The following is a 431527-nucleotide window of genomic DNA, read 5'->3' as shown; positions in this document are numbered from 1 at the left end:
AAATACAAAAATTCATTTTCTATGTCTCACTTGAAGTTTCTGTTACAGCAGTTGTAGTTGGATGAAAGACCAACTGATAACAAATACAGATCAATATAAAATAATTTGTCAATATACATGAATTCTTTAATATAATTAGCAAGAATAATGGTATAGAGGGTATAATATGTATTCAACAGGCGATTTGCGGAAGTTTTTCATTGAGGCCATAGACACTAAGGATTTAATCATATTTTATTCATTTGTGGTATCTTTGCCTTGTCTAGAAAATATGAATTGTACTTACATTAGATGAAGAAAGAAATAATCGAATAACTAATAACCATCCTTAAGTAGTAAGTTCTGCAGTTGAGTTGCTGCTATACGAATTTATGCACACTATGATCTATTATGATATCAAGGTCATCAACAAATTTTAAATGGTGGACATAATATTTTTTTCTGAAGTAGTTACCGTCGATAAAACACAGTAGACCTGGCAATAGATAACAGAACCTTTAAGCGAGTAACAATCTGAAATTTCCTTGGGAATCTGATAGACAACAATCCACATTCAACATCCATTAATACAAGCCGCATCGCCAGAATGCAGATCTACAAAATTTTTATTCGCCCACTAGACCTTGAAACATGGACGCTGACAGAAAACGATAATGGAAGATTAGCAATGTGTGAGAGTACGGGATGAATGGAGAATCCGTTATATCTTTAAGGTATTGGTAGTTTCATCAAATTTTGAAGAATCCAATGGTTTGGACATATTCAACATATGGAAGACTCCCAAATACAAAAAAAATCTGAATGCTGTGGTGTACAGTAAGAAGAGAAGAGGGAAGCCAAAAATGAGATTGTTGGAAAATGTAAGGGATCTCCGAATTATGCGAATTACAGGATAGTGCTCCAGGTTAAGGGACAAACTCCTATAGATGTCAGGGCCCTCGCAGGGCTATAGTGCATTTCAAAAGATGACTGGCTTCAAGCTTTCATGTTGTGGAAGCTATACTTACAAAAATGGATTTATGTAGCTGATGGTGATTACGTTGAACATAAATGAAATCATTTTCCTAGAAAGATTTTTAGTTTTATTGTATCTCAAAATATATTATGGCGTCACCCATTTATATACACATTATGATAATTTGAAATCAATTAATAATTTAAGAGTCGGTTGAAATAAACACAATAGCTGATCATTCTCATATTTTCTCAAATTGCTACCTTATCTATAGTTGACCTAATCGCTTCAATTATATTCTGGTTTATTGAATGGCATTTAGAGATTCAGCATGAGCTTCATTTAAAATGAATTACAACAAATTTGGAACGCTCTTCTTGTCTAAACTTCAAGTATTTTGGAGCATGATAAAAAGAAAAAAGAACAGATCTATGTACGAGGTCTGGCTATTAAATAACGAGACTGCGCTCCTAGGGCACCCTAGACAAGTGGGGTAAAAAAGAGTAGTGCGTTGGGTATCTAGATATCTTGTCTATGCACGTTCCAAAACACGTTTCCGTCACTATTATAGTATTTGTGTAGTAGCGGTTTGACACGAACACAGAAGCAACGTATCAATCTTAACTTTCTGGTTAAATTGAAAAAAGCTTCGAATGAGTGCTATAAATTGTAGCAAGAGCTTATGGGGAAAATTCTCTATCTCGTGCACGTGTTTTTGAGTAGTGTAAGCGCTTTGGTGTAAGCCGAGAGAACAAATCAAAATTCAAGGCAATGTTGATCGGTTTTTTCGATATTAACAGTATCGTGATGACTGAATGGGTTTCAGACGGTCAGACTGTCAACCATATCTACTATTATGTCAGTTTTGGCAACACTGCGAGAACGAATTGTGTAAGAACTCGTGGATTTTGCACCAGGACAACGCACCTGTTCATAACGCGTTATCTGTGAAGTAATATTTGACCAGTAAGCACACTCCAGTGCTCGAACACCCGCCGTACTCACCAGATTTGGCACCTTGCGACTGTTTTCTGTTTCTGAAGATAAAATCTGCTTTGAAAGGGACCCGATTTGAGTCGATGGAAGCGATAAAGCAAAAAGCGACAGAGCTCCTAGAGGCACTCACCAAAGAAGACTTCTAGCACTGCTTCTATCAATGAAAAAAACGTATGGAAAGGTGTGTGGCGAGAGTATGGGAGCATTCGAATGTTTTTTATAATTTTTATAATAAAACCCTGTTTCGTAGCCAGTGTTTAGTTAATAGCCAGATCTCGTATTGTACATATCTATACTTGTAGTGCTATAATGATAAATTTTGTTACCAAAGATTTTATAGGATGCAATGCCTCCGATTTCTTCTCTTCTTGGACTCTTGTACTTAATTTTTATAGCAGCAAATACGCTGCACCTAATTCAACTAGTATGTTTCATAACCTCATATGTTGAGGCAAATAGCGATTATTAAAATCTATCGTTGAAGACTGATTATAAGTGATTTGAGAGATTTCAAGAAAAAATGAGTCAGTTAAGGACAAGAAATGGTCCAGGCGTCTTTCAAAGCGGATGAATATGTGAAAACTCGAAAGCTTAATGAAGAAGAAATTATACTTACAATTCTATCCTAACCATTTTAACAGATGATTTGCAAATGAGACGACTGAATTATTGTTTGTGCATAGTACGATCAGAATTCGTTTTAAGGGCAACCACTTCAAACTTTCACAAGAGGGCACTGAAACTTTAGCAAAATAAAGTGTAGAGAAAGACAGGTTTAGAAATAGAGCAACAGCTTTCTGATCCATAATAATAACGCGTCGTGTCACGACTTTGATTAATTGATTTTGAGTCTTTCTGTCTGTCTACATCCATCTTACCAACTATATGTAACTCAATGCGACTTGTGGGGAAATGTTTCGATACCATATCTTACATTGAAAAAGCTACGACCGAGCAGACGAAAGCATTTATTTCACGGAAAATTGCTTCTAGTTACAGATTGACTATTGGAAGGAAGTACTTTGAAGAATATTATTTCAAATTTTATGATGCCCTTTTCCAATTTTTATCAAGTAATCTAACTCTCTCATAGTCCTATAATATGGAAAATAAAGTTAACTTTACCAAGATATTTCACAAATTTTTTCTTCTCTCGTCATCCCATTGATTTTCTGTTAGCAAAGGTTCAGTAGTATTTCCTTTGAGATAAAGATATTTTTCAGGGCTGAATTTTTACCAATGACCATAACACCTACAGAATTCCAATGATGTTTCATCTAAAATAATAAATTACGCTAGAAGCTGAAAATTAAATTCACAAAAAACCTGGTAATGAGGACGATCATTTATCCGTTAAATCCGTTTAAATTTTCAGTCTAGCTACTAATTCTAATTATAATTAGATTTTGTTATAATTTCTGTGAAAAAAGGTAACCTTAGTCTGAAAGTCTGTCAACAATAAGTGATAATATTTTGTTATCGAAGTTCCTTCTGCTATTTTTCAAATCAAAAAGGAAATATATCAAACTTTCTCAATTATCCAGTAGCTTTATCGGTATGTCTATGAGCGTTCAAATATTTTAGGGATTTCATTTCAAGCTGCGTTCAAGCTAACATGAAACAGAAATATTATCGAAGTGAAAATAATATTAAGAACTGGAATAGCTACTTCTACTTCTATAGTGAACATCGTTTTTCAGCTCGTCGAATATTGCGAAAACGTCACTCTGTATTCTCTTAGAGCAAGAGTAAAAGGAGCGATGTTATCGAAAGAATTGATATTTGGTTTTCCTCAAAAAGATATATGACTGTACTTTCACTAAAAGAACAAGGCAGGATTTTCTAAAATTATACTTTTACGCTGATATCTTTGAAAGTATATTTTGTTTTGTTTTGTTACAATATATTCTAAAGATCACAGAAATACTTTTGCGTTTTTAAAATATTAAAGTTTTTCTTTTTTACATAATTTTGTGTATCCCGTTCTGTCTCCCCTCTTATTTCAATTTCATTATATCAAACTATAGGGAGCACATAAAACTGGAATATAAGAAGTATTCCTTAAAAATTTATTGATAAAAAGTGATTATTTAATTAGTATTTCACAGTAACTGAGTCTGTTTCAAATTTCGTTTTTAGATAATTCCAGATTACCGCATCATAATATGTATATCTCTTACTTGATTATTTATCTTATTTAAAAAATATATAAATATCTGCTTCTTTTCAATACAATTAACACCGATTCTCGAAACTTACACAACCTATTTTCATCAATTCTGTTTTATCTGAATTCTCGACACGTTGAAACTTTTAATGCCTTACATTTTTTGGCTGCTTTTATAGCTGATGGCTTTAACCTTTTTTCTCTGGAAATAAAAGTTTTCTTTCTTCAACTCCATCGGGCCCTAGTCGTAAATTTCTTGATTTTGAAGGTGCGGGAAACGAATAGAGAGAATCTTCCAACACACTTTCAGCAGTTGTGTATATCCAGGGCAATAAAAAGTATCCTCCATACGCTTCACCTCAGATTTCCATTTGGAGAGTGAAATAATCACCAGGCTTATAACAATGAAAATACAAACTTTTTTAGAAACCATGTATTTATAATTATATTTACATATAAATATGAGTACATTTATTATAACACATCGTAAAAAATTTAATTAGGCATAAATTTTATTTAAAAACAAACGTGGCATTTAAAATTTGGCACATTCAATATTTACAACAATTAAGATTATCAACATGTCAACAAAATCTTATCAAATTTAGTAGCTTTGAAATTAAAGATACTTATTTTGAAAATAACAGATCTAAGCAACGTAAATGAGAAATGAAAGGCGAACCAAACGATCTAATTGCAAAACAACGCGAATTCTACAGATGTTATTCCCTATTTAAATTTATTCATACTAAATATAGATTTTACGAAAGAGGATCCAAAACACAAAGAGATGAATTATAAGCAACCATATATGGTGTGAATACGATACTGAACATTTGAATAATATGGTGAATTATAGAGAGAAAGGATATGAATAAAACCAAATTATTAGTTGAACCCATAATATTCTTACCAAAGTTAAAGTTGAGTCTTCGACAATGAGCAAATTTGTCAATATTCTGTTCTATTCAGTGATACTAACTCATATTATAAAACCATTTCATCCAAATCTGACGTAAATTCAAATTTTTCACTTTTTCAACTGAATTTTAATGTTTATTCAAGCTTGTGACTATTATCACTAAGAGTAAGTCTATGGTGGATGAAGAAAAATTCATGTCGTTTTGTGAGGTTAGTTAATACCCTAAGTAATGAGCCAATATTTACTTTTCACACGTTTAGCAGGCAAAAATAATATTTTCGTCAATATTAATGATTGCTTCTTAGAAACATAAGATTTGAAAAAATGTTTTGGATTTCTTGAGAAAATTAATTGAATACCCAGCATTCTAATGAACTCGTAGATGTCGCTACTTGCGTCATATGAATGAGATAAAATAAACTGCAAATTTTTGTCCCTCTCTTAATTAATTTCTGTGGAAAAAAGTTATTCTCTCTTGATCTTCAAAGTATAAACTGTTTCTAAGATATGTATTCAAATTTTACTATTCTATGGCTTCATGTTTTTACTTAACTTTTACTGGAATTGGTCACTCCAATTCACTGCCATGGCCAATCCGACGGTGAGGGAATTGCTTACATAAACCGCATAATTCTTCATTTTCAATTCTTTATCACAAAATCTATTAACTGAAATCTTTTTATATCACGAGCAGATCTAGATCTTATCGTTGTTGATAAAAGTTGTCTTCTGAACGTGTGTTTACAATTGGGTCCACTACTACAACAAGTTTTCTATAATGGACGTTCCAGGTCGTTTGAACTAGTTACGAAGTGTTTCATCTAGAAAAAGATCGATAGACATATAGTTCAAACTCTGAATAATCTCATATGCCTGAACGCTGATCTGATTACAGTAATTCGAATGGAGCTGATTGGAATTTTGTTGTAATAAAAAAACGAAGTACACTTCAAGTACATTTCCAGGAAGAGCTTATAGGTTACTGTCGGGTTTTTATCGAAATATTCATATCTGGGTAACTGAATCAGTTGGTTTATGGAATCTAAAGTATGTTGAAGGAAGTAACGATTAAATGTTATTTCAACTAGGTTATTTATCAAAAACATACATTTATTCAACCAAGTATATTATTCTTATATCCAAATCATCTTTTCCCAATCAATTTATTCACAAATTCAAATATAATTCTTCGTCTTTATTAATATTGAGATGTTACTACTATTTCTCAATACTACTTTTCTTTTATTGCTGTTGTTTCAAGTCTTACAAAGGCTCTTCTGCGGTTTAAAATGATATCACTTGTCACTATTTATTTACAGCTGCGTAACGTTCAGATACTAGCCTTGTTTCAATGATATTGGGACTATAATTGTCTTTTTTGGTATTATTCTTCATTATCTGGCTAGTAACATCTCTCACAATAATCCCGATTCGATCGAATGACATGTCTCTAGTGATTCTCCACTTCTTAAATCAGACGTAGAAATCAATTTTCGGTGTAATCGTCTCATTAGTTTTTCTGTCTATTTTTCATTGAACTAGTACCCTTGGAGCAATATTTTTCACACGGACCTACGTATGGACTGTTCAGAGACTGTCCTAAGCCGTGATACTTTGTTAAATTTGGCTACCTTTCATATGAAGAAAGAGCGTTTGCTTAATTATAATGATGACATAACTATCGAAACATAAAAGATAATAAAAACATTCCTCTTTTATATTTGAAATTCCACTTGTTATTTCATTAATGCCAGTAAAGAAATAAACTGAACATTGATATGAAGCTAATGTTGTAATACACAATAAAATTGTTCGCTATGATCTTACTTCTTTCAAAATCTTCGTACCATGGTGTTTGGAAAAGTAAAGTAGTTAAAGGGATTTATAGTTTGTTTGGCAAGTTTAGCGCTCATGGATTTGGTCAAACGCAATTGAGGTGTTAAAAGGTTCTGAGTTTCACTCACCACACTATGAGAACAATATTTTTCGAAGCTCATGCGTATCCTGCCAACTGCGTCAATTAGGTATAAAAAATTTTTGTTTAGATTTTTCTAAACACATTTCACAATTAGAAGAAACTTTATTTTGCAGCGGTTGACAGAGAATAAGTTTGTGAAAAGAATGCAACACTTTTATTATCTTTTATGTTTCGATAGCTTCATCATTTTATTTATGCAGAGTCGGTTCCTCAAGGTATTATTTCTTAGTGATCGGGTGACCTTTGGAAGCATTTTTGTGGCGGACATCATCTCTGTGATAACGGTCAACATTTCTTCAGTTTGTTCTCACTTTGATGTTATTTTTTTTGTCTTCAAGATTCAGAATGCTGCCACTGTCAAGTGACCCTTGATTTTAACTCATATACGTAAACCTATGATGCATCATCCGCTTTGTTTTTCCAAGACGGAAGGGAAGAAATTCATTAATATCATTTAATTTCTGTGACAAAATGTGAAAAACCAAAAGGGTTGTTATTAAACGCACGCCAATAAGCTTGAGGAGACTTACTGGGGGAGTTCATACCTCACAGAAGTTGTTAGGAAGTTTTGACACATTGGTATGAAATTAGATTCGATACTGTTCTTCATTTAGGCTTCATTTAATCATCTTGTTAAACCCTTCCATTTTTTATCAAGAAAAATAATGAAAAAATATGTCCTGTCGCTATCATTAAATTTTCCCAATGTTTTTGAAAATCAAATATATAACAATGTTAACTACCGTCAGTAAATTACCCTGTATATGAAGTTTCAGTTAAAATATATCATCAATCAGTGGTCAAAGACTACTTATTAAATAGATTACAGTAAAAAAAAATATTGGCATGTTGATATTAGGAATAAATAAATTGATTTACATATATTAAGCAACTTATTTGTCAAATTGAAATTTCGCTTACATCTTTATTCTCACTATAGTCATGTTTAATAAAAAAAATATGTGTGAGACTAGAATCTAGAAAGATAAAAAGATCTCGTTGACTTAATGATATCAGTATTTTAGCATAATGCATCCCTTAAGCACGCAGCGGGCGAATTTACTTCTAAAATATTTGAGAATAAAAAAAACATTCTAGTATTTGTTTGAATAAAGAAGGTATGTTCCAACTCAATTGAAATCGTACAAGCGCAGTTCTAAAAAGATTTTTCAAATGTTGTAGAGACGTTTCATCTGATTTTGTAGCCGTTCGCGAACAATACATGATCCTGAGAAACAGTTATAGTTTAATTTGATATTATATATTATTTTTGCTCTCTTACAATATTTGCATTCTAAACAAATCGAGCAAATTTTTAATACTGGATGAATTGATTAATATTTCGAGCAAAAATGATTTCTAGTTTGAATGAGTCAAGAAGAAAAATATTTGATGATTACAGTCACAAGGAACACAATTTTATTCATTTAACTTATATTGTTTTTTATTTTTGGGGATGTTGGGAAAGCCCATTTTGCCTCTAAGTTTTAAATACGTTTAAATACGCGTTGGTCACACGTGTGGTGGATTGTAGCAGCTACCATTGTGAATAGAACGTATAGAGTGAACATATATTAAACGTATATTAAAACAGTGGTACATTATGTGAAAGACTTTCCAAAATGTAATTTAAATCGCTTGTTGAGCAAAGACTCTTCAATGCACCCTGTCGTGAAATAGTAGATTATGACTTCGGAAACGTGGCGGGACTTATTTTGCCAAAAATACAGGAAAAGGTTAGGCAAACAGCTGATATCAGTCAAAAATATTATCAAGCCAAACAAAAATTTGGAAAAAGGTCTAATCATCCCATAATTTTTTTCAGAATTGAAATTTTCGGTATGAAATTATACGTAATGAGTTTTCGATGGTCCAAAATAAAAGCTACTACAAGCTACAGCTATAGCTGCAAACATGCTTTCAAATGTTAATTATATGTCCGATGGCAATGATAGTGATATAAAAAATAGGATTTCCTTTCACGTTGGAGCTCATTATATTCGAAATGTCAGCTGAGAAATCAGCTTTATAAGCCATGTTAAGCAATTCGAACTAACTTTTTCCATCTACCCAGGGGAAAATTTTTCCGTAAGACACCAGTATGATTTTGATACGAAATATTTCAATTGTATCTTTTGAACCTTCTCAATAGATGTTAGTTGACATGGTGAGAAGGCATAATTTCTTTTATATCTCTCATAACTTCAAATATCAACTAAACTTTCAACCTTCCACATTTCTAGTATGTGTAAATCAGTATTTTCCTTAACAAGCCAAAATTTAATATCCATATACTTTCAGAGGAAAGCTTGACTATTATATCCCAACTGTACGTTTTTAAGTTTTAAAAATAAATAATTGATCAATCTCATTTTCAGGATTTTGTATTGAAAATATTGTAAAAGCGTCTTCATACCGTTTTAATTTGAAATATTAGGGATTGTGCGCCTAAAAAAATCACAGCAGTTTCTGAATAATCTCGCTACCAATTAATGATGGTCAGTTGGAACAAACCTATTAGAATTCTAGTAAAAGACTGGGAATCTGTTGATGTCATCAACTATTTTCTTCACCTTATTGGTGTGACTGGATTATTTTAATGTAAATGCTTCGTCTTCATAAATTTATTTTATTATTACTGTTCTACAAATTAGTTTTTCCATACGTACTAGGTTTTTGAAAAAAATTATGAAACTAATTTTCCATTATCAAAACTTTCAATTTATCCATGCAATCCAAGCAGTGTCCTCGAAAGTAATCCATTCGGAGAGATATTCTCACTATTAGTAAAACCGTTGAACTCTTTCAACTGCTATTGCTTTTAACTCGCCGGTCAAAGTCTTTTAAATGTTGGAATATTCTTTAGAATGACATATTACAATTCTGAGAAAAAGTGAAAAATAATTAGTAATTTTCTCAATAAGATCAACGAAAACGTTCTTTCAACATCCGCATAGTTATTTACCGTACAAATGCTTAAAATTAACTGTTGACTTATCATCCTTATAGTTGCACTATGGTCTGATCCATTGTGCAGTTTTGGAACCATAGTTGATCTTCAATATGTACTTGGCCCTCATCGTCAGCGAAAACTTTGTATCCTTACTAAGCAGGATTGCTTTACGTATGGATCACAATTTCTATGTTCTAATAAAATCACAGTGTGGTATTCATCTAATAACTAAAATTGAGAACAGAAGAATTCTTTAGGAAGTTTACGTTAACTTCTTTATTTTGGAATAAATTAATGTGTAGTGGACTTGTTTTAAGACTTCTTACTTTCACAGACTATTTGCTAAGTTACGCGTTGACATTACTCATAATCTCACACTTAGAAAACTTAATATAAATAAACAGATAGCTCCTCTATCTAATAAATTTCCATGTCATTATGCTAAAACATGAAGGTGAATACATAGCAAACATATACCTTTCAACTGTGATCTAAGAAAGTTTAGCCGAAAATTCAAGCAAATAGGTGTTGTATGAATAAAAAATATATCTACACAAGAAATTGCGAAACTCCAATCGTTACGTTTTATAAAAAAATCTGTTTATGGAATATTCACTGGAGAATCACTTGTTTCTTCTTCGCTCCAATTACCCGAGTCCACAATGTGTTTAAAGAGATCAGGTGGTTTGTGCACTTCGGGTCAAATTTCGAGTATGGTATCTTGTTCAACTAAACTATCGGAAATTGAATGACTACTGCCCGGTATCGGTTCTGGAAGACAGTCGTCTAGGCATTCGGTTATTTCTTCAAATTTGCTACTGAAAAAAAAGTTTTTATGTACTATTTTATTGTAGGAAGTGGGCTACAAAAAACAGTACAGCACCATTTATAATTAGATTATGAGGAGATGCTTTTAAATAGGGAATATAATATTTATAGCACACTTATGAAATAGTATCATAAGTAATACAATCAAACTACCAAGAAATAAGCGTTTGAAATTAATTTTAACTTTATTTTTCACTTTTCGGATGTAGTATCAACCATTTACTTGTAATTATTTAAGATAAGATAATAATCAACACCAATAGCACAATAAAAGGGATTTTCTAATTTTTTAAGTTATGACACTATTTGAGCAGAGGTGCAATTTTTTAAATATACATAATGAACTTGTTTGATAAGCTGTAATTATGCCTTATCGTATTATTATGCAGCAATTTTATCAGCTGCAATTGAATATGGTGATAAACAAGTATGGAGAGTAGAGGTAAGGATAACCATCTAGGTGTATCGAAAAGTGTCTGTTAAAAGGATTCAAATTAAGGTGGCGCTTTGGTAGCAAGTGGAAGAATTTTAAAACGAGCGTCACAGACTATTAGAGTAGGAGAGTTTAATTAAATTCTTGTTTGAAAGTCATAACTATTTTAAAGAAACTATTAAAATACAAATCCATTCGAAAATCGTACATAAAAAATATAACTGCTAAATTTATATCATTTCCACTTGCTACACTAGCGCTATTTTGGCGAGTCTTCGTATTATGATTTGCTGTTTACAGCTGGGCACTTTTTCAACTGACCCCCCACATAAGACGGTTCTCCTTACCTCTATCCTCCATATACAAAAGGTAGACTGAATAGTAATGTCGCTTTTTTGAGTTAAATCCTATCGAATAAAGTTTTTTATTGTACGAATTTTCAAAGCCGGACCGACAAAAATCAATATGTTTCTGAATAAAATATCTCAAAATGACATTAGTCACCCGATACAGGGTGAGTACGGTAGATAGGGCGGTATTTTCCACAGTGCGGTCTTGTCTCTAGTTATTGCATAAAAAACCTTTTATGTTGGCAATCAGAGGAAACTTTCCAAATGACTATTTGTTCAATTTATTAGGTGAGAGCCGCTACTTTTTGCATTTTGGATTATTATATAGAACCCATTTTGTTTCTCTAGTGAAAAAGCAAATCTAATGGTGATGTTGAAGCCAAGGTTCTTTATGGGTCTTTGAAAGTTCCTCGATTGCCGAACGTCTAATGCAATTGGATAAACATCGTAACGTTTTTACTCGACACGATTTCGATGCACACAATGAGATTTATTTTAGTGTTTGTTCTATGAAATCTTTAAAGTACAAAAAAAATTCAACTACGATAGAACTAAGAAAAATGCTCAGATTAGATCTGGTAATTGAAAATGTTCGCGAATATCTGAGAGGGGGAATATTGGACGACAAACGAAAAATTTTGAATTAAAAATTTTTGCTTGAGTAATAATGAGTAAGGACCGATTTCAAATAAAGTATAATAAAATGTAGTACTAATGGCATCATTCTAATTATGCCTAAATGTAGATTTTAAACTACATAAAAAATTGTTTTTAGATAAAATATTCGTTTATTCTCCAAGGTTTATAATGACGCAACGATTAAGGCCGCTTCATAAACTTGACTTTCCGTTTACCGTCGCCGTTCGCCGTTTGACGGTCGTAGCAAATTCTACACCCCATTCTTAAACTTGATGTTGCTGCCGTTAACCTAAAAATCTTGTTATTCTTTATGACGTGTGTGATGCTTCTTGTTTTAGTGATATTTTTGTGTTTTTGCTTGTAATACGGTATTTTTAGATGATATTATGGAAAATAACGGAGAGAAAGCGAGTAAACCAATAGGACCACCTTAAACAAAGAGAAAGAGAAATAACCCCAACATCACGCTCTAACGTCATACGTCAAAATCACGTGACAAACACAAACGGCGGTAATTGGCTCTTTTCTATTGTTAAGAATGTTGCCTCGAATGGATGGGAAAAGATGAAATTTGTTTATGTTGAAAGTTACCACACCGATCGGCGAACAGTAACTATAATTGGTCTTATGCATTTCAATGTCTTTAATTTTGTATCTGCGAATATCAACGAAAACAGCAAATGGCAAGTTTATGAAGAGTTCTCATGAAAATGATTTGTGAAAATACCAGCGGTTTCATTTGCAAATCTTCGTCCATAGACCAGTTTAACGATCAACGTTTGCCTTCCGTAGATAAAAATTCTACCGTTCATAAACTTGACGTCGGACAATGTACCGTTGGTATTTAAATAAACATAACCCAAATTTTTCTATTCATCTTGTTTAAATCCATTTTTTCCTGTGTATTTTCTCTTGGAAAATGAATGGGAAAACCAAATATTTTATTGGTGAATGATGGAAACACTAGTAACTTTATTTCAAAGAAAAATGATTGTATTATGTGACCAGAGAAAACAAATTTGCTTGGCTATTTGTTACGAACGGAGAAAAGATAAATTGGTTTATGTAGATTGCAAGCTTCCGCGGCGAATGTTGTGATAACAGTAATTTTGAAAACTTTTATCCATTCCAATGTTTTCAATTGGGAGATAACGGTGAACGCAATCGGTAACGGCAACGTCGAGCGACAATGAAGTTTATGAATTGACCTTTGACCTTCTGCATATATAAACTTATGGTATCACAAATATATGGACACGTATTACAATAGTTTTGACATGTGCTTCGAGCTCTATAACATAAATTCCAGACTTGGGACTCAGTTAGCACATATAACGCCTTCACTATTGTTTGAATATTGTAAAATGAGTTAATTGGATGGTAATAGACAAAAAATATGTCGCACAGTCAAACATTTGTCTAACTCTTCGATAGTAGTTGGTACGAAGAAATGGTCTGTGATTTATTTAATAGATTAGTTTCGATAACCAAGTTATATTCTATTTTTGAAGACTATAACTTGGTTATAGAAAGCGTGTTAGAGTGAATGTTTTATTGAAAATTAACCAACCTTTCAAAACTGTCGCCGTCTGTATGTAACAAATGATCTTTCCTCCTTCTTTTCTTCTTTTTACTTTGAAATGACAATATCAGATGGAACAGGGCCAACGAAAGAAGTTGTCCACTAGCGACATATGATAACCAAAGTTTATGTGGCCAAATCAAAGGTAATACACTCATTGGAGCATAAATTAGTGTTTTTTTCCAAACCGAGAACCACGTAACTCCCTTCCAGTACTTCCATAATTTGTGATCGTTTCTGTAACAAATAAATATAGTACTAGAATAAATTATAGATGATAGGTATTTATAAAAATACTATATAATTGAACCATAAGTATTCAGATGAAGTTTGCAGCACAACAACAGCAATGAATGAGAGAGATTTATCAAGTGAAATATGACTATAACCTCATGTTGAGCTCTATACTTCGTCTACGACTATAACAATAATATATAATAAAATCAACTGTAAAGTTTGAACAACTTCCATCGCTTGACTTCCACTCTACTTAGGTCCTTCTTTACTTCTTTTAACTGCTTCAATCCCGGCCTTCTTCTTCAATCTTCTGGATCCTATTGTAGCTTCAAAGCGACTGTGTTCTGCTCTCCGCAGATGCCTTAGCAATCTTATTTTTGTTTTAACATCTCTTCTTCTCGAGTTCTTCTCTTATCATTTCATAATTCATATGTTGTCTGTAATCATGTTCATTAACTTTGATTGGTCCTTATATTGTTGTTATTATCTCATTTTCGATATTGTCAATTCCTCGTCTCCTTTTTTGTCAAAGTCATTTATACGTTACTGCTCCGCATATGAGTATCGGACTTATAATTGTTTAGTAACTATCCATTTTGGTCTTCTTATTTTGTATATTGTTTATTATTTATTGTTACTCTCATTAAAAGCTCGCCATAACTAATAATTTTTGTTTTAATTTCATTTATTTTTAACTTCTATTATTCTCTGTTATCATTTTCTTCAGCGTTGTAATTAGAACTATATTTTTTGCGCATTCTTAACCACCACCCTTTCTTAAGTTCATATATATTTCTTAGAACGTGCTCTAGCTATAGATTGATAGATGTAGTCACATTATTTTAGTTCTACATTAATTGAGAATTCTACAATTTCTCTTTTGCTGATTAGTACACTTTCTTTTGAATCCTTCATAGTATTTTCAATTTAAAATCATATCTCTTAATCTTTCAAAGTCTTCATAATCTTTTAATTTATAAATAGAATTGCAATACTCATCTGGTGTTTTGCTTTTCCAATTCTTCGGGCATCTTTTCCTCTCCTTAAATATTTTTTTATTAAGTTATGTAGTTCTTTCCCACCATATTTTATCAGTTCTATATTTATTTCATCTTTTTCAGTTGTTCTCCGATTCCTAGCTTTTCTAATGACTTTTCATTTTCATGTTTGCTGGTTCTTTTAATTCCTTCTCATTTTCTTCCAATTCATTCATACAATCTATATTTATCGTTAACATGTATAGATCCGTCTAAGGTCGCTTTCCTCATTAAGTACTTCTCTGCGTTATAAATATTGTTTCCATCATTTATTTTGTAATCAAATGCTTGTATTATTATTGTGTTTATCTTCCTCAATATTGTCATCAATCTCCTCTATTTTTGTTTTTCTAATTGTTCCATTCCATTTCTTCTTTCGTCTATTTTATCTTTTATGTTTTTTCTTTTCAACAATCTTAATCTCTACTTTTCTTTACTGTTTTCATTCGATATTTTCCAATGTATTTCTATTCTCATGATCCCTATTTCAAGTTTTTATCTTCTTCTTGTGGATATAAAAGATCTTCTACTTGCTTGGCGTATGATCTACTATTATCTGTTTTGATATAAAAGTATTAGGATCTAAGAACTCAATTCTAATTGTATACTATATAAAATTGAATACACTTACATATATTTTTCATGCTGCGCTTATACAATTCTTGTTATCAAAAGCCTTTATAACCCACTATAAATTGACTGCATTTGTTTTACAAATATTCAAGAATAAGGACTGTAAGCTCTCTCTAGAGAAGAATATTTCATCGATCCAACTAGCGTGAGATAATAAGGATTTTCAAACAAAACAGTTTCATGTTGTTTCGAAGCACTGCATGAAAATATTTAGTATGTGAAATGTTTTTATTATGGCAGGTTTCAATATATCGTATACTATTAACAGAAAATTTGTTATTAGTTATAAATTTGAATGAAAAAATCATATTATAAGTAATATACAACTCATACGAATAGATTAGTAATTAATTGGAGAAAGGGAAATGACGTTCTACATCAAAATTCTGATAAGATTCTTTTCGTTATCCTCTCTCTCACTCAAAAACTCTGATGAAGTCTATGCTTTTTGGAAGCTGGAAATGAGAATATCTAGCACATGAAATATTTACGAGGATGGTTTCAAAGTACCTGGCCCAAAAAAGAAAACAAAAAATTTTGGTGAAAAAATATATCATTTTTTTCATTTTAGTTCAATACAGTTTTCCCAGTTATGTTCAATAAGTTCGATACACTTTTTATAATACGAATCGTCGAGCTACTCAAAATAGTCATTAACTGCCGACATTACCTCTTCATTGCTGGAAAATCTTCGATCACCGAGTCATTCTTTCAAGACTTGGATCAGAAAATAAGCCGAAGGAGCTAGATCTGAAGAATTCAAACTCTAATTCATTAATTTTGGACATTGTAGTAACTGATGTGTGAGGTGTTTTGTTTTTGCTTGATTTCTTTGCTCAAATGTTGCAATAAGTTCGAAAAATACTTGCTGTTGATAGTATTACATCTTATCTAAGATAGTCAATGAAAATTATCTCATGAGCATCCCAAAAAACCGACGTCTGCCGATGGAACGTTTTTTGTCTTTTTTGGAGCCGGTTCTCCCTTTTCAGTACATTGTTTCGATTGTTCTTTTGTTTCAGGTGTGAAGTGATGGACCCACGTTTCGTCCATGGCTATAAAACGGATCAAAAACTCGGCATTATTTTTGATAAACATTGCCAAACACTAGATGGAAACATCTTCACGACTCAGTATTGTAATCGATTTTTGTACCTAGTTTTCTATTGTAATAATTGTAGTTAACACTAACATATGCAATTGATTCTCAATTTTCATGGAATTTCGGTGTGGCTATGATATTTGTTTGGGAATAAATCACTGTGCAATTTCGGTTCATTCCAGAAAACACCATAAGTGCTACTTGACGAAGTCGAGGAAACGAGGAAAACGGACGCTAGTCCAGCATTTATTATACATTCACCATAAATCAGCAGCATATATTCATGTAAAATGAAGATGAATTGCATTTTCGGAGTTTGCTACAAACCATCAATCCGTCGTAGATTTGATTTTGAACTGATTTATGTGTTGCACCAGAATATAAAATAGCTGTCAATAATTTTTCGTCATAAAAGAATATTGTTTCAAAACTTTTCAGGTATATTTTTATAAAAATAAATCGGTAACAAAAAAGCCCTATATTTCAGAAGTTCTAAAAAATGATGCTCTATAAAGAGCTCTTATGAAACAGAAAATTATGAGATCATTTTCTTGGGGTCCAAATTTAAAAAAAAGAAAGTTCTTCTTTTCAAGTCAAATTTTGTTTATCGCCCTTTGGATTGAGTTCGAATTTTTGGAACCGTTGGTTATATTCATACTGAACATACTGTTTCCACCACCACTACATCAACAATTACAATCTGACGCCATAACCTGATTCCAATAACAAAGTTATCGTCTTCAGAGGTGAATTGCTTTACCTTGACATGCGCCATTTAAATTTGTGATAGAGTATATCTCTATTTTCGGCAATTTTTATTGCTACAACTTTGTTTACTCTATCAGTTGATTTCTTTTAAAGTTTTGTTACCAATTTTGCTTTAGAGCATGTACTCTAGCCACTAATTTACGATTCCAATCTTAAATGAGAATCATCATGAATATTTATGCTTTCTATATTGCCATTTCCGTAAAATTGCTAGGATAATATTATGGCGATGTTGTTTTAAGCTTCATGTAGTTTTTACTCAAATTTTCCAATTTATTTTACGTTACTATACTGAACGGCAATATTATGGTCTTCCTCATATAAAGTACTAAAATTTTTCATTCCAGATCTCAATACAATATTTTACGACACAGAATACTTCTTCATTATTTCTATAAAAATGTTCGGCATAAAAATGTTATTTATTATTAACGTTGTCTCATTTGTATCGAAATGTATTTTAACGTTTAGTCACCAATAGAAGAATTCTTGAGAAATTTGAGCTGGAGACGATGTGTTTTATTTATGGAGAGCAGAGAAAACATTGTTTTTGAGAATCCTTAAAACTTTGAATTGTCAAAAGTATGAAATCGACTATTAATCTTTTGTGTAGATAATAAAATCGAATACCTTCTCTAATACCAAATAATACTTTGTATTAAACTTTCATATATTTAAATCGATGGTCATTGAATGTATATGTAAATTGCAAAATTTGTATTCCACTCACTGCATACCAGGACACAATAATATATAGTGAATTTATTGATTTGATAGTGAAATTTTTTGAACACATTTACGAAGCATTAAAAGAAGTTTGAACGGTTTTTTTATTTTTCAAAAAAAGTCTGCGATGGGCAAGAGGCCATTCACTTCCAGGAAGAGCAGTAGCTATGTAAAGTGTTTCTTCTTTATTTTTAAACCAACGAAGAAATTAAGATATTGGTTGAATCCATATTATTCATTTTGTTTTTGATGTTCAAATACAACAGTAAATACGTGAAGGGAGAAATGACTGACTGACTGACTTATTATAAGCAAAATATTTATATTTTTGAAACTTCTATGACTCAATATTTTTTTGTATGTATATAAAAAAAGGCTCCACCGAAGTGAAAAAAATTTACAACAATTATTTAATCAGTCGTTTAGTTTGGAATCGTGGGAAAAAGTTGAGGAAATGTAGTTAGTTAATACACATTTCGGTGATCGTCATGGCTAAAATTCCCAAATTGCATTTCGAATTGGTTAATCATTCACCCTCTTCATTTGTTCTGGCCCCTAACGATTCTTTCCCGTTTCATAACTTTAAAGTTTCACTTGCAAAAGAAAGATATCACATATTTAAACAATCATTTTTAGGAAAACGATGGCAAGGAAGATTTTCTTAGGAGAAAAATGATCATGGAAAAAAATGTCTTTTTTCTTTGAAACCTTTTCTGTAAATTATGTTGTTGGTATGCTATTTACGTTGATTGTTTTACAGTATTTCAGCATGATGATAAAACTTTTCACTATATTCATCCCAAAACATTAACTACATCATTTGTAGCCTGTTCCCGACATGTGAAATTTGACACTCGGGAACTATCCTGTCTCCACGATTAACAACATAGGTGGGCCTTTATGCCCTGCTAGTGAAATATATCTGACAGTCGATGTTGGTTCAAATAGTTTATTGTTATGGCAAATCGGTTGCAATAATTAGCAGCAATTAAAACGTTTGTAAATGTAAATAAATCATTCTCAAGCAGAGGATTGAAATATCACTTTTCTAAAAATATGCAGAAAAATGAGTCGCCTTAAAAATATACCCAATATAATTTTGTATACTGAATTATCGTTCATTGAGAGTGAAGAAACATTAGAGAAGGCAACTGAAAATTACTAACTACGAATATTTTAAACTGAGATTCATCACATGAAATTTTTAAGGAAGAACCAAAATAACCGGAAATATTGCCATAGTAATATTTTAATTAAAAATTTGCTTTATTTATTGAATTAGAAGGGTTCTTAAATCAGGTATTTGGAACAAAATAACCGATCCTCTAAAAATAAACTTGGTAGCCCAAATTTTTAATTATGTACACGTTTGACATCAACAAAATAAATTCTTTAGTTCTCTTCAGAGTTCTGTTTATAATTAGTATATAACAAGAAAATAAGCAGTCGAGTACAATCAAATATAGTTCGTTACTGTTCTCAAGTTCCGCACGAGAAGTGATATTTAATAATCCGCAGAATTGTCAGGGAAAAAAGAAAATAATTGCCAGTATCACTTAATCATTCCGATACATAAAAAATTGAAAAGAAAAGTAACCCTATAATGCAGATAGAGGTGTATTACGTAAAATAGTAACAAATAGGTTCACGGTTAACGAAGTTATGCCTACAGTGCAAAATATTTTTAAGAAACAGAACGATGAACAGATTCTCTTCAGAATATATTAAGGCTATGGGCTTTTGTTGGAGAATAAGAAAAGCTAACAGAAAACAATTCATTTGAAAATTTGTCAACTCCAAAATAGTGTTATCAAAAGTTTCAGAAACGAAAAAAAATTGATTATATATTTTGATGAATTCATAACCGTCATACTGTGGATGTTTATTGAGATAACTACTCTAATGAAAGATTATCAATGACTATATCAAAAAGACAGTGAATGCTGATTCTGTTTGGGTAATATCTAGTTTAATACCATGATGAAAAATTACAACATGGAGATAAATTATGGAACTTACAATAAATAGTTGCTAAAAGAATAGAAGAATTAGCAATATTATTTTATCATAAATTTTAAAAAGATAAGACATTGAATTTGAATAGCAGGATGTAAGTAATAACAAACTGTTTCTTAGACAATTAAGATATATGCGTTTCAAAAAAATATTTCAATATTAGAGATATTCGACAATTATATGATACCTATTTTGATAAATTTATCGCCTCTTACTTGGAAGACAATATAAGGAATATTTTAGGAAGGAGAACCTTGTATAAACGAAAAATGAAACACTTTTTTTATTAATTTGGACGACGATTCTAAATTCAGCCTACCAAAGACGAGAATTATTTTTCATCAAAAATTTTTTCACATTTTTTGATTCAATAGGCTTAGTCTAATGTCATAATAGTGTTTAAAAAACCATGTTTCAGTGATGAGTGGGGGTGTGTGACATATGTGTTACGTATATCCTTTGGGGGTGATAATTATATACAGGCTTGAAATCAGCAACAAATAAGCAGTATTATATTTTATTTGTAAAACATTTGATAGTATTTATGATAATTATCATTTCTATTATTATTATTTTTCACAAATATGGTACGTAATCATTTTTTGTATGAAATTGAATATTGCATTTCGATCACAATCCATCAATACATTTCTCACACATTGAGTAACGTAACTATAACGTAAATGAACTGTTTTGACGTAGCGAATGTCTTCCAAAACTCGGAATTACCTATTCGACGATGGAGCTGTTGGACCCACATACTTCTCAACTGTTTTGTACCTTGTTAGATATGCTAAGACGATTTATCTTCTTAATACCAATTTAGTGATTTTCCTCCTTGTAATTTTGTGAATCTGCCAAGCATTATTTATAGCTGCGACTATTAGCTATGGCAGTATTGCCCATTGCCATGTCTCCTTTCTGATTGATATACAGTACTGATCTTGATCCATCCGATCAGAGCCTTTCATACTTTTATTATAGGTGGAGAAAATTGAGGTACATGTATATTTTTTTCTCCTTGCAGGAAATCTCTTTTCAAGCTTGACTGGAGATTCTCCATTTCCCAATGAAAATTCCTTCTTTTCTTTCTATTTTGCTTCGAGATGTTCCCCGATTAATCTTCTTCATTTATTCATGTGATGGTAACATTCTTTCATCCAAATACTTTAGATAGTTCAAGCAAGTGATTGAATTGTCGGTCATTACTTTTTTCATACGATCAGGCAATGATCAAAAATGAAATCAAAGGGTTTGTAGCTTTCCCAAAAATCTTTTCATATTCAGGGTTTCGTCCAGTTATATTTTGTATCTGATAAACTTCAAAATTTATCAAGTACTCGAAGGATTATATTTTATAATCAAACCTTATGGGTTTACCAAAAATATAGGGGATGAAGGCACACATAGACCCTCAGTGACAGTGGTGAGGATTTGTTAGAACATGTTTCATGAGACTCGTCGTTGGTGGGTTGTTAATAACAAAAGCTACCCCGTTGAATAGAATGGAATATACTCGATATACTTTTGTAACCAGAAAATGTTCATTCAATTTAATACTCATCAACGTACAATATGTAGCCCAGTTTAGATTCCTATTTTTTTTACTTTTTCTCTCTGATACATATCTGGGCATAATGCAGCCAGGAATACACCCACTGGCCATGCCTATGTTAATTGAATCTTATTTTCAATGAATAAATGTGTTTTTTGATTCTAGGTAGCCTGGTAAAGGAGTAATATCGCATATTTTTCAGAAAAGAAGCACCTACTACATAAATGCCTTTGGAAAATATATTATGGCCGCGAATCGCTAAATACTATCATTTTGTAATTTCAATTCAAATTTTATCAAGCCATACTAATTAAAAATTCATTTTTTCTTTATTTGGATATGCCTATTGTGAATTGATTTTCTCATTTTTAGAAGTAGACGAGCTGGACTTTTTCTTGTGAGAATAATACAATAATTGACAGAATATTCAATCCTTAATACAACATGATGTAATAACAAAGTTCCAATTTACTTTCTCTCACGTTTTTTATTGATAAAACAATCTGCGAATCTTATAATAAGAATCTCCCGAAAATTAGTTAAAAGGAGATCTCACGTTAATTTTCACTTCATTTAGAAGTGAGATTAAAGAATTAGAATGTAGGCCTTCATAAGACTTTTTTTATACCATTTCACTTGCAAATTTCTTTGAAACGACTCTTTTTATACCATTCTCATTAATGATTATCAGAGAGGGAACAGATGTTTCTGAAGGTTCCTTTACTTTAATTTTTTACTGTAGTAAAACATTTCTCTGTTATGGGAGAAAAAAAAAGGACGACATTGAAATTCGTCCACAAAAAAATTTTGTTTTGGTCGTGAATTGTGTGTATGATGTAACTCGTTAATACAGAATTTCCATAAGTTCAGATAAAATTAGGCGGAAATAACCCCAAAAATTCATATAACAAATCGGGATATTTGTATGGCTACTATAATGGCTATTAAGAACTTGGAATGAGAGGCCATTGAATAGGTTAAAATAAATGGATTTTTCATGGAACAAAAAACTTTGATCAGCCAATCAAAATCTGATAACCAAATACACATCATAATTTTTGGAACCGTTATCTATTAGGGAATCAGGCCAGAGAAGTAGTTTGAACGTTGAGCTCGTAGTATAGAAAATCTTCCTACGTTTACGATGTTATATTTAAGTGATTACCAAAGAGTAGTACTTCGAAATCATTGCTTTAGTCTGCGGACTACATTTTCTCCCATATATATGCTTATATTAGTAACTTTTATAGCACGATACAATTGCTTCACGAGAGTTCTTACAACTCTACCCATTCTTAAGATTTTTCAATTACTTTAGAAAAAAGAAATTGCTCAATGTCTTTAGTTTCTGAATGAATAATTATGTTCTTGTCTAGTGTATAGATATAAATATAATATAAATAATTTTCATCTCCATGCTATGAAATATTCAGTATCAAATCAAATCTATAACTTTTCCCGCTGATAATGAAGATCTCTTTAGGTTGTTAAAATTTCACATTGATATCTGACTCGCATATTTTGTCCACATTTCAAGTAAACTAGCGGCCTAATCAGGAAAAATTGAAGTTTGTGATGTAAATTGGAGCATTCATTTCAAATAATAAATTACCCTCTTCTGGCAACCTAGTGGAGTGTTGATGATAGAAAAGTTAGCTACACGACTAGACTTTGGAACTTCTTTGAAAAATTCAATGCAAATGAATTAAAAACGAGTCAGATGATACTACGAATTCGCAGGGAGAGCAGTGGATACATCCATTTGAAAACAGACTAATTAAAATTAGTACAAATATTATTTCCAAGTAAACTGAATATTCTATTTGCTATCATAATTGGAATGTACTCTCTACCAACCCTTCTTTTAATTGCAATCGATTCTTATTAACCCAGTGTAACATCCAGATATCTATCCAGGTTTAGCTCTAATTAAAAGGGAAAGTTGTATCGGAGTTCCGGAAATGTCATTTCGTGTTTTCAATTAATGTATGTCGGTGTTACCTTTTCGATTCTCTGTTTTCTCTGAATACTCATATCAAAGAAGCCACGTTAAATTGTGAAGGAGATTTAGCGTAATGAAACTAAGTGGCGCAGTCAATGGTATAATCGATATAAGCGAAGACTCCAAAAAAATTATTAGTTGATAGAATGTTCAATAAATTATTTAACCCAATATAGCTATGTGAAAAATAAGTTCTCGTATCGAATAAACAAACCATTGTTCACGAAAATGGGATATAAAAAATAGAAAGTGATATTCAAATACAGAGTAAAGCATAAAAACAGATTCTAGGTTACTTTGTTTTTTTATGAATAATATATTAACTCTACAAATTTTATTACACCAAGTAAACAACAAAGAACTATCGTATAACCACTTTGAAGCTGTAACCTTTGCTGCAAGGCCGCAGACTTGAATTTACTCGGCAAATAAAGTTTAATTACCTTAAAACTAAATTAAAGTTTGGCGATTTGATCTCAACTACACAGATAGGGTAATAAAATAGACGATTTGTACAAACTTTTCCCTTGTAGCGAGTAGGATGATGCAAGCAGGTTCGGCGGCAAATTCCTAAATGAACAAAAATTTATGGATGAGGAAATTAATGAACATTATAAAATTGTGAATAAAACATAATAAACTATAGGAATTGGGCTTATAGAACAAAAAATACTCCCAGTACCAAAACCCGACACAAATTATAGTTAATTGGACGTTGTGTTATATTAGTATATTGATTGGGAGTAAGAAATACTAGTGTTCAAATATTATAATAACTTGTTAAGTACCTATTTATGTTTCAACTGGTTGATTCTATCAATTCCTGATTTTCAGTTGACTTGGCCAGTGATACTCAGGTTTATGATGACAACTTGGAAGGTTATTGAAATACGTTTCCACGGCTGCTATTATCTCTTCATCTGATGCGAATAATTTTCCAAGAATGAACTTTTTGCGATATGAGGAAAACCAAATGTCAGAAGTAGCCTTATCTAGCAACAATTTATTTTTCAATTCACTATTCGCGATTGTTCCTTGAATTTCATAAAATTCCATTTTGTTTTTATGAAATCCAAATAATCTGTGCTTACTTTTTCACCAAGATAATCCATAAACCAAATATCTTTTCCATCTATTCCAAAGAAATTGATATCTTTATCATGATTTGCAGTCGGAGTAATTATTGCGGTTTGAACCGTCTCATCTATAGTTCACTACCGTTTTTTTATTTTATACAGATCATTCTCTATTCCGTGACTATCCCAAGAATATTGCTCATATTGTCTAACGGGATGCCTAAAGCTTATAGAATATGAATGAAAAACCCTCCATTCACCGAAAGATATCCAATATTATTGCTATACTTTCAGCCGTTATTGAACTTTTCAAACATCCTTTAGGTGGATAATCTTTGTGACTTTTCAATGAATTCAATTGTTCATATTAAATAAAAAGCCTAATACAATTATAAGAATTGTATGTGAATTTGTATTGTTATTATACCGTCCAAAGATAACGACAACAACGTCAATAAAGGGGAGTTGCATCCCCTTCTTATATATAGCGTGGTAGTAGACGAATCTTAAGCGGACTGACTGACTCTATCATGCCGACGATAAAGTCATCCATGCAAGGGGAACTTCGAAAATACACTCCATGAATAGTTCTAAGATGACTCGCCTATAAAGAAGGTGGTATCGATCGGTGGAAATATCTACCAGAACTAAACAAACTCAAGCTCATAAATTTGGACGAGTAACCTATTAAGTACAGAACATAGAGGAAATATCTCGGACTCACTCTAGCTAGTTAACTTTTCAGAAACAATCATGAGGAGATAACCGTTAACCTCTGATGGTTCGCAGAAGCTTCGCAGGAAATAATAGGCGTTGTAACCTAAAGATTCTGCTGGCTGCACTAGAAGTGATCATAAATATCCCTCCTTTCCACCAATCTCCAGTGGAAAGCGTCGCAAGGAAATCTTCACTCCGAATGTTTAGAGAATTCATCAGAGATAGTTTATCTTTAAGGAAAAATTTTCTTTGAAACTAAGATCTAAAATTACATGGGAAGAAAACAGCATGTTATAAATGAACATTAACAGGAATGTACAGACCCAGAACTCAACATCAAGTATTTTTCAAGCAGAAATACAATAAAAAAATGAGCTCCAATATCATGAGAACAGCAGATAAAGTTACTAAAGTAGAGGCGGATGAATCCTTTGTGCAACACGAACTTTTTTGAGAAATCGGCTATAGGGCAATAAATGAAATAATAAAAAAGAATTGGATTTGTTTGAAAAAAATTACCTAACACTTTTTTTGCTTACAAAAAAGAATAACTGGATCCGCATGAATTATAGGAAAGTGAGGCAGTTAGATGCTAGTTTCTTGAAAAATGTGAGATATATATAACGTTTTGGTTGACAATATTTCTTATTGATGTTATTGTCAACTAGCTATTACACTGTACCAATATAATTACATTGCAAGAAACATGTTCTGATTACCAATTTATCGTCTTCTAAAATGAAAAGAGAGAAATACTTTATCGTCAAGAAATTCTTACAGTTTGTAGACAAAAACTTGTAAAAACTGAAAAACAAACATTAAAATATATAACTGAATAAAGATACAAATAAAATGAAATTTCAATTTACAGAAGAAAACCAAAATGAGTAACAAAATTATTGGTGATGGAAATAGATACGTATATAAGTCGTGTACAAGTCCATAGCAAAAATTAAACCAGTATGCAGCATACCCGGAATTAACTATTATTATTAGAAGGCGTTTACAGAGTAGAAAGCACTTTCCAGTAAATATGCCCTCAAATTATTTCTGAACGCGGAAAAAGATGATATTGATTTAATTTCAATTGGCAAGTAATTGTGCATTTTTTTTGCATTGTATAATATTGAGCATTTGACTAATTCTGAACGTAGAGTAGGTAGGTGCTCCACGCTCCTAAGTGGATAGCCTTGCAACGTCCTTACTGAATTTGGAGAATAGTGCTTACGAATTAGGCAAACGGAATCAAAGATGAATAAGGTAGTTCAGAAAAATTTCATATGAATAATGTTCAGCTGCACTGCTTTCAAACCTACACGTTTAATATAAGAAGGGATCTGAAGTTTCAATCAAATTGATTTTTTCTCTCTTTCACTCACCCATATATAAAACTTTGACTTCTCCAATTATTCTAGCTGGCCGGAGAATGGTACACTATGTCATGCAAATTTCATGTGATTAATATAAAATTTAGAAAACCGGACCTGTTTTCTTTGAAACAACAGTGTACGATGTGTGGTTAGTCTCGGTGGCTGGTTAGCTTATATGTGCTTAGGTCAGTTGAAGTGATTAATTTGTTTGAAGAACAGCGTTAACTCTAAATGTCCATGTTTTTATGAGGAGATAAATGTGTTACTGACTTTGCAAACAAACTGACGTAATTTTCAGGAAATGCTCACTATAAATGAAGCTCATGAGAAGTGTAGTATTCTGCTTTGTGTATCAAATGTGTACCTGTATCATTCATCAATAGGTTACTATTATTGAGGTTCGTAAGCTAATATGGACCAATTCCAATTAATATAATAGTTTTTTTAAGACAAAATATTCATTTTCTAATTTCAAGTTGATATTTTTTCATTTCAAAATATCTGCATCTGGCAATTTCATTGCCTTATCATCGTAATAATTATTAGAATCATCAGAAGTAAACATGCTCGAAGATTGTTTTATGAATTTAATCAAATACAAATCATTTACAGACTTCCCTAATAGATTTCTTGAAATTAAGTTAAAATCACTCTATCTTCCATTTACTCATTTACCTAGCTTGCTCAAAATGGAGATTCTACTCGTAATTTTGAGTTAAGAATATTATAGAAAGCACCAAAACAAAAATCTTTTTTTTGTTTTTTCATACTATAATTCATATTTAACTTGATATAACTCTCTAATACCGTGCTCCTCAATGTTTCTAAACATTTTATACTACGAAGGCCGTTTTTTTTCAACCTCCCATAGGTTATAAATAAAAGACAAGAATCAAAAGATTGATAAACTTACGGTTACTTTGGTCATAATAACCGAAGGAATTAAGATATTTGTCATATCTGTGGACAATCTTTTCAAATCCCTCTTCAAAAAAACAATAAAACTGTCCAAAACAAACCTTGAAACTTCTGGAAATTCCGTAGACAAAGCAGTAATGGTGAATCTGTGGTTTTGTTTAACCATTCTTGCAACTCGTTGAACCAAGTCATCTGAAACGACAGATTTGTGTATTTGGCCCCCTTCATCATGCACATCATTACGGCCATCTTCAAACTTTTTACACCATTCACGCCCAACACCATTACTCATGAAGTTTTCCCATACACACGACTCATTCTCCGATGGATTTCTGCAGCACTATGGCTTTCAGACTGTAGAAAACTAATCATACTTTGCAATTCACACTTGGCGGGAGCATGAATAACGACGGAGGTGTTTACGTGGTTGTAGCCTAACGCCGACTGACGCCTGAATGTCAATAATGGCGGAGTGTGTAGTGCGAGAGCTTCTCAGTAGCCTACAGCATATGCCCGCTTTCTTCTGTCCGCATAGCGTGTGAACGAAGCGATCAGAGGCTGAAAAAAAAATGGCCCTCGTATAATACATCGTGGGCATCCCAGAGCTCCGTAGCTTTCCTCAAGTATGAAATGGCCGTAGAAATATATCGATGCTACCTAAGCCTTGATTGGAGCTAGACGATAATACCTTTCGGTTACAGTTATGTGAAGCAATTACCAATGAAATGGATTGAACAATACATTTATGAATAACATGGCGTTTTTCAATAAAACACATCATAAATGATTGATTGAACGTTTGAAGGTTTAGTGGAATAGCTAGAGAAATAATAATTGGTTCCTTTTTATGAGTGACACATTAAATGAAATATCATCTGAATCATTCTGTTGACTCTCCAATCATATAACTCATTTACAGTTATTAGGGGAAATTTGGTTTTAACACTATGATACTCACTATACTGCTAGGGCTAGACAATTCCTGAGCACAGTATTTCCGCAGAAATTGGTGTGCCAAAAAGGTCATATTGAGTAGCCAACAAGTCACCACATTCATCTCCTCTGAATATTCCACATTCCCATTGAATTTAATGTTGTTAGAGCGTAGTCCGTAAGTCAAAGAGTATAAACCTGGTATCAGTAAATTCAGTAATATCATATCTACTCGATATATCGAGTTGCTTTAGTGAGGCTTAGTGTATGTCTCCATAACACAAATTTGTTTAATCTGAAGGTGACAGATGTTTATGTATTTTTATAGTACTTTGCAGTATTTTAGCATACTTTGCAGTATTTTAGCATTGATTCAGTATGGGATTAACCACACACTTCGATCGAGAGCGACCTTACTTGGTTCTACTCAACCCACTTTTCTTTTCGACGTTATCCTCTCAATTCATTCAGGGCCTGGCACTCGTTCTTTGCTCTTCATGAGCTCATCGTGGATAACGTGATTCCAGCATTCTATTAACAAGACCAAACATAAAGAGTCGTATTTTCTCAGCATGCGTTTGGATCAGTTTTATCAAGGGTCTGATAGTCCGATTAGGAGCGTTAACGAAGTTTCCACAGTTGAAATGGATTAGGATGCTGCTTCGTAAAATTTCACTCAGCAAAATTCAGCTCTTTCGATTTTCGTTTTCTTTTTTTTTTTATAATAATTTTGTATAAAAACAATGATGAAGTTTTCTGGTAGCGTAAACATTGTAGATCTTAGCGTTTTCCATTTTGGAATCAATCGTATCATACCATTGACTGAAGAAATGAGCAACCCAGCGAAGCTCATCTCTGACTTATAGCCCTTTGCACCACATTCCATTAATTATATGGATCTGCATGTTAAAATAAGTGAAGTCTAAGAGATAATTAGATTACCGTCCTGCACAATCTTGTGGCTTTAGTGTGAGAAGCCGGTATCAGAAAGATGTTAATAGCTACCATAGCTGGAGTTAGTCATAGGAGAAGGAAATTAATTTTAATTAATTTAATTAAATTTTAATCGAAGGTGTTTGTTCCAATGAGTAAGTTTTGATGTGAGAGACAAAAAACGATTATATAAGTATAAGTATAAATAAGTTTGTTTATATATTATTGAAACGTATAAATAACTTCATAACGGAGAGACTTATATTTTAGTTTTAACCTTATGTTAGCTTTATTCCATTTATATTCCTCAAACACGATCACTTCGCTGTAGACATCTTGAAAGCAGAGAAAACAAAAGAACGGAAAAGGATGTACAAGTCATTACAGTCGAACATTTTTCTTAGTTACTGAATAAGAGAATTTCAACCACGTTGCTATGTTTTCTTTGACACTGACGAAGTGGTATACATGCTTTTTGTTGTCTTCGAATAGATGCGACATCGTGTAAGGAGTTTCCTGGAATATTTTTTTTTTCAAATTAAAGTAGAAAAGATATTACTTGTGATGATCAACAACAAAACATTCCTGTAATGTTTATTTTCTACTAAATTAAATTTAATGAGTTGCTGCAAACGTTGTATTTGAAAAAGCTTTTCAGATTTGCATAGATTTGTAATATTTCAGGTATAATATCTATGAGTGGCATTTAGTCTCGTTGCCTGGTAAGTTACCTTGTGAAAAGAGTCAGATAATCAACGGAAGTGAGGAAGTGTGGAAAAATCGAGAAATCTAGAATTACAACCTTACAGCTGCAAGCTATACGTTTGCAGCGGTTTTTTTCCATTTGGAAATCTGGGAGTACCAACTCAATAACTAGCATTTTCAATATTTATTAGTTAGAAGTTTTGTCTTTGAAATAATTCTGATTCTTAAGTTAGATATCAAGATTAACATCCCAATATTTTATTGCTTGTTTTATTAGACAATTTCGAGTTATGTCATTTTTTAATTAACTATCTCTGTACTGCACTACATTTAAAACTTCTGGGTCTTCAGTAAATATGATTAATATTGTTTACCTTTTACAGAAGTTATAGTATTGGAACAATAACACTGTTTTGTGGTGCTCATGTGTTTACTGGTAGGTGATCACGTAACGCTGAAAGTTCGCTGGTATATATATATATTATAATATTTCCTTCAACTTATGTTATTTTCATATGTGTGAAAAATTTTACCATCTTCCAATTATTTCCCTGCTTCAGTTGTTACACGAGGTTATGATATTTGGTAGAATGTAATGGGGTAATGTTGGTGTGTTGATATAGTTTATTCTTTTTAGTATATATCGATTTCATATTTTTAAGATTACGTGGGTTGAGGAGATTGGCCTGCAGCACATAATCTCATTGCTAGGTTTTCTCAACATAGTTACTTTGAAGTATTTACAAAGAAGTATAAGGAGAACAACCAAATCGTTCTTCTATAGACTTGAATATATTTATAGAATCAGAAATTTTATAATTTTCTAAGAATTAACAAAAAAGACTACTGAGATATCTCGGTAGGGCTGAGGCAGGCAAAACCACTGCTGGAAAAAGTGAACCTCTACAAATCCCACATTACCATTATAAAGTTTTTTAATGGTGAACGTACTTATAAGGTGTAGTCATAAGAGTGCTTTTTGAAAACATTCATCTGTAATGATTTTCAACCTTGATTAAATCAATTACAGTGCTCCGATCAACTCGCTGCGACTTTTGATAATGAAGCACCATCTCGAGCAACCGTGTTTTGCTGGTTCTCCGAATACAATCGCTGTTGCACTTCGCTACAGGATGAATTTCGTGAAATAGTTCAAAATCGGCTGATGTGTCGATGCTGTACGTAAACAGATATTGCAAGATCGTCATGTGACATACCGTAAGATTGAGGCATACTTGGGCATAAGCTCAATATTGCATGAATACTTGGCTGTCAACCAGATTTGTCCGTGTTGAATACCATATCGACTGTATGGGTCTTTCATGAACATGTCGTCACCATTCCAACAGAGCAGCGTAGAGCAAACAAAAAGGTTTTTAAACAGACAAAACATCCACCGTAAATTTTTGCTTGGCATCTAATAATATCTTCTTATTTTCGGAGATCAATAATAAAGGTCAACGTTTTTCTACATCTGAAGAAGCGGTTGATGCGTTCTTATCACAGGTTTTGGAGGTACCTTGACATGAATGGAAAAATGCGTCGACATTTGGTTCAAACGCATGCAAAAGGGTATCTTAATCAAGACTATTATGTAGAACAATAAACACATATCCAGTTATAAACATTTGTTTTTATTTGTCTATCTTAACAATTAAGAAGCAATCCTTGTAATAGAAAAGAAGAAATCATTTTACCCAAATGGATACCTCAAGAATCTAAAACTGGTCCAGAAAGACAACTACAGATTCTATGGTCTAGAACATCTATCAAGATTCTATTTAGGCGCTAGAGCAAGAAAATTTATCCAAACTGTAATAAAAAACGTCATGACATTTATCAAACGATAACACTTGAACTGATGTGTCCTCGGATAAAAAAGATCTATTAGATCTCATTCATACAACACACAAAGGTGTTTCCACCATGGAAATCTTGATTATCTTCACTGTGTAACTAAAACATTTTCGTTTTGATGTTACATCTAAATTCCACAGAATTCAATCCATTTGGATTTTTCTTCAAGAAATATTACTTTTGTACTTTGGGAGAACATAATCATTTTGCATGGAAAAAATTTGTATAACTATAATTATTTATAACGACGTTCTACTAATATTGGAACTGATAGATTGGAAGAAGTTGGTTAAAGTGTTGAAAGTTCCATAAATATTTTTCCTGATTCACAGGATTTACATAAAACCGGGACCAAAAATTATGTGTTGTTTTTTTCGTTTCATATATTTTACTTAGTTATCTCTTATATTCATCGTATAAATTCAAGAGAACGATGACATGCTCATTTTTTAGAAAAAATTCTCAGCCACGTTTTGATAAATTGCCAACAATATCATATAAAGAATATATGTTATTTGAGCGTGAATAAGAAATAGTTTTTTCTCTCTCGAATACCAAATTTACATCTCGAGCAGTAAGATTAAAAAATATCTCCAGAATAAGTAGCTGGAGAAGGATCGATTTTTAGATTTTGTTGCGGAATTTCATCATTTTTCATAGTGTCATCTCCAGATGATTATTTTTTGTCTTTCTATCATTGCTGAATTCTTGTTATGTTCATAAAATGAGAATAAATGAGATAAATGTTTGACGTAAAATCACTTTGTTCCTAAACCTTTCCAATTAGAAATTTTCTATGCAAAAACTAAACGGTTGATTGTTTTTTTAGAGAAAACGATATTTTTTCTTAATAATTGGAAACTTGGGATTCTATTGGAATCACCACTTGAAAGTCTTGAGTTCTAGTGCAGAATAATGGGCTTTATTCCTCCGTTCGTTCAAAAAACGATTGAAAGTGCATTGAGCAACGTGGTGATTACAGAATTATTTTACAAGCAGGCAAGATATATTGATAATAATTTTTATTTCTCTTAGTCTTTTCCTGAAAATTTAACCCGGTGCGTATATGTGGGGGTGGAAACAAAATTTTAACCATGAATTCCTCAGTGATGTCTGCATTTATGTCCCTTTTTCTGTTCAACAACAGTTTCTGTTTCGATATGAGAGAGTGTGTATCTTAGTAACATGCAATAAAGGACTTGGTGATAATAACACCATCGACATAACTTGTGTTATATTTTTAGAATTACTAGTGCTTTTAACAAGGTGAGTTATTTTCTTTTTTCCATTATTTTCATTTCCACTTTTTGTCTATTTTTATTGTATAGATAAAAACGTATAGCCGAAATAAACAGAAGAGGCTTAAAGATTTGTGGAATGCGTTACAAAGTGGTGAGGAACCTGTTGACTCCAGTTATTCTGGAGAGGAAAAATTTGTACACTTCAGTCCACGTGAATCTTTGCAAGAAGTAGAGTAGAAGCAAAAATGGAAACAGCTTCTCTAGCTGAATATGTAGCTACGGTCGAAAATCATGATCCATCAGTTAAGATAGAAAATGGATACATACTCAATGCCTGAATATTCCAATTTGTTACATTATAGACAATCTTCACTCCGAATAAGAAGGCAGTTCTTATGCAACTGGAGGTGACGAAATTCGACAATCATATTTAGGAAGAGATGAAAAAATTAATATTGTTCTACTCCTTCTCTAAGAACGAGGGCTGAAGATATAAGTAGAATCCATCTACCTTGTATTAAAGCCTTTGCGAGAAACTCTTAAACTCCTGAAATACAAAGCAAAGCCTACTGATTCAGTCGAAATATATGCTATATTGGATTATTCGTATTTGTCTGGGGTGCATAAGAAAATCTAACTTATTCTAGAAGATTTGAGAAAACCAAATGGTCTAGGCATGGAAATATCTAGAATGGCAATGAATCTATAGAAATTTTATTAGCCTGCCTTAGATTCATTACTGTAAAGAACAGAGAACTAAGAAACTAAACAATGTTTTTCAATAATTGAATTATGTAATGGCATATATACCAAGTGAGCTGTCTGCAACGCGAGGGTGAATTACCAAATTCAGTTTAAACACAATTAGTACAAGGCAGGTATCATCTCGACGAGATAATATACGACTAAGTGATGAGCTCAAAACGGGGATCAAAAATTTTATTGGGGAATCTAAAGAAAATGGAAATAATTAATAATTGGAAAACGTTATAATCTTATTGCAAAGTTGCCTCGAAAATAAGCTTTTTTATATAAAAACTTTTCACGATACAGTCTGGAAATAATTTTCAGTTATCTGGCAACTAAGTTACCTAAGACTGGAACCAAGAAGTTGCTTGACAACAAATCATGTAAAAAATCATTTAATTTATTTTTCATTCAAATGATGACTAAGCGGAACTGAACTAGGAGTGAATTTTGGGATCAGTACATTGCTCCTTGAAGCTTTTTGAAGAACTGTTAATATCAATATTTCCCAAAACAATATCTTGCCTATTCAAAGGCGCCACCGCTACTGGTAAGTCTGCATTGTAAGGGACAGGCCTTACGAAAAATTGCAAATTTGGATATTTGATCTTATGCTTTTCTTTTTTGGAATAACCTAAGTCTTTGTCATTCCAAAATAGCATTAAAATGTGAACCAATGATATGTTACTGCTGACGAAGTCCAAATGGGGAGCATACTGTTTGACTTAATCTCTAAATACAACACCAAAACACATAAAATAAGCCTTTTCCATCTTTTTAGAGGAAGATCCGTCTCGTGACTTTACCATACCTTTCGCAAAAATGAATTTCAATAATTGCCATTTTTTTCGTTTCTTGACATCATGGATCCATTCATTTTGGAACTCGAATCTAAACTAAATATAATCTAAAATAAATTCTCTCTTATTTGTGAAGTACTAACATAAGAATTATTATTCGAACTTTGTTACAAAAATCGCGTAGGTTAGTGAGAACACAAGTTCTGAAAGAAATTTGGATTCGAGAGAAAAGCGTTCTAATTTTTCATTGTTGGAAACATGGTTCTCGCAAAGTAATATGAAATATAGGTGGTTTCAATTTTGATATGAGAGAAGTACTAATAAAAATGTAATAGGGTAGGATGATCGATGTTTCTATTATCTCAACGGAATTTCATATTTCATGGTAGATGTTAGAAATATGTAAATTTCAAGAAAAACTGAGGGTTTCGCTAATAACTTTTCAGCCTCGTATAATATAATTTTTATAATATGAGATCTCAACAATGAGTTGGTGACTTTATAAATCAAACAAAACTTCATGATTAAAAATTATTTCATTTGTCGATCTTTGCCTTTCAACTATCTACACTTTGTCCTTTAGTTTGTATTCCTTCTCAAAAATAAGATTAGCTCGTCATCCGAATAGGTATTTGTTGACAATATCATTCCATAGGTTCAATTAAATAATTTTGCAGCGTCCTTGGACATTGTTCCAAGGCAAAAGAAATCTTTTCATTGCTAAATTCGGTCAATTGTCAATTATCTCAAATTCGTTTGAAGATTGTTGATGTTGATTAAACCACGTAATTTTGAGAAAAACGGTTAGATCATTCGAAATAAAAACCATTCACCTATGTAAGATGTCTTTATCGTTCACAATGTTGATCTCGTGAATTCGTTCAATTATTTCGTACGTAGATATTAATTTTTGGTGATTGTACTACCACAACTAAATTACATAAATCAGTTCATGATCATTTCAAAAAAGTGTACTTTTTTCTCATGTGATAATTCGTGATCAATTTAAATAAAACACAAACTCAAGAACTCAGCTTGTTGACCTGCAATGTTACCATTTCAGTTGTAAGGCGGGTTATTCGAAAAGACTCGCTCACGACTGTATTGATTTTAAAGATTTCCATTAAAAAATTTCGAAAATTCACATATCTAGTGCGAGTTGATGATTATTATAATCAAATAAGTGTATGGAAATGATTGCTACCTTGAATCAATTCAGATATCTTCAGTCAAATCATAATTTAATTTGGAATTAAATCTAATTATCTGAATTATAATATTTCTCGTGTCAACTAAGTATACATCCGTCTACGATAAAATTCATCACAATAGATTTTTAGAAGTGCTTCTCAGATTTCGATAGATTCTCATGCAAGCTTTGATACTTATTATTTACATATTTATCTAACTTTGCTTACATTAGTAGAACAAAGTCCAATGATAGCATTTGAATAATTATCTATCTATTGTAGTATATATAATAGAAGTTGTGGATTAAATACTGTAAAGGTGTATTGAGTATTTCCAAAATGTTACACGCTCAGACCTCATTATGTGTTACCTTAATATCTGTATTGATTACTATCAACTGTAAACTTATTGAAGACGCTACTATAGTTCAGTTACCAAAAGGTAAAATTCGAGGACATATTTTGAAAAGCGCTAATAATAAGGATTTTTATGCTTTCCAAGAAATTCCCTACGCTGCTCCTCCAGTAGGACAAAACAGATTCAAAGTAAGTATCACATTTAATCAGGATGAACTAATGGAAATGGATGTTCAAAAATGTTAATGCTTTGTTTTCACCACAATAAATATTGTGATTTGTTTCGTTCAGGAACGAGTTAAAATGTGGATGGAATTAAGTTAAATTAAACCCTTTTTTTGTATGTATGTCTGCATGTAACGGAAATTTTCCATACTTGTTATAGACCGATGACAATCATTTCATATATTCGTACTATTATCCGTAGGTCATCAAAAAAATCCTGAAATAGATAGTTTTTGTATATTTAATGCCGCTTCCAAGTCTACAAACATAGTGACTTAACTATTGTTCTTGACATTCAAATTTAGATCTTGGAAGGTCTTTCCATAAAGTATTCAGTAGTACCATATTTAACTGACTAATATTCATATATGGAAAATGAAAAGAAAATTTAGTTTCTCCCCATCTATGTGATAATTTATGAATTCCTATTATATAATGAATTGAAGAATGTGGATTTTACTTCAGAATCCATGGGCCTTGCACAATCAGAAAGCCGTATGTCGCATAGCAACCGTCGTAATTTAAAAATTCAAATATCAATTGCTCATATTTCGCATCATAAGTTTGTATAGTTTTTTTTAATAAATGCATATAGCAGTGAAAGCGATAATAACGATCAAATCTCTATGACACCAGAAATTGTAGAAATTGCAAAAACAACTTCTTGCTTCTTCCCCGAAGAATCAAACATATACGGCCTCTATGGAATGGAGAAATATATCAATAAAGTGAAATATTATTTTTCGGAAGAGGTTCTTTTGGAAAATTTTACCAAACTTTCTGAAAACTATAAATCTTTGTTCTTGTGGAAGAAAAACTCAACGTTAAGTTTAACTATATTATATATAATAGTTTAAACTGCGAGCTATTCTCAAGCGAAAAGGAGACGGATATCAACTAAAGAAAGATATTAACTTCACAAAAAATAAATAAATTCATTACAGAAGCTCCAGATGATGTATACCTCGCAACAGAGGTAACAAATACAAATTACGTAAAAACAAGGTTGCACAGTGTAAATCTATATATATCGGACAGCATTTTGTTACCTTGCTGGTTGATTGAGGTGGAGATATTGCGACACAAGGGCTGGAAAAGCACTCTATACTAGAAGGTTACGTGGATGATTCCATGACAATAAAACAATATTCAACAAATTTATCATCAAATACTCAAACTTTAAATGTCTTCCATTTTGACCAAGAATGAACAACATGAGTAGTAGATATAACTAACTGCACTAAAGTCACGAATAATTTTATCAAAAAGTAAATTTGACACCAATTTGTTTTGTGTACATAATATCTAATTTGTTAAGCTGTTTTTGTAATAATAAAAATGGGAATATATTTAGTGGAAATGGAACAAAATCTATTCAATTATTTTTTTAAAGTGTGATTGTTTACTTGTTTTTTTTACTCGGATGATTACAACACACGACTGTCGTAATTTCATCCTCGTAAATAACAGGTATCATTATCCCTTATTGTGAAATATATTATTAATCAAACAATAATAGCACATTAAAAATTATGATATCAAATCAATTGATATAAAATAATTTTCAACAAAACTAAATGCCTGAAACAAAGACAGTTAACAAATGGAGAACACACTCTTCTCAAACATTACGAATAACTTCAGGAGTAATCATATTAGAGTTTCTAATTCGGTCTTGCAGCTCTTGTAGATTTCACGGTTTATCTACATACCGGATATTTTAGTAGCCCCATAAAAAATCTACTTTCTATATCTGAATATCTTGTCTATTGGTCCACGTCTTCCAGGAAAATACAGGTTTAAAAGTATCGAACATCACTTGCCTATTGCAGGGCTGTTGTAATCAGATACTATAATCTGGTGAGCTCGGAAATATATTGGCAAAGACTGTTCTATTCGCAGAAATTGTAAATAATGTGCCACTGCAAGATTTTCTTTAAGACTAATAAGTACCAATAATTGTGTTATCAATTATTCACGTCTAGATCTTGAATTTTTGATGGTGTTGATAACAATGTTTTGATATTCAGTGAGGGTTATCCTTACTTCAATATCTGTCCTTTTAAAGATTACTGATCCATTTAGACAAAATATGGATATCATAAATCTTGCAATCGGCGATAGGCATCATCATCGTTAAGTTCTTGATGTAAAGGTTTCTTTTAGAGTTTAGACAAAAACATCTTGTGTCATGACATCTAATTTTTTAATGTTTATATCGCAACAATTGTATATGTCGACGTTATGGTGCATTGACTCTAGTTTCGTATCTAATTTTTTTTTTACTCACGACATGATGCCGTCCGTGAAGTCGTGGTAGAGATGTAATAATAACAAAATTTATAAATGAATAAAACTTCGTCGTTTATGCCTATTTAAATTCTCAGGAAATTTCTATTTCTTACTATTATTATTATTCCCTTAGTAGTGTTCCTGATGTACCCAGTATGCTCCTACGTCTAATCCATTTTCTTACTCTCACTCCTGTTTTCAATTTCTGTCTCAACTTCAAATTAACTAGCGTTACCAATACATTTGCTACTGAATTTAGGAGTCTGATAATGGTGTGTCGCAAAACCAGTGTTACTACGTGTCATCATCACCTAGTGTCATAATGCCGAATGTCAAACATTGTCACTGCATGTCGTGCCATGACATGACTATCTCTGAATTTTTCTTAATGTTACTGATGTTGATAGGCGGATAAGCCTGCTTGTTTTTTAAAATTTTTACACTTTAGAATTGGTGATTCTGTCAAAATTCCAACTGATATTTCAATTGACTATACAACTTGATTTTTATCCATCAATTTCTGTTGCGTTTTCGTCTTCAGCGAAGCCCACGTTATTACTAAAATATACAATGTTACGAATAATTCCTAGTAAATCATTTGAAAAATCGACCCACCCCAGAGTTTTTGTAAACAGTAATTTCCTTTCCAAATAACAAATTTGTTCCATAGTTCAGTCTCCCTCTGAGTACATATCATATGGATATTTATTTTGAATTGTTGTCTATCTAAGATATTACGAACCAATATTAATATTCCGCTTGCTACTGAATTACAAATCTGCAAGAAAAATACGTTGAATGTGATAAAATGTAATCGTCGTTCTTCTATTTTATTATAATGTTACATTCACTAGTGATTCACTAGGATTTCCGTATTATCTCTAGTTACCCAAGAACGAGGGAGATATTGTAGATATAAAATCCGTTACTGAAAACACAGGGACATAATAGTGCCGGTTTGAGTTTTAAGTAGATTTAAATTTATAAAAGCAACAATTAAATGATAGTTCTTTCAATACAAATACAATCTATTTTTGCAGTTACCTAAAGAACCTGAAGCTTGGAATGACGTACTTGATACAACGAAAAATACAAAAATTTGTTACCAATACGAGACCCGCTATCATAATTTAGAAATTACAGAAGACTGTTTGTATTTGAATGTTTACACTCCACGGGTTAGTACATCCATATCTAATTTTTGAATCTAAAGAAATTTCCAAATAATATATCAATTTGATAATTCTATACGTTTCAATCCTAGATTCCAGGAAGTGATGATTTACTTCCAGTTTTATTTTATATTCATGGTGGAAGTTTGGTAAACGATTCAGGAACTATCGAATATTACGGACCAAAATATTTGATTGATCATGAAGTTGTTATAGTGACTATCAACTACCGCATGGGTCCTTTTGGTAAATATTCAATTTTTTATATTGAAGATATACTTTTAGGTATTATATCATATAATATATAAAAGAGCAGTAATAGAGTAAAGTGGGAGTCATTATTTGTTAAAATGCTGAAAATATCTCCATTCCACGATTTGATACAACATAATTGTTTGATGATGTTTCGTAGCATTTCTTGGTTAATGTCATACTTTAATTTAGAATCATGTGAAGATAGATGACACATTCAACGAAAAAAACATACTTAATTTTCAAAGTAATCTTCTTTTAGCTCCATACAATTTTCTAAGCGATGTTCAATAAGTTCGACATTCTTTTTAGGATAAGAATCGTCAAACTTCTCAAAATATCCTTTAACTGCCGACACACCTCTTCATTGTTGGAAAATATTTGACCACCGAGCCCTTTTTTCGAGTCTGGGAACAAAATAATCCGATGAAGCTTAATCTGGCGTATGAGGTGTGAGCTGGTACATTGTCTTCATTAACAACTTTCTTCTTAGCTATATGCGGCCGATTTTGCTTGATTTTTTCGCTCAAACGTTGCAATAAGCTCGCATAATACAGGCCGTTGATAGTTTTTCCTTTTTCAAGATAGTCAATGAACATTATCTCACGCGCATCCCATACGTCTGACGTTATGACCTTGCCTGCAGATGGAACGGTCTTTGTCTTCTTTGGAGCTGGTTCTCCTTCTTCAGTCACGTGATGTACCCACGTTTCATCCGTGGTATGAAATGGCTCAACAATTTGGCATCATTTCTGTGAAACATTCCAAACACTCGATGGAAACATCTTCACGTTTTTGTTCTATAGCAAACGCGACACCCATCTTGCGCACAACTTCTTCATGTCCAAATTTCCAGTTAATATGTGATGTACCGTACTTTTGAAATGCTTAATATATCTACTAGCTTGCGCACTTTCAGTCGACGATCCACCAGTACCGGTTTTTCTTCAACATTACTGGAGCCGTCACCTCATGTGGTCGACCACCGCGATGCTGTTTTTCGCTGGTCGTACAGCCTCGTTTAAACTCTGCTACCCAATATTTTACTGTTGATAACGAAGGAGCAGTCTCTGTCTATCTAATTCAGCTTCTTGTGTCACTTAACGATGATTAGATTCTTCCATGTTTACAAATTTACTGGCGTCGTCAAGTTTGAAACATATGTTTTATATATCGTGTACTTTCAAATACAGTGGTATTTTTTAAGTAACTACCGCCATCTCTAGGTCAGGCCAGGTATTTCTGGGACATTGTTTTTTAAGATAATTATTCACCAGATAAAAAATATACAGGAACTAGGCTAATTCGATTCCACTTCAAAGTGAGTTTATAAACTGAATTTTACTATGGAAAGTCGAAAAAAATCAAATTTAAGATTCTCACGTTTTTATATAGTCTGCACTGAGGAAAATTAATCATAAACGTGATCGACATCATTAGTTCTTGCTCTCAGGTTTGTGACTTACGTTTCTCTAGATTTCTTTCAAAAGGTATGTTATATAACGGAAATTTATCTACAAATCTTTTCAATCATTTGACATTGAATGAAATATACAAAACGGCACAAACCTTTTCATATAGAATGATGCATAATCGGTAGAAATGGATGTGTGAGAATTTGCGACTGGCAGTTTCTTAACTGTCACTTCAGAGATGATTCGATTCATGTTTTCCCCTTACATTTCTGTCTAAAAGAACTGAAAAGACGAATGGGTATTGATCAATGAAGTATCACTATTTCTATAGAATATTAAACGAGAATTTTTCAATCTAATATACATCGGACAGATTGTAATAGCGCGGAAAAATTTTAGTAGCAAAACTCAAATTTCAAATTCAATAAAGTCAATTAATTCAAGTTGTATGGTCAATTTGACTTTAAACATAAATTTATACAATGAATTTCTGTTAAATGGGACCCTTTTAAACTTACCAAGAGAATTTTTTTAATTTGCAAAACGAAGCTATTAGATCAACATCAAAGTTTCTATGAATAGAATGAAAGGAACGAAAACTTGCCATCAGAACGGGTGATGTTTTTAAAAAATCTCTCTAAAACAGTTCTCTCATAAGAAAATAAAACCTTAAAATAGACTAACATTAAAATTAATCACTTCCACAAGAGATGCTCAACAAATGATTCAAATGAACACCGTAGAATCGCAATTAATCATGAAACAACTCATTAACAATAAATTGATCATTATTACAGAAAAAAATTAAATGTTAGGTTAGGTTACCTGAATGCTAAACACGATCTTTAACAGAAGCTGCGAGGGTAATATTTTCATGATTTCACTTATAAGGCATTTCTCTCAAATAACAATGAATCTCTGTGTTATAGATCCATTGAGTCATATCTGGCTGAGAAAATCTGCTACAAGTTGAATTGGGTGAACTCTCAACCGGCTCTAGTAACTCTACACTAATTGTTGAAATTTTCTCTATGAGAACGTAGTTGGAATATACCATGAATCTGGGTACTTTGGATTGAAAACGCTGTATCTTTGAGATTTTCGTGTTTATTATTAAAACGCAGAGTAAGAGTATATAAGACCAAATAGTTCTTTATAGTTTTGTATATAATCACCTTGTTCGTGAGAAATTTTTGGAATGACTGGCTCATCAGCCAGTACATTTTCTTGTAAATCAAGCCAAGCTGTTATTTCTTTCAACTTATATGTTCACTCCAGGCATGGCTCCTATCTAGCTAGATAGCAAAGTATTCCAGCTTTGGGAGTAATGCACAGGTCATCGAAATAATAGGACAACTATCTCTCTTAAGGGTTACTGATTTTCACGGTTTCATCCATTTATCGAATTGCCGAGGTGGCTAAGGTAGTGGCGTCTGTGCGATTTATTATATTCCACATAAAAGTATTTTTCGGTGAAAAAGAGTACCAGACTTCAAAAAATGTGTATGGTAAGCGGGTGGCGTATTGGGTAATGAAACCAAATTGGTGGTTGCAGATTAGGCTCTAGTACCGGTTTTGGTTTTTAGAGGAAGAGTCTCGAACACTTCAGTTATAATAGGCGGGAGGCTGATAGGTCTGGATGATTAGTTATCATTGGAATGTTTTTGCTTTATAATTATCTGGGCTACTTTTCACTGGGGTGGGATAGAGCCCAAGCTCAGCATGGTATTCAAGATCATAGTTATTGATCTGATACCTTCTGTTAAAAGTTCCTTCAGGATACTACCTGTGATCAGGTATACCCAGCATAATAATTATATTTAGAATATAATGGCGATGACGAAATATACAAAGAAATTGGTAAATTATTGTGATATGAAATTCAATATAAATAGATAAAAAAGCAATACATTGAATCATTACTTGAATATAACTTTCCAATAGATCCAAATAGAATACTATTTAACGTTTCAAATATATTTCTTCCACTTAAAAAAAGGATTTCAATCAAAACAATTATTTGACCTCTATAAACCACATATTAAGAGAGTTATAGCTTAAGTCAGAATGACAAATTCAGAAACTGAAAGCATAGGAAAAAAATTATTATCCTCAACAGATTTATCTACACTGATCCCTCTTTGTTCTTGTGACCTAAGTTAACAATCAATTTTTTTCTTTTATTGTCAATCCACCGTGGAAGCGTTGATGATACTCAACAATCTTTTTTTATTACCACTACGTGATTATCTTCACATTTCGAAAGTAAGTTGATCATTACATTTGTGTATCAAACTTTTTATAAGAAATGCTTTTAACACTCAAACATTTATCCATTTTAAGGATTCGTCGGAACTAATGACGGCGTTATTCCATTGAATCTTGGTTTTAAAGATCAAGTATTGGCTATCGAATGGGTGAATCAGAACATACATTTGTTTGGTGGTGACCCAGATAGCGTGACTTTAGTCGGACAAAGTGCTGGGTCTCTGTCAGTTGGGTATCACCTTATTGGTCCATGGAATAACGGAAAGCGTGAGTACTTTCATCTTATATATTATTCAATGGATATTAATATAATTTTTATTGGAATTTTCAGAGTTATTCCATGGGGTTATCATGCAGAGCGGTACCCCGGTATCAGGTTTATTGGAACAACAACCGGGTACTGAAACAGAAACAGCTTTTCAGCTTGGTAGAGCTATTGATCCGTCGTTTACCTCAAATAACACCAAAGATTTATTGAAGTTACTTATAGATGCCGATGCACACGATCTTATGTGGGTATGTATTTGAGTATACTGAAATTCTCCTTAGAAACTTCTTTAAATCTTTATATCTATTCATCCATTTCATATTTGATGCAGTAATTAATAATAATCAATATTGGAAGATTTTTTCTTCATATGGTAATGAGTTGTTGAAGAAATTTACAACGTATCCTCAGATATGTGTAATGATTTCTGTAGATGGAAATTTTCTAAGAAACATCTTATTCACATGTGTAGGAGGTCCATATACCGAATCAGTGGTCAACTAAAATTTTCAATTCTCACTATAATAAAGAATTCAAAGTGGACTAATTAAAGCTGGCTTACCAATAATTGATGATAATTGAATAGAATATTAAATATAAGACTCCACTGAACACACTTCTAAATCGGCGTATTTTTTAATTCATTTTTGGACTTCGTCTGTGCTTGTTCTCTAGTAATTGATCCAACTGCGCGAGATATTTTCTTTTTTAATTACTTTCCATCATACGCATTGTGTTATATTAATTAGTTTCTAGTAAACTATTTGCTTCACAGTTCCCTTTATGAAAAAATCGTTCATTGTAATGTCTTGGGTCAATATATCATATTAATTCTCTCTAAAACCAACTATTTAGGTCAGTCAGTAATCCTTTGTGTAGAAGGAACCACCATGTTGGGAGAAATAATTTTGTCGAATATTTAATTAGAGTTGAATGAAAAATCTTTGCAGAATTTGTAAGTTAAAACACTGATTTAACATTCCTTCAATAAAGAAAGGTCTGATGATTCCTAGCTCGTATGACATGGTACACTAAACATTCACTTATTTGAAATATACTACCCTCCTGCTTCAATAACTTACCTTCGTTTCAATACCCAACAGTTGTAGCACCAATTATGTTAAAAGTATTTTCGTCAGAAAAAAAATTGATAATTTAAGTAAAATTCTCGTTTATAAAATTAGTTACTCTTAAGACAAACAGAAATGCAATCGCTTCTTCCATTTTCTCCTAAAATTTTTTATTGACAGGAATAAATTCCGTTTGCTTTTTTAATTCTACGTAATTATTATTTACTTATGTTTGTAATTATGGCTCATTTCTAGGTGACATTTTGGCATCTGAATCTACAATTAGTCCTGCATCAGTTTCATGATAAGCTTTGGTATTTTTTTCTTCTTATAATGTATGATTTTTGTTGTGAGAAATTTCTTGATCAAACCTCAAGCACTACTTTTGTTCATTGTTGTAGATATTTCACTTAACAGAGAAAATCAAAATATTTATCAAAACTTCTTCCTGGATTTTACACAGAAAAATAAGTTTTGCTAAATTTATAAGTTCTTTGAATAATTTATAAATTTCTTATTTTTAAATATCTATACTTTCAAATGATTATTGGATGATATATTTTATTACTCCTATTTCATTTTTACCAAAACATCCTGCACTTATTACCATTCTCCTTTATCTATATCTGTACTTTTGAATTTGTAATTTCAAGAGTTTGAATAACAAATACTAGTGATTCTATATATTCTGCATTTTCGTCATTTTGAAAATCTTTTACGTTTACTCTAAATCACCAAATTAACAATTCAACATCTTCTGTGTTTTAGAATGTCTTTCAAAATAGGGTTCTTATAATGTTATTAATATTTATTGTTAAATTACTGTTATTATATTACTATTCAATGGAGCTATATATGGAGATATAATGACAAATTTTTTATTATTATTATTCTAATATGAAATAATAGTAATTAGCAAGAAATTTAAGCTACTTTTTTTATTAGAAGATATAATTGGAAAAGCTATTTTGAAATAGAACAATTTCTATACTCCACGTGATAACAAAAATAATGGAAAAATTGATGATTTTTTTCTAGACACACATTGTTGGTGGCGCTGCTCTTGAAAGAGATGGTCCATTTTCTTATCTACCGCTGCAGTCTTTCATAGATGGAAATTATAAGAAGGTTCCGGTATTACTAGGCTTCAATTCTGAAGAATGGTTGTTTGCTTGTGAGTATTCTTCGCAATTAATAGAAAAATGTTTTCCAGTTAACTATTAACATTTAACATTATTTTTACCTGTTTCTGAAACCAATTTTCAATTAGAGGAGACCTAAAATGTAGACGATTGATCAACAAGGCTATTTAGATCCTTTTTACGAGAATGATCAATCTTCATTGTCTTTTTAGTCCAGTCTGTCGCTAATTATTCACCATACGGTCCTTTCCATTGTTTGATTCTCATTCTACTCAGGTCTTCCTCTACTTTTTGCAACTGATTGAATCTGGGCCTTCTCTTCCTTCTTATAACCGAATCTCATAATAGCATTGGAAAATATGTTTTCACCTGCTCTCCACGGATGCTCTTGCTATCTTATTTTTTTACTTTTAATCAAATCTCTCTTCTTTACTTCTTATATTGCTGTTAATCATTATTCCCAGATGTTCGTAGTCTTTCAAATTCATAATCTCGTAGTTTTATTCTCTCTGCTTCGAATTACTTCCCATATCTCATGATTTTTGTTTTATTTTCATTTATTTTAACCATATTTCTTCTCCATCTGTTGTCCGTTCCTTCAACATACTTTGTATTATATTTCATCCTTGCTTTTTCGAGTTCCCAATATTCATATATCTCACTATGTGCTCTAGCGACAAAGTGTTGAATGTAGTGTTTTCTTTATTGATTGGGAATTATACAATTTCTCTTTTGCTGGTCAGTACACTTCCTTTTGATTCGTTCATAGTTATTGCGATAATTAAATCTCGTTTTTATCCATTGGTCCTCTATAAACGGCATTTTAATATCGATTTGGTCCAAATGTTTTTTTTTTTAAATTGTGTATATGTGGATATATCTTCTGCGAACTCACATTATATCTCCGTCTATGGTTTGGTATACTCGTCAGGCTTCCCTGTATGATAGTTTCCGTTATTTTGAAAACTAATTTTGGTACCTTAAAAGGCCCCACTGTGAACATTCTGAAACTGTTGTTACTTAATTTTGATTGCTATTTTCGGAAAAGTGTGAGCAATGTATAGAGAAAGTTTTTGAGTTGAAAAAATTCAAATACTAATTTAAAGAAATTGCTTGAACTCGTCGATTAATATTTGTATGTATAAACAGTCTCTAAATTTAGATATATGACATTATTCTTGATCGAATGTGTGAAGTTGTGTATAACTGCCACACATCCAATTATTATTATTCATCGCCAATTACAAAATAAAAAAATCAGCTGCGTCAGAAATCAAATAATTGAATACAATTAAATAATGAACAACTCAATCTTAGAGCGAAAATAATCACTTAGCTCATCAGTATTTGCCCATATGATCTTATTTTCCAAATATATAAAAATTTCGAATGATTAAGGTTAGATATCTCAATAGTTACTAAGCAGCTCTCCTTTTATATTTCCATTTACCACGAAATTCATAAGTGAACAATTCTTGTGAAATAGGGTTACACACCATCTTGCTGAAAGCGAGGTTATTAGCATGTACATAGCTAGAAAACTGCAGAAACTGCAGATTACATCATTGGTGAGCTCCCAGCATATAGATAGGTATAGGATTCAAACACTTGGGCAAGATTTATAGATTCACTTCTCAAAGGACATCAGGCTTTGGTATACGAAAGGTATTTAACAATCATCCCACAAATCCAACTATAAACTATTTTGTTAAGTGTATTAAAATGAAAGTTAGTTTGTTTTTATTCATGTTGGTTGGATTTCAATTTAAAATTAGTTATACCGTATCGAGAAATAATGAGCTCTATATTGAGAAAGAATACAGTATACTCCTCTGTATATGGTACTTATATCCTATACAAAAGGATATCAATTTTTAGTTTTTAGTTCCACTGTAATTTGAAATATATCGACAATAATTTTAAATATCAATTTATGTGAAACAACTAGTAAACTAACTAGATTCTGTAGAAACTTGGCAATAATGCGATGGTCGGATGTTGAACATGTTCCCCAATTTGCATTTCATTGAGTCAAGTTTTCCTCATATAGCCCTTTGAAAAAAGTCTTTTAATCTATCTTATTAATCAGTTTGGATTAATTATATTGACGTTTTTTTCATCATTGAAGATTTCGATTTGAGCAATGAGTTCTTGGAAACAGTAGATCAGAATCCTGATTTGTTAATACGATCGCTACTAAATATGTCTACTGAAAACAGGCGCATTGCGGGAAAGCTATTACAACAACTCTATACGAAAAATAAAACTTTTGTTCAGGATTGGGGTGCGTACGTACGGGTAAGTATATTATTACATTACAGCACATTATTTTTTTGTTTACTATTACTATGTGATTACAGTTTTATCATTCATCAATCTACCCAGTATCATTTCAAATACCACTTCATTTGATAATGTATCCATAATTTATAATGGATTTTCCTATCATTATGATGGGATTGATTTTAGATATGATATTTCAGGCACGTCACATATAGATGAAAATAATAAATTCAAAAGAGATTACAACAAAATTTTTAGTAAAAAATGTAAAATCTTCTAAATGGATTTCCACCTATTTCGATAAAAATTTTCTTCACAGCTCTCTAAAATAAAAATAAGAAAAGAGAAGTTTCTCACGATTTTTGTTTAAAAACAACAGAAATTGTGCTAGATAAAAACTAAACCACAAAAAGTAAAAGATAGTTTTGATTATGTCTGTCGACTATCAGTTCGTGCGATATTTTTTTTTTTCACCCAATAACAAATATTGGGGTCCCAATCCGACGAGAACTGTCAACACTTGTATCTCATGAATTATCTAAATCAAGTGTAGGTGCGCAATGGAAACTGCATTCGAAAGAGGGCTTGGAAATTAAACGTTTAAATGTTTGAAGTCAATTCAAACTCTTATTTCGCCTGCTCCAGAAAAACTGCTTTTGTAACTGCAACACTATTTGTAGTAGTAGTGGCTGTCAATGAGGAAATAATCATTGAAGAGAAACTATAAACGCATCTCAGAATAATATTAACTAAAAATCAATTTATTTCACTTTCGTAATTAGCATTAGAATCATTTTTTCGCCTGCTAAATTTAGCAATTCGAATTAGTGCTTCTACTTCTGTTTCCGTGGATCTATTTGCATGTTTTGGACGAGAAAGCTTTTTTTTAATTGTGACGGCAACGATAATTTTAATTATACATTCACTTATAAAAAGGTTCAAAATTTCAATAGGAGCTAGAAAAGATCTTGTACCACTTTTATATCCAAGCTCTACCACGTTATTTTCGTTTAGAATTTTCCTAGTTGTACAAGTGTGTTTTTATTGGTTTCTGATTAAAAATAAGGAAATTGTGATAACGGAGACTGTGTATTGGATTAGTCGCACTGGTGAGATAGACTGTTTTACGTCTTCTGTTGCAAGAGGATTTCCATACCACGACACAATTAATTCCTAGTAATAGTTGACTTATTTCAAGGAGACTTACTCCCGATACGCTGTAAATATATGCAATTTCGCGCCACCTAGTCTCAAATTTATTACGAAAATGGAGCTTTCATCACACATGAGAATTCTAAATAATGGTTCTTAACTAAATGTCTCTTATGGTTTTTCAGTATATAACTGATGAATACTTCACTACAGGAATTTTTAAACAAGTAGAATTGGCTTCTTCGCACGTTCCATACTATCTATACAAATTTTCTTATAAAGGATATCTTGGTGAACAAATGGATATGTTACCATATTTACCCGCAGGTAATATATTATTATAATATTTTCCTTATAGTAGCTAACGACAATTTTGGAAGCGTGCATGCGATCAATTCTTAAACTGATTCGGAGTCAGACCCGTTACCAAAGCTATTATACACAGTATAACAACCATCTGGTTATATAAAATCGGGCAAAATGAGATCAGCACCGAGTTTGCGCCTCAATAATGAAAAATTTTATCAAATAAAATTTTTATTGTATTCCTTATACTAAGAAATAGTGTTTGCAGATTTTTATCTATGTTAAATTCCATTAAATAATTACATCGGGTTATATTTTATTAATAATTTTCTTAGGCACGATATTTCTTAATTTCCTGACACTAGTTTTAAGTCTGACTTCAATGGTAGGATTAATTATTATTCATTCAATACAAAATGCCAAGAAATGCCTTTAGCGAATTTTGTATCATTTTATAAAGCGGATCTGATTCGATCTTCTAGTTCCTAGAGGGTTTGAGGTACATCTCAAGCTATATATTGCAAATAGCGCTAAAGAAAAAAATCCAGTAGAATGAATTTAATGATAAGGACCATCATTGTGCTGTTACCAAATTTCCTTTGATAATTGTAAATGGCGAATACAATTGGCAAACAAAAGAAGTTGTGACTATCTATTACCATTTATTGTGTCTTCTTAAAAAAATTCTAATTAAATGTTCAACTTTTTTGGATATTGTGTCCTTCTTCCATCCCATGAGGGTTATACAATAAATAACGGTAATTCTGTCGATTTACAAATTCATAAATGTAGTATTCACATTAATTTCATCTATAATTGCTTTCCAAAATTGTAATCGTTTATCAGTTTCATCTCCCATTCAATGCTTATGTAATTGTACTTTATAAAGTTGAACTTAATTGTTTCAAGTATCTTTCGTTTCTTTCTCACTTATATCGTTATTTATTAAAAGTTTTGATATTGAAATATAGATTTTTTCAGTACACTTAGAGTTACATTTTTTTTGTTTAGTCCATAATCGGAAATTTTCTACACAACACACAGGTTCATAAAATTTTGAGACACTGTAAATATAAAAATATGAGAAGTTCCGTCGGAATAGGTATCTAACTCAACAAATCTGTGGTTTCCCCTTCTATTTTCAAAATGAATAATCTTGAATAAAGTAATTCTTTGACTTAGTTCAGATATAATTAATAATGTACTAATTCCAAATGTCATCTAAACTCGAATGAAATCAAACAGAAAAAAGCACTGAAGTATCAAACTTAATTGTTCTATTCGAATTGATTAACATTCTCAGCATACTATAATAATTCGGATATTAATATTAGGAGTGAATTTTATGTTTTTAAACCGCAACTCGTATGCTAGATACCCAATAAATCTTGTAAGAATTATACATACTATGTGATGCAAAATATTACCCTATAAAATCATTTTCCAAAAACTATAACGTAGCCAAAAATCTCCTACCTAATATCCATAATTACGTTTGTAATAGAAATAAATAATAGTTCCATTTCAAACTTCCATATCCTATTGAATTAATTATTCACGATTAGATGTAGAGACTGTCGCTCATGCTGAAGAAGTAACCTACATGTGGGATAACGGCAGCAATAGTGACCTAAGTCAATTTCCCAAAGAAGACGTGTTAATGTCCCAACGTTTCCTCAAGCTCTGGACCAATTTTGTCAAATACCAGTGAGTATATGGATACCTCATCGAATACAAATCGATTTGTCAAAAAATGAAGTTAATTAATCTTAAGTAAAAATATTCATATGCCTAGCAAGGTCATTTTGATTTTTCTCTGATATGTGCGAATGTCTTCTGATCAATTGAATATACAGAAATGAATCGTTTTGATAAGGATTTCACTCTGAATACATTATCAGTATATTTTATTTTTTTTTTATTTTATCTATATAAGACAAATCGTTTGTGTAGTGGTATCATTGTTATTGAATTATAATGAACATTCCTATTATTGTAACATGAATTGTTGTATCTATGACAATGGTTGCGGTCAAGGTGAGTTCCTCTCGAGCATGCAATGAATTGGATGGCTTTGAAGTACTTTTCAAATTTATTATTGATAGTTAAAACTAAATTTCATATTGCTGCATTATCTTTCTGAATCAGTTTTACCAAAACCGCTAGGTTATCACGAATATCGCATTACCGGATTGTTATTTGCCCAGGAGTACTTGGTTTGGACGACAAGAGGAGAGATATATAGAAGAAATTATAATATTATATACGGTAATATTGGTTAGTAATTTGACAAAGCTCAAATTAATTCATATGTTTGATTTTTACATATCTCTGACTGAACTTATATGGTACGTAATTACGAAGAGTGAACAACCTACAAAAATTCTAAGGATGTGAGGTACTTCAATCTGTGTGAAGTTCATAAGTTCCACCATAACCTCAACCACATTTTATTATTTGAATGCCTGTATGAAAAAGGACAGTCCTTACTAAAAATGGAATTTATCCATGGAAACATGTGTTGAAAGTCTCTAAGAGGATTGAACAAGAGTGCATCAATAATCTTGATACATATATAGTAATGAAGCATAGATGTATTTGAAGAAATCAAACAATATTGTCATGTGACATACCGTGATGTTGAGGAATTGTTGAGCTATAGTATGACTAGCATCAACATCATTACATGAACATTTTTCCCGTTGGATTCCACATAACCTATCAGATGAATGACTGATTCACTAAAATACTAAAAGGAAGGTGTAAAGAAAAAGGAAAAGAGAAACAACTATATAGTTATTCAAAGGCCGTCCAAAATGTGAGAACTTTACAGCAACGTATGACGGCCAATTCTAAATTGTACACAGCCATTGGAGATATTCAAAAAACGTCATAATTGTTGTGCCATTCAACACACAGCTTTAATTTGGTCTCTAATGCTGTCTATTTGTTCTCGCACTTCAGAAGTATAACCAATAATTGTTTGACACCGTTAATTTGGATCTATCTCCGTCGGAGTGAAAAACTATGCCGAGAATTGATTCAAACCAATAGATAAGAGTACTTAACTTGATTAAGACCATATTGAAATACAATAAAACTATTTTCGATAATGGATACTTGTTTCCTCAGAGAAAAATCAACAGTAAGGCAATATTCCACAGAATGTAAGTAAGTAAGTAAGAATTATATTATACTCCTTATGAGGACTAGAAAATTTTTATTGTTTCAAGAAAAAACATTCCATATTCCAGAGTTGTTGGTATTATTATCAACATATCAAACTAGAAACTAATTTCCAATAATAAGGATGTCACACATAACTCCAGGACGTAGATGCAAGAATAAAGTAACTTTACTGGAAAAATATACAAACTCTAGTGAATTTTCAATCTTTTCATAGCAGCCAAAAGCTTTCGCAAAATATGCGTTTCTGTCTACGATCATTTGTGTAACATCGCTTTCTACCAAACCATTTTCGTATGTTTGGCAACTGTAATTTGTCGAAGGGAATCGGACCAGGTGACAATGGCAGATGAAGCATTAAATCCTAACAAAGTTCATCGTAGTTTCTGCAACTATAGTAGAAGAATGGGCAGATTCCTTGTCGTGATGAAACAAACCCGTATTCTCAACTCTTTTTTATAAATTTTGGCATGAAAATATGACATCAAATCAGCCTAATATTGTCGCTTTTTCTTTTTGCTGAAAATCGAATCAGTTTCCACATTTTGGAATCTCATTGGGAGAAAAACTGCTTCTGTTTTCTTAAGCTCACTTTCCTTGATCCATTGTTTCGACTCACTTTGGAATACCTTTTAAGTTATAATTTGTTTGAATTGTTTTTTGAGTGAGCTAGAATACTAGCAATATTTTGGATTTCTTCAATATACAACATACATTTGATTTTTCTCACATGAATTAAGATTCGATTAAATATATAAATTATTGCTTTTAGTAACCCAACTCCAGAGGTAGATACTTTATTTGACAATGTGATTTGGGAGAAATCGAATGCCAGTATTAAATATTTGAATATCAACAAAACTTTTGCTATGCAAGAATATCCAAGACAATTTGAAGCTGTGAAAAGGATCAAAGAAACCTATATGGAACGACCTTATAATTGTATATGAGAGATACTATTTCGAATTACCTATTTAATTTTAGATCAATAAATAAAGAATATTGAAACGAAATTTTGTTTTATTCCAGTGTTAATCCACTACTATTTTGGTGGAAATCAATTTTACTCTCATTATGAGATAAATTGAAATAATTTGCAGAACAAATTTTTTAGAAATACTTTTCTGAATGTTATATGTGAATAAACAAACTGAAAAAATGAAAATTCTTACAGCGAAGTAAAATTGAAACATAAACTATTGGACAGAAGAATTTCAAATCTAAAAGATTACAAAAAGCTATAATTGCAGTGACTCAGAAAATATGTTAGGCATGTGCTTATTTATAATAATGTTACACTGAGGAAAACAATATAGATGTTGTTATAAGTACATCTCTTTGATAGATCATGGTAACTCATTATGATAACTTCTTAGAAATAATCCGAGGAAATTCCAGTAAATACTTCCATACGCATTATTGTAATTATTAATATTAGATACGTTACAATGTAAAGATAGTGTTCTATACGACAGCAGAAGAGCCCTCAAAGCATTCCACTTTTGCGAAATTGGATCAAAACTTATCTCTAAACTCACTATGAGCAAACAACAAAAATTACTCTGATGTAGGTACCGGTGTATACTGCAATGAACAAGGTGATCACCTGGTGCAGGAGGACAAGGAAAACTCTTTATATAGGACCACAATATTTTATAGGTTTCCTAATATGTCTTGAAAACTCAACAGTTATATAGGCAACTAGCCAAAGAATCATAAAGCTGATTTCAATAAAGATAATGCCTTCTTTTATTGCCAAATATGACAGAAATGAATTCGACTCCATTAAAATAACCGTTCTGATAATTCCCTGATAGATCAATAAGTTAAAGCGTTAGTGAAGTCCATTAACGGCCTTTACGTCCTAGTTCATCTAATTTACTTCAGAAGCATTGTCAGAAATAAATACATAATAAATTATGACAGATATAAATCTCACCAATATGAAATTATAATTATAAAGTAAAGGTGTAAAAATACTGACAAAAACTGACCATTAGATTCAGATTATCTGACAGGTAGATTATAATTGCAATAGAAAGTCAAGCAAGAGAGTTAAGATCAGTTGTTCAAATTAATGTAAGAAAGGTTGTAGAGGCAATCAGTTACAGACGAAAATAAGATAGCGGTAAGATGATTGGTGTGAGGCTCTTCCGATAGCTACGGTATTGATTCAAAGAAGTTACATGGAAAAATATGAACTAAAAAAATTGTATCAGAAGTTTTGGAACCGTTGGTGATATTCATACCAAACCTACTCTTAACACTGCACCAACATACACAATTAAACTGATGTCTAACGTGAAAGTTAACATTCACTACCAGAACAGTTAGTTCAAATGATGGAACTATCAAATTTAAGAATGAAGTAAATGTAGTATAATCGAACTTCTCCGTATTGGACAATTTTTATGATAGAAGTATTCGAAGAAGTATATCTGGAATTTGTACGCTAGAGATAGCAAGACTGTTAGGATCGCTGAAATATAAGAACTCACTAAAAATGGAGCAGAATCTCTTGAAAGTTGAGTTGGGCGTACTGAAACTAGCAATATGTAATTATTAATAGAAGTTATGGATTGTCGAAAAGTGACCTTGTCAAATATTTTCTGACAGCTCATCCACCGATTCAAGGTTCATCTTTTAGGGCATATAGACGATCAAATATAGCCCAGAATGAAGTTTGTTACTTTTTTATTTCTAGTTCTAGTATTTTTTGAGGTAGTCTATTATGTCGTTCCATAGTAATTAAAGTCGTTTTCCTTCAAGAAAGCAGAATAGATTCTCGATCGTTTCTCTTCCTCCGTTTTACTCTTTGCAAAAGATGTACGCTTTTCCTGCCCCTTTCTGGAGTCTTGTACCAACCAACACAATGTCCAGTGTCTTCTGAATTGAGTATCATAAATCTTATTATTTCTTCTGTTTCCTCCATAATCTGTAGCACTTTTACTATCCTCTCCCATCGTTTAAATCTAATTGTCATTTTATACGACTTTTAGATGTTCAGTACTTTTGAAAACGCATTGGCTGGATTTGGGGTTCTTTTCAATGACTCAATGACTAGAAAAGTGTATATAGCTTCGGATCCTTCATAAAGAGCTTTCAGAAAATATTCTCATGATTTATCTATAAAGAAACTGAGATAATATGTATTCTATGTTATGATCGAAATTATTCAATGGAACTCTCTGCAAATATGTAGCACCTTCTCCTATCATAATATCAAGATTTACGGAAATATTCTGTATCTCAAAGTATCTTTCAAGAGAAAATGACATCTGTATTTTTCTTATTTTAGAATTTCATACTTAGCCGAGGCGTTAGAAAGATGTTCCAAAAGGAATTTACACAAGAGATAGAGCTTTTATTAAATTTTATTTTAAAATATGCAGGAGAATTTTTTGGTTCAAATTAAATTATATTTCAAAAAGGAAAAATCTTCTGTCAACTGTTTTTTTATATGGAATTCAAAAAGCTTTAAATAGATATACACATTTATTACATGTAAAGGAAATCATCGAAGGAAGAAAATGATTGATGTCTCGTTGAATAAATTATAGCGTATTCGCTATAGGTTTCGAACAATATGAAAAAGACTTTGATATCCACATTATCGAAAAAAACATTTTTCTTAAGAACAATCTATAACATTTTATATTGACCTATTCATAGTATAGTTAAATTAACTAGTGGACGTTAAATTTACAAACAATATATGGCCAAAATTGAATTTCGATACTCGATATATTGTTCAGAAATATTGAGTGCTTGTTTATTACAAAGGAATTTCTAGAACTATGTATCGGCTACTAGAGTTTGATTATTAAACACACTTGCACATTTAGGTAAAAGTAAAAAAGTCGATTTTGTCAATAAGTTAATATAAATTGCACTCAAATTAATTAATTGAAGAATTGAAACAAAATTACAATAATCCAACTGCTTGAGAAGTATCATCGTCTACTATTTATAGAGTTGAGTGATGAGGAGGATTGATGGACCCTGGTACTTTCAAAATAATGACTTCTATCGGAGCTGCAGATTAACACTGTAAGACAGGTAAACACTAAATTTTTCAAAAATCACGAACAGCGACTCTCGAAACATTGACGCAATTCAGCTCCTTGTCAATACCTACTTAAAAAGGAGACTAAAGAGAACAAAAGCTTTTGAGTTAGTTAACTAAGTGTTTAGTGTAGAAGAAAGATCAAAGCGCGAAATCCTACATATTTATTGTAATACAAGAGCTTCTACTGAGTAAGACTCTACTCCCTGCAATTTCGAAACTATTACTTAATAAAATGGATCGATTATTGAAGATAAAAACTTGACCAGACTCCACGGTTGACCAGATTCATAGGATTACAGGGCGAGAGAGAGAGAAATGCTTTATTGTCAAAAAATTGTTACAATACAAAAAAAACATAAAAATAACTATGATAAGTATCGATTTGATTTCAATTGGAATGTGATTGTGCATTTTTTTAGCTTTGTAAAATATTGAGCCCTTAAGTTTTAGTATGTAAGAAGAAGACCCTTATTCTGACATAGAAGAAATAAATGCAGTAGTACCACAAGGCAGTTTATAGTGACCAGTTTTTAATATACTTATACCTTTATATATTATACACCAGTGATGTTGTCTAACTAGAGCCCGAATGGATAACCATCTTTATTGGTAATTCTACTGAAATTGCAGTAGACAAAGATCACAAGGAAGCGGCAATAAACCTGCAGAATTCCGTTACTGAAATTATTAAATGGACTAAGCTATAACGAATCAAACTGAATGAGACTGAATCAGTTCATGTCAATTCTACAAACAGAATGTATCAATATTTTCTCGTTTATTTAAATAATATATGAGTGCCATTTTTTAACACTGCAAAATATTTGTGTATGACATTAGATATTGAGCTAAGCTGGAGATTCATATTTAAAAGAGAAAAGAAAAATAAGACATCAAATTAAGTAAAATATACTGACTGCTTGGACAACATCCAACTTTTCAATTAACAATAGAATACCATTTTACAAACAAGCTTTTAGCCCCATATGGATCCATGGTCCTTGGTTAGCTGTGCCAAAAAGAATAACGTAGAAATAATTTAAGTATACCATAACAAAGTAATAAGGTAATTGGTATTGTAGAAACAGTGCTCCGCACAAGAACTTGCGGGTGGACACTGCTACCAATACTATTTGGAAATTTGCCATCGATATTCAGAAATCCAGCTCCCTAACAGTGTGGACCTGACCAGAAAACTGAGGAAAACTAAACCTACAGTGCCATATGATAATATTAATGTATTTATTAGAATTTGGAAAATACTAATGAGTAAATCTTTAGTTAAAGTTTATCAAATTGATCAGATCATTATACTCGTTGAATATCTATCGGGGATGTATTTGAATTATATAAAGAAAATGGTTTCCTATGATTTAGTTTAGTTGCGATTAAGTCTTCTGACTTCTATATTATACATCCATTCATATTGGTTCAGATGTCTATGCAATTTTATTGTTTATTATGCAATAATCCGTCCAACATCAAAACTCAATTTCGTTCTGAATGTAATCATCAATTATCTATCTTATCCAAAATGATAATTAGTCTCAACTTAGTAGCAATTTATTTTATTTTATGTACCTGACGCAGATTTGTAGGAAAAGTGTTGCAACCCACGTAACTTCCGCTATCAACACAAACGTCGAGCAGCCTCTGAAACAAAAAAAGTCGTTATTTATCACGCTACAGAACACAATGTTTTAATACGAATAAAAAGCTAATCTGGGCTTTATGTTTGGAGCAGAAGAAATCCTTTAAGTGTAAATAAAAAGAGGAATTACCTATATAATAGTTGTTGTTTGTTGTTGTATACAATTTATGAATTGTAGTGTAAAAAGTATGATAATTATGTGATACTATAATCGCTATTCAATGTCGAGTAATGTGATAAACATAAGGAATAGCCCAATAGAGTAAGTAAATATTTTAAGAGGCGTTTAGGTACGATACATTAAAAATTTTTAAATTGCGTTGAAATAAACAGCTTCACTGTTAATTCGCTGGACAAGAATTCACATTGATTTTTTAGTTAATAATCAATTGTTTCCTTGTTTAATTAAAGGTTCTAAATGAAAATGGTATATATTGTTTTCTGGATGTAGAATCTAGAATCTAGAAACTTTTTCCAAATTCGTTGTTCTAGCCTAAAATAGCGATGGTAGTATTAAAGAATCATCTAAATGGATAACACAAATAAATTTACAAACTAACAAAAAACGAGTTTTTACCATTGTTGAAGAAATGTAATTAGGTGATTTAGATAAGAGATTAAATTTTTATGAAGCCACATGAGTGCCAAGAACAAATACTATTTATAACCTACAGATAAGGTCGCTGTACTGTACATTCTTTTTTTGGGAAATTACCTTTCTATTGAAAAATATTTGGGTTTGAACAACCCTGAAAAGTATACTGGTCGTTGTTTACATCGAACGTTAACAACCCTTTTAGCAGAAATTGGAGCAACTATGAAAACGCTGAAATGCCAAGGTGGATGTATGGAAATATGTTTGTTGTATCATCTGGACTCACAGAAACTGGATGAAGAAATTGAATTATTAGTCAATATTTGTTGCAGGAAATTTAGCTAGCGGAGGAACCTTCAAGGATTTCCAATTCTATGTCAGATTGTAACTTTTAAATGTAACATGCGGTATTGATTGTTGTAATTGGAGTAACGGTAGACCCTTTAAACTTTAAATTACCTCATACACAGAAAAAAAAATAGAACATTTTCCACTCAACAAACCTCGAAATAACAGTTAGTTAGAAGACTTTTTAAAAACACTGTATATAACTAGTAAAATAAATAAAAGGTATTGTTTCGTTGTAAGATTTTTTTTATCCTCATCCATCAATTAAAAATGATTGATATTTTCGTAATGACCTCCAGCTACTCATTTCATGACATAAATATAAGAAAATAGCAAAGAAAACAATTCTATTGGAAATTTGAAGGAAAAAACCATTACCATAAATGGACCTTTCGACCCACGAGTGCTTTTCGATATGTTTCAAAAACAATTTCATAGGTCGTTTTTGCAATAAACATACCCAAAATATATATTTGATATTCATCGCTCTACTTTTCATTTTTATGGTGACTCTGAAAATGGGAAATGCTATGCCTATATATTTGACACATAATGAAAAATTAGTTTATGACCAATATTTTATGTTTCGATTTCGGCTCCCTTTTTCTATCCACTTGGTAAAGTGTTGGAGAAGGACATTTGTTATTGAAACAGTACCAATTTGTCAAGAAGCTATAATAAGGAGAATATTATGTTTTGTTTCAAAGTTTTAAATTGGAAAAATTGAAAAACCGACTAGCGAAATTATTCAAGATCGACTTTTTTGGCAAAATTTGGCATAACTTTCTCCATTACTAATGCTTTCGATCCCTTAAATGATGACCAAAAGATATAGAAATACAATTGCAATGAGCTGAACAATAATGCTGATATCTTGAAAATTCAGGACTGGTAATAACAAAATTAATGATTTCATCTTTAGGATAATTGTACATGATTAAAACGTGCTAACTCAGGAAATAATAACTATGAAATGATAATGTAAAATAAAATCATAACACACTTTGAGGTTACTCACGGGTGATAATCATAGTTCAAAGTAACACGAAATAATGATTAACTAACATTAAGATAATTAGATGATTAGATTGATACAGAAAGGTATTTAGAGGGTGTTTTAAAGAAGGTGATCTCGTCTCTAGAACAGATAGAAAACTGGGGTTTGTTCGTAACGCCATCCGTATTCAAGATAAGGGACGTTGAAGAAAACAAAATTATACACATTTCTCACGATTTTACCGCAACTAGTTATTTATTATTATTATTATTATTATTATTATTATTATTATTATTATTATTATTATTATTATTATTATTATTATTATTATTATTATTATTATTATTAATTAGTGAGCATTATGTGAATTGAAAATTTTTTGTCGCGTAAGAGAAACCCTATCGATAAGAATCCAGTCTAGGATCTTGTTTGTATGTTTGTATGGGCACTGAGTTATTGAGGGCGTTATTATGAAATAAACAACAATTTGATGGTTATTTATTGAGGTTCTGGGACTCCGATAGCTGAGTACTCATAATTATTTAACTTTGAATTTCACACCGCAATAGCAATTTCTCTGTGTTTGCAATTAAAAACTGTCTTTCATTGATAGTTATAACGTTCAATAATAATTACACTTCTGAAGCCTTGTTATTTGTTAAATTAGATATTGTTAATCAAAATTTGGTCAAATTTTAAATACACTAACTTTAGGCAAGTGTATAGGAAATTCTAGTTCAGCTGTTACGCATTATACAGAAAAGTTTTCTCATGTCGTCGAGAAATTCGGAATGAGAGACGTGAAAAAATAAATTCTGGTAGGCCAAGAACAACAAGAAACATGAATAAACAGAATATGATTTATTTAGTTGATCAATATCCAACGGTTAGCGTGAGGAATGTGGCAAGACAAACAAGTACTTATCCTTCAAGTACCTGGATTTTTTTAGAAATCACTATTCGAAATATTAGGAGACAACGCTAAGCGAGCGAAGATCTCTATTTTTTATGTACGATGGAACTCAACCGCACTTTGATAAAAGGTGTCGTAATTGGTTGAGTAACCATTTTCCGAATCGATGGATTGGTAGAGGTGTAGAAGCTCCGAAAAAGTTCATGCTTCATGAATTGAAAGAAATCAACGTTTAATGACCTCACAGCCGACTTGCAACCGCTTAGAAGATTAATGGATACTTTAGAAAAAAGGATAGACTTAACTATTCGTGAAAATGGACGATATTCTGAAGACCTCCCCTAATTGAATTCTATTTTATGTTATTAGCCTTCTTTTTAAATTTTCATCTTTAATTTAATTTAATTAATACCTTTATCATAACTCCATACCAGCATCTGTTATTACTTCAAAATTTTCACACAGTATCAAGTTTTATCAATAATACCTTTTTGGTGTAAAATCTAATGAAGTTTAACTAGCGCCCTATATGAGAGTCAGAGATAAAGACAAATTCTTTGGATGTATCAGCTTCTAAAACATGACATTTCAATACAATGTTGCAAGTAAATGCGGCGAAATCGTAAAAAATGTGTACAATTTAGTTTCCTTCAACACCCTTTATCTTAAATATAGATGGCGTTACGAAAATTTTTCATTGATCAAACCCTAAATATTTTTCAGTTTTCTATCTATCCTAGAGACGGGATCACCTCTTTTTGAAACACCCTATATATGGATGGATAAAGATTTTCCATCTTCGTTTCTCTCTGCAAATCTTTTTGCGACCACAACCTGTGGTTCCATAGTTTCACTTGCATACACAAAATTAGACTTCGGAGCACCGTTTATCGCTCCCCGTAAAAGTAGAAGCCAATACTTGGTACATAATGCTGAATGCTTACAATAAGACAATCGATCAGTGAACTCATTGAATCGCCTCTGTTATGTTGTTCCCGATTTTATTTGGTACAAGAAAAACAAAAATCAACATAACTATTCTAAATCAAATGTTAAAAAAGTTGCAAAGAAGAATGACGTAGCAGGCGGTTCATTGATCGATTTTCGTCGTTTTCTATTATCTATTACTTCAGAGCATTTACCCATACGTAATAGGTTTAACCATCATCGTAGCAAGATCTTCAGGTTAAAACTATAGTTGTTTCCTGTGAAGTTACTGCATACCATCCGGGCTTTCGTAGCTTTACTGCATATGATTTTACTATCCGAGATAATTCCTTCTCTAGCAAGGATTGGATTATGGGACAAAAATGAGTATTGTGCATATTAATTTCCAAATTTTTCGCATATTCAAACATATTTTGTTAGTCGAAAACAAAGGCTTTACTACTAAGCAGTGGCGTAACGTGCTTTGGAGAAGTCCTGTATCAAAATTAGTTGGGGGCCCAAATGAAGGGTAAAATTTTCTCACAAAAGAAACAAAAATACTTGCATTAAGTTAAAATAAATATTTTTTTATCGCTTCCTCCTAGAAATTGAACTAGCCAAACAATTGAAATTAAATGTACACTTTTCTTGCCTTTTTTTGGTAAATTGATTTATTAAATCATCTATAGCTGAAGACAGTTCCAATTTTTCTAACATTTCTGCCTCCATAGACAATAGAGACAAGTCTGATAGCCGTTCCTGCCCCATCGAAGTCCTTAGGTAATTTTTTATCAGTTTTAATTTTGAAAAACTTCTTTCAGCTGTTGCGGTCGTAACTGGAAGTGTGAAAAATCTATAGTTTGTAAGCATGTAACATTGAAGAGGCTTAGCGTGTGCAGTCGCAGTGCTTAGCCTGGAAAAAAATAGATTGCTTTTTGACTTTTGTCATTTCTGTTGTTAGTTACCCGGGAAACATGAGATTAAGGGACATTGGGGATAACTCACTCACTAAATTTTATTTACACACGTTAGGGGCCTCTGTAGCTCGGGGCCCCGTATCATTGACACGGCTGATACAGCGGTAGCTACGCCCCTGCTACTAAGCATTCAATGGAGAATTTTCAGCAGAAAAATTTTGATTACGTTGTCGATGTAGGTACTCGTTTTCCTATGTACAAATTTATACTGATGGAAGAAGACAATACCAAATCAAGAATTTTAAAAAACCTGAGTGATGAATATTGAAGAAATTGTATTTAGTAGGTAGTACCGCATATTTCAAGTAGTTTCTTCACATAGAAATCCGAAAATAAATCATTAATTATTATATTGATATATAACATTTCAATGAAAATTCGGATTCTCCTCAAATATCTTCAGTCTGGATTTAGTTTAAATAAAAAAGTTATTTTTGTTTTATTATTATTAAAATGGTTATTATAAAACGTATATTATTGACTTATTGAACAATAAAAAGTTATTTTTGTTTTATTATTATTAAAGTGGTTATTATAAAACGTATATTATTGAACAATATAATTATTATTAATGAGATAACATGTTTTTAAAAGAATAACATAAGATAATAATTAGTTTATCGTTAGTTCAGATTACAATGAGGCTTATATATTGACTCTAAAGTGTTTTTTAGTGTAGAAAATTTCCATTTTTTTGTTCTAGTTGTCAAAGTCAAACGATTTTCCATTGAGGCCAAAGCCACTTCTAAAGTTACATCACAGAGCGAATTTGCTTTTTCAGGTTGATCATTTACATTTATATCGTATACTTGAGAAACTTGTGAGAAAGGAAATATATATTGAATACTTGGTTTTATATAATATGCTCCGCTCATCCAATTATATAACTAAGAATTTCCTTTGTCGTAACCATGTGTTGTACATCCCTCTTTTACACGTATATTCTTCACACATAAGAATGAGACCAGTCGAAATTTGCATGAGAATATCCTACTTTTGTACTTTTAGCGCACATAAAGTCTCAAGAAATTTTCTAAATAATAGATAACATGTGAAGTGAATACATTTGAGGCATCTCGGTCTTTGTTCATCTATGAATATTGAGCTAAATTACTTCTTCAAGTATTCAGATGAGACTTTGCTCACAGAAGTTCGTTTGTTGAGAAGAAAATATAATTTTGAGGCAATTTTGTCTCTCTGAACAATACTTCAAATTGAAAATTTGTACATTAGTATATTACGGTATGTCTCGGTTTTATGAACCGATTATTTTTGGACAATTTGTAGCACTATGATAAAATGTTTGCTCTATATACTTACGAGGAATTCGTCTCCACTTCTACTAGTTTTTGATTTGTGGTATTTTCACTCTTATTTTCATCCTTTTCTTCATTGCTTTTATTAATAACAACAATTAAAGTTTCCTTTGTCTTTCAGTTGTGAATAGGAGGATACATTTAAAATTGACTTTATTACTTCAATTCCGATATTATGGTTTTAAAAATTTGAAGTATCCTATATCTTCTCCTTTCCTAAGTATTTGATCTTGTTCTAGTACTAAATTTGACAACTCATCTATTTTTCCTTCTATTATTAATTCAGTTTTGTTATTTAATTCTTCATTCCATATTTAAAGATTTTTGATAAGCATTTTATCCATCTGCCGAACAGCACGACTTCGTAAGCAAACGCACATTGTGATGTATGGACTAGTTTCATAGTTTTGTTAAATTTTGTTGTTCTTTTATTTGTTTCCTTCATCACATTATCTATTAAGATGTTAAAAATGGTAGTGGGCGCAAAACTCTTCCTTGTCTAACACCACCATTTACTGGAAAATTGCTTCACTTATATTACATAATCTGACATACTTTTAATTCTTCCTATATCAGCACATTACTTTTTGGAGTGTTTTGGGTTATATTTATTGTGTAACCTTTCTCCTGACCTGATATTTCTCTTGGTACTCTGAAGAAACCTGCTTCTAGATCTTGGTTGGTTGGTTGCTTGGTAAACTTTGACGTTTGTGTTTTTAATTTTTTCTGTAACTTGTTCTATGTGATCATTTATGCTTCTTTATTTCATAAGCCCCGTATAAATTTACTGATTTTTCTGTTTTGGCGCAAATGTGGAAATTAAATATAATGAAGAAGAGGCACTTATGACTATCATTATTATTGAATTTATAATGGAAATTAGTCTGGTTGGAAACAGGAGTAGTTTACAGATTAGGATGGATAATATTAAATTTCCAGAATTTGATTATTCAAAGAAGCTGAGTAAAGTTCATATACTGAATATAGAAATTGTTATGAAAAATATTTTACTTCAATCTTATCAATAACACCTTCTTAAAATATTTTCAAGTATAAGAATTGTTAGTTGTAGATTATATAATCAACCTCGAATAAATAGTTCTACTTTTACTTCTCAAAGATTGTACCACTTGCATTACGTTAAAAAGATTAACCAAAGTTTTGTTTAAATATTTTCAAGTAAAATAATTCTGCGTTTTTATTTGTCAATGAACATATTTAAAATGTATTCTCAAATTTTGTTATAAAAGATGGAATGTATTCTCTTTATACTATAATGGAAAATAGAGGCCAAAGTTATTTGATTTATACTAAAGTTACAAGCAGCCCTACCATCGTGGCAGAATTTTCTATCTCTCAACTCCTATTTGTGATTAGCTTATTACCAAAGACATAAAATGGTCCAGTCAAAAACATTTCTAGAGTGATCCATATATGTTACATTGCCATATTGCATCAATCAATTGAAATCAAATCGATATCATCTTTTTCCGCATTCTACAATAATTTGAGGGCATATTCACTGGAAAGTGCCTTCTACTCTATAAATAACTTCTATTCTAATAATAATATTTAATTCTGGGCATGCTGCATACTGGTTTAATTTTTGCTATGGACTATATGACTTTTATACTTGTCTAGAAATTGTAAGAATTCTTTCTCTCTCTCTTTCTCTCGAATTTTGTTTATTATATCTTCCTTATCAACGTAATAATCTTTGTTGACGTTTATAGGTATTACCACTTATTTCAGTTTTTCGTCTCTTTTTTTCAGATGCTTCCAAGTAATTGCGGAATATTGTTGATATCTTTCCATTATTTGGCAACTACTATGCAAATTTTTCTTTTTTTGTGTGTTAGTTGGGATTATCTTTATTAAACAAGGAAAACCTGGATTTTTTTTATCAAAATTATACGCGTCGTTATATTATCTTGACGAAAATCACCACACGTTACGGCGGTTTGTTACTTTAATAAACTTTGGTCTGTCCCTTGAAACGACCTACATTTCTGGTGTTGAAATTGTCCCCCTGGAGTAGTCTTGTAAACACAAGATGCGAGTAGCGGATAGCAAAATATGGGATTACAGCTACGGAGACACGGTTTGACCTGACACCATAGGCGGGTTAACCTCGGAAGATAATGAAGATAAATACAGAGCAAATGAGAAAAAACTTAATCTCTGTAGATTACTTGTTCCATCAATCTCAAATATGATAGCAAAAACACTCCGTAATGCTTTTAGAAGTAATTAATAATAATGGCACCCTTTATTGGAAAGTATAATTCGATTCATATGTTTTAAGAACGATCGCTGGATATCAAGAAATGAGATACTGGTAATTTTTCAAATAGAATGAAAAGTGATGTGCAAAAACAAAAATTGTCTCTAATTAAATCGATAATTTCAGTTTTTAATAAAAACTACCCCGTTTCTTGAATATTTTTAGCAAAAACTAACAATTTGTTTCTATTTTCGGGGTTAATAGGATAGCGTTTAGTTGGCAATAGTCAAGTTCTCCAATTTTGAATTCTTAGAGTTCCTCGATATTCCACTGCCACTTTATTTCTTTGTCTGCTCCCTGGTTTTTTCTCTACTGTTATCGTTTCTATTTTTTTCTCATAGAAGTTGCTATCAAGAGCTGTGTCCTCTACAAGCAAAAAAGCTTCTGTGAAGAGCTGTATCCTCTACCAAAAAAACTTCTGTTTAGCAATTATTTTTTTGTAACTGAACCCTCTTCACTTTACTCTTCTTCACTTATACTATTTATTATACATTCTATCTCTAAAACTATTCCTATTAAGTATAATTTTTGTTATGTCTACGTGAAACTAGTTTATCAGCGGTTGTCACTAATTATTTCTTTTGGATAAATTTGCCAGCCCGATTTATATGCCTACTGTCATACTCTTAGTGTACCTCAACGAAAAATATAATAGGAGATCGATAATAGATGTCCAGGCTTAAGAAGGATTTAAACTTCCAAGATTCCAACTTTCACTGAACTGCGTGTGCTTTGCATTATGAACTCAGCTATCCTTTCTAATTTCTCTGCAGTTCTTTCATTGTCCTTAGGGTTTTTTCTTCTCAAATTTTTAGAATATTTTCAAATCTAAATAAAAAACATCCCTCACATGAAACGGCATATACCATGATAATATGTTTGAAGAAATCTGGTCAGATGGAAGTATGTTTCCACTGGACCATCTCTGGTTAGTTCTAGATGCATTTTTTTAATTTTCCGTTCAACGCCTACACTCAATGTTTTATCTACGAAGTTTATATTTCTTATGTTATGAGAATCTTTGAAATTTCTAAAAATATTATAGACCAGGTATATATAAATTCAGAAGGGAATGAAATTGAACGGATGTAGCCATTTCGTTACCTACGGCCAAATGGTCGGTAAAATCTTGACTAAGAGCTTAAAAGGGTAGAAATGACCAGAAGCACAAAAATAAAATTCCATTTGAAACTTTTAAAAGGTGAAATAGTCAGAATATTATTTGTTTGCGTCTAACAAATGCGCAATCGTCGAGAATGCAGTTTGCTTCGCACTGTGGTTTGAGCCCTTTCGGTATATAAGATCAGTTTATTGTTTTCAGGGATAACGCTTCCTATAATAGTCGCTGGAATGAAAATTTTCCTCCTTCAAACAGTTATGAACCTAAAATTTAACAATGTTTACGAGAAAAAATGATTGGTTATAACGAAAGTGAAGCAGTTGTAGAGCTAACTAGTTAAAATGGTTTGCAGCAGAATTCAGTTTTATATTTAGCACCGTTTCGTTGCAAGCTTATTTGGAAACAAATGCTTGTTGTACCACAATATACAATTGAAAATTGTAGACTTATTGGAGCGTCTGCTATGTAGTAAAATAGATTAGGTTACCCACTTCGCATTCAACTCTCATGTTCATACTGACGGGAAAGATCGACGGAAGGAGAGGACAAGGGCGTAAACAACGTTCCTGACTACGGAATATAAGAGACTGGTGTGGCATTCAAGTTGCGGTAACAATTTTTCGTCGTGCAGAAGAGGGCTGCCTTCGGATAATAGATAAGAAGATTAGGACAAGAGAACACCTACACGCCGCAAAGTGTATGGTACTTGAAGAAGTTTAGTTTAGTTTAGTTCGCATTTAATAACGTAATCAAATCAAACAATTTTCTATCTCTCCTCTTCTAGCAGTTGAATTTGACTTTTTTTGTGTGGATAATGTAACTAAGGACTTGGTTAACTTCGATTGTAAGTTAGCTTCAACAAAAAACATTAGAATATTTTCTTTTATTATTAATACTCAGATTATGAGTTCAACTATTCACTTAAAATCGAATATCCTGTCATTTGCCATTTTCATATTCTTTCATCTGTATGAGTAAATAGATTTCAAAACATTATAAATTGAAATAACTTATCTTATTATTCAAAGTTGCTTTAAAATTCGAATAGATTTATTAATATTTGCAATACAAACATTTGGCGAATGAGAAAAAAATGTTTTCTACAAAATTCCGATTCACAAAAAGCATAAAAAAATTCAATATGTGGTAGTGTTATCCAACACACCCTAAACGAGCACGTCTTTGTTTTTTTTTTGTTATAAATATATTGGCGTATAATCTTTTGGTAGAAGTTGAGCTCAGATAAAAACTGATGGATAAGAACGATTTTTGTTCTTATATCCGATAAGGGCTTGACGTGATGCAGGATTAGCATTTGATGGGTCTAAGGAGACCCCAAAGGAGGATGTCCGAGAAGGTTTTTGTTGTTAGAAGCAATAGGGATTACTGTTAAGACGTTGGTATAGGAGGGTCCCCATTGTTACAGTAATTGATTCGGAAATTTCTTTGTAATCCTCAGCTCAGTTATGAGATTTGGATTACTGGGGATTATAATACAGGAGAACAAGAATGTGTTTTCATAGTGGAATGGACGAATATTATAATTATGAACTGTGAAAACTTCAAACAGTTATATGATAATAAATATTTACTTTATCTAAATTTTATTCGTTAAATATCTACACAAGAGTATTTCCAAGATACTTTTTTTCATACATATCACCTCGGTGTGTAATATACCATTATACACGCGTACATCTCATATCACTCATTCTCTTACTATCTACTCATAAGCTACAAATTGGCGACGAAGTTAGGATTAGCTTGTGTTCAGATATCAGATCGCATTTCTAGACCCATTTGATGGTTACTTTTGTCTTGAACGCCAAGTCTCATTGGACAGAAATACGTATTTTCCTGGAAAACGTATTATTGTTCACGGCTTTCCTTCAGCTCTGGTTACAGGCAATATAATTGTTTTTGAAGCAAATAATGTATGACTCCTGGTAGGAGTTTTCGCATGTCTAATCATCTTACGGAAAATATCCTTGAAAAGTATTCATACTCTGAAAAGTCGTTCCAAAACAGAAAGATTTTTAAGTCTCTCTGTCAATTGAGTTACCAGGAATAATATTCTCTAGCCAATATATTGTAGAATTGTAACTGAACAGTAAAATTTGGACTCGTTTGAATGCTCAAGAACAAAGTCCGTGTGCCATCAAGCCCTACTCTTTCACTTATTGGTTGGGTGGAAGCATGAATTAAACTGGAAAAAATTTGGCATTTTGGCACTATAACAAGGAACTTGACCAGTGCCACTATATGGTTAAGCTAGATGTTAGTCGCTGTTTGAAGGCTAGTACTTACGCTGGCACCTAAAAGACAACTTTATGCCACAACAAGTGCTCCGTTGTCTTCTATTGAATACTAACCTAAATCAAAATGGATTTCGTCCGCAATGTCATGAGAGTTAATCATTTAGCGACACATTTTTTAGAAAAAAAAAATAGTTATAGTGATGTTGGCAATGACAAGATACTACATACAAATGAAAGTGTCTTAAATTGATCAACTGAAAAACACGAAAAAGTGAAATAAACTGTGAAAATATAATTTTCTTCAAGATAGAGTAGTTTATCTGTTTTAAATGATATCAATCAGTCTATACAAATCATATTGGAAATAACAAAAGTAGAGAGTTCAATAACTCACAATAATTTATAAAATAACTACGAGTATTTCATGGTTCCCACGTATGATTTGTGGTTAAACTTCTAAGACTGAACCAATGGAATACGATGCCTAGTTTAGGGGCAGTTCAAAATATTTCAAAAGATTCTTTGTGATGCATAATGTGGATTTGGAATACTTATCACGTTTTTACCAACATGAGCTTACTAATTGTTGGATATCAAAGAGATTCTAAGGCTATAATCATATTATCTATTCAATTAGAAGACACCAATCGAAGATTTTTTAATCTATCAATGGCTGGAATGGAGTTTTAACAACTCAATCTGGATATTTGTCTCTTATGGGTAAAATAAACCAAATTGGACAGAAATTCACTTAACAATTCTTCATGGAAACTCAGATTGGAAGAAAAACAAAACTTTGTGAAAAATTTCACCCTATGTTTTAAAACGTATCCAACGCACGTCTTTGTGTCCTACATAGCGTGTAAACAACTTCACGAACTTCTAGGCTCTTGAACCACTCAACTTCGTGGGTAATCTCTTCGAAGAGACAACAATTTTCAAGTGTTACAAGATTAGATTCAATCAATGAACTCGGAGCAGTGAAATTGAGTTTGATTTTCAAGTTTTATTGTTGAATGGTGGATAGCTTGTTAATTTCATTAAATGCAATGTGGTTTCGTCTGGACTGAACGATTTGACCCATTAATCTTTAATTGTTTCTGTTGTCACAAGGCTAATTTCTTATACAGTATGTTTCAAAATGAATAAGTTGGCTTTAACGATTCATAATACATATTATATCAATTACAGTTATAACTTTTTGTTGAGAGTAAGCAGTGTTTCATCGCCATTCGTTGGAGGGAAGTTAGCGTTGAGCATGTAATTATAAAAATTTTGAGCCAATGAGAGGAATTCAACTCCACCAAATTTATCACTTTGTGCGTCATATCACGGTGTCTTCCTTTTTGTGAAGAAACTTTAACTGGCTCTTCTTATCCTGATACTCCACACATGAGTCTTCCTTCAGATTGATGAGTATGAACCAATGTACTTTATGTTGGTGGTGCATTAACTTAATAAAAAACAAGATTGGGTTAACAAATGACAGATATTGTTTGTTCGAATTTATCTGACGCCTCCGGTTCCGGCTCAATATCTCGAATAAAGAAACAGGAATAGAGCAGTTGTATATCCTCTGGCCGAATCCCATATACGAGTAATAAGTGGTGCAGAATTGTAGACTATTGAGTTAAATTGTTTGAACTACTTCTTTGTGTGATGTTTTATTAAAAATTGTAAGTTTATTTCAATAAATAATATAAAACCTTAAAATCCTTTTTTTTTACGTAAAAAGCAGACACAAGATTAATTTGAGTGGCGTTTGCCGTATGGAGATGCCTGTGGATATTGATCTTAAACTTCTGTAGGTTGTAGTACTCGAGGAAGCTATGCCATAGGCTTGCACGTCTCCAAAGAAATGAGTCCCAATTAAGTTCTGGGATATTCTGGGAATACCCTATACAATGAGATCTATTTTAAGGAAGTTGCGAGGATATACTGAAGAAGAAGAAAGATTAAGTTAAAAAAAGTTGGAAATCATCTTTACAATATCAGGTACTATTGTAATATAGTGAGTCTTCAAAGAAGATTAAGTCAAATAACATAACAATCGAGCCATTGACTGGACGAAGAAATTATCAGATATATTCATTAAAAACAGGATAAAGTTTACCTGGCAAGAAATTGAAGCTATATACATCATAAGTAGATCACAAAAATTAGAATGATAAAACCATCACCGGATTTGATGCGATGGGTTAGAATTCATTTTGAGTTGGAATTGTGAATCTGCCAGGAAAGGAAAATTATGATTAGAAATTATAAATATCATCGGAAGGACGTAGAGGAAAGTACTCAAAGTAAGTTTCTCTGTTCCTCAATCTGAACTTACTGATAACAAAGATATCAACGAAATACTGGTGAGAAAGAGAGATCAGAAAAAAGTGAAGGTTTGTGGCATTTCGTCACAAGTACAAATAAAGGAATATCATACAAAAATATGGTCGTATTCAAAAAGCTTGTTCTTATTCAAGAACGCCGGTACAAGAATATATGTATTTGGACACACAATGAAGTAGGTCTCAGGTAACTCGTCGAAAAACTAGATATCTAAGATTATTGTAAGTTATTGTAAAATTAAATGTAGGTGCGTTGTTAGAGAGTTTGAAGACTGAAAAAACTTACAGCTCGAAAGAAGCGACTATCAAAGCTTTTTAATTCAAAACCGATTGAAATGGATAATTCTTCAAAGTACTCAATTCACTTGAGGATTCAAAAAACTACTAGAAAATGTAAGCTATGATGAAGTTTGTTCAGATTATTGGTCTGCTACGAATTATTGTTTTCCAGTTTATAGAGCCTACGTTAAACCTAGTAGAAAAAATCGTAATAAAAGATGCTTTGTTTTAAAATTGGCTATGGAAAAAATTCGTTTCCATTTGACAATTTTACAGTTTTTTAACTAATTCATTGTATATTATTTAGACCATTGATATATTTCATGAGAATATATATTCGAATACGTTCTAGCTGGGTTAACGATAATCCCAAAAAGGTTTATTTTAGAAAATATTATTTATCAAAATTTGTAATTCGATTCATAACTTCTAAGATGTATGATTTGATGAATATTTTTTTGACCGTTCTAGTTCTACAATTTATGATTCTTATGATAGCATCCAGTGCGTTCATTGCAAAAAAATATCTATGAGAGTCTCAGCAAAATTTATCTTCTCTTTGGAATGAATTCTGCCCTTTTTGCATAAATGGCTACTTCACTAACCGAGATGGGTTCCCTCGAGCCACTTGTAATAAAAAGTCGATAAACTTCTCTACATATTTTATACAGGAAATCTACTATGCATACCTATAGTAAAATTTTTCACTGTTATTTTAATTTAACCTTTCAAAATATACAAGGAAAATTATTTTCAAGCTTTTATGTAATACTAGAGACAGAGAGGCACAATGATACAAGGAAAACATTATTTAAAAACAGACGCGATCAAAATCTTACTAAAGTACATTTGATCGCTTCTATGGCGGCTGTATCAACCCCAGATCAACCTGGTATCAGCAGTCAGTGAGTGAAGATTTATAATTGTGAGAACAACTACAGAAAAAAGCGAATTTGGACTATAAAATATTAAGTATTAAGTTTCTAAAATAAATTATTAGGGCCTGGGAGACAGCAAAGTGGAGGGTATAATCATATAGATAGATCATTATATTCTGCAGCTGTATGAAGGTTCCTCATTTTTCAGAAATAGAATCTCAGTAGAACAAGAAAATTTCCAATAGATTAGGGAGATTTTTTGAGGATGCAAACAAGGCAAAAATTTTCTTCCCTCCTTATTCTTAACAATCTGCTCAACTATTGAATGATAAATTAAATGCCTATTTTTGATTTTACACTGTTTAAGGTAGCTCAATCAATAATTTTATTTGTTGAGGCTCCTAGTTCGGTTTATTTATTTAAAACGCTTCAAACTTTGTACCTTATTTTTCGCGCTCAAACATATTTTTGTAGGCACTATCAGGGCCGGAATAAGCTAGGGGTTTGAGGGGCTATAGCCTCAGGCACCAGGTCCAAAAGGGCCCCATAATTTGGAAACATTTTTGTTTTTTTTGATGTGTTGATATAACAATTCTGAAGTATTGATATTATTTTTTTAATTTTTCCGGGCTTCCCAAATCCTAAACGGGCCCCGTCAATATTTTAGCCCCGGGCCTTATCAATCTTAATCCGGTTCCAGGCATTAATCCTGATTTTATTACTTTCACTCTAACGGCTAACTTTGGTTTTCACAAATGGAATTTGGGGATCTCGTTTGGTTAGTAGGTTTGGGAGATACCTTAGAGTACTAATGATGATGCGTAGTATTTTTTTCTGGAACAGTTCGAATTACTGACTATTCCCCATAGTTGTATCCCGTAAATCCTTATCAGCATTAATAAAGCTTTGTAAATCAGCAGCTTCTTCTCCATATTTAGTTCGGATTGTCATCTAATCAACCAACAGTATTGTTTTCACATAATCCCTGTTTTTTGTTCGTAAATATGTGGGTTATTTATGTAAACCCTTGATCTACGTGGATACAAAGTATTTCACTTCATTTGTACGAGGAATTGATTATTAGACAAGAACGTTGAACCTGAATATTTTTTTAAGGTTTTGACGAAGTCATATCAATGATTGTCCACATTAACTATACATATTGAATAAAATAGGGGACAAAGAATGCTACCTTGTGGAACTCATGATTGGGGATAGCACTGTGTATTTGATTTGATACCTTTGAACAAAGAATACGTCCCTTAAGTATAATTTAAAGTAACTGTACTACTAATTTCTTCAGTTTATATTACAGGCCTTTGTGCCACACCTTATCGAAGTCTTGATTGTCAAAAAATGCAGCCAAATTATATCTCTTGTTTTCAAGATAATCGCTGAGAGCTTGTTCGGTAGTTGTCTGTTGTTTTTCTTCTATTATTGTATTGAATCTCTTAAAAAGTAGCTTTCCAAAGATGTTTGTGAAAACTGTAGGTTTCTATGAACTTACCCCATTTGGTTGTTTTCTGATTTCGGTATCATTGTGATTTGAACTATCTTTCACTCATGTAAGAAATGATGTCTCTCAGAAGGGCATTATATATTTGCGAAATTGCTATCAAGACTCTGCGTGTAATCTTTCGGTGAACACAAGTCTTCCATCAGTTACAAGATCATACCCTGCAGCTTTTTTGTTAATTTTATTCGAAAGGGTTGTTCGTGGCTAATTGTTATTTCTTCATTTTCTTTTACTGTTGATTATTTATCTAACGGTTAGTATACTTGTATTGAATTATACGCAAAAGCTAGTACTCTGTCTTTACCACTTTTTGCTCATTTACCGAATTTGTCTCTTATAAGTGGTTTTACTCCGAGTTGTTTGTACTTTCGGTAGACTTTTCTAGGTATTTTTCCATTTCTCTTTCCATAGTTCTTTTGCTGCTCTATTAGATTGATTTTTGTTGTAATGTGTCCGATCTTCCTCAACATTTGACAAAATTCATTTTTATCATTATACAGAATATGGGATTGAGTTTGAAAATACAAATGAACATACCGATTTGCTTGCAGTGAAATAACTTATTATTATTTCCCACAATAGACAAATCTTATACTTTGAGGCAACTATTTTCAACCAGATTGTTATCTCTATAAATATCTTGGATCACAAACCATTGCAAAGTACCACCGCTGATCTATTTACTTTCCCAAAATTAACATACAGATACATAATAGACATCTTGAAAAATCTATGAGGATCTAATGAACAGCAGAGTTATAAAAAATAGAGAATAAAACCTACCAAGGTCCGTTATTTAAAACCAAGAGATATTTTACAATCCAGGCTTTTTTATTATTGGTGTCAGCTGTAACAAATGTGGGAAGGAAATATAATTCATAATGTATATACTGGGTACAGGGACGGATTAAGCTAGTGGCTTGGGGGGGCTATAGCCCCGGGCCCCAGGTCCAAGAGGGCCCCATCATTTGGAAATCATTCTGTATTTTTTGATGTGTTGATACCACAAATCTAACGTATTGTTATTAGTTTGTGAATTTTTCCTGGTTTTCGAATTCCTTAAGGGGGCCCCGTCATTATTTTAGCCTTGGGCCCTATAAATCTTAATCCGGCCCTGACTGGGTATAATTTTTAAAAACGGAAGTTCGATCTAATAATACAACGAAATGATCTATATAAGTCAGGTCTTAAGTTTCGTTGATAAGATTCGTTCACGAACAGAATAAATCTTTCAGTAATTATTAACTTCGGGGTATCATGAATACATAATTGATAAAAATTGTTATAGTTAGAAAACAGAACCGGAATCAAGTTTACAAAAAAAATCATGAAAATTTTTAAAAGAACCAAAAAACTCAATTGTGATAAGTGATATCTGTTCATCGAATCATTCACAGCGCATCAGATTTTTTAAAAGACAATTTACTTTATTCAAAAGTTCAAAAAGTCTATCCTTGTAGAAGAATTGAGAGCCCTAGTAAACTCGAATTAAGTGTCATATCTGAATTGAATATATGCCAATATGATTTTCTGGTTCAATTATACTCCAAAATGAAAATTTTATCTAAGATGTTGATTCTTGAATAATAAATTGGTGACAATTCTTGGATAGTAAATTATAATAAACCAAATTCCGTCGCTAGTGGTGGAGGGATCTCAACTATTTATGCGAATAAAAAATTATATGTGACATAGGCACTGGGTGTTTTTTTCAGTTTCTTCCACACTAGGACATTAATTATATTTTTGTTTCTTTCTAAGGGAAAAAAGGTTGTGAATATTGTATTAGATTGTAACAGTAGATTACTGCAATATTGAAATGACCTCTTATGAATACTTGAGACACGGGATAAAAAGAAATGGGGAAGGAGAAATTCGTTGGGAAAGTATGACATAGTTCTCTATTCTCAGTATTTACAGAATTGTACGTCATAAAAAACACACCTACGAGATTCGATGAAATTTAATGGAATAACCAATGTAGCTATAAAGCTTTATCTTTATTTAAAAAATTATAACTGTCAACAAGATACTTGCTTCAATGAACCTTACATAAACTTAACACTTGTTAACTATAAGAAGTTATCAGGATTAACAGAAAAACAGAAAATAGTCAATTTTCGAGAAACTATGGCAAATAAAATCTAAACATATTCCATTTAGATGAGATATGGGTAAATACGACTTCGTGTAGTGTTTCCCAGAGTATTTTTCACACAAAGTAACCCCAATTATGATGCTGAGACAACCTCATTCGAAAATACCGCTCAGCGAATACAACTTCTGCTATGCGTAAGAAATAGTTATAAAACATGTGGTATTGAAGAATTTGATGACAATGAAGTCTATTATAATGAAAATAAATGAATCCTGGTGACTGCGACGAGAAGAAAATCGAATTTAATGTTTCAATGAAATGCAAAAAAGTTTTTGATAATGCCATGAAAATAATAACAATATTCTGAAAACTTGGTAAACTAGTTGCTGTTCATTGAAAATTATTTTTAATTGATGAAAAAATTCCTAGGTTTCTTTGCTTATTTCTCATGATAAATAATTAGGAATTAGTAAAACATGAATATTTCTAAATATGTTTGAAGCGAACCCAATTGATTTCACTAAAAAATTTTTAGTCGGCAATGCTAAACATAAGGTTAGAATAGTTTCTTAAAACACGAGTAACAGAAGGATTTTAATTTCAGCAAGTGTTCGTTCGTTCCGAAGGCCTTCTGTTATGAGTGTTTTATACTATTTTCTCTGTTTCAGCTTGTAACCACATTATTTATTTATAGAAAAGTTGTTAGAAATATACATGAGGGAAATTGCACCGTAATTGAGATGGTAGCACTGATTCATGTTTGGCACTTTACTTCGGAAGTATTATTTGAATTAAAAAATTAGCCAAGTCATTCATTTTAAGGTTAGGTCTTTCTAAGAAATATCAGGGGCGCCAACTCACAACAGAAAATTTCCAAAAATTGTTCAAGAATGAGTACATTCTTACACGAAAATGCGTACAAGAATAACGTTCTAATACTGAAACATAGAATAGCTGTACTTGAAGGTTTTCGATCACCAACAGGAGAATGACAACTCTTTAGCAAGTGACAGTACATTTATGATGGAAAATTAATTTTCCCTAAAAATCTTATATTCACAAAATACCACGAATAGCTGTAGAGATGTATTTTAGAAAATACTACACTAATATTATATGCGAATATGATAAATTATTCAAACCTGTCTGTGAGTGTCACTTCGATCCTAAGGTTTTAATGAATAGATATTTCATTTCAGTTTGTTAAAGTATAGCTGTATCAATAAGATAACATTGAGTTATATTATCATATTAACAAGAATGTTTAATTTTCCTAATTAGGAGCCCTACTTGCTAAAGAGCCTCTAAAACTGACACTGTTTTTTTGATAGAAAATCAAATCCATTCGAATCAGTTTCACTGATATATTTTGAAATTTCTGAAAAGAACGAAAATTCCACTTTATCGATTATCGATGAATTTAATTTTTTGCAACAGTATTTTCCAGATCATAGTGAAAGTTGGTAGTTACTAAAATGTGTTTGTTTTCAATAATGAATTTCGAAACCAAAATAATCAATTACATTCGTTACTTGTAATTGTAGTACCGAGCAACTGTATCACCAAAATATTTAAAAATGAGTGCATGACGTGATCGTTTATATATTTAGATATTCGGATGTTCAAGGGAATTTATTCGATGAAAATATAAATAATCAGAATGAATATTATCTTATTTGAGATTGTTTTATATTACCTCTACTATTAATGAATTTTTCCTAGGAATTTTTAGCAATATTTATAATTATTTTGTGAATATGTTACACGTTATATTTTTGTGGAACTTTACGTTCAATTGAAATGAATTTTCCAATTGAAACTACATTGGAGATTTCACTAAGCTCCTTAAGTTCAACCAGCAATTTCAATAATTCCATCAATACCCTGAGAAATTGAATCGAACCCAAATGTCTGATGTTCATTTTGGTTAATGGGATCGTTCTAGGGCCCTTTCAGTTTTAGTAAATTTGTTACTGACAAATCATCCAAACGAGAGGAACAATTTAGTTAATGCTCAATCGCTGTAGATACAAACTTCTCTTAAAATTACTGTACCGAGTGTTCTAAATTATAATTCGACATTCATCACATATAAGTTTAAATGGTAGATCATCAGATATTAATCTGAAGACATAAATTTAGGATGTCTATATATATTTGGACTCCGTACTATTCTCAAGACATGTGTGCGGATACAAATTTTGTAATTTATCATCTGAAAATAGATATATGATAAAGAATTGCAATGTTGCAAAATTAGTTTCGATATGTATTCAAAAAATGATTTCTTTCAAATATGTGGATGAAAATACCTCTATCAAATTAATTAAATTGAGAAAATTGAACAGATACTAGGACTGAAATTACTATCTAATTCATAAAAAATTTCGTCTTTTATCATGTTGAAAACACTAAAATAACAAATATTTTATATAAGTTGGATAAAGAGGATGAATTATTGGAAATATAACAACAACAACCAACGCTTGTACATCATTTTTTATAGTCAATCCAATATTTATGTATGAAAACTGTTAATTTCGAATGAAAATTACTACTGCATTTCTTTATGTATTGAAAATATACTGAGCAGTAAGAGAATTCCCAAAAAATTACGCATCACTTTAAAATTATAAAATATTTTGTTCCCCTTCGGGGAAATTTGGTTAAGCTCCTGGTACAAACAATTTTTCGAATTGCTTAAGTTTTTATGTTTCCCTTCATGCAAAGTGAGAAATTTTTTTACAAAAATAAAATAAAAATAAAAACTTTAGCCTGAATAGAAAAAAGAGCATCCACTGACGATGTGGTGGTTGTAACCATCTAAACTAAATTGGGAGACGTACATAAAGAATCTGGATTGTTATTGACTAAAAATGAAGATTTGATTGATGATAGGAGAAAAACAGACAACTATGGAAATAAAAATAGATTAGAGAAAAAATAGCTAGCATAGCATTATGCCAATTCAACGTCAGAAGAGGTCTGAAGCAAGGGGATATATATATATATATATATATATATATATATATATATATATATATATATATATATATATATTAACATGCTCTACAGGCCCCTTTCTCTTTTTCCCTGTTGGTTTTCTTTGCAGTAATAATTTTGGCAACCGTTCTCTATGTAGTCTCTCAACATGTCCCAACCATCTCAATCTCTATCCCTTAATAAACGAGCTCATTGTAGCTTCTCCATAAAGTTCCTCCAATTCTTTATTAGTTCTTTTCCTCCAGCCCTCTTCTGTGTGTACTCCTCCGTAGATTCCTCTTAGTATCTTCCTCTCCCAACTTTCCAAAATGGCTTCATCTTACTACCGTTTTATATATTCTTATTTTTGTTTTTCTTGACACGTATTTTGACTTCATCACTGATCTGATACTTCCGAATTTTTGTGTTATTCTATTCTAATTTAGTTATTCTGGCTTTCAGTTTTAATTTTTATACTCCCTTGTCTTCTATAGAGGTAAGGTATTCTGTTAAGCCTCACCTAGGAACAAATCTTTAGTAGTCTGTACACAGGAGGAACCCTACTCAACCTATTAAGACAGAAGGTGGCCTTCTAAGCAGAAAGGAAATAGAGTTTAGAGAGGACTTCCGGACATTCAATGAAGAAATCAAGCTTACGGCTTACGGTAGATAACTACACCTTCGAGCATGTTGACACCTTCAAATACCTTGCATGGGAGATATAGAGAGAGGTAGAGCTTGAAACAAGGCGTATTACAGTGCTCAGAAGATGATGAAATCTCGCCTACTCAACAGACACACAAAAGAGGGGATCTTTCATACAGTACCAAAGGCCAGTTGTCATGTATGGTTTTGAAACCTGGGTAATGACTCCTAGAGACGAACTGAGACTCAACTAGTTGGGGGCAAGTAACGCTGAGACTTACGCCCTTATTGAGAGCCCAGCCTGGTAGCAGAGATCAAAAGTGCGAAGCTACGATGGCTTGGTCACGTCAAACGGATGCCGGAGGGTCGATGAGTCAAACTTGCACACCGGCAAAAGCCAGAAGGCCGCAGACAACCAGGACAACCACGTATAAGAACGTAGACTTTAAAGAACTAGGCGTTGTCCAGGAGGTGGAGAATCTTCAAGGACCGTAGCGCCAATTGGTAAGGTGAGCAAAAGAAAACTTAAATCTGAAAAAAATGGAGAATAGCAAAATGACAAATCTTCAGTTTACCATAAGTAACGCCTTGGTTGTGAAACTTGCGAATCAAAATACAACAAAATAAAAACTATTACGTTAGAAGCATAGTAAGGTATGTTTGATTATATCTCGGTCAGAAATTTTGTATAATATTTTGTAATTCAACAAGTATTTATCATGGAATGACAAGCTCGGAATTTGTGTATCGATGATTGTGTCCAAGCCCTACTATTAGGTGGTTAGAGAAACCAAACGATGAGTCGTCCATTTAATATGATTAATACATACATCACATGATTACTAAAATGTGATTCTTATTATGGATTTCAGCGATTTTTGAAATGCTGGCGTTACAATTTAACTATGCGACGTATATGGTATATCTGTTAGTGCTAAAACTATTCGATAACGAACTAATTCATGAGGCAATAACTGCCTAATGTTCTATAATTAACCGTAAATCACCGAGGAAAGAACTAAAAGAACGCTTAATTATAATGTATTGTCGAATGAACGTACGAGTAGATCACTAATTCGATGACTTAACCGTCATGCTCAATGCAATTTCTCAAATATCATGGGATCCATTGTAGTATGGAGAGTTAAAACTTCCATAAAATATATCTCACAACAACATGCAGTACTTTTCGGTTCTAATATCTGCAATAATTTATCAATAATTCAAGATACCGCCAGGTTACTCGCCAAAAGTATCTGTAAGAGGCTCAAGCTCTTATTTACAAATAATCTAATGGTAATATATTCGCAATAAGCAGTTAACAGCAAAATTAATCCATATCAATAACGTGAAAAATAAAAGGGAGAGGTTATTCCAAACTTGAGATAAGACCAAAATGAAATAATGTCGAGAGGTTCGTGCGAGAGTATGAAACTACTTTTGAATTTTCAGATTATTACTTCTAGAGTTTTTTGGCTGCACAGTGGTATTTGATCATCTATAATAATAAACTGTAGAATATCTCTAAAAACCTTTATTTTCTATTTATTTATTCAAATACTAACAAGTCTGATGAGATAACTGATTAGAGATGAGGTTTTCATGAAATATAATCTGTCATAACGATAAAATTTTTCATGTTTAAACTCTCTCCGGTAGGATCGCTACATTATATGATTTTCTTATTACGTCCCTGCTTAAAACGGAAAGCTTGTTGTTTACCACTTTCCAGTTTCGAACTAAGAAAACAGCAACCCCACTAGGTAACCGTAGGTAGAAATAAATCTTTGGAACACGTAATTGAATTTTATCTTGAAGGTTTTCCCACTGGGAATTATGAACTATTCTATCGGTAAAAGATAATACGGCAGTATATTCCAGAAATCAATTTACTTGCCCATTTTACTATATACATTTAACGGAAAGAATCCAATTTAAAAGAATAAATGTTTCGATACCGTACGACAGTTAGAAATAAAAGTCGACATTCCGGATAGAAGGAAAATTTGTGTGCAAACGGTCGTGCAAGAATCACCAGCCTCATATAATTTTCCATTATACAGCCTATATTTACATATCGGAGACATATGACATCGAGAAAAAGTAACCAATTTGTCAATCGAAACCTGGAGAATAGACTCGGAGAGAAGAGAAAAGATCTCGATTAGTGGAAAATCAAGATATTGGAATAGTGGTTTATATTATTTTTTCAATTCAATATTGATTTATTTCGGCGGAAATGTTACTAGTCACTATACTTTTATTGTAGATTGGTAATAAATTTCTAAGAAATTTCATCTCAAAGTTCAATTACCTCGTTTAAAACCCTAATAAAATAGTTTAAATATCTGAAGACAAAACGTAGCAAATTGAGACTATACTAAGGATCTCCCAATTTCATCAATTCCTTCATAAATATTTCAGAAGATTACGCAGTTAACAGTTGAAATAAAGCCATAAAGACGAAATATCTTTACAATTCTCAATTCATTCCATTGCTGAAAGTTTGTCACTCGTAATTATGCCGTGGAAGAACAAATGAGCCGTACGAAGACAAAAGACTTTCGCTAATTTTGTAACGACCGACGCTGTGAAAAGTTGGGAGGTTTGAATTTATTTTGCTTTTGCTCCGTTTACACGCCAAACTTAATTGAAGATTGGAGCAGCAGATGATAATCATAAAATATTTTATACTTTTGTGAAGACAGGGTTTGAGTGAAAAATGTAATGAAATACGTAATATACATTGATTAGAACCATGGACAGATGAAGTTAACGTTAGTGGGAGGATTGATAAAGAAGAAGGAAGAACATTTATGTCGAACTACATGTAATATTCCATCGTATGTAATATTTTCACAATTTTTATCTCCATGTTGAACTGAATCACATGTCAGAAAATGAATGTTTAATTCTCTTCCGATAAATGTTTACAATAGTGATATTTCTACGCCATTAATGAGAAGTTAAATATCTCTGTTTTGAAGTTATTTGTCATGGTAACAGTTCTTCTCTAACGGTTCAAATCTTCAATAGCTTTTCTTATTTTTATTCAACGATCTTGTTTTGGATTTGAAACAAGCAGAATCTCCCCGCTATGGCAATTCTGCAAAATTTCTGTGTTATTTTTGAGGTCTCAGCTTTTGTTATTTATTTACTTCGTGAATACTCTTATCCATATTGTGTAGTGGTATAGAGGACTTCAAATTATTTCTGACGTTATGTTCCCAATCTACTTTTGTTCTTGCTAAGTGCTCTTTCTTTTTCCATGTCTTGTTTCACTAACTCTTAATGGATAAATATGTTATTACCTTCTACTAATACGACTAAATCAACAGAGCTATATTCCTTCAACGTGATGGTGGATAGATATTCAGGGTAATTCTTATGGTTTTGTTAAGAAAAAGAAATTGAGAAATCCGATATTATCTAGTCCCACTTTTTAGAATACAATCTTCCATTTTGTGATGTTCTTATTTATTAAAATAGCTCATATTTATATACATTAGTTTATTTAAATTTATCGTTTAGTTTATTTTTCACTATCTCGATGTGTTCACCACGACAACAAATTATGTAGTGACTTCGGCTGTTACAGTCTCGTTTATATACATTATCTCACTTCCTACTTCCTGCAATTTCCTGAAAATCTCTGATTTCCCGAGAAATATGAAAAGACCTTCTTAGAATATGATGTAAAGAGCTCATTAAAAATACAATGAATTAGCAGCCACATCAAAATTAGGTAGAAAAATAAGCCAAACTTAAGCATCGATTATCATAATCGAACAGGATTCATGGTCTATGTAAGTAGACGAGCTAGTAAAAATATGATTAGCACAACTTTCTGTATTTGTGTGAGTTAGAAAGTTAGTGTAAGTCGGTATTTGATTTCCAAATAAATAAATTTCAGATAGGAGCATAAAAGATTTAGATTAATGTATTATTTCATGGAAATGTTCAAGGCTAGAGAGCCAATAATTATTACGGAATCAATTTTAAAGTTTTTCATTCACAATAAAGCAAAAAAATTCAACTCAAAAATAAAAACCTCAACATATCTATTTTGATACGAATAACATTTATAAGAAGTCTTCAGAAGATTGTACCACAAAGAGAATCTACTTAAAACAACAAGGATTCCCAACTCAAATATGTCTTTCAAACGATAAAAAATAATCTTTTTGCTTGTAGAAATTCAACTGTAAACGAAGTTTGTTTTGTTTGAAACAAGGATGTTTATTGTATTCATACAGAAATTACAGTGATTCAGATCAAGATCACTCTCTCTATCACGTCGAGTAAAGACATAATTAATCAACTTTAGTTAATAAATTATACAGGGACTCGAAAAAAAATAAACTGTACGGAATAAACCATTTACACCATAAACAAAGAAACAGTTTACCTTTAGTCTCTGAAGACCATAACTTGGCTATCGAAACGTTTATAAAAATTTTTAACTATTAAAATAAAGAACTGGGCTCTTCAATATCTTTATTTCAATATAACCTATATTCAGAGCACTCGAACTTAATGTAACTACCTTTATAAATGATGAAACATACATAATAGTTCTTAATCATGCAATTAAATTAGAAGAAACGTTATACTCGTACCTTAGTTCCAGAAATTTTTCAGAATACATATTTCCTTCGAACCAAATCGTAAGAATTGCTTTCTATTGTTCTTCTACTATGTGTCTTTTAGAGATTGTTGAAGTTAGTAGAAAAATGGTATTTCGCATACTTTCACTGAAAGTTTCAATTTAACGAACACTTTGCATGCGTAAAAAGAAACTTTCTTGAAATACCAAGCAAATATCTGAATAGTCATTTGTCGAAGAATCATGTTGCTTATAAATTACAGCACTCAAAATCTTTCAAAATTGAATTTGGCGCCTGGATTTTAGAACAGATACTCCTTTTCTTTTGTTTCCGCATGGACTTCCTCATTTGATTTATGTTATATATTTGAAGTATTTTTCTTTGTAGTGAGTAAACACTGGGGTTTATATTTGTAGAAGCAATTCTCCAATCGATCTCCTTTTCCAATAATCAGAAGTTTGCCTTTGTTGCGATTATTAAGTAACTTCGAATGTCTTTTGCGGGATCCAATATATTCAGATAGCCACCATTTCCATCCAGTGCATTGTGGTGAATGCAGATTTCATCCATAATCATATTTGACACAGAAAATCTGTTCTACTCTGCCTAAACAGCTCCAAGTCTCGTTCTTAATCATCCGTTTCTTGGGTAAATACTTTTTTTAATTTATTTAGCAAATTTATTCACAATCTGTTTCTAAGTGATATAATAAGTAGATCGTAGGTGAATACAGACAAATGACTGGTGAAGAAGAAATCTGTTTCCCTACCTATTTATATAAATTAAATAACTACCTATCGTTTTCCGAAAACATTTATGAAAATTATGTTGCAAAATAGTATGTGAAAATTGGTTCGGATATTTAGAAGATAACAGTTAAAATAAAGGGCATTCATAATTTGATTTTCTAGTCAATTTTGAATTGAAGATGCTGGAATTTGTCGGTACATGCTATCTTTTTGATAATCTTTTTGAAAATTATCTAATTAAGTTAGCGTTTGTATTTGCTTCATTAAAAGAGATTTGCTTTATTATAATATAGGATTTAAAAACCTATAACCTTATTCATGGTAGTTTATAAGAATTGAAGAATATGCGAAAATAAGTTCTATATAAACATATAAACTTTTTAAGGGGTAAAAGTGCCTTCTCAGCGAATTTTTATGATGTTTCCACAACTTTATAAAAGTTACGACTTCTCCGCTATGCCTCCGATCTCTTTATTTCGCAATCCCACTGTTTCTAATAAAATTTTATGTATTTCTTAGAACTTGATTCAGTTTGTGAGGATGGAAATTCATTTAGTTGGATTGGATTCCCAACTAGCTAGAGTTGCAACAACTTTTTTAATTTATCATGACCAGTTATATGCTTCGTTTTTCTAAAAAATTTCGAAAACAAGAAAGGGTACACGAAATCTTATAAAAGTTAAGAATCACGAAATTTCGAGTATCAAATTCTGAAATTGATTTTCCATCATTTTATAAGGTTAAATGATCTATTAGTCAAAGGTTTCCAACAGTATTTACAATTCAGTCACCTGTTTGTAAATTTTTGCATTGTTTGGATCAATATTTTGGCTTAATTTTTATTTTTTGCATGAATATAGTGGAAAAGTTTTTTACCACACTCAATTGAACTATTTATCTTGATATATTTGTCTGTTTAGATGGAAACCTATTGATTGTAAATCGTACTTTCTCACTCTTATGATTCAATAGAAAAATGAAATATCTGAAAATATCGTATGGAATCATCAACTAATTTTTTATATTAAACAGAATGTTGTGAAAATTCTAATCAATATTGAAAAAATCACTGATAATGGCACTAGAAGAAAAAAAAAGTCATAATTTCAAAAAAATATGATGTTACCAATATCAAAGTGCTATTTATTAAGAAAATGGAAACGATGATTAGAATTAAATATATGTTAATAGAATCTGAATGATCTGAATTTGAATTTTCACTGAATGTTGAATATAATTAATTGATTTATCTAGGATCTATAAAAAAATATGCCGATGGCCGCGTAGATGGGATTTCCCCTTATTCATGTAGACGCGCGGATTCAAATCTGACATCGAAATGTGTAATTTTGCAGTTTTGTCATTTCAAAATAGTATTTTTGATTGAAATAACTTGATTTTCGAAATTCGATTACTCTTTTTTGTGGAACTATTCATTTATATGATTCTTTAGTCATTTCTATTGGATCAAATCTCTTTAAGTAGGGGGGAAACCAGACAATTTTTCGTTATAAAATCTTATAAATGTTCAATATATAATAGTGGACTGAAAAAGGAACGATAATATTTTTGGTATGAATCTTGGTGCAATTGGTCTTTAAGAATGATTCATATAATGGATGCTGATGATGAAAATGTTGTGAATATATAAGTATGTGTATGAATTTAATTTTCTCAAAATCGAATTTTTCAGGTAATTATTAGAAAGTAATATTTTGTATTTGACTTCTTTTATTACTACTACTACTCTTATTTTTCTTCATATTTCTGTATCTATATATTCACAGTATACTGCCTCAATTTTGTCATCATTATTTAGACCATTCTTAAAGATTAAGAATACCAAGATTTAAAAAATTGTTTCCTTCAGTACATTGCAAATGAAATGTGATTTTTACTTCAATTTGAATATTTGATAGCATATAAAGTTGACAATTCTAATTTTTGGACTCCAATGAAGAGATTAAGCGAAATTTAACGAGCATTTTTATTGTGGAAAGTATTTGAAAACGATCCAAACGTTGAATTTTCGTTGTATTTTTGTTATAAATTCCATTGCAAGAAGATTAAACGCTTGATAATATAATTTTATACCAATCTGTAGACAGATATTTTCTAATTTTGTACCAAAATATCCATTCTCTGGTTCGTTGCCGATGTCTTTCACTCTTACTTTTAATCACATTAACGACGCGGGTCGGTGCCGCTTTTATTATTACAATCTTTTATGGTAACCTGGCAGTAGCGAGCTGAGACGTTTTTAGATTGTATTTTATGGTGGAGGAATATCGTAAATGTTGTGGCAAATTGGTGTAGATGAAATTTTGACGAAAACCTGTTCGATTTACACAAAAACAACGTCGACTGCTCTGATGTTGATAGTTAACGTGTAAACGTTTTATTACATCTAGTGAAATAATAAAATGGAATTTTGAGTCCATTGAATATATGTGGTTGTTATGTAAATAATATTTGATTGGATTACTTCCATAAACGTAGCTTTTAGTGCTGAATTGCAATCCTAGATGTCTGTTTTGTGTTGAGAAATGTTTAAATACATACGTTCTCTTGTTCAGTTTTGGAGTTGTACCAAAAAAATTCAGTAACTCGGTCTACTGTCTTAAGCATTTGATAACTCTCTATAGAGAATCAAAGTTCCTTGGTTATATTTTCTTGAACCGAATATTAAGGGTGCTCTGAGTTTCCATTTGGAATTTCATAAACGAAGCTTCCGAGTAGAAATATCTGGCGATAAAGCTAGTAGATGTCAAAATAACTAAATTGTGTCTATCATCTAGTGATGCATAGAGAATCAGTGATAAGGTGAAGCCGGTGATATGGCGAATTGCTGTGGATATGAATATATACAGTTTATGATCGTATATTCAACAAGCACCTGCTTTGAATCAGTCTGTGTGAAGTAATTAATAGATTCTCAATAATTTTTAAAAGTTATATGAGTGTGTAGATTTTGGTTTCAGTGCGTGATATATTTTTCTTAATAATCCGTCTTCCCGAACTATGTATATACGACAAAACCTAAAAATCGTTGCCTCAAATATCTGAATTTTTTTGCCATATTGACAGTTTCACCCACAGCAAATGAGAGAGAGATACGGTAAAATCGATAAGGATGATACGACAAAAAACTTTTCTTATGCATAGTTTATTCACATCTTAACATTGCTACCATAAAGTTTGACATTTTTAATGATGAACGTTCTCAGAATGTGTTGTCATACGAGTGCTATTACAGTTGTTCGCAGATACTTGAAACATTCATCTTGATCAAAAAATGGAAATAAATCGCGGACAATTTCTTCCGATTATTTACAATAGATTTCGACATGATTTGAACCAACAGCAGTGTGCCGATCAACTCGCTTTAATTTTTGGTGATGAAGCACCATCTCGAGCCACTGATTTCACATCCAACAAAAGTTACTTCGGAATAAATGGTCGCATGTTTTTTCGAAATAACTGGACATGTCGTCACTGTTTCAGTAAATTAAAGTAGAATGGTCAATTCGGAGTGGTACACCAGCATTTGTTTGCAAGAAGTGTTCGAAAAAATCAGGAAAAGAAATCGGAGAAGACGAATCACTTTTCACTAAGACAAAACGAGGTCTCACACATCACATCTAATAATTGGCACCAAAATTGTTTCTTATTATTCCCGCAGATCAGAAATGAATTGCGAGGTCAACGTTTTTCTACACCTGAACAAGTTGTTGATACGTTCAAATTACATGTTTTGGAGGTATTGGGATGGTCAATAGGCTCAAACTCATGCAAAAGTGTATTGATCCTAATGGAAAATATTATAAAAAACTAGTAAGTTGTCACCAATTATAAATCTTTGACCCGTTGTTTGTTCGAATAACGAAAAACTACTTATTTATAGTGTAAGCAAAGCTCTCTGTGACGGATTAAAAAACGTAACGTCTGGGATTAAATGATAAGGCTTAAAAAAAGGAAGTCTCAGTGTTTCTCATCTTCAAGTCCATTGTATTATGATTGGGAGAAATTCAGAATGTCCGTACCAATGTCCATTGAACGACAGAAATGATTTCCGGTATGATCAATGCAGTTGTATGTGATGTAGTAACCCTTTATCTCCTTTAAAAACTTCTCGCATATTCCAAAATGTGCTGTTGTTATATCTCCCAGCAATTATTAAGGTTTCTTTGAAAGGCATGCTTTTGAACACATCACGACTGACAGTTTAACTATCTAGAAATTTCTAAAAACAATATTCTAGAGTAAAAATTTCACTCCAATACAAACACGGGCGAGGAATATTGCAGGATGAAACTCGAAGACTTTTTTTTTCATATACTAAAACTATAGGTAGATTCCTTGAAAACTTTGTACGTGTAAACTCCAGAAAAAAATTGAGGTTTCTAGTTTACCAACAAGTATTAGAATCAGATATTTACTTTTTGTATTGTGATATCTATCCCTTCCTTGGATGTCAAGCTTTTGTATAAATGTTTATTAAGATATTCCACGGAATGCTAGAGCAGTGCGTAGAAGTCTATAGTTATTTTGTTTTAATATGGACTATAAAATTTCTTTAACATCAGTATTTTCGTGAATGATCATTCTTGAATATCTATTTGGGTGAAATAGGAACATTTGATGGAACTTTTTCGAATTTTCTCCACTGCTATCATAATTTTTTGTTCCTAACAACTACTTCGAATGCTATTAATTCTTTGAACTAAAGTAAATTCATATAATAAGTGATCAATCCCCCAAGATACTTAATACTTTTTAACTGGATAGAAATTCTGACCTCCATTACGATCATCCATGGTAAAGTAGAAGTACCAATTTTGTTCTTGAAGCTACACTTTTGATTTTAGTACAACCTATTTAAGCACACTATATATGTATGGGTCAACTACTGACAAGGGGATTTCCTTACATCGACAAACTGGTTTACCAAGTACCAACCACAGTAAAATAGCGAAGTATGTGTTTTGCAGTTTCAATTTATATTTCTATATAATTTTCTTGTAGTTCTTGAACTAAAAATATGTACTCACCAATAGCTCATTTTTTAATTACAGCAATTCTTTTTTTACGACTTTAAACCCATTAAACTTTTATAACAATTTGTTAAGGTTCAGAATGCTCAAAATACTTCAGAAAATTCCGACTTTCTCTATCGACAAAGTTTATTGCTTATAATGTAAGATGCCGTGAATAAAAGTATCAGACTAAACATCTTAGTATTATTTCCGAATTTTAGGACTTTTCGGACAACAGACAAATTGCCTACATTACTTAATATGGGGCAAGGGTATCAAACTTCCTGAATGAACAAGTTCAAACAGTTATTCTTTTAAATGTTATTACTGATTGATCCTTCAAGGTATTATATTGAAAGAACAAACAAAAATATGATAATAATTGACAGGCACTAAGTAAAAAAAGCTGAACCTGCTTATATATCTGACAACTCTGTATTTCTAGAAAGTAGCTTCCAATTTCTAAGATTTAAGTCAAATGAATCAACAGAAACATGTATTGGATACGAAAGAAAACTTTTATCAACTCAATCAATTAATTAGAAGACTTGACCATTACTTTTTTTTCCTTATAGATCTGTATAGATGATTAACGCGTTTGAGTTTGCTAAAACCCGATTACTTTCAGTCACAGGGCCCAAAGACCTTTCGCAAATTGTAAGTTGAAGGATTAGTTTAATTGACATATCGTAAATGTTGTGGCAAATTGGTGTAGATGAAATTTTTGAGAAAAAGGTATTGAATTTTCAGGAGAACAAGATAGAATGCTCTGATTTTGATAGTTGAGGTATAAACGCTTTATTACAGGTAATAAAGTGAAATAGTTTTCGGTAAATCTGAAACAAGCTGAAGACATAATCCAACTCCATTGAGTATACTTGGTTGTTATGTGTAAGTCATGATTTGAAAATAAAAAATAGTTTTGGAACATAATGGATGAAGTGTTTTAGCTAGTAGGAACCCATCTAATTTAGTTAAGAAATGCTTAAATATATTCGTTATTATGATATTCAGTTCTGTTGAAGTTGAATTTAGAATGAACATTAGACATAGATCTGTTGAAATTGTCATTAATCCACATGACTGGTTGCTTATAAATTCCAATATGGATAAAAATAATAATATGGAGTTATGTTAACAATTGAACAATAGATTTCAAATAATAAAGTATACAGGAAGATACGAAAATAATTAATTTAACAATTGTAGATAATTCCATATTAATTCTGCCGATTATGAATAATGAGAAAATTTTCTTTATCCTGCTAGAAATAGTGCTGCAAATGACGCTGCATATGTCAGTGATATTGATTAATTCTATATTAAAATGGAAACTACTAAAAAATAGAATGAAGAATGGGACCGAATGGTAACCCAAGAAGTATGTATTCTTAGAAAACATGTAATATGTTTGTGAATTACGTTGTAGATTTATCATCACAGAATATGCTTGGAGAAAAATAATTTATATACACTCAATGAGTTCTATATTGTTAATTCTAATTTTTAGTAATTGAAATATCATTATACTGATAACATGAGTTTAACTTACTCACTGGTATAACCTACTATATTAAAGCAGAAATTATGGGCAAGATATAAGATATCAAGATGGCCCTGTATTTCTGTACAAGCCAATTAGACTCAATTATTTCCTTGAAAAATAATATACAAATAGCTAACGTTAAAATACGAAAACTACTAAAAAAAAAAATAAAAGTAGGTACAAAAATTAATGTAGCATTCAAAATATCAAATCTTCGACTGAATATTATTTCGTCTCTATGGACGTTTTAATGTATACTAACCAGCAAATTCAACTAAAATAATGGAATCAATATCTCCGCTACTTAAATGTCAATCAAAGAAACATGTATTTAAGCAGATACTCAGATATTCATGAAAGATAAATTTTTTATGTTTATCAAATAATTAAAGAAAGAAATTGATAATTTTTAACCGAATCAAAAGTCTGAAATCTGTGGCGAGGTTACTTTTTTATATTAACACAACCTATTTAGGTATCACACCATGTATTCACGAGTATAAATCAATTGTAGGCGAGATTAATTTCATTAAGAATTTTATACTACTAAACCTACTAAGTGATCAACCCAAGTTTATATTCATATATGTAATTTTTGATCACGAAACTGTGCACTGTTAGGTACTTGGTAAATACACCAAGCATGAGTTTATTGTTTAGAACTTAAATTTTCGTCAGAAGAAATATCAGGCGATACGGTTTAGTTCTATTTTAGAACTTAACGACTTTTCGGTAAACAAACGTATGAATAATTACTGCAAAATCATATCGCAAAATAAGATCCCTGATCTACCTAGTTCAAATTACCATGTTGAAGTAACAAAACACAACATATGATTTATTATATTAGAGCTTATGATGAATTAAACTAAACCTGTCAGTGTAACTAACAATAATCAACTGAAACATTGGGCACAAAATAAAATTTTAAAACGAATACAATCAATTAATTAGAAAAGTTGATATCTCTTATTTATATATTAGGCATCTGGAACGTGTAATAAATAAATTAGTGTTTGCTTTGACCCGTATTAGTTTGAGTCGGAGGGTCAAAAGACCTTTCGCTAATTTTAGATTCGAGGAGTTTATTTTCTCAAAATTTCATCACATTAAAATTATGTTGAACTACATTCCTAATCAAGATTTCAAAATTGTTGCTTCCAATAATAATTATAATAATACTAATAATAGCTATAACATTATCAATATTAATCAAAAATTAACAAGAATAGTGACGACGAGAACAGAAAACATCAATTAAAGTCATCCAATATCAGAATAAAATCACTCAAAAAAGGAGGAAGAGTGACTTTATCAATCCACACTCTCGACAGGTAATGAATCCTCATGAAATTCACAGGATATCGTAAACCTCAGCCTTACGTCTGATTTGATCTAAGGTGGGTAAGTGTTAGGCATTTACAAACCTCGTATTGCTAGAAGTTGTCTTCAAAATAGAATTGTGTTTCAAGAATCTGGTGCAATAATCACAACAACATCATTGGAAATGAAAAGTTGAAACAAAAGAATATAAAATGATGATAAATAGAAAATAAGAAAAATATGTTATAATATAATATAATATATATAACACAATCACTGCTGGTCTTGAGCTAACTGTACCTTGTGATTATAGACCTATTGGCGCGTTTTGGGTTTGTTGCTCGCGTGGAAAGTGTACTATTGGAAGGAGAGGTGATAAATATGTGAAGATCGGCTTCTCGGTTTTAGAGGAAATTTTCTTGTTGGCCGGAGTGGTATTGGAGCGAAGTGGATGAAGAAGGGTTTTTAAGTTGCCGGGTAATCTGTGGCTATCGTCCCTTGTGTTCAGACAGTTTGGTTGTTTCTTTATTTTTATAGCTTCTCGAATAATCCTGGACTTAAAGGAGCGGAGTGGGGCGATGGTTTTGGTTCTCTTGAAATCGATTGTGTGTCCGGTATGGATACGATGTTGGGCAAGGGAACAGAACAGAAAAAGGGGCTATATGAATATTTATAGGAAAAGTGTCGCTATTTAGAGCTGCAAATTATGTTGTCTATGAAGCAAATATCATAAATTTCATTTATAAAAGTTGATATTTGTGATTGTTATTTATTGAAATTTTTCATGTTATCGTCTCTCATATTCTTCGTTTTTACATATACAACTGAAATGAATACAATTTATGGTTACAATATGTGAAATTCCACTCCACCCGGGTAACAAAAGATTAAACTTCACAATCTTCTCATTCACATGTAAATTTGTATATATAAAATATTTTCACATCATATTTCCTACCCATATCTTAAACACAATAGTTCATTGTCACTGTGTCAGAAACACAAATTAACAGCAATACATACATTTATTTTTCATAATAAAAAACCTTTAGCTGACATTTCTGTAAATCCAAATACCGAAACATTTGCTCGTTGACCCTAAAATTCACCGAGTAGATAATTCGTTGTGTCAGCCAAGAGAATGTGATGGAGGAAGGAGAGGCAAGTGAATTCGTAAAGGATTACAACTCCATGACAAGACTCTGGACACGGTAAACCGACATCACAAATAAGTTTCCGCTATCTTTCCATCCAGCAGATGTGTGTTATAACAGAAATCATTTATTTTTCATTCCATATCGATAAAATACTATACGGGATATTTTAGTTATAATGCTTTATAAATGATTTTTTAAGAGAATAAAACCGAGTGGTGTTTATTGTTGCTGCTATTTGTAATGATAGAAACTTTATAAGCTTTCATAACCGTTAATATTTTTAATAGTTAATTTCAGTTTGTTGGAACAATCTGTATATATATCAACTGGGCAAAAAATATCACAATTTCTTACAAATTTTTTTGGAAGTAAAAATGCTCGAGTAAATCATTTCTGTCTTGGAGAATGCATTGAGATCGAGAACTTTCTAAGCAAATTGTGTTATTGTATAGTAAAAATTTGAATTTATTTTGTTAATAATGGATATGCCTCAACGTTTAACAAGATATTCGACGAATAAAGAGGCCGCTAGAATCATCAGTTAAAGATATGTCGCCGGGGTAATTGAAGTTCAACAAAGCACCATATCCAGAGTTGTTATTCGCTACCAAGAAAATGAGAAGCTTTCCAGAAGTTATAGGCATACCATCGCTCGAAGGCTGCAAACAGATCTGTTGGCTGATCCTAATGTCCGAATAAGCTTAGAAACAGTTCAAAATAGGCTGAGAGAAGCAGGTATAATGAGCCAGAGTGCCAGCTAGAGGTCCACGTCTTACCAGAGAACATCAAGTAGAAAGATTGGAATTTGCTCGAAAACACGCAAATTGGAATATTCAAGATTGGTCCAATATTTTATTCACGGATGAATCAAGATTTTGTCTGTATTCATCAGATAGGCGTGTACCAGTATATGGCGACGTGGTGAACGGTACGATCAGGTTAATTTTTGTCAAACTGAAAGCTTTGGTGGTGGCTCTATCATGGTTTGGGGAGGAATTTCTTTCGAGGGGCGCACGGAGTTAGTACCAGTGAATTATGGAAGACTAAACCTGTTGACAGGTACATAACCAATATCTTAGAACCCCATGTAGTGCCCTATATGCCTCATATCGGTGACAACTCTGTGCTAATGCACGATAATGCTCGCTCACACGCTGCTAGAGTGGTTCGGCAGTACTTAGAAGAGGTCGAGATACCCACGCTGAATGGGCCTGCACATAGCCCGGATCTTAACCCAATAGAGCATGTTTGGGACCATCTAGGATAGCAAATTCAGCAACATCCGGCATCAATAAGAACACCAGATGATCTTCAAAATGTTCTTTTCAACTCCTGGGAAAATATGCCGCAAGGATACGTCCAGAACCTGTTTAGAAGCCTTCCAAGACTAGTGGAAGCTGTAATTAGAACGAGGGGCGGCAACACAAGCTATTAGGAATTTTTTGGCTGGTTTTAGTTTAAGCACTGTTAATTTTTTTGTATAGATGTTTTGTATAATTTTTTTTAATATTTTCTATGTTTTGGTAAATCAAAATTTTTGTCCTTTGGAGATTAAACTGATATAAAATAAATGTAGCAAAAGACGAATCTATTGGTGTTTTAATTCGTAATTATACTATAATTCGAAAAACAGGGAACACATTTAAAATATTCAAAAAATAATGAGTGATGCGATAATTTTTATGAGGTGTATTTCATTCTAATAATTTTCACTGTTTCAAAAACAAAAATGACGGAATTGTATCACAAATTAATAAAGTGTAAGGTTGATTAACAACGTAATTGTATTTCAAGTCATCACCACTCGAGCGTAGTTGAAACTTCGGCTATTTGCCACTTCTAGTCAGGAGTACCGAAAAGTTCATGCAGTAGAATAACCTATTATTTGATCATTTTCATATACTTCATGGATGTGCGATATTTCAACATATGTTATTCACTTCAATAACAAGGGAATAAACGATGAAAAAAATTACACAGTTCGTAAATGAGTTGTTCAAGCAAAACATACACTCATTAAGTTAACCAAATGGTACACGGTAATTCAATTATATAACTTATCAAATTTCTCTTTAGTGATTTACCTTTTCCAGTTATTAGGAGACATAATACAAGAATCGCAACGATTAGTAGTCCATTTTTATAGATTTAACATCAATATAAGTATGTTATTGAAGAAGTTGTTTCCTTTAGATATATCACTATATCACTTTCAATTAATATTTCTTCTCCTATGTTTTATTGATCCATTCCCAATACACTTTTGATATTGTAGTGTACAAACTATTATAAGTATATTCGGGAAGACACTTAGTTAGACTGTATAGGTCATGGTACTTATCACCAAAACATGCTCATCAAATCAATGACAAGAGAGTTAACGAACAAAACAAATCACGCAGTTCGCAAATGAGATGTTTAAGCAAAATCAACAATCATCAAGTTAACCAAATTATTTCCTAGTATCACCAGTGAATGAGGGAACAGGTGAAAATCCACAGCCAACAATTTAACTGTATAATCCATTAATTATAAAAAAGACAGAACAGGCAGTTTGGGTAATGTTTAGTGTATGTTTAACTAACGTTTAACAATGTAAATACCTGTATTGAAAGTGACAAGTCTCTGAAACATTGTCTTCGTTGGGCTCTAATGATGAATACGCACCTTCATGTTACAAAAACTCAAGTGGTGAGGATTTAAATGATTCACTAGTTCTTATAGACTTAATGACACCCCAGTTATTAATGATAAATAACAGGGAAACCATAAACGGAACCAAAAGAGGTGAAAAAATAACCGTGTGGAGATACCTGTGGATATTGATCTTGAACTTCTGTAGGCTGTAGTGCTCAGGAAAGACTTACCTTGATAGCTGATTCTACAGTTTTGCACTTCTCCAAAGAAATGAGTCCCGATAAATTGAAGTACTGGGTGACTGCAGGCAAACTTGGTGTTCATGAGTCATGTCTGTATGTCTAATGAGTCTCCTTGTAAAGTTATTTGAGTTCTATCTTGTTGTTCATAGAGTTGGAAAAAACTTAAAATGCCAGATATTTAAGTATTATTGGGAATCATGCTTACTACATCGCCAATTAAATTTCATACATTGAACCACTTATTCTAAAATGCTGCCACATATCTGCCGCAGGATCGAAAATTCCTAATAGTACTTTTCATCTCATGAGTAATGATAAAAAGGTGACAGTATGTAGAACATTCTTATGCAATACCATGAGAATAACAGAAGAACGATTCGCACTTCATTCCAAACCAAAGGAAGTGGAACTGTAAATACACCTTCAAATAAAAGTGGTAAAAAATTAGAAGAAGCTTCCTAAAGAGGTTTGAACTCTGGCAGGTATCATAATTTTTGTTCATACGATAATATCGTGTCAGTTTTAATCGGTTTTACAAAGATTTGAGACTCAATCGAGACACTGAAACTCTCCCTGAATCATGTAAACGCAAGTAGTTATATTAAACCCATCATATGGTGTTTTTTCCACGTAAAGGGTTAGTTAGAAGCTTATTCTTGAACATATTAAAAATTGTCGTAATTTCAAATGAAGATACATTACTAAATAGTTCCAAAACTTTTGAATTTTGAAAATCCTTGGGAGAGATTTGTTATTGTCTGAAATAGAGTTTTCCGACTTGTTCAAACAAAAATATACTGATGAAGTACATAGTGTAATTTTCGAAACTTCAAACCTTTCCATGTACCAGACCAAACAATATGATCATTTATGTTGAGAAATTATGTTGAGAGAAGATGAATTCATTCAGACAGATCATCAAATTAGTGATAGTAGAGAGAAAGTTGACTATCTCTTTTGGAAGCGATAAACAACAGTAATAGAAAACTTTTACTAACTGATGAGTATCCAGAGAATCCTGTCTGCACTCCAGAAAGGTTTTCCAGTCAATAATTCGGAGTGCATTGCTAACCAAGGAGAGTACGTTGAAGGAGATTAGCTTGTGATACTTTTTTAAGCTCAGGAATATTATTCACTAATTTATTAGATTGGAGTAGAAAGTTGTTAGGCAATATCTTTTCTGGTATATTATTGACATTAATTTCGTTGAAGATTATACTTGTTGGAAGAAAGCAGAACTCTTATCAAACACGTTTATGAACCAACTAAGGAAATTCAATAATAGTTTTTATAGATTTATCATAAATGTAGGTATGAAATTCTAGAAGTCGATTTCTCTACAGGTAATACAATAAACTTCAATGAATGTTTCGTCGAATCCCTGTACGTTTAAGAAACAAAGATTGAATTTTCCTTTATTTGAACATATACTTTCACCATTCAGGCATTGTAAATATGCTTCAGAAACTTTTGTATTCAGAACTTTGAAAAAACGTTATAAATTCATATTTCTATTTGGATAACAAACAATATTAAACAATAAATAAAAGCCTTTCATTCCATTTCTAAATCTGTGGAGAAATAAGAATCAACTTTTCTGATTATTTACATTCTTTTGTAAACGAAATAAAATATCAACATAAAATATAAGTAATTTCTGTTGTAGAATTTGTACAATGGATGCATAATAGTACAAGAAATCTATGGAGTCACCAAAGTTATATCAAAGTTTAATAAGTATCTAGATCGTGAATGAAGTCAACTAAAATTTTCTATTTTTTTTTCAAACCTGGAAAAATTGCCAGAACAGGTCAATTTGAAAATAAATGGGGTCGAATTTGATGTGGTAGTTCCAAAAACTCCATCCTCATATCACCCAGAACTATCCCTTGAGAAACCGCAGATGACAAAGACCGTCAAATGATCAATAGATTATTTTAAAGTTTCTTCTATTGTTCAGGCAACTATGTTCATTTCAGATTATTTTATTATATATTTATTTAGAAAATAAAAAATTATTTCATTATCCTTTGGATCTTTAGACCCATCCCATACAATCTCTTTCAAGATTTTAACAAATTTTTTATTGTGGAAGTACTAAAACGTGTTACCTTACTCACATTCTCAACATATTAAGAAAGAAAAATGTTGCTAGAAGAAATAAAATTTTGATGCTTATCATTAAATTAATTTTGTTTTGTCATTAATTAGTTTTGTACGTAATCCATTTGCTTCTCTACCAGGTTCGATCTTACGATTTTTCTATGTCTGTTGATGAAAGAATTTTCCCTGTATCTGTGGTAACCGAGTTTCGAATCTAACGATTTGTGTCACCTACGAACAATCTGGAATATCTTTTCAACGGTTCAAATAAACCAAAAAAGTTTGCTAGAGGCAATAAAATTCCTCATGATAAGTCATTTATTCTTATTCGTAATTTACATCGTAAATTTTGAGATGGTTTAATGTAAGCTAAGAAAAATCTTGAAATAATAACTTTTATTGATTGATATGAGATTTTTTGGCTAAAAGCTTGTAGAATAGTAAGTAAGTAGTCACTATGTTACACATTTGATAAAAAAATTGGTAGAAACTGTCTCTATTTGAAACATAAAACATTTTATAAATCACACTGTTAAATTAACTGTTCTCGATCAAATCCTGATTGACAGAATGTAATTTTGGAGAAAATAATATCTTTGGTCTTTTATAAAGTAGTTTATTATAAAAAATATGAATTCTATCTATACAAGATATTTAATTCTGGTGGTTAAAGGTATGAGGAAAGATTGAAAATTACAGAAAAACTCAACTCTCTTCAGAGTGGAATAGAACTGTTTGGAAATTCTATCCTTATCTAAATATATCGAGATATTGGGTAATGACTTTGACTTACAATACTCTATAGATTTACAAAATATATTTGAGCATAAGCCATAGAGGTGAAGAAAACAGAAAGAAGCTGAAGTGTATTAACTGGAAAAAAAACTTGTACGTCTCAATTTCATTCTATTTTTAAGTAGCTCATTAAAGGAATTGTAAGAGCATTTGCTCGTTATTATGTTTGAGATGAATTTCATTATCAATTCTTGAAATTCTGCTTTTTCACTGTGACATATATCTTTATTAGGTCACCAAAAACATATCATCGAAACATTGAATTTTGTGAAGCAACTATTATTTAAATTGTTTTTTAGTTAATAAAAGAACGAACTTTATAAATTTTCTTATTAGCGATTTCTGAGAATAAAGGATAGTACATCTCCATTTTGAAAGTGTTGAATCAATAAAAGATCTCAGAAGGAAATTATGTACTTACTTTGGATATTGAGATAACTTGGTTGAGCTAGAAATAGATTCGATTGCTATCATTTATGACGCCAATATTTGAGAACGACTAGACCATTCCGATTTACTTTAGAATTTTATTGGCTTTCTCAAACATAAATGTGCAGACCTAATCCGCAATATCCCTAAGGTTATTATAGTCTCAAATAAAGCTGATGACTGACTCGATAATTTTAAAAGAACAGATTCAAGAGATTTTTAAGCTGCATTTACATTATTTTATAGAATATTAAACCCGTTGAAAACTCCTCAATCGTAGGAAATTAAAATGCTCTAAATATTAATGAGGAAAATATAAAGTGAGGATAAGATGAGGCAATTAGATACGAAATATAGGACGTCAATAAATTTTGAATATACAACCAGTTGGGAAAACATCAAAGGACTGACTACAACTTTTAATAGCACTAACAACAAGAATAAAAATGGAAGGAAATGATAATTATCAAAATATCTATTGACTAAAACAGTTTCAAAGATAAGGTTATAGGAGAAAAGTTGTTCTTTTTGCTACTATTGCTAAAAATAATTTCCTGCGTTATCTATTTGCTTCTCTGTAAATCAAATCCTAGAATATCCGTATGTGTGTTAAGTAAAGATGCCTGTATTGCATTCAGGTTCGGGTCCTGACAGCTGATAAGTAGCTCTAAACTCGGCCAATTTGTCATCAATTTCAGAGTTCCTGAGTGCCTTATGTTTAGGGATCCAAAGCAGCTAACTCATTGATTGCCTTCTAGATTCCCTGAAACAGCTTTTAATAGGTCACACTTCTCAAAGCTTTCTATTCCGCTGTACTGTATGTGCAAATTTGCACACTAGAGTGGTTATTTTTTGTATAGCGAACATGCCAGTCATTAGAAAACTATATAATCATACCAACTCTGTTATTGAGCTTCAAATATTGATTTTGATTTATCTAGTAATGTTGTGTCAGCTCTTTTTTATTATAATAACAGAATTGCTGATAACTGGAACGAGGATGAGGTATATGATACTTCTCTTCGCCATTCTTTAACTAAAATCAAATCATAATCACCTAAAATACCACCATTTTTGCAACTAGTTCCGGAAGTCTAATTCCATCTCTTCCTTAAGCGTGGTTTTTTATTCACCCAATTCAAATATTGCTGTTTAAAGGTATTTTTTTAATAAAAAGAAATAATAAGGCGAATGAAACGGTTTTGAAAAACTGAACTTGGGTAAAAACCACTTTCTGTACGCATGAGTTGGCCAGAGAGTATTTAGAACGTATTCTCGGCCATCTTGGAAACGCTTACATTACATATAAACAAGTACCTGCCGTACACTTTTATGTTCCAGGTGCAGTTTTGTCATCTTCTAACGAAAAGAAATCTGATGGAACTGTAGGATACGGCTATACTTTTTTGTTTATAGTATAGTATAGAAGATGTCCCGTTGATAGTTGTGGGTTGCTGGGGTTTGGTGCATGCGCACCTCTTCTGCAGCAGCGTGAATCTTGTTGATAGCCATACGTCGTATCTACCTTGTTATTTAATATAAACAGTCTACTCATTTTCGCAGCCTTCACTTAATAAATCACCAATTATATCTAATTGTATTTTATCATTTTCTTCCTTCTTCACTTTTTCCACGGCCTCTAGCTTTATTTTGTTGGTGTCATTTTATACTGCCATAATATAGTTTATAATCTCAAAACAAAAAAAAAAAATAGAAAAAGAAACGTGAGTAGAATAAAGTGTGTTTAATTTTAGAATTCCGTTTCTATCCAATTACTGTTAATTCACCAATAACAGAACGTGTCACGATTTATTTTTATTTCCAGAGAAACTACTCTAAATGAGACTTCAATAAATAATCGCCTCCGTCAATTTGTTTAATATAACTCACCGCTCGAATGATTTTGGCAGTTTACATTAATATAAATTCATGTTGAAAGTTTCCAATAACTTTACTACGAGTTAGGGTCCAATTTTAATAAGCAATAAATTGGAATTTCTAAAAAGGAAAAGCCGAGAAGATGGAAATGTTGAGATGAAAGGATATCAATGGCAGGTGTCGCAGAAGCCTACTAGGTGACATATTTTTACCAGAACATTAATAGGAGCGGAGCGGATGGGAGGAATTTTAATACATCATTTTATAATCGAAATATCAGATTTGATTTAAGTTGAAGATTATATTCACTTAATGGTTACATTCTTGTCATTACACATTAGTAATATGTTTTAATGTTATCATATTAGTCTTTTTAATATTATTGATATTTTCATAATCAATAAGATGTCTTCAATTCCTTGATACCGACTAATTAATACTCATTTCAAAATTTGATTACACTCCAACGTGTTATTTCGAAACAAAGCAGCTAAAGTGAATATGAAAAAGCTTTTAAGAAAGAAACCTTATCAATTGTCTAAATCAAAAGCTTAAATTAGTCATATAATCACTACCAGACGAGTGATTATATGATCTTAAAGACGAGTAGTATTCACTTGAGTTTGGGAATAGTCACTTAAAACACTCGGAAGTTATGGATACAGTAGATTCAAAATCATTGAACAAGAATCATTTTTAGTCAAGCGAAAGAATCAGCCCTCGTACTACGAACAATTTTTCGAAAAAATGATTCCATCATACACAAGAATTCTCTAAGCAGAACTACTCCAGGTGGCCCATAAAATCTATATATTCTAAATAACTTTCATCACATCATTATGAACAGCGAGTTGTTCATGTTATTTTTTCAGAACTAAGTTCTGGGAAGGTCTTTTTATTTATTTGTTTTTGTTTCTCTACTTTGTAGAATTCTATAAATATCGTTCCCGATATAAAATCGAGCATGTTTACCGGAGTTTAGTTGGTTTATAATCAAAAGTCAAAATGAAAGAAAAAAGACATAGAAAAATAGCCGGTGAATTGAAATAAATTATATAAATTAGTTAAGTATTAGTGATCAGTTAATTATTCTAAGTTTGTTGAGTGTTTTAAATAAATTAAGAAAGTAAGAGGCAGTGTTTATAAACTCACCCCACCCATAGAAATAATATAAATAAATAAGAAAATCATTACAATATTGATGAAATACATTGATATTAATGTGAAAACGAAGAAATAGACAACTGTTTCGCCACCGAAGATATGGTCATGAGTAAGAAAACCATCAAAACAAAAAACACCACTAATGATTGTTTAACTCTATTTTTTCACTAAACTGACATATATTTACTTAAAAAACGTGGAGAGGATCCAGCAACAAAACTATAACATATATGAGGTGCTATTTCATGATAATAATTATTATAAACTAATAACGTTTGATGTATTTAATTTTAGGTAACTGCCTACTATTTCGTCACTTATAACCTATTATGAATAATGGGAATTCATTGTTCAAACAAAAAAAGATATTTTTAGCAAAATAGTATGTGTATATGAAGGCTAAGAATGCATACACCTATATATTATTCCTAAATACCCAATTCTCCATTCTGGCTTATTCCGTTCAAACTATTTATTATCCTTAAAACGATTAAGCTCAAAGTCCATGAACAGAACACCTTCGTTTTCAGAACTCGGATTTATTGAATGAGTAATGGAGTGTCTTGACGTTTTGTTGTTGGATGGTCATTTCTTGATGGGTATTTTGATAACAAGGATCAGTAACATAGGTTATTTCATTACTAGTTAAGTGCGATTGAAGTTTCCCACAGGAATTTTTTGTTACTTCCAATTATATATGTATTCATCGTTTGTGTGTGAATAGAAAGACCTAACAATAAGAAATAATTCCTAGTCTCACTGAGCTTTGTGAACAATCTATAATTCAGCTCTTTGAGTGGTGAAATAGTCGATAATCAATTTTCTAAATTTAGACGCAGCAAGCCAGTTGTCATTTCTGTTAATTTGGTAACTCATGTGTATTTACTAGTATTCATCTCAAGTTCTATTCATTACATCGATTACATCGTGTAAACGTGACTGACCTTTTAATGAACAATAACAATTACCTTCGAATGCAAAATAGAATATGCGTGGAACGTAACTCTACAATGCGTATGCTTCAATTGATCATTATATTGTAAGTTTACCTCACTCAATATAACATTTCCTGAAAATATTAAGAATAGCGTACGAGGGTTGTCTTAAAAGTTTCCGGCTTCGACCTGAAGATGTCAGCACCCAAGTACCACAAATAGTTTTATTAACGAAAAATAACCTTTTATATAACAATTTTCGAAAGCTTCAAATTTCTTAATAGCTCTTATTTATCTGAGTAGCACCGTTTTACTTAACAGTTTTTATAGTTATTACAAAACAACTATTTTTTTATTCTCAAAAGCCAATAAATAGTAATTATATTATATCAATAAAGAATTTTATTTTACCACATTTTACTTATCATTTGAAGAGTTGCCGATTGAAAAGCTGTATAAGATGCTTGTTAGGTGAATAATATAATATTCGAGAACTTTTTTCGATAAAGTTCATCATAGTATCTGTAGAAGAAATATTATTGATCATGAAACGTTATTAAAGATAATTTTGTCACCAAAATATATCAACAAAATTTACTCTACTGTGAAATTTCTTTGATATAATTTCAAACATATGACCCCCGATTGAATGTAAGCAAATTCAACTATTCATATAACTCTTATCAAAAAATGAATTAAAATTTTAATGCCATTAATGACAAATTTCCTCAAAATGGACTAGTTCTAAACAAGTAAAATAATATTATCGTTAAAGTTATATGGAAATCCATCAAAATTGTTACTTGTACCATCATTCACAATTTCTCAACAGTGAAATAATATGTTATGGAGTTTTGTTCTCTACTTGTAAATAACCTTTAGACAACGTTGACGATCTAATGCGAGCTCATTATTATGTTAATATGAGTGATTTTCTCAGTCAACAGTTTGGTAAGGAGACTCTAATGACACTACCACTAATTTCTTTTTGAGATGCGGTCGTTCTATAATCAATTCTAGTGCCAATATCACAATATCACATTCTGCTCATTCTATTGCCGTATGTCATATTATGAATTGATCAAGTGATTTATAAAGAGAATGGAAAATGTCGAATAGAGTAAATGAATGTAGATGGAGGCGTCATATTACAGCTTAAATATTATATTAACAAACTTCGTTAATTCACCTAATCCCATTGGATCTTTTGAAGATAAGAATAGTTGTATAGGCAGCTTCTATGTATTAACGATAGACCTATTCAATGACTTCAACGGTCCTAACAAGCAGCATTACTCTTAAAACCTCATAACATTCCTAACAACACTTACATCACATTTATAAAACAATTTATTTATAAAGTTGTGTGTTGCTTGGGCACTTGGCATATGATTTGGGAAATATATTTGCACACGCATTGGGAGATTCCCACTGAAATTTCAGCCATTTTTGATGCTAAGCTTCTGTTTGACAATCGTATAACTGAGTCATTGTGAGGATTGTTCTGAACAAGAAAAATTCTGTATTGAGACATGAGGTTTTTGTTTTTGTAAGCTAATACGTCTGTGTAAAGGAAAGGAACTGCACAATATTTTACGAACGTGAAATTTTGGGCAGGTTCAATCAAACATGGCCGTATCAGCGACAGCTAGCGATATTACTGGTTCACCCGAGAGATGGAAGTAGCTATCTGCAAATCTGCATCCACTTTAGACCAAAAGCGCAATCGAATTTGTATTTCCCAGCCCTTATTTAAGCGGGTTAAGTAAGATGAGCTGAAATTTCTGCGTCGATTCACAACTCTAGATCAAACCTAGTTCCAACACTACACTCCTGAAATGAACAAGTGGATTGGAAAGGGCGAACTTACTTCGAAAAAGCAAAGACTGTTTTGTTGGCCAGAAAATTGTTGATTATCGTTTTATGGATATTCATGGGATGTTGTTTATTGACTATCTTCAAAAAGGTTAAACTGGAAACCACTTGGAATTGACCACTCACGTATTCACCATAACTAGCCCGTAGTGACTTTTCCTGTTTCTAAACTCAAAGTCTCAGAGGCAAGAGAGATTTTCGTCAGACGAGGATATTAACGCATACGTAGATGCCTCATTGGAGGATAAAGACAGCAACTAGCTATTATTGGGAAGACTCAAGAAAGTTAGAGCATTTGTACTAGGAAAAAAATGTCTTGTTTCTTTTTTAGGTCTAGAACTTTTCAGACATCATTTGTAGATTTGTTTGCCAAATTCTGATCAATTTTATCAAAACTATGATCACAATTTGCAGTTATTATGTTATGGGGATATATTCTTAATAAGCAAGTAATCAAAGCCATAGTATGTAGCGAAATGAATTTATAATAATATCGGATAGTTAGTTTTAGGGCTGCAATTTGGAAGTCATTGAAGTTGGAGGGATGACTCGGGAAAAACAGATAAACTAGAGACTAAGGGGTGAAAACTCTTGAATCATTAGACTTTTTATGCCTATCCAAGACTTCTAATATCCGAATGCTCATGATATATAAATGAACGTATAATCTCTTCACCGCATATGACAATCATATTCGTATGCAAACTTTTGAATTTTGCAAGTTATTGTTGCGACTATCCGAATAACTCACGTAGACGTAGATTGCAATATACAGCTATAAGTAATGGAGAATGTAGGGCCCAACAAAGTTATACAAGTCCTATGGAGAAAATTGTTTTCAGTAAATGGAAAGAGACTGTTTCTCCCTTTTTACTGTCACTAAAACTTTCTATCTAGCAAATTGGACGTTTGTAGATTGTTTCCGAATGAAAAGTTTCGTTTTAAAAAACTTTCTCCACCATTATAGATCTGATGGAAATATTTTTAGTCAGAAATTCTATTCCGTGAAATTGGATGTAAATATGCGATGTTAGGATGAAATGTGTACAGTCAAAAAAGGGGGAACTTTTACGGGAGAATTATTCCTCAAATGAGACTGTATATGGTTAAAAGAAAATAATACGCACGTCGCCAAAAATCTTGGATCTTCTTATCTCTTTCAAAATAAGACAGAGACAAGAATTGTACTACAACGTATATTAAACATAAAAATGATTATCAGAGTTTGAAATATAGAAGAAAACGATTCGAAATCAGAAATACATTAATATTCGTTGTGTTCTATACTATTCTTTTGTAACGAATTAACTCGGTTCCGCATGGAAACAATGAAGCTGTTAATGGCATCCATTGGGATGTTATTCTATTCTTCTTGGGCCCCGAATTCTAAGAGAGTGATGAGATGACTGGCGAAACAAGAATTGTCTACTTCTTCTTATTGTGCCGTATCAGTGTCCCCTTGACGTTGACGATCAGTATGGCACAACTTTCTCTATCTTGAGCCGGTCTAAATAATTGTCCTGCTTTTCTTATTCCAGTCCATTCCCTAATATTCTAAGCTATTTTCCTGCATAATGTTATCCATTCTAAACGATTGATGGTAGATATTTTTTTGTCCATGCTTCGACACCATATAAGAGAACTGACCATATGTAACATTTGATCATATGTTCCCGGAGGTGGAATTTTAAATTATCATTTGAGAATAGTTATCTCAATTTAACTCTTCTCACTACACAACACAAAATGAGAATCAACTCTGAGCCTCTGTATATGCCAGGTTTGCTCCCTTGTGACTCTTATCGACACTCAAAAATTCACTTAGAAAAACGCAGTAACGAGTTTTTTGAAGCTACAGGTACTAAATGTCATCCCAGCAGACCTATTTTGAAAGAGTTAATACAGATTACTATCAAAATATGTTGAATGTTGTTTTTTTTTCAGGCCTAGTCAAATTCCCTAAATTTTAATGGAAATTAATGAATATTCTGCTCAATCAACAAACTCCTTGGTTTTCAAAAGTGGTCACTTCATCTATTCTTTGTCCTTTCATCATTTAATCTTCCTCGTGGTCTCTTTTTTGATTTACTATAATCTTTTCACATTCCTTGATAGTGATATGTATTATAAGTTCTTCTATTACCGTCATCCATGTGCCTACTTGTTCTTTCTTTATCATATGTACATACCAATCCGCCTATTTTTACTGGTAATGTAGCTAATTATTGTCTGTCAGTTTATAGATCTTTCCTTATAACATTTTCATAATCGTATCCTATTACAAGTATGAATGGAAGAGGACTAAGACTATCTACTTGGTTTAATCCCATCTCCGTCTATTTGATCATTCCCTCTTAGGTTTTCATAAATTTATCTTAATTTTTTTTGGGATCTTTAGTTCTTTTATATTATCCCATAACTTTTTCTAACTATTGAATCGAATTGAGCTTTCAAATCTATCAATGTATTTTGTATCCCTTTGTGTGACCTTTGCTCCACCCCATTTTCTTATCATTGTATTTCCTCATCAACTGACGATAAACAAAAAAATATTGTGAACACCAGATGAGATGCCAGCCTTCAAATAAGCCAAAAATAAAGAGCTAAAAAAAATTTCCCAATCAAATGGACGAGGCTGTATATCAGTTTCTTATGTTTTAGCTTAAAATTATTAGAAAAAAGTACCAGATTGTTTTATAATGATTTCCTAAATTTCCCAAGAACATCAAATAAGAAAACAAAATTTTGGATTAGAGAACTAAAATTTACGGATCCAAATACGAATCCCAATAACTTTTTGAACACAAAACCAGTTCAAATGTCTTTCAGCGTGTTACAGTCTAAAACACCATCGTACCTTCTCGAATTTTTTTCAGCCTTCCATCATACTACCAAGTCCAGATCAATCGTTTGATATAAAAAAATAATTGTGTTCTTTTTCTCAAATCAGATTTCCTGAATGGCGATGAAACGAGAAAAGAATTGATTATACATTTCATTCTTTAAATTGGATTTGTAAATAAATTATTTATGAGAATTTTCGGTTTCTTACTAAAAACAAAAAAGAATGAGGTTGAACAGTGCCTTATTCGCCTGGTGATAAAAACTGATATAAATTTGAAATATTAATCGTAAAAGTTAACGATTTACTCACATATCAAAATAAAATATAGTTACATGATAAAACTTTTCATAATCTAGATTTCAAATTGAAAATACATAATTATGTATTTTCCATTTCATTTTAACTATCAAGCATCCTTTAACACATTTATCGTAATTCTCAAAGCACAAACCCAATGTTCTCATATTTATATATTAGGTACCATCAAAATAATTCCCACTACGTTTAACGGCATTTTCGCTAGAACATCCTTTGTTCTTAAACGTTTCCTGAATTTCCACACTTACCGGTAACTTCGACATATTGTCGACAAGGGCGATTAAACTAAAATCGAAGTTCCATTTTCACCATTCTTCCAAAAAGAAAATTTATAAAAAGCGGAACTTAGATTGCCAAGTCACGATTTAGGAAGCGTCAGGGCATCGGGTATACACGTGGTATTGCGTGGTCCCGTATCGCTGCGGGCGGACTTTTCCAGTCCACACAAACCTATTATGGAATACATAATGATGCTTTGAGCAAGGTTGGATACAAATAGCTTTCAACGGGGTCTGATAAAATAGGTGAATAATTTTAGTTGGGGATAGAAAATTTACGGGATTGGCGGTATCAAATAGAAATGAAATTGATAATGTTTGTTTTCCTGAGACCCAAATTAGTAGTTTTGTCATCTTTTCAATTTAGTTTTCATTGATCTTGTGAAAGCGTTAGACTGAATACTTCAAAATATACGTGCAGGCTTATATTCTAAATTAAACATATCCGAATTTAGATAAACCGTAATCTTACGTTGACGAATAATTTGTTTTTCTCTGGGACTAAAAATAATATGGATACGCAGAGCACAATGCATTTTAACCAGTCAAGGCCAAAGAACTATCTATCAACTAAACCTCTGTACAATAGTATCGTCCACTCTAGAACTTTTATACGTCACAGACCAAATCTATTGGTGAGCATCTAAGAAGCTTTAAACATAGTAATCCAACTATCAAAATTTGTCAATTTATCCTCACAGGATTCAAAAAAATTATTGAAAAATAAAAAAAAACTTCTGCTCGAGCTAGTAGTAGAAGCCAGAAAGAAGCTCAACACAAATACTCCGTAGATCTATGATAAAATGTTGTTTATAATAGACATTTTGATCAGTAAATCTAATTTCATATAATAAACATATAATAAAATGTTTTGAATCAAAAACTATCTATATCGTTATTTAAACTCAATACGAGTATTTCTCAGTATTGCAGAACTTTCAGTAGATAGAAAAACTAAAAATAAGTGAAGCACCGGGAAAAGGTACTTTTGAAATAAGAGTACGGAATTATTACTGACAGCATGGATTACACAAACAATCCCAGAGGAGTGTAGAATTGTTATAATAGCACCTATCTAGAGAAAAAAGAAGTTATAACGATTGCAAAAATTATAGAAGATTATCGCTAAGACAGGAGTTGATAAAACTTTAAATGACACACAGGCAGTATTTAGAACTAATAGATCTTCATTTTGACGCAAACTACAGGAAAAATAATGGATATAGACAGTGGGATTTATGTTGTTTTAAGGAAAGTCTTCAATAGTATGAAGAAAGAAATATATAGGAAGTAATGAGGAATAGAAAAGTTAGTTAGCGGGAAGACGAGTAGTTTTGTAACTTACAGATGAGTGAGTAAAGGAGGCGTAAGCACGTTATTGTTTCTTCTAATCATTGACCAAATAGCTAAAGAAATGAAAAAAGTAGGAAAGAAAAGTCACATAGGAAACAACAGATGGGGACCAATCTATATAAACTTACTATGTATGCAGACGACCTACTAATATTCGCTAACACAAAAAAAGAGCTATACAATAGAATAGAGGAAGGGAGTAATGAAATGGAGCAATATGGATTGCAGATAAACATACAAAAGACAGAAATAATAAAAATATCGAACAAACGAGAAGAAATAACTGTGCAAATATAAGATCCAGGAAAGAGAAGCGTTAACTGGCTGAGGGATCTAGGAACAATCGTGAGACAACATAGAAGAATTGACTAGGAGGTAGCTAATATGATAAATAAGACAATATATATATATATATATATATATATATATATATATATATATATATATATATATATATATAAATATATATTCAACAAAAAAGAGATAACAAAACGTAAAAAAACGGAGATCTACTATTCAGTACTACTACCAATGCTGATCAAAGATTGCGAATCCTGAGTACTAACCAACAAATTGAAGCAAAGCATGTGAACTGAAAAGATTGAGAAAAATAGCGGAAGCCATGAGAATTGATAAAATAAAGAGCAACATAATTAGACGTAAATTAAACGTAGTGAGTGCAGTGCAAAATCGAACAACAACAATTGAGTTGGTTTGGAAACGTAGTAAGAACGAACGAAGACAGAACAGTTAAAATGATATGGGAAACCAAAACAAACACAAAGTAGAGAAGAGGTGGGCCCAGAGGGCGAATGGAGGGGCAACTTGGAAAAAAAAGAGGACTTAAGTGGAGACGAGTTAAGCAGGAAGCAAAAGATAGAATTGATTGGAGAAGAAATATCACCTCTACATCTGTTGTAGAAGATCTTGCGAATAAGTGAGTAAGTAATTATATACCAGCAGAAAAACGTAGCATATCACGTCTGTTCGCAAAATGACCCTAATAACTTTGAGCTCTTGGACTCGCCCATCAAGGACCTTGACCTGAACTGCCTGCAATATTCATGAGGTGTATTGGAGTGTGGATCAGACACACAATTAATATCAAATAAGGGCTGAAACATATAAATTGGGACAGGAGACGAAGCATAAGCAGATTGAGTATTTTCTAATATCATTTCATATATATTCAATAATTGGAAATTTAAAATACCTTCGTGAAAGTTTTCAGTACACCATTGTTCGAAATGTTGCAGATGCTGTTCTACAAGAAAGCGACGTGACTCGTACGAGCGAGGACTATTATCCTAAATCGTATTACGGAAGGTTTTTATTTTCATGAAAAAATTGAGAATGTCTTAAATAACATCCATCTTCACATTAAACACGAATGAAATATTTTATGAGAAATTTACTTCCGAGTGAATAGACCAAAACAGGATAAAAATATTACATAGGCCAACAGACATTTTGATGTTCCAGATTCATGAGATGTTACTGATTAATTTTTGTGTGCACACTCCTAAGTAACAATCAGTTTTTGATTATCCGATTAATTTAATATCTTATGCTGCCGGCCATAATTTTCGTGAGCCATTGATTTTTGTATTTTTAATGTCTGGACATAATATTTCTTCTTTTTTACTATATCACCCAAGTTTTCTAGATAATCATTTGACCGGATGTGAACGTAATTCATTCTAATGCTGCGAATGGGAATATTAGTACATAGTTCTCACTAATTTCGTGTAATTTCTTGCCTTTTGATTCTCAAGAAAATTTTGTACCGCTTGAACAAATGAATATTAAGCGATTAATTCAGCATGTAGTTCTTTCTTTCACTACTTTTCTGTTTAGAATGTAGACTAGTTCAGACCCTTCAAAGCTTAGGCACTTGCTTTTTTCAATGTCATTTTTAGAGAAATATGTAATTTTTTATACGGATATCTGCGGTATCAGAAACCGTGCTTTTAAAGTACTTTTACGATAAATTTGATGACTAAGGTATTTATCTAGCTCATGATGTAAATATTCCATACTGAAATCCACTCTTTTCATAGAGAAGCTATCTACAACTATCCCAACCTTCGCGTATTTTCAAAAAAAAAGAATAAATGATTATTAGTTTGACGTGTAATGTAAAATGATGAATTAAACGTACGTACTTCGTATGTCTTAATGAATATAGTGAGTCTTTAAGGTGATATCAGACGGTTCATTCATTGAGAATGAAACATCTAGGCATTAAACGAATCAAAAGTGATATATGAATTTATTTGTGAACCAATCCAGCGATGTTGGATTTCGAAGAGAACGTTCACTCGAGTTCGTTTGACGACATATTCGAGGAAATGAGCGAATAAAGTTCATTTTTTTCCCATTTTGTGGGTGTCTTGTGAGCGTGGAATTAAAAAAAGAGAACATTCACTTGAGTGATCATTCATCCAAATGAACCGAAAAGTGAACCGTCTGATATCACCATTACGTAAATAGGATACATGTTTTATATGGCAAAAATTATTACCACCAATAGATAGTGAATTGAACTAAAACCCGTCGTAATGCGCATTCGATACTGTTTTGCTGATTGAATTGAATATAGCCAAAAAAATATTTTCTCTATCAAAAGATGCTATATTTTTGTTGAATTATGGGTTGTTTTTTGACATTTTCCAAGTAAACAGTTTTAAAATGCACCTTAATAAGACATTCATCAATATTCTTCATAAGAACGCGTATACTTGTTTAAATTTTTTGAACCTCATCTGAGTTGTTGCCATAGCGTGAAGTCAGACGTAGATTTCCGATATCAACAGGGCGAACACTACAGCGTTAAGCTGCCCGACTGAACGATTAGGCATCAGTCGGAATTCTTTTCTTAAAAATTATGGATTAATGCTCCTAGGCTACTAAAAATTTATGTTAAAAATTGACAAACAATGTTTGGTTTGGTGTTACCGCTGAAGGCGTCATTAGACTCCTTTTTTTCGGAAAAAACGCAATCCAAACTACTGCTGTAAACAGCGAGTATTAAGGAGCTTGCTCAAACAACTTTCCTCTTCTCAGTTGGGCTAATTGGATCTGGGAAACAGGTGGTTTTAATGGATGGAGTAACAACACATCGTGCAAAACCAATAAATGAAATTGATTGTTACATTTTCAGATCTCCTAATTCTTCATTTTGGTGATTTGTCTTCTTCTTTCATTCTAGACTGTTTTTTCAGTTTATGCTCTCGAGGGTTTCCGAATAGAATATTTCTAAGGAATGAAGGGAGTAGGATAGAATTCCTGAAATCCTGTTTACTACTACAAATCGCACCATCTTTTCCAAAATAAAATGGAAAACATAGGAAAATTTGATATATCCCAACCTCATTTTTTCAAAAGGATTAGAAAATATATCTAACAGATTAGGTGCAAATTCGTTTATAAATGGAAAAACACTATGAAAAAATTGTAATTTTTAGGATAAGATACCGTATTTAGTAAACTGTATTATTCACGAAATTACCTCGAATGATTGTGATTGAGCACCTAACATATGGACGAATAGAAAAACTAGATATTGCTAAGCACGCTGTGACAAATAATAGAATAAGTAGAAATAATTTGAGATTGTTAAAAAATATATTTAACTATAGGTATATTATTTAATGCATTTTGAGGTATATTGAACTTGTTGAAGCTACAATTTGAACAGAGACAATGAACTGATTCCCCAGAATCCTATATAATATTAATTGGTTAGGGATTATTATGGAGTTTCCAGCCGAAGTTGTTTTCTTGCTGAAGTTTCAGTTTAGCTTTGGTCTCTGAAGACGATAAACTTACCGGGCTTATCGAAACGCACATTATACAATGTAATTGTGAGTGTTGGTGTAGTGGTAACAGTGTGTTCAGTGGGAATAAGGGAACTTAAAGCACAAAGTTCTGGCAAGAGTGATGAATAATGCCATAATTGGATTCCCTATTGTCACAAATTTTCGTGGTGGACATTTAACCAATATCGTATTATCCACTCAGTAAAAATCCTTGATGCAAAGTAAATCTATAGTACTTCATTCAATAATAGAGAACATATATCTGTTGTATACTATAAAACAACGAAAATTCACAAAAAATGATCACGAAAAATAATGTACTGAATCAAGTACGATTGAGGAAGTACTATTTTAACTTAAATTAGAGAGAATGTAGCAGGTTTCAGGTTATAGAAAAAGCCAAAAATATAATAAGAAATAGGAATAGGTATAGTAGTTTGACCTAGTATGAAACGGTAGATTCAGGTATCATTCACAATCCACTCACATGTTAAATGAAAAATTTCTGTCTGGGAAGTTGAAGATATATTATAATATCTATCATTCAGAGCTACACTAGACTTGTTCGTTATGTACTCCTAGAGAAAGAGGCAGTACTGAGTGAACAACCAGACACGAACGATTTCCTCATTTTATTATTTTATTTTTATTATTATGTTTAAGTGAATTTTGGATTAGATTGAGTCAATTTTTCACAACAAACGAATTAAAACTCTTATAATATCTCCCTCTAAAGCAAAGCTAATATATTTGGAAAGGTGAATAGAACAGAAACTGTTGATCTTTATAGTGGTTTTTTAAAACAGTCCAATCTCCACAACCTACATTAGAATATTGATAAGTTTCTAACATAAAGTATGAAAATTTCTAAATATGTCTTTAATAATTAATTAAAAGCTTCTGTAGGGAAATTTTTGTGGTACCAAAGTCCCAAAGGTGAGCTTTTATTACATTATTCTCAATTATAGTGTTGATGGAAGGACAGGTAGAATGTATTCATGAGTTAAGAACAGATGGGTGTGATAAGCGACGGTTTATGGACCTAACTTCTATGGTGCTTTATCTAATAACTAGTTTCTCGTTTGTAAGTTATTGAAATATTAACAATGTGAAACATGAACTCCAAAGTTATTTCCATAAATTAATTCCACAAGATGGAGAGATTGTTTGTTTTATATTTTTTCTTCTATGCTCCATGGATCGACAAAAAATTCATATTTATCGTAATACCATAATTTGAAATATTTTATGTGGTAATACGACAAAACACTAAATCTTAATGTAATAAATTGTATCGAAATTATAGTAGGAATCAAGGAATTGAAGATTATGTCAAAAATATCGATTCGTTAACGCCAAACCATTAATAGTTCTGTCAAAGACGATTTCTAGGTTGTACAGTTTCTCGAAAGCTATTCACATAACTTGTATGACATATTTTGCTGTTATATTCCTTGTAAATCGGAGTACAGGTATAATAACACATGTTAAAAGAAGTCACTGATCCCACACTACTTGACGGCGGCTGATGGAACAGTAATTTTTAAAAAGTTGACAACAGTTCGTTCAGGGTTTCACATAAATCTGACGTATAGATTAGTTTCAATACTCATATTGAGAGAACTGTCAACAATGGAGCTTCGTTTTTTTGTAAAATTAAAGAATACCTTTGCGACACGCTTTCTGAAAAGTAATGTCACAAACTTAACAAAATTTAATCATTTTGATCATGGTCTTTTGCTCCTTCTAAGGTCTTAATAAACTGCATCCTTAGATTTTTAAATCATATTTATTAACATTTATCTAAATCCTTCAATTTTTAGGCATTTTTCAATTTTATTTCCCTCCGCTAATATGACATTATCGTAAGCAGGGGTTGCTGAAAATCATTTTCCAATACTCCAATGTTATTTGCATACAAGAGATATAGGGATCACAGTAGGCTACTTGTTAAATTCGAAGTGTTTCCCTAAGATGTATGTTCCCAAAATATCACAAAACTGTATAGGCCAAATTATATTGAATGCCTGTGTCACGTGAAGAAATATTATACAACAGATGTTTCTTCTTCTCGTGAGTTTTCTATGACATTTGTAATTTGGTGGACTTGATCGGTAGAGGAGTAGTTTTCTCTAAACCTCAATTGATGAGATGGGGTCAGATGGGTTTTGGCTATTTAAACAGCAATTTTTCGAACAATTTTGATTGAAGAGCGAGTTTATCTTGTTAAGATAGATGTTTAGATCTATCGATTAAATGTATTAGCTTAAATTTAAAATTTTCTTAGAAATCCTCAGTTATGAGATCAAATCTGGGGTTTTCCGAGGATTTAATCTCCGCTATTTGCTGGTCAAATCACCAATTGCACAATATAATGATAAAAATGCGACACGTAATTTGAAATGAAGCATATGAAACATCAATTTCCAATGCTCATGGCTGCCAAATTATATACATATGATCGATTTTCAAAATACCATCTTATCTATTGTTGAAAGAAATGAGAGGAGACGAATTCGAAATATATTAAAATAAAAGTATTCTCAAAGCCGTTTGGTAAATTAAATATCATTTTTCTGCGAATACATTCTCTGAGTATCACATCATTATATATCACTTTCAACGAGACTTAGGTGTATTCATCTCGACTTGACTAACCACTATTGAGTTCTAATTAACATTGTGGCTCTTTGGTGATGTCAGGAGAATAATAATAAAGCCTACACACAACACACGAGACTAAGCAGTTGATGGTGATGACACAACCATTCCTTTGTCTCTTAATATTAAGCTGAAATAGCAATACATTGTTTGAGTATTCTGTCTCACTTGCCTAATCTTTCGCTGTTTCAGCTTTCATTACCGTATATATTAGCTCTCTAAAAGCTAACTTTCTTCAGTGATTAGCACAAGCACGCTTCGGAGATTTAACCTTGGATTCTATTATGTCAAATTCTATTCCATTACTATATGTGAATATATACTTTTTAGACTAATTCTTGGAATAATGTCACAAAAATATTGACTATAAAATAAATCAATTATCTTGAAAACCAATTGCACGATTTTTATAAATTCTGGATTCAATATTTTCCCAATATGGCCGGTATTATGAGGGTATTTCCAAAATTTAATAGAAGATCTGATCTTTAATGTACATATTAATACATAAACAACAGCAGATAAGCTAGAGCCGCTTTCCCATTGTGCGGAGTAGGAAGCGGACAATATGTGGGCACTACTCACCATCACATAATATTATTTCAACAGCAAATTTGGAATAGATATTCCAAATAGTGGAGACTTGAAGAAAGTGCACTCATATACCCATGTAGAAGACCACAGACTTGAACTACGGGGCTTAGCTTGGGCCAACGCTAGGAACCTGACCTGGCTGAAGTCTGTGTAACTTAGCCTCGGCCATTCTATAGTCAGCCAAGCTTTGGCAGAACTCTAAATATCTGTATAAAGCTATTTGTGCTAATATTTTATCCACAATAGATATCTTAACATTAAAATTAATAATTTGTTTTCTTGCATACATAAAATACAATAAAAAATAGAATAATAAAAAATAGTATCATTTTTTAAATGTTTAAGTATTTAACTAATATGTTTATATACATTAATAAGTAGAGTGCATGAATGAAAATTTGTCATAAAACTATAATTTTATTAACAAATATTAAAAATATATTTTTACAAGCAACCAGGTGGGTACGCGAGAGAAACATAATGAATAGTCGACTCAAGTCGTAGGAGCAGAAGTAGTTATGCTAAAACAAGAAATAGTTTACTCAGATTTTTTTTAAAGAACACCAATATTTTTCAAGCAGAAATGACGGCATGAAGGAACATATCGTTAAATTGCTATGTCTACTGAACTGTAGAGGTCAATATAATCAATGGGACTGTGTGTGTGATCGAGAGAGGTAGGGCGGCCATAGTGATGTCAAGGCTGCTTGGATACCTCTAGGCCCGAGGGTCAAACAAGCTGTATCAATACCATTCGTTGGACCAAAATCATTCTAAGTCGTTGTATTTGTGTATATTGTATAAATGTGCAACCCAAATGATTTATTATTACTGTGGAACTGGAAACATTCGGTATTTACATCTGATTTATTAATTCCACTTCATTCGGAAAGCTCAGTATGAGGGTTGTATTCAGCTGCCAGAGAAATTTTTTAATTCATACGCTCCCATATGTAATACTCTGTAATTTCATTGTCTCTCACACTTCGAAAGAATGTGGATAGTTTCGTCCTCTAAGTTACAGAATCTGCACGTTACACTATCTGTTAAGCCTAGCGTCTTCAGGTTTCCATGTTATTATTCGTAGACTGTTTTTGCCTACATCAATATATTCAAAAGATCTGTTTTGGTTATAGTTTTTCAGAAGAATATTTGCTGACAATAATATGAATATCAATATAATATATTCATTCAACAAAATCTTTAGAAACAAATTTTATAGAAATTGTGCACATCACTTGCGATAAAATTAAAGCGTTCATTATTTGAGGATCATTCAGTATTTAATAACCAGTCTCATCAAATGAAAAGTCCAACTTTTTTTTCCAGATCTCTTTCTTTTTGTGTCTCATATGTTCAAGCCAATCAAATAATTTTTTATTCGATATTCATATGCATTTTCTAACTTGAATTTTCATTTACTATTATAATTTCTGGTTTCGTTCACCAAAATATTTCAATCCTCAATTTATTATTTTTGTAGCTTCACATCTGTGTTCAATAGCTATTAAAATCATGTCAAATTTTGTGCCAATTTTTAACCAATTCTGTATATCTATTTCACCCTGAGTAGATTCAAATCTTGATTAAAAAATAGCAGCATTTTCATGTTTCATTCATCAACATGTCGCATTAATTATTTGAAAATGTCATTATCTTTTTGTCTGTTTTTGATCTGTTTCAAGTGCTTGTTCATAAAATCTATCATCTTCATGAATATCTAATTTTTTTTGTATTAGTATTCAAGTATTAACTTATCTTTTTTGTTTTCTCCTTTTTTCTACATCCACCCTTTATTTTGTACTTAATGATCATCAATTTTTTTGAATATAATAATAACAATCAACATCCATCTATTCTCTTGGTGAATTCTATAAAGATTATTTCAATAAATGTTTTTTTTACTTCTCCCATAATCAGTTAACCAGCTGGCTAATTTTCTGGTTCATAATTTGAAACCTTGTCACGATTTTCAATAAACTAACTGGATCTTTTTGTGAGGCTTCATATCGAGTGAACAATGACAAAAACCTTCCGTTAGCTCTAATTGAATATAAATCGGTATTGGAGGAAAACATTTTCCAATGTGCTTAATAATAATCAATGAGTTGAGTTATTGTATGTCAAATAGAATGATTATCAAAAAATGATGAATCAACTTCTAGCATAAAAGCCGATAATATTCCGAGAACGGACAGATTTCCAGCTTTTATAATATCACTCCAAAGTATATTTCCCTGAGGATTAATAAAGCAGAACATCTAGTACAAGCGGAGAACATTTAACCGCATTTGCTGGTAACGTGATACTAATAACAAAAGCAACGGATTTATAGCAGGGAATGTTGAAAATAACCAACGCACACAGAAATTTAATCAACCTTAACACAGCAAAGACGAAACTTAACTAATAGAAATTGAGCAAAGCAGTAAAAAACGAACTCTCCTTGGATTTATAAGCACTACAATATTTTGTTTTGAAATAAGAAGAGAGATTATTAATTTAAGTTTATATTACAAAATTAAAAATAAAATGTACGAACTAATTGAAGAAGGTTCTAGTATAGGGAACACAAAACCAAAATATTCCTTTAGTTATTCGAGGAACATGGAAAACATTATCCTAGAATACTGGAATAGGTGAATCACATTATTGTTAGTTTTTAAAACTAAACTGAATAGAGAATTACCAGAGTGTTAGTTAGGTGCAGCTCACAGCACAAGACATGATTAAGATGCACACGATGGTCGTACTTTATGAATAGAATTAGGTAATTAGGTAAGTTACGAAGGTTGAAAGTGAAATACATAATGGTTATGTTATTTCTGGACTAAAAAGATGATTACGCCCTAGTGGCTACAGTCTTACAAGCCTCTGATCTCTACCCCGAGGGTTCGTAAGTCATCCGAAGCTATATATCTATTAGAATCCCTATTGGAATTCAAATTTATCATGCCAGTTTCTTTTGAATAATGAATGTTGTTCTAAAATTTTTTATTTCTATCCGTGATATTGCTGTAATATTTTTCTTATTCATTGGAACTCTTTCTCAATGGTGGTGTAAATTTATAAACACTTTCTTTCACCAACTTCATTTGAACATTTACACTAGACTTAACTAATAATAACTTATAATAATTAACTTATCATCAAGTAAATAAACAAACAAATAAATGAAAAGTCCTTCCTTGAAATCATATAATAAAAATAATATAAAAAAATCGCAGCTTTTTGTTGTTAGAGATTATTAAAATCTTTAATGTGTCAAAAACAAATTGAAAAAACATTTCTTATTAAAGAATATTACCGAATTCCCAACGAAATTGTGGAAAAAACTGGAAAGGAAACGGAAAACCTGTTACCGGGAAAATCCAGAGATTTCTACGACAAAGAATATGACCAATTTTGGAAGTGGATGTTAGAAAATATTCTACAAGTAGAAAAATGATAAGTCTAAAAAATTCGTTCGGTGTGAGAAGGGCCATCACGAATGAGGAAATGTAAAATATCAATAATTGTAATTTTTAAAAATTATCTGAGTATTAAAAGCAAAAGTCAGAAGTATGCCAATCAAAAAAGAAAATTATCTAGAGAAATTTCCTGAAATTTATTCATGAGGCATCAAATAAAACGTTTTTAACGAATTTAATTAATTTATTATTTGGTGTAGTTGGTTTATGTCGGCGGAAACCAAAACTGACAAAAAATCTGAAACTTATCAAGATTATATTTCTCTGCGCAGCATGGCGGCTCAGGGAAAAAATATATTCACCTACAGACAAGGCCACTGTACTGTATAACTTGTTGGAAAAATTCTTTATATTATTGCAAACTATTTGGACTTAAGTGGCCCGAAAAAGATTACAGATTATTGTGTACGAAGGTAATATTTTAAGCAGAAGCTTGAACAACTATGACTAAAATGACATGGTCGACAGTTACTGAAGGATACTTAGAGGATAAAATACACTCAAAAAGGATCACCAAAATATTTTTTTCTTGCTGATTTATCTTGATTTTGGTTTTTATCAAAATGTTTTGATAATATAACAGACAGCAGCTTAGATGGTTTTGAGACTTTGGTCTTGGGATTTGGAATTCTAGAGAAATGGAAAAGATAGAAAGAAGACGACCAAGAATCGTGCGAAAGCACAATTGCCGCAATTTTAGGAGAAATATAAATATGGGGAGAGGCTATGAAAGAAGCCAGAAATAGGAAAAAGTGGCCCAATATATTGGGAATTGCAGCAAATTTTAGAAAATAAGAACTTTTTATTAAACTATGAATCCAACTTTTGGAAAGTGTTCTTCGCATCATCAGGAAAAGTTCAATTTGAGGATGAATTCTTTGGTGTTATAACGGAGAAGGACGGCCATGGTAGAAGTTGAGGTTTATGAATTATGATGCACATTGGATATGTGTAATGTAATCTTTGAGTTGGTTAAAAATACATAAAAATGTAAAAATATTTGGAAATATGTAATTTAAAATAACGTTGGACGAGTCTACTTGCCAACTTAACTCGAGCACGTGATATACCAGCATTAGATCATACATTGTTAATCACAAATTATAAATGTAAATCATTAACAACACAAGATATATGATGAAAATATGTGCATTGTTCATATGTTTTTAAACAATTCAGAAAACTACAACACACATACGTTGATTATAGGAAGATTCTTATAATTTATTTATTGTAATAATTTTGTAAAAATCCAATGAAACCGCTGTCGTGGTACGTTAAACTGAAAAGCGAATTTTCTATTTTTCCAAACTATTATCTAACTTGTTTATCTTCCATAATTGACAATGCCGATGACTATCAAGATTATAGTCATTGATTACTTAGAAAATAAAGAAAATTTTCGTTTTTATCAAGTAACTATTTTCAAATCACACTTTAGGCGTAAAACCGATGTTGAATTTATTCAATTTCTGTATAAATGTATAATTTTTTTCTCGACAATTAATCTTATTTGAATGTTCGTCATCATTCAACTTCCTCTGAATTGCGAGATGTCAATCGACCTTTTTGTCGATATTATCATCCCAATGGCTTGCAATTGCATGTTTACCACTGACTAGTTTCGACGTTATTACATCATATCAGAGTGGTTTAACAATCATCGTTCGGGATTGAGACCCGCATTGAAAACGTCAAAGAGCGTCGCTATTTATTTCATGTAGTTAAAAATTTCCCAGCAAAAGCTAACTGGTGCCATTCTCACTTCCAACAGGTAGAAATCTAGTGTAGATTCCGATAGTGAATCTATCTATCGGAATCTATATTATCGTAAATCTATCTATCTATATAAAGAAGAATATAAAGACTGAGCTATAAGACATTTTACAAGTTTTGATGAAAATTGGAAATAAATATTTGAAATAACACAATCTTATAAAAAAGTTCTCGTTCGTGGAGATAAAAATCAGTATTCCAGAGTCTCAAAATGCTCTAATTTACTATAGCTAAATTGAAAATTTCATCTATTTTAGGTATATACATATATTGCTCACATCTCAGAGATGATATTATGGTTTTAACTGTTTTTCGGAAAACGACAAACAAATAATAATGGAACAATTCCACAGGGCAATTATGTGAAAAACATCATCTGCACCTGTATTTCTAACTAGGGTTTTCCGGAAAAAAATTCGTTCTCTATATAAATTTCTTTCTCAAAAGTTTTCCCCTAAATTGAATTTGTTTGTCAATCTCAACACAAGTATACCATCTAAATGGTTAAAACGCTAAAAGCTTTTTGTGGAGTACAAAGTAAGCTTTTTTAATTAAAACTAAAATGAAATTCAACGAGTTCGAAAATGACCTACAAAGCATAATAAGACCAACAAGGATATCAAATAAATTAAAATGATTCACAGGGTTTCAAGATTCTATATTTTTAAAATTTCACGTATATTCCACCGCTAAAACGAGAGCTAATTTTTCCCGTTTTTTACATTGTTATCCGCGAAATTCATTTTCTGGGGTTAAAAAAAATAAACACAATCAAGCATTACTTTTCCAAGCGATCATTTCCAAGGTTTCAGAAAAAAACAGCGAGATATTTGAAAGCTATTTGAGGAAAACTTCCTACAGTAAATATATAAGGAATGTTACAGCACTTCAAGCTCAGTATTTAATGTTTAAGGTAGATAACAGAAGATATATTGGTCTAATAATCATTCGAAACAACAAGCTACAAAAAGCTTATGCTATAATAAGGAATTAATTTTCGATTTTGATTAGAAAACAATGAGATTCCGAAGATTCTTCTTTACTTCCTCTCAGATAATAAGTATGAAAATTTTATGAATCTATTATTATTCTACTAAATAATGATAGCATTTTTCCTGATAATTATATGCATAGTAACTAGAACTATCAAATTACACAGAAAGTAAGATGAATATGCTGTCCTTAAGAGACCACTGACCATGTGTCTTAACGAGAATGATACTTAATTTCCAATTTAAAGTGATAAATGTGTTGGAAGGGGACTTAGGCTTTGACTAATTACATGAATCTTATGACCTTTCTTCCGTGGTTTTACCCTTTCACCCTTCAGTGCTTTATAAAGTGCAATGAAATTATCCTGGCAAGACATACCAAAAGATGTATTACGGTGATGAGTAAAATTGAAGACGGTAAGCGAGGTTAGTTAATATGAAGTTACCGAGAGTTTGAAGTAATCAACCCACTTCACGAACTAACTTTCTCTCTGTTATTATGGAACAATGTAAACATGACGAAAAGAACAATAAATTTTCATAATCACCTCCAGTTATAGCTGTGAATGGAATAGGAATAACAATATTGTTATTTATGCCAGTAGTTACTTTTAGAATAGCAGAACAGAGCTGTCATACTCAGAAACGATCTATGTTTCAGTATTGAAGATAATTATACCGCATATCAATCTTCGAGGAATGAAGCAAAAAAGAAAGTGAACAAACAAACAAATATATGAGACTAAAAACTGGCTTTTGAAAATAATATAAACAAATCGCCTCTGTGATAGAAACACGTATAAAAACGAACGGCGCATTCGGCAAACTTTAGACTTTTTCATTATAATCGAACAAGTACAGGAAACAAAAACAAAGTTTTTTGAATTATTTCTTTGACAAATAATGTTTTAATATTGCTCAAGGCAACTTTCCATAACCGTTCCTTCAATAACTAAACAATAAAAAGAGTTTTTGAAGCGGAATATTTCATTTTTTGAGCAATTGGAAGATATATCGTAACAAAAAACGTAAATTTCAATTATTTTATTACAACTTGTTGTATTGAAAAACATCGGATTTTCTTCCTAACCTTGTGTTGTGAAATAAATTAGTTCAACATTTGTGATTCTCTAGTTAGATATAAACCAACAGTAATAACAAATCTCGTTATTCCTTTATTCCGTTATAATGACAAAAATTTGGTACTTGAAAAGTTTGTTCGCCTTGTGTTCAACTTTAACTTCCTCAAATATATTCGTCATTGGAATATTCATATTTTGAAATTTTATTTCTTATCACTGTATATATGTATAACTAAACAATTTCTTACTATTTATTGATACTTTCATGCCATAATTACTATTCTGAATATATGTTTTTGTTCCAAAAAACACTTCCTGCAAATCATTGAGATCAACTTGAGTGAAGTATTGATCGGTTTAAAGGGAAGAATGACCAAATTGATGGTAAATGTTATGAAGTTTGTAACTATTAGATTATGTACATTTTCAACTTTTATAGCAACGGAAGTCTCGATATTATGCAACATGCACATGTCAGTTTCCAGGAGATCCGGAATCAATTACTTTCGTTCCATATGTAGGTACATATGTATTTCTAGCTGAAATAATCAGCGTAGCATTTGTTTTTAGTAAGGCAAATGGAATTACTTGTTATTTCACGTTAATTGCATAAAGTTGTTTACCATCTACCATAACAACATCAATTTCAATTTCAAAATAATTTACAACAACTGGCAGATAGTGGTGCGTAGAACTTAAAATTTAGATAGTTATCAAAAATTTCTGAGTAAATCAACAGTGTTCAGATTAATAATTGTTATAAAAATGGCGAAATCTCGAGAACGGTGTGTCTCATTAAGGTTTTGGAATAATGATTATGCCGATAATTTATGGATGGAACTTTTTGAAACAGTCACTTTTCTTAGAGAGGTTCAAATAGATGTAGTCGATTTTTTACGTTTCCTGGCAAAAATGATACTTGCTCTATTCCTTTTGTTTTCTATTTTGCATAAGTTTTTTTAACTCTGATATGTTAGAAATATTAGAACTTTCCAAAATATGATACCTCAAACTATAAATATTAAAAATTCAATATTCTCAAATACAACCAAGTGCCAGTTCCACAAAAGTTTTTAAAGACATTACTTTAAACAACAATCTTTGGATTCAAAAATCTTACACGAAATCTTCCTGTCTGTAATAATAACTTCATTAATATTTATAATTGTGACGGTTACAAAGGTGCGCACCATCTGACGGCGTCACTTATAACTTAATGAAAATGAAAACTTTAAGAGATAAAGGCTCCATCTAGTTTTGGTTTACTATTGTTCTAGAAGTTTTTGGAAGAAGTTAGCTGTAACTAGATGGAACTTTCTACTATGTACTGGTATTATTGCAAAATTATAAATAGTGATTTACTTGAATAATGAAGCTTAACAATACAAGCAATCCAGACGGTAAAGAATGAAGTGTTATTTACTAAAGCAAAAATTCAATCAAGATCAACATTATAGAGAACTGAGAAAAATGAACTGGGAAAGAAACCAGAAAAATTGCTAGCCTTACTGCAGTTATCAGAAGGACCACTATGGAAAGGCTAAAGAGACTCTTTCATATCTATATCAAGTGAATTTATTTTCAAAATTTTTCCAATCCTAGATTACTAAACAATATTACTGAACATGACCTTTAAATATAGGATTCATGGAATAATAGTATAGTATCCAATGAGCAAGTGATTATGGTTATTAGTCATAACGTTTAATAGCCAGTACATAATATTTTATCAATTTTTGTCAATATTATAATTATAATTACTTGCTGTTTTAATTATAATATTGTAAACACTATGTTGTTCATATTATTCTTATTATATCGTCGATCTTCTTCCTGGCTCCAATATTATATGTTATTTATGTTATCGTCGCTAAAACCGTCGGAAGTGTAAACAACAAAAATAATATCAAATATCCGTGAAAAGAGCAATTCAGAATCTACAAGTGGTTCAAACCAAATTATAATAAACAAAAATATAACTGGATATGTGAAAACAATGAAATTTATGTTCCATTTTGTCGTAAAGAAAATTTTATTTATTGGTATACTATACCGTTAACTCAATTGTAAATGAAAAATGGATTATGCTACTTTTGTTTATGAATGACTCGAATAATCCAATATGTTAAACCCACAGCAAGAAACCTTTATCGACACTATTATGTGAAATGAAACATTATTTGCATTAGTGTGAGGACTTCCTAATAATCAAATCCCAGAATTAATCTATTTACCAGCATCTGTTGGGAACAGAAATTTAGATATAATCTCCATTATTGGGAGCTGTCTGCCAGTATGAGGTTGTATCATAATAAATTTAGTACGGCTCGAGATAGTAACCGACTGTGTTCTGTACTGTACTGTGAATTGTAGACACCAGACGACATCGAATAAACCATTTATTAAGTATCTACTCCGGTAAACATAACCTCAACATTATCCATATTTAATACGATGTCATACTCGTATTGTTGTGTGAACATTGAACATTGTATGTTTATTAAATTGGTTGGAAATGCATAAAATGTAATACCTATTGTTTATTGTAGAGAGGTTCGATTTTTTGATCAGTAGTGAAATTTCTAAGCAAGATGTAAAAATAGTACATAGAAGAATAAATATTACAATGAGTTAATATTTCCTTCTACGTTTACAGAAATGAAAAATGTGATTTTTCATCCGTATATTTTTAAAAGAAACAATAATACTGGACTTGATAGATGTGAATTTAAATGCAAACTTTAGGTGTTACTAATTCAAATGGTTGTGAATTTAAACTAAGCTAAAAGTCTATCTTTGAGCGGCGTATAAATATTGAAGAGAAATAAATTGCTCAAAACTTTAAAACTAGGCCCAGAGACAGTGGCGTGTATACTACAGTATGCTGAGACCATTTAAATGTTCTGTACACTTTTATTGTATTTCATTGGAAAATTTGACGTTTCTTGACAAAACTGGTATATGGACAAGTGAGAAAATCACAACAAAATCAAAATTTTTACAGAGATATGTCATTTTCTCCAAGTCGTATGCTGTATATTTTCAATTTATAGTTGTTCCTGTATTTAAAACAACAACAATTCAAAACACATTACATTGAATAATTTTCGTATTTTTTTGCAAAATTGTGATTGTCGAGTATATTTATACAATTTTGAAACGTATTTTTGGTAATTGAAATATCAGTCAAATTGTTGCTAATATTGATGGGAAAGATACTGATCATCCATAGCGTTGTTGGTCTAGTTAAATACGAAGGAACAGCTGAAGACTAAAAATAATGACTCCGTGGTAACACGGAAGGTAATAATAAGTTGTAATTTTTCTTATATTCATTCTTTATTTTAACGATGCTAGATAAAATTATATTTGTAATGATAATTTTGTTTTTAAAAATCAAATTTGCGCGTCAGTAGGATATGCACGTTTTCGGAAGTTTCGCATTATGTCCGGAGTTATATTAGGGACTTACATTTTCTACACTTTAATTGCATATCACGAAATTGAAAACTTTCCAATTAGTGGCAATGGGAGCAGGGAATCACGAAAAAGGCCAGGGGAGTAGAGCTATCGACTTCGTAAGTGCTATTTTCTTTTTAATTTACCTTTCCAAACCCTCTGAATAAGGAATTCGGTGAACATAAGTAATTTTTATTAAAGTGAGCAATTGGCCAATATTGACCCTCATTATAATTTTCATAATTAACAGAATTTTGTATATAGAAATAGATAACGTTAATAATAATTACACTGAACAGAATATTGATAAACAATGTTTTAATACTCCGATGATAGTGAATTCAAATTTGTATATGCCTGAAATGAATTTGGATCTTTAGATATGTAGAATGTATAAGATTAAACGGACACGCTACAACTTAATCCATTGTGATAAGGATGCGCCAACTCGGGACGAATTTTTTAAGAGTATTACCTGGAATTTCTTACCTAATCTACTTTTTAATATCAAAAATCTCAACCTAGAATTTGTAAATCTCACAAATTTCATTTTAACATTAGATATGTAATTAAAAATATACAAAGAGAAATGGAGAGGAGCCATAATTTGGAAAATTCCATATAACTTAATGATGCACATTTGCAATTGGTTAAGTTAGGTTAGGTTACTCAAATAAAGTAACAGCATATGAATTTGTGACACAGATCTCTCATAGATACAAAATGTAATATTTCTTATAGTTTTTTTCATGTGTTTTGTTATGTGTTTGAAATGTAAAATATTTTTTACTGAAATACATTGTGAATATATATTTTATTTTTATTTTCCATTCCGTAATTAAAAACCCCAGCTGCATAATCTTCCCTCATGAGTTGTCCAATCTTCATGACAACCACTATCACGAGTTAACAGAAGTTAAAACTTTATGTCAGGTATTGAAATCACGAGTTAGCGCACACATTACAATAATAACAGTAATACTTTAAATATAAGCTCATAGATGGATTACTAATAATTAACAATTGGCCCAAATTGAAGGAAACCCTCAACACAAGAATTAGATCATTTAGGAACGAGCCATTGATGAAGTAGTATTTAGTGAAAAATTAGCAAAAATACAAATGTAAATCGATGGGAGGATGAATTTATTCTAATACACTATTTTGTTATCAATAGAATTATTGATATACGATTTAGCAACTTTGCTATATTCCCAAACTACATGGCATTTTTAAGATCTAGTTTTGCATTTAACGAACATCGAATTAGCACTCTACAATTCAAGTTACCTGAAATAGGCAGCATCTGCACTGAAGAATGAGGAATACTCATTCACATAAAATAAAAAATGTATATGTCTCATCCTGATTTATAGAATCAAACAATTTCATTACACACCCTCAATAGCAGTCAAAGTTAAAGTCGAATTCTCACAGTTGCAATATATGAATAAAACACTAGAAATACCTACGGTTCCTTCTCACAGTGGTCCTGCGACAAGCAGGAGTTAGTGAAATCGCGAATGAAGTGCGGACGGTAATGAACAACGAAATGAAACAAATACTTGAATCAAAAGTGCTGAAATTGTGGCAAAACGAATGGGAAATATTCATACCAAAAATGAGATCCTTGTTGCAGTCAATCCGCGAAAGATTATTTCAAGTTTAACTATCTAGATTATGAATAGGCCACAATCAGCTTACTCACTTAATAAGTAAAAGTGACCCCCTGAAATGTGAATTATACATAAAACATATAAAGCACTTCGTATCCCAAAAATTAAAACAACATCCTTAATAATATTCTCAGAAACTACTCAGAGACTGTAATATCTAGAATCCTCTCAATTGCTTGAATGTAACATATTAAAAAAACTATTATCCACCTTGTCGCAAATCATCCTAAGTAGTTTTTCCCTATCTGTCTAAAAACAACTATAATTGTTCCCCAGCCCAAGGGTGGTGAGAAAAAGAACACTAGTAACTATCGTCCTATTGCATTATTACCAATCCTATCGAAGAAAATTGAACGAGACCGTCTATTACCCTTTCTTTTCAAACATAAAATATTGATAGGTCAACAATTTGGTTTCCTTCCTAATAAATGCACTAATGACGCTTTGTTTTATGTTCTCAACAAAATATGCACTTCACTTAACAATAAATTTTTTACGGCTTCAGTTTTTTGTGATTTCGCTGAGGCCTTCGTTTGTATTGATCATGACATGAAGTTCTGATTAACAAAGTAGAATATTATGGCATCCGAGGTGTTTCCCTTAAAATCTTTTGTATCTTACCTTGAATGTTTAAAACAATTGGTAGGAGTTAATGGCAAAGTTTTAAGTTAATTGCCAGCTAGCAGTGGTATACCTCAGGGTTCAGTGTTGGGTATAGTTCTTTTTTTGCTATTTAGTAATGATGCGAACAATCTTGTCTTGCTTTAAACAGTGAGAAAATTTAGTTTTACCCTATAAACGAGCTTTACCAGCTCTAAAGCTCAACAGTGACTTAAAACGATCCTCAAATTTGATCAAGTTTATTGATCTACATATTTACGGTGCCCTTCAATGGTATGTACATGTAGACAGCTTGACAACAAAATTATCCTCCGCTTGTTTAGCTGTTTATCTGTACCTGAACAGCTCGATTCTCGTACTGCTCAACATCTTAGCACTCATTGTTCGAGTCGCATCTTCGGTATGGTTTGCCTTTTTAGGGGTCGTGTATTTTGTCCCTCTTCGAGTCTACCTCCATTCTACAAAACTAGAGCTATTCGTTATATTTTTGGTGCTTTAGATGTTAATTTAGTGAAATATTTGGATAACGTATTATGTCCTCTATGACTTATACTGATATCATATTTATTAAAATAATTTGATAATTGTTGGGAAAGTCCTTGTACGTATGGTAAGGAAAAATTTTTTGTTTTGCTGTTACGTTTCTGTTCTGTTTTTTGAATGATTGTAGTATCTGTTTATTCTTTTCTTGAATATGTTGTTCATCATTTTTTCCGCATAATTATTATCTTAAGTCAAATTGTTGTTTTATATTTTTATATTATTTATATTTTTATATTTTTATATTATCTAATATAGAATTGTGTTGTTTTGTCGATAAAATTGTAGAATTTTTTGATGACAATAAAGCTTTCCTCTATCTCTCTCAATGGTAGATGTTATCTGATGATTATTCAATGCCCCAAATATGATTATTTATCCCTATGCGAATATTTCAGTTTTCCAAATTAAATTATGTTCTATTGGTTCCTGATTTCTGTTCATAAGAAACTGTGTAACAAGGTAATTTATCACTTTAATTTGCATATTGTTGAGAATAATGATGTAAGTAGAAGTACGAAACTGATATTCCAATGCATTGTAATGGTGTCGAATGGAAATTCATATCTTATGGTAATCAGAGGTGCAGCAGGATGTCAGGTTATATCAGATGCAAATCAGATTGTGTCATTCGCACGTTGAATAAAAGACAGTAATCAGTGATTTTGTATCATTCATCGTATTTTTTTCACTTGCTTTTATAGATAAAAAGTCATTCCTTAATATTTGTTGTCTAGAAAAGTTTTCACGCGATTTATTACATATTCATTTTCAATCAATCAGCGTACGTATTAGTTTTTAATTACTTATATCTGGTTATATTCTCTCATACTTATAACCAGATTTTCTGTGAAGCTGTTTTTTTTATTCCAATATACACATTTTCATTGAACAGCTGGCATCCTAGTCTTCCGCAATTCCTACGTCTATTGGGACGCGATGCCTGGATGTCCGATCTAATTGGCACCCATCCATTTCACTTCCACATTTCCTTGTTTGCACATCAGTCGAGGTGGATATCCTCGCATGCATAAAACATCACCAATCAAGTTGGCATCGTTACTCGTATGTTACCTAAGCAAACATGCAGATGAAATTCAGATACGAATCTTCACACCAACGGTAGGAGCTACAAGAAAATGGGAAACAATAATAATGCTGTAATTTTACTTTTATAGCAGTTACCTGAACCATATGTTTATATCATTAGTGGGTTTTCATTTCTGTACTATTCACTTTAATTATTAGTGTTTCAAAAATCTCTTTCGCGAAGTTCATGTTTGAATATTAATTTATTGTTATGACATTCTCTAAAAATTTTGCAAATTTTTTCTGTTTAAATTATTCTTCACATATTAGTCATAACTGAATAGTCATCTTTTCAGTCGGATCCAAATTTCTGTTCTATTTTCAATTCGATGGAAATCACAATATTTCGACGAATTAGTTGAAAATTTGTTAATTGAATAACGTGAATGAAAATTCCTTTTTGACTTCTATTTAATATCTACCGCTGGTGCAAGTAGTTTCAAACTCCAAAATTCAATATCCATCTCTCTATCGTCCTTTCCGTGGCGTCATGTGTAGGTTGAGAATTACTGATTTTTAATAATAATATCGGTCTCATTTTATTTTGATGACTCGATGTCAGAAATTCAATCCAATAAAGTGGAATTTTGGTAAAACTGATTTTGAAATTTATAAGTGTAGACTCTGAAAATACAGGTACCGGAAATTGATAGCATCTCGTACATAAAGTAAAAACCAAGAAAAATCGATTAATTGTGAGTTACTTGAATGTTTTCTAATTTTTTATGTGCACTCATAAATTATTTCTTGAAATTTTCGAAAGTCTCGAGGTTGACAATTAATTTTGAATTCGTACGGAGGAAGATCCCAGGAGAAAATGTTTCAATGTTTGTGAACACTCTTCGTCAGTGTTCCGTATTCACTTGAGTACTAATGGAAACAAAGCAAACATGTCTGTTTGCGAATTTGTAATGTATTAATAAATTATTGCGGTATGAACAACCGAAGCTTACAAGGCCACTCCATATCGTAGGCTACCATTTGACATAAATGCTCGAGAAAAGCCAAACCTTGGAATAATAAATGAACATTCAGGTTCGCCCCTTCTCATTAGAGATCTCCGTCACGCTTATTTACTAACTCCTCAGAATTAGATTGGAACTTGACGTATTTAGAATGAACACCACTATATAAATATATGTTCCGATGATCCAATAAAATGGAGAGTTTCAGGTTCTAACAAGACTAGTTTTTTAATTTCTCATGTTGTATTAAGAGAGGTAAGAAGGAAAATAATTTGATTGATGATAAGCTGTACTCAATGGTTCTAGGAAAATAAGTTAGAGTTAGAGTTGCTAGAGTGTTTTATTCTGAAATCTAACCCAAAAACCGAAAGACATTTGCTAGTACTTCTCAATTTCGATTCTTAAAATAATGTAGATAAAATTCTACAAAAAGCAGCTTTTTATATGAAGGTTGAACCAAAAGTAAGAAACCATGGTTTATTATAATTAATGTATGTATCGTTGAAAAGCTTACACTGTTGTTTCGGGGTCTGGCTTTTAAATAACGAGACTGGTTATAATTATTCTATATTCGAATACTCCCCTTTAATATATACCACTCCCCTCACAACACAACTTTCCATGCGTTTTTTCCATTGATCGAAACATTGCTGGAAGTGTTCTTTGGTGAGTGCCTTTAGGAGCTCTGCCATTTTTTGATTTACCACTTCCATCGACTCAAATCGGGCCCCTTTCAAAGCAGATATTTTTCTAACCTTTCAAGGAACTATGAGCAGACCCGTTGATGCAAGAGCTTTTGGCTAGGAGTGTAATTCCTCGTGTAAAATTTTTCTAAACGTTTCTTTATCGGCGTTTGCTGCCTTGGTAATTATCCGGATACTCATTCGACGATCTGCACGGACATTTTGGTTGATTTTGGTTGTGATTGTTTCCGGAGTTGAAACAGTCACAGGGCGACCTGGGCGCTGGTCAACTTCATTTCTCTCTCGGCCATCACGAAAGCGCTTACACTACGTAAAAATACGCGCACGAGATAGAGAATTATCCCCATAGGCCTCTTGCAACTATTTATAGAACTCAGCTGGAGTTATTTTCAATTTAACGAGAAATTTGAGATTGATACGTTGCTCCTGATTTTCGTCACACATGGTTTTCAGCACGAGAAAAAAACACGTTGGTTTCAAACCGCTACTGCACAATACTATAATATTGACGGAAACCTGTTTTGTGGCGTGCATAGACAAGATATCTAGATACCCAACGTACTACCCGTTTTTAACCCCACCCGTCAAGAGTCTCCTCTAAGCGCGCAGTCACATATTGTCCATGTATTCAATACACTTTTGAAGATGATGTTCCAGATTTTGTATCCTAAATCTAAAATATCTACCGCCAATCCGTTGAGAAAGCCTGTGATATCTGCTGAACGTTGTTCTTGAATCGTTTGCCATCTATGTTTTTCTGTAGCTCGTGGTAGAGATGATGATTACGGGAAGCTAATTCCCGGCTATAAGAGGGATGGGGCATAACAGCCCGGCGAAATTTATTAAAAAGCCCCTGTGTTTGATGAGTGACGTAGAGTCCAGCGTTTTCGGGATGAAGCAATTTGTTTATTTTCGGAAGATGAAATGAAAAATTCACGTTTCATTTCCTGTGATGGAACTTGCTGACATAGTCAAGGCGTTGCTCCTTGAGTCTATCAATCAACATCCGGGGGATCCAAAGAGTACTTAACTTGCGATGAATCATCGTTTCTGTTAAAGTTCTTCCTAATGTGCTAGGACAAGCTTCAGAAATGTTGTCATGCTCAGTGACCTCTGATGTTTGAGCAGCTCATTGTTAATTTTTTGAACCTGTGACCCGTGATTTGCTCGTTCGTTCATAATCTAGAAAAAAAAGTCAAGGTAACTTTGAGCAGAAAGAATCATGCTAACCGTATTTTGGGAAGCTGAACGCGTAATTTCAGTAGATTACCTACCTTGAACTATACTTATTGTGCCAATTTATTAACAAACTTAGGTAAGAAGATAAAGAGAAGAAGAAGGTACTAAAAGATTTATTGTCCTTCGGGGTCTCTAGTCATAGTTTTATCATTATATCAACCGCAATATACCTGCCAGACTTCAAATTACTATAATTCTACAGATTTGGCCCTTAGTGATTACTGGTTGTTTCTAAAATTAAAAATATGTTGTTGGATGCATTTACAATTACAATTTAGTATATATAGGTAGTTTTGGAAACAATTACGATTCAATAAACGCACGTCAGTAGTCTCCAGTACATATAAACATCATGGTCCCAGAAAGACAGTTGAAACATTCACTTCTAAATGTATAAGTTTTTCTAATTATCTTGAACATAATTTATATCTCAAGTTCTAGCTAACAACTCAGTTTTACAATTGAAGTATTGTTTTGATAGTTCGAAAATTCTTTCGCATACTTGTTTATTTGAAAACAACCTACTTGTATAAAATGTCTCCAACCACGGACTGCGTGTAGACATGACAAGCAATTTATTTTAGCGAAAGGATGTTGAAAGATACTGTGAAAGACTTAAAAACCATATCAACAACCTGATATGACTTCGTGTAAACTTAGTTGAGAGGATCGAGTCAGTTGATGTGTTATCTTCTTCGACATAATAGCCAGAAAATCTGTTTATAGAACGCAAGTTGCTGTATATAAGATAGGATAAATTTGATGAGAAGGCAACGAGAAAAAAAATATACAGTGCTGGAAAGAAATTTTTATACATGAGAATATCAATTACTGCCGGAAATTTGAAAGATATGGACTATTTCTGTATAATAAATTAAGGTATTGCTAGGATGAGCTTGTCGGTAAATTTATTTAATCTATTATTAACATCTAATAATTGTTGATATGTTTACTTACGTCTTGTTTTAATACTGATCGACCTACAAAAATAGTGTCAATAATCAAGTAAACTAATTGGATTAATGACAAAATGCTGCAATTCTTTACAGAAACACAATGTAACGTATTGTCAAATACAGAATTGTGCAACTATTCGGTAACACAATTCGTTGAAGCCAACAGAAAACAACATACAAATTTCAAACAGATATTTATATAGTCAGTACCACAACCGATAATCAAATCAACTGTTTCAGTGATTATTCTGAATAAGGGATGACATTGATAAATCATACCATTATAAACACTCCCCCGGTTTTAATTTCGCCTGAAAACACCTCAAATAACAAAAAATATTGTATTTTCTGTTGACAGCATCGTTTTTCTAACGCGATAATTTGTCATAACGTTCACCCCCTAATTTTTACACCTACAATATGCTCATTTTCAATTTTACAATATTTGCATCAACCATATTTGTCCAATCTCTCATTGATCATCTGTCTTATCACCGTTTCCAACAAGTTTAATTCATTATTCATTAACTTTAAATATTTCCACACGGTATCACAGGATTAAAATGTATTCATTTTATTATTTTAGTGTAGATTTAGTTAATTTTCCCAACAGGGAATGACTTAGGCTATGAATTAAGTATAGTAATAGAAAAATTATCCGAATACGTTAAAACGAGGTAATATACATCTGGCAGCATTTTTTACTAACGTATTTAATAATTTTTTTTCTGTAGTTGACTCTGGAAGAACCTCATGAATACAAAATGAAGCTAAAAATGTGTTCAATAAATTTGAAAACTATGAATATACTTACCATTGAAAAGGAAACAGAAAACCAATAGATGTGCAAGACATAGTGACGACCTCTCAGTGTAGAATTAAGAATATGTTTTGAGTAAGTGCAGTGAAAAATTCAGAAACTAATGCTAATTCATAAATAAATATTTTGCAATGTTTTGTAGGGAAATACATTCTCGTCTGTGTCACTCAGTGATGCATTTATTATTTAAATGTTGTGTTGCATTTTTGTGTAGAAAAATCCATTGCCTCAATAACTATCAGGGACTGATATTTGTCCAACCCCTGACTCACTCACAAAAAATTGGCATGTTTAGTTTTTGTCAACTTCTAACGTGAATAAAGATAATAGGTTACAATAACATGCTTCTTCCAATATATCAAATAATTTTGATAGTGAATCCGTTATCGGCGACTCAGTTTCTATATCGGTCTATTAATCCTATTTCTTGCCAAAATGTTAGGTCTTCTATTTTTCGGTAAATTAGTGTATACCCTCTTCACATTCTCTTATTGCCTCATAAATCTTTGCTAAGCTGACGTTTTGATCTCTGAACAATTTAACAATTTCACGTTCGGGCAATTGTCCAACTAGAAAATAGAGGTTTCAGTTTGTTTTTTAGTATCAGTTTGACATTTCTTATTCACAACAATAGTCGTGATTAATAATATTGTCCCCATGTATTCAAATCATCGTAATCGTAAAATTGCTTTCGGTTCGAATCTTTCTCAACATCATGAAATTGAGTTAATTGTACGAATCATTGGTTGAAATATATATCAAGTAATTGTCCATTACTTTAAGCAGAAAAATGTAATCGAATAATTCTATGAAAATATATCTACCTCAATCAATACAGAGCTGACATTTCCTTTCTTGTAAGACCAAATCGTTATTGCGTATTATGTATGAGTTTTTGAAATTAATATATTTTCTGTCTCTAATCTATAAAAATATTGGCGGAAACTTCAAAAGCATAGAATTTTAATACTTTCACGAGAAACACGGAGAGATATGAAAGGCACCGCACTGTTTTGTGGTTTTTCTCTCGACTCTACCACATTCTTTTGAAGTTGCATCATTGTTGTGGTTTTTCAAGAAATGAAAAAATGTATAAGGATGCATACAGGCACGAGAAATACGTAACATTTGATAAAAATATGAAATAATTCTCAATGTAATGAATGACAAGATGCCAATCAATGAAAATTAATGTCACTGCGCTGAAAGCATAGGCTGCATAAATCGGTATAATTCGTTACTAGCATCCCATCTCTTAAGAATAGTAACAATTTTATAATGTCTCACAAACACCTACATTTTTATGAGAATGCCAGTCGTTGCCACAGGACCTCAATGTGTTCTGTGTCGCGTTTTTTATTCGTAGGGTCCTTCCTCTCCCTTTAGTTCTGTGCTGGATTCCAGGAGGTCTTTTCGTGAATGATTTGTTCTGGCTATACCCTTGTCGTCACAATGCGCGTGTCTATCGCTGCCTCGGATAAATCCTTTATTAATTTCCCAAAGTCTAGTCCGAAATGTCCTTTTTCTTCTTTATAGCTGTCGTCGATGTACAAATCGGAAGTTGCTTATGAAGTACTGACTTACCGTGTCGGGGATTGTCCTCTTAAAAGTTGTATCGAGTCCAAACTTATTTTTTTGGATTTTCAATCTTTTGTGCTTTTTGTACTAATTTTTTTTCCTTTCATGTGTGTGATTTCATTATTTATTTTCATGTGTTCTGTTTATTATTAAATTCAAACTAATCAGATCATTTATTGTGGATAAAAATTGAGTTCAAACATTTTGTCAATTATAGAATGCTAATAAGGAAATTTTTAACGCACCACTAACAAATTGTATCGATTCCATATTGAAATAAGTGAAAATCACCAATGATTTTTGGTATGATTTCAGATCATCTTCATAAAGAAGAATATTAGAACGTAAATTCAAGTCAATGTTATTTATAATTAAAATAATAACGGCCCTGGGACACTCGAGAAAGGCGATCAAAAGCAGACTGTCCAAGGAGAACCAGACTTACTGACTATAGCGCATTTATTTTACGAAGTTTAAGTTGGTTGAAACGAAGTGCCACAAGCAAGTCACCTCCTTTTGTGGGTACCTAGAAGGTGCAATTTGTTCAGCTACAAGATGATAAATACGTTATCAATTTTTTACTAGGGAAAGTTTATAAAATTTTTGGAGAATGTTGTCATTTATTCAACAGTACCTGAAAAATAAAGACGATGAACTTTTATTTGGGGTGTAACACTTTTAATTCCATTGACTCTTTTACATCATAATATAATAAGAGAATAGAGAAATGCCCAAAACATGAATACTGATGAATTGTAAGAGATTATTCGTATCCTTAGTCACATATTTACCTAATAACGCGAAGTACAGTTTTCTTGCAAGAACAATGCTGAGAAAATTAATTCAACTCCAGTGGTCATTTGGAATGATAGAGTTGTGAAATTAAAGATATTCGTGAACTCACAACAGGGATTGAATTATCATTATTTCACAATTTGCTTTCTTTGAAAATAAATCCGAATCTTCTTTTTCTCTATTTATTGAATTCATCAATAATCTGACTGACGATTTTTATTACATGATTGAATGGAATTTCACAAAATTCTCCTTCTAGGACAGTAGATCTTCCACGGTTTCTTATATAAAATCATTTCTGCTGATTGAATTTCCACCTTAAATAATTGCACCTATTTTCAGTCCTATTGAATTTCATCACTTCGTCGCAATTGTAATTCAAATTGATTCATATTTCACGTCGTTCCTGTCTGGCGTTGAAAGAGTTCATTCTGAAATTCAAGTCTCGGTAACTTTCTTATTCAAATATGTGTCACATAGGAATTGCCATTATTCATTTAATTTGAACTTTGCCTTTCCATAGACAAGTGTTAAATTATTTAGTTTGATATTTGTAATTATTACTATTGTTAAATGAACTAGTTCCGCATAATTTATGACTGAATTTCTACTAAAATGATTCGTTTCTCATAAGAAAGTGGCAAATCTCAATTCATGCTCTATAATCAAATATATAAATAACTAAAAAATGGGTTAGTATCACATTATTATTATGTACAATGAGATTAACTAGTATAGCATAGTCCAAACTAATTTGTCCTAAGCAATATAGGATAAACCATGAACAGATAAATACCCACACTCTAGAATAAACTAGTACTGCATAGTCTAAGCATTATAGTATATCTAGAAAGTCAGAATAAATAAATAAACTAAACTTAAATACTCCGTAATTGGGAAAATAATAATTTTCATTAAAACAAGAATGATACGTCGTTAAAAGCTATGAATAATTGGTAATACAAACAATTATACTATAACAAATAATAAATATTTTTTTAAATTAGAGCAATAATCATATTTCAATTGCTAGAATTGTTATTCACCACCAAAGCACACCATGTGAAATGTGCTTGTGGGGCTCAGAATTGCAGAGTATAATTGCCAGCCTAAGCTACTCAAGCCCGATCTAATCTAACCTAACCTCATTGATTATTTTGACTTTGTGGATAAATACTATGATGTTAGAGTAGTCCGTACTAGTTTATTCTAGAATGTACGTATTTATATCGGGATCAAATATTTTGGCCTAGGCTAAACTGATTATCCTATAGGGCTTAGAGCAAATTAGTTTGGACTAGGACTAATCCTGTTGCGTATAGGAAAAACTAGTTTAGCCTAGGCAAAACTGAATATATAATTGTTGTTGAATTTTCACATTTTTAACGAATTGAAGTAGGTAGGTAATTGTTCCAAATCTGTTAGGATGTCTTTGTAGTTAGGTTTAAGTTAAAACTTTTGTCTTTCGGCGGCATATTTACGCGAAATGTACTTGATAGTTAAACTGGTACTATAGCTGATACAAATGACTTTATATGTGAAAGATATTAGGCAATCGTTACTGAGTCCTTGGTATCCAATTCTTACTCTTCTAAGGGCGATTAAATCTTGACAAACCTGAAACTATTTATAGACTACAAAGTTGTCAAATACCACTTCAAACACCATGAAAAATTGAGGAGAAGTAAAATGGGTGTATTTACAAGATTTTCGTGACAGCTTCGGTCATACAACTCAATTAAATTATTTCGAAAAATTATTCGACAAAAGATTTGAATATGAAATATGCCGCCAAAAGCATAAAGGAACCTGTACCTTTAGTACTGCTACTAATAAACCATGGCGTTGGCACGGGAACTCGAATTGACTATCTAAATGTTATTGTTGATATATGATATTAGTATCGCCTTGTTAACTTTTTATATGAACATAATTTCGTATTATTTACTGTTTTCAGATAATGAAAAATCCATGAAATTGATTCTTCATATTCTCAGTGATTCCGATAGTCGAATTAAATTAACTTCAATGCGATAAGACAAATTTATGAAATTTCTTTTCCATTCGATTCATACTTGTAGGATAAGAGGGACCAAAAGTACCCTATGTGATTAAAAACTGACTATATATTGATGAGATAACTTTCGTTAATGCAAGTGTAAATTTATACGATGAAAAGAGTTTTCATATATCTGTTATTTATCTCTCCGATATACAGTTATTTATATTCTCGGTTGAATATGATATAAATCATAGGATGACATTCTTATTATTCACTGCAATTCTTTCACACAAAAGCATATACGCTTAGATAGTATCTTTTATTTTCCACATTTGCAACCTATTTCCAACAAAATATATGGTTTTAAAACCACACAAAAGGTTATCAAGATCAGCCGCATACGAAACATTGTACGTTACATCTGACAAGTATTTTGTTTGAATTGCGAAACCAAATGTGGAATTGTGACAAAATAGTGACATCTATCTCTCATTCCGCTGTTCTATCTCATACGGCTTGAATGTAATCCGATGATAGACCAGGAGAAATCGGCGCATGAGTACCGAAAACTATTTCACCTCAATTTTTTTAAGCGATCCTCAAATTGCCCTAGTGATGATATAAATACATGTTGCCATGGGGCAATCCTATGCTATATTATTTAAACAATTGCAAGGAAAAGTTATTGTTCAACTTGTTTTTTTATATTCTTTATTGAAACATAAATAAAAAAGTCCGAAAAGTCTCAAAAGAAGAGAAGTTACTCTCATTTTTTGCTGTAGAAGTTGATCAATGGCATGCCTCTCGAAAAACAAGTGACCAGATATTGATGTAACTAAAATTTTCCCATTGGTTTTTGTATGAAGTAATTGGCATATTCTGAAAACATGTTTGCCATTCTTATTTTGAATTTATGTTTCATTTTATTGACGGAAAATATGATGAGATTTGACTGAAGAATAATATAATATAATATAATAATATAATAGTATAATATAATAATATAATAATATAATATAATAATAATAATAATAATATAATATATGAAGAATAATCTCCTTATAAGTCTAAACACGCAGTCTATCAACTTTCCAGTTACATTGAACGATTCAAAAAAATGTTGCAAAGTGTGCATTCATCTCCGCCAACACGGCCGTCGATTTTTCGGCATAACAATGTGTCAGTATATTTTTGCTCAGTTATTGTTTTTGTTTTTTTTTTTTTTTCTAAATAATCAATTGATTACACCTTTGGAATCACAAAACTCTGTTTTCAGATCTATAGCTTCTTCGGATGACAAAAAAGCTTACGATGATCTAATTACGAAAATATTTTACAAGAGTACAAACATTATACAAGATATAAGGGGAAGTTTCTCATTGGAATAAAGATTCTTCTTTAAGATGCTCTCATAATATTAGTAAATGGAAACTTCTACTTCAACAAGAGTACTCTGTAATTTTAATGGAGACAACCCGTTAATATAACTAATTATCTAAGTTCCAATAAAACGTTGATTTAATGTTTCTATTGAATTGTTGAATAGATTCTATTTTTGAATTTAGATCTTGATTCTATAAACTGAAATCAATGTTGCAAAAAGGAATTTTATAGTTTGAATTGTATATCATTTTTGTTAATAATAATTAAATTCATTATTGCGGCAGTGCGATAATATGAGCAGTCTTAACTAAAAAAAAATTAACATGAAATCAATTTACATAAACAAATCGAAATGAGCGTAAACATTCTTTGTTTACTATATTTGTTTAAGTCATCTATTTTTTTTGAATGCAAAATTCTCTGATTTCGTTTATATATTGTGGAAACGGTTAGTTTTTCGGTCTCTTCAATTCCAAATATCGACTTTTTTCGGATTTGCCCAAATCCTCGTTACAATTTTCGTATTCGGATAAATTAATCTTATAGAACCTATCTATCTTCCACAATCACGCGCCAGATCGACCTTCTTTCAGCAGATTACACGTGAAATCAGTGGTAGAGTTGCTCTTGTACAGCAGAGGCGACTTTGGTAAAACAAATTATTTCCATCATCTTGAAGTCAATTGTTTCTATTAAGTAATAAATTCAGACGATACGGAGAAAATGTTTTCAGCAATCTAACACACATATCGATAAAGCGAACAGATAATAGGTACGATCCATTCTTATACGAAGTACAATTCTCTCCTATATATTGAAATCATCATTGTTTAACTAATCAAGTATTTATTTCATGATGTTGATGGCTGGCCAGAGCAGGTGAAACAATTATAATACATATGGTTTGTATTTTCCGTTCATCTAATGCTTGACATAAACATAAATGATGAGGACCTTTTATTTTCCTCTACTTGATTAGGTCAGTCAACTATTTTAATTACTGAACACATTATTTACACTACCAGAACACCAATATTTACAAATACACTGTATGGCGCGCGTTTCAATAACCAAGTTGTCGTCTTCAGAAGCAGTTACCTTCAGTTTCTGATTTCACCTTAGGAAAGAACTAAAAGTCGCATCGTGCAAGATCTAGTAAATAAGGGAGGTGGTCTAGTACTGGGATATTGTACTAGTTGTTCAAAGGTAAGGATTTCAGGCATCAGTTTGGCACACACTTTTCGCGTGTTAAAATTTCCATGAAAAATTTGCAACGTACTTTCTTTGTCAATTTCTATAGATCCAACAAGATCACCGATTATTTTGATATTTTCATCAGTTTTTTACGTGGAAAGGCGATCCGAACAGCTTCTAGTCTATAACTGTTGGTATTCGATTGTTCTTACTTAGATTGATACCTTCAGCAGATCTTCTCTGGTTATAGTTACCCAGGAGAATCTTTGCCTTTTCAGCTCCTGCCTTTCAGTTATTCCAATAATTTGTTTTGATCCCATCTACTTTCTTTTCCAATGCTTTTTCTATTGTTCTGTAGCTGATACAACAGTAGGGTTCAGGTCCCATGAAAGGCTAGTATGCCCCCGCTTTAGAGAGCTTATCATTTATTTCATTTCCCTCCTCTTCCCTTGTTGGGCAACTTTTTTTTGTCTAACTCGTTTTATTTTTCTAAGCAATTCTAAACGAGTTTGGATTTTATAATATTGAAGCTTAAATCTGTAATGGCTACTTGGCTATCAGACAGGATGATAGTCTCCTATGCGTTAGTTCCTCTCTAGTTTGAGCTGGACACATTTTTGAATTGCATATATTTCTGCTTTGAAAATGCTTGGTGTGTTGCCCATGCTTTCAGGGTGTAAGGTTTTATAGCATTTCTGTTCATTTCTTGTATGGTGTTTGGTTCCAATTACTTCTACAGCTTAGTATTTTTCCTTAAAGCTAAACTTTGATTCAAATTCATACACACTGAACAAAGGTCATTTTACAGGAAAAAAAAATGCACAGAGTATAAAACGTGCCAACCGCCAAACTCAGTACAACCTTTGGATTATATTTTTAAATAATAATAAATAAATATTTGTAATTCAGAAACCAATCCTGTACTCATCTGATTGAACCGTGTGAGATTTTCCACAAATGCGGATCCAATAACGTGCTGTACCCTCTCAATTTAGATAATAATCATTGTAGACGTGTTTCATGTACGACACACATCGCGTATATTTCCGGTTGTCTGCTTATTATGCATTACGTTTCCAATTACAACCGATAAATCTACAATAAGTATCTATATCAGGTAATGAGCGTTATATGAATTATAAAATTGTTTATTTAAAACAGATATTTCCGAATTTTGGAATATGGAACTTTTCAGAGCACCCGCTTTGAAATTTTAACTTTTCGCAACTAGTTATGGGCTATTTATATTATAAGGGTTAAAAGTAACAATTTATGTTGTGCACGAGGGTGTTTACGATAAAAGCGAAGTGGATAAATTTCACGATAGAAATAAAATTCACAAAAAGGTCATACAATAATATAGTGTGCATCAAGTGGGGAAAGTTAACTTTACTCACGAATGTGAATGTTTTATGGGACACGCCATCCACTGTAACATTGACCTTTCATTCCAATATATTTATCTATTTAACAGAATTAAAAATAGTATTTTTGATAAATCGTTTGACAACAACTAAAAAAACCACCAATTACAAAATTCGAATTTAATTGAAAACGTGAGATCAATTTTAAGAACAATTACTTGAAAATAAACGTACTTTTATTAGTAGATATTGCTTTCATTCAAATATTTCTGCTGTCAATATGTTTGATTTTTTGAGGACATAATCGCAATTTTTTATACATGAATATATCAATGTTATTTTTTATACTGACGGTACTTCGCCACATTGAATATTGTGGATAAAGTATAGACGCTTCCAAAGATTCCCACAGCTCTTCAAAATAAACCAAAAGTACACTTTTAATAAATTTGTGATTTTATTTCTCTATCTCTTCCATTTTCCATATGCCAATTTCTTCGAATTTTCCGGCAACAAATCTGAAGTTACTTCTGCAATGTATCTGTAGGAGTATTATTAGAATCAACACTACTTGCAGTATCCTTATTATTTGTTATAAATATGTATTTATGAGATTTTTATTGAGATGTTTACGTCGATTTTTGTTGATTGTCCATATAAATGATTCTGTGTGATAAGTTCCGTGAGAAATAATATTTCTCCCATTATGAGCAATTATTCTTAGAATTGAGTAATCAGAAGTTGCATAGCAGTTGCAAGAAAAGTTCGTTGTACAATTATCCTATTTTGATAGAAGAATAAAAATTTTTCAATCCAATCACATTTTTACAAAGTATTGATCATGATAGATGCCGTTGTATAACCGTAGATACCAACAAACTCTTCACTTCAGGAAACCCATCTTCTTGGCATATTCAAAAGAGAAATCAATAGTATAGAACTCATCAACTGTAAGTTTCCTACCCTTAAATTGATTGGGCTGGTTAAAAATGGAGGTGATGTAAGCGAATATTTCAAGGAAAAAGCAGTCTTAAAGAGGAAAAGAGAGATTATAGTCCCGAAAAATGAAAAAAACCCTAGATAAATTCACACAACTTCAGAGCTTTATAGATGAGACAATATATAAAAAATACTTGATGGTATAAGTTGCTTCTATTTTCGGAATATATGGAGTCTACACCAGAAAAAGAAGTTTTCAGCGCAAAAGTTTTCATTCGTTTTGTTGTTTTGATAGTAATTAGATAATTTCTTCTATTTTTGGTATATATTATAACTCATCATCATCAATATTTCTCAGCTATACTAGTTTAATAGAAAATGGGAAATTATTTTGAATATTTTTTATTAGCGTAGCCGAATAATTCGTTAATGTAGTACTTTAAGGTTATTATTGCAAAAATTAGGAAGATTTAACCTAGATCTGTGAAATGTTCCTATCTTTTTCGACAAAATTGTCATTTGTATGGAGAACGAGCTAATGATTTTTCAATTTACTTACAGGAGATAGTATCCAATTCGATGTCTATGAAACGATAATTCGACACCAACGCCAGCCAAAACTGAAAAAGAAATTGAGACAATATCAGTTATATATGTTTAGGCTTAATCGTCAACCAAATAAAACTATATAAAAAGTGATATTTGAACATTCTTTTCTATCAACATGTTAGTTTTATAAATTGAACTCGTCTTTCACATTGTTATAAAATTCATTGATGGTTCTGTATTATTAAATAGAATAATTCTGGTCATTTTTTAAACAGAATTGCTGTTCAAGAAATCGATCTCGTGTCTAAACTAAAATATCAGGTCATAAGAATTCAATTATTTCCAACTTAACTAACATAATACTTCTATATAAAAAGTTCCTTTCCCCTTAGTTATTGGAAACATAATTATCTGAGGAAGTATTATTGAAATCGCCACTACTTGCTTTTGTGAATTTTTTTCATTTTCCGTATAAATGTATGTGGTATGGCTGAATTTGAAAATAACTACCCAGGAATAATTTAATTGATCGTAAAAACCGGCAGCTTTTGTGACAGTCAGACTTGTATAGCTTCATTATATCCTTTTATTTTGTATTGTTTGGTTGTCAGAAAAAAATTGATCTAATTTAATAGAAAATTAAGTAAAATGAATCCTGAATAAATATATATGAAGCGAGTGTCAAATGTAGAAATAATAAGCATCAATTGCTGTCCATCAAAGCAAAGTGAAGAAAATAATATAGAAGCTATCTTTAATATTTCATGATAGTTTTTCAAAAGTACAATTCCGATAATAGAAAATATTTTCATTTTCACGTGTTGTCAAAATGTACGCCTTTCAACTACCTATTTAGGGAATGCCAACCGCCAGTACTTTTTATTACTTTAGAAAATGTTTTATGTTACTATAGATACTTCCTTATTTTCAAATTACAACAAATTTCATATTATAACTTCACCAACAGTTACATTTCCCTTTATCTGACGAGCTGTCTCCAAGATCAGTTTGTGTCTCCAAATGCAGAAACGCTTTTATCGGATCCTTCGCCAGGCTAGTGTTGGTAGAAAAATGTATGTTGATTTTTAACAATTCAATTTGATTCTTATCACACTACTTCCATCTTCTTTTGTGTTATTCACAGCTATATTTCAAGATTTCAGAAATAGTCAAATCTTATACTGAAATTTCACATAAGATGTATAATGTAAAATATTTATCAAGTTGCATTAGATAATTTTGTACTGTATGTTCCATCAAAGGTACTGTAATTGTAAAAATGTTATACTGTCATTAAGAAGTGAGAAAAGTTATCGTCATTTTGTAAAATATTTTTCAAATTTTGATTGATAAAACACTGATTGTTTACATAAATAAAAATGAAGAAGAATCTGATTGTAGTCCTCTTGAAATTGCAGAAATTGCATAAAATGTAACTCAAAACCTTTTTCCGAAAAAAACATGTACATGAAATCATATGGCGATTTTTGAATTTGATAAAAAATCAAAAACTACACGAAAAACTCTTTCTGCATATTTCTTAAAAAAGTCAACTCATTGGCAATGGAAGTCAGCAACTTTATGGTCCCATTATATAATTACAATAAATTTAAATTTAAACATTGATATAAGTATATTTCATGAAAGTATTTTTTAATGTGTTCGAAGATAAAATGATATGATACTCGTGCGTGAAGTACTATCGTGCATTCAGCTACCCTTGTGCCTTTAATTTTCTCAGTTCGTGCGCAAAAGTATCACTTCACGCACTTGTATCATAAATAACTATTATTAGCGAGGAAATAGTCAATGAAAATTCGAAATAAGCGCATATAAATACAGCCAAGAGTGAAGTGAAGGTGAGAAGAAAAGTAGATAGATTTGAAATATTCAGAAATAAGGATATAATGTTGAATACAGCACTAATCATCTAAATAACTTATAGCAATGCGATCACTTATTTTAAAAATCAATTCAAGGACTATATATAATATTTATTATAAGAATAAAACGTGATTCAAAAAATTTATGAAAATAAAAATATACAAAAATTTCACAAGTGAATCATTCTAATAGAACTGTTATTATGACATAAAAAACTTATATTCATGAAATTATCTGGTTATAAGACAAATTACTATATATTATCGAAGAGAATCCTAAGAATTCCTATTAAAATAATCGCTCCTGATAAGATTCTCTATTATATCAACAAATGCAGAGTAAATTGAAAATATATGAGCTAGCATAATAACATGTGTCATTGACCAATTTAATGAAATATTCCTTTCACTCCTATAATTATTTATATAGTTGAATATGGAAAAATTGAAAACTCAATCTATAAGTATTTATTCTATTACCTATAGTCTGCTCATCAATGACCCTGCACTTTCCAAAACTGCCATTCACATATCTGTGTGTGGACCAGAAAATACTAAAACTAATTTTAACAAAGTGAAATTTGAAAAACTAAATTTTTAACTAACTAGAAATTAGAAGAGCCTAGTTTTGACTGAATGAAAATTTAAGTTGTAACAAAACTGATACCGAAAAGACATTTTTAACCGATTTACGTCTGAAAAAACCAATTGTCAACATAATTGATTTCATATAAGCAAACCAACAACTATTATTTTTAGAATAATTTTACCTAACAGAACCAATTATTGGCCTATAGAACATGGAAAAATGAATTGTGTTCAGAAACTATAACTAGAACTATTTCATAAGTAGCTGTAACTTTAAAAAATATATTTTAAATGAAATAAAAAGCAGAAAAGCTAATTAGGATAAAATAGACTTCGGCAAATCCATCTTTTGGAGAAATCTAATTTGTGAATACATTTCTAATCAGGTTACTTCTGAGAAAACTTAGTTTTGAGTTACTTATATTCAGAAAATTCAACCCAATAGAGCCAAATATTAGCCTATGAAACATGGAAAATAAAAATGAATCCACAAAATATCTAGATCTAACTTGTAAGCAAGAAAAACTAATAAAAAAACATTTTCGATCAAATTAAAATGAGAAAACCCAATTGTTGACAAAATGGAATACAAAAAATGAAAGTTTTGATAAAGCTGAGCTTTTAGAACCATTTTAAGTCAAGTAATGATAAGGAATGCCATTGTTTTAATGATATTTAGAAAAGCTTTGACTGAACTCAACAAAAAGCTAGTTTTTATAAAAATCATGTAATAGAGACCATTATTGGACTATGAAATATGAGAAATATGATTTTATTCAGAAAATAGCTGAAGCTAAATTTTAAGTAAGTGAAACTAAACAAATATCTCCTATTTGAAAACCGTAAATTTCGATCATCAGTTACAGAAAGTATTATTCTTTTTTGGTCAATAAAGAATTAGTTATGCTTATTATATTTTATAAAATATCCGAAAATATCATCAAATTTTGTTAGGGATAATGGTACGTTGTTATTGACAAATGTTGCATGTTACTGACCAATTATTTTCCATTGTAGCGCTCTTCCCACTGGCTTAATATTTCAAAGTACTTGATTTACGAGTATGTGTGGTGTAGTGTATTACCGAATCCAGATTAATTTCAAGGTAGCTTGAATTTTACTCCAATTAACGTTTTTCATCAATTTTGTCCGACTTTTTTTTCACTAATATGATATTTCAATTATAAGGCCGCACAAATAATACGAACATCTTGAAATAAATATATTATTAGATGTATATGTGCGTACGTAGATAATTGACAATTTATTTCTATACATGTACTTTATCCAATTTTTATTAATGGCGTCATTAGAACGACAAGCTCGAGATAAATGAATCCTTGATAAAGTATTTTTTGATTCGCTTTTGTTCACTGATAGAACGGTGAGGATACAACACAACTTGCATCAATAACCTTCCGAAAATCCCATCCCTTGTATTCTCGACCACAATACGTTTGCAGAATCATCCCTTTCCTACGTTCCTAATCTTGATTAACAAGGGCAGATCATTAGAGATGAGATATTTCACTAAAAATATAACATTAAATAACATTCAACACACTATTTAATTAGAAGGTGGAACAATTAGAAAGACCGACCAAAAATTGGAATAGACCAAGGAATAATCTACCTCAAATTCAGATTTTTAACCCGAGAGCGGTCGCGTTGTTAGAAAAAGTCCAACATTCTATGATTATCCTAAGTACTTCTTCCGAAAATTTTTCAATATGGCAAAGTGCCTCAAGGCCAGTGTTAGCCATGAGTACGTGAAGTGCCTCTTAGTTCCGCGTTGTCCGCTTTGACGTGCTGATGTTTCTTGGATCAAATCTAACACGTATTATCTTTTGATAGAAAAATTCTAACGACGCGACCAAATACACCAGCGCGGAATATCGTGAAGTAAGTTGTGTTACTATTTTTACTATGCGGGTTTTTTTCCATGACCATCCTGAAACGGAAAAGCAGCCTCTCAAATGATGAAATTCCTAGTGGTATAGAAACAGTGAATTCGAATAGTGACATCAAAGAGCTTCTTCAGATTAGGTAAATGAAAATACCGTTAGTGAACTGAGAATGAAATGAGAAATTTTAAATGGAAAATATGGCTTGTAGAGTACCAATAATGGTTGGTATAAATGGGATGTTATGGCTAAAGCATAGACCACATGGGATGGAATTTAGCACAAGCAAATATTATAACAAAGTTGCCAGGAATTAGGTCAATTGCTAAAAATGCCACCTCGATTTTGGATTGCTAGAAATTATTTTTCAACGATGAAAGGGATCATCTTCCCACATATTATGATGAAATAAATGCGTTTGTTGGTGTTTTGTACATGGCAGGTGTCGTTAGAAGTCGTCATTTACATACAACTTTTGGAGTAGTGATCCGAATTTTTCGCTGCTATAAGACGATTTCACACTTTATTTCGAGCCATAAAGTTTGATGACACTAGAGAAGAAAGGAGAAAAATTGTTAATCTGGCTCTAATACGTCAATTGTTTGAACATATTATAATTATAATAATATAATTTATATTTTCCTAATAAAAAATGTATTTATTATATTTATTTAACTACCGTCACACATTTTTGTCTCCAAATATATACAAAAATTGAACATAAATTATTATAATCTGAATTTCTTAATGTTAGCTTAGATTAGGTTAGGTTAGTTTTTTAATCTAATCTACTGTACGTCTACATACGTGCGACCGCTCCCGGGTTAAGCAGAACTTAATGAATCAAGTCAGGTTAAAGAGGAGAATTGGGTTGAATATTTCATAGATATCTGTAAGGCAAGTAACTACGGGACTTCTTGAAGCCTTAAATAAATTAGTGAAATAATTCAATATTATGTTATAGATACCTAAAACCAAAAAGCTACAAGCTGAATTTTGTAATTTCATTTCCCCGGCTGAAGATTCGTTCAGGAAGTTGTATTCGGCTTCAGTGAATGGAAGGCACAAATAAAACGTTGTTCAAATTAATTGATCCTTTAATTGGAGTTAATACGCTTATTTTCTTATCTATTGAAGGGTTAAATTGAATTTCTGTATAGATACATCGCCGGTAATTCTAATTTATAATTTTAATCAGCCTTTTCAATGATTCAGAGGACGAAGTATCATTTTATTGGTCCCTTTTCCTTGGGTTGTTGCCTATATTTCGAAAGATATGTTGACAAAGGTGTACCTACATGAGTAATAGAAAACCTTGTGTGACTTGAATATAAGTGGTGAGTAAATCGAATAGAGAAATTTGATCAAGAAAAGTTTGTAATAACTATGTATAGGAAGTTCTGAATTGTCTCATAATATAGCAGTAAATGTATAAGATGAACAAAAAAATATTGTGACTGATATATCTCTATTTGAAAATAATTGGAAATAGTAAAATACAATTTGTTTTAATTATATATAAAATGGTAACACCGTCTATGATGTGTCCTATTACGAAAACAACAATATCTTCTAAAATAAAAAAATGAATCGCTGAATGTGTTGCTAAGCTTAAATATTGGAAACATCTGAGCTGATTTTGTTAATTCTTTTATTATAATATTTCCTGAAGTAAGAGGAGGGAAAAATTCAAAAATGCCTGAAAAAGTCTAAAAACATTGTCATCATCAATATTTGTGGTAACAATGAACAGTGTGATAATTAGAATTGTTATGAGAATACATGGGAACGTTATGTTAATATTGGAAATTAAAAAAAGGATCAAATTGTTAATGAAAGCATGTGGATATCGTTCATTCACAGTTTGGACATCCTACATCGTGTGATCCTATGTTTTTCAACGAAATCAATGGGTTGAAATCTGAAATGCTATCGTTCGGAGCCCAATTACAAACCACCTGCAGTATTGTGTAAGTATAGCCTCTTAACATAAACGTCGAATTTGTCGTTAAGCTATTGAATTATTAGTTGGAGTTTCAACGTCAATTTTCATAAAAATGCAGAATAGATGATTTTTTGTTTTCTTGTCACCTTTTGAATTTGATTTAGCATTCTATCAGAAAGCAAGTGTACAGAAATAGTTGAGTGACTTTTCCAATATTTAAATTGTTCGAAAAGCTGTCACTCCGTGTGCTTTATCAGAACGCCTTTCCTGACTTTCTTTTGGTTAAAAATGAGCTTCTTAATGAGAATTTAAGAAAACATACTGCTCCATAGATATATCTCTTCTCTTTCCAAAATAGTTTCATTTGGTTGATAAATGGTTCCCTTCTATTAAATGTTCGCAATAAACGGTATGCTACCTTTGAGTTCGGTTGCCCAAAAAGACTTTATCAAGACCTCCGATTCTAATTATATCAAAGAAAGCTTCTTCAAGTTCATTTTCGTCAAAAAATGGCTATTCCTTATTTTTTGCGGATGGATAATAGCTCCTTCAAATTTCGTCTTATCCAAAAATGTCTTTTCTAAACAAGCCTTTTTCAGTTTTACATTCAATGTGATTCAAATTGGTTGGATTTAATAAAAAAATAACAGAATCTGATGACAAAAATGCTTTTTCTGGATTTTATTTGCCCAAAAAATTGCTATTCTTGGTTTGTTTGGTCAAAACTTTTTTCAATTTAATATGAACATAAAATGGCAGCACAACCCGGAATTTTTTACAAATGCTTTTTTAAGTAAAATTTGATCAAACAATTGGTTTTTCACATTTATTCCTAAAAAATAACACGTCGGAATCCAATATTTACAGAGAAACACTCCTCCAAAATAATGCTTTTTTCTAATTGAATGTGAACAAAATTGACTTTTCAGGATTTAATCTCGTTGCAAAAGGAACATTGACTTAATTTACAGAAAAAATGAGGTTTCAATACTTTTCTCAAAAACTGACGAATTATTTCATCACATCATTCTTCATTGCATAACGAACATTTTGTATTCATCTTTAATTTGAACGATAGTGGATTCAACGATATTATTTTTATTAAGAATCTAAGAGTTTTCTAAGTACATACTCGTAATATGTTGAATTTTGTCATATCTGTTTCGTTCAGTAAAATATATATGAATATATATTCTCAAAACCACATAATCAAAATCCATTATTCACTCATACAATATTCCTAAAGACAATTTCTATTTAGTTATTCGGATCAATATGAGGCTTGTGAATGACTGAAGGCTCTTTACTATATTTTGTATTATTTATATTTCATTGAACAAATAAATCTCATTCAGCAGTTCAGACTAAAATTAATTATTAATATGTTTCAAAACCGGGGATACATATGCCCACACATTGATTTCACATTCACATACATCAGAAGCAGGACAACTGAGAGCAGAGTACACTACTTCACTGAAAGACATGCGAACAACTTTAACTAAATTACTTATATTATCACCTAAAAAAACGTGTAGAGGAGTTTTCTGGGTTGTCCCCTTTACCTATCGTTATTCTTCTTTATACGTATATTTTTGATATCATTCATGTAAGTATTCATTATTGTTTTTGGACTATTAGATAATCAAAATATAAGTTAGAGTTTTTCTCCTATCGCTTTCTGTCGATCTCCTATATATCTTGACATCTTGGCAATTCCACAATTGTTTCACTAAATAGTCCATCTATGCGATTGCCAGAGTCTCTCATTGACTTTTTATGTTTCTTAGTTTTTTCCTCATTGAATACTGTTGCTAAACATGTGCGGTGCTCAAGCATGATTGAGCATAAAAACATGAAGTAGAGGCCAGAGTTTGATGTGTGAGCTGCTTTCCTTTGTGTAACTGAATATCTTCACCAGCCAAATGGTCGACGATAGGGAATAATGCAGCTGCATCTGTACTCGCCCGCCCACAATTAAATTAAAAATAAACAAAAAAAATAATCGTCGTCTTTCCACCTTTTAGTCACGACGGCAAACACAATCCCACGCAACCACCACACTACTTTTCCAAAGTTATAGAGTAATTTCACAATTATACTGTGATTAAAACTATTTCACAGTCACAGTAACAATATTTTCATAAACTGAACCCATTATTCAGAATATACACTCGATGAACACAAATTCACTAGAACAGAACAAGTGTTAAGTTGGTTTCCCTAATCCACTTATCCGTATTTACAGCATCCGAATACTTTGGATAATTATTATTGTTGTAGACTATTGTAATAATTATGGTGCTGTTGTACGTTAATGCGGCTGTGGTAATTTTCACTCGCAAACATCCGGAGAATTTAGTTTTGCTTCGGTGAATTTTCCATTTTAAAAAAAAAACCATTTTACATGTCGACACATAACTGACTGACGTACTGTTTAAAATTTCTGAAAATATAACAAACATTATGAAAAGAGTATGCCTGTGGTTCGCGGTGTTGTTTATATACAAGAATTTTTTATAGACATTAAAATTTTGAGGTTAAACAGTAATAACGGTTATAATGGAGGCGCTTCAATAGAATGCATAACATAAACCAATGATAATGATTTTTATAAATAGTATAAATATGTCTGTCTATTCGTATCTACGTTTAAACACATAACATATATAAGTGCTTCACGCAGGCCTTTTAGTGAGTTCCTTCCAATCTTTCCTATTTTTTGCTCTCATTTTCCAGTTCTAAATTCCTCTCTACCTCTTGGCTCTCCCTTTTCCGCATTTCACAATAATTTGAAGGTATATTTACTGCCTTCTACTCTGTAAACGACTTCTATTCTAATAATAATATTCACCTCCTTCTGTATATTGAAATTTTATTGTATTTAGTTATTTTCACGTTTGTTTTTTAGTTTTTACAAGCTTTTGTCTACAAATTGTAACAATGTCTTAACAATTAAGTATTTCTCTCTGTTTTTCTCTTCCATCACCACTGCGTCCATCTTTTCCTTGGTTTTCCTTTTTTTCTTGTTCCTCCTTGTTTTATGTACATTATTTTTTTTGTTGTCCTAAGATTTGGCATTCTTTATATGTGAACCAGCCATTCTATTCTTTTGAATCTCATTATTTTGCTTAGATCTGCTCCTCCAAATAGACCATAAATCTTCCTCCTTTTTATTGCTTAGTATCCTTCTAAGTATTTTTCTTTCCCATATATATATCTTCTCTTCCTTTGCTTTGTCTTTCTGTAGATTTTTGGGAATCACATTCATCGCTCCAAACTGTTTACATTACTTCATCATCCTCGCTTCCAGATTTTCCCCATCGTCATCGTCGTCCTTGATAACCACCCCAAGATATAAATAACTTAAAACTTGTTCCAAGCCGATTGCCTTTTTTTCGTTCAGTTATACTAACAAACTTCTCATTGATCTTTCCTTTGTGGTGTTGACCTGCAGGTTTCCTTAAGCTTGTTTTCGCATTATTACATCGTCTGCGAGGTGCCAGTATTTGTGTTGTTTTTGTTTTTAGTGTCCCTGTTCTCTCAAACATATTTCACTAACTATCCATTCTAATACTATATTAAACATCGTAGTGAATAAAGAATCTTCCTGTTTTAGTCCTGTGTTGATCTGGAAACATTTCTTCTGATTTGCTTTCACATTCGTTTTTGTATGTTCCAGTGTCATTTTTGGAATACTAAGATCGTTCATAATGCTGTACAAATAGTTTCTGTTCACAGTATCGTATGCTTTTTGGAAATCTATGAAGACTGAATAAATTGGCAGTATTTATACCCTATTCTTTGCATTTCCCTTAGAGTGAAAATGTGGTCTGTGACTGATCTAAACCAAACGCATTGGTAGTATCCGAACAAGTTTTCTCCATATACTCTTAGTTTTTTAACTAGAAATATTAAGGTAATTTAAAAAAAGTGTCAACTAACTCTGACTGCGCGCCACTAGTTCAATTGTCCCAAAGTTTGTTCATGTCAAAATATTACGTTATTAAGGAGAATATTGGTCACCAAATTTGATAGAATTTAAAGGCGTTCTTGATATATAGCAAATTTTTGATTTTGATTTAAAATTTTTAACACCCTTTATCTCAGCAACTAAACCCCGTACGGGTTCGTATTCCTATATCAAAATCAGTTGTTGAGATCTCTCTGTGGTAGAGCGTTGTCGGTCGAATATATAAACACCCTGTAGATAATGATATCAATAAAACTACTTGCGTTTATTGAACGTGAATCAAAGAAACATACCAAAAAGGCAATAACTCTCACGCTAAAGCAAACTACTAAAACGACCACGGCAGGATGACGTCGAAAAGGGCCTAAAAGAGCTAGGTGTCCGAATCTGGCGGAGAAAAGTACAACATTGAGAAGAATGGAGGACATTTGCTCGGCAGGCCAAGGTTCTTCAAGAACCGTAGCGCCAATTGGAATGCAATGGTATTTGAAAATATAATGTATATACACACATTAGTGATATAGTGTCGGTTGAACAAAAGCATATTTAATTCATACAATAAAGCAATATTACCAAATTTTGAATAAATAACGAGGACATAATACGATTAATTAATTTCATAAATATCCTATTCACGGATCGCCGATAGTTTCAGTTACACTTTGAACATCGCTTTACACAATTTTCAAAATTAATTACATTTATGCGTCCTATACGTTTTTGCTCTTTGAATAATTTTTTTTTGTCAATCTATTTTTTAGGTTCACTTCAATTTCATCAAAACGTTGTTTTCTACATCAGTGGTTTTATATAGTTTGATATGTATTTTTGCACAAAAAACCAACTGAAACTATGATACAATTAAATCACATGATGGACTCCGCAAAATAATATTAATAAATTGGAAAGAGTGGCTGCGAAATTAATGTAAACCATATTTCCAATACTTCATGCATAATATTATGAAAGGCTAATTTAAAGTAAACCAATAAGTAGATATTAATCTTCAACAGATAATTGGTGTGAGTAAAATGATAGAAACTTCAAATAACTAGAGACTTTTGCAGATATTGATAAAACCTGCAAAAACATGGAAAGTGCAATAAATAAAATAATTTCACAGTTGGTATCCTTCACTAAATGAATTTCATTCGTTGCAAAACATCAAGTAATTGTGAAATGATCTTGCTTGAAATGACATTAAAGGAAGTCTGCTCCCTAATTGATTATTATGGGAATCAGATTATATAGTTTCAATTGACTATTAACATTGATATCCTAGGAATTTCAGTCAATTTCAGAACAAGAAAAATTTTAATTCGACGATCATACGTTGTAGCCCGATGAAATGAGGTTGAAAATTGTCAATCAAAAGTCATTTTCCCATATAATTGTATATATTTTAGCAATTCATAGTAAAATATTTTCATTTGAACGAAAGCGAATTATTGAAAACTGCTTCAAACCACTCAATTTCCGAGAATTTTTCAAAAAGTGGGAAGACATAAATATTTAAAAAAACGTAGAGATTTTCTATAATATGGTTTTTAATCATATCTGATGAAATTGTAACAAAAAAAAGGTTATAACAATAGACGATAAAAAATCTGGAATTTGCATTTTCAAACACATAACCAATGAGTTACATAATAAAAGTTGAAAATATTTATAATTACTAAACGTGCTTTTCAACCAATAGAAAAAAATTTAATCTATGTTTTCTTGACATTTTTACAGATTACATTTCCACCTTCAAAATCACAAATGTATATATAAGAAATAACATAACCGAGATCATTCGTATGAAAAATGTGGAGACTTCTTCAGCTTTTTTTATATATACATATGCAGTGGGGGTGATACAGCTTTCTTTGTCGCATCCCACATTTCAGCACCACACTTTTCTATCTATCCACTCGTGTTCCTAGATAGCTTTGTCTTTCATAGACTGTTAAATTTCTTTCTCCAAGTCCTTGAGTGTTTTCCTCGTCTTCTTTCTTCGGCTACCTGTTTTGCTCCATCCTCATCACATATCTGTACTAGAGTGGTTGTTTAGTCGGTATTTTCTCTGAAGTCGTGTAGACTCGACCTGTTCTTGGTCTTATATCTTCATCGTATATGGTCTGTTCTGAATATCCTGCACGAACTTCTCAAGTAGTCCATTTCCTCAGCCTCTATTATTTTCTCCTGTCTATCGGTTGCATCCATATGTTAAAATGGGCTTAACTATGACTTTGTATATTGTCATTTTTGTGTTTAGGTTGATTTTTTTGACTAAAGCAATGATCCCAGAATTTTCTCATATCTTCTTTTATTGTTTCCTCTTCCGAAATCATGCTTCCTTTGTATTGAAATTGTCTATATCGTCTAATAGTTCGGGGACTCCTTGTGTGCTTTCTACCGGCAGATATTCTGTTTTTGACATATTCATCTTCCAACCAAATTTACTTCGTCCAATTTTCTCAGCACACTATCTGCATGGTTCTCGTCGCAAGTTATAATAACTTGGTCGTCTGCGAAAAATAGAGTTGTTAAGCACCTACCCTCTATCTCAATTCTCATTCTTGCAATTTTAGTTCTCGAACTACTCAGAGCTTCCTGAAAGTATGATTTAAATAATAATGGTGATGAACTTGTCGCAAACCTCTCGAATGCGAAAATGGTTTCGATATGGTACTTCTTATCTTGACTACACCTTTTGATTTTCGGTATATGTTCTGAATAGCTCCAATACCTGCTGAGGTCAGATTTCTCCGAAATAGATTTTTTATAAAATTTCTAATATGATACACAGTTAAGCAATGTAATTGGATAACTCATAGCGAGTATTCATAGAAAATTTTAGCACCTATATTTTTAGTTTTTTCACACATGAGCTTTTTAAATATTTGAAGTGATTTTTGAGATGATATTCTATTATTTTCTACCTCAAATGATATCATTTTTAACTAATTGAAATCAAGTTTTATTGAAAACTCGATTGTTTTCTGAATGGTAATTTGTGTTTCCGTTTTATCGGACTTTTGTCACTTTGTAAAGTGCCCAAATGAAGCTAAAAAACTACTTTAGGTCAATATAGCTGTCAGCTGCACTAGTGTAATATGAAATAGAGGAACTTAGGTGCAAATTTTTATTGTTATAAGTAGTTCGCTTTCATCTTTTATTGTACTCGAACTACGTCTTCTATCTAATATTGAGTAGTTGCGAGGAATTATCGAGAAAACCATTTAACGGCTGAGGTAGAGAGTGTGACCTCATTAAGTTGTCTCCTATAATTCCAATCCATACATTAACTCAAAACATTCTTAAAACAGTGTTCAATAATATTGCATGCCATAGGTGATTATTTTGATAATTTATCATACTTTATAAAACCTTATCCCATCCGTGGAAAATATGTTATAGAAATTGAGAGGATTTCGTTGTATTTCATTTTATATATAATGTTATTCACCGAGAAAAATTTCGAGCTGTAAGAGCTTGAAGAGATTGGATGTGGAAAGCATATTATTGCTGCTATTTTAAAACTCGCCACACGGATGTGCATCCAATAATATTTAGGTGTTAACATGATTTCTAGAGCGTGTTTCGAGCGTTAATCAATTTCATTCAGATTCTCTTGTTCTACCTTCACATTTCTATGTCCGAGAACTGAATTCTGTGTCAAATTCCATTATCAGTATCGAATAGTTAATGAAGAAAGTTAGCAAACTAAACCCCAGTTGTATTTCATTTTGTAACTATCAATAGAGTTTGACATCAGCCTACTATTGAAGTTTACGAGGGATAGCTACAAAGTCTGACATCTACGTGAAGACGTCAGCACTTATCAATATAAGCTGGAACATATATTTGCTCAAATATTCTCACCAAAATTTTGGCTATTTTGGCTTAGTTTTTGTTTAACAATCTTACAAGCTAGTCGTGAAGATTTTTCTGAAAATGGAAAATATGAACCTGTCATTAAATATTTATTTTTGTGATGTAATACACCTATGCAAATTGAGAGGTTGTGCACATAGACTGTGCACCATAATTTCCTACCCTAAAATTCTAGGCTGCTGATATGAAATATGGCCGTATCAACTTTATTGATAACCAGCTTTCAGTTTGGCTAAAAATGCGACAACCATTGATTTAACCGGAAAAGTTCAACAAATGATAATGAAAAACCGGATTAAGATTAAAAAGACTATCTGCATATCGAAAGAACGCATTTGACATATACCCACCGAAGAGAATTATCCTTGGGTATGATAAGTGTGCATTGGGTGTCGCGTTTGTTCACTTTGGATTAAAAGCACATTCGAATGTACATTACTCATATTTTATTTACGCAGTTTAAGCAAAATCAGTCAGATTTTTTGGTATCGATTCGTAATTATCGATGAAGCCTCGATTCACTACTATGGGGATAACGAAAAAACAATTAAGATATTAGATTAAAAAGAACTGATTCGCTCCTAAAACGGCCCGGCAAGGACGGTTTAGGATTGTGTTCATTAACTATATTCAAAAAGATAAAGTAATAACAGGAGATTATCACGCATCATTGCTTAATAAAGTACAGGAAGAAATTTGAGGAAAAATGAAGGGCTTTTCCATTAGTTCAACGCCCCTTCTCACACTTGGTTGATTGCCATAACTGAAATTCACAAATTGTACTTCAAATTGGTTGATCATCCACCTTATTCACAAGATCTCGACCCCAGTGCAATTTTCCTGTTTCCGAACTCTGAAGATTCACTTGGAGGATATATATTTATATCAGAGGACATTATCGCGCCTAGTTTGAGTGTCTTGTTTATTGTTTAGATCAGAAACTATTCAGATATGGCTCATAATTGAAACTAAAAGAGTAAGGACGCTTTTCAAACGAAAAAGAAATTTTGTAACAATTTTTTAAAGAAACGTATTTGATAAATAATTTAACGGATGCTAATTTGACCACGTTAGGAATGTTGAAAAATAGCGATAATCATATCTTTACGTTTACTTGGAATTTACAATATTTCAAATTATTGTCATTAATTTTAAAAAACAATAATAGCTCAATATCACTCAAAAGCTTGTAGGAGCGATATCTCAAAAGAGGATAGATAGGCTGAGGCAATTTTGTTATCGGAAAAACTCATACGAGCAAATAGAATATTGTCGCCTGAATATAAGAATACAATTGGTCTTCTCAATAATTTTCCATTTCACAGGTATCCGTAATTTGAATCAAATAATGAATATCAATCAAAAAAATATATGGAAAATATATTGATACTAAATGTAGTAGAGCCGATCCCAACAATTTAGGATAACCTCACATTGTAAGCTTTTATGTACCGAAATAGGAATAGGAGCTTACAAGTCTGATCCTGTTGTGCTCACAACACATTCCCGAATTCGAGTATCTCAGTATCAAAATGGATATCATCGTCTGTCTTGGAATGTCTACCACGTACATGTGCAGGTTGAAGAATAACCACAAATCACAAATGGCCCAATTAGAAGAATAAAGTCGATGTCCAATGACATTCACATATTTTGACGATGCATTTTAGTAATAAAACATTAACCCGCTAATATTCACTGACTCAAGAACTGCAAATAAACATTTTGTGGTGTACCAGTTTGCTTTAACTGCTTGATGTTTATGTCCAACCTCAATTTAATTGCTGCAGCTGTACCTTCTCTACTTTGGTAGCATCTCAAAATATATAGATTGCTTCTCGTATACCTACTGCCGAACTGAACATGAAAAAAATGTCGGTGGATTACCACAAATGTTAACAAATGCACATAAGAAAACTGAAAATCGTGTACTATCGTCTTTATAAATTAGGAATCTGCAGAGTTTCTTTCTTAGACTTGCGTGGTAAACGTGTTACTTCAAATGATTAAGCCATGTGTAAGTTAAATCAGTGGTTTGCAAAGGTTTCTTTTTAGACGCATTAGATACGCTACTCAATGGATTAACTCGATGGACCCTATATTAAAAAATAAAAATAATATCTTTGCCAATTATCTATTGTATGTGTGTGCGGAGCAAAGGGATCAGCATTCGTACATTTTTGGAACTTGTTCAAATTTACTACTTAATGATTTATATAGATAAGGTTGATCATGCAATATACTAGAAAATGGCAAAAACGACGCAATATCCCTATCTTAAAACAGTTCACTAGATGAAAATTGTTTGAAATGAAAGTTATATGTATACAGAAGCTGTCGTCTCTTTGTCGTCTCCTTTGTCCTCAATTTTATTTTGTTTTTTAAGAAATTTTGGAATGTAAATAGGTTTCATAGCTCATTGGACTAACTCAAGCAATAGGAATTAATTATACTGATCGCATATAAAACTCATATTATACTCTCAAGACATAAAAGGTAATCGACTTCAGTATAATAAAGAAAAAAATCAATTTATATGTGAATACTAATTAAGCTAGTCACAAATTAATAAGCAGACTTTACGTCTCGCACATAAACACAGATTTAGTTACTAATTTACGTTCCATAACCCTCTATCCGATTTGAATGCTCTGTTTTAACAAATTGGTTGTATAATGACAATATATGCATGTTAACATGTGTTTTGTATATCCAAATAGTCTTATAAAAGGATTTGTAGCGTTATGGTTATCGTTGGTTTTGATCCTAATTATTAGAGGAAACGAAGCTCCGGACTTTAGCAGTATTCATCCTTCTTTATTGCTGTCACAACCATTGTTTTAACTCTCATTTTATGTCTGCTATTTATTCAGTTGCTTCTGGTTTTACCTAAATTTATAGCGTCAACAAAGCCAATATAGGACAGACAAGAGTTTTTTTCTGTTACATTTTTTACAATTTGTAAGAAAACATTAGTCAAACCATAAGGGTTACAGAATAAACTATTGTTTGATGGCTTTTTTCTTGTTTAAGTAACAATTCTCATATATCTGGCAACTGTAACGTGATAAAGATAACACCCAGCGAGGTACAATTAAAATAATTCATCAAGAGCTTACTTAACTCTACTTCATATGAACAGAGTGATGATGCACATACATTTGAAAAAATATCAAGCATCCTTTCTAACGGAACTTTGAAACAAAAATACTCAGTAAAAGTGTCAAGTGTTTCAAAAGCAATTATACTTGCCATTTGTCAAATCAAGCTTATCGTAAAATAAGCTTTTTCATGAACGCTTGATTTCTATCGTAAACTGTAAAAATGTACCATTCATATGAAACTTGCATATACTCGTACAAATTAAAGTCATTTAATTCCATAAATATACCTGGTAGACGTAGAAAATTAACTTTTCGATAAGTAGATGTTTAATATATACAGTTTTTCTTTCACTACGCAAATCCACCAACCTGGTCATTGCTTTCCATTGAATAAACATCTAAGTTTATACGTATCAGAAGATATAAACGGTAGATGCATATTTCTAGAGTTTTTGAATTATCTGTTATGTATGGTTGTTGTTTAGAAACCTGCACTTTTATATGAAGGCTACAATGTGTACAAAATGAAGGGACAAATATCGACACAGTAATTTTACTAGGAATCCTTTTCTTTCATGTGCAAATCATTTGTATTGATAATGTCCTTAGTGTTTTGATGGCCTATTAGCTTGCTGAAAAAAAACTGTGCTAGTCGCTCTTTTATAGATAAAGAACAGAAACAAGCAGTTGAGATAGGCTCAAAATGGAGTATATAATATTTACTCCTAGCTATACTTGGGATTCATTCAAATTTCAATAATTTTGTCAATCCATTTATCAATAGTATGATTAATTAACGACCTATGTGCTTGAAAACCTCTCCAAACGTTACTTCAGCATCTTTGGTCTATTGTAATACTCAATCTTTCCAAAGGTACCAGACTTTCCTGATTTAGTAATGGTTGAGGTAATAAGTATAATTATGAAAAAATTTCATTTTATATTAATTTTGGAATTTCAACAACCGTTATAATGAATATTTTACTGCAGTCGTAAACAAACAAGCGTAAATTGAATTTCTTATTTCAGTCCAGCCGCCAGAGGTAGTTAAGTATGCAAAATGTGAGTATAAACAACAATGATCATATTCTTCCAACAGAGAACCTAAATAATGGAAAAACAAATGTTGCGGGCAGATATACTGGTCCCTTTTCTTCATCCTTTTACCCGTTTGGCACGCTGTGAGTTATGGAGCTTGTAGTAAAGGGTAGAAAAGAATTCGTAGCTTTGTTTTTGCGTATCTAAGTATTTTATAAGTGAGTTTCAATCAAATAAAATCTCGGAAAAATAGCGGTATTCTACAGTGTTCAAAATTTTGCATCAGATATCAATGGTCAAAGTTATTATGCACAATGACATTTCTTTTGGTCACTTTGAACTGGTATATTTCAAACTAATTAGATTTTTTCTCATGCTCAGGTAACTAACTATCTATTAATACCTATAGAATTGTTAACACGAAGATCTAAAGGCCCCTCCACGGGAGCGCAAGAAACGTGTGAGAAATGCGAATGTGGAACCGATTCGCGTATTTTTCTCAATTTGTCGCGCTGTTCTCTGGCAAAGATGAAGAGATTCTCGCGAGAGTATGTAGGGGCCATAACACATTTGTCTTCACTCAAATGATCGGAAGAAGTGCACAATTCGATTAAATATTTTCCACAATTATCGTTGTTTCCTAGATTGCAAATCTACGTACCATTCACAAAGTATCGGAATTTTAGAACGCAGGACACTCAAAGTTGTACCAGGATCGTTTTATAGAAATTTAAGTTGTCCTATTTGTTCTAGCATAGTCATGATAAAGTTTTCAAAGGACTTTTCAAAGAAAACCAACAAATAACTCCAATAAAAATATCAAATATTTTAAAAAAATATATCTCCATTAGTCTTGATCGTATACATTCTACTGTGTTATCACTATAATAAGGCTTATATTTGGACCAGAATTGTGAAGGTTTACTTGAGATAGAGAAAAAATGAGGATTTTGAACTTATGCGAATTACTCTTAATGATAAAATGAGCATACGAAATTTTCAGATAAGAAAATATGTCAATATAGAAAATTCTAATAGTTAGAAAAGCATGTCAAAATTGGTACATACACTCCATATCTAGATATTTTTCCATTACATTACTTGATACTATATCACATAGTCTATTAAATTATGTCATTTTGATACTAATCGTCGAAGCCATGTCACCTTGGTACTAATAATTGAAGCCACAGGAGTGCTCCGGCAATCATTTTACAGATTCATGTCTATTGAAGTTCTGGAAGAATTTTCGAACAGTCTAAATATGCATTCTCAACGCAATGTCTCTAATTTAAATACAATTACTGTTTCCACAGAAACTTTAATGGAATATTCAATTCAATGGCTATTGTACTGAGTCGACGTAAAAATTAATTACTGAATACCAGTCATTAATCAATCATTCTCCAAGGAACATACAACGCCGAAAATTTGCATAATTAACATAGCAAATACTTGATAATTGCATGTGTATATAATCCTTTAGCTTCTCTTGAATATTCATAGTCTCGTTCACTCCATATATCAATAATGGGTACCCACGAATCCACAATACTGCAATTTCTAGTTTAATGTCTTGGAATTTCAATCATAAATATACTAATTGTTAACGTGTTATAGTACATAAATATGAAATCTGCTTCATACTTATACGACTTTCAGTAAAATCATCAATTGATCATCCATTTCTATACAGAGCGGAATATATATGTCAATTAATTTTAATCAATTAAGTTTTCCCTCACGATCATTACAATTTCAATAAGAATAATTCATCTAACCCTATTTGTTTTCTAAGAATTATCGCTCTTAGTTTTAGTGAATTATCTTGATCTCGATTGTCACTTATAATGTACCTGATGATATTCCATCCCTTTCTTGGGAAAACTATAGTTTCGTCTCTGTAGAAGCTCTCATATTTCCGCAAGCCTCTTTTGTGAGTTTAAAATGAGAATATGAAGAATATTTTTTTGCTTTTCCAGGCATATTATAAATCTATATTGAGGTTACACCAGTAAAAAAAATTGAGATTTCACACTAAATAGCAAATATAACTTGCCGGTAGGAGATTAAAGTAATGCCTATTATTGGTGATTTGTTTTGATGTCTTACGTCACTGGCCTGGCGCAGTTTCCACTGATTTTGAATTAAAATTGAGAAACACCACTCCACTACCAATATCCAAGGGAACTTCTTATTCCATTTGGATGACCAGTGGCCTAAGGCTAACTGTAAGCTGTATTTATCTCGCAAAATAATGAATAATGGCTTGATTTTGAAGAAAACAATGAAAAATCACGATTCGCTTTTAAAAACGATCGATGATAGTTTGGTGTCAAAAAAACAAAAACTTACGATTTACTGACTTAAGTCAATTATCATTGTGCTGGTTTGTATTTGACAGATAAATGGTGGTTTGCATTTCAATAAGACAATGTTTTCTTTAGAAAAAGATAATTTTAAAAGTGTTTTTATTTTTACCATACAGTTTTCAGAGAAACCTTGCTTTCAAAATGCTAGTATCCAATGGCAAATGACGGTTGGCTTTTGTTTTCAAAAAACTGGATTTGGAAGATAGTCGAGCTGTCAACGCTGAGGTATAAAGTGGACAGCTGATGCGAATGTATTAGGAATCGAAAAGATATCTAGGTTCAGTTAACCGGAAGTAAGTTCTTTTACAACATAACAATGCTAAACCACATACTTCGAAAGTTATGCAGAATAAGATTGAAGATCTTGGCGGAATTGAGCTCTCACCACATCCAGCATTTAGTCCAGACCTTGCACCATCAGATTACTATTCATTTAGCTCCCTGAAGACATTCTTACGTGGAAAAAATTGAATCCAAATAATGGTTCTATGAAAGTATCAAATCGACATTATTTATGTTACAATTTTTTTTCAAGAAATGTGCATACGAGAGCTCAAATCTCACCACCAGCTTTTATATCATATAAATTATGTAAAGACGTTAAGGCTCATATTAAAGTTTTACGGAAGATGTTTATTTTATTCTTCTCCGTACATTTCAACAATATATTGCTTCTTAAAATATTTTTTTACATTTATTTCATTTATTATTTTTTATGTGCTTTATAAAGGCATACATCGTTATCAGCAAAGAAAACTATTATCTTTATTTTTATTCTCATTCTTCTATACTTTTTTATACCCATGGTATTTTCGATAGTATTTGTACGATAGTGAGCAATAAATTAAGACCGACAAGGTCTTCTTATTCTCGATATTAGTATTATGTAATCTCAACTAAGTACTTATCTCAACTTCACCTGATAACCTCAATAATAACTTTGTAAATGTAGCCAAAAATTTATCTAATTCTATAACTCCTTCTCGTGATCCGCTTCCATATCTCCCTGATGCTAGAGTGCTAACTTACAAAGTTTCTTCTTTATACCCGTAGTTTTAGCAAATATTAATGCCATCAGAGATAAATACTCATCTGGAACTGATGGATTCACATTAAAAATGTTTTCAAGTCTTTCCAATTGCACATCACCTCACCACTTTAATTAACCTTTCATTTCAAAACTTTCTTCGATTGCCTTAGGACGGTTATAATTGTATATCTGCGTAAAGGAGAAGATAAAAATCAAACATCGAATTATCGCCCAATTGCACAAGTTATATAAGATCATGGAAAGATTGGTCAAAAAGAGGCTTTCATCATTTCATTTAAATATAAAATACTACCCATCAATTTGGGTATTTAAGTAAAAAATGCACAAATGATGCTGTATTCTCCCTCTTAAGTAATGTCTACTCTAGCATAAACACACATCACTCTACTTCAACAACTTTTTGTGATTTTTCTAAGGCTTTCGATTGTGTTCATCATAATATTTTAATCAACAAATTGCAGTAGTACGGTTTCGAGGGAACACCTCTCGCATGACTCAAGTCATACCTTATCAACACAAGTCAGCTTGTAAGAGTTGATGCAACGATGTCTTCTTGCAAGACAATAGAGTGTAGAGTGCCCCAAGGTTCAGTACTAGGCCCTATTTTGTTTCTTCTATTCATAAACAACATCGCTTGTGTAGACATCAGTGGTAAAATATGTCTATTTTCAGACGACACTAGTTTCTCTTGGGGCAACCCTGATCTCACGGCACTTCATTTCTCTCCACTCCATTTCTAGTGACCAAATCACTCTTAAAGCATGGTGCGATTCTAATCTTCTCTACCTGAACGTTTCTTAAACGAAAGTTTTATCATACAAAAATATATTGCAGCCTTTTTTCTCAAATAACACCACCATTGACGTCTTTGAATCTTTGGTGCGACTCAATTTGAGCGATTCATCAAACCAAAAAAGAGCTGTTAGATATTTACTCTTACTAAAGCAGGGCTCACTGCCGGGACTTAAATTCTTAAAAATTCTGATTCTTTTTTTCTTATTCATCTTTGAATCCGTTTGCCTAATTCGTAAAAACGCTTCTCCAATTTCAGAAAGGTCAGAAATTTCAGAAAAGAAAATCACTTGCCATTTGAAATCAAATCGATATCATGCTTTTGTCTACACATTGTAACAATTTTTTGCCAATTTCTCTCTTTTATAGTATATTATTGAGAAGAAAGCTGGTAGACGCCAAAAACAGGATTATCTTCTTAAGCTTACTAAAACGTTGCTTTTCATCCTAAACTGTTGTAGATTCATATGTCTAATAATTGATCAATTTTTCATTGATTAACACATATTCCTCAAGTAATTTTTTTAAGCTTGAACAGAAGCAATTTTCTCTATTCCTTTTTATTCTATTTGTGCCATAAACCCAATTTCCAGTTATTCAATTATATTTTTGTCATTTATTATTTCAACCAATCATATTTCGTATTATATTGAATACATTTCAGTCTCATAATTTTATCTACTATACGTCGAAACATTTCTCTGTTCGTATTGGCCTTTCATGTAATTCATGGAACAGCACACACATGACAGTTCATGTTTGAACAGATACTGTGTTTATTCGTTAATATCCATCGTACATATCGTCTACTCTGCCAACTGGCCAGTTTTGATTGAAAACGCGGAATAAATACTTCAATTACAGAAGTGTATGTGTGTGTGCGCCGATGTATAATAATGGGAGCTCTGGAATATACTCATTTTAGAATAAATCCCCATTTTCTTATTCATCTAAAATTATAGATTAGTTAATTATCTATTCAGTTTGTGCCTAATAAAATTGTGTAGTAGACTCTATCACTTCCGTGAGTTATCTGCTTATATTTCTAAATTATGTTGAATCTATTCCTTAGTCTATTATCGTCTGACTCATAAAGATAGGCTGAATGATAATAGTCATTTCTGTTGACATACTCCATTGTCATCACATGTATTCAACTGTATGCCCACTACATTAGAGTGCACTATCATGCGGTGAATTCTAAAACGATGTTTCCTTGACTAATTCTAAGGTGATCACATGCTGTATCCCCTCGTTGGTGACATGGTCATATGTTTATATTGGTTAGGCTAGGGTTTGAAGATAGAGTTGTACAGTAGTACATTATTATCTAAGAGCAATCTACGACTAATAGACCAATTAATAGGGCTTAATTTCAGTATCAATTGCTTGAGTTTAATCAATATACGCTTTTTCCAAGTAAAGCGGATTGCATGCATGCCAAGGTATTTGGCATCTTCGATTTGTCTAAGTTTGTAGTTGCGTTCCAATGGGGATGTTAATATCGACAGTCGATTGACATCACGCCCTTCGGAGGAGTTGTAAGTCGATATTCGTCAAGGCATTAGCCAGGAAAGTAGTTTTCTCCTTTAAAGAACGACAGAATTCATTTTCGAAATATTGAATTTCGAAATGATTTCAGAGGTGAATAGTAGAATATATATGTATATGTTACATACTGGAATTAACTGCTTGTTTATTCTGTTCAAGTAATATATTTTTCAGGTGCTTTTGTGCTTGTTAAGGAATTTGAACTGGTGATCTGGTATTATTCTCTTTTTTCCCAGGTTTGAGTATCATAATGATTTGGCCTAATATGCGGGCACTGGAGAAGTAGCTAAAACGCAAAATTGCATTGCATTTAGAAGTAAATAATATTATGCACTGTGAGTTCTTGAAGTATCCTTCCCAGATATTAGGGTCAAATTCAGGCACCGTTAATTTGTTATGACTATGAGATAGATTCATTTGGAATTGTGTATAAAGGAGTCAGTTAGTTATTTATCTTCTTCTGTCCATAATTCAAAAGGAAATGGCTTGAATACATTTTTCCAGTTTTAACGAGGATATCAGCTTTGTCCTCGTCATTCACAATCCAATTATAGTCGTTATTTTTTATTGGCGGAGATGGGCCATTTCAATTATTATATTCTTCAATAATTAGATCTTTTAGCTTTCCCTTTTAATTTCTTCTGTTTTTGCTCGTTGGTAGTATTTTTGTAGCTGCCTTTTTTTACAATTTCCTCTTCTATGAAGAAGAAGTCGCTGAAAAGCTCAATTATTAGAGACAGATTTAGAGAGTTAGGCTATGTACAATCATCGGTGAGTGGTCGGATGATTCGACTATAAATACAAGTTTTGATGTCAAAGCCTTCTGCTTGAAAAATTCTGAGATGACAAATTATTATGAATGCTTCTCATTGAAATATTACATGGGAAGTATTGAAAAATTCCTCAGTACATTACTGTAATTTTTGCCTTGTTAATATGGCAACTTGAAGCTTCAAAAAATTCCTTCAATGCTCGCGAATTAAATCAATCAATCTCGTCTTGTCGCAGTTTTTCAAGTCATTTATCAATGATTGGATTAGTACCAAACTAGATCCGTTTAAAGGAAAAATGAGAGAAAATGTAGCGTTAATCTGAAAGCGAGTTTTTCCACTGATCCAAAATAAATATTTTAATGTAATTAAAAGTTTCGATTGATTAATTTCAATCACTTAAGAATGTGGATTGGAAAGGGAAATTATTCCGATGTTTAAAACGAATTAATTTTCAATGTTATACATATACTCTGCGAACTGAAGATTTATGATGTATTTAATTATAATAACTTTTGATCGATTTATTTAGGCTGAGATTTTCTCTACCTCACTTATATGCAGTGGTTTTCTCAGGTCTCCCGCAGATTTTATTGTATAAACTAAAGTGCTTAAGGACGACCTGTGCCTCAATGAAGCTTACACCATAATTTATTTATGTCCTTTTCCATATTTGACTTGGAATTGATAGTACACCAGTTTTTCAAAGACTGCACTTTAAATATGTTGATTCAACAGAAGACGAGTTGTAGAAATCACAGTATGCTGTAGGTGAAAATGGAAGAGTAGAGAAATTTAATTTCTTTTAGATCTACAAGAAAATGTTTAATGTAAATTTCTTCGAATCTGCCAACCATATCCTCAGTAAAAATAATATAAAGAAATAATATAAAGGCGATAAATCCGATAATTAGACTGATGATTCAATTACTTCTTTCAGTATATCTTCTTCGAAACCTCCATTCAAGTAATTCCGAACAGCAACACCAAAATGTTGTGAAACATCATTCTGTTGAAACCAAAGTTCTTTATTGTTACCAACTGAAAAAACTGTTTTAACTCTCAACAAATCCAAATACTATCGTTTGTACAAGTTCTCCTTTACAAAGAATTATCCAAAGATAGTGGAGCTCATAACATCAACGTACAAATGCACCTGAGTTCCATGTTTTTGAAGACATCGCGGATCAGTATCACTCACTATTTATAATTGTGACTGTGACTTTCAATATTATCGTAAGTTTATCGGGAAGTATTTGTAAAATTAGAGTCTACAATTACTTTTTGCATTTCACTCAACAGGCATGATCATTATCATCAGATAATAAGGATAGACTTTTCTATGTAATGTTACAGATGGATCATATACTTATATCAGTTTTCGGAATGAATGTATAATATTTTTCTTTGCATTAAGACTAAGGATTTTTTATCATTATGGTCTTTCGCCGACAAGTTTTCGGGTGTTTTTTGTTGAATCCACACTTTAAAAAGATTCACAATTCCTCAATTTTCAGTTTTGGTAATTTGGCTGTGATATGGAGACCTATTTAAAATCTCGTCGTGAGAATCGTTTTTTCCTGTTCTAAAGTATCTACTTTACAATGAACACCTACTATTTTTTTGACACAAACGAATTTATTACGAATTTCATAAAACTGTATCTTTGGAACTATTAAATGTGGAATTATAATCTCAATAGTTCCATTTGTATTTGGATAGCTTATTAGACATTTAAAATATATACCGAGTGTTTACTATTTCATGAATTGTCTTAGAGTAACATTGTGTTCTATATCCTTTCTATCCAGTTATCCAGATGCTCTGATTTATTTAAAACAAGTTAGTAATGAGTACCTAGTTTTTCCAAGTCTCTATGAAAATTGAAGGAGAGAAGCGACTGGTTCTTTGTCTATATCTTTAGAGTCACCTACAGCACCAAATATACTGAATTTATCATTTTTTCTTCATTATCTAAATCAATTAAATAACATTGCACGGTTTTTGTATTTGTTCACTTTAATCTCCATAGCCTACATCAAATACTGGTTTATAGTTTTATTATTGTTTTAATCATAAATGTACTATTTCCATATTAAAGATAGAGAGGTAGCTTGTTCAAGTTGACCTGAACTGCTAATAAAAAGAAAATCGGTAAAGCACTCTCTACCTTGTTCTCGTTGGATCTTCTTGCCGTTTCAAGTGGTAGTGGTAAGAGCAGCAACGGCGGAGAATAACAAGTTTTTATTTTATTGGCGAGTAGAGCGAGATAGAGAAAATGGTAAACCGATGCTCTTTCTCTCTTTTCCAATAGTACTATTCCAATTATTCTCTCTATCTTTGATATTAACTATATGATTTTTTACATTGGCTTTTGGTTGCGATAGATTCTTGCAGGCAAAAATGAAACAATTTTAAAAAATAATGGTTATATATCCAAGCCAACTTCTTGTCCCAGTATGTTTAAAAAAGGATCCCTTCTAACACTTGTGTTACGAATAGCTGTAAAACAACTATGATATCTTTATATTTCATTTTTCATTATCCGATTTTTAAACATAATATTGAATTGTAATATCAACAATTCATTATATGTTTTTTGAATTCATTTTTGATTGATCTAGATCCCTTGTAATACTATGGATTCCATCAGAATAAACCAGCTTAATTTTTATTTCCTACAACAATTTCTTGATTTCTAGCAATAAAAATCATATTTAAAATAAAATGAGTGCGATACAATATGTTAACTATAGCTTAACTATTAAAATATTTATGAGACATCAATATATATGTACCTTTCGTAATCATTGGATAATGTGCCTGAATCCATTCTATCAAATATTCATAAGTTCAGTCAATAGCATATAAATAATAATACTAACGAGATGTGATAGATAACTTACATAATATAACGTAGCGTTCAATAATGACATCAGCATGGAGTTTGGATTAGACAATTTGGCAAAGGTAACATTCCTTAAGAAGAACGATGTCAAATTAAATGACTCAACAACTTTTGAATCTGGATAACAAATAGATAACTATAAGTATCTCTGTAAAAATGAATGCTAAATTATCCAAAGAAGAAAAACCAAAGAGTACTACCGTAGAATAAGGGAGTGGAAGAAATAGAAATTTTAGCCGACGTGGAGGTTGACATTGATGGAGAAACGTACAGCTTCTACAGCATTCTTACATTCAGGTCTGTGGTGCTGGAGACTGGATCTAATCTATAACGCATTTTAATATTTTCATTTTGTTAGCTTTAGAGATTTTAGTATATAGCAGCATTGATGGATTTTAAACCCCCATAGTATTAGAAGGTCTATTCCTGAATTAAGTAAAATAGCCGCAGATGTCCTTCGGACACAATGACATGTATATCGAGTAATTCCAAGGAAGAGCAGATTATAAAGCTTTAATATGATCTGTTCTTAATTTTCGAGCGTAATCTCAATGGCCACTAGCTAAATCAGCCAGGAATTACAACCAAAAATGCATGAACAAACGTATATCAGTAAATACTTTTCATCATGTTCTTCTTCCAGAATTATTGAATTTCTTCAAGTTGAAGTTTTTGAAGATTTTTTTCTGATTTTAGTTCAAAAAATGTGCCTAGCTCCGCATATTTTTATAAACAAACACTGTTTTCAATAATTATGGTCCTCCTCAGCATCGAGTACTGTGACGTTGGATATTTATGGCTTGAATATTCTTGATATCTCTTCAAAATAAATCAACAAAGTTTTCAAGAAAAATAATTCGGCTTTGCTTGCATTCCTTTATGTACAAAAATACTGTGAGCTATTTAAAATTTTTATTTTGATGGACTTAATAACAAATTATTTCGAACTATATTTTTCCATGACCTAAGTAGTATACATTGCGCGCTAATCGTCAGCATTTTGTTCTCAATATAGAAAACGTACCGTATCAATCAATCATGTAACAATTCATGGTGACTCAATACAAATCATATCAGGAAGAAATTATTTATCACTATGATGGCGCATATTTCTCATAACGTGATGAACGATAATAAAAATTTCATCGGGTAACAAGAAGTTATTTCGACTGTATATGTTTCTTAAAATTAACTAGCAAAAGATTCGGTGCTAATAGTCAATGAAATCTGTATGAACAGTCACCAGATGTTTCCAAACAATCAGGAACTTGTTTATGAACGCGGGAAAATGTTACGCGAAATCCTGACGATTTCGTATTGATGGTAATTCCTGAGAAAGCAAATATTTAGTTCATTATTTCTGAATTGTGATCAGGAATGGAAAAGTGATTAAAATTAGAAAACACTATTTAATTTAAAATCAATAACTTTGACAAAATTAATTCTGAGGAAAATAATAATTCACTTAAAATGAAATCCATATTACAAATTACAGCAAACAAAAAATATTTTCCATGTTGTGGTCTTTTATTAGAATCACTGAACAGTTTGTATTACTGCTATTAATCAACATTGAGGGTGCCATACGCGAGTTTTTATGGAACTACCAAGGGATAAATGGCGTAGGTAATTAAATTTTCAGCAATTAGGGTTCAGAAATCGTGTTCGCGTGTACATACAAATTTCTACGGGACAAAAACTGAATGTTTAATTGACTGAGCAAGTATGGGAGACTAGTTTTTTTGTTGTGTTCTAACAACCTTGTTAACTATAGAGTAATCGAGAAATAATTTTTAGATATACTCGGTCTCCCGCATAATGATCATGTTTTATATGGTTTAAAAAGGTAACTGTATTAGAGCGGTCTAATTCAATTTTTACAAGGGCGTGAAATAAGTGGTTAACTTAACTGGGAAAATGTTTTTTTTATTATTTTGTTACAAGGTTCAATTGGTTAATCTTCACTTATATAATTACGTGGTTGTCTAATATTCTTTGAACAGCTTATTTGAATATTTTAGGACCTGGGATTTGCATAAAATTCCGTACGGGGCTAGACAGAAGTTGACAAAAGTCTTTATGAAAGTATAAAATAATCATAACTCTTGATTTATGTGAAATATTCTCTCTATTACTAAATAATTGAAACTTCAGTGTGTCTGTAATTGGTTTCAGATGTGTTATTTTTTTTAAACCAGTAATCGAGATTATTGTAGAGATTGAGATAAAATCATGACGAATGTATTGACGATGATGTAACTATACAAGATTTATTGGACGCTAATGATACTTATTATGTGTTGGGGTAGTTTTAAGAAGGGAGTCAATGCTGCAAAGAAAAGACCATGATCTATGTGGAGCTGAGAATACAGTGGACTTGTGTTACGTTTTGTCCGTAGTGTACAGTCATTTCAATGAGAATCATTCTAAAGAAAATGCAGCATGCCTAATTTAGATAGGTTATTAGATTTTTTTTCTGCTAGACTTGCCTTGTCTATATAATTACTTATTTTTTGAGAGTTTGAAGAACTCTCGAAGGAAGAAAAGAGGGAAAAAGTTCAGGATAGTGTTCAAAATTTTTCGAAGTTTGAAAAATGTGAAATTTCTGTAAAGAGATAATAAAAGCTCCCTATGTTACAATATGATTTTATCACCCTCCTTTGTGTGATACGTTCATTTCGATGGGTATAGCAGAGAAACCGCGGATTTCTCATAATGAAATTTGCGTTTCTAAACTATACATTACTCCTCTCAATTCACAATAACTACTATTAAGTATATAGCAATTGACACTTCACAATAAACAATAACTTTCAGGTACAAGAAGTGTGTGAGAACAAATTGCAATTATCAATATCAAATATCACTGAAATGATGGACATGTTTCAATTCTGAAAAACTAAATGTGATAAGATATAAACAACTATATAGGCAGTAACTAGACAGATCACAATAAATGGAAGCTAATTTCAGAAACTGTACTGAAATTCTGAGTACCTTGATGAGCGCAGATTCATTAGTAACATTTGAAACATATTTGAAGCTCAATGTCCAGAACACTGAACTTGAATATTGAATGTTGGGGTCTAATGAATGGAGCACACTGTTGCTAGCATGACGAATTTCTTCCAAAAATAATTTTTCTTTAGTTTGCTAAATTAAGTGGAGATCCAGTAACTGTTAATCGAGTTATATTATCAATGTGTCCTTTCTAACGTAGTAACTGCTCTTCGAGATTTTGGCAAGCGGAAATCTTATTAACGGTTGGAAATGATGTTACCGAGTTCAATCTGTTTGAAGATAGTTTTTGGTTAGAATAAAAAAAAGAATAACGTAGTTTACACAAGTAGTTTCAGATATATCGGACTCAGTACAAAAACCCTTATAAGTTAATAACATTTTTCCTACGTTTTCTTATTGATAATCTTTGTATTTCACCAATGTAGAAATTAATGTGGGACAATTCTCAATAGATGAATGATTCGCAAGACTTCAATCAAATGAAAAATTTTGATTTTCTCTCTACATAAATATCCAACGTTTTATGCTATTAATTATATTCAACTTCAAAGCAATGGGATAGAGTTACTCACAAAAACAATGTATTTTCGAAACTTCCTCTTTTTTTCATCCCTTCATTGTAATTTTGAGAGACATGACAACATTTCTATTAGTAATAACAATGTTCGTGAGCGACAAAAAAAGTGGATCAGATAATAAATATTCAGTAAATATATTGTTTTTTCCATTAATTTTATCATTAACCGGAAATATATTACAATATTATCAAAAACAAATAGTGTGCTACAAGAATTTACTTTCCCTTCACTTTAACTCGTAATCTTCATGTGCATACGCCATAAAAGTTTCAACCATTAATTCCGTAAGATCTGATCCAATCACATTTACTTCAGCTTCGGAAAGCGAAACCCTTATATCGTATTCCACTCCATTTACAACCGCTTACTGAACTCACCAACTCTTTCATTTTATATATAAAACGTATTATGAACAAATTGGAAACAGATAATTAACAGTTTGAATTTGGTTTGGGGATTGCATAGATTTTATTCCGTATATTCTGGAATATGAATTTTTACAATGAATTATATTATAGTATCTAAAACCAGTCATAAAAAACAAAAATCACCAATTAAATTTGTACTGGATTGACTGCAAAGTCGCCTTTTCCTGTAGTATTCCCGGGGCTGTTTAGAAAATTAGAATCGTTAGACGAGCACCAATTACATACATAGTCGTCTATTAATAATTATATCAGGAATAACAGGAATATTGTTACATTGCCCGTTTTTCGATAATAAAATCTAATATCTGCAATTGAAAACAGCACCAATTGACAAAAACTCTCAAACCTAGGATAATATGTACTTAATGTAAGTTTAGTCCAGAAATGGCGCATTCAGCTTCAAAATCATCAAAATAGTGCTCACGATAGAATGAATAGAAGACGGTCAAGAATTTTGACCTAGGAAATTAATGACAAGGCTGATGAAAAGATCTCTGAAAAACATCGTTTCTTTACAAATGAGTTTTCACTTGGTTTTGTACCAAGATTCAGAAAAATTTGAGCTACCACAAATTTTGTGCAAGCTAAGTCATAATTGCTTAAAAATCACCATAAAAGAAAACTAATGGTAATTTCTAAACGCCCACAACAGTTATGGTGATTAGTTATTGGACTTAATCAACAGACCATGGTGTAAAAGACCCACAAATTTCTCTAAAAAACAAAAGAAAGCTTGCAAACTTTCTTATCAGTAATGATTATGGTTTGTTTTTAGCATAGGTGTACCTCAGATTCATTTTCTCGAATGTAGTATGATGAGTATAATTTTTTAGAGGTACTATCATTTAGTACAATTGAGTACAATCTTTGAAGAGTTGTTTAAAACAAATCGTCAAGTAAAGTGAATGCCTCTCCTCTTTTTTCCTTCTATTCTTTATGAATGAAGTTTTTCACTTTTTTATAACTAATTCTGTTACTTCTCCAATTTACTGTGTTGTTCCCCAAACTTTGAAATCGTTGTTCCTCCAGAGCAAAGTCCCAGCAGATCAGATTCACTATCATCTATTTTTATTCGTTATACTATTTGCAATAATTATCCTTCCCCATTTTAAGAAGTCTTATGCCACAGAAAAATGCCCAGTAATCAGTGTTCTTTCCATTGACCCTTGGCTCTGGACATCAAATTTGTCTTTGGCCGTATATCCTGATACATATACACTTTTTGCAAGCCTAATTGGATTACTTTAGTGTCACGGCTCAGAAAAGTACCCCACGACACCTCATTGCCGCTTTTGATTTTGTTGTTTGCTGAGTAAATTGAAAGATATTACATCCAGTTTTCAGTCTGTACGACTTCTAAAGCCATCTGTGAATTACTTTTCCCCTTTCTGATGGATTTGTCATCCCTTTCTTTTATATTATCTCGTTGATATTGACTTCAGTGATCCCGTTGTCCGCGTTCTGAGCTAAAACCTCTTCATATTTCATCTATTTCCTGCAGTATATTTAAATATCCCTAACTCTTTTGGTCTCAACCGGAGAACTCCTTTTGAAACTACACTATTTATGAACAATTCTATGGACTGCAAGACAAGTATTGCTTCTAATACTACTTGGTGTTTCATAGATTCCAACACTTCCCTGTACTATTGGAGGTAGTTTCATATCTTGCAAAAATTTTTTCCGTTACGTTGACATGTCCAAATTCATTCATAATGTCAAAAAACAAATCTTTTTTAAAAATGTGAATGCACTATCAATAATGGATGGCTACGGTGAATTCCATATTATGGCAGTTAACAGCTTCATCTGTTTCGAAACTAGATTCATTCGTGATTAGAACGTGAATAATATATGAATTGTTTGCTTGTTGTTAGAGCTAAAACCACTTTTTATACAGCGTTCCATCTAGAATGCAATGAATAACTTATTTTGATACGTTATGTTCTCCTGGCACATTCCGTCTACTCATTAATAGCTCCCACGACTATTTAGCACGAAAGCCTTCTGACTCGCAAACATTTTCAATTGTCGAACGTTTAATGAAGTACATGGAAATAGAAGCTACTCGATCTAAGTTATTCACCAAGTATCAATTGACAAGTACGTATATCTTGTTTCCATAAAACATTTCATTATATTCACTGAATAAATATATTTTTAATTTGTATTACTTCAGAAAAATAAGAGTATATTGTTCATTATAAGTTGTTGAATTGCAGAAAAGATACTTCTTTTCTATAATTTGACACGGGGTACTCCATTTATTTTTATTTATATCAAAAATATTTGTGATGGTGTAAATATGGACAATGATTTTCGTTGATGATATAGCGTATAAAGTATTGTTTATCCAGTAATGCAAATTGATATAGAGAATACTCTATGTCAATGGAAATATTAATACATTTTCCCTTAGATATCTACGTATCAATAGGTAAGATTTGATGTTAATTTTAACACATTTGGTACTGTACAACGTAGAATACCAAGCATACCTAGAACGCCTATAAAATGGTATGAAGGCTCATCTTCACCATTCCAACTGTTCTTAAAAAATATTGAAAATAACTTAAAAAATAGAGAACGACACTCTAACATCTTTATTCGTATTCTTCTTAGTCTCAGCTTCGAGTATATGATTAATTTCTTTTTCTTCCACATGCCTTATTTGCTACATGTGATTTCATATCTATTGAATTGGATTTCATTGGAGTTTGTGCTACAAATCATTCACAAAGTAGTTTTATTGCAAGCACTTTTGCTATATCCAATATTCTGCATAATCAGGTCAGTTGCTTCCGTTGGCTATAGTAATTGAATAGATATATACTAGTAGATAATTTTGAGAAGTATCATATAAAAAATTGAATTTAGAACGCTATAAACTCGGTAGTCTCTATGTGAACTAACTCATTCCCATGAACTTCAAAGTAAAAGCTAGTATTATCCATGAGAATAATTGATTTAATACTAATTCCACAATCATTCCAGTGAAACAGCAATCAATTCTACTAGATTCAAGATAATTTCTCTATTTACTAGTTTTTCAATGAACATATGACTTTTATTAATAGATTTCACAATTCACTATTAAATCACATTATTAAGTCTATGGTTGAAAGACGGTTTTATTAATATGATCAATATGGATCATTGGATTAAGAGATTCTATCCAGAAATTATACGAGTGGATCACATACGAACTAAAATTAATAAAAAAAAAAAATATATCCAAAGAAAGCCTTCACCATCGTAAAATTATCAGTGAGTTCACCATTGGTTCATTATTGGACAAACGGGCTCTGATTAGGTGAACTAAGTATCAGGTAATAAGTATATTCCCTTTTAGAACCATCATACTGAACTCATGCATCAGTGAGACAAGTGAAATTTTTCTAACAAATCTGTTACATCGTCCCTAATATTCAAAGAAAACACAAGAAAGAGGGGCTCCTTATTACTCTTCAAGGGCGATTTCAGTAGTAATAAGTTGAAAAAAGTTTGCAAAGTATAATAACGACCCCTTTGGATGAAGATGGGAAGGAATTACTCCACATCCTTATTTGAGTTATGTTTTTTGGAAGAGACCGGTTTGGTCGAATGTGTCTAAATGTGATTATTCAGTTATTTTAATTTCTATGATTTTATTAATATTGTGTGATTGTGTTCCAGTTTTTTGTAATATGTCGTTTCGTTATTTTTACTTGTTTGTACCCTTCGTCATTATCAATTCCATTTCTTTTTCGATTTTCATACCTTTGCTCTTTTCATACTAACTACACAGGCGTAAACGATTGGATTTTTGAAGATTTATCATGAAATGGAGTAGATGTTTATCAAAGAGATGAGTAATTTAGTTGAAAATTTTACCAGTACCGAAGATTTGCAGATTGCTGCTTTGAACACCGGAGTGATTAAGGAAGTAGTTCCTGCATGATCTAGGTCTAGGGTGCAATTTCTATAGAAGCACGAACCAGCCCTGTGTTCAATCGTAGGGGCATATATGTAATACTTCTAAATTGACAGTTTCTATAAGTGGAAGCTGTTCCGACTAAGGAAGACAGAATGGCAACGGTTTTTCTATCCTCCGAGGTTCCAGCTCGGTTCTGCGCTTTCTCAAGCATGCGCAGTATAGATAAAGTGTCTCGAATGAGAGGGAAAATGAATATTGTCGACATCGTAACGTAGAGATATTTTTTTCCATACTAAGTGTCCATATAGGAGTATCACATATATGCGCAAGGGCGACCATGTTCACGGAAGAACAAATTTAACGGTTGATAAATATATCGAGGAGATATATCTATCAATGTCATTAACCCCATTCAAGTTATTAATAAAGAAGCTTAATTTGCTTAATACAATTATTTCACTGTGTTAAACATAGGAAGTCGAAATAAGTTCTCATAAATTTATATTCACTTTAAACATTTTTTGATCTGATGAATAATTTATAAAAAAATATAGTTAAGGTCAAAAGTTTACAGAGGGCCGATTTCCATGCACACAAGTATATTTCTAACGTACATTATGAGAATCTTCTATTTGATTCTCCTAGAGCTTGATTCTAAAATATATAGTCAATTTTCTAACGATTTTCATTTAGTTATTGTAAAAACATGAAAATAAATAAAGTGAAATAGACTAATTCAAACCTAATCAATTAGTGAAAAATCAATCGGTTGATTAAAACTCAGAAACGCCTTATAAAGTTTTACAACGACACGCTCAAAAGGTTTCTGTTATTCGATCTCTATTATTACCTACTCGATACAACTGTTTATATTGAATTGATTTTAGCTCCATGGAAACGGTTGACATTGTCAACATGAGTCACAACAATAACAAGTATGTAGATACGTGAATGTGAATAGTGGAGTACATTTTAAGGTTTTTAAAGTAGATGGATGTATCACAACTGCAGGTAAAGTACACCAAAAGACACTTTCACATCTTTTTCTCTTTGTATTCAAAAATAAATATAGTTAACATTTAAACTTCAATAGAAATCATTCTTGTTTTCTATTGTGTGCAAATTGGATATTGTTTCCCTACAGTTGGTTTAAAATATAGAATAAAGAAAAAATGTTTCAATACATCCAAAATAAATCTAAGAAAATGTTTCCACCGGAATAATAATGAATATTGTTTATGAAATTTATGAAATAACTAGGTAGCAGTCTTTATCAAAAATGGGAGAGGGTGTATAAGTTGGAAAATATTAGGAAAATTTGGAAAAACCTCAAGCTCACACCAAGTGAAAATTTCCGCTATTGGGAGATGCTTGTAGTTCAATATTAATAAAAAATATGGAAGTCGGAGATTAATAATCATATCTGATAGTCAAGCATCCATTAAAACATTAAGTTTTTCCAAAATCAATTAACAATCTAGAAAGGAATGAAATAGTTACACTGTTGTGTGTATCAGGACACACTATAGTAGAAGAAAACGGGATAGTTGTTAAACCAGCAATAAAGAAGGTCAAACACTGTTTCACCCCAATAATATTGGAATAACTCGAATTAAAAGGAATGAAGAAAATAATGGTATATTGGGACACACAGAAGAACTGAAACAAACGGAAACATTAGTAGGAAACAACTACCATAAGAGATCGGAAAAATGTATTAGCAGTAACAGTTGTATCATTTGCTCTGACAAGACATAATCATTCGAATATCAAAATGTTAGTGAAATACGACTGTGTATTTCGTGTCAGTAAAGAGAGAAAAGCAAAGCGGGTAGGTTTGTTAAAATTTTAAAGGAATTTGAAGTGAAGAGCTACTAGTTTCAGGGATAGAAATCGGAAGCTATGTGAAGGAGGAGACATGATATATGTCTGAGGTCTCACTGAATCGTCACACTAGCATACATAAATACATACAAAATACAAATTCTGATTCAAATACACTGTAGCTAAAATATGAAATTAAATTGTCTAAGTTCACTGTGTTAATATCAATTGTGTCTTCGTCTGAATTCTCAATAAATGGTTAAGTTTCGTTATCCTCACCATCAGTAGCATCGCATGACAATAAAATTCGTTTAATCCATTCTAAGAGAGAGCTATTATAATTTTTTCAATTGAATGCACTGAAATATAAAAATCTAAAATTACTATATATGCATGCAATTTAAATGATTTATAACAATGTTATGAGTATCAATACAATTGCTCAAACAGCTTTGTCAAACATTGATAGTTCAGCAAGAGCAGTAAGAAGCATAAGAATAAAAAACACTAATCTGTTAGACGACAAAACCGCTCTCAGTGGAAAGTTTTTAGAATTACATCCATTCATTAATTCCTAATAAAACCACAACAACTGTAACAAAACACGACCTTCGCCCAATATTTAAAATTTACTGACTTATACCACTCTTATTCTCAGGGGCAACTATTTGGAAGGACTTCACTCTTCATTGCAGATTGGAATGGCCAAATGTATTCATTTACGGGTCAGCATATCTGATTCAAAATCAGTATCTTGACCTAAAACGCTATTAGTAGAAATTATCTCAAATAGCTAGATTTTATCCTTATTTTGATATTCAAGACTTAAAGAAAAGTCGAAGCGTCAAAATTTATCTTTCTTTTAAAAACTATAAAAAAAACTAATTTTGAAACAGAAGAGACCTAAAATCAAGAATATTTAGATGCAATGCAATATATATAAGTTGAGGTGGATATTATTTATACTTTTGTTAGTTCTAATAACTCCAGTGGAGTCAGATATCGGGATCACCGACTTTTCAACTGTAAATTAATGAAAAATTGACAATCAATAAGTGATTTCAATAGCTATCTGCGCTGATGTAGAGTGAGGTCTTCGAAATACCAAGTCAAATTACAATAATATTGTTTGTTTGGAGAGTAAACAAAAACGGATGAGAAAAGAAATGAAAGCCAATGTCCAAATTCATATTTTCGTGAATATTTGGTTAATTTTTCGAATATTTCTATTTCAGTTTTGATGTACAATTTGCTACTACTACTATTTATTGTTTGTATGACTCCACGAGACCGTAAACTCGTTTGAGCAAGTAGCTTCCTTTGTTCTATTTTCCAATTCATATAAATAATGTGACTGTATTTTTTCTCCATAACTGTCCGTCTGTTATACATTATACGATTTCTCAAGGTTCATAATTTTTTTCTTTCCCACTTTCTATTTCTTTCTTTCTTCTCATTTCTCTCTATCCCGTTCTAACTATAACAATTTTGTTAAGATGTCTTTCACATTTCTTGATATTGAGGATACTTTATCTGAAAAATCTTCAATTTTCATGTATCTTGTTTCCAGACAGTAGCTCTGATTCATTTAAAGCAATGTTAGGAAGGATTGTAGATATTGTATCTTCTTACTTTATTATTAAATTCAGATTCCTTTGTTGATGCTTCTGCCAATACCCTCAGTGCCGATTATTCTATCGTCATCTTTATTAGTTAGGCTATCCCAATAGTTTTTAGGTATTCTTCAAGTATTTCTTTTATTTCACTATCGAAAACTTGTTTCAAAGTCTATAAGTAGTATTTTTCATCAATATTAATAGTTTCCTCAAAAAACCCAGCTTAATAAATTCATAAATGGAAAATAATAACTTTCTTGGACTATTTTAAAATATAAGAAATCAAAGAGTATACTAATAGTGATGTCACCAATAGAAATTTCAATCAGACAACTTGTGCACTCTATCTCTAAATGACTAATTGCTATTTTTCAGATTTTAGTAGCAGATTATGAGAATTTAGTACAAGAACTTACTCAGGAGCTGAAGTCTGTTAAAGCAGAATACGAAGAACTAAAATCAAAGGTACCTTCAATAGTCAATGAAAACCAGAAATTAATAGAGGAGTTGAAGCATTATGTAACTTCGAAAACTTCAGAAGAATCCCAAACAGAATTCAAATTGATTCAAAACTTGAGATCTCAAATTAATTTGGTGTTAGATGAGAAAGAAAAAGTAACTCAGTTATGGAAAAAAGCATCAAAATCTGTAGAAACTTTGGAAAATGAACTAAATATATACAAATCTGGCAATATCGAGTATTTTCCCAAACATGAATATTTAAGAGCGAAAAAATCTTATGAAGAAACCATAAATAAATTGGAAAATCAAATAAAAATCTTGAAAAACGAATCGGAAACCAAGGACCTAGAAATTCAAAACCTACTAAAATGCTCAATCAACAACACAGAAACTGCTAAAAAGTCTGAATCTAAAGTAAGTACTTTATACAAAAATATTTTTGATCTTGAAAACTCTATCGAGGCACTGAAAAATAAATGTGCAGGAAAAGAGAAACTGATAAAAAAAGTAATGGATCAAAATAATGAATTCAAAGAAAAAATTATTGAAGCCATAGAAATTGTACAAGCTGCTTTGAATGAAAAAGATGCATCTTTACTTAGAGAAGCTGAAATAAGATCAGAAATGAAGAAAATGAATGAACAACTTGATGATATAATTAAAGAAGTGCAAGAAAAGTGTAAGAAAGAGACTGATAGTATAAAAGAGCAAGCTGAATTTAGGTACAAAGACATTCTCAAATGTCTTGAAAACACACAAGACGAGCTAAAAGAAAAAGTTGTACAAAATGAAAAACTTCAAGCCAAAAATATAATATTACAAAACGAAATAGATAAATTCTCCACTAGAGGAGTAGACTCAGAAGAAAGCAAAACTTCAAAATTACTAATTCTCGAAAAAAGCTTGGAATCTACGTTTCAGAAACTTTTAGTGTCCGAAAAACAAAACATTCAGCTAAAATCTGAATTAGAAACTATTAAAAACGATATGGAACAGATGGCAGCTTACTATGAGAGAGTTTTGAAAACCAAAGATCTTGAAAAATTGACTCTACAGAACATCAATAACCAGCATAAATCGGTTATCAAAGAGAACGAATTGAAGATAAAAAGTTTAAATAATGATATAGAGGTCGCGAAAAGCCAATCTCATATTTTAGAAAAGGACCTCAACAAACACATAGAAGATCAAGAGAAACTTATAAATTCAATTAAAATTGAAAAATCTGAACTAGTTTCTTCTTTCAATGAACAACTCAAGCAACTTAATGAAGAAATTGAGCTCAGAAATGAAATCAACAAGAAACTATTGATAGAAACGAAAGATATAATAAACAAGCTAGAGAATTTGACGAAAACTTTAAAAACAGATGCACGCAAAGTTAAAAAAGAGAATGCGGTGCTAAAAGATGAATTACAACTGTATAAAAGAAAGTTGAGTCAGTATAGAGAAATATTAAATATGCTAGCTATAGATGTTAATAAAATAAATGCCGTCAACACTGATAACCAACAAAGTCAACCAAATATACTTAGCTGACATTCATTGAAATGGTGCCCAACACCAAAGAAATACCTCAAAATCAGGGGATGTAGTTACATGTCTAGAAAAGAAAAACAAGCGCAGAGGAAAGGAACTAGTGGTTTTAGAACTAAAAGAAAATGGAAGTATATTAAACTAATTTGCAAGACACGAGAAGTTGTATAGTGAAAAACAATCCAAATGTTTTTATGAATTGATAACTTATAATGGAAGTGACAATAATTGTAGTTATATTTTTGTATTTTCTGTAAATAAAAATAACCTGAGACATTGTGATATGATTTATATGATAAGAAATTCCTGTGAATTTTGAGCACCTTGAAAGTTTGATCATTTCAACGCTTAATTCAATATGTGTTAAAAACTAGCAAAATATGAATTAACAACTTGTATGAGAAGCACAATATTCAGTTGAAAAATATCATCAGAAAAAACTTTATTAATCTAAACTAGTATACGTCGTAACGGTTATAGCGTACAGAAAAAACCCTACTCAAGCATTTTTGGAATTCTTCATTCATGAATTCCAACACAATATCTTATCGTTAAAATGCAAATTCTCCGACGGCTTTTTGCCGACGATGTCGATTATAGGATTGAATTTTTCCGAAACAACGATGGCTTTTGTAATTGGAAACCGGAATATTTTTTATGAATGTACGTCTTTTCTCAATGCTGTTTATAATTATGTTATAGTAATTAAATTTGTAGGACACTTGGTATATATTTCCCCTATAGAAGAATTACGTTTGTTTCTGACAATAATAAACAATTCCACTAACGGATGATACTTATATTTCATATTAAATGATAAAAAATTACTCCAGTTGCCCCTATTAAAAACTTTTTCCATCCGATATTCAACTGGGGAGTGAAACCAAACAGTTGAAAGAATGACGCGATCAGAGGAGCAAGCACCCTCTGAAAACCTGAATGATAGCACTCTCAGTCTGTTTCTTATTAATATTCAATTCCTAAGACACAAAACAGATGACTTATATTTTCCAGAAATTATTGCCATCATTGAACATTGGTTGAATAATAATAAGCCTGTTTTTTTTTCAAGAACTATACCACAGTAGCCAGATTTGATAGCACTAATTTACCTCATGAAGGTACTACGATCATGTCTACAAATATCAACTTTTCCTAAATTACAGAGTTCAATAATTTAATATCTGAGTGGTCGAATTTTTTATCGTCTACCACCATACATATTACCTATATATTTTTTGTACTTACAGAGCCCCTGATACTGACGAGCATACTTTCTGTCACAATCTACTTATAAGAGTCCTTACCTCTAAATTAAGAGCATATTAATTCCTTGTGGCGATCTCAATATTGATTATTCCAGTACCTGTGCTGCTGAAGAATGTCTCCGGTCAATTTTTCATAATTTTGGCATATTCATGCATATTACCTCACCCAAACAGAATAACAAAAACTAGTTCTAGTACTATAGACTATGTCGCGTCACCGTATGATTCAGAATCTATCAACTTAATTCAGTATTAACAAAATTTTCGGTGGAATCCAATACCAAATATGCTTCTCTCAAATCATGCCGAATTTTTTCGGGAAAAAACATTTTTAAAATCTCAAGCACCGTTGTTTAACAACTGACTGGAACATTCTCTCTGATGTGTACTTCGGATTTTCTAGATTCATAAAAACTAATTAGTCTTGCATCCAATTTTTTTCCGTCAGGCGTGTTAAAAATTAGCCTTAATCCACCAAAGGTTTACGTATATCTGAAATGAGCATGCGATCTTTATCTAGCCCAAGCTAGATAGTGTTTTCTTCCAAAATTATGTAAAACTATATAGAGAAATTTATCATAAGTCAATAAAAGCCTCCAAGGATATTTCTCCTCTCTATTTCATCTGATAACTTAATAATACTTTATGAATGTAGCCAAAAGTTTAACGGATTTTGTAACTCCTTCCTCATGATCCGCTTCAAATCTCCCAGATGCTAATGTGAATTTACACAGTTTCTTCCCATAGTTTTAGCAGAGCTTCGCAGTACAATTGATGACATCAAAAATAACTGGTACTGATGAACTTACATTAAAAATGTTTCCGAGTCATGCACATTAAATCACCTTATCACCTTAATAAATATTTCATTTCATTAGGAACACGGAGCACGAACGTTGTTTACCTACTACAAATGCACAATCATTTTCCTGTTGAAACCAAATCTTTTTCCGCATTTCGCAATAATTTGATGACATATTCAATGGAAACTGCCTTCTACTCTATAAAAAGACTGTTATTTTGATACTTATATTTAATTCAGAGTATGCTACGTACTAGTTTAATATTCTTATTAAATTTAAACTTATGTACTTATTTACATCTTTTTATGTTTGTTTTTCGCATTTTTACAAGTTTCTGTCTGCAAATTGTACTTATATGTTTTCTGATTAATAACTTATATCGTTTCTTCCACGGATAATTGACGCACATACGAAACTCTCAGTTATTTTGCTCCATTTTCTACTTTTTAGCACAATCATATATGTATAATATCGTATATAGGCGGCCCCTAGACCCTATAATAACAATCTACAATATATTTTATTGTACGATAAGATTGAAAGGCGCTTAGAATCGAAACGATCAATTAAATTGCACAATAAACGAACTGCTGCGCACTGTTTTCGTGTTTAGTCGAAGAATAGTGTTTTGTAATCGTATTTAGACAAAAATGTTTCGTAAGAATCACTTTTTTTATCACGGTCATGATATTCCTCTTCACATTCCACAAAGATGGCAATTCTCTGTACAATTGGATACATTCGACGTTAACTCTCTCTTTCCTTAACTTTTTCATTCTCTTTTTCCGCCATTATGCACGCGCGCGTGTACTCCTCTTCAAGACGAAACACAGACTAAAAAATATTGCGCAAAACTGACCCTACACAATGATATGGAAAAATATGGTGCAAGAGAAATTAAACACTCACTCAAACTTTTGTTCAATCATTGTGCAATCTTCAATATTAACTCATTAACTAATAATAGATCAAAATAATAGCTAGTAGCTAGCCACACTATATTAACTTCATTCATTTGTAAACATATAAAACCTCCGTTTAAAAAAGTATACGGAATATAATTCAAGTTTCAACTTCTTCACATATAACTTCCCAACTCCATTTAAACAGAAACTAATATATCTGCTTTCGACGTTTGTACGTGTGAAAAATGAAGTTTCACACTGTGTCAGACCAAATTTAACTGAAAACGAACGACAACGTGTCAAATGAGATGGATATCCATTTGACAAGTCGTTTTGTCATCGATAGCTGTAGAATCAGTAAGAAGAGATAATATTTCAAACAATATATATCAGTTATATGCATCATTGAGCAGAATACAATAAATAAGTTTTATGTGACATTGGAAAATTCTTTATCATTCAGAATGTATTAAGAGAGAAGTTTCGCTCTTGTGACTTCCATACACTTCGATTGTAAAATTAGAATTAATTAAAGTAATTGTATGAAAGGTAGTATTTTCTTAGGTATTCCCAATGCTGCTAGCATCTGAAACAAATGTTTTCTACTTATTGTATCATCACACGCCTGCTTGAAATCCACAAAAAGGAGCTTCAGGTTCAATCCTTGGTCATAGCTATTGCTCTGGATTGCCTTCAGTATGACTTCAGAAGTATTTGCCTATGCTATTTCTCATAATTCTTGGACTTTGTATACGACATCCAACAACCCCTATAATTCCTGCAGTCTGTCACATCCCCCTTCTTATGTATTGGGTAAATAATTGCCTTATCCCTTATTGGTAAAAATGTCACTGAATAACACTGAGAATGAAGTAGCTGTCGAAGGAAGTCTATCAGAACAATTTGAAACAAAGAGAGGTTTGAAGCAAGGAGACCCACTATAAACAGTGCTGCTCAGCCTTGTATTAGATGATCCTGAGAAATCCCTGTCTACGCAGATGATGTGGTACTTATAAGTAGAATGGAAAAGGATCTAGAAAAACTTTTGAAAAGAAAGCAAAAGAATATGGGCTGCGCATTAATGAACAAAAGACCAAATATATGGAGATTGGAAGGGATATGAATAGCTGCAATCAAGTGAGAGAGACGACAGAGCAAAACAAAGAGTATAGATTTGAGTCCAGGAGTTCGAACTAGAGGGAACCAAACGTTTGGAGCCCTAGGAGGACTATTAAGATCAAAAGATATTTCAAGAGCCGCCAAGTTACGCATTTACACAGTTATATACAAGACAGTTATACAATTAACGGTGCTGTATGGTAGTGAGTGCTAGATCATGAACAAAAAGAAGAAAGCAACATAAACATATGGAAGAGAAAGGTACTAAGGAGGATTTTCGGAGGAGTGCGGGTGCAAAATGAATAGAGGAGAAGAACGAACGCAGTGGTCAAAGCACTGTATGGTCAAGCTGAGATGGGATATGTGGTCAGAGCAAAAAGACTCCGTTGGATGGCGTATATAGCCAGAATGGCCGAAGATAGTTGGGTGAAAAGATCCTTGTTAAGGGGAGAAGGAGCGAAATTAAAAAGAGGGCGTTCACGAAAAAATGGATAGAAGCATTTAGAGAAGATTTAGAATAAATACGAATAGAGAACTGGCGTGATGCAGCCATGAACAAAAACATATGATGGAAAGCAATAGAGCGTATCCAAGCCACATTCCGCATGGCAAATGAAAAAAAAATGTAGGGACTACAAACAAAGATATAAGTGTTTATTTTTCAATTATTTTGGAAAAATAAAATAAATATTTATTTTACAATATTAACATTTTTCAATTTAGTATTTTGGAACTATAGATGTATAACAAACTATTTTAATAGAAGTGAGATGAAACTTGATTCTGCCGTGTACTTTCACGGCACTCGTTACAAATAATGGTTGAATTTTTCGGGCACAAAAATATTGTTATTTGGACAGATTCAAGCAACTCTATTATCGGTGTGATCGAGTATCATGGGTTAGTGCTAGCTGCCTCGGTGCGTGCAGAAATTAAACCTGCAGTTGCTGGTTTATTCATTCAGTCGCTTGCGGCATAATGAATGACGCACAAAAAAAATTACTTCATTGATCAGAATGTCAAGTCATATGAATATTTTTTGAAAAATTGGATTGTCAACCCGCCATTATTTAGTCTGTAGATTTTTACAAATAAATGTGGGCATTATAATTATTAATAATTCAATTTTATATGATGCTGAACAAAAACTCTACCTAAGTATTAGCTGTTTACTGTTAAATTTTAGCTTACTTTGTTGAAAGGGTTAAAAAAGTTCTTAAAAACATTGTATACAACTTCAATCTAACGCTGCCAGGATAATTCTTTAGCTGAACGTAATTCACAGTTTCCACTTACTTTAAAACTTTAAGCATTGGAAACTTCAATAAAGAAAATGAAGGTAAAAATAGAGTGAAATTTGTTCGGTCAAAAAGTAAACCCTCATAAACCTGCTCTCATTTCATTCTTTTTATTTTGTTCCTGAAAATGCAATTCTCATCTTAGAAGACATTCCATAACATTCCGAGCGATGTATTTATCTCTACCTGAAGGAAGTACCGGGAAGGAAATGGGAAAATTACATAGTGAAGTTTCTACAACAAATTCTACGAGCTTTTTTAATATTTTTTTTATTAATTTCATAAAAATTTGGTTCATTCGTACTTATAAATTATGAATAATTAATTGAAATCTGTGTAATTAATTGATAACGACAATTAATCCTTCTTATGGTTAATCAAATAAACTGGAGAGAATTAGAATTTTATTTCAACAATAAAAGTCAAATATTATTAGGAGAAACAAAAGTAACATGGAGTCTGAAAGTCTGAAATCTTGACTGAAATTTTGCCCCGCTATTTGAGATATGGCCAATCTGTATGAATTTAGGGTTCCATAAATTGCGCACACGATAATTACACTAGAATTTATAAGCTTAATCGAAAAAACCGTGTGGTATACATAGCACAAAAACGAAGACTGAAGTAAATGGGAACGAGGGTTCAGGTCGTAATAGATAAAAAAAACCGATTTCTTTGAATATTGTGGTCCAGGAGCACCGAAGCGGGGGTACTACATATTTATTATTTACAAGACGAGACCGTATTATAATCATAGTTAGTTTCGACTGATTTCTTGATTCCTATAGCAGGTTAAACATTGTTATCTTATCAACAACGTTAAGCTGACAATTTATGAACAAATCTTAATACAAATTGAATATATGAATTATTGATTCATACAATAGCCAAACCAATAACAATGAAACGGCAAATATTGCTTGTCAGTCGCTGCTCGAGGAAGAGGTATGAGGCAAAGTATGAATACTTCAAGAAATTGTACCAAACAAAGCTTCTACTGCAAATTAAGCAAAAACGAGAGAATAGGGTAATTCTTAAGAAAATAAAATATACGTGTTATATGTCATAAATTATAACTAGTCAATGTTGGGTAATTTAAACCAGAACTCATCGTCAACTGCAATATATTTTTAGTAATTGTTACAAGCCAGTGTCAAAATGCGTTGTATATAATATAGGGAGGAAACAAATATTATTCCACAAGAATTATAATAACTCATTATAATAAATTCGAGTGTTGAACAAAGAAACGTCTTCGCTGATTAAATAGTACTTGTAACCTGAAGAAGATCTATAATGAGGACAATGTTAAACGAGATAATGAAGCAGGAAAGAAGATAGACTCAAAAATCAATGAAAACAAAATGAAAATGATGAGATCTGAAAAGCGCCTGCTCAAACAATAACACTAACAAAAAATGATAAAGAGAAATTGAGAAGACTGGAGAGAAATTAGTGAAGGGGAATATAGGATAAGAACGAACAGAGAGATATGACAAACAGAGAGATATTTTATTAAAAAATTCGAAGTTCAGCGAATTAAAGGGCTGGGACATGTGCTCCAATGCAATGAAAATGCCATGATTTGGGAATTATCAGAAAATTACTGATCAGTCTAAGAATGAAAAGAATTTTTACCATTAAGTAAGCTCAATGATTTGGTCAATTTTTTATATTATCCATTTTGAATAACACGATACTAAACATTTTTCTCAGGCAGACTTGGAAAAAGAAACATTAAGACCTTAGCTACTGGTTTCAAGTTGTAATTTTTTAAAATAAATGGATATCGACATATTTGAGCAGTTCTTGAATATTGAAATGCCTTTTTCTGAACAACATTTCTATGTGAACCCACATTTTCATCCATGAATGTAATCAAAACAAAACATTGATTGCATGTAACTTGACAGATGACATGTTTGAAAACTTCCTGAGGTTTGTATGAGCCCAATTTTGAATAATTTGTTGCAATTAGTCGTCCGCCAACTATATTTTATGGAATAAGTTATCTCTAAAATATAGAAGGTTAACCATAATTACCCTATAAGAATATTTAACAAAATTTTATTGTTGTCATTCAATAAAATCGAATCTGAATTTGAAAAACGTTATTGTATTGAAAAATTGTTTTAAAGAATGGCCTGTGAATTATTAACATCATTCCCAAATCAACATTTATATTATATAATCTGTATTGAACATTATTTGAAGGAATAAACTCATTTGCTGGCGTTATTATAGCTACGAATGTTTACTGCCATCTACTAACATCGCTATACTCGATTCGGTTCGTTGGTAGAATGATCTTTCAATTTCGATCATTCAATCTACCATCCAATTAAAATTTTCACCCAAGATCGTTAATATTCACATTGAATTGATTCGTAAAATTTCAATATAAATTACGAAATTCCATTATTGAAACTTATTTCAGAGGATGTGATCTTAGACGTAAAAGAGAAAATTCTCCTTTCTTGATTGGAAATGCTGAATTTGAAGTAAAATACTCAGATTAATGTATAATTTTCAAATAGAAAGAATAATTTATTACTTATTATTATACATATTACAGAATAATTTCATTTAATTTTATTAGTCTTTAGTTATATTACCAAATTATTGGTAATGCTATTTCAAAAGTAAATAGATTTATTTCTAAAACTCGTGAGATCTTTTTCAATAGTGTCGATGGAACCGCGCATAACGAAACGCGTTAATGCCGTTTGTTAACTTGTTATCAATAGTCTAGTTTTGGAATTTCATTGTAGATCACCCATAGAATTTTAAATACGGCGATAAATTGCAAAGTAAATTCTAATTTGCAAGCTTAATTTCAAATGACACTTTAATCTGTTGTTTTAATGGTAAAGTACAAGAGACCTTTTCCATTCATTTGTTTTCAGAGAGTTCGTGAATGGCGAACTTAGTTTATTTTAGTAATTTCTTAGATGGAAATCGTTCTGTCGTTCTAACTATGCTAATGGAAGATTAACCGGAGATTATACGGAGGCTGCTATGAGTTATTAACTGCTAATGTACATTTTGTTTAACAGTATGAGGTTATCTTTTGTGCCACAGTTTACCAGATATTTAGTAAACATTTCAAAACATTAACAGATTCTGTCTGAATATTCTAGCACGAATACTACCATTATGTAAAAAATGCGGGAGAAATATTCATGATATATTTTCAGTTCTACCATTATCAAAATAAAAACCATGATCACTATGGGGTAAATCGAACGAAAAGACGACAAAGATTAGTTACTTTCCTGGGGGATAGACATTATACAAAAATTTCTCATTTCTTTTATAGATGATTATTGGAATTACGACACTGAATAGCACACCAACTAATTGTTATGTCGAAGTACCAACCAATTTAAACCAATTTGAAAATTTTAGAAATTGTAGAGTCACGAAATTCCTTCTTATTTTGACAAAATTGTTGTATTAAATTCTATCGAAGCAGAGTTACACAAAAAAAATCGGAATCACTCAATATTATATATTAAAAATTTAGCAATGATAAATGAATTATAGCTATCGCCAATGTTTTGCAAGTAATTTAATCCCAATCCCTTAAACTAATTTTGTTTTAACTACTTAATAATCAGTAAATATTATTTCTTTCCAGTAATATTTGGCATACATATCCTCTTACCATGTGACATCTATCTAATATTCAGGAGTCATCGGAATTTCAGAAGCAAACTGTACATTTTTTCACGTTCTACAGGTTCATATAACAACAATATAATAACAAGTCCAATTGGTAACAAATTCCTGAGGACCAATGTTGAAGATGACGTTCTAGTTTTTCCTGTATGTGACCATATGCAATCTTATTGCCTTTTAGGAAGACCAAAGATGATTTCGATGCACAAGTGATGAGACTCTATATCATTAAGATGGAATTTTTGGAACTTCATAATAAAAACACTGTTTACGCTATGCTTACTCCAACACACACTGCTGCTCATTTTCTCTGAACACGAAATCCAGCCATTGTAATTGTAAGTGTTTAGTACGCTAAACCACGACTTTAGCCGTTTCATTCTCATCCGCGATTGACCATCATATATATGTAGACAGATCCAGTGTTCACCACTGAAGACAATTCCATTGCATCAATAATTCCACACAACTCTTTCTGGTGCCATTGAAAACAATTTTTTTGAAGTTCTTACCAGCTAAAATCAATGCATACCTTCTTATTTGTTTATAAACACGTCGCACTCTGAAAATCCTTCCATGTTACGTAAATCATTGAGCTGCTAGATTATTGATTTATTGTTAGAGGTTCTGCGTCATTAAGTACATTTTATTTGACTTTATTGATAGATTGTAATTTACGATTGAGCTTAGATTGGTATCAAGTATTGTTAAGCTTCCCTTGTAAGTTTAAAACTTACTTAAATCTCAATGGTGTAATTGACATTCGATCATATTCTACAGCGGGTTATTAAATGTTATTCAGCAAGTTTATTGATCTCAATGCCGTAACTTCAAACTTAAATTGAATCCCGTTAAGAACTTCTTCGAAAAGTTACACAATACGACAAAAACTCGTGTATGCATTCATCTGACGCCTAGTTTCGAAGTTAATACAATGCATCTTCCAGCCACCAGAGAACTAAATGGCTTATTAAACATGTCGCTATACCAAATGCCGTACCGGCTCGGCTTTGAAAATACTTGAACTTAAATTTAAAGTGAATTGCGTCATTCCATGGAGAAAATAGTAACTTGTTAATAATAAAATGAAAGGAGGATTTCAATATTGATAACGAGTTAAAACTAGCGATTAAATACAATAACTTACAATACAATAACGTATTGTGGAGAAATACTACGACTAAATGAATCAATTACAATTGCAATTATTCACATGTTCATTATTTTTGTGGTAACAAATTAGCTCTTGATCAATTTAAATACGAAAAATTAAATATTTTGAGTCATTTTTCTGAAATCTAGCATCAACCTTTATAGTGCGTTACTTAACATCTAATTCACATGTACAAAGAGCTTCTTACAGTGAGTAAATTGCGTTTTATATAATATACAATGGCCGTATTCGAAACGTATTTCGAGAAAGTAATTGAATTGTGTATATTGCAAGTAAACTCACTGATTTGTTTTAAAAGAAAGTTATAAAAAGACAAATACCTATCGCAAATCATTGCTTACAAAGATATTGGTAAAATGTACAATAGCGTATTCCATGTTTTTATTTGTACAGATGACTCTTTGAATTAATCTAATCATCCCCTCATCCAACAATCTGATTCAGTATCTCTAATAGCATGGTATAACAGATTCTTATATGAAACTTTCTTTAAAAAGCACAGAAAGCTCTCTTCTCATGCTTACATCGACTACTGAGGTTATTTAGTTATTTAGTCATTTGTTCTATGGAACTAAAAAAATGTATTCGATAATAAACTATAAACAACTTAACGATAAAACAAAAATATCTAATGATGTACAAATCTTAGACTGATTTTGTACGGAAAAAGAAGTCATACCAATCACCTTATAAATTGTAATTGTGTTTAATAACAAACAACACCAGGCAAATGGGCAAGGTTGCTGTGATTGAATAAAACTCTTTTCTTTAACAAATGCCGTTATTTTTCTTTGAGTTTGTCATCATTTATGATGCTGTGAGGCTCTGTTTCGACAAAATTTTCATTTTATTTCGCGATTTCCTAATAAAATTTTCATATTGGTTTAGCAAGTACTAAAGAAAAGTGGAAAACAATTTTTATTTAAGCTTAGAGGATCTCTTGATTCAAAGATTGACAAACCTTGTCAAAAAATTTTTAACAAAACTTGAAATTATGTTAATAAAAACTGATTTGAAAACTATTTTATAACCTTTAATACTAAGAAAACTGAAGAATCAGCGTGACTGTCCATTGGTTTGTTTTTAAAAAATGATTGTAAGTGATAAAAGAAGTGTAGCTGAACACAAAAATACAAGTTTTGAAAAAAATGACCGTCTGTCTGTCTCTCTGTCTGTTTGTACACGCTAATCTCTGAAACTACTGGACGGATTTTCGTAAAACCTTCACTAATTTCTTCAGCTTTACCTGGAGCAGCATTTAGGCTATATTTGATCAAAATTCTTATAGTTATGTTAATATAAAGTTAAATACCAAACTTTTGTTTTGTCACTTTGCTTCGCGGCTGCCTAATTTGGGCAACATGTAAGTAAATACCTAGAATGTATTCGATATTAAGTCGTTGCCTTCAAAAAAATTAATAAATCAAAAAAACCATAATTTCAGTGTTAACATTATAAGCGCCATCTAAGGAACCTATTCTGTACCTATTTTAAGCTGTAATATATTTTTATGTTATAACATAACCCAACGCTAACACATTATATCGCATGTCACATACACATTGATTAGACCAAATTTCTACAGATGGCACTTAATTCGCATAACAAACAACAAAGATAGACTGTCATAATTGTCACGGGTTTTAGTTTGTGGTTCATACGACGACGTATGACGATAAATTTTATTTATTGTGCGAAACTATTTTTCAATGATAACTGATAAAATAAACTTTTTGTCAATTTAAAAGTGAGTATTAAATTACTGGTTATATACCTTTAATAAGGTTGATAAATGAAAACGAGAGCGCAAATAGGTGGCAACAGAGATGCACAGCTTTTTTCTGATTTATTGCTTCTAATTGGCGAGAGCAGATACCCGGAAGAAGATGGTAAAATCGTTTTGCCTGATAGTTTATGCCGTAGAGTTGAGTCTTCTCGGAGCAATCGAGCTACCGATATAAACTTATAAATACTCGATAAAATTGAAGGAGAATCTGTTGAGTATGTCTTCATAAACTGAGTTATGGAGCAAGACGATTCGATGAATTACCCAGTGGAATTTTTAAATTCTTTGAGCGCGCCTCGACTTCCTTCGTACATTATTCATTTGAAAAAAGAAACTCAATCAATCATAAACCCACCCAATTTTTGTAATGGTACAAGACTTAAAATATCGTCACTTCAGCGTAACGTAATAGAGGCGGAAATTTTGACAGAATGTGGCACCGGCGAACGGGTGCTTATACCAAGAATCTCTCTCTTCCCAAACAACTTTTCATTTCATTTCCAACGAGTCCAATTCCCGGTTAGTCTTTGTTATGCAATGGCTATCAACCAAGTACAGGGGCAGACCTTGGAGTAAGCTGCTTCTCACACGGTCAACTATACGTTGCTCTCTCCCGAGTGAGTAAAGAAAATAAATTATTTGTATACATCCCGACAAACCAAACGTTGTAAGGGTAATTTTTGTTTAATATATTGATTTGTTTGAATCAAACATTGATTTTATTTATCCTTGCTAATACATACATAATAAGAGTTTATAAAAATAAACCCTTTACGTGAAGGAAGTCGCTAGTGGCTTATAAACTGGATAGTATGCTAGGTTCCAAACGCATTAACTATGAAAAGAAACTGTTATTGTGGAAAACGTAAGGAAGAGTTTGAATGGAAAAATAGAAGGCCAAAACTATTTTATATTTTTATAAGCCAATAAAAAAATTCTGTGACAGTGCAATTTATAAAAAAAATCATTGTAATATAATTCATTACATAATTTTGCTTTCAGAACATTCTTGAAACTAATAACTTTTTAGTGACTAACAATAAAACTACTTTTATCGCAAACTTTACAGAAGAAATCTATATTCTTATAGCAGTTATACAATCAAAAATAAAGGTTTGAGTAACTCTAAAGTTATTAATTAATTTGATCTTTAGAACCCTTTTACATTTATTTGCAAATCATCATTACGACATTATTTTAGTATGTAATATGTAATATTACAAAGAAAAATAAGTTTTGTTAGAGTGTAACGGTAGGCTAAGAATTATCTTGAAATAATCAAGATCGCATAATGGATATTTGTGAAAGTTAATAATAGATGATACAGTTAATCGCCTCTATTGTTAATGTTGGAGTGATACTGAAGCTAGACAGATACGGAGGCATAAAAAAAACTCAATATATTAGCTGATATTAGTGCGATAGGAAATGCAATTGATAGGTAACAATTTTGATTAAATTTGGTTCCCGCAATATGATGCATCTCTATACTTTAGTGTTGATGCTTAAAAAGGCGCAAAAAAGTGAGCAACTCTCAAGATTTATCGACTATTTCTTCTAGGGATATTTGGAAATAATTGTATTCAAGACAAAATCGGATATTCAATGGAATTAAAAAACAGGACATCCAATTAGATTGAAATGATATGTTGTTTCTGTAATTATTTTTGCAAGAAAAACATTTTCATCAATTATTCTCTTCGATAAGTGAAGAATGGATGAAGTTGAAATCATGCGGTTGAATCTACCGTCAATTTTACTACTCCGATTTGGTCAAGTATTATTTCAGTTGACACTGCTACTTTCAAGACTGATCTCGAGCTGTATTATGTATTTGAGACTATTACTTATGCTGGATAACTGGGGCATGTCTAACTCGGAATTTCTGTCGAGTGTTTTGATGTCTAAGTTCATTAACTAGTGCTCGGCTTTTTCGTTAGAGAACTACAAAGATTTGTGTGTTAATGTTGAAATTAATTGACTGGTTTAAAGAGTAGCGTGTATTACATAATATGCACAAGGATATTTGTTCCAACATTTAATTTTTGTTATCATCAGTATTAGTCAAAGCCGAATACTGTCTTCATTGAACGCAAACTAGAAGTTGTTATGAATCATTCTCAACATATTTCTTGAAAAAATACTTGTCTTTATGAAGCAATCACTTCCTATTATCTTCCCTGTTGATTGTTTTTCAATGTTACTCATACATAGACGCCCTTAACTTTGTTTCATGGTACATAGCTTGTAACATTCCATGTACAAACATTCCAAAATATCATAGTGCTGCAATATGAAATTGAACTACATATTTTCACTAACTCCGTAATAGTAGTTATTAAATGAGTGGAGGAATTTTCGGTATACTCAACTGCAAAGCGGAAATGCTTCTCTCTCTTTGACTAAAATATTAATTGCCAAACCATTGTCGCTATGTAGTATTAAAGTTTGTCAATTATATTTCCAGTGTTATTCAAAAACAACAGAAGTAGTTTGCCTACTGATGATTTCTGGTATAATAGGAATTTGTAGTACTTTTTAGGTCGGAATTAATTTAAGCTGTTCACTCAATTCCAAAAGCAGTTAAAATAAATTTGGTGTGGGTTTTTTGAAGTGATATAAGACATGGTCAATGGGAGTATATAGTAATTATTCATTTAAAAGAAACAAAGCTTTAAAAATATTTGATTTATAGGGAAATCATCGAAATTTAAACAGGCCTCTTATTTATCTTGATAAACGTGAAACAAATTCACAATTCAGCAAAGGATAATAAGAAAGGTTTGGAAAACAAGTATTTGTTTTCTTATATACAAGTGGATGAATAGCAAATCCAATAATTCTTCTCTTATGAAAAAACCACAGAATTTGTGGCTGAACAAACAGTCCATTAATCTTAACAACAAAAGTTATATCGATATTAGTTCGATGTTATATGTGATGAAGTGATAGTTGTTACTAATTTGGTGCGACTATCATTTACAGAGTAATCCAGCTGTTGCAAATACAGTGTATTCGCATCTCAATTATTTTTTTATTTCGTCAAAACAATATTAGGAGAAGATCAACGAATTGTTGTGAGCTCTGGAAAAATCTAATAAATAATGAAAAAATGTAGACTAAAAATAACTATTATTTTACTAATTTTGTAAAATAATAATTACGAATCGTGGTTACTTCTTAATTTTAGCTATTACTTCTTAATGTTAGCTAGCAAAACAAAGTTTCCTGGATTTATAGAGTTAAAGATAATTATTAATTTTACCTTCCTTACGTTTTTGCAGAACTTTGAGGAAAATAAGGCAAACACGAACCGAAATGTTCAAAGACATAAATTATCTACCAAGATAATGCTCCAGCTCATACAACCATGTCTATCAAAAGGTTTCTAGCTAGGTTGAGTATTCTAGTGTTAGACAATCTACCTTAGACAAAATCTATATATAAAATTTGTGTCCAAGGAGCTAGGGAAATATTTTCAGAACTGGTTAAAATAAACAAAGATTTGTGTGCGTTGTAAGGATACAAAAAGGATATTTATTAAAAGTAATCTTCTTCTTCTTCCTGCTATGTATCGGCATCATTGCCTGTTTTTCTTTACATCATTGTCTCTGCTCAGTCACCTGGGAGGTTGTCACTTCATCTTTTCCTGGGTCTTCCAAGGCTTCTTTGTCCTGCTGGTGATTTGTCCCTTGATATTTTCACAATACTTTCTTCCGTCATGCGGTCAATGTGCTGATTCCATTTTATCTTTCTATCCAGTACCCAGTCATTGATGTTATCTATCCCGCATATTCATCTTATGTTTTCACTCCTTTCTCTATCCATTAGTGATCTTCACGCTGTTTAGAAGTAATCACAAATAAAAATTAATCAGCATAAAATTTTCCAGTGACGCTCTAAAATATTCTTCTGTCTTCATTAATTTCTCTTACAAATACCATTATCAATTACCATTCATAATTAAACAGTAATCATTTGTGAATAGAATTTGAAACGAAAAAAGTGAATACCCATATTGTAATCTCTGAAAACATTGGAATAAATCTAATAAACTGGAAAAACTTATTGGTGATTGTCAAATCAAAAATTCAAGATATGCAGTTGTTACCGATATATCCTTCATAGTTCTTGAAACTTAATCGCACGGTATATCGAATCTAATATTCAATATATCCCACCACAAAAAAGCATAAAATACTCGTATTCTCTTCAACTCTCTTATTCAGCAGCTCTCATATTTTTTTGGTCAATCTTTTTTGGCTTATAATCCAGTCTTTTTTCTGCTTTATGCTTTTCTTACAGGAAAATATCACCTATTTATGTAATTTCAATTTTCTACACTTGTCCCAGTTATACAGCTAGTTCAAATTATTTTTCTAGACTTAGATGAACGCTTAACTATTGAACTCTTATCTGAAAACAGTAGGAAATCGGCCAAAAGTTTTACGCATCTATGACGGTTTCTACATTCTACATACAAGGATGCATATGGTAACCCATACTTTTTAGCTTCCTATTTCATTAATTTTCTGGATTTGCATAAATTCAAAGCCGTTTGTATGATATTTAATCTGAAGACATTCCTTTTATTTTTTTATATTCATTTGACGACTGAAATAACTTAAAGACATTATGAGACGGGAAGTCACTAAATAAGAATTCCTATATTTCATACAAGAACTAATAATTTTGACTCTCTATCAAATATACCAAAAAGACCAACTAATCAATACATGTTACCGAATTATAATATTTCAAAAATCAAGGACTAATATTACTGGAAAAATTATCGATATGAGGTAAAATCAATATTTCTTTTACAAAAACACAAATCTCCATTTTGTGGATGGTAGGAGGCGTATTGAATGATAATCGAATAATTTAGGAGTACTGACTTCACCCGAGTTATTAAATTTGTCTGTTCTCCCCCTATTCTAGAAATTAACTTACATTTAAGTAAGTAAAGCTTTTATAGACGCTCTACTTTTTGGGAGAAGTTTCATTCTCAATTTTTCTAACACTCAACTTCTTTCATCAACGAATGGAATCTCATTTGATGAAAATATTAATATAGAGTTCTAATAACAGCTTTGAACTTCATTTATTCGTCCATTGCCTTCATGTATTATCAATAAAAATTAAAAATACTCTCATCGAATACTGCCTAGTGCCAGGGATGGGGTGACATACTATACCATTTGTTAACGCGTTATAATATGTCAACTGCATTTCACGCAGGCTGAATAGCTGCAAAATACCCATTTTGCAAATCACGCTCCATTACGATGACATTAAATATCTATTAAAGTCGTTGAGTACTGAATTGATTGAGATATGATAATAAAACTGGATAATCGATAATAAATATTGTCGCCGAAAGCTTGCATCTAATATATTTCGATATTACAGAGCAATTTTTTAGAGTGGAATAATGAAAAAATGAGAAATAGTCTGTGATAATAAAAATAATAGTCCACTTTTGTGGTCATTCCGGAAAAGGAACCAAATTTTAATAATTAAGAGATCGAAAACACTCAGTTTGGTTTCCAAAATGGATTAGACGCGTGAAGCATGATTCACATCCTATGAGCTAGTTCAAAGATGTAGGAGTATAAACAACGACGTGGTATACAGGGTGAGTCAGGAGGAGAGCACCAAACTTTAGGAGTGTATTATACACGTGAAAATACCGTCATTGACTTTAAACATTTTCTGCTTCGTCTACGAAGAGCATTTGTGCTCTCCCAATTGATTCATTTCTTTCTTCTTTAATATGGGCTGGAATATTCTCAATTCGTCTAATTAGTGCATCCACTTTTACTTTGTAGACTTCATTTCTCATCCAGTCTCATGAACAAAAATCTAGTGGTGTGAGGTCTGAAGATCTTACAGGCCAATTTATGGGACCTCCACGACCAATCCAACGCCCTGAAAAACGTTCGTCCAAATTTTGCTTGACCTGACGAGCAACATGTGCAGGAGCTCCATCGTGCTGATAGTACATCTGCATTCTAATATTTACAGGAACATCCTCTAGTAGGCCTTCTAATTCATTTTATAAAAAAAATTTAGGTAGTTGTCTCCTGTGAGACGATTCTCCAAAATAAAAGGACCAATTAAATAACTGTTAACCATACCACATCACACGTTTACAGAAAACCAATGTTGAAAATTGCTTTCGACTGTTGCGTGGGGATTTTCGTCCGACCATACATGAGAGTTACGAGTATTATTACTACCATCCCGGGTGTATGTGGTTTCATCCGTAAAGAGTATACTCGATACAACACGATGATTTTTATTTATCCACCGACAAAACTCCATATGGTTAGGGTAATCCTCTGGTTGTTGGTATTGTACTCTCTGTACGTGATAAGGATGTAAGCCTTGTTCGTGAAATGTGTTTATCACCCCTTTTTGGGGAATTCCCAATTGAGTGGCAATTCTTCGTGAGCTAGTATTTGCATCTTCTTCTACTAGATGCAGAATATTTTTTACTTCTACCAAACCTTGTCGATTAGCGCGCTCAGATTATATGTTAGTACTGGGAAGCTTACCAGTCTCGCACAATTTGTTAAAAACTCTAATAAATACGTTTTTATCCGGATATCTTTGGTGTGGCAAACCTTGACGATATTCTTCAGCAGCAGCAGTAGCATTTCCATTACAGAAATCATAAACAAACACCTTATTTGCATATTCTAAATTTGAATAAGTATCTGGCATTTTGTAACACTAACACTAACAATCACATAAATTCGAAATTAAACGTTCAGTTACTGTTCACTGTACATTGACAGTTCATCAAAACGTCAGAATTATCAAATGCCTTTGAGCCTCGAACATGGCATACTTTGATAATGTTAAAATTCAGATATAAGTGGAAAGCTAGATTAACATTTTTAATTACTCCATAACTTGAAAACAAATGAAAATCGGATAACATAACATATGAGTTTTTCTTTACAATATTTTAACGTGTATAATACACTCCAAGAGTTTAGTGCGCTCCTCCCGACTCACCCTGTATATGTGCTTTGAAAGAACTTTTGATCGTGTAAGACATGATAAGATGATCGAAATTCTGAAAAAGTTACCTTTAGATGGTAGAAGCACCATTTGTGGCCAGTTTAAGGCGTGTTTAAAAATTAGAAAATCATACAAAAACGCTTAATAAATAAATAGTGGTGAAAATTCTACAGAACTAAGGGTTGTAGTATTTTTTAAGACTTTGGTTTTTTCAACCTTAACTATAAGAATATTTTTGTGATTTTCCGATAAGAGTTAATCTGTGAAAATAATCCTCTTGTAACATTTGTGGACACATTGGATTTAATATTGTCTTTTAAGAACCTGTTTTTGTCCACTAATGATTTCGAAAACAAAAGATTATATTTATTACTTTATTTATAATAGAATAAACAATGTTCATTCAAAAGCCCGATATCTATGTATCTAGAAAACGGAAAAGTAACCTCTATTTTTACGACAGGTTGAATTTTCTCCATAATTTCAACTTCATCATACTAAATTTCATCCTTCCGTTCCACAACTTTCCATTACTTTAACTAATATTTGATATTTCCTTCGATTCGTAATTGTTCCCGGGAAAAATGATTGATCTTCGTATTTGATAATAACATAATTATTGTTCACTTCATTAGACTCAGTAACAAGCTCTGGTTTTCTGACAGTTTTTTATCTTTTTCAATTTCAGTGGTGTTAATGTCTTCATTATTTGATTGACTTTTCACAGTAGTTTCATCATTATCGATATCTTCCTCTTTATTTCACGTTTTTGGACGTGTTTAATCGTTTTTCAATTCTAAATTTTCTTTCTTTCTACCTTCACACATATTTTCATTTTCACGGAGCGGTTTCTTTATCATCCAGTCTAGTTTTTCACAATTCTTTTTTTCTGTTTCTAATTCTTTTTGTTCCTCTTTAACCTCAGCAAGTTCCAACCACTTTTCAGATGTTAGAACGGATAACAGAATCTTCCTCTTTCTTTCATGTCTTGAAACATTTTCTTCAAGAGGTTATTAGAAAATTTCGAATGGTTTCCTTTTGGGTATAAAAAGAATATCGTTATCAGTAGAATATGAAGCATAATGAGAGTCAAGTAGTCTATTCACTAAGATCTTGAAGAAGCATTGTACACGGTGCAACCTTTATCAGCCAGTACTAGTTTCCCTTTGGGACATAAATAGAATGACGTCTTGCCCATGTTCCATATTTTTAGGTGTTTCAGAACATCTTTTCTAGTAGATCAAGTCTCTTGAAATCAATGTCTATTCTTTCCTTCGGTGATTGTTAATGTCTAATTTTTCCTTCGGTGATTGTTAAGTACCAATTTTGCTTTTACAGCTGGTTAAAATAGGATCTTAACGTGTTACAATTATAGCCAATAAATGGCTGCTAATGTACTAATTAGGGATCAAAAGTGGCAATAAATCAGGATTTGATAGTTCAACATATACCTTAAACCCTAATAAGCCTCACTGTGCTTAAGTTTTTACAAAATAACTTCTTACAGATTACACAAACATTTAATCAAGATATATCTTTTCTCATAGAAAACTGTTAAAAAACAAACTGAACACACTATTGTCACTTCTAATTTCAAGCTCATTTTGAGAATCCACCAGAAGGTTAATAATGTACAAATAGACCAGATTAATGGACATGGGAACCGTAATAACCAATAAATGGAATCCTAACATTGAAATACGAGCAAGAATGTCTAAAACCACAGTAAGTATTATGAAACTCATGCAGTTATAATGTTTACCTTCATGTACTTATGAGTATGGCAGGATGTTATATCTTTCTCACGCTCACAGCAAATCTACCCAAACGTTTGGAAGCATTTTTCGACGTATTTCAAAGATAAGTTAGGTCTATGGAATAGCTCGGCGCATAAAATCGGGGTTTAAAAATCTTAATCGTTGGTTTAGGAAATTAACAACTTAGCTATTCCACGCTGCAGTGTATAAAGCAATGATAGTCAATATGATAGCCAACATGGAAGCCAACGATCAATAACGGTCACGGCACACGAAGAAGAAGATACATCAAGCTTTTGGGTATACCATGTTAGTCATATTCAAAGTTACCGTCAATACATTCATTGTTTGAAAAAAATATTCTTCTCTTCTCTTCTTCTTTCTCAATTCATTGATTGAAGTTACAATCGACAATATTGAAAATACGACGTCATCTTTTAGACACTCTCTCACACTTTAAATTCTGAAAACTCGAATTGGTAACAATGGACTTGTCTTCAAAGCTCAGTATTTTTATAAAATCATTTCATAATAAAAAATTTATGTGTTAAGATATACCCCATCGAAAACCGAAAAAGGAATTTGATGATCTGATGAATGAACAATTTGATAAAACAACCAGCTATAGACAGTCTTCTATAGGTTGTTATAATTATATTCAATGAAGAGATCGTAGATTATGGAGGCCATTATATTTAACACACTGTATTTTATTTTCTAATCTGAAAAAATTGGTCTCCGACTAATTATAATAAGACATTACTTGCCGGTTACCTCAAGTTATCTCAAATGTTTGAGGTAGGTTCAGAGTTTGATTAAAAAACAAATTTCTGTCTATTCATTCAACATATATTTGACTTTTTTATGATAAATCAGCTCCTATATAAAATGTGTCATTTAAATATGACTGTTTTGTCATTTTGATAGCGATAAAAAAGGTGCGTCGTTTTTATCACCGATAAAAACGCATATTCCTCTTTCACTTTCACTTCAATGTCTGCCCTGTCAGTTATTAAAGTATTGTTGATAATACTGAATCATTACAACATGAATCGTTTTGACTCAACAAAAAATATAGAAAAAGCAATCCCGCAATCCACAAAAAATAATAAAGCGTCAATATGGGGACAATTTATGGAAAAGAGAAATGGAGAAGATAATAGAGAATGTGAAGTTAAATCACTTTGGTATTCAACTGCAAAGATGATTCAAGAAAAATATTTCAATGAATATTATATTAAATTTGATCCTTTAGCCGACATAACTTTTATAGAAGCTCGTGATGCGAAAAATAGTAAACGGAAAGAATTACAAGTTCTGTAGCATTGAACAAGAAAGATATAGTAAAAATGGCAAAATTGTGGAATATAGGCAACCCAGAGGAATTACAAAAAAGATTATATTTCATATAGCTCTTAATGAAGCTTGGAGAGGGGGAGAAAATGCAAAACTGTAAAATTTGCCATTTTAAAGAAGAGAAAAATCAAAATGAAACTTTAACAAGATGATTTGATTATAATAAAATATTCTAAAAGACAACAAATTGGCAGACTGAAAATGGATAACAAAAAATTAAATGGATGAAGGTATTTGTCCCGTTGCATTGTTGAAATTACTGTTACAAAAAAGAAATGAAAACAACATCTAAACGACTTTTTTTAACTCCAAATCCCTTTTAAAAACAAAAATCATAAAGATTGATACAAACATGTTCTACTTGGTATTGATACGATTTCTACTTGGACCAAATATTCTGCAACTAAAATTAGACTCGATATTACAAATTACAAAATGTCCTATCATTCGAACCGTGCTAGTACAGTTTCGCAGTTGGCCAAAGCAGGAGTGAGTGACCAACAAAAATAAAGGGACACTCATAATCATCTTCTATTGAACCCTACCTCCAAATTGATCCTGAACATCACGAAAATCCTATTAGTTCCTCACGAGCTTCGAGTGGGAAAAGTCAAAATGAATATTCTACATGTATGAATACCAGAGAAAAAAGTTTTGAAATCAGTATACCAAACCAAACAATTTATAACAATTGTGTATTTAGTAACTATTCATTTAAATAATTTAATTGTATCAATATAGTTGTTGTTGTTCATTCATATATTCGGTCGTTGATTTATCTTGCCAAAAAACACTCGATTTTCTCTTTTGAGGATAAATTTCTTTCTAACTCCAAATTTTTCCATCAATAATTTTGCTCAAAAAACTGAAATTTGACGAAATCACTCGACCTTCGTTCTCGCGGTGGCAAAATTCTTTCGTTACAAAAAGAAATTTATCCGATAAAAAAAATCTCTTGTTACTGTTGATAAAATAAGATGGTTTATAGATACACATATATCTTCTACAATTTACAGATTCATCCCTTCATTTTACGTCAGTGAATCATTTATTGAACAACTTTGCACACTTGAGATTTTCGCAATCTGGAGAAGTCGTCGAAATCACATTCTCAAGCAGCGGTCAGTGGTGACAGTACGTGACTATTGAGACTTTTGTATATGTTTGACCCAACTTGTTAGAATTGTATTTTTCTCTATCCCGTTGGAATGGTTATTACATATTTGCATCTGGTTATCCAATTTAGAAATACAAAGCCACCTTAATTTTCAACAACAGCTGGAAAATGGGTGTACAGTAGCCGTATACTCTGACTAAGAGAAATTAATATACAGGTTGTATCGAAAAGCGAGAGAGAATGATAGAATTATAAAGTCCCAGAATAGATAATTACGACGATACGATTGCAGCGACAGTTTCTTATGAATCAGAGGGGATTGGATTGAATTGAGGAAGGATGGAAATTCTAATGATGGTAGGTTACGGCGATTGGCTCCGAAACCCTCCAAGAATCACAGTAAGACCAGAAATAAGCGACGATGCAAAATTACAAGCATAACTTGCTTCACAATAAAATGTTATTCGTTTGTAATAGAGTTTTTAAAGATCGAGAAACTGCACCCATACAAATTTCACCTTGTTAACTAACTCTCAGGAGATTATTTGGGCAGACATTTGAAAATTGGAATGAAATTTTCTTAAAAGTATAATATTTTCATACGTGTAATGTGGTGGTGCTTCAGGATGTGTGTTTTACCCCATCTCTCTCCGATGGAGATAAAAATCCAGAGGAAGCTCGTGGTGTGCATAGAGTAGACTGTCTGGTACACTAGATAATGTTGGCAAATTCGACAGTATGAACTATGTATTACTATATTGACAATACTCGCGAGACTAAATAATTTTGCTTCATATTCAATTATGTTTTATTTTAGTTTTATTACTCTATCTTTAATAGCTACCAGTTGGGTTGTCCATCTGTATTAATAAATCTTCCACATAAACAATTTATCTCGATACGTTCTGTATCTGTAAGTATCGGGCGGAAGTCTTCGCTCTGGAGATTAAACGTTTGATTTATTTTTGATACTGAGAGTCTCACTTCATCTCCAGCACTACTTTTTTGGATACGTATGGTGAGTCAGTAAGTATCGTCATCATATTATTGTATCATTTTCAAGGGTTTCACTAGTACTAGGTTGTTATACGTATGAATGATGTTTAAGAAGTGAGATCAAGCCGGATTTTGGACGTTGGATGATTAAAAAAAATTTCATCGGTAGATTCCTCAACTGATACTCGACTATATTGTCCCTAAATAGTACTACAGTGATTTTTTCTTTGGTGGATTCATAGATCTCAATTGAAATTGCTGTCAAAACAATAAATTTTAGTCAGCAGTTTCGACCTACCCTGATCTATTTAGTATACAGCTTTTATTTTTGTATCGAGTGTGAGCAAGGTTCCAATTACTATTATAGTAGAACTAAAAAGCCTTTTAGCTCCTGCTACAATCTTAGCAAGTCAATTTTATGTAAACTATATATTCTTCAGCAAACCCAACAAGTTGAATATTCCATCGTTTTGTGAGAAACTCCAGACTATAACTTGAGAACTTAATTTATAAGGAAACGGTCAAAACATGTTTAGAAAAATTGTTATCAGATACAGTTCAATGAATCCTCTCTATAAAGATGAGTCAGAAAATGTGAGATATATTTGTTGCATCAGACAACTGATCTCAAGGCCACTTGACATAATGCACTTACCATTGCATGATGCAGTGGAAGAGACTTGTCAGACGACGTTCAATATTAATCTTTGAATTATAAGTTATCTAGTCAAAACAAATAAAAACTTTTTCAACTTTTTTTTGGTTCCTGGTGTACTTTCTTTTTATATAAAACCATTCTTTCTAATTCCCACGGTGCTTTCGGGATATTCCATTTTATTTGTGTCTTCATTTAGTTGTTAATGTGTAATAAAGCACTTCTCTCTTTTTTCATCTATTTTCAAATTGGTATTTACATTAGAAAGGTTCGTTCACCTTCTCGAGATATTATTTGCATGGTTGAACTCTGTAATTTCTTGTCCAATTGTCTGCTGCATTTTTTGTTAACATGGACATTGAATCCAAAGTTAAATACTGTAATGCAACGAACTACTCTTCTAAATACATCAATTACGGACTAAGTCCTATGAGAAAACGATTTTTTTATTCTGTAAAAATTTGAATGAGGAGAAAGTATATCACCCCGTATATTGAAAACTTTCTTTGAGAATGTTTCACTATATTCGGTCAGGCGCTGCCGGTGCACATGTCGCATAACATCGAAGCGCGTCGGTTTTATACATTTAATTCTGACAAACTGTCGTGTAATCCGCAACGCCTGTTACAGAATTCGATATTTCTACATGCTTCCATTTGAGACAGCCGTTGAATTTAATCGGAGCATAAAGTGCATATGCAAATACTTATTGCGTTCATAGGATAATTCCATGCTATGTTATTCTATTTTTTAATGCATCCCCGATTCTGAAATCAATCAATCAGTTAATCCACTAGGTTTTCGGAATATCTGTAAATATAATTCTTCACTAGTAAAGTAAATAATCTAATTGTACCAATTGGATGACCTGTATATACTAAATAGATATATAAATAATTCAATAAAAGTTTAGAAATGTGGTCACCGTGTGAAACAAAGTCCCTCGATTTTAATGTTGAAATTTTTTCACGGGAGGGGGTCAAGAAGGAAAATTCCCTTTTCTGTCCTTTCTCATGGAACTGTTTAAACTTTTAGAAAAAGCTCAACAACAATCGGCTTTTAGACCAAGAGCCAGCAGCAAAATTTCCTGTGCAGAAAATGATGAATAAATTTCTAAAATTTCATAAATTAAGTCATTTTCTCTTATTCAACAGTTTCTAATTTTCGACGAACGACCTTTCAGGTAACACTAAACCATTTATTTCCATTTGAGATTTTAAGGTTTGTGTCGATATACGCTAGAAAGATGGTTTGATTTGATTAAAAATGAGTGTGAGATGAATTTGCATATATTTTTCTCTATTCTTATTTTATATATAGACATATGTTATTTAAAATGCCTTTAAAAAATGTGAGATTAAGAATAGAAAACACATATTGTATTGCACATTGCGATTCCAATTTTACTTTTGGTTTTCTGTTCTGCAAACAATTTTGTGTTGTGTCATAATTTAACATAATTAATTATGTGCAATTTGATTTCCTATCGCAAATATTACGTGCAATTGATAAACATTCCTGGATTACGAAGGATCTCATGTAATCTTCAATAAGTTTTTGTTGGCCCACAGCTAACGGATGTATTATAAAGCGTAAAGCGATACAAATATTTAGAAAGGTATACCACAAAACATCATATAGATTAATTGCAAATTTTAGAATTTTTTATAACATAAATCTCGCTATTTTTCTGTTAATATATTTAAAATTTCAGTATTTCAAAGAAAGGCATAATTCACTATGGTATAATTATAATAAATTCAATTTTAATATAGTTCTATCAAATACCAATATTTCTTTGACAAATTCGAGACTCTTGAACAAATAAACAAATTGTTGTAAGAAAAACATAATAAATAAAAAACACATATAGTGCAACATATAAAGAGGTTTGAAATTACTCAGAGAATATTCAACAGCTACAGTAGCGGTTAGAAAGAAAAGCAGTAAGAAACATAATTCAGTTCACATCTACTGAACGCAAGTGGATTACATCTTTGTCTGGGATTTCGATATTTACTCAACTGATTTTGCAGAAAATATTTGTCCAAATTGATAAATTCAATATAAATTTAAAATTTCGATCTTGCAGGTGCTCATTGATAAGTAAATATAGCAAACACCAAATAGTAATAGAATGTTTGAAAGAAGACACGGTGGAGATTTCGAATAAATCGTACTCTTACCGCCCTGAAATGTGAGCGCGTTTCAGTTAACCATTGGTAAATGAGATATACTAGTCATATCAGTGGTCAACATTGTCTAGGATACGTAAATGATATGTGTATTCATTTGCGGAATTTGAATTTGCCCCTGTAGGATCGGGCCTGATGAGATTTTGGAGAAAACACAGGGACATTACATTTGGATAACCATTTCATTGTATATCATGTTTATACTGCTATAAAATCGACATCAAATGTATTTTATTTATTGTAAATATTTCCTAGTTAATGGAACAACGTATAAAGTTCCATTATTTTTATAGTTCAATTCTTTTTATTTTTTAAAACTACTTTGGGATCATGGGTAGTTAGAAATTTAAGACGTGAATGAGTTAATAATAATCTATGATCTCACATGATTGACTACAAATTAAATTAAAATGAACTAGAAACTATGTTTTGGTAAACATCCCAGCTAATTGACGATTAATATCAATATGTCACTATTCGATAAACATTAACGAAAAATTTTGCTTGAAATCCAGGATTAAAAAATATACAACGACAATTTATTTTTGATTGATTACAGGCAATATTAATTGGTTACTGGTAAGGATTAAGGATTAAGCAATTTTTTCGTAAAATTTGTATCTGACATCAGAATCAGTCAATTTTATCATATAAAAGATACTGAGGTTCCGTACTAATAAAAAATGTTGGCTGCGAGCGAAACCATTACATTTTACAATTTATTGTTTTATCATTATATAATACTTTTGTGGGTGTTTATTGATTTATCATACTTTCTAATTAATTGTCAGTTTTAATACCACAATTTTTGCCGCAGAATTCCTTGCAGCATTTCCATTTTTGCAACTCCAATCATTCCAAAACATACATCAAACAAGAACTAGTTACCTCCCATTTCTTTGAAGCATCTAGTTTTCGGCTATTAACCATGTTTATTTTGTTAGAAATAAATGATGTGCTTGTCTCTATTTTGCCGCTAATTTCTTTTTCCTTCAATCATTTCATTCGTATTTTAACATGAATATTAATGATTAAACATAATTTCTCTAAAACAAAACATATACCTACTTGTAGAAACTCGATCTTTTAGATGAAATTTCTCACTATAACCAAGGTTTCTACTCAATTAAATTATGCTTAGTGAGCTTTCAACCGTTTTGTAATTTTTTTTTATTCATCCAAACAATAAAATTGCTCTTTAAATAAGTTATAAAATGGAAGTTGTTCATGCAAGTGAAGATTTTAATGTAACCACTAAATAAGCTAGTACTCCAGAAAAACAACATTGAATGTAAGGATTCATTCAAAATTCGCTTCACTGAATGTTGGCCGCAATTACTATTCAAAAGCGGTCATAAATAACAAACAGGAGGAATTCTCCTCAACGGAGACGTTTTAACGTCAAAGGATCTCTTTTTTCTCATCGAGTAATGGGTCGACTCGGTGATTATAGCTTCCAGATCGATTCTAAAGATTTCCGCGCTTTACCCTTGAGGCTAATGGAAACCACCATTTTGAAATTCTTTAGATAATTTTTGTGAGCTAAATTGAAACTAGAAGTACATGCAAATCATTACAATATAAATAGTTAATCTTATCGTCATTGGAATGTACTACCTAGTCAATGGAATGATGAGGATTAGGGTGTAAAAATTCGATTCAAATTCATAGATCGTTACGGAATTTTGTAAAAGTAGCATACGTAAAAAATCATATCGACAGAACAAGTACAATATCTCCTAGGTACATATGTTAAAAGTTATAAACAATTAAAAATTCTGTATTGACTGAATAAAACTATTAATTTGTACACAAATCGTCACATATAGTAGTTGGTATATGAAGATAGGTATACGTCAAAACATATTTGAAGGAAAGAGTGGTTGTAAGATACACGAATCTGAAGATAACGATCTACGAGAAAAAGCCCGCATTACTATCAATCCTATCGACGTGAATGTCTAACCATTCATGCGTTGTTGTCTGATTAGTTGAATATCAACAACAAGGCTCCAAACATGCGAAATATAGTATCAAAAGTTTTCCAATTCGTTTTATCATATTTAGACTTATGGCAGAAACTAGATGAGTCAAGTCATGGATATTTGATTATGACCCCAGACTTGTAAACGAAATCGACAAAAATTAAAGATGGGCAAGAGATGTTAATCAAAAGTTAAGATCTTCAACACAAGTAAATATATCCAATTGAGTCAATTTTTTTTTCCGGATATTTTTGCATCGTTTATCAGGACTATGGCTAAAAAGCAGTGACTGTATAATTCTATCTCGACAGCTCACTGACCTATACTTAATTGGTTTTACAACAATTTTAGCAAAAGGCAGTACCTAATAATCCCGATACTTTGATTCTTTTTGATTCTCCAAGATGATCTCACATCTCATCACGGTGGTATGGGTTGAATCATAGTGTCAACATCAGAATCTTTGAGTAAATTGAAAACTATTGTGAATATCGCTATTAAAATTAAAATAAAAACTATATTGTTTTGTTTCTTATCAATATATTTGTTCAAACTCTAGCAAACTAATTTTAAGAAGGAAACTCCTACTTTCATATTCTTATTCGATGTTTCATATTTCTCTCATATTTATACAAGATATTCTTCATCAAGCTTAATAACGATGGTGAGAGAACTGATAATAAAAAAAACTACACAGTTTTCATATTATCTAAACCCACATCATTCGATATTTTCCAATATCCAGTGGTTTCTTTATATTCAGCCAACAGTTTGAGTTTCCCAAAGCCCTTAGGTCAACAAATCGTTTTATTTCAACAGAACTTCATTTCGGTTTTGATAACCTCAAAAATCTCGAACTACCGCAACTTATTTGACTATCAAGCTGTACCTAGGGCAGAGCCAAGGCGATATTCTATATGATGGAAATATATGTAAAATGCTCTTGTTCAAATGAAGATGGTGAATGTGAGTTTTGGAGTTTGGTGCGTTCGTTAAATTATGGATCAGTGAATTTGGAAGTAAAGTCAATAGAAATGTTTTCAATAAAATTAACTAATCATCATATATATTAAAAACTTGCGTAATATTCCTATAATCGGGCTATTTATTTAATTGATGTGGTTAGTAAGGTATTATAAAAATACATCTTCATAACTGCTAATTCAAATCATTCTTAGTTGCAGCTATTAAACTTAATATCTACTGTATAAGAAAGCTATTCACGTAAAGATCTCGGATGCTCTTGTTCGATTGTTTTAAATCTGAAAAAAAAAAGACTTTTCTAATCGACTTTTCAAAAGATTTTGCACATTACGTTTCAACTACGATGTACAAAGCTGCAATCATCAATAGCTTTAGAACAATTTTTTTCTAGTTAATATTTAGACGTTCGATTGGAACTGGAAATTTATTTTCTTGATTAAAAAGACCTCAACAATCATCATTCATATTACAATAAGTAGAGTCTTCACTGAACATATCTATCATAGATTAGTAAAAAATGAGTCAAAATCAGACGCAGAAAAAAGAGATATTGAGTTCACCAGATAAATTCAAAGAGATTCCCATTGAAATATAACAATTTTAATTATTTTCTACGAAGGAAATTCCTAACCAACCCATATAACAAGCTTCAGAATTCATGATAACCTGTGTGCTCTCGTTTTTTTTTTTTAGAGATTGAACTACTACTTCGATCATGTGCAAATAATTTTGAAAAAGTAAGCTAGTAGAATTGAATTATTAGATCTATTTACATGTGTGAGTACCAATTTTTTTCCTTTTCTACACGAATTCAAACTAAACTTTGGTGAACTGAATAAAATATGAGGTGGATAAATCTTTAATCAGTACGAGTATTTTAATATTCAAAGGTAATTTGGCATCTTATCAGTTGAAGCCCGTTTTCCAGTATTATTTTGTGATAAATTGAACAGTGCGAAAGCATCAATCTCCTTTATAAGAGCAATCATACTTAAAAATCCATAACACCGTATCGTAAAGTACCGCAATGACTTCCTTTTCTATACTAAATTATGGTCGTATTAATAGCAGTTTTCACCCGTCCAAGAATGCAAGTCGAGCTGGCGGACGTGCGCGATGCCGGTGTGCCGATTCAATGAGCGCCGCCTCTTTTAATAAAAAACATAGCAACTTTTGTCTATCGTGCAGCGCTGGGCTATTCCGATTTAGTAGGCACTATGCATAAGGCTCCAATTTCAACGAAAACAAAATTAGAAACAATTTAACATAGAAAGGGCAAACTTAAATTAAATGTTCTACATGGCCTCCCCCGACTTTTCCGGATCTTGTCGTAGCCAGCATTAGTCTTGTAAAATTTGCAGCATTTTGTGTTTGTCTCTGGAGCGCTTCGAATGAATTCATTTTAAGTAGACAAACTTAAGACTTGTGTTACAAATTTGAAATAAATTATGGACCTAGTAGTTGTTATCCATTATTTTAAACCTAATATTTAATTCAAATAAATCTCGATAATGTTATATTTGAACAGAATTATCTTCTTCACAGTTTTGACGATGAAAAATACCTTAGTATGTGAATCATATCAGGAAATCACACTCTTCTCAATTGTTCTCTTCTCTTTCTGGTTTGTATCAAAAGCGGTCAGCCAAGGCATTTGTAAGTCAAAAATTCCACCTTGGACTGGCGAAGATGTTTGCTTTAATATTCAACTCTTGATGCGTTGGGAAAACTAACACCCAGCCTGCCTGGAGCTGGTACATCTATACCAGAAATACAATTTCGTCACCGAGATGTAACAAAACTTCCCAAAGGCTTGAACATCAATAAAGCGACTGGCCCAAATGGAATACCACCAATCGTATTGAAGATTTGTGCCGGGTTCTACCTATATCATAAAAAGAATAAAAGACGGTTCCCAATAACTTCAGTCCGATCGCTCCCTAGCCAAGTTATGGAGAAAGTCATTAACCAGCAAATCTGAAGATATCTTCCTTCTGATAACATCATCAGCGATCATCAATACGGCCTTCGTAAACGTAGATCAACCGAAGACCTCCTGGCCTAGATTACCAAGGTATGGACTGAAGCAATAGAGAAACAATCTAGAGCAATTGCACTGGACATATCAAAGGCTTCTAACAGGATTTGACATGATAAATTTCTGAATAAATTAAGATCGTATTTTTAGTCGTCCTCACTTATCGACTGGATTAGTAGCTTTCTTAAAGACCGTTCCATCCAGGTCGCTATAGATGGACACACTCCTCATAAAGGTGAAAGGTCAACGCTAGTATTCCCCAAGGATGCATCTTGTCATTTAATCTGTTACTACTGTACATCACATAGACGATCTATTCAACAAAACTGCAAACCCGATCTATAGCTTTACCGACGATAGCACACTGGTGTCGTCGTTCAAATTAACCGCCCCAATATCTTGAAATCTTGAAAAAAGTCTAGAGTGGAGTAGGAGCAATCTACTTGAATTCAATGCAGCAAAGACCCAGGCAGCTATTTTCACGTCTAGGCATAAAATATTACTATCACCGCAAATTTGATTGTTGGGGGTTGAGGTTGGAAGCAATATGTCCTGGCATAGTCACGTGGCCGGTTTATCCAAGGCAGCTCCACAAAAACTTGGAGCCCTCTTAAAGACCAAAATGCTATGTATTGAGCAACAGCTTCTAGTCCTGTACAAGGCCGAGATTAATCCATCTTTGGAATATTGCTCGCACATTTAGAACTCGGCTCTCAAGCATACCCTAAATAGGCTCGACTTAATACAGATTTCGATTCATAGGGGATCCAGAGTTGACCAGAAACTTGGACAGCTTAGAGCACAGAAGAAAGTTTGCCTGCAAATGCTTTATTCAACATAATCCTACTTAGAGAAATTTTTAGAAGACCTACTCGACAGACAGATTTTGCTTATGAACACCTAGTTCACCTGCAGGAGCCCAAAACGTCAATTTATTGGGACTCATTTCTTTGGAGAAGTGCAACCTGTGGAAACAGCTACCAAGGCACTACAACTACAGAAGCTCATGATCAATATTCACAGGCATCCCCGGCAGATAATTTGAGGACTGATCAGTTTTGTTTCAGAATAGAATTTTCCAGAAGCATATTTTACAAAATAAATACGCTGAAGAGTCTGAACAATATTCAAACCGAGAGATAAGAACTCTTATAGCGAGCTATGAATATGAATGATTTACGTATAGTGATATTCTATTCCAAATAATTTAGTAATCATAAAATACGCCAGGTGATGTAACTTATTTTGATAGTACGTTGGCAGACTACCAGAAAATCTATTAGAAGAAAAATTTTGAGAGTAGTGTAGTGGCAAGAGTTACACTTTCTTTTCTTGAGAATTCTAAAAATAAACGACTCACTTCATCTTATTTTGATATGAACTTCAAATGCCTCGAAACCACCTCTGTCTAATTTTAACCTACGAATTTTTTGTGAAGAAAAACGGTAAGCCAATTTGTCTTCAGTGTAAAATAACAAAATTGAACGGTATTATGAAACTAACCATAGTGGTTTCACTAAAGACTTTCCAGTGAATTTCACAGACACCGCACGATTATGTCAATGAAGTTGGGTTGTCGGATTTCTAGCTTGTACATTGTTTAATTCGCAGAAATAATTTAGTAACAAAACATTTTGGATGTCTACAAGTTATGCAAGTAGTTTTAAAAATGTTTCAGTTTCTTTCTTTCAGATGCTAGAACACATGGATAATTTAAGTAATCCGTAGAAAAACTAGATTTAACATTTTGCTAGAAAAGGTATATCCTATCGTCAACTTAATTATTACTTTTATGGATTGATATCAGCATTCCCAAAAATTGAAAGGAAAAGGAAGAATCATATCTGATTTATCGCAGAATGTGATTAGCTTTGATTCCAAAATTTGGTTTCAAAATTATCTTGACTCATGTCTAATGTCGTAAGACGGATTCTGTATTGAAGTATTGAAAGGAAATGGTTGTCCAATAATTGAGTTTTAGAAAATGTTCCGGAAAAAAGTATTGGGTTGGAGGATTTATTTCAATTTTTGGGACCACTTATATATGTAAATCCATGTACTCAACACTCACAGCTGTTAAATCTAAACATTGAGCTGATAAATATCGAACTTTTGCGAGCTGTTCTCCCCAATTATCAATTTTCAAGCAATTGACAAATAAAATGAACACTAGAAAAAGTAATAGAATTTTTGCATATTCAAATATGCTACTTCAATGTAAATTCATTTATGGAGGTCTTTAACCCTGTTTTTCAGCTGCTTTTCGGCCAATCGTATTTATTGTTAATCTATTAGATTAAATGTAACTAGGGAATTAGAACAGAAAATAAATACATTTTTAATAAGTATAAAGGTCTTAATTTGGAAAACGTTATTCAATTTTATGGGTCATAGCCTATTAGGCTCACTTTGAAATCTGTTTTGGAGTTTGCGACTCCCAGTTATTGCTTTATGATTTACTAATATGCTGGGTTTCTCGTCAGATATTGAATGTGTCAGAAAGACTTTAGCAGATAAATACGGAGTTGTAGAGTCGGAACACTGGGAGTATCATAAATCAAATTGTTGCAAGAAATAAGAATTGCGAGCAGTGATTTAAATTACTGTATAGCAAATAATGTATTAGTTAGGTAATCCTATAAAAAGTGTTATTTTGATAAATTAGAGGTAAGAGAATGAAACTTTTGTTCAAATAAATTCCACCCATCAAGTTGAACTGTAAAAAATATTATAAAACTCTCAAGTTGCAATACTAATACATTTTCAACAAATGCAACAACATTATACATGTTAGTTAGGTAAATTTTGAATGTTATATGGAATGAAAGAGTTGAATTAAATGGAAATAATGAAGTCAAAACTACAGTTAACTACAGTAAAGTCGAAACTCTCCGATTTTGCCTGGTATATTTTATATTTTATATAACACATATAAATCCAGTTTAAAAGGAACGATAGAACGTTACAACTTTTCCAAGTTAGTTTCTCAAACTTACGTAATCTGGAGGAAGTAATAAATCCTGATATATTTTAAGATAAATTAGTCGCTTTTGAACGCGTGTAGGAAACCCTCTCTAGACCATGTAATGTGAAAATTATTTCTACATCAACTTTTATGCAATATACAACTCCTAAGAGAGACGTATAATTCTGGTGAAATGTTTTCTAAATGAATAGGATGCGAGTGCTCAACTGAAATACCACAAGGGACTTTATTAAAACACACAAACAAAGAGTAAATAGTATTTACATATTTGGTTGAGCATCATGCACACTGGACTCTGTTGAAATGTTTGTAATATTGTTATTGTTTACATTATTCGCCTTTCTATGGACGGTAAGACTGAACAGGACTTAGTTATATAGCACAATTAATGAAATTTTTGATATAATTTATAGACTACAAATTGAGATTTATACTCAACGTTTTGCTAGGCGACTTCTCAGGAGAAAGAGGTCTATGCTCAAGCAGCGGTAACTTGGTAACAGTTAGCTCTAGCCACAAAACTGTAATAGAGAACGTTAAGAATATAATATAGAAATATTTGTGGAAGAATGTTCTGTGTCACGTACACCAACAAGGCAGTCGGTTTACGGGATCAGTTTCACTCCATTAAGTGAATCATAAATTTGAGAATTTCTATTGTAGGGAATAAATTAAGACAATAATATGAAATTGATTGTTGATTAGATACAAACAAATATTATTCACTTCATTCGAGGCATATCCTTTGATGTGCTTTATTTAACTTGAACTATCTGCAATGATTTTCGAAATACCTCCTCAATTTTGCCAGTTTAAATACAACTCGCATAGTATTGTTATACCACTAACGCTGTAGTTGAGGAAGTTCGTGATCTTTAACCCGTATTCTCCCTCAATATCACTTCAAAGCAACTCACTCACACAATGTATTATTCATAAATTCACAAGGGAGACGTAAAAGATTAATAAAGCGGATTTGAAGACGAAGAGATCCTAAAATATCCTTACTAATTCAAGCTAAAGTTATTATCGCCAAAAGACCACTGGATTGATTTTTATTTGTTTTTTATCAAAATTTTTGGGAATTATTCCAATATTTCTCAGTATTAGATTTTCTATCAGATTTAGTAGCTTCTAGCTTTTTTAAAACATCACATTCTAAGTAAAGTAAGTTATCTATATTATTCCATTGATATCAGCACACTTTATTCGATATTTTTGACTATTAACACTAATCAAACATGAGAAAACCAGATTTTATTACTATATCCTGAATCCGACGATGATTGATGTACTTTGATTTCCTGTACACACAATGCTCTATAAATGTTGCTACCACATCATTGTAAAAAGTCTTCGGATGTCAAAGAGTCAACACCGACGAGAAGGTGGAGAACATCACATGGCTGTCTGAGTTGCTTAACGCAGGCATTTTAGGCCTATAGCATGGAAGTGATTAATTCCCTCTCACTCTCTCCTATTCTTTGCATTCGTTTTCCAGTCCTGTTTTCCTCTCTTTCTCTCTCTCTCTCTGCGTACCATATTTTCCTTAGTCTTTATTTTTTTCTTGTTCTATGTTCATAATTTTTTTATTGCTCCAAAATCTGGCATTCTCTGCATGTGACCCAGCCATTGTATTCTTTTGGATCTTATTATTTTGCTTAGTTTTACCTCTTAGTATCCTTTATCTTCACCGTCGTCCTTGATAACTACCCAAAGATATACATAACTTTGAACTCGTTCTAAGCTGATTGCCTTTTCTTCGTTCAGTTGTATCGACAAACTTTTCATTGCTCTTTTTCTTTGTGGTGTTGGTTGGAAGATTTTTTATCAATAACTTCGAAACGATTTAATTTGATTTCTATTTTTCATCCTGCGGAAATCAACATCTATTATTTCTTTGTCTAATATCACTCAACTTCCAGATAGTAGAACATATCTAAACACCGGCTTTGTGACTGTCCTCCGTACATATTAGAATAGAATATGTGAGAAATAAACAATTTTTTCCACTTTGGCATATACGGTGACTGAATACATAATTACCACGTGGACTAAATGTTATGCACGGTTGAGATATTACTTTCCAAACAAATTCCAAATTGATGCATTCATTAATATTACATAGAAAACTCTGGAAATATTGTTTTTTTATAATAAAGTTTCATACATAGTTAATTTGATACCAATGAAATAATTGCAATTGAGTTTTTTAACATTGATTAATATGAAATTGAAACAAATGGAGAATTGATTATTAGTTCATGATGATGACTGATCAATACAAATTGCCAGTTTGGTTTTAATCAATGTTATTAGATAACACAATACAATAAGAGAAATAATTTTAACGAATATTCATATTTCATAGTCTTGTTAGTGGGACCGTTGCATGCATACGCCTTTTGACCCACTTAAAGTACCGAAGGCCTTGACTTGGACAGTTTAACCTTGCAATACTAATGCTAAAATTTTTTCTCTCTCTCTCTCTCTCTCTGCGTACCATATTTTCCTTTTCTTTTTCTTCCATGTACCAGTGGCATTCCGGATCAACTGTGATGTCCATGGTGTTGAGATGGCATCTTAGGCGACCGTGTCTGGTCAGAAGGCCAGTGACCAATCGAATTTCGCTCCTTTTCAAGCGGAGTTATGCATTGATGAATGAAGAAGAAGGTCTATTTATTTGTGCCTTTGCTTGTTTCATGCCAGGTTATTTAATCTCTCTCCGCATAGTTTATTTTGCGAGTAGGCTACTCAGAGATGTAATAACTCCATTTTTGGCTGTATTAGGAATGAGTTCAGAGACTATTAGTGGTTTTTATGAGTAAATTAGCGTCGTACTTGCCAAATACTACTAATAAGAAAATCTAGCATATCTACATTACTGATAAATTGAAGATATTGTCATTACATATGCAACGTATTTGTTCAAATGATTTCTTGTCAATCATTAAAAATATATATAACAGTTCTGTAGTTTCAGTGATGATAAGGTTCCACGATAATTTTTGAATCACTCTATTTATTTTGTTCTTAAATACGCAAATATCTCCACATCTTCAATATACAAGTTGCCAAATCACTTTAAAAAATCGGATAAACTTAATTTATACCTCAAACAAAATATTCCAGATAAAAACATTGAACTCAATTTAAGAAAGAAGCTTATCGCCAGAATTCCATATATTCGTTGCCATGTTATTTGAGGAAAATTTTAAGCCGATATATATAATCTTTCCTCTGACTTCATAATTTTTTCCGATAATTATTCTGAGAAATTTAACTGTGTTCACGAATCCATCATTCCAGCTACTGAAAATGCAAATAGCCTTGATATATTTCTGTTTCCTGTACTTTATCATCGTCATTTCTTAATTACTCTCTTGTTAAACATTTTCTGGATCGCCTGTGTAAACTTCTTCCAGTAGTGAACGATCCAGTTGGAAGAGAAATATTTAACTTCGGAGCTCATCTAAGTCGTCTGGATCGTGTAGAAACTAACTATCCGTCTAAATTTAATCTCTGAAAAGAAGAAGTTTATGAAACGAATCATAATGTTATCCGTGACTTAGCGCTGAAGAAAAAAATGAGTAAAGTAATGAAGTTTCATATTCTACTGAGAGAAATTGGCAAAGATGAAACTAGGAGTATAGGGAATTTTAAATAAAACACTTTAATTGAAAAACTAGCTTTTTAACATCCTTATTTATACTAGCAATTTAAGTTTAAATTATTTATTTGTGAATTGATTATAGGGAATTACTAAAACTTTTTTAGAAAAAATTATTAGACAAATAAAAACCAACTTATTTAATTACTTATTAGATTCTAGTTATTCAATATTTGTTTGTTAATAATTCTTTTCAATTACTATTGTCATTATTTCTTCTAATGAGAAGTGATCACTATATATCAACCATGTCTAATTATTTCCTCGTTCCAATATCAACAATTATTATGAGAACTATTTCAATGTTATATTTTTCAAAGCATTAATCAGTATCATCTGTATATTTGAAACTTAATTTTCTGGCCTCGATTCTGCCCTTCTTTGAACGATCAGATTGAGTTTAAACTTGTCGAAGACCGACGATAATGATATAATGTCAAATCTCATTATCCTGATTAGAACCATTTTCCAGGAACTTAATTAAGCTAGTCTCAATCTATCAACTCATGATGATGACATATGGTTTAGATTAATCCACTCGTTTCTTGCTATAAATAGGTCTATTAATATTGGATATGATTGTTTTCCCACTGCTCCTGCTCTTTTCAACTTTTGTGATCATCGCCTCGTTTTTTTCCGAAGCTCTACTCAATTGATTCGCTTGTGCCAATCAAAGCCTTTCGAGTTTCAAAAGCAATTTCTGCTGTTTGCACAGCTTCCTGAACTGAATTGGTCTAAGATAATCAAATGGTGCTTAGTACAATTAAATACTTAAATTATTAGCTTCTTGAAATACCTATTCAGTTTCTTTTAATTTTAAACGTAGCCAATCAATTTGAACTTGAATTTTCAAGAAAAATACCCATAAATAAGTATAAATATTTGTCCTCGTGGAAAATTAAGAAAGCAATAAAAACCAAACTAATTTGTTTCTTCCTTTGAAGATGAATTTTTGTTTATCAGGAAAATCACAATGATTAAACAACTATTCAGAAAAACAAATACAATTTTTCCTAAGACTTAAGTTGAGAGACAAACAAAATGAGAAATCCATAGCAATTTTCTGGCTGTTTCATTCCTTCGTTAGAATGAAATATTTAACGTAACCAGAAATTTGAGGAAATAAATTCAACAAATACCGGTTCATAAACATGGATAGAAGAACGACTGATGGAAACGGAATAAAACATTATGAGAAAATAATTTCTGAAAGATTTGAAACAACAAAGGACCGTACTTGCTTGAGTTTCAGGATTCACAACACAATTAGGTGATTCTGTCCTAGCAGAATAAACCTAACCAACTTGAGATGTTTTTTTTTTTCGAAAGAACATCATCAAGGCTACAAATGTTGGTGATAACTTTGGGATTGTACGGGCATAAATCATTCCCTCACTATGTCCCAAAGTCGAAAACAGAACATTGTCTACAGTTTTCATAAAGAAGTTCTTAAAAAATTCGTTTGGAACTGTGATTGTCTATTGTAAATACAACAAGCTTTCAAAACTTATCTGAATTTAGAATCATAATTCATTAAATACTTGTAACTCAACATTTGTTCCATGAAAAATAACAATTCCCTCACAGCACAAACAATCGATAAGTAGAAATATTTTTGGGGACTTTGTTTTTGACAGTTAGTAGTACTGCTCAGATTAGCGGATTTCAAGTTTGTTAGAGTAATTGTTGGAATAAGATTCCATTTATTTTTTTTAAGATTATATTTTATTCAATAATTCCATCTTTAGTGAAGAATAAAAAATATATTTTAATTTTGATGGCGTAGTTAAGTATGTTTTTAGAAGTAGGAAGGAAGGTTATGTTGCAAGATTTTTTTAGGTTATGATTTGTTTTGTCATTCCCTCACCGTTATTTCCTGATTTTAAATAAAAGTGAGGGGATTATCAGGTAATGACTTTCAGACTGGAGAGATTCGGTTTTCGTACATTTTTACTTATTAAAACTTTTACAGAAAATTCAACCTCAAAAACTGATCAGAAGAGGATGTTATTTGGTAAAATATATCAGCTAAATTTGTGAGTATTTCGGATTAGAATGATGATGGACCCACGTTTCATCGATGGTGCAAAAATTCGGCTTTATTTCTGTAAAACATTGCCAAACACTCAGAACTTGGAAACATGTTCAAGACGCTGGTTTTGTTCAATTGTGGGTGAACGCGACACCCATTTTGTGCCCAGCTCTGTCAAGTCCAAACTTTCAGTTAATATGCTATATACGACACTGTTTGAAATGCCTGATATGTCTGATAGCCCGTGCACTTTCCATCTCTGATTATTTACTACCGCTTTGTGGATTTACTGTTGATAACGAAGGAGCAGTCTCACCCAGTGCAGAATCTAGTTCAGTTTTATTGGTTGGGCTAAGGCCGTTCAAATAAAAGTATTTTTTCAATTTCACCGAAAACGTTGTTTAATGATAGTCACCAAACAAATACTACACAACGTGGCATATTCAAACTTGAAACATATGCTGTATAAATTGTGTACTTTTTAATAGAGTGGGATTTTTCAAGAAACTACCTGCTATCATTTAATAAAAATTCCTACAATCTAAGTAAACTGGTGATCCAATTGTAGAAATTTATTGTACAAGTTGGAGTGGAAATTAATCACCAAAATCTACATTTCTAATAGATAGAGATCGTGATATCAAAAAAATCTCTCTTCTTTGCTTTGATTCTATTAAAACAATTCGGAGCAGAATTATATGTTTCGTTACGTCCCTGATATTCTTCTTATTATAGGCTTTTACTACAGACTCGAATTCCATTTATCTCTGAATATAAAGTACGTCAAAGTAATAAGGAATGGGCTTAGCAAGTTGAAACCACAACATAACGTTATTTCCTCTCAAACCCATCAATCAAAAACGGCTGGAAATATATTCAAAAAATTTATCAATTTCTTGGATCAGATCTAATCATCCCTTCTGAGTTTTATTCCATAAAAAAATATGAATTATTTTGCTACACAAAAGTAATAATTTATTATTATTTCTAACTGGTTTTTGTAAAATATTTGTCCCAAAAACAGTGAAAATAATCGATTATTTTATGAGTAAAAAGAAGTAATTTTTAAAGATTACTTCGAGCTTAGAGTGAAACATAACAATCGATTATTTTCGATTGTACAAGCGTTATTGGTTACAATTGTATAATGAATGTCTGAAAGATCCAATTGCTTCGCTTATTTCTAAACTTAAAATTACTTTTGAAAGATTCTTTGCGACTTTTATTATGGTTACATTGAAGTATAATAACAATTTTTTTATGACTTCTCTTGTACAATATCGAAGCCATGAGGCTAGAAACACACAAACATACAGGTGAAATTGATAAAACCGGGTTAAACAGGGAAAATTATATCAGAACTTTTGGGATCTCTTTTATTGCTAAACTGAAAGTCATGTTAGGCTGGTTAAGTCATTCCTATTTTCGATTGAATTGGAAGCTTTATTAGATTTATCTACTCTTAACATTTCTCAATTTACCTTGGTAGATATCCAACTACCGTGTCTTCTTAAAATGGTAATTTCACCACCGGTATCCTATACGATTGCAGATGTTCTACGAAAACAGTGTCTCATATGTATGCTAGATATCCCCCTAGGGGTGTTTGTCAAATAGAAATCTTTTTATCATATGTCATAATATTTCTCGGTATATATATGAATTTTATCTGATTTTTGTTTCTAGTTTCGGATATATTGACAATTAATGTATTTAGTGAACCTCTAATTTTCAATTTGAAAGAATTTACTAATTTTTACACGAAAAAAAATATTGTGATTGTAGCAGTAACAATCAATTATCAGTAGCATTGGAATCTATAAAATAAAGCCCTAAATTTGACTAAAATTGTTTAGGTTTTCTTCTCCAATTTCAGAAAGATGGTTGCACGGCTATCCACTTAGGAACGTGGAGCACGACCTTTACCCACCTACTCCACGTCAGAATTAGTTAAGGGCTCAATATTTTACAATGCAAAAAATGCACAATCACTTGCTAATTGAAATCAAATCGATATCATCTTTTCCCGCATTTCGCTATAATTTGAGGGCATATTTACTGGAAAGTGCCTTCTACTCTGTACACGACCTCTATTCTAATAATAATATTTAATTCCGGACATGCTGCATACTGGTTTAATTTTTGCTACGGACCTTTTATTGTTATTGTTTCCATTTCATGAAAAAAAATGTATTGTAAGAAACCATAAAGTATCAAAAACACCTTCATTTAATATAAAAATCCAAAAATGTAACGAAATGAAAAACTAGAAAAAGTGAATTGTTAGAAATGGTTCGCGTACATAGGAAATGATAAGAAAGACCTAATCAATTTAAGTAAAATTAGTAGTTCTATTTTGTAAATTATATTTCAACAATGAATAAATTAATTGGTGGCTGCTGCATATTTTTGAAATATGACAACTAAGGAAAAATTAAAACAATATACCAACAAGGATATATACAAAGGACTAAGAATAATAAACCGAAGAAATATTTATTCTTATAGTCGGAGATAAAGTATATTATTCAACTTGCGGTAATCAACATTGTTCATTACCCAGTTCAGAAGAAGAGTTCCAGTTGATGAAGCCACTTTTTCAGATTATCAATGATAATGGTGTAGCAGTACTATAGAATTCAAACGCGAAGACGGAAAATTATTGAATATTCTCATAAAAAAATACAAATACCTAAAAAAATTTTTGGATTTATAACAAATAAAAATACTTCACTGATTGAAGTGGAGTTTTTAACTGTTCATACATTAAAAATTATTTATCTGCTGCTATTTTATACTACATTTATTGATTATATCATAAACCCTAATCAAAAGTTCATACACCTCACGGTAATCTGGCTTAGGATTGAATGAAAACATTAAAAGTATAATTGAAAATCTAACCTTTATATCAACAACAATTATTTTAACAACTGTCGATTGATTTTGATTTTCAAAACAATCTATAAATGAAATTATTTATAATAAAGTTTTTTCGATAAATTATAGAGAAGTATGAGATCATGAAGAGTTAGATCACGTTATTCAATTATTTAATCAGTTGGAAAAACAAAATGTTATGTTGAAATATTAAATCATTCCAAGTTACAAACACGAAAATATTTTTTCCAGTAAAAAATTAGTATATTATTTCAAATTGAAAATTAGAGGTTCATGAAATACATTAAGTGTCAATATACAATATAACTAGAAACAAAAAATAAATGTTATATTAGCAGGATTTCGAAAAACGAAAATTATTCAGGGTGATCCATTTGAAATAATATAGTTCATTATTTTTCCGGAAAAAGGAGATATCTGACAACAATGTAAATGCCATCATAATACCGGCCATATCACAAGACCCTTGGGCACAAAATTTATAAAAAGCTATTTCCCAGATAATTGAAGCGTTCTATACATAGAACTAACTCTGTATAATTACCTATAAAATTGCTATGAAAAATTTAGTTGTAATTACTCATTTTGATTATTAATGAAATTAACAGTGAATATTTTATAGAACTGTATATTTTATTTTTCTCATTCTTTGCCAACTGCTATAGCTTTTCTCCGCAATAAGTTCCTGACGAGCGGTAAAAATAATGCCCTTTGTGTAAACTAATCTAGTTATTTCAAAAATTGTCTCTCCCCATGGCTTCAAACTTATCAATGCCAATTCTTTATTTGTATGTAATATGTAATATTTCCAATTTGAAATGTCGTTAGCGCTAAATCGGCAAGACAGTAAAAAAAATTTCATAATAGTGAAGTTTCTGACATATTTTTTTTTTGTATTTGATACATTTGCAATCTGCTGCGCGAAACGCATCCTAAATAGTCATTTTCAAAGCCAGCATGAGATCAACTAATTTGTCGGCAGATATATCTCACCCGAAGCATCGTTCTGGCATAGAAGTTTTCGCCTATTTAGCTACATGTTTTTCTAAATAATTTTGAACAAAACATCATAATCTCAAATAATTCTCTATATTATCAGCTTAGTTGAAAACATTTAAATTATATTGTGAAGTTACACTCTTCAACAACAACAATGGAGTATTTTCTTTATCGGCTTATACAGATTTATTGAGCAACCTTTTCCGCTTTGTAATATTGAGTTATATTGGTAAATCATAATAACTCATTTAGTTTGATAATAGATATTATTCAAGCAGGCAATTATTAATATATAAATCAATAAGAGAAATTCAACTCTATGACTTGATCGAGTGGATTTATTTTATTTCATTGCGATTTTGATCAAAATTGTCTTCAAATGTTTGTAAGAACTACTCATCAGTTTACAGGATATTATTTTGAAATTTTGTTAAGTTGTGAATGCCAAATTTTGTCAATTCTCTTCGAGCCAACGATTTATCACATAGATTTCGAAGAGTTCACACTTGTTGCAACTTCCGTTAAATGTTATAACTTTATTGCAAATTTTGGAACGGTAAATGTAACATTTGTTATATCGAAGACAAAGATCATTTCCAATTAAAAATCCAATTAAGAATAAAGTTAACCCAATTAAAGTCCATTTCTTTATTAATTGAAGTTGCGATTGCTTTTTCCGTGATTCCAAGGGAGCCATGAAAAATTCAATTTCAATTTAATTTTTACGTTAAGAATAGAAACGGAAGGAAATTCATTAAGAAATCTATTTTTTTCATTTGATGAGCAATTCCAAGCAAAATTCAATGAAATGTTTGTATATTGAGCTTGAAAATTTGATCGGTACTTTTTCCAAATAACGGTGACAAGGGAAAACAACATTAATCTGGTTACTGTAGCATCATTTGTTGGTTAGTAATACATTAGTTGGAAAATCTTCTATATGTTCAAAATATTTCTCTTAATTTAAGCTTCTTATATTTAAAAGAAACATAAAACTTTTAATACCCAGTAGATACTCAATATGTCCACCTAATTCTTTTGAGAACCTTATTATCTTAAAATTAGATACGAACTACTTTTGACATAGTTTATCATAACTGATCAAGCTCAAGCGGGGGGTCGTCTAATATGTTAAGAAAAGAAATTTAGAACCTTTGAGAAGTTACAACATTAAACCCGATCAGATGTACGGAGCGCATTTGAGCCTATCTCTATCTGGCTTTTTTGAAGTTCACATAACTGTTGAGAATCCGGAACGTGTATTGCATCTTCGAGGAATGAAGAAGTGCCCAGGCGAAGCAGGTTGATGAAGAGATAATTTTTTTATAAATTATTCACAATGGCTTTTTTCAAAGTATTGCATAAATTTTCTAAAATATATTCATTAATTTTCTCCAAATTTTATACTACATCTATTTTAGATGGCATTAAAGTCCACTGGTCGAAAAATGTCACGAAAATGGACTTTCAGAATTTACTAAGATCATATATATGTTACGTACCAAGCCCGAAATTGTACAAAGCCGGCTTTGTACAGGCGATTTTGTACAAAGCCGACTTCGTACAAGCCGTTTCATATGAAGCCGGAATTCGGGGGCTTTGTACAGCGACGATTGTACCGAGCTATTCTTGTACGGAGTGCAAGCTGCTGAACCAGTAATAAACATGGTTGTGTTTTGTTAAGAGACAAATACAAATTTTCATTTATTTTAGTTTTATAGTCATTTTATTTTAAAATCTATATGCTTAATTTTTCATCAAGCTATGTGCCGATTAAAAGCGGGAGATAATAATTAGGAAGAAATTTAAGTTGTTATCAATAAAATATGCAGTAGAATTTTGAAAAAACTAACCACACCTTTCGTGTTACAGCCTCAGTGTGGTTAGGTTAGGTTGTTTTCGATGTCATTACAATTATTTTTCAGAGTCACTTCAGACAAATAGTTTTCAAACGTGATTTTTATTTGATCTATTGCCATTGTGAAAGATAGATGTATACTGTTTGGCAGACGTGAATCAACTAACCAAATGATGCCAAATAATAACGTCCAGCTGTTTAAAAACATGGAAATAACGCGTTAAATCCTATTCCAGCAGCGAAGATTGCACTCCGTACAAAAATGGCTGTACCGAACCGGCTCGGTAGAATTGTCGCTGTACGAAGCCCGCGAATTCCGGCTTCGTACAAAACGGATTGTACGAAGCCGGCTTTATACAAAATCGCCTGTACAAAGACGGTTTTGTACAATTTCGGGCTTGGTACGTATATTATTCGCGACGCTAGCGCTGGTACTGGCCTAAATATTTCTATAAACGCTTATAATAATTCAAATTTAACCATTAATTTCAATAAGTAGTTTGTGGTATTTAGTTCATTGTTGGTTTTTATTGTTTGCCATTAAATAGGTATTATAATATTTGTCATTGTGTTATTTTTTATATGATGAGATTTTACAAGGTACAAAATATTCATCTAGAATGGATGAGAAAAATTTCAACGATCACAATATTTTAGGGGGCGGGAAGTGAGGGCGGAATATTAGTGCGGTAAGTGGAAGATTCAATGACGCTAGTGATGACAGCATTGCGTACATGGTTGGAAATTACCACAATTTTAGTTGTCAAATTTAAGTACAATCTTGTGTATTTATTTTCACAAATATTTTATGAAATCATGAAAACTAAGGAAGACATAAACAACTAGTATATCCACTGATTGGCACAGTAACAGCGCAAGTGTTTTAAATATTGATATTGATATTACAAAGTAAAAGAAAAAAAAAACTAATCGTGTGAAATGATTGGGGTACCAATGTGATGTCAGTATGATTTTTATGCTAATTACTAAGAGGAATAGTTCATATCGTCGGCTTGGTTTGCAAATCAGGTATCACCGTTTTATTTTTCTATACCAACATTTTGATAGCACTGGATAGATAATTTCAAAACTCATAGGACTCAAAAATATCCATAACAATTTAAAAATATCTTTAGAAAATTTCGTAGCTCTAGACCGTCATAAGCTAACCGCACTCCATGTCAAGTAACTCTGTTTTTATCCAATTATTTATTCGAAATGGACATCTGCCACTATTTCAATCCTTAAGTAAAACAATCAGGTACTCTTCTTCCAACTTTTTTCATCTTAAGTTTTTTGTTTTGTTTTTATCTATTATTCATATAAGAATCGAAATAATTTCATATTAAATTTTCACAAGAAATGCTTTTTTTCACATTTCAATGAGAATAATGAGAATCGATCTACCAATCATAGAATTGTAAACCGTATTCAGGAACCAATGAGATTCTAAAACTAATATAATTTATTTCAGAAAAAAAAAGTTCTTAAACTCGTATAATCGAGTTAGTTTAATGAAAAATATAATGCAATCACGAAAATGGGAAAAATATTATGATTTTTATTTGTATTATTATTTACATATGTATTTTTTTGAGATTGAAATGGTACATAATGATTTAAAAAATTTTCTGAGAACATTTACTACAATTATGTATATTTCCTCACACCATGATGTTTTGACGCGAGAATTTTCGATAGGAAATTAGGGTGTTTCTTTGATATTCAGGGAAAATAAGATAAAAAAAAAAATATTTTAAATCAAATAAATTACAGTATGTGTGGTACACAAGAAGGTAAGTTGTTTCCAAATTACGTGCTAGAAAATTTTTTTTTCAAAAGATAAAAAAGTCAAAACTCAATTATTCAAATTTTTCACATAAATTTTGAGTTTACGTGAAAAAATTGTAAATACCAATTCTGTAAATCTTTTTAATACTTACAACTTTGCTATTCAACTTTTTTCCATAAGACTCCATGAACTCAGATCGCATCGCAATTTATTGTTTCTTTAATTTTTATTACAGACCCCTCGTTTTCCAATGGGCTTTTTCCTACTATTATATTTTATCTCTATTTACCTTTTTTAAAGGCTTCAGCCCTGGTCTAAATTGTTTGTAGCTACAATAGTGAAGTTTTAAGTCAATAGGTTTAATAAAAGTTAAAATTTGATTAGAAAATTTCTTCAGAATAAACGAACAAAATTAGATAAAAAGTCAAAAAGAAATAAACGTTTACACAATGCACATAAATTGTTAAAATCGCAAAAACAGATGAAAGTTTTGGTATAAATTACTTCTTACATTTTTTCCAATTAAAAACATTATCCATTTCACACATTCAAAAAAATTGCTGGAGATAATAGATTAAATCATGGAATCAAAGCTTAGTTATTATAAGAGGATTTACTGGAGAAAATTTAGGTCGACATGTGATGGAAGTTACAGAAAAATTTCAGCCTCAGACCATTCTCAAACATAATTCCATTTCTCAAACATTGAAATGTGAGTGAAAACAAAGAAATCAAGATATACGTTAAAATTTAATCAATTTATTTTGTAAAACTCACAATTATGTTAATGTAGAACCGATATGGAAGTATAACATTACTAAATATTATATCAGTTATTTATTCTCCATATATCGATTGGATGAAGTTATATTCTAAACGTGTGATATTTCTTCACCATGACAATGCATTAATAAAAAACTTTTTTAGTAGTGAAAGAAATCATAAACTAGTACTCAATATAGTGAATTTATTATTTTAAATAACTTTAAACATTACTTTTCCTTCTTCCAATCAAACAGTTTCTCCTATTTGATACAGCGTAATTGGAATATTCCGAATACTTCCATTATTAATTTCTCGTTACACCAAACGCCGCTCCAAAGTTACAAATTGGATAGCTGTTGAATAGACACTCAAGTTTCCGGTCAATTATCATATCTAGAACTTCATTGGTTACGAAATTGACCGCACGATTTACATACAAAATCAGAATGTCTCAGAAGATGACGTAGGTTTCTTACTATACAAACTCAAGCGTGAATGGTAGCAAGTTGATAATTCAATTTCCAAACAGAAGCTATTGCTAATTAATTGATCGACTCAATATATGAGGGAGTATAATGTACAGCTAAAAACAGGGAATCTCATTGTAACTGGAAACTTGTCATTTAATTTCGTATTTTTGTAAACAATTGGAACTTATAGAAAAAAATATATTAATGCATCTAAATGTTCTTGATATTAGGTCTGTTCTGTTTTAAAAAGGTGTAACAAATATATTTATAATTAATAATATCTAACTCAATATATGTATATTGTTTATGTTTTCAAATTGACTCGATTTTACATCCCTGGTGTGATAAAATTAGTGTTTTTTAATAAATTTTGAAAGAGATAAAAATTTTGAAGAATCGACTAAAAGTAGTCTTCGTCAAAATATGATATTGACTCTGACAACATGCTTATTCATATCAATCAATAGATCATCTACATCATGAATATCAAAATAAAAATTAAAATTAAAATGGAAATTAATTTTTCCTTAGTTATTCATCTCAAAAAATGTATAAGTCATCAATTAAATGATCTGTAATTGTATTAGAATTTACAAAATAGAGCTATAAATTTGACTTAAATTGTAAAAGGTCTAAGAAATGAGAAATTAAAGAAATCTATATGTATAATTAAAAAACCCAATTGAAAGAGAGCTAAGCGCAGAAAAAACTGGATGTTGTGAAAACAATGTTGGTCATATGAAAATGCTTGGACGATACAGAAAAACCTAGAGGACTTATCATCGTTGTTCCTGAGAACTGGTGTAACTAAAAAATTACATTTTTCATGTTTGTAGCCAATCTGCACAGAAAAATTTAGATTCGAACTGACGACTTCACCTTATAGTTTGCGATGGAGTCTACTGTTTTGAACATGATTAATGACACTAAGATACGTAGTATATCGCTAATCACTGCTAAATGATAATACTGATCAAATTCACCTTTTTCACTGTCATCGAATTATAGTTAATCTTGATGTTTCCGATGGTGATGATAATGAAAATCTTTCTTGTTGTTTATCAACTTGCAGTTCTTCATTGGTAGAAGGTCACTGATCAATTACTTTGCCTCTTTATCGAATTTTGTTGTTCTTGATTCACTGATATATATCCTGCAGTAATCAGCTGACATTCATTCACTTCACTTCAGTTTTCTTATTGGTATCTAGCTTCCATATCCAAAATTTTTTCTTAGAAAATGTTATTCATATATAATTATATGTGAGTAAAGCTATATATCGTCAAAAAACAGAATGTGCATTAAATAAAATATGCTTTAAGAAAAAACAAATAATTTGTTAATATCACAAAAGTGTAAGAAAATGTCAGATAAAAAGAGAATATAGAAATCAGTCATAATAATTATAAATTGTTTTTAAAATTTAGGATAGCTAATAAATTCATGGGTCTTTTTTCATTTACCAAGCAGTGCACGATTGCCATCGATGCATTTTGTCGTGATATTCGAGCAGTGCATTTGCATTTGTATCGATGACTTTCAATTTTGATGCCAAAGCTTCCCTGGCTGCACTCTTCTGGTCCTGATGTTTATAATTTTCAAAACTGATATCCTACTATGAGAGTAGATTTTTATATTATTCTAATAACTCTGTTATAACTTGTCGCTCTTCTGTGATTTCTGTCATTTTCAGTAGAAAAGCAGACGACTGACGTGATGATTCTACCACTGATATACCTGCGGTTGCTAACGGTAATCTACAAGGTTGATCGTGGACCCAATTCCCTATAATCATCCTTTATTGTAAGCGTAGCTCTCTCACTAAAGAAGTTGCCCAGTCAAACGAAATAGGATGGCTAATACAATACAGTTGACAACTACCACCTTTGTCGGATGTAGTTTGTCATTTTCTAGCCCTGTAGCAACCGTTTTATTGTGCGATTCAAACGTTGTATCACATTTAGCTTGAGAAGTCCCACTAACTGTCGGCCAGCCCAAATCTCTAAAATATTTGTTCCTCAAACTCTCGCGTCTATCTTTACGGTAAATTGACTTAGATAACATTTGCGATTCATTCAACTTTGCTTTCTTAATATTAAGAGACCTTATTAAATGTTGTATGCCAAGCCACAACTACAATATAATAAATATGTTTAGTAATGCCGACCCAACGCGTTTGTTTCTTCCTAAATTGAAGGCCAAACCATTAAGTTGTGAACCTTGGGCAAGTATTTGGTGGATGAAGAAATTATTTTAATGCCTTTTACGTTTCCTTTGGAACAATCGATTTTTTTAAGACATGTAGAATAAATATAGAAACAGAAAACTAGTGAAAATTCTTAAATGAAATGGAAATATTGGCAAATAAGTCAAAAATTGGGAAGGATACAAAAAATTTGATGGATACGTAAATATTCGGAATATATACTTGCTGTTTTTTTGCATTTCTTAACATTTCAACCAACTTTTCCCATCCTAAAGAAAACATTTAATGAAACCACTATTTGTTTTCGATAAATATAGAATACGGCATCCTGGAATATTTATTCAATTCAATAAATTTTCAGTACTCTTTATCAGATGTTGAAGAAAGGGACTCCATATCACAAGAGCATTCTGTTTGTCTTCATGAATTATTTAGTATACATGCACATATTTCTTTGTCTCGTTTCTCTTCACGTATTGCGAACCATCTCAAATATTTATCAAGTTCTTTGCATTACTGTTTCTTTGTACTTCGGAAATTCTGATAAAAGACAACTGTCACTTCAAGAAATTGAATGAACGATCTTCAAGTGGAAAAATACGTTGAAGTCTTTTCACATTACACTTACAACCAATTCGACGATGAGAACATATCGAAAGCAGAATCACTTCTATTCGCTTAACAAAAAATTGAATTTGAATCGTCGGACGGTTAAAAACATTGGAACAATCGATGTATTTGTCGTAGATATTCTTATTATTATGAACGTACAATGTGTTTCAAATTTGAAACTATCGAAAACAAATATCTCACAAAATAACGAGTAATTCCTATCCAACATTGTGCAAAGAGCAGTTAAACAACAATCAATATAGATAAAATGATATAAAGATAAATATATAAGATATTGGAGAGTACGAGAATAGTGCAATTATAGAAATTGAAAAGAATTTTAAGTATAATTCGGATAGTTTTAAGGAAAAACACTCCGAAGAAACTTGCCATATCAGAATAGCCACATTGATTTTATTGTCAGTCATTTGATTCATATTTCAAGACTTATTTTCTTTCCTTTTTTTGGAAATCTGAGAAAAATGTCAACAAACAGTAAATTACATCCAACACCATCATTACGAAACCGTTAAATATTATCACGACTATAAATCCAACAATATAAGTAGAATTGAACAAATGATTCTCTCGTATTACACATGACTACTAGTCCAGGAGCTCTCAATCTAAAAAGCCCTCTCATACCGTACATGTAATATTTTTATGAAAATTGATAGTTCAAACCTATTGGAATTGAAAACGCAAGATTTGCGTGGATTTGCAAAGTAGGAGAAATTAATTTAAAAAGGGGATAAATGTTTCTCTCCCATAGTATGAAATTGTATGACAGAAAAAGTTTATGCAAGCCAATTTTTTGGTCGGGAGAGTCAAAACTTTTTTTTAGTGTGTGATGAGGGAGGAAATTTTTCTTTTACTACATAACATGATTTTTTTATTTTGTTCGTTTTAATGTCTATTTTAAGATTATTTTGGTTTGCGGGGTCAGAAACGGCTGCAAATATCTAACAAACCAGCCTAAAATCCATTGACTCCGAACTCATTTTCGATAAATAGAATTAAAGTCAATGGATATGATCTAGAATAAATGTTTTCCTGTTGAAATATCATTGTTTCATCATGATTATAATTTTTTCTGCGTCCATTATAATATTCACTTTTTTTTTGATTAATTTGCACATAAACTGCTACACTTTTATTTCTTAATATTCGTTCAAGAAAATCCGTTTTGGGTCTAATTGATAGGAGTGCAACTGCAGTGACTATGAATCTTCTCTCCCTGAGGAATCGAGGGAACAGTATTTAAAGGAATATATTTCTTTCATGGAGTGGCGTACTAAAAAAGACATAAACAGCTTCACTAGCTTACTTTGAAACTAAATCCAAAATGTGGAAGTTTTCAACACTTTGGTCAACTTATTCAAAACTGAAAGACATCAGTTGCGGAGGGTTACGTATATAACACAATATGACTCAGAATGGATTTCGCAGTGCAAATTTTGATGGGAACTAGTACGACTTCAAGCTACATTGTAATTGTTCACGACCCTACCAACAATCGTATAAGTACTAATACAACTATATACGATTTTATTTCTTTGAACTTGTTAAAAGTTGCCAATTCAAGTACCAATAGTAATGTAACTTATTCTTCTCTTCAAATTAATAATGCTCATAGTTGTACTTCTGATATTACTATAACAAAAGAAAAAATGATAGAAGTTTTGTCGAATTTTTTTAAGTCTAAGGAAGTAGAAAAATTTTTGTTTGAAGCCCGTGAGTAAAGTAACTTTTTTACAGTCGCAGGAATTGCCGTAGGTTAAACCGTCCTATTCGCAGAAATAACTATTATATATTCTATCAATACTTTTTTTATAAAATTACTTTCTTATATTTTTTTATACACATAATGAAGGTGCTGTAGCGGTAAGCTTCTAGACCTACGTTCTACTTTCTGTAGTTTTTGTCACTTCAATGAATCTTTCTACTTGATTTCTACAAATTATTACAAATACAAAATGGAGTTTTTTATGAGTAATGCAAGCACTAAGGAGAAGATTAATCCGTTTTCTTTATAAAAAGAAACTTTTAAGAAATGTCAAACCGTTTTACTGTTCAGACAATTGCAAAGCTTAAAATATGCGAATATACTTATACCTGTTAATCGTCAAGAAGAATATGAGTCGTGGGCGCAAACCGTAAGTAAAAATTATATTCATTATAGAACAATAGTATTTCCAGAGAAAATTATTTATTCTAAATTCTATTCATTGATTAGAATTCTATTTATCCAATATGTGTTCGGAGACAATGGTTTTTAAGCTGGCTTCCTGTATGTTTCCGGCTGGTTCTGAGCCTGCAAACCAAAATAATCAAACCAAATAAGGTAGAGGTTTCTTCCCTTATCACACACTTTAAAAAAAGGCTTGCCTAACTTTCCCTGTAAAAAAATTGGTTCACGTGAATTTTTTCTGAAAGAAAATGGAATTTTCCATCGAGTACACTTTAGGCAATCCATTTCGTACCACGAGAGAAAGACATTTGTTAATTTTTTTTTTTTTAATAATTGATTGTTTAAAACATTTTTTGGCTTTTCACGCAAACCTCGCGTTTTCAATTTCTATAGTTTTGAATTATCAATTTTCATAAAAAATTACATGTACGATATGAGAGGCCTTTTTAGATTGACAGCTCCTGGACTACAACTACCAGCGGTATATCACAAACCAATGTGCGGGATGTGCAATGGTGAGTTAACTGTGAAACAACCTCTTAATTGACTGTTCAAAATATTACAAGGAACGAAAAATAAATCAATTACCACATTCATTGGAAAAGTTACTACAAGAAGACCCAAAGAAACTTATGAACTACCTGAAAGACTGCAAATTAAGTAATAAAATCTAGATTGTAATCATCGAATATATTAAACCTCAATTACTGCTTAATACCTCGGGAGATGAATCGAAAAAACTTTTTTTGATTTGACTACCCATATAACAGTGTTTTTATTTTTTTAAGCTATAATATATTTTTGATTACGACTAATTACAAAAAACCTCAAAAATCTTTAAAATACTGGTATAATAAAAAAATCATAAATCTCTGTGGTCTTCAAGAACCGTTGCGATATTAAATTGGACGAGTTCTGCGTTTCTTGCTTGATGTAAGATATCGGAGACTATTTTTCTTGGAGAAATTAGCGCACGAAGTGTCTCCTTCTTGTTGATTTTCTTTCCTAGAAATAATATTGGTATCCGTTTTCTCGCTACAATAACGGAAAACAATTTCACAGAGTTATTGAAGCGTTTAATTTGAAAAATAAGAACGTATTCTCAACTTGCCCATCATTCTCATTTAATGAAACGAAACGGGTCCCACAATATTGAGAACTGCAGAAATGATAAATGAATCCAAAATTCTTTCACTTCACTATGATAATAAAAGCAAGAAGCTAAGACCAATTTATAAAATTTCTGTTTGCTGTTACAACATTAAAAACATAGAAATGGATAGAAAGATCGTTCATATTTGCGGGTTAGTTACCATCTGCCGTTGCTGCCTTTCAACAAATTTTATCTTTTGACACCGTTTGCGTTTGTCACGTGATTTGGCCTACTGCTCCCAATAAAAAAACTCTTAGTTATTTTCCATAATATCGTCTACCGACTTGACTTTGCCGTTGCCGTTGATGTTAGCTGTTAACAATTGAAAACATTGAAATGCATAAGACCAATAATAGTTGCCGTTTGACGTCGCTATTTGTTCTGCCTTTGGTGACTTTAACCAAAAAGAATTTTATCTTTTTCCTTCTGCCGTTTGTAGCAACTTTCGTAGCAATAGAAAAGAGACAATCATATCGGTTTGCATTTGTCAAGTTCATCCCAGTAAAAAAACTCTGTGTTATTTCTCATAATATCGTCCATTTATACTGGATTAGAAACACAAAAATATCACGAAAACAAAAAGCAGTACATACGTCAAAAAAAAACAACAACGTTAAGTTTATGAATGTGTAATGTGTAAAATTTGCTAGGAACGTGTCAAACGGCAAACGGGAATTGGCATTAAATACCGAATTACAAACGAAAACACAAAAAAGTTACGAGAACAAAAAGCTGTACACACGTCCAAAAGAATAATAAAATTTTTAGGTTAACGGCAGCAACATTAAGTTTACAAATAGGGTCAATAGACGTCAAAAGGCAAATATTGTGTCGCCGCAAAAGGAAAGTCAAGCTTATGAATCGGCTTTATCCTGTTTTTATCAAGTCGTTTCTTTTACCATGTGAATTTGTAATTTAGAGTGAGTTCAGTAGTTCAATGAATGAGTCAATAGCCTGAGAATTTGTAGTTCTTCGAATATATTCCAAATAGCAGAATCCTTTTAAAGGTATTTCATTGAAATTTTTTTATTTAAGCCTAATGTTCCGCGACAGCGCTGGTAATTGGTACAACAACAAAACCAAATATATAAATTACATAAGAAGCTATAACATAACTGTTACCATACATAAAATATAAAAGGTTAAACCGCAGGATTTCTTATAAAGAGTTTCGAGAGTTTACAAGTACGCTAGAAGCTGTCGATTATATTATTATTTTTGGTCCAGGGAATTGAAGAAAGCGAAGGAAGTTGGTAGGTCAAAAAAGATTGGAGTGAAGGTAAAAGAGGTAAAAGCAATTAAGGAATAGAATTTTAGTGGTGTTTGAATTAGTAGGAAGGAAAGTGATAAGAAGCGAGTGAAAAACTGGCTTATTAGGTTCAACATAGAGGCTGACAACGAGGCTGGAGCAGGAGGCATAACAGGGGCGAAAAGAGATTTTGTGAATAGAGTTCACTAAGATAACAGGGATGTAGATAAAACAATCATAGTCAATTGAAGCCGATTAGAGATCTGTAATCTTTTAGTAGTATAAAGTGACAGAAGATTTCATGAATATGGTGATTCCAGTCAAGAGTCAAAAATTTTAAACTAATTTACGATCTTCTAGATAATCTGATCTAATTGAATTTAATTTGAGAAGATATCTCAAGGAAAGGAGATTTCTCTGGTACTAAGTTTGTTATATAGAGAAGACGTGTTTACCATGACAGTTAAGGATTAGGTCATTACTGTATTGGACATATTTTATGAGAGGAAGTTATCTTATAACTCATTTATTGTGAAGATGAATAGAGTAGAGCTTGACACTGAGAGTACTTGAGGGAGAAAGAGCTTACCATTTGTACAAACCTTAAAAATTTCTAGAATTTAGGAAATTATGGAATAACGTCTTAAATTTCCATTGATTTTGATGTCTACAAAACCATTGTCAATGAAGTTTTTTTGACTTTCCTTTTCCATATTTTCCCCTTATTTTTTCTTGTTCTCCATCACCGTAGATTGATTCTTGAATATGAAAGTTGTGCAATAATTTACATTTCCCAAATCTCAATTGATATCCACGGTTTTGTTTATTCATGTTTCTAGTGTCTCATTCACAATTTGTACAACAGTCTACTGAAATTCATTGTGCCGTTTCGATTCATTTTCCGAGTAAATAGTTTCCGGTTAACCATAACAATAATCTTGGCAATCGCTTTGTCGTTTCCGGTGAGTACAACAAGAATTCATCGTGAAAGTCAACGTTCACGAAGCTTGAAAATTGAAAAATGAAAAAGCACAATATTTTGCACCCCATTGTGTATGTGAGTATGAAATATGATAAGCTCATTTGTCTAGCTTTCATGGTTTGTTGTGGTAGAATAATTCAGGGCATCACCATCACGTAAAATATGATGTTCTAGAAAAGTTTTTCGACCCACTGTGAGAAAATATCTTATAATTTAATATTTTACTTTTACATTTTGCTACATTTGCTATTTAATAGTATTCGTAATATCTTATTTGGAGATAATACTTGTTTTTACATGCATGTGACAAAATATTTGAACACGATTTCCTAATATTAGGAAACTGCGTCTTGTTGTAGATAAATGACCAGGCAAAATTTAGCAATGTCATGATTTTTTAAAAACATCTTGTTCATGTTTATCAGGACATCAAAAAACTCTGATGTATAGATTCATAATGGTAAAAAACTGGGGAAATCCATTTTAAACTGACAAGCGTGACTTTCAATAAATAGAATGTTAACAAAAAAGAAATGATTGTTCAAAATAAAGAATACTATTAAAAAAAATTGAAATATCGTAGTGAACAAACTAAACGTTTGAATGAAAACAGAATGTGGAATCACAATATCTATTGATTAAATTTTGATTAAGACAAAAATAAAGAAATTACTTTATGCATGAGATTCCATTGATTAAAAATTGATTAAACGAAAAAATAAATAACACTGGTCAACAAAAAATTTCACTTCCAACAATTAAATATGGATATTTTGGGTCGTGATTAGAATAAAATATATTACATCTGTGGATTTGATTTCGGCGAGAGAAAATTGTCAACTATCTACATAAACACTTCTTTGTTCACAAGCTCGCTACATTTCTTACAGTTATTCTGATTTCCACCAACTACTTGTTGACAAAGGTTCTTATAACCTCGAATGGTAGCTTGCGCTATCCAATACAGTAATGGTAGTTTTGGTATCTGCTGCTCCAAGCTCTATCATAGTAGTCCCTCTTCTAGTTAGCCAAGTTTTTGTTGAATACTATTTCACATTTCTATCTACGAAACAACAGGCTCTATCTAAAAACCGAACTGTAAAATCAAAAATAGTTCCGACAGAGGAAATGGATTAACAAGAAAACCATCAAAAGCACACGTCACAAACGGATACTTGTCGTGTGCAAGCTCTGCACACAAAGTGTCTAAACGAATGGCTCTGTGCGCAACGGAGGCTGTAAAATCAGTCAGTTGATAAGTGTCACTCTTTGAAATAAACCCTTACAATACCGTGAATCCTTACGCAATATGCTGTGGACGGCATTGCGTTGCCAATTGCCCTCTCTAACTCCAGTGACGTCCATCGTGTGTCTTTATTCACGATCTGGTCGATGACGACATGTGCTACTTACTGGTCGTCCTGGACGTTGTTCTGTACTGGTCGACATACATCAATGTTAAACCTTCACTACCCACCGTGCTACTGCATGTTATGGTAGGGCATTTTCCAAAACGCATCGTATAATCAACTGTGACATTCCATTGCACCATTGCAAAACATCTATTTGCATGTAAGCACGCTGCATCAACTGACTGGTTTCACAGCCTTCTCTACATGTTCTGAACGCACCTCGTATATATGTATATTTCTTTCTTGTAATCTGTTCGCCGCATATGCTGAATTTTGTTACCGTGGCAACAAGCTGTATTGTGGTTTCTATTTTTAGACCTTTTTTTTGCTGTCGCCAGTCGGCTAGCGCTGGGCCAAAAGGTAAGTAGAAAAAGAAATGTAACACTTGCTTTTTGGCCTTGGTAGCGTGCGTGTGATTATTAGCCCGCTACTATCTTATAATATATTTATATATTATGTATTTTGGTTTATGTCAATTAGCAAGAGTGGATAAATGTTTTAGTTTCAAAGTAAAATTTAGTTAAATAGTAAATACAGTCCACTACTTATTTGTTCATTGTTTAATGATGTAGTAAAGGTGAATAAGAAGAAAGTTTAGTGTTTTATTTGCCATTACAAATGAACTAAAAAATAACGTAATCAGGAATCTCCTGTACACTACACTACTACCACAGTGTCGTCTGTTGTTCTGCTGACTGCCAAACTTCAACTCAACATATATACGTTTGTGATTTGTTCACATAATTATAAAAAAAAACGTTTTTATGCCTGAGACCTCGTATATTTGTAAATAAATTTGGTGCAATAAATTTGTTGATCACTCTAGCCTCATTTTAGATAAGCTGGAGAGGATTTTTATTGATCGCTACGATTTCACCTCAAGTACGTTGAATTTTTTTTTCCATTTTTCAGTTTAATCTCTTAATAAACTCTTTTAATGGAGTTTTCTTATATTTTGCGGGAGTACCTTATACGAGTCTCGAGTGCATTCCATATCACTTACTAAAAAATTTTTATGGATTTTTTATGGAACGTTTTATAGGATTCTCAATACCTATTCACATCAACTTCGTTTATCTAATCATGAGTCAATCTAAAAAATAAATTGCCAACGAAATGAGGTAGATAAAACTTGATATACGAATCGTTGATCGAATAATACTTTACTGATGTATACTATCCGATGACAAACATTATCTCTCAATCATTTCACGATTTCTTTTTAAGATCTCTGAAAAATAAATGTCATCAATAGGAATGGAAAAGCGCCTGTAGCACCGAAAGTTTTTAGAAGCATATTATCCAGCATAGAAAATCACTATAAAAGTAACGACGCATTTAAAACTACTCTATATTGTTCAAAGAAGTAAAAGAAAATGTAATGATGATAATGAATCAAGTCCTATAATCACTTTTGGATCGTTATACGTATGATATTTTTATATGTTTCGAATTTTATAAATATTGATAACTCCACATACATATAAAAATCACGACTACACTATTTACCCTTTCAAATATAAGGAGTATAAGTTCCTCATCAAACATATATGTTAGGTAAAATACTTCCATAAAGTCTTCCATCTCCATTATTGATGCAAAATGACTGGTATACAATTATTATTTCTGTTATATACAATAATTCGCTAAAATTAATTCACTACACTATTAATTAAAATACTGATAGAGGCAGAAAACCATCAAATTTCTCCTATTCAAGCCCCAGGTAATTCCTAGTCGCTCTTGATGTGAATCTTGACGAGTAGACACAGCAAGAGTGTTAGCTATCCGCTCTCGAATTATTCAGCTGTCCGCTACGTTTATTACAAAATGAAAGTGATTTAAGTGAGGTTTATTTTGAGAACTAGTTTAATTGAGGCTTTTTTCTTTCTCAGATGCCCTCTAAGAGTCACCTAGACTGTACCGTTATACACATGAACTGTAAAATTATTAATATTTTAAGCACCCTTAACAAACCTTAGTTTGTTATGTCATCTAAGAGCATTTTTAGCAGATGAAAAAATAACCAAAGAGAGTGCTAGAACAACCCACAATGAATCCAAAGCCAACCGATCCATCACAGAATCGTTTTTTGATTTTCTTATCACTGAAGAAGAAAAATGTGTCCTTTATGATAATTCAAAACACAAAATGAACAAACTGTTATTGCAGATCCTCATTGTGGACAACTAGATCAGCGCGTTTCGATAACCGAGATGTCAACTTCAAAGATCGATGGTAGACTAAAGTTTTACTCAATTCGATTGTTGAAACGCGTGACACTCAGAATCTTTGTTCGCGAGTTTGATTCCGAAACAGTTGAAGAACCGATCACATGCACACTTTTATAATTTGTCTTTCGCGGTTCATTCAGTTCTGCGTGTTTAGTTACAGTTCCGTGTTCATGCGTCACGTAGATTCCATTAATTGTTACCAGTGAACATCCTTCAGGTTTGTAATCAAGCATGCGGATTATAGCGATCTTAAATTGGATTCGGAATAGATTCTTAAGCAATCTGGGAACGAATTGTAAGTGCTATTGAAGTGATATAATTTTATAATGTAGTCAGTATTGAAATGGCAGTTCAGTAGAGATCAATAAAAATCTGAGAACGAATACTCTTTATCTCTCCTAGACTGTACATACGACACTTACAATTTCCAAATTACTAAGTTATTGATTTGGAATAGTTTCATTTTATCAAGGGATCGTAGAAAAATGTTCTATATATTAGGAGCTAAAAGTGAGTGAGTATTTGATAATCAACTATTTTGTCCCATATTAACTCTTGAAGTAATTATAAGAAGAGATGTCATATAACACTCAATTCTATTTAGAAAAAATTTTAAACCTCTTCACCGCATCAACATTGATGTAATTATCACCAAATACAAATAAGGACATGAGTATTTTAATTAAAACCTCAAAGTGTTTCGGGACTTTGTCAAAAATTCCATTTTGATCGTTCATTGTATATTTTTAAACTTAAACTCAAATTTCTTCCTAAAATTTCCAGCAACAAGAACCTTCCTTCTGAAGATGAGCTTGCCTATCGACTAATTAAAATTCTTCAATTTTTCACTACGAACGTCATTATGGCTCAGGTGGTGATGGTGAATTTTCCTTTTTGAGAATTAGACTCTTGAAACGATATATGATGCTTCAATCCATCATATTTTTATTAAATTCTATACCATGCCTACGTTTTACGAAAACGTTATATGGTCGAAATACAAAACTCGGAAACCTAAAATATAAATTCACAGTACCTAACATAGAGAAAAAGGTAATAAAATGACTCTGTGTGTAATGCATAGTATAATTGGCATAACAAAATTAATGTCTCTTTCTTGAATTGAATTTAAAACAGAAAAAATCTCAAGTTTTTATTTTAAAACAACTACTTTCGTTATCAACATTTTGCCATATAGTGTGGAAATTTGTAATGCAGTCCAATATCTCTAAATGGCAATTTGGACATAATCCAAATCTACAATTGTTTGCCACAAAACATAAGTTGTGGCTCTTAGAATAAATGGGGGACGCAGATCTACCACTTCAATTCATCAACTGTTTCTAAGGTTCGTCTTACACATTCCGGTCTTGCATTGCTGATGTAGAAAAACTTATAATTTATGACTAAAAATTTATCCACTGAATTCAGTTTACACAATGAGAATGTATATAACACTCCACCAAACACAAAGAAGCATCTTGCTTGGATGAAAATTCAACTTCACACTAGTTCACTCCAATTCATTTTCTGTTTCAGATTATCAAGAAATAATATTTTTCCCTTCAGTGACCAAGAGTTCGAAGAACGGTTCTGTATTGTGCCGTTAAAACAATTCGTTGCATGTGATGGATCGGTTGACTTTGTTCTGTTTGGACTCATTATGGGTGACCCCCTGCTCTGCTTATTTTTCTATCTGCTACAAATACTCGTGGATGATCTACTGAGGTTCGTTGGAGTTTGATAGTTTCTCGATGATTTGACATAAATTTGCTTCCACTTCTGCCCTCAGTATATCATTGTCTAATTTTCTTCTTGATAGAGAGGAGTCGGATTGATCGAAATTACCGGATCTAAGCTTAGAGAACCATCTTTGGCATCAAATAATATCCAATGGACTTATTTGAACATTGTAAGTGCTTTTTATCGCAACCGTTGCGTTATTATCCTTGCGAACCTCAAGAACCATACAAGGCAGGATGTGGTCAGCTGGTATTTGGCAACAATGGTCCAATATGATGTTATTTAGAAGTGAATGAGTTTCAATAATTTCAAAAATCTTTGACAATACTTTGTAGCACACGATAAGCTGAAAAATGACAAATAAATATCTAAAAGCGAAGAAACATCACTCTACGGTTCCACTATACAGAGTGAGTTTTATGTATGGAACTCCTCAATTATATCGGAAACGGCTTGTACCATCTTTATAAATTTTTGTGTACAATGGTCTTATGATACGGTCGATATGATGGTGGTACTTACATTGTTGTCAGATCTTTCCTTTTTCCGGAAAAAAAATGAACTTTGTTATTGCATCAACTGGAAACAAATATTTAGATGTTTGTGTCCTGTTAGAAGGCGATCCACACTTGAAGACTAGACAAATATACAGGGAACTTGATATTTCGCAAACATACGTAATTAAAAGTTTTACGTGATAATAAATTACATCCATCCAAAGTAACATTGGTTCAAGAATTGTCAGTTGACGATTTTGATAGACATGAAGAGTTCGCATACCTAATTATGGGTATATGTTGCAATCAATAGGATCTAATTTTTCTAAATAATGTTTTGTTTTGCGATGAGGTCACTTTTTGTAATAATGGAAACGTAAATCGCATAATTGTAGATACTCACGTAACAATCATCGCTGGATAAGTGAATCCCACACCCAATATCCAAAAAATTGAATGTATGGGCTGATATAATAGGCGACATAATAATTGAACCTTTTTCCAATGAGGGTAACTTAAATGGTCCTGTGTATTCAGATTTATTGTAAACTAGTATTATACCTGAGTTGGCTCGGATATTTCTAAATCCAAGTGAGTCAAGTCAAGTATAGTCAATTACATTTAAAAAAACTTCATTATTAGAAATTTTCCGACAATAACAATATCCCAAACGACAATATTTGGCTACAATAAGATGGTGCCTCACCTTACTATGCATTTGTGCATGCAAATGGCACCCACGATCACCCGAAATGAATCCTTTAGACTATTTCCTGTGGGGCCATTTAAAAAACATCGTTTATAAAATAAAATCTGTCAATATTCAGGAATGAAGAGATAGGATTTCCACAGAAATAAGAAGAATTCAATCAGGGATGCTGTAAAATGATTTACAAACTTTTAAAAAGTAAAGGACAACATTTTGAGCATCTGCTGTAATCGCCTGTATGTTTTCTAAAATTATTTTCCTACTTCACAAATGTGGATCTACTTCTAATATGACACGAACATTTGAAGATTTGTCTTCGGTTGTTGTGGATTTTCTTCTTCTCCTTCTTCATATTTCAATAGGACCAGGTCCTGTTCAATCCTGTACGTTTGGCCCTTTTTCTGGATCTTCCTGAGAAGCTCCAGCTCTTGTACCACCTCCTTGGTGGTCTGACTACAGGTCTGCGTGTGTTCGGACTCAGTTTTAGCCCACTTTGCCCATCTATCTTCTGGTATTCTTTCTACGTGATCCCTCCAGAATCTTTTTCGTTCCCAGATCCATCTCACCACATCCTGTACGCCCAATTCCTCTCTTATGTCATCACTTCTTATTCAGTCCTTGAGTGTGACTCCCTTGATGGTTCGCAGTATTTTCGTCTCTGTGGTTCTCATTATTCTTTTTGTTGTTGATGTCTCAGCTCTAGTTTCTAAGGAATATGTGAGAATAGATCTCACATATGTTTTATAGATTCTGGTTTTGCTCTGTGAGCTCATCGCTTTGTTTCTCCACACTATATCTCTCAGACAGCCGCTGACTTTTGATGTTTTCATCGTTTGTGCTCGTGCCTCCTCTGTCAGGTTTCTTTCACTAGATATATTCACTCCCAGGTAGTTGACTCTTGAAAACTGCAGTATTATCCGCTATCGACTGCCAATTTGCGTCTAATAGGATTTTTCGATGTTACCATTGATTGTGTCTTGTTGAATGAGATGCTAATATTAAATTTTTCTGCAGAAATTTTCATCTTATATAGTAGACGTTGTAAGTCCTCTTCATTTTCTGCTAAGGCAATACCATCCTCTGCATAAAACAAAACCTTTAGGGAGCGGTGACCCATTCTGTATCCTGCATTGACTTTGTTGACTTCCTCGATAATTTGATACATTAAGATGTTGAATAGAGTTGGGCTAAGACTATCTCCCTACTGAACACCAGTATTAATTTGAACTTCTTCAGAGAGTTCTACCTTAGTATTAATACTTGTTCTGGTTCCGGTATAAAGTTCTTTGATGACCCCTTGATACTTATAGTCTATGTTGTTTTTCTCAAGACTCCTAATCACGTCTCCCAGGCGTATTCTGTCAAATGCTTTGGTGAAGTTAACAAAACAGACAAACATGGGTTTATTGAATTCTATCGACTTTTCCACCAAATGACGATCTATGCATATTGCGTCCACTGTTGATCTATTAGACCTGAATCCTTGTTGTTGTTCGGAAGTTGGTACGTTATTCCTTGTTCTATTTGCCAATATCTTAGTAAATAGTTTAAGAACCGAACAGAGCAAAGTTATATTCCTAAAATTATTCGGACCTATTCTTTCTCCTTTTTTGTGTATTGGTAGGGATATAATGGATTTCCATTTATCTGGGATAGTACCAGAGGTTATAATCTTCTGGAATAGTCGCGTGAGTTCTTTTTGTAACTCTGTTCCTCCGTACTGGTTGTGGGTTTTCTGCACCATAATTTGGATAAATATTTTACCGCACCAGTTTCCTTAAACTTTTTACTAACTTACTGACACTAGACCTTGTTACGAGATTTTTATCAGCACATAAATTATTAAAGAATATCAAAATTAAAAAGTTTATTCAATCGTTGCCATGTAAATGTACAATATTTATTGTTAACTTTGGTGGAGATACTGTAAAGTTAGCTATAACTTCGAAATTTTGGCATTTAGGTATAGAAAATAATGAAAACATGAAAAATAATCAGTATTTTTTAAGGATTTCTGAAAATAGCAAAGTTAATTATTTTCCCGGAAAAAGGAAAGGTCTGTCAACAATGTAGATACCACTATAATATCGTATCAGAAGACCCTTGCGCACAAAAATTTATGAAAATCGTACAAGCCGTTTCCGAGATAATTGAGGCGTTCCATTCATAAAACTCACTCTGTATAATTAATAATCAAAATATTCTTTCGTTCATAATATAATGCATAGATTTGATATCGAATTTCATACTTTATCAAGTATAAATAAAACATTGTAGTCGGCACATCTTCCTCCACGCGGAATATATCTCCATATAATTTTTAACGGCACTTTGCAAGATGTCGCACTAGCAGAACAGTTTATTCGCGAAACAAAAGATGTTTCAAGAAAATCCATTTCCACCACTTACCACCTATCATGAATTATTCATATAGTAAGAATAGAAAATTTTGCTCATTTAAATCTCATGACTAAGGCTTTTTTAAAAAGTGATGGAGCTCCCACTTGAACTACAAAGCCTAGTGTACTTTATTGATTCATGTGGAAAACTGAAATAAATACAGCGAGAAGTAAGTTTATAGGTCATTTCACATTAAAATAAATATGATAGAATCACCGAACAATGTGTACTGAATCTATTATTTGCAATATTTTCATTTTGGCAATTATTTAATTCTTTTAATTATAGTAATAGCTAAATTATGCAATACAGTTCTGAAATTACGAAGAAGGAAGTAGTCGTAAATTTTTTAATAAAAAATGTCACTTCTAAAAACAGGAGTTCATATTAATCATTGTGCTGAATAATTGCTTGTTTAAAGAAAAGACCTTCTAATAGTGAATTATGGCTCAACTAAATGAAACACAACGCAAAAAAATTTAATCCTCAGTAACGAGTTTAAAACTAAAACACGGTAAGCGGTATGCAATTTGTTTGATGTAAAATATTTGAAAATGCGGATTACCCAATCAGCTGAGAGTGAAATAGAAAAAAAAAATGTAGAAAGTATGTTAAACTCAAGCATTTCCAACATTCTATCAATAGAATCTTCAGCCTAAATGGCGAAATGCAGAAATCTTAAAACAATATTACGTGAATGTAAGACGATAATTGGCTGAAAAATAATAATCTCATGCAAATCTAAAATCTATTTTGAAAAAAAATAGTAAAATAAACATATTCTCGCATATTTCACGTGATCATGGTTGGAAACCCCAAAGTCGAGCACGTAACAGGACCGCATTCCGCAATTAAGAAATAGTTTGCGGCTTCATACAGCAGATTAATGATATCAATAATTAATAATTATATACAATTATTATTACAAAAAATGTAATAATATAAAATTGTAAACGTGAAGTTTGGATTATATATATAAAGTGAATAGCCAAAATATGCAACACAATTTGGGGATTTATGATATTCGTATTGTTACTTTTTTCATATGATTATAAATATAGCATCTTATTGCTTACACCGAATTCAGAAAACGAAATTTAATATGTGTATTGCAACATCCTCATTTTCAATAACAATTTTTAGTTTCCTTTTTTAAATCAAATTTTCTCTATAAAACCAGATACGTATACAACCAAACACAAAAAGTGCTTTTAATTGAACTCTCTTGATTTGCAAGTCAAGCCATTAATAAATAATAGTAGAAAACATTTTCAGGTAATCAAGCTTTTATTTAAAAGAAATTTTAGAGGGCTCACAATCTGGCTTTAGAAATGGAAGAAACGCTAATAACTTGATATTTACATTAGACAATTAAATGAGAAATTAATAAATACAGGTAAGGAACTATGGAACTAAGGAATGTATATTTTGATGTTTGGAGATAGCCTTTGATCAAATGAGAAGATATAGTGCTATAAGTAGAGGACAATCAAAATTAACTTCTTAGATTTGATCACACACATACATTCACAGATATTTGACATTAAATGAAAGCTTGTATAATAGTTTTTTGAAACATTACCTACCTGATGGGCTTTGTAACTATGTGGAAAGGTCCATCCCAAATTACTTGCCTTGAGGATTGTGTGGAAAAACCCATCCAAACCTTATCCTTAGTATGTCCAGCGTTTACCCATATCCCATATACCAATAAAAATTACTTAATACGTTTATAGAAAATATAGTTTATCATTAAATCATCTAAGGAATTTACTGCTTCTCTCTTAATTTTCACCCATTCAAGTCTAAATTGATGGATTGATCAGAATGTGAAAGTGCTGATAAAATGGTGAAAATGGTTTTTAGCTAAGCCGTGATACTTAACATCCCCTATAAATGATACAGGCATGACTATAATCTACAATGGAAAAGTATCAACTATAAGCCCAATTAATGAATTTGATGATATTGAAATTAAAATTGGAAGAATTTCCATCCAGTTTTCACCTCCTGGGTGGTGAAAATATCAAAAATCCCGATACACATGTTAATTATTTTTCAATTTCTAGTCTAGAAAAAAAATTGGAAAATTCACTTCAAAATTTCATTTATAAAACTTTTATAAAAATTCCTTATTCCTTTTGAACCCTCTTAGTGCGAAAATTACAAAAATCCGCTCTCTTTAGAAGGTAACTATCCAAATTTCATGATGACTATATAAACTTGTTTTAGCTGTGTCTCAGTCAGTCACTAAAGACATATCCTCTTATAAATTCAGAACGTCTTCTTACCAAACAAGTCAACAACATTTATGAAAATTATCATGTAAATGAAACAATACAAATTTATTCAACAATTATCTTAAAACCGCGTCATAATTTACTCTACATAATTTCGCAGAGAGAATGACACATCCAACTGAAAATAAACAGCCTACACGATATAGAATGTTGAAGTAAAGTGCTTCATTTAAATAGATTTCAGTTCATAAGCGATATAATAACTACACTCACATAACCTCAAAACTTAGTACCAAACGGAATTTGGAAACTTAAAACTCTTAAAAGGCTTTCGAAAGTTTCTATTATTGTGTAAATCATTACTAAAATGGATGGTTAAATTGTACAGGCGGTATATAAATCAATATTTTACTGATGTCTAAATATACTAGAACATTTTCACTGTTTTAACCTTTTACATTGTTAATAAGAAATGTTTTCTTCTAGATAATTCCAAATTTTATAAGAAAACTAAATAATGACTTTCTTTTTATAAAAAATTTCCAGAGTATTTCAAAACAACGAAGATGTGAAGATGTCAATCTTGATTTTATTGTCCTACCTAGTATGAAATTTCGGATGGTGTTGTGGATTGAGGATTCACAAATAAAACTGTCTAAAAATTTTTCTGAAATGCCAATGTTTTTTATTTGAACTTTATCAATGTCTCGAGTTACCTTGGTGCTATATTTCTTGTCAATAGATTTGAAAGATCAAATAAAGAATCGAAAAATTGGCGTTTTAGAAAAACTCTTAAGACAGTTTTATTTTGGGCCCTCAACCCACAACCCCATTTGAAATTTCAGAACAACGTCTTTGAATTATGAAAGGATCAGTGGTGGAGTCCAAAGTGTATTTAACAGACTACGAAGAGTATATGAAATCATCAATTATTCATCAACCTGTAGAATATAATTACAGTAAAAAAATCATATATACATATATATATATATATATATATATATATATATATATATATATTGATTAAAAAAACTGGAAATAAGGATATATACCAGTCGCATGGAGGAGGATGAAACTGCAGACCAAGTTATTTGTGAGTGCCCTAGACTCATTCGAGCGTGTTTTAAACATCAAAGGGTTAAATCCAAAGCATCTGATTGGCTTTTCAAAGGACATCGGCTTTTGGTAATGTCAAGTGGGGCACGAAATGAAGACCATCTATCAATTTCATACAAATTGTAACAAGAATTTCTTCCATTTCATATATAAGGATATTTCTATATGAAAATAATACTTAATACTTTGCATGGACCCACACTAGATTATAAGCTATTGATTGGTGTCAATTAGTCAATTGCTTGTTTGAACGAGAATGTTTTTCATGTTCTGCAACTTTCACCTATTCCTGTGATTTAAGGATGGCCTGACATTCCCTTGTTATTAATAGACCCATTATCATCTTTGAATTTCTCATAACACTTGCAAACAATCTTACATATTGATACATCATTATCAAAGACATATTTCAATATTTCCTAGACTTCTTTGGTACTTTTCCAGCTGTTATCCAGTTTTTTATTGCTCACTCGTATTCAATGTTACTTTAGTATGACCGTAGAAATTCATTATATATTTTTTGAGTTTTATCAGTACTATTAACAAATTGTTGATGAGATTATCAAAATTCATAGTTCCCCACAGGAAATCCCATTATCCTTTTGATTATTGGCATAAACCTACTTGTCGAATAGTAATCAATCTAGGGGATTTTGAGATCTCATTGGCTATACCACGTCTCAAATATTCAACTTTGTGTCTAGGACTTTGCGCCATATCGGATCACATACAAAAAATATTGTAGAAAACTGACTTCCCACTAATATTTTTAGTCAATTAGTTACTTTTACCTTTTTCAAAAATTATAAAAAAAAACTCACTTTGAAACAGAAGAGACCTAAAATAAAGAAGATTTAGAAACATAAACATAACGAAACGTCTAAGAAATAAGAAACTAAAGAAATTTAGTTAGTTTTTCGATTGGTTGATCATTGATATGATATCGATTGTCTAGGCTCTTTGTTTTGCTCATTAATAACCATAAACTTGGTTATTTCATAATCAATACTCCCTACTTTGTACTGGCGCTAACAATATAATTTGAAATATTTCCAAGAAATTTGCGAGCACAACAGTATCGTTCGTGTAATGTATATTATTGAACCCCTCTTCGTTAACTCTGCTTTGACATTATTTTCAATGATAAATATGTACACTATGTATAGCGATAACTATTTCTTCATAGTAATAACGAACTGAACTACAATGGAAACCTTGATTCTACTCTTCTAGTAATATATATTCATTAAATTGACCCTCTGCAGAAGTGTACTGATGTAATAAACGAAAGGGTATGTGTAATATTGTTTAATATCCGCCTGGAGACCGAATGATCTATCTGGGTTTAGTTATGAAATTAAGACAACTGGATTTTCTATCCTTGACAGCTTCAGCTACTTAATAAATTGGTCACTTCACTTATTCCAGTAAATCAACCACAAAATGGAATATTTCGAGATTTCATTTCGACATCAATCAACACGTTTTCTATGCTAAAAATGCTCTAAAAATAATGCAATTTACAAATTTATGAGTAGTGTATTCATCAAAATTTCTCAACCCAATTCGATCATTATAACTTGTCGCCTCAAGTTCAGTTCAGTGTGTTTAATATCAGCATCAGTACTTTAGAGCGCGTATAATTGTAATTAGGGTTAAGAATTATAATTCACATTTTAACAATTTATATTAGTCTTGTTCCTCCAGAGTTAATCTTTTAGATCAACCAATTATCGATTTAGCTTCAAATAAGATTCAAATGGATTAATTCATTATTGAAATGATATAGAGAACACACAATTGAAAATTATAAAGCTGAGATCCAATATAAACCAATCGTAATCGATTGACGATAACCTTCACCAAGATGATTTTGTCAAAGCAATGGATATAGTATTTGTAAAAGAAATAGCTGCGAATGTACAAGGATGCTCCCAGAAGTACCTGACCTGATCTAGAGATGACGGCAGTTGCTTGAAAAATACCATTGCATTAGCTTTCACTCAATCTATACAGCATACGTTCAAGTTTGGAGACGCCACGTTGTTTAGTATTTGTTTGGCAGCCATCAATAGTGAACGTTCACAGTGAATTTGTAAATAAAAATGCCCAACCAATATAGAAGCTGAACTAGATTCTACTTTGGGTGGAACTGCTCCTTCGTTATCAACAGTAAAATATTATTTAGCAGAGTTTAAACGAGGCCGTACGATCTGCGAATATCAGCATCGCAGTGGTAGACCAAATGAGGTGACGACGACAAAAATGTTTGAAGAAAATACGCTTCAGATAATTTTCATTGACTGTCTTGAAAAACAAAAACTACGAACTTATTGCAGCGTTTTAGTGAAGATATCAAGCAAAAACGCAATTGGCTAAGAAGAAAATGTTGTTGACAATGCATCAGCTCACACATCCGTTATTGCAATGGCCAAAATTAATGAATTGTAGTTTGAATTGCTACCTCATGCACCCTATTCGCCAAATTTAGACCCCTCTGATTATTTTCTGTCCCCAGACATGAAAAAATGGCTCATGGTCAAATACTTTTCAGCAATTAAGAGGTGATGTCTGCAGTTAATGGCTATTTTGAGGAGCTTGCCGATTCTTATTATAATAGCGGTATCGAACTTATTGAACATCGCTGTGAAAAGTGAAGGGATCTAAAAGGAGATTACGTTGGAAAATAAATCTAAAAAATGTGTGTTTTTTTGTTGGACCAAGTACTTCTAAGACCATCCTCGTACTTACTGTCATTCCGACAATAATATCGTATCTCAATATTTCATTAATAATTATTCAACTTTAAATCAAATGATGAGTAATTGTTTGCTTTCAATTAATATTTCCATCATTTACTCCTAATATTTATCAAGAGTGACTTTATTTCCCATATCATTCTTTAAAGATATAATGGCAAATAGAATCTGGAGATGATCAAGGAAGCGTTTAATAATTCTCGAAATTTAAATTCGATGGCAAAGAGCAAGAGATTCACGCTTGTCTTTGCCTGTTACAATTTATTAAATTTGTCATAATGCAGGCCAAATAAATGAATTTTCAATCGCTTAAGGGAATCTAGAAAATTATTTGAGGGCAGTTTGATGGAATAAAGTCCAAAATATTCCAATAAGCAGCATAATCACTTTTTACACATTTAAATACAGTCTTTTATTTTAGTCGCAAACGAAGCATATTAGTAAATCAGCATAATAGTGATTTGATTGATTATACTTTGGAATCCAAAAACACCGTAGTCATGATCTCATTATCCTAAAAAATAGTTATTGCTTTCTTGGAAGTATGTTCAGTCTGTATTTATATTACTTGTATAATAATAGATAACTTTATATTTTCAATTTGAACCAGAAGTTTTTCATATATAATCTTTCATATAAAATATTTCATACCAGTTCATTGAAATACTTCAGTAACTATCTCACTTATTTTTATTAGATTAATTAGAGTTTTTCGAAATGTTAAGTGTACAAAATATACAGACAATAAAAAATGTTAGTATTTATATCAGTATCAATTTCTTCACTTTTGGTATCATTTTTTTTCTCTATACATTTTACTATATATATCTTAAGATACTTTTTTTCAATGCATTAGCCTCATGTAGTTACCAAATAATATTCTTTGTGTTGAGATTATCTTTGTTTTTCTTCTTAAAACGGTGAATTATAACACTGTACTTTCACTGAGTCACGGTCACGAAAGAATGGTTACGAAATTGCGGTTAATACAAACATATAATCATACAAATTCAAATTCTGTCAACACAAATAATTGAAAATAATTGTACCGACATAGCCTTGTATAATATGTGAAACTCTATTACGAAATAATGAAGAGAGAAGCAAAAGTTTCCCCTCACAGTGCCTCTTTGCCATTGTCTGTAGCATCAGCAAATTTAATCATCCCCGATTTTCCGAGAGCGCGTTATTTGATCTGTAATTAAGCAACTTAGATTCTAATGAGTATCTTCATCGATTTTAGAACGAAAATTTTGTATTTCTCTCGCAAGCTTAATTACGTTTATGAAGTTGTTTTCATTCAAAATAAGAAACTTAGCTGATATGCATCACCTGCATGTATTATAAGCATGAAGTAGATAATATTTAATAATAATTTCTGACAGTTTATCAATTTTTTTTATTTCGTCATTTATTTTTATTTAACTATAAACTACAAACAAATATCAAGCGATGCAACATTAAAGAGCAGATATAATATCAAAGGAATTAAGCTTTCATTTCAAGAGAAAACATTTTAAGAAGCCCTTAAGTTACAGAAAACAATGAATAGAGATGGATATCAAAGAGTTAACTCATGAAACCTTTTGGATATTGATACTGAAGTGCTTCACTGCCCCTTTTCTTTATTGATAATTTCCTGCTAAATGGTCCATTATATGGAATGAATATTTTGAATTTGGAAATGAAATTTGATCGAAATATCTCGTTTTTTTCCATTAATTGAATGTTTCTATCATCAAATGTCATACAGACTTTTGAGCACGGAATGCTCCATTTATTATTTCAATTATAATGTAAATTATGAGGTGTGATATATACAAATATATCTATAATCTTTAGTTTTCTGTTATCATAAGAATTTAAAATATAGTAGCTCTTATAGTCAATATACTTAACAGCAAAACAAAGACATCTAGATTGTTCATCTTTTAAAGTGAAGTTTCTAAATATCTTTCACTGCGATCATCTTATGCCCCATAAAACTTTTCATGCCAGAACGGTGATTGCACCATACGAAAGTAAAGCATAAATAAGTTGGCTGCTATGAGTGAACAAATTGGTATGTTTCCAAAACTCGAAGATCCTAAGCTTTTACACGTTCCCTCGATCATCAGCAATAATTTGTATAATCGAGGGTTGTTGAAAGCTTGCAGGGTCGTAGTTGTCGGACGCTACATAGGATGAATCAGCCTCATTAGTAATAGCCAATCGCTCATTGAATAATATACTGTGAATAATCAAGATCGCCCAAATAATTAATTAGAATTGATTCTTCATATACACAGAATCAAACCTTAATTCAAATTTTTCACCGTCAGATGGAAAGTTATAGAACACAATTATACGTTCTGTCTCTCATATCATCGATGAATTTGTCGTTACTTTATACGTGATTCATTAAATAAAAGTTTTTTGATGCGGTTTCATGTTTTTATCGTATTGACGATTAAATCTATTTTCTAAATATTAAGATGTCTTTCCTATGTAAACAGTGTCGCAGCTTCTGTTGTAATGTTGATTGAATGTTGTCACTCGCTTAAATATCTACTATTTTTACGAAATTTAAGCCCATATGATTCTAAGTATCAACTTGAATTCTACGATATGTTTAGAGTGTTGATAAAGATAATGCAAAACTACTATTCTTGTTTTTCAGATCAATGTATCTTGCATTTAAATAGTAAATAACATCAATTAATAAGTCGTGTGATTAAATAAGAAAATCACAATTTGTTTGCCAAAAATCGATTTTATTCATCAATGTAATCTCCTTCAAGAGAAATATAATCATTCCAGCGCTTCTCTAACTTCTCGATGCCGTGCTTGCAGAAGGATTCGTCTTTTGCCTCAAAATAGGGTTCAGTTTTAGCAATTGCTTCTTCATTTGAGCTGAATTTCTTACCGAAAAGCATTTATTTGAGATCAGCGCATCCATTGGTCACTAGGGGCCATATCTGGACTGTACAGTGGATTAGAAAGCAATTCGAAGTGAGATTCGTTCAATTTAACCACCGTTATCATCGACTTGTGATTCGGTGGATTGTTTTGGTGAAACAGCGGTCCATAACTTTCCCAGATAACTGTTGTGCCTCTGGACGCTTCGGACGTGGTTTGCTGGCTGCAGTCCACTGAAATGATTATTGGTTTGATTCTGGAGTGGAGGGAAGGATACATGTTTCATCCATTGTCACATATCACGTGTAAACTTGGCCTGACCATCAACTCGTAGTTGCTTTTGAGTAAACGTGGTACCTACTTCGAGAAAAGCTTTCTCATGGTCAAGTATTTATGCATAATTGTAAACCATTGCCTTCTGATATCTTTAGCCTCAGTTATTTCACGCAATTCGAATTTACGAATAAATATAACCAATTTCTTGGATTTTTTTTATGTTTTCTGGAGTAACCACAATTAGACCACCAGAACGTTCACCATTATCGGTATCTGTACAACCACGTTTAAATTTAGCAAACCAATAACTGGTTCTTTTTGATGGAGCAGACTCCAGATAAACTTTTGAAGTCATCACTGAGCTTGTACAGTATTTTTTTGCATGAAGAAGCAATGATTAATCAATTAATCAATCACGAGATTATTTTGAATCCATTATCTTGTAAATAACAAACGTAGTTTCATCTAAATAGCCATCACATTTTCTTGAAATGTCATGAAATTTTACACATGGTCTTTTGAAAGCTGGTACTCCATACGCGTCATGTAGATTTATAATGGCAGCGCCATTTGTGTGTCAGTCACACGACTTATTGAGTGATGTTATAGACATGATTGCAGGAATGGGAAGGAAACGAAACTACATTTACTTGTTGAAAGTCTTGAGCAAGTCAAAATTCTTGAAGACCTTCATATTCACAACACTAACATCTTGGTAACGGTAACCGACATTTGGGGATCAACTTGGTCATACGAAAACGACTTTTAAATGTACAAACTGTTTTTTCAAGTAAATGGTGTACTATCACATTTTATTGCACACGTGGTAATTTAAATTCTATTCTTCGTTTATTTTTGCTACGAAATTATTAAAACAGTTATTTTCACCCATTGTTCAATTTCTATTGTTTGTTGTTTTAACTTTCTTGCATTTTTCTATCAATATTCATGAGAAAGGAAAACGGAATAGTATATTACATAAAATGCAAACTGATACCAATCTTTTTTATTTGTCGTATATTAAATTAAAGCCTTATATTTTTCTATTGAAGTAACAAACTCACTTATAGCAGAGAAGTCAATAACTTGAATGAAATAATATTTTTCTGCAAATCCTGAAAATATAAATCATTCATTATTTCTCCCCTTTCGTTATCTTTATATTGGCAGTGTTGAATTTTGTTAGTACGAATATAAAGGTCGAATTATATCCGGGATATTTTCTTCACCCAAGGGATGATTTTTAATGATTTCTGATAAAGAGTTTTGCTAATATAAAGTTCAATTTTCTATGAAGAATATTTTCTCAATACTAAGGTTATTTAAAATTATCCCACATCAAGTTGTCAGTATTTCAGACAGAAACTGGATAATTTTATTTCAAAAATTACATATTTTGGTGTATTCTAGAGAATATACTTTGAGTAGTATACCTTAGCCCTCGAAACCTTCAGTGAAGACCGATGTACAATTACTACAACTCTAAGAAACTCCTCCATTTTTCAGTGTTCATACATAAGGACTATCTTAAATTTTGTATGTCTCACAACTCATGATAATCAGAATGTTTCTTGTATGGACTTTCGTAGAACATAAGTCACAGTAACATAATCTAAATTGCTCAGCTCAGGGATTCTCTGTTTTGTATTTTCTACTTGAACTTTAAGGTTACAATAAACTTATATTTTCAAAACAAACATCATTCATTGAACAACGTGCATATTTGATCTTATATTATATTCAAAAACAATTACGTTCGTAAAATACATTGAGTAGGCTTCAAAGATATTAATGAAATCAACAAAGTACTAATAGAAAACCAATTTAATAGCAATATTGATTATGTTTTGCACATTTTAATTGGCTTAAACTGATTTTATTGCAATCATATAAATCAAAGCAACAAAATGGTTTTATATACTTTTTGATTGTTTGGTTCATTAATTTCATCTAAACAATAAATAAAATGTATGCCAGTAATAATCCGGCGTATGAATATAATTCAAGTTCCCTCTGACAACAACACCAAAACGGAAAAACAAGAACTAGAGACATATATATATGGCAATATTTCCGAGGAAAATCCTCACACATAAATCGTACTTCCTGTATGATCTATGACACTCTTAAATGCCGTATGAGCATTTTCCTCTTTTAATGGAAGGTTGCGCAACATTAAATCCTGCCACTTTTTCAGATACATAAATATAAAAATTGTGAAAAAGCCGATATTAATAAGAAAAATATTTTCACAGTATGTCTCATATTTTGGTTATTTGAAGTAATTCGATTGCAATTTTCACGTATTTCTAAGGGTTGATAGGCGTCGTAATCAACTAAAATTTGAAATTTATTCGCCACATACTATGGAGCTTATGTTGTAAATTTTTGAAAACGAAAAAACTGCTTCCTATACTTATAAGTAGAGTGCTCCAAGATAATATATTGACCATTGCGGAATGAGAACTCAATCTGCGAGAAATTCATGATTTTAATAGAGAACTGAAAAATGCAAACCCAAACAAAAATTGGGAAATAATTTTCCTATCACTACATATAATGATAGAGATCATTTCAATGTAAAAAATCGTGAACGTGATGTCATTTGACTTAAATATCTTATATTGATAGATACTGAAAATGACATCAAAAATGGGAAATATAGAAATCGCCACCCCTAATGACCTGATCAGGTTCATAGCAAACATTCATGAAATTATTGTATTATATATTAATAGATGTGAGAAAAATAATCAACAAATATTCCTGTACCTACATACATACCCATTACGCCAAGTTAATATACGCGTGATAAATATGTCATTGTCGATGAAATGTTTTGGCCAGTCTTCTTCTTCGCGAGCAATATCATTCAATAGGTATACAGAATTTGAAAGGATGAAATATTTGAGCACGAATCTCATCCTAGTCAACACACTCCGGAAAATATTCCGGCTGGGTCGACTCTCGCACAGATAATTATTGAAGAGTAAAAACGTTTCCCACCAACCAGTCCTTATATGAGGTCATAAATCATGGGTCTCATGTTGTGAAAATCATTTATTATAAAAATGGAAGAAACCTCATCTTCAACCAATACATCACTATAGAAAGGGTACATACAGTCGTAAGAAAAATAAAGTGTGGTCTGGAACTCAAAAGGTATTGCTTTACATCTTCCGTTAATCTTTTCCAAGCGCTTAACAAGTTTTAGTAGAAAAGACCACTGTATACAATAAAGATGAACCATAGATACACCTTCTTTGAGGTACTGAAATTTTATCTGTGAGAAAGACAATTTCAAATGAAATAGCACACATACATTTGGTACTGATAAAACTTACCTCCAAATATGTTCATGTTATTTTCCCCATTGAGAGAGATACTTATTTCCTTTCCTTACAAATTTACTGATTCCAGTGATTTTTCCAGGTGTTATAGCAATTCTGGAAGCTTCCGACGACATCCTCGTGATAGTTGTTTGCTATCTTTCACGACCTTTTTTATTTGGAGATACGAGAAGGAGTAGGCTGTAGGCTGTAGTAATATTGAAATATTTCTAGAAGCTGAAAACTGCGTCACAGTTACCTCTCAGTAGCAGAATGCTTTGTTATGAATCAGGTCCAAGTTGTTCACGACATTTGGGTTCACCCTATCAACATTTTTCTGAAGTCTGTAAGTATTTCCTGATAGAATATCAAATTTACGGTGTGTTCAGTTGAAACAAACTTTTTAAGGACCATCGCGCGGCATTCAAAAAGTCGATAAGCATCGTTCTCACGTTTGATTAGCTCATGCCAGTTTGTTTAGTCTTGGGTATTTGTTACTCTTGCATTTGATATTTTACTGGAAAAACCATTTTTCATCACCCATAATAATCATGCTGCGTGGAAACACTTTTTGTCTGTTCCAAACAGTCTATTGCGATTGATATTTGATGTTGTTTTTGCTGTTCTGAAAAGTTTTTGTGAATCATTTGTGCATCATTTCCTCATCGGGAAATATCGAGTTGACATATGCGTGACAGTTTCTCGATTGATATTTAGTTCCACTGCTATCATTTAAACTGTTAACCGATGAACTTACCGCGTATATAATGAAGTTCTTGTCAGTGTGCATCTTGACCAGTCTAATTTTTCACATTCAAATTCCAAGCAATTACTGCTCCTTTTTAACTTCTAATACCGACGAAACCCTTTGCACAACTTATAACAAAATACTTTTATTAGTTTACCGTATGTCTTATTCGTCTAATCGCCCAATTAAGTAAAAAATTTAATCGCCACACGGTGCTCGAATTTTCTCTGCTTTATTTATACAACTAGCATCACTAACAAACAGCAAAGAGAGAATTGATGATGATGAAATAGAACATGATTACCGCATTGGCAAGTAGAAGTTTCATCATTCAAGGGTTACCACAAGCGCAGTAAAAAAATAATTGCCATACCGGTAAGTTTTTAAGCAAATATATACCATTCACAGCAAACACCGTATATATAAGAATGTTAGTCGATTTGTAAATGATCAAATTTATGTTAATACGTGATAAACACCAAAAAAGGCAGGCAGTATGATAGAGCTATATTATATTTTAAGAGTAGAAATACATAGATAAAACGATGGAATAAAACAAGGTTGATTGGGGCAGTTGAAATCATTCTAGACTCATACAGAGAAAATGTAGTGGCTAACGTCGACACTAGAATGGGAAATAATAATTCTACGGTCAAATATTGATTAGTGTCCTCTATATGTTTCTCACAATTTTCTTAAAATGATCGAATATACCTCTCGAAGCTCGCAATATTGTACTATTATTTTGCATTTCGTATGATATCCCCATACACGAATATTCCTCAATGAAGGAAGCTGTCTTTCAATTACTTCGAGTTTGCCCATTATAATAAATGGTCTTTCTGAAAGTATATCCAAATTATGACAATTCTCTGTCCTTCCATGGTGAATACATAGAGGGAACCTATTTAGAACAAAACCTTTTTTTGGCCTCTTGAAGCGGGTTCAGTATACGTTATCGCAGCTTTCAGATCAATTGTGATATCTCTACTAGTCTTAGTCTCCTTTATATGATGCAACACTGATTATATAAGACCTTAATCTCTTTGAAGTGTTTCTTTTTTTGCTTCCTTTTTGTCTTGAGGTATAAAGATGAAGTTTTCGATTGAGCACCATGAATTTTGTCTTATTGATGTTTGAAATGACTTCACATTATGATTATCATTTGTGAAATAGTACAAGGAAGTTGATATACATCATCCGTTATAACTTTTCCAAACCATATTTTCAATTTAACCAATTAATTATAAACTAATTTGGAACTTTATAGTATACGGTTATTACTTTTATCAATGTTACTATTTGATAAACTTAATTAAACTATAACTTGGTGAAATAATGGTGTTTAACGTACTTCAAAACCTCATCTTTTGTTAGAATGTTCTTGCATATTAGAAATTTCAAGACAGCGATCCTTTCCCCCAAAATTGAAATTTGGGATTATTTTTCTTTAAGGATCCTAGAGAACTTTGTCTTATACCAAGTAGATAATCTTAACTGCAAATCCCTTATAGGGATTTGCTTGCTTTGAATGTTCGTAGGTAAGTTAATCTCTAAAATATGGACCAACTTAGGGGCAAATTTTGAAAATAAAGGCTTTAATACCTATTACAGCTCAGAATTAACTTGCAAATTCACGCTAAAATCTCGTAATTGGTCGTTGGGTATTCCGTTAAATTATCTCGACAAAGAATATGCGGTTCGTAGAAGGTGAAAGAAATATTTCACGTGGCATAAATGAATAATAATAGTAGCAGAAACGGAGAAGTTATTTTAGCTGGTGTCGAGAGAGAATAATAAAATTTGTGCCTAACTCGATATTTTTTTAAAAAAATATCACGGAGTTGTAACATAACACATTTTTGAGGAATATTAAAAAAATTGCTGTGTGTATGTGCATGAAATTAATTCGTTAACTCCAGATAAATACGATCCTTGAAATATTATTATAAACAAATTGAATTTTTTTCCTAGCTGGGTCAAAATTTAACAAAAATAGTTTTTTTGCTACTCACAATACTTGATTACATATTTGAATTTAGAAACATCAACATCAACAGGTTTCCACGTCGTAAGACCTTGACTCCAAAACCGTTAAGATACACGCTTTAACACGTTGAGCCCCAACCAAAATTGATATACTTTTCCCTGGGGCCAAATTTTTTTTTGTATTTTTACACTTTAAAATTTATTTGAAATGAAAAGTGTGAAAAAATTTTTTTTATGTTCGGTTCATAGGACCGTTCTGGGCTAGAAGTAAATTTCACCGCCCAGAGCGTGAGGCGTTGATGCTTTTTACTAAGCATGCTTATGAGACAATAAGCATTGACAGACGATTAGTAGTGGTTGTACAGCCTCGAACCGTGGTCGACTATAACAAAGACAAATCTTCTATATATCTATCTGACCAAATGGCAAGTTACAATTCTTTTGAGGACGTTGATGTGGTATAGCAAAATTGCTACTGAGCTGTTATTTATGACAGCATTGATTAATGCTCATATCCTTCAACTTAGAATAACAAAAAAGAAAATCTAGCAATTACTAATTTTTTAAGTGTAGCAAAGAAGTTACTATGGATGTTGGTGATCAAGAGACGCCAAAACCAAAAAACCCATTGCCTAGTGAAGAAAAAAGGTCTAAGTCATAAGGTGAGAAGAGAGGTGTAGAATATGGTGAAAAAAATTATTCTGAAATATAATATGGTGAAAAAAGTGATTACCTATTGCAGTGTTAGTTTTGGAAAACCACATTATTGTAATCAGTGTTTTGTAAAAAACGTATTTATATTTATATTGTAATATGTTCTTCGTCATGTTTTTTATACCCTTAAAACAAAATTAAAAAAACTAGTACAGGTAATGTAAAGGTAACACAAGTTAAAAGATTTAGTCAAATATTATTTGAATTATGTTGAAGAAAACAAAAAAATGGGAGAACTTTTCTAGGTTGTAGAACTCTACGAAGACATTAGAAAACAATAGCAGAAATTCTTTCCTATAGCATTAATAAAAAAAAAACATCACAATAATAGGTACTAAACAATAATTGAATTGTCATTATCATTACAGTGCAAAGGTATTGCACACTTGCATATCAATCTGTACGCAGTTTTGAGCAGCAGATGCGTGGCAAAAAAACGGAAAAAACGGATTAGATAGCATCAAATATGTACCGCTTAAATTTTAAATTATGAATAAGAATATATAGGTGTGAAAAATAAAATATTCTTAATCATATAAATAAAAATATTTGGCATGTAAATATCACGGATAATTTTAAGCAAAAAGTTTTCCAGCCTAAAAAACTTTTACTATTATCTATCGATAGTTAAGTTGTAAACAAATCTTTCACATGTACTTTATCAAATTTGTTTTCAAAATTACAAAGGTTTTTACCTTAACTTTTAATTCCATCAGTTAATGGTTTTTGAACCTGCTAATATTCTGCTACTCTTTCTTAACCTCTAAACGGAAAGAAGTATTTCATATATACATTTTCGATTTTTCAGTCTGCTAATTTTCTACCATTACTCTTAATTAAGGTCTAAGCAATGCTCGACAAATGTTTCACGTATGTAACTAGTCAGTTTTTCAGATAGGTTTTGCGGACATGGAAAACTGGCCACCATTTACAAATCCGGTTTATGCAAAGTGGTAAAATAACCATAGTAATGTGACGAGTACTATGTTTGCAACATATGAACACAAATATCGTGTAGCTTATCAATTCTGTTTTAAGTATCTTCCTCAATTATAAATCCAGGAATGAAAAAATACAAAATAATCACTGGAGAGTGACCATTAAGAATAATTAGTGTAATTTATCATCTACAAAATAGGTAAGGAATAATCCTCCCAGAGAAATAATAAAAAACTAGATACTAGATAAAACTAAAAAAATGCTCTGGAAAATAGACACTTTAGTCTTTTTGGACCCTGCAAAAAATATCTGTACATCAAATCGCAATCTTCTCTGTAGATTATAATTTGGAGTTTTCCGATTTGGGACAGTTTTATTATCCAACTAATGATAAAGTTCGCCAGAGATAGAATCCGAATCGAACGAACTGAATTAGGAAACTTCGAAAGCGTCCATCAACATTTTTATATTAGATCTCAGAAATAAGCAAACCACATTTCCAAAAGTTTTCGAACTAAGCCATAGAACCCGTCATTATCGTGACTTCTACCCTAGCAATGCCGAATTTATCATTTGATGAGATGAATGCATTCAATTGCAAGTTATTCTTCTATGGTTATAAATTGTAATGATTTAGTTGAGAATAAAAAAACTCATTATTTTTTAGATCACATTTAAATCAATTATAGTCAGGTGAATAAAGATTCCACAAAAGATGCACAGTGACTTCATAACTGTGTATATTTCATAAAAAAACCTAAAAGTTTTTTTGTAATATTAGGATAAAACGACAGGAATAGGGTTTACTAATTGAATCTATGAAAAACTTATTTATCATTAAACGGAAATGAATTCCCATCTCTTTCCTCTTTCACAAATACATCTTAAAGAAAATTATGACAGTATCAAATTCTTCCTTGAATCTGTAAAGGAATACAAGCCTAACTGGCAGCTGATTTGTGATTTTAAAATTGTGACATTTTTAATGAGAGCAAATATAGAAAGAATATCTGATATAAGTACTTCAGAAACTTTTGGATACTTGGAAAAGTTTTTCAACGTTTCTGAATTACTCAAAATGCGAGCTGGAACAGCAGTAGATTTTGAATTTTCAGGAAAAACTAATGTGAATTCTATGATGATATACAGAATGTTATTTAAAATGTATATGCTGCATTTTCATTTAGATTAATTCATAATCAATATGAGAGCATAATGAAAAGAGCAATGAGAACGTTTACAGCAGGATCCTATGAGCTTCAAACAAAATTTTCAAGGTCAATACAATAAAAACATGCTAGGAGACTAAATTTGAGATTTATTAAGATCAACTTATGAACATAAAAGAAAAAGTAGAAGCGTGCAATTATAAACCATTTTTCACTTTTTTGTCAGTTTCGTTTAATTTTTTCATCTAATTACGACCTAAAATATCAAAATGTCATGGTTAAGTCAAAAATTTTATTGACCACTGTAATATTTATCTATTAATTTCACTAGCAAACGGAAATAAATATCTTTATACAATGCAATTTCAATACGAAAACCTTAAGGTTTCAAGTATTTGAAAATCCATACAGTGATATACAGGGTGTTTCTAAATTCATGCGACAAAATTCAGGAGGTGATTGCTCGTACGAGATTACGATAGGTCATTTCTATAACAAAATTTCTTCACCTCGTATTGAGTTCTTATTTTTTTTTTTTCTATAATTCCAGTAAAGCTAGAAACTTTCTGAGTTTGCATATCTTTACATTCTCTCTACGCATCGTGCAGATATCTTCTTCATGTTTAGTTCAGCAGTAACTATATAATATGTCCATAGTTTGCGAGATCAAATTTTCAATTATTCGTCTGATAGTCGGATATCGATCCTCAGAAACAGATCTGGGTATTCCGCAGATTCTCCCAATGTATCTACCGAACTCGATGAATTCATTTAAACGTAAGTATTTCATCACAACGCGTTACTTGACTCAATCCATTTTGATAATAAGGTATGACTCGATTTCAAACTTCTACTTCAAGATCGCTTCAAGCGGTTCACTCTATAGCGTGAGTCTATAAATAATATTTTACAATGTGACTTGATGTTGAAGAATTGTTTTGATTCATAAACAGATCAGGAGCAGAGTATATTAAGTAAAGATTTTAATACCAAACTTGTGCATAACGATGAGCTAAGAGGAACAATAGGTCATTAGAAATAATCAAAACGAATTTCCGTCGCATATAAGACATAGAATCAACAGCATTTGCTTGATTAATATAATTAAATCCATTTATTTGATCATGGTTGTAGAGAATTTTGGTCTTTGTCTAAGCAAAAGCATGAGTATTTAAAATATTGAATTCAATTCATGTTACAGACTCTCTGTTTACCATATGATTACAACCAATCCAAACCTGGACATTGGAAACAGATATTTATTTAAAAAAGAGTGGATAAAACAGAGAATCCAGCTTAAAGACGGTTTCCACATAATTTGAGTAGAAATTAGAATAACAAATGGCAAGAAGAAGAATATGGACTAACGCAAAGGTACTCATGGAATGTGAAGAGACGCCAACAACAACAACTGGCCATTTTATGAGCTAATTTATTATACAAAGAGCACCACAAAGTTATGTTACTTTTTTCAAATTAAATCGAGACTTATACATTTTTATTTTTAATCAATAATATAATCAGCTTTATAATTTTTATTGTAGGCAAGAGCAGCGGGTAGGGCATTAACTGCCACCCATAATCATTAATTTTTCGTTTGTCTTGCAGAATAACGCCTTTTCTGTTGACATTCGTTGGACTGAACTTTAATTCTGTCAATCCAATTATTTGTAATCAAGCTTTGGAGTAAATGAAAATGAGACTTTTGGATATGCTGGAAATCAAATGTTTTTGGATGGTCTACCAAAATTTGTTGAGGGTGTTTAAAAGCTTCTCAACCGTCTGACATTTTTACCCTCAGCATGTCGTTGTCTAATATTATTGTCATTTTTCATCTATAGGAGTAAGGGAGATCGAAATTACCGGATATGAACTCAGAGAATGGTCTTTGGCACAAACGTCTAATATATTTGGATAATCGTCGCAAATTTTTTTGGTCACAACTGTTGCGAATCTCACTCAGAAAGCATACAATATCGGATGAAATACTCTTGTGCTATTTAACTGGACATTCCACCTTAAATACTGAAAAAAGTGTTAATATCTAGATATTTAGATGGAAACATGTCATAACAACCTTGAAATGGCTTAACGCTCAAATATGAGCATGCACAAAAACGATATTACTTTCCGGTCCCCCAATATTGTACAAATTTAGTTGCATTTCAATTATTTTAGACATATTATGTGTGATTTAAGTTTCTTAATATCTACAAAAGTCAATTCGTAGCTATGTTAATAATGAACATCAATTGAAATACGAATTCAAAACATTTCCTGTCAAATATCACAATTAACCTCAAAATTATATAAATACTGTGAAATATTTAATGATTAGTATACCATGTTTTAATAGAATGTATGATGAGTATCCAGATTACAGAAAATAAAGCTGAAACAGCTAAACATTTATAAAGTGCTAAAAGAGTTCCCTTTCAAATGTTTTTTGATGAAATGTCCTTTGCGTTTATTACGAGCATTATTATTCTTATATCATGATAATTTGGTTAGATTTTTATGTATAAATATGAAATCACAAACGTTTATATTCGAATTTCGAACTTATTATTCAAAGCTTAGAAAAAACAGATCAAAGCATGAGCAAAAATCCCGTAAATCCTTTCACGTTTTTTTTTCCATGATAAATGGAGTAGAAAAAATAACTACAATTCCGTTTAAGGGTAACAAAAAATATGGATATTGAAACTCATCTGGTTATAATACGAACCATGTTTATTATACAGAGGCTAGCCATTGTATGGAAACGACAAGGAGATATATCTTTGCAAACTTCTAGATTATGAGTTAGCTATTATAGTACATTACTTGACCTTTCGGTTATAGTGTAGGATCATAGAGCTAGACATCAGTTAAGACAATTAAAATTACATACATAATTACATACATTACATTACATTACATTACATACATTAAAAATACATAATATCTGCTACCAAAATAAGAAAATATGGTTAAGTGTCAACAAGACATAAAAGTTTGAACACCTTTGTTCATTTATCAAGACCTTCTCATATAGCTGAGAAAAGTTTATTCAACTGAAAACCACTGGCAACTTCCATTGAAGATTTGAGGATATAGGAAAAATATGTGAACGCCATTTGTTAACGGAAGGACAAATGTCCATAATAAAGAACTATCTGGACAGTCTACTCAAAAAGTTTAGTAGAAACTTCGCATACAGTCCTGGATCAGCCTCATTTGTGTACTAAACGTTACGAATTTCCCAAAGGAAAGAAATGGTGAATTTAAAAAATTATGATAACGGATTTAATGATGACACGGTTAAGTTCTTCGATGGTGGTATTCAGAAGTAGATACCATGATAAAGGGTTGAACCCTATTGGTTGGAAAGGGGAAACATGTTGATCATAAAACTGTTCCTACTCAATCCAAATCTGTGTCAAGTTCAACTTGGCATGGATATATCGCAAACTGGAGAACATCAACTTATCCGATAGCTAGGCCACCATCAGAGTTCTGGACTCCAAAACCATAATATCTAAGCTGGTATGAAATTGCCTCGGCAAGTTAAACGAGCTAGATAATGGAACTGATAGACTTACATCAAATGTTTCGAGTCTGTCCGATTGTACATTAAATCACCTTACCACTTTAATTAACGTTTTGTTTAAAAATGGTACTTTTGGCAATTGCCTTAAAACGGCAATAATTATACCCATAAAAGAAGAGATAGAAATCAAGCATGGAATTATCGCCCAATTGCACTCCCTCCCACGTTATCTAAGATCATAGAAAGATTGGTCAAAAAAGGGCTTGTATCATTTGTGTTTAAATATAAAATACTTACTTACTTACATCCTTAATAATGTGTACTCTAGCCTAAACATTCCCTGCAACAACTTTTTGTGATTTTTCTTAGACTTCTGATTGTGTTAATCATAAAATTTTAATCAACAAATTGCAGTAATACAGTTTCAGGGAACACCTTTGGCATGGTTTAAGTCATACCTTACCAACAGAAGGCAGCTTGTAAGGGTTGATACAATGATATCATCTTACAAGCCAATAAAATGTGAAGTGCCCCAAGGCTCTGTACAGGACCCTATTTTGTTTTTTATGTTTATAAACGACATCGCCTATCTAGACATCAGTGGTAAAATATGTTGCAGACGACACTAGTATCTCTTGGAGCAACCCTGATCTCATGGCACCTCATAGGACCATATCTAGTGACCTAATCAACCTTAAATCATGGTACCATTCTAGTCTTCTCTGTCTCAACGTTACTAAAACCAAAGTTTTATCATATAAAAATAGATTACAGTATTTTTTATTGAATAAAATTGAATTTGTAAAATTTTTAGTGCTTTTTGTGGACAATTCCTTGAAATATTATCTTATGTAAAAAATTAAGTTCCTCCTGCTTTGCGCTGAAAGAACTTATCCACCTTCTTAACAGTCTATTATAGCCTTATTGAGTCGCATCTTCGAAATGCTCCTCTCTTCTGGGGTACGTGTATTGCGACTCAATTTGAGCGATTCATCAAACTACAAAAGAGAGTTGTTAAATATTTACTCGGACTAAACAGCAGGATTCACTGCAGGGACTTTTTTAGAAGATTAAAAATTCTGACTTCTCTTTCTTTATTCATCTTTGAATCCGTTTGCCTAATTCGGAAGCAGGCTTCTCCAATTTCAGACTGGACGTTGCATGGCTATTCCCTTAGGAAAGCAGAGCACGACCTTTACCTACTTATTGCAGGTTCAAAATTAGTCAAAATGCTAAAAAAATGCACAATCACTTGCCAATTCCAATCAAATCATCTTTTCCCGCATTCCGCAATAATTTGAGGGCATATTCAATGGAAAGTGCGTTCTACTCTGTAAACGACCTCTATTCTAATAATAATATTTAATTCCGGACATGCTGCATACTGGCTTAATTTTTGCTATGGGCTTATATACGACTTATATACTAATTATTATCTATTACTATTACCTATAATTTTGTTACTCATTGTGGTTTTATTCTGTAGAATGAAATTTTATTTTATTTTATTCATCTTTATTTGGTTATTTTTATGTTTGTTTTTTAGTTTCTACAAGCCTTTGTCTACAAATTGTAACAATTTTTTGACAATAAAGCATTGCTCGCTGTCTCTCTCTCGCTCTCTCTCTCTCTCTCTCTCTCTCTCTCTCTCTCTCTCTCTCTCTCTAGATAGAACATGTAGATACCCGTCAATAGGTTCAGTAAAACATTCATAGGGCCTGATGCCTTTTATAGAATCGACTACAGAGAAAACAATAGAGACAGCACTGAAAAAGAGGATAGATAAGGAAAAAACAGTTACTGAAGCAATCAGGCGACAGGCGAGGATAGTTCTGGGGAACTAATATATATTTAAACAGTTTTTAATCAGAAAACGGTGGGTTTATTTTACACATAAACGTTTCTTACATAACACACCAACTATTCACTAACACTTATCGTCTAATCTATTTAAATGTTCCGTTTTGTTTTCTTTTCACTATCCCAATGGAACCACTATGATATTAAATTGCTTACTAACTCCCCTGCTTTTGGAGTCTCGTCATATATACACTATCATCACATTCTAGAATCTTAGAAATTGTCAAAATAGGCCATAAATAAATAAACCTGGGAGCGTATGAAATACAAGATGAAGAACTTTGGAAGTTAGAGATCTTACATATCTTAAACTTTGTAATAGAAGTGAGATGAATAGGTCAACTGTAAATATTAACTAACCCACAATAGCTCCTTTGGGTGGCTGTGAGCAAAACACCAAAAATCCCAACATACATACACGTTGTAAAACTTGCAAATGTTCAATACAAAACGATTGTGACTATTTTATCATTGTTTTTACTCAAAATATGTCATCTTACTCCAAATTTATACGCCATCGATTAATAATACCTACAGCTTTTTCATCTCTAGTACTAGTTCGCTCTACATTTGTAAAGTGAATTGCTGATAAATATCTAAAAATAAATACCGTTAATAATTGATGTTTTTTTTTCTTAAGTTTACCACAGCAAATATTTTGATTCAATTATCAATCGCAATAAGATTCTAACGATAATTAAATCTTCTCAATGTTTTGAGAGAGAATAAAGAGTAATTGAGACATACAAAGTAAATAATAATTGAATTAAACAATACACCAATTCAAAGTATGTCATATTTATAGAAAATATATCACCTTTATTTAATGGGACAATTGGTATAAAAATTGTCAATAATTTGATATAATTGAATTTGATGACCACAAAAAATCAGGAATGTAAAAAATTAATCGGTTTATTGGAGAAAAGCCATACCTACTTTCAGTTATTAAAAGAAGAAATAGAGAATTTCCATGCCTATTTTGGCAAAAAGCTCGTAGAAGATGCACTTTCTGAAAGCTTTTCCGTCGAGGCAAAGCTATATTATTTAATGCTGAGATCATTTTTCATTATTATTTGTGTTCTTCCGCTTTAATTTCAACACTGTGAATTTTTGTCTTGTGCTTTTAAAAGTTTTTCATTTCTCAATATCTGAGGTTGATATCTCTCACGCTTTACCTCGACAACTTTTAATGCACTTAATTGTATGGAGAAATTTTATGAAAGCTGGAATTTCATCGTTTTAGGGCCAATTTTACGACCTGAAACTGGAGATTTTAACTATGATTTTAACTCTAGTTTAAACCTAGAATAAACAAAAGAGCTCTGTTCTACAGAAATTTTTCTACCAGTTGTGACTAGCGCGGAAAAATTTTTTGATATTAATTTTAAAGTTGAATTATTTTAAAAAGTTGTATAAACAAAAATGAACAATTTGCAACAACAATTTATTTGACAATAAAATACTACTTTTGATTAACCTTGTGAAAAATACAAGGAAATTTTTTCGAAAGAGCAAAACAATTTTAAAAAATATGTGCGACAATTTAAAAAAATTGCTCTACAACGAATAACTTTTTGTTTATCGACGTATTGATAATTTCTTCATCATCATCGTCGAGTTTATCGTCGGTTTGTCGGTAAACACAATCTATAAAACGGGAAACTCCAGTTTAAACTGACGTTTGACTTCAAACTTCACTTTGGGCCTGACATAAATTCTTTACTGTTCATTATATTTTCACAGCGGTTTAATAACTTTTAGTTTAGAATTTGCCATTATGCTGGAAAACACAACCATACTAATGATCATTTTAATGAGTTCCATGCCCACGTGGATATTTCTGTTTTATTTTAAACTAACTATATTTTTGATTTACTATGAAAATTAAAATATAACAAATCAAATTGATTCAGGTTGTAATGAAAATTTTATTTAGCGATTTAGTAACTTTTGTTTACAATTTGACTCACACATGCTACAAAATATAACCACATACTGTCAAATGTCAATTTGCTCCTCTTCGTTTAGCAATGGTATTAAAAAATCTTCAATGAAAATTGGTCGTTTACCATTTTTACCTACTTCAAATATTATGCACGATGTTTTACCTGGTCAGGATATGGAAATAGGAGCTGAAGACATTTTTAACACGTTGGAATTTACAGGACAACCTTATGCTGTTGTGAAAAAATCCTGGGGTATATTATAGATTTTCTAAGATTTATTTCTAATTTTAATTTTATGTGCAAAAAATGGTACATAAAAGTTTCGGATTTTTAATTGTGCGAAATAAATTTGGCAACAATGTGCTTATCTCTATATTGTTCCGTGAAAATACTTGAGATTATTGTATATCAAATTAAACCCTAATAAAATTATAGACTTACATAAAGTTATTTTCATGTCTTTTAAATGATCAAAATATAAATCATACGAGGACCGTTTAAACAATTATAAAATGAACTGAGGAAACAAGCTTTAATTACTATACTGAGAAAAATAAATATTTTCTTGTTTTTATTATAAAGTCACGTGGTGAAAAAATTTGTTAAATATTTATTCACAATAGAAATTAGCTATTCATATTCCTTACGTGTAAATACGTACATATACGTACAAAATTTATTAAACTATGTGAATGCATAACGTTTCTCAGTGTATTCTACTGTGCTAACCTCACCAATATAAATTTCATGACAGCAGACGCCAAGATGGCGGTCTACATAAAACGTCAATTACTTTTCAGATAGTCCTCGTAATATTTCCTATGGAAAATTAATTGTTCAAAAACAAGTATCAGACGGTTCATTATTCGAGCTATACTTTGGATACATCTAAAGTTCTCAACCTAGTTAAGTCAACTTTACACGAGAACTCAAAGATGTGTATAACTTGGAGCACAACACCAGATTTCTTGACCATCTCCAAGTGCTTCATTTTCAATTTTCTTTTGTGGTCTGGTCAATTTTGAACAGTATATCATTGAATCAACCATATCAAAAGGTTACAGAATTTTATAACAGGTCAATTCAATTCCGTGAGATCAACTCATGCAACACCCACAAAATAAGTTTGATTGTACACTTAGCCTTTGTCAAAAGATCTATTTGAATGTCAACAAACAGTGCATAAGCGATATGTTGACAGTTTATTAGATTCTCTTACATCCAAATTTTTACGCAATCAAAGAAATAAGGACGATACCATTAATAGTAGCAACTGAACACATGTAACATGAATTCTAGTGAAAAAACATCACATCTAATATGTTTCCACTTATTTTAAAATAAAAGAGTAATGGGACCTTTGGAATGTGCATCAACTACGTTTAAGAAGAATACTTCGTTAGTATCTTCTTGGCTCATTTGTATAATAAGTGAGAGATATTCAGATAAAATTTTGGCAGGAGCAAACTGACGAGACCTAAGAAACCAAAATCCAAAACTGTTCAGAAGTATTAATACCTGTATCTGAATGTTTGCATCAATATACTTGGAAAGTTCAAAAATTCAGTTTATTTCCCATCAAAAAAGACTTTTTTCATTTCAAATTGTCGCAACTTACCGAAACAAAGGAAACAACTTCAACTTCGCAAACATTTAACATGTATTCAAATACCAGGAAGTGGCAAACATTCCTCTGAACTTTTTAATTAAACTTTCGAGAATGCGAACAATCGAAACAAAATGTATTGTTGACAGTCGTTTGCCAATGTCGTTTGTTAAAACACTATTTGGAAAAAAATGAAACTTTTACAAAGCAGAAAGGAACAAGGATTATGGGTGAAATATGCGAATAAGCTCAAACGTGACAGTCGAGAGTTTGCTCTGGTCAAAACCTATCCGACAATTCATTTTGGAATATTATCCGTATAACGTGAGAGGATTTTATATTTGAACAAACTCTGTCGAAGCTACTAAATAATTCATTTTATGTGTAATAAATTAATACAAAACTAATTTTTATATCAACATACTTTTTTTGAAGTCCTCCTATTTGTGAAGATTACCATATCCTATTTTATGTATTCTGCTTTCCTCATGAATGATTCTAAATCAATATATAATTATTGAAAATTTTGTTACAATAATAGATCCAATCGATAATCAATATTTTCTATTATTTCTGTTATTTACAAATACCACTTTGGAAATAGTTACTCCATTTTTTGTGAAATAATAAGTCTTTTTGGTTTCTTTTAATCTATTTGCGTTCAATCGTGCGTTTAAGCACGAATCAAAAGTTCTATTACATTTTGTCTCATAATGTTTAAGTTCGTTAATTCAAGCCATGATATATCCAAGCCATGATATTACATTTTTTTATCGAATCATGTATTGTTTTTAAGTTCAATAAAGTATGATAAAGAACCCTTCAGACTAATTTATTGAAAATGAACTTCTCCATTCCATTGATTATGACAGAAAGAAACTGCATTAAATATGTACCACGTATCAAATCATCATAATTACACCTCAAAAATGGAGTTTGTGGATAGGGAAGTCATGAAAAAAGATCACGCAACATATGAATGTAGAGTTTATCAAGACTATAGTCAAAGTGAACTGGATTAAAAAAATTGAAACCAGAAAACTTCCCTAGTGAGTGAACTTTGATTAATGGTGTCAAAATCAAGTGCACAAGGCAGTGAATTAAACGTTAAGACAAAATCTAGATTTGTGTTTTTATTATTGTATCACGAAAATCTTCAATTGAATTCCAGTTGTTCATAATCTAAAACGATCCAAAATCAAATTTTAAAACCATCATGAATTCCATTCTACTATGTTATTGCTCCCATCAACATAGAAGAAACAATAACCAGTCATATCAGTCGAAATTAAATGACTTATCGTTCACAACCGCAGCAGAATCTTGTGATTACATCTTTACAATGCTAAGCACTGATTGGTACTCTATATGGAAACTTTTGGATAAAGATGAACATCTATATTACGATTTTACTTTTTATGATATGTAAAGTCTGCTATAAATTATTCTAGTCTAATTTACTTCAGGACTGCTTTATAAAGACATAACTACGTCCATACTTTGACCAAAATGAAGGAAAAATAATTTTACAAATCTTGTAACCATGTGATAAGGATTCATAAACTTAACTTTCTGTTTGCCGTTGCCGTTCGCCGGTGACGTTTACCGTTGCCGTTCGCGAGTGAAGTTTGCCGATTGACGTTCGTAGCAAATTCTACACCAACTTGAAGTTGCTGCCGTTAACTTAAAAATTTTGTTATTCTTCTTGACGTGTGTACTGCTTTTTGTGTTTTTATTTGTAATTTGATATTCAAGGACGATCTATGAATTTGACATACCGTTTGCAGCAACAAATTGTAATTATTCATAAATTTCACGTAGTTTTTTTTGACGCATTATATTCTAGTTTTTTGTTTGTAATCTGGTATTTATGGATGATATTATTGAAAATAACGAAGAGTTTTTTTTTATTAAGACAAACGGGACAAACGAGAACGAATGAACTTTGCTTTTTTCTATTGCTACGAAAGTTGCTACGAACGGCCGAAGGGAAGATATAGGACTTGTGCAACCAGCAACGTCAAACGATAACTATACATTTCAAAATTTTCAATTTTGTAATAGCAAACGTCAACGGTTAACGGAAAGTCAAGTTTATGTAAGGGCCTTTATTCTTAACAAGTGATATAACCCCTCAAGTTTCACATACAAATGGAGGTTAATTAATAATATCACATATTTAACTTTTCTATATCAAATTGCGAAAAATTTTGAGAGCACTGTGAAAGTTGTTAGCATCAAAAACATATACTCTTTTGATGTATAAAAAGCAACTGGAGTCGTATCAGAAAATGAGAAACTTTTGGAATATTTTTACTTCCAATATTGAATAGAATAAGAAAGAATCATAATTTTTAGATAAAAATTGTTATTAAAACGTGATATGAACTACGTAAAATAGTACTGTGAATAGTTATAGCGCATTTTGAACTGTTCGTTCAAATTCCTTCAATTTATTATTTCAAACACCCGCCAAAGTTACACTTATGTAAAATGTAAAAGATACCCAAGAAGAAATTCAACTATTTTCAATAAAAGATATCTGAGGAATATTTTTTTTTATTTATTGTCGCATCAACTACAAAGGTTATTAGCGACATGTCAGTTGTTCGCAATTTATGATACAGTTGAGTGTCTTTTAAATATTTGGTTGAGTTTGTGGTATTACAGTTATTGTTGAAGTATAGAAATTATGATGTTTGGAAAGTTGTTAGTTAGTCTTCCGTTTTGTACTTGTACTTGTACTTGTACTGACAGTTCAACAATAAGTATTTCACCTTCAGAATCTCGTTACAAGTTTCACATATTGATGGGATTTCTCGGTTAAATAAATAGGAGTGTGTCACTTTGATGTGCCTTAGCCTTAAACGATCGATTTTTATTTGTTCCGTACGATTTTTGAAACTGTTTTTCCATGGTTGGACGGATGGTTTTATAGATTTTGATATCGACTGCGATCTGTTTCACTCACTTTGCCACTGGCACTGAACTTTTATTTTGATTGTCCCTTACTATCACTTCCCGTAAAATTGTTGCTTCGTTGTTTTCTGCTGCTTCTTTGGCACATTTGTCTGCTTTTTCGTTTCCTGGGATGCCTGTGTATGATGGAACCCAAATAATTGATACGTTTACCTTGAATTGGAGGATAAGGTGTAATTGGGTTGGAAAAAAGTTGTTGAATGGTTTGTATTGAGCTCATGGAGTCTGTAATTAAAGCTGTTCTATTGTATTGATTCTTCTAGCTATGATTAGTGCCTGTAATATGGTATAGAGTTCTCCAGTGTGGACGCTATTATGTGGAGATAGTTTAAATGTGTGTATTTCGTCCTCAACTACTACTGCAGCTACTGAGCCATTAGTGTTTTGGATGCGTCGGTGTACAGAAAATGGTATTCTTTGAAGCTTACTTCTGTAAGAGTACGGAACGATTGTGTTATTAGAGAACTGTTTGTTGTTCTTTTTTAAAGCAGTTCATGTTGACGTTGATGGTGAGAATAGGGATTGTCCAAGGAGGCGGGATATTGGCTGGAAAGAAATCTGATAATTCAAATACAAGGGTGTTTGTGTATTGACTGATGTTGCATAGTTCATACTTAGTTGAATTCTTCGGAGTATATCTGAGGAATGATTTGACAAAAAAAAAAGGTAGAAATTTGACAAATTAGAGACACCTTCACCAATTATTCTGTTAAAAATTATTGCTCCACCAAATTACTCTCTTCTATACAACAACCAAATGATAAATTTTTTGACCAGAATGATCAGCACAATCACCTGTATTAATGCCTTTCCACTTCTGTTTATTTGAGTATACAAAATCGATTATTTTTGGATATGTTAGAAAGAAGTTAGCGAGATCAATGTTCACAGAATAAATGAATTGAATGAATTACTTTTTGTCAATGTTTTATGGTCCGTTTCAAAATACTTGATACAAAAAATAACTCCACGGTTTTACTTGATTACATCAAAAGTACCAAAATGAAACATAAAGTATTACTATTTTTGAAACGTAATCGAAATAAAGATAATCAATCCTTATTTCTATTTCAGGTTTCAGGGGTGGTTCGGAAACAAGTTTATTTACAAATCTTCCTTGAAAATGAGCGGAACGTGGCTTTGCATATTTTTGTTGATTTTCTATAGATGTCAAATTGATACACAGTATAATTCCGTCCAAATGTAGTATTAAGTAACTTAATTACTCAAACATTTTGCTTGATTTCCATAAAACGAATTAGAATGTTTTGTCACGCATTGGATATAAAATAAAATCTGATAGCTTGAACCATTCAAGTCGAAATTCCAAAAATAAATCTCACGTAATCAAGACGTTTACTTCCCTAATGGAATGACAAAAATCCCGAGCTCGTAAATATTCTTTAAATGCAATTTTTCACCAATAAAACGACCTTTCTCTGTAATAAATGTACTTGAAAATACCTGCACACGCATTTTGGACTGCTAGCACAAAAAAAGGACACAGCCAATAACGACGCGTATTCCCCGAGCTCGTTAATCGACTACCTACCTCCAGGTGAAAAGCCCCTCAATTTATGTTGCAGATGTCTCCGAAACGCGTCTCTGAGGACATACAACGGACAACATTATAGTACGGTGGATTTAAAAATATCGGATTATTGCTATTTTTTCTGGACTTAATTATTAAATATTCAAATATTAATTCAGTAAATACAAAAATCGATTAGAAATGTAACCTACTGGTAATAGATGTATCAGTTCCTATATCACGTTGAGTGAGGTTTCCCTTTTAGATAATACATGAACAAAATGAAGAAACATGAAGAGAAACAATTGCAAAATATAAAATCAACGACTCTATTAGAAAGTACACAATCTATACATGTTTCATGTTTGAAGACGCCATGCTGTTTAGAATTTGTTTGACAGCCATCAATAGTGAACGTTTTTAGTGAATTTGTAGCCATGGAAAGAATTGATCATAGTTATGTGATACAATATTTTTATTTTAAAGACCTTAGCCCAACCGATATAAAGATGAACTAGAAATTACTTTGGATGAGCATGCTCCTTCGTTATCAACAGTGAAATATTGGGTAGCATAGTTTTAACCAGGCTGTACGACCTGCGAAGACCAATATAGCAGTGATTGACCAAATCAGACGATGACTCCAGGAATCTTGAAGAAAATCCACAAAGCGGTACTGTATGATCATCGACTGAAAGTGCGCGAGCTAACAGAATCAGGAATCTTTGCGCATGATGGGTGCCACGTTTACTCACAATGGAACAAGTGAGTAGTCCTTCATTTCACACCCGAAACAAAAGAACAATCAAAACAAGGGACACATACCGTTCCATCTGCAAGCAAGGTCATGGCAATGGTTTTTTTTAAATGCGCGAGGGATAATTTTCATTGACTATCCTTAAAAAGATAAAACGGTAAAAATTTTGCGAACCTATTTGAGTGAAGAAATCAAGCACAAATGGCCGTATTTGGCTATCAAAAAAGTATTGTTTCATCAAGACAATGCACCAGTTCACACATCCGCTATTGCAATGGTCAAAATTAATGAATTACAGTTTGAATTGCTAGTTCTGCCACCTCTCTGCTCCGAGACTTGAAAAAATTGCGGTCAATTGGCGGTCAAAGATTTTGTAGAACTTAGAGATTCTTATTATAAAAAGGGTATCAAATTTATTGAACATCGTTTGGAAAAATGAATGGAGCTAAAACAAGATTACATTGAAAAATAAATTTATTTTTTTCTAAAATTTTTGTAATGACTCTGTTGAGCCAGGTACTTCTGGCACCATCTTCGTAATCTATGCTCATTTTATAAGCTTAATTGTTAATTTTTCTAATTAGTGTGCTCGTTAAACTTGTAACTTCATCAACAAGTACATTAGAATTCAACTCTCAAGGCACTCATCAAATGTCATCGAGTCTTAAGCGCAAATAACCACTTATGTTTCTAATATATTCACAAGAATCACAAATCTTAGCTTCAACTAAAATTTGACTTCTAACTCTTTGAGGACACTTGATGAAATGATATTTTTTCACCAGAAAGAGGTGAGTTCAAATAATATCTTAACTGCTACTGATAGTGATAGTCATGTTTTCGATTCAGAGTTTTTGCATCGTGAGCCATACGTAATATTTTCTAAGTTTTACATGCAATATTTCATGTAAAATGCAAAGTTCACGACAAATTCTTTGACCGATATTTTTATCCATTTCTGCAAAGTGAAACGCATCTTTGAAATAACAAACGATGCTCAAAATCTGTTTGTGACAAAAAGACTTGATACAAACCCCTTAAAAGGTCTGTCTATAATATCAAACATCAGTACTTTACATATTACAACAAATATCACTTTTCATACTTCCACCACAGCATAAACAACAACCAGCTATCTATCTCTGCGGAATGACGCGGAAAATTTTAGCTATCGGCTCACATGTTATCCCCGGAAAGACTCCAGGGCCTGGTTAAAAATCATTACAATTTTCTATTCCAATTTTAAACATTTTTTATGAAGTGAATTTTAAAAGACGTATTTATTGGATTCCCCATTTTAACTTAATACTTAATTTATTCAAAATTCACGTTCTTACTGTTTTACCTGACGTGTTAGATACCGTTAAACCCACGATATATTTTGATTAATTAAATTAATTAATTAAAATTAATTGAACCAATCAAAATGTAATCCCATTGATCTCATTGGCCAAATGAACTCACTCAAATGATATGAATTGACGTAAATCAATATCAATCGAGATCAATAGACATCAATTGGCTTCAATAGAAGTCAATTCATGTCATTTGAGGTCATTTTTCATTTCAAACACCAATTATTTTGAGAATTGTAAAGAAATTATTAGGACGAAATTATTAAGCTAATGAAATATTATAAATATTTTTCTCGTTTTATTTTTTGTATTTAATTTGTAATATTTACTGATTACTTAAACGTGAAAATGCGCTCTAGTCTTTCGCGCCAAAAGTGCGATGACTTTTTTATTTGTTCTGCATTGCATACTATGAATGAAATATAATTTTCAATATTTCTCCCGGAAAAAGTATTGGAAATATCAAATTCAAATAATGCCTTCAAAAACTCAGTAGGAAACAATACGTCAATGGAAAAAATATATTCTTACTACAACTGGTGGAACTAGATATTCTCGAAGATCAAAAGAAAACACTCCGCTTAAGCGTAAAGAAAATATCACCTTAACAAGCAGCCTTCTATAAACACCAGCTACCTTTCAAATGAAGTTGAAAGAATATGTTTATCAGTGTATGTTTGTGTACGCTCTCAAATAAAATTGAGTTCCTACCTAATGTAATAAAAGGTAAGGGAAAAGGAGAGGTTTGTAACTGAAAGTTAATATTGCGTCTTCCCTTAGTCCAGATAATTTACATACACATTTTTCTGGAAACGGAAAAATTATATTAGAGTTTTTATGTACAAATTTTTTCTCAAGTCGCCGAAAAAAATTTTAGTAACAGTATGGTTCATGTTTTGAACAATATCTCTCATAATAACAAATTTTATGCCACCATAATTTTTTGAGGACACTGTCATTAATTCAATTGATAATAAAATTTCTTTTCATTCCTTTTACGTTTTCACGGCTGTCAAAAAACCGTTTTTCTCCATTATTACCTATTTTAAGGAAGGTTATTTACTACATTTCTACTAATCATGGCAAAGATTGAAGTCGAAATGCATTCTACTTTCGCAGCTATCATTGTACAGACAAAATGTATTTCAGGGATTCTGGAAAAGTCAAATATATTAACATAACGATAAAATAACAAAGATCATCCGGAAATAAAAAAAAGAGAAAAATAGATGCACATATGTCATGTTTACAAACATTGTCTGGGAATTTGCATTTTCAGTATTCTGTTTTCCATGTGCGTAAATAACATACTAGACCATATTTATCTTATTAACAATTAAACTGAGAGGATAGAATAGATGAAGTATATTATTCTTAAAATTTCTGTAATGAATACCATTGTTGAGACTTAGGCCAATTTAAAATATTATTCGAGGAACTTTATTCAATGAAGAGCATTTAGTCCCAGAGCTGGCTACATAAAATAGGGTCAATAAGGTGCGCACCATTTCAGCTTGTAAACTGGCGGCCCCAGCTTCTATATCACCAAACGCCTCTTCTTAAGGTCAGCACAGGTCAGATATGAAAATGCCAGCCGGTTTTAATGTGGGGTTTAAACTTCAAATAAGAGCGGTGTAATAGGGAAAGAAGCTTTGCAGGCCAGAAAACTCTCGTAAGAAGTGATCGAACGTGCCGGAAAACTCATCTGAAAAACATCATAACGTGCGCGCGCGAAACTTTTTTATTAGGTTTTTGGAGTCTCAACTAAGAGTTAATTTTCCATTAAGCCGAATACGAAAAATTTTATTTTCGAATACACGCCGATTCTTTTCAATTTTTTTCAAAACTTCTTGCGCTACCACACCGCTCTTAGTTGGGACCCAAATACCTCATAAAGAAGTTTCGCGTGCGCATGTTATGAGGCTTTTCAGATGAATTCTCCGGCACCTTCAATCACTTCTTACGAGAGTTTTCTGGCCTGCAAAACTTCTTGCTCTATCACACCGCCTTTATTTGAGGTTCAAGCTACACATTACAAAAGGTTCCACGCGCGTACGTTATGAGGTTTTTCAGCCAATTTTCCGTTCGGGAAAACCGGCTGTAATTCCCATATCCGACCTATGCTGACCTTAAGAAGTAGCGTTTGTGATGTACTAAGATGGGGCCATCAGTTTACACGCTGAAATGGTGCGCATGTCTTCGACCCTATTTTTTATGGCCAGCTCCCCGTCTAATATAATAGTGAATTAAGGGCAGAATATCTGTAATAAAATACCAAACCCTTGTTTGAGTTCCTGCTTAAAGTATCACCTGATTTATTGCGATTCAAATGGGTATTTCATACTGGCAGTACTGTGAGACTGCTATAAGTTCGTTTGTAGGACACAGAAACGCTCTCTATCTTGGATTCAATATCTTCAACGCTTTCGAATCTGAATTGTTTTGGAAGTTTATCTCTCTGGAAGTGGGAATAATTGCGTCGCTCCTTTTTAGACGATTGACTTTCAATAAGTTGTAGATTTGAAATATTAATAGCGCTTATTTGAAGGGTGGTAATATCATAACTAACGATATTAAATAAAAGAAAAGTTTTCAGAAAATGTGTGGAACACAATATTAAGAATGGCTTTCTTTTATTCGAAGCAACACATTCTTAAAGAAGCATAATTGCGCTTCAATATTGTTAAGGTTACAAATTATCTTATCTGAAATCTTTTCAGATATTCTTGGCTAAATGCCGTGAACTACATCTCTACATATCCAAAAAAGAGCGATGATATCAAACGACATAATTGTGACGGCCTATTGACATTACCATGGCGTGAGATACCATGCTAGAATCAAATAGTTTCTACCTCCATATCCGCAATTTTTGTCACAAAAAATTCCATACCATGGGACGATACTGAACACCTTTCACAGTAACTGATTGGGCGATCTCACGATACAGTCGGCTTTTCAATAATCACTCGTAGATGCGGCAATGTTGTTAACTGAGGTCAAAGTATGAATCATCGCTAAAGATGGTTTTCTCCGTAAAGTTATCATTCATATTGTGTGCTTCAACAACTTGGACAGTAGACTTTAATCTTTTATGTGTCTCTTTCCAGAATTCTTGTTAGTTAAATTGTACATTGCATGTTAAATTGTACAGTACAACAGCGAGTCGAGGTTGACTGCATTTCTGCCTCACTAATAACGAACAGAAACAAAGTTTTCCGCAAAACGAACTAGGCAAACATGCACAGGTGCTTTCATATATACGTTTTGATTCTATTTTCCTAAAAAGCTCCAAGAATCTTAACGTTCTTTTAAGTTATGCATCTTTAGTTATATGATTGAAGTAGATAAATGTCAAATAAATATTAGCAAGAAACTTTAAGCGTTAACAATTGAAATCGAGCATTATTAGTCATTATTTTATTAGAATTATAGATTTTAATAAAAAATTTAAAATTAAGTTTAGTAAAATGTGTAAGCAATTTACCTAGTTATAAATGAAATATGTCTGGTCTGTACTTAGTCTTTTTCGCTCAAAAATGATAAATAACATGATATATCTATCAAATGTTCTCTTTCAAACTACTCAACAGTCCAATTTGAAGCTGAACTTTATGACTATTCAATTCAAGATAATAAATCATTAATTGCAATATAATTCGCACTTATAGCTTTGTGTTTTGTGTTGAATGATAGTATATAGGAAAAATTAACAGGATATAGAAATATTAGAGTAAAAACTCTAACCAACTTTATAACATTATACCATTATAGATTTCAATAGAAATCGATTCGTACACTACTGCGCCGGAACAAAAATAAAAAAATGTATATAAGGATATTCATTATGATTGATACGAGTATTTGATTTTGTTCCAATCGCATCCGTTATTAGTAGAAGATGCATAAAATAATAGTTCTCTAGGTTAGGGCTGAATAATATGATTCCAATTCCACTAAACACTTAGCATTTTTCATATTGAACCACGAAGACAAATATGACAATCTACCTCGATTTTTTGAAAAATTCCATTGAGTCTTCCATCAGTTAGCCAAGTAAGTTGAAGTTCATTGTTAGATCTTCCAGCTTATTCTTTCTCTTCTAATAGAAACCTGTCCTGTTCTTCTCCGAATATGCAGCTTTCTCCGATCTCTTCTTTGAGACTATAAGCTCCAGCTCCAGACAGTGTAATTGTGAGTGTTATTGGTGTAAACAGTGAATACAGTATGGGTATCACTAACGGTTCCAGAAATTCCAATAGGTACTTAATATTGATGAGTTTAATAGAGGAGGTCTTATTTAGGTTATGTCAATCAATGAATGTCACCACGACGTGTGGTTCTTAATGTTAAGCTTAGAAAAGCCACTGACAAGGAACTACATCAAAGACTCACTCTTTAGTCTGATTATCAGAAAAATAATATTGGAGATCTAGAGGTCGCAGTAAAATCCACCAAAAGTTACCACCGTCAAATATATCTATTTATCTACAAAGTCTCAGAGCTCAGTTTTTTTTATCACAAGCTTTTATTATTTATTAGTCAAATATTCTAATAGTTGTGACACTTATATGAATAAGACAAAAAAGTCGAGTATTTCTTTGAATAAAAATTATAAAAATTTTCGAATTTTCAACTGCGTACTTTTCAGAAGAGTTTTCTAATGTTTTGTATTTCCAAATATAGATTTCATGTTTCAAATGTAACGTCGCTTTCACTCATGTCACCAAAAATTCAAATAAATCATTTTCGGAAAAAGATTCCGTTTTTTGTGTTTCTAATACTTTAACGAAGCATGATACTTTTCATATGTCATGATTTTTGCGGCATCAGGTTTCCGTACATAATATTATTATTTTCCATTAATTCTATATCAGATTCATTCGATTTCCACTCAATTTGCAGAAATTCAATCTTGCCTGAATAATTGATGCTTAAATTTATATCTGACAATGATTGTTTTGATATCCCTGGAAATCCATGCTGCTTAGGTCGGTTATAAATCATTTATTCTCTTCATAAACTTGTTATACAGTCTGTTTATGAAGTAACGTAATTTGCAAATGATTCGATCTATGATCGAAAACAAAATGTTAAATAAGGGCTTTTTATGTAGTTCGGTTCATCTACATAAGTTTGCAGGATGCAAAAAATTATTATCCTTAACTATTGACATATTTTTTGATTAATACACTCGATCTCTATATAAAGTTTCTCTAGACCTCATGAATATAACTTTCTTAACTTTAGTATACATTGTTTTTGGAGAAAAATACAGAAACGTTTTTATTACAAAAATAATAATCCGGAACGAAACATTTTTTTAATCTTAGTTATATTCAAATTGTCTTACTTTTTCTGTCAAACAGTTTATTATAACAGTATACTTTTTCACCGTTCACCCGGTTATCATGTTTTGTCCTGTACTCAATATTTATGAGATAACGTCAAATAAAAAGGTCTAAGGACGATAAATCAAAAGATCTAGTTGGTCACAATATTGTGAATAACTTTAAATAGTAACACTAAAATATGGTATTGCAATATCATGTAAATCAAATCCCATTTAAATTGTAACTGCATTTCTATAATGTTTGATTTTTTTCACTTTCAATAAGATCCTGTCTTGTTTAATTTTGAATATTTAACCATTACTTGCGATGGTGAGCTCCAGTTCTCATACTATATGTATGTATGGTCTGCCTAGTGCTCCTGCTGTGTTCAGTTTGTCTCTGAGTCTTTTTATTTATTTCCAAATACTTTGGCTCGATCTAATTGTCTTCTAAAAAGGCATATCCAATAACAGTGGTGCCTGTTCTAGCATGATCTTTCAAAGGCATTCATGTTCTACGTTCTTGCATAATTAATACCACTCCTTTATATATAATATCATATATTTCGAATAATATTTCGAACGTCTACTATAGCTTTTCAATCAACTTTCAAAATATTACTATTTTAACGCCATTTAAACAATTTTTTTTTTGTGATTTAATGGAAAAAATATATAAGTTGTTCCACTTCTAAAATATATTATTTCGATGTAAACCCAAGGATACAGATATTAGCCAATCACCATATAATCAAAACATATAAAGTAGTTAGTCAGAATAAGCATTTTCAATATTGTATAAATTGATTGAATTATCAATGATGGTCGGAAGAAAAAGATATTCCAATCATAAAGTTAGAATTCCAATCTCTCGAAATTATTCTATTTCCTAAATTTTTGAATGAAGCTCTTGAAACTTTAAGCCTCTCAGCATCTCATTTTGTTATTTCCATACTATTCATCATGTAACACGGATGCAGATAACATTTAGTCTTAAGCTGGGATTAAATATAACGATAAATTAACTCAAAAATATTATTTTCATAATATAAGATAAGGAGGTTGAAATAAAAAATTGACGATTCAATAAAGCCAGGTTCTTAATCTTCTTTAGCTGCTTTGCCGGATATTAAAATCAGCCTCATTTTTATCCTGAGCCCTCGAATAATTTTCTCTATTAAAGTCTAGATTAACTTACCCCAAAAACATTTTTCTTGTATTCGATAAATTAAAAAGTAGGTTGGTTAAAACGTTTTTTGGGTCGGAAGCAAATTTCGTAGGGTCTTTTGTACGGAAAATATTGATTTTCGAAGTTAAATTCTTGTCATTCTCTGGGAAGAAGATTGATATATAGTCGGAATTACGTGAAGGGACTGAAACTTTGAATGGTGAAGTAATTTCAGGATACGATTCCGATGCTTTGAATGAATAAAAAAGTAAATAACTTCCGCTTCATATTTTTTTGTTTTTGGATATACACTAAAGAAAATTATTAATTAGTTTATAATAAATATGGTGACAAGATGAATGCTGATGCGGTAATGTTATAGAAATGGGTGATGTCTCTTAAAAATCGTTGAATTTGAGGGAACAATAAGTTAACTAACTTTAGATTATCACCACAAATATATCGTATTTGAATGAAGGGATACATAGGTGATTCTTTTGAAAAAAAATTTCATACTTCTGTAATGTGACTTCGGCCGACTCTGGCTTTGTTTTTCCAAGTTTCCATTCTCACTCTCTCTAGGTATAGTTCGAACTCACCTAATTCTTCATTTTCCTGAAACGTTTTATTAGTTTAGTTATTATTAGGTTTCTTTTATTAGTTGCAGGCTAAATTTTTTACAGCATAATTTTGGAAAGAGGCTTCCAGGTCTGGAGAGACACAAAATTTTTTTGGATATTTGATCATCTTGCTCATCAAACTGTGAGTTATAGATAATAATCCTTGTTCCACAGAAACCAATACTTTCTAAAATGAACATTTATCTCTTAACTGAAATTTCGTATCTCTATACTGCCTTAAAATCGATAGAATATCAATCCAGTCATCCCATTATAAAATTTTGTTTTTTCAATAGTACTTTTTTAAGATCACTATCTATATTGAACAATTCGATTATATAACAACAAACCTTCTCACTAATGGAATCACTCTATGTACGAAAATATCATAACAACTAACATATTTAACGTGATTATTAAAATAAAATATTCTGTCAATGTTTGCTAAGTAAATATTCACTATTTTCATCCAGGCAAAACCAAATAGGTCAAATTGAATTCCCGAAGCGCTTGTGAAATGAAGTAACAACAACATTGTTGTTTAATGAATATATCAAATTTGAATTCGGAGCGCTAGTTCACAGAAAATGAAGTTTGCGGCTCACATGTTTTTTTCAGTGGGATTATTATGAAGCAGTACTATTCTTTAGGGAAAAATAGCCTCGGAAAAGTGTATAATGCTGTATATAAGAAGAAATTTCCATTCTGTTGTCACTACAGGTGATATACTATGCGATGCTAGGAAAAAAAATAAACTTTTTCTATTCAAGCAACGATAATAGAGTACACGACAAAATTAATCTCCCTGAAACCATCTCATGAAGCATTCAAAAATGCTCTAGGAGTGTATGAAGAACTTTTGGTTACACAACCTATTCTAATAAGGAGGATTAAGTCAATTTTTGATATAAATAGTATTTAATCGTTAAATTCATCAAAAGAACGATGATGACACTTATTAGATCCTTTGAACTCTCTGCCTAAATTCTTACAAAATATTTTGAAAGAATCTCCACATTAACTATACATATTTCAAACAATGAACTGTGCCCAGTTTACAAAAAACAAATAAATTTGAGTGAAAATTTTACGCATCCCATCCATCATTGATAATATAATATGCATCGATTTGTATGGTAAAAATGTTCAAGATCAATACAGCTCTGCGCCAATTTCGTATAAGCATCTATAACTGCAAACGTCAAGTCTTATCGTGTATGGCCGACTTCGGTCATTTGTGTGGATTTATGGATTTGTGATTTGTCATATTTATGGAGAATTTATTATGAGATGAACAGTGGGCTACCCCTATGATCGACTATTCAAATTTTCAATCTGCCATGAAAACAGTTCCTCATAATGCAGACTTACCATTACCGACGTGGTCTTTGGATTGGCAAGATATTGTTTTGAGAAATAATTAGGATAATAACCATTTTTCTGGAAGCTCCCAGGAATAGTGTATCGACCCCACATATACATCTGATTCTGGTTTCGGCGACCCACATTCGATTGTTCAAGAAGAGTTAACCTTCCTATACCCGCGCACGGTTTGACAGTTATTTTTCTATAAAACCGTTCATATTCTTTTTTACAGGAACTATAGGATGTAATAAAACAAAAAATATCAATTGTTAGCATAAACTTATTACTTCAAAGACTATCAGTTTTTCCACAACTGTCTAAAAAAGTCATTTTTTTTTTCTTATAGTCTAGGAAAAATAAATAATAAACTTTTTATTCTCAAAACAAACATGAAATATCTTTTAACTCTTAAGAATCGCATATCTTGAGACCATTGTAACATAAATTTAGTTAAATATTGAAGTTTGTAAACAGCTTGCTCTAAGCAAAAATATTAAGGCATCTAAAATATTCCGCACAAGCCGCGGAGTTGTATCACGTTTTTCTATTTTTCTTTGATGTGCAATATCGACATTGGCCAATTTTATTGTTGTTAGATGCAGCCGCAGATTCAGGACCATCTAATTTGCATATTTCACTGAGTCTTAACCTCGCAGAGAAAGAGTGAGAGCTCCTCGCCTGAGGTGAGGATTTAGCAAGTCGTAAGACAATGTTTTCAAAAACGTTCTGCGGCTAATCTTCTTTTTGGCATCATTCATTGGATATAAAACAAACGAATTTATTCGTGCCACGTACATCAAACTGTAAAATATTACTTTAGACCACCTATCTGTGCCTCGAGCGATATTATACGTCTCACATGTTGTCGACCATGTCAACTCCGCCTTTAGTTACATTATAGTCCATAATGATGTGTGGTTCGCCTGTCTCTTCATATTTATTTTAATCATCGTGCATGCTGGACAGAAGTAAAATATTCTTGCTTTTTTGGGAATATACGATACATATGCAGTTGCCGCGATGTGCAAATACACTGAATTTTTCAGCTCGACCTCGTAATACAGTAAACTGTTTGGGTAGCTCTTTTTTATTTTTTCACACAGTTCTAATCAGGTTCAGCTTATATTCGTGATCGAGCTTATCCAGGAGCGGAATGCTTGTGAAAAAATTATCACATGTGATGTTACGACCAGTGTTTAGATACATTCACTAAGACGCAAAACTATTTCTAAAGCCGAGTTATCAATTTTATAGGGACCTTCAGGTTGTTTCCCTACATACACTTGCATGTTTTGTGTATAAAATTCTAGCGTCTGTCAAAGCGTGGATTTTAATACCATATTTGTTTGGTTTCAATGGGATATATTGCCTAAAAGGGCAGAGACCTCTAAAAGCTTCCAACTTTTCGTCGATTATTACAGACTGTGACAAGCTGTAATATTTTTTGAAAGATTCTACGATCTCTTCAAACAACTCTCTGATGGGAGCAAGCTTATCCACTGCTGCGCGTTCTGCACGAGTATCCTTGTCATAAAACCGGAGTGACTAAAGTAATAAATAGAATCTGTTCCAGCTAGTCGAAATATTTCCGAAGAAGACCCGTCAGTTTTGAACAAATCTTTGGCATTTAGTCGACTATTTCTTCTTACTCCTGCAAACATTAAGAGACCCAACAACGCTTCAATATCTATTGGATCAGTCTATACGCAGTCCCTTTCTTGTGAAAACTTATCTTTGGGGCGGTTTATTCCTTTATTTGTGACTGAACAATCCGAATACAAACAATTTCAGAGAAAAATAACCTCCATATTTCCAGCGGCTCATTCGGGTTTCTAGCTTCTCTCTTAGGACCTAGAAGTTTTGTCACGAGATTTCTCATACGGCGCCTAACCTGGCTTGATCCAGGAGTTTTATTCCACCGCGTACGCCCGTCTTTTCCGATGTAAGCATCTATGTTCATTTCATAATCTTCTGCCTGTGAGAATCATCTTTTCTGTCCTGAGAATTTCATCTTCAAAATCACGTGTTTCTTCTTGGGGTGGACTACCATCTTCGCTATCAAAATCATGATCGTAATTGGAGTCTGAACTTTCCTCCTCCAACAACAATCGAATACGTTCATCATTCATTTTTGAAGCATTTTTAAACTAAAAATTTTCTAAATCGATACAGTAGTTGTAAACAAATAAAATGCAGTTTAAATCAATACATAAAAACAAATAATTAACATAAAATTACTCATAAACAAAAAAATATGACTTAGGTATAAAGATGATCGTATAGCCGCGTCGAAGTCACAGTCGCGAAGTCTCAAAGTTCTTAGAAAAAAAATATTTACGAAAAACTGTTTCGTCGGTCTCACAGACATGTGCGCGGGTATAGGAAGATTAAATGATTTAGTACAGGGATGGGGAAACTACGGCCCGCGGGCCATCTCCGGTCCACAAAGCGTTGAAATCCGGCCCGCCACTATCAAATAAAAATCAAGTACAGCTTTCTTATTATCAGAAATTACATTATTATCAATTGGCAGTAATGGCAGTGCACGTCGCACATAAAACAACATGTGCGAGCGCGGACGGGGATATCAGCGAAAACCGAAAATGGAGCTGGAGTGGGTGCGTCTGTCAACGAACGCACTACCCATTTGAAGCAACTATTTCTGAACACCAGCAAATTGGAATTGTATTCTTATCTAGGACACAATACCCAAATATAGTTGCCCACGTCCAGAAAATAATGACTATGTTTGGTACAAGCAATTTGTGCGGACAAACATTTTCAATAATGAAACTAAGAAAAAATTGTCTTCGTAATAGGCTTTCGGATGACCTCCTTTTTCGTTGTTAACAATTCAGCATCACAATGGAGCCGGCTTATGATGAAGTTATGCAGAAACAAAAACAGTTCCACATGTTACACGTTTCCACAAAGACCAGCGCTCCTCAACCTTTAACTTCGCGGCTAATTCGAATTCAATTAATTGCAATTGATAATGTTATTTTTTAATATTGCACAATAAATTAGTGTTTCAGAAAAATTAAAGTAATACTTTTATTTTAGTGAATAATGTAATGCTACAACTTGGCCCGCTATATATTTCGTTAACAAAAATTGGCACGCGAAGAAAAAAGTTTCTCCAACCCTGATTTAGTACATGGCTTGAGGTTATTAAAGCAAAAACAAGAACTTCTTGACTCTCGTTTTAAAGAGTGCTGATGTCTAGTGGGTGTTTAATTGCTGTATGACAACGAAAATACAGTTCAGTTTCTGTCAATCGAGACAACTTGATATTTTCAGGATACGTTCTATAATGAATCACTTATAGAATATTGTTTTACTAAAAACTCACCCTGAATATTAATATATTAAATCAGGGTATAAAACACATAGAAAAAAATGTGTAGTTAAGGGACTGAAATTATTTCTCATTAAAAATACACAATAGCTGATATAAATAAGGCGAAAATGTATTGAAAGTGAAGTAGTTTCACTAAACGCTTATATAATGGCATTCATGAAATTTTGCTTTGTTGAACTTCATCTGTTGAATGATAATTTTGTAATGTATCTTTTGTAGACGTTAAGCGAGGCGAGGTTAATATTAAAAGAGAGTGGAAATTTTGTAAATTTTCATTCGAAAAAGTTTTCTCATAAATTACTTGAATTCAGAGATATATGGAGTGATCCGGAAGACAATGTCATACTTATAAAAAAAGATATCTTAGAATGAAATAACTTTTCACTCGAGACTAGAAAGTAATTTCAGATGCTTTTAAAAGTTTTAATAGAATTGATCGAATCACTGGAAACAGGATAATCCTTGTAGAAAATTTTTCATAGATTTAAGCTTTCTATGTAGTGTTGATCATGTATTTCCGTTAAATCAAGGAAACTATGTCGATGATATGAGAGATGTAATTAAAATGAAACAATAGAAACTTGTCAAGAAACTATCCTGGAAAATCATTGTAATGCTTCTACTATTGAAGTATTACAGGCTTAATATCATTTGTAGTAACATGTATAGCAGAGGCAAGATCAAGATTATTTCGATGCTTAGTCTTATTATATTTATATTTATAACCAAAAAAATTGTTTGAGGACAAAGGGAATACAATTTTTAACCAGTTTGTGTGTAAATGCGAATATTATATTGCTCTCTTTATCTCGATTGGATATAAATTCATTGAACTGGCTCTGAAGATATCTGTTTTCCCAGTTGTCGTACTGGTTATATACGTAACATATTCAAAAATTCCGATAGCTTTTTAAATAATTCAACATCACCAAAACTATCATTCCATACTTCGCAAAATTTAAACCAGTAATACAGCTCAACAAAAAATTTTATTGTTTCGAGTGCCCGTATTACGAATATATTCATGAAAGTACTAATTGTGTTCTTATTTATAGGTTTTTATAATTTAAGCAATTATCAGATTAAAAGTAAAAAATTTATTTTTCTTGTCATGATTAGGCTTCGCGCATAGAAACATCACGTGACCTTATTTAACAATATTTTACTATAAATACTTTCTTGCAAATCTGGATAAGTTGTCGTGCGTCAATAGTTAGTTCTATTTTCTAATATATGCAAAAAATTCGGCAGTGAATAGATGACGTGAAAATAATGCTGTGGCAGAAAAAATGATCTCATACGACACCTTGTTTCTGAGTTATAGGCCTTTAAATTATAAACTGATCAAATTAAAACCAAAAAAAGTATGTAAATGTTCGAAGTGGGCACTTTGCACTTCTACATACTTCCACAGTCTACGGAGGATTTTTCTTTGAACTTAGAAGAGCATTACAAAATTCTGCCTTATAGCGTAACAATTCATTGGCGAATGTGACGTTATAAGGCAGAATCTTTAGATTGTACTGTCCCTGTAAAAATTATGAATTGTTAACCATTAGGCATGGGCTGCCCCTGGCCTTCAGAAAGTAGTGTAGAAATTTTCATCCCGTCATACAGACAACATGGACATACGTAATCATCCATCAAAAATTCATAATGTTCTAATGTATAATTTAGAAAATATACTTAAATATACAACATCATTCAACATGATATTATATCAAATCAAGTCAACAAAGTCAATGCAGGATACAGAATGGGTCATCGCTCCCTAAAGGTATTGTTTTATGCAGACTATGGTATTGCCCTAGCAAAAAATGAAGACGACTTACAACGTCTACTATATAAGATGAAAAATTTAATATGAGCATCTCATAGACACAATCAATGGTAATATCAAAAAAAACCTATTAGATGCAAATTAGCAGTCAATAGGGGAATAATACAGCAGGTATCAAGATTCAATTACCTAGGAGTGAATATATCTAGTGAAAGAAACCTGACAGAGGAGGCACGAACACAAACGATGAAAGCATCAAAAGTCAGCGGCTGTCTAAGAGATATAGTGTGGGGAACAAAGTGATGAGCTCAAAGAGCACATATGCCTCAGAAACCAGAGCCGAGACATGAACAACAAAAAGAATAATGAGAACCACTGAGATGAAAATACTGCGAACCATCAAGGGAGTCACCCTCAGGGATCAAATAAGGAGTGATGACATAAGAAAAGAATTGGGCGTACAGGATGTGGTGAGATGGCTCAGGGCACGAAAAAGATTCTGGAGGGATCACATAGAAAAAATTCTAGAAGGCAGATGGGCAAAGTAGGCTAAAACTCAGAAACAGAACACATACAGACCTGTAGGCAGATCACCTGGTCCTATTGAGAAAGGAAGAAGAAGATACTTACATATAACTTTTGATTCCGCAACTAAGGCTTATTTCTCAGAAACGAAGAATCATATGAAAAAATTTTTCTTATGTCACGGCATAATTTCTACGTTTTGGCCCGGAGCACCCTGTATACAACAAAAAAAACAAAAAAGAAAAAACTTCGAGAAAGAGACTTATGCTGGATATTTAAATTTATTTCAAGCCTCTTGTCTTTTAATGGTTCGATATTTATTGCCAGGTATTTGCTGTATTTGCTTGATACCAATTTGATACGATAATATTGCCTATATAATTCCTATGTATTTGTTACATCCCTAGTGATTCTGTTAATTTTTTTCGACTTTTTCTTACAATCGATGTTCCCTAAACCTCAATTTCCTTGCCTCCGTTTGCCCTGATTCGAGCTACGCCTATTCTATTAGGCAATTTTCTGTCTTCACTATGTTTTTATCGTTGTAATTTGATAAAAAACAATCACAGAAAATCTAATTTACTATTTTCCCCTAGAAATAGTCGAGTTGAAGCAGGAAGTCGTTCTTTTGAGGTAGAAAATGAAGTCGAATTTAGAAGTTTATTGTATTTTTGAATCAACTACATCAGCAAAATATTAGTGAATATAAATAAATGGCTTAAAGAGAAATATGAAATATTAATGTTTACCCTAAAATACATACGCAATCAAAACAAAGAATTGTAACTATCAATCATGATTTAATTTCAATTAAGACGATATCCGTATTAGAGAGAGTTTTCCGATTAACAAGAATATTTCATTTATTCTGAATATCATTATTATCAAATCTATTTTTAAAAGGGAGAATCCAATATTTTCTTAACATTGAAGCGACTGTTGTTTCATATACCTAGGGGAGAGAAAATTTTAACTATTTGTTTTTCATTTCCAATTTAATTGATGAACGGATTTTTGTCACTAAGAACTTTATTATATTTTTGAAAAATTTTTTCATGAAAAGCTAATGATAAGCGCAATTTCACATTTGTGGTCAATCTTATATCCCTTACATTTTTTGAGTATCTACCAATTATGTGTTTGTTCTGTTTGGGAGTATTTGCTGATTATTTTCTTTGTCAGAGTATGTAAGAATATTCTTTCAGTTGTGAAATCTTCGAAATTCATAGGCAAGGTTTTCGTAGTTCTCTTCAGACATTTCTCATAGTGAAGCCAATAGCATTATTAAAAACCTGAGCTGTCCAGCGCAGCATCATGAACCAGCTCTGGTGATATATTATCCAACCAACTAATTCATAATTTCCACACCCACCGTACTTGGCGTTATTACAACTCTATAACATTACCACCATCAACTCAATGATGCAAGTAAACTGTAAGATACGCGTTTCTTTAACCAAATTATTATCTTCAGAGACCGAAGATAAGCCGTATTTTTTGTTGTAATGCTTGGACTAAATTGTGTTTTAAGTATATTACAAAAGCTTACATTGCTCAAAATTATCCACTTTTTTTCCTAGTTTACTTCGATATACTGACAGTCAAGTGCACTCTTCATGATGTAATACGTTTCAGTTGTGAAGTTGTTCTCTTTAATCATTTGGTTTTTATTCGTTGGTCCTACAATCGCTGTATTAATTGCCAAACGGTTTGCCAATTTCACTGAATATACTTCTATTGTTATTGACAAATGGTTCCAAAACGTCAAACAATATTTACTGGAAGATGATTATCATTTCTTGAAAATACTTTGATTTGACACATCTACACATCCGGGGTTTTCTTTGATTTACTCGCCATTTATTGCGTTAATTGGAAGCGTGCCTGTTGCGAAAAGTTGATCATATATGTAATAAAGCCTACAGTCTTACAACATACAGTGCTCAATAAATATACTCCATTAATCAATGTAAATCCTTCACTTTTAAGAAGAACACAAAAATATTAATGTTTTTAAAAGGACATGTTGTCATCACTTCTTTGATGAAACGCAGCTTCAATTCATCAAGTGTTTCAATTTATGGTGAGCAAAGAAAATTATAGGAAGCAGCAATAAACGTATCATTTGCTCCTTTTGTCGTTATCCTTTTATGGTAGTTCACGGCCGCGAGCTTTATTTGTATTCCCTTGAAAGACACACCATTCTACATTTTGTCTTCCGGATGTGCTACTTTTGCAACAATGGAATTATATCAAATAATTTGGAGTAATTTGGAGTAATTTTGAACCAAGCAGAACAACTGGAAGGCTAGCGATTAGAAAGTTTTGCATTGTATAAAAATTATGGGAGCAGTAGTAGTGGACAAAGTAGTATGAAACAACATTGCACTCATATCGTTGCTGCAGAAGATCACAATTCTTTTTTCATAATTTAAATTATCTTCATTGGGGAAAAACGACAGATCATCACCATCAGATTACAATTGTAATAGTCGTCAAATTCAGAATTTTCTCAATCAGAATTGGCCAGGACTAATTTCATTGTTCTCATATTCGCTTTAATTCAATTTCTTCTGTAGCAAGGAGTTTTCTTTTTCACATTACAACACTTTAATTTGCATATATTGTCAACTATAAAAGCGTTATAAGATATAAAATGTCGACTTGCAACTAATGTGCATCTTGAAAATATCGATTTTACAACGATTTTCATATTCTTGGTTGTACTTAATTGGAAATATTATACAGATTAGTATATCATATGATAAAATTATTTATTAAGTATCGTTTCTTTTCAATATATCGGTATTGAAAAAGAAAGAAAATATTATATTGAGCTTATCATTTTAACAAAAAAAATGCAATCAGAAGAAATAGCTATAAATATAAAGAAGAAATAGTTTGTTTCACAAGTTTAAGTAAATTATTTTTAATAAAGTTAAAGGTAATAATGAATTTTCCAATGGCTACCCACACAAAAATTATTTCATTTAATACGAAAAAATATAAATTCATTAGAATTATTCTACAAAGCTTGTAAAATTCATTCCAGTCTTTTTATTATCTCTATTGTGTTCATTCTGCAAGTCAAAAATAACACTATAACACGTAGACATGAATCTGCACAAAATTCTTTTCAGCTACTTTTATTGAACCTATGGATCCATTAGGGAAATAGATGAGTTAATGGTTTTTATCTGTCGTTCTATCTAAAAGTGAACAAAACAACCCTCATTCTGAGTATGTCTCTCGATTATAAATATCGATTTTAAACTTATTTCTCTGTTCTTAATTGTAGTTTTTGGGATGAGAAACATCATGTGCTTTGTATTATTATTGGCGAAAGTAATTTCGGTTTTGTAGTATAAAATAAAACACTTTTTTTAACAAAGAATAGTTTTTAATCAATTATATATTTTCCATTTTGCTCAATAACTTCCGCCATATTTCTTCCAGTTTCATGATTCTGCATCATAAAATTTCTGGTCCTTATCAGCAATAAACTGAACCAGGTGCGATTGAAGGTTATCGTTATTTGTGAAAGTTTAATCGTTCAAAGAATTTCGCAAACTTCGAAATAAATGGAAATCAAATGGTTCCAGATCAGGGCTGTATGTGGGATGTGGCATCACTTCGAAGCTAGCTCCAATAGTTTCCCACCGGTTGTCAAAGATAATGGTGGAGCACTAAATCTTCCCAATTTGACAATTCTGGCAGCTTTTCTTTGTTTACTTAATCCAGTTTGATTAATTATTCACAGACATCAGAATTGATCGTTTGGTTCCTTGGAAGTAGTTCAAAAAACACAACACCTCTGTAATTCCACCAAACTGACAGCATGAGCTTTTTTTGTTGTTTTTCAGCTTTCGATGTGGTTCAAGCTGGTTCATCGTGTTTGCTCTATAATCGTTTTCGAACTATGTTAATGTACAGGACCCATTTTTAAAGAAAGAATCGGTTTCATTTCGTTTAAGGAGCATATCGCAAATGTTGCGATCCTTTGGTTAAATGAATTCCTTTCAATTTTTGAGGAACCCAAATATCAAGCTTCTTAACTAGCCCAAGACATTGTGAGTTTTTTTCAATTGTTGATATTGATCCTGGTTGACGATCCACTTCAATTTTGACTTTGATTTTGTAATCATCAACTTCAGTAGGACGATCAGAACGTTGCTCATCTTTGAGGGAATTTTTTATACCAATTCTGACACGTGCGGTCTGTTAAGCAATCAGCACCATAAACTTCACATATTTCTTCGTGAACCGCAGCAGCTTTCTTTCCTTTACTGAAATAAGAAAGTGAAATATGCCGAAAATGTTCGTTTCTGCACTCTATTTAAAATTAACCCACAACTAATAGCGCAAGTACGCACTGCTTGCTTCTAAAGTTACGTCAATGTGTCCAGTATCACGTGACGAACAGCAAAGTACAACACTAACATGACTTATTCACAAAATACAGCGAAATTCTTTATCAGTAAAATAGTCCAGGGTATTTAGATTAAAATCTACAAAAATAGAAAAAACTGGTAAGCAGTAGATATCAAAATGCAGTTCTTTGCATGGCGGTTCTTTGCGGCCAAAAGAAAAGTCTACATATACTGGTTGCGCCATTTTCGAAAAATGCATTCTGATGTAATAAGTGCATTTTGCAATTGTATGATTTGTCGAAAAAATATCAAACCCGGAAGAATTGCTCACAAATCGTTTCTCGGGGGATTTTCGGTCATGCTGAGGCCCATTCTGGTATTGAGATTCGCCGGGGTAGTTCTATGGGAGTGCTTGATGGTAAATTTTGGCCGAAATTGGCCGAAAATCGTTTCTCGGTGGCTTTCGGGCATGCCGGGAACCAATTTTGCCAATGGAATCGAGTGTGTTCATTATCAATATATTGGACAATTCTATCAAACGCCTGATCTATTTTGGAAGTGAGGTCAACTGCATCTTTAGAAAAATTCAGAGAGATATAAATGTCACCGAAACATTTTCTATGATACACAGTATCTGAGGTATTGAAATTAGATACACTTTCTAGTCGCTCTAAAATAGCTTGTTTTATAATCTCATCATATTGACAATGAGAATGCAATAAATGCTGAACGATCGTTCCTTCAATATTACGGTTTTTGCTCTTATTACAAATGTGTCTAAGGGATTTTTTCTGAGGATCAAAGTCACTTAAAAAAGGCGCGGTATATAAGCTATAAGTTATTTCATGTAATAATATATATATATATATATATATATATATATATATATATATATATATATATATATATATATAATTGAGATTGAACTTACATTTTGTTCAAAACTTAAAAACTGAAGGCAACACCAGTCTCTTATATTCCATAGCCAGGAATATTGTTTACAGCCTGGACCACTCGTTCCGTCGATCTTTCCTTTCAGTTTGAGCTTCAGAGTTGAATATCTCGGTCCTCGCAGGATGTGTCCCAAATAAGATACTTTTCGTTGTTTAATTACCGCGATCAGTTCTCTCTCCACACCCGCTGTCCTCAGTACATCTTCTTTCGCCATGTGCTCGGTCTATGGGATCCGTAGAAGTCTTTATAACTGCCACATTTCCATTGCTCCTATTCTGTTTAAGGAACTCACTTTCAGGGACCATGTCTCCACACATACAAAAGGATTGACCAAATATAACATTTTATCACCATCAATCTAAGGCTTAGGGTGACTTTTCAGTGGATTATAAACTTATTAAACTTTGTAACGGCTGTTTTTGCTATTGCTATCCTAGCTTTAACTTCCTCGCCTCAATCCAATTTTTCATTTAACATACATCCGAGGTCTTTAAATTTATTGACTCTCTCTATCTCATTTCCATTGACAAGTGATTGTCTTATACCACCATAATTATTTTTATCCCCCTAAGCACCGCCCTAGAATCACCCCTGGACACCCCCGGTGAATTTCAATGGCAGTGGCAGTGGCAGCATTCAAACGATTTTTGAGCAATTTTTCCGGGTTTCCAATCGTTTTATAAGCAAAGAATGCAATTTTTGAAAAATGGTGCAACCAGTGTATATACACTTTTCTTGCGGCCGCTTTACGAAGACGATGTAAAGAACCGCATCTCTATATCTACTGCTTACCAGTTTCCGATTTGTTTCCATAATTTAGGGTACGGTAGCACCAGAACGAGGTACAGATGAAGATGGAATGCGACGGGGATAGTGGGTATTCACCGATCTTATATTTTGCAATGTATTTTGCAATAATTTCAAGAAGGAATAGTTTTATTTCTTACTTTAGAGTATGTAGATAAAATGTAGATAAAATTCATATTGATCAGTAATGTACCGAAGAAATTGAACTTGTATATAAACTTGTTCACCCCATGGAATAGTTGACAAAATTCGGAAAATGAAAGTATTATAATGACCTGCTCTTCCACGTACTCTGTTTATTAACGGGAAAAGATGTAAGAAATAAACCCCCACAAATATTAGAAAACTGATAAGTGGTTAATGAAATTCTAATAGCTGATTTTTTTCAGTTTACCAAACAAATTTATTGAATATTTAAAATTTGATTGAGAAACTGGAATAAGATGAATGATTTTCAATTTGAATATTCCACGCTGGAATGAATTTTCATAGAACTTGAAAAATTCGGAGTTTATAATATGCATCTTTAGTTCTAGAATGATTCAGTTATAGAATGTTACAGCATTCCACATCCCATGTAGTTGCAATTTTGTTTTTGGCTTTATTCCATATAGAAACGAGCACTTTTGGTCAGAAATCCCCAAATAGCGCAATCTTGGAATAATAGAAGAGAAGTACGTGTTAAAGTGGCAATTTTGTACAGTGGCAGCTTCTTTCGACCTCTATCAAAGAATAAAAAATTTCTCTGAACAGAAAATTCGAGTGTTCGATAATAAAACGTGAAAGTTACCAGCTATTGTCAGAAGACAAATGGGTCTAATTTGCATAGCGAAGTGATAACGTTCCTTCGGAACTATATATTTTATTAATTCCGAATTCCCGTTGTTCCACGGGGAACGTAGGTCTCAGATAACGGAATACGTACATTTCCTTCTGTGTATAATGCATGGTTTCGTTCTTCAGAATCCAATATACTCGACGAATTATTCATAGGTAGTTGACGCCTATTTGTCTCACTTTGAATGTACTTTGGCGACAAATTTCTGTTTATCATGAATACGTTACACTTCTTATAGTAGTGGGATGATCAAGAATATCAAGACGTTGTGCAGCTCTCATTACACACAATTATTATAAGTAAGAACCGCAAACAAAAATTCATTATCTTTGCAAATTTCTGTTTTATTTCTATGAAACTCGAGTAGATTAAGACTGGGATGTATTATTGTTATTATTTGTACTTAACCACTTGATAATTAACTGATTGATTAATTTAGATAACGATAAACAGTGGCGGACTAAGCCCGTCACAGGCTCGGGGCGACAAAGTTGAATGAGGCCCGCCAGCTTAAAAACATCTAGTTTTACAAGCTTTGTTATTCAGTTCACATTTGTATGTATAAATAAGTGTTTATGTTTATTTCGGTAAAATCTGGCGAGTGAAATTTAAATTCGCCTTAAATTATTTAGGCTAAATAAACATATATATCTACAATATGGAATGGATATGGGTGGAGAAAATAAAATACGACTCGATCGACAAAAAAAATTAGATAAAATAAATCAAAGATAGTTTTTTGTATTTTTTGTAGCGTATTATATGTGTTTTCGTGCCTTCACTGAACTCCTCAATAACTTCTGTGAAATCGATTTCTTTTGAAATTTTTCTTTCTATTGAAAGCACGGCTAGATTAACCAGTCGTTCTTGGCCGATTGTAGATCAGTTTAAACTCCTCTCGCATGATGCAACCGAGATGCAACTATTCAAAAAGTATCCAAGTATGAGCGATATACAGGGTAGAATTCACTGAAGTCTCATATTATTAATATTTGAAGGATTTCTTGAGCTCTCCATTTGGCAGCAACTTCCATACTCGTATCGGTAGCTTTTACAGGCTCTTTGCCAAATTCACCATAAATTTGTATCAGATTGTCAACTGCTACAGCCAGAGCGTCATCTGAAGCTTCTAGCATAAACTTTGTTTCAATAATTTGGAAAATATTATTGATTTGTTTCATGGCCCCATATCGTGACTGCAATTCTTGTATAAATCGGTCGATGCATTCATACATTGACCGACGTATTTCTTCTAGAATTGATAATTCAGTACCATGAGGTGATTCACCAGGCATCGTTCTTTTTATCGTCCTTTTCTCTCGTTTCTCGATGTTGACGTCAATGCTATTGCTTTTGTTTATGCCAAAAGTTACAGCATTGTCTACAATCGTGGTTCGTTCTGTCACTAAATATTCATTCAAGGCGTTTAGTTTGGTAATTCCTGTAACCAGAGTCATTTTTGGAGACTGCAAATATTGTTGAATTAAATTTACTTCCTCCAGTATAGAAAGCCAGAATTGTATATAGGTTAGAAAGGTAAAATCACAAACAGCCGGAAGGAGCAGGCTTGCTCCTGATCTTGTATCTGATTAGATCTTGAAAATGCTCCAAACTACTCTATGTATGACAATTGTTTCTATGTTTTCTTTTACAGCTTTTACTGACTCTTAATGAGCACTCCAGCTAGTATCCGATAAACGTTTTAAATTTTTTCCAGTTTTCTCTTTCAGTAATTGCCATCTCTGTGTAGATGACGAAAAGTTTTAATTTGTTTAATTTTGATTATAATGGTTTCTTATTCACTGAAAACCGAGATCTCGATGTACAAAAATGTAAAATGGCAATTAAACCATAGGAGGCCCTTTTTTTCAAAGGGCCATTCTTGCTCACCTGATAGTCCTATCATCATTTGGAAAGTCGCGTTGGAAAGAAGAAGAGTTGAACTAAAAATCCTTCATCTTATTCTTTTAAATTTTTTTTGACCTCAAAAAAGTGTTCAAAAAAGGGGTAAAAAAATTATAAACAATTTTTTAAACATTTTATAAAAATATCGTAATACTAATATCATATTTGGAAAGCTGGCAGTTTAATTTGAGGCGAAGACATTTTTTTAAAATTTACTGCGGCTTTATTTTTCAATATTAAGGAATTTTTATCAATAAAAGTTTCAATAATCTATTATTGAAAATGTGCATTTGGTAGCAGTATAAGTGACACTGTGCTTCTCCGCTGCTCTGCGAAGCCGAGACTTCAAATCTGCGGAGCGCTGAAAAATATTAATTATCTCCGTAACTATTGATCAGCTAAAATTAGATGTCACATTAGTTTTTTGCTAAAATTAATAATTTACCCAGAATTTTCCTCTCTATGAATTTTGCAATTTTTTGTAACTTATTTATTAACTAAATAAACAGTAATTCATAATGGCATAAAATACTTTGCATTCTAGGTGAAAATTATTAATTCCCTGGGAAAATATTTCGTATTTACTGCTTTACTTGAATAGGCCAGGACACTTACGAAAAAAAAAAGCTTTTGGTGGCAAAATTAATAGTAGAAAAAAACAACGTCATCGTGTTCTAGGGGTTAAAGGAAAGTTATGTGCATAAAATTCAACATTTTTTGTCCATGCGTTATGCGTAAGAATTCTAATTCCGGCTAAACATAAAATATATACAGATTGTTCAAAATTAGAGACTAGCAAAGTGTTGTTACAATAGTGAAATAAATAATAATTTGATTATGAAAATGTAAAATATTCAATTTATTGTTGGGATTCATCAATTTTTTTTCAAAAATATCTCTTTTAGATAATCATTCTTGAAAAAATATCCTTTCCTCATGAATTCTTTATGGAAAAATTTTTCTATAATTTGCTGCGGCATTTTCGTAACAACTGATTTTATTAAAATTTTCAACAAAAAATATTTCTAATTGTTTGACATATTATTAATATATTCGAGATAAATTCAAACCTACATAGTTTTTAGAATTAAAATATATGTCAAGCTCTAAAAACATAGCAGCTTTTCCTGTAATGTATTTTCATTATTGAACATTTTGTAGTTAGAACAAAAGTGAGAGCAGATTATATTTTTTTGTTATATAGATAATATGAAGTATTGCCGACCGTACTTAGATAGGAGCAAAACCAATTATTGGGTAGATCTGCAGAATGTATCAACCTAAGTAAGAACAATCTACGAATACTAACAGGAATTCTAACGGATCACTGTCTCCTCAACAAACACCTGAATACGCTAAGACTAGCAGATAATGCTGCGTCTAGGTTTTGTTGCACAAAGGACTAAACCTCTATCCACATTCTCTCGAAGTGTGAAACACTAGGAGCTCCAGAGCACTGCATCTGGGAGCGCATAAAATAGAAGACAAAGATCTCTGACGATTAAAGCCATCCTACATTCTAGACTTTTTAAAAGGAGTGGGATTAATGGATCAGTTTAAACACTGGGCTCTCCAGTATCGCAGCAAGAAAGGGGGACAAAATAGATTCTTTGAATCGCAGTGTATCCGAGACCCCAAAACTATACATACTCTTCATAAAATTTAAAACTAGCCCACGAAAAAGAATCTAAAGAACATATTGAAAGGTATTAGATATTTTTCTATTATTTGAAAAGTATTAGCATTAGTATTATAAAAATAATTGAACTGTGTTACAAAAACCATATAAGCCAGTATAATTAACAATTCACATAAACGTTTTATTATAGAGAAACGTTGGCCACAGTTCTTTATTTGCTAATGCCGGTTATACCAGTACTTTATTACTAGCAAAATAAAACAATTCTCTTATGATGTCACATAAAACGGTGATATTCTAGAAAATTGAAAGTCTTTGTTATTCATAACATTATTTCCAGAGTCGACTAACGTGTCAAGAGGATGTGAACTTCACATATACATATCGTTGTTGGGAACTATATTTTCTCATCAAATCTCATGAATATGAATCTTCAGACAATTCAGACGGTTCATTTATAATACGTCTCTCCAACTTCGTCCTTCGAATTCTACGAAAACGTAATTATCTGGATCATGTATAGCCTTATATCGGTTATGATACGACTATAGAAGAAAAAAAAAAGAAAAATGTTCTCATCTTGTTTTAATCGATCCTCACATCTAATACCAAGAATAGCTACGATTAACATCAAGTTCAGTTCTAGAAGTTTATTTCATTAAAGGTTATTGCTTCAGCTATCATTCTGTAGGATTTGATGGATTTAATAGAAGTTGTTGATGTTTCTAATTCTGGGAATAGAGCTCAATCTATTCAATATTAAGGAGGCTTCTAAAATCAAGCGGGATAACGAGATCATTAGTACAATTAGTCATAGAAGATTTTGGGGAAACTATCATAAGGAAACTTAACATATTCCATTCATTTTCGTTAATGATTGATTTGAATAGATAATTATATTAATGCTTTATTACTGTTCCTTACAACTAATTCATAATCAGTCTTAACTATTAACTCTATCTTTGGAGTAGATAGTGTCTTGCTCGTATTTAACATACAGGTCTTCATATCTAGTATCAAAGTCTAGTATTTTCAACAGCTTGAAACTATATATAGTGTGGCCCTGGATAGAAAAAACGACTGTGGTAAAAAGTAAAAATAATTAAAAAATGTTTCCATTTTTTCAGAGTTCAACCTGACTTGGTTAAAGTTAAATTTCTAGCATAGTTTTAGTTTTGAAAAACTAAGCATTATTTTTGGGTTTTCTCTGTTAATAAATTTTTTTGAAATCAGTTATAATTTATAGTCCATGTTGATACTATATCAGTGTAAAAAGTACATCCTTATTAGAGAAAGAGAAATGCTCTATTGTCATAAAATGGTTATAATTTGTAGACAAAAGTTTCTAAAAACTAAAAAACATACATAAAAATAACTAAATAAAGATACAAATACAATAAAATTTCAATCAACAAAAGGAAACCACAATGATTAACAAAATTATAGATAATAGTAATAGGTAATAATTAGTGTATAAGTCTACAACAAAATTAAACCAGTATTCAGCATGCCCGGAATTAAATATTATTATTAGAATAGAAGTCGTTTACAGAATAGAAGGCACTTTCCAGTAAATATTCTCTCTAATTATTGCGAAATGCGGGAAAAGATGATATCGATTTTATTTCAATTGGCAAGTGATTGTGCATTTTTTAGCATTTTAAAATATTGAGCCTTTAACTATTTCTGAAGTGGATAGCCGTGCAGCGATTTTACTGAAATTGAAGAAGAGTGCTTACGAATTAGGCAAACGGAGCCAAGGTGACTAAGGAAAGAATAGTCAGAATTTTTAATCTTCTAAATAAATCCCTGCAGTGAGCCCACCCTGCTGTTTAGTCCGAGTAAATATCAAACAGCTCTCTTTTGTAGTTTGAAGATTCGCTCAAATTGAGTCGCACCACAACGTACCCCATATGGGAAAAGCATATCGGAGATGCGATTCAATAAGAGCATAATAAACTGTTAAGGAGATGGATAAGTTCATTTTTTTGGAAACTGATATCAGGGCAAACAGGAGGAATTTAATTTTTTAGATAAGGCGGCAATATGTAACTCCCTTTTCAAGAAATTGGCCACAACAAGCCCTAAGAATTTTACAGATTCAACGACGTCAATGCTGGCGTTATTCAGTAAAAAGGCAACAATGTATTTTTGTATGATAAAACTTTTTAGAAACGTTGAGACAGAGACACCATGATTTAAGGATGATTAGGTCACTAGATAAGAAATGCTTCTCCATTTGCGCCTTACATAGTATTAAATGAAAAAAATTCTCTACAGTAAAGTGCCTTTTATGTGGCAAATGCAAGAAATACATTTATTTTAGATAAGTTGTTTAGATACAATATTTGAAACCCTATATCAAACCTCAAAATCGATCAACTATAAATATTAATTTTCTCATGTTCATTCTACAAATCAAAGATTAGTATTTATAACAAAGAACTGTCAAACACTCGTTTATATTACATTACGCACACACTATTATTATTTTTTATTACAATGTTAAGATTAGATGAGAAAGTGATTCGAGTTAAGGTACCGGCGAAAGATTAATAAATATGCTTATTTGTTTAGTGAGAGATATTCAAATACTGCAATGAAAAATAAAATACTTGGCGTTTGATCAAGATATTTCTTGCAGTAGGAAGGATTTAGTTGCTTTAAATTCAATAGATGCATATCCCAAAATCCAAAAATTACAGACTTTATGAAGCAAACAGAATTTATCCGTACAAAGTCAAAACTTGTTACATTTTCGGAGAAAGTGACGATAATCTATTTTTTTTTTTTCGAAGTGAGTTAATTGAAGAAAATGAAAACTTTCGTAAATAATAATTCGTATTGGAAAATACGCAAATATAAAAGGGAGATTAGTGGAGCCGAACATTTAATTTTCAACTTAATATCACTAATTCAGCACAATATTCAGCTGTAAGACGAGGTCGATTTGATCGAAAAATCTTCTTGTGAGTTCGGTGGAATTATGAAGGTTTACTGTACTTCTAAATCATCCCAAATGGTCGAGCTTTCAACGCATATATAGAGTGAACAACAGATGCGAATGTAGCGGAGAAATATTTAACCGCAAGCGAGCTCTCTTACCAAACAATGCTAAACCACATACAGTGAAAGTTATGCGAAAAAACATCGAAGAGCTTGTGGCTCTGAATTTCCTCTACATCCAGCATTAAATCCTAACCTGTTTAAAAAAAGCTAGCTAATCGTTATGTTAAAATCATAAATACTTCGAATATTAAGGCCTTTTGTTTTTGTGATTATTTGATAAGTAAAGTGGATATTGAAAACCGAAATTATCTATAAAACACCCTCATTATTTCTTGTTAGCAGCATGTTTTCCTGAAAACGGACCTGTTTCTTCTTTTTCTTTAATTCAGAAATTTTTTTTCGACTAAAAATCATATACACGAATCTTTGTGAAGACCTCTGATCTTTATGTGAAAAACTTAGTGATTCAACTAGAGACGATTTTTCTTGAAAGAAAAATATTGTTGACACCTACGTTCAGAATAAAATAGAACTTCCAATTATAAGTCTCCCTTTCATCTTTATGACGCTCCTACAAACCACAATATTTTCATCTGAATGAATCTCACAACTTTTTATTCGCTTTCAAAGTATCGAAATGTTCTCATATAGTTAGATAATGTAAACCATTTTTTGGTCCATTTGTTTTTCGTTCAGTTTCTATTTGAGAACGAAATTTGTGTTGGTTATTCCTATATTTGCAATTTTCTGAATATATTTCCAAGTTTTTAAATTTCTTGTTCTATTCTTTTGAAACAAACCATGATTTTTTATTCAACTATAATGTGTCTAATTATTCTTATATAGACATATGATATTAGCCCCATATTGTCACCAGTTTGTTTTTCTTCTTTCTTGTATGAAATTGGTGTACTATTTTTTACCCTCTATTAATATCTGAACATATCTACAAGTTCTTTCCTTCCTCCTCAATGTATCCACCAATTTCTGAGCATCCATACCAATATTATAAATGTTAATGTAGGATTATGTTACGCAAAAACTACTAAACCGATCATCATGAAATTTTGTGCACATATTCTTGGAATTATGAGAAGTAATATATGAGACTTTCTTAGGAAAGATTAAAAAACGATTTGTCGAAAAATCTCAAAATCTAAATTCTTTAATGCCATTTAGCATTTCAGTAATGAAGTTCCAGCTCGGATACTGTGATACCGTGGAACTGTATTACCGACGGTCACGTCAATATCCCATCCAATTGACTATGGTTTCAACTGTTTAGAATTTTTCCATATTTATTTTTTCCTGACATTATATATGCAGAATAAAACTATTTGAATTTTGAGGTTAGGTGTCATTTTTGGAGCTAGACGCTATTCATTGCTTTAGATCTTACTCTTTGGTTTTAATTTTTACTCTGTTCTTATGTAAAAATGCCTCGGAAGCGGAAATCTGTTCTATCCAAACAATAATCGCGGGCTCGAGCAACAAGAGTTACACGAAATCAAGAAACTTCGGTTCACGGGGAGCTGAGGCGACAACAGTAACCAGGGTGACGAAGTGTTTTGAGAGCAACTGAAACTCCTCATCAAGTACTAGTCCCTTCAGAAAGACAAGCTACGCTGCAGGTAACTCACCTCAACAATTATAGGCGAGAAGAATTCATAATGCAGAAATGCAGATCACGCGTCGTCGAAATTTCATGCGTAAGTATTGGTCGGTATTTAATGGTACTGGGTTTTAATATGATCCTTCAATTGAGTATCATAATCATCCTTTGATTGTTATAGGCTCAATGAATAAAAAATATCACTTGCGATACTTTCCATTGGAAATATGAAACTGTTGGAACTGTGGGAATGTTCTGTTCCAGTGATAAAGTTTCACTTCCATTACTTGGTGAACCAGAAGAATCTGATACAGATCCTCAAAGCAATTTTTGAGCAAAATAAGAAAATATAACTCTTGCTTTCAATCATATTGATTCATTTCTATTGTAATGATCTCTGATACTTATTTAATGGCTATATTTGTACATAATATGTTTATATCGTAGAATCCTGAAGATACCATGGATTGCCAAAGTGAGGAATGAGGATATTCTCAGGCGTATCAATAAAGACCGTGAACTCTTTAACATCGTGAAGAAACGAAAGATTGCATATCTTGGCCATATAATGCGAGGCCATAAATATCAATTCCTTCAGCTGATAGTCGAGGGCAAGATTGAAGGTAAGAGAGGATTGGGACGGAAGAGGATGTCATGATTACGGAACGTGAGGCAGTGGACGGGTATACAAGATATTCAGACATTGATCCATACCGTTAGAGATAGAGAAGCCATGAAAAATGTGGTCGCGAACATCCATTAATGGATAAGCATTAAAAGAAGAGAATGTTTACAACTAATTAAATTTTTTATTGCTAAAACTACTTATCGTTTTTTCATTGTTTGTTGGGCTTAGATTCTTCAAAAGATTCTCTGTCTCTATATCCCTACCACCATTGCTGTTTCTTCACAATAAATCGAGTATAGGTTTCATATTTCAGTGTCTCTTGATGTCTGTACTTCAAATTTATGTATTCATCTGTAGCCTATAGTACAATGTCTTCAATTTGAAACCCTCCAACCCGTAGATTCTTCTGTAATTTAGAAGGTTGTGGCTTATAATACTTATAACCTAACCAATATTTAAGGCTTCTTCTTGTTCAGATTCATGTCCATTTCTACGTGACGTTTCCTACCAGCGTGAATTTTAAATTAAATTGTGTTATTTTTACTTTTATTATTTTCAAATAATATGATAAATAGAATTGAATTATGTGGTTAATTTAAACCAAATTCTTATTGTTCACAAATTTTGATTCCAACTACATATATTGTAGTGGAAGCCAATCACGCATTTCATTTCATTGATAAACTGAAACAAATTATCATAAATCATCGGTCCCACTAGTAAAATTTTCAGAATATAGAGAATGTTATCAAAAAATTTGTTACAAAAATATTGGCGTCAGAAGTCGATAAGGAAAAAGGTCTTGACCATTCGACGGTAGCTTATAAATAAAATCTGAACTCGTGATGTAAATTCAAATACGAGGGCTATTTTTTTTAAACTCCAATATACCATGTATGAATAACATAATGAAGTAAGAATATGATTTTACTTACTCGAGATATGTATATGAACAGATGTGATAGACATATCATAATCAGTAGTACAAGGTGGGTGTTGAAAGTTATATCGAAACTTCTGGTGTTATGTTTCTGTCACAATAGCACTAAGCAATCTTTTATTATCATGAATCAGAATGGTATATGGGAACATGGTTCTTCATCTGCTCTGAATCATTCTATTGAGGTGACGTACCGTCTCATAATAGACTGCATTTGTTATAATTTCTCCTTTGAATTAAAAAAGAAGCGAGCTTTTTCTATTTCACAAACATTGAATCCGCTGTTTCCTTTTTGAATTTTCTGATGGTTTTTTTACCTTCTTAATATCGTATAGGACCAAAGTCTCATCTTCAGTAACAATAGTCTTCAGGAAACTGTTTTTCACATTGTTATATCGTGTGAAATACGTTGGGTTGACGCCAATCGCTTCATTTTGTTCCTCTTGCTCTACATTCTCTAGTATTCCAACTTGCTGGTCACAATTTGAAACATGGAAGGCCGTTATATATTTTGTTAAATTTTATACAAAGTTCGCTGATAATAAGCCTCCTTGTCTCGAGGATCACTCACTTAAATCGGTCCACCAAACTAGCAATAGCGACAATTTTATGTTCTTCACCACCTTCATCATGAACGTCGTTTTGTAAATTTCTCACATTTTCTCACTCATAGAGCATTAACACGCAGTCATCCAGTTATAAATATCAGCAACGCTGCATCATTCAGCTTGTGGAAAACGAATCACAGTTGACATCACGTAATTGTCAGGAGCATGAAGGTATCATTGAGTAAGCCACTCAATGGTACCTTCATGTCATCAGTTAATTAACTTTTACTTGACAGAAATTCACTTTCACTGGAAAAAACTGGCGTCAGAAATATTGTGACTAATTAGTGCCGAAGAAAATTAGTATACATGAGAATTGAATAGTTCGTTTTTAGTTTATGTTTTCTTGGACATCATTAAAATAATTGGGAGATAGAATTTTCAAAGGAAATTTAGTCTTATTATATTCATTTAATATGCTGATCAAATTTAACAACAGAGATAACTCAGCCGTCTGTTCAAAGAAATCAAGAACATATCATTACACTTTCATTCACAATTTGTTCCCAGAAATTTCGAACTAGATAAAAGCATATTTGTGGGTTTCTAAAGACCGCATGACATGATGCGAAACAACGCTCAATGCAATGCAAGACGCAATATTTTTTCATCAAAAGTATGCACAATGGAAGTTCAGCTGATTTTTCCATGCACTTAAGGCCGTTTGATAGTGCATGCAATTTCTTGCAAGTTCAAAATATTGCATAGAGAAATACTGCACGTCGCTTGACATTATGCAAGTCTGTTGCCATGTCTGCCACTAACAAGAATTCAATAAGTGAATTAAGCAAATGCCTTACCTAAAATTTAATTCAATATTTTATGACCAGAAAATTATGAAAGTAACTAGATTGCTTCCTAGAAATGCAGTTTGCTCGCAATAGAAATGGGACCAAACCGATGATGTTGCAAGTGCGAAGCTGAACTTCATATGCATATGCTTTCTATCAAGAAATATTGCGCCTTGCATAGCATTGCACGTTGTATTGCACCATGTCAAGCGGCCTTTATTATATATTTGGTACCATTTTTTTGCGTGCAAGATGCAATTCTACAGAGAAGTGAGTTTCTAATTTGATGATATCACGTCTCTCGCCAAGGATTTCTTAGTTATTTTATGTTTTATTTGCATTAAAAGTTTTTCGGATGTTTCTTCATCCATTTTTAAATACTTTTTGTATGTTTTCTCGTCTACTTCAAGGACCTGTCCTACCATTGCCTGGTGCTCTTTTCTCTCCACCAGACTCCAAAAGAAAGGCAGCAAAGATATAGTTATAGCTAGTGATACACTTTTTCTTGTTTAACGGTCACAAAATATTGAATAAAATTTGAGGTTAAGTAAGTGGCTTTAAGAATTCAAGGTGTAAAATTAGAGTCCAGCTTCAAGAATGTGGGAGAGAGCCACTGGAAGATATTCTGACAACACATTACTCATTGTAGTGTGATTTTTCATTTAAAATACAAGCTTCAGGTTTTTCTAGTTATAGATTATGAATATATTTTTTCGTTCATTTTCCATTCGTTCATCCTTATTTTATCGTTATAATATAGTTCGTCAAATCTGTTATCATGAAATACTCCATTACAAACACATTTTCTCGCTATAACGTTACCAAAATACTTATAATTTCAGCTACAAACATATTATGAACTATTTCTGATTAGAGTGGGAACTCGTTTCTCTGAATTTTCTCTTATCCGGTACTGATTTGGAGTAAATCCCAAGAGATTTTGAAATCGAATGAAAGGTGCAAAGAAGAATGAATAGAACTGCGTGTAACGATTAGGCGTCGCAGTTTTCTTAGAAACTTCTTTTTATCATTTTGTTGAAACCTATAACGTCAACATCGACGTACGTGTGACGTTTGAATATATCACTAACAAGCTCGTTAAAAATATTTTCCTCAGAATACAAAAGAACGTATATGTATTGAATCATAAGAAGGATAAACGGAATCAGATAAAAACCTATAAACAATTTTTATCGTTGATATATGTTCTGCCCACATAAATTTTTGAATATGATTGCAATGAAAAGTATTATCATTATTAGTAGTGAATATTAGCTGTGCTTATATGCTTTCAAGGGTAGAGAGACAGACAACAATATGTTTATATGAAAAAATTGAAATTTCTTAAATTTGTTTAATATTAAAGCAGCGCCAAATATATTTATGTCCTGTACAACTTGTCACACTTTTATACAACGCAAATTGTTGAAATTTTCAATACTGAACTGAATTTTTTAACTCGATATACTCTAATTCAGCTACGAATACTATATTCATATCATACATTTTGTCTACACCAGCTCAATTCTTTGAGATTTTTAAGGTGTTGTTATTACAAATAAATATTGATGAATACGAAAATATTCAATTTTAATAGATGGCACCATTTTCTTAACATCCTATATAAATTTTTGTCAAGATTTTCACAGATTTTGAAAGCTGTAAGTATGATTTGTTCAAATCCCAAAAATATTAGGCCTGACTCACTTAAACTTAGAAATATATTATTTTAGTGGAGGGCTGCATGTCTTCAAAAAGTTCGAAAATGTGAAATAATTAAACAATGGTTGACTTTAGACATATTATGCCTTATATAAAGTTATATAAATTTTGCGCTAACTCCAAAAATTTCATAAAAACCATAGTATTCCGTTTAAAATAAAGAAATTTGGGTCCACTTCCGGTATAACCGGAAGTTTCATAAAACTGAAATTATTGTAACTGAATGGAGCATTTTGGAAAACCCATGCAAGCAAATTTTCAGAATACTAGGCCCAGCACTTTTCCATATGCATATCGATTCAGCTCGTCATGAAGGACCCTGTACATTGGACGAGAACCTTACTGTGACCTCATAAGACGCCACATTGATAAAGAACTAAAAAGATGTCTCACTCCAACCTAACACAATCCAAAAAACTTATAACCATATCAACTCATAATTCTGAGAGATCTACATCGAGGTGGTGGTCGGTATTTTAAAAGGACACTGCCCCGTTAAATATCACCATAAGACTTTTGGCGTGGCAGAGGATGACGGTACGGATTCTGCGAGAAAGCTAATGGAAACAGCAGATAATTGTGAATATCCTACCAATTTAACATCTTGTAGAAAATATCTTTTAGGTGCACCTCCATAATTTATTATGGAAAATTTCTTTCATTACAATCAACAGAATAACAATATTTTAAAAGTATTCACGTTTTAAAGAAGCCATTCCATAGGTTTATAATCGTCTCTACATTTCTTAGGACCGTTTAATGGCTTCTGAAAAGTTTTGTACATATAGTAGCCATTTTCAGGTAATTTTCGCAAAATGTTTGATGCTCTTTCAACCAAAGCTTCTTTATGATCCTATTTTGGGGCTACAATTCAATCTCATTCCTAGTATACTAAGATCCATTTTCCATATCATCTTTTAGCCATTCTGATCACAAGTCTAGTTCGTTTACTTCTGGCTTATAAGACAACAATAATGCTTAAGAAGCAACGACAGTTTTTATATTTCAACTGAATCTGTTTACAACTTCGTTTGGTTTGAATCTTTTTAAAAGCAACGTACCTCTACGTTTTCCTCGGTTAGTTCTTCACTAGTACATCAGGGTGAACACTTATTTTGGCACTGTAACTTAAACTTTTGTTCTTTGATCCACCTCTGGCCGAGGGCACTAGAAGTTCTCTTTCGATGATAGAGTTGGGCACGTACCACAGGGCGTTCACAATAGTTTTAAGGGCTTTGCTCTGAAACCTTTGGAGAAACGTTGCCATTTCTGTTTTCCTGATGGTTGGCCGAACAGAAGTTTAAATTAAATAGAGTATAGGTTTAAGTATACTTCCTTGATTTAATTAGATATAATCCCGTATGTTTATCTTGATATTTGACAAATAAATGCCTATCCTCCAAATAGGATTTTAATATTAGGTAAAAGTGACATAGAAGTTTAATCTTGATTTTATATAACAACTCCTCCTGAAAAACCTTATCAAAGGATTGGCTGATTTAGAATCGCTGCTGAGACAACTGTCTTTTCTTCAAAGGCTTTATTTATATTATCTACCACTCTATGGAATAGCTCTATCGTACCATGTTGCTTACGGAAGCCGAATTGATTGTTAGGGATTATTTATTCATTTTTGGGTACCTTGGATAGAATAGGTAATGAACTTATTATTATATACGATACGACGTAAGCTCACTCGCATTTTTCCCAGGCTTTGGAACCATTATTGTTTGGGCAACCTTCCATTGCAGAGGAAAATCACTCAGCCTAAGAGCTGCATTGAGTTAAGTTGAATGAATTCAAATCGCTTAGTAGGTATTTCTTGATATATTCGTATCCTTTGGGATAGTCTCCTGTAGGATAGCTCGTTTGATTTTTGCCCATTAAAATTTTTTTATAGGCGGTGTCTCTAGGAAATCTTTTATCTTCAGGTATATTTAGGGTCCATCATTTACGTAGATTTGAAACACTTCAAATGGATATTTTATGGCTTTTTCTGTATTATTTCCAGCTCATCCACCTGCTGTATCCTTCACAGGTAGAAACGTCTGTTGTGACCCTTTTAAATTTTTGGTAGCCTCCCACAAGAAATAATTTTTTAAAAAGTGAATAATTTTTTTAGTTTAGAGTTTAGAGATTTCTTTCATTAGTCTCAAAAAATTAAAACTAAATAGTCTAAAATTTCTAGTTCAATTTCTGAAATACACCAAAACTCCTGCAAAATATTATAACCATCAACATATTCAGTATTCAAATATTTATGCTAAAAATTCAATTTGCATTAATCAAAGGATGTCCTCAAACCATTATATTTAAAAACTTCATATCAGCTTTTATCTTTTCAACTGGTATATTTATACTGAGCTGACATTTCCAGCTTCTGAAAAATATGCAGAGAACGTTTTTCATGTACACTTTGATAAAAACCCTGCCAGAAAAAGAATTAATACCTTCTATATAGAACTCATAAATATATTGGGGAGCAGATAATTACAATCCTTTTTTTTATATTTCTAGAAAATATAATTTAAAAATTTAATTTTATTAGAAGATACAAGAATAGACTATCAAATACTTCTAGTATCTTTGAAACTATTCCCAATATTAAGTGTTCTAGAACATATAAAAAATCTTAAATGTGCTTGATAACATCCAACAACAATATATAGAACAAGAAACTAGTTTCACTAAAACCAATCTCGAATTATAAAAGAGAAAACAGCTAAGCGTAAAAATCAAAATTCAACTCGATAGTTCTGGTTGATATACGTACGGCGATACCACAATTTTAGTTTATTTATCACGTAAAATGAATTTACTAGGGGAAAACGATTTGATATATCTCACCAGATATATCTGAATAATTCAAACGAATTCCTCTTTTTCTGCCGTGCTCTGCCTCTGGGGATGCTATTTAATGAGAAATGAGTATTCTTGGGGTTACAACTGTAACAACCTCACCTGCTATTTATTTTACGAAACTGTATAACTGTCTAGAAAAAGATGTATGGAAATTATAACTTTAGATGGAAAATTCTACGATAACCGTAAATAAGTTTAAGTAGGAGCAACATAGATACGCGGAGATACATAATGTAGTAAACAACCTGAAATTTATAGGTACTTTTTTTACCATACTAATACGAGAGCGGTTTGAAGAAAGAATGACTTTTGAGATTGAGCTCACAATACGGAACCGTAGTTTACTGTAAGTATTCCAAAAATAGTTAATAAAATGAAAGACGTAATTATTTCAACCTAAATAGGTATGCATCGTGCTTGGAAAGATATCTGTAAGGTTGTTTTCGCAACTGTTTAATTCTGATTAAAAGTTCGCTCGCATTGAAAACTTACATTACTGTTTGAATATAATCATCCATAATTTAAGTGAATCTCACTTAAACCATTATACTCCAAAAACAAATACATTCAATACAGTAGACTTCAATCAACAAACATACCTATAAAAGAAGAAAAATCATTTTTTGGTCAATAGAGTCACGACCACAATGTTTGCGAATTTCAGTATAATCTTTATTTATTTAATTGTTATTAGTCATATCGAACGCTAATTAAAACTGTTTCACTTGTTGTCTGTTTGGTACCGCTGAATTGTTTTGACAAATTTATAATTCTTAGTAATATGATAGAGCCGTCAAAAAATTACATCTACCCTCGTATAAGAAATGTTATTTCAATATCACCATTATCATTTCACATAAAATTAATGTACCTTCGAGCAAAGATCATGATGAGATTAACGACATTTGTGAAAAACACTTGCCGGAAAGTGCTTTTTGTCATGGAGTTCAGAAACTCGGTCTCCAACGCATATTATGAGAAGTATAGATGACTTACTTCCATCAGTGTAGTTATTTGCGTCTAGAGTTTCGCAAGATAAGATCATTAATTTCCGATATGTCACTTCAGTAACAGCAGCCGCAATCGATACTGTTATCGCTACAAAACGCTACTAAGACAAATAAAACCATTTCTATTTGAAAACCATCATTATCTAAATATAAACTGGAAATTACTGTTCTTCAACTCATGTAACGTTGCAAAGCTACGGCTTTTATGGAGAATCGCATGGTTACGAGAAATAAAATCAACATCTTGACAAAAGTATATTCTTGATTTAATCCCAAAATCCTAATTTTTTTTTTCAATTTTTACTCTCTTTTCCATAACGATTTCTCTTTATGGAAATGTAAACAACATCGGTTCTCATAAAAACAAGTAGCTAAACACTAAACGGGAAACAATTAAGTTCATTTTCCTTACAACGTCTATGAATTCCCATACAATTTCTGTTTTTCCAGATTGTATTTTCGGAGTTACACATCAAAGCATAAAACCTTGCCACAATAATAATAAAAACAAAAGACTGAATCGAAAGGAAAGGCGAAACAACCATTCGAAAATGCTGGATAAGCTACATTGAGTTGACATTGATAAATGAGACCATAAGCGGCTCAAAAATAATTTTTTGTAGGAAATTTATTTTATAAAAATTCTGCCAACAATTTCATTTAGATGACATTGAAATAGTGAAAATAATATGAAGATTAGGTCATCATACTGACACTAAGAAATGAATTTTCATACGCAAAGAACATTCCTTCGATTTGATAATTTCAATAGGCCCCTTTCTCCACACTCTCAATTCACCAAAACACAAAAGGGAGAAAAAGGCGTCACACATATATTTTCCATTTTTAATAAGTGAAAATTGTTATCATTTCTAGGATTTACTGTATTTTGCTCTAAATTGATGGCAATTTTTATGTTGTTAACGATAGTCGTGCTGTTTTAGCCTATTTTCATCACATACTGTTTATAATAAAAAAGAATTCATATAGCTATGGGGTTGGTTGAGCTTCTTATGTTTTAACAATTCTATATATCATTTCCCACCTTTGCCGTCATTATCAGGTTTTACTTTGATAAAAAGCTAGTTAGTACTATATACTTTCAGAGACCAAATACTGCATCTTGTGGAAGAGTCTACAGCCGAAAACTTTGTAGTTGGGTGTCAGTTTGTAGCCTCAAACTCCCTGACTGCCTGTCATTGAGTCAATATTCAAAACCAAATATATACAGTTATACAGGGTGTTCCAAAATTATCTTTACAACTTCAAAAATTCATATCATATCATATCAACATAAACAATATATTTATATTCCGTCTTTTGCATGTATTACTGCAACTAATAAAGTTTCTTTTCCAATAGGCTGATCAGTTAGAAGTGAAGATGTGGACACCACAATATAAAGCTCAATGTGTGTCATGGTTCATAGAGACGAGATCAGATACACAGGCTCAACGGAACTTCACGGCAAAATTTCAAAGACATGGCACACAAGCTTCATGAGCACCGGATCAGTATTGCATAAAATTGGAGCCGGCCGACCCAGCATAAGTCCAGAAAATATGGAGCGAATACGGCAAACATTCCAGCACAATCCGAAAACTTCGTCAGGTTTCAAGGCAACTCCAAATGCCTACAACCACAGTTCACAGGGTTCTTCATAAACATTTGCGTCTATATTTCTATAAGGTACAGTTGCTGCAGGCACTGTTACCAACAGATAGACCAAAACGTGTGGAATTTGCTGTAGACATGTTACAACATATTGAGCATGATGAAGATTTCTTGGAAAAGGTGTGTTTCAGTGAATAGGCCACGTTCCATGTGTCTGTTACAATAAACCGTACGAATTTGGTGTTCTGAAACATGTAGTAGTCGAGCTTCAACGAGACAGCCCAAAGGTTCATGTGTGGTGTGTTCTTCTTCATAGAAACCACAGTTACTGGCTGCGTGTACCTGGATATGCTTCAAAACTTTGCTAAGCTAGAAGAATTACGGCCGATTATTTACTTCCAACAGGATGGTGCACTATCATACTGGTTGACAGCAGTTCGGGAACACCTCAACGAAACTTTTCCCAACCGATGGATTGATGAAGTGCTTATGGCCACTAATGATACGCAAGTGTACAAAAAAAAAATTTATTAGTTGCAGTAATGCGTGCAAAAGACAGAATATAAATATCTTGTTTATTTTCGAAGTTATGAATTTTTAAAAATGTAAAGATAATTTTGGAACACCCTGTATAGTTAAAGCAATGTTAGAGTATATACCAAATATAAGAGGAGGAGAGTTCTCTAGAAAAGTCTTTATGGTGGTACTTTTCAAGTCTATTGATTGGTTTTGTTTTAGATTTAATGGTAATCTTTTGGTCTAGTAGCTGTAACACAGTGAATATAAAAATTTCACCACTATTTCAACTGAACACTTCAACTTGTATCACCTGCATCAAATAGTAAAAGAAAAATCATTTAAGATCAAATTCTGCTTTTAAATGAAAACTAACTGAAGTAGAAAATAAACCAATTACTTCCATTTAGATATTGGTAGTGAATATATGTACAATAAAAGTAACTAACGAAGAAAGAAAAATATATGACGAAAAGCAATTGACCGATTGGCAAATCCCAAATTGCTGAAAAAAAATTTATCAGCAAAAAATTCAATATATCCATTTCTCAATAAACCGAAGAAGAAATAATTATCCTGAAAACTATAGGTGAATCTCATCGACTTGATTTGTATTAACTACAGAAAGTATTGAGGTAGATGAAGATCTTGATCCTAATTCTTGCGTAGATATCTGAGAGAGCGCCCTACTGTTTAGTCTGAGTAAATATCTAAGAGCTCTCTTCTGTAGTTTGAGGCATTATATACTGTTATAGAGGTTGATAAGTTTAATTTCTTGGAAACTGATCTTAGCGCAAAACAGACAGATTTATCTACAGGCCTTAAGAATTTTTAGATTCAACGACGTCAATGGTGATGTGACATAACTTTAGTTTAAGAAACGTTGAGAAACAAAAGATTAGAATGGTACTATGATTTAAGGGTGATCAGGTCGCTAGATATGGTCCTATGAAGTGCCCCAAAAGGAAATATTATCGTCCAGAAGGAAGCATATTTTACCGCTGATGTCTGGATAGGTAATGTCATTGATAAACAGAAGAAACAAAAAAGGGCATAGTTGGTACTAAATCTAGAGGCACTCCACTCTATTGGCTTGCAGGAAGACCTCGTTGTGTCAACCCTTACAAGCTGTAATAGAGGTCTGTTCCGACTGATCGGTCTACTACTATAGTCGGTTTAGTAAACATCTATAATAGCTATAACGCTATGATTGAGAATATTCATTGGAAAACTATGATTTCACCTCATTCTAAAAAGTCTAGCCAGCAAAATCGAACATCAAGGTGTGGTCATTGTTTTCTTTAATTATCAAAGTTTATTTAAAAGAGAACAACTGTGGACACAAGGGAATACTAGGGAAAGATTCCTACAATTGAGCAAACAGTTTCTTCTTTATTATGAGAGGTTTTTACCTCTATCCACATCTACCCTACTCAACAGAATTAGCACCATTCGACTTCTAGATCTTTACAAAAATAAGAGAATATGCTAAAAAGAAACGTTTTAATATTATTCATGAAATAAAAATAATTCACAATAGAATAAATAAATGCCTCCTAGAAATGCTTTCATGCATGAATTAATTTTATGACATGAATTTCATGTTACTTTTTCACTTTACTTTTAATAAAATAATTTACCTTGTTTTTCAATCACGATTCTTATCATCTAATTAATGATGAAGTGATGAAGTTTATCGTTGTTGAAATATATAACCTTATCAATATTAATGAAAGAGATTCATTTGACATGAAAATTGCTATCGGTTCATATTTCAGCATGTTCAATTATTGATTTCTCGTGAATCATAACGACTTTTATACTCTAATTACATCATTTTGACAAAATTAATGATTGGGTTGTAGTTTGGAAACACAATGAACAAGCTTTCCAGCATATGGGAATCAATATTTTTTCATCAATATTTGCTTTTCAATACAGTATCAAAAAGGATCTTCTATTCACCATACAGATATTACTCTTCTTAAGAGAGAAAAAATATATTCAATTTCTATGATTATTTCTCTCATTTTTTGAAGTTCCCGTAAGAGTACATTAAACTACAATATTTGAATCTACTTCATTGGATTTCATAATTGAGTCATTTAACGTGTGTAAAAAATTGCAATGATTTCATTTCATATTTTCGTAAAAATGTCTTACAAATTATATTTTTCGGTATTCAAATTTTATTTTTTAAAAATTTATTTGATACCGAAATTACAATATTGAATGATTACAATTAATCTCTCAAGGGAATTAACTATAAACATTACCAAGTTGTTTACAATAAGTCATATTTATAATAAAATAAATGCTGATAAAGTGTTAACGATATTTAATACAATTGCGTTTTATAAAAATGTCCTTCTAGAATTTTCTTCATGTAACTTACGTAATAGAAACAAAATTTTGTTCAAAAATTATCAAATCAATAATTTGCTTTTTATGATGACTATGATGAGTTAAATTATACTGCTTCCTCATCATATTCCAATATTTCAGTAGAAATCTCCTTTCAATGAACAACTTATAACTTTTTTCAAACGCTACATAAATAATCAATTTTTGATGGTATTATATGTTTAGTCCGGTAAATATACATTCAAAATAAAAATTTTTGGAAAGCCAAATATTTGTAGAGAACTGGGGTTTACTATGACAAATAAAATTTTAATAATCCCCATCGATCCTATGTGTGCTACAAAAGTTATTCGGGGTCAAAGGTCAAAATTTGCGGTTTTCTCGATTTTTCTCGAAAGTTTTATCAAAAAAAATCTAAAACGAAAGTTGTAGGTCTTCAAATTCTATACAAAAATGGTCTTGTTATAAGAGTTACCATTTCTGAGATATCAAGATTCTAAGAGTCATATTATACATGATGTGCACAAATTTCCACGCCACATAGCTGTCAATTTTTAAAATAATTCAAGTTGACCCGTCAAGGTCTAGATATTACCTTATTATTGATATTGCTATTGATTATTGGGTTATATATTTTTTTGATTTCTTTAGATATTTTAATCAGATTCATATTCTTGAAAATCTATTTCAACAGTCATGTCTTCTTCGATTTCTCCTTCCTCTTCCTGCTGCTTCAGAAACAACCTTTGAAACATCATCAGAACGATCTTTAGCTAATTTCAACAGGATTCTTTGAATTTTAGTGTAGTCACGTTACAAATTTTCTTTCGAAGATGCTGTGATTCTCATTTTCATCATTGGTCTCATGGCAACAAAATAAACAGTTTTTTTAATCAAAAAAATGATTCACTTACTCGCGTTCTAGTACGAGGTGGACTCATTTTTATAGTTACGAACTGCCTGTTCCTTCTCCCGTTGTCTTTTTACTGTAGCGATTAGAGTTTTCCGGGTGTACTTAACGGATTTTTGAGTTCTCAAATACTCAGTAAACTCATGTGACATAGACTCTCGCGACACTAGCCTAGATCAAATTTGGCATTCCACGATCAACCACAACTATTTTAGCTTCAGTTGAAAGTTTATGGCAAATAAAGCAAAGCTGATACATTTTTTTGAGCTATAAAATAGCGCAAATAATCTAAATGGTAGGCGCTTATATTAAATACGTATATTCACTTGAACTGAACCTTTAGCAATAGAAGAAACAGGTATATGAACAAAACCTACGGACAATAGAATAGCCGGATGTTTTACAAGGCCAGTTTTTACAAGGGTAGAGGGGATTCAGTCTATCTTTTGAATAAAAGTTTCCAGAATAGTATAATATATAAAAAATAGACTCAAATCTCTTAGGAAAAAAATCATAGAGACAATTTTTGTAGAGAATTTTCAGATCTACAGCTTTAGTTTGGAATTTTTTTTCGATAAAACTTACCGTTTTCCAATCCAAAAGCCTCAAATTTTGACCTTTGACTTTATTTGTAACGGTAAACCCGAGCTTTCCACCAAAGTTGGCTTTCCGGGAATTTTTGTTATTTGACCACTATTTTCACGTCTAAATTGACCGGACTAGTTATCGAGAGAGATATTTGTATTTAAAAACATTTCAAAGGGTACTGAATATATTCTATTACAGAGAATGTTATATTTAATGAACAGTTGATACTGTACTTTGGAAAATGAGTTTTTTATTTCATTTTTGTTTTTGTCAACTCATGTGCCTTAGAATGACAACTGAAGTCGCGTTAAAATGATTTTTGCTGTCACCTATTAGTATCAATACTAATTCTTACCAGTATTTCTAGATTTCTTCTCATATTTCTTAATATTTCTCCTAAAGAATTTTCATAGCGGCGTATCATTTGATATGTTGACTCCAAAACAATTCTTGGTAAATTTTTTTTTTATTGAATGAAGCTAGATGTTGGTTTAAGCTGAATTCATCTTGAAGCAATATCCGAAATTGCTTCATAGAAGTGTGTTCTTGGATCATCTCAACTTACCTAACATCTAATTTATTAATGGGAGTGTTGGTATTTATTGATTATATTTATATACCAATTACATAACCTCTACACTCAATTTTTATTAGGATTTTGCATTTTAAATTACTCCGGAAATCTATTGTTGATATGTACAGTATAGTTAATTTAATTCAGCATAAATGACCAAAATACTTTAATACATTGACATGATACAATGTATAATTTGTGTTGAAAATGTAAGAAAAAACTTGTAATTTCATAGCAATATTCGATAATCGAAATTTGTAGAAAAAATAACAAAAAACCTACCGATAGCAGTCATAACACCCCATAATCTTGTCACAGGAACCAATCCATCAAAAAATTTCTGCAATAACCAACCGCACTTCAATCCACCACTTACACTTCCCGTCGAACTGTCGCGTCGAAGGGTTGGAGCTGTAGATGTAGTTTCAATACCCGTTCCCAAAATGGGATTAAAACTCGGAAACATGTTATTTTGAACACTATTATCAACAGAAAACACCGCGTCGAAAAGAAATCGGGGGCATTACTTCGTATTATGTATTTGATTGGAATGCTTTAAAGATACTCAACCGAAGAAAATCTCAACTTCACGTTAAACCTGGATAACCATTTAAAAAGATGTAACGGACCTCCCAATGTTATTATCTGGAAAGAAAAAAATGTGTAAATAAAACAGTATTTTCTAGTAATACTGCATTTTGATTAGTCTTTAATATCTATTTGAATTCATTCATACAAAGTTGGTATGTTTTTACTTATGCTAAATTAGGAATTTACGTTTAATATTATGATGCTTTTCAAAATAAAAATTAGCCTGAATAATAAGCACTCGCATATGAATAGTATTTTGAATACCACAGAATAATTTATTTGTATGCGTTGAAAATAGTCGTCAAAACGTCTTCACTGCCTTGTGTCAATGTAATTTATAAATCATTAATGTTTTGTCCTAGTCGCCATGGTCACAGAATTAAATCACATCGAACATGTGTGGAATACGATCAGTAAGGACTGTTCAATTATCACCAACCTCATCGGAGTTTTTCGCAGTTATTCCAGGAAGATGAAGTTTTTTGGGATGAGTTGCTACAAGCATATAACGTCAACCCGGTATTTTCTATACCTGGGATTGTACATAAGTTTCAGCTACAGGGATGCCAAACACATTATCAATTTTTCCCTTAATACATTTTGTACCTACCTTATTTTCAATTATCTCACATTATCAAAATTATGAATGAATTATTTCTTCTGGGATTAATAATAAGGGTAACTACAGGGTGTTTCTATATTCCACCGACAACCCTCTACCACAGAAAGATCTAAATAAATGATTTATTTTTATAAGGGAATACGAAACCTTACGGGGCCTAGTTGCTGAAATATAGGGTGTTCAAAATTTTAAATCAAAATCAAAAATTTCCCATGAATCAAGAACGCCTTTGAATTTTTATTTCAAATTTGGAGGCCAATATGCTCCTTAATAAAGTAATATTTTCACATAAACAAACTTTGGTCAATTTTATCCCCCTATTTTTTACGCCACTGGAGCAAAATTCATTTTTTAACTTTGTTTTAAATTGCCTAATTATTTTTAGTTAAAAAACTAATAAACTTTTATGGAACTAAAATGAACGGTGTTGCCTCTAAACAAGTGTACGAAACAATCATCGAATCTGAACAAGATCTAATAGTTACAATTCATGCTTCGGTAAAAATGATTCAATCCCTTTCAGATTTATACCCAAAGACACGTTTTTTAATGACAAAACGGTGTAATAAGTGTAATGAAGTAAGCGGCGAACAGTTTGTAACTATTGTAACTTTGTAAATTTTGTTTTTGTTGTAATACAGGGTTAAATTAAATTTCTGCTATTATTATTTCTATTTTCATTGCCAATTTTCTTATTATTGTAATAAACTTTTGTTTGAAATTGAGATTATAAATAATTTTTATTTGTTTTGAACTACTTACGCATAATCATCATTCGAAATTAAATGAATAATTAATTAAATTGTAAATTACTTACGTGCTTGCAAACTTTTGTTTAGGAGGCAAATTGCTACAGCGTTCATTTTGGCTCCATAAAAGGTTATTAGATTTTTAGCTTAAATAATAGTGCGCCACTGGTTAAATTTTAACTGGTTAAAGATTATTTATGTCAAAATATTACTTTATTAAGGAGCATACTGGTCACCAAATTTTAAAGAAACATTTAAAGGCGTTCTTGATTTATGGAAAAATTTTGATTTTGATAAAATTTTTAACACTCTATATCTCAGCAAGTAGGTCCCGTAAGAGCTCATATTCCTATATCAAAATGAGTCATTTATTGAAATCTTTCTGTGGTAAAACGTTATCGGTCGAATATAGAAAGAAATACCTTGTATAAAATATCTCGTATAATTATTTCAGCTTGAACTCACTCAATAATAAAAAATGTGAAAAATCACTAGCAATAAGAATTTTCGAATGTACACCTCTTACGCAGAAAAAATTCCAGAAATTTTGTGAAAGTATAGTCCCTAGGTACCAAACAATACTTTAGAAGCTCTTATACTACATTTTCTCGGTACATTTCAGCTTGACTAAGTTATATTGCTTGTAAGAGAGGCACAACTGCATTCGAATATTTCTCTTATCGAACAAAGCTATTGCCAAATTTATTTGACACATATGTAAATTGGTTTTCCAAAATGCATACAAAACATTGGAATAGGAACAGAGATATGAGAATTTATTTGGAGCATGCTTAAATCGCAAAAGGTAACGATTTTTAAAGAAATATTTCGTCATGAAGTAACGACTATTTCAAGTTGCAACTATGGTGAATTTAAAAAATTGAGCGTAATAATATGTTGTACAATTTGTCATTATAGTTAATTTGTCGATATATATAGAGAGAGAGATATTTGTTGGTTATGTTTGGTAGGAAAAGGAGGATTTTTGAAAGGAAGGAGATTTGTTGGAGTAGGTTCTGGTATAGGAATAGCTCCTCTGTAGGAAGGAAGTGTGGTATAATTGCAAAAATATAACTCAGTGAACTAAACAGCTTTTTGGAGAGTGTAATAGTTTTTTTTCCTTATTTTAAGTAAATTTGGGTAAAACTGAGAATTGATTATTCCCTATCATTAGCCATTTGGCTGATAAAAGAGTTCACCAGGTTACAGGAAAACAGCAGAATCGACGATTGGCAAGGTGGGATTTGGGAGCGGGCTTCAGCAAATGTAGATGGGGGAATTGACGAGAAAGTCGAGGTAATTTTATGGAAGATCTTCGTAAGTGGGGGATAACGAATTTTTCTCTTGAGTTTAGAGGAATGGGGCCGTCTAGTGGGAAAAAAGTCTTTGGCAGTAGAATTGTTTCATTCTATGGTGCGAGTCACGTATCGAGTTATAGGTTATATAGACGGTTCGCAATTTGGGTTATTTCTATATTGACATAAACCGTGTAGTAGTAGTAAAGAATTCGCGGTTTCTGTTGTTTAGGGTACCGCTGGTTCCCACTTTCGACCATTTCTGTCTTTTGTTGTGATCCAAATAGATTCTTTTCGTTATGAAGAGCTCGATCTTTTTTCTAAATTCTAATATATCCACGATGAAGCTTAAACCTTTTTGAGCACGAAGCAATGTTAATTTTGGAGCTACCTCACTAAGTGGAAACTAATACATATTTTAAATAAAAGTATTCTCATCATTTGTATTTCAAGTACTCGACTCATCTGATCAACTCATTAATGTCTTCGTGTTAAAACTTATATTTTTCAATTTGTGATCGCCTCCTGACATCAGTTTACAACTTTGAATTACCTAATTAATTCAAATGCATGTATATTTTTAGTTGAGTAAACTTTATGAAACTTATTTGAGTTCAAAGGAATTAAGGTAACAAGATTCCTTTTTGCTTCCTTCACGACATTAATTAGAGATTTGAAATTCACTATTCCAAGCATAGCTTTGTGAATTGAAAACAAACGAATTCAACTCAATTAGGGAAAGGCTCCCATTACTTTTGTAGCAAAATATAACTAATTTGGTCTATAATGATAACTGTCGATGTTACCACAAATAAATAAAGTTAAATAATCATTTTATTGGTGTTGTTGTGATTATTGTCTTTAATTTCTATATAATGCAATTAATTAAGTTGATACGTGGTGGACGTGAGAAGGAAGAAAAATGAGATTTGTCACAACAAAACAATCTCGATTTAAAAGAAATTACATTAGAGAATGAATTAAGTAAAGACAGTGATAAATTGGAAAATACCAATAGGAAATGTAGACAAAAAATTTATGTGTCGATTATTAGAGTGATTCGTAATAAAAATAAATTTATTGTCTAACCAGTTAATTACCACAGGTCCATACTATAATTGATATGCGATGAAAAATAAATAATAATTCAATCAGTTAAGCTTAGATATGAAAAATAGGGTAAATAATTAGCATCAGCGTCGTTTACGTTGTTTTAGTTATACTTAGAATCGATTATGATATAAATATACGAGGATATATTGAAAAATTCTTAGCCTACTGCAGAACCAAACAAAATTTCAATGTCATAATATTTTATTACTCAACATATTCTCCTCTTAATTGGATACATTTATTACAGCGAACCTGCAACGTCTCTAGACCTTTAAAAAAATGTTTCTTCTTGCTCTTCAAACCAGACCTCCACAGCTTTTATTACCTCCTCGTCGGGAAAAAATTTACGACCTTTTAAGCTTTTTTTCAGTTAAAGAAAGAGATGATAGTCGGACCGTGCCAAACCTGGTGTATCTGAGGGTTGTCCTAAATCACGAATTTTCTGCATGGCAACATGAGATTTGGGTGCAGGGGCGTTGTCCTGCAAAAATATAACACCTTTGGATAGCTTTACGCGTCTTTTCTCTTTAATTTTTTCCCGTAGAGTGGTCAGTAATGTCTAATAGTAATCTCCAGTTATTGTTTTACCCTTATTCAAAAAATCAATCATGATTACTCCATGGCAATCCCAAAAAACTTAAGCAAGAACTTTTCCAGCAGATTTTTGAACACGAAACTTCTTAGGTCTTGGAGAACCAGAGTGTCGCCATTCCATCCAGAGTAACAATTTGCTTTGAGAAGTCTACATCGTTTTCAAATCAAGCAAAATTTACCTCTTTTGAAGCTTGCAGTCCAATTTTTCACGGTCGCATACGAAGGACATTAATCACCGAGGGTATTAAGCAAATCTTCGTAAATCTTCTTACCTCTTAACCCTTTTAAATACAGGTTCGATACTCCAATTTTCCGATTTTCACAATTTCGGTGGACATCTTTTTTCTTATATATTATTGCGTAGCTCTGGTTCACTTTTTTGATGTCAAACATTACACTGACACTTCTAATAAGTTATTGTTCGTTGCTATGGTAACGCAATATCTTGTTTATGCATGGAACTGTTCCATACTAACTAGATATCAATACATCCTCGTATTTCCACAGCATTATCTAGAGAATTAGATATATATAATTATACCAGGATTGACTCCTTTGCTCCGGTCGTTATCCACATCCTTCTCATTAATGTTTTAGCATGTCTTTTGCGTCTCAAAACAAAGATTGTTCAACCTCTGTAAAGCCCTGAGTTAAGAAAGAACGGAAGAAAATATTTACCAAGCAAAAGTTGGGAGCATATGAAATAGAAGACGAATATTTCTGGTAGCTGAAATTAACACACATTCTGATTAATAGATCATCTGCAAATACTGAGGATATCCAGTAACATAGCAGGAAAGAAGAAGCGAATATATACTGCCTACATGAAACTTTACAGGTAATCATTTTGATAATTAGTAATTACAACTAAAATTTTGTAGAATTTTTATAGGTAGCTATGAACATTTGTGAATGAAGTTTTTTTCTGTGTAAGCTTATCTTGATATTTATGGTTCTAGTCGTAGATAAACCATAAGAGTCAACTTGTGACAATGAAATTTAAAATTTTCATAGAATTGTTATGAATAACAATCAACTTTTCTGAATAAAGTTCTTTCTGTGTACTTGTATCATAATATTTATAGCTATTACCATAGATAAACCATAAGAGTCAGCTTGTGGTAATGATCATAGCTGACTGAATAAATTATACTGTGGCTCGTGCGGCAAATTTTGCATAAGTTATGACATACAATACTTAATAATAACGGTTTCGCTTCCAAGTTTCAACACTTTTGGTAATATTAAATACTTAGAAGTTTACTTTGATCCTCATCTGAGATGGAATGATTACACCAAAACAGTAACAAATACTATTAGAATAATACTATTAAGCTTTAAATATCTAAAGAATTCTAGACATTGCTCAATTAAAAATATTTTACCTAGCTCTCGTGGAAAGTCGAATATTGTATGCACTTAACATATTCACAAAGGAATATTGAGAGTGATGCACTTTAGAAACTACCACTACTGTATAAAGAATCTAAAGCTTTAGATATGACAAATGTATTATTTTCAAATTTGTTTATGGTGTTACAAAAAAAAATGTAGACTGAATATTTAAACTCATAGTCTGAATATAAGATATGCTTGTCAATGTAATATTGAAAAAAAGGGGGTTCAAGAATATAAGTCCAGGATGTCATGAATAATTCCAAAATTTTCAATCAAAAATCAAATCCCATTGAGAAAATTCAAAAAAAAACAATAAAATCTACTCTTCCTAGCCTCCCTCGCCAAGAAATAAAGAGCTTGGTAAACATTCACGACTTATTTTTATTGTATATTGAATTATTTTTATTATTATTCAATTTATAAGTTAATGATTGCAATTTATTGTGTATTGTGGTATGTATGCTTGAATAGCAGATCACAAAAATTCCAGGACGACATTTCTGTCTTTGGGAAGATAAGCTGTTCTGGGAGCATGTTTGTTGTGATACAAAATATCAAACAATTTCATTTACTCTTAAAAATAAATAAATATCTCATTAACCCATGTTTTATGTATCAAAAAATTGATGATAAGAAACATTAATAATTAGCACTTTTGTCTGTGGTATCCACTATCCATTCAATTAAAAAGTAATTAATTTTGATACGAGTACCTACAATGTTGTTTACATTCAGTTGAAACGTCATGTAGCAGATTAATGGTGAATGTAACGAAAATCCACAGCAAACGTTCCGTTTAAATTAAAATCGTTTCTTAGATTGGAACGGTAATCGTACATCAGTGCATTTCCAGACAAAAATCCCGCACCACACCGAAATCTAGTGAAAAATTATGATAAATTAATGTACTTGAATATTTTTCTGTTAATCCCAATACTTTCCTTCGAAAAATAGCTGAAGAAATGAGAACAAGCATATGCGCCATATAGAGGATTATAACGAGACAAAAATACCACCCTTTTAAATTCATTTAATCTAGACTAAGACCTATTTATTTCTATCAGAAATTCTATGCCATCTATCTAATTGATGTTATGACTGCCGATAACCCTGCCGCTTTTAATTAAAAGATTTTGAAGTGATGAAAGCCACTAAAATAATAATGGTGTTTGTTTTCAAACAGTTTGTGGTACAAACGACTGGTGTGAGTTATGAGGGCACGTTTACCGGAGTAATGAATTTCCGTTTTCTTGTACACAAACTCATAACTCAGAAGCAATACTTTGGCTACAAGGCGGACTTTTCATACTCTTTAAAGAAAAATTAACCCCAAAACTAAGCAGTAAAAGTGAGTTGCATCAAAACACCATTTTAGATATGAACATAAATACAATTGGTACACGGATCACTCCAAAACAGTAAAGTGTAATAGGGGTATACGGACCCGAAGTATTTTACAAAAAAAAATAAATGCAATTGATACATGTGTTCAGTTCAACTCAGAAAGGAATCATTAACAAGAAATTATCATCTTATCTAAAAGCAACGCAGCCTTCAGAGCTCTGTTCTCCAATGGCAAAAAGAATAAAGTAACCCTCAAACGGATTCCTGAATATATTGTAGTGAAGATAATTGGAAGAGAAAATAGAGAAAATACTGGAAGGAATGTAACAAGGTTTAGCAGAGGATGCAAGAACGAAATCTCTATCCACTTTCTCTCGAAGTGGGAGACACTGAGGCAATTAAGAACATTACACCCAAACGCGTATGGAATAGGAATATTGAAAATATTTGGCAGATTAAGCCAACCCAGACCAATAGATTAGACACAATGGATTCTTTGGGTCGCAGTGTATATGACACCAAGAATTATAAATACTTCATAAAGTAGTTATTATTGAGTGGCATCTCGATCAACAATCTCTCAGTGTGGTATTGATGGACCTATGACGTAGCCTCCCCGCTGGGCAGATATAATATCAATGGAGTATGTTTTTTCGGGGTTGTCCTAAAGACTTTCTCAAATATAAGCTACGGATTTATATGATCTAAAAGAAGCAAATCTTGAGCATGTCGTACATGCGACCCACACAACACGCTTTGTAGTTGAAATTCATAAAATGTTTTGATATTTATACATTACTTAATAGAAAAAAAGTATGTGCTATAATTGTACACCAAATAGAATGAACCGTAATTTTCAATATATTTGAAAAAAATAAATAAAAATGTGTGAGATATTACCTGTTAGGCAATATCTCACACATTTTCTCTTCTCTTAGATAACTTGGAACACCCTGTACAAGAAATGTTCGATAAAGTGTTATAGACATAAGAAATAACTCCCTCAGAGAAGAAATTATAAACAATGTTCAACTACACTCATCAAAATTGATAAGGTCACTAAGTAAACAATTAATCTTGAAAACGGCCTCGTTGACAAAAAATAAAGCAACTAGATACTTTATATAGAATTGTGTATAGAACAGTTTATTTTTTTGAGGCATAAATGCAATAATGGCGTTTCTTTCAATGATATAAATAAAAGTAATCAAGATAATTTGGCGTAGAACTAAAATTACATTGGAGGAAAATTGTTTGGATTTAATGAAATAGAACTGTCCGACGTTGTTAGTGAATGAAATAAATAAGTGAACCACTGAAAGTTTTTAACTAAAAAAGTTAGAAATAATACGATTCTATCTGTTGGATGTATAGATATAGATAGATTAAACTCAATACATTTTCTCTCTCTGCGAAGAAGATAAAAAAGAATTGCAAAATTATTTAAAATTTTGTTCAAAAACTAACCAATCCCATAGGTCCAACGAGTGGACAGTTGAACATATCTCCTTTTATAAACTATAGGAAATGACATTATGATAAAGATATTTTAGAAAATTCAAATTCCAGCGTCTTCTAATACTAACTTCATTTTCTCAAATATATTGTTATGAACAAGGTCGCGAAATGGATCCTTAGGCCGGCCCTGTCCAGCTACAATGAAATTTTAAAATTCGGCTAATTCGCGCGTATTTTACATTTTTAAAAATGGCGGAAGCGCTTTTGATGTTTCTTTTTAGAACGTTTTATTAAAGCGAACGGTTTATTTACAGTATTTTTTCTAAATAATTTCTAGACAATTAGTTAGTTTTGAATAAATAGTCATAGTAAATAGAACGTATTAGTAAAAATAATCGCAGAAAGTGATATTTATAAGTAAATTATTGTAAGTTAAGTGTATTGTATAGTGTGTATATAAATTGAGAATGTTAGAGACAGGGTTTATCAATTCACCCTACGAATAAAAAGAGTGTAAATAAATACGAAAAAAGTTACAATATTTAGTAACTGATTTATATAGTATAACACAAATAAAAACATTTGTTTTTGAGAGATAAAATGAGTTTTTGCTATCAAATTCAGTTACTATTCATATTGCCCCAATCTATTTCCTGTTTGTTCAAGATCCATCATTTATTTAACACAAACCTCGTCTGATGCAAAGATTTCAATCCAAGAACGTCTCAACAATGTATCCGAAAATTAATCACATGAAAAAGATCGCACCACGCAAATTTCCGAACGAATTTCCCGGTTTCCCGGTGTATATCCGTTACGGGGAAAATTCAGCATCAGACTGACATGAAAAGCGGGAGATGAATTCTCAGATTTTCTCCCGAACTCACGCGCTTATACTCCAGTTCACAGTGGGACTGATAGACTCAAACCTAAATGTTCACATCTAAAGTATTTCGATCCTGAGAATACAAAGTATGACTAATTTTTGTTATTGTTTTTGGTAAATACTTTATTCCACATCTAAATATAAACATGTATAAAATGTTTGTACACGACCCTTTTAACGCACAATTTTTTTTTTGGAAAAATTAATAAAAAAGTTTGTTTATGTGAAAAGTACAATTTAAAACATGGCCAAAAATATTTTAAAATAAAAAAATGAGCAATTTAATTTCTTTTCGAAATACTTTTTCAGGAAAATTTTATTTTTATCAATACGAATATTCATTTCACATAAACAACAGTAATAAGAATAATAAAAAAAAACAGAATCAATTGTAATAGCAAAAGAGCCTACAAAATGTAAAGCAGCTGTAGACGACAACCCCATTTACCAGTGTTTGCATTGTACATACTTAGGAGTCGAGATCACCAACGCCAAAAATTTACAACAATGGATACGAACCCAAGTAAATAAGGCCTCAAGAATCTCTGGCTGTCTGGGGAACCTTATATGAAAAAACAAATATTTGTCCACCGACAGTAAAGCCCGCATATTAAAAACAATCGTAAGACTTATATTTACATATTAAGGACAAACTCGAGCGGACACACCAAAAACAAAGAACATGATTAGAGTAGCAGAGATGAAATGAGAAGCAAAGCTGTAAGAGAAGATCTGAACATTCAGGATATAGTACGATTCACGAGATCGAGACGACGATATTGGAGAGACCACGTCGACAGAATAATGGAAGATTGATGGGCTAATTGGGCAAAGGATGAAAAACCAACTTCAAGGAGACCTCCCAGCTGACTTCCAAAAGACTAAGTCTTAAGAAAAGAGAAAGAAGAAGAAGAACAATAATATGAGCCATTTATAAAATGAAGGAATCTCAATACCTGCCATTTAATTTGTTCCGGATAAAAAGTTTCTAATTCACTCAAAAGTTTCTATCCTACATATTAACATTCAACACTCTGGAATTCATTCATCATACGTTCACTAAATGGAACATAACTGAACTTATATGTATATATGAATGGTACAATACACTCAAATGTAAGGAAAATGTGGTGAGAGATATGCCTCGCCCTCACCAGTATGGTGACTGGAAAACCTTGATAAGACTTAAAAAATATTGTTTGTGTTTGGGTATATATTGAATCAATCACCAAAAAGTGTAACTCGACTAATCAAAACATGATCCTTTTTTTTATTATTTTCAAAACTCAAATTACCGCTTCGAAGTACTAATTTTTAATCGATAAAAGACAGAAAAGAGAGTTCGCGATTAGAATCATCGGTCGATTGCTGAATCTGTTTCTATAACTCATGGCATATGTATATAATTTGGAAATTGTACTGTTCTAAGTGCAATTGTATGAATTTTGATGAATAATACATTAAGTTCTTTATCAAAGAATTCCCGTTTGGACACAGTTGTACTAGACCAGATTTAAAAGCCTTTAAAAATGATAAAAGGTAAAAAAATAAAGGAAATGGAGAGGAATATAATAAAATTAAAAAGAAAAATAATTTAGGGTGATTTGACGTCGAGAAGGGGAAGGGGGTGAGTTTTTAAGGGTAAAAAACAGTTTATCTAGATTTCCGGCAAAACTACAAGTACTGTGGAAAAAAGTCAAATAGCAAAGTTGTAGATAATATAATTATCTTCAAATTTTGCTCTCACATAACCTAAAAATTTATGTGAAAAATTGAAAGAACCACAATTTTTGTTATTATTTTTATCTTTTAAAAACAACATGTTTTTTTCTTGAAATTTAGTGAAAACTCAAATTATGTCCTGTATACACTGAAATATTGGATTTGAAATATTAATTTTTCCACCTTATTTTGACTTAATATCGAAAAAGCACCCGAATAGAAAATTTTGCCGTCAAAATACCATTATTTTTTAAAAGTTGAAGAATTTTTTCTTCGCCGAAATCTTTTCTTTTCTGATGTTGTTAACAAATATTACCATCACCATGGTAAATTTTCACAGAAAAGGCCATAATAAAACGAAAAAGAGCTAACATCCGAAATTTTTTTAATCATTATGTACAATTTTTGGTTATTTATTAAAATTTTACACTCTAATTACTTATTTTTATCAATCATGGAATCTCCCGCTTTTCGTGTAATTAGAGTCTGAAATTTCAAATGTACAAATGCGGAAACACACTATGTATTTGGGAATGGAAATTTGGTTTCAAAATTTGCACAGAAATGTTAAAGGTTAATACATATTATTATAACTTCTGACGATGATGCTTTCACTTTTAATATGAATGCGGTGAATGTCAGAAAAATGTTAACTACAGATTGGAAGTTCATTCGTCTTATTTGTTAGTTCTATTAAATAATTACTTCACTTTTTCAATTTTGTATTATTGGTTGCCTGGAGAAAAGGGGGTATTATTGTCGATCACTCCAATTTACAAAATGGCAACTATGCATAAAATGACAGCTAACATATGAGAAGCAGATCAGATTTGTCAAGCTGAATAGTTTTTAGGTTAACTTATTGAAACCAATATGTCTTCTGGTTTCGATTTATCTCCTTCGGAGCGTCAAATAGCCGAACAAAGGGCTCTTAGACGAAACGAATTGAGACAACAATTTTTAAAACTGAAATCCAATCCTTTTATACAAGCAAAAGGGGAAGGTGGGACAGTTGTAAGTGTATTTAAGTATATGAAATGACACTGTTATGTCATCCAATCAGTCAAGTTTATATTATTAACAGTCTTGTCTTTGTAATTGGATGAGCTAAATTGTTGAATATTTGTCTATTATTTTTCATACACTATAGACTCTGTAGTATATATAATTTTCAGTTTGATCCTGCATTTTTAAAATACCAAGCTTTACAAGTAAGTGGCTTTGAACATTTTAAACCATCTGGGAAAAACGCAGTTGCTGGATTATTTTTCATGGTGATACCAATGGCAGGTCTTTTTTACGCAATGTATACTAGCAAAAATGCACAAGAAGCAAGATACAGAAGAGGTGAAGTAGCATACAAAGATCGCGATTTCAAATTTATTTAAGCACTAAACTTTTCCTTTACTGTAGGATTTACATTGTAGTAATTTTATTTGTTAATATATGCTTAAGTTTACTTATGGTCTAGTATGTATTGATTAGGGATTTGTTCCAACAAATTCTTCTCAACTAGTGGCTTTCATTCAAGTAACTATTTATTATTTTGTCTAAGGTAAGTTGTTTGATAAATAAATTATTTATTATAGTTTATACTTTTGTGCCTGATATAAGACTTGAAATAATCACTTTGATACCATATAAAAATATTAAGTATGTCTTATCCTCGGATGAGATGGGATCTACAACTCATATTTTATATTATTATAGTCACCAATATAATCATTATTATCAGGGAAAGGAAATATTTGATTTACTTTTATTAATAATCAACAAAAGTTCATATCCTTTGCTGTCTTTACAATATCTTTTGGAAATCAAACCATCTTATATTGGATACAATGGAAAGAATCAGCCGTACCAGCACATAGCGGCGTTTTTTCCTGGCCAATTTTTAGTCGAATTTTTCAAGGAAAAATTAGACTATTACGGTAGGCATGACTAGAAGGAAAATGGGGGGCACATCATTTTACCCATGTTTTGAGACCTCCTGAACACGATTATGATGGTTTTTCGAATGTCTGTAGTTTATATATATATATATATATATATCAAACGAAAAGCGACTGAAAAATGAAATTTCACATGTAGGTTCAATTAGTTGCGAGATGATTTCCTGTCTAAGGCCGAAACTTTCCATCTCCACCCCTCTCCATTTTATGGTCATTTTTGTTATATTTTCTTATTTTTTGGCCAGAAAAAGTTTAACTAGAGGGTTCGAACTTCTCATGCAAGTAGGGGTGATGTTTAAAAATTGTCTTTCTCAAGGTCAAAGTTTTCTTCTAGCACAAAACGCCCGAAAACATTTTGATCGTTGTAACTGTTGAACTGGACCGCCTCCTATTTAATGAATAATACGAGTATGATCGTTGCTAGGGTGATTTTTTTTACTTCCCATTTTCGAAATTTCTTGTCATTATGACAATTTTTTCTTTGTTATCAATTGGAATTGAACAAGAGGGTTCGAGACCATCGGGTCTATTGAAATTATGAATTTTCATTCGAGAGAGAGTTAACTTGTGTAATGAAAAGTTATTGAGGAGTAGCAAATTTTCCATATAAAGAAATAAGATTGAGAATTGATATCATTTTCAAGAAATTCATTTTATGGAAAGATTTGTTTGTGTATTAATTAAATTCTTCATTCGACGAAAAATTCGACTTTCGTGTTGGAGCTCTGCTGCTAACGGCTTTTTTTTATTTTTTACTCTAATTAACCTTTTGTACAGCACTTATTTATAAGCAGAGCTATTCTAGCTCACATCCACGAACATATTGTTACTATAAGTTGTTATCAATGCCAGCAACCACTTTTCTAACCAAATTTACATGAATGGAGCTTAATGTTTTATTGTTTTTTGTGCTCCCTTTTTGAGCATATTCCAAACCAATATGGAAGGATTAAGTACTCAATAGAAAGGTGGCAACCTTAGCACTATGAGTCTTTTTTGCAGTTTAATTCACAATATTTATATTTGGAATTTCAAATATGCTGAAGAGGTTCTTGTTTGTACATTTCATGACATGGAAATTTAATTTGTCATACACCTCACTATATCACCTTTTCTACCCTTTGTTGGGTTTTTACTTAATTAACTATTTCCAAGTAATTTAACTCTATCCCATTTTGAAAAAGTTTTATTACAGAATTTTTGATTCCTCTTTGGTATTGCATTTTATTTGTTTCTATTTTTTTCAATTCATCTGGTGAAATAAGGTCAATGTACTATGATCTCCATAAATTAAATAGAGTATTTTAATGAAAACTGATTGTACTAATATACAAGTAACATTTTCATAAGAAAAAAAGCAAAAATATGTTATAACTTATTTCATTTCTATATTCAGTTATCTTTTTTCTATTGGAATATCCTATACATTTTCAGATTTATAGATGTTCCTTCATGTTGTTTGTAAAATTCGTTTTTGGACTGGAAATAGTTTTGATCCATACATATTTTCATTAATTCTAAGTATTCTTAGATTACATTAGCTCTGCGGGATCGACACGCTGGGAAATATTCAACTTACATGGAGAGAGATTTAAATTTCATCGTCTTCCATTTTAGGATTCTTCACTTTGTTGATAAATTTTAGAGAATTTTTCACTGAATAGGTATCACTGCTTTTCCAGTATTGTGAATTTTGGGAATGCAATGGAGCTTTGACAATGTTAGGTTACTGGGAAAAAAACTGCTACGTACAAGTATATTTTCATTGTTTAATTCACTTCCCACTTAATATCAAAAGATAATAAAGAGAAGATTTTTATTGAGGATGTATCTGTATTCAAAAGATATGAAAAGAAAAATCTATGATAAGTTAATTAAACATTATAGGTTTAATAAAAAAAGAACAATGTTGTGGTAGTGTAAACCGTGTGTTCAGTATGAATATCACCAACGGTTCCAAAAATTCAAATCTAGTTGAATCTTTCTATTGATCACCGAAATAATTTTCATGATGGCTAAGTTAAGTTCATTTTTCCATTTTTCTATATTACCAGGAAGAGTACCTCGTACAGGAAATGAGGGCTATCCCATTAGAATTTGTTACTGGACAATGTATATTGAAACATTTTGACAGCTATAATTCAAGATCTTATTCACCAGTCGCGCCAACTGGTAAGCATAAAAATGGTAGCCCTCATTGAGTGTATAGTAAAACTCATCAGTAAAAATGAAAAGTTTATTTTCAACTACAAAGTGGCACAGCCGGTCTTAAGATTAAACAACTACAAAATACTACTACTATTCATATTATCTTAAAATACATCACAAAAGTAAAATATATAAAAATTTATATTAACTTAATCCTCTACCGCATATAAATCCATATATAGTCAACTAGTTTTAATATTTTTTTACGTTATATTGTACAAGCAATAACTATATGGTGTATGGTAGTAGACTTTTCAATTGTTATGTTGACAATATGAAAATATTTTCTGTTGTCTTTTGTTTAAAGTCAGTGTAGAAAATGCATGGTTTTCTCATATCACAACGACAAACGAAACTGTTTATCGGCATTTCATGATTATAATTATTTTTATTTTGTATGTTATTCTTCATAGGAACCCATATATGTCTGAACTTTTTTTATTTAAAATTTGTTTGGGCGCATACGAACCCATATACGACCTTTTTTTCTCAATTTATGTAAGTAAATCTTTTCCATTTTTGTAGTAAATTTTGTCCCCAAATAAAACCTAAACAACAATCAAATATTTTTTTCATTTTTCTCAAATTCATGCAGTAGAGGGTTAAATCTATTCATAGAGAATGTAATAAATGAAGTATATGGAGAGATAATATCAAAAAATAGACATTTTCATAAAGAAAAAGTTTACAAAAAAATAGAGAGTAGAAGAGATTTTTCTTATATAAATAATTATACAACAGGGTAACTTGCTTGTGTAGCAATACCACAAGCATTATTCTTATTCCTTGCCATTTTGATGTAACCATCTAATCCCCAAGATGGACCCCACGAGTTCTTTACAATCCAGTAATCGATTCCACTTTTAGTAGTTCCATAACCAACAACAAGTACACCATGATCTAACATTTCTGAGCTACAGTCAGGATCAGAATAAACACCTGTAACGTAATATAAAAGTAAATACCAATAATGTAATATCTAAAATAAATCATAGGTTTCATAATAAAAATTTACTAACCATCTCTGTATAAATGGAAAGTGTCGCGACTGGCGTCAATGGCAACAGAAATAGGACCTACTGTTGCTACAGCTGCTTTTAGAGATTCCTCATCACCTGATGGAATATCAACATAACCCTTATCTGTGGCACCTACAAATTTGGGTTGGTAGTGGCATTTCTCATCTTCAGCCTAAAAGAAATTTTGAAAAACAAAATTTATAAGCAGACAAACCAATTATAGAACAACAATCTCAATGTTCATGGCATTTCATGTAAATTTCATTCAACTAAAATAAAACAAAAAAACACACACCTTGTATGGGTATGAAGCTTCAGTATCAATACCTCTATTGGCTTTAATATAACGGAAAGCATTGTCCATAAGTCCACCGTTACAACCATTGTTGCCATATTTTCCTGAACAATCTACCAAGTTTTGTTCAGATAAAGATACCAATTTACCAGTATTTCTAAAATGTTGCCCTTCAAGAGATCCGGTCTAAAAAAAAACAATTTTATCACTCTTAAACTTATCAAGTGATGTATTTTGTACAATATAACAAGTACTGATATTGACTCAGCTCTATCTCTTTTTGTATTGTCACTAGTTTTGGAGTCATCAAGCATTATAAACTGTAATTTCGAATGTGTGAATACACAAAATTGACAACTTATTCACCCATATCTAAAACAAAACACCTAAATTCCAGCATTCCACTGTGATTTATAAAATTAATTGTTTAGACTGCAATAACAGTTACTTTGGGATGACTAAACAGTATTTGGAATCCAGAATATACCAGCATGAATATGATTGACTAGAACATAACAACAAAAAAGAAAACGGCTCTGGCCCAACATCATTTTACCAATGGTCACAATTTTAATTTTGATGATGTGAAAATTCTGGATAAAGAACCTAAATATACAAAAAGAACCATAAGCGAACTGATATACATAAAACTGAATGAATAAAAGATCGAAACGTTGGCATTTTAAAAAACTCTTGGACAGTTTTTTTATTATTTTGTGTCCTCAGCCCGCAACACCATTCGAAATTACATACTGGGAAGGTCAATAATATAGACAATGAAATTATAAACTGTTTTGATGACTCTGACTTGACACAAAATGGAAAGTTCAAGTTGTAGAACTCAACGAATTCCAGACTATTAAAAGACCTTGTATTTGTTTACATACCGCTTTTAAATACTAAAATCCTATTGGACAAAAAACTAAAAATAATTATATGTATGGTCGTTAATCACACGTTGATACGTTAATGGAATTTCAAGTGTCTAAGGAACACTTTAGTCAATTAACTATGATGTGAGTCCCCTTTAGGATTGTGTACCATAATTCTTAATGAATACAATAATACTAAGTTGGGTATCGAAATTTATGATTTGCTTTGTATCACCCAACAGGATGATTAACAGATCCTAATGGATCCCATCAGGAGATGAGTCAATTTACAGACAAGAGGTTATATATCTGTCTGGGTTACATGTGTGCAATGTTTTTAAAATTAAATAATTTTAAATAGGAAATGATTATATCAAAACTTTGATTGTATCATATACTTACAGCACTGAAACTCCAACAAGATCCACATTGGCCTTGATCCTTAACATTGGTTACTGCTCCTAGTTCTCTCCAATCAATACTATCCGGTAATTTTACATTAGCTGGAGGTATGAAAGTGATGGAATCTTCCATATCTTGTCCCCTTAATAAATTTTTAGTTTTATTGAAACCATTTACTACTTGGACGAATTCGTGGTGGAGCATATCAGCATATTTGTTCAAACCTATCACATAAAATTAATACTCAATTTTTTTATACATTTAAGACAAGTGTAAAAACTCACAGTTTGTTTTGATAAGTTTGAGACTAAGTAAAACCAGAAATGTTCAAATTGAATAGCAATAATATGAGAAAAAAATTAACAGATTCAGAAAAGTTTAAGATTATATGCAAACAATAAACGAACATATTTACCAAAGAAACTATTTATGAAGATATCAACATCATATTTGAGAATGATAAAAAATAGGAACATGAAACAAGGTGGTCATCAGTGGATGTAAAAGCAACAATGGATCTCATGTTTGATAAGTTTGAAGAATAACAATAAAGGTAGTAATGGAATACATAAAGACAATAAAGGACCATGTTGATTGAATAATATATTGGGAAAATAAACCTATCGAAGCAGATGTTGAGACAAGGATCAAGAAGGTTACTATAAAAGGAAGTAGAAACAAATGCAAAACATTTTATCCATTCTATAATATATTGAGCTATAAAACAATTATGAAGCACAATAAAGAAACAGACCGAATTGCATGAAAAGACAGAAAGAGAACTTGAATGCAGCATAATATGTTTATTTTCCATCTAGAATTTTTTTGTATGAGCTAGTTTCATCTTGTTTTCATTTTAACATCTATTGTTTATAATATAAATTCAACAAAAAAAAAACTATTTACCAAGTTTATAGTCAACAAGTCCCATGGCGTAGAGTTTATTATGCTTGGCAATTTTGTGTGAATTCTCCATGAAAATTTTTAATCGGAATTTTTCTTCTGTAGCACTGTTATAAGTCTTTTGGTGAGTTGCCTACGATAATAGATTATGATTTAATCCTCAATTCATATGTATGTGGGTATAAGTACTGTAATCAATTTTGATTGTAATAAAGTCAAAAGCATTGAATCAATTTAGAATAAAATCCAAATTTCAAAACTCGAGGGTTTGTCTATTATACAAATATGGTTGGATGTAAGAAATAGAATATTTAAATCACGAACTAATTTTCAACAACTTTATAGTACAGCAGCTAGGGGGGATCCCGTAGCCGTTTCATATTCCCCTCAGTTTTAGAGCGTTTTCATATTTTTTTTATAAGTGGAATCGATTTTTCAAGGGTCCTAGCCCAAATCTGGTCGAGTAATTTGTTATAAACAATTTATTTGTTCATAAAGCTATAGCACATAAACAAAAGGATCTACAAAAAAGGTCTCTACACAAAATTAACGTTTTTTCTCTCATAAATCATTACTTGGTTCCTAAATGACGTAGAAATATTTAAAGCAGCTCATTTTAAACGTTAAAGTTTAAGCTTCAAAATGAAATGTAGTAGACCTTTTCAATATTATCTGTTAAAAAGTTACATAAGTTTGAATGTACAAATTTTCATATGTATAATTTTGCATTAAATTGACGATAATTTTTTAAATATTGATTTTTTGCACAAAACTGTAGAGATCTTTATTGTAGATCTTCTTTTTTATTTGAAACTTTTTTTGTATATCTTTCTGTTTAAGAGTTATAGCTTTATAAAAAATTAAATTGTTTATAACAAACTACTGGACCAGATTCGGGCTCGGCACCCTCAAAAAATCAATTCTATGCATAAAAAAATAGGGAAACGCTCTAAAGCTGAGGGGAGAATGAAACGGCTACAGGACCCTTCATAGTTGCCGTACTATTAATAATGTTTTGACAATTTATATCAAGTACCTGTGAATAATATGACCTATTCATGCCATTTATTACTAATGACTAATGTAAGTTATGATTATTAAAAAAACAGTGATAATATATCTGAAATAAATCAATTTAACTCTATTATCAAGAATATAATTCCATGAAACATGAATCATATGTGACCATATACAAATTCAATCAAGTCAAACAAAACAACAATTAGGGTTATCTTAAAAAAACAAGTTTCAGATTCTGGGAATGCAAGCTAGTATAATTGTAATAAGCATCAAATATTTTTTCAGGAAGACAGCGGTTTTAATAGCAAAGGCATCAAAAATTTGTTATAATATGTTGCCAAGGTTATGAATTTAAAATATCTTTTTAATATCAACTGTTTCAAATTACAAAGGCAGAAACTTATTGGGTTACTACACTGGTCAGATTACAAAAAAAAATGATATTTTATAAAAGAGTAAAGGGTGTTGATGTAGTAATTATCAAAAATTTATTCAAATAATTTTTTCTTGGTATTAACGATTGGGATTTAATCTTTTGAAAAAACTAATGGTTGGTTTTTATACATAAGGTTTCAAGATAAAATTTTAGGGAGAGAGAGAATAATTTTTCAGATATAACCAAGTATGAAAACAATCAAATAAACTTCATAGCAAATTTTATACCATACAATTTTTATGATAGGTGCACATAATATCCGCGACCGCCTTGCATTTCGTGATGGCGCTGTCCACTTGGCACAAACATGGCACACACTCATACCTTCAATTCAAGAAGTGGGGCCATGTTGGTACCATATCCAGGGCCTTATGATTGCCAACTTTTCAAGAGCAAAACCCGTAAAACCATTATTGAAGTACTATTTCAACTCAGTATGTGATATTTTTTGCTATGTGTCTGCATTATAAGGTTCTGACATTGTTAACTTGAAGCCAATATTAAAGGTTAGCCTCCTTTTTAGGGTTTTATTGAACATATACTAAAGAAATTTGTTATTGTCTTGTAAGTTTATTATTAAGGTCAACATTTTGCAATGAAAATCGACATTGAGTAAGTACATTTTTGTTTATAAGAGCTAAGACATACAACTTGCTAACTGCATGTTGGATGGTCTTGTTAACAATGAATGTACAGATCATAGAAAATCCGCCATCTACTGATATACTGATCTACTGAGGATATCCTGCTTCAGCATATCAACAGAAATTCCAGTTGACTGGGGATGAAAATTGTTATTGTGGCAGCTCGACACAGCTTTGGAGAACTAGTCAAATAATATCTAAGGCATTACTAAAATGCTACCACCCCAAGGTATTTGGTTCTTGAAGTATTTATAGTTGTGCTTTGTATGAACATTGTAGTAATTATAAAATTAAGATAATTTCTATAATACATATAATTTATTGATATAAAGCGACAATCCCTGCTTTATTTTCGATTCTCCTTCATGAACAATATTGGTCTAGTCTAGGTGTCATCCAAAAAGAAAGACGATCGTTGATTTTAAATGTCAGACAAAGGTTCAATAATTTAAAATATTCAGTGAGCTACCACTAAAATGTAGACAACCCCATCTGACTGAAACATTGGTGTTAATAATGTCAACTACCATTCAATGCAGAAAAAAAGGGAATTCAAAAATACTGGATACTAGATTGCAATACCACTACAATTATAGTTTTAAGAGTTATGCCTCTAAAACATAGACAACCACCCACTCCATAGTCCAACATGTGGTAAAAGGGTAACATTTCTTTTAGAAATTGAATGTTTGATGTTGGAAAGCAAGTTAGTAATGGATAATCTATTAATATCATGGGTGTAACAAAATGGAAGATAATGCCAAAATGCTGTTTTTACTTTACCTTTGTCTTTGAATATCTTATGAACAAAGGCAAAAATTTATGAGATATTTTAGATAATTTTTAAAACGCCAAAATTGGAGTTAATTTGAAAATTCAGTTTATTACTTGCTATTTATATTTATGATGAAAGAAAAATCATGACTAAAATTGACTTAATATAAATATTCATTTGATGAGATTAAATAGAATATATTACTTCAGATTGTGAAATATAGAAGAGAAGATAAAATGGAATAAAATACAAAAAAATGAGACAGGAAAAATGTCACAGAAATACATCATTGTTTTCCAATCCTATATTAAACAGGCCATAGAAATAGCAACTGGTTTTGTTTTTAGAAAAATCACCCTGAGAAATAAGTATCTCCGTAGCTAGACTCAAATGCCAGATGATTTTCCCATGTCTCTTAATCATATTTTCCATATTTATAACAAACTGTCAGAATTTATCAATTTCACTGAGTTTCTGGAATGTTTTGTCTCCATGTAGATAATAACTACAATTTATTTTATTTACAAAGAAATGTACACTTGAAATTATATAAAATAAATAAAACTATCAGTGATATGGGTCAAGCAAACATGACATTATCAAATTATTTATAGCCTCAATGGATAACCCCTGGTTATTTTGTGATAATTTCCAAATCCCAATGAAATTTCATGTTTATGAACTTAAAACATCTGTCATTAAATTTTAAATAGTTCTATGAGAAACAATAGATTTGAAACTTGTACTAATTTTGTTTGGTAGTTGAAAAATGAAAAATTTTTTCAACTCTGTAATTCTTGAGTTGTAAAGGAAAAAATCGTAATTTGTCAATCGATTTCAATATAGTTGAATCACTTCAGAATGGAGTAATGCCCTCTGAGACTCTGAATGATGGGGTATTACACCATTCAGAAAAAATTCACCTAGAAATTTTTTAAAAATATATTAGACGCATCCCGTATTGTTAAGAAAACAAATATTGAAATATTAGTATTTCCAAATAGAACTAGTGATGAAATTTTAACAAAATAAACAGTACTGATAGAAAAAATATTTTCTAGATAATAATATAAAATCAAGCAACAAAATTAAAGTTAAAATATTCAATAAATTGAATATCCAAATAGGTATATTTTTATTAATTCGTTTATACAAAACAATAATATACTGACCTTGAAAGCTGTCCATTCTTCTTGAACCAGGTCAACAAAGGAAACAGCTTGGCTGCCCACAAAAATGGCAACAAGAAGTAGTAAAAGCTTCATTCTATATTCTGAAAAAATATACAATTATTACAAACTTTTTTAATGCAATAAATAATGAAAAATAAAAGAAACTTATTAAATTAAACTTAATAGTAGACAAAGAAAATTAACTAATCTAATTACTATTTACGAATGGTCAAACACACAATGGCGTTATTTGTTTTATCAAAATTTTATTAATCGATCTATAAAAAAATTTGTATAATATGTTCAAAAAGTGTTTTCCAAAAATATTGCAAACTTACTTGTGAAAAGACTTTGAACGACTAATTTACAAACTGGAAGTTCTCTGTTTATGTCAGTCCTTCCCAGAAATCATAAACAAAGACGATCCACTTCCTTGTACACAGATAATAAATGTTATGGTAGGGAGTAAATCGACCAAGATTTATCCCTACCAAACACACATCAAATAGAATGAAACTATTAGTGCTGGCTAATATTACAGTTTCACATCTCAAATTGACAGAATAATGTTGATTAAACTGTGAAGCACTTCTTTAGATTTATCAATACAGACCAAATGCTTTAACAAAATTGTTAAATTGTAATTTAAATATTATATTTTACAATAAGTTGAACGTCAGGAATATTATCATATTATTATATTTTCCTAAAATAGTAAGTACTGAATAAAAAAAACTGTATATTGATTAATACTTTCATAATTTTGCAAATTTCGACGACAATTTAGATATATATTATCTTTTGCGGAATTCAGATCTATTTTACTAACAACCATGAAAGCGATCTGTTTGAACCTGTAGTTTATAAGACCGGGACCCATAAGCTTAGTCATATTTATATTTGACATTTGACATGTCATAACATAAGTAATAAATATTTTGGATTGTTTTAAATAAAAAAAATAATATAATTCAAGAAATGGATATCTTGAAAGCTGAAATAGCCCGCAAACGAAAATTATTAGAAGAAAAAGAACTTTTGGTAATGTTTGAAAATTAATTTTTATAGGTTATATCCACTTAAATTTTTTTCACTTTAGGGAAATGATAAAAAATATTTCAAAAGAGGAGAACTTATTGCAAAAGAACAAGAAGAATATCGTAAAAAGTACTATATCCAAAACGAAGCGGATGAAAGCTCCTCTACAGTGGTGGAAGGTGAAACATCAAATAAATTTATCTTGAAAAACCATCTTTAAAAAATATTTTGTAGGTCAAAATATTGAATCAGATGTTCAACACAGCATTCTACCTAGATCTGAAGTAATAATAAGGTTAAGAGATAGAAGTGAACCAATTTTACTTTTTGGTGAATCCGAGTTGGATGCATTTAAAAGGCTAAGAAAATGTGAGTTACTCGAACCTGAAGTAAACAAAGTAAGTACAAAATAAATTACATATATGATTAACAAACAAATCTAATAAGCCCTAATTTGAAGTTTACACTGCATTGTCTGCTTTAAGGGTTTTCGTAATGATTTTCAAGAGGCAATGGAACAAGTTGATCAGGCATATCTTAATGAATTGTTTAAAGAAACAGAGGGTACCAAAAGTGTTGAAAAAGTGGATAAATCTCAAAAAGAACTTACCGTTGATTATGAAGAAATCAGAGAGATGGCCAAAAGTATGGGACGAGGAAATAGAGAGCATGATATGACTGTGATTGTACATTTTATACAGGTAAGATTTATAATATAAATATATTAAATAAAACACTTAATGTTGGAATTTCACTGTATCAATTGAAAATAATGAATTTTGAAATGAATACTTTACACTATACTTTTGGTAATACACTTTGTAAAATTGGACAACTAAGCCAAGCGACCAGAATTATTGATATTTTGAGATCCATGTCAGAGGACGTTGATGTTAAAAAAAAGATTCTAATCAAATATACTAATATAGAATTCTCAGCAAATTCACTTATTATTTAAAATAAAACACTTATTATACTTGTCAATACTTGAATAAATAAAAATGGACCCAAGAGATCTAAACAATTTAGCATTATTTTCCTTTATTCAAGCAAAAAAGTACATCATGACTATTGCTACATAAATATTCAATGAAAAACATAACTCCAATTGATTCTGTGAGCATGATTTACCTTTTTCAAATTTTTTGTTTAATATATATGATACTTTGATGTGATTTTAATCCATTTTCCACACACAATTGTAGTGTGTGGACTGTTTCATTGATTAGTATTTCACCCTTTGGATAATAGTGCACTTGATCTCTTGCTCTATTGCATATTGTTAGCGTACATTCATATATTTTTGAAATAATATCTTATATCACAATCACAATATAACTCATAAACGTCCAACCGATTTATATCAACAGGACAATATATGAGGGGACATATAACTATCTATGATTGGTTAAAACTCTCTATATGACTTGTGCTAGGTTGATGGATATTAATGCTGATGTTTGCAAAACCCTGAAAGAACCATAAAATATCCAAATATAACTCACTATCAAATGTGACTAATTTTTATGTTTATGAGTAATTTTAATGTTAGGTAATTATAATGAAACAAATACACTTTGTGTTTTTGATTATTTATTTGAGCTAATACAAATAATGTATTTATTATACAACTAAGTAATATTATATTTCATGAGATAAAAATTTAGTTTTCTTATCTTTATTTAAAAATAATTTTCTATTTGTATGAAGATGTTGAAATACTCGAAATTATTTCCAAATAATGATGCAATTATATATAATAACATATTTTTCTTCTGCTTGTGCTACACTATTTATTTAGTCAATCAAGTTTAGGCAGCATACCTTGGTGGCATTTCTTTGTTCCCATATGTTCTTGATATATCTGGATCTGCAAAAAATCATATGAAATCAGAAGCATTCGAATAAAAAATTTGATTACTATCAATTCCTATGTTAGGGACATAGTGCATTGATGAGTTAAAATGGAACAGTTGATTTATTCATTAAATTTTTAAACTAGGTAGTACCTGTTTTTTCTTTTGCCAGAATATGTTTTCTTGGATAGTTATTGAATGTAGTAATAACCACCTCACGAAGGTCAAACCTCACAATTTACAAAACAATAATACGTTCCGTAGTAACATATGGATGCGACACATAAGATCTTACGTCAGAGATATCACATTTATTATTGGCGCAGTCAATAGGATTTAATCTCTTTGATCAGAAAAGTTTCTTTGTAGCGTTTCTTTCAGATCTTGTCAGCTCGTGATTATTTGAATATTTAGTACTAGCTTAGTGTTAATGTATCGGTTTAATTCATTTGGAATCTCATCAAATTGGGGAATGCAATTTAAATATTCTGATTTGAATTGAGCCATATTAATTTGATTTTTGAGAGATTAACACTTTTATAAATATGAGAATCAGTTGAAGAATCTCACTATGTTGACAGGACAATCATACGAGGCGACTGCTTTTTCATATTACTATCTACGTTTGGTTGAAACTCTATAATAATAATAATATTAATAATATCCTACAAAAGATTTTTGGCTCTGTTCGTTTCCAGATTACACTTATTGCACTGTCTTGCACTGCATTGACTCAACTGACTCTAGAACCAGTGCAAGCAGTACAGTGAACTGGGTGAACTAGTTATCTTGCACTGCTACTAAGAACAGCAAAACTAGCGCTAGTTCTGCTACAAAAAACGCTTTAGTGTACACTTCCTGAACTAGTTCTACCAGTGCGGAACAAACCTAAGTATATCAAGAACTTGAGTCGAATATATAAATAGGATAAAAAACTGAGTAATGCATTCCAATAAATGGGAAACTTGTTGGAATAAATCGCATTTAATGATATAAATTGGTTTGAACACTTTCCCTTAGAATATGATGGTCATTTCTTTGTAAATTTGACTGAAATTTTTTAATATTAAAGTTCTGTTATATAAATGTGAATTGATATATGAGATTTCATTGCACTATTTAAAATATTAACACAACTAAATATGTTTTAATGATTTCTAAAGTTCAAAAGTGAAACATTTCTATTAAAAAGCAAGCACAAGAGGTTAAACCCTATTAAACTTCGGTGCCTGCCGTGTGGAGATGTCTATGGATATTGATCTTGAACTTCTGTAGGTTGTAGTATCCGGGAAAGACGTGCCTTGGTAGCTGACCCACAGGTTTGCACTTGTCCAAAAGAAGGAGTCCCAATAAATTGACGTTCTGGGCGTCTGCAAGCGAATTTGGTGTTCTTGAGCCACGTCTGCCTGTCGACTATGTCTTGCAAAAACTTTTCTAGGTGGGATTAAGCTGCACAGCTCGGAGTAGTAGTATCAGTAAAACAGAGTCAGGTCAGTGACCTTTCTTCCATGCTCTAAGCTGTTCAAGGTTCTGGTCAACTCTGGATCGCCTATAATCAAATTGCTCTCTTCTGCGTTGAGTCGAGCATCCTCAGGGTATGCTTGGGAGCCGAGCCCCAAATGTGCGAGCATTACTCCAAAAATAAACGAATCTGGGCCTTGTAGAGGATTAGAAGTTGTTGAGGAGTATATAGCTTTTTGTTTTTAAAGAGGCCTTCAAGTTTTTTATATAATAACAGATGTTTGATTTTGGTTTAGTTGGAAGTTGTTTCTAGATTACCTGTATATTGAGTGGGTGGCGGAGCTGTTGGTTGACATTCTCTTGATAAAACATAAGGCACATTATCCACTACAGTTGATGTTACAGTTGAAAGAGTTACTACTGGTACCAATTGTAACAATCTACCTACAAATATTATGAAATTCTTAAAAATGGTAAGGTAAATGAATCATTGTTGATTTTTTAAATTACATTTTCATATATGTTTTGTATATCAAGATCAAATTTTTGTCGTATCTCACAATACACTCACTCATTAACAAAATAGATAAAAGGTGGTAAGTACCAGGATTTAGAAAATTACTAATCAGAAAAAAATCCTTATAAATTGTATCTTCAGCGTTGTTGTTCTCGTCATAAACATTGGTGAAAAATTAATTGGATGCGATGAATTATTCTGGGGTGGCTCTGGACTTGTAAAATATCCTGGATATTATGGAGCATAGCTGTTAGATATATGCACATATGCTTGTATTTTTTCAAAACTCCCATGATCTCCATTTTGGCATCGATTTTATAATCTAGATGAATTGATTTTAAATCTTCAGCCAACGACAACGCAAAGTTGTATTCGGATTCATTTTCACCACTTTTTTTGTCTTTATCCTCTCGTCCTTTCTTTGCATTAACTTTGTTATCATTTTATTCTCTTCGCATGCTTTTTTTAATTACGACCACTAAATTCTCTGCTTTTTTGGTCCCATATTAAGTGACGGTTTTGAACTTCACTTATAAATAACTCTGTATCAATATCCAAATCTCCCAATGATGCCATGATGATATGAGTGAGCAGCGAGGCGTACGGATTGGCGTTTGTACGCAGCGTCCACAACGAATTCACTGCGCGTGCGCGGCGTGATCGTTGCGTGCTCACTCCGCTTTGAAGACGTTCGCAATTCACTAGTATGATAAGGCCCTTACTCTTATTTTGTGCTACAAAGCTTATTTTGGTTAATTCCATATTCAAGATATTTAAATAATCTTACGGAATTTTTTGGAAGTAGAACAAAAGTTTGAACATAAACATTGGGTAATTCATATAAATCTTATAAAACACAGTGGATTATGGAAAATAAGATTTCATAATTAAAAGTAATAAATTTGTAGTGAATCATTTTTTTATACGATTTAAGTAATCTGAAATCTATGCAGCAATAAACATGAGATAATTCAATGAGGTAATAGTTAAGATATTTTTAAAATTTGGAATACGAGGGTTGTTTATTTTTTGTAAGTTCTTTGTTTCTTGAAATAAATTTCGTAGTGGCAAGAAACGGGTCTACGCTTTAAAAGATTGTGCCACTCCTTCGCTACAATTGTCGCTAGTGTTGAGAGAGATAACATTTATTGTCATTAGAAAATTTTAGGTTTTATTAGGATGGCTCCAATTCCTCATCGTCGTTGAGTTATGGTAAAATTACGACTTTTACTACGATTAATGTTACCTACAATTTAGAGTGGCGATATATGATCGTTTTCTACAAGATGTGAAACGTCTATGTTCAAAGATGCAAAACATGTAACTACAATTTCCAGAAATTTCACTGCCTAGTCTGTGTAAAATTATGACCACCGAGCTAGGATACTCATAAATATTAAATAGGAGCTCCAAACTGAAGCGTTTGGCGTTAGCCCTAATTTCTCTCTTACGGTATAACAATGAGGGAAACGTTTCTTATAGATTATTGCTACTGGAGATGAAACAAATATTACTTCTGGCTATATTGTTTCATGAAACACTGAATGAAATATTCTTACATGTTTATAAAAGTACTCCTCTTCAGTAAAACCTCACATCTGGCTGATGGACCTGCTTCCAAGACATTTTCTTCCCACTCACTCACTCAACATAAAATATGAGGACAGTACCATCGGCGCCATTGTAAATGAAAAAAATAACAGATAAGAGGAAATAAAGGACGGAATACAAGCTGAAAATGGAGAATTCCTAGTAATATAACAGATTTATAAGAGGCAAGAGCTTGAAGACCAAAACCAGTTAAAAATTTACAAAACAGCCATTGAACCTATTCTCATATATGTCGCAGAAACCATGTGTCTCGTGAAGAAAGAAGGGAATCTTAGAATATTCGAAAGGAAAATGCGCTAAGATGAATATTATGGCTAAGAAAATAGATAAGAATGAATAAAGACGGATATCAAATACAGGGCTAATAGGATAGGACTCGAATTAGTCAAATTCATCAATTCCTAGATATTGAAATGGTATGGACACGTCGAAAGACCGCAGCCGGATTCTATAATAAACAATTGGAGACTAATAGAATGTAGACCAAGAACGACCAAAATAAGTGTGAGTGAGAATGAGAGAACACACAAAAATTCAATATTAAAAACCTTACACACTAGATCAAAAATAAGAAAAATTTAAAGATAGATAAAAAGAGATATGCGGAATGATTTGCCGCAATAAAAAAAATTGAAGTGCTCCAGGTGTGCCCAATTTTCCTGGGGATGTATCTTATAGTATAAGTATTATTATCTTTGAATGTTTGCCAGAAGGTTCCAATGTTAGAAGTAGTACTTGAATTCCAAACCTACAGTTTTAAAACCCGTGTTATTTGGACTCAGTGTTCAGTAACTACTCAAATTTGTTACATCTAGTAACTCCATTTATAGTACAACAGTTGTCTGGAAATTTTCCGACTTCAACCTGAAGATGTCGGTACTTATCAATATAAGTCGGGAAATATATTTGTGGATGCACTTAAACATTCTATTTGTACGCTTAATGTCTGATTGACAGTCGTATAAGTGATCTGTGAAGATTTTTTTGAAACTGGAAAAAAATTTATTATCGAGCTGACATTGAATATTTGTTTTTGAAAAGCGATACACCTACCTAAATGAAAGAGGAGTTAGACACTGTTTATGGAGAATCTGCACAATTATTTACGACTGGTAAATTTGGGTCAGCTGAACTCAAATTGTGACAACCAGCGATATCATCGAAAAAAATTCATTCATGTTAGAGAAAGGTGCTATATATTGACTGAAGAATTGTACGCGTTTAGCCCGCGTGTTTAAGTCGGATTTTTTGCGTCCATTTCAAATGGTAGATAAAACCACTACACTCCTTAACCAAAAAAACACTCAAATCAGTAATTTGCAAAGGAGGAAATGCTCCAAAAAACGAAAAGTTAATTACATCTACCGGAAAACTAATGCCGATTGTTTTTTGAGAGAGTTATTGGATTCCGCTTTCCATGATAACGCACCTTCTCACACTTTGGTAATCGCTTTTGATAAAATTCACTAACTGCACTTAAAATTGGTTGACTACCCACCGTATTCACCATATCCAGCCCCTCAGCGACTTTTTCCTGCTTCCTATCAGTTACAAGAGAGAGAGATTTTCATCAGACCAGGACTTGAGAAGAAAGACGACAATTATTATTTGGAAGGATTAAAAATATTAGTTTATCGCCGGACTGTGGGTATAAACCTAAATGGAGAACATATTAAAAAATCTTTGATACCTAATTTCGAAATGTTTGAGCAAATTATCTTTTATTAAGAAGATTCTGCTCAAAGGTTATTAATGTCAACTTTTAGATTTTCCTGTTTTCTTTTTATGTCTCCTACGTTTATTATTATTTAGAATAAAGGGCATATATTTTGTTTCAGTTGAATAAACATCGAATAATAATTTTTTTTATACTACATAAATATTTTCTCACCTTTTGCAACAATAAATTTTCTGAAATTCGTATACGTAAATCTGGAATAACATACTAAAAAAATTTGTGAAACTGTAATAATTCCCATGAAAGCTAATGTAGATATGATTATTAAATGTTCACTCTTTTCATATGTACTCATCACGAAGTGAATACAATCACTTTTTCCAAACGAATACAAAAACACTATGAATTATTTCTCGAATTAACACCGGATTTAATACTTGTTATCCTTATCTAAAATACTGGATTAGCAGAGGAATGTATTAAAACCTAAAGTAATGTTGTTCGTAAATTTATCTATAAAGAAAAAACATTGGATCACAATATCCGCGATATATCCAATAAAATAATTAAATTTGTGAATCAGCTTATATTAATAGTTGTAACATGATACATTTCATTTTAGAATAGAAAATAAATAGTACATTTTCGGGGAAAAATATTTTTTTGAAAACATCAAAATGTATGAAAAAATCTATTGATTACTGATATATCTCTTTGTAAAATTTTTAAATGCATTAAGTCAAGATTGTCCAACGTACCTCATAGGTGAGGTAAGTTGAGCAAGAGTGTGGGACAAACGGAGTAATCATCAAGTCTAGTCAAATCATGAGTTCAATGTTAATTAGACGTGTAATAAAATTTGTGTTTGTTAATCACTTTTTTATTTATAATGTCTTAGAGATGAAACAATAAAACTAAAAGTTTGAATAATAAAAATAGAATCAAAAAAATATCAACATATCTTAAGCTTAACTAGGATTATTAAACTTTCTGTTCAATATCCGCATTGAATATTTATATAATTATCAATATAGCTCATATTGAACGAGATCGGAAACTTTAATGTTGTTGTCACATTTTGTATGACACATTTGGAATATGGGACTCCAGAGACTGCGTCTTAGTGTTGTAGCCCTATCTAGTCCCTTGGGTGGTCTAGCACTGTGTTAGACTAAAGTAATACGATACCCAAGAGTAGCATCCTTTATAAGGTTAATGACTAATTAAATTAAATCCGCTATCTATATTTCTGGTCATAGTACAAACAGAATTTTTATTCAAGAAATGAATCATCTATCCTAACTAAAATATCATATAATAAGTATTCCATTACGTATAACTTGATAACGCATTCTATATCAAAACTATTATTCTGCTTCGTTATTGACGCCTGCCGAAGCAATTAAACAAACTATCTCGAACGGATCAGTACCTCCGCCGTTGCAGAATCAATACAAAAACATTTTTCATTTTTTTTTATTAAAATCAAAAATAATAACGATCCGAGAATATTTGAATTAACAGCATAATACAACAGAATATTTGATAGTCATTTTATGCTATTACGATTTACGATACTGTTCGTTCGTAAGAATATGAATAAAATTTAGATATCTTAGTAATATTAATATTAAACATATGATATATTAATTGTCATATGTAAAATGCTTAATATCAAGCCTAAAAAGTTAGCATTTGTTCAAAAAATATTCATTTGCACGTGGAAATTAATTATTGTGGGCTTTTTTAAGCAGAATAGAGTATTAGAAAGAAAATATACATTCATTTTAAGTAAGTTTGAGAAAGATTATAAAATTATACAAAAAGAGCTGTAAAAAAAAATTGATCGATCAACAAAAGAATTAACTGTAGATTTTGGAATAACTAACTTGTTAATACGCGAAATACGTGTTTGGTTTACATGCAAAAACTCACCTTTTTTAATAATAAGCTTTTTAATGGACTTATATGAATATTTCAAGTAGAAGATGTAAAAAATCTGTGAAACAATCATGATTCCAATCAAAACTAACGACACTATAAGTAGAGTATCGACCTCGCTATCATATGTTGTGGGCCATCGGTGCACCATGTTTTTTGTTGCTAAATAATTAAAAATTAACGGAAATATATGTTCGTTTTCTTGATAACCGTTTACTAATGGAAGACTCCATTATTTTATCTGCCTATCTCCATTATGTATATGTATCCGTTATCTGCTTTAATAATATTGACAGTGCTTCAATCCGCAATAAACCTACATCATTTTCACTTATAAAAGGATTTGTCGTATTGTTCATTGTTTTAGAGCCTGTTATCTTATCAACGATTTATTGCTTTATGGTGACGTCGAATTTCGCGTCAATCGTATAGTTTGTTCTTAAATGTGACAAAATAATAAAAATTCGTGACCCTTGCAAAACCAATGCAGGATGAATCATCTAAATTCTATTGAAATATTATCGAAAATATGTCTATGTCGGATCTGTAGCTATATCAAGTCGTATTTCGGGCCCTTTCTAATCTCAACAGATTTCTACGTTCATCTGCATTCCCCATTTTCCGTATACTTCCTTTAGTTTGTGTGCCATGTATTCTAAGTAATCTTTGTTGTTTCCTCATATTACCTGCAAATTGGAGGGTGTATAAACAATTGTCATCGTCATTTTGAATCCTGTTTCCTTTGCATTTCTTTTTCCAAGTTGTTAGAGCTTTTGAAAAGTGTTGGAGAGATGCAGGACCTTTGTCTCAACCCTTTGTGGAGTGCGAAGGATTCCGATACTTTATTTCCGATTTTTACTGCAGACTTCATATCTTATAAATTCTTGATGGCCTTTGTGAGTGAATGGTAATTGCTGGTGCTCTCAAGAGCTCCTCATAATTTTAATATTAATATGTTATTGTGACTATTTGTAAATTTATAAACATCAGATGTATTAGTCTTTATCTCTCTGTTTTCTTCTCTATAAACTGCTTTAAGGAGAACAGGATCTTCCAGCTCTAAACAGTCTAAACCCACTCTGTTTTTCTTCTTCGTAATTAATGTAATCCTTATTATTCTTGGACATACCCTGCTTATTGTACTTATTCCGATATCCCACGATACTTGTTACATCATAATTTGTTTCCTTTTTTAAGTATAGATGTGATGTAAGCTGTTTTCCAGTTTTCTGGTATATTTTCGCTATTTATTTATTTTCTAAAAATATAAACTAATGATTGTTACTGTTATTCTTTTAATTGATCTTAATTTAGCTAAGGAATTTCCATGTTTCACTGCACTTTCGCCCTCGAATGTATGTCTTTATTTCTGGACATTTTCTTTCATAAGTTTCTCTTCTTCTTTCTATAATCTTCAGCTATCTCTTAATAATTGTTTCTTTTTGTCTAATAGTTTTTCCCTTTCAGCATTCCATCAATATTTACTACTTTGTGAATTTTCTTTAAACCTAGAGTTTCTTTCGCAGCTGATTTGATGCTTTATACTATATTATTATGAATTAAATATTTGGGTGCTATTATAAAATTGTTGCTTTTGAAAAATAAATTAGTCAAAGTGTACCAATTGTTTTTCATACAAAGATTGCACTTTTGAAATTCAAAAACAAAGTGGTTAGACCTAATGATTCATTTTCTCGCACATGGTACCAAAAAAAAGAAGGTTAATGCTTCTAAATGTTCTTGATTTTAGGTCTCTTCTGTTTTAATATCAGTTTTTTTAATAATTTTTGAAAGATTGATGAAAAATTGACGTTTCAACTAATTTTAATTTTTTCAAAAGGGAAACTATAAAACGCGTTTAGGGTGACGTTTTTTTTTCAATTTCTTTATAACATAGTATGTCTATTTGCATCTTTTTTGTAACTGGTAGTCTTCTCAAGTTTTTTCAATACCCTTTTTACAATAAGAATCGTCAAGCTCCTCAAAATAGCCATTAACTGGCGACATCTTTGACCACCCAGCCATTTTTTTAAGTCTGATAACAGAAAATATACCGATGGATTTGGCGAATCTAGTGCATGAGGAAGTAATTCAAACTTTAATTCATTGATTTTAGCCATTGCTCTAACGGATCCGTGAGCTGGTGCATTGTCTTGATGAAACAACACTTTCTTCTTAGTCAAATGTGGCCGTTTTTCTTTATTTCTTCGCTCAAACGTTGGAATAAGTTCGCATAATTCTCGCTAATAATAGTTTTTCCTTTTTAAAGATAGTCAATAAAAATTAGGCCACGCGCATCTCAAAAAACTGACGCCATACCCTTGCTTGTAGATGGAACGGTCTTTGCGTTTTATTTCTATAAAAAATTTCGATGGAAACATATTCACGACGCCGTTTTGTTCCACACGGCTTTCTCAAGTCAACATTTTCAGTTAATATGCACTTTTTGAAATGCTTATTATGTCTGCTAGCTCCCGCACCTTCAGTCGACGACCATCCAGTACCGGTTTGTGGATTTTCTTAAACATTTCTGGAATCGTCACCTCATTTGGTCGACCACTGCAATGCTGGTCTTCGCAGGTAGCACGGCCTCATTTAAACTCTGCCACTCAATATTTTACTGTTGATAACGAAGAAGCAGTCTCACCTAGAATAGAATCAAGTTCAGCTTTTATATTGGTTAGGCTAAGGCTAAAGTATTATATTATACAACGATGACCATTTTTTTCCATGTTTACAAATTCACTGAAAACTTTCATTATTCATGGTTTGCCAAACAAATACTAAACAACGTGGCGTCTTCAACTTCGAACATATACTGTATAGATTGTGTACTTTCTAATATTGTGGTATTTTTCAAGCAACTACCGCTATACCAGTCCAGGTACTTCTGGGACCATCCTCGTATAGTATTGAATGCGTTTATTTTTGTTGATTTTGTAATTCTTTAGCCTGTGACGGATTCATTCATTGTGGCATTGAATTATTGTTAGAGTACAAAAATATTTTGAAATTGGTAAATATTATGTAAAACTACTTAGCCATGCTTGAACAATAATTACATCATTCATTCGATAAGATTCAACGTAATTTGTTTTTTTGTGGAACACTTAATGATTTAAATTAGAGTTAAACATCCTAATACATATAGAAGTCACAGTTAGACATATCTAAAAAAAGCTGGCGATCATAAATATCTGGGGTCAATTTTTCATCAGATTACCACGATATAAGTTGAATATACATTCATTTAGTTTGAATTTACCGATTCTCTAATAAACCAATCTTGTAACTTCCACAAATGTCTACACCTTGTCTAATTCTTAGAATGTGCTTTGGTTATGCTTGTCGACGATTGTAGGCACAACCGAAAGCTACTAATGGAGCGATATAACATTAGAACATTAGATAATCAAGGATGGTTTTACGAGAAATAAAACATTGCCGTGGTGAAGGTTGATCTATTGTCTACAGGAACGAAACGTATACCCTTTATTCTCATACTCAACAAAAATCTTATTCTGATAAAAATTCCGAAAGGCTACGAAAACCAATATAGAAAGGGAAGCGGTTAATCATACTTCACTTATTTTTAATCATAAAGCAACTCGATTATTTTCATTATAACATGAATTTTATTTACAGCGAAAATTGGGTTGATTCCAAACTCATACAAAATTTGCCCCTACATGTTCTTTTTATTGGTAACACACCGTGCAATATGAAACATTTCTCACATCTCGAAAAAACAAAATAAAATTTTCAGAGATCAAAGTAGATTTTCATAATATAAATATAAATAAGTTTAGGTTTAAGACTTATTAATTTGACAAAGCAACATGGTCACAATAAGTCGAAATTTCTACTATACCTCCCCCATCTTAATGCCATTGTACTTGTATGAGCGTTTTAGAAACGATATGCTGTAAAAAAACAAATTTATATTGTAAGACATTGAAAATTTGTACAAAGAACGTTTATTTTTATAACAATACCTTCATTACACCAACTTCCAAATATAGGCTAAGAGCTCCTCCAACCCCATCTACTTTCACTGCTGAATTATATGCAATATATCGAGCTACACACATCGCCGCTTCATCAAAGGATCTTAATCTTCTCATACTCACAGATTCCCTTAGCTCAATCCAAACACTTCAAAAAATTCACACTACAAATTCCTTAGCAATCAAAATCAAGCAGCAACTACAATATATACAAGACAACAACAAAAAAGTAGCATTTTGTGGGATATCCTCAAATACTGGAATAAAAGGAAACGAAGAGGCAGACCTGGCCGCTAAGGAAGCTGTAAATAGTGTGGAGTGCATGAACTTTTTAACTACTGCCGATATTAAATCAATCCTAAAGCGTAAAGTGCTCAATGAATTGGAAAGCAATGTCCACACATAAACTTCATGGAGTAAAAGACTCTGTTAAACCATGGTCAATACTACCGAAAAATCGCAGAGATGAAGATCCTCTAACGCCTCTCCATCTAGGCCATACGCAACATACCCATAGCTACTTATTTGATGCGAAACCTGAACCAAAATGTAGCAAATTGACTATAAAACACATAATCGCAGAATGTCCATCGTTTAACTCAAAAAGATAATCATCAAATCTACCACTCGGAACAATACGTGAAATTTTAGGACCTAAATACAATATTATTTATCTTAAAAAGATCTCGATGTGGACAACAACGAAAAGTCATGCGTAGTTTGAAAAAGTTTTCTCATATTTGTGGAGAATTAATAGCGGAATCACAAGTCAGACTATTTTCTGAAAATGTGAATAAATCTTATTTCATGTATTTTGGTGTTTTAATCGACGAAAAAGTCAAACAATGGGCTTCCCGTGTGTATTGTATCAGCTGTAGCATGTCTCCTTGGTTCAGAGGATGAAAAGGAAGAAAATAATTATTCTTATTGCAATTCCATTGGTATAAGAGCCACTGAATGCTTTATTTGTATGACAAACATTGAACGTTATTTCAACAAAAAAAAAGCGTAATATTTAATATCAAAATCGGTAATCTGGCTTAAGACCTTTTACTCACACTATAGACTTACCAGTACCGATGGTGACTTTGAATTGGCAAGAAATAATAACCGTTCTTGAGGAAGCTTCGAGGAACAGTGTACTGACCCCACATTACAGCCTGGTTCCAGTTCTGGCGAGCCAAATTTAATTGTTCAAAAAGACTTAAATGATTAACTACGTGAATTGGTATTGTCAAAACAATATTCAGTACTTCCTAGTTCTCGTCTTAAGAAGTAGAATTTCTTGCCAAAGAAATGAAAATTACAACTTTTAGATAAAGAAACCCCGCCTGGGCTACATTTTATGTTATTGGAAATTCGTTATGCGTCTGTACAGATATTGATGGTTTAAGGTAGGAACTGTATATCAAGCATCCTCCTTTATCTTATTTTTGGCTCATAATCTTTATTTATCTGTCTCATTAATACAATACTTGTGAAAGAAAATCAGTCATTAAAGATTGTATTTGATTTCGTGATAAACCGTTATGAAGTTGCCGTTAATAAGTTCAGTTACGTTAAAAGTTTACAGCTAATTCCTCATCGGAATCGTGTTATATAGAAAGATTACCGTATTTTATGGCAAGATCAAGACTTTTTTTAATTAGAGTTGCATTTGAAATGGGAGCATCTTTTTTACCATTATCGCTATGTTCATAATGAGTCTTCAAGGTGAGGTCTTTAATTTCATTTACGCTCAATAATTCCTCTATATCATCAAATTATACATCATCATCGAATCCCTCTCCACCAATCTTGTGCCGGCATTGTCTTGTCAGTAAAAATAATGTTATTATGGATGACACGACAAATCTCTGAACCAAACTTGTTTGCGCAAAAAGATGCATTACGTCTATACTCTATGCATAATTCGGGGAGTCCCAAGCTGATATCATAAGGTCCCAAACGAAAGACTTAATCTCGTACATGGAAAAGCAAAATCTGCCGAGTCTCAGAGACTGTTTCTGATAATTTGAACGCTTCGTTCTATTTACATCAATTACATAGTCTTGAGTATCTCTTCTTCTATACCAAAGTCACAAAATAATAAATACAGTTGAAAATTTTCAAGTTTTAATTATAAATATCTATATCACGTAAAACAAATAAATATTTTGTATTTTATAATTGACGTAGACTGTTTAATCTGTATACGACCATAGATTAAATGTTGTTTAATGATTGACAATATTACCGCGTAATCTTGGAACGCCTGTACCTGCAAAAACAAATATTTAAATCAACTTTCTATGCTATTTTTAATTATATGTTTTTAAGATACCCCAAATAAAAACTCAAAATCTACGTCCAATTTAAAAACAGTGGCACAATTTCAATTTTCAGTGACTATTTAACACCACTCGAAAAAATAAGTTGGAATTTCTGGAACCGTTGGTGATATTCATACTGAATACACTGTTTTCACCACCACTACACCAAACGCATGTTTCGATAACCAAGTTATCGTCTTCAGAGACTGAAGGCAGGGCAGTTTACCTTCAGTATGATGCGCGTTTCGATAACCAAGTTATCGTCTCCAGAAACTGAAAGTAAGGAAGTTACCTTCAGTCTTTGAAGACCATAACTTGATTATCGAAACACGCGTCAAACAGTGTAATCGTGATTGCTGGTGTAGTGTTGGTGAAAACAGTGTATTCACTACTCTAAAAAGGCATTTTACGTATCACAAATATTTAATCGCCACATTGTACATAGTTATGTTTTTTTATAAAAGTGTTGTATAAATGTAGATCTGATTGAAAATTAATTCTGAATATGTTAGGGACCAAGTCATTAATCATAATGTCGGGTCACTATAAAGGATGAGAAGTTAAATCAAGCCATATAAATATTAATATAAAGCTGTTGGGCAATTTGGCAATTAGATATCGTCTCATATATTTAATTTCATAGAAATCTATTTTTAATTTTTAACCAACCACATTGGCGAATAATTCAAAAGGTATCGAATAATGTACTAAGAATTAAATATAAAGTTTGAATTTAATTGACTGAAAATGGAAGATTTCACACTAATTTGCAGAGCAAACGAGTGTGAAATCAAATTTAAAATTTTCAATGAAAGAAAACTGTATGGAATATGTATCGAAAAAATATTTTGTTTTGAATTTTTTCATTATTGTCACACCCCTCCTTAATCACTACACCGATCCATGCGAAACGAAAAATCTTCTAATATCAAAATGCCTGGTGAGTTCTCTTTCACAGTTTCAATTGCAACAACGGAAAATATTTCAGGCTAACACTGGGATTCTAAACTTAGCTAGAAACCTCTTAACATAAAGTGGAATGTGCCGGAACATTGTTTTGGTAGAGAAACCATACCTTTTCCTAACGTGCGGATTTTTAATCAATTTCCACAGTTTCTGCTATCGTATGAATACTTAACTGACCAAATCGAATCCATTTTAGACGATCAAGGGAGATCCGAACAAAAAGCATCAAGAACGGCTTCTCGGCCATAAAAACAACTATAATGCGGGCGGAGATACGGCTATACTGATTTATCTACTAAAGCGATAGGTATTTCCTCGTAACAGAAGGTTTCACGGTGCATGCGCACATCTTCTTTAATATCATCAGTCTCGCCATTTGGTAGTCTAACCTCGTATATCAGATGATTGTGAAATTTTAACTTTGTCACAACAAGCTTCCAAGCATTTTTAAACCCTTTTTATCATTCGTTGAAATACAGCTGCGTTCTTTGTTTAAAAAATTGAAATAATAGTGACAGTTACTACTGGTGATTCACCTTAAATTTCCAGTTCTCACAGGTCAGGGTTGACCTTTAAATTGTGATTATTGACGATTATCATTAATCAAATAATCAAGATCGCATAGAAAAAAAATTAAGAAATAGTTCTGGATGTAGAGAAGGTGGTAGAGATGATACAAAAAGCAAGAGTGAGATATATGGGAAATCTAGGGAGTGCTGGATCAGAAGTTGGGATGAGAATAATGGTAGCGTGAACGCAAGGTGAAACAGGAAGAGAAAGCCCGAGATGGTTGTATGTCTGGAAATGGATTGGAATAAATGAAGTTAAAATACTGGAAACAAATGAAAAGGGTTCCGCAAAGCATGAAAAAGCGACCAAATTCCATATAAGAAAGTTGTGTCATTGTATGTAAGAAATAGTATAAATCTTACTTAAATCTACTTCATTTGGGTGGATAGGTCTTAATTCTTTTCTGCCCCATCGAACTCGTACTTCCAGAAAATAATATCCTACAAATATATATTTAATGTAAAATAATTATTTATGTAAAGAATATGCGAAAATTTTTTGATAGACTATAAGAAATCTATCTATATACTATTCAGAATCCTTCAAAAAATCTACAACCACATTTTTATGGTAAGAACTAGAATATGATCTAATATAATATTAAGTTACCTTCATTAACCATTCTATAAAGTTTTCTCTTTGCCATGATCGCCGCTAAAATTTGAACAAAAATTCCAAAGCAAGCTATAGAAAAAATTGTAACCAAGATAACTCCAACGTCAACCATTTTGTAAATTTTCAAATCTCTTCTATTATATGGTATTAGAACATATAAAATCTTTATATCGTTTGACAAATTGTGTTGATATACACAGTTGATAATAAAATTGTAAAAATATTAATCCTTTTATCAATTATCTCTTTTTTCATAAAATTATATTACACGGGTGTTACGAGGGCTGCATAAAAAATGTACAGTTCCGATTAATGTTGACAGTATTCTGTTAGTCATTGTATCCAATGCAGATATTCATTGAAATTTGATTTGAATATACTCAACACTCCTTCCCTTTGCGTTTTATAGTCTTTTCCGGTAAAGCGGAGTTTTCCCGAATACTATTTCTACTCCTATGCTTGTTTACCTTGGTTATTATGATTCATTTAAGCATTTCCATGATTTATATTCCTTTCTTATATCCTTGATGTGCATCCATATATAGCTACGAGTATTTTGACGTAAAAGTAACTTTTAAGAAGTTGACATAATGATTATACTCGTATTGTTAGTATTATTAAAAATTTCTTTATTTTTTGTTATATTTCCCTATATACATTACATCTAAAAGATAAAGTATGTTGACCATTGTTCTGGTGATCCATAGTTGTCGTGTGAACGTCTGGAAGTACTGTTGTGGTTCCTTGCATCGGGGCATTATCCACAAGTTTTATGTAGTTACTATAACTCTGTCCCTGGTATATAGTTGTGACTCCCAGAATCTTTCGGCTGAAATATCCCTGAAAAGCAGCTGAAAAACAGGGTTTCAAAAATCGATTGGGGTTTTAGTTTTCGAGAAGGCAACGTGGCTGACTTTGAATAATTCGTATGGATATGTGGAAGTTTTGATTTACGATGATTTCGGTATTAATAAAATTTGGAATTTTACAACCAAACTATGTGATTAGTCGTATTGTTAGTTTTCGTTTTACATAAATATGACATTTCGATTAGTTTTCATGATCATATAAAGAAAACTGTTTTCGTTGTTAAATAAATATGGAGAACAGATTTTTTGTCTCATTTGCCATATTCACCTTATCTGACTACTACCATGTAGCACTTTTTGGTCCCAGAATGAAAAATGGCTTCACACTCATGATGAGATTATTTTTGGGATGATTTTGGAAAATTGGATATTGGATAAGTTTTTACAATCGAACAGTAAGTAGCGTTTGACGTTCATTATTGCGAAGCCAGTGGGAATTGAAAAATTGACAAAGTTGTTAATAGTAGAGTTCTTTCAATATAAATTGCAGTTTACAAAAACTTATATAAAAACCGTTGCCGACAATTTTGTTTGATCTAACATAGGCGTAGATACCACATTTTATAAATTTATTATTTTTATAAATACTTTTGATAATATGTATATTTTATGCATCGATACCACGTTTCAAGGTAACATCTTCAGATTGGAAAAAATGTTTCCAGAAATGGTTTGAGCACATGCAAAAATATACTTTAAGGGCGAATATTTCTAAAAGCAATAAAACAATTCGTTTCGAACTTTCTGTTTCAATTTTTGTAAAAACTTAAGAGGCAACCCTCGTTTTATGATATTCAATTTTCACTTTGTTATATCCTTTTTCTTCAACTATTTTTTTAAAATTTTCAGTTGATGTTGAAGAAATGGGCGGAACAACTGCAAAATAGATCCAAGGAAGAAAAGGGAGGTACAAAAGGTAAACTCAAAGGAGCCACCTATGCACAGACGCAAGAATATCTTAAACCTCTCTTAAGGAAATTGAAAAATTTCACCTTACCAGAAGATATATCTGACAGTCTAACAGAAATTGTTGTTCATTTACTGGAACGAAATTATTTGAAGGTAATACTGCTTCTGATCATTATTTGAATAATGTTTATAGATATTTTATTTTAGGCAAGCGTAGCATTTTTGCAAATGGCCATAGGTAACGCCCCGTGGCCAATAGGTGTTACCATGGTGGGTATCCACGCACGTACTGGAAGAGAAAAAATTTTCTCAAAAAACGTCGCACATGTGATGAACGATGAAACCCAAAGAAAATACATCCAGGGTTTGAAGCGGCTAATGACTAAATGTCAAGAAATCTATCCAACTGATCCTTCTAGATGTGTTGAATATCAAGCTTTTGGTAAACCTGAAGATGTCACTCATGAATAAAATGTGTTACGAACATTTCCCATTATATACGTTCACAAACACAGAATAAACGATACAGAAAATCTACACACTAAGACACTTTATATGAAAAGCCTCAATTGTATCCGAAACAGGTTCTACGATTTTTGTATACTTTGTTTGTTCTTCTGTATTTTTTTTTCTTCTTGAAATCCCAAAGAAATGCCGAATATGTTTCATGTAATGGTCTCCATACTTAATTACTATATTCCAAAGTAATATTTGCAATATCTCCTCCATATTTAGAATACTCCATTTACATAGCGGTAATTAAATAAACCAGATTCATTCGAATAATCTTCAATTATCTCTACAGAAATCTCACAACAAGGTCTACTGACAGTAGATAAATATTTTAGTAAATAACGTTCTAAAAGTCGAGCAAACTGACAAGGAAAAGGTTCCTAAAAAATGTTCATGAAAAACAAAAAAAAAAATTTTCTGTGCCAATATTTCCGAACATAATGGCATTTATGAGAACAGTTCATTTTATGCAAATTTGTACTAATGTTTTATTTTCTGCAACATCAATACTTTTTTCACAAACGGGAGTACAAAAATAAAAAAAAAATAGTCATGATTTTAAGTCTATTTTTTCAAAGTTTGAAATAGCACGTGAATTAGGTCGAACCGTCAAGTTTTACAAGTTATTTTGCATAAAAAATAACCTAAAATCAAGACAAATTATCATGAAAAATATATGAAATAATACAGGAAGTAAAAGGTTGAAGAAAACCATAATTTCGATACTAATAATGCAATTTCATGAAATTTGAGACCAAGTGGTTTCATATCACGTTAACCGTCATGTTTTGGACTGTAAAAACACACTGTAGATCGCGCTGCCACGTCCTATCACCCTTGCGAAATAGTCTGTGGTTATAAAAAAGAAGGCCCGGGCAAGGACGAAGTCTCAACAATTATAGGGGTTAGGAATATGATTTTTTGCCGAGAAATAAAGTGTTTGGACTACATTCATTGGTTGAGCACTTAAGCGCTATAACATAAGAATGGGGCTGAAAAAATAATCCAAAGCTCTTTGATAACTTTGTGGGTGATATTTGGAGCTGGTTAGATACAAAATAAACAAGCGGTATTGAAATCGTAGGCCATATTTCCCTTTTAGGGCTAGCAAAATTGTCAAACTACATTGTGTCATTCTTGTATAACAATTTTCTTGTAACGCCTCCTGAACACCTGCTGGACTCTTCTTCCAGGAACAGATGAGATGACTCGGACAAGTCAAAGAGTTTTAAACCACAGAATATTTCTGAAAAAATATACTTTCACACTGCCCATGTACGTAGCTTGACAATTCTTTTGAAAAATTAGAGTAAGTTAGGGGCAGTCTATTTTTTCGTGAGACGTCGGAACATATGAGTTATATACATGGCTGGAAAGTTCGTCATGTCATTTTTGTGTTCAACAAGCTCAATAATGGAGACAAACAAGGGTCAAAAGTGAACAATCACTAAAAAAAATTACCATAGAAAAAAGACGTGTTATTAAAAAAGAGACAGTGTATACTTTCCAATAATGTGCAACAGTAAAGCATATAGAGATTTATACATATTTAATTAATTATGTGCGGACTTTTTCGAAAACAGCCAAAAAATGGAATTTTAAAAGTTGAAGTTGAAAGAAAAACACCCGTAAAACCTTTCTGGGTTAATTCAACACCCGTTAAGGACCTATTATCCAAAAATATACAAATGTATGAAAATTCTTAATGAAATAATGTGAAAATTCCAAAAATTTGGAAAACATGAAAAAACTTTTTTATTTCTTTAAAATGAACTTTTTTCCATCAATTTTGACTTCAATTTATTGAATAATTTGCCCTACCAGCAACAAGTAAATCCAGGGAAGCTACTCTGCTGAAGTCGGGACAGGAGCTAGAAATACAGGGCACGTTCGCGACTCATTATCTCGAAAACTATCGTATTTTTAACAAAAATTATAACTAGACTATTCTTGTAGATCATGAACTGATCTTCATTACTTACCTGAATGAAAATTTTCTAAATGCTATCTTTTTTGAGATATTGACGAAAATCTTCGGAATTTTGCAGCCATTTTTCCCAAAATGTTTCAGAATTTCAAAGTGCTAATCACACCAATGCAGTACTACCACAACTAAAGACCTATCTAGATGAAGTTATGTTAAAATAAGATCCACATTTGAGTAAAAAGCAAATAAGGAAGTTGAGAAAATATTAATATCCTACTTTGTTTAGATTGTAATTATATCTGGAGTTTAGATAGAAAAAGATGCTCAAAATGTATGCGTATTGACTTTAATAAAAAAATTTAGGGGAATTCATTTGAAACAATGAGGGCTATCAATATTTCCAGAAAATGTATATTCCCACATAATAAATTTCTTTACTTTCTTACTTCTTAGAGCCTTTTTTATGTTTTTATTGCTAAATTTCTTAATTTTAGGTCTCTTCTAATTCTATGTTTCTAAAAAATTGACGTTTTGACCTATTTCGGTCTTTCAAAATATTTCGATAGCAACATAATATCGCCCAAAATTCATACAAAAATTTATAAAAATCGTGCAAACTGTTTCCTTTAGATATAAAACAGTACCTATTCATCGACATATATATATAAAAATATTGATTTTCAACAAAGTGATATGAATCCAATAATACTATAATTCGTACTAAACCACTACACCAACACTCACAATTACACCGTGTATATAACCAAGTTATTGTCTTCAAACTTTTTTACAAATCCAAAATGAAAAACTAGAAAAATTTACTCAATCCAAAACCAAATTCGGCAAAGAGTAGTATATATGAAATTAACTGTAGTGATTGTGATGGGAGGTATATTGGGCAGACTAAGATCTGTTGTTGTCCGGTTTAAAGAGCACATGGCTCATTTAAAATAATAATAATGTAATTGTTATAAAATGTATCACATAATAAATTGTTGGTTGTATTTGAAAGCATCGAAATTGCTAAATGTAAGTGTAGCTTAAATAGGGATAAAGTGCCAATTCCTTACAGCCCACTCTATAGTTTAGTAATAAAAAAAAAATTTCCGCCAAAGAGGTTTTTCCACTGGAATTAATTTTCGAGGGAGAAGGTTTCTTGGTGGGAGCATTTAGTATAAAACAGGGAAGTCAAGTCATTAGGTTTTAGTTTACCTTCAGTCTCTGAAGATGATAATTTGGTTATCGAAACGCGCGTCAGACAGTGTAATTGTAAGTGGTTTTGTAAACAGTGTATTCAGTATGAATATCATCAACGGTTCCAGAAATTCCAAATTACTATACTTCGTAGATAAACATCGTTTTAAGCATAAACGCTTTGTATTAAACAAAATTTCAGTTTTGTTACAAAATTATTAATTATAACTGTATATTTGTAAATAAAGGTGAGAAAAATGATTATTCTGTTATTTATCATGCTAGCCCAAACTTTGCCTTTGATATAATACCGAGTGTCTCGTCCAATGGGAAGTTTGACCTCCGATTTTAGTCCAGGCTACCAAGGTTTTTACCTCCGATTTCCATGAACCTGCATCGATTTTAATGAAATTCTGACGGCATGAAGGGAATACCTCCAAAAGCAAAATCTACCTTACCACGATGTGTGCTTCTGCCCTAAAGGGTAAAAACTTTTAAGTTGCAAATAACAGGAAATTTATAGAGGACCAAATTTCAGCAAAAAATGTTCTTAGAATTTTTTTGGAAAAATTTTTTTAGTTATACGCGAATGAAAACTTGAATTTTTATCAAAAAACCACGTTTTTAATCGATTATATCGATTTCTCTTTGATTTACTCAAGTACTTTTGATTTTATCAGAAAAAGTGTGGGAAACATAAATGAAGCTAAAAACTGAAACAAAAATTGAAGGTTGAAAATTTTTATCGAATGAAAATTTTAAAAAAATGGTTAACTTTTTGAGGTAATTGCATCTTTTCAAAGTCCTTTTAAAAAGCTTTAAAATGAGAGTTAATAGCATAAAAACTAAGAAAGTTATGGCCGAAATAAAATCGATTTATATTTTTTTGTAGAAAAAAAAATTCAATTTCACCCTCAATCATAAGGACATGCGTTGAACCATAGATCAACCACATCCCGTTGAACCTCGAATAACAATTTCATCTGTTACCATCATAGATCAACCATATGTTACCATCCAGTATGTCTTCAGATGCTATGGGGAGCGCTACTTTGTTTTTGCGCATTTCAAGTAAATTAGCTGGCATATTTCACTAGAATTTTGTTACTACGTGGCTATTTAGTTTCGAGTTTCTTTGTGGCGGCTAGTTAGGTGATTAATTTAGTGGAAGGAAACGGCAAAGCGACAGGTATATAACGTCCGAAATTATTTTGTTTTATATTTATATCTAATATATTATACTGGTTCAGTATATACCACAGTCAAATTGGCAAACATTCCGAAGAACATATGAGGAAGTCGCTTTATCTAAGACGTCATGGTCTTAGTTTAAGAAAAGCAGCAAAAATTACGAGTTTTGCTTATCCAACATTTAGGTGCTATTTTTCAAAGCAACAAAGACTAGATGCAGATTAACACCCAATTATGTAGTAAATAGAATTTTTACGTCTGAAGGGATGCATTTTTTACTGACAAAACTCGCATATTTAGTTTCGACGAGACTTTTACGATAATGCTGCAAATCTTGTTACGAACTTTTAGTAGTCATATTGTTTAAAAGTGTACATGCTAACTAGTTCAGTGTGTTTTTTTTAAATTATCATAAGTATATGGGTTTTAAGTTTTGGGAAGTAAATTAGGTGTTAAGTTATTCCCACGTAAACAGTTTATCAAACCATTTTCATAAGTTTTTATTTCAAAAATGTGGCATATTAATGGACATTTTACCTTATATCCTACTATGTTTACTTTTTTAATACAGGACTTTTTCAAAATCTCTTCTTCTTGTTTGAAGACTCCTGTCGATTAATTCTTCTGAGAGAAAAATTATTTATTACTTCATTTCCTTGTTCTTTTTTCTACTTAGTTGGATTTAAGTGACTTTTTTTGGTGGAACTATTTAATTAAAATAAATACGTTTTCAAATAAATCCTATCAATCATTGTTCACATAATTCTACTTAATCCTCTCGTAAGCCCTAAAAACACGATCAACCTCTCTAAATCGACCCAAAAATAGATACAGAAATGAGCTGAGATATTTTTATTTATCTAAAATTATCTAGACTACTTATTTGGCTGATATCACATCAACCTACCTCCTTGGACATTCTACATATTTTCATTTTTATTGGAAGTGTCTATAGATTGATTATTCGATTATTTTATTGAATATTAAGTTGTAAAATCCACACTATTTCTTTGTAAATCAATAGATTGCTCCTTCTGCTTTTCAATCCCTATTACTCATTATGTAAAAGGACGGAGGCTTCTTAATTCTGTCATTTGCTCTTTTGTGTCGCTGAAATTTTTAATTCTTGACTTACTCAGCAAACTGAGAATCATCCATTCATTTTACAAGGTCTCTCATTTGACAAATGAAACAAGTAATAATTTTCTTAAATCGTCCATACTCTGTATTCTATAATGTGGTGCTATAGTCTACTGTCTATAAATTTAAGCTCTATATCTAATTCATTATGTTATTTTGTTAATAAGATATAAAAACTTTCTGTTAAAGAAATCATTTTTCTTATTATACCCCCTTTTCACTTTTTCGAAAATGCAATTCCTCCAATGCTTATGTGCAGACCATTTAGGTCCATAGCCTTGTAATAAATCTCTACTTCTTTTGGTCCCTTGCTTTTCCTATCTAGCTCCAAATGTTTTTCTCTCTAAGGTCTTCTTCCACTACTTCCCTCCACCGTTTGTTTGATCTGTCTCTTTTCCTCTTGCCCTCTGGTATCTTCCAAGTTGCTTAAGCAACTCGTTTCAAGAGTGTGTCTTCGTCCATTCGTTCAAGTGACCTAACTATTGTAACCTTCTTGTCTTTATAAACGCGATGATTCATGACTTATTGAAAAGTGTGTAAATTTCATGGTTTGATCTTCTCTCCCATCCTGATTATATCTGCACTCCTCCAAAAATTCTTCTTAATATTTTTGTCTCCCAGATTTCCTATTTCTGTTTAGTTTTATCCAGGTTTCTCAGGCACATGTCAGGATGGGTCTTAAAATTATCCTATAAATTAGAGCTTTCGTAGATCTGGATATCTCTTTCGATGTTGATATTCTTGTGCACAGCTGTTACTTTTGGCAATTCTTAGTTCGATTTCCTTTTCTTTTTGGCATTTAGTATCTAGTTGTACACCAAATACATGACATTTTCTACTTCTTATAAAATGTTCCATGTAATTAATTGTTGCCTCGCTAGAAAAATGTTTTGGAGGAACTTTGGCTTTTTTTATAACTCGTTGTTTAGTTCCAACCCCAATTAAATTTTATACGGGGATGGTACTACTATTTTTCTTTAAATCAGTAAACTTTTTTGACATCAAAATAAATGTCTTGTCGAACGTGAATAAAATAACTGTTTTCGTTGTATTTATAATCCAGACTAGAGAATAAAAAACCCTTTCAAATGCTGTACACATGTAAATTCGGATAATTATAACAGTAAAGATGCACAACGATCTATTCCAAGAAGATTATAAACAATAAGTAAAAGTGAAACTTATTTAAAAATGTATATTTAAACATTTAAAAATATAAAAAATTAAATACTTATATATGTACTTATATCGAACACCTACACGCAGCTAAAAGATCCTTAACATATTTTTTGGTCAATAATAAGGAGTGTAAAAATCGTTGTAAGTAATATTACAATAAATTACATAATACGGTAATAAATATTTACGATATAAGTGTCGTAAAGATTCATATTACGAAATGAGATGGGGAATTGATTATTGTAGTATGAATTTACGATACGAATATAGTACATTATTTTACCTACTACCAATAATGTTAATTATTTACTCAAAATTAGTTAATATTCCTGAAATTAATGATATTAGAATCATGTAACAAGCAAACGTTGCGCTCATTGTTGATTTATTTTGCGAACTGTCAATTTTGACGTTTGGTATAATTATATCGACATGAGTTCCGACTAAGAAAGTGTGGATTCTGATATAAAACTTGCTGCAAATAATACAATATAAACCCTAGTACCCGCTAAGATATCGGAAAAAATTTTATTAGCTTATTTTGCTGAGAATGCTGGAAAAAAAAGGCAACATCATTATGGACACATTATAGTATGCTGAGAACAACGATATCTGTGAAGAAAAATGTGGACATAAGTAAATATTCACAGCTATTGGCTTTTTTGAAGCGGAAAACAATTCAATTGAAATTGAAAACTACAATTCTTCAAATGCCACTTCAGCTGGATTACATATCACTAATTGAACAGGTTTTGTGTTTAATTATTATAATAAATGAGGTTCAATTTTTTATTCATGAGTTCATTCCACTAGTGCGGTAAAGTATCTCATCACGAAACTCATATTAGTATTGTTTGATATTACATATTGGTAGTAGTTAAATATATATATAAGATCACATTCACTTCTTACATTAATATTTTCTAATGACAATAAAAAGTTTCCAAATTTCAAATTCATATTTAAGTAATACAACATTATTTACTTATGTAATACAAATTTGACTTAAAGTATACAAATGGTACAAGGAATGTAAAAAGCTAACATGAAAAATGTATAAGATATAACAGGATGTAACATTAATTCTACAATATTTTTAAAATAAATAAAGTACCAATATAATAATATTTAAAATTAAAATGGAACATTATAAGTTCCTATAAAACAAAAGGTATCTTAAAATTTGAACACTTGCTGTAAGACGTCTCAAAATCACAATACCATAGAGAACTTATCAGAAAATATTGATAGAACTTAAAATCTACTAATTTTCACAGATCAAAATATAAAGGTATGTCCTTAACGATGTATATTAATTTTAAGAACTGATAGTACATTCAAAAATTAGAGTACAATGATTAAAGTTGTGAATTAAAAGCTTATATTTTCAAATATCTGTCGAACGGTTTTAATTTTTTTCTATTTCAGTTAACTTGCCTCGACACCGCTGGTCATTGGCACACAAAAACAATCATATGATACAGTTGAATAAAGGATTGTTACATAATCTATTACCATACATAAATTAATTATATTTTCTCAAACTGCTTGGTTGCTTTAATAAACTCTAGGATTTTTTTCATTTCTGTCGGGCAGTAAAGTGTCTCCTTGAGGTTGGTTTTCATATCAAACTGCTGGTATGTGGTAGAACATTCTCTGTAGTTAGTGAGGATGTGCTTAACAAACACAGAAATGAGACAACTTTGGCAGATAGGACGACTTTCTGACGACATCAAATATCACCACTTACCCTATTACATTCTTTGATAAATTTTCAAATATTCAGAGAAATAGTTTCCTCCTGCAATGATTGACAGATACTACAATTTTAGATATAATGTACATAATGTACTTTTGTTATTTCTTATAGAATCAGTTGAGTGGTGGCATAAAATGAATCATCGTTATGTCTTTTGATCACTTCCACAACATAAACTTAGTAATCAAAAGCGTTTGGCAGATATTTGAAAAAACAAAATTTTGAATTGACTATTTGAAGGGTTAAATCTCCCTTATTATCTAGATTGCATAAAGAAGTACCCTTTTGAAAGTAATAGAAATTAATGTACATAATTGTGAACCCCCTTTTATAGGTGAATTATGAACAGATATCAAATTTTTTTAACGAAATTCTATTTGTTCCATTCAATACTTCCATTTTGTTTTTTGTATTATAAAAATTACATACTTCAACTTATTATAATCATGCAAATTATATTTTGTTTCATATTTCTTTTGAACATTATGGACTGGAATGTATGAAAGACAGTTGCAGTAGTATTGTCCTTTCATTATTATACCACTAATTTATTTTTATCTCAATATATTTTTAATAGCTGCATTTTTTTTAATTTTTGGAAAAAAACACATTATTATCACAGTGCAACCTCGATATAACAAATCGGGAATAAGTAAATATTCGTTATTTCAAGTAATTAGTTGAAATATTATGTTGAGGTTTTTTTGGTCTAAAACTTGTTATAAAGAGATAAACAAATCAAACAGCAATGATTGTTTTATGAACAAAAGCCTGTCACAACATGAATTACATACTACAAGTATTTATACTTTTTATTGGCAGTCGTTATAAAGAGGTTATTTTCAGAAAATGTTCGCAATGTAAAGGTATATTTTAAATTGACTCTTATGAACAATTTAAGGGGATTACGAAGAATTTGTTAAACTAAGTAATTCCTTATATTAAGGTTGCACTGTTAAAATAGTTCAAAGAAATATAATATCTAATAATAATGCCCATGGAGATGCCAGTCAAGACACTAATCTAACATATTTTTTGAGCAGCTAAATTGCTAGTAACCTTGAAATTCAGTTAGATTCTGGATAATACTTAAATTAATATTTTTTTAGCAGTCAACCTCAAATTAATTACTCAATGTAAAGGCATTGCAAGAATATTATTCCTTATTTCAATCATGGTTTGGTAAATTGTCTGAAAACTAGGTCTATCAACTGGTTTGGGCCCCCAACAATGCTTCATTACTTCATAAATTGGAGCTGGACAACCGTCAGGACTTGCAAGCACATTACCATCTTTTAAAAACTTGATAACTTCTTCATGGGTCATCCCATAGTACGGTTGTAGAGCATAGGAAAATATTTCCCACAAGCACACACCAAATGCCCATACATCAGATTCAGGTGTATATTTGTTATAAAGAATGCTTTCTAGGGGCATCCACCTTACTGGTATAGCATCCCTGTCACTACCTTTGTAATAATCTTGGAGGTATATTTTTTGTGATAAGCCAAAATCAGCTATCTTTACAACCATATCTTCACTTATCAAACAGTTTCTAGTGGCTAAGTCTCTATGAACAAATTTTCTTTGGGATAAATATACCATACCTGAGGCAATTTGTAAAGCTATATTGAGCTTATCCAAATTATTTAATTGGTTGTCTTTATAAATGTCTTTACTAGGCGAGTTACTGTCTATTACACTTCGTACTACATAGTTACTTGGAGAGCACTGTCTCAAAAACTCATTCAGATCACCTTTTCCCATAAATTCAAATAATAGACACATTGGTCTACCAACAGCACATACTCCAAGAAGTTTAACAATGTTTGGATGGTCAAATTCAGCTAACAAGCAAGCTTCTTTTTCAAAATCATCTTGCATATCATCTGATGCATCTTCTTTCAACATTTTAACTGCAACAATAGTAAATTCTTCACCAGGTATCAACCCTGGAGCTTTTGCTTGAAAAACACTTCCAAATGCACCTTGTCCCAAATCCTTAATGTAAATTATATCATTTCTAGGAAATTCCAACTTTTCCAATTTTGGATTCAAGGTAGCTCCATGACTATGATAAGCCATATTACTGGGTAATTTATCTAAATCTATATTTACTTCAGCAATCTCTGGGGCATTATAACCCATTGCATGTCGTTTATACATTCTATAACATAGTAGTATCAATAACAAACTTAGTAAAAGTACTAAAAGGCTTACTGTGGACACAATTATTAAAAATGTTGGGGATAATAGTTGATCCATAGCTATAGTTTTAGTATCAACTTCATCTATTGTGGAATTAGGACAACGAGGTATATCACAATGTTGCCATCTATAATCAGGATTTGTAGTGAAGCACCAAGGTCTCTTTTCTTCACCTCCTGCATTTCTACAGTAATTTTCAGCATTTTTTAACTCAGGAAAGATATTTGGCGGCGAGTCATGAGTATGGGGTGTTTGAGAGTCCCATCTTTGGCAAGGAATACCGTTTTTAGTAACATTAACTTTACCTTGATAGAACCTACCTCTACCTTTCACACAATCATAAGTGACTTCATCTAATTTTAATTCTGTTAATCCAGCATATGAACACTCGACGGAATTTTTGTTATATTTCGGAAGTATTGAACAGTCTGGTAGCCGAAAATGTCCTCTGGATTTTACAAAGATACCTTGATCCTTTCTGTCTTCTATAAGAGCCCAATCTTTGTAGCAAAAAAGCTCCTTCACAGCTATACAGTCTTGATGACAAAGGGGAAGAGGTTTAGAAACATTACAGTCTGGAAATGCATAGAAACAAAGTAATTCTTCTGCTGCTGAACGACATGGTTCCTCTAATGGAAGGATTAATTCATCCCACAATGCCGTAGTTATTAATTCGTTTTCGTATCCTCCGCTGTTATTGTACCATACTTGTTTTGTGTTTAAAATATAATTTTTGCATATATTGCCATGGTATGATCCACAGTATCCCTCTGTGGAAGTTCGTGATGCTTGTATTAAAAATAATAAAACAAATAACGAATACATGATGATTAGAAGGCTTAGATGTTAAATCATCTTGGGATATTGTTTGTTTTATTTATAACTACGTTTTTCTTATATATCAATAATTTAAATAAAATACACCTACACAATATATAAATACATTACTTTGACTTGACACTTTGACACTTCAATTTAAACGTCAATGTACTTCAATCAAAATTACGAGGTTGCCATATTTCGCAGTTATCTCATGAAAAAAATTGTTCTTTTAATAGCTGTATTCGCGGTAGTTAATTAGGACATATTCACATATATTATAATTATAATATAACATTTATAATTTGATTTCATTTTTTTTAATACAAGTACGTAGAAAACCACATAGGTTACAGGTTATTTCCTGATAAATATCGTGATAATAAGTAATGAACTAATACTGATATATAAGTTTTAAGTCCGAGGATACATTTATCGTATTCAGAACACGTTCTGAATTAGAAATTTCTGCTCCACGAACACTGGATTTTAAGTCCTGAACTTGTATTATTACCACTATGAACACACAATTTCAAACTGCAGATTAATGTGGTGATAGAACATATTCAGGATATCTATTGCAAACAAAGCAAATATCATGATGTTCCTAAAGAGAGTAATAAACATAATTAGATAAAACAGGATATGCATCCCTCTAGATTCTTTTATAATCAATCCCATAACGTGATTTGTGTTGCCTATATATAAATGAATATCGCGTGTGAAAAAATTTCATTCCTTCAAAACATTAACATTGAAAATACTAAGAATTATCCTTAAGAGGTAACATACAAAAGAATATCAAAAACAATTAAAATATTCTTTTATTGCAGCATAACAAAAAATATAAAAATAAAATACAAATATTGCTATATAAAATCTGTCTGTAGAATTAATTTACTTGAATCTTCATATAATTTTGATTAGTTAAATTTTTTTATTTGCAATTTCTATTTCCACAGCTCTTTTTGCAGTCGCTTCAACAGCTTCTATAAAAGCAGCTCTGTAAAGAAAATAATATCTTTCAAAATATTAGAAATGAATATATATATAAATTGCAATGAGGGTTAACCAACTTAGGAGTGCTCATCGTCAGGAATCGCCAGGGTAAAATTTATTGGTCCGTATTTCTTCTGCAGAAATCTAACACCTGAACGATATTTGGAATTTCTTTGTAAGGCAGTGCTTCCAGACCTAATCGAGGCATTTCCGGATCCAAATAATAGGAAAAACTTGGATCCCCCAGAATTTGGTTCCAGCAAGATGATGCACCACCACATTATGGTCTTAATGTTCAAAGGTTTCTGGATAACCAGTTTGGAGGAAGATTGATTGGAGAGCGCAGATTAATGGAGTAGCCATTTAGGTCACCTAATTTCACCGCCCTTAATTTTTTTAGGAACATTCAATAAGTCTGGCCTACGTTAACTGACCAGTCAAGTTTGAAGACTAAATACAACGAGATCTCATCTTTAACTAGTTTTTATAATGCAGGAACACAAGATTAACCAAATAATGTGACAAAATTTAGCTTTCTATTTTAAAAAAGTATTGATGATCTCATAATTTGGATAAATGTGACGTTTTATTTTTTTTGATTTATGTCAAAAGACTGGGAGTAGAATAAAGTGTTGACATATTTCTACATCTTTTTAAAAAACGAAGTTTTTTGTGCATTACTTCATAACCCTACAAAAATAAACGTAATAGAGCCTAAATGGTTGGTAGATTCTCTTGATAAGATAAGAATTAAATAAATAAATATATATATATATATAAATAAAAATAAGTGATAAGAATTTTGGTTGAGAAAACATGAAGGAGAGGTGGGATCTGTAAAGTCGCCTTCATAGAAAAGGAGTTGAGAAGTAGATTAAATAAAGACTGTTATACATTATAGTTACTAATGATACTCAAACAATGGATTGAAATTTTGGATGTTACAAGGAGAGAAAATATATTTTCCAGTGTAAATAACAAATCTAAAAATGAGGAATATCAATTTATATTTAGTATGAATCAAGTTACCACACTTTGAAGTCATCAAATTGCTAAGTGATAATTTTGTGACTTCTTCAACATATAATGCAAAACTACACGTGTTTTTTTAATGATTATAGAAATTTACATAAAAAATATGTTAAAATCATTGTAAGCTGTTAAATGTGAGTTAAATTCTACTTAACTGATAGAAATTTTTGAGTGTGTACAGATTCAGTGATAATTGTGGCATCATTAATTAAACACATTACTTTTTTCTCTTTTTTTGCATCCTAGTGTCTATAAGAGGTATTGTACTGGTACTTGAGATATAAACATTTTTTAATAGACATTACATATCAATTTAACAAGCAGATTTAGCTAAAGACACATTTAGACAACAATAATATATATTTGAGATTTAACTTTGTTTACATTAAAATGGCATATGTATTTTCAGAAATAGCCGACAATCATTTAATTATGGGTAAGTTTTGTCAGGATTTTAGAAATCAAAAACTATGGTAATCATAAATAAATACCACATATAAAGCAGCAGACAAAATGCCCCAATAGCAATACACAAATCATTAATGAGAGACAGAAACATCTTGGTTATCCAAAAGTTTCTGTACACAATAAAGATATTTTGTATAGAATTGAAGAAACTTCTGATAGTAGTACAAATATTGTACCTCCTTAATAGGATTTTCCCCACAAGAAATTAGATGATTTTGAATCCACAATTCATGGTTCAACTTAAGACCTACCTAGTTCTCATTTTATATTCCACAATAATAAATGATTAAACATGAAGTTTATGTCATTATAAGTTGATTAATGAAAAACTGAATCTTTTGATAACTAAATCACCACTTACCTGATCCCGTGTTTCTCTAAAGCATGAACTCCTTGTATTGTTGTACCAGCAGGTGAACATATTTCATCTTTCAATTGAGCAGTATGTTTTCCTGCATCTCTTGCCATTTTTCCTGCACCTAAAATTGTTTGAGCTGCCAATTCTGTGGCTAGTGCTCTAGGAATTCCCATTTTAACTGCTCCATCTGCTAATGCTTCTAAAACCATGTAAATAAAAGCTGATCCACTAGCTGTTAATGCTCCAAGATGATTTATATAATCTTCTGGTACTTCTTTGCATAATCCTGTTGCAGATATAATTCCACTTACAAGTTCTTTATCTGCATCAGTAGCTGAAGAGCTTGGACTCAATAAAGTACAACCTTCTCCAACTACCATTGACGTGTTAGGCATTATTCGTATAATTCTTCCATGTAATGATTCAAGTTCTTTGTTTAAAGTTTCTAGAGATATTCCTGCTAAAACTGAAACATACAATTTTGATGGTAGTACCTCCTTATTTCTTGAAAATGTAGATTTAAGTTCGCTAGTTACTGTTTGTAATATATGGGGTTTTACGCAAATAAAAATAATATCAGCTTCACTGACAACTTTTTCATTCTCCTGGTAAGTGTTACAGCCTTGTCCGATCCACCAACCTAGATGTTTAAGACGTGGTCCTGACACGTAAATTTGGTCAAATGTTACTAGACCTGGAAAACAACGAAACAAATTTTCATATAAAACGTAAAAATGAAACGAGACTAATTCACCATTTGTTACAATTCCTTCACAGATTGCTTTGGCCATATTTCCTCCACCAATAAATCCGATCTTTTGAGAAATGTTTTTAGATTTCTGTTCATCATTCATTTTTTTAGCAATATTATATTTTTAAAACTTTTAAAGAGAAACAAACTATTGACGTCAGCTCTAAATGATAAGTATCATCAAATGATAGCAATTAACTATTTTAACACACAATTAAAATAAAAAAAAGGTCTCTTTCACAATATTTTGTTGTGGTTAACCTTTTATTTTGTAATTATAAGCATACAGAGTACTACTCTGTATAGGCGACACCAAATACATTATTGAATTACGTATTGCGGATCTATTAAATATGAATAGTGAATTCTAATTTCAAGATTATCACAATATTTTAGAAAATCAACGGTGAATTCCTTATCTAAAAAATAATAGAAAAATACGTTCGAAGGAAATGCGCATAAATCGTAACAATTCCAAATGCGAACTCTCAAAAATTGGCCTGGAAAGAATGAAATATCACGGATTTTATTTGTTTCGGTGGGTATTCAGATTTTTCGAGTTTTTTTATACTGTACACGATTTTTTATTTCATTATTATTTGGAAAAAATAAAAGTTTTATTTTTATTGTGAAGAATTGATAACGACGTTATTTACACTTAGGGAAAAATAAAATGATAATAATAATATAATTTAATCTATTTACATTAATAATAACAGGTAACGAATAACAAATAACAAACAGCTCTACAACGATCAGTCTAACTTTTATACATTATTAATACCATGCTTCATATTATATACAATCCTAGATTCTCAGATAACCCCGAATTTGGTGTATCTTGTAAATTAGTTATAAACATTTGGTAGCTCCCATTTAAAACTATATGTTTTAATAATGTTCATTTATTGAAACGTAACGATGAACCACCCTGAAATTATTGGGCCAAACTAATATGGAAAATACCTCTTATTTAATAAAATCAACAATTAAAAGAAGAATAACTTCTTTCCAAATACTTTCACCATATTTTTTCACAAAATATTTAACAGTTTTCTATTGTTGTTAGAGGTATTTTATATATAATTTACCAAGAGTTAATTGTACCATAATTTTAATTCTAAGGGTGTCTTATCCTTTTTTTTATGAACGGGATTTCTGATTACAACTGAGTTTTCTTTATCTATGATGGTGATCATGGTGATCTGGCGTTGGGAACCACTCTTGGATGATGACAGGTTTCCAAATTTCTTTCCAATCCGGCACCCAAATATCTTTCCAATAAGGTACCCAAATTTGTTTTGAGGCCTCTTTCCATTCAAGCTTTTTATCTGCAACCCAGATTTGCTTCTTTTCCGTTCGCCATATTTGTTTCCATGCTTCTTTCCATTCAAGTTTTTTATCTTCAACCCAAATTTGCTTCTTTTCCGTTCGCCAAATTTGTTTCCACGCTTCTTTCCATTCTAACTTTTTGTCCGTTACCCAAATTTGTTTTTTGGCTGGTTTCCATATTTGTTTCCATGCTTCTTTCCATTCGAGTTTTTTCTGTGTTACCCAAATTTGTTTTTGTGCAGGTTTCCAATATTTTTTCCATACCGGTTTCCAGATCATTTTCTTTTTCCATAGGTCGTGCGCAATGATTTCAGCTCCTTCATGATCTTTGCCTAAGTAATGTTTGCCATGTATTGCTTCTTTTACCCAAACCGGAACCCACAGTTGTTTCCAAGCAGGTACTTGAATTTCTTTCCAAGCTGGCACTTGTACATCTACCCATATAGGTTTCCATATTTTTTTCCAATCTGGAACTTGTATTTCTTTCCATGCTGGTACTTTTATTGGTACCCAAATAGGCTTCCAAATTTTTTTCCAGTCTGGGACTTTGATTTCTTTCCAAGCTGGTACTTTTGTAGGTACCCAAATGGGTTTCCAAATTTTCTTCCAATCTGGTACCTTAATTTCTTTCCAAGCTGGTTTTTTTGTTGGTACCCAAATCGGTTTCCAAATCTTCTTCCATTCAGGTTTCCAAGCTTGTTTTTGTACTTTTTTCCAAACTTTTTTCCAAGCTTTCTTCCATGTCACTTTTTTCTTCCAATATCCTGGATCGTGATGATGATGATGATCATGGTCGTCGTGAACTTCATGGTGGTTATGAAGATCTTGATAAACATCGTGGAAGCTATGATGATCATTATGATATAGAGCTTGATCTACATGATGCGACAACTGACTGGTGTCAAAGCCATTGTCCAGGTAATCGTTACCTACTCCTGCTGGTGTATAGTCATAACCCCTTTTTTGAATTGTCCTAAAATAATAAAAGAATTGATTACTTTTTATGCAAATAAATAAGAATTAAAGAAATTTGTAACGGATATATGTTGGTATAAATTTTCTCAAATTGATAATTGACATGATGCATTTATTATTAAAGCAAATACTTTGTTTTTACTACCAATTTTTTTCTTATTATCTATAGTGAAGCACTTACTTATTTTTTGTAGCAACTGAGTGCTCGACTGGTACACTTTGTGATAAAGTGATTATCGTTAGTGTCCAAATAGTGACCTGTGAAATGAGAAATATATATCAATAAATAACAATTACTTTTGGATCAATAAAAAAGAACATCTAGTATATATTCTTTGAATAAACAAGTTAGGCGACTAAAAGTAAAATTTCACGTGACTCTATAGAGCAGAGTGAAGTCTGTGAATGTTTGGCTAGTAGACCTCAATTTAGTTTTGCATCGTTATTCTTCTCATATTCTGTAAAACTTTTAAAGAATTGTCAAGGTCATGTCTGTATTGACAATATTTGTGCTTTAGTTCGAAATCTTATGATGGAATTTACTTACATCAGGTTTTTTAGAAATTTAAAAGAGGAAATAAGAATCATAAGATTTGAACTAAAATAGTAACGAAGAACATCACAGCTGAACAGAAGGACAATCGAAGACATACGTTCGTTGATCTTGTTGAGAGGATTTCCATTGACCAAGAATCTCGATTTCAGTGCTTTCTTCTTCTGAAATTGAAACATGTCTATGTAGGACGTCCTTTTGAAATGGAGAACATTCGAAAGACTGTGAACGAGCGTATAAAAACGTATAAAATAAATAAGGTTTCATTCTCTGATGGATAACAGCAATAGGAAACTACTATGAAGATGAAAACATTGCTCATTACTTCTCTCACATTTCGTATGAACAAAAGATTTGTTTCAGGACCAAATTTTACTTCATGCAGTTTAAAAAAACTTGAGTAAACTTCGGACTATTGTTTTATCAGAAACTTCCTCCCAATTTAATTGATTTTTATGGTATTAGAATATCATCTGCATGACTCAATACCTCACAAAAACAATGGAAAATACTTAGACGACCTCTTCCACTAAAATAAAATGAAACCACATTTTTAAATCATTTTATTATTACATATTATTACAATGTTTTTCATACATTCTATTTACGTCATTTTGACCGTTTCTTTTTCATTACTTCTGCTTTTAAATAAATCATGTTCAGTATTATACTGAAAATCGGAAATTTTAGTATTGAGGATGTTTAAAGGAAATTCGCTAGATGTAAATATGAATGAAAGTATTAATAATGAGTTTTATATGAGTTCATATACAGTATGTTTCTGAGGAAACCGGCTATAGGATTTCCCCTGTTACCATTTAAACTCCTTGTCGGGTCGCCTACCTGCGCGGCCAGACCCTTCTCGCACCCGAGGGGCGGTCGACCGCCGATTTGTTCGGGTCAGTCTTTCTACCTGCATTTTATTGTTCATATATTAAATAACAAGTTTTTTTGTTTATAATTTTATATCTTCTTAATGTTATTTCATTAAACGCTAAGAAATATCACTTATTTTGGTTTCTGAATGAAAAAAATCGAACAACTTTAACAAATGACAGGTCTGATTAATGAATATAATTATCAGCGAAGAAGTGAAGAAGAAAAAGAGGAAAAACATGGGAGTAATTATAGTGATATTATATAAAAGAAGAAGAACCTACCTACCTATATTGACCAGCCTAAGTAACAACAGTGAAGATAAAAAGAACTATTTATAGGTGAGCTGCTAGACTATTGATAGTAGAGAGCGATTTAGCACAAATTCCAAATAACCGCGCAAAACTAATAGATTTGTTATAATATTGTTTGTGATTGGCCTGAAAAATAGTATTAAAGACTAATAATAAATTCATGCCCGGTGACCTGACTGAGCATCTAAGTATTCTAAAGGAATGTGAGGTGCCCATAAATATGGACACGGACACTATGTCTTCCAAACTATTCTTTACCAAAAATATAATAACAATTTAACAGCAATGGACAAATACAGAAATTGCGTTTCCAGGAGGCTCATTAGTATTCTACACTGTTGACTCGAAAATAGGAAATGAACATGAAGCACATGATTTTAATAAAATAGACAAAAAGTTAGTATGGATCTTCATCGAATCATAAAACTCAATGGGAGCAAACAATAAAGTTACTCTTATATGGGTACTTGTCCACGTTGAGATACACCGGCAATGTACAAGCCGATCATCTGGAGAAAAAAGGCTGAACAATTCCTTTCATAGGAGCACAACCTTTCATAGGTTTCTCAAAGAGACATCAAGTCATGGTCATAAAGAAGCGGGAAAATGAAATCTTCTTCTTCTTTTAATGCTTATCCATTAATGGATGTTCGCGACCACATTTTTCATGGCTTCTCTATCTCTAGCGGTATGGATCATGTCTGAATATCTTGTATACCCGTCCATTGCCTCACGTTCCGTAACCATGACATCCTCTTCCGTCCCAATCCTCTCTTACCTTCAATCTTGCCCTCGACTATCAGCTGAAGGAATTGATATTTATGGCCTCGCATTATATGGCCAAGATATGCAATCTTTCGTTTCTTCACGATGTTAAAGAGTTCACGGTCTTTATTGATACGCCTGAAAATATCCTCATTCCTCACTTTGGCAGTCCATGGTATCTTCAGGATTCTACGATATACCCTCATTTCGAATGCCTCTAATTTGTTGATGTTTTTTACTTTAAGGGTCCAACCCTCCATCCCGTAAAGAAGCACTGACCAAACGTAGCACCGCACAAGTCTCAGTCTAAGATCAAGATCAAAGTCGGTACATGTAAATACATTTTTAAATTTTATGAATGTACTTCGAGCTTGTTCAATTCGGCATTTTATTTCACCGTCCGACGACCATTCTTCATAGAGCCATATTCCTAGATATTTCAATTTTTCTACCCGTTCTTTAGGATTTCCATTATATGTTATTCCAGAATTTCTAAACGTATTCGCTTCCCTAGTGATAATCATGAATTTAGTTTTTTTGATGTTGATGTTTAATCCCATTAATTAGTTGTTGTAGGTCATCTATATTATCTGTAATCAGCACTGTGTCATCGGCGTAACGTATGTTGTTGACCCAGACTCCATTGACTTTGATCCCAATGTCTCTATCTTCAAGTGACTCTCGAAAGATGGCTTCAGAGTATATATTAAACAGGAGCGGCGACAATATACAACCTTGACGTACTCCTCTGCGAATCCGAACTTGCTCAGTTAGACCATGATTTACTTTGACTTGCGCTTTTTGGTGCCAGTACAGATTTTCGATACAACGAATGTCTTTTTCGTCCAAATCCAATTTTTTAAGGAGCTGCATAAGTTTGTGATGTTTAACTTTATCGAAAGCTTTTTCGTAGTCTATGAAGCATAGACAAACATTTTTTCTTTGGTCATAGCAGTTCTGTACAAGGACCTGTGTTGCGACTCTTGCCTCTCTTGTACCTAACCCCTGTCTAAATCCAAATTGCGAGTCAAAATGAAATCAGAAACATGGAATAAGACCCCAGGTCTGAAGCAATCGAAAAGATTTCTTTCCTTGTCTGAAAAGGCCATTTCTTTGATTAAAGAACGTCGGAGAAACTCTCGATAGCTCTTGTCGCTTCTGTAAAGTACGAGGCAATCTATAAACAAATACTAAGGTACTTACATTTAAGCTATTTAAAGCCAGAAGATGTAAGCATAGTCTTTAGACAAGTAGCTCACTTTACAAAGTCGTTGCACGTCATCGGTGATTGCTCGGGGTTCACACTTGGGCAAGCCTTATAGTTTTCTCACTGACGTTATAATGTTTAACCGGGCCTATCAGAATGCCTATGTGCACAAAAGTTCCCACTAACCCAACTACGATTATGAACTATAGTGTGTGTATATCTATTATTTCAATAATATTTTCAGATTTCATTTGGTGAAGTGCATTCACTACTCACTGTAAGTTTATTATGTAAAGTCTTCAAATACTTATGTAATATATTATCGAGATGAAATTGTTTGATAACTTTTTATCACTATATATAAATTGACACCTTTAAGTAGAAGCTAAATCTTAAACAAACAATGTCGATGTCTAAAGTTAATAATTCAAAAACTTTCCTGTTGTCTCGTAAAAAATATTAATAGCATTAATCTTGAACTGAATGTTAGAAATTTTTAAAACTCGGAATACCGTACAATAAATTTATTCTATGACCATAAATAGATAACAACTACCGATACTAACTGGAAGAACCGGAATGAAAAACGCGGAAGGAAAATATATAGCGTTTTATCTCTCCGATACCGGTAAAAGTGAAATTGTTGTTATGTCGCAACCCATTAAGAAGTCCTGAAATGAAACAAACATCTACATGTCGCTTTCGTCTTCGTTTTCAAAGATGTTTAATATGGCGTGTTGCTATAATCGTTTATAATCATATCGTCCACATTCACTTAACGTATTTACAAGTTCATTGGCAAACACTTTCACTCGCATGAAATAACAATCAATTAAAAAATATTTTCTCCACATGCGTAACCAAAAATCATACGAAAACTGTCTAATTTTAATCAGCAACATGTTAAAATTTTTTCCAACATTGTTTTTAATTTGCGTTGTGCTAGAATTTTCATAAGAGTGAATATTTTTTTACTAATATTACGAATTTTTCAATCAATAACTTAACGTTTCAATTGTTTTGATTAAAATATTTGTTAAAAACTGTTTTCCAAATATATATTCTTTCCAAAATTCTAATTTTAACGTCTGAATAGTAATTATAGTTTTTATTAATTTGATGTTTAAAAAAGATTCAAAATAGAGGATGGATATATAATCGGAAATGAATGTATAAATACCTAAATAAAGCCCGTAACAACTGACGAAATAGAGGATAAAGAATGGAAAATATACTTCAGTAACTTTGTCATCCAAAAAAAGCGACAATAAAATTCTCGTAGTAGTAGTAAAAATACTACATATAGTAAATGAATTGCATAATCTAGAAAAGAAACCAAGTTTAGAACAATAAAGCAATAACAAATTTAACCATAGGGTCTTTCCAAATCAATTTTAACACTAGATTTATATTTAATGTGATGTAATATCATCAAACGAAAGAGCAGATGAAACAATTTCACATAAAAGCGTTTAATGAAAGGTTAATTATAATGGAGACCAAAAAAATCAGTACACAACCATCAACCACCGCCGTTGAAAGAACGTTGGCGATCAGTTGGCAGTTGGACGACGATCAGCTGACACTTGAATGATAAACGAAAAAAATGAGACAGGCATAATCGGTGTTTTCGTGAGACCCACAGGGTTTCCATCTTATCCAGTTTTGTGGCTTTTGGAATCATTGCAAGCCAGTAAAATAAAAAAGCTAATGGGTGCCTATTATACGTAATCATCCGGTGTGGACGCAGTATTGAACACATTTATCTACGAGGGTATTGCTTTTTTATTTTTCAACAGTCTCATTTAGAGTGTATACACTTCTCCTTTGTCCATCGATGCTTTAATCTTTTTAACCCTTTCATATAAAAGTTGCTGTCTTTCTCCACAAAATAGACGCTTACTCATGGAATAATGTCCTCGTCTAATGAAAATCTCTATGAAACTTCAAGGTTAGAAACAAGACAGTGTTGCAGGGGGCTAGATATGTTTAATACGGTGGGTGGTCAACCAATTTGAAGTGCAATTAGGGAAATTTAAACATTGTTATCATCGAAGTGTCAGAAGGTGCGTTATTCTTATGGAAAAGAACTTTTTATTTTTCAAATGCAGTCGCTTTTTTGCCATATCTCCATTCATTTTATCAAGTAACGACGTTACTGTTGTACCTTTTCGAAAATAGCCGATGAACACAATCTCTATTCGGAGGGATGTTACTGTCTTCGCCTCATTTCAGCAGTATACTAGATCTATATATCATCTACAGTTATTATATATCGTTTCGCTTAAACCGCTTCTATAAGACTTAGAAGAAGTTATTTTTTGGGGCCAAATTGAGCAAACGCGACATCCATTTTACGGATGACGGATAGTTTACGTATGCATAATTCTTTGGTGAGTATATGATAAATGCGTTTTCTTCATATACCAACAGTCTTAGACTAATGCGTCTAACCAATACTACTGTCATCCAGTACAATTTAATGAAGCTTTTCGATGATATCACTGGTTGTTGTAGTTTTTGGCTATTCTAAGAGCTGAAACGACTATGAATTCAGCTGTCGATAATTTTATAGTCGTGAATGATGGTTGTGAACGCGAATTTGGAAACGTCCGTCAGCTTTAAAAGGATTAAAAAAAATAAGAAAAATATTTCTTTTGCAATTCCAGTAAACATTTTTCTTGGATAACAACAGTACGATTTATTAAACGTTTGTAATTTTTGTTGGATTAGCGAATATCTTGAATGCAATACACGAAGTAACTTATGTACTATAGTTTGAAAATGGGACAGTCATAGCTGCGACTGGCGTATTTCTTCTTTTACGTCGGTTTAGTTCTATTAAAGCAGAACAACTTTATTTTTTCTTCAAATATCGATTAGGACAATTCTTGTCACATCAATTAATATTCTAAAACTAAATACAATAGTCATCTACAGTAATGTGTTTTTTTTATTCTTATTATGTATTTATACTACGGCACAAATAATGAGTTTGTTTTTAATAAATTTAAAATTCAACAAGTATGTTATTAACTGTCTTCGACTGAATAATTGTCTATAACTATCAGGTATAATTGTTTCAATCATATGAATGTGCTCGTGAAACAATTGAAATTACGTTTCATGTTTAAATTAAGAAAGAAATTATACAAGTTGAATTAACTCCTCGTGTCATTATGAATACCTCAACAAAACGAATAGTTTCTACAATATCATCTTAAGAAATTTATAGAAACGCGAGACAATGATATTGAAAAGAGAAATTTGAAATTCAATTCCAATTAAAACGATGCACAAAGTGCTAAGTAATACGTGATTTATATTTTTCTGTCCATTAAGGAAACACGCTATTAGTTTATTATGAAATGTACAAAGAATTGATACCTTAATATTCAAAATCGTTGACCAAGTATGATTTTTTACTGGTCAATAATTAATATTTTTATTAGTGGTAAATTACCATATCGATTGCCGGGTAGTATCACCAATTTGCGGTAAATTATACCACTTAATTATTTTCAATATTTTCATTAAATTTTCATAAAAAGTGAAAGCTACAACATCGTTAAAATCTGTGTTTAATTATGATGGAAACGCCATTTTAATGATATCGTGTCTTTTACAACAAAATTTGGTTTTTCATGAAACACGTGCTCTTTTTCATTTTGAGAGTTTAACATATCGTTTGTGTTCTGCGGAGATGGATGGAAACATCTGGCATGAGACAAGCAAAGTTGATAGGTCTTCTGTTTCTCTTACCAATCAACTGCTCTTCTTAAATAAGCGCGAAAAGTTATATAGACCTATTTACCAGACACGGTCATCTAAGATATCATCATCATAATATAGGTATCACGGACAACCCTGAAAGCTACTGGTACATGGAAAGGCAGAAGCTACAGACCACATAATCTGTAAGGCCCCATCACTCAAACATTCACACTTGGTTAAGCTTCACAGTTTGCCTAGTGACGTTGAAAGTTTCAAGCTAAGGTGCCTGATAAGCAGTTTAAAGTGGGACACGACGGGCCTATCAGAAGGTCTATATTCGCAACGGCCCCTGAGCACCCGCTAACCCAACAATGAACTATTAGTTTTTTCATACGATTTGGGTTATTTGGGAGCGTTTTTAAAGTGTAAGTGAAAGAAAATAGGAAATGATGATTATTTGTTGTAGTATCATTAAATCCATCAAATATTTGATCGTTAATAAGTAATATGACTGATGGTTTGTTACACACAAATATTAGTTGTTACATTTAATTAATAGTTAACTTTCGAGGTCAAGAATTAGATCAATTCTTAGACGTTCATTATAGCTGGAAGTTTGATTAGATTATAAAAATTTGCAGTTTTAGATTAACAGTGATTTGTAAAAGTTAAGTTTTGGGCTTTGGCACATCTTTTACTAAATATTTCTGACTGTAATAAAATTTTATGACTTGCTTTCTTAAAAAAGAATAATTAATATTTTTTATATGTATTATTATTTTTATGCTTCTAAATGTTCTTGATTCTAGGTTTCTTCTGTTTTAAAACAAGTTTTCCTCAATAATTCTTAAAAGAAACATAAAAATTGACGTTTTGACTTTTATTTAAGTATTTATCAAAATATTTTCATAAAGACTTAAAGTCAAAGTCAAAATATTCTGATAAATACATAAATAAAAGTCGAAACTTCAATTTTTATGTTTCTTTTAAGAATTATTGAGGAAAACTTGTTTTAAAACAGAAGAGACCTAAAATCCAGTACATTTAGAAGCATAAATATATCAAAAGGTCTAAGAAATAAGAAACTAGAGAAATTTATTATTATTATTATATTATATATTTGCCAAATCTCAGAATACCCCATGACATAGTCGTATTTTCAAACACAGAAAAACAGTTACAACATTATATACCCACAATAAACAAAACGTTAAGAAACAGGATAAAAGAAAACGGCAACGAACAAATAGACGATAATAAACATCTAGGAGTAGTGATGGATAAAGAAGGAATACAAGATACATAAATAAATTAAATAATTGAACATAGATAAATATTTTAACGTATTGACAGATATTTTTCTGATAATTAGAGAATTAATATTTTGAATTTGATGTATATATTAATATTGGATGGATCCGAAGCTTCGATTATGACAAACAAATAAGCAAAATGCAAGTAGATGAAATGAACTAATTAAGAAAAAATAAGGTAGTAACAAAAATATGTAGAAGAATCAGGATGTAAGGGAAGAGTTTTGAATGAAATCTATCACAGACTTTATAAATAGGAGTTCATTTGAAACATGTAAATGTGAGATACAAGAATTGTTAAAAATAGTATGTAAAGCCTGTTGAGAGATGAAAATGAGAACCAAAACTAACAAATGTAGACAAATAGCTAATAAGAAAGAAAATAATATCGTGAACGTAGCAGAGCACCGGCAAAGTATAAAAAGATGTATAAAAAATTTCGCACAAACAAAAAAAATATTTATTATTAAGTGAAAATCAACATAAATTTATTATTATATACTCACACCTCTTGATTGATATTCTATGGATCACATATAAATAACTGAGCAATTAAAAAGATAGAAATAAAAAATAAATGACACTAACCACAAGGCTCCTGTAACTTGGCATCCTGTCAAGGAGCCGCAATGGGCTAAAAAAATATGAAGTACACAGCTACAAACAAAATACGAATTTTTAAGATAACAACTTAGTCTATATATGCTTTTAGAACGCTGTATCATAGTGGGGTGTTAGCGCGAATTGCTTTCTCCAACACCCTCACTCAGTTCCTCGAGAAGTTGCTCAAGACAAGGCCAAGGTACAAGAACTATCTTCGTATGCGTCGGCCACGGTGAAAACTCTCGCTGCGTGTTGTTGATCATGATTTCGGTTGCGATTATTGATGATCTTTATTAATACACCAGCGGCGGAGAAACTTTGAAATAATCATAGCTCCAATAATTGCAAATAACAAGTTTTTTATACGATAACTTATGAAAATGATCAATTCCATATATTTTAAGGACTACACTAAATTTCACACAAGTGCAAAATATACATCCGCAAATATGTAGAAAGAGTGTAAACTGAGGGTTGCTATCTTGTTTCTAGAAGAATACATATGAACAAATTCATTTACTTTGTTTGTAAGGTATAAAATTATTTACAGAATAAATAAAACAAATGGCATAAGCACTAAGTGTGTTAAGGTATTCATTATACTCATTATATGCAAAATTAAAGGCCAGTATTCACTCAGTAAGTGCGATTTATAAGTTTTCGTAGGATAAATAGTATATGCAAGATAAGAAATAGTTTTCTTACACTCACGGATCTGGAACACAATGTTCTGTTTATAAATAGTTTTAATTAGTTCAAGAAATCCTAATAAATTCAACTTCAACCCAGGTTGCATCTATCTAAGTTAGAGAACTAATTATGTACCGGGTAATAAGAAAATTAAATTCCACCTATCAAGTTAAGTCAACATCCAAACTATATGAAAACAATTTGTTTTAATAACAAAAGTCCTACTTTAATAGAAACGTTAATACTGAAATTGTTAGGATTTGGAGTGACGTATATTTTGACACGTCTAATGAAAATCATACCCAGTGGCACAAAAAGGGAAATTTTTATTCATAAAACTTAGGGTTTTACATATCAATCTAACCGGTAGAGTGTCTCTGAAGATATTGCAAAGCGCAATTGTTTTACGAAATTTGAAGATAATCCAGATGAAAGCGATAATTTGAAAATAACATATCAATAAGCATGTACTGAATCTATGATTAAAATCATTATTGAAGTTCATATTTAACTGATTACATCAAAATTACTAACACAATGCAAATAATATTCGTATCATCTCTTAATTACTATCAAGGAGACCACCCTGTCGTCTTCCGAAGAGATGGCAAGAAAGATAGACATAGACTTTTCAAGAGACTGAATAGTAGAAGAATCAAAACTTAGTCTTAAGATAAGAGAAAGAAACTTTTCTAAATAATACAGGCCGTGAAAAAAAGTGATTATATATATTTCATACTTCTAAGATATTCCTCATAAAAGTTATGAGAACATAATTAAAATAAAAAAGTTCGATTACAACCTATCGCCTTCATTCATACCCTCATTAAAAACCATCTTCACCGAACATAGAATCACAACGCCAAACAAAACAACCCTTCAGATATGCTTAATAATTATCTCAAGCTCGACCTTGAAATTCTTGGCGCGATCTGTGGAGCAACTGTATAACAGCACTACACATCCATCCCTCTATTTTTATCTCCCCCTAATTTGTTTTTGAATAGCAGATAATAAGTGACAATAAGGAGACTCCGCATTAAATAACACCAAACTTAAGGTTATTTGATATCTTCAAAGAGTCCTTCTGTCTGTCAAAATTGTCACGTTTTTTGTAGCACATTCACACCGATTGCAGAAAATATACATACGAGCAATTTAAACTCAAACATAACCTTTAGCTAACACTCAAATGCCTTACAGAGATCAAGAAAGTCTTTAAGTTTTTCCAAGCTACCAACTTGAACCAGAAAATCTAATCCAATATAATTTGTATATTGTTATAATTATGTAATAGTATATATATATCTAATTTTCATATTTTTTGTTTCTGTGCCAAGAGGCTGCTAAGGCACGTTAAAATGAAATTGAAAATAACTTTGCCTATAGTGTAATTCTTTGGAAAATCACTTAATTCTTGAAAGTTCTCTTGTATACTGTTTTGAATATATATAAATTTTCAGTTAAATTGGATCGATATGTAAATTTGGGATTTATGATTACTGTGAAGAAATTTTCTTCTTCCGGTTTTTAGGAGACTCGGTAGATTGCTTGGAGATCTTTGGTTGGTTCAAATTATTTGACTGCTATTCTGTACACATAAATTCTCCAGCCTCTCTTTATATTTTGAACCTATTTAAAACATTTTCCACTTGCAACTAATTTGTTGCATCTTGTTGTTCCCCTACTAGTCCTGTAGAGGTCTATTATTCCCCATGTAATTGGTTTGTAGCTGCTGTTTCAGCTCTTGATTCAGTTGTCTTTGATATCTTCCTCTTAACTTCTTCTGTTAGGCCAAAATTATTGGAGCTCATGTATGATCGTATACAGCAAATTTGCATCGCTTTGATTCCTTACGTATTAAGAGGGATTTATTGAAAATATATTAAGATCGAATCTCTTTGCTACACACTTTTTGTAGGTCTCCCTTATCGTCTTGGCTATAAAAGCCACAAGGTCAGCGTAGCCTGGTGTTCTGCCTGCAGTTTTTACTTCAGTAAGTACTTCGTTTATAACTAAGATCAAGGACATTTGGCTGAGGTTATCTTCTTAGTTAGTATTTCATCTGATACGGGTATTCCTTCAAAATTTAAATAGATATACTGTTTAATTAATTTGATGACGTTTTAGTATAATGATATAACAATTTATTATTGTTATTCATGGCTTGTTGTGGGTGAAGTTTCAATATACTTTTATTAAATATTTCTAATTCAAATACAGGCTACATTTAATACATAAACACAAAGTTGCGTAATGTGTTCAGACGAAATAAATGTAGGCCTGTTGACACAGAATAATTTTCTAACTTGTATTCAGTAGCGGGTACAGCAAATAATTTTGATCTTATTTTGTGACGAAAATTGGGAGAATTGTATGAATAGAATTGCTTATATTTCTAATTTCACCATATTCTCTCCCTCCAGCACTCATTATATTCATTTATTTGTACTTCTTAATAATACTACGCATAATTTTTTTTCTATCTTCAGCATTGGTTCGATATGTTTCTTTTCATACTCATTATCTCTACAGAGTAAGTCATGATGGACTCTATTTCTTCGCTCTTCTGTCTTAATAATTTTGTACTATCTCCATCCTTTATTATTATTACAACTAGGTACTTGAATGTAGTCTTCACTCATCTTCACTCTTCTTGCTACATTTCAAAGATTATATAGAAATTACACTTAGAAAAGTGATTGCAAGACACAATTAATACAAAAACTGTTAATCCTTCTGTTTCTCGCCATACAAAAACTGTTCATCTTTCTGTTTCTCACCCTTGATGCAAACCATTTATCAAAAGATATTATTCGACGAATATCTACAATAATCGGAACTTTGAGGTTTTAAAATTTCATCTATTCTGCGCAACCATGGAAGTGAAATGTGATTAAAATATATTTTTCGTAAACCTTCAAACTTTTCTAATTATTCTCAATATGAGATTCCAACAAAACTAATCCAATAAGGTAGAATTCTCTGTTGTATGACTGATAATAATTGTAATCGATAGAATTTTTTGAGAAGGTATAACTGAAGGCAAAATGTTTGTCAAATCAGGTTTTTACGTAGTTTGGCTAATAAATAACGAGACTCACATTGCCACAGAAAAAGTACACATACAGAAAAAGTCTGAAATCAAAATCTTCGCCTTGAAACTCTTTATTACAAATGCAGTATATTCATTGTACGCAAATCAGTATAGCCGTAGCCGTAAATCGCATAAGAAATGCTGTTTGGCCGATTAAATTATAAGTGTAACAGTGGATAAAGAAATTATTATGATTTCTCTTGAAAAGCCACGACTTTTAAGTGGTTTTAGATGCTTTTTGTCAGGGTGAAATCCATAAAAACTATTTCGTTCAAATAGGTAATCGGGTTCGATCTGAACATCGGTTAAGTATTAGTGTAGGAGTTGATAAAGAATGTGTACTACATTTTAACATGAAAAACGTGGGTGAAGCGCGTTTCGATAACGAAGTTATCGTCTTCAGAGACTGTGTCAGACCATGTAATTGTCAGTGTTGGTGTTGTGGTAGTAAAGTAAATCAAATAATTTTTGTCAAAAGCATGAATCAAATTCAAACACCTAGAAATTTTACACCTAAATGCAAATGTTAGTATTAATTATGAATGCATATATTTTAATGATTCATGAATGATATATTCTTGTTAATGACTAACAAAGCAAATAATTATGGAGTTATTAACTAGTTAAAAATGATTTCAACTTTTCTTTCTACTTATTTAGTTGTTAATAATATGGTTAACAATTAATTATAATTTTAATAAATTGTGTTTTCTTAATAATATTTACGATATAATTTACACCCATTATCTAATATTTGTAAATAAAACAATACCTTCATAATATGTCAAAACTAATAATACATATGATTGGAATTATGGCTCTAATCAAATTTTCTTTTCCTTTCAATTCAACGTCATTCGACTTATATCCCATATAGGATTTTGCGATGGGCCTAGTATAGACCCAGACTTGGGCCAAATATGTACAACTCTGGCCCTAGCTTGAAAGCCGTTATTGGCCCAGACTTGGTGGGACTCTGGGATGATAACAATGTCCCTCGCTTGGTTTGCAAACCTGGAGCAGACCTGGTTGCCTAGATAAACCGAAGACTGGCCTGCAGCTCTGGGCTCTTCAAAATTAAAAGTAGTACTCTACTAATTAATGTACATAATATTAGTTAAATAATTAAACATATAAAGAAGTCATACTATTTTTTATTGTCTTTTATGTATAAAAGAATTTAATTCATATCTATTATTATATCTATTATGGATAAGATATTAGAACAAAACTTTATATAGTTATTTAGAGTTCTGCCAAGCCTGGCTGACTATAGGGTGGCCGAGGTCGGGTTACCCAGATTTCAGCCAGGCTTGGTTGACTATAGAATGGCTAGGGCTAAGTTACCCATACTTCAACCAGGCTTGGGTCATTATCGGTTTGCCAAGGCCGGGTTTCCTGCTCTTTTGACTGTTGTCATGTATATGATTTTTTCAGTCGAGATAGTCATATAATGTTTTCTTGTGAGATTGAAGAAATTTAATAATCTTTGAAGATCATCTTCTTTTTCGGCACATATCATGGCGTCATCCGCATAGTACAGGACTTTCATTACTCTGTCACCCATTCCGTAATCTTTTAGCGGCACCTTTTTTTTATGATTTCATCCATTATCATGTTGATTAAGACGGTACTAAGTGAGTCTCCTTGTATGATACCGATGTTCACTTGTTTATCATTTATACGAGCCTCAGCTTATACGTTTTCGATGGTCTGGATTATATTGATGGTATGTTTCTATAGTACAATATGTTAATGACTTCTTTCACTTTAATACAGTCAAAGGCTTTTGTGGGGTTAATGAAGCATAAGAATGGATTTCTCAACCAGTTTTCGTAAGAAAAATACTGCTATTACGTAGGATCTTCCTGTTCATCTTCTAGTGTTGTTATCGAATTAATTTTGTTGGTTATGATTTTTGATACGAGTGTCGATGTTGTATCTAGCAAATTTATCTTCCTATAGTTAACCAGATCCTGCCATCTGTCTGGTATTTTATAATGTAGCAGGATCTTTCGGGTAAGTTCTTGTGTGAGATGTTAGTTACCGTAGTTTAGTAGTCCTGGAGATTTTCTCTTTTTAAAGATCTTCATGACTTGGTCGACTTCTTGAATGGTGATGTTATTTCTTATGTGCGATATGGTTGTTGGTTTTTTTAGTATTACCTTCTCCTTTAAATCTGTACTCTACCCATTTGTCTTCTGATATTTTGTTTGGTTCGCAGAGTTCAGTTTTTTTTCTTTCCGTTGTTGTCTTATCAACCTCCATATTTGTTTTTGGCCTTTTTATCTGCCCAACCTCGTTTTTGCTTATATTTGTATTTAACTTCTTGACGGAGCCATGGAGTTATATTAGTATTTTTGTTGTTGGCTACGACTATGTATGTGTCCTTCATTTTGGTAGGATAATGGAAAGTTTTTATAAGAGGAAGGTTTGTTGGAGTTGGCACTTATATAGGAGTTGCTCCTCTGCAGGGCTGGGGTTGTGTAGGCTGCAGGGAGTTGTGCTTGCTGTCCTGGAAAGCAGGAAAAGCGAACGACCATCGACCAGCGAAAAACGAAAGTAGAGTTCAGGTGTGAGTAAAAACGGCTCTTTTTTGTATTTTTGTTTTGTTTTTGAATTTTTTTTATTTTTGTTTTAATAAATGGGGGTTGGGCGGGTACAGCTGCGGCTGCATTATTCTCTGTCGTCGGTCATTTAGCTGGTAACTAGGTTACAGGGAAACTGCATAAACCTGCAACACCGACGATCAACAAAGTGAGTGAGTAAGGGTTAGGTTAGGTAGGGAAGAATTTCTCTTGGATCTTGAGCCGAGGGGCCACATATTGGGGAGGAAGAAGAGTTTCTTTGACTGCGGAATTGTTTTATTCGATGATACGAATCACATAACAGTTTTCGTTAATACAAGCATTAGCGGAATTTAAAGTTCTGACGTCTTGTGTTAGAGTAGGATGTATTTTTCGGTACGTAACTATAAAGTCGATCATTGATTAGTGTCTTCTCGTGTTTTTTAATATATAATTCTTTGTACCAGAAAAATGAATTATTTATTCCTAGTTCGTTATAGACAAAAAAGTTGACCATTAACTCTCCACTTGCATGGATATATTCTTCGTTAAAGTGTTGTTTAACTCCGGGTATTATATGTTTTCCGAAGCGGGCGTTAAGAATACAGAGTGTTTTGTAGGTCTTCGTGAAAATCCTCTTTATCGTATTTGGGGTTTGCAGTCTTCTGGTCTATAGACAGACAGTATGTTCAGTTTTTTATGTTCGATTCGGGTTTTTACACAAAGTACTTTTTCCGATATATATTGGCAAATTGTGATATTTTATGAATTAGTATGCCTACTCCTTATTTAGCTCTTTTGTCTTTCACCACTCAGCTGTATAGTTGCCATTGTTTTGAGTGACGTTACGTTTCAGGTGGTTATTCTCATCATGTGTTTGTTTTTTCATTTCTTCACCTTTTTCCTTGCATGGGTCGTCATCATTGAATCTACTTTGAGCTAGTTATGTATTTTTTAGGGGGTAGGCCGCTAGCCTAGCCCCTTAACCCTCCTCTTTTTCCCGAGCTTGGGACCTTCAGCTACTAGGCTACTCAGTCCCCTCAAAAGCACTGCAGACATAGTTAATAAACAATACAATCTTATGAAATTCCATTTACATAGTGTAAGTAAAAATTAAATAAATGTGGAAATAATTACTTTGCATTAGAAGCTCACTGATGCATCACAAAAATAAATTGAATTAAACAACTTAAAAAGTCCCATGTGATATCCAATTTTTTTATACTTATGTCACTATTTTGTGTAGTAATATGTATCTAATACATTTATAAACAGGCATGAAAACACTTTCTATAAATATTAAAAGTTCTACGTTTCATAAATCATTAATTTTATTGCAAATTCAAAAACCCTCCTACTCAATTTGGTTTGCAATTTGTCACACTGTTATATAAAAACAGGTTTGTATAGATGTTTGATCCAAAAATAGGCGGATGTTTGAATGAAAAAGGTAACACGCTATTGCATAATCTTCAATTTCGAAAGATATTAAATGAAACAAATTAGATCTATAATGATAATCGATTGAAGCTATGAATAGTAACTATATAAAACTATGTACTGACTAATAAGTTTTATAAAATAGTCAGACAGTAGTTTCACTTACAGTTCAATAAACGTTTGCAAATCAGTACTGTCAACATTTAAAGACTTTCAAAACAATAAACAATACGAGGACGGTAATAAAAATACTTTATATTCTAATTGAAAGTATTAATTAGTTTGTTCCAGAATTTGTTCCTGCAAATGAGGAATAAACATGCCGTCATTTGTAGTTTAGCATTTCACTTCGAAAGGTATACCGTTAACTTTCTAAAGTTATGAATGTTTGGGTTTTTTTCAATGAAATTATTTCAATTGTAATTTGGTATTTTGACTGCGGCTGGCACACTCTATGGTATATACGAAGGCCGATCCAACACATTTATAAATCAAAACAATTTATCATCACGTCATATTGTATTCTATTATGTATAAACAGACGTGCCCTATAAATTTACGAGTCTGAATCAGTGACGCAACTGTAGACAGAGCTTACTACTTAAGTTGGTTGATAATGAATAATCTGCAATTCAAAGGATTTATTATTTCTTACTGGGCATGATCAATATTTATAGCTGATGTTTTAATCCCATTTCTTGCAAAAAACCAGATTGGATCTTATAACATTGGAGATCAGAGCTCTAATTGCTGTTTGGCTATCGGAAAAGAAGATAAATCTTTTGTATGCGATAATTTATTTACAAGTTGAACTGGACAAATCTTTCGATCTTTCTGCTTTAACAACAAACGTTCAGAATATTTAATTTTTGGCCCATAAGAGGCACTAATAAATAATGGAAATAATAAGAATGAACTATGATAAGGATTTGTTGGGATAACTTCTCAAAATAACTACACAATAAATATTTTTGTAATAAAGGTATGCAATACTTTATACAAAAATCAAATAAGATTATTTTGTAAAAGTTTGTAGGAATGCTTGGTAATATATCTTAGTTTTCACTTATTGTAAAAAATGAGATGACAAAAACATTATTACTAATCATTTTATTTCGAACAGTGCATATTATTGATACCAAAACCATTATTTTGAAGTTATCTCTATATTTGGAGCAGTTAATACAAAAACTAACTAGTGACGTTGGCTACACTGAAAAGATACCGCCAATCGGTAACGGATAACGAACGTAACCTCGATTCTTATTTTATACTGTCTGTTTTATCTTGATTAATACCGGTAAAACCGCTGCTTAGTTAGTAATTGATAAATATTCAAGTTTTTCTTGTTAGTAATACTAAATTATAAAACAATGCCTAAAAAGTCAAAGAAGCAAGATACTTCCGATTCTGATTCTGGTCCAGACGATGTAAGTTTTATAGTTATACATTTATTAACTCCCATTAAAAATGTTACACTTGAATTAGGTAGTAATACTCGTTTCAATTATTATTTCTGTACCTGATTTAACAATCGTGTCTAAAATCTACATTTACTGTTAAATTAATTATTAAACACATTTTTTAATGTAAAATAAAAGTACTACATATATTTTATATTTTGTAAATTACTAGATTCGTTATAGTACTTCACTTTCATAGTTGAATTAAGCATAAAATGTTGAATGTTCAAGCATGAGATGCTTATCAAGATTAATGCTTTATTTGGTTGATACATCATAAACTAAAGAAACTAGAAAATCTCTCAAAGCAACAGTTATTTCATAATTTTTTGTAATAGAATTTTATTGTCAGTTAAAAAGTTTAACCTCATCAGTTGTGCTATAAGGTAAGAGTACTAGTGGCAGACACAGTGAGGATATTTATTCAAAATAATAATTTCACATGAAAAAAAAAAATAAAGAATATCTTCCATTTTTAATGAAGGGCTATTAGGTAGTTAGTACTAAGTAAACTGATATAATTAGAAGTCGTCATATTTGAAGTCGTTATATTTAAAAGTGTGAATGGTCCTATACTAGACATGGTATGACCAAAGTCAGACATCACAGAGTACAGGTGGCAACAGTCTGTTAATACTGCTAAACTAACAATAAAATTGAAATAAAATGATGAAAAAATATAGTATAATTCTAATTATTGAAATAAAAAGTACAAAAATTCATTATCAGTATCTGCCAAATGCAGATTCTATGTAGATACTTGAGTAAAAATTATTTTTCAAAAACTTTGAGCTAAATTTTGGCTTATATGCTGGGATAAATTTGAATGGTGATATAAAATCTTATTTTTGTTGTTCCATAACAACAAGACAGAATTAATATTTGTTATTAGAAACTCCCTCTTTGCTATAAATTCAATGCAACAATAATTTTTTCTTGTTCTGGGGGAAACATTGGGGGAAATTCCATTTTTTCCAGTCAGGATATTTTCCATGAAATATTTCCGAAACGGCAGTTCTTTATACATTAAACTGTTTTATAGCAGTGACTACAGGTATACCATTTCCCCATATATACAGATCTGAAGACATTTTTCCCTGTGCAAAGGCATTAAAAAAGTAAAAAAAAATCTTTTTTCTACTCGAATTTATTTTCGTCTACACAACATATTCTTCATGTAAGTTGCAACACCGTCATTTTGAATAAAAACAAAGTAACATCGATTTCAAGCCCCACAGTTAAATTGTTATTACCCCAAAGTCGCAAAAACCTAAAAACATCTACTCTCAATCTGAATCTTAAGAGTCTGTATTTGAGAGTACTTACATTACATTAGCAAAATTTAGAATTCACAGAAATATCCTATTTTTAATTTAATTATTAATACATAGATGAGACAATGATAGTTTTTTTTTTAATTTTGAGGATTAAACTAAAAGGAGTCAGCATTGTCTGGCTCTGGTGCTCTTACCTTATTTTACATCTCTACAATATATGAGACATTTTTTTTATTTCAGGTTACTCCAGCCAAGAAGTCAAAGACTGAATCAAAGTCATCAAAACCAAAAAGCGAAGAAGAAAACTCGTGGAGTTTGGGTAAAAACCGCTTTGTAAAGTTAACAGAATTTAAAAATACATGGTATATTAATATTCGTGAGTACTACAATAGTGATGGAGAATTGAAACCTGGTAAAAAGGGAATTATGCTTACCATGGAACAGTGGCAGAAATTTAAGGGATGTATGGATGAAATCGATGAAGCTATAAAGAAAAATGTTTAATCATTTTCTAATTCAAACATTCATCCTGTAAAATTTAAATTTCCATTACAGAATATTATTGTTGAGAATGTGTTCGGTTTATTTTAATATGGAAGATTCAATGTTTGTTTTATATTCTGTGTTTAGTTTTGTATATTTAATAATATCTAAATATTCTTATCTTATACTTTGAAAGGTATTTATTTTTGATTATATCTCCTACACACACAATGTTAAAAAATATATGTTAGGTTCAAAGGAAAACTCGATTATCTGTGAAGTTTTTAAATAAAATTATTAAAACAAAATTGATTCGTTTATTTGTGTTTATATATAAATTTTATGGTACCAATGAAGGTTTTTACTGTGTGTTATATTAAATGCACCTTTAACGTTGTTTTGGTGTTCTTTCAATTCCACAATTTGAAACATGAAAAAATTATATCTACTACTACACCTTTACAAGTGGCTTTCATGCAAAAATATCTTGCATTGAAATATCATGGAAAATGTGAGATGGTGATCCAATTGAAAGCTGCTAACTTACCACTAAGTTTTAATGTCATCAATTTTTAATTGATCTGCTAATGTCTCAGGAAACTATTTTTTATAAGAACAATAAGTCTTTTGGGTTTGGATTTCATGTCGTCAATCAGGAATTAAGGGAAACATTGAATATACTTGTCAGAGAAGGTGCATAAAAGCATTATATGTGTGAAAAGCATTTCTATGGCATAGTGAAATGCACCTACAAGAAAAAAGAAATCCAAAAGTTCTTGGGTGAATTATTCAAAAACTAACTCTAAAAAAATTCTCCCCCAACTAAAAAATTGCAAAACTTTATATATGGACCTTAGTACGTTCTCACTGGTTATATCTTGTTAAGACGTACCTACTAAAAGTGGGTCTAAAAGAAACCTACAAGTGCAAGTTATGTGAGGAAGAAGAAGAAGCTTCAGATCAAGTAGTTGATGAATGTTTTGTGGTCATAAGTTATGGCAGATAATACTGTGGAAGGGAAACTTGTAGAAGTAAGGATGTAATATTTTTGAAGTCAGCGAAGATTCATTAAACTATTGGACTGGAGATTCAGCTGTGGATGGTGCAGCAACGAGGACTGCTCTGATGGGGGGCACTATGACACCATGTTAACTTACTTTACGAATATGATCTTATCTAATCCATGTTTAAAACATAATTTTCGTTCCCAAATGATTAGGGATTCCAACGAATGTTCACTATTGTTAGGAATCTTCTTAAGTGACTTTCATGCAAAATTATCTGTCATTGAAATATGAGCATGGAAAAGGTGAAATGGTAATCCAATTGAAAGCTGCTAACTTACCACTGAGCTCCAATGTAATGTAATAACACGGGAAACTGTTTTTTATAAGAACAATAAGTCTTTTGGGTTTGGATTTCATCCCGTCAATCAAGAATTAAGAGAAATAATGAATATACTTGTCAGAGGAGGTGCACAAAAGCATTTTAGAAAGAAAGAAGGAATCCAAAAGTTACTTGGGTGAATTCTTTAAAGACTGACTCTCTCACAACTTAATCATTGCAAGACTTATTAATATATGGACCTAGTAAAAATATAAAACGATGCCCACTGGCTTCCCTAAAGGCAATATCTTGTTAAGACGTACCTACTGAATGTGGGTCTAAAAGAAATTTGCAGGTTATGTGGGGATATAGATTATACTATGGAAACTTGTAGAAGTGAGGGTCTAACCTTTTTGAAGTCAGCGAAGATTCATTAAAACTATTGAACTAGAGAGTCAGCTGTAGATGGTTCAGCGATGAGGGCAGCTCTGATGTGGTGCACTATGTCACCATGTCAAGTAAATATGATCTTATCTAATCAATGCTAAAAACAAAATTTTCGTTCTCAAATCCCCCTTAAATCATGTGGCGTCTGTCTCGGTAGTTTGTTATTGTTTATGTAATTATTACCTTAGAAGGAAAAAATAAGTAAATAGTGCCTTTGAATGATAGTTAATAGGGTAGTAATATAATTGCCAATTATGATAACACAAGAAAATATGATTTTTGATATTTCTTGCGAGATATAATCTTTATGTTGTTAGAAAGACAAAACCGACGAGATTCATTACTGTCCGCTTAGGGATTGATGATTTGCACTCTATTACAAAAGAACTTTATTTCAAATTCATTATTTTTTAATATAAATTTGATATTTAAAAGGACAGTTCTACTTTGTAACTGCAACGCTCGATATAAAAACTTTTATATACAAAAAATATTTTGATTTTATTTGTACCACTTTTATTTTCAAAATAATTTATCTGTAGCCCTCGCAAAAACCGACATTTTCCCTGTGTAAATTAATCGCAACAGAAAAACTGAAAAAAGAGGTTTGTGGCAACCTTGTAAGCCATCAAGTAATTTATTTGAGTGGTCGGAAGGTGTATATATGCGTGGGGTGATGTATGTATTGCTACTCTTAGTTAAGTAATTCCTGAATGGATTATTCATTGTATTTCCGCTCGAATACATTATCAAAGCAGTCGATTTAAAACGATTAGTCAGAATAGGATTGCAGTTTAATCTTTCAATATATATTTTGGCAAAATAAAATATGGATTCTGTCGATTTTGAAGTATCCTGAATCATATACAAAACACCTTTGTAATTGTAATATACAATGCGGTCCATATGTATGGAATAAATTCAATGTTAGCGTTATTTTACTCTATGTGAAAAAAACAAGTCGATTTTGAAACTATTATCTTCCTCCAGCACCCCCTCGAAAATTTTAAATGAGAAAGGGGGTCGTGTGGCGCCTTGTTGGCAAGGGATTTTATTCTTCTATTCAGCAATATAAAATTTGTTCAAATTTGGTGCAATCATAACTGAGAAAATTAATTTTTGAGATGTAAAATTTTGATAACGTGTCTATCACAAAACTTCACGTAAAATGAAGATAATGATGTCGCATAATATTTAGAATGTACTTTGTTAATTTGTTCCGTAATTTTAACTTTTAAATCAGCAATATTAAAATATACTTTAGAAATAATCAGGTATTTTCGTATTTGTTCTGCTAAACATGAGGAAAAAATCTTTGAAGAAACTAAAATATTAGTCAAAAAGTCAAATAAAAAATTGATATGAATCTAGTAGGCTGCTATCATTTAGTTTCTAAAGTTACTAAAAGATGTCATTTTAATATTTGTGCGTCTACATATTAAATTTAATTATGCCTCATTTTTCCGAGACTCAAAGAATAGACATTTTATTATGATTGGTTGTGGTAATAATACTGGATGTGTCAGGCTCACACTCAATATCCTAAAAAAGTGAACGTTTGGGCTGGTATCATAAACAATAAAATTATTTTTTGAGCGAGGTCTTTTCCAATAGTTGGATTGGAAGACTGGGGCTAAATTTGATTTGACTCCTCTCGATTACTTCTTAAGGGGCTGTTTGAAATCTAAAGTATATTTTAATAGACTAGACAATATTGCCGATTGTACGAGAAAACATCAAAATTTTATATCATAAAAATTAATTTTCTCAGTTATGTTTGCACCAGATTAAAAAAAACTTCCCTTTGCAACATGATGCCACACAACCCTTTCTCATTTAAAATTTTCGAGGGGGTGCTGTTAAATTTCTATCTAATAATAAAAATTGACCTGTTTCCGGTTTTTTTCTTACATAGTACATAATAACGCTAAAATTGAATTTGTTCCATATATATGGACCACATTGTACTTTATAAAAATTTAGTAGTTATGAATAATAGATACTTATCATTAATTGGTATCAAGTTTCGAGAATTTGGTTTTTGTATATTTAATTTTTAAACACACCTGTATCATTTGCAACAAGGTACAAATTATTCATTTATATATTACTAATATGAGAAAAGGATTAGAACCCAGACATGTTTTATTCGACATTTAATCCTGACATGCTGTTCGCATGTCGGAGATTCACTGCAGTTATCCTTTAGATTATAAACGTTTGTGCACTACGGATTTTGTGTTAAGACATGGAATAAATAATTCAGTTACTTTCTCTTTTGATGGACAAGACTTTCACTTCAGGCACTTATAAAGAAATATCAAATTAATGGTTCAAATATGTAGTTTTTTATTTTCTGGTAATACAATAATACAATGTTAAAATGTGTTTGAGGAGTCATATGTATAAAAAAATGTTTGTTTATAGTCTTAATGGGGAAATTTACCAATAGAGTTAGTAGATAAGTTGGCGTGTCCCAACTAACTGATGTATGAAAAGTTCTCAGATGACGTTTGTTGGACAAGACTGCGACGACATCTGTTGTCTGAGACGACGCGAAGTTTATTGTAGGTACGGGTTCTACTGATTATAAATTGTTCAAGCTTTCAACCCTAATGACAAACAGAAATTGAAACTCCGAAATTCCGATATCAATGACATACGACATGTTTTTAATAAAACTTGCCAAGAAGCAGGAAGGATTTCATTTTTTATATGTTTTAATCAGTTTTCATCATTCATCGTAATGCCGGTTAATCTCTTGGATTATAAATAGCGAATTATGTGCCTAAAAACCTCTTTATTGGGGTCAATCACTCCTCTTGCTCTTTTTATTACATTTTTTTGGTAGTCCTGGCCTCACTTGTAAGCTTTCTTAATTCTATTCTGTTTCTGCATTTTACTTTCCAGTCTACTATTTTTAGATTCTGGTATCTTCTTCAATTTGGTTACTCCAGGTATTTCTTGGTAGGCCTCTACTTCTTAACTATGGAGGTATCCATTTTTTATCCTCCTCACTACTTCTGTAGGTTTTCTTCTCACGATGTGTCCTGCCCAATTTAGTCTTCGTGCTTTTATATACCTTATTATATTTTTTTCTCTCAGTTCTTCTTCTATTTTTCGATCTTTCCATCTACTGTAATATTTGGCCCGAGTATACTTCTCAGTATGTTGTTTCCATGGCGTGTATGCAATCACTGTTCTTAGTACCAATGTTCTTGTTTTTGGGTAATTTTTTAGTTTCTCCAATTTGCGATGTCCTTTTTGTATTCTGTCTCTTATTATTTTTTTACATGTGTGTCCTATTGTTCTTGAACGAAGAGGATACAGTTTCAAATAAATATTTCTGTGTCCTTAGATGGTCCATCCCTCTTTTGTCTTGACTTGCTATCTTCATGTATTTGATTTGTTCTGGGTTTATTTCTAGACCACAGTTAGAGTTAACTTTTTTAAAATTAATGTGAAATATTTTCAAACGATTTCTAAGAACAGTTTTATTTCCGTATCAATAACCAAAATAGAGGTTAATGATAAGCAAATCACAATGCTTGAATCACCTACTTTATGTCAACTCCTTTTATTTTGTGTAAAATTTGGAATGGCCATGTTACGTATCATTGCCCTTTCCTCTCCTATGTTTTGACAAAATTTCGGAATTTCTTTTTGTCATTGCTACAAAGATGGTTATTTTCAAATTTGTATTTTAATTAATGCTAATTCTTGAAATGAACACAATTATTTATAGTTATAATTTTTTTGGACTTCTGAGGAGTTTTTGGAGACACTTAAAATATTGCAAACAATTCCACATCAATTAAAAAAGCGAAAATTCGACAAAGAAAAATGCGCAACTAGAGCTCTAACAATTTTTTTTTGCGAAAACGAATGTTATGAACTTTAGGCTCAGTGAGATTATCGGGTCCTAACGGAACCTAAGGTAGGTATAAAGGAAGTGATCAGATTGGAGGTGACGAAAATGATAATCAGCATATTTTCAGAAAAGTCTGAACGAATAAATTGAAGTTTTCAAAAGTGATATCAGAAAAATTCCCAAGTTTCCATGCATAAATTAGTATCAAAATGAGAAAATTATCTGTAAACTTTTATCTCTTAAAGCAGCCGGTGATTTACATTCGACCCCACAATAAGGTTTAACATTTCCTTGAGTTTATTTGCTTTTTCCCTAGATGACAAAGGTTGATACAGAAAATCAATGCACCCCCTTTTGCGGCAGATCCCAAGTCAATTTAAATTGGAAAATTCTTAAAACTTCTTTCAACCGGTAAAAATTTGGGAAAATCTTTATGTTTACTGTTGTATAAATACCGTACGTATAAGGATTTAAATTAAGATTGGGGCTCAAATATACAGAGGGAAGAGAGCTACCAAATTTTTCATAAATATATGCATATGTGGTACAAGCATTTTGAGCATTTTTTATGGTGAAGCAACTATAGTCCGAGTAATCATTTCAGCTTTACATTGGACTAAAATATTAATGAAAAACGTGTTGGAATTTTGAATTTCAACTACAATCTCGTTAAAAATACGCTCCCATTATTTGTTGTTTGTCTTTACATTTTAAAAACACACAGAGACTCACATAAAGTTGATATGAATCAATTTCCGTATGAAGGCTCTAATTTTTGATACTCGAAATGTTATTGCATCATTTCCTCTCTCTTAAGTGAAATTTTTCAACTAGCATCCAGGGGCGGCTGTACTCAAAAGCTTTGGCTGCAACTCAGAACCTAGAGAAAACAATCTCCATTAAAGGGAAGGGAAACTGCCAACAAAAGTGAAAACTTTAACTTTACCATACATTTTTATTATAACGAAAATGTTCTCGATGTTAAAAGTTCCTTTCCTTTATAAACACAAAGTTTTTGAATATGTATAGGAAAAGAGTATACAAAAAAAAACAAGAATACAAAATGACAATGAATTTATTAGCATTACATACCTTAACATTTTGTTTCATGTAGCAGGAGAACGAAATGCAAACTATATCACAGATTTTACCAATATATGAGTAAAAACTTTTTCAGTTTTGTTAGAACTTATTCATACTTTGAGGGTGATAATAATAAGCGTCTCATGAACATTGAAAATAGAAAAGAAATACCTAATTATCGATATGAAAATATTTTAACGTCTCGTTAACACTTTCGACAGTAATTCAATCGTTTTTATGATACATTGTAGTTAACATGCTATAGTTTGGTGAATGCGCTGGATAAATTTTGTCAGATCTGATTACCTCCTTTTTATTACCTGTTCACATTATGTTTGATGGAAACAGTTTTTAAAGAAGGTCTTTTCATTTGTTTGCGGCAAGCTAGATAAGGAAATTTCTGGAATGAGATAATACTAGTCAGTTAATAATTTAATTTTAAATAAATAAGTTAAGTGAATAGTGAATAGTTTAGTGTATTTGGTATTAGTGCATAAATGAATTGCGTTAATAAAATACACTGTGTATATAAATTCACCCCACCATTTATAAATTGTTTAAATAAATAAGAAGAACATTATATGAAACGTCCGTTTCTCGATTCGTTAGTAATTTTTTTCAGATTCGATAGCCAACAAAAATAACTAGTTTTTTATCTAAATTTTGACTTTTTAATAGCAATTTCTGTGGCAATGCATTAATTGTCTTTATTTCTGCTCTTGGTCAGATTGCAGATTCTTAATTAAATTAACAATTAAATCTTTTAATCTCAATCTTTTTAAATCTGAAATTGTTACAGAAAAGAAAAATAAATGTATAATAGAAGATTATATTACTAGGAGTAGAAGACGCTTGTTATGTGGCGTGCTTAGACGTTCACACCCTAGCCTAGGCGTTAGCCGAGGAATTGTAATTTGAGTGAATCACAACATTAATCCGTGCAATATACAGGGTGTTTGCTCATTAAAAACTTTTCGTAACGTAGATATTTTTTACGAATTTGCCGCAACTACTGGTAACGTAAAAAGGCTAATAACATAAAATAGAGTTAAATTAGAGTAGGTCAAAATGTCCTCCGTTTTAGCACAAGTCTATCCTTTTTTCTAAAGAATCCATTAATCTTCTAAACGGTTGGAAGTCAGCTATGAGTTCATTGAAGTGACATTGAATTCTGTCTTTCAATTCTTGAGGTAAATTTACCTCTGTAGCATATACTTTTCCTTTAAGATACGTCCAAACTGTGTAATCCAAGGCATTAAAATCGCATGACCGAGGAGGCCGATGAATCGGAGCTTCTGCACCTCTCTCTACCAATGGTTACTCAACCAATTACGATCTTCGCTCGTTCAGAGTTAAATTTTTTAATATCTCGAATAAGTGATAGCTTGAAAAATTCAGGTACATATCACATATAAAAAAATGTGTAAAATTCTTTTTTCTTCAACGCCCTTTATCTTGAATACGGATGGCTTTACGAAAAGTTTTTACTGTGCTAACTCTCAAATATTTTTCAATTTTCTATCTATCCTAGAGACGAGATCACTTCTTTTTGAAATATCCTATATATAAATTCCTAGAAGTAGATAAAGATTTATTTCATTCTAGATCATGAGATACAGTAATATCTTATCGAAAACGTCCCATCAGGAAACTAGTCAAGCAGCTTTCAAATCAGTACAATAACTAATAGAATTACGAATTTTTTTGGTAACTCAATATTATGTAGTTTGACTTTTGAGTACATGTTGAAGCTACTGTATTGTCTGTGACAGAAAACTTGTGGCTCGTGTGCGGCTGTTTCGACCATCTGATGGCTGGCCAAGAGTCGACCACAGACATTTTGACCTTCATAAACGCCTGTATACCATCAGCATAGTATCTACGAATATCTAGCTATTGCGACCACAAACAGTGGCTCGTGTACGGTCGTCCTTAATTTATATCTGAGAATGCGTATGCAAAATTCAATCCGGACGTTTTATTATTCAACAGCTCCAGAAATATAGTACATGTGTTAAGGAAAATATAACAATAGAGTAATTATAAAAGTTTCAAAATATAAAAGCCCCCCATCATTTTAATTACCTCAAAAACTGGAAGCGAATATTAAAATATGTATGGCTCGAAGCTACAAGGGTATGAGGTCTCATATCTCTACCCTATTTGAATGAAGTTATTATAATATGTCGAGGAAATTAATAAAACCGCCATGAACGTCGAAATTTTGGAAGTTATAGGCCTAACTGATTCATTATTGATAATAAATTAACTTACCCGTCCTATAGCCGATACAAACTGATTAATTATCCTAAAAATTACAAGTTCCTCAACTTGTTTGCGGGACCTTCACTAATCCCGGACACAAATTCGACAATTATATACGGCAGAAGTATCACTACTTTATTCGAATAAACAGGGCCGGATTAAGATTTATAAGGTCCGGCTAAAATAATGACGGGGCCCCCTTAAGGAATTTGAAAACTCAGAAAAAAATCACAAAATAATATCAATACGTTAGATTTGTGGTATCAACACATCAAAAAATACAAAATGATTTCCTAATGATGGGGCCACCTTGGACCTGGGGCCCGGGGCTATAGCCCCCCAAGCCCTTAGCTTAATCCGGCCTTGCGAATAAAAATAAAATTAAACCAGATAAATATGGAATGAGTATTATGTGTCAAATGTAAATTGGTTAATATCAAGCCTCAAAAGTATGTATTTGCGCATTTTATTAATAATAGCGCCTAAATGGAGTTTTTTAATCGAAATAGAATATTAGGGATAAAAGCATATCTATTTCAAGCATGTGTTTAATAAGGATTTGAGATTGCGTATTAACTCACGAAGTGAATGTCGAGAAACGTAATATGCGACTGGTGAATTAGTAAGGTAAATAATCAAAGTACTAAATTCTCTACCCCAGAATAAAATATATATTCTCGGTATCAGTAAAAACGATGAAAGTAGGTACCCACGCAGTACTCGATACTATAGTAGTCAAGTATACCTGCTTGAGGGATCGTACTAATCCCTACTACCATCATCTAGTAACGTGCATTGACAGACATGATTATTTTACATTCATTCCTGTATTTACCAAAGTGTATATCAAAACAGTATAAATGATAGTAGAGAAAGGAACGTTGACAAAAAATAGTTTATGGATTCAAATAAAATTTTGAAATAGTCAAATGGATAACAAAAAAGAAAAATGTTTCCATCAACAAGTTGATAAAATTTTTCACTATCTTAAATAACAAAATAATAACAAAACAATGTGTAATCCATTTTATGTTTGACGATTATGCTTATAAACTAGAAAATCAATCAACAGAAAAAAAGCAAATGAAAATATGGCGCTGTCAATCAATGAAAACCTGACACAAAGGTTAGTAGGATTCAACATTGTTGGTAGACAAATAAATGGAGATGAACGACAAAAGAGAACAGATGAAAAAAATTGAGAGGACCTCTACTAGTAGACATAGAAGAGGAGAACCAAACTCTATTGCAGAGATAGAAAGCTGGTAGGTATTGCAAATTGAAAAACAACTTCATATGATGAATTAATCGTATCAAAAATATGATGTCACAAAGTACATCATCATCTTTATATTTCGAAGGAAAATATGTAATAAGACATAGTATTAACGAGTGATGCGGTATCAGCAAATAATTTTAGTTGAAAATAAAGATATTAGCTCAATCCTCTTTTTAGAGTCGATTTAGAGGGGTTAAATGTATTTTTGGTTCATATTTGACGATTAAAAAACGAATCCAGTGAGAAATACAAAAGTTAAATAGTATTATTAAGGTCGAAAAAGAAAAAAATAATTCATCTCTCTAAAGAAATGAAGTTTGAGTAGAAAAAATCGATAAAAGGGTTCCAAAGAGAATGGTTATTTCACTTTAAAACAAGCGGATGCAATTTTAAAAACGAAAAATTGGTAGTATGGTAATTGCCCATCCATCCATCCATCAAGCCATCCTCATTTGATACCGGTAATTTGATGAATTTTTTCGCTTCAATTTAAAAATACATATATGTGATTATATTTTCAAGAGAAATACGAAAACTGTAATCTTTCCGAGGTACAAAGTGTCAGAGTGGAAGTTACGCATTAAAATTTAAGGCAACTTGAAGGTTCTACAGCGTCAGAAGATTATATTATAAATTCAAAGAAATCAATATTTATTTAAATTCTTCCCCCCATCGATCAGAAATAGGCTCTATTCGAAGATAAGAGCAAACGATCCAAACATTGTTCAAGATCATCCAACATTAATGAATTAAATTATAACAGCTTACTACGCACTTATTTCGATGAAAATAGCTTTTATCTTGATGCAAATTATTCATTCTCAAACGTTTTTTTATAGTTAAAATAAAGTGCAATAACACAATGCAATATATTACGTAAGGACGTAGCTGAAGATGACATTTTTAAACAGAAGACTTCATTTCCTCATGAAAGGTTTTCCGTTAACGGAAAGATCCTTCATTCGGTGAATGTAAATGGGACTCACTTCAAAAACGTGAACTAAAGAGATAGAGCAATCCTTTCGGTTGTAAAATCTAATGATAAATACCGAAAGTGCAGTTTTTAAAAAAGGACATTTTATTTTTTTATTCGTATATCAAGCAAATCACACGACGAACTGATAATAATTAATGTGAAAGTAATTATACTTCTATTTACTTTTCGTAGTTTTTGAGTATCGGCTTTATTATTTCCTTTTCACGCGCTAACGTTGAGATTTTTTTTTCCTTATTTAGTCAATAGAAATTGTTTTTGGGCTCTTTCCAAAAGTTTGTTCTTAATTTCGTCCACTTTGTATTCTTGGAAAATGATGGAAATTTTTTTGAAAATATTCCCATACTGGTATAGGGTAGACAATAGGAAAATGTACAAAATAGTCATTTTCAATATATTATAAATATGCCTTTACGAGTTCTGTTTGATAATATCTTGACCACAGATTGGACGACGGGCATGCTCGCGTATTTAAGAAAAATATCCTTCGGTAATTTGATTCTTGCTGATTGATTGAGTGAGCTATACCTTGTATAAAATTTTGGGTACAGGAAAGCTCTCGACGCAATTGGCGCAACCGTTTATGACAATTAACGAAAGAGGGTTCAACTGGTACGCATCAGATACCAAAGAGCAGTGAATGTGCTCCGAATAAACCTAAGACAGTCCTATCCACAGTTTTATATGTTTCACAAGGTATGACTACGTGAGCAAAATGATCACAAGGCTATACTATGCCGAATTATTGGGACTTATTTTATTGATCATCACGTCGCTGAGATGAGGCCTCATCAACTTCTTCAGCATCTCTTGCGTTATAGCTTGAAGTTGACCTTCAGTAAGCCGACTACTTGGAATGGTTAGAGACAGTTGATTAATAGGTTAGGTCAGTAACGGAATCTTAATGCTTAATGAGGAAATGTTATTATTTCTCACGAAAAACTTATTTTAGAGCCCTACTGTGGATCATTTGATATTTAAGTAAATCCCAGCAAAACTAAAATAGTGGTTTTCCGTAGAAATGCTAATATGAATCGACAGCCACAATTTAGTTATTAAGAAGCTACTTTTGAGCTCGCGAAAACCAATGAATATTTGGGAACCATCTTCACAATCAATGGAATATTGAAAACAATAGGAGCCGCTCTAAGATATATAAACTCTCTCTCAACTCAATAAAGACCCTGTATAATTGCGTTGTTTTACATACCTTCATATGTGCAAGCGGTATTTGGGCGTTACGATACTTGGAACAAACAGAAAATATAAAAATAGTTTCTGGAAGAAGCTCCTATTTCTTCAAACAGCTTAGGTCGAAGCGAAGTAGCTCTCTAAAATGAGATAATCCATAATAAAGCAAAGCTCTGAGCTCCTTCTGAGTATAAAAGATCAAAACTCCAAAAGGTACACTCTTAGAGCATTTCTTCATCTGATATAATTGAAGAAGGACCGTTCTTACAACTTTTGTCATAAATTTAAACGGATTGATCAATTACACCGTATAATGATATACTGTGATTATGATCTAGATGTAATTAATTTCAACACAAACCGTATTGACTAAATTATATATAGAAGTTTTTATTGGGAACGTGGCAAGGAAACACCAAAGTGGACTAATATATTTTCCGAGCTATCGAATACTTATGTATTCATCGTTTGGGAAATAATTAAGATTTTGATATTATTAAAGCTTGTAAAAATTTTTAAACTCATGGAATTCAAAATTCAATATTCAAATTGACTTTGATAAAAATATTTCTATTAGAAATTTTCAGACATTATCAATATCCCAAACGACAATATTTGGCTACAACAACATGGTGTCTCATCTCACTATGCGTGTGTGGTGAGGTAATGACATGAATCCTTTAGACATGAATAGTTTAGACTGTGGGGTCACTTAAAAAACATCGATTATAAAACAAAATTAAAAGATGGGATTACCACAAAGACAAGAAGAATTGAGCAGTCATAGGACAACATTTTGAGCATCTGCTGTAATCTCTTTTACTGTATGTTTTCTAAAATTCGTTATTCTACTTCTAACATGACACAAACATTTAAAGATTTTTCTTCAGTTGTTGTAGGTTTTCTGCGCCATGATTTGGATAAATATTTTACTGCCCAAGTTTCTTTAAACTTTTTACTAACTTACTGACACTAAAGCTTGTTACGAGATTTCTATTAGCACATATATTATTGAAAAATATTCAAATTAAACTCAATCGTAGCCATCTAAATGTACAATATTTATTGTAACGTTTCCGAGATAATTGAGGCATTCCATATATAAAACTCACTTTGTATGTATGAATATATGGTATATGTATGCCGGTGTATGTGTGTATGAATTACTTAATTGCAGTGTAGTCGTTCAGTACTGGTCATTACACATTACATTATCTTTATTGATAAAATTATGTGTAGAATAATACTA

General features: G+C 31.7%; 11 protein-coding genes across 13 annotated transcripts; 5 read left to right on the top strand and 6 right to left on the bottom strand.

The window, feature by feature from the left end:
- Positions 1–4536: 4536 nt before the first annotated feature.
- Positions 4537–345859, bottom strand: LOC130892035 (uncharacterized). The gene is made up of 6 exons (XM_057797217.1): positions 345650–345859; positions 336078–336440; positions 149496–149556; positions 59405–59476; positions 13792–14040; positions 4537–10789 (listed from the first exon to the last, which is right to left on the bottom strand). The coding sequence occupies exons 2-6, from the start codon at positions 336259–336261 to the stop codon at positions 10672–10674; spliced, it is 684 nt and encodes a 227-aa protein (XP_057653200.1). The 5' UTR covers positions 336262–336440; positions 345650–345859; the 3' UTR covers positions 4537–10671.
- LOC130892026 (juvenile hormone esterase-like) lies at positions 36650–54767 on the top strand. 2 transcript variants are annotated; one of them, XM_057797207.1, is made up of 10 exons: positions 36650–36912; positions 40281–40418; positions 40505–40658; positions 44423–44614; positions 44679–44863; positions 46724–46859; positions 48956–49125; positions 50448–50589; positions 52134–52275; positions 54527–54767. In XM_057797207.1, exons 1-10 carry the CDS (start codon positions 36706–36708, stop codon positions 54702–54704), a joined length of 1644 nt encoding a protein of 547 aa, XP_057653190.1. In that variant the 5' UTR covers positions 36650–36705; the 3' UTR covers positions 54705–54767. The 2 variants fall into 2 exon arrangements, 1 of the variants encoding a protein (XP_057653190.1); XR_009058980.1 differs by lacking the exon at positions 54527–54767 and adding an exon at positions 52933–53738 and having other exon boundaries at positions 36663–36912; positions 52134–52836.
- On the top strand, positions 186126–190880 carry LOC130892025 (sodium channel and clathrin linker 1-like). The gene is made up of 2 exons (XM_057797206.1): positions 186126–186200; positions 189005–190880. The coding sequence occupies exons 1-2, from the start codon at positions 186180–186182 to the stop codon at positions 190628–190630; spliced, it is 1647 nt and encodes a 548-aa protein (XP_057653189.1). The 5' UTR covers positions 186126–186179; the 3' UTR covers positions 190631–190880.
- Positions 345860–348356: 2497 nt separating the features above from the next.
- LOC130892040 (uncharacterized) lies at positions 348357–349026 on the top strand. The gene is made up of 2 exons (XM_057797223.1): positions 348357–348581; positions 348743–349026. The coding sequence occupies exons 1-2, from the start codon at positions 348441–348443 to the stop codon at positions 348953–348955; spliced, it is 354 nt and encodes a 117-aa protein (XP_057653206.1). The 5' UTR covers positions 348357–348440; the 3' UTR covers positions 348956–349026.
- A 2715-nt stretch (positions 349027–351741) lies between these two features.
- Positions 351742–359854, bottom strand: LOC130892030 (cathepsin L). Its single transcript, XM_057797211.1, has 7 exons — positions 359604–359854; positions 359266–359366; positions 355222–355351; positions 354316–354539; positions 353042–353227; positions 352747–352918; positions 351742–352666 (listed from the first exon to the last, which is right to left on the bottom strand). Exons 2-7 carry the CDS (start codon positions 359356–359358, stop codon positions 352458–352460), a joined length of 1014 nt encoding a protein of 337 aa, XP_057653194.1. The 5' UTR covers positions 359359–359366; positions 359604–359854; the 3' UTR covers positions 351742–352457.
- Positions 359855–359971: 117 nt separating this feature from the next.
- LOC130892028 (pre-mRNA-splicing factor 18) lies at positions 359972–380156 on the top strand. The gene is made up of 6 exons (XM_057797209.1): positions 359972–360306; positions 360365–360482; positions 360538–360701; positions 360789–361004; positions 379556–379768; positions 379823–380156. Exons 1-6 carry the CDS (start codon positions 360244–360246, stop codon positions 380084–380086), a joined length of 1038 nt encoding a protein of 345 aa, XP_057653192.1. The 5' UTR covers positions 359972–360243; the 3' UTR covers positions 380087–380156.
- LOC130892041 (uncharacterized) lies at positions 361880–369632 on the bottom strand. 2 transcript variants are annotated; one of them, XM_057797224.1, is made up of 3 exons: positions 369362–369632; positions 363939–364064; positions 361880–362173 (listed from the first exon to the last, which is right to left on the bottom strand). In XM_057797224.1, exons 1-3 carry the CDS (start codon positions 369516–369518, stop codon positions 362115–362117), a joined length of 342 nt encoding a protein of 113 aa, XP_057653207.1. In that variant the 5' UTR covers positions 369519–369632; the 3' UTR covers positions 361880–362114. The 2 variants fall into 2 exon arrangements, with proteins under 2 accessions (XP_057653207.1, XP_057653208.1); XM_057797225.1 differs by lacking the exon at positions 369362–369632 and adding an exon at positions 367640–368481.
- Positions 380157–386764: 6608 nt separating the features above from the next.
- Positions 386765–391709, bottom strand: LOC130892024 (tyrosine-protein kinase transmembrane receptor Ror2). The gene has a single exon (XM_057797203.1). The coding sequence runs from the start codon at positions 391549–391551 to the stop codon at positions 389650–389652; it is 1902 nt and encodes a 633-aa protein (XP_057653186.1). The 5' UTR covers positions 391552–391709; the 3' UTR covers positions 386765–389649.
- Positions 391710–392351: 642 nt separating this feature from the next.
- Positions 392352–395476, bottom strand: LOC130892032 (pyrroline-5-carboxylate reductase 3). The gene is made up of 3 exons (XM_057797214.1): positions 395157–395476; positions 394406–395096; positions 392352–392548 (listed from the first exon to the last, which is right to left on the bottom strand). The coding sequence occupies exons 1-3, from the start codon at positions 395254–395256 to the stop codon at positions 392473–392475; spliced, it is 867 nt and encodes a 288-aa protein (XP_057653197.1). The 5' UTR covers positions 395257–395476; the 3' UTR covers positions 392352–392472.
- A 359-nt stretch (positions 395477–395835) lies between these two features.
- On the bottom strand, positions 395836–406874 carry LOC130892027 (uncharacterized). Its single transcript, XM_057797208.1, has 3 exons — positions 406791–406874; positions 397642–397718; positions 395836–397458 (listed from the first exon to the last, which is right to left on the bottom strand). The coding sequence occupies exons 1-3, from the start codon at positions 406812–406814 to the stop codon at positions 396333–396335; spliced, it is 1227 nt and encodes a 408-aa protein (XP_057653191.1). The 5' UTR covers positions 406815–406874; the 3' UTR covers positions 395836–396332.
- An 8865-nt stretch (positions 406875–415739) lies between these two features.
- LOC130892042 (RNA polymerase II transcriptional coactivator) lies at positions 415740–418130 on the top strand. Its single transcript, XM_057797226.1, has 2 exons — positions 415740–416029; positions 417580–418130. The coding sequence occupies exons 1-2, from the start codon at positions 415973–415975 to the stop codon at positions 417841–417843; spliced, it is 321 nt and encodes a 106-aa protein (XP_057653209.1). The 5' UTR covers positions 415740–415972; the 3' UTR covers positions 417844–418130.
- The last annotated feature ends 13397 nt before the right edge of the window (positions 418131–431527 follow it).

Source organism: Diorhabda carinulata, chromosome 3 (assembly GCF_026250575.1).
Source record: "Diorhabda carinulata isolate Delta chromosome 3, icDioCari1.1, whole genome shotgun sequence".
Taxonomy (NCBI): Eukaryota; Metazoa; Arthropoda; class Insecta; order Coleoptera; family Chrysomelidae; genus Diorhabda; species Diorhabda carinulata.
The sequence above is the reverse complement of the archived record's forward strand: the minus strand, read 5'-3'. Positions and strand labels throughout refer to the sequence as shown.

Bases quoted from the DNA above. Each gene is read 5' to 3' on its own strand.
- LOC130892026 (XM_057797207.1), top strand. From the start codon at position 36,706: ATGTTACACGCTCAGACCTCATTATGTGTTACCTTAATATCTGTATTG. The intron at 44,864-46,723 runs GTATGTATTTGA...ATTTTTTTCTAG, and splicing joins ATGCACACGATCTTATGTGG to ACACACATTGTTGGTGGCGC. The intron at 52,276-54,526 runs GTGAGTATATGG...TATTGCTTTTAG, and splicing joins ACCAATTTTGTCAAATACCA to TAACCCAACTCCAGAGGTAG.
- LOC130892025 (XM_057797206.1), top strand. From the start codon at position 186,180: ATGGATGTATCACAACTGCAG. The intron at 186,201-189,004 runs GTAAAGTACACC...GCTATTTTTCAG, and splicing joins TGGATGTATCACAACTGCAG to ATTTTAGTAGCAGATTATGA.
- LOC130892035 (XM_057797217.1), bottom strand. From the start codon at position 336,261: ATGTTTCCGAGTTTTAATCCCATTTTGGGAACGGGTATTGAAACTACA. The intron at 149,557-336,077 runs GTAGGTTTTTTG...TTTCTTTTTCAG, and splicing joins GGGTGTTATGACTGCTATCG to TTTTGGCTGGCGTTGGTGTC. The intron at 10,790-13,791 runs GTTGGTTAATTT...CTTTTTTTTCAG, and splicing joins GACGGCGACAGTTTTGAAAG to TAGCAAATTTGAAGAAATAA.
- LOC130892040 (XM_057797223.1), top strand. From the start codon at position 348,441: ATGTCTTCTGGTTTCGATTTATCTCCTTCGGAGCGTCAAATAGCCGAA. The intron at 348,582-348,742 runs GTAAGTGTATTT...TATAATTTTCAG, and splicing joins AAGGGGAAGGTGGGACAGTT to TTTGATCCTGCATTTTTAAA.
- LOC130892030 (XM_057797211.1), bottom strand. From the start codon at position 359,358: ATGAAGCTTTTACTACTTCTTGTTGCCATTTTTGTGGGCAGCCAAGCT. The intron at 355,352-359,265 runs GTCAGTATATTA...CTATTATCGTAG, and splicing joins AAGAATGGACAGCTTTCAAG to GCAACTCACCAAAAGACTTA. The intron at 352,667-352,746 runs GTTAGTAAATTT...ATTACGTTACAG, and splicing joins TTTCCATTTATACAGAGATG to GTGTTTATTCTGATCCTGAC.
- LOC130892028 (XM_057797209.1), top strand. From the start codon at position 360,244: ATGGATATCTTGAAAGCTGAAATAGCCCGCAAACGAAAATTATTAGAA. The intron at 360,307-360,364 runs GTAATGTTTGAA...TTTTCACTTTAG, and splicing joins TAGAAGAAAAAGAACTTTTG to GGAAATGATAAAAAATATTT. The intron at 360,483-360,537 runs GTGAAACATCAA...AATATTTTGTAG, and splicing joins CTCCTCTACAGTGGTGGAAG to GTCAAAATATTGAATCAGAT.
- LOC130892041 (XM_057797224.1), bottom strand. From the start codon at position 369,518: ATGGTGCACCGATGGCCCACAACATATGATAGCGAGGTCGATACTCTA. The intron at 364,065-369,361 runs GTGAGTTTTTGC...TAATATTTGTAG, and splicing joins AAAGCTTATTATTAAAAAAG to GTAGATTGTTACAATTGGTA. The intron at 362,174-363,938 runs GTAATCTAGAAA...GATTTTTTGCAG, and splicing joins GCCACCCACTCAATATACAG to ATCCAGATATATCAAGAACA.
- LOC130892024 (XM_057797203.1), bottom strand. From the start codon at position 391,551: ATGTATTCGTTATTTGTTTTATTATTTTTAATACAAGCATCACGAACT.
- LOC130892032 (XM_057797214.1), bottom strand. From the start codon at position 395,256: ATGAATGATGAACAGAAATCTAAAAACATTTCTCAAAAGATCGGATTT. The intron at 395,097-395,156 runs GTGAATTAGTCT...GTTGTTTTCCAG, and splicing joins TGAAGGAATTGTAACAAATG to GTCTAGTAACATTTGACCAA. The intron at 392,549-394,405 runs GTAAGTGGTGAT...TTTTCTTTACAG, and splicing joins TTAGAGAAACACGGGATCAG to AGCTGCTTTTATAGAAGCTG.
- LOC130892027 (XM_057797208.1), bottom strand. From the start codon at position 406,814: ATGCCAAGTTACAGGAGCCTTGTG. The intron at 397,719-406,790 runs GTTAGTGTCATT...CTCATTTCACAG, and splicing joins CAAGTTACAGGAGCCTTGTG to GTCACTATTTGGACACTAAC. The intron at 397,459-397,641 runs GTAAGTGCTTCA...TTATTATTTTAG, and splicing joins TCAGTTGCTACAAAAAATAA to GACAATTCAAAAAAGGGGTT.
- LOC130892042 (XM_057797226.1), top strand. From the start codon at position 415,973: ATGCCTAAAAAGTCAAAGAAGCAAGATACTTCCGATTCTGATTCTGGT. The intron at 416,030-417,579 runs GTAAGTTTTATA...TTTTTATTTCAG, and splicing joins CTGATTCTGGTCCAGACGAT to GTTACTCCAGCCAAGAAGTC.